Here is a 574,747-nt window from a genome sequence, read left to right as displayed (position 1 = left end):
GAAAACTCTTCCAGTATATGACACAGGATGCACCCAGTTATTGTCATGTGATTATGATTCCAAAAATAGAGATGACAAAACAGACAGCAATACATCTGTGAACAGTCAGAGCAGTCAGAAAACTGTTGACATTAAAGAAGCCCTTACTTATGATTATGGTGCTGGGGCAATTAAACTTTGCATCCACTAGATGGCAGCACATGACAGTTAAGCAGTCAGAATACACAGCAATACACTCACATGGCTGCGGGCTTGGAGAGATCACTTTACAATTGTGTAAATTCAACAGATTACATTTACACCTAAGAATGCTGATTCTATCGTGATTGTGGTTCTGCATCATATTAGACTTTGTCTCGTTGTATTATACTGTATCATACTAGGCCTCTGGAGTGTCACAGCAGGAAAACCACAGGTGTAACTGATAACATCAAAAACATTTCATTTTGGGTGAGTTAGTTTCATAGGGCTGCTATTGTGCATGCCGGATCAAGGTCGTTGTTTACATGTGACGCAACTCAGCCATTGTCCTTGAAATTGGCTTCACCTCTGCTTTTCTTGTTTTAGCAAGTCAAAATGTCTGCTGTGAAAGTCCATACTAAGGTCCATGAAAGTGAAGCAGCCAAATGGAACCCGAGCCACATTCATATACTGTATCAACTGTTATTAATAACCTTAAAGATAGCTTTTGCAGATAGATTTTTTTGCAGATGGTGACGCAAAAGACAAAGGAAGTGATAAAATGTGATGTAACATGACGTAATGTAACATGATCTGACCTGACCTGACATGCAGACATACAGTGCTACAGTGGGACTAAATGATTGACAGCTTTTTCTGAGTGTTATAGATTCATATTTTGATTTATCAAAAAGGAGAGAGAAGGAGAGAGACGGAAAAAAAGTATTTAATCTCAATTAAGCCATAGATGATTTTACACTTAAATTCTGTTGTCTTAAGTCCTAATAATATTAATATTTCTTTCTTTTGAGTTGCTGTGCTGCTCGTCTTTGCTTGGGTGTCTGTTCACCATGTAAAAAACGGACTCGTGCAATGAGCAGTTTTCAGTGCCTTCCCCTGGGCCCTTTGGCCTTTCTGTGCAGCCTTTCAACACCTGTAGCAACAAAAGGAAGTTTGGGGAGAGAGTCTATTGTAGTTGCAGTTTAGTTTATTTATGTGTAGTTTAGAGTTGTTTTGTTTAATTTATTTATTCATTGAGTTACTAGCAAACTGTTTGTTTTTAGGTTAGGTCACTTTTGTCTTTACTAAGTTCAGTTGAAGTCACTCAGTTCTGCTGCACTTCAGTTGGCTGTATTTTGACTTTATTTCTGTTCTGTTTAGTCTTTTAGTGCCAATTTTGGGTTTTTTTTTTTGATCATTTTTGCGTTTTTTTTTTGGTTTTTTTTGTCAAAATGATGATGTAAAAACTGCGCAATTACCTTGCAGTATACTCAAGCAATTAGTTGCGTAATTTGGGAGGACTTGTGAGAGAGACATTCATTAATGTGGTCAAAAATCGCTGCAGCAGAGGCCAAGTTAAACTAGCTTTTAGATATGGGTCAAACTCCAGAAACACTGGATGCTAATGTAGCTGGACAGCATTGCTTCATTAGACCCTTCTGTGCTATTAAACACCCTAGTCTTTCAAACTCTACATTCCCAGTTTGTAACCAGGGCTGAGTTACAGAACAGGCAAAGCAAGCAACTGCTCCCAGTCCACAGAACTTCAGGGACGCCAAAACCCTCAGGTTCACTCCACGTCAGTGCGTTTTCACAATTTTATTAATTGCACATGGGAATTTGCCCGATCTGCAAAACTGTCAAAATAAAGTTTTCTAAACTTTATTTTGTTTTAGTTCATGTAGATTATGTACATATCATGCATATTCCTAAACACAGTTGTGTTTAATTTAGTCACCACAAGCTCTGGAGAGCTGGTTGGCCTCTGGGAATATAATGAAGCTGCCATGTGTGCTCCTGTGTGTGTGCTTTGTACCTAATGTCGAGCATGTATGTGACAGGGTACATATGCAGTGCACAGAGAATGGTAGGTGGCAGTCATCCAACTGCAAGTTTTTGCCTCAGGGTAACTCAGCCTGTCCTTTTACTTTCTGTCTTTGGAAAAGCTTTCACCAGAACCACAGAGTACATCATGCAGCTGTTCTCACAGGCTGCGATAACAAGTCCCTTATCTTTGCTAGATATTACTGTAGCAATTACAGTCAAAATAAAACTCAAGTACATTAAGGATTAACAGATACCCACTATTTCACTTTCACTTTATAAAGTCCCTTAGTTGCCTTTAGCTGCAGTTAAAAAAAAAAAGATGCCTGCCCTGTATCAAAGTAGTGTGACGTGAAATTAATTACAACTCTACTCTAAATTCAGATCAGCTTACACACACGAGGAGGACTCTTTTGTTGGGAAGGGTTACCCTTGTGTTAAATCCCATGACTCTGATTTGTCTCGACCAGTCAATGACTACCCACGCTGTGCACATGACAGGCATTATGATTATGTGATTGAATGAGGAGGAACCACACACAACCTGAGGACAGGCACATGTGAAATTTAGAGTGCCCCCCCCCCCATCCCTCTTGCATGTGACACTAACCCTTTAATGCCATGAATGCTTTTAAGGTGCGACATCAGCAAAGGTCGTAACACATACAGTAGCATCCCCACACCAGTCTATTCAGATCACATATCAATGTGTATTCTTGAGCCTAAAAGTCAGTTTCCTGGTTTCGTTCTCTGCATTGTGCGGGTGAGGGGTTTGCTGTTACCATGTGTTATAGGTGAATGTGAGTTATAAGTGAGGAACTTATTAGAGCCTCAGAGGACAGGCTAAGAGGATTTTCCATCTTAACGTCTCACCAGCTGTCACAAACAGTCAGTCACCTGGAGGTGATGCCCCAAATGTGTGTATGTGTGTGTGTGTGTGTGGGTAGGGGAATCCTTTCAAGATGATGATCCTTTATCATGTACAAAAGGGTCACATTTATGCCACGCATACTGCATTTACAGTCCACTGACCGTGTGGGTTCACAGGTTTTCTCGTGTCCAATCTGAAACACGATATGTGAACACATGCATGCAGATGACAGGGGATATTCATTTGGAAACTAAATGTTTCTGAAACCATTTAGAGTGATTATGTAACACTGACACTTTGGTGCAAGCTTCACCCAGCGGTGTCAAGGTACAAGTGCATGCTGTGTCAGATTGTGGGTTTAACCTCGGCCTCTGACTTTTTTAGGAAGTTGACTGGTTCTCTAAAAGGGTCTGCACGAAGCATAAGAAGCAATACCAATCATACCCGTGGGTCCTGGTAAGACGATCTAAAATTATATAGAAAAAAAGTCCAGAGTTGCACAAATGCAGTGTTTTCAGAAAAGACAAATAAAAATAACACACCAGAGTGATGATCTTGCTGTTTGAGCTTTAAAAATGCGCTGCTCTCTTTGCAGAGCTCGACTCTATAGCCCAGTTCTTTCTAATTCTGAAATCCTCTTTGTGAAAGTGACGTGCTGCCACTGATAGAAAGCAGGATTAACGTATGCATAGAGAGGGAGCAAGATGTAGAGCGAGCTTCACAGGGCACTCAGCAGGACAGGAGCACTCACTCCATTCAACTGGTAGAGAAGCGCTCAGGGCAATGACTGCTTTATCCCACAGATAAGTACAGTACGGGGCTTTGCTGTGCTCCTCTCCCCTTCCATTACACTCTACCTACATGACAGAAAATCTCCTCCACGATCACTGAAGACATCAGCACAACGGCCTCTCCACGACAACACTCCGCTGCTGGCATCATTTCCACAGCAACACCCTCTCAGTGGGAGAATCTCCTAGGTGACGCCCTCTATTGACACGCCTAGAGGTGGCTGGTGCCTTTTTGTAGGCAGGTGCATCCTGTGCAGGAGCAGACGGAGTCGCCCGACACTGGTCTTTTTTTCTGTTTTGCTCTCTGTGGGAACACCTATGCAGCAGCTCTGTATCTAGTCTGGAAGTTAGCAACAGAGTAAATAGGGCAGGCACTGGAATTCAGATAAGAATAGTAGAAACAAAAATGTGACTCCCAAACTTTTACAAACTTTGGTTATAAAGTTCAAATAACAAAAAAAAACCAACCCAAATGTAACCTTCAGGTGTTGGATATCTTGTCTGACTTTGTACAATCTGTTTAAAAACAAGAAACTGTTGAAAGGCTGCACGGCAAGGCTAAAGGGCCACTGGATTCAGAGGCTGACCTTGGACAGACGATGGAGGGGTATGGTTATGAGCACTTTGGTGCAGAAGGAGCGAGTGAGAGCCAGCAGGTGGATTATCGGAGAATTGTGGGGGACACTCAGCCAACAACGTGTTCCAAAGTTGGATCCCGAGAAGGTGAGCAGTACGTCCGGCAAATCTCACATGGCCATGGACATGAAACTGCAGCCCAGAGATACAGCGCCACACGCATCCAGGCCGGCCTGGGCCCAGAGAGGTGAGTTAGTGGGGAGCTGTGGGAAGAATGACTAACCTTCAGGTGTAACTCAAACAGTGTGTAGGTTACAATACATCCGTCTGTTTTATTATTTTCACAGAACGTGACAAAAAAACTTTTAGGATCTGTTTGTTATTGTAAATTTGCCTGCTGTAGAATCCATTTCTTGCCAACAAGTGTGAGATCTCTGCAAAAAAAAAAAAAAAAAAAACTTTCTCCAGAAATTACAAAAAGAGGATCAGTGTTGGTTCAAAAAAGATAAGTGCAGAAGCAAGACTAAAAATGACTTTGCACAAATAGAATGTCTTAATAATTTCAGCCCTCAATGCCAACATCCATGATAGAATAAAATAATGATGTGAAGTTAGTTCTCTCATTCTCATGCTTTCTCTGGCCGTGCCTTCATAAGGCTGCACATGTAAATTACCTTCATGCCATCGGGTCAGTTTACAAGTCCACACACACTCTCATTTAGATCAGTTTGCAAATGCCCTTGAGGTTAAATCCCTTGCTTTGGATGTCACATTAAATTTTTTAGTTGTTTTAAAGGCCCTGCAGATAATCATTTGGGCTTTTAAAAAGATATAAAAAAAAACAAAAACAAAAAAAAACAAAGATCACAGTTGTCAGGTTCTATTTTTATCGTGGCTCCTCGGCCCCTCATGAACACAGACGATTCCACAATGCACCATCAAGGCAGGAGTGAGCTGGATAAACAAGGCTGAATCGACTGCTCAGAATAGCTACAGTGCATAAAGGAACCACTGACCCATATCTGCAATGACCCACATTTAATTTGACACAAACACAGAGTGGGAAATGGATCCCCCTGAGTCACCTTGGCAGACATATCCAGCATATCTCACCTAAGATTATTATAGAACAAGGGAGGACTGTGAAACACACTGGGTTCCAGGGAAGACCTCGTGGTTCTCTATTGTATTTCACATCTGAAATGCATCTCTGCAAGAAATGATCAATATACAACTATCAATCAATCGATCAATTATACCATATGACCAGCCCCATGATATTTCACAGTACTGATGTTGCACAAAAACTAAATGAAATACTGTTTATCTGTAGGCAATAATCTGTTAGTTCAATTTAAATAAACATACTCTCATGTCCCTGTCAGCTGAAGATGACAGCGCACTAAATGCAAAGGATCACTATTAACTCCCTAATCCCACCTCTGAATCATAATCCCCAACTTTTGACAGTGGGATCTGTTTTTATCAAGCCATGAAGAGCAACCCCATTACAGTAAACACTGCAAATACTATACAATGTTTGCCATATATTTGTATTGAATATCAGTGTCAAGTTACCATAGTTTGACTCGTGCATTCAAGATTGCTTAAGGTGATCCCACTCCTGCCGGGAGACAGACTTGTGCTTGGCTGGAACACATTTAAAAATAGCTCTTGATGCTGTCAAAGCATCAAATGATCAAATCTGTAAAGGATTTGGCAGCACATACAACAACAACAAAAAAAAGTATTGGTAGTAAACCATTTGATTCTGATCTCTCTGCTCCATGAAGCCGTAAAGGAGGTGATAATAGGTACTGACAGATATTTTTTGGGTGTGAGAAAGCAGCAGCGATTTTTTTTTCTGTCAGGAACTCATGCCAACCGCTTATACTGCCGAGAGCTTAATGACAAGAGCAGCATGCTGACAGACTGCCAAGTAATGTAAATGTGCAAGTGTGTGTGTTTGGATGTACGGTGTTATGTTCCCCTTCATTCAACTAGACTGTCCAGCACTTAGCTCTTATAAGCATAATGGGGTTGGCACTGCGTTTTGAGTTCATTCTTAACAGACCACTGCTCACTAAATACAACTGCCTCACTAGATTTCACTGTTCTCACAGTTACTAATTGAATGAAATGTATGTAGGTGTGTTTTTTCTCATACTGGCAGAACTTGTTCTCTTGTAAAGAGTACACCACCCTAAAAGCAGCTACAGTTTATGATTACATTTATATAAATTATATTGCACAAGGTATTAGAATAGACCAAAAGACAGTGAGTGTGATCCATATCAACGTTTTGTGCTCCTTAACATAACACAGGATTAAATTTGAGCACCTTCCACAGAAGTTAACTCTGCCTTAACTCAGCCTAGCCAGCCTCAGTTACGCTCTGTTACACATGACATCTGCAACTGATATCATGTGAATAAAATGTGGACGGTGCTGGCCTTTCAGTGCGCTTAATCCAGTTTGGAGTAATTACATGTGACCGCAATTCAGGCAGCGCTGCTTAAAATTCAACATGACATTTCTCCAAGTTAAGGAAAATGAAGGCATGGAAGTTTCAACTTTGGGAAGGAAATCAATATAGCTATGTTTGAAGCCACATCCTCACCCTGTCTACCTGGCTTCACAGTTGCCACACCAGATATTTAGCTCTTAACCTTTGTCTTTCACTAAAAATGCAAAGACATAGGTATTATCAATGAAATGTACTTGAAGTACCCATTATTCAGCAATATTTTGGAAGGTTTAATCAGTATTTTAAAAAGCTGTATTTTATTAGATGATGATGGGGTTTGAATGGAAAATCTGCAGTCCCCTTTTGAAATGTAGTGGATGTATACAGATGCATTATGGAAGCAGTAAAGTACATGAGTAAATGCACACTGGAAAACAGCTTAAAATAATACAAGTGAAAGTAGGAAGACCTTTCTGGCTCAAACAGTAGCCCTTTTTTTTTTTTTTTTTTTTTAAAGCAGTGCTCACTAACAATGGGCTGCCAGCTCAGATAAACCGGTTAATCAGCATATCTGTCATCCTTTCTGCACTAAATATGTTTCCCGTTCCACAACTGGTCCTGAGCAGGAGGCAGAGGGTTAATCACGCCTCCGAGGGGAGAGGGGATGTGACGCCGCCGCTGGTACATAACACCAACACGCACAGTCCTGCGACGGGCAATCGCTTCTGTCTCACTTTAATGCAGACCCGTACTTTCGCATCTCGGAGCCACGGACGACCGGTGTTTTCTTCTAGTTTCTCCTACGAGGTAACACGGAATCGGCGCTTCCAGCCCGACTTCTGCAGGTTCACTCCCGGAAAGTTGCTTCCTTTTAGTCAACGTGGGCACCAGAGGCTCCCCGGGGCAGCTGCAGCTAGCGTTTCTCCGTCTGGGAAAAGATGTTCACGCAAGATAGGGGAGCTACATGGTTTAAAAACGTCTTCTTAGCTGTTAGTTGAGAGAGCAGCTTTAATGTCTCAGGAGCCCTTTTTTTTGTTTTGTTCTGGTTTTTTTTTGTTTTTTGTGAGTGAAGCCAAAATAACCACGCCGCTAATGCTAAATGCTAACGGCTGCTCCCACATGTCTGCAAGTCAAACGTAGCCTGGACGCAGCTCAGCTCAGGTCTGGCCAGAAAGTTCAGATGCATGTACCTTGGTGAATTATTAAAACATCTGCAACAGAGGCTACAGCATGATAGCAACGCCATTTATACCAGCTCGTATAAATTTCAGTGAGCTAGCGTTAAAATTGTGTTGTAACGGTATCTGAGCGCTGTAGCGTACAAGCGACTGTTTCAACATCGGTGAAATGTGTTTGCGAAAAATATAATAACTCGTGTCCAACGCTGACTAATGATTTACAGGGTGTAACTTGGTTAACTTGCCTGTAATTTCGGTGAGTGTTGGTTAAGTGCCAGCTGGCTGATGAAACGGTTCCTCCAGTTTTCCTGGCTAACTGTTAGCTAACATTTCAAGTATTATTAACCAAGGCTAACAGTTTTAATAGTGTTGTCATGGTATCTTCGTAAACAGTTATGCAGCGCTTCCTTTGGGTTAATTATACCAGCGTTTATTTCGTTTCATTTAACTTTAATGGTGCCTATTGAAGGTTAACCTGATTCAAGTTGAAGTGAAGTAACATCACGTCCCCTCTGCGTTCGTGAAAATAGTAGATAGGGCATTATCAACCTTTATCGCTGAACGCAACACCAAACTCACTTCAAAACATTGTCAAAATAGCGTTGCCTCTATTCTCAGGACTGCTTTTTACCGGGTAGAAAAAAAATGCCAGATCATTTAGCATACAGTAGGAGCCACTCTTCAATTCGGCGTGCATTGAACAGTCAAAACAGTACTTATTACTATAAAATTTCTACTTAGTACTAGTATTAGTCAACCTCGCTTTATCACTTCAGAATGGTGTCAGGTTGACGCTAGCTAAACTGTGATGAAATGAAGGAAAATTAAAAAAGACAAAGTGGTGTTTGGCGGATGATACACAGTGAGCAACCAGGGATTGAGTTGTTAATTGTGAGGGATGATCGGTGTGTTGTCGCCCCACTATAAAAACAGATGGGACTGAGTTAGCATGTTTTGTTTTATCTGCGGATGCGCAGTGGAAGCAGCTAATGTTTGCTAGCTACCGATAATGTAATGTAGGTCACCCAGCCAGAAGACGATACCGGTGAAGTCTCCACAATACAGTTTGAGGATGTTGTGTTCTGTTAGGACCCACTTTCATTAATTTTATTTATAGCGTTTGACCGTAGCCCCCCCCCCCCCCCCCCCCCCGCTTGAAATCGAAAGTGTGCACTGGTCCAGATAAATGTTAGTGGGTCACCCGGCCATATTTTGCCCAACATGCCGTCGTGTGGAGACTGCTGCACTGTTGATGTTTATATTTTTTTTTTATGTATTTCGTTAATGGTCGTGAAATTGTTTGTTTTGTTCATATTCTACAGCAGGGTTGCGAGTTTATCACAGGGGGAATAATGGTTTGTTTTCGCCAGTAGAGGAAACGGTTGCATCTTGCACCTGCCGCGCAGGCGCACTGACCTGAGGCTGGCTGAGGGATGTTGATGTTGCTATGGTTATGTCTTCCTGTGAGAGGGTCACTAAAGCTCTGCTTGCAAAGTGGATGTCTAGTGTTCTTGCAGAGCATCATTGCACTGCCTGTAGATGAACATATTTATCTGATTCTCCAGCTGCACAGCTGATTGAAGTTATCTCTCCTTGTTATTTGGCAGCATGGCGGATTACTTAATCAGCGGTGGCACAGGCTACGTACCTGAAGATGGACTCTCAGCTCAGCAGCTCTTCTCAATTGGAGATGGCCTTACATACAAGTAAGTTCCTGTGCATCACAGACTTTGATTTTTTTTTTTTTTTTTTTCCAAAATCTCAGTAAAGTAATGAAATCAATTAAAAATAAGGTCTCCTGATTTTAAAACCTCACCTGCGCGCAATGGTGGGTGAAGTGTACGCACCAGTGCTTTGTAATGGCCAACACATTTTGAACCAGCAGATCTGACCCACAGTGCGTTGTCTCCGATGGTCATACGGCTGAAGAGCTATGCTCTAAAGGAGATGGGTTGACTTACAAGTGAGTAAAACAGTCATCTTTAAACTGTTATGAAACTGTGCTGTTAAAATCCTCTGTCTCTCCAAGTAGTGAATTCATAGAGGGGGAAGCAAATGACTGTCCTTCTGAAACAGCTTTACCATGAATCAAAGAAACCATCTCAAAATCTCAATCTGGTGTCATGGAAGTGCATGCATGCTGAAGATAAATGGAGGGCTTGGTGGAGTGGTCAACATGATCTTGGTCATGGGGATGGGATTTGCTTCCAGTTGGCAGAGCTGCATTATTAATTTCAACTAACCATCAAAGCGCACAAGCTGTCCTGTGAATGCAGCATGCATCACAGAACAGCTTGTTTACTTTCTCACAGACGCTTTGCTTTGATAAAGGTACTAATTAAGCACTGATCTCTCACCACTAACTTACCCTAACGCTCCTCTTGCAGGCATTCTGGTGACACATGCTTGAAGATTGCTTTGAATCACAGTGCATTTTGACTGAAGATGATTGTCATAATTAATCCAAGTAATCATCTTTTTTTTTTTAATTTTTTGTAATCATAAATAACATCAAGCAAAGCGTTGTGCAACTCACTCGTAGTGGCTGTTGGGCACAGAGTAGCATGCCATTTCTTCTTACCTTGCATTTGCTCCACTAAACATTCTCCTAAAGTCATCACAGTGCTTTACCTCTAGAATATGTTTTGCCACAGGCCCTAACAACCATTACAGCCATTGCTTAAGATGCCTTCTCAGTATTCCCTGAAAGACCATTCGTTAATGGACTATTGTGTATAACGTAACATAGGTAGTTATAAACTGCATAAGGCCAACAAAATTAAATTTTGACTCAAGTAATTCAAGCATTTGGAAGATTTTATCAGCTGAAAATCATTCAAATTATTTGCTCCAATCATGCCACTTCTGCTTTGCAGTAGCTAATTGAATTGAAAACGTAACAACGTTTGAGTGTGTGTCCACATGTGATTTACTCTTCACACTGTAATGAAGCGCATCACGGCCGAAGGAAAGGTTGCGCACATGATGGCCTGAATTGACATCATGTGAAGTGCAGCAGGAACTGGGCTGAATGGGATTGGTCTGAGGATGAAAGAGTCGGCACGAGTCTCTGCGAGCCATTTGTCCTGCATTTCAACCCTCTTAATAACACAAGTGTGACAAGTGCGGCGCAGATAATAGTGGAAGAGTTTCAGCTTGTAGGGTTAGATTTCTTTGAGGCACATATAAAGTTTCTGCCCACCTCCCCCACATGTCTTTTTATATAAATCTAAAGGTTGTTCTTCTAAACCTCTTCATTTACTAGTTTACTCTCAGTAGAGGAAAAAGAAAGTGAGCAACTGAAGAGAGACACAGGAAGACGGAAATAGCTTTATGAGAGAAACAGCTTCCTGCAGTATCATGACTTTCAACCAGGTGCAGAAATCATGTCCTGAGTGTTATTGTGAACATGTTCTCTTCATTAAATCTACCTTTGAACTCCATATTTCTGTCTGCACTCTTGAAATAACCTCAAAAGTAAAGATGGCCAATGCTTTTGCCTGAATATAAACATTCTGTCTATGGCGCCGTTAGCAACACATAGATGAACTGTGTGTTACATGTGTAGACGTGGAAAAATGCGTCTATGAAAGAACGAAATATCCATGTAATCAAGTTTAAAGGTGCCTCTTATGCCACTTTCTCACACAAGCCCCAGGCTATTGATTGAGGATAAAAAATACTGAGTCACTGCCGTTCACACAAGACTGAGGGCTTCAGCTCAACTATGTCCCTTTAAAATACCCACACAAAACCACATGGACCAGTGCTGCACACCGATCACGGACTGTAGCGTTAATTTCCTTTAGATCTGATCTGCCGCACTTTTTAAAAAATATTCTTAAGGACAAGTTCCATGGCGAACCCAAACCTCCCATTAAGTCACCATAATAGAGAAGCATAAACCACAGTCAATTATGCCAGACAAAGGCTGGTGTGTTATAAACACAGTGTTGTGATTTGTTGTTACTCGCCCAACAGAGCACACAGTAATAAATTCCTGCTGTTAATTGTAGTGTATTCATAGTGTACTGGTGGCTATTTGGCATACAAATAAAGTGAAACTAGTAAAACATGCAAATGTAACTCATGGAGATTCACCATTATTAAATTTTCCACTACATTAATTCAAAAAAAAAAAAACAAAACAAAAAACTGGGTTTGGATGCTTTGATGTTCTTTGGGTGTGGTCATACAGTGTTGTAGATTCCTTGAAGTCACAGGCAGGCAGCCGTACAAGCAGGTTGTACTTTGAAACACTCCTGCTTAGCACCACCCATTTGTCTACATTTAACATGCAAATGAAAAACCATAATCGTTACCAAGCCTGTGTTTTCTTTAGAATCCAAAGCCAGCTCATTGGAGCTGTTGCGTAGCACTGATCCTGAGCCAGTAGGTGCAGCCTGTGTGCTGCAGCCAAGGTTCGTGGCGGCTGCTAAATGCTAGCAGATGTGTGCTGGACTTCTCACTTGTCCCTGCGTTGGTTTGTGGGTGTTTGGGCTCTCAAAATGTCCCATCGAGCAGTGTGCCATTTAACGTGGGTGTTTAAGACTTTCCTTTACTAGAGCAAAAAAATAAGGGTGATCTGTCGACTCCCACTCTCATTTAGACTCAGTTCTGTACACCTGTACTGTTTACCATTTACCTGTTTGACTTATTCTTACCTTGAAGTTTCCCCCTTGTACATGACTTACAAAGCTGCCCTTGTTCCTCCATCTTTCCATCTGTCCCATGCCTGATTTCACACCCATCTGCAAAAACCACAAAGTTTTACAGAGTATCGTTGGAAAAACAAACACACCATTTGTCTGTCTAGCTCTCCCAGTCATCTTGCTCCTCCTTTTTATTGTGTTTATGCAGACCAAGAGGTGGAAGAGGTTGGCTGTAGATTTTTTTTTTTTTTTTTTTTTTTTTTGTTTGTTTTGTTAAAACTAAGTACAGGCTACATTCAGTGTGTGCACCTAACAGTATTCTGGGAACCATGAGGAGACATATCCAACAATAGGTTACAAGCTAAAATCATCCTAGTTAAAATATATATATATATATATATATATATATATATATATATATATATATTTTAACTAGGATGATCAGCAGCACTCTCAGCAGCACTCTCCCCTTGTTTTCAGTTCACCCTGTGAATTCATCCAGCTCATTATGTAGGGAAACATTTTTCAGTTTTCTGCTTTTCTTGGAGATATTTTGTAGACTTTACTACGAAATGTTGGTCATTCACGTTGGTTTAAACACAAGGAGTTTTTAAGCTTCAGGCATTTTCAGTGCAGAGTGGATGTGTTTTTTTTTTTTTTTTTTGTTGTTTTTTTTAAGACTCACAGCACTGCTAAGTTGCAAGCATTAGCCGCTTACTTTGCATTTTGTTTGTGTCTTTCAGTGACTTCCTGATTTTACCTGGCTTCATCGACTTTACATCGGACGAAGTGGTGAGTATACGTATGGTCGCAAATATCTGAGAGGACGAAAGGATGTTGAGGGTCTGGTATTATTTCAGAGAACTGTGGAGGACAAGTCATTCGTTTCTTCAGTTCCTCCCACACCCCTCCCGATGATGAATGTACAGTGTAGCAGCGTCAGCAGACAGACCACTCTTGGCAGAGCCGCCTCCTAAACCATCAGCCTTATTACAGTGGAGTCTCTTTTTAAATTTTTTTTCTAAACAAACCTCTCTACTCCAGACCTCGGCGTCATTTTGGTAATTGCAGCTCTCACAAAAATAGTGTTGTTTTTGCCCGTGTAAAAGCGTCTGCATCATTTCTTCTCTCCCGCCCCACTGCCCTGCTATTTTTGCCCAATGTGGTAACCCACTGGCTGCCGCCTCACCCTTGTGTTTACGTTTGTGTCTGGTCGGTTGCTCATCCGTCTCCCTCGGCAGATGACGGGAGAGTTAATCTCCGAGCTTTAGATGAAATCCCTCCCTTCTGCTTTGTCCATCTCGGGAGGGTTTTAGTTTAATTGATATCTCTAATCTCTCTCTCACTTCCTTGAGAGTAATAGAGAGCTGGCTTCACTGTGCGAGCTGCTTGTCCGTCTCACTGTGTTGTCATGGGTTAGTTGTCTCCACAGAGTCTTCGTCTGCCCTAGTTTTTCCACAGGATAGTGGGCCTATTCAAGCTCGAAAAACACAAATGCTTCCAGATTTGGCCTCAGTCACAACTATGAGTGGAGTAGTTCATGTCCTCACACAGCAGCAGCAGTAGAACTGAGTTTTGTAATAAACTTTTAGGTTTGCGCTGGGTAAGATTTTTAGAAATATGCAGAGGGGCCACGTGTGCAAGGAGCTGTTCCGGGAAATTCCTTGGGGTCGTGATGTTCTTGACATGCTTTCCCAACCCTCAGTTGAATTTAGCAGCTTAGTGCAGTTGTGCTTTCCAAATGGAGAAGTGGTGCTGGGTGATTTCTCTCACCTTCTCCATGAACCTCTGAGAAAAGCAGCCAGCGGCCTCCATAGTTTGCGTCTGTCACAGATAAGGAGTGAAAAAAAGCTTGGACCTCATAGATCACAAGTGCTGGTTTTCTCACAAGCAGGGAATGCCATTATTTTCACTCCCCCAGGTGAAGATAGGAAAAATCTGGTGCTGGCTGTTGTGGGAATCAGTAAGCAGCTGAAGTTAGACCTGGCTGTTGGAGATACTGTTGTATGGCTCCTTCCCATTTTTCCAGACAGTGTCAGGTTTCTGTCCCTGAGAGGAAGGGCAATGTTTTAACCATGAATTTCACATCACAAATAAACACTTCATAACACACCAAAGCTAATAGTATGTACATTCTGACTTAAAGTCTGCCTAAATTGAACTCATTGACCTCTTGTGGTTTAAGGTTATGTCCTTGAGTGTCATTGAAAGGGATTTAAAGGCATTAACCACTTAAAGACAGCAGAGTGCTGATATCTCCTTAGTTCAGTCTGCCCCCTGGTGGAGCATGTACGAAATGTCAGAAAGACTCTTCAGTATACATCCCCATCTTTTTGTCTCTCAGGACCTGACATCAGCACTGACCAGGAAGATCACACTCAAGACCCCTCTCATCTCCTCCCCCATGGACACGGTCACAGAGTCAGCCATGGCGATTGCTATGGCGGTAAGACGCATCTCTGCTGAAATACTGTGAAAGAACACTGATAATTCCATATTTGCATAATTATAAAATCCACATATCTTTCCTTCTTGAATTTGGTAGCTAATGGGAGGCATTGGCATCATTCACCACAACTGCACACCAGAGTTCCAAGCTAATGAGGTCCGCAAGGTTAAGGTAAACTACGATCATCATTCATACTTTGAAAATCTTGTGTGTATTTTTTTTGTTGAACTATCTCAGCATTTTTGTAGACAGATCATGTTTTGCTTGTAGTAGAAGCATCATTACTGTTGCTCTTTCTATTGTGGTGTTATTGTTTTTCAAATCATTTCCTGTCTTGTCCCTATATAGGTTATGGTAAATGTCCTCTTTTGTGTGTGTGTGTGTGTGTTTGTTTGTTTGTTACTTTTACTGTTGTATTGTTGCATATTTCTATCCACTTATTGTTGTACGCCTTGTGTGTGGTGTGGTGTTTGATTTTGCGCTGCTTTTGCTGCTTTGGCTGCTTTGCATAAATAACCATAAATCTAATAATTGTGTTTGGTTTGGTTTCCAGAGATTTGAACAGGGTTTTATCACAGACCCAGTTGTGATGAGTCCGCGCCACACAGTTGGGGATGTGTTTGAGGCCAAAGTAAGACATGGCTTCTCTGGTATTCCTGTCACAGAGACAGGCAAAATGGGCAGCAAACTAGTGGGCATCGTCACCTCCAGAGATATTGACTTCCTTTCTGAGAAAGACCATGGCAAACCTCTGGAGGAGGTGTGTATTTTTTCCTTTTTTTTTTTTTTTTTGTTTCTAATGTCTTATCAGTTTCAAAGTGTTTGTACTGGCATAACTCATTGGATTATTTTAACGCTGACCCTGTGCTGATGATCTCCTAGGCGATGACTAAGAGGGAAGAGTTGGTTGTGGCTCCAGCTGGTGTTACGCTCAAAGAAGCTAATGATATTCTGCAGCGCAGTAAAAAAGGTGAATAAAAGTTTATGCATGAAAGCAGCTTGTTGTAGTCAGAGTTTCATCTCTTTTATGTAATCTAACAACCTGTCTTTCACTTTCTATGTAACCAGGCAAGCTTCCCATTGTAAATGATAACGACGAGCTGGTGGCCATTATTGCCAGGACAGATCTGAAAAAGAACAGGGACTACCCGCTGGCCTCAAAAGACTCCCGCAAACAGCTGCTGTGCGGCGCCGCCATCGGCACAAGGGAGGATGACAAATACAGACTGGACCTTTTAGTGCAGGCTGGAGTGGATGTTGTTGTACTGGTGGGTGTTTTTAATGGTTGTTGCTCTATATTTAGCACTGGTGCTAGAGGACCAGGACCAAACTTGTTTGAGCAGAGAGTTTATGTATACTTGAATCTAAAAATGATCTTTAAGCACTAATATTCTCTTCAATTCAACTTACAGGATGTGTGTGTGGAATGTCTTTTTATAATATGCATACTGTATGTACTTCAACCAAGAATGTTTTTGCATTTCTAGGACTCCTCACAAGGCAACTCGGTGTATCAAATCAACATGATTAATAATATTAAACAGAAGTATCCAGACTTGCAAGTGGTGGGAGGAAATGGTGAGTTTGTTGACACAGGAAACACTAAGTATACAGGTGCTCCTCTGTTGTGAAAATGTACATATGGGTGGAATAAAACATTGGTCAAAAGACTTTGAACTTTTGAACACAAAGCACTCCCTGCTATTTTTGGCAGGTTTTATTAGCACACACCTCCTAATCATTTGTTTGTTTTTTTTGTGTTCCTCCGCCTGCAGTGGTTACAGCAGCCCAGGCCAAGAATCTGATTGATGCTGGTGTGGACGCTCTAAGAGTCGGCATGGGCTGTGGCTCCATCTGCATCACGCAGGAAGGTACTGTGACCATATAAGCAGCCAAGAATCTAAATATAAGGAAATGCTGAGTAATAAGTAAAGAATGTATAAACAGTAGCACATTCATCCTCGCTGTACATGTCCTTTATCTGGCTATGAGCCACAGTACGAAGGAAAGGCGATCAGTTGCTAGCAGTAACAAATACCCTGAGACCACTCCTAGTTGTCATGGTGATCTGCCAAGGCCCCGTTCTGGGTTGCCATGGGGACCAGCCTCTCATGCTCAGACTAGGTCACGTTTACCAAGAAGAACAGAAGAGACATGTTGCAGCAAAAGGACATGAACTTAAGACATCCCTGTTGTTATGAGGGAAACAGACACTGCCTTTCTTTATCTTGGCAGCTGATTTCTGCTTTCTGCTCCAGCATCTGCATCACCTGAGTGTGTTGTGTGACTTGTCTCCATGGCAGTCGTGTTAAATAATGTTTTCTGCCTTCTAGTCATGGCATGTGGGCGGCCTCAGGGGACCTCGGTGTACAAGGTAGCAGAGTACGCCAGACGTTTCGGTGTGCCAGTCATTGCCGATGGCGGCATTCAGACTGTGGGCCATGTGGTGAAGGCTCTGTCACTCGGAGCATCGACTGGTGAGATTGTGACACACAGAATGTTGTAACAAGTCTGCCTAACGACAACGTTGTTTATCACAGCAGCAATCAGGTTAGGTTGAGTAATACAAGAACAGACACAATTCTCCCTTGTTTCCCACTCCAGTTATGATGGGCTCGTTGCTAGCGGCAACCACTGAGGCTCCAGGAGAGTACTTCTTCTCAGACGGTGTGCGGCTGAAAAAGTACCGTGGTATGGGCTCCCTGGATGCCATGGAGAAGAGCACCAGCAGCCAGAAACGCTATTTTAGGTGTGCTGGATCTCACAAGCTGTTAAAATCCAAATTCAAAGTGCAGTCATCCAAATTATTGAATATAAATTGCTTTATATCTTTACTGCAGTGAGGGCGACAAGGTGAAGGTAGCCCAGGGTGTGTCAGGCTCGGTCCAGGACAAGGGGTCCATTCACAAGTTTGTACCATACCTGATAGCCGGCATCCAACATGGCTGCCAGGACATCGGGGCCAAAAGTCTGTCTGTCCTCCGGTGAGTAGTTTGTGTTTGTGTGGATCACTGGTTATAATCCAGATGATAACTTGTTATTTGTATTGATTTTTACAATGTTTGTATTTTTCTCAGTTCCATGATGTACTCCGGAGAGCTAAAGTTTGAGAAGCGCACCATGTCTGCACAGGTGGAGGGAGGCGTTCATGGACTCCACTCGTAAGTACAAAATCGTCCACATGAACATCTTTGCTGCATGAAACCAAACAATTGAATAGTTGCTGCAACACTTGTCTTTGTCATCACTAGGTAGATTTATGATATGAAAGCTATTATTCACCTCATCAAAATTGCAGTATTCTATTTTTTTGTTCCTACTTGCAAACATCCTCCTTTTTAAAGGACGAAGTAGAAACGTCTGTTTTTACAGTAAGAGAAAGTAATCGAGCTGCCAGTGGCAGGAGCTGAAATGCAAACTCGAAACTGTGGTTTCTTTGTTGATTCTCACAGATGATTTCATCATTACACTGCTAAGAAACAGCTTGGCTCCAGAACTGAACTTCCTGTCAGATGTTGACATTAGGAAATGTTATGAGGGGAAATAATCTGGCTCTGAAGCTGTGAGGTGTTGGTGTTCTCAGTTCCCATCATTGGTCGCTTCAGTAGCAGTAAGATTAGCAAAGGAAAAATAAATGCTGAACGCCATTTCCTGCCAAATTCAGGAAACATGGCGAAGCAGGTGGATGCAGTTGTTGCATGAATGTGGAAGTCGTAGCAGCGAGACTGGTTTGTAGCAGAGCAAACGCTGATTTCTCTCCCATGTTTCTGCGCCTCCACAGTTTCGAGAAGCGGCTGTACTGAGCGGGGCGGGGCTGCAGCACACATCAGCGGTGCACGTGACACACCCAATCTAACCTAACAGTGACCAAATGTTAAACCGCCACTTCTGCTAAATTGCATACCACCCACTACACCCTCTCTGCCCTCCCCCCCTGCGTTCGTATCCACCGTTGCTCTCTCTGATCCCAACCAGCTGCTTGGGGGAGGAAAGAGGCTCCATAGCGAAGTGAGAATCTTGAAACTGACACCGACTCTCTGACCACCTGGGATTTTTGCACTCAAGAAGCGGCGCATCAGGGTTTACGGAACGACATACACACCTGCATCTTGAGTGTGCAGCCTGATCCCAATCGTGTGTGTGTGTGTGTGTGTGTTGATAGCAGCGAGAGAATGTGAATGACTGTGTGCCTATGAATTATGAGGTGTGTGTGGTATAGTTTAAAATGTGTGATGGGACGAAGTAAGTGAAGGTGCACTGTGTTTTTTTTTTTTTTGTCCTCTTATTATTAGTGAGTCTAAAACAGCCATGGTGCAGATCCCATCAGTGTCTTCTTTTGGCTTTTTTGGGATCCACGCTTACCAGCAAGCTCCCCTATCGGAAGCCTCACACATCCGAGTTCTTAAACTCACTAATGCGTGTACAGAAAACAAGAGTAAACACTTGTCTATGTGCAGTGTGTCGGTGTATCATGGCAAACTTAACCGTTTTTTGTTTGTTTGCATTCTCAAGACATCACAGGTATAAGCTACTTAATAAAAGGTAGCTGCTTATATTTCCGCGCTTACTGTTTACTTGTGTATTGTGGATCCTGGTGTACGAGATCTTACCCAAGACAGTTGTCCTGTTGACATCACCTGAAATCAGTAGACAGAAGTCACACCCACAGTCCTTACCACTGTGGACATTCATTTTGCCCTCAAAGACGTCTTGAGCCAAATAATCATTGTCCCATCTCAGTGTTCATATGTTGAGCATGGAAGCGACCAAAAGCTAAAGATCAGGTATGTTTAAAAGAGAGAAAAAAAAAAAAAAACTAAAATCAATCAAATCGTTCGTAATGAGAATGATCATTTCTCTGCCCTTAATTTGAATACTTTTAGATCAAATAAACTTTATATTAAACCTGTATAGACTTGGGGGATTTGAATTGAGTATGAAGGGTTTTTGATATGCATGTTTGTTTTTTCACTAAGCCAAACATGGCTGTATTTATATTCTGCTTTGTTGTAATTGCATACATACTGCCAAGTGTATTTACACTTCCTTTGACACTCTTCTTTTGTAACTTCAAAAACCAAAATTAGCGCAACAGGTCACTTGGTACCTTAGTCAATAGCTCAGTCCTGCGCTCTCACAATGTTGCATAGGTTCTGTGTGACGGGTTTATTTTATTTCATGTTTATTTTTACCAGAGATATGCCTTGAAACAGGGATGGATAAAGGCTGCCGATGACAGCACAGTGAAAATGCATTGAAATGCATAACCGCTATACACACTCGCCTCCTTTTCTTACTTTAAAACAGTTATTGTTGTTTTGTTATCATTCAGCTTATATAGGAGTAGGCTTTTCTAACATTTTCATAATGGATGTCTCTCCCCCCCAGATGTAATTTTTCTTTTTTTCTTTTTTTTATGTCCCCGATTGTAAGAGTTGAGTTTCTTCCTTAAATATGCTAATGTCATTTACCCTCCACAGGGTTCACTTGACTAACAATCTTGCAGTTGGAATGAATTGCAAGAAAATGTACATGGAAATATATGGAGAAATGTATACCTATATTCAGTTAAGTGACTGCTGCTTGTTTTCAGTCTCCCACCTTAAGACATAATTCAGGGTCTTCAAATGTCTTATTTGTCAAGTACTGAGTCCTGTTAGTCCATCTAAAAAGCACAAATAGTGAGATGTTAGGTTTACAGCTTTTTTATTTTTATTATTGTTATTGTTTTTTTATGATTTAAACTTCAGTTTATTGAGAAGCATATACAGATGCCATACTGGTAGCTTCTGCAACCAACAACCAAAACAGTAACCAGGGGCTTTTTAGATGGACAGAAAGAACTCAGTCAATAAATCCATTGGGGGTTTTTGAGTAATATCATTTCACAACATGTTTACAGTAAAACACTCAACGGGGAAGTTGCTTTTGCTGTTCAATATGGTAAAGAAGAATAAATAAATCGAACTGTGTATGGACTACTGTCTTATTTAACATGAGTTGTGAAGTCACAATGCAGAATATCAATGAGAAATTTGAATAAAATAAGCCAAATGTTATAAAACAAACTTTATTAAACAATATGTTAAGCAAAGTTATGTTTGAACATAAATAAATTAGTACGCCGGTCATAGAGGATGCTGTCATTATTTATAGAAGCAGAGTCTGTTGATGATAAATGTAGAGGGAAAAGGTGACATAGTGTGCGTTTGCCAGTAGAGGGTGCTGCTGCATCATAACTCGTAATTTAGTAATGTGTAGTATATTGGTATGACAAGTTTATAGTCTGATAAACTGCATATTAATCTCATTTATTCAACATGAGATTTAATGACAATGATATCTGCTGAATTTGAAAACGGATTACTTCAGTAGTATTTAATAAGTGCTTAAGTCACAGTACTATCTATTGGAATGTTGGAATGCATTAAAAACATTGTACGAATAAAATCCTGTTATCTCCACTCAGTAAAATGTTACAATTCTTTTGACCATATCAAACTTCACCTACCTTAATCAAACATGTAAAAGTTACAAATCACCTTTTGGCTTTGGACATTCTTGGCACTTAGACCCTCATAGACATTCACTAATGACCACATAAGAAAGCTTATCAACCTCCAAAAACTTAATTTCGGCAGCTATGGGTCTTTAATGCTGTAAGGAAAAGCTACCATGCACTACCAAATAGGCTGTAAAAAACAATGACAGCCAAGCCTTGCTGCACGACGCAGACACGCTTCTCAATAAGTCCTCAATGTAACCCTTGTTTGACCAGACTTTCCTTTTATAAATCAATAGTCTCACTGCAGATGCTTAAAGCATCGATTTGTCTGCAAACACTGATGAACTCCTCCTGCACCGATCGGTCTGCCTCAGATGACATGTCCAGGTCCAGGCTCTCCTGTGAGGCCGCACCTAGTGTATGATAGTGCCTCTGTGGGTCAGCCTGGTGGCTGGAGGATGCCACAAGGCCTGTGCCTCCTTGCTGGAGAAGCTGCTGAGCATGTCTCTCTGGGCTCGGGCAGAGGACCAGCGAGGAGCCCCCGAGAGAGGCTCTGTAGAGGGAACAGGAGGAAGAGCTGCCCCTCCAGCGTTCAGGAGATGAACAGCTGGAGGAGGAAGACAGGGAGGGAGATGGTGGAGCACCTACAACAGTTTCTCCTTGAGATTGGGTAGCAGGGGGCTGGGGTTCACAGGACATCTCCACGCAGGAAGAAGTCCGATAAAGACCGGAGTCAGCTGAGAGAGGGTCACAGAAGCTGTTGCTTGGAAGTGCACAGTGGTTGTTTATGGACAAGTCACTGCAACGAAGAGGCCTAGCAGGGCTGAAGAGGCTCATGGAAAAGAGGGCCTCACTGAAGAGCGCCTCGTCTATGCTGCGACGCAGGTTGATGGGTGAGGGTGGCCGCAGGTCTGTAGTGGAGTCACTGGTAAATGAGGATCCACCTGATGGCTCTCTGCCTCCTCCATCCTCATGTTTTTCTGACCCCTGTAAGTCCATATCCAGGTCCAGGTCTCGGTATGCTAAGGCCCGGTTGCTGTGGTAGAGGAGGTCCAGGCCATTCAGACTACTGCCCAGCCTCTCATCCATCAGAGTGTAAAGAGGAAGGCTCTCAGTCTCCCCAAGCCCAACTGTATCAACAATGGCGAGTTTCTCCTGCTGGCTCAGGCTCCACTGGTAGCTACCAGGCAGAATGGGCGATTTAGACGCCAATAGTTCAGTCCAGCAGCTTCCTGCAGTTGGAAGGTGGTCAGAACAGTAGACTGGTTGTGCAACTACCAAGGCTAAGGTGAGACAAACCCCAAGCTCACAGAGTCTGCAGCTAAACTGAAAAGCCCACCAGGGCCAGGGGTGGAAGACCTCCTCTCCACCTGCAACACCCATAGCATTGAGCATTGCATATAACTGCAGTCCTGCACATGCTAAAGAAAACAATGCTGAAAGACAAACAGTTAAAGCTGCACGGTCCCAGTCCCGGCTCTCAGCAAAGGGGCAGCGGTTGTAGCGCTCAGCAGGTGTGGGAGAAGTGTTGTTCAGGTGGTAGATGTGCTTCGAGTCAGCACGCACATAGATGTAGAACACAAAATAGGCAGCAGACAGAAATGTGGCCAGTGCTACAAAGGCCCCACGGGAGATGAGTGAAAGAAAGAGGCAAAGTGGAGGCTTTTGCTGGTAGAACTTAAGTAATGCCACCGGACCAAATGCAGCAGCAAAGTGTAGGACAACCAGGCAGGCAAGAAAACAGGGTCTCTGGAAGGCTGAGTAGGAGAGCTGCATCCTTGAGCGCATGGAGAGAAGAAGGAAAACCAGGCCGAAAGCTGCAGTCAGGCAGGGAAACGGGGCCTCATAGAGCATCAGCGAGGCCTCAGTGGAGGGTAGGCGATCCTGGTGGCCATAGGCGTCGTATAGAAGTGAAAAAGATCTGGTGCAACCAGCGGCTAGCAGGAACAGGCTGACCAGAGCGAAGTAGCCACATCCTGATGGGCATCGTAGTGGCAAGCAGAGCAGATTGAGCGCTGAGGCTATCGTTAGCATCGCAAAGACACAACCAGCGCCATAAACATGTGCCTCCCAGGCCAGGCCCCAAGCTGCCATGGCACTGTTCCAGTCAGTGTACAGGGGCACCAACATGGGTGGAGCAGGGATCAGGAAGGGGTTGAATGATTGGTTCGTGGCAGTGGTGTTTTGTGTGGGTCTGATGTCCGAGGCGGTGGTGGTGGTGGTGGAGTACCAGGTGTCCGAGAGGTTGCAGATCCCAGAACGTTCTTTATTGCAGTCTGGAAGGAAGGTGATGTCGCTGTCCTCTGGGTTGGGCATCCAGTCTTCAGTGTAGAGAGGAATATGTGGAGTTTCTGGGGGAATGCCTGGAAAGAAAGAAGGGCGTTAGTTTGATCAAAGTTACTTTGAATAGCTAGTAGGATAAATAAGATTAATATTTGAAAAAGGAGTAACTGAAAAGGGAGATAACTACTTTTATACCACTTAAAAGCATGCTATTCATCCACTGATGAGAATACACATAAGCATTTAATCAATGTTCAAACTATCTGTGCCAGAAAACAAATTGGCTCATGGTCAAGATGGTGGTTGGAGTGCTTTCCTCCTAATGTGCTAATCCCATTTAAAAGCTTGTAAGAAAGCAACTTCAAACTGAGCAGGGTACAAAAGAGGAGGCGTGTATGTGTATGTGTGTGTGTGTGTGTGTGTGTGTGTGTGCATGTGAGAGAGATCAGCCCACTCAGAACCACAGAGCTGGTTTCTCTTGCATTACGTAAGCCATCTGGAGTTTCCATGCGAGCACAATTAATTTTGATTGTGTTAGACGTGTGTTAGCGCTGTAACGGAAATGGCTGCTTCTAAGTCATTCAGCTTTGGAAATTAAGGAATAACCATGTATATATGTGTTTGCGTGAACATTACTGAGACGCCTGCAAAGCTCATCTGTGGTGTACATGTTTATGATGCTCAATTACTGGGGGATGACTTGTATGGAACGCAGCACAAGTCAATTCAGACAGCATAATGCCTCACAGATGGGCAAAAAGGCAAACTATTTTTTCCCCCCAGTATCCACATTAATAAGCTTCACATCATGAAGCTTGTTCTTTTCCACAAAACATAACCATCATCAAATACATGCTATCTCTTCATCACAGAAGAACTTATTGAGACCCTGAGTGTAATAATGGCAACTTAAAAACCTTGTCACTTTGGAAAAGAAAAAGGCAATCAAATGCAGCAGGAGCGGCTTGTAATTGCATCTCTGTCATTTGCAGACACACACAAGCTCATCAGTCATTTTGCTGCAGGCTTATCAGAGGCAATCACTCCTCCATAAAGAGCCAGGTGCTATAAAGGACCACAGAGACAGGAACAAATTAACAGGGTAAACTGACAGCACAGTAAATCACACAGCAGGCAGGTTTACTGCACACTCATAAATATATTTTATGCAATCATTTTGGTGTGAGATTAGTGACTTATTTTTTTGTGACTCAAATGGGCTTTAAATACATCAAGCAATGTCTGGGGAATACATCATATTTGGTGGTTATGTTATGTGCCAGTTTAAAAAATTGAAATGTGCAGACATCACCACCGCAGAACCCTGAATCTGTGCGTATAGATTGAAGATGTCTAATTTGTGTCCTAAGTAAAACTACAAGTGGAATTCATGTGGTTTAGCATTTTTGTTTTACGTCTTACTCATCTGTTTTTTTAATGTACTTTTATAGGTTGTATTTTTGTGTTTCCCATCCCACCCTGTCCTGGACCCTAATTCACTCTTTTGTTTATGATTTTCGTTCAACACCCGCCTTCAAAAAGGGGAAACTCCCATAGGTGGGTTTGTTATTTTTAAACTGGGACAGATTTCTGTAGCAAGCGCCACTATTCTCTTTCACTGCCCTGGATTTTATAAGTCTCTTTCCTTGTTTTATGTTTTATGCTTCTGCTGGCCTTTGCCTCTCTTTCCAATTGTATAGCTGCTGCTTGCATTATGTTTAACATGTGTTCAGTGTTGTAACATGTTTAACATGTGCAGCTCTGGCAGGAGAGTGAAAACCTTGACTGTGTGTGTCTGCTTTTAGCGCTTTAACAAAACAGTGATGATGCTGAGAAGCAAACAGCCCAAAGGCCTTTCGCTTGGATTAATGTTAATGTCTTTCCTCTGTGCTCATTTTGGGGGGGGGGGTCTATCTGCATATTTGCATGTGTTTGTGTCTTGTTGACGCTTACTGTACCCCGACAAAGCCATGCTGTCTTTCTGCCTCATATCCCCATGAGTGGCAGAGGATTTACACAAGTGCTTTAGCATAAGCTTCAGCACTTTGCTGCTGTCTGCCTGTTGTTGTGGAAGGCTTTATAATTTTTCCTCATTCGTCTCCCAACCCCAGAGCTGATTCACAGTCCCAGGTTGTTATGAAAATGTCAAGCTCGGGGAAATATGACCCCACAGCCAGCTGCCAGTGCATCTTTTACTGTAGTGTGACGCAGCAGTTTTCCTTCGGACATCTTGAACTGTCTTCTGAAGCTTAATAATGTCCTCAACAGGAGGAAAAACAGGGATTGGTGAGTTTTTAAGGAACGTTTTTTTTTTTAGTTGTTTTTTAATTAAGCCCCAATGAATCTTTAATTACAAAAAGTGAAATGCTGTCAAGATGACTCCCTTATGCATCTTTTTTTAAATAATGATCCTTCAGCATTGCATTGGGCTATACTGTTAGGAGTAAATGTGGCAGGGAGGAGAGTTAGACAGATGTGTGAACATCAGTCAGGACATTCGAATTTGTCACACATTCACATGAATGCTTTTGTTCTGCCAGGAAAGTACACGCTGTACAGCCATTAAGTCAGTTCAGCAAATAGGCTAAACATCCCGTTCCATATTGTCATTTAATTTGCCAGGAAGGAATGACTGTATTATAAACACAGTGGTTGATTTAGAGTCGCAGCAGTGTCCTGGGCTGTCTGGAACTCCCATAATATATATTTCTTAATTTGAAATAGTCCTGAAACTATTTTTGATTAATTGATCAGATGACTCACATAAAACTGATCTCGTAAATCATTTGTGAAGTAAAAAATTTTGTTGGTTTTGGATTTTCAAACATGTCAGTTTAGCACTTTTCTTTGTTTTACATCGTTACAAATTGTGTATTTTTAGGAATGAACTGCAGGTGAAGCGAGGTAAAGACATCTATAGGGTCTGGGACCTTGTGATCTGTATTTTGCACCCTTTTTTAAGTTGTCATAGTCTAAATTAATTGATTAATCTGATTAAATAAATGACATTGAAAACAAATCTGCAGCTCTTTGGGGCTGTACTTGCAACATGTTCACACTGACAATGCTAACATGCTGATGTTTAGCAGGTAAGTGTCCACTTGGTCAATGTCTTAGCTTAGCTTAGCTTAGCGTGGTAGCTTGCTAACAACAAACTGGTGGTCATAAACAAAAGTATTAGACAAATAAACAATTTTGACCCAATGATGGAATTTTTGATGACAAGTGAAGGATCAGCAAAGTAATTACGATTCATCCTGAAAGGGGCATAAAAATGTCTTTACAAAATGTCGTGACCACAAATGTCCACCCTGTGGTAACACCAGAGGGAAAGTCAAGGGCTCACCAAAGTCATTAGGATTCATCGCCAGCAAACCATGAATGGTTTTACCGAGTTTCATGGGAATCTATTCGGTTATTGTCACGATGCTTCAGTCCGGGCTAAAGACCGGCCAACTGACTGACATTGCCATTGCTAGTGCCGTGCTTCTAGCATGGCTAATGATCGACAGATAATCAATGACAACAATAATCATTATTTGCAGCACAGCACTGAAATAATAATGTGACAACTTCTTAGTTCAAACTCCGTATTGAATCAGTACAAAATGCATGAAAGTCATCTCATTGATACTCAGGCGTCGTGTGGAGAAAATAAACAGGAGCTGTGTTTAATCTTGTTGAAAGTTATGACCTTAGCAGCTTAAAATGAGGGATTTAAATATGTCAGTGCTCTCATAAACCTGCACTGTTTGACTGGACAGTTTCATCCTATCAAAACAGACAGTAGCAGTGTGGGAAATGGAGCTGGAGTGTAAAACAAACACACAGCTGCAGGCATTTTGAAGGTGGGGGCCGCTGATAAAATAGGTGGGGTTCAGTACAGTGTTATGCCACTGACTTCTCTGTCCATTTGTTTACTTTCCAGGGCAGGACTAGGATGTCACTGAGTCAGGCTGAGTGGAAAACGTGACGGGTATTGAATTAGTGTCATGTTCAGTTGCCTCGGTCGTGTCGATAAATGTCACGTCTGAGCTGCCGGGCCGGTCGAGCGGCCTGGACAGGGTTTTGGTATGTGGCGGTGGCTGCAGTACAAGGATGGATCAGAGCGTTACGTTCCGCTGCATGCTGCTCGGTCATCTGACACATTCCTGTGGGAACAAGCCTCTCATGCAAGGGACAGTTGACACATCTACAGTGGACACACAGACTGAAAGCAAAGTCCTCTGAGGATAACAAGGCTCGGAGTTTGAGCTCCACATTTTTGCACAGTTTGCTTCACAGATTATTTCTCCTGTGGTGCATTTTCGCGAAGTTCTCTGTGGAGACACTGTTAGTGTGCAGGGGCTATATTTATGTCTTAATTTCTTTGGGTTTCGCCAGTAAATATTTAGAGGTGTCCCCTAAAGCACCTTAGCCTGTAAACCAGCTGAGGTAATAAATGTGAAGGACTCCTCTGATGTTTGAGTGCAGCCCCACACATTCATCTTTAATTGGCTGCGTGTTGATTCATGACACTGAAAGCTCCATGTAGTTTTCGTCTGATTACATTCATCTTCTCTTTGGCTTTCCTCGGGAAAAGCAATTTGGTGAGAGCTCATGCAGCAGTTAAATCACGCATACTGTTTTTTTTTTTTGTTTTCTGCACTGCTCTGGGTCAATGAAAGCAAACAGGAGCGCTGGTATGATAACTGTCAGTCTGTTTACTCGCAGCCGATGTTTTCGACAACATATTTTTTTTGCTTTAGGGTGGACACATTCAAATGGCAGATACGCAGACTAGTAACATCATTGTTTCACTCTCTCACTCACTCGTGGCACACAAGCCCCGTAGCGCCCCATCGTCAGCGAGTGGCACATTTGACAGGTCTATTTTTGAAAATCACTTGACAACATCTGCTATTCTGGGAGAGGTAATGTGGGCTACATCTGCTCCTGTGAACTGGGCCAAGAGTGGCTCTTTTGATAACACCATGCCATTATGTGAGGATTTTTACATTGATACTTTATTGATTTTCTTTAAATGTTAAATCTGCCGGTATTTTGAGTTTTTCTTATCGTCAGAAAATCCAATGAAAAGACCAAACTTACATGTATTGTCTGTGTAGCCAAAGCCTGATATATCTTATTTTCTCTGTGCCGTATTATTGTCCAAATGCACTAGGTGACATATTTCTTCATCACCATGAATTTGGGTACTGTAGTTTTGAGTTAATCCCACATACACTGTAGTGCTGACGTAAATAGCACCAAATGTGTAGAGCCTTAAATGCACTTAATAACAAAAACAGAATATTGCCAACCTTGATTTCCATTATTACATGTATATGGTCCACATTACTTGTAAATGATGTATTTGATGTTTAACCAGGTAATAAATCAATAACAAGAGCCACTGCACATCCTGCCTTAATAAACACATTGCAAGACAGTAAATAATAATACCTTATTTACTGAAATATATTGAACTGCTGTGTGCAGCAGCCTTTCATTTTAAAGTGCTCTGCTGTCGTTGGCCAGCACTTAATCAATATTTATGTGTGTTTTCTGTTTTTAAAAAGCAGCTGTTATCATCGGATGAATGACTGTGCGTCTGAAGAGCGCACAGAGAAATGATTGTTTATCAGGTGGGCATTGTTTCCTGTCTCTTCAGCTCTCCAGCATCACAGCTTGAATGAGCAGTTTTCTCCTCCCTTTGGAAGCAATTAGCAGCTTCAGGCGAAGGATGCAGGGTAATTGTTTCTCCCCGTCCTTTGACAGATTTACAGATATTGAAACAACTACAGGAAGGCTTATGAAACTAACAGCATGCTGTCTTTTCAGTTTTCCTCCAGTACAGCAGCGCACACACATGCTTGAAACAGACCTAAGCCGCAGTGTTTGTTTACATCTTGAGGGATGTGTTTGCTCACCTGTGCTCTGGGGCAGGGATGTTGTTAGCAGCTTAGTGGATGGCGTGGAAATGTCTGCCAACCTCCTGGTGTCAGCATCCCCATCTGCAGCTGAAGGGACCCCACCTTCCTCATCCTCCTTATCCTCTTCGCCTGGCAGCTCTGGGAAGACACATGCAATTTAACCTCCGAGCCATCTCAAAAGGGGATCAGGAATACAATTTAAAGCACACAACACTGGGGCTCCGAGTAGTCTCAGAAAAACAGATTAGCAAGTCTGGAGCTTGGAAAAAGAAAGTTTAACCCTCTCTGTTAACCTCACAGGATGTCTGTGACTTCACACTGCAGAAAATGGAGGGACTATATTTCTTAACCCAGTTCTGTCAAATGGATCGGCCCATCATCCACTTAGTTGTAGCCAGTCATCCATTGCACAGTAGTCTGGCCCTCTGTAGTCTAATTACATTGACATCCTGATGTGTGTGTGTGTGTGTATGGGTGTGTCCATCGTGGTCCAGGCACAAATCCTGACTCCTTGTTCAATCATCAATGTCTTAGTGCTCCAAATCAGAGGTAAACGAGGAGAAGCATTTCATAAAGAGCACAGGGAGGACGATAACATAATGACTACATGACGGACTCGCATCATTCTCTTTTCCCTTTGATACACTCACAAAATATGTTTTCACAGTCAGGCCTCTCTGCGCAGGGTTTGTGTGTTTTCCAGTACAACACAATGCAGCAGTTACAAATGAATGAGGCACCAGAGCCTGTTGAGGGGAAAAATGATGAACTGACTGTGATGAAGCGAGGGATACAGGTACAGCGTTAGTTTATAGCTTCAGAATTAATTTTAATAAAAGATACCAAGGCGTAAGTCTTGTGGGAAGAATAATAATAATGACTTAGAAAAAAAAAAAAAAAAAGTCATAACAGCTACAAGGCAATGCACGCGACTATCTTGTAATCTAGGTCATGCACACACAAGGCTCGAGTAAAATTTTAGATGTCTCCAAAACGAAATCTGCTCACTTTATTGTACTGTTGACCTCCACACAGCTGGAGATATGTCTCAGCCAAAGGAGGGGGTGATGAATGAGCGACAGAGACAAATACTGCACATTTACACACCTGCACATGCAATACCTCACAGCTGGCATTTGGGAAAAGTCTGGGTCGAGTCACAAGTCTTCATAAGCAAATTCCAAGCTGAGATTTATAACTCAAATTCAGAAGTTATATAAAAGTAAACTAACTGAAGTCAGGTACCTTGAATTTTTAGCTATATCAACTTTTTTGTTTTTACAGTGTATTGTAATTAAGCAGTTGTTTGTTGAGCCTGTGTTGAGCGACTTGGAAGGAGACGCTGCACACCACAGCCAGATCACTGCAGCACCTTAGTGCAGACGCACTGATGTGCCTATAGTGTTGGATTAAATGGCAACATCTAACAAGATCAGACCCAAATGAGACACAGGGACAGTAAACAGGTGCAGTCACTGGCTCACTCGTATACAAACACAGGAGCTCATCTCTTTAGCACATCACAGGCAAGATTACTGATGACCAGCTATTTACAGACTGCTGCTGACGGAGCAAAATGAAAGCAAAAAGAGATGAGAGAGGGAGGCATGAGCTGAGTGGAACATCTCCATTTTACTTGATGAACAGCTCAACCTTCCACATCAGTGCTGAATTATCATTTTACTGTCTACCTAATTAGTACATACATACATTTCCTTTTGTCTTGATCACTTTTAAGCATGCTTCTCTATACTGTAGAGCCATTGCTTCTCAGTAGAAGAAGAATCTCTCTGTGCGTCTTCCTCCCCTCAGGCTGTGAATCAATATGACTTAATTTCTTTGTGTGCACACAAAATGAAAATTTTGGGTTTCATCCTGAGATCTAATGATGGCCATTTTGCTGTGGTAGTTATTCACACTGTATAATGTTTCAGAAACTCTTTATTATCCCCAGCTTCCAGAGATGTTGAGCTTAGAGTGATAAGAAATCACAGGAAGGGGTTGGATAGCAGTGCAGCAGAGAGCTGGATGCTCATAATCAGATGCATAAAAATGAGATATGATTAAGTTAGCTCAGCTTCAGTTTCTTTCTTTATGTACTTGCACAAAATTGCATCATGATGTAGCTAATTTGGCTCATTTTTAAGGTCGTTACTGAGGATTTCATGACACTTTCTAACTCTGTTATACTATTAAGTCTTGCTCTAAAATCAGTCAGGGTAAAGGTGAGGAATAATCCTGATTGTTTTATCATAATAGTTGCATCAGTCAGGTCTTTTTCTGAGGTTATTTCAGCCTTAGGGCTTAAATACAAACAGGGCAGTTTTTAAAACTCACTGACTCTGTTTGGTTAAAGGAGAGAAGATTAACATAATTTATCTCTATTTGCATTAAAGCCCTTTTTTCCACATAAATCCCACACAAGGGCATCCGATATTCACGTCACATGCTTCGCCTGTAAATCCATTTCCTTTATCAATTAATCTGTCAAAGGCCACACTTTAGCTGTTTGGTACAAAGCTCAAATCATAGAGACAATATATCTATGCAGGTATTAATGGAGTGTGTTAAGGGTCTAACCTCGCCGCTGCCTATTAGTACAGCAGACAGTAATGGAAAAGGAGGGAGGAGGGGAAAGAAGGAGAAGGATAAAGGAGAGCTTTTTGGTAGAGAATTTACAGCAGTGGCTATCTGAGATGCTTCAGAAAACCCCCACGTCTCATCAGCCTCAACCCTCAGTTCCTTTTTTTCCTCCTTTTTCTGCTCGCTCTTCTCATAATTGCCTTTGCTATCGGATGTTGGAGTGTCCCTTAGTAGAGGATTTGACATGGATGCAGAATGTTGCTGGTTTATATATATATATACACACACCTGGCAGCCTCCTGAAGGGCAGCGCCACATAGCAAACACCTTCCAGATCAATGAAAACACACCCATTTATGGGGTAAGGATGTTCAACATCTCCAGGAGGGAAACGATTCACCTCGATCTCTCTGTTCACAAAGATATGATGTCCACATTGGGATAATGTATGATAATGCAGGGGTGCAGTGCCTTTCATTTTCTTATTAGTCTCCTGTGTCCTTTGGCAAGGTGTAATCATTTAAACACTGCAAGACTTCAGTGAAATGCTACAACAAACAGATTAAAAGCACCATATTCTATTGGGGTTCCATCCTTCTTTGATAACCACAAGCTTCTTTCATCCCTGTCAGGACATTTTCACCCTTCAAAGCACCCACAGCTGACATGTCTGTCCATGGAAAAAAGTGACAGGGATTTGTGTTTGTACAGGGGCACAAAGATTGCAAAACGAGGAGGGGAACAGGAAAGGGAGGGAGGAGACTAAATGGCAAGAGGCATGTTCAGCATCCATGAACAGCGACTGGCGAGCAGATAGTCCCACAGGAGAGGTGGTGGTTTCGCTGAGTGTGCGTTTGGAATACTGATACATAGCCACAGCAGCTCGCCCCCCCACCCCAACCCCCACCCAGGCCAAGCCACCTATCTTTTCTGAATGCTGCCACAAAGTGCACAATAGAAAACACGTGCAGACACAACACCGGACGCCAAAGACAAAACATGAAATCCACCAGATTTGACGCAGGCAGAATGAAGCAGTATGGGAGATACATTATCTGCAGTGGTTTCATTCCAATACTGCAAATGCAAAAAAAATAAAAAATCACTCTCAGCCTTTTTCTCCAACGAAGAACTGTTTATGTACATTGTGTCTCAAGGTTCATTCTTCACCTTGGAAACAGAAGCTTAGTAGCTGTTCTGAAGCTTTTGATTGGAAGAGAAGATGGTGATAGAAAGCTCTGGTGCGGCCACTGCATGGACCTTGAGATGAGCTTGTTTTTGTCAGGCAGTAATTCAAAAGTTGTTTAAAATTACAGCCAATGTGGTTTGAGAGGAATTTGCATTTCAAATTTTTAAAAGCGTATTTGTAATATTTGATATTAATGGGCATTTCATGGGGTGGCAGAATTAAGATGTAGAGGCTAACTGTTGTGCACAAGCAGAAAGTTATTATTTGATACACATGCTAAGTGAATATTGCAGACACTACAATATGCATCCACCAAATAATCATGGTTTTATCATATGGACACCAAACCTCCCTGGCTGAGAATAATGGACTCATCATTTTCTGGCCGAACCTTTGACCCTGCATGATGAATGTGTCTGTCGTTGGAGGAAGACCTACCTTTGAAGACTCATTAAGCATACAGACACCAAGCTGCCATCATGTGTTGGGGGATGGGCCATAGAGAAAGAGGTATTGCTTCGCTGTCATGTCAAAGATTCCCCGAAACCTACAGGCTACCCATAGCTGTTTTAGCTCATCATCTTCACATTTTCATGCAGTACGGAGAACAAAACCCCCACCGAGCAGCACTCAATCAAATACTCTTTCCTTCCATTCTCTGAGGTAATGGCTTATGCAATGCTGGAGTGGAACTGCTGCTTGAAAACTCATTATAGACTGTTAAAAGGATGGTACGAATTATTCTCTGGTAGTGACTGTGAGATGCAAAATTAAGTAAGGGTGTAGATGGGGCCAGTAAACAATGGCACATCATTCAAAAAAGCTTTGTAACCATCCACAACAGATTGCAAAACAGATTCAAACGATTTAGTCTCCTCTGTTCAAAGTTCGAGAGAATCACACTTTGGAAAGGCAATAAGAAGACACATTCCGTGGTAGACGGTTCAAACATCTTTGATTACTGTATTGTGGAGCATCTTCCATTTCTGCAGGCTGCCATTTTGCTGTGATATATGTATCCACAGGATTAGTAGTTTGAGCTAATGTCTGTGCATTGAAACCAGCAGCGATGCGCTCTACAAGCTAGTCTCAGTCTAGTCATGTTAATGTTGATTCCAGACTGTGTGTTGACAGTTTCACGGTTTCAACAAGATCTGGATTTATGCTAATCACAGACCTTTGTCAGGAATGTCACCGATCAAGCCAAACTGTCTGCAGCCTTTTGACAAACATCTATTGAACACTTAAGACCTGCCTGCACATGATTGATCACATCTATTGACTCAATCCAGCAAATATTGATTTGTTTAACTTTGCTTACCTCCTGCTATTGGGACGTTAACCCTTTGGCTCTGAGCTGTGCTTGTTATGGATTCCAGCGCTAGTCTGTGATCGATCCCCATGGCAGTTGTGATTACCCCCAGCTGTTCCTCCACAGGCCCCGACCTTTCCTCAGAGAAACCCGGGTCAGTCTCACTCTGAGTGGGGTAAGTTTCTGCCGTTGTGGCCTTTCCAGTGTGGAGGATAATACTAACAGTTGAGCCTTGTGGTTTTCTGACAAATGTGGTTTCTGAGGATGTAGTGGGAGTAACAGGCCTCAGAGGGTGCCTGCTGATCAGTGTGGTCTCAACCAGTCCTGGGTTTGTTGTGGTGGTTTGGGCTGCTGCCCATGTCAAGGCAGTGGGAACTGTAGTTTCTGGTGCTATCGTCGAAGAGATCTTTCCTGTAAAATCTTCAGCCACCTCTTTATCAGTGTGTTCCTTTGGGAGGTGTTGTGCAGTGGCACCCATGCTGGGAATAGCTGCTTGTGTGGTACCCTGTGGTGGGCGGGTATGTGTTGTATTTGGTTCAGGAGCGTTTGTACTGGTGGGACTGTTGGTGAACAGAGTGCGTCTGATAGAACTGCTTGTGGGAGAGTGGGAGTCTGAAACAAGAGTATCATTGTCGGTCTGCGCTATGCTGCTGTGTGGAGAATCTGATGTCCCCGTGGGAAGTGATTCAGTTCTTATCTCTGTCACGCTAGTTAGAAGCCCCTGAGTTGGAGTGGTGGATGGTTCAGATGCCTCAGAATTGCTCCCTTCCCCAGAACCCGAGTCTTGCGAGTGATCGATTGGTTCTGTCAGCCCCTTGGCGGCTGTGGTCAACGCAGCAGCCTCATTGTTACTGTCCGAACTCCCATAAAAGGGGAAACGTAACGATAGTGAGGGAAAGGAAGGGAGCTTTGGCAGAGATGGGGTCCAAAACCAGCTTGGCTTATTTTCAGATGGGTTTTCTCTCGATGGTGTTGGTCCCCAGAAAGCCTCTTCGTCAGCTACAGCCTGCCTGTGAAGTAGCAAAAAACACCAGAAGCAGAGCACCAAGGTCCGGTGGAGGCGAAGCATGCTGTCGACAGAGGTGCACGGACCGGTCACATGTTGTTCTCCATTCTCCTGCTCCCTGAGGCGGGTTTGGCTGGCTCTCTGGCAAAATGGCCTAAAAGACAAGCACAAACAGGACACTGAGTGACACACTTTTAATCCACTCTTGTACAGCTAAATTTGAGTCAACATACACTTGATAGAATTTGCATCTGTTCATTTTTCTTTTCACTGAACATTTTTGGAAGGCCGAGCTTCAGTTCAGAGTGTGACCTGCTTTCCAGACTATAAAGTAAATCAAGTATAGAAACTATGCCACCCAATACGAGCAACTGCTGAAGTTGGCAGGCTCAAAAAATGTCACCCACCACAAATCACAACAAGAACTTAAGTAATATGGAAACCCCGCAATTAGTGGCATCCTGTTAGATGTGGTGGTCAGTATTTATGTCATGCTGTTGCTCACGCACATGCTGTGTCGCAGTGGTTGGGCAGCCACACGGACTGACCAATTAGAGAAAGAACTTCCCTCCATATGTGTGCTATTCAGCAATGAGTGGTCAAGAAATAATGTGCATGAAAGTTGGGTTGGGGGAGGTTAGTGAAGAATTAGGGTCTGGGGTTGCCAACATAAGAATAGAGGGACCTCTTTTTCTTTTGTGGTGCACCAAGTGGTTCAAAGTCACTAGCCTGTTGCCTCAGTGAAAAGAGTGGAGCACCAAAGGAATTTCCCCTGCGAGAACAACAACCTGTATGCTTTAGCTGTACTTAACTCCCCCTTCCACTGCCCCCCAGCTTTGGCCTTGCTCTCTTTCAATCTCAGATTTATTTGTTCTTTAAAGCGGAGGGAGAAAGATCTGTTAGTGTGGGAGTAAAGCAAAAACAAACATCAATATTCACAGAAAACCACTATCTCTCTCCGGTCTCTCTATCATGCTCTCATTCTCTTTATGAATAATATTTCACACGTTTTTGTCATTGTCTGCTTCTGTACGCTCTGACAATGTTTTTTCTGTTGTTTTTTTTTACAACTCACTTTTTTTCGTCATCCATGCCAGTTCAGTCTACTCTCACAAGTTCTTGCTATTTTTTTGTACTAACTCAAGATCAATCAGCCACTGCCATAGGAGTCTCAGCCTTGTTCTCACTGGTGAGGAGTGCAGGGACGTGACCTGCCAGCTCCCCTTATGTTCCCGCCTGGAGGGATGAAACCAGCCTGGATACACAGTTGGACCCTGAGATATGAAGACAACTGGAGGGGGTCAAATATAGAGCTTCCCACACACTCCCCAGTTTTAGCATTTTGACTGAACAGCATGAAAATCATTTTCCAATGAGGTGAGGTTGTTTTTAGATGCCTGTTTGTATAAGCTTGCACCAACCAGCCCACACATGGTCACATTTTATGCGTGCAGAGATATGATTGTAGATGAATCTCTGCACGTGAGCGCAAATTGTGTACTTGTTCGCCCACATGTACTGTTCTGTAGTAGGTGCACACACCCACACACGCACACTTTGCAGGCTTTTCAAGACATTTTGCCAGCAATGTTGAAAGTATTACAGAAAGGCCAACAAACTATTAAATGCAGCCTTTAAAGAGAAAGGGAATGTTTCTTGTTCAGGAATTAAGTTAATTTTACTATGTATAAAAACATTTTAATTAGTCGTGAGGCTTGGAGCAATTTTTTTTTTTTTTATCCCTAATGTTTTTTTTTTGATGATCTGATGCATAACTGATCAATTATTTAGACAGCAGGGATGATGTATAATTCATTTTTGCTAACATTCTCACATTTCACTTCAGTATCACATTCGCTCAGTTTCACCTTGTGTGAGAAAAGGAAACTCATGTAGAGTACAAAACGCTCGCTTCAGTTCACTCACAGTATATCTTCTTTTATCTGTCTGCATGTTTTACAGTAAGTGCATGAGAGTAGAATCTCTAAATCAGAATGATGTTTATAGGTACTATATCTCCTTGTGTTTTAAACACCATGAGGGTTTTTGGCAGAATTCAGAGCACATTTTCATTTCATTCCCATCACTGAGGCAAATAAAAGACTTTCCATTCTTACTTCGTTTGATTTGACTGAAGTAGCATACCAGATGGTATTTTGTTGATGGCTGACTCATCCTGTCATGGGAGATGTGCAAAGACCTTTTCTTATAGATAGAAGTTTTTCAGTTTTCCAGCTCCAAAAAGTTTGCATTCAATGGAACTCTGATTTGATCATAACATTACAATCATCTCCCATTTAAAAACCCCATTAAAGATTTATTTTTTTTTAGCTGATCAGTTATGGAAATATACATGTATCTGCATCAAGGTCAGGGTTTTCTAAGACAAGCTAAATTTCCAGATGCCACTGTGTCTCCCTAGACAGTTGAAGATTATATAAAGGTGAGTTCAAACAACGATATACAAGCAACAATTATATTCTATGTAAAGATATGATGGAGTTATGGCGTCTCAGTTGTTGTTTTTTTGGTCTACCTCCTGGCAGCGTCCGCATGTTAGTGTGTGTGAGTCCCTCCTGTTAGCCCATTGGCCCTCCCTAACCGCCCACAGGTGAGATGGCAGGTGCAGGACAGCCTTCAGATTACCTGGCTCAAATCCCGGTTAGCCGGTGGAAGTTTTTACTGACTTCATCCTCATCTTTCGTGCGGTCCATACTGGTCTGGCTTTACCTCGATGGAGAGCCCCAGGAGCTGCTGAGGGACTCCAGCTTGACTCGGAACCGCCATTTCTTCTCTTCAATGCGCAAGTAACTTGATGTTACATAATGTTACGCGTCTGTTTTCATTAGTGACCGGCTACAGGAGGCGTGAAAAGGTTAGCTAAAAGGTTAGCCATGAAGGTGTTTGGCAAATGTTGATTTAGCTAGCTGGCTAACGGCTACCGTTGCTATGGAGCGTATCACGGCAACGCTAGCGGGCTAATGGCTGTGGCTACATTTTTTTGTTGTTGTTGTTGGCTCTGGTGTACTCAAGCTAACTTTATTCAGTTGTGCTTCTTGTTTTGTGTTTTGTGGCAGCTTTCACTGGGCTTTGTGACAAGTGGCCGACTGACAAGTTGAAGCTGGCAAAAAAAAAAAGTATTTGTTTTGCTTGTTTTGCTCTGAGATGCTGGTGGTTTATCGCGACATCTGGTGGCAGTGACGATAGCTTACAGAACATTCAACCCTGCGATAAGATCAACCTTAAAAAATAACACAGACATAACCCTTCAAGTTAATAGTTATTTACACACCCAAGATCACGGTGGTTTTTAGAGCTTTTTCACCTAAAACTACTGCCTGAGGGACCTGAGACATTACAGTTGCGGACCAAAAACATGAAACAATGAGCTGAACCTTAAAACACCAGTGCTTATCAATCACAAATTGTCAGAAACCTACCTCTGTCCAAAATTGCATTAAGTAGTTTCACTAATAAACCAATTTAAAGATAACTAGCCATGAATGAATCTAAAACCACTACCACTACCTTTCCAGATAGGGCCTTTAACTTTTCTTCTCACCACTCATCACCACATCAAATACATGCCTGTTAGTGGAGGTATTGTCTGGTTTGACAGGCAGCAGAGCAAGAGGAAAGGAACTATAAAAAGTGTCTGTGGGGAATTTTACAAGTCCCCTCTATTATTTTGTTGGCGTTTTGTCTCACTGCTCCCGACAAAGACGGGGGCCGGCCACTGTAGTGTGCTCAATGGAGCAGAGATGGAGAAACAGAAGGAGAAGCAGCAAAGAAGGGCAGAGAGCAAAAGACAAGGGCAGGAGAACAGAGAGAGAGACAAAACCACCATATTGACATTCAGTTGTGGCATTCTTAGTCCAGGAGAGTAAACTCTGTGGCAGTCTCCCTAATGCTCATTTTAGTTTGTTGCCAGAGCCTCTTTTATTAACTCTGTAAACAGACTCCTGACTTTCAATTTAGTCTGTGTGTGTGTTTGTGTGTGTTTGTGTGTGTTTGTGTGTGTTGTGTGTGTGTGTGTGAGAAACCCCCACTCAATCTCTTCTCTCAGGACCATCAGCCATCTTGTTCTCAATCAGCCTTCAACCTGCCGTACCATGTTACTCTATGGAAAATTCTGTCTTATAAATTAATCTGACGTTGCTATGTACAAGCCCCTCTGTGTGATCATAATAAGGCCACTGTAGTAAAGCTAATGAAAGAGAGAAAGAGAAAGGCATAAGTGCAGTTGCTGAGGATGACAGAGATGAGAGGGAAGGAAAAAGAGAGGCCTATAAAAGGAGAGGCAAAAGAGAAACGTAGTGGCAGAATTAGAGGTGTGTGTCTCTTGAGTGATTGAAATGGAGAGGCTCTACACTGAGGGGAGTCGCAAATGGAGATGAATTGACTGTGGCCAATGTCATTACTATTTTAACAAACCTACTATAAGCACAGAGAGGCCTGAGGATCAATGACACTGTCCAGGATAATGGAGTAATTTACCGTCCTGCAAATGGCTTCTATTGTGGGTGTTTTTTTTAATGTTTTATATATTTATTTGAATCTGCTGTGTGGGTGTGCATATTTACAACCGCTAGTTTTCACCCTAGCATTACTTCCACGGCTTTATGTCGGTGTACTTGCATATGACCGTGCATTTACATGTGCATCCTCGTACGTGCTGTTTAGTCCCACATTTTCGATCGCAGCTCTTTAACACCATGGGATCTATGTCCCATCTAAGGAGTTGACGTATGGCTTTTTCCTGTTGTCCTCTCCTGACTTTGACACTGCGCAGGGATGTCAATACTGCACAGATTCAATCTGACTGGCCGCTTTAATCCAGCAGGGATTTATTCTGCATAAAGCAGCACATTGGAAGGGCTTTATAAAGTGTTAGAAAGCTTAGAATGGCAGGTAAGTATCTGTCTGTCCATCTCTAAGTCTATCTACAGCAGTTGTGGTCATGGTGATAGCAAATTATTGTGGCCATGCAGTAAAGAGGGATGTAAAGATATATACAAGATTAAATTAATCTACTTAGATGGTAATCATCATAACAAAAAATCCCCTATAATTCTATATTTCAGACCTTCTTTGTCTTTCAAGTTCACAGATTAATTTTACGGTTGGTTCATTTCACCATTACAGTTGACCACTGTGTTCAGCTTCCCTATAAACATTGATTAAATATTTCATGCCATATCAATATAGCAATTTAAAACGAATCAGTTGAATCAGTGAATGAAACAATTTCATAGGATCATAGTCTTATAGTTAATGCCCATATCTTCAGTTATTCACTCTCTTGTCGAGAATTGGAAGAGACGATTGGTGCCTCTTTTATATCTGTTCAGTATATCAGTAAATATTCAACCAGATCCAGGCTAGGTGTTTCCCCCTCTTTTCCAGTCTTTATACTAAGTTAACTGGCTCCCGGCTGTAGCCTTGTATTTACCAGAGGGATTGAAGAGTGGTATCTATCTTCTTTTCAAACTCAGAAAGTGAATAACCAAATGTCCCAAATGTCAAAATTTCAAGTGTAAAATTGGAATTCTACTTACGTGCATGCCAATTTTAGACTCAAACTCTATACCGGTGCATCAAGTGCTGTTTGTGTTTCATTATTCCCCTTTTAAGTTAATAATAATTCCTGGGTTGTGAGTTCTTAGGCAGCTTTACCTACAATCAGTAGTCCCTGGACATTATTGACTATAGTTAAACCAAACCTCTGGTCATGAGTCCAAATGAGCAGCATCACAGACAGGACTCCAACAGGTTACATACAGTATATCCTGTTGGTTAAACAACCAAACAGCATCTTGAGCCACGCTATTTACAACCAGGATTAATCCTTTTCTGTTCTAATCTCTGTGCTTCCTTCAGCTGATTCTTAGAAATGCCATCACAACATTAGCAGCACAGTTAATAACATCTTCTTTAGCTGCATTTTTCTGGGAAAACTTACTGATTCACTCAGATGTCATTTTTTCCTTTTACACAGATTAGTTTGGTTCTCCAACCGTGTTTCACGGATCTTATACTCCATCTCTGTAAAATCCCACCATGACCACTCATGAAACATATCTCCCACGCTTGAGAATGACATTAATTGTGCTGGGCTAATGCTTGTGTTTGCCCCTGAGCTGATGAATGCAGTAAACCTGCCGATTAGAAAGGACGCTCTCAAACACAGGCGTTCCACCGGCTGCCTTTGCCATGGTGACAGCTGAAGCCAAAGACGTCTTGCTAATCCCCGGGATTTGAGCACCTTTTGGACTCCACTGTTCCGCTTGTAGGAGTGTGCTGCACTCATATGCAAATAGGCAGCCTCACACACACACACACACACACACACACACACACAAACAATCCAATCCAATCCATGCTTGCAAGAGCATTTGCCGGTTTGTTATCACCAAAACACACACGCATACACACACACAGACATGCAAATATTCTGTACATCCCTCTGTAGTAAACACAAGGATGTCCAAACCAGATATTTATGAATATTATTCATATTAATACATAAGCTGTGCCCAGATGACACACTGACAGACACACACTCTCCCACCAGCATACACATTGCTTATGGATTTACCACTAAATGGTTCCCTCTGATCTCCTTAATCCTGATTCTAATTAGTATCAATACACCAGCATCAACCACAAGCCCTCTTCCATGTGTTTGATGAAATACGGTATGTTTGTGTGTGTGTGAGTGTGTGTGTGTGTGTGTGTGTGTGTGTGTGTGTGTGTGTGTGTGTCAGCGTGTTTACTTACAGCTGCAGCTAGAGTGCGTGTCTCAGCCTGTAACAGCATGCATATGGGAGTCAGACCCACACATCCCTTATATCTAGATACAAACCAGCTGATTAACATACAGAGAACGAGGTACAACTGTGAAAACTGTTCAGCTGCTTACCTACAGATGTGTGGAGTAAGATGGAGAATCCACAGCCAGTGGTGAGTGTGTGTGTGTGTGTGAGTGCTGCAGGAGAGACCGTCCTTCTGAGCCTGTGTAGGTTTGTCTGCTGTGTGAAATTGAGTTCCAGTCTCCCTCCCTCCCTCCCTCTCTCTCTCTTCCTCCCTCTCTCTCCCGCTCTTGCTCTCTCCCTCTCCCTGTATTTGTCTCTATCTCTCTCGCTCACTGCATCAGTAGTCCACTATGTGGCTTCCATCACAATGCCTGTGGTCACACCTCACTGAGCAAATTGTTCATTAGCGGAGATCACCCAGTGCTGTGGACTCTGGCGAACAGAGTTGGGTGTCAGGCTACAATGGCTTATGCAAACACACATGCTGAATATGTATACATAGCCTGTACACACTTGGATGTGTGCGCATACACAGGCTGTAGGATAGTAAAATCTGAACGCAGCTGTTTTCACGGACTATAATCAGACTTAATATAAGTCATGTGCTGATCTTGACTTTTTGGCTCTGCCAACAACTCAGTCACCACCCCATGGAATGAAAGCACATGTTCAGATTATGTCAAGTTTATGTCAAGGATAGTACCGATTTATTACAACATGGGTCATGTTTTAATAGTTATTGCCATTGTTTCTATTGGTGAAGAATACATTGTGCTCATCAGAGTAATTACTGATACCTGCAGTAAGAGATCCTACCAAACTGTTACAAATCACAGCAAAAACAAAACCATTGTCTGATCTGACTTTGCAGTTTTTTAAGTGTGATTACAATAAGGCACCAAAAATGACTTGTGTTAGGATTGTGGTTTGGTTTAAAATGATGGTTACAAATCAGTCATGGCTGAAAGAAACCGATGTTGACTGTCAGTATAGGAAATGGGAAGCGAACCACGGTCTCCTATGTCAAAGTCTGACATTTTCGTTGAACTATCCAACCACCCTGGCCTCCTCTATCTGTGAACTTCGTGGCTATGTTAAACATTACACAACTTCCTCTTTTGTTTCCATTTGGCAAGAATCATAATTGCTACTACTGCTGGAGGACTTTGTTTTGTTTTTGTGAAAACAGTCTCATCTGTGAATGTGGCGACATCACTACAACAATGTCTGAGAGGCAAACAAACATAAGCAGAAGAGAAACAGAGAGGCTGTAAACAAAACAAAGGATTAACGAGATTACAACTTTATTTGGAGATACAACCTAAAGTTAGCCTTCTGAAATGTCAGTAATAATCACTCATTGCAGAGGAAAACCATGAAGTCAGTTAGGATAATTTATGGTTTGGCTAGACTGGGGTGTTTCTTGCTCTGTTGAACTTTGCTTTGTACACTATTTTCAAAATCCTGCTTTATGTTGAATGCCAACATTTTTCTTTTTTTTTTTTTAAGTCCAGTGCCAACATTTTAAAAACTCTTTCTTTCTGCAATATCTGTATCACATGTCAAGTATGGAAGGATTAACAACCTGGTTATGGCAAATCATCTATGGTGAAAGTTAAGCCACTAAAACACTTGGTTAGGTGAATCATGGTTACCATAAATATAAAGGTGAAAGTTCTTTGCAGGGCTGTGTCAAGTGCAAACTGCAATCTCCTACATACACAACCCCACAATTACCATCCACCATGGTTACAAATCCCACACACTACTTCCTGTCTTGGCACTTGATACTGGCATTGAACATTAATCATGAGGTACAGAATTGTCCGATATGACAAAATGTAATTATGACCTAATTTGTTTTAAACTCAAGTTCCCTCTTAAAGCATCTGTATTATTATTTTCCTTCCCACCCCACGAAACAACTCACGCCATCTCCTGCCTCCTACAAAGTGTGTATGAGGTTGAAGTGACTCACCTTTGACACAGTTTGAAACATTATTTTGTCAACCGGCAACTTATCTCTGTTCACATCTAAGGTGTCCATTCAGACGGTGTTACTGTTGTGCCTTAACTTTAGTACAACATTCCCCCACATCTTTGCCTCTATGATCCTCAGGAATTTCCCAAACATAGAAACAATCAGCGAACTCCCACCCCGAGGAAACATCATTTCCTGAACAGTGGCTGAGCGGTCCTGCCTTTGATGCAGCCCCCTCCTCAGCACAGCTCAGTCCCATCAGGCAAGATCACCTTCATAACATACTTGATCTTGACTCTCCTTGCTATTCTTACCACCTTTACTTTTACCCTGGTGGGATAAAAGATGAGTTTCCTTGCCACACGGCTCATTCTTCTGCTGTTTTTATGCAGAATAATTGGATTTAGATTGGATGCAATATCTGTGGAGGTATATCCTCACCACCTGAAATACATACACTATTATTCTGACCTTCAAAACTAGTCAAGACAGCTATATGCTAATATGGGAATGACACAGAATGTATCCCCCATACTAAATTGAACAGGATAAGGAACAAGCTCAGTCCTTAAGAGCTTTGATACTTAAAGAATCTACAGTGTTTTGGTAAAAGCAACTCATTTTTAGAGACAGTAGATATTGCACAGGGTTTATTTGAAGCCTGGTTTCATGCCATAGAAGAAATCAAATCACTTTTGTAATAACTTTAGACATGAGTGCTTCTTTCGAGTCTGCGTGCTTTGCTTAACAGCAATGAGGGATATTAGAGGTAAAATACTCCCATTCTGATCTCAGGACAGATTTAAATATTTCAGTCCTATGAAGTTATGAATTTGGCACACAGTAAGCTGATGTTTAAACTGTGCCTTAGGACAGCTTTAACAACAGACAAGCATGTGTGTTTTAATTAAAGATGTCAGTCTTTGTTTATTTTTGTCATCTTTTTTTTTTTTTTTTGTAAGAGGGCAGACAACTTTAGAAAAATGTAATCTTAACTAAGTAGACCTTGAATGGAAGACAGTAGAGTGAAATATTTAAAATACATAAAATACTTCTGTTGACATGATGCGAACAGTTTGATTTCTTTACATGTGCATCAGATAGCTCATCAGAGGTAACTTTCCCTTGAAACAAATAAAGATACAACCTAAAAAACAAAATGCTAAACATTTTCTAACCTCTCAAATGTGAGGATTTTTTCAATTTATGATCTTGTTGTTTTTTTTTTTATAATTTGAGTTTTGGACTCTTAGTTGGACAAAAACAAGACGTGGAGACATCACTTGGGCTCTGGGAGATTATAATGTGCATGTTTCTGTTTTGTTACATTTCATTAAGTAGCAAAGAAAATGATTGATAAAGAAAGTAACTGCTAGTTGCAGCTGTAATTACAATAGATTATTTTAGATAAGTTATTTAGCTTCTACTCCAGTGTCCTGCTGCTATTCTGAAAAAACTTCTAATTCAAGATAACCTCTGTTCTGTATCATGCACTTTTACACATATTCCTGTGTTATCAGTGTGACTAATGGCAGTGGACTTCAGTGTGTTAAAGGAACTTTTCGTGCTTTCTCGGGTCTGGCTGGCGTCTTGAGGACACTGTGAAGCAGATCGGCATCCCTTAGAGAATACTAAGAAATCTGTGGTGTGTGTGTGTGTGTGTGTGTGTGTGTGTGTGTGTGTGTGCGCGTGCGTGTGTGTACACGCGCCTGTGTGTGTGACTTCATACTGATGTCCTCTCCTTGTACAGTCCGCTGGCTCCAGTACACGGAAAGTGCCAGACAATGGCAGATTGTGGAGGTCAAAGAAAGTTTCTTTGTCTGAAGAAGAAAAAAAAACAATGGACTCTATCAATAGTTTATTGGCTCTGCCATCTGAATGAAATCCGCCTAGGACCATTACACTGTCTTTTTATAGTGGCAGCAAGGTCAAGACCACATAACCTTTAGCCACATAAACAGCTAGTCTTCTCACAGCAGGTTTTTTACTTAATATATTCAGCTTTTATTTTGAAAAGCATGGTTTTGTGTGCATGTCTGTCTGCAGAGTGCAATCGCATGCCTTTCAGCCACCATATAGTCACATCTATAAATGTTTGTTGATATTGTTTCACCTTATACACACTATAAGCTGTAATTCAGAGTTAAAAGCAGAGTGAGGTGTGTAATCATTGGAGGTCTTAATATATGGAATGGCTGCAGTCATGGTGTAAATATGACCTTTGAAAAAATCCATAAAGACTGAGGGAGAAATCCAAAACAGACTTGGTAACTCTTAACATGCAACACAACGTCCCTGTGTATGTTCCAAAGAATGTCTGTGTATGTTTCAGAAGAGTAAAGTGCTGCTGGGATGTGTACTTGATGCTCAGTATGTGTGTGTGTGTGTGTGCGTGTCACTTGTGTGTGTTTTTGTGAATGTGTCCTCAGACAGCTTTCCCTGCGGATTTGATATGGCTGATTAAGGCTGTTAGAGGAGGATCAGAGATGACCTTGGTGGACAAATCATCTGCATTTGCTTGAGAGATACACAGAAAGGCTGTGGGATAAACAATGTGCCATCTTTACTTTGAGTATTCACAGCACTGAAGTACATGGCTTTGATGAATCATACGTGAACATGAATGCTCGGTGTAGACCTCAGCGTTTAGACCTCACATGAGGCAAATTGCCAGCTCACTTCATTTAAGTGAATTTGGTGGAGGCAGTCTGCTATTTATTGGCTGAGTGCAGGCGGACAATACATACCAATGTGTGTGTTTAAGTGTATAGTGTGTATGTGTAATAGCTCAATCTGTATTCAGAGCTTACCAGACGCTTTATTGTTCTATTAGCCTCCAGGCTCTTATTTTCCAAGCTAGTCGCTGTCTGCCGGGTTAGTGCTGGGGAGGTAGTAAACAGTGGCTTTATCGGAGCGTTCTCACAGAAAACAGCTGCCTGCTGCATCTGGAAACGACACCAATGAGACCAAGACTGTTTAAAACTGTTAAACCAAAACAATTAGCTGAAGGATTCTAAAATGCTCAGAGCTTGGGGGAATCGCCAGAGAATATTGTTTTATCACAATTATTCAAAAGCTATTTATCTGTTCATTCAATCACTTTTTTAACATAGCAGCAGTAAGATTAACCCATCAGTAGGTTAATTTTAACAGCAAGAATTAAATGATAATGTTTCATACAGCATACGTTAGAATGAACATCTAAATTAACAATATACCAGAGCGATTCAAATACAAAATGACAGCTGGAAGTTTCAAATGGGATTATGGTGCAGATGTTTGAGTCCAGTGAGATGTACGCTTGCCATCTGTAATTAATGACTATATGTTAATACATCAGCTCCGAGCACCTACTGGGGATTTAAAATGGTTCCCATACCATTAAGGAAGATTGATGGAGACAACAGGTGTCACACATGAGCTACAGCCACTAAGCATGTTATGAATGCAAATCACAGCCCCCACATGGAGATGGGTGAAAGATGGATGAAGATGGATGGAAGGAGATGAGAAAGAATCAGTGGAGGATGAACATGCATGTTTTATGTCACCCTTAATGCTTCTTTGTTTTTGGGAAAATTGATATTGCATAATTCGCATAATGAATATACATTACAGCAGGAGAAGACAAACATTTTTAAAGAGTGAATTTTGGGCATAGATTCGCCAGGTGGTCAGACACATGGGGTCTAGGTGAATGCTTATGTTGCTTCATCAAGGTTCACAATGTACAGTTACTAGCAAATCAAACTAAGAGTAACAAAAGTCAAAAGTTTACACTTTACATGAGCAGGATGAGCTAAAAACACATTTGATTCCACTTTGACTTCATGGAGTTGTGCTCTTTATGATGAATTTCAGGTTTTTACACTGTTGAAGAACAGATGAGAAAATCTGGTGTTGTTTTGCTCTCGGTTCCTGATGATTTGCTACACCTTCAAAGCGTGAGAAACCATAAAACTGCAAATTTATGCATGTATTCTGTAGTTGGTTCTGGTTATATTCTCACTCCTCATGTTGTAGTTTGCTTAAAAACAAAACAAAACAATCACGACATTTTTAATGGTTTTGTTTTGATCATTTAGCCTTAGATGACATTGTTGCCACTTGCTCGTACAAACTCAGACACAGAAGTAAATCCTCCAGTGTTGTAATGCCCGTGCTTGGTGTAATGTCGTCCAGTGCGTGATAAGTTAGGAAGGCACATGATGCCGGGAGAAAATATGACAGATGAGTGAGAGGAGTAAAAAGGGAAAGACTGGGAGAAAAAGCAGGAAGCTGCAACGGAATTTCCACACCCTGATGTGGGTGGACCCGTCCTGCCCAGAGAACAGAGAGGGCACATTCTCCCCTCTCCCTCCTCCTCTCCTCTTTTTCTTTTCTGCCTCCACTCCCTCCCAACTTTCTCTCTTTGCTTGGACAATAGGGGCCACGGAGAAACAATGCGAAAAGGAAAGGCCAAGGGTTTGTGTGGCTGCAATAGGGGGGTGGTCTGAGGTGCTGAGGAGGGGAAATGGGTGAGAGGGTCTTGCTGCTTTGCAGGCGGGGTCAGGAGAGAGTGATGGAGGCTTTCTTTTTCTGGGGGGGAAAGATTTGATGAGGGGAATGTATAGAGAATCAGCAGGGATGAGGGGGGATGTTAAAGAGGATGACATAAGACTTAGGAAAAGGGGATGGGTGTAGGGTAGAGAGGGGCAGCTAGTGTTGAAGGCAACATAGGCACATGGCCTAGTGGGCCTAGGGTTATGTTTTTGTGGGACTCAAACATTTTTCTGCCTGAATGAGCCTCAAAGTAATCATGCTGAGCCAGGCTAAGAAAATCTCTGGCTTTTTCTGTTGCACACAAAGTTTGCGCTCTAAATGAAATCACTAACACTAGCACAAACCAGAGAAATTCAAAATCAATATTTTTTACATGTAATGTGAAATGTTCAAACCACAAAGAGTTATTTGGAGAATTATTACACAGCTCTGCAGTTCCCCGCAACTCTAAAAAGCACTTTAGTCTCTTTCAACTCATTGTTTTGGTTTTGGCCTGAAACTTTAATGTTTTGGTTCACTCTCACAACTTGTATTATTTTTACATTTTCAATACACAAGCTGTAATAAATCCACTGCACTACCTGCCTAGCACCAAATACACTGACAAAGTGTGCAACATTTGGAGCATTTGGCAGTTAGAGAGCAAGATATTTCCTTCTGGAGTTGGTAGAGACAAAAACAGAGCTAAAAGAAAGCTAAAAGTAAATATTGGACTACACTCATTTAGTGTTCATGCTAATGTTGCTCTGTGTCTGCTGGATGTTAAACTTGGCAGCTGTTTGCTAACATGAGTGAGAAGTGAAAATTTATACTCCACATTACTGTATTATATTTTTACAGTAGTTTCAAAGAACAGATTGTCATTATGTGTGTGTGCTTTATAATTTCAGTATAATTCTCTAAGAACCTGAACAGCATATAACAGTAACATGCATGTGGATGCACTCAGTGATTTCTAACAAGCCCAAAAATAAATATTACACTAGATACTTATGGCCGAAGGTCAAACATAAAACAGCAGTGCTGGAAAATATAACGTGTGTGTGTTTGTGGGGGACGGTGCAAATGACTGCAGAAAATAGACCCAGAGAAAGACGGGGGGGGGGGGGGGGGGGGAGTGGCTGTGATGACCTAAAACTGCCTGTGTTGCCTGTGAAAGAATGGAAAGATCTGATCACAACTGTGACAGTCATTCTACAGTCACCTACGCACAACATTGTCATGACAACCGTGGCTCACATTTTACAGCAAGAGATGTAGCTGAGATGACCTGATGGTGACATAGAAATGAAAAGAAATGTGATTTGAAAGGCACAGTAAAAATGTAACATAGTTTTAAGTTTATTGCAAATAACATAAATCAGATTTAAGATTATAATTGATCACCTCCACAGTCTGTCCCATTAGTGGTTCAGCGGCGTTTACCACTAATGGGACAGACTGTGACTCTGCTGTGCAGCCAAGCTTTATTCAAACCCACATAACTTCAATATAAATTCTAGTGGCGATCCCAAAGTTTGCAATAATACCAAATGCAGCAGGCTGACTGCTGAGGAAACGTGTATAAATAAGGAACAAGACGAGAATATTTCCATCTGATGGAATGGTGCGGCCATGAAAAACATGGACTCCTGAGTTTGAATACTTCACTTTGCATTGTAGCTTCAGTGAAGAGCTGCTGATGCTGTCAGCACCTCTTTTTGTCCCTCCAGTTAACATCACTCAAGTAGACATAAATAACTGAAATAGAGGAAGACACAGCAATGTAATATGAAATAATATAGGAACAAAGTAATGACTCAATACCTTATTTTATATTACACTTAGGAAAATAACAGTTACACAGTAAATTAAACACCAAAAAGAATATCAGATGAGTACACTCAAAAAAGTGCTGGGTTGTTTCTTTACTAACAGTGTTGGGTTGATTATGCTGGTTCATAATTCTGGGTTGTTAGGTCTCTAAACGGAAACATTGCTACCTCAGCTTCAGGCAGAATACAGGGGAAAAGTGGGAAAAAAGCTTCACACACTTTGCCACCACTACTAACATGAACCTAATAACCATAGCGTGCATTCAGAATGTATTCAGACCCCTTCGCCTTTTCACATTATCCCATAATGACAAAGAGATGACAGAATTTTAGAAATGTTTGCAAATGTATTGTAAAGGAAAATCTGAAAACTGAAACTGGTGCTGAGTTTAGATTGATGAGGGAAAATGAATTGAAACAATTTTAGCATAAGGCTACAGCATAAGAAGATTAGAAAGTGAGAAGAAGTGTAACTGATTGACCTGTCAAATAGACATCTTTTAGTGTTCTTTCACTCTTGGATCCTTCTTTGTTTACATGCTTCAATTCTTTCATCCTCAGTTCAGCGTTCTCGTTCTCTGTTTACATTTACAGTTTAATTTTCTGTTTTGTGAGTTTTGTTTTACATTGTTTGTTTTTTTGCTTTCAAACATTCTGGCCCTAAATTACCTTCCTAGATGAGCCTGTAGTGATTACTGGAGTTCAGTAGCCTATTTGATTTGGAGCTGATTTTTCTGACAGCAGTGCCTAACACTGTTAAACACTGGGGCATGACTGAAGTTACTGATTGCTAAATTGTTCAATTTCAGTCAGAACTTCGGACTTATCACTGTTCAGTTGAGACCTCATGATTGCAGTTTTGGAGGAACTCAGTTTTCTGAAAATAGTTTGCAGGCTCACACTTGAGGTTGGATTTAAACTTGGGAGCATGAACACAATGTGACCAGAGTTTATTTAGGAGAGTCTGGACATTTAAACCACTAAGTCATCGATGTCAGTTACACAGGTTCTAATGCACACATTCATCAAAGTGCTCTGTTCAAGGAGGTAAGTCTCGTCTTTCTGCAGACCAACCTGCTGGTTCAGTCTCTGGCTCCATCTTGTGGCACTGAAATGTCCTGCACTTATTTAATTAGTAGGTCAGAGCAAACCGACTTGCATGTGTGGTGACTGCAGTGCGTCTGTCCTCACGGCGACGGCTTGTTCCAGATCCTTTGAGCTATAGACAGTTTCAGAGATCAGCTCTGTTTAAGATGCAGCATCAATACATCCGCCGCTAGGCTGTATTAGGTCTTCTCCACCTCTATCTGTTGCTATGCGACGACTCATCCATCACGAATAAAAGGTTTCATGAAATCCAATTCCATTAATATCATTGTTATTGGTATCACATTGTTGTTGTTGCAGGATCTTTTATGAGAAATTTCTGCCTGCGCTGTTTCACTTGTCACTCTGTCGGGAGCGAGCGTCGCATGTGGTCGCGTCGGTCTCAGTGGCAGATTGCGCGTTCACAGAGGGCCGCAGGAGTGAGAGCCGGCGGAACGGAGGCGGGCTCTCGGTCGTCAGTTCCTCTTTAACAGCACCCTACATCCACGGCTGTCTTTTGCTGCGAGGAGCGGACACCGTGGCAGATCTGAAGTCAAGTTTTCAGACCACCAGGAGGACCAGGGCGCCCCCGGACCTTTTAGCCTGACAGAATGGGAAATCTACCGCTCTCAGGGTAAATGAATGACGAATGATCGCCTGCTCCCGACCTGCTTTGAGGAAGTTGCATGAGCAGGAAAAGATGCAGGGTGATGCTGTGGTATAGATATCCTCCTGGGACCCGGCAATGCATTTAAAATGCTGTAGTTTAATGTCGGGGGTGCATGGGGAAAGTGTGTTTTATTCCTGGGAGCTTTGATCCACCCCTCCCCCCTCGTTAGACAGATAGCATAAGATAGCAATGGAGGGGGGGCATCATAAATCCGTCATACATTCATTGTTATTTAAATATCAGGCTGTCAGATCGATTCAAGAACAAACAAACATTAATATAAGTAACTGAGATGGTTAAATGTATGAGCATTGTGGATCTTAATATATTATCGTCCAAATGAACGCACAAAAAAGAAAAAGAGGACTGAGTTACAGAATCTCTCACTGAAGTGAATTGGAAAGTGGTCTCAGACTTTTTGACCTCTATATATCAATGATATATAATATTATCTTACAATAACTGCAATACCCAGTTTTTTTCAGGATCCCAGGAGGATATAAAGTGAAATCTTCAGATAAATCACTCTTCACATTTTTTATGCTTATGCCATGTGAACCATTTTAGTCCTCTGTCATTTTTTTAATCTGACTTCAGTGTGTCCTTTGCTCTAGTCTCTTCAGGACTGATGCCACCGTGTCTGAACAAGTCAGCGGAGGGAAGTTCATAGCCAAGAGGATCAGGAATGGCATAACTTATTATTACACTCCATTCCCACAGGCAGGGGAGCAGACAGTATGTCCTCCCAAAGACTTCACCTCCTCTGCTGTTTGCCCCATCTCACCCAAATCACCCTCAGCTCTGCCCATCAGTGACTTCTCCTCTGCAGATCCTTCTTCCTCTCCATTGCTCTCTGATTCACCATCACACACACCTGCCTTCTCCCAAAACCAATCAGATTCTGCCACCAGTTCCCGTCCACTTCTTCTTTTCTTCTCCTGGCTCGGTGCACAGCCAGGGGCGGTGGCCAAGTACAGGGACCTTTACCTGGACCGTGGCATGGATGTCCTCCTGGTCCAGAGCAGTGTAATGCATTTCCTGTGGCCTCGATGGGGACTCGACTATGGTTTGGAAGTTTTGAAGGTTTTGGAGGAGCCTCAGTTCTCAGAGAGGGCAGTACTGGTGCATGCCTCTTCCATTGGTGGCTATACTTTCACCCAGATGCTAACCCACATTGCTCATGGGCCGAAGAAATATGCAGGCCTGGGCCAGAGGGTGATAGGGCACATCTATGACAGCTTGGTGGCTGGCTCTCTGGAAAACATGGCAGTAGGTGAGTGAGAGTGATCCACCACAGTCCCCCTGGGGCTCAGGTTACTTTTGTGTTGGATATCCATGCCAGATCTTTAAATAATTCATTAAGCAGCTGACCTACTGCTCCAGTTTGTCAGGAGTCCAGGACATTTTTGTGGCAGCTTGGCCATGGAACAGTGGCTGTAAACAGTTTGTACATTTATCAATTTACATTTATATAATTGGTTGATAAAAATGTCAATACCAATACAACACCTAAACATTGGTATCATGACCAACATGTGTTTGTATTATTTCTTGGAGTAAGGGCTGCAGCCAACAATTGTTTTCATTATCGTTGAATCTTTTGGCCTGCAAAACAGTGGAAAGTGTCCTTTACAGTTTTACACATCCTAAGGTGATGGTGTCAAATAGCTTTATTTTAGTAGCTTTATCCAACCATAGTCCACAATCCCAAACATATTCAGTTGACTAAATTCTACAAGGAAAAGTAGCATAGTCCAACATTTGAGAAGCTGGCAAATTAAACTATTGATCAGTTATCAAAATATTATGGACTAACTGTTGCAGCTCTACTATTTAACAATTAAATTACTATAGTAAATATGCAAAAAGAGAAAAAAAAATCACCTCACTGATTTCTTTTTACAGTGCAGCTTTTTCCATTCAAGAAAAGAAGCTAATCTCTTTAATCGCATTACTGTTTAATTTGGTCTGAATACAAACCTGTTGTACGCCAACTTTACCTAAATAAAGTTTAACTATTTGCTTTCTTGTTGCTACTCAGGCCTTGGTAAGACCCTCGTGCCACGTTTAGAGGGCTTCGTCAAAAACACAGCCATGCTTTACTTCTGGCTCTTCAAAGCCCACACAGCAGACTTCTATAACAGGAGCATCCAGGTTTTCAACAACAGCCCAATCACTGCACCAGCCCTCTTCTTCTTCAGTGAGAACGATGCCCTGTGCAACCCAGTAACCATAGAAAAGCTGGTTGACCTCTGGAGGAAGAGAGGCATGGCTGTGAAGAGCAGGAAGTGGAAGGAGTCGATACATGCGGCACACATGCGATGCCACCCACACGACTATATGTCTACGCTGGAAAACTTCTTGAAGTCACTGCCGATTTCCTCCCGCAAAACAAAAATGTAAACTGATGGGGAGACGGTTTACACTGAATTTTAAACCTGTAAGATGCGTTATTATTTCAAAGAGGATGCACTTTAATTACATCATTTTGCAGGTGTGGTATTATTAACAGCATAAATAATTTAACAAAGGCATTTTTTCTCTCCTTTAAAGCACTCTCAGTTGTTTGACTTTGTTGTTTTGATTTAAAGCATGGTTATATCCCGTATTTAATATGTTACTATGTAGCCACATGTGATGCTTGTTTTGCACTTGAGTCTGGGGCCTGTATCATGAAGCAACATCAACTCTGCCTCTCTCTGGCTTATCTGGCTTCACGGGGCCTGACATTGGCCTTTCTGGATAACCTGTATCACAGAGCTGGTTGTTAGGTAAACCCAGAGATAACAGTCACTTATCTGGCTTCAAGTGTGCTCATGTGAAAGAGGCGGCGATGTTAATTACAAGTGATATGGTCAGAGCTCTACACAATCTTATAGCAACAGCAGGAAGTGATATTCCACAAGGTGAAATGTAGACAATATGATCGCATCAGTGAAATGGAAAAACTAGCTCTCTTTATTATTTGTCACTTTATTGTAAACATTTTTGTGTATGTGGGGGTCCTGTAGGAATGATGACTCCATTTTTCCAGATTGCTCAGGTTTTAATCTGATCCATGTAGCGTAGGTTCTTGATACCAGGAAACCTGAGTTAAACCCAGAGATAACTGGATAATCTTGCTTCCTGATACAGACCCCTGGTTTCTGCACAAAATGTAACATAAAACCTTTGGACCTTACATGCGAGTTGCATTTTTGTTGGTTTTTTTTTGTTTGTTTGTTTCTTCTTTGTCTATTTATTTCAGCAGAAACCACTAAGGTATTGAAATTGTATACATGTGTAATTTTTGCGAGGATGGTCAGGAGTGATGGGATATGAGTGTAAAAGCATCTGCACTCTCAGGAATCCTGTCAGAAATGAAATAAACTGCACGCAATTTAAATGTATCTGTGTGTTTACATGTGTATAGGAGCTCTGTTTTAAAACTGGAGTGACAAATGGAAAGCCTGAAACGGCAAAATATACGACAGGTTCCTGTGGGAATGACAGTTCCAAGATGAAAAAATGTAGATACAGTATAAGGCCTTGTCATGCTGCCAAGTATCTGCTCTTTGCTTAGGTGAGGATAGGATTCTAGGTGCATTAGGTCTGTGAATGGTGTGGAAAGTTTCTGATATAGGTGTTAAATATTTGTAAGACGAGTGGAGCTAGGTAAGCAGGTATGAGGCTGGACTACTGTGGGCCATGGCATTCAGGGGAAATTGCCAAAACAAGCTGGTGGGGCCTGCCACCATAGTATAGCCTAAACAAATACAATGTAGATAAAAGGCTGGATCAAGCTGCTGAGTAACTGCTCTTTCCTCAGGTGAGAGTAGGGTTTAAAGGCGACTCAAAGGTCTGATGGGTCAGAGCTAGAGAATGGTGCTGCCTATCGGGGGGCCCAGAAGATTTATGACAGCACAGTGTGATACACACTGCAGGGTCTAGTGATTAGGGCTGTCAGTTTTTCAAAAACTCACTTGAACAAATTTGGATGAGCAAATTTAAATTGAATTCAAACTTAACTGAACACAATCCATATACCGTATTGACACCTTTACTGATTTTCAGTTAGTGTCGTTTATTGATAAGACAATCAGGCAGCAATAGTTTCAAAGCCCTCTGCTGGGCCACAGGGTAAACTACTTAAGATGGCCTGATGTGCTGATAGACTGTGAATTTTGAATTTACAGTCTATCTTTACAGTCTTTACAGTTCAAATATTTATTTATTTTCCCCCCTTGTTTCAACGACTCTTCAAATTTAGAACAAAGTGACAGCCCTACTGGTGATAGATCGAACATTGATTAACATGAATACCAGGTTTCCATAGGAATGCTTACCAATCTTTTTGCAAATTTCACCGTTACAATAACAAGGTCCTCAAAATCATTTAAGAAAATTAAAAGAATTTAAGAATTATTACATTAAAAAATTTTTTTTTAAATGGGTTTCTATATTATATTACATTATAATTGGAATTATAAACACAGGCTTAGGTTTGTCAGCTCTAAGACAACTTAAAATAGTTTTTTTTACAGTCATAAATCAATACATGTGATCATGACAGAAATATTATAGTTGGGCAAAAAGATCGAAATCTTCCTTTCAATCCAAGCTCCTAAATAAATACGAGAGAAATGTGTGTTTATTCAGACCTTCACTTAAAGTTGATATCACTGACAGTTTTAGGCATGGGTCTGTTTCTAATTCTGATAAATACTATCTTTTCAAAAATTATTATTTTATAAGATATATTGTGTACATATACAGTGCACCTGCACATTTAGTCCTCTCGAGGGCTCCATAAATGTTTTCACAAATGTCATTAAATGACACCTTCAGATATTGTTCTTTCTATGCCAAAATAATATTTCATCAAATATTGAATGATGAATAAAAGAGTTGCAAGAGCCAGACACACAATTAGGAAAAATTCCAATCTCATTTATATCTATAGTAAGATGTGTATTGTCCATATTGTATACGGAAGTCTAGATTCTGTCTTCTCATTTGTAAGTTATCAGCACTTCTTCTATTTTACATTTACATTTACAACCTTTTTTTTTTGTTTTTCCTTCCTTAATGAAGAATTTGAAAAGTAGTCCTGGTCCAGGTTTATATTGTACAGTAAATCAATGTTTCGAGTAACCCAGTTTATATTTTTATATTGCCTCAAATCAAGAAATTTGCCTTAAACAGCTTTACGGTCTTTTGTAAATTATAATTGATATGAGCAGGTTTGGTTCAATTTCATATAATACTTTACAGCCGTGTATGCGTCACAAGGCCGCTCTGCATGAGGATGTTACTATTAGTGTGTTTGTATGTGGGTCAGAGTTCAAACTTTAATGGCACATTCTTGTGCTTTGTCCAAATGGCCTCACTGCCAAAATGATGACCTCTGAAGTACAGAGTATATAGTATTACAGAGAATGATCCTCCTGAGTCATTCAGTGCTGCGGGAGTTTATTATTATTTTTTGCTATCATTATCCATTACTCACAAAAGAAATATTTTTTGTAAAAATTATTTTTTGTAGAAATTAAAAATTTCAAAAATAGTTCATTCTATTAAGAAAAATTAAATATCTTCTATCATAAAGGACATTCAAACATAATTTTTAAATGACTACCTTTCTCACAGCAAACTCTAGTTCATGTCATATCATAAATCACATTAACATTATTATTATTATTGGAAGTAGTAGTATAGAAGGACAGACTGCCATTACAAAAGCCTTAACACACATTAAAATTTTACTACTTCGATTTGTGTTTAGCATGGTATATTGTCTTTCTAATATATGTTGATGTTACAGACACAGACCATATATTTAATTTTAATTTTCTTTTTTTTTGTGTATTTAAAATGATTAATTTATCATTTTATTTAATAAAATTTTACCCTAATATTTTTACATTTTAGATTTATAAAGCATGTGAATATTATTTTAAAAATGCCTTTTAATTTGCTACTTTTCTTTCCTCTAGTGGTCAAATTTTGTCGGACAGAAAGTTGACCAGAATTTCAAATCATCTGATTTGTTTTCACAGTAACACACAAAAGTAAAAATGAAATGAAAGCAGGAAATACTGACTAAAATCTTTATTGCAATATAACAAATGACATTTCAGCTAAAATAGTCTCACATTCTGTTTCTTATAATTTTAAACTTAATGTTTCTGCAATGAACAGTACACTTCAAATCCAATACCATTAACATTGCACATTCATCAAATTCATCCCATAACTGTCCTTAAAAAGCTTGCACATAGTAGATTACACCAACATAAAAAATATATTTTAAATTGTAAAACATACTGGGAGAAACATCTGTTGCTGTATCTATTTAGGATCTATTTTTATACATATACACATTAAAATGATTCAAATATTACTCAAACAATATAAATAAATCTACAGTTCAAATGTCTTTCAAATTTGTATAAACTCTATGTTGTGCAAAAATTAAGAGTATGCAGTTCAAAAGCTACTTGCATTACATGCAAACCATTTTGGTAACCAAAAGTTACTATTAGTTAGCTATTTGTGCAATATTTGCATCATGGCAAGACTCGGCATTTGTGTGATACAAGAGTGGATTCCTCAACAGACCTTGAGTTTGTCCTTGTTGAGAAGCAACTTCTCCAGATAGCGCTGCACCTTGGTCAGAGTCAGGTGAAGGTGGGTGTCCGGGAACAAATTGTCACTGGTCTCTCCAACGGGTCCGGCCTGGATGGTACAGTCCATTGACAGAGCGAGGGAGCGCACCCTTCCCTCCAAGCTGGAGACATCAGCCTGGATCTGGCTGAGGAGATCTGTGAAGGGGCTCTGTAGTTCGTTATCCAAAAGTCCAAGGTCATGGCTGATACTAGTTAGTCCCTCAATGGAAGGACTGGTGACTTCTATCTGTGGTGATACTGGCAACTAAGGAGAAGAAGAAGAAAAACGTGATCTGTATATCAAAAAGTTGCTTAGTTTGACAGGGAATATTTAAAGCTTAATAAATGATGTATTTCTTTACACTGTTAAATTACATAATAATAAGAAGAATAATGATAATAATAATAATTTACCCTTCTCTGAAAAATGACCAGAAAACAATAGGCATACCACACTTTCCTTAAAACACACTCATCAGACAGACGGGAAAATATGCTTATTTAAGCAATGTGCATACCTTCGTCCTTAGTTTCTTAATGTGGACCAGAGTTATCTGAGCAATATTTATGATGTTGTGTATGGTATTTCTCATGGAGTCTCCCTTTCTGGGAAGACTTGCGCAAGCAGGAGCTGCCATAAGGGAGACATAGACAAGGGCCAGAAGGATGTGCATCCTAAAAAAAAAAAAGGAAATCAGTTATGAAAATGATAAAGATGCTGCTCAATAACTAACACATATATCAAAGCTTTTATTTTGCTTTTTACATATTTCTTATATAAAATATAAAATGTTAGAGCATTACTTTATAATTCTAATAATCATTATTTATTTATCCTCTTTAATACTCTGCTATACTGTAAAATATCATGTGATAGTCTTACCTGTGTTATTCGACCAGTCACTGTGCTCCTCTAACACTGAATGACAGAAAGATGACAAATGCGTCTTTGCAGGTTTCCCCCATTTAAATAGTCTGCTCTGAGTGTTGCCTTGGTCCATTCCCCTCCTCTCTCCTCCCCTAATTCAAACCTGAGCCTGACCCTTACAGGTCAACTTCTCAACATGCTCTGCTTATGCAGGAAATTCACACAAAATGCCATAAAAAGATAGATCACATCCTTCTGACTCAGACACTTGGAACTTGCACTCAACCTGTGTTCTTACTTTTGTTTTCCTGTAAAATTATATTAGTTGCTGCATGTGTGTCTGCTGATGTAAGACTGTTTTTGATGTTGTTCAGTCTTAACTTCTAAGTACTGGAAAATGTGTAGGTAGACTGTAGCTTTAGCTGGCACCATGCAGCGCAAACACACTAATACCCATGTGCACAGCTAAACAAAGAAACATAAGGTAGAGAAGGAAAGAATGGAAATACAGCATGTGTATGTAAATCTTACATAGATACATACATAGGTGAAATGCCTTGTAATATTAGATTAAAAAACTGGTATTTGCCATCTTTTAATTCAGCATAAAGGCAGTGAGTCATCATCTTCTTGCCTGGTTCCTTCTTTAACTGTCCTCTGATTTTCTTTGCATGTGTCTCTGAAAGCAATTATCTCATTTTTGAGATATGCATGGAATGAAGAACCATATAATCTTGTCTTTGCCGGAACCTAGAGCCTATGACGTTGTCTACCTGTTTTTATTATTGGTGTTAGAGGCAAAAGCAGCAGCAACGAGTTAAAAATAGAAACATCATAACGTCACACACATAGTTCATAAACTGTGGCGATTTCCGGAAGTGTTTTTCAAGTTCTTTTTGAAGGTCTGAGTATATGTGTATGAACTTACTGTATGTGAGGACAAGATTACTTTCTTTTGCTGCTCACTACAGGAATGTTTCTCTTTGTCTATCTTAAATCTGTGTTTCCCCGGCGGGAGTTCCCTTATTGTGGCCAACGACAGAATCTCCAACGACAGAAACACCAGTGACACCTTGAAAGTCAAACAGCAGTGTCACCTTTTTATCCTCAAAGTTGTTCAACCCAGGTACTTCTCACATAAAGTGGGAAATCACACTGAGCTCCCTCAGCACGTTTGCTGAAAAACCTGTTAAAGGAATGCATCACTGAATGCGGCCCCTGGCCTGAAGTCTGGATCATGCTTTTTTTATGAAGCAAAGTGTGTACCGAGACGGTGTATGAGAAAGTTGGGTTTTTTTCCTTCTTTGCCCTTGTCCTGGTGAAAATGAGGGAAACACGAAACATGAACCCCCTCAGAAAACTGGAGGTAGCAGCTTTCAGCTTCGGCTTGATTCATAAACAGACACATCGCATCGCTCCCCTCAGGAGGCTCAATCTGGCTTTGCAGCATTAGTGGCTCTGAGGCCAACAGCTGAAGGACAGCAGACTAACCAATAGCCCAGATGGAAAATCCACGGCCTTTAGGGCAAACACATTTCTTCTACTCAGATTCAGAAGGGGCCATTAACAGTATCATTAAACACGTTCTCGGCGTCACCAAAAGGCACTGGGCTGGGAGTAAAATTCTCCTCCAAATTAAAAGCATGAGAATGTCATGACGTTTTGAAAATGTAAAATATTGTAATGCATATATGAAGCTTAAATTCACCAGAAGAATAAAAGTAAATATTAGTGACAGACACTTGAAGGGATCCACCAGTCTTGTTTGACGACACACTTAGATAACAAAGATGCGTGCATGTTTTGCATGCCTCGCAGATTCCAAAACACCCTCACATGTGTGGAATCCCCCCATCTGTCCTTAAAGCTGTTCTTGTTCTCAGTTAAAGGTTTAAGTTACAACTTTTGAAGGACGTATCCTCCTCCCTCATACTGAGGAAATCCCTGCTAAGGTATTTTGTGTAGAAAAACTCGTTCTGAGTTTGATTGCAAAATTGAGCCCTGCAGACATTTTGTGCTTTGCATGTTGGGTCCCCTTCAATCAGTGGTGGAGACAGGTTGTTAAGAACTATACTAAATATACTGACTTATTTCTTTGGTTGACAAATTTACTAAAGAGCTCTTTTTTTTTTTTTACAGTTGGATTCTTAAGCTAAGCTTTTTGTGAGTTTCTGTTTGTGTTTTTGCCTCTGAGGAAATCTTACATCTTCATCTGCATCTGTTTAGATAAAAGATGGAGATTGTATTGAATTATCTAATTTATTTTTTCATAACTATGAGCAAGCTGTGCCAAATAAACATTATTCCTCTGCAGACAAGGTAATGAATAAATGGGGTAATGAATGAATTCTTTTCACAAACTGCTGTTGTGCATCCATCTCCCATTTAAACTCAGTGCTAATTGAGATCCTGTTCTGTAGTTGGCAACCCGGTGGTACAAGATTCCCAGAATTTTAATTAATGATTTTGTTGAGAGAACAAGAATTTGATACTGCAGCTTGCCAAAACAAACTGTTTCGTCCATGGCTGTTAGGCCACGGCACACAAACACATTGCTCCTTTATATTTGAGCAAGGATGTTACGCAGATGGAAATACTTTGCTCCTAGGGTAGATGATACAGAGAGTCAAATATGGAAACTGGGGAGGAGCAATTTATTGGAATATTTGCTTTGTTCAATTCCAGTAAGCTGATGTGGCATATGGCCACCTCAGCTCGACCCCCTTTTTTTCCATCACCAACTGACCCCCCCATCTGGTGAAAAAAAAATTCAGCGCACCATTGTTATAGGGAACCAGTACTCTAGGCCATGCCTTGTCTGCACAGGAAATAGCTGTGGTTTAATACACATAGCTAAGAGAATGACTGTATAGTAGACTTAAATCTCCCAAAGAATCAGACATCGCAGACAGATTTGTCCAAAGTTCAGTTATAAACCGTCAAAGCTGTGTATTTTTCTTGGAGTCTTGGCAATCATGAATCATGGTATCTGCTTATGAAAAAGAGAAAACTACTCTTTAATGAATCCCTTTTTCCCCGTATTTCAGACCAAAATAGTTTTACTCACCTATTTTTACCCACACTTGCAGCGTAGCACTATAAATGGTATTGTTGGTCTGTCAGCCACCATTTTGGTCCTGATTGAAAAATCACAAAAAGTGCTGGGTTGGTTGGCAAGCAGTTTTGTTTATCATCCACAGTAGAAGATGAGTCCTAATGATTTTGGTGATCCACTGGCTTTTCCTCTATGTCTTGACAACTATTTGATAGATTGTCATGAAATTCAGAGACATTATTGTCCCCCTCAGGATAAATTCTAATAACTTAGGTGTTCCCTTAACTTTTCATGTAGTGCTGTCATCAGGTTAAAAATTAGATTTGCCAAATGCTTTGTTTTTTGACTAAATACCTGCAAAACTAATGACATTCCCATCGGCTACATGTGCACCTTGTGTCTGGCAGTAATTAACTCATGTTAAAAGCATGCTAACAGTGAACCTGCAAAATATAATGTGGTATGGTAACCATTACTTGCTAAATATCAGCAGTTTTGCATTGTCAATGTCAGCATGTTAGATTTCTGAAGTTAGCATTTTGCTGCAAGCACTGCTATACCTACAGTAAGTACTCGCTAACATTGCTGTAGTTGTCCATCTAGTTAAATAAATATGGTCAAAATCTAAAACTCTTTGCTGAGGTTAGCATTAGTTTGGCCCCTCATAACTGTTGGCTCTTTTCTATTTTAGACTGGGGTGCCTCAAAATTCAGACTTTTAAACTGCTGTGAATTTAATGCTGCACATGTAATGTTGAAGAAAATCCACATAGTCATAGTCCATAGTAATTGTAATTTAGTCTAGCTAATGTGACAACATTCCTCTCCTGTAGTCTATGTACTAAATGCTACTGCAGCAGTTGTTTTTACACTGTTTACCTAACTTCATCTGAATTATGTACCATTTTATTACATTTCCGGTAACTCCTTTTATGCACAGTGATATCAGACAAATACAACTGCAGAGAGCTGCTGACTACACCACTTGGGAGGATGTTTTAACCACAGGCAGTTTACTGGTCTTAAAGGAATGACACATCTACGAAAACTTTTACGTCATCTCCAGTGGCCTGAATAAAAACATGATGATGCTGCCAGTCCTACCAGCAGCATGAATGACTGGAACAAGATTTATTTTCTGCTGAGTCCACTCAAGTCACTTTAAATCTCTTTTATAAGCAGGCTTTTGGCAATTAAATTTAATCACATCATTGAGTTGAAACAACATACTCGGCAGTGCTTGGCAAAAACACCAAGACTGAGTACCAAAACACAGACCAGACCTTTGGAAAACCCAAAGCCAAGAATAGCAAACTTATCCTCAGAGAACATATTGTGTTTCACCAAATGAAGCATTGCATTATTCATGTTTAACACTTTTTACCGTAACTTTGGAAGGAATACCTCATGGGGAGGAGACTACCAGTATGAATTTGATAATTTAGCTAAATAAACCTGGTATAAAAACATTCTCTTTTCAGCTGGGACTTCTAAAAACTTTACTGGAATACTCTCTGAATTTGATTCAGTACTTTTTTCAACAGTCTTTTGTTAATCTACGTGACAGACCTGCAGTGTGCTCTTGGTTGCAGTTCTTAAAACATCCTCTGGAGGGCTACAGTCACCCAGAGATTCAACTGACGACCAGTTCGTCAGTTGAGTATCTCTCAACATTGTATGTATTGTCTTCTCTCTTTATTCATTCCCTTTCAAGACAAGCCTTAAAGATTCTCCTATGAAATACATAATTTCAGAAATCTTGCATTTACAACCTTGAATTAATATGAATCTTTATTTTGAATTACAATAGAGCTTCAGCAAGTATTTTCCTGTGGTGTAGCCCAGAGGTTCAGCATGGTTTTAATGAATATTTTACTCTCCTTTACCCTTTTAGAGAACTCTTTTATTCTCTTTTTTTAAACTTTGTGTTTGTCTTGTTGCAACTGGCAAGTTTTTTTTCATCCCTTTTAACTGTTTGACATGATTATATTCCTCTTTATTAGTAATAATTTTAACCCATCTGGTCTGTCAGCTGATGTGCTTCATTGTTAAATATGTACCAGTTAGTCTTTTAAGTCCTTTAAAGAGAAAATTATAATGTTTCACCACTGTGAAGACATGAAAAATACTCCAAATGTACTTCTTCTGTCTAAATATTTATTTTGTAACAAATTACATGGAGCCACAGATATTGAAAATAGATATTATGCAGTAATGGAAAAAAAAAATCCTTTCCACTGTCTTTTGCCTGTGGTTACCAATTTAATTTACTCCATTACAAGTGGGAGAGGAGCAAAAGTGCATCCACCAACCCACGTCCCTATCTGATGACATGGATGAGGCACTGTCCTATTTCCCAGGGCGATGTGTGACACAAATTGTGGGCCACAGTCGTGATTTAACTGGGAATCTCTAGCTCCAATCTGAAGGTCAGTCAGAGATTTGTTAGGTCAATTAACGGAAGCAGGGACCCGGTCTACTGGAAAACATGCTACTCATATTAGTCTCTGTGATACTGTAGCCACCCACAAGGCAGGAAGAGTCAGTGGTTTAGTTTGGGAATAGCTGGCACCGTTTGCGGACTGTAAACTCTTTATTATTTTTAGACTTAAAAATAAGTGTGTTATTCTTTTATGATTTGCTTCTGTTGTAGCTGTATTGTATTTGTCCTTACCTCTGATAAATTCTTAAGCAATTCTTCAAAAGAGAATTAGAAATCAACAACAGATTATACTTGCAATGTTCGTCAGTATTTAGTATTTAGCAATTAATAATATTTAGTAAGTGTATCATCAAAAAAATACACACTTAGCATTGTAAACATCCATAACGCATTGAAACAATTGTAAATCCAAAGGAAGATTTATGTTGGTTATAACATATTTGAAAGACAACAAGAAAGTAATTTTATTTAATCTTTATTTAACAAGGCACAACACACGTAAGAGGAAATGTCCAGCTTACAGTAATGCACATGAAAAGAAAAGGTGAGTGAATTTGAATTTTAAAACAGGGAACATGGATGACCACACACACAGAAATGGTCAAGAGAACTGGTAATAATATAAAATCAGAGAGGGGGGTGGGGTTGGTGAAAAGAGTAGTTAGTACAGATGGAAAGAGATTACCACTACTATTACAATGAGGGACACGACCCATCTGCATAACCTCGCTTAACATGTTCTCCTCATTGTGTTTGCCCACTATATAGCATGTACAGAACATACACGTGCATACAAACTCCGTCACATGGTCACATGGTCTGTGCAAGTGAAATGTCCTCATCAGCGCACAAGAAGCAAAAACTGCCTCAGGTTCTGACGTACAAAAACCACATTGTGAAAGCTCATGGGTTTGGATAAATAATCACGTTTATATAACACATAGGACGTCAAAGGCTCGAAGCTACACGTCTCTTTTCCCTCAGCTCATTTGTTCACTGTGCGCATCCTTTTTATGCTGTTTCTGGAGGTAATTCTATAAATCCCTGGCCTGGTGATTAGATTCCATTCATAAATATCTTATTTTAAAAAATATTTAATGAAACAGATACTCCTGTACCATGTATGATGTGATGTATTTCTAACAAGGATTTAATCAATAAATGTAATTCTACATACAGTAGCATTTCTGTAGCATATAATCTAAAATATGTGGAGTGTATAGATTGAATTTATAGCACTGAACCTGATGATGCACTGAGAGCGAAAAGCATCAGGCACGGACACATTTTTTACATCGGGTTATTTCCACAACACACTTCACTGATCATGGATAATGCAGAATCTTTGAAAACGTACCCACTAATGCATGACGACAGCCTATTAGTGGCTGATTTTTATAACCAGATGAGGAGAAAGTATCATGACACAGATCTACATTTAGTGTTAATGCAGAAGATGTTTGTGGCCAAAAATAGAAAGACGTACTAGTATTATATGACATGATGGAAGTTGTCATATGCTTTAAATGTACAAAACTTAAGAGAAATCCGTCATTTTGACTAATTTAACCTCTTTCCAGAATCCACATCTGTCTCCAGCTGCTCCTGTGTATAAGTCTGGACTAATGGAAAATGAGTAATGGCTTTTACCTGGATTCTTCTATGGATGAAAATGGGATATTCAGTGTAGGTATTGTATATTATTCCGCAACCTAATGACTCTCCCTTTGGTGTGTACAGTGAAGAATATACTGTATATGTGCTGACAAAAGTCCATATTAAAATTTTGAAATCAGAGGTAACTATAGCTGTGCACTTTTCGATCTGAAGTCGAGGCGAGTCAAGCTGCTGTCGGTCTCTTGCTGTAATAAGACTCTTTGCAATCAGATTTGTCTCAGGTTGCCTGTTCCGATTAAGCCACATCCTGTATTATGCCTGTCAAATACTTCCTTTTTAAAAATCCTATTCTTGTATTTCCCAACTGATCAGATGCCACATCTAACTTCGGCCAAGCCTTGGAAAAACTCAGATTGTGTTAGATGTTAAAGCACCTCAAAGTGCTGTGTGTAAGTCACTAATCAGTAGTGGCCTCACTCTGAAACACCCACAGAGACGATAGATACTCACTGCTCCATCAAGAAGAAAGAAAGGTGGCGTCTGTTTCAGATGCCAGAATCCAGTGCAGATACTTTTTGGGGTAAGGGCTTCCTGGCTACTGCCTTAGGAACAGCAAGCCCAGACCGCAAAAAGACCCACAAAGGACAAAATGTGTCATGATCTTGAGGTGATGTCCTCAGCACCTACAGAAGGAAAAAGAGCCATCAGCGCATCAGATATATGCAAGGACTTTCTAAAACAGGTAGTTTTCACCAAGGGTGGCATCTACAGGACGCAAGTACTTAAAGAGTGCAACAATAGAAGAAAACACTAGTAGTTACTCCTATAATACCAATTTTTATGTATTTGTTTATTTGTCCAGAAAATGGCTTTGGAACATGTGTATAGGTGACAATTTTACAGTGTTTCATAAACTGCTGAAACGCATTGCTTCTAAGCTTCCTAAAAGGCTCTTTGTCAAAAATCTGCTGTCTACTCGGACACCTCACCTTTCCCTTTGTGAGTTCCCCATGAGTTCCAAAAAAGCTTTAATTATTTTTTCCTGCCACAAATTGCCACTGGACTTCATTCATAAAACATCTCCTACTGTTTTTCCAAGAAATGTTCCTACAAAAACCCAAAGCAGGATTAATGAAATGTTGTTTTACACATCTTCTGACTGAATATCATGAACTTATGAACTGTTTGTACATCTTAATGTTGAATGGCCAAGGGAAACACGCCCTGACTGCAAACAGAATGGAAGGTGGAGAACGACAAAGATGTGATAAAATGTATAGATGCTGTCAATACTGCTACATCAAAAGAACACACATGGGATGAAACTGAAACAAGACGTGCCAGAAACAATGATGCCAACAAGATCTTCAGTAGACAATACTGAGGAGGAGCAGCATCATTTTCATTGTTAATCAGCCTTCAGCAGAGTGGGACACTGGTTCAGGTTGTGTATCGTCTGTATCGGATGGTAAATGGAGACTGTAGGCTGAACAATATAATAATGTTGATTTTGACTGGACTGGGTGATTCTATCATTAACGTCCCTGAAGGGTCTCACCAAAGATGCTCGACATCATTCTGATGCAGCAGAGGACCTAAAGAACCACCTCTAATGAAACACACACACTTCCCACCTGTTCCATCACCAAAAGAACCAAAGGAAGTCGCCTTTTTCCCCTCTGAAAGAGATGACAAAGGCACTAGCGTCGTTATCTTAAAGGCTCCCTCTTGAAATTGTGTCCAAGGCTTACGTTAGAAAAAACAGTAAATGAGCCTGTGATAGTCCTTTCTTATTTTGAGAGAGTGGTTTGCAGTTTCCTTCCTTACTTCAGTACAGTCTGAGCGACATAGAGTCCCGCTGCCAAGTTTATTAAAAAAGGGCCGGGAAATAAGATGTCATTCATGCAGATGTCATGCAGGACACTACTGGTTGTTAAGGTCTTGGCTTGGCCTTTGTTGTTTTCTCCACATTTCCAGGAGCCAAAGTTGCATGAAACAGCTTTGTGATGAAACAGGTATGCAACCATTTTTTTTACTCCACCGTCTTCACCTGACAGGTTGGCATCTTCACCTCATCCTTTCACCTGATGAGACCCGACTTCACCTTGGTCTTCTCTACAGATTAGTGAGCTGGTTTGGTCCCGTCCTTAAAGGTGTAAGGTGTTCTCTTTTCTTTAGACAGTATATCCCACAGTGTGATATATGTTGGGCCTCACTATCACTATTCACAGTCTTCAGCTTTCATTCTCTTTGGACTGGTCATTGCAGAAGATGTTCTCACATAGAATATCACTACAGTTTGAACTGTCTCAAGTTTTAGAGCAAACTGTTTCAAAAACATTTTCTGTGTGTTGTTTCTCAGGAAGACAGCTGATATGAGCAGTTGCAATATGATAAGGCTTTACCTGTGATACACCATAAGAACTGGCTCTTCATTTCAGCAACATTTGGAAAAAATGGCCTTTTAGATTATTGTTATCACCTTTTATCCGTTCTCACTTGACCAGTTTAGAATTCCATTCAGAAAATCAGCAGTAGCAATAAATCTCTGACATTCAAGCAGATAATTCAAAACTCCACTTCATCAGTTTCAAACATGTCTGAGCTCTAAGGTCATGTTAAAACTACTAACCTACATAAAAGCTCTAAAAGTCAGCTACAAGAACATCCCTAAATGCAACACATTCAATCCAAAAGCAGGAAATGTAAAATATTCAGATGTCACAGCCACTGCCCACCATCACGAACCAGCCACCATATATGTCAGAGCACCACATGGCATGGAGAAGACAGTGGAAAATACCAAATACATAGCTACATATTTCATGCTGTGAATTCAGTGATGCCAGTAGTTGCCCCATCCCGTGCCACACCCTTATCATAATGAAATAATTGCCTGCAAAGCCACCACCTGCTGCCGCTGTACACCACAAATAATGTGGTGTACCTGGGTGATTCACGTCAACTTCTATCCAACCAAATCAGCCAAGGTGTGTGAGAATCTATTTCTCTACATTTATTGGCAACACAATACAATGAAATGCTCTTTTACAACATGTTCTGACTGTATGTAGTCATAGTTATCACTTTTTCCTTGTTCATCATCAAATATTTAAATTTTTGAGCACTGCAGCTTTGTTTAGCTTACATTTAGTATCTTTCATGTGGTTTTCATTAGGTTTGAATTCCCATTATGACTTTGATAAGAACTGTCTCTCAGCAAAAGGGCTTTTATTATAATGAACTATTCCTTAATAATAATTTTATTAATAAACCATCTGTTGTACCAAACAAGAAAAAAAATAATGACAGTAAGGCTATATACCACTATAAAAGATGATTTAGAAAGGATATCCCACAAAAAAAAACTTTAACAAATGTAATGTAAAATAAGACCTATTTTGATCATTTATCAAATCTTAACAGGTTTAAGTTTGATCTTTGAGTCATTATTCTAGAGAATAACATTGCACCTGTGATCTTGAATTGTTTCAACCTGCAGCAATCATCATTACAAGAAATATTTTTGAGTTGTGTTTGTATTTTGGTCTTCGTGAAACCATTAGAAAAACTCTAGAAAAAACCCCATCTGAATTCAAGGTCCAACTAAACTTTTTGCTGAAATCTTGAAAAAATGAAAAGTCCTGCAACATAGGATTGAACACAAGCTAAACTGCGAGTGTTACTCCAGTCAATGTTCAGGCTTGCATCATGAAATTTCATGCTCCAGTAAAGAACAAGTTCATAAAAAAGGGCGTTTTTTTTTGTTTTTTTTTAAAAAAAGGGCTTTTGTGGTGTCTATTCAAGAGGCATGCACATCATGTGACCACATCTGGATGATGGGGCCTATGCCTGTATATGGGTGTTACGTCAAGCCCAGGGCGGATGGGGACCAACAGACTGGACCATCTGCACACGTAGGCATCTGCCACACTTACCTCACCACATGCGTCATATGTGGGGAAAAAAAGTGTCACATTCTCCGCTGCTCTTTCTCTAAATGTGCCCTACATTGTCCCATATCCAGCTAACTTTGCTATACGTTATACACTGATGCTGTTGTATTACTCATTTACTGGATGGATAACGTGGTGTATCCACAATGTCTGGAACGGGCTTTAAGTATCTAATTTTCGCAGTGTCAGTCCTACAGGCCCTTCGCCCTGGGTCTCAGAGACGTTTCTGAGGTAGGTCCACCTTTACACGACAGGATGGTGAGTGCAGTGTTCAAAGACGATTGCATGTCACCTCCTCATCGGCCTTAAACCCGTGGATGTGGGGAGAGCGCTCTCCATGGTCCCGAAACACACAGAGCGCTGTCCACGGTGCTGAAACACACAGAGCGCTGTCCACGGTGCTGAAAGCAGCTCTCGCTGCCTGGTGAACGCCCTACGCTGGAGCCCAGATTGTGGAAAGAGGGAAAAGTGGAGTTGGTTAAAAACAAACAAACAAACAAAAAAAAAACAAAACGGTTAACTGGAGGATGGCAGAAACACCAAAAAAAAAAAAAAAACCTGAAAAAATAGAATAAAAACACCTCATACAACCTTGTACAATCTCTGTTTTTGTGCATTACGGTGGGGTGTGCAGTCTGTAGATGAATTGATCGTGCATGAATTGGCACTTGTTGCCATAATGCATTGAAAGCCTGCCGAGTGGGCAATATGTGGCTGTGCCTGCCCCCCCCCCCCCCCCCCCCGCCCAGAAGGGTCCAATCTTTGCTATTCCACTTCGCTAAAGAAGTAACGTTACTTCTTCTAGGTTCCAAGCGCACGACACCCCCCCCCCCCCCCCACACACACACACACACACACACACCGCCTGGCTATGAAAAGCAGCCTCTTGGCAAATGGTGATCAACCGGCTTCTTTTCTCCAGAAAGCTCGATCTCAATTGAACTCGCCGGCATCGTTTACATTGCACGAGCCCATCCAAAATGATGTGAGACGCTAAGTGACTGGCATTGCAATCACACGACACTGCTCGCAAGTATTGCCTTGATCCTCTGGTGCTGTTTGTGTAATATTTCAGAGATCACGGCCAGTCGTCAGTATCGTAACCATCGACGCTAAAAAAAAAAAACAAAACACCAACTGTATTTCCCCTCAGAGCACACAGTCTGCCAGCGGTGAATATGCATCGATGGGTGCAGAATCTGGATTGCATGGCTGTAGACGGAGCACGTCCACCGCTGCGGTTAATGACAACGAATTGCAATCAGTTCGGTGGAAGTCAACACGAAGACACTTTCAGCTGAAGCTGCCGTGCTTTCTCCCTGTCCCCGCACATCAACACGTCTCTCCGGAGAAAACACCGTCCGCTCACGCTTCACCGTCAAAACTCGGGGATGAATTTCTCAATGGCTCTCTATACGGCAGCACTGTCCATAACCACGAAAACAGAATGGCAGGTTGGTTTTTTTTCTTTTTTTTTTTTTTTTGTTTGTTTTTTTACTCACTTCAACAATAAGCAAAAGAGGAAATAATATAAATAGAATGGGCTCACCCAGTCATCACCGATCCGAGGAAGCGTGCATCATTTTTCTCTTCCCCCCCTTTTTCCCTCCAATAATCCCTGGGAATTTGAACGGCGCCCATTGATATGCAGCAGTAGGGCCCCCCCCCCCTCCCCCCTCATCACCACCACCACCACCCCCCCACCCCTCCACCTCCACCCTCTCACCCTCCCTCCATCCTCTCTCTTCCCAGACGTCAGTCGCATTGCCTCCCCTTCATTTCGTTCTATATTTATTTTATTTCTGTGCCTTTCTTAATCTTAATCCATTTTGTCCTCCTCCCTCCTCTCTGGAAAATGCTGCAAAAACCTCTAATGGAAGCCACTCAATTCCTCCAGTCTGCTTCTTGCTGGTGACCTGCATTGACGTCATTGCGTCATTAGGTTTCCCCTGGAAACACGGGAGGGCCAAAAATAGAAACACATTAATTCAAACCCCAGGCTGGGGGGAGGGGGTTGGGGTAGGGGGTAGTTGGGGGCTGTTTTTGGCGACTATTTCTTTCTATCAATCCATAATCTTCTGACCCCCCCACCCCACCCCTCCACCCTGCACAGACACACACACACACACACACAGACACAAGTTCAGAAATATACCTTTGTCATATTTTGATGGGGTATTTATTTATTTTTTATTTCTTATGTATAGTCCCTCGGCTCTTTTAGCATCAGTGTACTGTTCATAGTGCAACTTTTGTGTATTTCTGTGTTAATGAAATGTGCGTTTTAAGAGAGATTTTAGGGACTTTTTTTTTAACTTTAAGATTATTTTACTCCCTACCTCAATATAATATTTTAATATGGAGTAGAGAGCCTGGGAAGCTGAAGTATAGAGTCCCAAGAGCACAAAGGGTCTCAACATTTTCATCACATTGTGCTTAAGGACTATTGTGATATGCTATTTCTGTATTCTTTATAAAGCATGTTGTAGTCAGTGGCATCGTTACAGAAACACATCAAATTTGGTTATTTAAATCTCTGATGGTATCATTATAATATTACAACAAACTGAAATTCATTTTGAGTCAACTATTGTTTTTTTTATATATATACTTTGTGATTGTTATATTGTTTTCTACATTGCCAAGTTATTGACACCTTTTTGTGATCTTTAAATTACATTATCATAGTATTTTCAGCATTTTACTTTATTCCTCAATTTTCAGATTTGCAGAACAGGTGAAACCTTTTGGGTAATTCCTGGCTGGATTAAGCTGTTATGAGGACCCAGGGCAAAAGCCAGCTTTGTTGGGCCTCTGCACAGTGTTCAATACCTGGCCTCCAGGATTTATTTGTGGTGGTTTGATCATCCAATAAGTCTTGAAACTAGAATTTTACCCAGGGACCCTCAGGATTAGGAAATAAAGAAGAATCCACAGCCCTTATTTTGTTATGTTGTACTCCAATAATGCATATTCCAAAAAGTTAACACAAACAAGACTGGAGCGTCAGGGAAGTTGCCCCCTTTGCCCACTTGGTAATTGAGCCTTGGGCAAATTGTTCTGTAGTGAGCTGTGGTGAGCTGGACCCAGGGTATGGCTGGTTTTTATTCTTGCCATATAACCAGGAGGTTTTTGAAGACTGGGACACTGGGTGCAGGTTAAATCAGAACCAAACATGTTGTTATTTGTCAGCAATGTCAAAGTTTAAAAACAATGATCTGTGGCCCTACTGTGTGTGTGTGTGTGTGTGTGTGTGTGTGTTTCAATAAGAACCAAACAAAACACAAACTGTATCTTTATTTATCAGTTTATTAACAATCACTCTCAAAAATATGGGATTGAAATGGGAAGAATGGAAAATAGGTGGTCAGTAGAAAGGCTCTGACAAAGATAATATTACGCCAGTAAGTTCTTTATAGATACTGTAACATTATCAATACCAGTTAAGTGAGAGAGAGAGAGAGAGTGCTGACTATTTTTTTATGTGTAAGTTTGCATGCCAAAGCTCTGGCTGTCCATTAAAACTCCGAATTTGGTTGCACATTCCCTTCTTTCAGTATAGGACCTGGTTAGCTAGTTCCCAAAACCCTTGATGGACAGAATTGCAGAATTTTGGTTCCTATATCATCTTGAATTAGACATACAGTCAGTGGCAAAAAGGTGAGTAAGGGTGACGAAAAGGTTGTCTGAGCTCAATGATCATGGGTTGAAAGACGGAAATATCCCCAATATAAATTCACCCTTATGCTTACAAAAAAGCTTTTCTTTTTCTTTTTTCATGCTCCTTTAAAAGCTCATGTTTAAATCATGTACAACACCCTGACAATGATGTAAATTCTTGCAATAAATAGTCCCACGTCTGTTTAAAAATTGGGTAAACTATGACCTTTGACCTCAAGGTGATGATTACAATAAAGCAAACAAATGTAGACAAGTTATGATTTCTCTTTAAAGTATCTTCATCTTCATGACTACCTTCTGTAACGTATTCAATAACTTTTTTCCCCACGAAGATTTTTGAAGGGACTGTAACAGGTACGTGAATTCAAAGTAAGAAATAGTTCTGTAGTATTCATTCATTGTTTTTTTTTCATTCATGTAGTTCTCTTCTTAATCTATTCCCAGTATCCAGGGCAGCCACCTCTCCGATGACGCAAAGTCCTCCTCCCATTTAATCGCTTTAGCTTCATCTATCTACTGTGATGCTCACACACAGGAAGCGTGCTCACGTGCACACGTTCCAGCCTCGTGTCACCCGGCTGGAGGCACGCGCACTGGCACGAGTGGTGATGGTGCATTCACGCTGTGGCCTTAAAGAAAGGAAGAAAGAAGAAGAAGAAAGGAAACACTTGCAGTATCAGCATGGCGAGATGATGACTGCAGTGGCAAACTGCCAATCTTGGCCAAGGTGATTTCCCTAAACAAGCAATTCTAACGCCCACAAACAATCGTGTGTGTGTGTGACTGTACATTGTTTATATTTTGATTATTTCTTGCCTGGAGAATTACTCAAGGCTTCTGTTGTGGCCCAAATTCACAGTACAGCAGTTACTGCCAAACTAAGCCTAGCCAGCAACTTCAAAAATAAAGAGTTAAGGCTTCAAAAATACACCTCTAGAGAGTTGGTGTTACTGTAGTCTATCATTGTCATAGCCTACATTTCACCAACTGATCTTTTTTTTTCATCACTGCTGAAATCAAATTAAATTATAATTATAAAAATCAACAACAACAACAACAACCCATTTTGCTGGTTTAAAAGCATCCTCTCTGGCCTCCTCGTGGACCATCATGCCCTCCCCCAGAATTATTCGAGAATTGTTGCTCCAGTGTCTATTTTCTGGTTTAAAAAAAAGAGAAAGAGAAAAGTCATAGTCCCAACATTTGCATAAACTTTTTGCTTGTGCAGCCATGCATTAACGCTGTACACTTTAAAGTCATTTCAGTGTTCAAGTGGCCTCAGAGAGTAGCTTATGTACTGTGTAGGCTTTGACGTCTTTATTGCCATTCACACTTTCCTCAAATACGCTGGTGTGGCATTCAAGTCCCTGCAAAAGATAACCTCATTATTATCTGCACCTGATCATGCAGGGAGCGACAGGAACTAGAGCTCCCCCTAGCCCTGCCAGCCATTGTAACTTTCTCCTGACTGTTCCTCCAATGTGTACTCAACAGCCAGATTACAGAAAGGACTGGTGTACAGATGTACGGTCGTATCCCTCTAGGTGGTGGTTTTCATGAATTCAGGAACTGGTGTGACTAAAACAGGTAATAGCTCCAAGAGGGCTCAGTGGAAACTGATGCAATAATGGATATCCATCAACATTAGAAGTCACCTCTGTGCAGTAAGGATGTGTTGGTGCTGACAGACATCCAGATTGCGGCAACCTACATCAATAGGTATGGGGGGATTCTATAATTCTTTAATTATAAAAGCTGTGTAATGAACCTGTGGAGCCTTGGAGATGCTGTACTGTCTCAGGGCTCTCCACACTTCTGCTGATGAAATCACAGATTAGATCCAGATCAAGCTAAACTCAGACATTGTTCTCCAGATCCGTTCTGGTTTTGCCTTTGGATCTGTTTGCCTCACCATGAGCTTTCAGAGCTCATGACAAGGATTTTCTCACACTTATCATAGCACAGTCTATTAACTTTATATCAAACATGATGATAAACAAGGCATGCATAATGCAGACACACTTCATGTTGGCCAGTGCTCCAGTGGTTTTGATGTCATTCCCAGAAACACCAGGGTGGTCGGCTATAACAATAAGACAACAATACCTATATTAACTCCACCTATATCGTTACTAATGGACAACTTTTTCAGTAACACGAACTTGATATTATTTGAAGATGACAGAATCAAACAATGTATAATTTATTCATTTCACATTTAGGCTCAAATGTAAATGTAAATACAGATTATACAGAGCACATTAGGCCTAATTGCTTAACTTAACTGCACCTGTTGCATTTATAAAGTTTGTCCACCCACCTGTAAGCATGTGTGGCTCTTACTCCACCACCAGACAAAAGAGAGTTGTTCAAGTTGTTTTCTACCGAGAGTCACGTTATATTTAGCAGCAGCAACAACAAGACCTCAGGTAATGCAAATGACGGTAAGAAATGAATCAGAACATGATGTAACCTAGTTAAATGGTGCTCGTAAAACGTTAGTTTTAGGGACTTCAACTTGCTTAGCCTTGAAACAACGTACGCTACGTATTATTTAATGTTATACTATGTTATAGTAACGTTAGTGTCAACCTTTTAGCTGACGTGTTTAGTTAACTTTAATACCAAATTATGGGGATACTTGTTAGCCAACCTTGCGTTAGCTTAAAATAAACCAGTAAAGTTTTAGTTGCGCAAGGCCAGCATATTATTTTATTTTTGTTAAGATTATAGGAGAGGAGTCATTGAACCTTCATATTGATCTTGAGGCAGAAGTGACCTAGTTAGTCAGTGATATTTTCACAGCATGAGGCGAAATTGTGTCATATATCATCATTGCTGCAGTGTTTTATGTGGGATGTCAGCTTCCAAGATACAGTACCATGGAAGCAAATCAGCATGGTCATTTGATGCTATAGTAGTTTACCAATGTTACTGTTATCCTGATATGTTTTTGGTATTACCAAGGCTGCTTGGCTTTCCACTATCCCTACCATGGTTCAGTGTCTACTTAATCTTATTGGCCCCTAATGTAAGACATTGGAATCAAACACTGAGCTTGAATTTTGATGTATTTATTGCATTACGGAACCAAATAACAGATATAAAATGATGTCGAGGCAATTTGCTGTCTCTATTGCAGATTTTTTTCATGGTTCTGTAGAGTACCTTAGATAATGAGCTCATCTTGTATATTTGTGATGTATAATTGTGTCACTGTGTTCATCATGTAAATCATACTCCCATGATGAAGTGATTTGACTTTTCCTCTGTTTTAGCTTTCTTTTATTGCCACTGCTTTGTCCTGGCTGATGGTAGAGTTTGAGCACTGTGCTTGTGACAGTGACGATGATGGTAATGATGGTGATGGCTGTCAAGAAGATGACTGGATGATATACTGTACGTCTGTGTCTTCCTTTGACTTCTCTTTGTTTTGGAGTCATTGGTGTCAGGAATAGCCTAAAAGCAGAGAGACTATGAGGACGAACTATGATTTTGGGTAGTTTTTTAAAGCACTTCTCCAATTGGATAGTGAGCTCTTTAGTTTGCTCTTTTAGCGTGGCTCTCCAGCCTAGAGAAGAGGCATGGTCATGTTGCTCCTAGCCAAATGGTGGCAATATTTATAAATACAATACAAAACTTTTACAAATCCATGTAAAGAAAATGTTTTTTAGTGTTTTAAATTTTCAGTCTTGTGTGGGACTGACTATGTAGGGACCCTATATCACTATTTCTTACACATTTTATCCTGATGATGATACTGTCTGTATCATCATCAGGATTGACAAGCGTAAATGCTTCCTCTTCTTCGTCCACGGCCACATTAGTGCTGCTACATGAAAACACCAGTTAGCTGAATGCAATTTTTTCTCACCTCACCCCATTACCTTAGTCAATATCTAATCCTTCTCTTCCTCCTTCTGATGTTTCTATTGATTCCCCAGACACGTTTTACCATGCTCCTTAGCATGTGTATTAATGATCTCTCACTTTCTCTCTTTCTTTCACTAACACACACACATAAGCAACTGGTGCTGCTATGAAGACACTTTGACAGTGATGCATGTGTGTGAGAGTGTAAGTGTGTGAGAGGGTTAGCAGTTGAGGGGATTGAAATATCACACAGAGACTGATGGTTACTGAGAGATGAATACTAAGTAGTTCAAAATTGCAAGTATTTATGAACATGAACATGAACCTAGGTGGCCTGGTCAGAATGAAAAAACTTGGTATTGCCCTAAGCAAACGATCAGATTGTAGTTCTCAGGCACTGACCTACAGCACAGGTGGCATCAGGGTGGTTGCATTGCATCATAGAACACACTGCACTAACTGCTGATGCCATCTGCTGGCGGAAAACGTGAACTACAGTCACAGATTCCTACATCAAGCACCTTTCTTCAAGCTTTTCAAGCATTTCTAATACTGTTATTTTTTAAAAATCATTGGTTTTCTTGCACCATATTTCTATGCTTACACGTCAGAGTGTGCAGGGGTTTGGACAAGATGAAACAAACAGATATGTCAACATGCTTTTGACAGGACCGGTGTGTATGCACGGTCAAAGTTGTACAAAATTATCACTGCTTGTGGCAAATAAATCAGTGATCACTGTGAATGCAGTATTCAAAGTCTGACATCAAGCATTTGAAATATCTAGCAAATGAAACACAATTTGCTTGAAGAGTATTATGAAATGATGTCTACTCTCTCTGTAATTCAAGATTGAAATCCCAGTTGCTGCATTTATGAATGAATGAGCTTTACCACCCCTTGGTATTTTTTGCCTCTTTGGAATTTAAATGTATTCAAAGATCAAAGCTACCCTTCAGGAGGCAGAGGTGGTGCAATAAGCAGAAACCCCCCAGACTATTCACACAGCAGTCCCTCCTATACTGTAACTCAGTCAAAACCTCCATCGCACAGTCAGAGGTGCTACTGCAAACTGTCACCAGGGGGCAGGAGTGCTCAGGAGTGTTTTCTTTTCCCTCCCCCCTCTCCCTCATGACTTTCTCTCTGTAGCTGTTTGTCTGTCTGCTCATAGTAAATATACTTGCGCACATGCATGCTCACATGCAAATACACATATACACTGAACTACATATGAATGTAAATATTGATTTCCTGTGGGGAAATCGAGACGTTTACACACAGTTGCACACATTAAGATAAGTGCCTGTACAAGCATCACATCGAGTTGCTTCTGAGCCTGGGATGACATTGCAGTTTCTCTTGTTATGCTGTTATGTGGCTCAGAAGTGACTTCACAAGGTCACGACCTCCCCATTCCTCCACCACTCATAGCTCCATCTCTACACTGCATGATCAAGGTTCAGCTGCATCATACATCCCTTCACAGCTACACATCTACTGACTTCCTATTTATACCAGATTGTTAATGGCTACTCTTATTAATTTCACAGGGAGGCAATCAAACAAAGCCTTACTCGGGGGGGGAGCAGCAGATGTCTGGTGTAACCTTCGAAATATTTTCAAATGGGCCCTTACCAGGCAGGCCACAACCTTGGTGCTGGGAGGATGAAATCAAGGGAAGAGAGGGGGGGAGGGAGGGAGGGAGAAAAATAAGAGGGTAACTTGTAAGCAAAGAAAACAGGAAAAGGCAAACAAGTATGTAAGATGTAGGGAGAGAGTAAAATCGAATGAGGGAGGGTACGCTGATATCAAAGAGGCCTTTGTTCAAGCCACCCTCAGTAGCTGTATGAGGATCAGAGCCAGAGAGCAGTAGACCTTGAGGACCTTGAGAGGGGGAATTGAATGCTTACGGTGCAGAACTCTATCTTCAAGGCTCTCTGCCCTCAACTTTTTCATTTTTATCATTAATTATTTCTCGCTAATTGCCAGGATTAGAAAAGGAGGGAGAGAGGAAGGGCGCTCTGGGTCTCCGGAGTCTTAGACCAAAGTGTGTATGTGGTGTGTGCGTATGCAGTATGCCTACATATACACTTCCTCCCCATATATAAAGAAAAGAATGAGGGGAAGAAGCACAAATTGAACATTCTTGGTCAGCAAGGTTGTTAGCTCTTTGTAGTTGATTGTGCTTGTTGAACCATAGAACTATTTCCATTAAATTAAGAAGATGGTCATAGCCCAGCAATGTCCTTGTACAATGGTTAACACTAGAGGTGACTGAGTGTGAATTTTATGCCTCCATGACGGTGACAGCTGTGGCCAGAGGCATTATGTTTTTGAGTGGCCGTCTGTCTGTCCGTCCCTCCCTTTTTGAGTGTGATTTCGCAGGAACACCTTGAGGGAATTTCTTCAGATTTGGTGCAAGTGTTCACTTGGACTCAAGGATGAACTGAGTTGATTTTTGTGGTCAGAGGTCAAAGTTCAAGGTCACTGTGACCATCTCATTCTTGAGAAGGTGATATCTGAGGAACCCCTTAAGGGAATTTCAAATGAACACCACTTGTATGATTTTGGAAGCCTAAATACAATCTCCAGAAGGAAAAAGCTAACTTCATGGTCGCATGACTTCAACATCATGACCACTTAGCTTCAAATTTGTAATTTGCTTTAGAGTACTTCTTCAACAAAAGCCTTTTCTCTTAAAAAGTTAGCAATAGTTTGCAAGAGTGTGAGTATAAACACAACAAGGCACAAGGGCGGACTGACGAATAGATTGGTTTTCTTGTTCAGTGTGGTGATGTTTAAAGTCCCAGACAAACTCTGTAGTCTCATTTAGGCTCTTGTTGTAAGTTTCTTTTAAGAACATAAATCTTAACTAAGGAAAAGCTTAAAAAAAATCATGAATGGGGTATTTACTGTATTTTATGTAATGGAGTAAAAATGTCCAAAGTGCTAAAATGCTAACTTATTTCCAGGTTTTAGGACTCATTTTCATTCTGTACTGTTTGGCAATGTCCAAAATTTGGAGCCAATGCTCTTAGTTTCATGGTCCCAGGATTTAGGTAGTGATTGAAAGGATGAGACTATAATTTGAAGAAATATAGGCATTTGAAATTGTGTTTTCATGGTTTTTGGACAAATATAAATATAAGCAGTATTCATATGATGAGGTATGGCTTTATTTTGGTAAACTTCAGATACAACTTTGAAGAACAGTGGTGAAAAGAGAGGCCAAAATTGCTTATAAAATTCTGCTGGGTATCTGTCTGATCGAGGTGATTTATTGTTAGGCATAAGATGGAGTGCTTTGGAGATATTATTCAGTGAGAGAGGAAGTTGAAATTGTGTTTTCAAACCTTTGAGATGCCAATTTTTTCCACTCATGTTGATAAGGTAGAAAGATGAACTTAGAAAAAGTGATGCCTTGTTTTATGTTTGTGAAAGGTACCCTATTTATGATGCATGTAAAAGTGCAGATTAATTGGAGAAAGCTGCTGATTGACTCTTCTTCTTTGTTGATGAAAAGCATAGCATTGGCAAGATATGTTTGTCACAAATCAAACACAGAAGACACACCATGAACAAGCATCAACAAAGCACAAAGTCCCATTCCCCTTAAAAGCCAGTTGCACCTGCACCCTTGCGGATTGCTGTAATACTGGCGCAGTGTTTCACACAGAATAAAATTTTATTTTTGGGGAGTTGATTACGCACTGTGGCAGACTACAAAGCAGCAACAGCACAAATCACAACGTTAGACATCTTTTATGTTATATTATGAGAAGTGTAAATAAATGTTCAGTTCATTATGAAACTGCGGTGGGGACAAATTTAGTGTAGGTGATGAATGAGAAACACTGAGGTGGATTTACCAGGTAGAAAGAAAGAACACTTCTCTACATGGCCTCATTTATGTCCAAGAGACACTCGTGATGCATGGTAATGTTATGTAAGCTACAATATGCCTCAAAGAATGCTCTGACCTTCTGAGGTGTATTGCAGTGTTCCACCAAACTTGTTGAAACATCTGAAGTGCATTTTCAGTGCACTCTGCTTGTGCTTGACCGGCAGAGTGCGTGTGTTGTGCACCTGCCTATGTGGGCACATATTATTCTCGTGATAATACGTCCTTAAAATAACAGTAAAATATGGCGCCATTGACTTCTTTGTTGATCAATCACACATTCGCTTTCAGCTGCCTCAGGATAGCAGTGTCCCAACAATATGCCTGACCACACCTCATGTTAAGACCAACATACCCACGGGCACACAGATGGGGGAAAGTGTATTTTTGCTATGTAAACAACATGGGTGCTGGACAGGAAAATGACAACTCTTTTGGTCTGAAACTAGCAAAGTCACTTGCGTTGCGCTTTGTGCTGGGAGTCAGATAGGGCCCTATGTGTTCAAGACAGGATTAGAGAGGGTACAACTTCTCCTTCCCCTTTGCTTTTTCAAGAGAAGGACAGAATGTATTTACCTTAATCATCTAAAGCCTAATACACTCTTAATGTTCTTGGCTGTTGTCTGAAATGGCAGAACGCCTATTTGCCCAGATCCAAGCAAGCAGCATTGTTCTCTCCAGAAAACAATTCTTCCGAGCTCCATATAAAAAAACATGTCAGGTTAGGTTCTGAACCAAACAACACATGATACGATGAGATCGCTGACACATATTTTAATACTCTGTAACTCAATTCTGTGAAGAGTATTGAAGATGAAATTAGTCAGCAACGTCATGTTTTAACAGATTCTCTCCCAGACCAGTTATGGGAACCCAGTGTGAAATCATAGATTGCACTCATGCATCTTTGATAATCTGCATCACATTCACTGATATTTCCAGACCCATCATTCTGTCCTTCTTAAGAGCCAAACCCTGAGAGGCCAGACCAGACTGGGCAATCTGCCTACAGCTCCAGTTGCTAGCGACAGTGGTCACCAACATTGAGGAAGTTTCCTGGGCTGTGCTGCTAATACATTAATCGTTTCTCAATACCACAGTGCTGTCACTGGAATATCAGTCTTGCCGGCTGTGAAGTAATAAGAGGGAAGTCAAGAAAAGCTTACATTGTGGCCATAGCCACATAGTGTGTATTTGCACCAATCTCAATTGCATTTAATCTCCAAACAGAGAATCGCGGCACAGCTTCTTGTAGCCATGGATTCTTCCAGGTGATGCCAATGCACACCATTAACACAATATTTGCTGAATCACCTTAATAGCTGCTGTCCATTTGGGTTTCCAAAGTGAAAAAAGCAGGCACCCCACACTATCCATACTCAGATGATTTGCCTCACTACATTCTGTGTATATGTAAAGCCTACATGAAAGCAAACCCTCTTTTTCATGAATGTACACCTTGTTCTGGCGCTATCCCCATTTATCATATTTGAGTTCAAATCACCTACACATTATCTACCTTGCAGTGACCTAGGCTGCATGTCCCATCGGTTCATAATAAAAGCTCTTGTTGACAGCACAGCACATCCATCTGGCTTTAGAACAGGTCCCGTGGCTTCTGTTACTTAAAAAAAAAAAATCACCTTGTTGTGATGGATGAGCCTACCCTGGGGCTTCTTGTCATGTTTTACAGTTCACCTGATGCCTTCCTTGTGCGATCAAGTTCAGTGTGGCTGTTAAAAGTGCAGCACAGCAGCAGAAATGCTAATGTGCTTTGATTGGCACTAATACCACTGTTTCCATCATTAAAGTCAGCATATAGCTAATTGGTTAGATTAGCTTTGGACACTGAAATACAGTAGCTTAAAACACACTTCATATTTTAAGACAAATAAATGGCATGAAGTACACTGAGGTGAATCTGGGTAAGTGTCATATTCCCTTATTGGCTTGTATAGCAAAATACTGTATGTACCAGCCACAAAGTGGGATAAGTTGTTCTCTCAACACTGATTTCTGACATTTTTAGGTCAGAAGCTATGTGCGCAGTTTGTTTACTACCACTTTTGGCAGGGCACTGAAGCACAGCTGTTACATTAACCCCATCCTGTGCTCAGAGGAGTTATGACTTTTGCTTAACATGTTAAACCCCCATCTCTTTCTCCTTGTCCCTCTCTCTCCAGGTTCTTTTTTGCCTTCTCCCCTGACAGTGTGCTGACATTGTTGTGTCAGAGTGTGAAAGAGTCAACCCGTACCACCCCCCCCCCCCCCCCCCCCCCCCCCCCCCTCCTTAGTGCCCCAGGATAGCAGCCTGTCTGATTGGTATGTGTTTTGTGTATTCTGTGCACCAAATGATGTTGTTTTTCAGTCAATGCTGCAGCCCGCTGTGTATCATTGAGAATGAAGGCATCTTGTAGCCTTTCAGCCTCTCTAAATCCACCCAAGATGATTTTATAACAGAGAGTCAAAGTTCAAAACATACAATATTCTCACTCAATCCCCCCATAACACCACTGTCCTGTTCAATCACATCACTTTGCAGCCGTTCATACTCCATCACCCAGCCTTGTCTCCACCTAAATTCATGTGTCAGACCATTGACCAAGACCTTGGGGGCCATATGCAGAACACAGGCTTACAGTCTGAAGCCATCATTATACGTTGCCTATATGGAATAAGCTCAGTTCAAACAGTACCCAGATGGACTACCACAGAGCATAAAGGGACACATTTGTGTAATCTCAGTGTAGCAGATGAAGGTGTGTGTGTGTGTGTATGTGTGCACATTTTCATCTTAGATTATCAGAAGGTATTGTGTTTATGTCAGGTATGATAAAATTAATGCGTTTCTGTTTGAGTGTTGGATAGGGAGGAGTATAATGTGTTTGGGCACGTGGCCTGGCCTGCCTGTTGTGCTTAGTGTCAGGATACAGTGTGACTGTGTAGAGTAGGCTGGCATGGCTGGGCATGCCCCTTGCACCCCCACGGGGCTTTTGGAAAGTGCACATCTCACCAAAATGTCACTTTAACTACAGTAAGCCACCCTAAACACAACCAAGTGTTCTCTCTCTTTCTCGCTCTCCTCCCTCTTTTGTCCTCTTTCACTCATTTCCTCTTACTCATTTATGCACACACCTGGATCCTCTTGAGGAAAAGAGGCGAATATAAGTGCCAAGCAAACTCTCTTGTACTGTTATTAACTGCTTGCTGTACAGTACATCCATCCATATGTGTGTGTGTGTGTGTGTGTGTGTGTGTGTGTGTGTGTGTGTGTGTGTGTGAGAACTGTGCAGTACCACATGTATGTGGATGTATTAGTCACAAGCATTACTGAAAATATGTCCACTTGAAATTATGATATATGTGCACGAGTGGAGTTCAGTAATCTTCTTGTATGTTAATGATGAGAAGAGGCATATATTGCCTCAGTTCAACATCTCAAATGCTACATGCGTAGTTATGTAATTATGATAATAAGCATTTTACAAGCTGCAAAATAGGCGCCAGAGGCCAAATGGGGAGATGAGGGAAAAGTTACTTAGGCCCTGAAAATAATTTGACAGTAGTTATTACAGGCTTATTGCTGTGGATGACATCTATTTCTCTGGCTTCTGACAGCACATCATCCTGACTTTCCTATAATAGCTTTGGTTGGCAGATCAGGACTGGTGAGAATAAATTAGAAATGATTCGTAGACTGCAGTATTAGGAGCTTTTTTTAAATAGTGGCACTTTTATGAAAAAAAGGGCCATGTAATCACTCAGGCTAGACTTTGATTAAGCGGTAAAGTGAGCTGGTGAAAGTGTGGATTTCATGGTGACAGAGCTTATGTGGTTTTGACAGTTCATCCTCCATGTATTTCCCTAATTCCGACCTTCCCTCATCCTTAATGTTATGCCGGACCCCTTTCATGTTTGATCCTATTCTTCATCACTGTGCTTGTGTCATTTCTTCCTGTCCTCATGCTGTTATCACGTGTTGATTTAAACTTTTCTTTTTGCTGTCTTTTTTTCCCTTCTCTTTAACACTACAGTAGCTATCACACGAGGTCCTGGTTTATTCCTGTCATGCCTCTGTTCCTTTGCAAAGTAGTGCTTGTCATTGGCTCTTTCATCATAGGTTTGCTACAGTACTCCATGTACATCAGTGCACTATGGCAATGGCATTCAAAGAAATGTACCTCCTTCTGTGTTCGGAACAATACAGTACACTGTGTACCATAAAGAATGCAGTTCTCCCGAGTCTTTACATTGCTCTTTCAGATTACAGTTCAATTGTACCATAAGTGATTAAAGATAGTTGATTGCAGCTTTTTAAATGTAGTATATACATTTGTAAATCTGTGGAAATTCTATGACATGTGCATTTAAAAAAAATAATACCTTCGGTTAAGATTTGCCTGAAAGCAAGATAGAATAACATGAGTGTAATAGCCATAGTGTACACTCTTGCTAGCCCAGCTGAAAATGCCAGTATAAAGTCTGTGTCTGATAAAACATTCAGGGTCACACAGGATCTGAGTTTTTTGATGTGGTTCAGGTTCAGGAGATATTGACTTGTTAAAGACCAAAGTTCTTCATTTCTTTATTGAAGAGCTGAGGCATGCGATGGTAAGGTGGTGCAGCTGCAGCTTGCTGTAACTGTTCCCAGTAGATTTACTGAACTATGGCTTAGTGTGAAGTGTGTTCAAGGGCATATTGGCTGCTGTCAGAGTGCTTAACACTTTATACCGTCCTCAGTTCAAAGCACGTGTGTGAAATGATAATCTTTGCTTGAAGTGATTGATCTCTTGTTTTTAAATTCAAATCGCACCCCAGAGTTGCCTTTAAGTGTTACTATCTCCTCTTTCCATGTGTGTATGTGTGTGTGTCTGTGTACAGTGCAAAAGCAGCAAATATTCCACTTAAGTTTGCATGGTTTTCTCCTGTATATGTGCATGTAGTGTATGTGTGTGCTTGACTTATGTGACTGTTTGGTAGAGGTATAACTTAAAGATTGTGTGTCCATCTTGAGTGGATATCAGTGTGTCTGGGTGCATTTGACCTCCAAGAGTAAATCCTCGTACTTGACTGTGTTTGATCTTTTATCTCAAAAACGCAAAGATTGAATAGCACTGCACGTGTGGACTATGAAGAGATTAGCTCGGAGACCAGAACATATTGATCAAGATTATATTTGGAGTGCAGGCCTGTGAGAACTGGCAGAGCACATTCATCAGTTATGGGGGAGGCATTTAAATTGTAATTACTCAACAATGTCAGCTCCTATTCCACCACTCAACACTGCTCCCTCCCCTTCACACCTGCTTTTAGACACTGTTATCCATATTCATGTATAAAGATAGAGTTGCACTCACAATAAGTTTGGATGTCCTTTGTAGAAAAAAACACACACACAGGTGTTTGAGGGTGATGAACCAGACAAACATACAAAATTAAGCGCACTTATGAACCCACTGTTAGGCCCGTGGGCAGGCCTGTAGGCACACACCTAAGATAAAGGCAGGCTGCACATAAGCCCACATACACACTAACCATGCACATTAGCATTTCAAACAGCAGCATGCAGTCTAAATGGCTCACACATAATATGGGACATACATTAAAACACAGTTACGATTACCACCACTGTGGCTTCACACATTTGCCGCCCCATGGATTAAATTCCATTTATGCATATTTAACGACAGTAGGATTAGAATTGTCACTCATGTCCAATTACTCTTTTCCCACTTCCATTTGCATTCTTCGTCTCTCGCCCTCTCTCCATCCTCTTTTCATCCTCTCTATATATTTTCTCATGCTCTCTTTCCACCCCCCCCCCCATTTGCAAGGTTATAGAGTGGTAATTAAATGAACTGGTTGATAGAGACTAAAACATCTTTCTCTGAGCTGTATGATCAACATTTCCTCACTTCCACCATAGCCAAAATTTAAGAAAAAAAAATTCAACAAATTTTATCTCTTCTGTTTGTACTTCTCTCTCTCTTTCCCTCTCTGTCATTAGTGATCTATATGTCCTAATGTTTCAGACTTGCCTAGCTCTCTGTTATCTCTTTTCTATTATTATGCAAACAAAATTACACAGAAATGGGGCCGTAGCAAGAGAGGAGACAGTTAATTTTCCTATAGCTGCAGGCCAGCATGTGGAAACAGCGCAGAGAATCATGTAGCAAGAAAATGGGGAAAAAAAGACAGAGAGAATGAGAGGAAGTTCGAAGGGGTAGAGATGGTGAGAGAAAACAGCTGGTGAGGTCTAGCAGTGCTGTGTTTGCAGAAAACGTTGGCAGCTGGTGACCCAGAAACATCCTCTCCTCTCCCCAACACCCAAGCACTGCTGCAATCACTGCAGTGAGAGAGGGAGAGATCCGCTACGCATTCAGCCTCGGCTCATAAGACAGCGGTTAATTACCATAATGAAACACCGATAACAAACAGAAAAAGCGGCCAAGGAATACAGAGTTAAACTTACACTGTGCTTATGCAACTTCTTACCTCTGTTCCAGCATCCACAATGTTCTACAGAATTTGAGACAAAGAAAAAAAAAACAACCGACGACTGTGCAGTCAAGGCACGTGTAGAGTGTAGCCCCTTGAGTTGTTTATTTATTGTAGTACTTTATTTATGCATTGGTTTTTTTATACAAAAAGTATGCAAGTTTTTCCGTCTTTTAATGTGCTGCTTAATTGCAAAATCAGAAGTAAACAGAAGGATAAATTGTTTGTCTGAGCCTGTGAGGGATTTACGTTGTAGCATCTCAGCATTAGAAGATTATATGCCAGGACTGTTTACTTAGCTACTTCTGCTTTATCTCATTTAAACACAACATCAGGTAAATGCAGCTGATTTGATTTGTTAAAATTCATGCTTTTAATGTGGCATTGTGGAGGCATTTTAAATGTTTTGGCTTTGCTTCACTTTTTAGTCTGTGTTTGGAGTAATTTTGCATTAGAGTGTGCAATTATTATGTTATTAGTCCACATTTGGATGATAATAGTGGCCAGTGTACAGCAAACAATTACTTGCTTGATTGCCTGGCCCAAAACAGCATTAGCTGAAGCTTTTGATTTCTTGAATAATCAACACAAATGAAGTGGCTCAGTGGTTAATTTGAAATGTTATTGTATGATTCAATAATATTTTCATAGATCCCCTATGGATTTGCTTATAGGCTAGCTCTATAATAAATAATGTTTTGCCATCTTTTTCTGTTTAGTCACAGTTTATCATGCAATTCAGTTCAATAGAATTATTATCTGCGCAGTGATATTCCATTTCTTATTAATGAATCCTACCCAAGGATTCTGTTGAGCTCTATGAATCTTAAGAGAAACTTTGACTTGATTCATTTTCTATGAAAGCACATATTCCATCAAGCAATTAGACTGCCTCGATGGGAAGCCCGCTGAAGTGCCTACACATATAATAAGCTCCATGAATGTGGTTGAAAGGTGGGGATCATGATGACGGACTCTGACATTAAAAGCTTGCTTTGAGAAAATTGAATTTAGATATTTATGTTGAAGAAATTACAGGAATTCACATTCACATGAATTTATATGCACACAGTCAGACTTAGCTACTAGCATATCTATTACCATGGCAACACACTGTTTCTCTCTGTGCTCGCCCAAAGTGATTTGCAAATGTCTTTTTTCCCCACCCTTCTTTTCTTCTCTTCATCCATTTCTTCTTCTGACACTGTTATTCTTTTTCATTTCTCCCCTCAGTCTCAGTCCTCTTCCTTAGCCAGTGGTAAAGCAGCAGTTCAGGAGAAAAGGTGTATTGTGATAAAATAATAATAAGATAATAAAATAATAAAGCTGATTGGCAGGGTGGAATTTTATTCACATGCAAGAAGATGCATATATTTTCAATACCTGTCTATAGCTGTCCCTTCAGCTGCACTGCTGGCCCTTTTTCCACACCTTTTCTGTCGAATTCTCCCACTCCTCTGAGCCCTTTTCTCTCCTGTTCTCTCCGCTCTGTCACTTCTTCTTAGAAGCTTTCGTTTTGATATTTTCGTCTGCTTTAACCCTGCTTCATGCTTTTCTTCTCCAAATTTTTTTATGCCTCCTTGTTGGTGACAGCTATGGCCGGAGGCATTATGTTTTTGGGGTGTCTGTCCATCTGTCCCATTCTTGTCAATGTGATAGGTCGGTAACGCCGTGGGAATTTCTTCAAATTTGGCACAAGCATTCACTTTGACTGAAGCTATATTCTTTATTCTCCTCTATTCTGATTGGTTGATTTGGTGCCATTTTCTAATTGGTTGGCTTGTAACTGTATTATGATTTGATGATTCGTTGCTGTATTCTAGGAGGCATTATGTTTTTGGGTTTTCTGTCCATCCGTCCAACCATCCACGACATGTTGAGGATATTTCCTCACATTTGGTACAATTGGTCACTTGGACTCAAGGACAAGCTAATTATAACTTCACTGTTATTTTAAGGGCGCATTGTCAGTGGTATGTGCCTACATAGGCGGACACATATACTCTGCCTGTTACACACAAGCAGCGTGTGCCACAGTGTTTCCAATTCATCACCTAAATTTGTCCACAGTTCAATAATGCACCGAAGATTTATTCACACTTCTCATAATATGATATAAAACATGTCTAATGTTGTGATTTGTGCCGTTACTTCTTTGTAGAGCTGTGTGCAGCACACTGATTCACTCAGCCCTTCCCTGTCTCTCAGGGCGCACATAATAAGGAGGCAAATAAGGAGCGAATCAGTTTTTTAGCCGAGAGCATGTATGGAAAGGATTTGTGCAAGATGTTGAGACAGCTGTGTCTCTGTGCGCGCTCCGTGCGTAGTGATGATTTTGTTTGGTGTCCGACTTACTTCAATGTGTTCATTAATTATTTGACGAATGTATGATATGGAATTGTGTTCAAAAGATGTTTAAAAAGTAAAGATAAAGATGATAAAAACATTTTAAAGAGATGTTTTAAAAAAATTAAGATGTTTCATATTTTGAACCCCCCCCTCCACTATGATCTCTTAGTGGAGGGTCACTTTTCCACACTTTGAAAACCCCTGTTTAATATGATACTGGATAAACAGGGATGTAACCTGGAACTAGTCTGAGTGATGGAGGCATACAACTGCGAAGTGGCAAATCTAACTTCATATCTTTTAAAACTCTCCCCTTACTTTTTTCCTCTCTCAGCATCTTTTGTCTATGGGCAGTATGGCCCCCATACATAAAGAAGTATATTTTGTATGCTCTTCTTTTCTCTCCCGCTCTGTGTAGGAGGAGCACACTGTTTTTCAGCTGAAGTCCTTATCAAGCGTGACTCACAATTCAACTATTTCTACAGTGGAGCTCGTCCTCTAGAGTCTCGCTCTTTTTCTCTGTCTTCTTACATATTTTATCTCTTTGTAGCATTTTCTCCAATTTTCTTGCCCTGACTTTTTATTCTACCTAATCTTACCTCTCTTATTATCTCCCATACTGCATAGTCTCTTTCCCTCTCTCTCTCTCTCTCTCTCTCTCCCTTGCTCTCCCCACAACACCATCCCTTTCTACTTGCCCCCCGAGTTCTGTAAACATAAACATTTTGGGTGTCTGCCATCGGAGATATCCAGGGCAAGTCTGTCACCAGAATCATTTCAATGCTAATTTCCCTGACATCTGTGATAAATAAATCCACTCTGACAAACACACAGTCATCAGCTTCAGAGGATTGGACCTGCTCGATTCTATCCTTGCCTCCCTTACTCCCTCTCTCTCTCTTTTTTTCCCAGAGCTGGGCCATCAGTGTCTGAAGCCATCCGCATTCAATAAACACACACGAACATGTGTACACACAAACACAAGCTCACGTACACATATTTAGTCTCAGCAGAGCAAACATGCAAATGGTGTATGCATACACAACACAGTATATACTGTACACACAACAAAATTGCAGGATATGCACATACTGTACACACTAATACACAAATGCAAGCGTGGAATAATGCAAACATTGCTGCAGATGTACAGGACAAATACACATGCAGACCCAGGAAGTACAGGCAGTTGCACACATTCATGCATATTTTCACACTTTATTTTGTTATAGCCATGCAGATGCTGCCTCGGTTTATATTCATTGTAATTCCAACTCATATTCTTTGTTAAAACACTTTTTCTTAAGAGCAAGGTCATACAGACTTGATGGAAAGATGAATTCAGACACACAGAGCTCACTCTGTGGAATGTCCACGTGACTATGCGCGCTGGACATACATGAAAGGTTGGAGAGAGAGTGTGTTGTATGTGTGAACCAGAGACAGACGATGTTGGACAGAGAGCAGTTACATCTTTAATATGTAATACGTGCTCGGTACAGAGTAGAGGGATTCCAGGGGATTCCTCCGCAATGCAGTATTGTAGTAGGGAGTTAGCCCCCTTAGCCCTCAGATGCAAGCTGGTATAGATATTTAAATTTAACCCAGTTATGCATTCCTATTGCAGCCAAAATGCACATTTTGAACCACAGAGGTACAAGACACTCGCACTGAAAGTTTTGACTAGAATTTGTGATTAGAAATTATGATTAGATATTCTCACAGCCATAAGTGAATCAACCAAAGAGGTTGCGAGACACTCACTCAGCAGTATGTACTCTAGTGTTTTACATATTAATAGAGACCTTTTATGATCTATCAGCATGTAAATCAAAATTTCCTGCCTTAATTTACCCATGTCAGCAGTGACAAGACAGACGCATGCTTGCACACATACATTCAAACTAAAAACCACTTGATATACGGATTCTGTAACATGTGCTTGATCATGGTTGCTTATGTGACAGCCAGCTCCTTTGAGTGCTTATTCATTTATGAAATCTGAGGATAATGCGCAACGACAAAGCAAGGAAAAACACCAAAGTGCCGTGTGATCAGCAAAGCAGGGACTTAACTACGATGACTGTTTGCAGTATTTATATAATTCAGAGGCTGAAATTCACAGCACATATTTATGTCCTCTTGTGTTGTAAAAAGTCACATTGATAATCATTTTGTTTGACTGTAACGCAGGCTGACCTTTGATGCTTTTTTTGTAAGAACTCTATTTAGTGAAAGCTCTGGCAACATATATTGTGTCTTGTCATTCCAATAATGTCAACTTGAAATGAAGTGGAATTGACACTTGGAGTAGGAACACACACATACACACACACACACACACACACACACACACACACACACACACAAACTTAAATGCACACACACAGATAAAAACAAAACAATGTGAAGTCTAGGAACATCATACAACTGTGCTTGAAGCCTGCACATTCACATTCAAGTGTCGCGCACACACATAGTCTTTCTTTTTTATTTTCTTTCAGCCTCAGCACACACACACACACACACACACACACACACACACACACACACACAGACACAGTCTCATACAGTACTGTTTATCTACCTTTCTCTCTCCTCTCAGCTGTCTCTGCCCCTTCCCCTCCTCTGCCTCTTACACTATGCCTCTAAGACCTTTGTCTTCCCTGTCTCATTCTTTTCCCATCATTACTCTCCCTCTATACTTTTTGCCATCACTTTTTTTCAAACTCTCTTGTCTCTCTATCTCCTTGCTTCTGTTTTCTCTCCCCTCCCTGGAGGGTCTGTCTCCACCACTGGGATCAGGGGCCAGGCACTCAATATCTCCCACCTTGTCATGCCGTGAGGAGGCCACCACCCTGGCTTTGTTGTGTTGACACATTGATCCTCTCTACCATGCCACGTAGAATTGGGATTGTGTGAATAGCAGATGTGTGAGTATGTGTGTGCATGTGCCAGCATGTACGTATGTCCACAAATCAATGGTACTTGTTGTTTGATGAGCATGTGTGTGTGTGTGAGGTTCGATCTGTAGTACAGGAATCCGTGATATGTTTTGTTGCCGTCCTTGTGAGAACCAGCCTCAGCTTTAGTCAGACTCTGGATATTTTTCCAGGACGATTCATGATAAGGAACTAGAACCTGAAAAGTGTGATGTGACATGTCATATATTATGAGTTCTATGGATGGGATCGTGTCACATTAGCATTGTCACTATGAGCATGTTAGCCTACTAATGTTAGCATTTAGCTCCTATTATTGCAGTTCATACTGTAAGCCTTACAGAGCTGCTAGCATGGCTGTAGCCTCTAAGTTGTGTTTAGTCAATATATCTCCATTATAAGCTGGTGTGGCTGAGTAAATGGTGAGGGTGGAGACACTCCATACGCAGATGATGAGAATGTCACTCACATTTGTTGGGTTGCATCTATCCAATTAACACTGCCAGTTCACCTGACTTCATTACCTTGATAAATAATATGATGTGTTAGTTAGTCAATACTATTGGCACTGCATACTAACATCTCTGAAGTGAAATAACAGAAGTTACATAACATGCTCCGTCACCTTCGCTGCAGTTTGAAAATCAGGACAGTGACAGACTTTATCTCTAAGTTTTAGTTTAAGATAGGATAATGTTTGGTTTGGGATAAGGGTTAAGGATGGAGTGGTGAGACTTTAAATTGGGATTAGGGCTTAGTTAATGTGTGAAGTCAGTGGAAGTGTATCAGCAAAGTAGGGCTGCTTCATGCGCAGCATTTATAAAAGTGCCATCCTGGGTGCTGACAACAGCGGGACTTATGTAGTGACAGTAAATCATTGCAGACTGGGAAGCTCATGTCAATTTTCTTTATAAATTTACACAATATTTATTCAATCACAAGTGCAACTGTGCGAACAACGCGGTTTCATCAGGTTCACTTGTCAGTGGAAGTGTACACACAGGTATAGTTAGACTGCAGTGTGTGTTTCAGTGGCTTTGAACAGTCTGTCTGTATTTTTGCTGCCACTGTCTGCAGCCCCTGACTGTTAATTTAGGATACAGTCTGTGCAAGAGTGAGGGGTACTCCACTGGGGAATGTGAACTGATAGCAAAAGAGGAGAGTGTGTCTGGACTCATATAACAGCATAACTACTCCCCCATCCCTTCTGACCCCTCTGACCCCGTCCTCCAGCCCCCAAACCCCTCCTGTGCCTCAGAGAAATTCAGGGGCCTCGTGTCTGGTCAGTTGCTGCAATGACTCTCTGAGCTGGGATCAGACCTCAGGCGTCAGCTGCCTGAACAGGAGAGAGTAGATAAGGGTACAAAAGGAAGACAGTTTCTGTGTCTCTTTCACTGAGTTTAAATTAGAGAATAAACAGGCAAACCATTCTGACTGAGAGGGTGAAGGCAAGAACATGAGTGAGAGAAAGAAAATGGGCAGGCTGCAGAGGAAGTAATCAATGTCTCTGAATGCATCTGTGGGTGAGATGAGTCAGTAAAGTGTGTGCACAATAGACACGAAGGCCACAGAGTCAATACACACTGGCTGTGGTAAAGCCAGCTGTGTGAACACTGACAGAACAGACCGTGTTGTCCCTGCCTGCTGAAAGCACACAAGGGAGTACAGCGTGGGTTAGACTGTGAACTTTATCACTCCTCACAGGTTTGTACTTTGCTGTGCAGCACTTGAAAAGGTGCAGTTTGCCCCTCTTTTCAAACATGCTTTTTAATGGAAAAAGAGGAAGAAAACATTGATTGAACTGAAGTCAAAGTTACATGTACTGAGAGTGATTGACTAGAGAAATCAAATGTAAAGAAAACAACATTTCTGACAAAATGTCTGCACAAATTAAAAGGTGATGGACTCTTTTATTCATATATAAATTGTATATATGTCTATTCAGAATGTAGAGTATGTATTTATGTGTAGTATGAGTCTAGTAATGTGGTTTTGGTAAATTCCTGCTTTAATTCACTGCTCTGGTCTGCCCTGCTCTGTTAGGCATTAAATGAGAAATACTGGAAGTCTTTCCACATTGAATTACATTTCATCCACAAAGGAAAGAAATGACAAAGTAGGAAGTAGATATAAGAGGATAAGAGGGTATTTTTAATTTTTCATACCTGCTGCAGCATAACTCTGCCTTGCTAAGCAAATATCAGGACAGATTTATGTTATATTCTCACACACACACACACACACACACACACACACACACACACACACACACACACACACACACACACACCTATCTTAGTCTTAATATATTTGTGGGGACCCTAATACCTAATACCTACCCCCAACCCTAAAACCAAGTCTTAACCCTCAAACAGCCATTTAAACTTGTGGGGTCCAGCATTTTGGTCCTCACAAGTGTAGTTGCTCCTGGTTTTTGGACCCCGCAAATATAGTAATGAAAGGCCACACACACACACACACACACACACTCACTCTCTCACACACAAACACACACACACACACACGTCCACCCACTCCCAAACACCTGCTCTGTCCTTTCAAGATCATTTCAAATCAGCTCTTTCTTTGCCCTGCTCCTCTGCCTCCCTCCCTTCTTCTCGCCTGAATTTCAGAAATTAATTACACATCACTTTGGATTACTCCTCTAAAGCAAGGAAAGCACTGACAACGCTTTAGCCAGGACTTTTTTGTTGTCATTTTTTTTCTTGGCATGATTTGCTTTAAAGTGGAGCTTTAGTGGCACAGCCTCAAGGTTGAAGTTGATGTTTGTGTGTTGTTTGGATCTTGCTACCTGGTTTACAGCCATTAGCTGTCCATCTTGTTTCTTTCCTGTTTCTCCCTCGCTCTCAGTCGCCCTGTGACTGTAGTGTTAGGTGTGCCCTTCGATGCTTTTAGCTTCACTCTACCCTCCCCAGCTGAGTATGCATCTGTCCTCTACACTTTTAGCACAACTTCTTGTGACAGTGTTTGTACTGTGTGTGTGTGTGTGTGTGTGTGTGTGTGTGTGTGTGTGACTGTGTCCTCTAACTGTGCTCTATATGTAGAAAGTAGAGTGATGCTGGATGCTGCTCTAGCAGGGATGTGGCTGCAGGCTTTCAATGCCATGCACTGTCATTGTCAAGATGCATGAGTGGGAGTGTATACAGACAAACCATTGTGCCACACACAAACATACATACCAGTGTGATGTGTATTTCATGAGGCTGACTTTCCCCCTTACTTCTGCAGACAGAACATTGTCCAGTTCACCTTTCTCACTCTCTCTCACACTTTTGTGCATTAAGAGTCCCCAAGACATGACGTGAGTGAGAGAATGGACCAAAATCCGACAATACACATTAGCAGGATTAATTAAGACCCCCCTCTGGAGAACCTTCATTCCATTTGTGTGCTCCATCAGAGTAGTCCTGCACTCCTTCTCCTGGAGACTTTGGTCCTAAAACAGAAATAGATTCCAAGAAATTTTTTTCCTTAAAAAAATCTGTGCTAATCCTTGTCTCTAAGTCACAGGGATATGACTGATAATGTTCAGAAATGGCATCAATTCTGGCAGTTTTGAGGAATCTACTCTAAAATAGTTTCTGGGAATATATACCTAACACTACATGTCTCAATGTAATATAAGACACCTCTAATAATAAAGGGCGGATGTACCAGTCTGACTTTTATCCCCAGGTACTGGTATTGATGTCCAGTCTCCGAGCACCAGCTGATACCAAGTACCAATCAGATGCTCTTTTTCCACTAATGAAAAATTCTGTAAATCTCTCTGTGTTAAACTCATTAAGATAATTCTTTCAATGTTTAATGTACACACGGCTGTAACTACACATCAGTTCTTAACTAAAAGTGAACATCATGGACCAAAATCCTCAAAGGGTAACTTATACTAAATCCACCAGTAGTGCAAATAGTGAAAATGACAATTAAATGGTTTTAATGGGGATTGATCACATTTTTCCAGTGCTTGATCCACTTGATAAGGTCAGTACAGAAGATAAAGGTCAACACACTTCCCCATCCCTTTAAACCTAAATGTGCAAATGGTGTGGACGTATTATGGTTCAAGGAGAAGTTATAATTGAATCAGATGCGACAAGAGAAGAAGTCCTCTCAGGCTTTTGTTGTTTAGGCTCATGGACTTGTTTTCAGCCTCACCTGGACGACCTTAATTTCCTGTTTGGATCCCAAAGATTGAGTGGTGTAGGCCTACTGAGATCTCCAAGCTCTATGCTAGGTCGTATACCCTAATTGACCCTTGAGTGCTCTGGCAGGGTGCCAGCAGACCGTACTGCAGCTGGCCGTCAGTCTTCAATGCACACTGCCTTAGGAACTATCTATTCATCATACAGTATTATGCTAATGGCACATTCCAAGATCTTCTTGCCATAAATAACATAATTCTCACATCTTTAGATGGTAGAATCCCTGAGCCGTCATAGTTTATTACTATATGAAGTGATTTTCCCCCTCATATACTTGAGTTGGTTGATCACTCATTTACTCACCCACTTTTATATCAGCCATCAGTCTTTAGAAAGTGTCTAACGACGAGTGTGTCTGGAGCTCTAAAAACCAGTGCAATTATGACTGAGAACAGCACCAGTATCATATTTCAATCCTACATCCATAAGACATGCTTATTGTTGTCTTCCCATGTATTTATGTGTCTATAGTGTGTCAATTTTGTAAATAAACCTCTGTCTTAGGAATAGGAGAGTACCAGCTCCTTGCCTGGAAATATATTTCCACGGAAGTCTAATTCCGTATTTGCTATATATTCGCTACAATGCAATAACTTGAACAGATTTGATTTGACATGATTTATGGTTTCATTTCTATTTCATCAAAAGATGCTTTTTAGAGGTCACCTCATCTCCGTGTACCGTACTGAAACTCAGCAGCATCCAGTTTTCTCTTCCTTTCAAACTTTTCTCATCTTATGCTCTTTTGGATTTCTTCATCCTCCCTCACTTCCTTGATACAGAATAAGCAGTAGAGTCGAAGTAAAGCGCAATAAAAGTTGACTTTTACCCCCTGCTCTGACACAGAGCCCCCATTGCTTGTCCTTAAAGGAAAGGTAGAGGGGCAGAGGAGCAGTTCTTTGTTTCAGCTTCAGTGGTCAGAAGATGAATATGGTCCTGCAAGGATGGGAGATAAGAAGAGTAATATACAACAGTAATGTGTCAGCACCACTTACCATCTGATTACAGCCTCTGTTGTTACCTATAAAGATCATCGCTTTTTCACTTATTTATGATACTGACAGACTGTTTTATTCATTCCCTGTGAAAGCAAGAAGACAGATTTTTCTTTCCGGCACGGTCTAGTGATGCCCTTAGTTAGTTAGTTATTCTGAATTGTGATCATTTATATTTTGAGATTTCAGTTGTATATCTCTTAATTTTCAGCCAGCCAGATAAATCTTGTAGGTTGTCGTATTATTATAACTTATCCTACATTATTTGGTTTCTCTCTACATTGAGGGCATTTTTAAAAGTTGAGCTGGTGTGAAAAAAAAAAAAATGGCATCACTGAATCTAGTCACGACTTGGGCTCCTTACACACCAAGCTGACTTTAAAGAACTAGAGCTGACAAAGGCAGCCTCGTCTTGCCTGAAGTTGTCTTGCATCATCTCACATTTTTTTCTCAGAAGAGCATACCATATAGTGAATATAGTTGCCAAAAACATGCTCTGTATATTCTGAGATTGTGAGAGGAAGTAACTAGATAGTCTGTATATGTACACTTGTATGTAGACTATGGCTGTACTCTCCTGTAGGGATGTCACCATACCAGATTACCACTGGAATTCCATGATTCTCGATACCAAATTTGATACCACCGCAAAAAACATCAACAACAGATGCTTCTGCACACACAGTGTGCTAATACACATGCATGTGTGCACGCAGGCATGCACGCACACACACCTCCAAATAGTCAGTGTGCATGGAGCAGTTTAAACTGACTAACTAAATATTTATTTAAAAAGTCAGCATTATATTTTAACAGACCGAGTGGTAATGACTTTAGCCCACTAATGTTGTGAGCACCCAGCTATACCCTAAACAACGTTAGCCATTGTGAACGTATTTGATTGTCTGACCAATTCTCATTGGTCAGACAATCGCCAGTGTTACTTTCATGAGGAGAAAATCGCTACATCAATAACCTTCTGGGATAAATGCATTGTTTTTGGTGGTGGGAAAATAATAGATTAATGATAATAAGTGATAATGCTCTTGTTGAGATAAATATGTTATACATTTCCAGTGAGACTGGCTTTCAGCAATCCCTTTCTGTCTTCATCTCTTACTCTCCAGGGTTTTTGGTTTTATTTATTAGACATGAGGCATTCTTCCTTTTATACTTATTTTCTCAATTGAGTAGTAGAATTATAATTGTCATTTAATAATTTATGGGAGACTGAGATTATTATTTCAGTGTAAGCCTTTTTCAAATTATTCACCTAAGTATAATCTTTATTTTATTTGATAAAAAAAAAAAAATATGAGCACTGACACAATGTTAGATTAACACAATACTTAGAGAAGACTTTTCCTAGATCCACGTAACACATTTTTTTTTTCCATGAATGTTTTTCATCACATTCACTCACATTTAAACATAACTGTTGGATAACACAGAGCTGATATGGCTTCGGGCAAAGTGCTCATCACTGCCACTAAGTTTTCATATAACACTGTGCTGCTTTAAATTTGCAGAATTAAATCAACTCTGGAGATTTTCTATCACTGACTTTCTCATGCCCACACAAGCACTAACCCACCCCTCTACTCCTTTCATGTCCTTTTTCTTGTGTGCCTTGCTTCAACACTTCATTTTAATTTAGTTTACACACTCATGTGTCAGCCCCAATCCTTCCTGACCTTGGTGTGTCCCTCTCTGCTGTGTGAAAATCTACAGTGTCTTTAGGCCCTCAAGGATGGCAAACAGTCAAAAGCTTGCCCATCATTACTTTATACAGCTAATGCAATAACAGTGAGGTGGAGGAAGCGTGCCAGCAAGCCCACTGCAGGCGACAAGGGTCCTGTCTCTGTGTGTAAGTATTTGTGCTTATGTATGCATTTGTAATGTATGTGTGTTTGGCCACCTGCATGTTTATAGGGGCTGAGGGAGAGAGGGGGGGGGGGGGGGGGGGTGTTTATATATGTGTGTCTGTATATGTGTGTGAGGGTTTAATGAAGCACTCTTAACTCAGCACTTTTCCCCAGGCATGGGCGACACAGGGGCAAGGCTGCCAGAGTTTGCATGAGTAAAAAGATTGCCTTAGTTCCAACCTGAAATGTTAAAACAAAGAGAGCAGACATCACTTCACTTGCCAATCCTATTCCCATAATCCCAGTTTTATTGGATTGGATTGACTGATACTGGGAGATCTTTTCGCTGGTCTCCTTCTTGCACATGTGCACGCGCACACTCTTCACACATGCACCTCATGACTTGCCATAGTTCGATTGGCGGGCTCAGCCAAGTGTGGCTGGATGCAGAGTTGATATTTCACGAGGCCAGATCAATGCCCTTCCCGTCTAACTTCAGAATTGTCTTTTTATTGTTATAGATCAAAGGGAAAGAACCCACAGTTGAGCACGTATTGATGAAGAGCCCTCTGCAGTGTCTCTGTTACCTTTGCCTTCACTTTCATCAAATATAGATATGCATGTCTACATGCTTTAAAACACACGACAGCCCTGGAGAGTACGCTTTGATTAAAGTTATACAATAACCTGTCTTTCTGGGTGAGACTGCACTCTAAGTGTATTAAGCAGCTCCTGGGGTTCTTTTAGGAGGTCATTGTCAGCTGCACTTTACACTGCCATAACCAATTTGGCATTTTGATGCTTTTAGAGTATGTGTACATAATGTTAGTGCTGAAATTATTAGTAGATTAAAAGAAAACTTACAATTTTTTTAATCAGTTAATTATATAAGTTGTTTTTAAGCACAAATGACCAAAAATCACTAGTTTCAACTTGACATGAATATTTTCTGCATTTATTACTATTTCCTTGGTAGTAAACTGAGTACCTTATTTATGGTTTCATAAAAACAGGCAATATAAATGTGTCACCGAAGGGTTTAGAAAACTGTGGTGGCCATTTTTCACTATTTTGTGACACATTTTAGAGGCAAAATAATTCAATGAATAATCAAGAAAATAATAGTCAGAGTATGATCCTGAAAATCATAATAATACTCATGTGCACATGATTCTCCACAGGGAACATGGTGATGGAAAGGCTACGTTGGTTTCTCTTTGCTGTCTATTATGCTTCGTTGGTGCCAAAGTAAATTAAATGTATATTTTTATTCATTCTCATTGAAATATTACTTTTCCGTTATATTTTAAATTTCATTACACGAGTTCACAGCCTGAACGGACTTTTCAAATGTCATCCACGCAACATTATTGAGGTGTCATCACCATAGTCAGACCTTGAAATGTGGCAGAGCTAATTAAAAGAAACGTAAATCTCAAAACAGTTGATCAAACACTTTCTCAGCTCAGCCAATAAACACCAGCTTTTGAGTGTTTGTCACTAGCCTTGTCTCCTATTGATTTTCTTGTTGGCAGTGTCCTTTTTGCATTTTTATGATCAAGTTGTCAACAGTCCTTTTTCCATTTTGACTTAGAGGACAACTTAACCAAAGCTGTCATGCAAATCAGAATAAAATATGGACAAACTGTCTTTGAGTTAAATGGAATGATTGGAGGCAGAGCGCAGCAGAGAGAGTGCGAACGGGTAGAACGTGAATAGGGCGAAGATCAAAGCGAGACTGCACTATGAGTTGCATACCAATAGGTGGACATTATGCCAGATGCAGTATGTGTTTGTGCTCTTGCTCATATCATATTGTGAGGACCCAAACGTGGTAGTTTACCCTGTACAGGGGTAAGTGTAGTCATTGTAGAGTCCCCACAAGGATAGGTTGGCAGCCTTTTCTATCTGTTTACATTTCTGTCTATATGCAATTGCATGTATCCACTCATTATGTAGAAATCCTAATGAAACCCTGCTGAGCTCTGACCACCTGCACCCAGTTGTCAGCCAGCCATTGTTTGTCTGCCAGCATCTCTTAAAAAGAAATCATTTCATCACAAGTGCAATTCTGGTTTGTGCTTAATCTATAATTTAACAGCTGCTTTTATCCAGAGTGATTTACAAAACACAGAGCGCACTGAAAAGCGGCCTTACAAACATGGCAAGTACAGCTTGGCAACAGACTGGATTCAATCTTTTTACCAGCACAGCCACACAGCCAGTGCACAAAGTATCCTTATTAATCTGTTTATTTTCTTTCATCTTGGGAGGTGAGTTGGCAAAGTGAAAATCCTTATTAAATTAAAATCACACAAATCAACTTTGGTACCATTTCCTGCAATATGTCAGAAATGTCTAGAAGGATTTATATTGCAGACCAGCTCTGAGGAGAAACATTGAAGTTATTGTAAAAGGATGTTGTCACTGTTCCACTTTCCTTAACAATGATGTTTTTGTCAACATTTTGGCTCGCTGTGGTGTGTTTATTTTTGCCACTGGCAGCCAGAACCTCACTGTAGATTTTCATACGCTCAGTTCAGCCAAGTGAGTGACAGCCATGTTGTAACCAGCAGCACAGTCCTGGCAATGCATAGTTAGATTGGTAAACATAAGTGGCATAGAAGCTATTCCGTCAGATATAATTGGACTCCTCAGGGGGAGAGAATGATTCATCAAAGTCAAAAGGAGGGAAACGATCCATTCTGGGATGAGTGAAAGAGCAGGGAAGAGTGTCTGTCCGACTCCCAAGTGTTGTGAAAAATAATGGTGAGACGGGGGGTTTGGGATGTGGAGAAAAGGGGAGGGAACAGAGACCAGGGGAAATGGCACAAAATGAGAAAACTGTGAATGATGAATGGAGGCTGTGCTAGTTCTGGAGAGCAAGGGATATAGGGTGGGTGTTGTGTAACGTTTATTCATGCGCGTGTGTGTGTGTGTATGGGAATGTGGGTGCATGAATGTACCAACCAGGAATTGTCTGGGGGCTCTGTGTGTATATGTGTGTGTCCTAATCGATTCTCTGTGTGGCATCTTCAAGCCCTCCCTGCACCCCAGCCTCAGGGATATTTGTGTTTGCCTGCAGTGTGCTACTTAAAAGAAGCTCTGAAAAAACACAAAAATTTGCAGGAGACACGCGCATATAGGCTGCGTGCCTCACACAGAATAGAAAATCAGTAGCATTTCTCACATCTATCACCATCCCTCTCTGTCTCCTTCTTCAAGGGATGTTCTTTCAACAGCCAAAGCACAGTGAGTACCAAGCGACTTAGGACGAGCCCTAGTGCCAGCTTGGCAGTATCGTGGCCCTGAGGCAACACTGTATCAATGCATTGTCCATTTTTCAACTCACTTTGAGAAATCTAGTTAAATTCGTAGGACTCCATTCCTGACAGCAGAGAAATGGGTCAAATATTTGATTTTGAGTGGCTGTGACAGTGGTGGCAAAGTGCAGACTTCACCTGTAACCTCAAAGCAGCGGTTCCCAACCTAGAGGTTATTATTTGCATATAGAATATCACTCAAGAAGTTTCCTAAACTTCTCTTGAATCTGTGACCTTAATGACCTTTATGTTTTCCATACACTGATTTATTTCTGGCGGCTTGCCACAATATCAGCATTGACTGCCACGTATCGATTTTCTATTTTTTTCCCCACTATTTCATATGGGTGAAATCTTATTTCATTGTACAGCTGTGTTCAGTGCATTGATTCACTCGGCCCCTCCTGCCTCTCTCTCCTTCTCTCTCACAAACACATTGACATCATCCTCATCTGTCATAGTTGGGCTGGCCTTTGGGAACACCAGGAGAAATCCTGCCACATCAGTGGGACATTGGCCTGTCCAAAAAAAACATAAAGTTTTTAGTGTCCCTGTCAGTCTCTTCACTGGCCGTCTCAGTGTACCTGTCATTCAGGGTGCACATGAAAGCGTGAGGTGTGTGTGTGCCGGGACTGGGCTCCCTAGTCAATCACGAAATATTTAATCAACCCACACAGTGTCAAGCAATGGAGCTGTATATGTTGTTCAGTCATTTATTGTTATTTATGTCACAAAGTAGCTGGGAATTAAAATATTAAGAGCACCTTATATACAGTATTCTTAAATAATTAACGAAAGCTGCTGTGTATACTATTAACTTGAACGAGAATAGAATCTAATTCTGTGGGAAACACCTCATCATTAGGCTTCTCGACTGAGAGTGGGTGGAATGCAAGACACAACAAACATCCATACATGTGAGTTTTACGGTCCTTGTTTTACTCGTCATAAAATCATTGAAATATTTATCTCTGATATCATTCAATGTGATTAATCAGTTATTCAATTGACATAAAATTCATCTGCAAGGATTTATATAACTAGCTAATTGTGTCAGTGATGTTAAAGCAAAAAGCCGAAAACAAATCACAGGTTCTATCTTCTTAAATGTTAGTTTTTAGTCTTCTATAAAATAAAAGACATTATACAGACCAAAAGATTAAAAAGGAAAATATTTGGCAGGCTGATCGATAATGAAAGTAATTGTTATCTGCAGTCCTACCAAAATGTATAATATACCTGCTATAACAATATTTGCACATAGAAATGACTTCTGAAGTTATGAAACTGACTCTAATGTGAGTAAGACAGCAAACTAACCAAAACTGATTATACCCTAAGAAGCAGGACTGTAGTGACAGTGTCCTGAATTGAGAAAGGCTGCATTTTATTACCTCTGAATTCAACGTCTTATTTGCATGAGAAGGACTGTTATTGTAATTTGAGACACCACAGAACTCCCTGCTCAATATGCTAAATAGACTTTGTAGTTGAACAGTGAACTTTACTATCAAATATGACAGTAACAGCTCATGTAAAATAATGTTTTATTTTGAACAGGAATCTTCCCTGGAAATAATAATATTATAAGTATAATAAGTAAAACTATAAAAGTAAGTACAATAAAATTAAAAAATGCAATAAAACTTGGAACTATGGAAAATAGAGTGAAACATATATTACAGATCACATCTTTAGTTTTATGCACTGCAGTTTTTATTTGTCAATCTGCAAACCAATACACCAATATCCATATATCTGTGAAAAGCCAAAACCAACTGCTAATATCTGCCTGATCACTTATTTGTCAAGCTCAATGAATAAGCAAATGAGTTTGTACGCTGCTAGCGTGTTTAATTTTACCCCATTTTCTAGTTGTTGTTTATGTCTGCTTAGGCGCATCCCTGTGTGTCAGATTCTTCATCAGCCCAGAGCTGTTGCTGTCTGTGTTAAGCGCTGCTGTGGGATGTTTCTGTGGGCTTGAGGTGAAACCGTGTCACTGCACTGGCCCAAGGCGTTTGGGGTGGGGGGTGGGGGGGTGGGGGGGCTCGTCAAAGTTAAGCCTGTTATCTGTCTGTGACGTCACCGCCGTGCGCTGAACAGACACCCAGGCTTACACACAGACACACACAAGCAGACAAACAAAACAGACGTTATATAACCACAAACCATGACATGGCACTTGTCCCACAGAAACCCCCCTCTGGAGAGAGAAGGAAGGAGCGGAGATGGGAGCGTTAGCAAAAAGAAGACGTGAAGGCAGAGACTGTGGGAAATGGGGTTAGAGTGAGAGAGAGGAGAGAGCAAAATTCGATTGTAACAAGAGTGCGTGTTTGCCTAAGGTGAGAGGGCATGAGAAGGAGTAATGAAAGGAGGAGAGGAGATGTAAGGTATGAGAACAGCAAGATGTTGTAGCTGGAGATATTGACTGACTGATGAGAACTGGAAAGGCTTATACACTACACCAGGCACATAAACAAAATGCATGTCTCTTCCTGTCTCCCTCTTTCTGTGTTTGTCTGTGTCTCTTGGATCGCAGCAGCATCTCCCCTCAGCATCAAAGTTTTAAAGCAAGGGGATTTGGTGCTGCTGCTGCTGCTGCTGCTGGTGGTGGCTAGGTTATTGGAGATGTGCAGTCTATCCTCACCACTTTCTCCCTCTCTCTCTCTGTCTCTATGCTATGCCCAGCGGATGTTTATCCAGGCCCTGAGCTCGCAGCTCTCGGTGGACTGGGCCTTCCACCAATCACACTCAGCTTTAACCAACACGTAAACAGACAGCAGCTGCCAAGCCGCTTGTGCTAAACCACGCAGAGGAGAGAGACAGAAAGTGTGTAGGTGTGTGTGTGTCTGTGTTCTGTGGGAGTTTCAGGTTGTGTATGTTGGATCAAAAACAGGAAAGACAGAGCTCCGTAGGTGTGTTTTAGTATCACCCCATCAACCTTTTGCCAGTTTTCTCCATCATCAGTTGTCTTTCTCATTACGATGCCTGTGTGCCTCTTATTGCAGTCCTGCTCCGTGGCCAAGAAATGATAGCTGCTGTAGCTTAATTTAAATCGCCCTTAACAGCCTCAGAGATATTTTGGCTGCAGATTCGACCCCTGTTGCAACATTTCATTTTATGTACATGGCAACTTTACAGCCAAAGCAAAAAAAAAAAAAAAGGTTTGTTGACTGCACTAATCACACACTGCAAAAGTTGCTCTCACTGCAGAATCTGAATAAGGAATTAAAAAAAAAGTTGGCCTATGTGGCATGTGGCCTTGATACTGTGTTTGATCCTCACAGGGTGCTGGAGTTCAGACACTTTGATTGACAGCTTCCTGTGTCGAGCAGTTTCCGGCTCTGTTTGATCTTTTCGATGTGTTACATCTGTGTTATCTGACGCGTCTTCCCCGACATTGTTCAGGGTCTATGATGCAAGGTTGCTGTTTTTCTAATCTGTGTTCTGTATACAGGGAGACTGGTATTTGCATGTGAATTGCTTTTCTGTTGCTTCTGATGTGGGGCACGATAGCATGCTGAATGAGCGCCCGATGGGAGAAAAGCAATTCTTTTTTTTTTTCTTCTTCTTTCATGTCTGTCTCCTTTGAGGCAAAAAAACAATAGGTGGAACAGAGGCTCTTCTGCTGCATTGCTGCAGTAGAAATGGAGTAAGTGTAGAAAAAAGGGTCAAAAGCTTCATGAGATTGAGGTGTGTGAATAGTGTATAGTTAGATGCTCAGCTGGGAGAGTTGGGATAGACCTCCCAGAAGTCCCATAGCTCCTGGTAACCCAGCATCCTCCTTTTTCTCCACTGATGCCTCTGCTCCAGTCTCAACTTCCCCAGTCACACTTTCTTTTCCTCATTTCTTTTCCTCCCTCTACTTTATCTCTCCGTCTCCCTCGCTCCTCCCCCTATTTCGGAGCCAGCTGTGTAACTCTGCTAATGACGCTGAGAAAGCATGCTGTCAGCACATCCTCCAAGCCGCCAGGGCACGGTTACATAAGCTGGTTAACGGAGCAGGCCCACTGCCATGTCAACCCCTCATCATTATTAGGAGAAAAAATGAGAGAAGTGGAGAGAGAGGAAGAAAACTGGGAGAAGAAGAGGAGAGGGACAAACGTGAAGTGAATGTACGCTCACTCCCTTTAACTCATTTTCTGTATCACTATCTCACACGCGCACACACAGACACACACTTCATCAGCAATCATTATCTCACCCCCATCATCTGAAACACAAGCTCATTTTTAAACCCCTCCCCTCCCTCTAACTTGGCAACAAAGTCCCACATTCCAGCAAATTCTTTTTCATCTTCCATCTTCTCCTTTGTCTAACATACACACACAAACAAACACACGCACATGGACAAATACTGCTGGGAGGGCTTCAGTCAGCCTGGGGTCTTTTTATGCCTCTTTGAGGGCGATCAGGAGGGTCGCTCCTCTCATACTATCAAGGGCCCTAATTAGTGCCATCAGGTAATTAAGCACAATTAGGGGATTAACGACTATGTTGGAATAAAAACGGAAGACCTCCCACCACTTCTAGCTGAAGGCATACAAAGAGGAAACACATGCTCTTGCATACACACCAGGCCCTTCCCTCTTCCTTTTTTCTCATCTCCCAATACTATCTTGGCTCAGCTTTAATGTGTCTTTTAAGACCTTTCTTTTCTCTTTAGCATCCCTCCTTAAAACCGTAGATTCTCTTTAACAGACTAAATCCCCCTGTTGTATTCTCCCCCATCTAATCTCTTACACAGCCGCAGAAGGCAAGGTCATAAGGGACAGACTAGAAAGAAAGGCAAGCGTAGCTACACACACAAGAAAGAATATGAGGACGGAGAGCTCCAGCCCTCATATGGTTCTCAGGCCTAGGAAAACAAAGTCCTCTGACTTATGATATTAGCCCACTAACAAAGAGAAATGAGCTGCTCACATGCAACAAATTGGAGCACCACCTAAATCAAATGAAGCCTCACAAAAACACAAACCCTCCAACCAAAGTCTAACAACACTGTAATCTGTCTTTCATACATAATTATTTACAGGTTTCCTTTGCCATAACTGTACTTCTACGGTACTTCAGGAAGTGTTTGAGGGCTAACGAGAGTTTTGTGTTTGGCTGAGTTCTGTGCATTAATTTATATATATACACCCAACATTATGAATGCAGCCATTTATACTGACTTACTAACAAATACATATCTAGATTTCTTTTGTGTTTCGGCCGTCTAGCTTAGTTGGTGTAATGGTAACTTTGGTAATATGAAGTTAAGGCCCATTTTGTGTGTGTGTGTGTATTTTGCCATCAATTATGAATGCATAAGCTTTACCCACACCCTGGAGCTTGGTATGTAAACTTTGCTTTGATGTTAATCGCATACTGCATTGATTTGAGTGCATGTGTGTGAAACAAGACAAGAATTTGCATTTGCTTGTGTAGTAGCTTCGGGTATTTGTGTGTGTCTGTGTGCATTTTAGTGTGCATCTGCGCGTGAATGATAGCTAATTTGCTCTGTGTGTGTGTGTGTGTGTGTGTGTGTGTGTGTGTTTGGTACGTGATGGAGCAAAGGGATTGAGGAGATAGAGAATTAAAAAGGGACAGAGAGGGAGACATAAAGAGAGCATGGATGCACATGCACCAGCCTCTATGTACTTTTTGTCCGCAATATTATGTAATAAAAGAACTGGCACAGAGGGGGTATAAGCAAAAAGCTAAAAGGAACAAGGGAAAAGCTGAAGAGGAAAAAAAAAAAAAAAAAGCTGAGGGAGCCAGACCTAAATATTCAGAGATGTATTGCATTAATGAAATATGCTTCACTACAATATAGTGCGCAGCCATTTAGGGATCTGCCTTTGTCATTAGGCAAATTAAATCTTCTTAATGTTCCCTCTGTTTAGTAATGGAAGCTCCTCTGTCATCCCCCTCCTTCCCTCCTCTCCTTCCCCTCCTCTTCCTCTCCCTCTGTCTTGCTCCCTCTCGTGTCTCCCTTTGGCATCCCTGTGGTGCTCAGTACTCCGCAGTCAGCTTTTGCTGTCTAGCATACGCCACTAAAGCTCTAAGTACATCTTCCCAAGACTCTGTACTTAGCTGTGGTGCTGTCACTGCATTGCTGTAAAGCTCCTTCTACCCGAGCACAGCACAGCACCACCACATTTCCAGTATCTTTTGCCTTCATCACAAATAGTTTGGGAATCTCGTCATCTGGTAGCAGTGAATACACCATAAGAATTGCAGCGATTAAGAGCAGTACTTTTAATTGCATGTGCGTCACACTCAGTTCTAGCTCCCATGACTTTGTGGGGCTGGATGTATTAGCTCTGCACAGAGAGAGCTATGAGTACGAGCCAGTTCCAGGCCCAGTCAGTCAGCATGGTGTGTGTTTCAGGACCAAGGACAGCACCATTTCACCCTGTCTCCCTATAGCCACAGGATGCAGCAAAGTCATTTTCATTTTAAACGATGACATTAAAATCCTCATGGAATAACATTTGTCTAATGGATGGTGGGTTCATTAGGAAAACAATACCAGTGATGATTCAAAAGCTTAAAACAACCTAAGTGTCATTTTCCTGACAAGCTTGTTGTGTTTGTGTGAAGAATGACTGTCAGGAGGCAGAAGTAATGTGACGTTGTTCTATTGCCATAAAAATCTTTGAGAAGAGGTCATCTTTGTCTATGTTTAGGACATAAAATGTGTGACTTCTGCACCAGAGACCATGTTTGATATCCCATCAGTAGCTGTCAACAATGGTAACCTTAACAATGACAGTCTTAAAAACTTAACTATACCTGATTGATAAAGATGCAACTTTTCTCAACCAAACTGGTGCAACAGTATTAAAAAGAGGGTCTGAGGTAACATGGAATATTTGTATCTTTGATTATTTTTTATCATTGCCAGCACTCCTAGTGACTCCACTTCAATCATATAGAGCTGTGGGAAAATATTATGACAGTAACACATTTATTTAGTATTCATAGACTATCATACAACTAATGTACTGTATGTGTAGATCACTGCCTTATCAAAAAGTCTGTTCTGTAATTTTTAATCTTCCTCTACCAAAGTTCATGTCACACACTAACTTATCTCTGCGGGCAGATTATTTGAGCTCACTGTACGCAGCAGGTACGCATAACCCATGGGCACCCATTACACAGTACTGCAGCAGAAAGAGCGGGAGGGGAGGAGAGCCGAGGACAGGCAGAGAGAGAGTGACGGAGCTATGAGAGACAACATGAAACTGGGAGGGCGAGGGAGACAAATCATAAAATAATGAGCAGGAAAGACTTGTTGGGAGGAGTGGGGAGGAGAGGCAGGAAGACTGGAGAAAGACTGGAGAAAACACCTTTCGAACTCTCAGCAGAGAGGGTGCAGTTACATCTCATTACCTGACAGGGGCAGCAGAGATGCAGCTTTCCTATGGCCATTTTCTATGCCCTTATTTACACAATCCAACAGACTAATCATCCTTTTCTTTCTCTCTCTGTCAAAAACACTCACACACGCATGTTTCTCCCTTCCCCTTCCCATCCCTTTCTCAGCCTAAATTTGGAAAACCAAGAGAAAATAATGAAAAAGGCTGAAGAGATGTGGAGACTCTGCTTTTTTGATTTTTGCAGATATATCTCTCCTCTCGAGTCAAACACACAAACGGACGAGTGCCACTCCTGAGAGGCAGCCTCCTTGACCACCTCCATGTTCAGTCCTCTCCGTCTTTAAAAGGCAGTGTGGAATTAGCAGGTGATCTGCACTGACAATGTGAAGGCACAGCTTGCAGTGAGGGCTAATTGGTGTGGACTGACTTCACAGAGAGTGTAGCCACTCAGTGGTTGAGTAGTTGGGGGAGGTTGCAAGGCCAGAGAGCATGGTAGGACATACAGTGGAAGGCTCATACAGTGTAGAAGAGGAGGTGTTTTTCTCATCCTCACAGGTCTTTTTAATCATTATCAAGGGCATCCTGATGGTTCAGTGCACATACTGGCCCTTGTACTTGATATATTGAACATCGAACATGGCTTAAGGCCTTTCTTGGATGTCAGCTTCATTCATAGATAGGATGTTACTGAACAACCAAAGTGATAATTAAATACTCTTACAAATGTCCTTCTAGACCAAAGTGCCAAAGCCTATATTTTGTAACGATAAAGTGCTGTGTGAAGAAAAATTAGGCTAGATTAAAATTGGGACAGATTCGAAACAAAAATAAGTTATTCCCCAGCACACCTGCTAGATAAAATTACAGATGACCTGCTTTGCAGTATTAAGTATGCATATTTAAACTGCAGCGTTCAGTCATTCACACACTGTACACATCCATACACATATGCAAATGTACAATGAAAATATAAATAAAAACATGTCGTAGTGGTAGTACACTTGACATTTGGCTGAAATGTCTCTGATGCTGACACAGCCACTGCCAGGGAGGACTGATGCCCCAGAGGCAGGACTCAGTGTTCACTCTGACTCATCAGCACGTGTACACACGCACACACACGCACACACATATAGCCATGGACGTCATAGGCTCCTCTATGTTGGCATGAGGGGGTCTTCCCCATCTTTCATCTCTGTAGAGCTTAGAACAGCTCATCCAGCAGAGTGTGTATCCATCGCTGCAGGGCACGCTGTTAGAGGAACTGTATGTGTGAGTCACAAGCGGCAGGGGAGGGATTTCTGAAGCCAAACTGTACACAGATGCATGGCTATCTCTATATGTAGCGCTATACATGTGGTCAAGTGTGTGTGTGTGTGTGTGTGTGTGTGTGTGTATATAAATAGTATATATGTACCTATTATGCAATTTTCACCTACCTTCTTCCCTGTATCTCCTGATGCCTCTCAGCTAGACTTCACCACCAACTCCATGTATATTTTTGTTGCAAAGTGTGAGCTGTGCGGTATCAAAGTCTGACTGAAATCACCTTATATTTTTACGCTTTAACATATCTGCAGAATGTTGGGCCTCAGCATCAAGAAAGTAGAGTGGGAGGGTGAGAGAGTAGGAGTAGAGAGACAGAAAGAGAGAGAGAGAGAGCCATGTGCAGGCATGTTGTGAATCACGCATGACCTACATGGGGGAACTCAATTAGGTAAGTGTGCACACCTACACAGTTTGATAAGGGACCATTTAGCATGAAAGATGATAACAAAGCACATTACCGCAAAAGTAACTGTCATTGCTTCGTTGGCTTTGGCCACTGGAGAGGGCTTGTTGACAGCACAGCTTCCATCAGTTGGGTATGTGTGATTGAGGAAATTAAATTAGCTAGTCTTTTTTTCTTCTTAAAAGCACCACTTTGGTTTGATTTTGACAAACCAGATGGGACTTTTAAAAGCCTATTATATGTGTTTGGACAAAGTATAGGCTTGACTACCTCCAAGAGTTCAGCTTTCCTTTGGGTCTCAATTTTCCTTTATCTTGAGGGCAATTAATCTACCTTGGAGCACGCTACTGCCAAACAAATGAGCAAATAGTGAACTTACTTGTTTTCTCACTCACTTAATTAGGTTTCCCCCTGCCAAATAGCCTCAAGAACGCCCCCAATCACCTCCTGGTACAGGCCACACTGGGTGTCCTCCATTTGAGCCTAATAACCTCTGTGGGCCCGCTCAGAGTGGGCTGTCCCTCTGAGGAACTGAACCTCTGTCTGCCTGAACTCTTTAGTCTGGTGTCAAAATCCGCCTCAGCCATCCATTGCCAAGCTTGTCATCATAACAAGCTTACAATGTAAATGCCCAAGATTAAGCTAGATATTGGCAATATACTGCTGCGCCCTTATTTGTTAGCTTCATGCTAATCTGATTTGTGGATGCTAGCAGTTTGAGCTGGGACTATTGGATAGCAGCATGTCAATATTTGGTCAGCCTTGGTCGTGTATAATGCTGGACGTACATAGATATAATCCGGAGAGACAGCAGAGTTTAGCAACTATAGATTCAGGGATTTCTGTTTGTGTCAGGGTAGACAGCCTTGGATTCAGTATCTGTTGAATCACCAAGTAAACAGGAACCAGAGACAAAGTCTCAGCTCAGTGAGCAGCATAACCTTTAGACACATCACTTTTTTAGGTAACTATAGGTGGTTCTATCTTCCCCATTGTTGGCTGAGACCCCAGTGGATTCTCCCTCCTTGTAGAAAAGCAATATAAGACTGTGAATTCTGAAAACTGTCTACCAGGTTCTACAAAGCCTTGTCAGTCCTTTTTATTTTCATGTGGGTTTTTTTCTTCAAATCTTTCAGGGTGGTTATATTTACATACTTTCTCCACTCAATTGTGCAGCTTTATCTCTGTAGATGCAACAGTTGGGAGATTGTCCAACATGAACAAACATTTTCTAATTTGTTGTATAGATAAATAGAAATCATTTGTCAAGTAATTACTAGTTGAAGTAGTTTTTCCAAGTTGGCCTCCACAGCAAATAAGAAATGGTTATACAACTTAAATTCTTGACTAGAACATCTTACTCTCTTCATTGTTCATCAGCTTGGTTGTTAGATAACATTTAATGGTGCATTGGTGGAGTTGAGCAAAGCTATCATTTCATTCCTTGGTTCAGAAGAAGAACAGATTTTCACTGCTAAGCTTTAAGTAGCACATTCCTCCCATTTTAATGCACTTCTCTCTCAGCAATGCTCGTAGCCTGTAGCTGCTCCGCAAGACGCTGGTGTGTGTAATAGGGCTGCTTTGGAGGAGCTCTTCCCCAGCTGCCGTGCTAATTGAGGCGCAGAGACGAGCCCCAGCCAGATGGAGGGAAGATGCCGCAAATTGATTCCTCGCATTCGTCTTCATTAAGGTCTCGGCTCTGGGGCTCTGTGAAAAAAAAAAAAGTGGGAGAGGGGAAGAGAAGGAGGGGAAAAGAGAGTAAGAAAGCAGGGCAGAGGAGACTCCCCTCAGGCCCTGAGGACTCTGCTCTGATGAGGTAAATTCTGACTCTCCAAAACAGTGTCAGGGGAAAGAAGAGGGAAAAGAAACCTTGAGCTCCAGTCATTCTCCATCAAAAACACCTCAGGATTTAATACAAGTTCAGGAGGTAGACAACTACTCTTGTTTCCTGCCTTTCGTATCCCTGCTTCTGACCCCCAACATCTGATCAAACCCCACCTTCTCTCAGCCTCCAGCAGCGTTCAGCCAGTTTTCTGCCACTTTCAATTATGTGCCAGCAGCTTCCACTAACTGGGGCCTTAAGGTGCATGAACTACAGTGGCTCGCTGGGAGAGAAGTTTCATACCATCATCGCATATGATGGAGCGGGTATACACACAAACAGTCACACATAAACAACTCCCCTCATCTACTTCTGTTGACCACATCCACTTTGAAGCACCCCTCCAGTATTTGTCTCTCTCAGAGCCCCAATGATGCAGCGTCTGCAATTACCAGACAACATAGAAAGAATGATCTGTCACTTCCACAAATTACATTCCCCATACTTAATGGGCCCCATGTTTATGTAACAATCCCCTCAAATTCTCACCGTGGGAGCACTAACACTCTGTCTTCCTGCCACGCGTTGGGCCTCTACACATCTTTCACCACAAGTTAGCTACCACCATCCTGCACCCAAAGAAATAAATGTACGACAACCTCACGCTCAAACAAATGAATAATGAACATATCAGCAATTTTTTTTTTTTTTTTTTTTTTTGTGTCACAAATATGTATGCAATAAAAAAAAATTCTTCTGTTCTATTTTCCCAGCCTTTTGGAAAAAAGAGGATTTGTCAACGGTGATAAGCTTTTGGAGCGTACTGCACAGAGGTAACATAAAAAGGGGATTTTGGATGGGAAGGGCTGGTTGGCAGGCAGGGGTGTGAACGCTATAGTTGGTTAGCTGAAGGTTGGAGGTTGGCAGGGTGGAGGGAGGAATTGGCGTTTGATGTTTCATCTATTATTCGTGCCACGTTACCTGGATTATGTTCCGACTGACTTGGGGGGTGTTACTTAGGCCTGTCACCAAGCTGTCTGGAAGGGCTTTTTCATTTCACTGTCTACTTCGCTCCCAGTCTCTCTCTCTCTCTGGCTAACACACACCGGTCCTTTTCTTTCCTTGTCATCCTCACCCTTCTCACCCATCCTGTGACATCCTATCACAGGCCCAAATCCCTGTTTCACTTTTTCTTCGTCCATCCATCCATCCATCCATCCATCCATACTCCTCCTTTCCTCCTGCTCTCTTCCCTCAGCTCTGCTTTCCTCTGTTCTGTGGTGACATTAAGCAGCTTACGGCATGTCTTGTTGCAGGCTTACAGTGTGCTGGACCCAGAGTTTTACTGTCAGTCTGTATATACAGGTACTTTGTGAGTCAGAGCCTCTGTGACTACCTCCACGATGCGGGCTTCAGTGATTTATGTATCTGACTCAAACCTGGTAACATCGCGCAGGGAATTTCACAGGCATCTTTGCAGTCTCAAAGCTGATGCTATGAATTCTTTTTGTTCCGTGTATGTACAGTCTCCATATTCTGTCTCTTTCTCTGTACTATTATATAATATACTGCATAATTCTCAATAGTAGCCTGGTTAGTAGTTAGCAGTGTCTCTTTGGGCACTAACAATATTGACATCATTTCCCAAATGCACTAATGGAAGGAAATGTAAATATTATGTCTACCTCCGCCGAAAGAAAGAATAATATAATCTTACAAGACTCAGAAGGCAAACTTCAGGTTTCTGTTGTTGAGTCATAATCCTGTAACAATGTTGTTCTGTATTTTACACATTTTATGTACACCTCTCTAGTGAAGCATATAATTGAAGTTTCTTGCAGTAGGTGTCAGAAACTGACTGGCAACTATCTTTGGAGCAGTTCTTAAGCCCTTGTTCATACACACAGATTTAAAGTGGCAGGCTCTTTCTTGTCCCTCATGAACTTGAAGCTTGCATGGGTGCTTAGCACTGAGTACTGAGCTTGTGTACTCAGCCCCCAGTTGGGCAGTTATTTTCTCCTGTTGCCACTACACCGGCGCACAACAACGGTTTATTTCCAGAGTATGCTGAGATATTTTTACACATTTTTTTAAATTCAAGTCACAGTATTCAGGAAGCCAGTGGTGATGACAACCAACCTTTTCCTCCATTTTGTTTGAAGTGCTTTTACATAGCTGAGTTGGAGAAGAAATCAGTGCTTCTGGTTCCCCAGGGAATCAGAACAAGTGTGGTTGCTGCTCCTGTGCGTCAGAGGACATTAAGTTGAACATTTCTCAACTTCTCCAGGTTGAGCCTCTGGGCCACTTTTGAGTCCTGAATCACAGTGACCAGCATCAGCATGCTATTTGGACTCCTGTTTTCACTCTTTATTGAATGGCGGCCTGTCGTCCCTCCTTTATTCTGTATTTGTGTTTGTTTGAGACAGTGATTTGTGTTTCTGTGCCAAATTATTCACTTCAACATTAAACAAAACACAGAATGTGATGCTAAAGAGTAACTTAACATTAAATTCACTTGGATGTGTCACTAAAACCCAGTATTTCTGCCCTTCAGACCTCAAAAATCTGTGAAAAATCTATGACATAGCCCAGGACCCCGGGGTAAACTACAAGGCAATGTCACACTCAATCCCCACCCCCACTCCCAACACCCTCTGACATATAAATACAGCATCTACTATCAGCAGTGTTCAGCAGTAGTGTGTGTTAGGGTTCGAATGCATGTTTTGAATTTGAATTGATTTTTTTTTCTTCTAGTTTTTGCCGAAAGGTGAACAAGGACATACATCCTCCACACAGGCTTACTGATGGGATCAATGTGTCATGCTATCACAAAGCAGTTATTAATACTTAATACTTCTCTCACTTCATCTCATGAAGAAGAATGAGTGTGTGTGTGTGTGTGTGTGTGTGTGTGTGTGCCTACGTGTTCAGTACATTAAAAAAATAGCTGATTCTATACTAACCTAAGTTGAAAACGGAAAAATAAATGTTTATAACCTACCTTGTTTCTTTATGAGTAGGGTTAATTATGTATCCTTGTCATGATGCTGGAGGTGATAGTTTTTGATAACGTATCTTTTTATAGAATCATCATCAGCATCCCAGAGTCCATAAGACCAATCCTAGAAGTAATTCAAAAGATGGTAAATTTATGCTTTTCCATTAAGTCCTGCAACAGTGTATTTTTTTTTCACATTGGGAGATATTAGTTTGTATCTCAGCATATTACCTCTGTTCTTAATCTTTTCTCTCCTCTTTGTCTCCTCTCCTCATTCTCTTCCTTTTTCAGTCCAGTTTTCCTTCATTCCTCCCACTGTCTTCCTCCAATGTATGCTAAAGCTGAGCCTTGGGCGTAGATGTATAGTTCCTGCTTGTGCATTTTTAATTTCATCTGATCTTGGGCCTGGGGCTTTGGCAGCCTTTTCAATGCAAAGGCCCCATGCCTGTGCCTTTGGAGCTGACCTCAGAACAGCTTTGCATCCCTTGAGTGCCTCTGGTCTGCTCTAAGAACGCCTACTTACATTCCCACAAGGGCAGCTTGGTCACCTTACCATATAGCTTACTATGGAATTACTAACCACCTTCTCGTCTGATTATGTCGAGTTTGGCATTTCTTTCTGTCGCTCTACCTCCCACTGCTTCCCTCTCTTCCCTCTCTCACTTTCGCTTTCATTTCCTCCTTCCTGTCCCTTTGCTCGCCTACTTTCAAACAGTATTTGTATTCACTTCGAGTTAGTGTATTTCAACTTATTCAGTGTGGTTGCAGCTACTGGTGCTCATATCTGGCAATTATTGAGTACTGTTTGAAACTGAAATTAGCATCTCTGTCCATCATTCTTGCTCCTCCATCTTTAATTTTGTCTCCAGGGAAGGTCAGAATCTGTGAGCCACTGCGCGTTTCATTAAATCTAGTCCTTCATTTTCCCAGTTTGACTGTCCTGACCTCCTGACCTCTCCTTGTTGCTTGTTCTCTTTCACTTCACTTCCCACCACTATGTTTCGTCCCCACCTTTGCCTCTTGCACATGGAGGAAACAGGTATTTTAAAACCACCTTCTGCTTTCCTATTATCCCTTTTCTTCCTCTTCTGTCCGTGCTGGGGAAGGAGTGAAAGGTTAAGGCGCTGAATACAGCCTGCAGTCCTGTATGTTTTGCCCAGACCCTTACCCCACCTGCCTTAGGGGACCCCCCCCCTCCCACAACAAACACACAGACACTTACACACAGAGAAAAGGAGAAGAATGAGAATGAGTCAGATTTTAATGGCTATGCTGTACATTCCTCAGTTGATGTAATGGTGCAAAGTGTTGCCCTTTGAACCAGAGACGTGTGCTCGAGCTTGTGAGAAGAAATGGAACATTTCATGAAGGAAAGAGCCACAGGGAAGACAGAGGTTACTTATAACAAAAATAGTTAAAAAAAAAAAAAAAAGGCAAGGGCCACACAAAGCTTCCTGAGGCCATTATTTCTTTACCAGGGTTGCTAGTTATGAATGCAGACAGACAGGCGGAGCCGACGGGGCAGGGATGTAGACTGACACCCAGAGCATCTTCACTAATGCACAGCTGATCGTGCCCCTGCAATTACCAACACCAACACAGCTACTTCAATAAGCGGGCAAGCATATCCTCAAAAGTGCATTTTCAAGAAGTTGTTTACATAGTTGTGAATAAAGGAGAACTCAAGACAGACAGACAGACACACACACCACTTCCCCTTTTCCGCTCAAAAGCTCAAAAACAAACATGGACATTGAAAAGTGACATAATTAGTAGGCTAATCTATTTGCAATTAACTGTGCTGCCTCTGTTGGAGAAACAGCAGACAGATGTTTCATTAGTGTTGATGAAGAAAACTACAAACAGACGCTGAGGGTCAGTAGTCTGGGGAGAAGTATTTTATGATGATATAATGCAGCGTACAGTGCACATGTCTTGTTTGTGTAAGAAGCTTTATCTTTGCAAACAGTACGAGTCTCTTCTCAGAGTATTAGTATTCACTTGTGAAATTTAGTGCTCATGTTTCACCATGCACTTGTAGAGTAAAAATCATTATTGGTGGTTGCATTAATTAAAAAAAAAAAATCTGTTAATCATTATTCTTCACTGATTTCATTACTCACTGACAGTAGAAATTCATTACAGCAGCCACCCCTGACCTTTAAAACTCACATTAAATTGGTTGCCTCTCCTGAGGCGGAGTTGTCAGTCAGGGCAACAAATTTACATGATGCCAAGTTGTGTGTCCTTTTTTCGTCCTTTCTTACGAAAACCATGAGAAGGAATTTTCTTTGATTTAGCGTCTTTAGGCTGGAATGCATAAAGACTGCAAGCAATTATACCAAAAATGAAATGGGTAAACGGGGGCAAAATACCCTCTGACAAATGGGGGGGTCCTGTGCCACATGTAGTACTTCCAAAAGAGAGTAGGTCTACATCAGTCACACGTTCCCAGGAGCAAATATCACACAATTACCCAAAGTATATGGTTACAACTAATAAAACAGAGCCCTTGCATGGCTTCAGTTTACAAAACTGTAGCCCAGACCTGATCCGAACCATTAATATAAGATCAAGTTCAGGTGCAAGTGCACAACTACCAGGGAAATGAAATGATAAAAATGAAATAAATGAAAGCACACTGATACATGGATTATATTCACTTGTGCTTCTGTCTGTGCCAATGAACTTGATGTTCGAATTACCAGTTTTTTACTTTGAATAAATCATGGATGTACTGTATTATAACAGTTACACTGCCACCAGTGCCTACCTGCAGATTTCCCCAGTGGCCACCCACAGTATTGCAATAAAAAAAAAAATCCCCTGCAGCCCAAAACACATTTTCCCCATTTCTCCATGTGTTCAAGCGTATGTTTCACTGCTGCATCACTAATTGTCATTTGGGGACAAATAAAGTACTTACCTAAAAAGTACCTAAAAGTACCAAGGATTATTGTAAAATAGACATTATCATTAAGACTTTTGACAGGAGAGCTCAAAGCAGGTCAATTAACCCCAGCAGCGTTGGTATGCCAGTGGCACCGATATACATTACTGCTCTGTTCACTGTCAATTGCATTTTCTGTGCTGCTCTTCACCTTTCAGATTTTCAACATGCAAAGACACTTTGCAGTTTAGATAAATGCAGAGCAATGGGCTCACGTTTTAAGACTGATTTTTAAGGGTTTCAGCAGGTCCTGGGTGTTAATTAAGGGACACTTTTCTGAGAATAATATTTGATTATATTCAAAGAGGGCAGTAACACAACTGAAAACTAATATAATTTCAGAAATTGGGACATTAATTATAGTTTATTATAATTACAGAGGAAAGTAGTAGTATGCTACCAGCCGACAGTGCACTATATGGACACAGGAATGCATGAGTACACACATGAATACACAGTGACAAAGACATACACTGATACACACTTGACAAACAGTTTACCTTCATTTTTCCACACACACCTTATTGAGTGCAGCACACAGCAGAGGGCAAGGGAACTTTGTAAATATCACCACTAAAGGAGATGATGCACTTCTTTGCAGTGAGTCACTGACTTTATAAAAAAAAAAAAAAAGAGACGGAAACTGAGACGAAACACAGTTCCCAAAAATGCTGTAAAATGTTTACTGTTCACTGACTGATAAGACAGTCTGCAAGAGAGAAGCCAAAACCTGTGAATTAAATAAGTGAGCAAGTAAAACACCAAAAACAGAGAGAACCTGGCATCACACAAAGAAATAAGACATAAAGAATCCTAATTCAACATTCATTGTCTTCATTCATTTTCTGGAGTTTAATTTACTTACTCACATTCTGTCAGTTTTATTGCCTTTATGGGGCTAAAATATATTTGTGCTCAAGTAATGTAGCGTGCCAGTATCACTCCAAGTGACTGCACTTTTTTCAGATTTGATTTTCTTTTATGAGACAATGAGCCAATGTAGCATAAAGAAACACGATTTAGGAGTGACATTTGATACAAAGGCATAAAGAGAGCAGATTATGAGAGAATGAAACAGCAGTGATGGAGTAAGAGAAAAAAATACAAATGATAAACTAGTCCATAAAATTACATCGATTTATCCATGTAGGTGGGAAATAAGTTTCTTTAAGCATCTAACTTGTGTTTAGTTGCATTAGATTTAACTGCAGATAATCTTTTTACTCCGGCAAAAATATCCCATTTAATTTAGAGCTGAGGGAAGAAGACGAACTGCTCTCCATCTTGCTTCTTTGTCCTATTCTATATTGATGTTGTGGAGTGGAAAGCAGCTTCCCAGTTTACCCTGGCATATGTGGAAACCACGCCCGGCCGAGCACATCATCCAACCTGCCCCTGGATTGAGATCCCAGAGGATCGGCGGTTGTTACGCCACACATCGCCAAGCTGCTAAGTCTGGCCGACAGCCACTGTCTGGAGCCTGTTGATGAACTCAAATCGACCTTTCCTCTATGCCGTCATTTGGTGCACCTCCCACATCACCAATTTGTTATACCTCTGGGAGAATTTCTGTCACGCCGCCTCCAACGTCTCAAAACTTCATCTTCAGACGCCGTGGTAGGAATTTTTTCACCACGTTTGTAGTGTCGTGTATCTGAGGCCTCAGTTATGTATTTCCATATACTCCTATTCTCTTGCAATACTAACTTACTTTTCTGAGACTATTTGCTTTTGCAAAAACCCAGTTGGAATTAGCAAAGTGAGACAGCAGCAGGTGAATTTTGAGCTCAATGTCACATGGTTAGTCAATGAAAATTGACTTCCTGTCTTAATGTGAATATAAGATAACCCTTCCTGCCATTACTTCATATTTGTCTAGGCCATATGGTTTCACAAAAATTAAACCATAAGCTCAGCCACAAAACAGATGTTGTTTTAAGCCTGTCTTGACTCTGCTCTTTCTCTCTGCCAGATGCACCTCTCATCTTTTTTCTACATAACACAGACTGAAGGTTAGGATAGAGCTGGGTGAAAGAGACACATAGGCAGATGCACACACCTTCATGGATTTCACCCACTTTAACACCTCAACTCAAACGAGCTCTGCCTTGGAGAATCAGTTGCTAACAATGCAGGTGCACAAGGCAAGGCAGATGACTTCTAGTAATTTAGTGACCACGGGCACTGGGGTGGTGCAGCTGAAAATGGGGTGGGATTAGGAACAATAAACTATCAGTGATGGCCTATCAAACCACCGGCCCCACTTCCATTTAAAAGCCCTTCGCTGTTTTGTCCTTGTCTGGGAGGTTTACACACAAACCTGAAAGAATTACACTGGTTTTTATGTGTTCAGCCTTTTTACTTTACATTATCTGTGACCATTGTCACTTAACACTGTAGGTTTTTCAGTTTTCTAAATGCATTTTCTTATGGTATAGACAGTCCTTATTTTCCTATGGAATGAAAATCAACTTGCACACTTGAAACTCATTTTATTTTTATTTAGTTTTCATTTATAGCAAGGCTGCACGATCTTAAAAGGCACAGGGTGATTTGAAAATCCTCAGCATTCACAAGGTATATATGTTGCAGGAAATCAAACTACAAACACAGAATAAGTGAACATTAACCTGGTAAAAAGGGTAATGTCCCAGTTGTTAGGTCCACACATTAAATTGTTGCAGGCACTCTGATGCTGCAGTAGCAGCAGAATATTGCTTCAAGCATGTGGATGAACATGTTATGACCATGATCACAGCCACATGTGACACCTTTCCTGTGGGATTATTAAGTAGATAAAAGTCGAATCAGCCTCATAGAAAACATACAGTCTCTATCTTGCTGTGCTTGATAGAGTCATGTAAGTCATGATATGTAAGTTGCACATAACATAATACACCATGCTCCATGTATCAGGTAGATTTGAACAGGTGAAAGCACTTCATGAGACCAAATTTGCATCGCACAACCCAAATACCAGATTCATGTAGAAATGTCTCCATCATGCACAGTGCGTTCTCATAAAGATAAAGCCATATGTCTCTTTTGCAGCCACTTTAGGTTTGCCTCTTTCTCTTATAGACGGGGGGTTTTGATGAGTTCTACTCTTCCACCCACTTCTATTCATCTGCTTCTTAGTCCATTTACTTTCTTCACAGTTTCTTACCGTCCTCTCTACTCCTTTGTCCTCAGTTCCCCTCAGATGTTAAATTCAATTTCCACATCTCTAGCTCTCTCTTTTGCTGTCTCACATCGAGAGGTGGAGAGAGTTTGAGGGTCCTCCTTTTCTTTGTCCAGTCCTCATTCACTTTTTTCTTTTTTTTTCCCCCATTTCAGACAGTGGGTTGCATCAAAGACAATGACATTTTGGGAAATACCACAATGTCTTTGTTTCTCATCTGTCTGAGCTGTTTGACCTCTTCAAGCCTCTTTGAAGCTCCTCAAGCCCTTACCAGCAGGGGACACTTCTATTGCACTTTTAACTGAATTTTTGCTTTGCTGCTTGTATGAAAACATTTTTTCATGTGTTTTTCTGGGTCTGTTTAAAACAGAAAGTACAATATGTGTGCTGAAGTGAAATGTCTTGGGTCAAAGAATATGATATTGCTCTAGTAGCAGTAATAAGAAAATAATGATCTTTTCAGAGACTCTGGCTGCTGATCAGACTCCCCTAGAATCAGTTTCATCTTCCTCCTGATGAACGCCCAACATAATCACTAGGTGAGAAGCTCAGGCCAAAGTGCAACTGGAAGCTTTGCACCCTAATGGCTGTCATTTGTCCCTGCCATATTGGGTGGCAATTGAATAACTTCATTGGGTTGGATGAGGAATGGCCGTTTTTTGGTGCATTTAAAGCAATATCCGCTGTTCCTCTGCCAGTCATAAATCACTATGGGAAAAGGAAGAAAATGAGAATAGCAAAGTAATGTACAAATAACAGCACAGAATGGGCCGGTGGCCACTCTCTGTTAAGACTGAATTAAGATTGAATCCTTTTCAAAACATCTCTTGAACTCTGTGTATTTGTGTGTTCCACAATGTGGAAATAGCTGTGTCTCTGAATGTAGGTTTTTAGCCATGCTAGCGGCCTGGCTATGTTGCTTGTCAGTTGGTTGGTCAGTCAACCATGTTGGTCCTGACTAAAATCTTTCAACAAGCACTGGGTGGATTTCCTTTAGATTTTGTACATTTATTGTTCCCAGAAGATGTAATCCTACTACTTTCCTGACTTTTCCTCCAGCAAAATATCAGTTAGTCCAGTACTTTGGTTAATGGCTAAATACCTGAATAACTTCACATATTACTTTCTAGTTTGATTTTTCTAATCACTTTTCTACCCTTTGTGGATAATGGTGTCCACATACAATACATTTTCATGGCATGGAAGGTCAGGAACATTTGTGTGGAAGTGAACGTAGAGTATACACACACGCGCACACACACACACACACACACACACACACACACACACACACACACACACACACACAATGTAACCTCTTCAAATCAATATTCACATGTACTGTGTGGTCAGCTCATGGTCTAGGAAGGAGCATATACCGGCAGCGTGATAAATGCAGGCAGATTCTCATGGACTCCTTGACTTAGGTGGAAGTCTTACATTTTATGTCAATGACACGCCAAGTGGGGCTGCCTGCTATAAATGCTGTCAATCAATATTCCTGGCAGCCTCTGTTACGGCTGCTGTTGAATAACAGCCAGCTGACCCCACCTATCTGCCTGACCTTCACCAGTTCTGACACCCACACACCAGACCAGGGAGTGCAGACAGATAGACACACCTATACCGCCACACATACATTTGTTCACACAGAGGTGTTGCGCACATGTGCACACAAATGTGCACTGTATGTGAATGCGGAATCACTGTGTTGAGAATGATGGGTTGTCTGCTTCAGGTAGTAATGAATTTATATCCTCCGTCAGCATCACTAAAGGACAGCTGCAATGGTTCTGCTGTAGCAGAATGGACACAAACACACAAAGATATAATATCTTTTTTTTTTTAAATAAAAACCCATAAGAAACATAAGATCTACCAGAGCCTGTTATAGTCAGAATATGGGAGAGAAAATGGGCCGAGAAAAATATGTGTGAGATAAATAAATGGAGGAGGAGGAAGAGATAGTGAAATCATGAAGTTCTTTGGAAATAAATTGTGTTTCTCGTGGGAAAAATATGAAAGAGCATGAAACACAGTCAGTTTTTGATGTTTGACGATTTTTTATTTACAGTTTTTCTGCTGCTTCAACTATTTCCACGTCTTCAAAAGTGGACTTTATGTAACTCACACAAGTGTGTTTTGCTTGTTTTTACCACCATGAGAATTTGCACCTTTAAAGTTGAAGCACACTTCATTTTTAGCTGCAATATGCTGGCAGCATCAAACTAGTCAATCATTTTGAGAGAGCTGAAATTTATTTATCTATTCAAAACACAAAAAATCATTAGTGGGGTGCTAGTAATTCAAACCAGACTGATAAGTATACTTACAGCAATCGGGGCTGTGAGGCAATATTTCACTTTTACAGCCAGGTGGAAGAGTGCGGAGGCAGACTGCCCTTCAACCATCACCATTTGAGTTCTGAAATGATAGTATGATGGCAATGATTTCACAGGCTTTCTGGATATATGTTTTCCTTCTAGCAGCCTGAAAGTCATACATGTGACACCTCCAGCATACCAAATAGACTGAAAGGACTAGTACAGAATCTTCTGCTTATCTCTTTGACCAGTTTTTAAATGCGTTGTTTTTCCAGCATGCTATTACCATTAAAAGGCCTCAAAAATAGCCTTCGTGTTTGGGACATCACACTTCAGGGGGTAGGTAATGTAACACAAAACCACCAGGGAGGTATAGTGACATCCAAAAAAAATTTAATGTCATATTATATAACTGCTCATTTCAATGGTGTTGTATGCATCAGAGCACCTATTATACTGTTTAATTTTAGATACAAAGTAGGGACAGAGACAAACTCAATAAACCTTCACTTAGCAACGGTTGTTGCTGTATGTACATAATTACCGGTCAGAGAAAAGCAGATATTTTTCTTCAGTTACCTTTTATACGAGGGCATCGGTTATGTCATCATTAGATGATTCATGTTTTATAATGCCCACGTGTTTTTAAAGTACACAGTAGAGGTGTTCCAATGAAAGTGAAAAAAAGTGAGACACCAACAAACTAAAGCTGACATTTTTCAGAAGTTTTCATTTATGGTGCAGCGGTTTATTTTGTATTTTATTTTTCCTAGTATGTTGTTGCTAAGTCTGTTTTCAAGGACTGTTGTTATTTTTCAGACTGTTATAACATTGGTCAGATTGTAGTCACCTACTGAACCCTGTGTTGTTGACACATATTTATTGTGACCTTCAGGTGAAGGAAAACTGTATGTATTTTCCCAAGTCTTGGTAATTTTCCACAGCAGTGTTGGGGGATGACACATCAACATAAATGCAGCGTTGTGACACCAACACTCTGCAGGAGCCAAGGTAGCGTGCTAAACCTTAGGCAGCTACCCTGAGTGGGGAATTACATGCTTAGTCACACTGCACATACTGCACACACACCAGCCCACCAAGAAGTCTGTTAGTGTGTTTGAATATGCATACACTACGTGGGACACCTACATGGAGTCTTGCTTCACCACGTAAGACAGCAACTTAGAACAAAAGGTAATTCAGTCATGGGCCTGTGGATTTGAAAATCCTCCTAGATTCTTCCACAGAACGCAGCAGGTCTACACCACTGTAATCCAATTGCATTACTTACAAAAGATGCTTTGGCTTTGTACGACTGTATATACGCAAGGACACATGCATCTGCGTACACACATAGAATAGACACTAAATTTGTACAAATGAAACACACTGTTGTGCAATTTGCTGCGCACAAAGGCACTCTCTGGCCAAAACCGTCTATTTTCTCAGCCTGTGGTGGAAGAGAAGGGGAGATAATCGCACAGAGAGGCAAAAGGAAGGAGGGACGGAAAAGGAAGGGGGTGGCAGCAGATGGTGAGAAATGAAAAGTTGCTCTGTTTGTATTAAGCAGTGGAAGCACTGCTTATGGCTGATGGAACTTTTATCACCACTTAATAAAGTCTGTACATGAGAAGGATGTATATGTATGTGTGTGTACATGTTTGTAAGAGTGTATCTGTGGATACATTCATCCAGCTGTGTGTGAGCGCTCTCAAAAAGCCGAACTTTTGTTGTACTTTTTGGACTTGAGCCATTATCAGGTGATCCTGTCCACTCTCGGTGCACTCGAGAACTACATTCAAACTCTTTGCCCTTGGGGTTGTTTTTTTCTGTCTTTGTGATTCTCTCTTTCTTTTTCTCTCTCTCTCTCATTCGATCATCTTGATCAGAGTCAACCATTATCCACCCAACACATCTATAATGTCAGCAGCTACAGGTATAAAACCTCCAATGCCAAATTATCTGCATTGGGGAATCGATTGAGCTTTTCTTTCAGGGACAAACAGAGATTTCTGTCTTTTCTCCATTTCTTTGTACCACAATCTTATTTTGGTGAAACTTTTTTCCACCATATTTGCTGTGTCTCCACTGTCACTTATTGTTTTCTATCTTGAGCTGCTGGCTGATGCTGTCTTCCATCTGTAAATCCCTTTCTGACTTAGATTTAGATTTGATAATGGAAAAGGGGGAAAAAACCTAGTTAGTAGCAGCTTTTACCTGGACTTAAAAAGTGCTCTTACATTCAAACCTAGAGGATCATATTTATATTCTCTCTGTGTGCATTTTCATGTGTGTGTTACACTGTGAAAATGCACAAGAGTGGACCAAGTTGGATATCAGGAAAAGCTAAATAACAGTACATACTGACACAACAAAAGACAGAAACAAGGACACACCAACACACACAAACAGGCCTGTTCCAGTAGGGATGCTCAGGGGCTGATGGTCAGCATGGGAGTTGTAATTACACTGGAGCTCTGAATGAAAAGTGTTTCTCAGAGATGGGGCTCAAGTCTCTGCCCTTATCTAGTCTTGCTGCTCCCTCAACCAAGGAACACCATTGCTCCAGGGAGAAAAACACTATGTGTGTATGTGTGTGTGTGTGTGTGTGTGTACGTGTATGATGTGATACTGAGATAACACAAAAGAGCTCAGATACAGAGAAAAAGGCTTGTGACACCTAGAGTCTAAGATAAAAGAATCAGAACAAGAAGCAAGTGTGTGCAAAAGGCTGGGGGAGCCGCAGAAGGATAGACTGTCCATTTACAAAAGGGATTGCACAAGTAATTTTGCCATTTCCCTCGGCTCTCTGACCGAGAGTTGTACACACTCAAGCACAATGTCTCACATTTGTGCAAACAGATTTCTTTTTCCCAGAGCTTGTTTGCTCAACCAAATCCAGCTTAGAGCACCCCGCTTGGTTTTCTGGTGTGAATATAGACAGATTTGCAGCATGCCGCTTTCTTATATTTACCTTCTGTTATGAGCATGAGCATGCAGGTTTAAAAAAAAAAAAAAAAGTTATCGAGTGGACGACTAATTATTACTGCTGTCTTGAGTGTGTGAGGTGAGTTCGAGGAGGCTTGTAACGGCGCCTGTGGAGTATGTCGGGGTCCCCAGGGATTGCCCAGGGCCCAAGGTTGAGCCAAGATGATAGCAGAACGATAATGAGGTGTCATCTTTTCCATGCACAGGGCAAAGGAGAGACACACACACAGACACACATAACATTTCTTCCCGTTTCTTGACAGTGGCCAATGTCTGGGACAGAAGAGTGTTCGTTCTGACAGAAGTGTGCAAATCTTGCATGTTTGAGTATCCTGCACTCAGTGTCTCATCAATAATGAAATCCTGCGCTGTGAGAAGTTTCAGTAAAGAGCTTGGACAGCCCACTGAATCATTAAATGGCTGGACTGAAGCAGTGGCACTGCTAACTGAAGGACACTGAGTCTATGGGGTAGCCGGGCTGTTGTTAATGTTACATTAGCTGGAGCTGTAACATGAGCCAGAGCTGCTGTGCTGTGAATCCGAACTTTTGAAAAGGGAAGGTTGTGTGATAGCGGGGATACTCTGTCCACTCTTGATTGTTTCATCCTCACTTTTGAATAATTTAAACAGTTCTCGGAGATTATTCGTGTGGAAATTCAGTGCTCGTTCCATGCTTTCAGACCTCGCTCTGTTATCTACTGTACATATTTTACACCGGCCACCACCCTGTTATTGTGACGCTACATTTTGTCATTTGTGAAGACGTTCTGCTCAGTAGTTTCTCAAGTTTTTCAACAGAGTTTATCTTATCCACATGTTTCCACTAGAGATAGCTTCACCAAACTTATTCCCTCGCCTGCCTCTCCCTGGATCAAGTTTTTGATGAGTTGGCCCTGGTGAGGTGCTGTGCAATCAAATGCATCACTGCGTAAGCCAGGATAAAATGTCCTAGGAGAGAGGGAGGGAAGCCGGGAGAGGCAGGAAGAGTGAGAGGGTGTGCGCGAGGATCGATCACACCACGACGCTCAGAGAGGCCAAAGTGACCAGCCATGAAATGGTCGCTGTCCCCCGGAGTAGGTGCCGCCATTACCCACAGTTCCCTTGCCCCTGCCTCGGTTGGGATACCACTGATACAAATCTGATACAAATATACATACAATACATAATGACTATCAGTGTGTCTGGGTGAAGAGTATTGTGCATGAGTGTGTGTGTGTGAGAGAGAGAGGGAGGGAGGCCCATTTCGTTACCTTAGAAAGCTCTAACTTGAGAGTGTGTGTGTGTATGTGGTGCTTGTCCTGCCTCGGGACACTGAGCCCCGCTGGTTTTAATTGTAGCTGGATGAAATGTAACCTAATCAGGATCTGTTTTACACCTGGGGTTCCAGGTGAATGCAATTAAGTGCAATTAACTGTGTCCCCTCGTAGCTGTCACACGGATGTTACTGCATAGCTGTCTCCTCAGTTGTGGCTGCACATGTAATTGCCTCCAGAAAGGGAAGAAAAACCCCTACAATGTTAATTAGTGGTGAGTGCACAAACTGCCATTTGAAAGCTAAACCTGAGTTTCACTGATGGCTACATCTTCATGTCTAGGTCTGTGTGAAGTGTTGGTGTATTGACGTAGGTTTTTGTGAAGTTCTTACATGTCTTGATCTGACCTTGAGGAGAAATGTTGTGTTTGTTGTGTAGAGCAGGATTATAGTGAGAATCCTCTGTTGTGTTGTGTTGTGTGTGTGTGTGTGTGTGTGTGTGTGTGTGTGTGTGTGTGTGTGTGTGTGTGTGTGTGTGTGTGTGTGGGGGGGTGCCACCTCACCTGTGGATCTCCTGGCTGATATCATGACTAAGAAAAACTAAACTGAAAGCCTTGAAATATGTAACGTAATTTCTCCCACTGCACATTTCCACTGCATTTTTCAAAGTGCCACTCCACTAGTTATACACCTAAGGGTCAGTTTGCTAGTCACAGGGAGTACTGCTCACCCTGGCAGTTTATGCTGTTCCATTTTCAGGGGTAATTCTGTTTTCAAGACAACAAACTTAACACAAAGACCCTGCATGAACAATTGGGAACACAATGTTATTCCCTAGGCAGAGAGGGCCTGGCAAAAAGATTGGACTGGTTCAGTTCTGGTAAATGTAGGACCAAGCATTTTTGGAACTTGATGAATTCTAAGGGCTCTTTGGATAGCAGTGAGTTCTGGTGGGGTTGTGTACCACTGGTTGACACTGAAATATCTCAACTATTGTTTGGATTGTCATGGAATTTTGTACACATATTCATGGTCCCCTGAGGTTCTAGCCTAATGACATGGGGATCATTTGTACCTTTGGTTGACGTTTGTGGTTTTGAGTGAAATCTACCAACAACCAGTCAATGGATTCTCATGAAATTTGGTACACGCATTTATGTTTCCCGACCTGTTCAGGGTGTACCCCGCCCTCACACAATGTCAGCTGGGATTGGCTCCAGCCCCCGCCCCCGCGACTCTGTTCGGATAAGCGGTACAGATGATGGATGGATGGAAGGATGGATTTATGTTCCCCTCCTTGGGATGAATTGCTCTCACTTTGGTGATCTCTGAACTTCATGAAGTTATTTAAAGTTGCAGTTTGGTTCATGACTAAACGGCATGTAAAACACATTTTTACATTTCTACATTTGGATGGTAAACATTATATTTGCTTAAAATCATTATTGTGAACATGTTAGCATGTTGACACCATATGCAGCCCAAAGCATCAGCATAATTGGGTCATTGACAAATAAAGCTCTTAAAAATGTTTTTTTTAAATGGATATCATGCATATTTTTGAAATTAGAACAATGTGTCTCAACATGCCTTATCTGTGTTTACTACAGTTATATACTAGTTTTCTAATAAAATGAAGAGTTCTATAATAAAATAACATTTTCCTAGTTTTACCTTGGTTGTACCACCTGACATGAAAAGTGTACCAGCCTAACTATGAGTTGAAAGTAGCTATTTTTATCAATATTTGAGAGAGCTCTACAAACCTTTTCACTCAGCAATAAAGATCACTTGGGGTCCTCTGGCTGATGCAATATCCTCTTTGATGTTGTAACTATTCACTTCAGAATAAAAGATGCATGTATACAGTTGCACCACCCTGACATTTGACAATACACAAATTCTTGGACAAAAGTTTTTGAATTATCTCAACACCTTTAAAACTATTAATATTTCTGAACTTAGTTTATTTGAACAGAATACAGAAACAGCTTTTTACGAAACCGTATTGCCTACTGAAAGTCTTCCATAAAAAATTCACCCTCTTGTTTTAGGGAACAGAAGCTTGAGGCTGCAACATTAAGTGCTGTACAACAGGTTGACGTTCCTTTAGAATGCCCTTGGTGAGAGGGTGGGCCCCGTGGGTAGATAATCTTTCCATGGTACGCACTGTGTGCCATGAATAAGTCATCTCTCACCAGGACGCAACCCTCAAGTCCAAATGATTGAGATTTCACTTGCCTGCTGAAGCACAGGAACGACCACCTAGCAGCAATTCTGATGCATATTATAGCAGTGTGGTTTAATGGAATGAAGGAGAGACAGCAATGGTGGTAGGAGTATTTCTAATGCCATGCCCCCGACCACAATCATACACTCGCTATCAATAATCTTCCCCCGGCGGAGGTGTATTAGAAAATATTCACTGTGATGGGAATATTTGCGTTCCCTTCTGTTCGCTCCTCTTTTAAACGCAGTCATTTAGCCTCAGTCTCTTTTCTCTGCTTTTCTCTCACTGTCTGAGGTCATTGTAATGAACATTTCATTTTTCAATCATTTTATATGATTTATTGTTAGAGGCTCTCAGGGGCAAAGTGGGGCCACATGAAGAGGCATTCTGCCCTTTATTCTCCTGTGTTTGGCTAATGTATTTATTCTGGGTGCTGTCAGTGTCTTTAGGACCATCAGCTCATAGTTATTCAAGGAAATTACAAGCCCGCCGAATGCCCGAGCGATTCACCACCACACTTTTTCATTAAAATAAGCCCACAGAAAAGAATGAGGGCCACAAAAGAAAAGCGAAATAGTCTTTCCATCAGCAGGAGTTCTCATAAATATTGTAATTGTGTGGTTATAGAAAAGGAGCGGTTGTGAGCCACCATGCTGTGATTGACTTTGAGTGAATGCTGTCTCACCCTTTTGAATGAATACTAGTGACAAAAAGAGAAAAAGAAATAATGGCCTTTGTGAGTATGACATTAAAGTCACCTGATTCCTGCAGGCTGCACGGGAAGAAAGGGAAAAAAAAAAAAAAGACATCTTCTTTTTCATTGTTTTCCTGTGTAAAACTCCAAGCGCCATTACTTGCTGATCTCTGCTGACTCGTTGCATTTTTCTTCCCTCAGACTTAACAATATGAACCGTGCGAACCCCTTGAGATAGCTGTTCATGTAATAGAATGTGGTAATGAAGCATACCTAAGGCAAAGAGGCAGGCACAGTTGCCAAGGAGAGGCAGAGAGTCCAGTTCCTCATCCCTGGCCATCTCAACTCGTAATGTGCCTTCAATTTATACAGAGAGCCCTTCCAGTGTCAGGGAGCCTCAGGCATGAGCAATTGCCTGAATGAAGTACCAATCACCCAATTTCTCTTCTGTCCTGCAGGGCTCTGATTTCACACCACGCTGGCATGTTATTGGCCCATTCAAGGCTCAAGCACTGGTGAGTTAGAGACACAGAACAAGAGACAGAGAAAAATTCCAACTTGTAACTTTTGCAGGAAAATAGACATTGCTCTTCCATGTCATGGTGTCAGAGAGTTGTTTTGTACATTTCATCACCAGTGCCCCAAGAGTTTTAAGAGGTTAATGGTTGTCTGGAGGGCACAAAAACATATAAAAAATGTAAACATTGGATTTTACTGTGGAAAATGCTCAGTAGCAGTGTGGCATCCTCACATATGTGATTGATATCACAGCAAAAAATGTTTCTGCATGTTTTATGCAGAATGTCTGCTGAATGCAGCCTAGTTGCCTCGTGTTTCTATTGTGGTCACAGCTTTTCATGGAACAGTGTTAGAAGCAGTGTGTCTTAAAGCAGCACCGATAAATGAAGCCCATTAATAACAAAGCGGTCATATTACCTGTTTCAGGCACACCCAACTAAACTGCTGCGTGAAGCACCCACAGTATATAATGATAAATAACAAGTCAGGTCTGATGAAGTGCAGAAAGGTCTGTGAACTCAGAATGCAATGATGCTTGTTGGATAGGAGCTTGGCAGAATGATTATAAGAGCTGCAACAATAACAACAACAATAAAACAACTGGTAATAATAATAATAATAATAATAGTAACAATAATTATTGATTGGTCCAGAAGGACACTTCAGCCAAAGAGGGCAAAGGGGCAGTGGCTGGAGACCTTATAGCTTTTATAATCACACAGCCCTGCAGTGTTGAGTGTCTGTGATTACATCAGTCAGTATTGTCGTTGCAATCCAGACAGCTAATACAAATTTGATAATTATATTTCATTTTTTATTGTCATTCATTTGTACTAGACACCAAAATATGTTATGTTTGGCCTGGATTTAAAGGAGTAACATCCAGTGTCAACATAACTGAAGACTCAAAAGTTGAACCCAGTGCATAACAAGACATCCTTTCTAAAATTGGAATGTGAGAGTTCAAGAGAGGGCAAACAAAATCTAAGTGAGGGACACGAACGCCCATCATCGTGGTGGGTCTTAGAAGTCTTGGCTAACACAGGCTGCAAATTGCTTAAGAAACGCCTCATACAAAATTGATTACACTTCTTTCTGACTAATGCTGAATCTGATTCCTTATGCTCTTTGATATATTTTCATCCATATTAAAATCTCTTCATTCTTAAATTATTCTCTGATATCATGACAGGAACCGATTAGGAGTCCAAAATACAAAAGCTTTCCAAATCTTAAGATTTCAACCAAGTTATTTCATCTAATAAATCGTAGAACAACCTACGCACAGTGAGCTCTTATCCTAAAAGAGCAGCACAAGTTGCTAATTTGTTGCATTTTAGCCAGTTTAGCTTCAAATTAATTTGATACTGCATGTGTTAAGGTCATCCACTCGTCCTTGGAACCACATGAAATCATGTTTATTGCGGCATACACTTATTAATTCAGACATCCATGTCAGCATCTCAGCTCTCGAGGCACTGTGATTTACAGCCTAACGTTCCTGCTTTTTCCTCTGATGTATAACTTTGGACTCATAACTGTGCAGCCGAGACGACATGTAGGTACAAACACATGCAAATCCACCCACATATACAAAATCATAAAAACAGACACTTTAACACATAGTCAGACACTCAAAAGAACATAGGTGTACATGCAAATAAAATAAACATACATGTACACATAAAACATTAGCATATCAATGCAAGCAGCAAGTCTTTTGATGTTTACATGCTGTCCTTTGGATCTGTGGATACATGTTTCTTAATTATTTCAATATTCATCGCTGTGGGCTTGGAGAAAGCTTCACGTCTGTGCTTAGTGCCTGCACCCTGCGCACTGCATGACAATTAGTGCCTTACATAACCACTAGCCAGCCACACACCCACATATGCGCACACACACACAAATTTGTTTCACTCTCCCCATGGGGGACACTCACTGACATAATGCATTCCCTAGCCCCTTACCCTAACCTCAACCATCACAACTGAGTGCCTCATCTCAACCCTAAAGACCATGTCGTAGCCCTCAAACAGCCCTGAAGTTGTGACGACTGGCCAGAAAGTCCTCACAACCATAGAAAGTCATTTGCACACACACAAGCAAAAAAATGCACATGCAGAAATGCAAATGCTCAGTCACAAATGGGCACACAAAAACAGATAGGAACATAAATATACAAACTATTTTGTGTGAATATGTGTGTCCTATCTCAGTAAATGACCAGCAGTCACCCAGCATTACTATATTTGTAGATATATTTGTTGCTATATCCTTTTTTTAAACATCTTTACCGTGCAGGGTGCTGTGTCCTGCCTCTCTGTCATTGCTGGCTGCTGCAGTAATGGCTGAGGCAATGATGTTCAGTGCTTTAAACACAAACAGCGTACCCCATCACAAACACCAATAAAAACTGAGAGCTGTAAATGCTGCGACCAGTCTCACCCTTGCCCCAGGCCAGCCATCAGCATATTAGCACAAGTGCCTGTGTGTGTGTGTGTGTGTGTGTGTGTGTGTGTGTGTGTGTGTGTGTACGTATGGATGGATGCAGAAACGTTGTTTTCCTTAGCCGTCGGCGCTTGCTTGCATCCTGTCTGTGATTGTCGTAAAAGCTCTGATACCTTTTCTAAGACAATCTCAATCAGCTCACTTTGACGAGAAAGAAGAAGGAATCTGAGGTTGATGGTGTGAGACAGAGAGCAAAAGGAGGGTGCAGGAGGGTGGGGGACTGATGGGTAGAGAGAGAGGTAGAGGTAATGAAAAGAGGGAAAATAGAGGCAAGGACAAGAGGAATTGATGAGAGAGACCTGTGGACAGACAGAGGGAGGATGTGTGAGAGAAAATGAGAAATAGCATAAAGGAGATCTGTTCTGTTCCCTTGGTGATCTGAGCCATTTTTATTAGCTGGATATGATGCTATGTTTGTGATGATTAGTCTCACTGTGAGACTATGAAGTATGTGTGTAGTTGGCATAGCAGGAAACCACTATTAGATGTTTAAAAACCTCCCAAACTCCTTTCATCCTTTTTTTTTTTTTTTTTTTTCTTCCCCATCTGCAAACTTCCACAAGGTGTGTGTGTGTGCGTGAGTGCGTGCAAGCATTTTCGTGGTGTGCATCATTCCTTGGTTATAATACCCTATCAAGCGACAGACTTACCTTTAACCAGGAGATCTGCAGTCGAAAGCTCCATTGCTATTTTGGTTCACCAATAAGTTTTCTGAAAATTGGATCCAGGGCTAAAGAATTGAATGTGATGAGCGCCACAGCTGAAGCAATCCACAGGCCTTGAATGAACGTATTTATGGGAAAGTGACAGATCAAATCCAATTGCCTCTTCTATGACTTTAGACAGTCCCTTATTCACGTCAGAGGTAGGAGTTTAATGAGGTTTTGACTGCGGCATGATTTTTTTTTTTTTTTTTGCAGATGAATGAGTTACAGAATGTAGAGGCAATGCAGTACGAGACTCGCCAATGATTTTGTGTGCATGCAGCATGAACACGCTCACACAGAGAAGAAAAGTAGTCATGGTTGTGATTTTTATTTTTTTTTTTTTGGTTTATTGGAAGGTATTGACTGTCTCCCATCTCCAAAAGCCAGATTCATTTTACGTGGTGCGTGTGTGCCAGAAATATAATGAGGTCTGTGTACATTTTAGCTTTGATTTTCAATAATTGCTTTCCTGGTAAACAACGTGATGGTCCTCCAAATCTTTGTCCCTGTAGAGGCTTATTGTCAACCAGCTCTCCCAAAAAGGATTGTCTTAGTCTGAAAAAACAACACTGGCAAGCTGCACATTGAAGCCGGACACAAAAAAACAACAAAGAAGAAAAGAAAAAGTGGAAATACCTTGCTTTTTGACAACCACCCTCTTCTCTTCTCTTCTCTTCTCTTCTCTTCTCTTCTCTTCTCTTCTCTTCTTTCAATCTAAACATAAAGTAGGTCTATTAGGAAATCTGCCCCTTCATCCTTCCTGATTTATTTTTTTGCAGACTGAATTATTACTTTTGCCGACTGCTGCAGTCTTTGACCAAGAGCAGAAGGAAATAAGAAACTTCATATATATCTCTCATATATCTACTTGTCATTTTAAACTGTGTAAGGGCTCTTAAAACTCTAATCTACATCAGCGGTGAAGCAGGAAATGTAGTCCTCTTTGTCATCTAATAGGTCTTGCCATTTGAATGTTTTTACATATATTGCAGGTCTGGCAGTTGTGTTTGTGGCTTGGTGGAAAACATTTGAAATGCAAATCAATGTTTCAAATGAAGCAGGCCCTCTCATATTTAGCACACATTATCTAATCGCTATTTGATTTCACATGCAGGGGCATATCTAAGTAAAATCAAATAATCTTTTTAAACTCACCCACTACCCCAAACATTAGCCATTGGATTTCAAGGCAGGGGGCTGAGTAGACTACTAATGTGCTGGCAATTGAGGTCTTAAGTGTCCTTTCACACTCTAATCAAATTGATAAGGTGGTCCTACTGCAAGGGCAATCTCGCTGTCCTCTACTTTAAAAAATCCTTAGCCTTTAGTTTCTCTTTGTCTTTCTTCTGTCTCTGCAAGTGTTTCTCTCGCTTCTCTCTGTGCAAGTTCAATTCACTTTCATTTAGATTCAATTCAATTATAGTTTAATTTGATTAATGGCGTGCAGGCTTAGATGCAAGCCCAACAGAACGATGATTAATAACATGTTGTTGAAATATGACAACATATACAGATTATACACTGTCAAAGGAAAACAGAAAGAATAAAGAAAGCGCATTGCTATACATACACAGTATATTCAGTGGAGATTAGTGTGTTATGATAGAGCTATGTTCTGTATAACCGGATGGATGGTGAGGACTGCAGTTATTTGGAAAAAAATTAAGCTCTCCATTTTTATGCAGCAGGACAGAGAGCTCCAATAATTTGGATACTTTTTTAGTGACTATGAGAAATATGTTATGTCTTTCTAATATGTTCATATTTTGACCTGTTGACACTTTTGACATGTTTTAAGTGATGGTTTTGTGAAGGCCTCATATTTATTTGGACCACATGACTATTTGTTAATTCATTTTCAAACTTATTGATCAGTTGTACAATCACAGTGGCACTCAGTATTCCAAAATGAGGTCTGCACAAAAACATACAGTTTATTGCTGGGTGTTGTAAATCAGCACTTCAGGTGAGATGGAGGGGGTTAGCTACAATGATGGAGCTCAGTCTCAAGACGGAAACGGTTGCCAGATCTTGTAATATTTCTGGGTGGAGCCTTGGGCACTGTGTTTAAACTGTTGAAGTTTAAGATGGGACATTATCCCTTCCACCCAGTGTAGCAGACATCTAACAAGTAAGATGGAGAATGCTGTTGCCTCAGCCTGGTAAATCTGTAATTGGTTTTATCCTGTGGGCAGTGCAGTTAATCAGGATTCAGTCAAGATCAGCAGTCAGTCAGGATCAATAACTGCATTAAACATATATGAAAAGGTATTCAAAAATACCTGTCGAAAAGGGGGGTCAGTTTGGAACAAACCCAAAAGATGTGACTGAGGCTGGCTGAGTCTGGATCATACCTGATGCAGGCTGGGTCTAAACCTGGTGGGTTCACCCGCAGATAGATGTAACCTATGCAGAACCCTAAACTGCAACAACCCATGCCTAACGCATATTGATGATGAGTGTACCGACTTAATTGCAGCCTGCCAGTCTGTATGAAATATAGTAATTCCCAACTCTTTCTCCCACTGCCTCATTAAGTGGTTAAATGATGGGGAGGTGACCCTCTGAATATTATCATGTAATGCAGACACCAGACCCCTGCCCACTGGATCCATGTTCATACAGTCATCTATACTGGTGTTCTGTGGGGTCATTAAAGAGAGGTGTGTTTTGACATGACTATGTATCTAAAGGAAGGAATCTGACTGGGGAATATTAAAGTACTTCTATAACTGTTCAAAAGACATAAAGTGCAGTTCCTTATAGAGGATGTTCACACACTTGATCCCTCTCCTATGCCATAATTGAAAAGATGGTCCAACGAGAGATGGAGCAAGATTGATGTTTGCTGGAGCAGGGGAAGTGATAAGGGCATGTTTATGTTTGAAGTGGGTTCTTTCTCCAATAACCTTCACTTAGGGGAAGTTGCATTCATAGCATAGTTTTTGAGTGAGTTTTTTGCTACAGCAGGCAGCTATTTTCAGTGAAATAGCTTTAAAAACTAATTGTACCATCTGCTCGGCACCAAAATGTTAGCAACAGACAAAGTTAGAAACCAGCTTAAGATGATAGATCCAGAGCAAAAAGGAAAGCAAATATTAGATTAACATTCAGGATGATTGCTAATGTTGCTGCATTGCTATAAGTGTGCAAATAGGCAGGTGTTTGTTTGCTCACCTAGAGTGCCTCCAACAGCCGAACATCATCAAACCAACTGTACAATTACATTTGTTTCAAGCGTACTGAACCCTTTAGATTGTGACATTACAGTTTTCTTTCCATGTCTATTTGTGTGTGGTATACTAGAGATGCAATATTTTTTCATGCAGTAGCCCCTGGTGCAAAAGCTCAGTAAGTATTGAGTCAGGTGTATTTCTCCCCTCGTTCAGGAGCAGACTCTTTTTTTTTGGTTACTGTAACAACCCCATCTCCTGCCCCTCTTCCTCCTCCTCTCTTCCTCTGTCTCTCTTTTCTATTCTCATCCAGATTTCTCTGAGGTCTACTAAGTCTCTGATCGTCTGTCTCTCTGTTGTTCTAAGATAAAGCCACCTTTCACTGTTTGAGATCAAAGAGGGAGTTTGCATAATGGAAAGAGAGAACGGCGAGTGGTAGAATAAAGCAGAAAAGGAGGGGACTGTGGATTCAGTTGAATAATCTAAAATGGAATGCTGACACTTTTCCTGAACCCTCTCTTATAAGACTCTTTTTATACGCCATTTCAACCATGACCAAGTAAATCTTACAGGCAGTTAGGATTTTATACTCATTCATTTCTTCCAGTATATACAGTTTTAGAAAAATACCATTGCATTTAATAACACAGATTATGTACCTTACCATACCTTACCTTAAGTATTTCTCAGTGGCTGCCATCATGTGTGTTTATGGAGAACTTGACTTTGCTTTGTCAGTAAAAAAATGTTAATATTTCAGTATCATAACATGGTTACAGCAGAGGAAACATTTTGCCAAGTTAGCACTGACCTGAGAACTTCAACATGAATTGATATTATTGGTAATCTATCTGTTAATGACTGATATTTTATGTGAGATGTGATTGACTCAAATTCCAAATGTTAGTAAATAACTCACTCGGATCCACAGCCACTGCAGCTTTGAATGTTGTTCTCTATAACTGATGTCTTGGGGAGCTCAAAAATGGCTCCCGCAGCGATGTCTTAAAAGAGTTAACTGCTTTGGAGAGAAAGTGTTGTTCTGGAAATGGAAAACAGAGTTGAGTCATGTAGGGAATCAAGGAATAAATTAGTAAATAAACATGGGTTAACAGGTTTTATCCGGCCTCTGTGTTGTCTGTCTGTGGTCCTTGGCAGGCATTCACAGCATGCAGATGATATTAGAATTTGTGTGGTTGCATTCGGCTTTGTACTTAGAGGACAAACAGGCAGCGCATAACCTCAGTGCATAACAAGCAGACCTGAGGAAAATAGAAGCAAGCTTTTCTATAGTATTTCTTTCTAAACAAATTAAATTACATTTGATTATTATGGAGTATTGTTTGTTTATTGTTTGTGTACTGCTTCAGTAGCATTTTCATCAGGTGACTCCTTACTGATGGCCATCCCAGTAGTTCCTGTGTTTTTTCCTAGCTGAAGTTTGTTATATATATATAAATATAGATAGCGAGAGAGAGAGAGATGTGACTGAACAATTTGAAAATAGAAGGGGGTATTTATTGGAAGTATTCCCTTGCAGAAGTATAGTCTTTGTTGGTCAGTGGAGTTATAATGAGCTGACTGAGACAAGTGAGGAACTTCCAGTACAGCTGGCAAAAGACAGCTGTGTTCAAAGTCACTGCTGTTTTATTTGTCTGAGAGTCGGCTAGATTTTGATCTACATCAGAGTCACTGCAATTCTACTACAATTCCTTGCTGTTTTTACTTGTTTCTTTATTCTGATAAAAGAATTCTGAGCAATTTTGTCAAATGTGGGTTACAAATATGAATCTAATACATGATTTGATATGACATGTTGTCCGACCACACAAAGTGTTTCTATCTGCTCCTAATGGCCATACTGCTGTCGTAGCCTGCTCCTGGCAGCATCGCACAAGAATTGTATCTTTTGCATGTCTTTGTAGTCTCAGCACGATAAATTGTACAAATGGGAATAAGGATGCAATCTTTTGCACCAGTCTCCCCTCTGAGGCATTCAAGCCGGTAAATTCAATAGACTCTCTGAAACCTGTTTGGTAATAATGCAGGACCAGATGGAAAAATCATGAAACATTGTATAACAGCAATGAATAATTGACGTGGTGATGCTCTGACCAGTGAGTGCACACCTTGGGGATGTTACATTGAAAACCCTTTTATTCTGCAGCTAAAGCTAATAAAGGAATCGAGACTTTCATATATTCTGGCAAGCTTAATCATAGCATAATGAAATATAAAGGTGCTCAAGGCAGTCAAGTGTTGCCAATAAACATATTGAACAGGAAAAGATGCAGCTCATTCTGCCATGAGCAACATTTCAAGGCAGATTTCAATCTCAACTAAGCTTTATTGGATTCAGGTTGTTAAAAATGCACTTCACATACCTGCAAATATATTTTCTGGTTAATTCATTGCCCAGTAAAAGCTACACCACATCAAATACTTTACTGAGGTGAAAAAAAATGTATAAGCCATAGTCAATTCAAAAATATAAAGACTGTTTGATACAGATGAGCTTTTCTGCAGTGTCTCATCCACAGCTGTAAATCTACAGACATACAACAGGAAGGCAATGAAGATGGATGAAGCAGCATTGTTGTACAAATATATTTCATGTTTAACCTTTTCAGTGTTGAGTGATCATATTGGCCTCATAAATGTGATTAATAGTGTAAAAATTAAACAATGTGATGCTAGTTCAGCACCTGCAGTACACTGTCTTTCTCTGCCATTAGAAGTGCTGTGATCCGTACTCCCACACTGTTAATGGGCTACTGCCAGACATTTTGGAAAGAGGAAAGTCACAAGTCTCTCAGGGCAATGAGCAGCGGGATGATTGAGAACGCGATGTGCCGAGAAACATTTCCGTCCTTGGTGAAGGCCTGTAGCTTCCATTATGAGGTCAAAAAGCAAAACATTCAAAAGACGCAAAGAAGACCAGCATGACTAATGAAGTCAAATATTACCCTCTTTGGTCTCACCTAAGTTCACCTGCTTTTATCTAACTTTACGAGTTTGTTACCAAGTATAACTTTTGATAACAGACCAGCATATTTCCCTTCAAATAACCTTAGTAGTAGTCGTTTACTGTCATGGATCTTTGTGGTTGTGGTAAAAAGCCACTCTGGCTGTACCTGCCAGCTGCTAGCGAATAGATGATGAGCTGTGTTCAGCTCAGCAGAGGGGTTTATTCTCCATTCATTGGCAGTGAAGCAAGAGTGATGTGCAAAGTAATACCTGTTATAGGATACGGCTGTTTTCCCCTAGTCCAACACTAAAGTGACTCCACAGCTGAATATCAGCCACCCTGTGAGACTCAGAGTGGCACAGACAGGAGAGGTGAAAAAGAGAGGAGAGACTGCTGTTACTGTGAATGAAGCTTGACAGAATAAAAACAACCAGCATCCAGATGCCTCATCCAAATGAGCACGAACGGGTAAAATTTCATATCTTGCACTCAGTGGTATTCTGATATCAAGGCGGGTTTATGTGAAAGGAAAGGAATGCAATAAATGTGCTGTAACTCCTCTTTCCACATTTCAAAACATCCCCCCCAATTCCCTTCCTCCCCTATACTCATCCTCCCTCGCTTATCTCCTTTTCTTCCCCAGTCTCTGCTCTCATCTATTTTTCTCTTTTCTTCGCTCTCTCGTGATCATCCTTTTGGTTTTTATTGGCTATTCCCTCAACCACAGTAGCTTAATGAGCTTCTCCCTCACCTTCTTCATTTGTCAGTGTAACCCCCCGCCCCCCCCCCACACACACACACACACACACACACACACACCCCCTTCCATTCCCATCTCTCTACCCCATCTCTACAGGCTTTTCTTTTAAAGCACTAATAAGTAGGTCTGCTTGTACGTTAGCAACCTGCTGAATAACATTAGCCCCAACAAATCTCTTGCTTTACTAGTGGGGTTTTTGTAATAATCATCAGGTATATCTGGTGCATTTTGTTTATTCCTGTGTGGGATGCTGCATGTATACACTCAGATATGTGCTAGCATGTTTGAATGTGTGTGTGAACAAGTGAATTTGCATGCATGTGTATTTAAGTCCTCACGTGTCAGCTTCATTGCTCCTGGCGGACGCTATACCGAATGTAATTTACGACTCCAGTGGGACAAGGTATTGGAGGGGTGGCGAGGTAGGAGGGGAAAAATGGAAGGGGGAGGGGTCAACCCTGGTAGTGGAGACAATCCCCAGGCCTGCTATCAACAAGGCAGAGTTATGGGCTGAGTGTGTAGATGCCTGAGACTCTCCGAGCTGGAGCCCTAGGGGCCACACATCACTGCGGCGGGTGTCTCTGAGTGTCGTCATCCTCTGCAGTGGTGCAGAAGTGCCACTGGTTTCTGTGTGTGCATGCATTAGACTGTCACTCGCCGACATGCAGTGAAGCTTCTTTATCGCCTCAAACACAATGAAATATTAGTGATTGTGTGTGTGCACAATTGTACACATTACAGTGCTCCTCTGTAATGAAATGTCTGAAGCCTGTTGCTGCAACTTATCATAATTTTGATTATAAGTTTGAGTGTTAAGTCATTGTTATCTGCTATGGTCTAATCAGTTTGTTTCACTAACCTGCGACTTGATCTCCTCTTAACACAACATAATAAGTCGACTGTAGCAAGAAGACTGTCGCAGAGAGCGGTGTTTACAGCAGTGTTTGGATAATATGTGCGACAAAGATAGCACTGACTATTGATGAAAATATAACACACTAACAACATCCTGCTGTTTTCATGAAAAGAAACTGTTGTATACTATGATGTGTGAACTGGTACGTTGATGCTTTTTTGCCTGACAAATAACACCTCATTATGTAACAAGTCAAATAATATTGAACTTAAGAAATTATCATAACACACACACAGTCATGATTAACATCTACTTCAAGATACTTTCCATCTTTAACAAACAGGTATTTCTGCTATTGACGGTCAGCCGGTGCGAGTGGCAATTCCCATTTTGAGTGAATGCATCATAAAAAAATGGCTTGAGTTCTGCCTTTACATATTTCAAATAGTAGTCCACAGTCCACAGACACTGTTTCACTTTTGACTTTGGGTTTTCTTTGACTCAGGATACTCCATTTCATTTTGACACTGCTGAAACAAGAAACACTGACATTAACTGGGTCATCTGTCAGAACAAGGATCTTAGCTAAGTGGCTAAAATGTAGCACATTTGTGTCTTACAATTACTACAATAGCAATGACTTGCTATCGTCTGATTTGTGGTACACGTACAGTACTTCTAGAGCGTTTCCACCTCAAGGCTACACCAGTTGCGGAGAAGTATATGAGGAACCAGTGCCGGATCTGATTAGAGCACCTTTTAACTATTCACCTTTTGGATTTGATAACCTCTCCTTTATGTTTATCCAGTCCCAGCACCTATAGATAAAAAGATCTATTATTTACTTGACACCAGTTTTAACGAGGAAGGCCATTTGGGTTTAACAGCCTCTTACAGGGGATCAGATGGATGGGGTGGAGTGTCATCGATGGTAATCAGAGCTCTCCTGCTGCTTCCTGTGGCTTGAAAAGGAGGTGTGAGATTTGATGACAGGGTTTAATCACCTGCCTCTCTGGCACTGAGAGGCTTTGGGTTTTAGCTTCTCATCGAACCCTGCAGTTAAATGATCTTGAATGTTCCCTCAGTCTCTCTTGTCCCTCCTCCACAATCATTTTCCCTCTGTACCAATTAGAGCTGATTGTGTTATGGTCTTTTAAACAAATGTCTATGCAATGAAGCGAGCCAAAGGTCACTGAGATGATACTGTGATCTGGGGATGCTGATATCTCAAGGTGATGGAGATAAGTTTGTGCACAGGTTGTGACTGCGGTTGCATCGGCGGCACTTGTGAGCACAGACACAGCAAACAGCTTGTACGCACACCAAAACAGTCAGGAGACAATGACACAAACAGATGAAGATAGAGACAAACAGTGTTTTTTTGGGGGGGCCAGGGGCTAAAAGTGTCTGACAGGAAAATCAAAGACTCCAGTTCTTCCGAGTTCACGCTGCTTATCTGTCTCACTCAGGATTCCTGTGGGACTGTGGGAGAAGCTTGCTGCTGAGTGTCAGAACCCAGTCAGGAAAAAAAAAAAAAAAAGTCACTGTCTTTCAACACATGAGTGGGCGGTAAGTACGAGTGTGTGTGTCTGTATACGTGATATTGTGCGTGTGGCTTTTGTATTGGCACTGTAGTGTGATTTTTGACAGTAATGATGTGGGGCCTTTACAAATTGACAGACGGGGAAGGAGAGAATGAGAACAAGAATGGGAAATGAGGCAAAATGGAAACGAGAGCAACAGAGCCTGAGAGAAAAATGTAGTCACACGGTGAAACAGCAGTGGACAATAGCAGACGTGGATCTGTAGACTACCTTCCTCGATCTGTCTTTCTTTGTCTTTTTTTGCCTTTTCTCTCCCTTGTCTGTCTGTGTTCCTCTCCTCTATCCCCATCCACCCCCATCCCTCAATCCAGGGTCGCAGGCTGATGTTTAACACAGCTGGTCAACCTGGTTCACTCTCACTGAGGAAATGGGGTTAGTTACCTTTTAACCTGCACCTGCAGACAATCCACCATCCAAATAAAAACCATTCCTACAATTACAATTGAGATACACAGCCATCTTTTCTTTGCCTTACATTCCACAGGTTCAGAAATACACCCATTAAGCCATGTAAACTGTTAGGAAAACATTTCCTTCCTGAGAAGAGTCTGGAAGGTGCCGCACTGACACTTTCATTGTAGTCAAGGTGGTACAGTTTAATGGGGAATTTTGCACAATGGCGCTATTGACTTGACTGAGATTAATAGGGGACCCAGGGAAGACGATAGAGTGACTTTACCGTAACAATGGCTGCTATCCATCAGCAACGCAGCCCAATTGCATGTTTGTATGAAATAATCCATTACAGGCAACAAAGGGACAGGCAAAGGCCGCTCTCATCCCAGAGCATATCCCTGGGGATCTAAATACTTCCCCTCCTGCGCTAAGAAAGAAACATGTCGCAGACAAGGACGATTGTATACCCCCAGTGTGCTCCGTTGCCTCATCTCATGCAGCAGATTACAGCACTGCGTTGGTTGTAATGTCCATAGGTGAAATGGATTAGCTTGTCGTAGTGCATTATCAAGCTTGTCTATGTATATGAAATGTGCACGTATGACCTCTTATGATCATACTTTAGCATAAGGATGAAAAATCTACCAATAAACTGCTGCTTTCCTGACATATTTTCTTGCTGCATCTTTCACCATCAACCAGATGCAGCAGCCGTGCTACAGTACTGTATGTGACAAAATGAAATGGGGATTTTAAGGTACACCAATATTCCTTGGAGGATTATGTTGTAGGATTATCCACACGTGGACCAGTTCGGGCAGTAATGGTTTATACAATATGTAATGAGATTAGAAGAATCTGATAAAAAGTCATCTTATTTCATCTGATATAGTCAAAAGCTACAAAATAAATAAATTAAAAGACAAATTATGATATAGGATTTGGTCTTAAAGGAAGAGATTATATTGTCTACCTAAAGAAATGCTTAAATACTGTGTTATTTAAATTAAAAACTATATATCTCCAGTCTAATCCAATATGATGAGGAGAAAATAAAACTCCAACAAATTACATTTTTATTACTTTTTTTAAGCAGGCAGGAAGGACCATGTGATGTTGTTGTGTTTTTTTTTTGGATTACATTTAATATAAATAACCTTGCCAATGCTTCAAGTGAATGCCAGTTTGTTTACACTGGAGAAGAGGCTTACAGGCAGGAAGCCGTGTGTGTTTACTGGGTTCGGGGGTTGTCTTTTGGAGTGGGTTTCTGTCTGTGAGGTGCCTGGGCTCTGGAGAGCTCTTAATGAGTGCTGATCGTGTTAGGCATGGCATCAGGAGAAAAAGGCACTCTCGTTGCTATATTCTCACACACAGACCCACATGCGTAATCAGACGTGCAAAAAAAAGACATGCAGACATACATGTGCGTTATGTAGCATGTATGTATGTATGCAGACGTTGACACCATGCGATCACATCTCTGGAAGCTGCCAGACAAAGCAAAACACTTCTCCATCCTCCAAATAATTACTTTTTGCCTCATTTTTCTGTGTGTGTATCTAAAAGAGGACAACTGAAGCTTTTATATCCCTACAAATCCCCCAAATCCTTTTTTCCCCATTCTCCTCATATCTCTTACCAACCTCCTTCTTCAAAAAGCTTGTATCTCCTATACTGTCGATCTCTATCTGTGTTCACTTTGCTTCATCTCTGCTCTCATTCATCTCTCTTGTACTGTTGCTTTTTCTCTCCACCCTCCTCTTCTGCTCCCTGTCTCCATCCCCCTCTCTCATTATCAGTCTGCTTCTGTAATCGCTCTGTATTTCCAATTGTTGCAGTAATTTCACAAATATGAGAAGGGAGAAAAGCTTTTCTTTTTTAAAAAAAAAAAACAAAAACAAAAAAAAAACTCAGGCACCAGAATCTCTGGGGGTTTCTGCTGGTCATTGCTGCACCACGAGAATGCATCTGTTTCACTAAACGCCGGTGCCCAAAGTAATTAAAATGTTGCTGGAACAAGTGAAGTCCTTGAACCTCCGCCTCTCTCAATCCTTCTCTCTCCTTGTTGCCATGGTGCTCCAGGCAACCAGTGCAATGTGTGGTAAGCCACCCGCCACCGCACTCTCTGAATCTCTCTCTCTCACTCCCCCTCTCTATTGCTCTTGAGAAAGTGTGTCATGATTTCCTCTCAGTAGCCCCCACCTCCTTGACTTCAAACCTGGCAGCAGGTCTTGTGCTTACTTAAGCCATCGTTCTCAAGACCAACATTGTCATAACCTTATCAGGGCTAAAAGGTTACCTCTGCATGCATGCTTGGAATCCTAATCCAATTAAGTGTGAAAATAGAGAAATAAACCACACTGGTCGCTTGGTCAGGTCAGCTCTTTTTGGTTTGGATTTATCTGTTGCAACAAACAACACTGCAAATCCAAATAAAGAAAAAGTTCAGTTCTCAAATGGTTATAAGAGACAGTGTGGAATGTGATATAATAATACGACTAATGAGGGGTCAACATAGACTGCCAGAATATCTTCAGTTCTCCTTTTCATAGGCTCTGCAAGTCTGTGTAACTCATCCTAGAGGGGAAAAAACGTCTTCTTTCTAAAGATATTCTCTCATTTGGTGTTTGGAATATGATAGCATATGATGTTCACATGAAGCTGAATCCTCATGCTCTGTAAAGAAGGGTCTGCACTTGATTAATTTGCTTCTCCTCTCATTTATTGAGACTTTTTCTCGAATTTCTTGCTTTTTTTTGTACAGTATAGCAAACAACAGAGCAAAGTGCTAATTTGAAAGGAAATGATGTGACTTTTACTAAACTTGTCGGTAAACTTTAGCACTTTCTGACTGTATCATCATGTCCCTTTCTCCGTTCTGCTTCCTGTAAAACCAATGAGCACCGCTGCACCTACATGGACTGATGATTTTGCGAGGGTAACGCTAATGAGCTGACCTCAGCAATCTATCAGCTACATAAAGGATCCAGTCCTACCCATAAGATAAAATACACAGCCATTTACCCCATGACCTACTTTGACCTAAGAGCATCCTTCTTCAAACACACACAAAACACATGACTCATCCTCCCCTCCAAAGCAGCATCTGATTAACACCAATACTGCAGCCATGGCATGTGTATGGATGCTGGCGATGAGGAAAGCCTGTAACTCGCACAGCCCTGGGCAGGCTTTCCACTTCCTAGAGTTAGGTTTGGGAGCTCTAGCCAAGCCTGCGTCTGTGGTATTTTATGGCAGAGCTTGGCCTCTTGATCATGGGCTGGGTGCAGCTGAGCAGCCTGCCAAGGGCCCAAATACAACGCCCAGAGCCTGGAATCTGCACATGAAGCTCCACTTGGCAGTATTTAATTGAACGCAGTAAGCATATTCTCCTGTGAGCCCTCTCGGCTGGCCACAGGGGGTCCATTGCCTCAGGTCCATCTCTGGTTTTCTCTGCAGACTATATCTGGCCTGAACCTGCACACTAAAAATTGAGGCACCATGAGGGAGAGTGTAAAATAAACCGCGCAGGCAGTTTTGCTGTCAATTATTTTCTTCTAAATTTAGTCACTGTGATTCCTTAAGGGTGCCACAGTCCCTGTCATTGTCTCCTGTTGGCCTGGGGAGAGTTTAGACAACCTCATGCCTCTCTCATATGCTTTGTATCACCAGTTGCTCAGCCAAGCTGGAGGCACCACTCCTGAAATGACACTTTGGGTCTCTGTGCTGGTGGGAAGGTATTTTTGTCTGTATTTCACCTGGATATCCATTTTGGTAATGACATTTGAATCGGTCATTCTAGAGGTATTACATGTAGCATTTTAACATCAATAAATCGTTACCACATTCATTTTGAGAAATTAGTATAATTACTGTGAACAAATGAGAATCTCTGAGAAGACTGGCTGTTGTTTCTGGCCATTGCACTGTATTAGCATTCCATAAGACATCAGCTTGATGGCTTAACAGCACAAAACAGAAACCATTTATAGTTTGCGAATAAAACCAGCTGGTAAGGGTAGTCTTTGGCTTCTATCTGTCTTCTTTTTTATCAAAGCAATTTCACACACACCAGCTCCAGAGAGAGGGCGAGTAGATCCTCTTTGCAACAAACAGAGTTTGAGAAATGAAGTGCTAAACTTGCTGTGGTTAGGTAGCAATGTAAATGGGAGCCCATCTAATTACAAGGCTCACTACACTTTCATGCCGCAGTCAGGTGTGTGTGATGTCAACCAATTTAACGACGAGGTCAAGGGTTGATGCAGTACAAAGACATAGCTGTTTCAATTTGGTCGGTGCGGCCCTATCAGTCTCCTCATGTTTTATTCACCATGCCGCTGGTTCACCTCTCACTTTCCTCTATTCAAATGCCAATCATCCCAGCCACGTTATCTGCAGCCCAATTTTGCTGTAAGCCTAGTTTCAATACATACTCTCTATCCTTGTTGAAATAGTAATTGAGACAGGAATATTCAGATCATCACAGTTAAATTGACAAAGATGGTTTTGTATCTGCTGGCTCATTCCCTCAAGATAGTTAAACTGCACATTGAAACAGCTGTGGATTCTGTGTGGAATCTGTAATCGTAGTTCATTGCGGTAATGTGAGCACAGTTTGGAGAATATCACCACAGTTTCCTGTACATAAAACATTCAGGTCCGGTTATCAAAATCCTTGACAGAAAATGCGTTTTATGGCAAGAAAGAGTTTACTCTCTGACAAGGAGTCTTTATGGCCGGCCTGGTATCCATATGTGCTGCCCAGATACGAGTTCCAGCGCACTGTCATTCTGCACCACCTTCCCCTGACCCTCTACTGTCCAATCCACCACGGTCGTAAACCTCAGTTTCCCAATTTACTTTCCCTTTATGAGCCATTACCACGTCACCTTATCGGCTAAAAAAAGTTTTAGTGGCTTCACTCGCTTTATCTCTTGTGTGTTCCCCCAATATCTGGCACAAATCAAATATCTGCCTTCCTGCATGCCTGCCCACTCACCCAGCTTCTCTTATCTCCCCGTTCTACCCCTCTTTTGGATATGTAAAGAGAGGTGTATATTGGAGCAGCGGTTTCCATCTACTCATACAACACTGAGCACACAGTGGTTTCTTGAGCAAAGCCAATGTGCTGCACAATATTATTTCCTGACAGTCACAGAGAGGACCCAAGACACAATGTGAGAAAAAAAAAAGAGGAAATGCACAAACTAAGGTTTCAGTTGGCCCGTAGAACTCACACAGGGGAGTGTTTGCTTTTTCTTCTTTTTTTCTGTGGGCCTCCAGCTTGCTTTTCCATCGTGTCTCCTTTCTTTTGTGAGATGTTTTCTGCTGTGAGACTGTGAATGGGGAGGTTATACAATCTGAATTGCACTGAATAGAACCTTTCCGTGTGGACCCTTCTCGCGGATGTAGCAGAGGTTATCTTTTAAGTACAGAACAACAAAAGGCGCCTCTCACCTCTGTCTGCGCTGTGCGAACCTCAACTTCTATCCAATTCGGCCCACGTGCAGCCAACACTCGGCCTTAAGGTTTACCTCTAACACTTATTTCTCTTCTTCTGTATTTTCAATCTCTCTCTTCTTCTTTTTTTTTTTTTTTGTGTTTAGCGAAAACTGCCTCTGCCATGGTTCGGTCCACGCCTGCAATGACACGTACATTGATTTAATTATAATAAACAGGTAGGGGATCTTGCCAGTGACTAATCTTAATCAGCTTGATTAATGATGTTTGTGTAGCCAGTGTCTGAAATTATCCAGAGATATAGAAGAGTGGTTCTCGCTCTGTCTCTGTGCATGTGTGTGTATACATACGTGTTTAGTTTACAATAAGTGTTGTGCTTCAAAAATTGGTGCCCTCTAGTTGAGTGCACTGGGGCAGCTCCCCTCCTCAGTCACTGTACAATCTGTGTGCTTCACTGATCCCAGAAAAACAATCCATTGATCATCATTAGTTCTCATGATAATTATGCTCATTCCCCACCAAAAAGCAGTAGTAGCTGCATAAATCCTCTACTCAGTGAAACAAAAGTGTAGATTTCAGGATAGTTTTTAGTTTTAGTCTCCCCTCTGGTCCCACGGTGCTGCATGGGTGATGGTTTAGGAAACATTTGGATAGACATGCAAATCAATAGTTCTTCTCTTTATTTTTTTAGCTACTTATGTAAATGAATTATAATTGCAGCACAAACATCCATTCATTTCTCTGTTGCTTTCAATGCCATCTTTAACTCTCGCTGTTCACTGTATTCAGTTTGGACCATTAATTTACCTTGAAAAATAGCCTGGCTCTGGAACAACTGATAATTGAAGGGGATAAAAACAACAAAAACAAACAAACAAAACATTCATATGGTGAATTGCTATCATCAGAAGTTGCCAAAAAGCTGTTATTTTCATCAGAGAGCAAAATATTGAAAAGTTATATCATTGGTGGTATTCCTAATTTGAACGTGTTTTAGAGGACAGTTCTATTGAGCTGTAATTTATTTCATTATGTAGATAATGAGTAATAAGGTAGCTAATTTTGACAAGCTGAGTACAATGCAGTTACACACAATATAACTGCTGTTTGGAGGTAAATCTCAATGCCAAAACATGGCATCTAACAAGTTCTATAGTAATATGATGTGTAATATGACTGTTCCGGTTATTCATGATTTATGTGCAATATGCATACTGTATGTGTGTGTGCGTGCATTGTATTTGCATGGACATGGACATTGTCAGCCATGTGTTACGCTCATATACAGAATGTGGACACCAGCACATACGATCACATAGTGAGAACATCGTCTGGGTACTCAGTGGGTACACCCCTGCATTGCTGAATGTGTGCTTATGCTCAGCAGTCTGCATATATCTGCGCTGTTTCTGTGCACTTTTAGTAGCACTCGAATTATCCTCCCAGGGCAGTTAATGGAGGAAGAAAGTCAAAGAGAGGACGACGCCTCTCGTCTTTCTCCCTCTCTTGTCAGATAATACACACAGATAAGGAGATTCTGTATGCCAGGCCAATGTAAGCCCTCAAGACATACTCACCATTTCCCCCTAATGTTCCACCTATTAGTTATTAATGGAGGAGCTACATACACTGAAAGTGAGCTAGTGAGCCCTGGGATTGGCTGCGGTGTCCCGGCCCTGGCTATGTTTTCACTTTGTAAAGCAGGAAAAACAGATGAGATCTCCGATCCTAATCCGTCACATTAGTACAGCCTTTAAAAAAAACATTGTAAGGCCAAGTTCAGGTTCGCCTTTCTCTAAAATGCTACATGATGAATAATTTATTCTGTATGCTTCATGTACAGCCTCTTGTTCACCCAACACCATTGCCACCATAGCCACAGTCTGTTTTATTTTCTCGTCCTGGAAGCACTCCATAGGTGTAAAGTATTGTGAATTAAGGTCAGTCTCTGGCCATGATGGACCTCCATATCTCTTTCCCACCCTTTGCCCCACCCCTAACTCATTGCCTCCTCTCCTAGCCTTCCTTCAGTTATCGGCAGCACTCACACCCGTGGCGGGCCGGCCACTCTCTGCAACTCTCGCCAGAGGCCCCAGACAGGATGGCTGCAGATAACCTTTAAATCCACAAAAAAAAAATATGGTCGGGACAGAGTCAGAGGGAGAAAGCTCTCCATCCAGTGCCAGGGATTGTGGGGCCTGCTGGCATGTGGCCGGGCTGGGGATATGCCCAGGCTTAGCTTCATCCCAGAGACTTGGGCCATGGGCCAGCCCTGTAGCTTGACCTAGCAGTATAAGAAGGGCCAGAAAATAAAGCGGCTAGACTCTGTCTTCTGGCTTTCAGAGTGTAGTGTTAGCAATGGTAAGCTCATGCATCATGCAAATTAAGGGTGAGTTGTGAAGATGGGACTATTCCTCTCTGCTAGCCTTTGTCTGGGGCAGGGCATCCCATGGTTCTGTGTGCAGCACCTAACAATCTGTTTAAAGTGACAGCAACTACTTATTCCACACCTGGCCAGGCAGGAGGGAGAAAGAGATGAGAGACAAAGAGTCCGAGAAAGGAAAATGAGAGTTAAGAAACGCAAAGAGAAGCTTCTGCCTCTTGGTTTAGAATTACTTGGCTTTTGCAGTAGGAGGTACGAGCAGACCATAATAAATTTTAGGAGAAGGGGTTGCTGTGACGACAGCCTCAGGGTGAAATGTCCAATAGAAACAACAGCCCAGTGTGTTTACTTCCTCTGCCTCTCAATTCGGCGTCATTATTCATCCTTCTCAGCGTGTGCCTGCCAGCCTCACAAACTCCTCCACCTCCAAACTCGCACAAAAAAATGCAGATGCTCATGAAATTTCAACCAGTGATTTATCAGGCCCTCCAGAAAGATCCATACACTGCTGCTGTTATTTAACTTGAATGAGACAAATTGATCAGGATGTGTGAAGGACATAATCATATGTTACTGCTGCTATGCCAAATGCAAACATTACTATTCTATAAACGTGCAGTGTTTTATCTGTTCCTGAAATACCTCTATTAGCAGCTGCACTGACCCTAGACTGTGATTATCAGGGATACAGGCTGCAGAGTGCCACAGGCTTTAACATGCAGTAATGTGGGCAATGGCTGCATGCCAACAGAATGCTACGAAGTATTGATTAATTACAAATAAATCAAGTCAATGACAGTCCTTCATGTCTAATATCATAATGGTGCTTTTTAATAATCCTTTTAATTAAAAAGCCATCCCAGATTAGCTCCTCAAAAATAATCAGTGCATGTGTGAACATGAACCAGCACACACATCAAAGTCTGTTCACATTCATCATACGTATACATGGTTCTGCAGACTTTTGTTGACATGTAATGTAATGAATACGTGTGCATGTGTGTGCACAGTATGTGTGTGGGCTTTCCTGGACACCGATCATGGGCAACACAGTCAGTCAGGCTAAATAAATGCTACATAGTCAAAGGAAATGCTTCATTGCTTGATGTCGCATTCTTAAATTATTTGTCTCTTACACAGTAATTACTATTATCCAGAATACTTGAAGTGTTAAGGAGACTCGTCCAGGATCATTGTTTTCCCCAATGTTCCTGCACCAAGGTTTACAGGTGCTTTAGCTTGGACATGACAGGTAATGCTTGCTCATTACTATTGGAGTGTCAATATGGCAAGGCCTAAGTGTGTCTCAAACCAGTGGAAAGGAATCGGTGAGAAACCAAGCGGCAACCTCAGTCATGTAGCATCAGTGTGCACGGTGAAGTGAGGCCACCAGGTGATTGTGAGTGGCTAATGAGGTCTGTGGCGTAACCTTGTAGCAAACTTAACAAGTTCCTGCCAGCCTCACCAGGGGCTCAGTGTGCTGCCACTCACTGCCGGGAGAGGGATGAAAGAATCTGCAGGGAGAGCAGAGATGGCAGCACAGTCTTTGTGTACAAGTCCTAATGAATAGAAAAATACAGCAAAAAGAATAGGGAAGATAATAGGACCCAAGAATGACAGTACGTATGCATGGCAGAGTACATGTGCAGATATGTGACAATCACAGAAGTCATTATTTCAGTGCATGCAAGCAAAATGCTGCTACCGCTTTATTTATTAATTCAAGAACAGCAGTTGTAAAACTATTTCAGGGATCTTGAGGCAGACTGAGATCATCATTATGCAATGTAGCATTAGAGCATGTTTAGAGCATTGGAGCATTGCAGTTTTTCTAACCTTGACCAACAGAAGTTAGACCTGACCTGAGGCATACAGATCTGTTGTATCCAAAAAAAAAGAAGAAAAAACTTTAATTAGCCTGACTTTCATAATTCTGTGTTTTTGTAGCTCTTCCTTTATTTTCACACCAAACAAATGATTTTTTTTTTTTTCCCAGGCTCACATATGACCTTAGAATACAATGACGATATGTAACCTTCCACACAGGCCTCATCCTGTAATGGGTTCTAGACTTTCAGGGCCAAAGCTTGAAAGGACCCCTCTGTGCCAGGAATTAGCTCTTCACTCCACCCAGGCAACATTTTCTCACAGATGAAGTCTCCAGCAAACTACCACTACTGGTGGGAAAGAGTGATAACATGCTGCCTCTAATCTGCTTCTCTTGGTGGACTATGCTGGACCGGCACCTGGGTGATCTATGCCTGATGACCCATGGCTGTATGAAAAGCCTCAACACAGTGACTGTGTAGCTGTTTTTGCAATGAACCCCGATCATCAGAACAGACAAACATCTGCTTTGTGCATCTGCAAAAGAGCGTGAGCGTGCACCACATGCAAACAATCCAGATCCCCAGTCATCTACCCCACGTCTTTTTGCCTAACATTTCAAGGTCATCTTTGACTTTACAGGCCTACAGCAGATAAGCAGCAGTTCTCAACCCAGGCCAAGCTGTCTTAAGAAGAGAAGGAAAAAGTCCACAAAGGCCAGATATTCAAACAAGGCACCTGAATCACTTACCCACTGAACTGAAGTCAGTGGCAGTAACAATGCTATCTTCAGACAGAGCAGATTAAGGGAAATCCCCTCAATGGACTCCGCTGACAACAGCTCAAGAGAAAGAGTCCTGAGCGCCACAGGAGGCGCCTGTTGAGGCACAGGCACACAGCCGGTGTGGATCAACATGCCGATTCAGGAAACACCACAGGGAAGCGACTGTTCTGTTGTGAGAATGGATCCACTCCGCTCATCTGAGCCATGCCCAGACCTGGCTCAGACACCACTCATCTGGTGGTGCTCTGCCTCTGGTTGTGATGCCATTACAGACCTAAGAGCCTGAACCCTCAAGTGGGATTTCTCACTCAGATTTTTCCACCAACTGCAGAACTGGAAGCTTTGACCTATGAGGCACCATTGTCACTGGCCTGCAGGAGCATACAATAATGGGGTTGGACCTTTGACGGAGAACTAGGCAGCAGCTCAGGGAGACTTTGTGTCCGACTGGACCATGTGACATGAAGATTATTTAAACACAAGGAGGAGACTGCATTTGTCAAATTGGTTTGATGTCGAACAAGGTTAGACGCCTAGAGAAGCTAATTCATGGATGAAGCTGGCCTGTCACCAAATCATTTAGTTCATATCCAGCCCTGTTTATCCTTTGCTGTTTTGTCTCAGATGCTCTTGTTTTTCACACAACTACTCAATTTCCTGGCAATACCAACACAATGGGGAGGAAAAAAGTGCGTGCCAACACAATATGAATCCTCACAGGATTAATTTGCAGCTGATCATGTCTCTAGCTTGGCAAATGGTCACATAATTGTCTAACTTCCAAATAAACAACAAACATAATTGACTTTGCCGACTTGGCAGGAAAAGAATATATTGGATCATGCTTTGCATATACAGGCTACGTCATTTCAAAGAGGAGAGTGAGAGTAGTAAAACAGTCAACAACAACCACAAATAAAACTCCACAGACGGTGGTTGTCAACCCGTAGTGACCGCTGTTAATGGACACTCTTGTGCACCATTGAGGCTGTTGGTTAATATTAATGAAAGGCGCATGCTATACAAAAGGCCATATTTATTCTCATATTTGCTCAGTGAACCAAGCAACTGCAGACGAGCCTCCATCAATATCACTTTGCCCCACCCGCAGGGCTCCACTCTCTTCTTATTGGATGTTAACGATGTCTACACCTGTGCCTGTGGCGGCAGACCCCCGGTTTGGACCGCAGCCATCGCTCATGATGGTGATGGCCCACAGGCCGGGACGCAACTGGCAGGCCAAACCAGCCGGCATCTGTTGGGGGTCGGCTGGGCCATGGCTCCGAAGAGCCCGGCTGCCTGCGGCGATTTATTACTGGACACAAGTCGTTTCTTTCCCTCCACACCTCTCCCTCCACCCAAGAACTCTATTCTACTGGCTGAGTGCAGGCTTAATCAGAGCTGACATGCTGAGTGTCCTTGGGTGGACAGACGTAGCTATTGCAGATGTGTGTGTGTGTGTGTGTTTTGCTGTTGCAGTGTGGAGGCAGTGAGAGACGCGTTCTGTATTATAAGCAGAGGTGTAAAAGGATACAGTAACTAATGTCTTTACGCAATCCTTGCAAAGTTTGAGCGGCGACAGGAAGGTGATGGCGGAATGCAAATGAGATCACATATTTGTGTCTGTGTTTGTGTGTGTAGCTCATATTCATGCTCATGTCTGTGTGTGTATGTATGTATGTATGTATGTGTGTATATATATATATATATATATATATATATATATATATATATATATATATATATATATAAACTATAACTGTATGCAAATGTGTTTACATCTGCAAGCCAAATTAACATAAATGCGGGCACTTCATTGATAGCTGAGTTCTGCCTCCATCTGAGTATTTCTTGTTTGTGTCTGTTACTGTCGGGCTCTCTCCCTCTCTCCCTTGGTGTGAGAGAGTCACACACTGCAGCAAGGAGAATACGTCTGGGACATCTCCCAACATCTGCCTACATTTCTTTGACCTTCCCCTTAGTACTCTAGGACTTTCTGTCTTCCTCCATGTCTCTTTTTTCCCCCCTCTTTCTCTCCTTCAGTGGCCATAATTTTGCACATTCCATCAGATTTCCTTTTAAAAAAATCACTTTAAAAATTAATTTTCCATCCAATTACTCTGTATTATCCATTCAATTTAATCTACAAATCATGTTTTCATTGTCAAACAAGTGGAAAAGTCTGATTCTTCCCGGGAAATGTTTATTCTCTCACCCGTAGGTGAGATATTAGATGAAATTGTTTTACATGAGTTTTGTGTCTTATTCTGTGAGGAGGTGCTCCAGTATTATTATGGGGTTCAGTGGTCGCTGTTGTGAGCCCTTCATTTGCTGTACACTGAGTTTCATCTGGCATTCGGTCAAGCACGTTGAACGTGGGCGCTGGACTCCGACAAGGGTGTGCCCTATGTCACCTCTTATGTTTGTGAAATTTATGCACAGGATATCAAAATGCTTCCGAGGCCTGGATGCCGTCCAGCTGGATGACATTAAAGTGGCATCTCTGTTGTTTGCTGATGATGTTGTCATTCTGGCTTTGTCAGATCGTCACCTCCAATGTGCACTGGAGTGGTTTACAGCTTGCGTGTGATGCAGTCAGGATGAGAATTAGCCCCTCTAAGTCTGTGACTGTGATTCTCTCATCTGAAAAAGGTGGATTACTTAAAGGGAAGCAGTGGCCCCAAAGGAAACATTTAAGTATCTTCGAATTAGATTAATATTGTTGTTACATGCCGTTACTGTGCCTTTTTGTTTTTTCTTCAATGTGAATCCGATGTTCTTTGCTTCAGCCATCAAACTAATGGTGTTCAGCCTAACAGCCTGCGATACTGTACTTCGTCTTCTCAGACCTTTGGGGATGTTGTGTCACATGTTCGGTGAAAAAGCTGCTTCAACTGTTCCACTGTTCGCCTGTTTTTTTAGTGGCTGTGTCCCCTTTCTGCCAGTTCACTATAGAAACAAGCATGACCACCCTTTTGAATACTTCTGTCTAATATTCACAGAGTGAATCAAAGCAGTAACTCTAATGGCCGGCATTGCTTTTTAAATGCATATGATGCACTGCCCTGACAACAAGCTTTTGCACTCCCAATGGTACAATTCTGCTCTACCTTTTTTCTAAGAGAGCAACTTGACTTTCTTTTTGATCTCATCTTATTTGACACCTGAGTCCTCTCTCCTGTATGACTTTACCTCCTTTTCTGAATTACAGATTTACATCCATCTGCAGACTTTTTCAGTCCTTTCACTTGACCTCATCTCTTCAGCTCATCACTTTTTTTATCACTTGTTTTCCTGTTCTCGCTGCCAACTCTCACAGATGTTCTTGTCTTTTTTTTTTTTTTTTTTTTTACAATTTGTTTCTCCCTTCTATTAAAGTCTGTCATTGTTGCCTCTGTTTCCCCGACATATTTTCTCCCCAGTGCCCCTCTGCTCTCGCTACACTCTTGCAGTATTTTGCTGATGTTGCATGTGTTTCCTGCCGATATGGGGCAGAGCTATCAGCACAGCTTGATCGCTCTCATCTGTTGTTTTCTTACCAAGATATTTCTAACAAACTACATCCTGTGCTGTGTTGGAGTATATAGATAAGCACTTCCTAGCTGCTGCTTTGAAATGTCTCTTACTTAAGATAAGCATTTGTTTTCTAAGTGGTGGCTTCCTCGCTTCCTTCATTAAGAGAGATCAACTTTCACTGGTAGGTCATTGCTTAGGGGCGTTACTCACTAACTCTGGATAGTAAGGAGGGAGGGAAGAAGCAAGGGAGAGAGAGGAGTGACTGAGAGACAGGGTAGCGGGTGGGCCCCTCTGAGGTTTTGCTATATCAGCCCCCCGGTTATTAGTTGCATGCTCTTGTTGTAATGAGGCAGGCAAAACCTCTGCGGCCATTCAAGACCACAATTAACATGTATGAGCATGCTGGTCCTGATGAGACGGGTGTCAAACTGAGAGATGCTAATTGGCTCTCTGGTGTAACACAAGAGCTTCCTGCAAGCAAATGGAGAAACACACACACAGAGTGAAACTAACAATAACATACACATTCACAAATGCATTACATCTCTGCCCTCATTTTTCAGGCCTGTGTGTGACCCCAGGGTGCCCTATCACTTTTTATTGGACAGTTATAGAAGAACAGTTGGATCCATTGTGTGTGTGTGTGTGTGTATATGTATTGTTCGTATGGATGCATGCATGTATACCCACAGTGCATTGTCCTTTTTGCTTTTTTTTTTTATTTTTTTTTTTAGCATGCACCAGTTCAGGCAGTCTTTCTCACCCACCTCCACTCATATTTATGGCACTGGGCAATCCCCCATTAATTAGAAAGAGTGTATCACCAAGATTAATGCTGCTGATAAAGAAGTTAAGCTGATGACTCTGTGCACAGGGAGACAACATGCATTTACATGGGACTTGAACTACACCCCTGAGATACATGGGTATTACCAAGACTAAGATCTGAAGATGCTAGCAGCAACAAATCAAGGCGATTTCTTCTCCAGCTTATTTTTGGAGCTCACTGAAATGGGCGACGGTGGGGGTGGGGGGCATGGCTTCAGCTGAGATGAAAAGCTTTGGTGTGACATGAAACTAGTTACTTCAGGTTAATGTGACATTCCTTTAAGCTCATGAAGAGAAACCGTGTGCTTATCGTGGATGTTTGAGCTTAATTCTCTGTCATAGAGTCAACTGCTGAAAAAACAAGCAGGAGTTGTTCTGTTTGCTAAAAATATTCAGCTGGTGTTTTTCACAGGTTTTTGGAAAGTTTCCAGTTTGAGTGTCAGAGCAGGGCAGTGCACGGAAAAGTCAGGGAGAGTCTGGCGTAAACAGACCTGACTTTTTATTGCACATTTGTTTTCATTTGAATTTTGAATGTTTGTGTTTTTGTTGTGTGCATTTTTATTCTCAAATGTGCCATAAGGTCAGGCTTCGTATTACTAGTTCATACTGGAGAATTTTATGAACACGGCAGCTCTGTGGTAAAAAACAGTATCTGTGCTCACAGATTGAGCTTATCATTTGTGTGTGTGTTTGTTTGTGCGCTCGTGTTTGTGGGTGTGAAGCAAAGGCAGAGCTGCAGTAAATACAGTATCTGTGTATGGTTTGCGTGTGTGTGTGTGCAGCTATAAAAGAGACAGATGGCTGGGTAAAGAGAGCTGGGGAAATGAAAAGTGGCCTATCAAATGTTTCAGTCATCCATTTCCAAAATGCTGAATGCTTTGATGCCTCATCCCAGAGAAGACAGGCACTTCCCACAAAAATCCAACATTTTCTTTTATGGAACACATTACAAGTAGATACATTTTTGTGACTTAGCAAGGCAATAACTTCTCCTCCAAGATGTGCTTCTTTTGATGTATTGTTTTATTTCCTCTTGTACTTTTCACAAGCTTTCTTGTTCTTAGCTGCCCAACAAATCTGCACTTATCTGATCCTTACTCTCCTTCACATTAATCTTATCTCTCTCTCGCCCTGTTCCCTCCCGAAGCTGTGTGACCTCTCTCCTACTTCTGAGTCTCTGTAGAGTTTTATACAGATAGCTGAGGAAAAGTTTAGCATGCCTTTAAGGGATAATTATCAAACAGTAAAACTCCCACATAGCTCTCGCTGGGTAATTACATTTCCCCCATCTCTCCTCTTTTTTTTTTTTTTTTTTTTTTCCTGAAATGAAACCATCAGTTTTTAAAGCCTTGACAATCGACAATTCCCAGCCATTGTAGCCCGTCAGACTTCTGAATGAAAACTGTGAAGAGTAAGTGTAACCATTATGTTGGTGCTTATAGGTTTTCCTCCACTCGCACATTTTGTTTTTCTTTCTCTCTCTCTCTCGCACTTCTCTCGCTTCGTCTCACATTCACACAAACAGCCCAGCCCATTTGCATTCTGGGCAATTACATTCAATTTGTAAACCGGCGCTGAACTTTAGTAGAATTAGATTTTGCTAACAGGCGTAATGACATTTAATGGAGCATGATTTATTCATTTCTCTTTCATCAGGTCAAGATATGCCACAACTGGGAATTGAATAATAGCAGATGTTTTTGTTTGCGGTATTTTCACTCCTGTCAGATGCTCGGTCTGTTGTTTGAAGACCAGCAAAGTTGTTACCAAGACTTCACCCAGGCCGCACCCTAATAACCTCCCATTGTTTATTGATTTAACAGGCCAATATGCAATAATTAATTCAATGCACAATGAGCCTCATTCTTAGGCATCTAATACAGAACTGAAGCTTTGAGGGAAAATTCTGCCAGTCACACCCACTGATTATTTTTTTCTTCCATTCTGTAGCCAAGAGCCATGACCACTTACAGAGACTGTTGTTTGTTACAGTATATGTGTTATTAGCACCCATCAGATCTTTTTGGAGAACTTGTACTCACACTTTTGCACTGCCTTCTCTGTTGAGCTTATTTTAGGTATCAGTTTGGCCCATTCAGCACATGCTCACAAGAGTTATTTGAATTTGAAAAACAAAATTCTCAGTGTGTCATGATTCATATGCATTGTGATCTATCATTCTCTATGAAGATGTTTTCTCTTTCACACTTTGTCATATTGTCCTTGTCCTTATGGAATTGTTCTATTACTCTTGCAAAGACAACTGGTGGACTCAGCCGGGTACCGGGTATATTAATCTCCACATCCCAGTACTGCTTCTTAAGCACATTCTACCTCAGGGGGGAGAGAGCTAAGTGACAAACACAAACAAAGTGCTGTTAAAAAAAAAAGAAGAAAAGAAACACAATAAAACAGACACACATACAGAAAACATAAGAAATTGAGAGCGGAGCAGACAGAGTGGAAGGAAACAACATAATGATCAGGATGGGGACTTGGGGTCGGCAACAAGTGCCAGCCAGCCAGCATGCCTGCCAGGCCGGTCAACACCCAAATGCATTTAATGATATTTTAGCATCTGGCTTTGAGATTGTCTGGCACAAATCAAACATATAAAAGACCGACTGGCTGCCGTCACGTCTTCTTTCACCCACACACACACACACACACACAGATATTCTGTGTAATATTTTGTGTGCACATTTCAGTTTGGTGAAGCTACATTCTCTCTGAGACAATAGACTCCTTCACCTCTGTTTCTTTTCTCCTGGTGGCGTCACTGCTCTTCCAGCACCCTCCTTCATTTTTCAAGGTGTTCTTATTTAGGGAGACGATAGCGCCTTGGGACACTGGCAGGCAGGTTGAGGGGGGGGGGGGGGGGGGGGGGGGGGGGACAGAGCAGGTGTTTTTCTTTCCTCCCTCTCTCCCTCTGTCTCTCTCGTTCAGCTGAAATGAGTGAAGTTCTTCCCCCACACATCATCACAGCGCCTGTCATTGTCGTCTGGATGATGAGGCGTCAGGTTGTGTCTGCAGTTTGCTATCTCTGTTGTGCTTTCCGGCTGTTTGTGTAACTGCACTTATCAGATCCAAGAGAAGAACCCAGCCGACATCTCAGCAGCAGTCCAAAACACAAATTGATAGCCATCATAATAGGAACTGCAGCCTGGAACAGTGGAAGCTTTATCTTACACTTACTGTAAGAGGGCGTGCTGTATGTTCTGTCTTATGTCTCCTAGCCTGTCATTTTTACAGATGGAAATTTCAAACATGCTTTTCTTTTAATGTGTCTATATGCATTCCTTCTTTTTGCACACACGCTCATACACTCTTCTTCACTTGAATTCCATTTCCATGTTCTTGCCTCTCTCTCTCTCTCTCTCTCTCTCTCTCTCTCTCTCTCTCTCTCTCTCTCTCTCTCTCTCTCTGCACCCCCACACATACTCTTCCATGCACACGCTTCACACACGTTTCGGACTCTCTCCCTGTAGCCTCTCGTGCAGCAGTGCAGAACATTCATCTACATTGATCAAGGCAGTCTATCTGCACCACTGTCCGTCCTTCCCCTCTCATGCTGCTTAATGAACTTGCTGGGGTTTAATGCAGCTGAACAGACCCCCGTGCTCATACCAATGAGCCACTGCAGGCCCCTCCGCCATCAGCTTTTGATGTAGTTACCCCCAGATATGCACAGGTAGAGTCTTTCGGGCCGAGGATTGAGGGTCTTAAGGCGGCATGATTGGCAGATGAATTTAAAGCCGCTCATTAAGTCCACATCAACGTGATTGGGACAGTTTAGCTTCACTCCGTTCTGCGGGATTCAGCCGACCTCCGTGGAGGGAATGCTTGATTGTGTCTAAACTATTTTCTCTTCACCTTTCTCTCTCTGATTGTCTTGTCTGAAACAGAGCTCTCATCACAGGAAGATTGTGGGATGTTAGTAAGGACAACACCTCTCTCCTGTATCTATTTTCCCATCACAAAGAGAAAATTGTGTTTTTTATACCTGTGTACTTGTGGAGTACATTCACATGGAATACATACAAAATGGGAAGCCCAGTAGGGTTGGGTGATGTGAGTTGGACGGTCTGTCCAAAGAAGTGAGCAACATGACTTTGGACTTTGGGAATTCATGTTAGGGATCTTTCACTATTTTCTGGCATTTTATGACTGAACAGTTCTCACCAGATGAATCCATTTAGAAAATATTTGTTAGTTACAATCCTACATGAGATGCTAGATATTTGACATTTAATATATCTTATTTAATGTCTCTGGTTTTATTGTGAAAATATCCCAGATTAACAAGCAGGGTTTGGCAATATTGGAATAATGCTTTCCATTATTACTAATAATACATTAAAGATTTCCTGAAACTAACAGTGTTCTGAGTCTGTTGTTCAGTGAGTTTTAGTGAGTTTGTCCTTTCCAGGAAACTTCTCAGGAAATTATTAGGAATGTGTGGACCTATAAAATGAAGCATTACTCAATATTGAATGTAAAAGAATTTGCATCAAGGTAGTGTATCTTAATCTGTTTTTACACTTAATTCACCCAAATCACCCAAAATGGAGATTCTAGTATGGTTATTTTATCTAGAAACTGTTTCTCAGTTGAGTTTACAGCAGACCTCTGTCACAGTGTATTTTCTTATCACTTTTGCAGTAGAAAATAACCCTCTGAGACAGAAGATTTTATCCATGTCGCCCACCCTTAAAGACCAGCCATCTTTACCTGAATCCACTGCCAATGCAACGACCTTCACCTACATCAGTTGTATGGCCCCATTAAATCCAGCAGGAGGCGATGTGTCTAATTGAGGAAGGTAGTTAGGAAGGTGAATGAGATGCATAGTATCTCATCACTAAGCTCATGAGATAATTACAATACATCTTTTTCTCCCAAGGCAATGGCAGCGTCCATTCACTCTAGTTATGCCGTTGTCAGGCCTCTTTATGTGCGCCGTTATCTAAGCATTTGTTATCTGTGGCATAGCAATTAGCTGTGTCCACCGTGATGATATTGATGACGCACGCAGATATAGAAGGCTGTGCTTTTTCGTCACACATCCACCTGCACACATTGTGTGCGCACACGCACGATACCAAGTCACAAATAACACACACAAACTGTGCTGTCATTCCGTGGGTAGGAACTGCCCTCGATGATGGGTCTTTCTTTCTCCCACAGTCTGCCTTTCCATTTATATCTCCCTCCAAGACCACCTCACCCATCCATCTCTGACCTCCCTCCTCTCTGCCGTCTACTCTGTCACTTTCTTTTTTCACCCAGCATGCAATAAGTCTAGCACCCCAGTGTTGGTGAAATGGAAAAGCTCTTTATAGCTTTGGCAAATTAAATTCTGTATATGTGTGTGTGTGTATATGTGTGTGCACATGCATATGTTTTAGTGGTGTGTGTATGGGCAAATGGGGGCTGGTGGGTGTGGGAGTTTAAAAGAGAGGGAGATTCACCCGGTTCTTTTTCCATTATTGCCTCATTACAAAACTCTGGGGTTCTCTGAGTGTACGGATGAACTGCAGTGAGTATTCCATTTGAAAATGGAACTAATGCCCTGGCTCAGACTACAAATTACTCTGCAGATTCTCATCACAGCTGCCTAGCAGCCAGATCTGAACCAGTAAACTCTGGCCTGTTGATTGTTGAACTAGTTCACATTCCTGTCTTGTTTCAAGATGATCTGACTTTTGATACTTGCAGGAAGAAGTAGACAACCTCCAAACAATGTCCCAGTCCAGTTAGAATCTACGTTTTATAGATAAATAGGCAGGTAGATAAATAGACATCACAATGGTGCTGTTACTGTGAATCTGAGTATTTATCTGCTGTTGTCACCAACTCACTTACTTGCAAGTCATGTTTTTTGAATATGGCAACCTTTGGGAAGGATAGTGAATATTTAGATAATATGTTTGATAGTTTTGTTGGCATACATAAGGCGTTTAGGTATTGCTGTCTGTCTTGCAGCATTTTGTATTTATTTACTTATTTTTGCATATATTGCATTTGTTTGGTCATTTACATTCAGGTTTTTATTAAAGTCGATAATATGAACAGGACGCTCCATCGGTTGCAGTTGTCAGCCACACATGTTAAATGCTCTCTATTAGTTCTGTGCTGAATTATTTCTATGCAGTATCTATCCTTTTCTGTGGGAAGAACCCCAACCCCCAGCTCGCACAGACAGTGTGGAATGGCATTCAAAGAAAAATAAAGCAATGCTCATAAAGTGTAAATAGTGTTGCACATTTCCTCCTTAAACTTTGAGATTTTCCTCCATCTCAGGTGTCCTTGTTAATACCTTAAGAACAACTGATTTTACCACCCAGACTGCCTTCTTTGTTCCTTTACACGCTCCACTGGAAGCAGCAGGAGGACCAGAATGTAGGAGGTAGAGTGGGAGAAAGACCAGGAATAACACAGAAGACAGTGAGTTAAAGTGCACGGCTGCAAGACGGAGCAAGAGGAAGATAACTGTGTGATAAAGACAGCTGAAAGGGGTGCTAGAGACAGACAGAAAGAGAAAGTGATGGAAAAGTGTATGACTAGCAGAGCGGAGCAAAGACTATGGGAGAAGACAGAGGTGAGGTAGAGAGGGAGGGGGGTGTGGGCAGGTGTGGGAGGAGGCAGGGGGAAAATGGAGGAGAATGGGAAAGGAGAAAGGGAGGGCAAGAGGGAACAGCAGTGAAATTCTGGTTGGGTCCCAGACTTTTGACACAGGAGGGGGGGGGCGGTGGCTGTGGGGAGTTAGTGGGTGATTTATAGGTAGGAGGCCAGGTGCTCACAGTCAAGAAGCCTTATTCATTCCTCCCCTAATCAAGCTCACCCCAGTCAGGCGTGCTTAAGGTAATGGGCACAGCTTGCTGTCTGCAAGGCCACCGGCAGCGGCGCAGCCAGGCAAGACCACCGCATATTGAGAGGAGGGGGTAGCAGTGACACCCATAAGAAAAAAAAGATAATAAAATCACTCAAGAACACATGTTTCAAGAATGTTTTCAAAATCAAAAATGCCCAGAAATATGTAAAATATTCCATATGAATGTGATTTACATGTACAAATGCAGTGCATCTCCTGTCACAGATCTTGAAAGGTATTCTGATATATATAAGTGTTCTGTGCAGTAGGAAGGTAACAGCTGGAAACAAGAGCAGAGAGGTGATCAAGGAGAATGGCTCTGGAGAGAGGGAACCAATCTGAAAAATGGGGGTTTAGATGGAGGAAGAAGAGGGACAGGGAGTGAAGGCAGGAGTGAGAGAGAAATTGAAGGTGGATAGATAATCAGAGTTGGAGGAGGGGTCATGATGGTAGAAGAAGGTTGAGCTGAATGTGGTGAGAGAGGCATTTGCAGTTAGAGATGCATGCAGAGTGCAGAAAGGATGTCAGGGGCCTAACTCTGCAGCCATAAGTGATGATTCTCTGGCTTCTTTTATGTTAGTGTTTCGCTTTCGCTCAGCATGTATCCATTCACCTCTCAGGAGAGATTGGCAACAGAAGTCCCACAGTTTTTTCCACTTGGTTCTCTGTTCTTCCTTTTTTCCTTTTTTCCTTCTTGCTCTCTATTTGTCCTCTTGTTTGTTTGATTTGCTTCCTGCCAGAAGGAGAGACAATATTCTGGATGAGTCCAGTGCTGATAAATGGATGCCAGTGGCCGCCCTGTAGCGCAGACTCTTGTTCAGAGTGGCAGATCATTTTGTGCCACAGAGAGTGAGGGAGAGAGAGAGAGAGAGAGAGAGAGAGAGAGAGAGAGAGAGAGAGAGAGAGAGATGTTGGCTGCCACTCTGTCCTTGCTTGTGGCATCTGTGATTGCAGCAGCGAGCCATTTGCATCGATCCACTTCTGAGACCGTCTGGCATCTGGGTGGTTACTTTGTCCAAATGCTGCTGTGGAGACCAGACACTCATATATGGATGCAAACACACATGCATAGTTTATATACAGGACAATATGCTCATATTTTTATAGTCCCTTTTACAATAAAAAACTTCCCTCAAAATAATTAATTTTGTTTTTGATATTCCTATGAACCCAGCACTTTTTAGTTTTAACATGTGAGATAATAATGGTTGTGCAATTTAGGGCTCACAGTCAGAGATGAAGCTTGGTATTTCGATTACTTTGATTTTGGAAGGCCAGAACAATACCACTGTCTGAATGTTATTTATTGCACAGCAGTGCTCATTATACAGATTCTCAAGTGAAAAATAACAGTCTTTTCACAACAATGGAGCGGATACTAAATTTGCACCTCCATTGTCTTTTTAATTATGATTTAACACAATTATAAACCAGAGATTGCATTAACACATTACGGATGTGTAGTCATAAAAAAATCATTTGCATATAAGACAAATTATTGAGCTTAATCATTCGTGGCGGTGTGAGATTCATACTTTGCAAACTTTGATTTACACTCCTGATAAAGCATATATGCATTTAGGAATTTGCATTTGGACCACAATTCTAATTTGTGGATGTCTAATAAATTGCCTTGCACACCTATGTGTGTGGCCCGTAAAAGAGTTTGTACATTGTTTCGTCCACATCTGTTTTCTTGACTGATGACTGAATACTACAATAATATTTTACAAAAATATAATCACTGCTGGAGAAAATCTTAACAATAAAACCACTGTTGCTCAAAAAGAAATGATCTTACTGAAATTATCAGCTGTGCTCTCTCTAGACTCAGTGTGGCTATGAAGACTGAAGAAGGGAGATTTTCATTGTCTCTGTTGCCAAAAACCTTGCAGTATTTTGAAGGGCTTTCTGCCTCTGTGTCATGCATTATTAAAAGCACATCTCATTGAGTATTATCCCTTAGGGTCCACTTATAAAGCTCTATGTCTTTAAGTATTACCAAAGAAGCAATTAGGAATTTGTTAAAAAAAAAGGTTAGAGTTGGGGTTAAGGTTTTATCTCACATACCAATTTGTACAACGTGTCTGTGTTGCACTCTTGACCCAAAAAATACTGTTTGGGAACTCGCACAGCAGTAAAATACATGGAACGACATTCCCCAGCTTTTACATTATTATCATGATATCTAGAATATCAAGAAAAAGTTGAAGACAGTACCCAGGGAAAAAAATAAATAAATAAAAAATACCCTCATTGAAAACATCATCACCATCTCACTTTTCAAGCTTGATCCTTCAACTCTAGTACCTGATGAACAATAAGAGATAGAGGAATGAAGGGTGAAAATAAAATACAACATTTTCCCTCCTGCTCTTATGGCTCACATGTTTTCTTTGTACATTTGAAAAGATATATGAGGTCTTTTGTTGGACTGCATGGCCCCAACACTACTTCTTTCAATGCTGCACCAAGGCCTTCTGATTGTCCAGTTAATACACTACTCCTCCCCTCACATGGATTTGGCTTGAAAGAATGAGTTTAAAATGTTGCTGGGAGCGATAGAGACAGCAACAGAGAAGAAGGCTGAAGGCAGTTTTAAAAAGTTGAATAAAGGGTTGAGCCTAGAGATAGGTTAGCTCAGATATTACCAAACATTTTTAATGTCACTTTACTTTAGTTCAATAGAGATGCTTTTTAAGCTGCCCTGCAAACATCAATACTTTGATCATCCAATTCTTCTAATCAAATGACAAATATGCCATTTGTCACCGCCCTCTAGAATGACACACAACATTATTTGTCTTCCTAAGCTGTTACAAATCACTGTTAACAAATAATCAGTTTTATCCCGTGACAATGCTATGGTTAAGGTTTGTTTGGTCTCGGCACTGGTTTAAGGATCATCATGGTTTGGATGGTTTGTTGACCCATCTATCAACCCTGACCTCCTCCCTATGCAGACTTAGTTGCTCTATAATGGACTTCCTCCTTCGCCTCTGTCATGATTCCCACAGTCTTCTATGGGAAGACAGTCTCAGCATCCCTACGGTTCACTTAATTCAGACCTAATATTGACCTAGGAAAGATTAAACTATTAGAGCATCTGCTTTCCTCAGTTGAAAAATGCTGCACAATGACAAAAACCCATTGCACCAGAGAACCTGAGGCAGTGTTCATCAAGTCAAGTACGATGGGAGCTCAAGAATCACACTGTGTCGTAAGTGCTTGGGGTGGGAGCTGAAGTTATTGTATTTGTCGGTCTGTGGTAGCTCTTTTGACAGTTTCAAATCCCAGTCTTGATTGCCTGGAGTAACATACCAGCAGAATTTGTCTGAACACGTTGTGGAAAAAGCAAAAACTGCTATCAAAACGTGTCTAAGACAATATTAGTTATTGAAGTCGTAGTAATATTATGATATAAGTCACTGAACTTGCTGTTTGGTTTTGGAGACATTCTGCCACTCCTCTCAAGAGGTTTCATCAGTTCTAGTGAGAGTCATCAGATGCATTCAGAATTTATTTATTTCACTAACCTTTGTTGTGAATTGGTGTGAGACCACCTGGGAAGAGATGACAGGACAGCAAACCAATTTGCTGATAAGTGGAGTTGCAGTCTCCCTTCTCTGTTTAGGAATGGTTTTTACATTATGACATTGATGGCCTCTTTCCTTTTCTTCAGACCAGCTTCTCCTTATTGCTTCTAAGTGTGAATATTATACCTCGCTCTCAGGTGGTTAGTTTCTGTCTTAGTTTGCATTCAGACTGTAAAGTGCATTACAAAATTGCAAGGTGCTGTGTTTGTGAGTATCTGGTGTTTCAGGTACTGGTGAGATCATGAAATCTGATGAGAGGAAGTCTAGTTTGAACAATAGATCAGTGATTTTGAATGATACCAAAACACAGCACAGTGTGAAGGAAGGCTGTTGCAACTCTGGGAAGATACCATGATGGCAATAAGATGATTAACATGATTACTGACATACTGACAACAGAGTTCATGCTACAGAAATGAGTTGTTGAATGTTTGTAACCAGCCAGCAGAGCTAGGTGATGCTTGTATAACGTTGAAAGTTTAGTCACTCAACACCAAAAAAACTGATAATTTTGGCCAATCCAGACCTTCTAGGTTGAGTAAGACCGGGAATCTTACATCACACAAATGAACCCATTTCAGTAATCTTCTCTCTTTGCTCTAAGACACAGTAACTACAGTATTTGTGCTGTGGTACTCATTGTCATGTCAGTTTTCCACACACTGAGTATCCCAGGAAGATGTTGACTGCCAGTCATTTAATGTGTGTTGAAGGCTCATGTATCAGCCTTTAATGGGAAAGCTATATGCTCACCTTATGCACACACATAGTGAAAAGCGTTTAGTATTACTGTCATAATGGAAGGAACACTAAAAACCTTTTATGTAGCTTATATTTAATGCATATATGATCTGTGTCTATGCCCATCAAATGCAAACGTAGCTCATACCTCATCTGGAGAGTGATTACTGTTGACATTCGTCCTCAGCTATGAATAAATCCTCTTAAGCGTCACCCATTACCCACTTTAATAGCGATCCATACTTCTTTAAACCTTATCTCGACTCAAATGAAGGTTTGTAATTTCTGCAATAACAGAGCATTTTTTTCCCTCCACAGTGGCTGTTGTTCCCATAAAACTCCCAAACAATTGCTTTGTCATCTAAGTGTCAGACTACTCCTTTCCTCATTAGCCTCACTTGTCAGTGTCTCCCAGCATGGTTTTTCCAATTGTTTCTAAATGAGCACTCTTTAAATCTCATCTGTGTCCTTCCTCTGATTTATTATCTGAAGAAAAGCTTGGTTATGAGAAAAAAAAAAGTTGTCTAAGACTTTGTGATGAAGGTAATGAATCTGAGATGTGTTTTTGTTAATAATAAAGTTTAAAGGATTTGATGATTAGTGAGCTCCCCGCAGAGCAAAAGCTGACAAAGCAAAGCAAAGATGCATTAGGTTTATATCCAGACACGTCGGCTGAGACTCTTTTGTACCTATTTTCTTTTCTCATTTCTCTGCTTCATTATGAAAGGCAAATTTTCTGTACTGTTGTGAAAGACGGAGGTTTGATGCATATGGGTCCTTGTTTGATATTGTGGCATGAAGCTCATTTCAAAACTTTTTCCTTGGCATTTTTTTTTTTTACCACAAGAAGACAAGTGAAGCAAATAAGAGAAGAGTGGGTATCATTGACTTAAGGGTCATGTCACATGTTCAACACACAGAGGACAATAAGACACTTTAGAGAAAGTAAGAAGCTTAAAGATTACTCACGTTTTCCTGCTTAAAACAACATTTGTTTGTGCTTTAAAAATCATTGTTTTTTAATGCATACCTGCTGCACAAAGAGGTTGTTATTTAGGATATTTAAGAGTGTGGTGGAAAAGCCTTGGTTCTACATGTTTAACATACACAAGATGTTTTGCATGGTGCTGGATGCAAGGGCCTGTGTCTTCACTAGGAAGATAGAGTGGGACACACATTTCTTTCACGAAGAGAATGAGGCCTTATAGTCTTTAAAATTAACTAATGAAACATGTGGAAATGGTACAGTAAATAATGGATATAAAACAGCAAGCATAGAGTTATTATCCTGAATAAAATCAACAACCAGGTTTCCACCGCAAGAGTAAAAACCTAACACTGAATTTGAAAGGTAAAGGTGAGATTCTACTTTTACTGACAACTAAATCTTGTCGGTTTTAACCAGCATATATCCAACAGGACAATCCTAATTTACATAATCATATAATTTACATCCTGGCCAGCAGACAGGGGCTTATTTTTAGCCAAGGCATCTCCTCTCATCCTCTTCTCCACAATTAGATGAGCAAGTAAAATGCATTTACTGTATAAGCATCTTTTTTCTGGGTCATAGATAAAAAGTGATGGTGGCCAATTAAGCAAGACGTGATTTTAGGATTACTGCTTCTTCGACGTAAGACTGTTGAATGCTGCCATAAAAAGATTTCACTGGAGAAATAGAGCAATATAGACTGTTTCAAGTCTGGCTGGGGCGACTCTCCGCATTTAGCAGAAGTAGTACAATTTAATTAATTTGATTAATCTCATTAATTTTTACCTTACAGCTCCCTATCTGCTGGCTGCAAAACTGGATCTGACATCAGACTTATCAGGTGTGCCATTAAGGAGATCATTTTGGAAGGAAATGATTAATCATGGAAATTACAAGAAAAGGGTGTGGATGAAGATGTAGATTCTGTCTCTGTCTGTAAAACACACACACACACACACACACACACACACAGAACTGCTCATTTGTTAGTTTACTGCTTAAATAACTACAAACATTCTCAAGGTTTACTAGTGCTAGGACTTGCATGGTGCAGTGTTGCACCACATCCTATTTTCAGACACATAGTGAGTATTATTATTATCACAGCCATGGCATCCTTCACAACCCAAGGGGCTCCCATTTTGTCACAGGTACACAGCACACATTCCATTACCTCCCTCAGCGCTGGCACAAACACACTATCCATGTTTCCCCACAGAGCACGCTGGCGGTGCGTTAGCCTGCCTGAGTGTAACCTAGCCGGCCCACTATCGCTCGTCTCATCCGTTACACTCTGCTCCCATTCAATCAGAGCCCCACGCCTCAGAGGAGCTGCAGATAAAATTCTCATTATCTTAGCTCACAGAATTAAAGGGACCAAGACCGAGGGGGCGCACACATACACATATAAACACACACACATTCCCTCTCTCAATAACACAAACCTCATACAAAGAAGTACAGTAGACTTCTATCACAATCATGCACACACAACACACACACACACACACACACACATGCACCAAACAGGGACTTCTAACTCATGCTAAGTCTCTTATCCTAATTTGTGCACCAAGGGAGGCTTTATTGCAGGAACAGTTTGTTTCCATCTCATTGCTCTCTTAAGGAAAGTCTGCTTCAAACAGATTTCAACAAAGATCTCCGCAGTGGTGCACTTTCAGGCGGTTTGTGTTTCTGTTTGTGTGTGTGTGTGTATGTATATTTGTGCGTAGGGCCATTATCCAAATTTGTGTTCACAGCAGTTTTCACTGTGACACTGTACTCTGCTGTGAGCAAGTAATTTTGTGCTCCCTATCACCACCAATAAAACTACGCGGCTGCCAAAGTCTGTGATGCAGCGTGTGTACGTGTGCTAGTGAGTGTGCGCGAATGAAACCCAGCCAACAATTTGTTGTTTTTTTTTCATTTTACTTTATATGTGTCAGAGTATCTCTGTAAGGGAAAGTTAGGACTTAGGGATATTGTGTGTGCACAGATATCTCACATCATGTCAGTGTTTATGAGACCACATATCAGTGTCTGTAATTTTGTGCCCCACAGAGCGAGCGTGAACTGCACGTGTGTACAAGAGCATCACCTATAGAGTGTGTGAGTGAACGTCGCCAGGGGAAATTTCTGCAGCACATGGAAACCCCATTGTTTATTCATGCTTTCTAAATTGAAGTGTGCATCCCTGTATTCTCGAGGCTGTGCTCTCTTGTGTATAACAGAGAGTGAAGGAGGCAGCGAAAGAAAGGCAGGGTGGGTGGTGGGGGGGGGGGGCTCTTGAATCAGATTTCCTACTCCAGCAACTGGTATTCAATAGAAAAGAAGATAATGAGAGTCATTTGTCCATATTAAAGGTGATTCTGAGAATTTCTCTCTCCCCCAAATAAGAATCCAATCCAGGCCTCAATGCAGAGCCGCTGGTCCTTGGTTTCTTATATCTGCAGGTATTGGATTGACACATACCTCAATAGCAATTTTGAGTTAGATTGCGCATCAGAGTGCTTTCTCTCATGACCCCTCTGTCTAGAATGTTACGCTATATTGATTGTTTCCATTCACAATCGCACCAGTGCCATGCCTTCTGCTATCTCTATCCCGCGTCATCTCTGAATTGTCAATATTCATGCTGCGCCAAAGCCCTCGATTTCAAGCCGGGCTTTTTTTCCACTTGAATGTTCAATCAATTGATGATGGCTGCACTCATCAGTGGTTCAGCGGTGGAGCTTTCAGAAGGTGTTAGGTGATAAAAATGTTCATCGGAATACCATAATATGATTAGGGTTATAAACATGGTTCGGTGTGACAGGGAAGCAAAGTTGGCTCGTTCGCTGCGCAGCATGCAAATCAGGTGCTTATGATGAATGCGTTTGTTACCGTAGCTGACGTGTGAATTGAATAAATCAGCATCAGCGTAATTTAAAAGCATTGCTTTCACCTGGGGCTCTAAAATATTTGTGCCACACAATATACTGAAGGCACAGCAAGGACAAATGGCTTTCTTTGCCAAGGCCCCCTTAAACCCTGCTCACATCCTCCCATTCCTCTATTCATTAAAACAGAAGTAGGTCACCTACAAAATGGCCGCCACTTGGCCACCCTCTCTGTCCCCCTTCCTGTCAGCATATGTTTCTCTCAGGCCTCAGCCAACAAGAGGCTCCTGAGTAATGCACTCAAACAAAGCACCCTAAAGACAGACAGGCAGGAGATTTATTGCCCATATTTGAAGCTCTTTTCAATATGCAGTCCTCAGCCAATTTTCCTTTGCGCCGCCTTTAATTACCTGTCTTAATAGGATCCGTGTAAGAGTGGCGGGATGTCTTCACAAATGTCTACTTTAGAACGGAGGGATAATTACACAGCCCTGAAATTTGCAGAGATGGCTTTCAAAAGCAAGAGGAGAGGAGGGCAGCAGAGGGGAGGGGTGTAGGGTGGTGAATGCTTCCTGGTTTTTTTTTTTGTTTTTTTTTTTTTTTTTTGTCCTCTCAATATTCTATTGTCCAAATTGCTGAGCTTAGCTTTTAATTAGGTAAGTCCTATTGTCATTGTTTTGTTCTTTGGTGTGAGTGCTTGTGGATTTGTGGATTTCTGAAGTCTATCACTGTGTGAGTGCATACTTATGTGTGTTGTTTCATTTGTGCTCGTGAGCGTTTCCATGAGTGTATGAGTGTGCCTGTTGAAGACCTCTTCTTGCTCTTTTTTAGTTCCCCTCAAGCAATAACCTAAATTCAGACTCCAACTAGAAGAAGCATGTTTTACAGACTTTCATGTTTGTTTTTAATCATATTCATTTATTGATGCTCACCTTTTTTTGACCTAGTTACACACCCTTAAACAGATGGCAAACCACAAAGATGTGCTCTTTGTCATTCCTCAAGTTCGATGCATCCTGTCGATATGAGCTCATTCTTTACTAGATCTCTGATGTGAACTCTCTGTGTTCAAGCTGCACACTTTGATGTAATAAGAGTCAAAACTGTGGTCCATGAAGTCAGACACCCCCAAAGGGAAGTCTGCAGCACAGCGGCAGGGTTCTGGTGACCCACAGGAGGACAGAGGCAGTCTGTTGCCCTCATCCTGACACATTTTGGTTCTGTCATGGCTGTGACAAGCCCCCAAATCCCTTTGCCGGTGTGATCTGACCCTGACAGGCCTGACCTCTGTCTGACTGCTCTTCCCACTGGCAGGTTGACTGACCCACTGCCCGCCCACCTACCCTTTGAAACTAAGTCCACCTCTGTTTGCTTACACCAGCATACTACCACGTTCAGCAACACAAGAAATCCATCAAACACATCAATGCATACAAATGGGTGTTCAGGCTACTGTATGTTTCTACTGTCAGCATTAGATTAAAGACAGATAAGGAAGTCCACATAGTGAGTATTAAAATATCTGGGGAAAAAACTGCATGACCTACATGGAAATATTTACACATAGAGTAATTCAAAATCAGACTTAAGAATTTTGAGTAGTTTCATAGCAACTCATTTCTCTTCAAGTGTCATCCTTGGAAAAAGCATCTTATCTGCCCATGCATAATCACCTTGCCCTCTCTGCGTATGATATACATTAACTCAGAGATTTAACGTAACCAGCCGGCCTGCAGACAAGTGCCATGTTCCTCCTGCAGCATGAATATGTATAAGACACTGTTGCAGCACTCAAACTATTTGCATAAAAGATGATGGCCGCATAATGTAAGCATGATTTGCAATGCATAGGGAGCATATGAAGGTTGCGTGCTTCATCTCTCCTCAGCACACTCAGCCACACTCTCATTATCCTATATCCTGTCCTTACCCCTGTCACTCCCTCTTTCCCTCTTCCTTACAGATGGACATGAGATTTACTCCTGAAATGCAATGTTTTGTTATGTTTTCAATGTGTTGCACCTTGAATGTGGTGTTTTGATTCTCTCCTGGCTAGTTGTGGAGGTAGGGAGTGTTTTTCCTTTCACACACCAAATCTGGCAGGAAGTAGTGTATAAATAAAGAGAAGTAAAGAGGATCGCTTGCAGTGTTCACTGGGGCTGCTGGCAGGACAGCTGGTAATTCAGAATAAATTGGAGGCTGAGGAAAGCCAGCTGCCCTGCAGTGGATGGGGAAATGTGCGTGAAAAAGAGTGAATGGGGAAGCGCGTGTACAACTATATATATGTAAGTGTGACTAAAAGTCCTCACAAGTCCACTGGGAAAGCATCTGATCTGTACCCTGCTGTATCAGGAGTGGATGCACACTGAGGCGGAAGTGTGTGTGAGTGTCTCAGTTTGGTTTCTACTTTAGATGTATTGATTCTGTCAATGCTCCAGAGGCACGCAAAGGCTCGCTAGGATCACACCTCAGCTTTACAAAATAATTGCCACTATCTGCAGCCTTTGCCCAGTGGCAACCGTGAAGCCCCCTGTTGAATGTTTACACATACAAATACTGATGACTAGTAGGGCTTTTTCTTACCGCAGTGAAAAAGCAACGTATCCCGAGGTTTGGCAGTTTACTGCGTTATCGCCTCATTAACATCGCCAGTGATTAACCCTAAAAAAGCAGTCTGTACCCTTGGGGACCTCAATTTTTGTCCCCACATTGACGCAAGTACCTGTGGGTTAGTGTGTGTTCAGGTTAAGGTCCCCACAAGGATATACAAACCAGCCCTTACACACACACAAACACATTTACAATGGACCACCAGGTGAAACGGATGAAGTCCTGTCAAGAAACCATCAAAAAAACCATAAAGTGTTTACTGGCCCCCTGTTTGTTACTTTACCGGTCTTCTCTGTTTACATATGTGTAACAAGTGTGTGCTGCGTGGGTGTGATGGGACTGGACTCATGCAAAACACTATGTTAGATCACTAATGGCCAGTACGCATGACTCACACACTATCTCCGCCTACACCAACCTACCACAAACAACTCAAGGAAAGACCAGATTTTTTATCAACAGTAGAAATTGCCACCTCATGAGAATGAATGAAATAAATCCTTATGTCCAGTAAGAGTGAAATAAAGTATGACTGTGTTGTACAGTTTATCAGGACGGCTGTTAGTTGGTTTTGCTGGTGCTGCTCTTTGTTGCCGAACACCCCAGTAGCTCCTGTTTGATGTACACAGCTATTAAATGAATTTAGTTCCAAGGGATGAGTAAGGTTTTATGTCCGACTTTCCTACCCTGCTAGTCTTTATTATCATATTATGTTCTCCTAATATATGCTCGCCAGTGACATCACAATTACCACAGTAACTAATTTAGAGTCCCTGAGCTGTCTCCACAATTGCATAGTATAGCTGTAATTATCCAATAATTATTTCTAAGCACATATTGGTGTTGTTTGAGAGATGTGCCATTAGTGCTCACAATCACAGTGTAGCACTGATACCTGGCCACTTGAACAGTGTCACTTCCCTTAGTTAACATATGATAAATCAAATTCCTTAGGCTCTCCACATATTTTCTGTCATGAGGAAACAAACAAGTTTCCTCAGCATTACTACCTGGGGATAATAGGTATTTACGTGATTTACTTCCTGTACTCCCTTCCAGCCCTGATTATTGCCACTTCTTTCTTGTACTGATAATTGTCAATCATGAGGTCCAAGTACATAAGTGACAATCTGAGAGTGGAGTGATGGATAGAAAAAAAAAGCCAAAGGCAGAGGAAGAATATGCAACTTTTGAAGCTACTTTTACAGTTATCAAAGTCAAAGTAGCTTTATTGTCAATTTCTTCACATGTTAAGACATACAAAGGAATCGAAAAGACGTTTCCCACTCTCCCGCGGTGAAACATATAAAGTGCACACTGCGCAGGCACGACAGATAAGACAAGAGCACGACAGATAAGACAAGAAAATAAAAATAACTTAATGAGATACGTGTTGATAGACATGTTGATAGACATGTGACAGTATCAGAGTTGGACTTGACCAGGCCACATTGAGGCAAATGTCAACAGTAAGCCAAGGTGCTGCAGAGACACACAAATTGATGCTGCTAAGCATCATAGAATTTTTCCCTTAAATAAAGATGGACGTAGCCTCCGTGGCGTCACTCATAGGTTTCTGAAGAGCACCTTCGAAGTGCAGAGCGGTCACCATCTTGGTAGTGCCTGATTTCGCCAAACTCCCGACTATTCCAAACTTTTTGGTTCCAAGTATATGCATAACTAAGCATAACTTTAAACAAAAATTTTAAACAGCTGAGTTATATAAAAATTCATTAACATGTTTTTTTCTGCTGTAAAGTTGGGCATTTTATCATTGGACTTTATTGGGATTGCCTCACTTTTGGAACCACCCTCAAGCGGCCATTCGAATAACTGCAATTTTTGCCACTTTTCCGGTTGGCTTCAGTTTTCACCCCTGGAGGTTGCCGCTTGAGTTCCTCCCATCAAATCATTTTTCAATAAGAAAATAAGTTAAATCATTGTCTTCATTTGGATTGTGGCCAGAAGGTTTTCTGGGGTTCTCCAGAGCAGCAGATGAACTCCCTGTGGGAAACTAATTTGGTGCTCACACTGTATGTAGACAGTTTCTCAGCAGGCTGTCTATATGATTGGGTGTACAGTATCCTCTCTGACTCACTCAGTCTCTTTTCTCTCCCATGCTTCAGCAGTCTTCACTCTGTCTCTTTCATTCTTCTGCTGCTTTTTGTCTTCTTTTGCAACTGTTCTCGTCATGGGATGTTGCATTCTCTTCATCTTGCATAGAATAAGTGCTTTCAGAGCTAGACTTATCAAAACTCTTTTCTCCCCTTTGTCAAACTACAGTATTTATGTCTTACTTCACATGTCTGGTCCCTTCTTTATGTCTCTCTTCATCGCTCTACTTCTTATTTTTTCATCCTTTAGTAGCTCCACCCACCATCGCTCTCCCCGTTCCTCTCACTTACTCAGTAAGCAGCTTGGGTTTTTAAACTCTAGGCTATGGCAATAGCACACTGCCCATCTGTCACGGCAGAGAGTTGCCATGAAATGGCCAACTCCTCAGCATCGCCGTGTGATCCTCTTATATGCTGTGAGCATGGCACTCACCCATCTCCCTCTGAGAAGAGTGGAAAGAAAAATTTCCCCTCCTCACCCTGCAAGGCAAAGAGAGACTGTCAGATTTAGACTGAGCAGTGAAGAGATGGGCTTTCTCATCCTCTCAGGCTCATACTAGAGGGCACAGCTTAAGGGGAGCAGGCAGCCCACGGTTGTGGAATTATAAGAGAGACACCCAGCACATCAGGTTAAGTCTTTGGCAGAGGATTGTGGGTAAACAGGAAGTGTCCCTTTGCCCCAGCAACCAGTACACAGTTCCATTTCCTGCCTGGCAAGCCAACTGAATAAACCCAACCCTAACCTATAAAGAACTGCACCCATGCATGGTACACCCAGATGCACATTTCACGCACAGCGAGCCACTCCAAGCCAAGATGTGGCAAATCTCACTGCAGATGAACTGCTGAGTTTGTCCACATCTAAATAAATCTGACTGTTAACACATCCACCCTCAACTGACGATTTATGGTTTAAGACTTACCAGTTTACTTCAACTCTCTGCTCACATGGCTAACAAAACATGATTACCCACTCATGTGTGGCTCAAAGTAGGTTTATGTGCATGTCGAGAAAATGATTCAGAATCAGATTTGTGCCCTGATTCTTTTCCCTGTCAGATACAGTACAAACGTGATTCCCAGCTGGAATTCTGCACCATTTAAATGCAATGATTGTGCGGCTCCTACTTGTCTTTCTTACTCTTTTTCAATTTAAGTGGGCACATGGGAAGGAATGTAAACATGCTCATATGAAGGGAGAAGGAAACAGAAATGTAGGTGAGAGTGAGTCACATTAAATCAGAATGATCAGCAGTGGGTCGGTCAGTAAATACGACAACAGATAATTGCCTATTTGAGCCACGGAGGGTTCTCAGAGTGCAGACTTGGCACGTTTGCAGGGGCCCACTTCCCATTTTCCATCTCTTCAACCATACTCAGCAGCTTATTCAGGAGACTAATAGAGTGTAAATTGTTTGTCCAGACAAAATGGATATAAACACATTCAGTTAGCTCTGAATCATGTTTAAATGGCATTATATACAGTAGTTTAGGCAGCTGGGCAACATGGAACACTGGTAATGTGGCTTCAGCGAAATTACCACTTTACTTTAGTAAACTAGCAGCAAACAAATATCCACATTTTGAATAATTCCATTCTAGCTGATATTTGCACAAGGTCGATGGTATCCCAGCTCCATGCTTTGGACGCCATTGACCTTTACATCAGTGTAAACTGTACATTGAATTCTACCATTAGGTACATTGCAGATCTGCCCAGGAGATGCAGTCTTCATCTGATACCTGCTCCATAATTTATAACACTTGTCTTGCTGTGAACTGTGGCTGCATCTGATGTGTAATCTAGGCAGGATCGATGCCTGACAGCTGAAGTTGGGACAGAATACCTGTCCTGCCTAACCTCAAATGTCCGGTGGGAAATACGGAGGAGACATTTTGAAACTGCAAATAAAATTTGTTGGCACCTTAATCAAAATGTCAGCTCATTCCTCTCTGGCTGTCTCTCTATTCCGCTTTCCCTCCCTCTAATTCTCTGCAATGCTCTGAATTAAATTTGGACAGACTGTACTGCAAGTGATGCTCACATACACCTGAGAGCTAGAAAGCATGTAACTGTAAAGGGCATAAAAGCTCCTGGAAGTTCTTTAGCATGTTTTGAGATACTTTCCATTTTAAGTGGAAGACGTGCACCACTTAAGGACAGATGTGTGCTTACTGTCCCATGCCAGGCTCTCGGTTTTAAAGATGATATTACTACACCAGACTTACAGTACAAACCTGGAGCACATGGAAAGCCCAGAGGACACACTACTCTATTTATTCATACTTCAGAAGGAAAGACTAGGAGTTTGGAATTTCTTACCATAGCCCCTCTGTGCCATTTTCCCCTGTGAGATAATTGAGTTTTGATGAAATACAAAGGGCTTGTGTGCCTCCACCCTGTGTTAGCATTGTTGGAAGGCAAACTTTATCAGGTGGACCAGTGAAGCTTCGGAAATCGGAGCACTGCTTCTGCAGCTTCCAAACTCAAAGAAAACAGCACCTTGAAGCTAGAACCCATACTCTCAGCCTCCTCCCTTTGTAGACACATTGATATGTTAATCCATATTTGCCTTTTTTTTTTTTTTTTTTTTATACCTGTGTGCTGATGCCCGGTTTGAGTAATTTCCAAGGGAAAATTCTGGAAAACATCCAGAGAAGTTCTCACTGTTTTTTTGGTTGTTTTTTAAAATATTCTCTCCACTGAAAGTCAGAGCTGTGTAGAAATTTCCTGCAGGGTGGTACAGTTAGTGTACTGAAATGCATCCAAAATTTTCGGTGGTTGGCAAGGTAGCATGTGCTGCCTTGGAACAATACAGGACTGACACTTGCAGAGAGACTATTGAAGGATGTACTAAAATCACCAATATGCGTGGTTCATTTTTGTTTTTAGTGTTATGTGATGTAATTAATTATTATTCTTGACTATATTGTGTTCTTGCACAATCGTTTTATTAAGACTAACCAAAGTTCTGTTGTTCTTGCTGTTTGCCTGGGGGGAGGGGTTTGTCTGACTTCATCAGTTGAAAAAAAAGAAAAACACTATCCAATGTAATCCATACTTGCACTGCCGCTTAGTCGGGAGTAAGCTGTGCCTTTGCCGTAAATGCCGTCTTTCAACACAATAACAGATGAGAACACTTTTCGTTTGTCACAGGATTTTCTGAACAAGATTTTCTATCTCGAAAGCCCCTTAATGCCTCCTGCCATGTCTCCGTCTCAGCCCTTGTTGGCAAAGGGCTCGCACTCATAGCTCCAGGCCACACCACAGTACAGCCGTAATCTCCACAGTTGCCTGATCAGGCCCAATTCCAAACACACCATGTTCTAAGATGCCACTTACTAAATGCCAATTGTTTGTCTTGGTCGCAGAGTCTCTGGAGTGATGGGAATGAAAGGAGCATAGCCAGTACGGTGCTGAATATGTCTCCTGACGTTTCCCGGATAATTGCAGTTATCCAAGTTCATATTCGCTGCCTTAGATTGTTATGGTCGAGTAATTTCCACCATTGTATTGGTTGTGTCCTTTGGTATGAAAGCTTCCAATTTAGGATTGTTTTAAAGTTTTTTAGTTCAGCAGTCAGGAAGATGAACATTATATTAGTTGGGATAAGGTTGGGGCTATATGTTCAATTTGCATATCTTATCAGTGTAAGCCATGTAAGTCATTTGGATATATACTTTTAATATATATTCCTAGTTGATTCTCTTTCACCTATCCCGATTCACAGGAGTATCGGCCCATACTGAATACCAATCTGAGACCATTGCTCTCTGTCCTGAATTTAAAATCTGTCTACCTCACTGTTTGGAGCTCATTGAGATAAATAAGACAGTATTATGCTCCAGGGATTGCCGTGGTACTAAAAATGGAGTTGGCAGTGCTCTGTGACTAAATGAATGTAATGAATAGCAGAAACAGTGATTTTTTATCATGAGCTTTACAAAGAAACTGTAAATGTTATGTGGATCAGGGTGACACCTGATCTGGTAATAAGGTCAGTGCATCCTCACTTTGTTCATTCATTTCTTAATTCATTCATTAATTTCTATTACCTCTGACTAGGAGCTTATGTTTTCATCCATATCTGTTTGTTGGGTTGCTTGTTTGTTTGCCAGCAGGTTTACTCAAAAAGTACAGAACAGATTTGCACTAAGGGATGGTGCAAGGGTCAAAGTCTGGTGCAGATCTAGTTAAAGGGGCAGTTCAAGGAATTTTTTTTAATATCACTTTCCAAGTATTTTTTTGACATTTTTGTCAGTTTCTTAGGAAATAATGGCTCTTGATACTAAAAATAAAATCAGATATATTTAAAGAATTGATATCCATGATTTTGTACAATTTGTTCCAGATAATAATTTGAATCTGACAGGCATGTGTAGGATTGTTTGGCCTTGGCGGAGGTCTGTGCTCTACTGAGTGCCACTCTGGTTCAGTATTTTTCTAAAATTATTTTTGGGGTATTTCTTATCTTTAATTGTCAATACACAGTTGAGAGGCAGACAGTAAATGTGGGAGGAGGGAAAGGAGATGCATCAGTGGTAGCCAGACATATTTGAAACCATAGACCATTAATGAATGAATGAATGAAATTATCCTTTGTGATTTAGAAACAGCCGTACTCTCCAACCTGTGCCACTGCTTCTTACTCTTACCATCTTTTACCTCCCACCTTCTAGTGTTACTGTAGAACAGAGGGGTAACTGACCATGTCCTGTCTTACAAGTGGGCCCCCTCACTCTACAGTATCTCCTCTCCCTCTTCTCTGCTCTCCAGTTCTCTTTCCTGTAACTTCCTCAGCTGCTCACTCTCACTCTCTCTCTCTCTCCTGTCAGCCATGCTTGGGTAGTTACTTGTGTCCCCATGGAGTGGTCCATCAGCCTGCTTTGCTGAGCCCTGACTGGGCATCAGTGCCTGGATTCCTCTCCAGTGGAGTTCAGGTATCATCTGTTAGCACAACAGAGCCAGAGTCACCCCCTCAGTCCCACAGCCATAGGCCCAGTGAATCAGTGAGGAGACTGTGTCCTGAATGTGCTTTATAGAGACTGGGAGCTCATGTCAGCACCAAACAGACATAGATCAAGTCTAAAACAATTGTTGATTGGAGGTGCATTCACCTATTGATATACCAGTAAAATGTAGCCTTCTTTAAGTTAATGTTGCACAAAGTAAACACTGGACAGGTTACTTTATTGGCCTTTCAGTTACATAGGCTGACTATGAAATGGTGTGCTGTGCTCACTTTTCAAAGTTGAAAGGACCTGGTCTTTTCCTCTTGGTGCTTTTGAAAATTTCATGGTTGCACCTTTACTCTTGTTGAGAAACTTTCTAACGTGATACAAGTATGCTGAAAGGGAAGAGATCTCACTAGGATACTTAAACTTCGACAAGTTGTTTTATGCGTGTGACATAAATCCTTTTTTTTCCTTCAGCTATGACCCAATTTTCCAATAAATCACGCCACGCTTCCAACATGCACACACAACTTGTCATCCAGGTGAAATATGTACCTGACAAATCTGCTAACAAACCCATCCAGCTTAGCTGGATTTTTAATAGAAACTACCAACAGAGTGTGTTGCAATTCATCTGCACCTGCACTTGACCCAGAGCTAAAACCTAACAGGGTTGCCAATACTTATAACCTTGCTGTATTAAACCAGCAGCGTGTGCAGGTGGAAATTCCAAATAAGCACTGTAGTAGAAAGGTCTTAATCAAAAGCTGCCCTTCCTCAGACCTTGTCTGGTACCTTGCACTCTTCCCACAGTGCTCATACCATCCTGCTGTGCCCAGCTCCCCTTGACCCACTAAATCCACAGAGGCAGCACTAACACCGATCTGAAGGACTCTTGGATGTCTTTCACACTATTTGGCTGAGTGAAGCTGACCTGAATTGCATTAAATTTGCACTTTTAGTTTAGGAGAAAACTATAATTATCAAAAACAGCCAAACTGTGTCTCCATGTGTTTCTGTCGGAAATACATGAACATTTTTAAATGTAGTTACTTTGTTTGGACTTCATTCACATTTCAGAATGTATAGAAACAGAATGTGTTTATATCTGTCATGTTGAAATAGACATTATACAGAATGTCCTCCACTAATCTTCATGGGATAATTCATGCTCCACTGATTGATTGCTGTGTGACTGTGTGTTCTGGTAAAGCATTCCACATAAAATTCATTCACATTTACATGATTTCAGCTAACATCTCTGTCATTTTGATTATACCCCCACATGCCATTACTCGCTGCCCATTAAACGAATGTAGCAACAAAACAAATCACTTAAAAAAATTGGAAGCGATCCAAAGAAATGCATTCTTTGCTCTTTTTTTCTCCTCCTGCCATCCTGAAAAATTATATTTCATGCATGATAAGCTCCAGCAAATGATATTATGTTTGTATATCATCTGTTTCTGGCATGTGCTCAGATCATAATGACGGATAGCTCCTTAGGAATGCCAAGGCACTCTGTGCTCGCCTATTCTCCAGGCTAAGGGATTTTTCTAACAGATCTATCTGCGGGTGTCAGCTTGTTGGCATTGATTGGGCCTAACGGGCTTTACGTAGAGATAGAAGTTTGTTTGGTAAAATTGCAAATCCAGGCTGACAGTTTATGTTTACTGCTTGCTGAGGAAGAGTGTAAAGTAGTTTCCTTGGGGAAATGAAAACAAGAGGAAATCAGAGTCTGAAATTTTCACAAAGTCATTTACATCATTTTGACTTTGCAAAACATTCATATGTCTCTAAGATTCTGCCCCCGGAAAATTTTGATAATTATGTTGAGCTGTCCAATATTCAACCTCAGAGTTGAAAACGCTTCTTCCTTCAAAATAATCAGTGCATATCATCTCACCTGACTTAATGTGCAGAGCTCAGCTCAATTAAGGGTGCATCCCATTTACCACATTAACCTCATAGTATACCTCCCTGCATATGAGAGGTCATTAAAACATTCACCTTCACAGGTCAATAAAGCTTTGAAAGCCCTGTAAGAATGCCGAACGCTGCTCCCTGCAGGCTCAACACTTAGCTACCATGGGCTACACACATGCACTCATATCCAAACAGCACACAAAGACACTGAGACAATTATACTGTTTTTGCTGGGATCCAACTCAACCAGCCAAGTTCCCAATGGGAGCCTGTTCATTAGGTGAACAGGTTGATCTCATTAATACTGCTGGGGTCAATGAAGTGTACTATTGGTGGCTCTAATGACTTGACTTCTCATCTGCAATGCAGTAAATGATGGCAGATCTGATTTAAAGGCACAGCCTGCAGAAAATTTAGATTGACTCCCTTGCACTGACACAGTGTGAGAAATGTTACAGTGCTCCCTTGCCTTCAAACATCTCTTCCATAATTCACTCAAACACTATGTCGCAATGTATTTTTTATTTTTATTGCATTTTTTAATAATCACTAATGCTGATGAATGATCTCCCATAAACATATTTAAGATTATGAGAAAATCATTGAATGTATTACATGTAATACATTTTTCTTTGATGACTTACAGTGCCAAGTTATCTTCTCGACAGTAATGCCGGTGTGCATTTTTCATCTCCCTCCACAATGCCAAATTATAACCATCACAGGATAATAAGCAGCTTTACAAGTCCTCTGTCTAGTGTGATATTAAAATTCTCAATATTGGCAGCATGCAGGACTGCAGGTGTATGTGCATGTGTGTGTGGGCACAGGAATCAGTGTGTGTTTATTCACTCATACCCCCTGTGAATATTCTTGTGCACTGATACAATATTAGAACAGGCGTGGATACAGGCAGGTTGAAAACCGGCCCATCTTTTCATTCGTCCTCACTTCCTTCACCTTCTGTGCTTGTGTACACATCCTGCATATATGCCAAGCTGGCCTGCACAAGCCTGTGTGTGAGCGTAAATGTGTTCAGTCCCGCCAGGTTGTGACACCGGGAAATTCATCATGCTTCTGTGTTTGTTTTGCGTGTCTGGGCACCGACTAATCAATCACCCCTACCTTTAATGTTAACCTTGGTGATATTGCCACAATTCCCATGGGAGCCCTTAATTGATCTGAGGATATCAAAGAGAGATTGTGACAGTGCTCTCAAAAGGTCAAAGGCCATGAACTTTGATCACCAGCAGACCACGCAGGATGTTGAGTTGGTTTCATGATTCTCTGGCTGATTCACATCTCACAAGTGTTAACTAGTTCCCAGTAGACTATAGCAATGTTCTTTATCCATTATTACATGTGTACAGATTACTGAACAGACAAATCACCACTACTTTAAATAATATATAACATGTATGAGCTCAAATGAGGGTCAGAAAGATTTTGAGTGACGTTCACGAATAATTCCAAGGTTTGGAAACATGTAAAGTAAATCTGCATGAGAAATTCAAGTTTGCACGTGTTAGATTTGTATTTGTAACAAAACAAAAAAAGACAGACTGTGTGAATAAAATCTGTGAAGAAATTATATCAGTGGTGAAGTTACACAAAGACGCTGTGAAAAAAAGAAGTGCTTTTGGAAACATCCGTGTACAGATACAAAACAGAAAACTGTGTGTAAAACTCAGTGCTCAAAGTTCCCACACTGTGTGTGATGCTCAAGTTACAGGTATGAATTTTGTCCCTGTTTTTACACCTGAAGCTGATGATAATCACAAAGCAGAGTCCAAACAGAGGGCACACGGTTTCGTTACCTCCATCTCCGCTGCACGTCCTGAAAGGTGTAGTCGACTCCAAGCTCCAAGTGCTGTAGAAAATAACAGTATTGGATAGTTCTGCAAGAGCCTGTTAAGATTAGGGAAATGTCATGGTTATGGCAAATAAATGATGGTCCTTGTATACTATTGTAGAACTGTTCTGCAATTCAGACTGAATACCTGGAGATACTTGGCTGGAACAGTCATATTAAGGACAGAAAGTGAGATCGATTGACAAAAACATACCTTGAATATGGTTTCAAATAAATGTTTTTCCAATTCATTGAGCCATTTATTTTCAGTTATCCAGTAATCATGGCATGCCACACATTTTCAAGATTAAAAGGTAAAAAAAGTCTTTGAAATGAGACGTTTTTTGTCGTAGCTCCTCCTTTTCTTCTCGGAGCTCTCTTTCACAGTTTCGATTCCTGTCCAATGGGCCTGACAAGCCCTGAAAAGACACTCCGCTAATCTCTCTTCGAGTGTCAGCTCCCTCCTCTGTTCTCCTTCTGAAAAGATGCTGTTTATCTGACCAAAGCCCTTCGCGCTGCCATTTGCGCTGTGGGGTGCTTATCGACCATGAGATAATTCAAAAAGCCCCTCAGCCAGCTTCTTGTTCATTAAAAGTTTCCTCGGACTCCTCTTCAAAAGTGCATCCATCTGTCTGGTAGGAGAGACGATTGAGGGGAATGTGGGCAGGGATGTGTGTGTGTGTGGGGAGGGGGTATGGACATTATCTCTCTATCTGAATCCTTGTGTTGTTGCCTTTGATTTAATTTCCTTTGACGCTCCTCCTCTCGTCCTGTTCAGATCCCCGATGGATTGGGTCTAGGCCCTTGGTTTAAGATTTGTTTCCCTTCTGCTTGAGTTGGCTCGTTATTTGATCAGCTTTGTTAACTCTGATCAAATAGCAATGGTGGGTGTTAAAAGGGTGTCTGTGACCTACATAGGCTATTCCACCACTAATTTGCTGCGGTAGACCTGACCAGTTGTACAGTCAAAACTCCGACTTCAAGGACATTCTTTTGCATCAATTTCACTTAGATCCACTGGGTTACATTTGATCCTAGGCTGTGAATTTAATAAGAAGTTCCAGTCTACTGACTCAGTGAACTTTGAAAAGGCTTGTTTTTTTACGACCTTAAATTGCCTCGGAATCCTAATCCCAAACCGATATTTGTAGACGGTAATAAAACAAACACAGACTGTGTAGCCTCCAAGCTGTCAGTACTTCAAACCACCACTTCAGATTAGCTCTGAGGAATGCTCAAGGATGAAAGGAAGCAAGGAGAGGAGTTGAGAGATTTATGCTTTTCACGCAGCCATGTGTTTAATTTATCAATAAAGCTGTCAGGCCTCCACTAACCTGGGCGGGTGTGCCCTGGCATTAATCAACACACCAGCATCAATCTGTGGTCAGTCTAGAGCTGCTGACCGCTGCTCCATTACACTGACCAAAGCAAGGTTGCCCCCAAGCCAAAGTTTGATGACTGACACTTACCTTGCTGAACAGGACACAATGAGGGAAACATTTGAGGGCTTCCTACAACTGTATCCTCAACAAGAGGAGGGCAAAACCAAGACTGAAAAGCATGTATGAGTGGTGAGGACCCCCCCCCCCCCACTTGGTCTGCTGTGTTCTCTCTGCTGTTAACAAGCAGGTAATTATGGATAGTGGTTTGGGCCATTCGTCAGGGGCAGGCAGCGGGCAGATTGATACCAGCAGAGGCCCATCCTGGTTTCATCCCCCTTGCTTTTAAGTTTCTCAGGGTATGATTTGGGAAATGGCAAGCTCCAGCCCACTCATCCATCAATTTCCTGCTTGTTTCCCCTGTGGAGAAAACGGGCACATCGCTCCCTGGGAGGACTGTTTGCCAAGACACTCTGGATAGTAATAGTTAAAATGTGAAAAGTGAGAAAGAAGCAGGAGATGTATTGTGATAGAATGTGCAGCAGAGCCACCATGAGGGATTGATGACACAAAGAGGGACAGTTGGAGTACAGAGAAAGAGGAAAAGGATGCTGCTGGTGGTGATGATGATGCCGGAGAGGACGCAAGAGGAGAGGGGGAGGTGAATACTGACTTAGACTTAATTAGAAGATAATAACCAGTTGCAATTTGCTTTACTTAATTACTAGCAGTATAGCAGCACGATAATGACTTCCTCTATCTTTCATAAGTGGATTTGGCCCAGGTTCACAGCCTTCCAGTTAGTTGTTACTGAAATAATGTCCAAGCTGCTGATTTTAAACCATAATTGGTCTTTCGTGGCTGTAGAAAATGAGATGTCATGTTGATGTTTGAATGACGGGATAAGCTTCTTACCTGTCAGAGCGTACATGCAAAAAAATAATTAAGTCAGGAAACAAACAGAGCTTTCAATTAACAAAAAGCAAATGAAACATTGTCTGTCTTCTTATTACTGCATTAACACTACAGTTTTGCAGCACTTCTGTCTCCAAGGCAACAGGTTGCAGTTGAGCTTCACCGTGTAGGCTGGAGGGACACAATGGAGAGAGATCTGATGAATAAACTACTTTTGAAAGCCACCATGTCTGTGGATTATCAGCCACAATCACCTGCAAGTTTTGATTCATCTCCTGATTCAAGAATATTTTCATATTTGATGAGTTATTTGTTTATTCAGCAGCCTTCATTCTGGAGTATTAATGTCCTCGTCAAATGATACAGACACTGGGACAACATTGTTTATTGGCACGGCTTGTTAGCTCACTGTGAGTCTTGGCATTCTCTCACATTTCATGCCTTTGTTGAATGTCCTTTTTGTCCTTGTCAGTGTTGCTCGATTGATGACCAAGACAATTATAAGCCAGTCAATCACCAGCTCGCACATGAAACCCATCTGAGAAGCTCCTGAGATCTGTCTCATGAATATTGTATGTGCATTTCTGTCACCATGTTAAAGCTCCTTTGCACAAATATTATCGCGGGTGAATTGTTTTGACACGGGCCTGTCATTTTTCTGAATGTTTTTTTTTTTTCATCTTCTTCTTGACATCTCTTTCATTCTGGAATCTTTCCTCCAGCAAAAAAGCTGGGGGAGGAGGATGAGCGACTGAGAGACAGTAAGGAAGATGGACTCTGCTTTTCCACCCCATGAATCACCAGTGGGGAAAGGAGGCGAAAGACTGACGGCATGACGAAATTTAATTAATCGCAATATCTGGAGCTCCATAAACGAGTATTGGATTTTCAATTTAGGGCAGGAGTCCGTGGTTGATAGACAGGAATGCTTTGCAGCTCAGGCTGAGGCCCAGTTTCTCTGCAAGTGCTGGCAGGTATCGATCAGTAATCATTTACATATGCCCTTAACTTTGCGAGCGATCAAAACAAGTCAGGCACACAGCGCTGACATTGGAGAGTGAAGAGAAGCCCAAAATCTGTGGATGTCATGACGGCCCCCGCATGTCTCGGTAACATCACACTCATTTTCACAGTTTTCTCTGTCTGCGTGGGGCCCTCCTCTGCCAAGTTGATGTGATGCACGAGCTCCATAAACTTAACTAAGCCCAGACAGAAGTGTTGGCCTACACCCAGGGGAGCCATGTCCAATTTTGCACTTCATAGCCAATAAGCTTCATAGATAAGGCTGTTTTCAGAATATCTAATCGTCTGTCAAGAGACGGCTTTGTATATTACCAAACAAACAGGCTGTAATAAGAAAAGCATAAAAAATCAGGACAAAAATAACATGCTATAATCCAAATATGCCAATAGCTTAAGACACAATCGATTGTTTTTTTTATTTTGTACTGGTTCCGTCTGTTTGGTTTAATGGAAATGTTTTCATTTTCTAGTTTATGACATTTTGTAGCCAGAAAAATACACCACAAAAACCTTTTGAAAATCATAAAATCAAAAGTAATCAAGTACAATGACCACAGATTTTCTGCCTCACCTCCCAAAAGTCAACTAAGGATTGTTATGGAGTCCTCATAGCAGTGGCCAGCTCACCTGTCAGAGAGCTAAGTGGAACTGAAGGCCTCCTGTGTTTTTATTTGATTATAGTTGAGGTTATTTCCCACTGGCTAGTCTCCTTGCGCTTGTCAAATGCTTCATGAAATCTGCATTTAGAGTGGATCTCAGAAGTATCCTCACTGATGACAACAAGCCAACAACATTGCGGTCCTCCTAATGGCCACCAAATAATTCACACACCTTGGGGTATAAGAAGCACTTGGTATATGAGGATGTTTGCAGTGATGATGAGGCGTGACAGGATTAAAGCAGGAATCATGTCAGAGGGTGCTGCACAGTGGCTATGGCCCGTGATGACGTCACCCCTGTGCACTGATTTTATTTTTACCCTTCGTGGTGGGTGACTGAAACGGAGATATTTCTGGAAATGTGACCACCACATTAGTGTGTGGAGTCATTCTCCTACGGGCATGTGATTATCAGCTCTGCATTGGTACAAATGACTGGACAGTAGATAGATGCAACACCCCACCCCCACCCACTCACCGTCCCACCCCCACCCCCACCCCTCCCACCCCTAAATCAGAACAAATTGCGACTGAATCGCTGTCACTTCTCTCCTGGGCTTCTTTTGTGGGGATGCCACTCACAGCTGGTGACTCACTTTTCAGATGTCAGCAGCTGGACGAAATGCCATCATGAATTTGAGTACAGAGTCTTTTTACTCTTGAGGAGTGTCGACCCTCATGCTGCCGAGTCCTTCCCTGCAAACTTTTGCCCCAGTTTGTTCCTTATATAGCACATGACTCTGGTTATGCAAGAGTGCTACAGAATTGGTCAACAACTTGGAGCAGCTGATTGGCATGTTCTGTGGCTTTCATAACCTGACACAGTTGAGTGAAAAATTGTGGTGTACTCTATTATAAAGCACTTACTGCGTGGGTATCAGCTCCACTCATCCCATTAATGAAACTCTCTTGCTGAAATGGGGGATGTATGTATAGCAGCCATTTTGTGGCATGGCACTTAGTGCATGATTATGCAAATTCATCATGATCCCTACAATGAAATTACAACTTCATGTTATTTAGGCTCTCCTAATCAATAAAGGAGACATCATTTTCATTCTCGACACAGCCGAATTCACCCATGCGAAACTGACTCTCATCCGCATATCTTGAACACTCCTCTGAACTTCTCACTGTAAAATGGCTGTCATTCATTTTCATTAACTCCTATAAATGAGGCTGACATCTGCTGTATTAAAAATGTAATTATCAGAATACATAAATATGTAATTGCTGCCACCTGCATAATTGATGTGCACTAATGCACAATGTTGAAGGTATAAACCTCCACTTAGCAGGCGCTTGCCACCTCAACAATAGGTGGGCTCCTGAGTGATAATTGAACCCACAGACGATTCCCGGGCCTGGGAAAATGTTAATCACAGAAGATGGATCCTTCATTAGATGGCTCATCCATAAAAGCACCATTCATATCTGTGAAGTAGAGAGAAATGGAGGTAGAGAGCGAGAAAGGAAGAGAGAGCGAGAGACATTCCCAATATAAGAAGAGGTGAGGGATAGCCCCTAACACTTCCCCGAGCACACATTCCTACTGGGGGATCGGTACAGAGAGATGACCTCAAATTCACACCGAGGAACACCAAATCAGGCTTGCACCGGGGGGAAAAAATCTAATTATATTTGAGTCATCTTTATGGTGATTAATATGTTAGCTAATGCATGATACATGACATTGCAACCAAAGGAGATGTGTCTCTGTATCTAAACGCAACCAAAGAAGCGGGCCACAGAGTCTCTCCGGCTCTCAATTAATCATGCCTTGCATTAAACTAATATCACTCCGTGTGCTTGATGGTTGTGCTGGTTAGCAATTCTGAAGCTTCTGCAGAAATCTGCAAGGAGTCCTAAGTTATGAATGTATGCATGCTTGCAAGATATTATCATATAATGAGGAGAAGGGCATGCACAGCAAAGGACACCAAAGTAAATGTGTATTTACACTATGTGTGTTGTTACAATAAGAGGTATATTTTGATTGGTTTGGATGTCTTAGAAGTGGCATCCTGGCCCTTAGTCACAGCTTATCCTCAGAGGCCATTCCTGAGAAGATGGACATACATAAATGCATCCACACAAATACCCACTGGTGCAATTACGTAGAGGCCTTTCAGGATGTATGAATTGTTTTTGTTGCAGAGTGCATGTCTAAGCCCGTTGACAATACTCTCCTTAGATAGTAAGATTTTGCTGTGAGAGGAAATGTACAGTTTGTCCGTGTGGATACAGAAGACAGGAGACAAGATTCTGTCCAGTTTTAGTGCCGGACTGAAACCATGCTGTCGCCTGCTGTGTGCTACTAAATGCTGTGTAGCTTAGTTTCAGCTGCTTATCGACCTTAGTCTGAGGACAAACCTACATCGGCTGCGCTCTCACAGGCTGCCTCCAGCCAATCAGGAGCCTCCGCGATGACCCATCCCCCCTGTGAGCTCGTTGGCCCAATCAGAGCAGCCAGTCAGGGGGCCACTGAGCTGTGCCATGTCGGACCGCATTACCCAAAATTCCCTGTGTATCCCCAAGGCTCTGCTGCGTTGGGAATGTGTGGTGTCATCTGAGGCCTGTCTGTGAGGAAGCCTCATTTTTCATCTGGTGCCCCCCCCACAACACACACACACATACCCTCAGCCCCCTCCTTCCACTTACTCCCCCTTTGTGTCCCTGCCTATGTGTTTGTCTGTGGCCTGCTGTCCTTTCCCTACAGTACCTTTCTTATTTCCGTCTGACACTATTGTTGGTGTTGATGTGCGTGTTCTGTTGCTCTGAGTAATTGAACATCTCTTTGAAATGAACATAGCCAAATACGACCCCCCCCCCCTTTCCATTTCCCAATTATCTCTGTGACTTAATTAGGCCCTCATACCGTGCAGAGACCCTCCCTGATGACTGTGTGTAAGTCTGCGACTATGAGTATGTTGCAGCAGTAGCTTCCCTGGTCTAATTCAGCTCTAGTTGTCCTCACTTGCCATGGGATTTTCTGTCAGGCTGACTAATTACCAACTGGTCTGTGTGTTTGTGTGTGTGTGTGTGTGTGCTTGTGTGTGTGTTCTTCTCTATGTTTGTATCTGTGCTATTTAATAATGAAATTCAAAGTACCTACCCTGTATTACTGAGCTCTGCTCTCACTGTAGCCCGGCACATCGATATCGATCACTGTCCTGTCAGCACACCCAGTTGACTTGGCCACAGTCAATGATTTCTTATTTTTGAGGAATCAATGCACGGAAGAAATTGTGCATGTGAGTATGTGTACGCCTTTGTCACATGCAAGTTTAGTAGCCAGCGCAAGTTAGTGTGTGTGTGTGTGTGTGTGTTTGTGTGTGTGTGTGTGTGTCTGTCCTTTGTGGTTTTGCTCTTCGTATACAGCACTCCTCCGAGCAGCTGATTGACAGCAAGTCGCCTCCGTGGCAGAAAATCCATGGCCTTCTTCCCTCACCTTTACTCTGACTGCTGTCTCTCTACTGCTGATTTATTTTGATGCTAATTTGATTTCAGCTCACTGGCCTCCCACTCCGTTCTGCTATCACCTTCAAGAGGCTTGGATGAGGCTCCTTAGGCTGGTCATGGTATTATACTCACACCGTGCAGCCTGAGAGCTTTTGGAAATGACATATTTTTGTATTTTCTGTGCACAAGTGCGTTAGATTTGAAATTTAAAAATGACTTTCATGTTGAAGAGCTGACTTTTAAACTTTAATTTGAGGGTGTGTGCATTACCAAGCACAATGACCCAATTTTAGGCAACCAAAAATAATTAGAAAAATAAACGTGAAGTTAAATAATTTTCTTTTGCCACTTCATATCTTTAATGGACAGATTAATGTGCAGAGATGACAAGAATTAAGGTTAATAGATATGCAGAATGACATGCAGCAAGGGTCCCTGGCCGGATGTGAACTGGCATTGCTATTTGTAGTGATGCTCTGCCAGAACAGAATATTTTCTCTTCTGGTGTTCGATTTAGACTGGAGCGAGCGAAGGACAGCTGGACTCAGGTCAGGAGAACAATTTTGCCAGCCAGAAAATTTGACTGTTTAACTGAGCAGCATTTACTCTGGGGCATTGTCCCGCTTGTGTTGTCCTCACAATGGGGCACTCCTAAATGCCTTTGAAGGTGAAAGTCAACAGTTTAACCTCATACCGTCATTGTTTCATTTCAAATTTAAAAAGATTTCACCCTCAAAATACTTACAGACTGTACTGTGTATTTGAGGAGCCCATCAGGAAGTAACAAAGAACAGATTGTGTTGTTGGTGGTCTGCATAATCACTTTGCAGTGGCTGCTCTTGTGTTCTGAGGGGCTCCTTTGTTTGGGTCACATGTAACAGGAAACTTGCTTCGGAAACTTCCTGCTTCTTTACCCTTCATGCACCACCAGTTTGTTCTAACGTGTAGTGAAAATGAAAAATCCCACTGGTTGATAGACCTGCATGATATTAATCAATGATTCATGTCTGTCCACATTTGTATTCTGTTCCATCTGAGCTGTGCTAGCATTGCTGTTTTCAGATAAGGACGTCAATGATGGGGGGAGCAATATAAGAGGCATCTAAAGGGTTCCTCCTCTTCCTCTCCATCACCCGGTATCTCTCAATCTTTCTCCCACTCACTTTGTCAGTCTTCCAGTGGTTTGATGGGTGTAGCTGACAGATGACAATCTCATTTCCATTCAGGCGTGGTTCCCTGCTGTCTGGGGGCTAAGCCATGCAATAGCTATAAGTGTCACATTAAATCCCAGCCAGGGAGATGGGAATGGCAGTGTGACAGAGAAGCCATTCACAAACGCCATTATCTGTGTCTCTGTGGGTGACACCCACAGATAGAAATGTGCAGCTGTAGTGTGCCTGTGCGGAAGCTAAGACATGTTTAGGTAGCCATGATCTTTACAATGTCCCAAAGCAATCTCCTGCCTGACACTGACTGTGATTCGCTTCACAAGTTTAAAGTGATGTGAGTTCTACATTTGACAGCAGCAGCGATGGTGACAGCGGTGATGATGATGATGATTACAATGGTCACACCAATACTGATCAATGATGATGATGATTACAGTCACAGTTATTATGATGATGAGTGTGATGACGATGGCAGTGACACTAACAGCGATGATCAATATTGGTGGCCATGGTGGGAATGTTGATGATGACGACGGTGACGTACGTACATGTTAATCACGATGGATTAGTCTAGAAAAGCCAAAGCAAATGTCAAAATGAGATGTACCGGGGAGTGAAAATGAATTTGAACATGAGCAATTGAAGAGCATTCCATTACCAGCAGGGTGTAATTACCTTTGCTCAAATGCACAGATAGAGGAGGCAGCGAGAATTTGAATGAACACGTCCACACAATGGGTGGCTCCTTGTGTGATGGTGATTAAATCCACCATCCAAGTGAAGAGACTGAAGAACTCCTATAATTATTCCAGCCAGTACACATGGAAATCCAAGTCCTATTGCTCATCTACTGACTGACTGCAAGCTTTAGGTTTCAGACGTCTAATAGGCTCCATTATTGTCAGGGGGATAAATAACATGACACCCACGTTGTCTGGCACCCATACACTCAGTGACCAAAGGCTCCTGCTACTCCCCAAATTAACCGGCCCAAAAGAACAATACCAGCACCTGGAAAAGGGCAGCAAAAACTTCACATGGCAGTCGAAGACAATTACCCCAAGAAGAATGCTCTCCTCTGCATTTAGCTGATGAGATTTTGGTGAGGTGCAGAAGTGAGAGGAGAAGTGGAGGGAAAAGAGGAAAAAAAAATCCCAGTCCAATTACTGTGACCCTGAAGAGATTTGGAGGCTCTCTCAATAGTGTGTGAGGGGTCGTTTGAATGGAACGGTGGCAGAAAAGGGGAAAATGAATTATCGATTCTAATTACACAGGCCCGCGATTCTCTGCTCTCTGTGTGACAGGCCTCTTTTGGTTCTGTCATTGTAGACCCTGTTTATGGGAAAGGCTAAGACATCAACATTGTACGCTGATCGAGGCTGTTAAGTGACTGAAGTTGTTAACATTGATTATTTGGTTAGTGTTTGAGTTGCATGATGGGCCACGGTTTTTAGGGTTAACTTGAAAGCGCAGTCCTTAAATTGTTCCGTGCCGCAGTGGCTTTGTTCACTGTAGCTAAACACTCTTGGTGCAATTCCTTCCCACTACTTCCTCCTTGTTAAGAATATTACATTTCTCTGCAAATAACTGGTTCAAGCACTGATGTTACTTTGTGTATCACTGTTCAGTTTTACAGCTAAGCTGAGCTGTGCCTGCCTTGAATAGGTTATTAGCATATGTATAAAACATATTTGCATGCAATGCCTTTCAAAAAGTTCCCCAACAAACTGCCAGGAACTCTACCTGGGTTTGTGTTATATAATCCTCAGGCTGAATCTGAGAGCAAGAGATTTAAATGCAATCATCTACTCATTTCAAATCCTTGCCGTTTTTTTTTTTTTTTTTCCTTCAGTACATAAAAGCTTAACTACAAGCTTTCTTCTGTTTTTGATTGCAGAAGACAAATGCACAACATCAACTATCCTAAATGTCTTTGTTCAAATTACATTTCCAGCACAAATTACAGCGATAGTTTGCGCTTCCAGGCTTTCTTATTGTCTTCATCGTACTGCAGTTTGTCTCACAGCTCACTTCATGCACACACACACACACTATGCGTGTGCACAGTTCAGCGCATGGACACACACGTGCTTTCTTTGCATCGTGGAGAAGGGAGGTTGGGGTGGGCGTGAGGCGTCTGGTGGAAACAGGACACACTCATTCAGAATACTGATGAGATGCGGTGCGGATTCCTCTGATGCGGAAGTGAGACACACACGCACAGTCACGCACATGCGCACAACTGCACATCATACACAACCTTCACCTTTGTGATCCCTGTCATGACATGCTCTCCCTTGCCTTTATCACTAACATATTTTGACATGAAGTCCATTGTGTCAAATGAATGCCAGCTAAACCCAGTGCCAGGTGCAGTAGTCTCCCGCACTGAGATAACATAGAAGAAGACAGTTTTACTCCTCCTATTCACCATAGTGTAATGGACCTTTCATCACTGAAGTCTTTTTAAATGTGTTTTGAATGAGGGTGGTAATATTTTACAAGCCAGTAGTAGTTATTCTCACCAGCTATATCATTTCTAAATCCTGACAATATTTCCTACCACAAAGAGCAGATGAATGATATAAAGCTGTTAATAATGTTTTAGTGGTGATGTATCTGCATTTTCAGAAACTGCTCAATAAATGTCAGGGCGCTTTTTTTCTGATATGTAACCAAGCTTCTTGCTTCTCACTGCTTGACCACACTTTCCTCACATACCCAAGTGAAACTGTTTAGAAAATTCTGCAGTAGCTCTGCAAAATACATTGACTGGGATAAATGAAGACATTTCTCAGGATGCAGCAACAAGAGATTTATTTTCCACTTTCTGATGAGTTTCTGATGTGATCTGTGTTAGTATCTGTTCAGTCTTTTCAACACAGAAACTTTTTCCGCTACCATTTTAAGAAATTCAGGAACTTTCTGTTTCTCCTGGTCTTAAAAAAGTCCCTGCTCTGGGGTTTGCACTTTCTGATGGTGCAACTTCGCTAAATGATCAAACATAAAACTTTTCAAACATTGGTTTACAGCTTCACACGGTGACCAAGCACTGGGTGCCAATACTGCTGCTACCAAGACTAGGAATGGGAATGCCTTGCAATGATTACAGATGTTTAAGCAAAGTTACATTGTGGGCTTTTCAACTTGTCTAAAAAACAGATGATCGTCACTATTTTTGTCTTTTGACTCATAAATGAATAATAAGTTTATTATTATTATAGTTAGTATTTATTATAGTAAATCAGATGATAAGAATCACCTGCGGTAGAAGGAAGCAGAGAGGTACATATGGGTAGAACAAGGCTTCAGTGCTGTCTTTGATGTTCCATTAGACTTCATGTTTCCATGTGTTTCTGTTTGTGATGTCAGCCGGACTGGAGGCAGCAGTGACATCAGCGACCGTGGTGTTGTAATTCGGACTGTTTGACATGTGAGTCAAGAACCGCAGTCCCGTTGTGGTGGTGAAAGTGATAAGCTTTTCAGTCTCCGTGTCTGCGTCAGCAGGACACTGGACAAGCAAATAACAAATTCCACCCCCACCCCCCAACGAAAACAATGTGGGGTGTTTCTCTCGCCCTCAAATGCTTTGATCTGTATCTAGGTAGAAATTCCACAATGCAAAAAGCTTCAGAGAAATTTGTAACAGTATATTCTGTCATTGAAAGCTGAATCGATTTACAATTTGATTCAATTTGACGTGGACTTTTTATTTTCTACTTCTTTAATCAATGGTAAAGTGTGACCCTAACCAATTATTGTTCATTGATACTGTTTTTATTTGAAATACGACTTCAGAAATACCCCAGAAAAAAGGTCTTCAGCTGTAATACACTGAGTTTTATGCAGGTCGGATTTAGAGCGTTGCTGAATCTCTGACTCTTAGCTTAATCTTTACACCTCTACAATATAATCATTCTTTGAGGTTGTCTCTTCATGTGAAAATATTGTCTTACATAGACATTGCTTCATATTACTGGTTCAGTTAACCTAATCCTCAAGGTTCTTCAGGTGTGCTAGACAAAAAAAGTGTTCCTGAGTCTATTTGAAAGGCTGATGAATTTCCTTTTAAATATATGTTTTTGCCTGATTTTCTGCCCTCGTTCTTGCTGTTGTCCTCACAATAGATGTAATAATTTGGTCAAGTGTGATTGGAGTCGGTGCTTATGGGGAAACAGAAGCACCACACACAGCCCTGCACACTATGTATGTATGTGCAGTTGTGTGCAACTAGGAGAAGGAGCTGTAATGGAAGACATCATGCCATGATAGGGGACAAAATTGTGTGTGTGTGTGTGTGTGTGTGTGTGTGTGTGTGTGCGTGTGTGTGTGTGCGTGCTGTGTGTGGTCAGGGGTGTAAGATGGGATAGGGTGGATAAAATCTTATTTCTATTTCTTGGTAGAGCATTGGTAGAGATTGAGCAGCAGTGTGGGGATGTTGCAGGGTGTTCTGGTCGCCAAGCACACTCCCAACGCTGCCACATTTACTGTAGCCACTGATTCATTACATCACATGCATTACTGTAGAATCCTAAAATAAGGAAGGGAGAGGAGCACAGAGGGAAGAGGAGGAGGATGTAAAGGGAGATATGACTGAGGACAAGCAGCCCCTGTGTCTGTGACAGGCCTTTGAAATGGGAAAAGAAGATAATACTTTAAAAGCATTAAAGCAATATTGAATATCAGCAGAAGGGGCTTCATATTGTCAGATTGAATGTTTCCTTATTTAATTTTCCTCTGTCTGCCCTCACATATAATTTCCCTTAAGAAATGTGCAGAAGGCAGGGGGCCTGTGAAATGAAATCAAACATCCCCTGTGCCAGTATGCTTACATGCACAGATTTACTGGTTCCACGACCCCCTACCTCTCACCACCTACTGCCTGCTCTCTCTGTCTCTCTCACTCTGTCTATCTATCTCTCCACCCCTTCCCCTTTTCTACCCCAAAATTCAATCTTGTATTTGCTGGTGATGGAGAGGAGCTCGGTGGTTTTTATGCCAGGCGCAGTAGAATATATTAAACTGCAGGTAAAAAAAGAAATGAATAAAGAGTGGAATCTATCTGTCCTAGTTTCTCTTCATTGAATGAGCATGATTTGGTCGGGCATGCTTTTTTATTTACTTATTTACTCTTTCTTTCCACTGAATGCAATGCGGTTCTCAGTGCAGTTTGTAGCTGAATATTGCTATTGATGCCTGAGGCTTGTGTGGATGATGATGGTGGAGGGTTCACCATGCTGTCGAGTAAAAGAAGAAGACTTTAGGTTATGTAATGTAATCCCTGCTTCTTTGATAACAGAGTGAAGTGTCTCTGTGGGAAGTGTTTTTGGATGTGACAGCTTTAGAAAGCTCTGATAACACCAGGTCAGTCAGTGACAGTGGATATTTGTAGGGCAAGTGAAAGGGAAATTTACTTGCCCCTAAGGACAAGTTAAAAGCCATAAACAAACAAAAAAATACTCTGTTTTCATGTTATGTGCCACTCATTCATGGTTTTGAGGTGGGCTCTTGTCCTTCACAACAAAATCCTTACTTGCCACATGACTCCACTTCCTGTACCTTTCATTTGAAATTCAGAGAACTGTGCAGAGTCGTGTAATTGCAACTGTCACTACAGGATCAGAGTCACGACACGATGTGAGTCATGCACAAGCCATTGTATGATGATAGCTGAGTGCGGTTAACTCAGGTTAGCTTTGTTTAGCCCTCTAGTTAGCTTCAGAGCTCGTCTGCCGGTTCTACTCCTGACGTGGTAACACATTATAAAACCCCAGTCTTTACCAGGAAGCACTTACAGCCATGCTGACACTATGCACTGCATTTATGTGTTTTCTCCATAAACTCCAAACTGTGAGAAGGTGGCACATGCTTTTCTATAATTCAGCGCAGTTAACGGAATCTTTAAATTTGGATAGATTACTTTACCGACTAGACTCCAGCATCACATGAAACCTAATATACTTTATAAACTACAATATGCACTGACTTGCTGACATTGAAAATATAGTTAAAAGTTATAGTTATGTGTGACTCATATTGTGTCATGACTTAAATTATTAAAGATTTCTTGTATCAGAGCTTCTCTAAACAAAGCTCATGACGTGGCCACTCTGATGAATGGGCTTTTAACCTTGACTCCTGCAGTGAAGTTAGAAAAAGAGCACACTGACTGAATAGTGTGGCAGGAAGCTTGTGCCCATTGTGTGTGTGTGTGTGTGTTTGAGTGTTTGAGATATTCTCAGAATTTAGTTGGCACAATATGATGTTTTTCTCACTCTGTCTTTGAATTGCAGGAAATGCGGCATGAATGAGCAGGTCACCTTTGCGTGGGTCGCCGTCTCTCTGGCAACAAATACCGAGCTTTACAGAATCTTTTGCTGTGGAGTGGACCAGCAGATGCAGTGGCGGAGAGATGAAAAGAGGAGAGCGGAAGAGGAAGAGATTAAATAAGGGTGTGAAAGCTAGGCTGCAAGGGGAGATGAAAAGAAGCTTCTAAGGCAAGAGAAGCCAGTGAAAATCAGGTACGGGTGTCTGAAATGTGTTGCAGAGGATGGAGGGAGCATGTTAAAGAAAGAGAGGGAGAAAGAAAAAAAAATGAGAAGGCAAGATGGAAAGGCCAAAACAAACAAACAAACAGGGAAAACCACAAACTCGGCTGGCAGAGATGATTGATGGGGACGTGCTAGAGGGAGATGGGTAGCAGTTATTGAAGGAGAGTGCAGCCAATAACCTCCCATGGGTCCATTGTGTCAAGTCCATATCCACAGCCAGCAAGGCAGCAACTGTAATAGGGATTCCCTATTGACCGGTCGATGGGAGGCAGGTGGGAGGTTGTGGATCTATTCTCCTAGCTCTGGTAGGAAGAGAGCACCAGCTGACACCAACTGCATTAATCAGATTTTTCCATCTTGCTTTCCCCATCTCTTTCTTCCTTCCTCTCTGTCATCATGTTTCCTTCCTTTCCCTTCCCTTCTTACTCCAGCCCCCCCATCTTTCTCTTCCCCCTCACTCTCTCTGTCTCAACACAGAGATGCCGCTATGTCGAGTGGCTGTGATCAATACGTCGTGTCTTTTGCAGCCCTGACATTACTGCGAAATAGAGGAAGCAGCAAGAAGACAGACAATAGCTGGCGGTTGTTTTGATTCAGGTGAAGAGTTGAGGGTGTCGTGGATATAAAAGATGTCACAGCTCTGAACAGCTCTGAGCTACTTCAGAGTTTGACCTACCTCCATCCCTGGAATCTAAACCTTTTTCTTGCCCTGCATCCACCTGAATGTTTGATGATTCCCTCAAGTCCGCTGTCAGTCATATGTCAATACCTGCCTGCTCACTTCCTCACTCCTCAGATTTAGTTCTCTGCCTGACACACACACACCTTTCTCTGTGTGTGTGTGTGTGTGTGTGTGTGTGTGTGTGTGTGTGTGTGTGTGTGTGTGTGTGTGTGTGTGTATGTGTGTGTGTGTACATCCACACACAACTTCTAGTCTTTCATCCTTCATATTTGTCAGGTGCTCAAAAACCCACCAAACTTCCAGTACTCTCAACAGGGAGATGCATTACCGCCAGTGTAATCTCTCCCTGTTGCCGTGGCACCCAGATGCAGCCTAGAGATCGTTGATTGACGCACTGGCAGTATCATGGCTGACATGATAAGACAAGTGACGGATGACACTGTGACACCCAAGTCTCACGCTACCTGTGACAGAGCATCATGGATGACAACACACTCTCAGACTTTCTTTACACACCATGACATATGCACAACTGTACAATTTTACAGAGTATGGATCATGTATGGATCGTATACGTCATGCTTATATTACCCACACATTCACAGAGCCAATTTTTTTCATAGCCATAGTCCCTGATGCTCATATGCAGTTATCTCTCTCATGCACTCACACACACATAAACGCACACACAAACACCATTCCATCTTCCAAATCCGTCTTTTCCACGGCTCATTTCCTCCCTCCTCTCCTCTAAAAATGACAGTGGCAGATATTTCCACTCACTCGGAAGGAAAAAGAGCAGATATATCTAGTTGAGTCACAAAATTGGGTTCAAATTATATTGCTCTGTCAAGGCAGCCTTGACTTCTTCTTACCAGACCTGACATTTGGAGTGTATCTGCAGGATACCAATTTTACTCTCTTCCATCCATTCAACACTTGGCTGACTCAGTTTGTTGTGTATTTTGGATGCATTCATGGACTATTAGATACCATTTTACTGGCAGAAGGTTTTCTTTGAGTAGATACTAGTTAAGTTCACACTTCTCCTTAGGTCACAGGTACACATGTCATGGACTGTGGATTGCTGCAGCCCTAAACAATCTATTTTTTTTACATGCAACATTTATTATACTGGATTTGATGAAACTTCATGGATTCTTGTGGCTTATTGCAGCTCAGGCTATCTGTATTTTCTGGCTTTAGCTTGCCAAGAAAATAAAGACCTACACCCCATGCAAAGCTGTTTTGCTTATAAAAAAAAAATGCAGGTTAGCCCATGCAGCTGTGGACTGTCAGTACCAGCTGCTTCACCTAAGTGGAATGCAGACATCCACTTTAATCAGCACAGATAGAAAGAGAGGAAAAGTCCTGCAAAGTAATTCTTCTGCTCCTGCTGTTTGCGTTTCTTTACATCTGCAGACAGCTGCTAGCTGCTAGCGTTAGCTACCCAGCAAGTAGAGACAGATTGCAGAAACTTCACACTGTTCCATCAATTCCCGTGGCTTCAGTAGAGATGGTACCTCGTCAACAAACACAAATGAAGAACATAGATCATTGCTCAGTCTTTTTTTTTAGTTTGCTGTCTTGATATGTGCAGCCATTAGATTCACTACAGGATAGCAAGAGTTAGCTAACCTACTTGGAATAATAACAGTCCTGTAAACTGCGACAGGTGCGGACATGATACTGTTCACCTCATGGTTTGCAGGAATCCCACCGCTGAAGACGGCTAACGGAGCCAGCTATCATCTATAGGTGCATTCAGCTTAATGCAGCATTGCACAGCGCTGCATTGCTCTTAAAACACCGCTGCCTTTCACCAGCACTACAGAATGACCCCATGTCATGACATTAATGACAGGAGCAAGGCGGCTGCAGTCCTCTGAGTCAGTTGCTTTCCTCCGGCTGCACCAACTGGGAACCACCTCTGTGACGACAGGCTAAAGGCTTCTCTGAAAACACATGACGAGATCTGTTATCTCCTATGGTTATCTCTTCCAAAGGGATGCAATTTACTTGATCTCCTCCTTCTGGCAGCTCATTTTTTAACATATGGGCACCAACACTATAATTTTCGTATCCAGCAAGATAGCCATAAAAACGGTACAGTTAAGTTTGTTATTGTGAAAGATGGAATGCCCTTGTAGATCATATTTTTATCCTTTAGACTTTTTTTCACCCTTTTGGCATTATGGTGATGCTTGTTTTGTTTTTTTGATAGTTTTAACAAGTCTATGGTTCTCAATAAAACAGGAAAAAACAAATGTTATCTCGTTAAAATTGTCGCTCCAACAGGTATTCCATGTGTGACTTTTCCCCCCTATGCTCTAACATATCACCCTCAATGTTTTCATCAAACATTACTTAGATTTAATTCCATGCGTCAAAAGACTAGTGTAAACTTGCGTCTGGCCTGAAAATGTTTGAGAACAACATATGTTTGGGTGAATAAAGTGTGTCTGACATATTGAGGCCAACATATTTGTTAATAAAAAATGACAGAACAGCTGTGCATGCCGCGAGATCAGCCATGGTTGTGAACTCACTGGCACTACAAGAAGCAGAATGTGTTTAATACTCCACCCCTGCAGTCAAGTGACTGGTCACATTGACCATCAAGTCAGGTGAAGTCAAAAACAAACACAGCTTATTTAACTTTTTCACTAAAAAGGCACCTTTTTATGTGTCGTAATAATTCATTCATGATATGGACATTTTACACAAAAATTCTGCTTAATCAAATTGATTTGATCTATCAACCAGGTCAAGCTACTATATTTAAGAACAGAGGAAATAAACATGACGTGAGCAGTGTTACAGCCTTTTGAAAATAAAATATATAATGTGTGTATATATATATAATGTAATAATATATACCAAATACTAACATTTGTACATTTGGCTGTTTCTGCAATCAAGACTAAAGCAAGAATAAGACAAGCCTGAATAGGAGCTTGTAATATGACTCTGCGAATATCCTGATTCTCTCTATGGGTTAATATTTGTGGTTTATTGCTTACTGCAGTTATCACAGACTTTCAACACTTATTTGCATACTCACTGTGAAATGTCCTGCGTGCCAGCCTGCAGGGCCGCACCCTGTCACCAGCTTTTTACCATCTTCCTTGCAGTCCAAACCACTGCTAAATGTTCTTTCCCCAAGTTAAGATTAGCGTCAGTGACACTCCTTACCCGGGTGACAACACCTAAAGGAAGGAGCCTAAGAGAGACAGGCTAATTGAGAAACAGTAGATCCCATCCTCAGGATAGGCTAATGCTAATTCTTGCAGTTGGTGCCTGGAATCGGTTTCAGTTTGGGGAAGAATGGATGACATAACAGAACTGATTTCTATTACCCCTACTACCACTACTTTAGCGTCTGTTGAACCTTCCATCATTTGTATGATCTGATGATGCTGATCTCCACCTCATTTAAATTATAACAATCATGTTTTAGTGTCAGCTGAGTGAAATTGAAAGAGCAAACAGAGAGAAAATGTTTTACAAATATTAGCAGGTCAAATTTGATTCCTGAACTTCTCATTAATAAAAACTAAAAGTCCTAATGGACACACACATACACACACACACACACACACACACACAGACACGCACACATACACACACACAAACACACAGCTGCACATGTACATCCAGAGAGGCTTATTCTTTCCAAGGACAAAACAGAAAACAAGCTGCTGATGTGGTAAAAACCACCAAATATAAAATCCCCAGGCTTTGACCTGCTATTGAGAGGATGCAGGGATTTACTGTACAGCACCAAGGCTGTAGGTTAAACCGCACAAGCTTCTCTTTTGATTTTGGATCTCCTCCACATAAGGACAAACTTAGTGTTAAATAGGTCCAGGGTTTAAACCATTCTTCTCACTATTACCTTCAGATCAAATACAAACAGTGAGAAAGTTCCTGCACTTTATTTCCAAACCTCACGTCGTCCTCCTTCTGTGGAAACAGCCAGTTGTTATACAAGAGCAATTCCAGTGTTCCTCCTACAAGGCAGTCTCAAAGGCACAGAACAGAATACTGGTTGTGACTTGTTTAACACTTGCAAAAAATCTCAGCCCTTTAAAGCATTCTGTGGCATGGCAAACCTCTGTTGCGCTGCCTTTCCTGGCCTTTTAAGATTCCTCAGGTCAAAGCATTGAACACATGATGTAAAATTTAAACAGCTCTGTTTGCCTTTGAACATTCCTCTATTTTTGCATCCCGCTGAGATGACAATGTTTTGCCTGTCCGACACAGTTGTGCCTTTGAACTCTGTCTGGTACTAACTCCAGCTGAGGAGAAACTGCTGAGTTGTCAAGACCAGTAAACACTGTGTGTGAGTGTGTGTGTGTGTGTGTGTGTGTGTGATGTGTAAGTGATGTGTGTGTGACAGCAGAGGAGGCTGTTGGACAGCAAGGACGTGGCATGATGACAGCTAGTGGCCCTCCTGGGGCTGCACAGGGGCTTCTGATCAATCTGGCCCCTGCTTGGCCCTTGGCCTTGCTGTGTCTGTGGCCCCCAGCTCACTCCTGTGCACACAGGCTGTATTGGCAAGCATATATTGATACAAGGGCAAACACACACATACACACACACAAAGATACAGATGCATTATGTATGCATGGACACACGCTTAAAGGCACCTGTATACATGCAGACAAAGTAGGTGTTATGATTACACACATTTACACAGTCATGATAATTAACATGTGCATATACAGGCCACTAGGTGCACACATACATACAAGCTTCTGCACGCTTTGAGACACACAAACAAATAAATGACGGCATTTCCAGCTGGATGAACTAGTAGGCTAGGTTATTCACACTTGTATGTTATTCACACTTCTCACACCACTGATAAGGTGAGGTAGATCTGTCAGCTGCAGCCTATTTGCATTTGGATCAGTGAATATAATATAAATGTTAACATGGAATCTAATCGAGTGAAGAATTTGCAGCAAACAGGAAAGTAACAGGAAATGATCTAGCAGCTTGTTATGACCTCATATTTGTCGGGCTGTAGTGTGTGATCATAGCAAGGTCAAAACGTACAGTTCAAAGGTTTGCTGGATCAATAACCATGTTGTTTCCTGTCCTTGTCTGATTGTTTGGCCCGTGTACGGCCGCTCTGTGTGTGGCAGATTGATCTCCAGAAAATGTGAAGTTGTCAACTGCTGTGTCCGTCAAATGGCCTGTCAGAGCCATTCGTCTCGTGTATACGTGTCAGCGGGGGACACTTGTAGACAAGATAAGCCCACAGTCTTTGAATTGCTTGAGTTCTGGGATGTCCTGTGGTGGGCAGTTGTTTTTTGATGTCTTTGTATTGATCATTCCTTTGCTAGGAATGCCCAATGTCTTAGAGCGATAATACTGAATCAATGAATAAACAAGTCCTGCAGTTTTCTGGCAGGAAAGGTATAATGCTCTCAGTAGGTATATACATGATGTATCACTTAATCACATCTATCACATATCCAAAACTTAGCTGCAGAGCTGTTGGTGCACTAAATCTCTCTTGGCTTACTCTCTCATTACATTTGCTTCCCCCATTTCCACGTCTTTCCCAGGTTATGGGGCTAATTTCTCACGTCTACTCCTATATCCCCAATCTCCTTCCGCGGGTGTTAAATTATGGATGAAACCTACCTGACAAGGCACAGAGTTACATAAGCCTCCCTCCGTCCTCTCACCTGGATCCCAGCGGCTTCATTATTCTGTGTGAGGATCATTTGGCTGTGAGTAAGCCCTGCCCCGCCACATGGGTGCCGACATTAATATTTATTAGAGAGGCTTTTTGGCGAGAGGAGATACCGAGGAATAGAGCGAAAAGATGGACAGGAAAAGAGAGAATGACAGAGAAAGAACATGTGTGTGCTAGAAGGAAAGAGATACTCAGTGTGCTCATATGTGTGTGCACACTTGTGTGTTGCATGTGCAGGCAATTGTGAAAGGTTCAGACTGCAGCCAAAGGTTGTGAGAGCTGGACAGACCTGACATATAGAGGACGATTCAGCCATCTGTTTCAGGCGATGGTGAATAACAGGTTTTTTTTGTTCTTTAATTTTTTATTTTTTGGGAGAAAGCTAATAGTGTGTGTTTTATCCCCAGGCTAACAGCATGTTGGGTTATTTATTCATAATTTGATACAGTGTGCCAAGAGTGTACCCTATTTTTTTTCTGCAGAGCCTGGCATTCTGTCGGCTTTTCTCCTTGAACTGAGCATATGGAATAATGAAATTTAGTGTCGCAAGATTAAACAATAAAGTTACATTAAATTAAAATGTACAAAAAAATGAAAAATGAGAGAAAACAGAAATTACTTTTCCTCCTATCTGACTGCCTTGCAGAATGTGCATTATAGTCCTATAAATCGTCTTTTGACTTAGAATTATTTAACTTAGGGTGTAATGAATTGCTTCCATCTCCTTTATATTCTTTTAAAGATTAATTAATATAGCTTCCATTAATTTGAAATGTATATTATATTTATGTGATTTACTTGATTCCAGCTCTAGATAATAGAAGCTGAGCCTGTGGATCAGGTCTTGTTTGAGCTTTGGTTTTCATGAGGTCATGGATGACAAGTTATCAGTGACAATCACTTTAGCGTCTCTCAGCCCTGCTTCTCAGTGATTCATAATCACCTCATGTTGGGAGGCATAATCGTATGTTTCACTGCAACAGCACTGAGTCTTGCTCAGATGCGTTTGCAGTGGCTCCAGACCGTGTAATCCCATTTGTTGTTTGGGCCCATCGGCTCTCTGGCCAGCAAATATTCCAAGCAGACCTTCATTGAGGCCTGTTGCACTCCCTTTGCACTATATTCAATAACCCTACACAGAGAGTGTGTTTACATTTCAATACGTTGGTTAGGCGCTCCTGCTGTGGCTGCATCCCAACCAGGTGTTTATGTTGTTAATGTATTCGCACCTGAGGTGTAGAGCAAAAGATCTTCAGATCTTTGTTCATGGATGCAAAGTGGAAGATGAATGAATCTTTAATAAACCAATGAATTATCTGACTATCAACAAATAACTGAATAAATAAGGCTAATAAAGAAAGAGATTAAAAGTTTAAGTCCCATTCCAATAGTATTTCTCTAAGTTTAGCATTCATTTTAATTTCTTCTCCAGTGTCAAAAATAATATTTTACTATAATAACAATGCTTCAAATGATTATGTAACGTGAAACAAGTTGCTTGTGACAGAGAATTATCACCCGACTGCAGTTCCTCTCAGCTCTGTGGAGCCTTTTCAGTGTCTTTCAGCTAATTTGTATGGTTTCCCAGCTCGCGGCTGCATTGTTTTGGTTCATTGTCACCGCTGTCATAGCTTCATCTGCATCAGGCTCCTGATTTCAGCCAAAAACCTCTAAAAAAAAAAAAAAAAAAAAACAAAAAAAAAACCACTGTGCTACCTACCCAGCTACAAACAGCTGCCAGTTTGCAACTAGTTGGTGAACATAATGTTTTAAGTTTAAACATTTTAAGAAGTTTCTGTTTGATCTTTTTAATTAAATTGAATACTTTTGTTTACTTTATTTCAGTTTTCATCAATTATAACCTTTCCAAACACATTTAAAAAACACCACAATTCCCCACTCGGATCAGTAAGCCTATACACATACTATAAATGCAAGTGATGACTCAACGGAAAGCCAAACGAGAGCAGGGCAGGACAGCTTTTAAATTAAGAATCTGGACCAAAGTCTGGCAGCAGTATTAAACAGAATGTGGTGTATACCTAGAATTTATACAACATATCCGATCCCGCTGGTGTAATATTTATATCAAAACAACATTATATATTCAAGACATAAACTATCGGATGTAAGTTTTTCCAGCATCCTAGAATAATTCTATTGAAAACTCATATGTAATGTATTAAAAAAGATGAAAACTAAAGAACAAGCAATCTGTGCTCTTAAAGCCAATTTTGGAAGTGTTTACAAAAAGGAGAGAATTGGTCATTGGGATTTATTTTGTCATACACCGAGGCATTCATCCTCACTCGCAGATGCTGAGGCATATGGCCGACCCGAGCAACAGCCATCTTTTCTCGAGAGTGATGTGCTTCCTGTCTCCCAGCTGCTTGGCGTAGCACTCTCCCAAAAACCTGCGCTCAGAGATGACAACAAATCAACACTGAATCGGCTCTTACGGAGCGACCCTTGCCACGCAGCCTTCAAACAGAGCGCTGAAAAGTCGTTTTACTGCTTTGCCTGTAATTCCAGCTCCATTTATGCTCATCTTTTAAATTCCGACACTCGTAAAACAGATGATTGCATTTTAAAACTTTTTTTTTTCTTTTTTTTTTTTCCAGTCCATGTGAGTCATAGAAGGTGGCAAACAAGAAGTGGATACTGCGTGACTCATAGTTTTTCTGGGTGATTAGCTTGATTATTAGTCTGATATCCACCTGTCAGATGTCTTGCAGCACACAGCTTGTTCTCAGACATTTCATTACCATCCACCTTGCAGCTTTTTAAGTGTCACTTGTAGGTGTAATTAGGTCTGTTAACCAATAATGTTCTGATGAGGTACAAATGACATATATATATATATATATATATATATATATATATATATATATATATATATATATATATATATATATATCCGACTATAGGTATGTCCCAATTTAAATATTGTCTGATCCATTACTTATACTTATATATACCTGAAAGTGATGTAATGCAATCCGCTAGAGAGAAGACGTATCACTCTGGAGTTATTGGAACTACAGAAACCAGAAACACTCAATCTATTTGTGGTTGAACACTGGTTTTACAGAGTGAAGTTTCAATCTTTGGTGGAGCACAGACATTGGCTTGGGGAGATCTCTTCCACCAGACACCAGACAAGTTTAATCTTCCGTTATGACGATACTTATGGAATTAACGTTAATGAGCAAAAACTAATATGAGCTGCTGCTGCTGGCAACTAACGGTCAACACCAGCTAAAAGCAAGAATCTGCTACCTGAATGTTTTGCACACTGCTCTGTGCTCATGATCATTTGTGTTGTACCTTACCAACCCGGGTGATCATAGTCAGTTTTTCACATTCACGCAGTAATTTTAACTCATACATGCAGCAGAATGATTGAGCCGTGTATACAAAGGAGAGCAGCACTGCTACACTAGCAAGTTGGGGTAGACAGAAATAAAAGGCACAGTGAAGTAAGAATCAGATTTCGATTGACTTAGTTTTAGCTTAGTTTTACCCATCCACTAAGATACATCCAGATCAGACATCTCAAGTATACATGACTGTCTTTAGGCAACAGGAACAACTTAACACAGGAAAGAAAGAAAAACACACTTTTTAACAGGTGGAGCCTATTTAGCTACGCAATTTAAAGAAAAAAAAAAAAGAAAGAAAGTGAAACTATGTAACTTCTTAGAAAGAGAATAACATAATATTCTTCTTAAAGGGAAAAGTTGAATTTACACACCCTTGCTCAGTAGCTTATGTTAGCTCATGTTAGCGAACTTGCAACTAGATTTGCAACTGACATAAGTCAACTTTGTAATGGTTTTATCACAAGGATTAAACACACAGCACAAGCAAAGAAGAGTAATTAAGTCAGCAAAATAATTCATTAATGTCACTAACACAAGTTTGAGTTGAGTAAGTAAGTAAGTATGTTGAGTAAGTAAGCTACTCATCATATCAGACCATGTAAGACTGTAGCAGCAAAACACTGCAGTCTTTTGATTTGAGCAGTTGTGCAATTTATTGTTTATGAATTCAACAACCGGTGAGAGGAAGAATGTGTTATCTTACTTTAAAAGACCTTTTCAGCCTAATGTCATACATTGTTCTCAACCCTTACCTCATCAGTTGGTAAATAATTCGTATGTTCAGTGCTTTAATGGTCTAATAAGAGCAGTACCACCTTGGGGTTTAACCCATATGTATGTGATATGATGAAGAGGAAATATGAATTTGACACAGACCTGACAGATTGAGGTTAGACCATAAGCTACGGCTAAGCTGAAGACTTGTGCTAAACTTGCAGTTCAGTTACTCTTATAGAATGACACTGTCACAGATGAAAATAGGATTGCGAAGAAGTGTTTACATTTACGAATAGATGCTGCTGTGCTACATGTTGATATAATGTATGCTGCATATTGCATAAAATCCCTGGAGCAAGTGAGGAATAAATGTAATATGTACTCAAACACCTTTGCCAGGTTGAATTGAATATAAATGCAGTGTGCTTTGTCGGTTAAAGGCCCTATGTTACTTAACGCCTTGTGTCATTGAACCCTCCAAAGTCATCGCTGCACATATGTCAAGCTGGTCTCTAGAAAACTTCATCCCCTCCAGCCACCTGCCTGGAGGCCGGTAACACTGAGAGTCTCGTTAAAAAGATATAGTAGGTTCATGCCACAGGGGTTAGGGGAGCACTCGCTCCACTCTAGGACTATAAACCTCTAACGCTTCTCTGTGACCAGCCAGTGCTGGAAGGTAGCCTGGAGACAGTTGCACCAGACTATTCTTAAAGTAGCAAACACTGGCAAGAGGTTGCATGAAACCACAAGTTCAAAACAAACAACAATAAGTTGAAGAGAGGAAAAAAAAAAACAAAACAAAATTAAATGTGCTTGTGATCAGTTGAGCCTCTGGTGAGTGCGAGCAGAGCTTAAAAGGAAGACTTATTTCTCCAAACAGACTCGAACAATCCTCTGAAATGAAATGACTCCACATGCACAGAGGTGCTGTACATGCACAAGCACAGCTATGTTCATGTGTGTACTGTACGCACACACAAACACACAACCGTAGCTCACTCATATTGATGAGCTTACAAAGTGGTAATTTGTGGCTTACTGTTCATAACACCTGTGGATTTATTATGCAAGTATTTTCCTCTGTAACTACAGACTTCACTCTGCATCATTTCTCTTCCTGTCAGATAGCCTGTGCAGAAGCATGTGTTTACCTCTTTCTACTGAGCATAAATTACCAAGTGATTATTCTCATTTTCCTGCAGCACCCGAATTTACAAATGCATAGAATTTAACTCCTTTATTGACAGCTATAAAATAATGCACAGTTTTACCTGAGAGAGAGAGAGGGAGAGAGAGAGAGAGAGAGAGAGAGAGAGATCCATGGTAAAAGAAGATGTAAACATGAGTATTTGAATGGACAAAATGTAAATCTGTGTGCCTTGCATACTTTTTTTCCTGTTAAGGTTGTTTTCATTTCAAACAATTGACGATGAAAGCTTTATAAAAGCATTATAGACTCTACTGTGCCAAGCCAAAAAAACACCTTATTGTTGTTTATCATCATGTGGATGAGAAGTAAATGTATTCGTCTCCTACCGAGAAGCAGCCTGATCTGTATTCATATCCCCATTTGCATATTTCCCAATGATGTCTCTTCATTTATGCACTATCTCTCTCACTCTCTCTCTCTGACAGTGAACTTCCTTTTCCCACATTTTATCCTATGTAAAAAGTAATAAAGTTTGATATCCAGGGTGCATGGTATGTCTGTGATAGGATACACATTAATTAAAGAGGTAAAATGTGTGGCTCAACAGTGCCAGCGAACATGGGGTGATGATGGTGTCACACCTTATGATTTCATTATGCATTTAACATCTGCATATCAGCTGTTAAATAGAAAATATAACATTAAAGCTATTGATTTAGACACTGGGTAACCCTGATTTATAAATAATCGTTATGTATTTTCTTTATGCTCTCATTTTAGATGCTGGATAGAGGAAAGCCATTTCTTCATGGACCTGTTGAGATGACCTGTTTACTCACCAGCCGTTCTCCACTTCCACACCAGCTTCCTCTTTTACTCCACTTTGAGGTACAGTGATGTCTTGTTATATATTCATCTAGGACTCCCTATTTCCATTATTTTACTCTTAATAAATGTATGCATTCAGGTGACACTACAAAACTCCCACAGCTCCCACAGCCGTGATTTTTTTTTTTTTTTTAATATCTGAGGCTCTGGATTCACATCAAAGATTGCCACTGTGCGTGACAGTGGGAGCTGTACCACCATACTGAATGTGTGATGTCTGATTCCAATACATTATTCAAGACTTGCTCCTATACATATTCACCAATCTGGAGTCAATTGAGCTGCAAGCCTGTACAATTGCAGAGATGTTCCCAGCCAACCAAATGAAAGAAATACAGGCAATTGGAGACAAGCCGCCGAGAACAGTCAAACAGTGATAAAATTCAATGAGAATGTGTTTGCGAAGTGCTGTTCAGAGGAAGTTATATGTATACATATTTTTTTATGTGTAGCTTTTCTTAAACCACTGGCCTTGAAATATTTTCACCTTTCATAGCTGATAAAGTTTCAGTTATGAAGTCAGGGACTGCTTTCATAATCTGTCCTTGGGAGCATTTATCTACTGTATTCTTTGGAGGGACATTCGCTGCTGTGCACAATACATGGTACAATATGGTGTGGATGAATAGGCATGACATGTTCCTGAGGTAAATGAATTGTCAGTTATGATCCTCTTTTTCGTGACTGATGAGACTGTAGTGCACTTTAAATGAAAAGTCCCAGCCTTAAAAAGATCCACTGACTGCAGTTTGTTCCCATTTTGCACCCTCTATCCCACACTTCAAGTGTATATGTGCTCCACTTCCCAGTATAAATCAATATACATTGAGCCAAATGTCAACATTGGTTAGAGAGAAAGCAGCAGGCAGAAGAGACTAGAAGGTGCATTGATTCATTATATAAGGTGGTTTGTGACATTATACAGTGTATCTGTGGTCAGAAGTGTAAGTCTCTGAAAGGGCATTCCAATTCATTTACCAGCACGACAGAAAAACTTTGGGGTATTTCTGGTCTGTGTGTCTCATACATCATACATCACAGTCTTCTGTTCATTTCAAAGAGCCTCTTTCTAACTTACATCTCTCAGACTTAACAGATATCGGGCTCTGGCTTATTGATTGCTTAGTATTCAGCAGAGTTCATCAGAGCAGTGCTTACTAGTGGCAGTGTGTTTTTGTTTGATCAGTCATTAGCAACTAATCATTAATGTGTCTGAACATTTCCCTTTTATCTTTAGGACAGACTTATCTGGGGAGGCATTCAATGAGTTGAGTCTGACGAGGTTGAAGAATACATTTGTGCTTTTTGTGATCAAAACTTATTATCTTCCACTCTTGTGCATCTGCTGAGTGCTTTCTTGCAGTCTGGATCTTGAGGAGGTTGATATAGAAGAAGTCGATGAAGAGATGCTGAGAATCAAAGATTATTTAGTTAGGAGTGGCGAAGACAGAGGCTCTTTGTGTCTCTTATCAGCAGAGGACGAAATCTTTTTCATGTGGCATCAGATTTTACAAATGGTACTTCTAAGCCAGACAATTGACACAGTATATTGCAGATCAGTTATGCATGGTTTCTGCTGCATATGTGTTGAATGCGCCTCTGAATTAATCAGTTTGCATATGTACAAGACAGAGAGAAAGACGTGGGCATAATTAATTGGATCTCAGCTGCAGCTGACATTGACATAGAGTGACGCTCGGCATTAGTGATGGGATGTTTTACACCTGTAGTAGGATCATGCATGCATTACTGCATGTTGACTCCATCTACCCCACATTAATTGGCTTATGTCTCCAAATGACAGCATCTGGAGTACTGTGTTGTATCAAACACATTCAGAAATTGCTTCTTTTAATGATTTTTTTCTCAGGCTATTTCTGTCTTCTGTTCTTTTCGCTGTTTCACTCTCAAAACATGTTCTTTCCTCTGCAATCCGTCTTCCACTCTTGCAGCTCCCGTGCTCTTTCCCCACACCTACTTTCATCATCCCTCTCCCCCCCATCTCCAGATATTTTCCAGATATTCTCTCACATCGCCATTTACTCTCCTGTTTTCTTCATCACATCTTTGTCCATTTTTAGAAAAGCACAGGCGGTCGAAGTGAGCAAAAGCTGCAGCCAGAGACTCTGTGATTGATAAATCCCTCCTTGCCAGTGACAGGGGGCTCCTCAGCTCCAATCACAGTACAAATCACCTAAAATGCCTGCTGGTGTTTATGCACAGCCACAGTCAGTCAGTTGCTCTCTGGTTTGATAAAAACCCGACACAGTCACACTGAAAACCTGTTTTTTCGTTTGTCCAGTTAGAAATGTAAAATCTATTTCTCTGTTTCAGAATCTTTGTTCAAAAATGAGACGCTAAGATAATCTTACTGTGTGGTGGACTTCAATGTTGATTGAATGTTGATACTTATGCAATCATAGGATATTATGTTTGACGGGGCATCATTAATAATGTCACAGCCTCACAAAGAACACTCACTAGTCCAGGCTTACTCACTATGGAAACATAGTGAGTAAGCCTGGACCAGAACAACTGTCATGCATCCATAAAGTGGCATGTTAACATAAAGCCCTCTGCTCTGCTACACAATGATAGGCTTTATGGGAAATTTAATAAGCCCCTATCCATGTGTTGCCCTCATACCTTATCACTGCCAATAGAAAAATATCTATTTGGCCTCTGACATCTTCAGAATTATGAGTCCTTGCTATTTATGAGCCCATCACTATTCTTTACTCCACATCCTGCACCGCCACCCACCCAACTCACATCCTGACTTATTGCATCTGTGCCCCCCCCCACCTTTTTTTTTTAATCTTCCTCTTCTCCTCCCTTATACTGTTAGGGCCAAACACGAGCAGTAGCCATTCAGCCACTTAAGCCAAGGGCCTCAAAGTGGGGTGCCTCTGATCTGGATCTGCTTCACAGAAGAGGTTAATAATATCTTTGAAAACAGTCGCTAGAAACAGGACCTGGCAGGGCCTCCTCTACTGATCAGTGCTGTAGCGGGGGGGGCTGGACTGGGTTTCTCAAGCATAAGCACGGACAGGGAGGCAGCATTTACATACTTGTGTGCCAAGAGCTGATATTTAATTACCAGCCCGCCAAGATGGTGGGATCAGTTCATGTGTTGTTCCATTTCTGATCATTGCCATCTCATGAGAGTGCTGCCTTGCAGGAAGGGCCAAGGACATTGGCATCAGAATACCACAGCAGGCACAAGTCGCTGGTATGCACATGTGTAGGAGCCCAACGCAGTGATTTTGTAGTAGTTATATAATTATGAATCATACCAGACCCAAGCTTTCAGTTCTGCTCCATTATTTGAATGTGGTCTTTATTTTCTTCCATGTACAGTGCATCCGGAAAGTATTCATAGCGCTTCACTTTTTCCACATTGTAGACCTCCGAGACAGGATTGTATCGAGGCACAGATCTGGGGAAGGGTACAGAAAAAATTCTGCAGCATTGAAGGTCCCAATGAGCACAGTGGCCTCCATCATTCGTAAATGGAAGAGGTTTGAAACCACCAGGACTCTTCCAAGAGCTGACCGCCCGGCCAATCTGAGCGATCGGGGCAGAAGGGCCTTAGTCAGGGAGGTGACCAAGAACTCGATGGTCACTCTGACAGTTTGCCAAAAGGCACCTGAAGGACTCTCAGACCATGAGAAACAAAATGCTCTGGTCTGATGAAACAAAGATTTAACTCTTTGGCCTGAATGCCAAGCATCATGTCTGGAGATAACCAGGCACCACTCATCACCTGGCCAGTACCATCCCTACAGTGAAGCATGGTGGTGGCAGCATCATGCTTTGGAGATGTTTTTCGGCAGCAGGAACTGGGAGACCTGTTCCTGCTCTGTCACAACCTACTTTGTCCCCGAGTCCTAAAAAAGTAATGAAAATAGTCTCTGATATTTTGAATACATTTTCACAAGCTCTATGACATTGTCAGTTCATCAAGCATTGTTTACATGTGACAGCAGCAGGTTTGAGTTGTTGCCTTCAGGGCGGAGTCTCTTTGGATGAAAATACACACACACACACACACACACACACACACACACACACACACACACACACACACACAGACAGACACACACGCGCTCACTCGTCCCTGTGTCTCACTCAGCTCTTTTTGCTTGTGCAATGACGCACAGAGAAAAGTGCCAAGAATAGAACAGTTCAGTTGCATTCTCCCACAGTCACTTCAGGATTAATGGACTCAATTGGGCAAAAACATGTTGTGTTTTTTACGTTTCTTAACTAGGCTAGTTTGGCAAGGGTGGTACTAATATTGGACATATCTCGCACCGAGCTATGAACCAAGTGTCATAAAAGCAATTTGGTGAAGGGTTAAATCACATTATTATAGACAGCATGAGGTATAAAGTTATCCAGAGCGAATTCGTCATTTTACCCGTGTAAGGAATCAGTCTTAAATTGAACTGCAAGCTAAACTGTTTCCTGAATGAATGTTATTCCTTATTGAGATAGTGGCAATCAAAGTAGTCGTGGTACTATTTCAAGTGCTACTTTACATTTTTTCGTTCTCAGTGAATACCCATTAAACCTCAGCCTGATTTCAGACCTCTGAATTGCCTTCCAGCTGGTGAACATTAGGCAACATTAGGCCCATTCCTTCAAAGTCAGTTCACATAGCTGTCGTGTCCATTGACCTATGTTTCCCTCCAGCTGGCGAAACAGTCCGTCATCTTCAACGTAGCTAGCTATCTAACTACATCCATGAAAAACAGCAACACAGAAATGGCCAGAGCTTGTTTTAAGTCCCCTTAATGAAATGAAGTGACAATTTGGCCTGATAATCAGGCTAACTTTGCACAGTTGTGCTTGTACTTCTTCACCAAAGATTCGTTCAAATTCAACTTTTTTGAATCAAGCTTTCAAGCATTATCAGCTATACTGCATAGTATTTACTTGATTCACCAATTAATTATTTTATCTACAGAAAACGTCTACGTCAGGAAATTGTGAAAAATAACTATGAAAACCAGCAAATGCTCACATTTGAAAAGCTAAAATCAGTTAATCTGGGACATTGTTCCTTAAAAAAGGATTGAAACAATTAATCAACCATAAGAACTGTTGTAGAAGAATTTTTTGTTGATGGATTGATTGATTACCATTTTAGCCCTAATCAATTTATTCACCTTCCCAGTTCTTAGTCTATAATGCAAATAACAGAGTTATGCTACATTCACGGTCTAATATTAACTCATATAACTAATGAGTTAATATTAGACCGTGAATGTAGCATAACTCAGTCAGTATTGAACCTTCTAAAGAAATGTCTGATAATATCTCACCATTACTTCCACTTTTTTAATAATATCCCTCAAACATGACAAGATTGAACAGCACTGAGTGGAGTTGTGGGGTCAGCAGGTGAGAGGAAGGCAAGCTGGCATTGACATCTTTTAGTCTCATCACACCTGGGGAGTGTTGGGGCAGTGGAAGTGAGAAATTAAATTAAATGAATTTTAATTTTAATTCTGATTGGTTGATTTAAAGTTGCAATCTGATTGATTGCTTATAGGAAGCGATCTGATTGGTCAATTTAAAGCTGCAATCTGATTGGTCGATTTAAAGCTGCGTTCTGATTGGTCGCTCATAAGAAGCGATCTGATTGGTCCCTTATAAGAAGCGATCTGATTGGTCGACTCAAAGCTGCATTCTGATTGGTTGATTTAAAGCTGCGTTCTGATTGGTCCCTTATAAGAAGTGATCTGATTGGTCGACTCAAAGCTGCATTCTGATTGGTTGATTTAAAGCTGCGTTCTGATTGGTCGCTTATTAGAAGCGATCTGATTGGTCGATTTAAAGCTGCGTTCTGATTGGTCGATTTAAAACTGCGATCTGATTGGTCCCTTATAAGAACCGATCTGATTGGTCGATTTAAAGCTGCATTCTGATTGGTCGCTTATAAGGTGCGATCTGATTGGTTGACTTAAAGCTGCGTTCTGATTGGTTGATTTAAAGCTGCGTTCTGATTGGTTGATTTAAAGCTGCGTTCTGATTGGTCCCTTATAAGAAGCAATCTGATTGGTCGATTTAAAGCTGCATTCTGATTGGTCCCTTATAAGAAGTGATCTGATTGGTCAATTTAAAGAAGTGTTCTGATTGGTCAATTTAAAGCTGTGTTCCGATTGGTCCCTCATAAGAAGCAATCTGATCGGTTGATTTAAAGCTGCGATCTCATTGGTCGATTTAAAGCTTTGATCTGAAAATTAAGGTGACTGTGGAATTGTCCACATTAAGCTACAGTAAATAATGCTCCAGGTGAAATATCTGTCATTCGTGTACTGAGTTGAAGCTGTTGAGCTTTCACTCATTTACCATGACATATTACGTGACATTTATTTTTTGTAGCTGACATATCAAAGGTCACGATCATGGCGACCTCAAAAAATATGTTTTTGGCCGTAATTACATACATGTAAACTGCAGCTGTTCTGGTGGTGGAGGCGTACCACCACAAGGTGGTAATTTTAGTTTTTTCCTTTTTTATAAAATCCATTTTATTCCTCACTTGACCGTTTACTTCTCTTTTCTTTTTCAAATCGGCAGAAACAAGTGTGTTGACCTGGACAGAACACTGCAAATGCACTTTTCTATCCACTTTTCTAAAGGTTTTGGAATGGAGTCTGGTATTGCACAACCTTTATGCAAGACTCTACAGAAGGTAGTTTGCTTGGTCAATGTACATGAGAGCACGCACTATAAGGAAATGAATAAAATGTCACCATATTTTCCTCTACAGTGGATCCATGCTAGCTGTGGAACTTGTGAAAAGCACCTCATGCTTTCCTTTCAAGTGTAATTTAACTATAAATCACAGGGCAGCAGAAAACTGCTGCTGCACTGCTCTCTGTGACTTTGAGGTTTCATGCAAGTGGCATTTCTGGCCGCACCCCACTGAGTGATGTTATAGTGCTTGTTTTGATTTGACATATGAAGCCCTGCTGTGACATCACCCATTGGGGTGTGGCCTGAGGCATACTGTAAAATACCTAAGTTGTAATGCTTAGAGAGCAGTGTATCAGCAGTTTTATTGATATAATTCATTTTCACTTTAACAGGGTGAGTATCATACTCTTTATTGTTTTTCTAGTCATATTTCCCTTGGTGTGAAATAAAGGATACTTGTTGTCTCCCTGCAATATGAGAGCAGTAGAAACACTGATTATTGGAAACTTCAGTCTAAAACTATTGATATTGATTTCAGTCCTTCAAAGCCACATGAGTTAAATGCTACTCTGTATAGATTGTTTTGTATCTCTTTATTACACTACCTCTGTATTTTTTACATGTGAGTGCATTGGAATTGTGAGTGCATTGGAACTTTAAATGTATGAAGGCATGTATCACAATGTTTGTCCATCCCCATACCTCCTGTATACATGCCATTTGCTGTCTTGGGCTGTTTCTGCTATTTCTTCTGCACAAACGTGAGTAGGCAGATCTGATGGGACCGGACAGAGCTGGCAGCTAGCCCGTGTATCTTAGTTAAAGGGCAGTGTGTGCATAATGCTGGTGCGGTGGAGTATCAGGGTCTATAATCTCTTCTGGAGTAGTGTCATCATGGCGGGGTCAGAGTCCCCTCTCCCCGGCACGGAGGGAGAAGGAGAGTGGAGTGGAGTTGACAGTCTGGACACCCTAGGCCATGCTCAGTGGAGCTGCAGGCAAGCTAGGCACAAGGACAAACGACATATTGCAGCACACATTAGCATTTTGAGTCTGGCATAGCATTTAGAGTTAGAAAATGATGCAAATTTGCCACACATATCTGATTGGTGCAGCAGAATTAGCATATTAGTTTGGGTGCATGGGGACAGATTTTCTGAGAGAGCATGTAGGCGAACCTTTAACTCACTCACATGCACAAGTATCAAAAAGAATCTGTGAATTTCTGCTATCTGAAAAGTCTTAGGTGAGCGTATTGTTAAACCATTGCACTGCTTAAGGGTGCATTGAATAGGCTACTGTTACACAGATTACACTAGCAGCTTACTCTAGCACTGAGCTCAGCGCAACCAAGAAAGTGTTCTGGAAATAGAACTGCAACAACTGCAGATGTTCTAACAATGTCGAGAAACTGGCCCCCAGTTGCCATATTTGTATTTTCCCTTCTTCAGATGATTACCCCAATAAGCTGATGGTGCACTCCACCAGGCTGGGAGAAATGTACACAGAAGCAGGCTTCAACAGATGCTGCCTGCTCATGTACTCCGAAAAACTCCCCTTTTTGCAAGTCGACATTTTGAACCGTCACTAGAGCCGCTTGTTTTTATTCTCACTCTTACTTGTCTCTCTCCTCCTTGAGAGAGTTTGCTTCTTAAAATATTCATCCCCTTTCTTTTCCCTTTTACTTCTCAACTAACTTTTTGTCAGGAGAACAATTTTTAGAGCCTCTCTTTCTTTTGCTCTCTACTGTGTGGACTGTTTTGTTTGCCCCTCTAGACTTCAGCTTTCTGTTGTTATCTGGGTCAGTTTGCAAGTGGAGTTTCTCCTCAGCTTTTTCTTTATTTATCCTCCCCCCTCCCCAAAACAAAAGGGGGCTACATGTATTCCTAGCGCAACACCAGTAACAGGGGTTGTCCTCCTTTCATTGTGCTAGGTGACATGAATATTGCAAACAAGAGGACTTACTGTGTGGGAAATGAATTAGTGCTATTTTTCCACATGAAAAGGCCCTGTCAGTCTCTGTTACACATGTGCACCTGATTTTCTTGTGCTCCTTTTCTCTCTCTCTTGCTCTCTCTTTCCCTTTTTCTTCAACCTCAGCATTACAAAATGAATGATGAATGTTTTATTATATTATTTCCCTGTTCCCATAGTTGCCAGGAGGTATACGCAGGAGGCATTTTGACAGTGCCTTTGTGACATTCCCCCAGGGTTCTACAAAGGATTGAAGCATAGCAGAGAAGATTAACGCTTGCATGTTTTGTATTATTCCTCTAAACCCTGGAAGGTGAATGTGGAAGGTCACCATTGTATACTGTATAATATAAAGTACGCCTGCCATTGTCAAGGATTAAGGTCTGTCCAATGGAATTATAATAGCTGCCACAGTGGAACATACTAGGAGCAGTTTGTGATGTCTTAAATACAGAGACCATATCCATACGATTATGGTGCATTATAATACGCAAGTCAATATTGTTAGTCATGCTACTTTTCACACAAAGTGATAAATGCTTCATTGAAGTGTTAATTTTGTGAAGTTAAGACTTAATGATCAACTGATTTAAAAATTGTTTTATCATCATGCCTTCTAATAACTTAAAACCTATGCAGATTTCTGGGATAACCTTAAAGAAAGGTCAAACTTCAAGGTCAAACAATTTTAGATGAATTCCACTCTCTTTCAGTGTTTCACCTGTACTGTAGTTGATCAAACTCAACTCGCATCCCACTGCCTCAGCACAGCAGCTAAACCCGGGGTGACGCTGTCCGATTGATTGTGCTTATCTGCGACGCATTTTTACTCCAACAGCTCGTCCCTTATTGCCTGATTGCTTCACCTCACTTGATAGGTTCCACAGACTGTCAATATTTTAGTCAGAGATTAATTTCACCGCCGAATCAAGGCATTGGAAAGCTCTCAGCAATCAGATAACATTTATAAAGCCATGCTTGACCCTGAACATGGGGGATGAAGGGAGAGAGACAGAGAGGGTGGGAGAGTTAGGGGGGAACATTATTGAGTCTCGCAGCTCATCACATTCACCTCAGACTTTTTCAAGCTAATGGGGTCCTCGTTCTCTGGTTTAACAGAATGACCCACTCGTCCACGTTAACTCATTACAGCCACATCTCTAACAGTCCAACCCTAAAGTTCTTGTCAAGCAGATACCTGATCACCATCCCCCACCCTTCCTGTTTTACCTCTGTTTCATACCTATAAGCATAATGTTGACTTCTCTCGTTTTCAGGGAGCATACGGACAACATCACGTTAATCCTTTGCTAAGACTGCACAGTCAATCATATTAAATCCTAATACTTTCAAGGTGACCCCGGGCATGGATTCACTGGGCATATGGTCCAGTTTTAAGCCTTGAAACAGCAACGTGCAGAGATTGAGGGGGGGGGAGTTAGAACTGTGGCTCTCATCCATGGCTCTACTCCTTGTGAATTTGCCCTTTATTTGCCTTTTGTTAATTGTTTTTCCCAAATTAAGTAGTGGTTGGATTAACTCAAAAGATCACACAATGTGTTGGTTGACAAAAAACAGTAAGCCAATAAATGAACACACCCTTCCAGCCAACATCAGCTTCAATTAGTTTGCTTTGAAATTTAGATTTCCCTCAATTAGGCCTTTATTTGTCAACCTGGAGCAGAATAAATGGGATTTCAAAGAGACCTATTATGACAAGAGAGTGCATAAACAGCCGAGCAAAATATAACCCCCATTACTGCTCTTTGACTCATTTATTATGGCTACAGAGTGTTGTTGCTGCACTTAACCCAACAAAAATGCTATATGGCACTGCTAAGAAATATTGATTGCAGAGGCACCTATACATCATTTAGTTTCATTATTGACAATTTTGTTCAAGGAGAATTGTCCATATTTGTGGAGTGTAAGGCCCAGTGTGGGGTCTTTATCCCATTGCCGTATGGATGATTGAGATGTTTTTCTGTACACAGTGCAGCTGAAGCCCAGGGTGCCTCTATTGGCAATGACTAAGATGATATGGCGTTGCAGAAAGTACTGTACCGTTGCTGTATTTATTGATTTCTGAACTTGATTTATGCTCATTCTGCCTTATATAATCGTTAGGAGACACTTGAACATTCACGGCCTTTAAGGTCAGTAAATTAGATCTCCTGGCAGGTGTCTGCAAGCTGCGAAACAATCTTGGGGTTACTTTCCTTTCATAATAGGTGTTAGTGCTGCTGGACAAATTGTATATGTTACAGTTCTTCACTCGCATTTATCATGTCCTTCTACAAAGATGAACGTAGTCCACATAGGCTTTGCCCTATGTTAGGCCTTATAGTCTTAGCCACTCAATGTCATCTGTGCACTGCAGTCACATTGCGACATCTTCAACAGCATCAACAGATATAGACAATGGTGAATCAATAGTCAGTTGAACTCATCAGAATGCTGTCCCACTTATATATCAATCGATGGCCCACAAAAGGCCACCACAGAGAGCTTCCACTGTAAGTCAGTTCCCAACTTTCAGTAGACCGGCTAATCAATCACAGTCCTGCAGATGGGCGTAATGACCATTGAGATGATAGCATTTGTTGTTCCAACAAACCACATTAGAGGAATTGAGTAGAGAGGCTCAAAAATGCATTATTCCAAACTATCGACGCACAGCTGACAACAGGGCCAGAGGTAACGATTTCACACCTTCCACCGCCGTACAGGTCTGTTGCTGGTGTATTGATCTGTTTTCATGTGCTGCTGGTTGTTAAATGTGAATACCTACTGATGACAGCTGGGATCGCTTGTATCCTAGTCTGTATTAAACTGTGTAATTTTCAGTGTGTCGTTGCTGACGATAATGGAGGAGAATTGATATAGCTGGATAAATAATGACGTGTGCTTATAGTCAGACTGTACTACAGAAACACACTAAGCATAATCATATTAATCTGATTTTCCAAGCCTTTTCCTGAAAGTCATTCAAACTTTACCCAGCTTATTTAACTGATGAAATCAGGACACACTCAGCAGAACACTCTTGACCATATATTTATTCAAAATCAATGGAGATGAGGTGGAGAATACAAATAAAAAGACCCAATTTGACTGATTATGATGGTGATGGACAGAAGGAACTTCTGCAGATTTAAATTCATAATATTTGTCAGTAAACTTTTGCCCTTTCTAGTCCAAAGATTCTTACAATTGTCGATATTATAGGAGGTCAATTTTTTGGCCCTTGTCCGAAAAAGGTATTCTTTTGGAAATTAATGCTGACATGACATCCATTATTTGATCCATGATTAGTGTGGTAACTTGATAATTAAAAGGCACTTTAGTATTAAGTGTTAAATTTCTTTAATTAGTTTCAGCTGCGAGCTGTAAGAAGTGTCTCCAGGACTAATTCAGGCTGGATGCAGCATACATACTTAATAGGAGGTGATTGAAAAGGCTACATCTGCACATAGTCACGTAATTCTTTGAAAATGGTCACAAAACACAGCAAAATGAAGAAGGATATATTGCACAGGTGCACTAAAGTTCGATCAAGAGATTCTCATGAGACCTTTTAATCATGCAAACACACAGGGAGACTAATAGAATAATCTACACCAGCAAGTAGATGACTGATTGGACCTCACATCTCCCCATCAGGCGTTAACAACAGCGCATAACTCAAAAATCTCACCCACACTGCCTTAATAGTGGATATGCATGTTCATGATGCATTAGACAACAATTAATGATCACTGGCCCACCCGCATGGTGATTTAGATCACTGAAAGAGTGATGACTCATCACACTGTGGTATGATTGATCAACGAGTTGCATTTGTATCAGTGCATTATTAAGCACTTAGTAGACACACACCTTATGTTGATATATTTAAATGCTATTGCAAATAGGCTGCTGTCAGTAGAGTGAGGAATAGTTTTGTAAATCCCTTAAGGATTTATCATCCATGTTTGATAGGAAGCACAACATTGTCTATAGAATGATACTGATACCATCAGCTGTTTCTTTTTTTTTTTAAAGTTACTTTATAATTTGATAGTGAAGAGTGACATGCAGCAACGAGTCTGCCCCCGAACCGGGGACTTGCCTGCTTAGAGCATTTGCACCCATGTGGTATGCACCCTAACTACTCAGCTCTTGGGTCACCCTCCAGTAGCTGTTTCTGACTGATTTCTCATAGAGTTTTATACTCCACGGTGGTATTTATACTCCCAGATTTTAGTCAAAATTGCCATCACTCAAGTGACTTGAATGACTCACACTGAGAAGCCAATAATGCCCTGTGGTAGTACCAAACTACAGCAATAGAAAACATAAAGCTTTAGAATCACAGAGTTGGCAGGGAACCCACTACCACTGTGACTGTGCTGCCGCTGCTCTCCTCTCGCTCTGAAATGCCTAAGATTGATGTGTTCATTTAACATTAGCCTCCAGCACCACAAAGAGGATAAGCACCTGGGCTCTAAAAATACCTCCTTTTCAGATCATCTGAGGAAGAGAGAATCAGATGAGTGAAATTACACTCCAAATGGAACCCCATTCATATTACACTGCCCTCCTTGCCAGCGATCCACTGTGTTCACAGTAACGCCTCACTTCCTACTGAAATATTGATATTCATATGGAAATGCTACCCTTTATTAACATAATAACATAAACAAATTGGGGATTTGATGTGGGTCCAAGGAAAGAGGTGGTGGGGCACTTTTGGCAAGCTTACTAGTCAACAGCTGTGCGTCTCTTCCCAGCGTGATGTGTGCTTATCCTGCTTCAGTCGAGGAGCTTTTTTTGTGTGTAAAACAATGTGTGTGTGTGTGTGTGTGTGTCTCTGTGCATTTCTGGTTTCTTGTGGGGGTGACCGCAGAGTGATTATATATCTATAAGCTTGTTGTCATAGTAACAGTGTCAGGCAGGGTTTACTCTATTTCTTTCTTTTATAGTCTACGAAAAACAGCCCCTGGGAATCAAAAGCCAACAATTAACTGAGCTGCGTCAGCCATTTAAGGCTTTTCAAAAATTGCATGTTAATGAATATAGTATCCTAGGGTTTAAAAAATGGTTACTGCTCAAGACTGTCCTTTTTTCTGCAAAGGATTTGCATTTATGCAGATAATCCTTCTCTAACATCAGTTCTTTTACATTAAAAATGTGTGTGTGTGTGTGTGTGTGTGTGTGTGTGTGTGTGTGTGTGTGTGTGAGAACCAATCCATGTACGGGTGAATGTGGCATACAGTTTGTCACACCACAATTGAACAAGCGTACAAGTAGCTGCTATTTTGCTTAATAACCCTCGATTCCACTCAATCCACTAGAGATGAGGTAGCTGGTAAAGGTCACACACTTAAAATAGATTCTTCCTAGTATGGGCAAATGGCAGTACAAGAAAAAAAAAAGGTATAATGAGTCTAGTGTCACTCCTTCAAACAGCATGTTTTTACCTTTTTATGGAGATATTATTCAGCAGCCATGTCCTTTCTCATCACTCAGTGCTTCTCTTCATGTAAGTGAGATGGAAAGAATGGGGATGTGGTCAGTCAGTCATGTCTAAGAAGACCTTGGAGGACCAGAGAGCTTTGCCGCCAGGACTTGACAGCACAAAGCTGATAGATTGGTTCGCCCAGCAGACAAGCTCAAGCAAAAAAACCAAGACACCATGACCACACCTGGGACATTAAATCACACTGGAATATCATTAAATTGATTCCTCTTGGGGACAGGTGCTAATAGGTCTATTTCACAGTGAAACAACTTGGAGGAAGAGTATATCAAGGTAAAATCAGAGCAAATTACAAGAACATGCCATGTAGATTCCCTGGCAAAAAAAACATTGAAATGTAATCACACTGAAGACCCTTTGTAGAGAAAGTATATGATAAATGTGCAGTCCCATTGAAACTGGGAATAAATTAGAAAAGAAAGTTGAGGTTTCAAACCTGTATTCCCCCAAACAACTGATGCAAATAACAATGCTTTTTCAATCACAATTAATCTGTCTGTCTTGCTCAATGAATATCCCAAGGATAATCAGTATACTGTCAAATATGATAGAGAAAATCAGCAAAACTTCACATTAGAGAAACTAAACCAGAGAATGTTTGATCTTCTTGACTGAAAAAAGACTGATCCAACTGATTATCTAAAAGGGTGTGGAATCATTTTTTGGTAAATTGATTAATTGACTCATCAGCTGGGTATGTATCCTGATGCAAGTTATCGCTAAATGTCATGGAATACCTGTAAGATGAATCACACAAAGATTACACACTAGTTTTGAGTTTTCAAAGAAAGATCCTTCCTTTGTTGCATGTGTGAAATGACTCCTGTGACTTTGTAGCCATGCCACCCCGCAGCTTCCTTGCATACGATCATTCAGCGACCACCACACAGATGCAATTCCATCTGCCCAACATGAAGGACAAATCACAAGGGTGCATTTGATTCATATGCCCCCTGGTGAGAGAACCCCCTGCCGTTCCACCGTTTATCTCATTTATCCCTCCTTACTCATCAGTCCCTGTGGCATCAAATGGAAGGAGTAAAAGCAAGAGATCAGATTGGTTAATTAGACTGATTTTAGTATGTTCATTCTAATCCAAGCAAGTGCTATGCCGCATGCTCCAACCAACAGTTAAATGACCTGTGCTGAGGTATTAATTGCAATCTCTTAGTTATACGTCTTAATTAACCCCCACCTCACCCGGCGCCACCACCAAAATAGACCCCTTTTTCTGAGAGGATTGACTTTATAGCTGAAACCTACTGTTTTGTACTGTGAGTGAGCCTGTTTCCCAATTAATTGGGAAATCCTTGAGAGAGACACCAGATCAAAAATAATAAATATAACAGCAGGGAAGGGTTTACTCTATCCTTAAGAATTATAAATAAATCACCACAAATGTGATGAAAAAAAAAACTAATTTGGTTAATACAATGATTTTGCTCTTAATCTCTCTGATTACTTTCTAATAAAGCGTGAAACAGACTTTCTCTATCACAAAATGCACAATAACTATTATAGTGAGTTTGGTCGTGACGTTGCTGAAAGGAGTTTTAGAGCATATTGGCATCAAATATGCATATCAATCACTTAATACAGTAATGTAGACTGTATATAATCCTTAGAGATGAGTAGAATCTGAATAGAATCCCAGCAAGCGCTTTCAAGCATGCCTGAGCTCAAGAAGTTTTAGCACTGAAACTGGACTAATTACTCTAGTTAGGAGCTGGCAACGCGTGAGCCAGATCGTTTCAGATTTGGATAATAATCAAAGGGCCAAAGACATGGAAGGATTCCCTAACCTAACCACATTTTTTCTGACACAGACAAGCAAGATGAGGCCTTAAAATCCGGGAGTAGAACAACAAAATTAAGCTTTGTGATTACAATCAAGATGTTTCCTCATGCAGGTTTATAGACAGGTCAAGCCCTCTGTCAAAACTGAATGCAGGGACTGGTATTCTGGCTGACAATATGAGGTCCTCTTGACATTCGTGATGGATCTGCCTTGTTCCCTGAATGTGTAATAACTCAGTGTAGCACAAAGTAGATGGATAGTGTTCTTTTTATTGAAGCCTCTGTAATTAAATACCAAAAGATTAATTGAGATTTTGTGCTTGAAAAAAAGTGTGTTGTGGCAACCACAGTACTGCAACTCACTTTGTTTTATTTGCTTTATAATTGACATATTACCTTTTCATTGAATTCAGAGGTAACAATGCACCATGTGATCCCGTGTGAAATGCATTCAACAAGTAAAACACATGGGGTGACTTTTATTGTGAAGAGCAATGTATTGTCATCTGTGGCAGTTTTTTGACAGCAGTATATAAAAGTATTAACTTTCAAATAACATATATAAAGAAAGACATAATGGTACATGTGGTATTTGTGAATTTACAATAACATAAGATTAAACTTAGCAAAGATGTAGCATTACAAGCAAATATAAGACACATACAAAGCACATAAAGTAATAATTGTTGAATCAAGGACAAGTTAGAAGGACAGATTTATAGGACATTGGGAGAAACAAGATTATGGTATTGTCCAATACCTTATAAATGAATTCTCCAACCACATGTTGTTGATGCAAACTTAAAAATGTAACTGAAAATAATCCAAATTATTCCCAGATAAGCAGGAGACTTTCTGTGTGGGATCAATAAAGTATCACTTTATTTTTATGAAAGTTACCCCAGGCCTTTACACTGGCAACTTGTTTTCAGCATCGGTTGTAATGGAATGTTTGCTTGGTCGCTCACACAGTATGCACGGTTAACTCCCCTACATAAATGCTTTAATCAATTTCCTCTCTATTGCTGTAGACCTTTTGCTTAAAGAGTGCATAAACACACTGTTGACAGCCAGCATTTACCACTTGGGGGAGAGCGGCGCACAACCTAACACATTTTGGGAAGTGTTTGAAAAAATATTTAAGTTTAAAAAATCATGTTTTTATACCAGCAGCATATTCATCTCTGCTACAAACGAACACTTCAACTTTGTTTCTATCACCTGCCATTCATGTGAAGTTCCACTGAAAACGACAGGAAGTGTGATGTTTCAAAGTCTGGAACAACCCGGGCTCTTCCTTGAGCTGGCCGCCCGGTCAAACTGATCAGTCAGAGGTGACCAGGAATCTGTTGTTTTTCTCTTTTTCCTAAAAAAAATCTGTGTAAGACAAAATTTTCCTGTGCACTGGAAACACTGTAAAATTGGCTGACCAAAATTTCTAACAAGACAACAAGGTCAACCGAGTTCTAATACGCTTCACCACAACCGTGACAAACATATTGTTCATGCTCTTCAGTGCACAATTCATGTGCCCGAACCTCACAGAAGACACACCTCACCCATTGCTCCCCAGGGGCAGAGGAGACAAAATCTTCACCACACAAGGCAAAGATTTCCTAACTCAATTTTTCTTCACTTTGCACTCAAGAGCTTTGTTTCAGCCTTGAACTCCAGTTTCCTTTTCTTCTTCATTTCCTCATCTTCTGTCACCTGTTTTACTGGAGGGTCTGTAAGGATGGCACTTCTCCTCCTCTTCTTCTCCTTTGCAGCAAGTTTCCATGGTCTAGCCTTGGGGAAGGGCCTAACTTGAACAGGGCTGAATACTGAGGGAACAGCAGTCATGGAAACAGAGGAGCCAGCAGTCATGGACACAGAGGAGTCACGGACACAGACCAATCAAGAGTGGAAAGTGTGGCAGTTCAGCTCTGGCCTATCATTGGAAAAGCCTGGGGCAAAGTCATCTTTCCTGAAGATCTCACAGTTGTGGAGCCTTCACATCTAAACCCTGATATTATATGATATAAAATATATACCAAAATATGTGAAATAACCAAATAATTCTCTTTGGGGCTTTGGGTAAATGGCAGATGTGCTTCCTCCATCGTCTCTGAGCCCCTGTGCCGAAGACCTGCCTATGTCTTGAGTAACCCACAGTGGGGGACTCCCTGCCTGCCCCCTGCAACTTTATCTTCTGATTTCCATATTGATGGAGCGTCACATGACAGATACCATATGACACTGATTGACCTGCCGCCTCCTCGGCAGCCAGACTCTACACCTCTCTACTCTCTCCCCTACCTGTTTTTCTTATTCAGTGTCTTATTCTGTGAATAAACGTTCCATGAAAATGTGTTGTTTTTATTTTATATAAAAGAGAAATAACTTCTTGTCATTGTTTTGTTCATCGAAAGGTGCCTTCATTGTAACACTGAGTTAGGAGCTAACCCCACAGGCTGCACTTAAGCCTTGCTAGAACTTGCTGTTTCAAAAAAGTGTTACATTGCAGGCACCAAGACGGTGACCAAGATAATATAAGGTTGGATTTTGTGATTTACAGACACAGCTCAGTAACTGAAAAATGCTTCCAATGCTTCTGAAAAAATTGGCTCCATGTCCTAGAAAAACACTTTGACGCAGATTTCCTCAAGACGCTGATGAATCTTTCTGACTTTTCACTGGAAACCGTGGCTGAGAAATGTGGCCAGAAGCGCACGCTGCTTGACCTCGTGTAACAACATAAAAAGTCTGTATTAAATTTAGTCCCGTGCTCGGTTGTTCCCTGTGCTCCCCTACAAAATTGTAGAGTGGAGAATTACAGGGCATGTCTGTTACACCAGATCACTATTTGGGGATGGAAAGAGTCTCCTAATGGTGAAAAAAAAAAACAACAGCCTTGGCAACAGTTTTTGGTGTCGGGCCAGTTTCAGCCCACAGAGAGCAGTGTAGAAATGATTTTTTGACCCCTCAAGTAAATGCAGGAGTTAGAGGCCTAGTACTGCTTTTACGGAATTTGCTTGTTTTTCTAACTTATCCACAGTGCAACAAACTCATAGTGCAGTTTAAATAGGTTTCATTTTAAATGAGGGTTATCTTTGCATGAGCTTGAACAGTCAAATGTATAATAAAACTGTGTTGTGTGAAATACTTGCAGCCCTAAATGCCTTGAATTACAGTTCATATTAACACAGTTATGAGTTATATGTACAGTATGTTGACACAGCTATATGACCTTATGAACACATGGACCATCTTAATTATCTTAATTGACCTCATTAGCATAAGTGGTTATGTTTAAATGTGATTATGGCAGCACATCAGGCAGCTGAAGTGCCCTTGTTTCATTTTTGTGAGTCATACCTTTATGATTGCAGAAAGCTTTTAGTATTCAGAGTAGCTCAAATTATTCTCAATAACACCTAAAACTAGAAGAGATGGTAGTCGTGACTACTGTGTTTCAAAGAGAAAGAAAGAAGATATGGATCAGAGTATAATTGGCATCTTTTTCTTACAATAGTGTTTATCTTCGGGCCGCTTTTCTGTGTGTGTTTGGGCACCGGTGTTCGGAGCCCAAACATGTGGATAGGTGCATGAGTGTGTGCGCTCCTGACTTTTATGTTTTCAAATGTGTGATTTTTCTCTTTCATGTGAGAGTCTGCATATTAGTCTGTAACTCAAGTTTAATAAACTTACATCCTGTGTCACACTTATTTCCTGTGTAGACTCAGGCTGTTTTCACAGTCACATATATTCACAGAGTGTTGACGTGTGAGTGTGTGTGTGTGTGTGTGCGTGCGTTGAAATGAGGACTCCTTGTCCCCTCAACAGGATGTCGCTCCTACTTAGACCCCATATGAGTTCAATCCAAAGTGAACAGTGCTGGCCCGTTCTGTAGCCTCAGTTCCTCTGGTAAATGGCTGGCTGAGTGGCGGTAATTGCCTCCCGCTCTGCCAGTTCACGCTTGGAGCAGCTCCACAGAATGTAGCGCGAAGAATTGAACCACTGCTCCTATTGGATTATGCTAAGCAAGGTGGGGTGTCCCAACTGCCTCTCCATACCTTGATCTCACAGTCTGAAGCATAGCACCTAAATGTGTTGAGAAACAGAGCCGCACATATCAGGCAGGGTCATTTTACAATGAGACGCAGAGTTAGGAGCGGGATGTTTACTTATTTAAACAAAGGTCGTTAGCAGGAGACATAAAGAAGCCCTGACAAATGAAGTCAAGCCCAGTTAATGTTCCATTCTTGGAAAGAGGAGGAGGTAGCTGAAAGAAGATGAAAAAGTAAATGGAAAATCGCCCTAACTGTACATCTTGATTCCATCAGTTAGCGTGGAGCTTCTTAACCAGAGCAGGCATCTTGAAAATGGAGGAAATAAACAGAATTATATAGCGTATATACACAGCATTTTTCTTTCATATGCCTCAAACTGCCAGCATATCCCAAACAGCCCTCAGGCAACAACTGATTTTCAGCGAATATATTCTCAATATATGATGGTGGGTTGTTTCTTTCTCTCAGGTCCAGCTCAGACATCTGTTTGTATGGATGAACAGATGGGGGGGAGAATACTCAGGAGGGTCTTGGCTATTGAGAAAATGCTTGCGTGACTTCCCATCCCCCTAACACTTTTGCTTTCTCAGTACATCTTGCCCTGCAGGACACAAGTGCATAACCAGCACATGCAACTATCCCACCTACAGTGTAAGACTGTAACATGCACTCTTATACATGCATATACATACACACATATGGTCATACGCATGGAGACACATACAAAGGCTGCAGGCCAAACTCATACGCTAGCTGGTGGCGCACGGTCAGATTTGTGGGTCAAAGATGTGTGAAAGTACACGTGCATATGTCAGTGGGATTTCTTAATGCATGCAAAGAATCTGACAGTGCGTGTGTGTTTGTGTGACGGGGGGGGGGGGGGCAAGAAGGTGTATACAGGAGGAGGAGGAACAATCTCAGCTCTGCAGTATAGAAGTGGCTGCATGTCTTAGTATATAAGAGAGCTGGGTGGAGATGGTTTGTGTGTGTGTGTGTGTGTGTGTGTGTGTGTGTGTGTGTGTGTTCTCAGGGGACTTCCTCCCTACCATCAGCTCATCAAAGTAGCATATTAAAATGAGATGACTCAGACTGATGATGACGCTGTGAGACCTGCTGCGCCAGCAGTGTAGCAAAGAATAACATGTTTGTCTCATTCTTGCCTCTACCCTGCTCTCATTTTTGATCAAATGGAGAGAAGACGTAGCTGTTCTTACACACTCATACACACATCCAGAAATGACAGGATACTCCATATGTGACACAGACCTGGCCTTTTGCTGCTTTGATAGTCAGACCGGTATCTGCGAGTTAAGATTCAATACTTTTGCCATGCTGGGAGAGGAATTCAAACTCTGCTATTGTGGGAAAAACACTTGTTTGATGTCAAACTGGGAGTTAGATAAGGAGATTGATACTGGTTTGATCTCTGTGCCTTCAGTACAGAGACCGGCTTCGCATGTTTCACCTAGTACAGCACAAACACTAGAAACAGAGGAAAACTGTTTGCCTCCATTAAGTGATGACATGTGCTTGCATAAATACCAGAGTTGTCTGACTCACAGAGTCATCTGAGAGTCATCCTGGTTTTGTTCAGAGTTTAGAAAGCAAAATATAACATTTTCTAAAATCTCTGCACTTGTTAAATGCACCATACACATACTGTAAGGCATTGGGGTTGTTAGAAGCCACCTTTGGATGGAGCTAACCTAGCTGTTTACTGCTACTTCAAGTTTTTAACTAAGCAAGTTTTTACGTATCATGGAGTAATCTGCACTGGACACCTAGTATGAAACCTATATCCTCTCATCTAACTTCTGTTAAGAAAACATATAAACACATTTCCTCAAATATTAGCTTGTCCTTTAACTGTCTCCCGTCACATATCAGAATCTGAGTGAAACACAGAATGTAATCCATTATTACGTAACAGCAGCTGCACAGCAGATGTTGTGACCCACTTGTCAATTCACTTGAGTGTCACAGCGATGATTGGTATGGAGTTAGAGTGATTATTCAATATTTAATCAGATTTGCATATGTGATCACAGACAGGTGTGAAAGACAAATGGTCTGCCAACGGTGACCCTAGGGTTGCTTCATAGGTGCATGAAAGGTTTTTCCCAGAACTAGAGTCACCTTTTGGATGGATTTCTTAGTGAATAACACTGTGCAAAAAGGCACCAAGTAGTTTGACAGATGTTTATTAAACTTTTGATTACTCTGGGAAACCTACAGCCATCACCATGGTGCCAGACTATCATTTTGTCTTGTTAAATCTACATGCCTGCTAGCACTATGGCGCTACACTTGCACAAAAGAAAATCTTTCTGATCCACAGTGAAAGATGTGGCCTTCCAAAGTAAAATTACACCTTTCTTGCACTTTAAAAAGAAAATTGTCTGAGTGTGAAAGTTTGTACAAAAGTAATGTACAAAAAATAAGAAAATGAAGCAGCTGGAGAGATTACATGCTTTTGAAGTAACCATGGTTGTTTTTTAGTTTTTTTCACTCAGCCAACCTCCCATAAGAGCTTCAAAAATCTTTTTGGTCAATTTTATTTTTGCCCCTTTTTCTGGATGATTTCTGGTGTTGGCAACCAGGAGTCTGTAGCACAGGCTCCACTGAAATAAATTGTTAATGACCTTTAGTGCCTATGAGGGCTCCTAACCACGGCTGGAGACCCAGGGTGATGGGCACTGAGCACTGGAGTGAGTATAGCCGTTCCACACTGATAGTGCTGAATATATATGCCCTTGACATGACAAAGAGAGGTGGAGGGCTGAAAGTGGTCACATTGCATTAGCATCGAGCAGGCTTGACTGGCTGACAGGGTAGTCTGACTGGAGCCCAGTGGTGGTAAAGGCGGTGTGGAGGTGAGGGGCAGAGGGTCTGCCATCCTTGGGGCATTACGCGGGACAGTCGGATGGGGTCAGTCAGCAAAACCAAGCAGCCACCCATCAATAATTAAATCAGTCACAGTCAATATACTTTGGCATGAGTGCCTGGGCACTTTGATCACAACAGAAGACCCCCACAACTGGCATCAAGGAGGAGAAATTAAAGCTGCTTGTTTGACAGCAACTGAACTAGGTGCTACATGATGCAGGGAGCTGTGCACCTGCTTGTGTTTGCACATTTATACAAAAACAAGAAAGCCTTCTCTAGCTATCTGCTTTTTCTCATTTCAGAGTGAGTGTGTGCACAGCATGCAGTCCACTGCTCTTTATGGAGAGGATGGCTTTTCACCAGAGCTGTGGCCCCTCTGTCAAATTAGATTAAGGGCTGCTTACTCATTATTGACAGGAGCCGCTTGCAGTAATGACCCATAGTGAGAGAGTCATTTACTTTGATGGTAAGAACACAGGCTACACTGGACATATCCCACAGCACATCTCTTTAGGGGGAAAAGAGCCCTTTGATGGCCATTAGATTTTTGTGAATTATTCCACATCGCAGTGCTTGTTCTGAGTCTGGCCAACTTTGATCTAAAAAGCGCCTGTCTGATGTGTTTTTTTTCTTCCCACTCCCCTTCTTTGGCCCACCCTAAAGTCGGCTGACAGGGAGGTTAGACTTCATAAAGGCCTCTGGGAGTGTGTGTCGGTATTTCATTTATTTGAGTTGGAAAGATGACAGAAGTCACATTTAATTATGGGGTTCTTGTGTCAGCTGAAGAGATAAGAAGGGTATGTTGTGAGCGCATGATGCATACAGAATGAGCATAGTCTATTCTTTTCCAAAGGAAAAGATCTCCGACCATTAAGCTGTACTATAAAACACAGTGTGTGTTCATTTCTGCTTCAGAATTGTCTTTCTCACACTGTCTGCATTTATGTTTGTGCGTGTGTGCATCCATGCATTATGTGCCATCATGTGTATGTTTACATTATCTGTTTGCACACCTGCTTCAGTATGTGTTGTGCATTTCTGATTTTAGACCATTCCAGAGCCCCAGAGCTGTGCAGCCACCCTGTACAAACAGCAGGGTGCCCAGTCACATGGTAATCCTGATATTGTGTTCAGCACTGTGTGATTAACACTAGCCAGACTGCCAGAGGAGGCAGCTATCTGCCTGTTATTAGCTATTACACATTTGAGCGTGTACTCTTAAAACATACCAGTCCACTTTTCCTTTAGGAGCCAAGTTAGACAAGTGGCAAATGCCTTTTGTTCTGTTGTTAAACTCCTTTTCATATCACGTCGGCAGAGAAAATAGTGCAATGTGAGATCTCAATTGGTTCTGGCAGTTGGGCAGAGGAAGAAGTTGCTAATCAAGGTCCAGCCTCCAAAGCTGACAGTATGCTTTACTACCAGTGACAGAGACTGATCTGTTGTACAGCCTTGGTACCGTATGTCTCTGCAGCTGTAGATTTAAATGTGAGATTTGAGATGCCTTCCTTGTAAGCCTTGGCCTGCCCAACCTGTCACGATGGCTTCAACTCTAGGACTTGAGTCATGTGCCATCTCTCCTCATCTCAGTGCATATGTTACCACTGACCTTTATAGGGCACCCGTGATGGTAACATTTCTCATGACAGCATGGTAACATTTTGCATGATTTATTTGTTTACCGTTAATGCCGTAAATCCATTTTTTGCCCCCCTATGGTGTATTTATAAAATCTAGCATGTACACTGCAAGACTCTTTCCCATAGGATTTTAAAATTAGGAATAATGTTATTTTTATGTCCCTGCCAGCAAAGCATGGTAAAACACAATGGCAAATGACAAATGACAATTAGTAGATGCTCTCAGGATTATGCAATCATCTCCTCTACTGACTGCTGCTGGGTATGGTCTGTGTGGTTGCTGTAAACACTGACCCATTTACATACATCATCATGATAGTTTCAGGTGTTCATCCCATATTCAGTTGTTTGTTCCTGTAAATCTAGAGGCAAATGAGAATTTAAACATTTGGAAACTGTACACAACATCTTCTCACATAGCCAGACATAACTCCTCAGTGCTGTGTCAGTGCTGGAGAATAGTGAGTATTACACTGAATAACTTCCTTGTGTGTTTTTTTAGGTGGAAACAGATTTGGTAGGAATAGAAAAAAAAACAGTCTGTCGTAGTTTTAGAACAAATAACCTTGCCCTGTGTTTCGACACCAGCCTCTATAGCTGTATCCGGTTGTACGTGCCCAGTTCAAAGCAATCTGGCAGGTTGAGTTAGAAAAAAGCACAATGTTGTCAAACAGAAATCAGATTTGCTCCACTCTCCATTAGCCTTAGCCCCTTCACTCTCCCCCCTGGAGATCACATTAAATGACATCTGCTATCATCAGGATAACCTGTGTCATCTCCGTGACAAGACTGCAGATGCTGGGCCCCAGATTGTGAGGGGATGGAGGAAAGAGAGTAGAGATAAAGGAGATACAAAAAGCTTAGGAGTACTCTTACTTACATTAGAGCTTGTTAGATCTGTCCCAGGCTGTAATTAACATATAAATCGATGCTGGTTCATAAACCAGGCATGGCACAGAATAGACAAGGTTTATACCACTGGGCGGATAGAAAAGAGGGATGAATTCTGGGTGTATAGCTGCAGCTCTAGTTAATATCACCACTCTAATAATGTACTGTAGGACATGGAAATGTGATCAGAAATCATACATGTTTCACAAGAACATCTCTGGGAAATGTGGTGGGATATGTGGTGGGATAAGGGAATCCACAGAGTGACAGCAGACTGAGTGGTTGTCAAAAGTAGTGATGCATGACCCGCCTCTGGAGCACCAGCCCCAACCAAATAGCTCTCCTTATCTTCTGACAGTACCATTTGGAGAGCTCACGCTCTTCTATCTGTCTCTCTTCTCGCTCTTTCATTGCCATCGCCCCGCCTCTTTCCTTTTGGCAGTGCAAACGGGCCACTTCTGTTGACTTGGTAATGAGAAGATGGGTCTCTTTGTCACACCGCTTCAGCTTCCACTTCATTTTAAACAGCTCCCTTTTGTTGCCTATTTGAACATCTGTTTCTGTTTTCTGCTCCTCAAAGGACTGTTTATCTCTTATGTCACCTCTTTACCAGCAATAGCTTTCTAAGCCAAGCAGGTTTTATCCCTGCAATGCCTTTTAAGAAACTAAACCAGACTATCTTTGCAACATGCATGCATTGTGTTTCTGTTGAATCATCCAAGCTGCTAACCTCTTGAAGCCCTCTTTGAGCAAACAGTCCTTAATTGTAGTTATTGTGCAGTATAGTATGTGCGCTTTGTGGCTCTCCACTGGATATAACACTACCTCCAGGCTTCTGTCCAAGATGGTCCCATTGAGTACTAATCATCTGGCAGAATGTGAATTCTGCTTTTCTGCAGGATATCATTATAGAGCTTTGCAAAAAAGCAGCCTCCAAATAGCCAGGGCCCAGACATTGTTGGACTGAGGCGTCTGCACAGGCGCCTGATTAAAAAAGAAGCATGGGCATTAATTGGCCAGCTGATGTTAGGTTGTCAGCAGTAGCTGATGGCTCATTATGCTGCTGGAGCAGAATAGGAGGAGGAGGATGAGAGATGAGCGCGCCTCCTCACATATTCCGTTCTGGCCATCCTAAAACCGAGCACACCCTGTAATTTCAGCATCAACACATCACTCAAAGGATCTGGGGTATTAGATAAATAAAATCTGTCATTCCCATCGCTACAAGCTCAGCGGGAGCTGCAATAGAGAGATGGGTTGGATTCTGCATGTGTGTCTGTTTGTTTGTGAAGCTGGGATTCATGGGGATAGTTTGGTTGGCTAATGGGGTTGGCGGGCAGCACAGTGCTCTCTCAGGCGAACAGCTAATTAGCAAGAGCAGATGAGAACATAGTGAGTGTGTGTCCAGGATCCAAAGACACACTGCTCAACCAACCAGGAATGCACTGTTTCCCCCCTGTCCAATCAGAGGTCCTAAGCTGATGTCTCTCTTCCTTGTTTAGTGTCCATTCAGCCAATCGCTGACATCTTAACCTTTAACGGACTCTACCGCCTCTTCAGTGAAGCTTCCATTTAACATGGAAATGGCATGTGTCAAATGGCTACTTGGCCCTGAGGGAATCTCACAAAAACAGAATCCATCAAGATCAGGATCATTTACCGTTCACGTTCCCCCTATGCCGTTGCAGATGAACAATTGGAATGTGAGGAGGACTTGTCCTTGTGTTGGAACTGAGATTTCTATCCAATAAGGGAGGCTGTAGGAACACAAAAGCTGAATCTCTATAGAAGCACGTGTCCATGATGTACACCTTTCTATTACATTTGAAATAAACAAGACCTTGTAGCTCCAGGCAGAAATATTCTTACAGTTTTACAATTGCCTTGTGCCTTTAACCAATGAGTTGCACTTAATAGGCCGAAGGAAATAACTAGTCTATAAAGAATGTAAAATCTTCCAGATTCATGTCTCCACACTGAGCCACGGGATTTCACTTAGCTGTGACTCCCATTCTCCAAATTACTGCTCGGGGAAACACAGTCCTTTTAAATGAGACTATAATATATCTCATATTTCTTGGGTAACCATGGCAATGACTGCTGTTTCTATGAAGGACTGAGCAGCTTGTACAGACCAGCACCTGCTGCAGAGTAGGGGTGGGAAAAAAAATCATTTCACTTTTTTTTTTTTTTTTACAACTTTCTAAATGCCAAATTGATTCCTGTATCAGTATTTATTATGTTATTTACACTGAGCTAGTGTAATAAAAGATAGCACCTTACAGTTAGCCCAGGAGCTAGCCGGTTGGTCTAATACCAACCGTGCGTAAACCAGACAGCTGTTTGTTTGTTCGAGCGGTTTCCTGCTCACAGTGGATAAATCCTCACCGGGAATGGTTTAACTTTCCGCTAACTGCAAACAGCTAACAGCTAACTGCAAACAGCTAACAGCTAACTGCAAACAGCTAACAGCTAACTGCAAACTAATGTTGTCCGTCTGTCTGTTGACTGGAAGTTTTGAAGTTCGCAGCTACCATGTTAACACTTCCAGCCCAAGACGAGGTTGGTGCTTCAGAATGAAAGCACCAGTAGATCTACTTTCATTCTTTTCTGTACAACAGTACTTCATTTAACTTTATTATAACAGTGTTTATTTTGCTTAATTACAACAGTTCTTTATTTAAGTAACAGGTAGACTAATGTATTGGCCCTACTGCAGACATGCACATGCTCTTTCTTGGTTATAAGGATGTGGATTATCCTGGCACTGAATGATACAATTACAATAATTGTGACTGGTGTAGTTGTAAAGATCTTTGGTGAAAGAGGAGGAAATTAATATAAGTCATATATGGTTGCTCTTTGTACATGGTGAAAGTGTCCTTGTTGTTCCTTCTGTCTTTTGCATCACAGCAATCCTGGGAGCACACTGCCAGTTATGGTATGGCTGAGGATTGCAGACAAGACCTCGACTTACACAGTTCATTTATCATTCATCTGAGGTTGGCCCAAGCCAGCCAGAAAATATAGGGGAATGAGATTTCCTTGGCCTCCTGGCATGCTATCTTGCCGCATGCACATTCAGCCCTGCAGCGTTAGCTACACCATTTTTTATCCCCTTGCAGATATGAACACAGCTCATCGCTACATTTTTTACTGTGCAACTCACCTGGACATTGAGCTGGCATCTGCCACTTTTGGTGTATTTTTAGGCCAGCACACACAAAAGTCACAGTGTAATCTGAAACAGTAATCTGACCATTTTCCATCCATTTTAAAGATAATGGATGGTGGAGCACTGGTAGAAGCTATGATACACAACTTATTAGGGGTTCTACGGTTAAAAATAAGTTTGATGTGCTATCTTGTCTAGAAATAATATAATATGTCCAAAATCCAATTCATCTTCCCCAATGTACAACATACTGCTCTGGCCCAGGATAAACTCCCATCATTACATTTTCTCCGTAATCTCAGTAAAGAGACCATAGTTTCGAAGGGTAGACCAACCACTGTCGTGTGAAAATAGCTTAGATTTTGAACCAAATCTAAATAAAAATCTTTGTCCACAGCCAATACTAGTATGTTGATGAAAAAGTTGTGCATGCGAAGAAGTCGCAGTTTAGATGTAAACTAGATAAAAGATATATTGCCAAGTGCAGGCCCACTCGTGCGTCTTGACGGTGACAGATACTTGAAAAATATAAAAGATGAGACAGCTTCATTTCAAGCCTGTTAAACAAAGCAGAGTACATGTCAGGCATTCCCCAGCAGGGTACAGTGAGACTTAGGGGAAACACAGAGCAGCAGTTGTGTGTCACACACACACAAACTAAGCCATACTGTCCTCACACAGCATACACACCGTACTCTACATCTATATTTAAGTGGCTGAGATCCTGATGTATATTTCAGGAGTGACAGGTTCTTGATGGTAACTTTCGTAGCACAGCGGTCAAAGCAGTTCAACAATGTATCACTCAGCATGTCATCCAATCATGAAGCTGGGTTTTCACTCCCCTCCTGCTCACACACTACAGGGTGAGCTGCTTCATCCGCCCTGAAGACAGAGCGAGAGAGAGAGATGCACATCTATTATACATGGTATATGTGGCTATGTTGAATGAACCGGCCACAGCAAATTGGGCACATTTTGCTCCGATGCTAGCCAGTCTCCGAGGGGAGCCAATTACTACGTCTCTCCTTCAGAGCCAGGGCCGAAATAACCAAAATTCCCCCATCTTCCCCTGAGCACAGACAAAAAGCAGTGAGGAAAATGTCCACTCTCAAGTTCCCCATCCGGTTAGCCCTACAGACACTCACTGAAATCACACATCCCCTGCTTTCATTACCTGCTAATGACTCTCCAGCCCTTAGGGACCATGCAGAGAGAGAAAAGTGAGGGAAAAGGGAAGAGAGGGGAGGGTTTAGAGGTAAAAGAAATATAGGGAGGCCCGTCATCACAGAAGATGGATGTGTCCCAGGAGCAGGTGATTTCCAGACTGGAACAGTGAACATTGGAGACATGGTAATATCTGATACGGCTGGTTACTCCACGTCTGCTGGTGGCTGAGGAGTGTCCAGAGAGCCTGGCACTGAAAACCGAACTGCCCACGCACCTTCGCTGACCTTCACCTTGAGTGGGAAACACAGGTGTTTCGCTTAATGTTTCAAACTGGAGAACATTCTTATCTATAATTAGAGAGAACATGCACTGAATTTACCAACAGACTTTACCAATTTACTGACAACAGACTGCTGCACTATAGAGAAAATCCATTCATCTGTAGCTTCTTTCTGCTTCAGCTGGACCTACAGCCTTTAATTCACACTCAGTGAATCATTTCAGTCTCTTTTCAAAATAATGGTTCTGTAAAATGCACCACACTTTGGTTCTGGCAAATGGGACGCTGTACACTCTGAAAGACCTAAAGACCAGCCATGCTAGCACATAATGGTGTGGTTCATTTTGAGGTGTGTATTGTGATCATAATATCAGAAATACTGTGCTGAAAGTGAATTATTAAACAGAAAGGCTTTGTGCTTTCTGTTTTTTTGAGATTTTACTTATTCTGTACCTGCTGGATATTAATTCCAAGTGTGTCCAGTTCTGTGCCTCAGTTTTCCAGTCATGATGGCTAACACTGCTCATACCAATTATCCAGTCTTTCATCTTTTTATTCCAAACAAAAGAGCATGCCATGAGAATATGTGTATCTTCAGGCAAGCTTTACAGCACGTGGACTTTAATGAGTTATCTCAGCTGATGTGTGATATTGAAATGTGGCAATGAGAGGAGTAAAGGCACTGTCAAATGTAGTGGGAATTTAGGCATTCTGTTTGGCCTTTCATCATTTCTGCACATCAGACTTGCCAACAGAGTACATCTTTCTACAGTCAGGAAATATCATCATCCAAACACTAACATGTGGAAATAACAACTATTCAGATTTGTTGTCTTTAAGTAGCCCAAACTCTTTTAGTGAATTTGTGCCAGCTTTCCTGATACTGCTGCTGCTGTGGGTCAACTGTCCTACTCAGCGATTAACAATGCTGTCCTCAAACTAGGACTGAAAGTAATGATCATTTTTGATTTTGATTAGTCTGACTATTATATTCTCATATAATTGTTTTGTCTGTCATATATGACAAAGAGAAGCAGCAAATCCTCACATTTTAGAGGCTAAAATCTAAGAAGATCTGGCAATTTTGTTTAAAAAATATCCATGAATTATCAAAATAGTTTAGTAGATTTTCTGTCAATTGACAAAATGATTTGTTGTTTGATCATTTCAGCTCTAACTCAGACTAGTAAATGGTAAAAAGACTGCCAGATATTGAGCTTGTCTAGTCTCAGAGACAGGGACCACTCAAAGTGCTTCACATTCATCCATTCACACACCTTCGTACACTAATGGCGCATCTGTCAGGCACAATTTGGGATTCAATATCTTGCTCAAGGACACTTCAACTCATGGAGTGGAACAGCCAGGGTTCAAACAACAGACCTTCCGATTAGTGGACAGCCCACTCTTTCTCCACAGCCACGGTCCTGATAGCCATAGTCTTGAACTGGCACAGGTTTTTATGGATCAGGTTTCTGCTGTTCAGAGTGACGAATGTTAAAGCTTCCTGGTAAGCTTATTAGCAGAAATATTATTGAATCATATTTTTCTGAGAAATGTGTAAGGATCATGAGTGGATTTTGTTTATCCTAGCGCTGGGGTATCACTTATGCTTAGACCACTTACATACATTTGCAAATATGTTTACTAAAAAAAATACTAAAAAAGACAAAGAAATGATCAGTGGTTTATGTGTTCACAGATGCATATTTTACCCTATATATTATACCCTATAATTTACCTTTTACCCGATAGAGCAACACAATTTTAATAGAAGGACGCTGCATTGTGACTAAAAACCAGCCAGCTTTGTTTTTCTACCGGAACAGAAATGAAACGTGCAGATGCTAATTACTCTCCACTCCACAAAATGTATGAGCCACTTGCTCACAATTATGGTTAAAGTCCAACCCCCACGGAGGGCTAAATTATTGTGATGGATCATCAAATGAGTGTGTTTAGAGAGCAAAATGGTCTTTTTTGGTGGGTTTGACTCACACCCTGTTCCCTACAGCAAGAGATAAGGTGGGTGTTCACTGCGACATGATGAAATGATTGTATCTTTTCTGTAAGAGGTCCGCAGGGTGACTCAGAGAGACATAGGAGCATTTATTCTCCCTCTGTCTGACTACCTTTCTGTCTTTGTGTTTCCTGCACGCACACACAGCCTGAGAGACAAAGTGTGTGTGTGACTGTGTGAGCATGTGGACAACACAGAGAGAAAGTGTATCTCTAAATCACCCTGTGGACATTGTACAAAAAAGATAGTGTGAGTGTGTGTGTGTGTGTGTGTGTGTGTGTGTCTGGAAAGTTTGCCCCGGCCTTCTCTCTGTCCACTGTCATTCACAGAGCTCTAACCTCTGAGGACAGAGACTCCTCTCCCAAAGGGTCCCCTTCTCTACAAAATCCTCTGCCGATAAACTTTGACAGCATTTTCTTTGTGAACTGTTTCTCTGAAATTACAAAGCATGTTTGAAGACAACCACGCTCTTAACATTTTCACATTTCCTCACCACCTCTGTCAGACTTGAACAACTTCTGTTTCTGTTCACTGTTTCACAATACATCCACTTTCTAAAGCTCTTTTCAGACATGGAATACGTATCATTCCTTTATCTGCTAAAGTGATAACCACAACATTTAGAGAAAGAGCCACAGAGCTATTTGACTTACATCTCCTCATACAGCTTCTCATCAGTTTTGGTATTTATTAGAAAGTTAATTTTGCTACTTCTTTTATAATGTCTGACAGTGCTCAGGCATAGAATGATGTGGCTGGAGCTGAAACCATTAGTTGATTGATAGAAAATTAATCGGCAGTTACTGAAGTTATTTTTCGTAACATACAAACATTTCTATAACATTCTTTGGTTGCAGCTCATCAGATGTGAGGATTTTTATGCCTCCGCGCCAACAACAGCCAGAACTGGAGGCATGTGGTTTTCAGGTTGTCAGTCCATCTGTCTCAGTAATGCCTTGACTGAACTTTTTCAAATTTGGCACAAATATTCACTAGGTCTCAATGATGAACTCCTTTTGGTGCTCAAAGGTCAAGGTCACTGTGACCGTGCAAAACACTTTTTTTTTTTTGCCATAAAAATGTCTAATAGGATAAAATGATGACATTTTGTATCCAAATGGCCAAAGGTCAACTTCACTGACACCATAATGTTCTGCAAAAACACCTCTTCAACTCTGTCACTGAGGAACAGAAGAAGGAGAGATTGTGTTTCCTGCAACTTGACTGGTTGGCAGAGGCATACAACCATGAGGCGGTAAATTTAGATTTTCTCTGTTATACTATCATTAATTACATGAACAGATTATCTTTGAGCTAAAACCCTCATCTGTACGGAGATTGTTTTTCTTTTAAAACATCATTCTAAAATGAAAATGTATTAGTGTGGACGTATTGAGACACACTGTGTAGAATGAGGAAGCCAGAGACTGTGACAATCAGCTTTTCCTCCTTTTTGTTTAAAGTTAAAAAAGTTTCTTCATGTAGTGGAGTGGAATCGTAAACAACTCTGTGCTTCTGTTTCTGCTGGAATCAGATGATTGCAATTGGCTCTCGCCTGACTGTCGCTCGCACTGTGTCAGAGGATATTTCCATAAAGCTGAGCCTTTCTCAACTTTCCCTTGTAGTGGAGTTGGGTGCAATTCAAATCTTTCGAGCTCAGTGGGGGGTGCAGGGCTGCAAAGCCAGGTCTCATTCCCAATGAATACCAGCTGCCGCTGTCCCAGCTTTTTAAATCCGTGTCTGTCAGGGTACATTTCACATGTGGAATTCTGTGTCAACACATTCAGCCTTGCTGATTTCTGTATTTTTTTAAAATTATAGCTTTCATAAGGTCTACAGTATGAATCACTATGAGGTGCAGTTACATAAAAGTAATCTAAGCAATATCTAATACTAAAGGCAGAGCACATCTTTTATTCCCTTTTCAGTCTTTCCATCAAAGGAGCTTCAGTACCAAGCACAGCAGCCAAGGTGAAACAGAGAGTGGACACAAAAGAGGAGTATCTTACATTCCTGCTCCTACCATGACTTACAGTGAATCAAGCCCATCTGTTTAAACAATATGCAATTACCAGCATTTAAACAGCTAAACTCGTTAAAGTGATTAGCCAGTGTTTACCAAAAGCAACATTTTGTACACAAGATAACAGCACTCATTTGCATATGCTAATGCTTGGTAATTAGTTATGCTCCGCCGGGTAATTCCTATTCAGCCCCAACCTACAGGCAGTTTTTTTTTTTTTGAGCAGATTAAAAACAGCAAAATAATGAATTAATTCAATCAATCATGTAAAGGCTAATATATGCGTAACAAATGGCAAGGGGACAGTTTTAATGTCAGAAATCAAGAGGCAAAGATCCAAGGATACTCTAAGGCATGAAAGACAGGGCTGCCGCCAAGGTAGCTTTAATTGTGTTCCTCTGACGACTTACAATAACACAAACACCTTGTTTTCTGGATTGTGGGATGGTGGTTGTAATGCTTAGTGTTCTGCAGGGAACAACATGACAGCCACTTTATCCAAATACCTTCTCTGTAATCGCTTGCCCACACAAACCTGTTGACAGTGTCGTTACAATAGCAGAAGAACAAAATAGCTTTTGTGTGCTTTCGGAATTAAGGTAAATCTCATTCACCCTACAGGCAGACATGGCTTAGAAGTGGTGACAAGAGAGAGACGCTGATCTAATTTAAGTATAATGTGTGTTTGCACTCCTAATTTTCTCTCTTCTCAGACATCGAAAGGCATGATAAACTCTGAGACTATTATCTGTGAGGCAAGTAGACGGCACCTCTGTTCATCTCTCTTGTCCCATTACCTCAGACTGTGCAGCGGTATAATGACACCCAGCAATATATCTATTCCCATCAAAGCTGAGGCCAGAGAGAGGGCAGGAAATATTTTACCCTCACAACAAATGCCAACACTATTAGGAAAACTGAGGGCATGCTAGCTGTTTATGTTTGTGCATGGCTTAAATTTAGTTCTGAGTTTTCTCTGCTGAGAAAGAGGATGGCCGGGGTGTCATTGGTCTGTCATGAAACAGTTAATGTAATGATTTATACATGAGATTATCTTCAGATAGAGATTGGAAATGCAAATCATTTTTCTTGTCAATGTCAATGCAGCAGTGTCTCCTCTGACTCAACCTACATCTTGGTGAAATGATGTCCTGTTTGTTTATGTTGATACGTGTCTTATGGCTTTTTTTTAAAAAAAGGAAATCAAGTTCAAAGAAAACTTGTTGAAAATGTTGAAAGCAACCAACATTGCCTATACTGCACTGTTGACTGAACAGGTGACTTCGGTTTTGTCTTGAAACTTTAAGGCTTTTTACCTTTATTCACGACTTTTTTGTCTGTGCTGTTGAATCCAAAATGTCTCCTTACTTCACTTCTCAGATGGTTTGTGGTCATGATTACGTTTAGTACAGCTCGCTAGTTTCCTCAGTTTTGTGTTAAAGACGAGGACAATAGCCTGATTTGCTGAGGGCAACAGGGCATGCAGTAGATCAGAGTGAGAGCTGAAACAATGACTTCAGGTTAGCTGACAGAAAATGAAGTCATTTTTTTAAAGCAAAATTCACAAAAACAATCTCTGGTTTCAGTTAGTCAAATGTCTATATTTACACACATATAAACAGTGTATATTAAACACTTTTAGACTGTTTGTTGTTGGACAAAAGATGCTGTGTGAATGCATCAATTTAGACTCAAGGAAATCAAGTTTTCAAAGTTTTCAGTCAAACAGAAGTTGACAGTATTCTGTAGCTGTGTAAGTGTCCACAGAGTCTCCACAACTTCATCTCAACCTGCTTCAACATGAGACTCAAACCATCTTTTTCTTATCATTTTAGATCTAACTAACCCCCCATTCCTCCTCCATCGTGACACATAAGCAAATATGTAACTTCTTATATATCACTATGCCACTTCACTTCTGACAAGTAAAAGGACAAACATGGTTGTCATGGCAATGCCAGAGAAAGCAACACAAATACTTTATGTTCTAACAATCAAAGCTGGGTTCACTGTTCAGCGTCTCACAGCACCTATTCTGGTTATTATACAACCTATTATAATTATAGACATTATTAACTTCTTATTCATTCATGATAATATTCAATTTCTTGGCATTTACACTGAGGTCAGGCAACTTAGCCCTCTCTCAGCACAACCTCTCAGTTCAACAAAAATGTATCTGTCATTCAGCCATGACAGATAAATAGCTTGTATGTTTGTCACACAGGAATTGGTGTTTTCATTATATTATGAAGATGCAAAAATATTCAGCAGACATTAGACAGTGTTCTGAATTTTCTCTGAAATACGTTTTCATTAATGTGAAATCAAACCCAACAAGTTTGTATTTCACTTTAACTTATCTGAGGTCTCTTGTGTCCCCAGATGAAACTGTGTGTGCATGTGTGTGTGTGAGAGAGAGAGAGAGACAGATATAATTCAGCAGCAAAACAGGGGAATGCGGCAGACCTGCTCCGTGGGTGGAGGTTGCCTTGGAGAATCACCTGGTGTTACCAGGGAAACAGACAAGCTGGTGAAATGGCTATTTATGTAAATTCGTGATAGCCATGGGTGGGGTGTGCATATCATCGCACACCTGACAACAGAGCCTGTTGCTATGGTGACCAAGAATTAAAAGTGGATCAAGAAGGGGATTATTGGAGCTGCACAGGAGTCAGAAAAACATGTGGTTGGTTTGGTGTTTGAGAAATGAGAGAGAGGGGAAAGTCGTGATCCTTTTTTATTCTGAACTCATCTGATACGGCTGGAAGTATCAAGGAAATGTGCAAATGAAGAATTTAATACACATCCCCAGTTGGTGCCTGGTACCTGGTTTCAGTCTGTCAGTGATAATAGCCCTCGGTGTTTCATCATACATTCAGACAGCGTGGCTGGTTGTGTTAGCACAGGACAAAATTACAAGGAAGCCACCATGACAAGATAAATACAATAAATCTAATGTACTCTTTGTCAAATTCATGGCTGGCTAATGAGTTCTGGAGGCTTTAACAGTAAACAGCAACTTCTTATTTCAAACAAATGGAGGGTATGTTCTCATTACTGTCAAGGCACGGTGAGTGATAGCTCAGATGAGAAGCAGTAAAGAAAGTGCAGGTTTGTTTCCAAGTCGCTTGAAGTCTGGAGATTAGAACACGGCCATATGGGAATTGGAAAAAAGATGTAGTCCTCAAGTTTGAAAAGATCAGAAAGCAAGTTACTTGTAACTTGAAGCTACAAATCTGCAATGTTCAGGTCACACTCCGTGGAGTATCACAGATGAGCAGTGTGAATCAGAGCGTTTCTGCTGACAAGTGTTGTGTAGAACCCGTTATGTAATCGTACCATGTCGGCACGCTACATTTCAACATGCAGACTTCCAACTAACAGGCTCACTTGAAGGCCTGTGATGTCCCCAGCTGCCACCTGCCGCAGCAAGCGCCATCTCCAGAGTTGCAGGGCATCGGCATGGCATGAAGCTGGCACAGCACAACAAGAACTTGCACACAACCCTCTGGAGGGAGAGGGAAGGGTGTTGGTGTTTTTTTCTTCTTTTTTTGGAGGGGGCTGGGTGTGTTTCTGGGCAGTGGGCACCCCCAGAGCAGTAGGATGTACAACAGAAATCTTGCAAACCACAGCAGGCACTAAGGGGGACCGACATGCCACTTGATAACGCTGTATCCCTTGGGTGGCGTACGGGATTGGCAAGCACATGCAAGCTTGGAGTGATGGCACTCGGTGAAGGGATGCGTGGAAACAAGTGTTGGCTGGGCACTTTAAGATAGATGTGTGTGATGGGTAAGATACTAGAAAGTGAGTGTGTGTGTGTGCGTGGTGGACCGAAGAGAGACGAGGCATGCATATATGTGCATATGGTAGAGTAGATGTGTGTGCAGACTGGAGGGCAAGGAGAGAGGGTGTATGCATCCTTGTGCAGCGATGTCATTGTGCGATATGCTTTTCTAATGTGTATGCATGCGTGTCATGTATGTGTGAGGGTGTGCTGTACTTGCAATGTGCACGCTTGGCTTGCCAGTGTACCGGAAGTACTGCGACGCTCGGGGAAAGAGGCGGTCGGCGTGCTCCAGCGACGAGGCTCGCACCCTCTGGTGTGTGCTGTCACTTCAGTGGAGAGGTTCCTCCAACAAGGTGCAAAAGGAGAAGACAGCAGAGGAGAGCAGGCACTGTTTTTACTGTCTGTGTTTGTGTGTTGGGGGGGTGGCCTCCTTTGTGCTTCAGCCATGTCTGCTTCTTCCTAGTCCTCTCTCCTTTCCCATGTGTTTTTAGCATTCAGCACTGCTGAGTGCTTACAGCTCTCTAATCAACCACAATTTAATTTGTGTTCTCAATCCTGAATGACTGTGCAGGTGCAGCCATTTAAATTGCTGAAGCTACTGTATATTGTGTTAAATTATACATGAGGCAGACAATTACATCTGCCTCATGAAATGTCATGGAAAACCTCTCTAATTAGATGTGCTGTGTATTGACCACTACACTGCTTTTAGACACCTTTCAATAGTGCAGAAGTATCGAGCAAAGAAGCTGCGTGATTCTTAATTGACTATATGAAAGGCGAGTGTCGAAAATGTATTAGCATATTTGAATGTAAATTAATTTTCTTACTGAATTTACACTTATGCTATCATATAATTTATTAATTTAAAAGTAATTATTTATATATTTTACAAGACCTAATGGAAGAGGTTTAGCAGAAAAAGTCAGCATTTTGAGATAGGCCAGAAAAACATGAAGTTTTTACATCGCACCAGATGATGTCACATGCAGACACTGTCTGTGGTCTTGAGTGTGCTCAGTGTGTCGGTCCTCCCTTTCACCAGTGAAGATGTGTTTTCAATCCCATCAGTGCTAAAACCAGCATTAGGATCCATGTTTCTAATTGTTAAACTTGACTTGGCTTTTCCTTATGTTTTGAGGTGGACATTAAAAACTGCTTTACAAAAATGAGGCCACATGTCTCATAGTGAACATATGTACACAATACAGTGAATATGTGCACACAGTTTATAGATATAATTCCAGTTTGTAAATAGTTTTCCCACACATTGACTCACAAACCTCAAAATTGCTCTTAAACTGCATATCTCAAGTCAAGCAATGAATCACTGCAAAGTTTGAAAATATATTTGAAGTAATTTATTTTATTTGATGTCTTGTGAAAATATAAATCAGTCTGTATTAAGTAGTTTGCAAAATAAGAGCCCAGGCATTATGTCTTTCTGTCAGTGTTGTTCCCCTCAGCAAAATCAAGATCAATAAGATGATGTTTATTTTAATCCGCCAACGTTAACAACCAACTAGCATGTCTTTTATACACAGCTCTGAGTTTGATTACTTCTTTTTTAAAAAGCTCTCTTCAATGACAATGACTTTCTCATTTCAGCTTTATATTAAAGCAGCGTTTATCACAATAAAACACACAAGGACCTTTTGAACTTCTCTTCAAGTAAGTCTGGAAGGTTTAGTTATCTGCCAGGCAGGACGAAAAAAGAAAGAAACTTTCTTATTTGGATTATACAAAGGGGAAAGGAACATGGGGCGGCTAGAAAAACAAACAAATAACTAAATTGCCTCCTTTTGAACAGATACAGTCCATCTTGAGTCACGTTTAAAGAAATGGGCTGCTGCTGAAACACCACTGGGAAATAACATGTCCACACAAACAAGTCCTGACCCACAGCTATACAAATACAAACACATACTGTATACGCACCTTTCCAGACTTATAAACACAGACAGGAGCCAGACAAAGGTGTTTGAAAGATGTCTGAAAAGCAGTGCAAACTGGATTGTTATCAGGACTGTTAAAGCCTATCGGAGCCTCAGAGGAGTCTTTGCCCCATTGGATACATGATTAATCTGTGAGCAAATTATTGTTCGGCATCCTTGGAGTCTTCTTTTTAAATTGCAATGCATTGTCCCTGATAGAATACCAAACCTGGAGAAGGAATATAATTTGTATGAATGAGACTTCCTTGCTCACCATTTCTCTGCAGAGTGGAGTCCTTCATTTAGTGTGTCTACAATAAACCAAACCTGCACCTGTCTCACTCATCCTGCACTGACAGCTGATGGTAGATAAGTGGATTATGTAATGTCCAACCAACCAACAGACAAGTGCATTAGTGTCACATTCATGCAGTGATAGACTACTGTACTATACGTCCAAGTGGATCAGTGTGTCTATGTGGATCAACACTTAATTGCTTGGTGAAGAGTGTGGAGTGCCCCGCTCTTTAAATTCATGTTGAAGTGATGCAGGGTGGGTGGGAATGACAATGACAGCATGGCTTTTTACATTTTTCTCTTTTTCCACCTCTGTCGGTCGGTTGTGGTGATTTGGCAATGCAAAGAGTTGACCAATCAGATATGTGCACATAGAGGCTAGAGAATGTTGCTGTGCTCTTTCCCTTTACTGGCTGGGAATTGAACCTAATGTAGTACATATATTATATATGCAACTGTCATGTAGTACAACAACTAACAATTATTTTTGTTGTTTTTGATTAGTTATATAATTTTTTGATTAACCTATTAGTTGTTTAGTCTATGAAATGTCAAAAAAAAACTGTAAAAATTTGCACATCCCAGTTTCTCAACACTCACAACAGTCGAAACCCAAGGATTCAGTTTATAATCACATAAAAGCACAAAACTGTCACATAAGAAGGTGGTAAATAAATGAAACAATAAATCGATTATCAAAATAATATGACAAAGTTCAAATTCAGCATAACTATTTTAAGTTGTAAAATCCTGCTTCAAACTGCTAGAGTAGAGGATACTGTACAGGACAGTTCTTTCAGAGCCCTGAAGTCATGCTGGATTAGCATCAGGTGCTTTCTGAGCAGCTCGGACACCAGCTGACTGATAATGTTCAATCAGACTCACACAGACACACAGCACAGCCATTACAGCCTGACACTTTAGTGTTCAGTATTACTCCAAACCAGAACTTCCAGTTTCTCTCCTTCAAAAGTAAGACAACTTTATTCAAAATCACATATAATAACACAATTAACTAGTCTAGCCTCGGAGCAGAGTTTTAAATTCTCTTGATTTATTCAATATTTCTGCTTTCAGTGGTCTTCAACAGACACAATATCCCGTAAGCTCTAGGCCACTGCAGGTTAAGTTGTTTTTTCTTCTATGCTCACAAATTCATCTTTGTTTATGGACACTGAAGCTAAGAGACATTTTCATTTTTGAATGTGTGATTATAGAAATGTTCAGTGAGAGATTGCAGTAGGTTACAGTACTGGAACAGCAGCTAACCCAGAGTCGATGTTATGAGTTTGGCTCTCTATCATTGATTTAAGTAAGATTTAATGTTTATGTATGTGTATTAAAAGGCATTAGTTCTTCCAGCAGAACCCTTGCTCCTGCTCTTTTATTCAAAGCAAAGCTTTTTCTGTCAAATTTAGATTCTATGCTGTTGTTTGTCTGAGCAGAGCCTTTGGTGGTGAGATGCACCCAGATGGGTCACCTTACTGTCTACATAAGTTCAAATGTCAGCATCATAATGTGCAGCTGTAAACTGAGCCTCCTCTTTGCTAGTGTTAGCAAAAGAAATACAGAAATACAGATTTGACAAATTTGCATTTTGCTGCTTTCCTTTTGTTTTAATAATTCTAGGTACAAATTAATTCTTCGCTGTGTCTTGTGAACACATTTGAATATAATGCACAAAAGCAAGTCCCAGATAGCTCGACCGCCTTAATTAAATTAGACTGCAGGATCAAATCCCCATTTCTGTGTCCACTAACAATAACTTCTCCACTATCTCAGACCTACAATGGAACGTACCCGCAGTTGGAATAGGAGCTTACAGAAAAAAATACTCTGGGGTGGTGAAATGTTAAGAAGCAGGATTACACTGAAAACTGAAAAGGAATTACATATTTCTGTATATTCAGGACAATGCCTACCTAATTAAACTTGAATTCTGGCTCTCAGGAGTGTCTTCCACAAACCAGTCATTCTTGGAGTGAGTTGTTATAGCACAGAATTTTTTGGGCTTATTTTAAGGCTTAACCTGCTTCTTCATGCCCTCCTTTGTGTAGTCAAAACAGCAAATTCACTTTATTATAGAATAATGAGCAAGCACAGTAGAAAGGCCCACTGCTCAACTTAAACCATGAGCAGCAGTTAAGACTACTGGGTCTGAATTCATTTAAATATTCTGAATGATAAGGCATAAGACGAGCTGCACAGCTCCATGGCTCTGCCGTTCCAGTGGGAACATTGATAGTGGACTCCGATCACAGACACTAAGTCCAGTGCCTCGTACTTTATTAACATTATGGGTGTGAGGACATTCATATATAATGGCTGGAATAGAAAAGTTCACAGATGGCTCACTGGAATAACACTGATGAGATTGAAAAGGCAAATACCTCTCGTGAGTATTATGCATTTGAATCCCACATCTACATTATCTAAGCCAGTTTAATTAAAATATTAATTGACAAAGATTAGCAACAACCATGAGGACCTGCCTGTTTGAAGCATTAAGAACAGTGTTGGGACTTTCAGGAAAATCATTTTACCTAATTGAAATGCAAATTTATGCGTCAAAAAGCTCCAACATAAAGTCTTTTTAAATTAGCTTAGTGGTTAACTGACCAACAGCTAACACTAGAAAACAGTAAACAGTAGTTGGAAGCCATCAGTTGTACTTTAGGTGCCCTACATGAATAACTTAAACACCATAATCTTTCTGAGCTGAACAGCCGCTTGTCCCGTCAGTCTGTACAATTATACTGTTAGTTAGCATTAAAACTCAACAGAGAGCTTTCTCTCAGTAGTTTTGTCATTATAACTGGAAAACTACATGGCAGTCACCACCTGATGTAAAGCCACTGCTGAATATAACAATCTAAATAACTTTAACTACTGTTTTTACTGTATTTATTATCAGCAAACCTGAACTACAGTAAACTGGTCTGGGTTTCTTGATCTCAAGTAAAATACCAATACAACATTTGTTAGTGAGGCAGTTAAGTTAAAATGTTTAATTTCTTGAAATTCAATTGAAAAAAAATGTCTAATGTGTTATCATGTTTATTTTTTAGCATTCACCAGGCGTGCAGCTTTTGTTGGTGTTGTTGGTCCCTTTGGAAGGAGCAGTGACCCCATACAAAGATACTACTTGGCCTATTTGACAGCGGCTCAGACAGTTCCTTGTGTTCATCCTTTTTTTTTTGCGATGGATTTTGGTCATGACAGTGAAGCCGCGGGGGGTTTGGTGATTCACATGTCTGAGCTCCTGTTGCTGGGACTCACATCCAGTGAGTAAGATGACAAATACATGGCAAGCTGAGGTTTCATGAAATTTAACGAGCCTGACAGATACATGTGTCGCATAGCAAGATGCTGGTTTGAATCCCCTGCCGCCTGAATTGTCAAATAGTTGAATATATGAGATGATGAACAGTGCAAAAGAGACATTCAGAGCTCACTGGGTTGGGGTGGGAATGTAGTTTGTGCTTAACAGTTGGACTCGTTTGTTGGCTGCAGGTAGAACAACTTTGAATCAAACAGCAATTGAATCTAAAGACTGCACTCTTTATGCAGGTAGGAGAAAAGACGCACAAGAGACACTTGAAGGGAGCTCAGTGACATGCTGAACTGTTTGTAATACACAGGGGAAGGGGTTTTGAATCACCTCCGATCCGTACAGCGGTGTCTTACCGTTTTGTAATATGATGATGTAGAAAAATGCTCTTGAAATCACTCAGGGGTGAAGCGGCTGGCATCCTCCATGAAAAGCTTTGCAGGGTAGATTTCATCGCTGATGGTGGAAAAGTTATGTAGATAAAACATAGTGTACTGCAAGTCAACAAAATGGCACATTATGTTTTACTGCACTGGTTTAAAAAAGGCCACAATATGCTCCAAATATAGTAGATGTATAAAAAATGAAGCACAGAAAGAACAAAAAACCGTTTCTACACACATTCTGGCTCCTTCATTGCCACTCTACACAAACTAATTAGGAAAAAAAAAGTTTTTAGGCTAATAGCTTCTATTTCTAACTTTCTTGTTTGTAGAAATGTTTCCTAATTGTCAGCCAGCTTTGCCTTTTCTGTTTCACTGCAGTATTTCCAAATGCTTTCAAGTCACTCCTGTGAATGCTGCCTGGCTTTCAGTCTCTATAACCTGGAGCTGCTGTGGAGTCTATTCATTCAGTCGTACATACCGACTCTGACCTTGTTCACCTTGTTCATTCTGCAGATGCAGGTGATGTTTTAGTAAAACCACTTTGTGTGTAAAACACTGTAATTTCAGTTTAAAAATGACAAGTTGATGCTGAGCTTGAGCTTTTCTGTAGCTCTTGATGTGTAAGATAAGCATTATAACTGCTAATGATGATTTTCTATATTGACAATTAACCGAGTGATGCTTTTTACAGTGAACAGGAGACACACAACTGAAGATTTACAGTGTATTTTAAATGCCGTATTCCAACATTTAAACTGAGATCACTCAATCAACACAAAAAAGGTCGCACCCAAAACATGTTTGGTTGAATTTCACAGCAGCCTGTGATGAGGGTCAGTTATAAAACTACTCAGTTATAAAACTAACACTTGACTGAATTACACAGATTAACTGGAGTTTTAAAAGAGCCATTTCTGAACTCTTGATAAGCTGCGAACCTGTGATGAATCATTTCACCCAGAGTCATTTTATTCTAATGCATAAATGGTATTTTATTTTTTCCATTAACATTTTTTAAGTTGTACAGTAAAATATCCAAATGCTGCATCATTTTACAACACCATCTGTTCATACCCATTAAATGTCAGATTTCCATGTAGTTATAACTGACACCATTAAAGGCCTTTGTGGCAGAGAGAAGACAGGTTTGTCTCTGACACATCTCTCATATCTGGTTTAAACTGTACATAACACCATGTGCATAATCTGATAATAATCAGTATATAGATATGTATGTGTATATATATATATATATATATATATATATATATATATATATATATATATATATATATATAATCAGGGTTGGTCACAAGACCAGCAGTGCTCATATTGGCACTAAATTGTGATTCACCTTTAGTTATTCACATTTTAGTCTTTGGATTTATTGTCAGCTTTATTCTTGTTCTCATTCATGATAGTTTTGCTGTTGATTTGTTTCTGCCTGACACACAGGTTCATACGGTGTCCACGCTGCTCAGCCCTAGGGTAACACAAAGCCACTCTCCTCAGTAAATACATTTGTCATTCCCAAACTGAACAGAGCTGCTCTCTCACTGCTGCTCTCCTGTGCTTCATGCTGCAGTGCAGAAGCTGTCTTCATTCCCGTGTTCGCTGAAATACTGTTCGCTGCCTGGCTTTAGCTTGACAGGAGCAGCTCAAACGTACATTAATACAGTAATATTCTTTTAGTGAAAGTCTAGAGGAGGATTTAAAAGTAGACAGCCTACATTAATCCTGCACTCAGTCCTACTGATATCCTGTTAACATCCTTTTGTGATGTTTTGTTAGCTTAACAGTTGGTATTATTTTTTTTCTGTCTGTAAATGTTGGCCTGATTGTTGCCCCAGCTGTTGTGTCAGTTTCAGCGTGATCGTTGCTGTGCTTCACTGCTCCATACATTTCAACATACAAGATGGTGATTATTTAATGCAACAGGTTAAAGCAGCAGACACCGTCGAGTCATCCCCTCTCTCTCTCTCCCTAACGTTCCTGTCTCTCTCTCACTGTGGCTTTCAGAATAAAGGCAAAAAATAACTTTCGAAAAAAAAACCCTGAAGAATTAATACTATCTGTCTTCCAGATTCATACTACAAACTGATTCTCTGCAGGTTTTGAATATGTATTGTGTTTTCACAAAATAAAGTTTACTCATAACAGTCAGTATGCACTCTAAAAAACTTTATATTTTTGAGTAACTTTAGTAGTTTTACATATTTTTACTCAAGTAAATAAACTCGAGTAAACTGACAAATTAACTTTAACCTTTTGCAAAGTGTGAACTGTGTTTTTTATAAAGCGCTCAGACAATAAAATCCCTCTCAGACAGGATTGTGCCGCTAAAATTAAAACCAGATCCAGGAGGAGCTGATTGCATGTGAGCTGGCCGGCAGCGTGACCACGGCTGGGTTCCTGCAGCGGCTGAAGCAGGTAAATTTTGGACACAAACTGCACCAGTGGAGGACAGAGGGCAGGACGTGAGCGGGTGTTACTGAGAGATAAGGAAAGACAAGGGAGCGATGCAATATTTTTTGAGGGGGAAAGGCATGAAATTAAGTGGCACGAGCAATAAATTAACTATTCAGAAGAGCAGATTGACATTATAAATGGAATGAAATTAACTTTGTCTGCCTTTTGTACCTTCTGATCTCACACAGTGAAAGAAAAGTTAATCGAGTATCAGTTTATTTAAGCCCTTGTAAAAGATACCGACGTTGAAAAGATAATCCTGCTTTGGAGTGATGCATCAAATATTTTATATACGTTCTGCAACTTAAAAAAAAATGTGCCCAGTGGTGCGTTCACTGACACTAAACAGGAACTGTATACACAGAACCCTGTATTTAAAAGCATTTTCTTTTTTCTTATTGAGATGTTTTCATTTCTCCTCAAACCTCTTAGAGGGAAAACATGTCTTGGATTCGTGACAAAAAGATATTTCCCCTACTGTTGCTTTATGTTGGCAACAAATCATTTTTAAAATTTTTTTTTTTTTTTTCTCTTTCTGGCAGCTGCATCAGTGACACATGTAAACACGTGGATAGATTACAGAAAAACACCATTTGCCTGATTGAATAAAGGACCTCTGTGATGGGCGCTTTTCTCTTACAAATCCTTCACAAGGCAACATTTCATGGTCTAATTGTTGTTGACACAGCTTTGATTTGGCTGCCTCCAATGCTGTGGAAGGCCCCGAATAATCGACATTTCTAAGCAAACAATTTGCTGACAACAGTTCTCTGTAATCTGCCTGTTACGTCTGCTGGGCGTTGTTTCAACTATGACAGCTTTACGAGCAGAGCGGAGATGAAACCAGAAGGCTTAGCTTACAACTCGAACAGACAACCACTTTTCATATCTCCCATCATCACTTTCTCTCCTTCCCTTTTCCTTCTTTAGTGAGTGGGCCCAGTAGCTCGCTCATCAGCTCACGGAGGAAAAGCAGTGAGGCAGATAGGGAGAGAGACGGGTGCAGGGAAAGTGTAAGAGACGATGGATAGTTTGTGACAAAAAAAGACAGAGGAAGGACATAGATCCAGAAGACAAAGTCGTCTCACCCAGTCCATGAGTCAGCTGACAGTACAGACAGGATTCTTAATTGCCCCTAGAGCATATTTCTTATTCCAACCTCTGGTAATTGGACATGAACACTGGTGATAAATTACTGGAGCCGTCTTTGATTTGGTGGCTCTGGACTGCTGTGTGGCACCTGGAATTAAGACTGGCATCTGATGGGGAGGGATGTTGTTTTTTTTTTTGTTTAGCCCCTTTAACTTTGAATTCCGCACATATATTTTCAGTGATTGAATGGTAGCTGCTTCTGTAAAAACTAGTATATACTTTATAACAGATACAATACAAAGCTCACTCATGAATAGTCATTTCTGCCTCTGGTTTACTGTGATCATGCAAAACCTACAGTGTGTCATCTATCAACCATACAGAAAGTCATGAAAAATAGAAGTGGTCCTGCCATGTCTAATTGAAAAACATGTCTTCGAGGCTGAAGCTGTTTTTTAAAAACACAATTTGAATGTTAAGTAGGTACATTTCTATCTCGGTTAGCCTCTTTCAGGGTAGTTTGCAATAACAACCTCTGGTTACTTCTTCAGAGTGTTTAATTTCACGAGGAAAACAACCAGGCCCGTCTTTGTTCCCGGTGCAGTTGTTTTTCATATTTAAGTTCAACTGAAACGAAATTACATGTTTTTTTTCTCTGTTACAAAATGCACAAGTATATGCACATACTGTACCTCGAACCACTGCCGATCTACACTTCTTGTCGTCTGACTCTGATGGACATGTGCTCTTAGGTTGTTGAGTAAGTCCACTGTTAATGTCAGTTTTTTCAGGCTAGTCAGATTTATAGAGTTTAAAAAACTTTTCAGAGGAAGTCATTTTAATAAGTTTAGATGCTGGTCCTGCCCTTACTCTCCAGTAGCACCGCTAACAACACAGTCTGCCCATGGCCTGTGAGCTACAGTTTCCAGCACAAATTAATTTACTTTGTATTTCTGGATCCCTGCTGGTGTTCAGCCTTTCGGGGCCCTTCAGAGGCTGCGGAGAACAACTCAAGGCAAAGACCTTTTTTCCTTCTTTTTAATACTAAAATCTATTAACAATAAATTTTTTGATTGCAGAGGGATGACTTGTGGTTTTAGCTGGACTTTAAATGGAGAGCTGTCATGTAGCTGCAAGAGAACGAGAGCTCTTTATCTTGCAATGATAAGCAACTTTACTGTGCTTCATCAGCAGCTGGTGTTTGTCCATATGGAACATAATGTGGTGATTTGTTTATGTTGATAATGTGTGGGAATGTAATTTTCCGTCATCGAACAAATGCAGTTGTGTTGATTTTAAGGTAGTGAACTACTCTTGTAATTTCTAGCAGTCTAGTGTCTGTGGATACAGTTTCTTCACACGCTGAGCTGTCATTCAGAATCCTTTTCAACAGATGAATGTCCTTTGTGGTTGAAAACATTGTCTATACATCTCAAATGTAATGGATGTGTCACATTCATGTCACAAAATCAGTGTTTTCTCCACTGATATAGTCACTGTAATTTCATCAAGGTGACCTTGATAATGTAACACACTTATGAATACTGCAGTATGTAGTGTTGCATTCTGTCTAACTGTGTTCTCTTCGTGTATATGGTTTCATGAAGTAAGCTTTAAACTGTATAAGTGATTATATGAGGAGGCAACGATGTGGTTTATGTCAGATTTGGCGAAGCAAGGATGCTCTATGCTTAACAGTCATTTATTTATATGGCAGGCCATATCAAATGTTTATGAGCACTTAATTTTAGCCATTTTTTTTCTTTATTTTATCATAACATAAAGAAAAAAAACTTTTTTTCAAAGATTGAGTGTGCTCAAGAACACAAATCAGAATGAGCACTACATTCTGTTTAAATCCATGCCAGCTGAACAAACGTGAAACAAGAGAAATCACAAGCAGTATCTTGCTGCATATTTAATGTAAAGCTACACTTAGCAAACCCACTTAAGTAATGTTACATATCATCGTTACCGAAGGATTAAGCCCACTCAAACATATGTTGGGTTTCCACCCCCCACACTCCCCATTTTAACTCATCCACCTTAAATAAAATCATCTAAACCATGTATCATTCACAAATTGTCAAAGATTATTTCTTTGCACATTTAAATTAAGATTAGGAAATGTGGAGATTTGTCAAGCATTTGCATGAGATATCCACAGATCAGAAGACACAGATACTTGATTTTATACTGCATCAATAAATCTGTTAAAGTTTCTGTTGATCTTCTCCTTCTGTTGGAGACTCTTTTATTTTGTTTCGAGGCATTGAGCTCACACAAGCACATTTCAGATACACTCTTTAAAACAACCCCCTGAAAAAAGTGACATCACCTTATGTAAATTCAGGTGTTGCCCCTCTGCACAACTTGCATAAACTAGCATCCTTTAATGAATGAAAACAGTGTATTTGACACTATTGTTTGGTAGAAACAGATAAGCAGAGCCACTTCAGATTCATGATAAATTTGAAAGGTTTAAGAGGTGAGGTTAACCTTCACCTGCAAAAGCTCAAAACTGAGGCAGGCCTCTAAACATTATCTGCATTGCTAATTTCACATTCTTTGAAAATAAAACTGCCAAGCGTTTAGTCAAATACCTTTGACAAAGAGTTTGGCTTTACAGGTACAAAAGCTTTTATCCATGCAGAAGTGCTCTTTGTTTTTTCAAATCAAACATTCCAACTCTAAGTCGAAGTTGACCTCAGTCTGTCAGTCTTTGTACCACTGTCACTGTCAGAGAAAAACTACAATATCCAATTTTTAATGAAAAAAATGGAACCAAAACACTTTTACTTTGCTTATTTTTATTTAGCAGATTTTTAATAGAATGCAAAGGTCCATTATGTGGAAATAAATTCAAACACTGTTTTTGCCATGGCATACACAGACAGAAGATAAGAGAATGCCAAAGATAGGATCATAACCATTATTAGAATGTAAACTTTACAGAAGAAGATTGATGATAAAATGCCACATGATGGTGTCCATATTTACTGGTCATAAGTGTGACAGTGAATAAACGACAAAACACTCCCCACAAAAACATCCGCAAATGTCATCACCACACAGATATACACTGAAGACAAAAATAAACTCATCCTTTTTTTTTTTGTCTGTGTGGCTCCACCTACAGTATTTCTCTAAAATAAATCAATTTACACTTTTCAACATATCCTCACATTTACATGAAATTCATTAGGGAAGCATTTGTTTGCAAATAATCGAGCGTTCATCTCCAAGCACCCAGTCCCCCCCCTTTACAGAGGCGGGGACTGGGCTGAAGCGTCAGAGAGCAAGAAACACATATGTAAGTATCGTAATTATCATTCAAACAGGAAGTCTGCTGAAAGGGTAACATGGCAAAAAACACAGATTGGCAATAGTGCAGGCTGTTTGAGCTGGCAGTGGCCCGTCAGGAAAATAAAGGATGAAAGGAAAGATATTCTTGCATGAATCATTTTTTTTTTAGCATTGCTAGCATGCTGTATTTGGAGCTACAGGGGCTAGCAGGAAAAAAAAAATGGTATGCACAGAAGAGAAGTCAGGACCGGAGGGATGAAATGTCAAAAAGGAAGAGTGAGTCAATGCTTGTCGTTTAGTTTTTCATCATTTCTTTATTTTGTCTTCTGTCCAATGCGTCACTCGCCGTCCATGTTGGTCTTTGGAATGGTGTTGATTGGATGGTCGGTTTTATTTTTTCATTTCCTTTTTTTTTTCTCCTTTTTTTTAACGGCTGTAACCAAACTCATCAGCATCGTCCGCACGGAAATCTCCGTAACGCCAAATGTTGAGCTAATGGGAAGACAGAGACAGATTTTATTGACCACAATGAAACAAATAACCATAAACTGCTGTAACGTTCCCAACTGCTTTTAATGGGGCTGCAATAATTTCTCTAGCACATTACATGTTAAATGATCAAGAGCAAAAGGAGAGGGGAGACAAAAAAAACCACAATGCAATGTCGACAGGGAGATCACTGCTTTTGCAGGCCAGTGCAAAGGCTCCGTCATCATCATCATCATCACCATTTAATCTGACTCTTTGTGCTTCCCGACCCAAGCTGAAGGCCCACAGTGTCTCAAATACCACCCAGTCTATTACTTCTCCTGTTCCATTGTATCCACACTCCTGCATCGCCTCATAAACCGTCACATGCATTCCCCTGTTAAATGTCGCCTTCATCACAATACCGTTGGCAAAGTGTGTGTGTGTGTGTGTGTGTGTAGTTTGGAGCAGCGTCTAGTGTGGTGTGTGTTATTTAAATGTGATAGAAATTGTGCAGTTCGAGGGGTGTTTGTGTGTGAGTGTGTACGAGGGGCTGTGTCTGTGTGTGGGATGTTTCTTTTTTGGCTCTCAGAGGCATGAGCGCTCAGCTGTTAATGCTGTGATTCATAGCTAATTAGCGACTGTGCTAATTAGCACTAGTTATTAGGATGAATGAATGAATGAAGCCATTTGTACGTATTGTCATTTCCCGTTTCTCACTCCGCTGCCTTTTTCTCCTCCTCCCCGACACCCTGAAAACATGGTAGTAACTGATTGTGATTAGAGTCAGTTCCACCTCTGACTGGCTCATTGTCTGGGTTTGCTGTATAACCACGGGGCAACTAAAAGAACGCTGGAGGGACAGCTTCTCCTAGGACTTTTGAGTGAAAACAAAATAGGATCCAAGAGTCTGTGCAGGCTCAAGGGTTCTTGTGAAAGGCACCTCAGATTTGTGCAAACACTTTGCCATCAAGGTCTAAAAAGAAAAACCAAGGTCTTTGCCAACAGGGCTCCAACACTTTGAACTTATGATTAGACACCTATTATTATTTCTTACATTATTTCTTTAATACAAAAATGGCTCAATTATTTCCTAAAAACAACTGAGCACTGTAGTTTTTAGCAAGTGAACAAATTGTGCATTTGTTGTCTGTATTGTGTATTTACAGCACTCGGATCAACACACTGGTTGACGCATTCTTTCGTCTGCCTGCGCAAATGTGTGGCTCATAAATGTGTTTGATAGTTTTGGGACAACAATGGAGCAATAAGCTCTATCAGTTTTGGCGACACAGGCAATAATTATGGTAGGAAAAATGTATTGTTGGTTGTGTTGTTTTAATAATAAATTTACTAAATATCAAATATCACCAGACTTTAACTTCAAACACATGATGATTATGGCAACCAATACTAGGTCTGTTCATGTACTTAGTTTAAATTTTCTGTGTACTTTTTTGTTCTTTTGCTTCCAGTGTCACTCAGGCGGTTTACTGGACTCTGATAAAGTCCTTCCCACTGGACACTGTTGTGTCAAAGCTCTGTGATTGACTCATCACAAATAACCCCGAGATGGCATGGGAGGGCCTGTGTGTAATGTGCTGCCTCCTATTCATTCTCCTGGTTTTTATTCTTCTCTTTCTATCCCCTCACACATCCCCACCCCCATTTTCACAGTATGGACCTGCACAGACTGTGGGCATCAATCCATATGGGACAATAGTGACTGCCAATGTAATGTGTCACATCTTGAGAGAGAGAGAGTGAGAGAGAGACAGAGGCAGCACAAGGAAACAACACTTTCTCTTTGGTAGTTGGTGTAGAAAGTAATTAGTGTTGTAATGTATTCTTGTTTTGGCAACATTAGATTTCTCACAGAGACGCAGACAAACCACAATTATTAGGAGGAGGCGGCGACAGGGAAGCTGATGAAAAGACAATAAGATGGTTGGCTGGGATGGAGTGACTTACCCTGGCACTCTTGGCAGATTCTTGACTGTTCAGGTACTCTGTCACCTAGGGCAGAAAGAGACAAGCCATTAGCATATCACATCACTGTCACACAAAGGACTTTAAAGGATTAAGGTGAATCAGTGCATTCTTTCAACCTGCTCTGGCCCTGGAGACGTTTCTTTTACCTGCTTATATGGAATTTTTTTTTTTTTTTGCACAAAGTTCACATTTTCTCAGAAGGACACATCCAAGCAACACTGGATGTGAGGAACACAGTGTGCTCTGAAGATCCACAGGATCAAGATAACACACAGACACAAAGTAGTTATGCCACTGCAGGGAATGTGGAACACACAAACACGACAAAGAAGCATACAGGGTGGCCAACGCCACAGTATGGCTCACTGTTTGGGGTCATTGCTTTATTCACCGTGGGCAGACCATCACTTTGCGCTTCATGCCACTACTCACACCACTTTGTGCTGCTCATCTCAGGCCAACACCTCACTGGTTTGTAGCAGCAGTTTATAGTTAAGTGCACAATCAAACTACTAGCTCAAAGGTGGTGAGCCCGAGTTCTATCCGTGTTTCGTGTAGAAAAGCAAAGCAGTTTGGTGGTGGGACAGAGTGGGAGTGAGACAGAGGAAACAAATGCAAAGTTCGTTGTATAGGGAATAAATTGCACCCTTGTTAAATTCCATGTCAGCAATTAATGAAAAATGCTTCTCATAATTTCACAAAGCCAAAGTTGACATCTTACAAGCTTGTTTTTCCCCCCCCTAATGACACCAAAGAACAATCCGTTTATAATTAAGAAGATTAAGAAAAGCAGCAAATCCTCACATTTAAGAAGCTGTAGTTTTGCTTGAAAAGTGACTTTAACAAAAAGTAATCAATTAGCAAAACAGATGGAGATTATTTTTCTTGCAGTGGCTAATGTTCGCATACTTTTAGTAGATTCTGCTAAGTATCATACGTGTAATGTGGTTTTATTTAATATATTTCAATTTAAACTTTGTCTACATCAAGTAGTGAAAGAAGTAGACATAAAGGATGTTTTTTATTCTTACCATTGAATGTGCTTCTGACCCCAGACAAACCTGTTACGTGTATAAAAAAGTGATCCACACCCCTCTCATAACCACCAGCGCCAGCTACTTAAATTCTATCATTTGTTTTGCTCGACACAGAGAACTGGACATAGTGAGAGAACGGACAGGATGTAAAAGAGTTGGAGAAGGAGAGAGGAGGAAGCCAGTGTGCAGCGTTGAGCATATTGACTGTTTCTGCTAGAACAGCCATTTAGCCTCATTGAATTAACCAGTGATGAGTCATAGGGCAGAGGGTGGGGAAGGGGGGTGGGGGTGAGAGAGGCTGAGTTTGGTTCAGTTAGTGGATGTATGGACCTTGGAAAGCTTGGGCAGCAGACCCTGTGAGTGGAGCTGTCCTCCACCAATACAATGTCAGAGGGATACAGAGCGATCTAGCCCTGCTCAAGGCATTCACTCATGCACACATCCATACATACACACCTCACCTCCTCCATGGTTGGCCGTGGCCACCCATACCACTCAAATTCTGTCTGCGAACAATGGAAGTATAGTTCCATCGGATTTCGAGTGTTTGCTGGATTCTGATTAGAGGGAAATATCAACACGGCAGTAAAAAGGTAAACTTCTCTAAAGAAAGTCCCTTGAAAGGACAGTTAAAAAAAAAAAAAAAAGTCATTGTGTTCTCACAAAGATTCAATTGTGCACCACATTTTGTAGCTTATTATAGTAGCAGATGAGCCGGCTTTCACACTCAGACGCACACACACACCAGAGCAAGGATGCCAGATGTTAAAACTGTCGAGTGTGGATTGCGCTCTAGAGTTTAATTGCTTAGCTAGCTTGTGCACACAGGTTGATTTGATAGCTACGCTGCACATGGCGCCGCCAAGATAACAGACCTGCAGCTGGATCGTACAGCCACTATGTCTTCGCGAGTGCACGTGTGAGTGTGTGGCTGGGGGAAGTGCAGCGGCTGCACAAGTCATCCATCAAAGCCAACTAAAGGGGAGATTTTTTGGAAGGCACTAGGATATGGCATCTTGGTCCCATCAGGCAGATGTCACCATATGGATGGACCCATCCAACGATATTTCATGGACACAAAAGGCCAGTGATGCCATTTGGGCTTTGGCGGGGAGCTACCAGTGCCCATAGCAGTTTTAGTTCTTTCCCAGTGCTGCACTTGGAAAGTTAGGGGGAGGCTCAAATGAGGTGGAATAGGGTTTCATATCTGCCAAAGTGGATTTGGCAATATTCAAACGCAAAAGAGGAAATTACATTTGTGAGAAAAATGACAAACTAGGAGAAGCTCAACTTAAAAAGAAATATATTCCATCTACACTTTTTCGAAACTCTACACAGCTGAGAGTCGGCATCCACATGCAAAGTCAAGAGCACTACAGCACAATATGCACAGATGATGGCTGCCATACTGGAACTATCACGGTGAGCCTCTTTGTACTCTGGTCGGGAGGGTGCCTTTCCTGGCTCGCCCTCATCTTTCACTGTTCTGCTCACTTCAGCTCGGTGTAACACAACAGCCAATCAGTGTGCAGCTGAACACCGATGATGACTGCCTTTGCATTCTGAACAGCTCCATGTATCCTGTCCCGGATCTTTCTTTCACGTTTTTTCTATTGGCTCCAGTAGCGAAGCATAATGGCTCATTTACAACACAAACAAGCAAAACCCATGTGGAGATGACTTCAAGTGGCAAAGGAAAGGAATGTTTCATTTCATGGGTAACAAGTGTGCCATTAAACACAGTGGGAGGAAGCTAAAGGGGGACGATGGAGGAAAGGTGTGATGCAAAATTGTCAGGAAAAAGAAACGATGTTCCACCAAAGCAGACAGGCCAACAAGGGGGAAGCTTAAGGCTCAGGTGAGAAGGAGTGGGGAGGAGGATGTGACAGAGGAGAAATGATGGTAATGACTGAAGGGAAAAGGAAAAGAAAATTCAGTGTTTGGAGGGGGTTAAGGGTGGCAGAAGGCAGCGGGTGACAGCGTGCTTGTCTGGATGACCCTACAGAGCTCCCATATGTCAGACAGATGCCATGTTTGGTGATCAGTGGCTGCGGACGCTGGCAGTAGCAGAGACTATGCTGTTCGGCTAAGGAGGATGCTGTGTGTGGAGGAGTGTGTCCTGAATGTGTCTGATTATTTTTTTTTTTAGCATCCATTTAACTCTGCTCAAAGTCTCCAAGATGCATCAAAACTACTATAAGAAAGTTGAGCAGATTACAGAAGTCAATTTTGTTGTAATTTCACACCAACCGTTTACATTTGAGTAAATTCACAGCACTCTGAGGCGAGAAAACAACTGTGTGATGCTCCATGCACATTCAAATAAAAAGATTAGTTACAACTACTGGAGGTGTGGGAGCATTGCTAATATACCATATAGACATTATTATCTAATTATTATATAATTGATAATAGGAGCAAATCAATGCAATGCATACAGCTCTACAATTTAAGATTTTACCAATTTGAAAAAAAATGAAGAAAATCAATAAGTGGCTGTAAATGTTGATATTGTGGCAGGGATGTATGGGAAACGCTGCCAAGTCAATTTCAAGTCATCTTGGCAACTTTCTAGTGGAAGACCTGGTCAGAGACTGTGTGTAAGTGTGATGCTTTTCGTGAGATGAACAACACGTGGTGTGGGTCTGGTGTTTTGGCACTAGTCCGTGTGTCTGTCTAGCTGTGAATCTGTCTGCCTGAGAGGGAGAGTCCGTGTATTTCCCTATGCTGGCCAGCGTGCCGTGCCCAGGTGGTGTTCTGGTAAGCATGGTGTGAAAGTGATGGATCAGAGCGAGAGCTAACGCTGAGGCTTTCCGACAGGTTGTGCGCGTCTGGTGCGTAGGTGAGCTGCCACCTTTTTGATTTCACAGTGAGTGAAAACGCTAAGTGAAAGCAGATTTTGGATGGAATGCATACGAAAAGCAAGTGACTAATCAAAGTTTCAGCAGTGGGTATGCTCTCTTGGTCCTCGCTGCCCAGCCGGGATGTCAGGCGAAGTAAAAAGCACTCGAGTGGAAAGGGAACAATGAGGCTTGTCCTCCACGCATGTTGAGCTTTACTCATTAATAGGAATGGCGATCAGACACACAGCCTCCCAGACACCAGCAGTCAAACTCCAACCAAAAACAAACTGCCACTAACTCCCTTTTGTCAGTTTCTTTGTTGTCGCATTGCTTTTGTTTTTTCATCCTGCTCTCTCAATCCTCATTACATCTCCTTTCATTCTTCCTCCACCTGCCATCTCTCGCTCCTTTTGACTCCACCTAAAGCAGAAAACTGCACAAGGCAGGTTGTCTTGAGAGTGTTTGCCACAACACAAAGCCTTTTATGTCTGTAACACACACCATTTCAATGGAGTGTGTTTGGCTGAGCTGTGGATTGTAGTCCTAAGAGACATCTCTCATTCAACATACCACTGCATGAATACTTCATGGCAAGCAGAAAAGGAGGCCAGGGGTTTGGTAAGGTCTCTTCAGGCTTATGCACAAGTGGTTTGATAGGGAGAGGTTTGTCACACATCCACACGGGATAACGGGGGAGAGAATACTCGAAAGCCTGTTGTGTGTGACTGAGGGACAAAGGAATTATAGTGTGTTTGAGTAAATGTAGGATACAGACTGACAATGAATTGGTTCATTTTTATGGATGTAATTAATGTATGGCATTAAAAGTACATAAAGGTATTTTTATTTTTATTTATTTTTTATTTCTATTTTTACTTAAAGAAATAAAAGAATTCATCAAAATAAAAAAAATAAATTAAAAAAAGATGAAAACTGAATTTAAAAAGCACAAAAATCCAGGTGAAAATTAACAATATCTTGTGTTTACTTACTTACACTCATATCAGGACCTGGTTCACACAGACATCCAATTATTCTCTTTATTTTGTACCAGTGGAAGCATTTCCTCACCTGTCACTGCTGTAAGAAATGCTTGTTTACTGTAAACTGCAGCAATCACTTTCTTTTTTTTGCACAAAAATTTTGGATGCATGTGAAAAAACTAAAAATCTAATTATTCAGCTTCTTACAAATCTAATAATTTTTCTGTGAAAGCTGGAATAAATTGAAAACTATGATCTTTCATCTACATCATGTGTACGAGTGTCATTGTCCCTCTCTGAGGTAAACTGGGATTACGCCCTGTTGCATGCTGGTCCCCCCCAGCAAGACTGTCGAAGGAGATCAAGCACTTTTGAGGGAACGTGGCATGACAAGCCCACCAGCATGGGTCCATTGAGTAAAGGAGGACACACACATGGAAAACATGTGCACACACAACAAATGCAAGGACTAATAATGGATACCACAGAGAAAATTCTCCACTGCTCTCCCAGGGGCACTGGAAAGAAAACAGGTCTTATGTAAACACTGATGTATCGAAGAAATATGTCACACATACACACACTTATTTTTATAAAGGCTGTGTAAAAAGTTTGCTATTCTTTTTCTCCAATATCTATTTTTTCTCTTTTGTGAGGTCACACAACTCAAAATAATCTAAGTTTGAACAACCTGGTGCCTCCACTCCCCTGCTGTCTGTCCATCCTCCATGTACCTCCAGGGTGTGTGGGAGGGAGGATATAGTATGTGACTCTGTGTGTGTGTCTGCGTGTGTGTACATCTGCAAAGGATGGAATTGCGTTTGGGAAGTGGCGCGTGTCAGCTAGGACATGTCAGAAGGGCCCTCAGAGCGGTGGCAGCAGGGGGGGGGCAACTGCCTGTGCAAGTGAGTGTGTATGAGTGTGAGTGCAGTCAATAACAGGGGAGCAGAAAATGTCCATTAAAAGGTCCCATCTCTAACTCTACTTGTAAATTAGGTATTGAGCCATTGGTGAGGAGCGGTCATGCTGTCAAACACCCATGAAGCTCAGTGGGTGTGTGCGTGTGTGTTTATATATGCCCTGTGGTGTTTTGTTGGGGATGAGGTGGGGGCATGGGGGGTTCCTGATGGGCTGTGAAAGGCAGGCGTTGGGGTTGAACAGGGAGGGCAGCGACCTGAAAGTCAGTCAATCAGTGGTCCGGAAACGGCTAAAAGCCATTTATAGATGACACAGTGAAGAATTTTTGGATTGGGGTGGAGGCGATGGAAACCTGGTCCACTGTGGCAGGTGGTGCTCACTGACTTTACCCGGACATAGAATTCCCACCTGCTATTTTTATTGTTCTGTTTTATTTTCTATGTCATTGTAGTTTTTTTTTGTCCTCTATTATTCTGTATAAGGTATTGCAATTGTGTGTCCTTTTGTTTTTCTCCTTCTCTACATTCCAAATAAAGTTATAGGTGAATGTGTTGGCGCTCATGAGGACCCCCCCCCCCCATCCACACATGTACGATGTTTGTACTCTCTGCCTGGGGACAGCCCATAAGCGACAACAGCCGTGCTACTACATGAAACATTGTTTGCCCTCGAGGCCTCATTTTGTTACTGTGGACCTGCAGTATAGACACACCACCAACATTCCCATGAGGCATATCATCAGTGTCCAAACCAGTGCCTTAACAGTATGGTGGCAGAGGACTACATCACATGAGCCACCTTGCTATAGTGTACTGTATGTGTACCAAACAGCACAATTGTACTTTGATAAATGGAACAGCCCATCCCTGGAGGCATCCTGTGTATGTGTGAGCCTCGTTTCTGATTTCCTGCATGGATTCCCCACATGCAGCTGTAGGTGTACATACACCACTCAGCACGCCATTTCATCTTCATCTATGTTTCCAACCCCCATTAACACAATCACTATGGAATGCCACTGCTGCGCTATTAACTACACGGGAGGCTCTAACTGCAAGCTGTAAGAAAACCTCATTTCCCATGAGGCAGTTGTGAAAAGACAATTAAAAAAAACCCTGCATTTCATGTGAGCCACCACTTAAGGGCTGCTCCTTCTGGCGGCTCAAAGCTACTTAAAAGTCCTCCACTCTACCTTCATACATGAAAAACAAGGCCTCAGTGTGAATACAGTAAGAAGACAGAGAGAGAAGATAAAGGAAGAAATAAAACTACATTTCTCAAGGGGCCGGTGGGTAATTAAAGATTCCAGGACTCTCATCTGTAGCTTTCACTCTCAGGGAGCCACCTTGCAGCTGTTTTCCTCACAGTCTGCCTTCAGCTCACACACACACACACACCAACATTTTAATAAAGCTCTTAGGTGCATCTTCACAAACATGTGTCTAAAGGTGTGTGAAGACCATTTCTATACTGTAATCCTCTCAGTGGGGAACATATTGGAGAATAGGCCAAAGTCGATACAACAGTCGCTGTTGGTGATTGAGAATAATTGTGCTGGCAAGGGAGTGACAGACACTTCCGTGTTTGTAATTGACTTGTAATTAGCAAACGGGAGATTATAAGCTTGTAACGCTAATGAACTTTGTGGGCTAGCACCGATGTCAGTTAGCGGAGGTGACTGGGTGAGACGGTTAGCACCCGGTGGCCTGCCACAGTTTGAATCAGTCATGTTGTTAGGCGGCTGCTGACAGGAAACAGTGGTGAAAAGCAGCAGAGCACAAAAGATTGTGCCTCTAACTACACAGCCATCTTCCAGTTAGGCTGTCGTGACAGACTCATTTCAGCCATGTCTGCAACACAAAAATATCACATCTGGGTTTGTGTATGTTGGTCAAAGATAGCTGCTGCAGGCAAATAGAAAGACAGAAAATATTAGTGCTTCTAGTTTTCTGTTGAGCCCACTACCTTTTACACTTTCTCTTTTAAGTATTACCCATGAGAAATACAGTTCTATTGTATGCCATTACTTAAAATCATAAAAGAGAGGCATTACTTTCAGCCCAGTGTGAGTTCACAGGGCAGATTCGGCTGACGCAAGTTATAAATAATTGCAGGTAACAGCATTTAAATCACAGCTCATTATGAGGCCAATACCGGGTCTGATCTGAGCGCCTCTCCACTTTAATACCTGGGGATTATTGTTCATCATGACATGGCAGTGAAAGACGAAATGTAAATTAGCACATGTAAAAGCCAAACAAGCCGCCTCCCCATCGCTGTCTAAAGAGAGTGCTCAAGCTCATTTTGGATAACATGAACAAAAAAAAGAACACAGGGAGACGAGGGAGGGTGAATTCACTGAGAGTGAATCTCTCAGTGAAGAAAAAAGTAATGATGACAAGTCTGGTGAAGTGAGGGAGTGATGTGGAGAAGCGGGAGAAATGGAAGGCCAAGAGGAATGGAGAGTACAGGAGTGAGTAAACAAGAAAGAAGTGATGAAGAGGAGAGCACTGAAAAGATAAGGAGAGGGGGAAAAACTGAGTGATGTTGAGAAACTGGTGAAGACGAGGAGGAAATATGGAAGAAATCAGACCCTGAACAATGAGTGGAGAGAGACTTTAAGAGGAATGAAGGACGAGGAGGAAGTGTGTTAGTGAGTGTGCCAAAGTGGCAACCTGCCATTCTAGCAGTGGATAGTTGATGGTGCCAGGACAATTTGAGGGCAATATAAGGATGGCTTAATACATCCGCTGTGCCTGAGGTGGAGAAGGCATGAAGTCAGTGCGAGAGTCTCAGGTTAGAGCAAGAGAGACAAACTCTAAATGTGGTGTTGTGTGCACATAAGAACCCAACAGGAAGTTTGGCAAACATCCATCACTTTCTGTTTGCCAAAGTTTGGCCAGACTGTTGAGCTCATTTATGATACAAACATGATGTTAATATGCACAACTGGTAGACAGTTGTACCTGACTGTATGTGTACAACCTACATGCTCACACAGTCTTCTGTGTTACGAGTCAATTTCACAGAAACAAAGGTTCTCATGCTCTGCATCCAAATATAAAATGTCTGAGTGGTGGCAAACAGACAAACAAAGAAGAACAAATGTATGAAGGACAAAATATGGTCGAGAGCAGAAAAAAAACCCAAAAGGTTTCCAGGCAAGAAGTGAAAGTAATATGACACTAGCTAACAATGCCTGAAATACTGTGGCTACTGTATATAATGTCAAGCACATAATGTGCCCTGTTTCCAAGGCTGTGCTGGTGATAAAGCAATGATATCACTCACTGACCATAATCTAAATATCAAAGCCTCATAAACAACACATGCAGACGGGCTACGCATGATATGCCAGATGTATGGCAGATTAAACTTTATACTATGACATTAAAGCTGTTTATCAGTGTAGATGCAGTATGTGCGTGCACTGGATAAACAGTATGTAATATACACTCTGTTATCAGTTTATTAGGAACACCTCGCTAAAACTAACAACAGTCCTGCTGTAAATCCTCCTTCATGTTGAAACATGCTCTCAAGTGGTCATGGTGCTGTTGAACTGTACTGCATTACACAAAGAGGTGTGTCTGTTGTTTAACTTACCCCTATTGATTTGAATGGGGAGGACAAAATAATGGAAACAGCTGTCAACATAATGTAATGCAGTTCTGCAGCAACACAGACCCAACAGCTGAGTCAAATAAAAACAACATTGAGACCTTGATGAGGGTGGGATCTCTCACAGGACTGTTGTATTAGACTGCATTAGGGTGAGAGAAGGCTTCCTTAGGAGCAGATAACTGAATGTATTTGAGCTTTGATTTTGTCTCTGATGTTTGTCTGTATCTTTGGGTCATTTCCATACTATAAGGACAGGCTGTCAGCTGTACTAATCCTGTGCTATACTGTCCATCCACATCTCTAGGTCAGTGTCAGTCTCCCCTTAATAACTACAGTATATCACTCATATTGTAATTTAGCTTACTATTTTTCCACCCACCTCCCACTTTCTGTGTCCCCTGCCTTCTTCTTAATACCCCACTGCCCTTAAATCAGATAGCAGCAGCTGGCATACTGATATCTTTTCACCTATACTTTAACAACAACTGTTTATCCTTTGCCATGATACTGTTGTTTAGCTGCAACAATAGCTATATACTCCATATGGTGTGTATAGTGCGCATCTATGAGTGAAGGGTTTAAGGCTGAAATGCGCTTGAAAATAGAAATAAAAGCCCAAATGGATGAATATCCCTCTCTGTTCTCCCTCTCCTGGGACAATGCCATTCTCAAAGACTGGCGTTAACCTTCAGTGCACTTATGACTGACTATTGATAGTCGCTGAAGTGCCAGTGAACATTACAGCCCATCTGTTATGCAATACTTAGCACTACAGATTACAATGACCATGTTCCAATCCTCTGGAATGGATAATGAATAAAGAATAGAGCCAAAATGGAACAGATAGGAAGGACAAAAGTCACTTTACAAGGAGGCTGATAGTCTGGATGAGTGAAAGCAGAGAAAGGAGGAGAAAGGAGCTCAGGGTGCGCTGTCTTGGATACTACACTGTCCAAAGCTCAAGGGGAACTTTGATGAAAACAATTGGGGGCACGGATCCAGAGGTCAACAAAAGGTTGTATCTAAAGCATTTCTGGTTCTATTGCCCCTAAAAGATGATGTTTGCTGTTGTCGCGCAGGCTGCAGCCGGAGTGCTGCTCATAAATATTTGAAGCAGAAATGCACCTTGCAAACAAATGATTCTGGGTCAACTCCAGTAGATCCCAGGAAAAACCCAGGCAGCAGCAAATTAAGAGATTAAATGTGTCAAATAAGTCAAGTAATAGTTTAGTTTAGTAGTTTAAATAGTTTCAATTTGTTAAGAAAAGACTGTCACTGTTTATTCCAGGGCTGCAATTAAACTAATCTGCCCACTATTTCCTCAATTAACTGATTAATTGTTTTGTCTATAAAATGTCAAGACTCCAAGGTGATGTCTTTAAATGTCTTGTTCTGTCCGACCAACAGTCCAAATTCCCAAAGAAATTAACTTTACTACACAAAGAAAAGCAACAAATCCTCACATTTAAAAGCTGTGATCAGAAAATATTTGTCAGTTGCAGACTCATTTTCTGTCAATCAACTAATTGATATAAAGTCGATAATCAACCAATTGCTTCAGCTCCAGTCCAGAGACATTTATCATGCCTAATGAAACTTTTACTTTTTCATCCCTCTGCTCTAATAACAAACACACATTCTATGAATCAGAAGCACATTTACTCCATTCAGAGGTGTGAAAAGCCGCCTAATAACACTTAAGCTTGCTTCTGCCGAGTGGGAAATATGGAGGATCTCAGCGTTGGCTTTGAGCTTGGAAGCAGACTTGATTGGTGGAATCAACCAGCAAATGCTATGGAACTCACTTCAGCACAGTCTTGTAAGAACATTTGAAACCCTGCTGCTTGTTAAGTTTTCTCCAGATCGAAATATTTGTCTGTAGCCAGCAAGGAGGAGGCAAATGCTGGGGACACAGCTGCTGAGTACTAGTGAGAAACCATTTGATCCAACGAAACCTAAATCTGTGCAGTCTATAAGCCTGTTAGTTGTATGGCTGGAAGGTTTTAATCACTGTCCTTTGTCTATAGGGTCCATTACCCAGAGACTGCATTATGGTCCCTGGCTACTCTTCAGGTCAGAGGTCAAAACACTCTCACAATGATGCACAGTGCTTTATTGACGGAAAGGCGGGAAGTGCTTTCATCAGTGCTGTACAAAAATGAGCTATTAACTACCCATCTCCATGTGTGAGTGGATAAACTGTGTGAAAGAATGTGTACAAATGTGCTCTTCCCACCAGCCTCTAATTTGTATAAATATACATTTTTTATATGTTTAGAAATAATTACACTCTGGTGGACACATTTCTCCATTCCTTTGTGCGTTTCAATTTTTAAATAAACAGTAGAGTGACTAATATTGAGGGTGTGTGGAAGCAGTAATTGCAGAAGAAATAAATATCCTCCATTTTTCTTTATCTTTCAAGTACAGAGTGGCTTTGAGTCTGCTGAGCGAATTAGCATAATGAGAGGAAAGTAAATGAGCATCGCTTCATGGTTTGACAAAATGGCCGCCATCAGAGGCAAATTGTAGCCGTGTGAAAATGTATATTGTGGGGCTGTGGATTGACAAGTGAGGAGAGGCATTATGTCTCATGTACCTCAGTGTTCACATGATTGAACCTACAGGCATGCAGTGGAACACAAGTTTTCATGTATCAAAAAAAATCTATACATGACAAACGCCGAGGTGGAAGTGAGTGGGTAGAGGCATGCAGGCACAGATGTGGTAATTATTGGACTGTCAGAAAGCCATAGGACCTTTTAACATTAAATAATACACAAGGGGGCCATTTGCAAATAAGAACACAAAACACACTTACTGTGTGCTTTAAGTTAAATAGCACCTGCCAGCATCTGATCAACAGACTGTCTGTTCTGAACAGTGGTGGCACAATATTGATCCATACTCTGCATTTTGACAGCACTGTGAGCCACTGGCTAACAAACAAGAAGCAGGTAGTGAAAATAAGTAATACTTTACAAGACGGATGCTTTGATGGTGTTGGCACAAAGTAGTCAGAGTAGGGCTGGAAAATGTATCTAAAATTGACCAAAACTGACAGTGTGACCTGTTCAATAAACTCAACCTTTCTCTGGCAGACCCACGCCTTTAATGCATCTGAAAGTACAACAACACTTCACATCTCACCCTGAGTACAAGCAACGAATCACTCTCAGGCAGCTTTGTTTTCAAAGTGTGGATTCATGCCAAACAGAAAGTCGACTGTGCATTGTTCCACAGGTTTTGGTGATGTAATTAACCATGACTGCTCAGTCTACAGTCCCAGTGAGACCAGAGAGTGTCATTAATTGGGACAGAGGAAGGGAAACAACACAAGGAGCCTAATAATCACACTAGACTTCAGATTTAGGCTGAGCTGAAAACTTGAGTGCTTTATCTAACTGTACTCTCCCATCAGCTGCTGTCCATCCCATCTTTCTACTCACCATCTTCTGCAGGTGCTTTTCCTTGCGGACGTCCACCATGACCAAGCCCTCTTTGACCAGGCCGAGGCCCACGTCGTCCTTGGTGTCACCAAACTGTATTGTGACGTGTGGGCAGGTGGCACCCGAGTACTCCACGTTCAACAGGCACTGGCTGTTCTGGATGTCCCGCACCACACAGTCCACCACGTCCGCACGGGCGTCCTCCTGAAGAGATAGAGGTTGATAAACAGTGGGATTAGGAAGAAAAAGGAGGTGAGAGGAGGAGAGGGAAGAAGGGAAAAAAAGGGTGAGGAGATAATGGAAAAGAAGAAGAAGGGGGATGGGAGGGAAAGCATGAGGAAGAAAGGTGAAAGGGATAATTAGTATGTTATCAATGATGACTCCTAAACAGAGACACACACACAAAGACATGCAATGCAGAGGCTGATAAAAACACTCTACATATGCATGAACCTAACTGTGATGGGTTTTCTCTAGGGGGAAAAAACCTTTAAAAACTGTGTGTGTGTGTGTGTGTGTGTGTGTGTGTGTGTGTGTGTGTGTTTGTGTCTGTGTGCGGGGGGTAGGGGGGGCAGCCTGTCAACATGCCTGGTAATGTGGCCAGTAACAACAGAATCATACTCATCATTCACTAATCAATAACAATTACATGATCACTCACACAGAAATCTGTCAGTTGTCAGGCTGTCGGTTGTGAGATTTTCGTGTGGCTGAACTATCTAACGTCTGACTCCCACCTGCCCTCCCCCTCCTCCTCCTGTCTTTTTCTTCTTCTTCTCATTCTCGAGTTAGTTATCTCACCCTTTCATATTTCTAACCTTCTTGAATGTGAAAGGCCAGCATTTGATTGAACACATGGTGGAGAAGGAGGTGGAACAGCTGCGATGCAGTCCTGACCTCATGTCCTCCAGCAGTCAGGGCGAAAACGAAAAACAAGGGAGCTGCATCTTCAAAGGCAGAAAGACACTTAAAAACAAAAAAATCGGTCCCTGGCCATCATCCATCCCTCCCCTACACCATCCATCCCTTCGCTTCCCTTCTTTCTCGCCCTGGTCTTGTCTCCATGGCAACCCCCTTCGAGCTAGCTGCCCTTGGGTATGTGCATGTCTGGTGTGTGTGTGTGTGTGTGTGTGTGTGTGTGTGTGTGTGTGTTTGTGTTTGTGAGCATGTGTGGGCAGAGAAGCTTGTTCAAGGCACAAAAACTAAGGGCCTTTTTTGTCCCCGCTCTCCCCCTGGTCAGCTTGTCACAGGCGCTGCGGGGGAGCTCAGGGCAAGTGAGAGAGGGATGTGAGGCAGAGGAAGAGTCAGTGTGACAGAGAGAGAGAGAGAGAGAGAGAGAGAGAGAGAGAGATGGCCAACACAGGAGGAGAGAAAAAAACACAGGGAGAGAGTATTACAGAACAAGAATGTGTCGACACTGGTGAGGGGGTAATACAAAATTAATGAGATCCTTCCAGTGACCCTCGCTTGTCGACCATGTGTGCAGAACAAACCTGGTTAAAACACTTTGACACATTAACAACAGGCCGAAATATTTCAGCTTTACTCACTGTGAATCAGTATAATTGGATGTAGAGCTGTAGAAGTATTTTTTCGAGAATATTCAACACTAACGCTAATTTTAAACCTCAGTTTCAGTGCCAATACTTTATACTTTGATACCGTCTTTGAGGAATATAAAAAGGTTTTTGAACAAAACCTTTTTAACAGTATAATCCAAATCCCTCAAATGCATCAGTGTTGAACTTTGTCTTGCACTGTTGAAGAACTTTTACTTGAAAGAAAAGTCAGCCTAAAATGAGAAAAAACTCTGGGAATATCTGATTAAAGGATATAACATATCCAGAGCCAACTTTCGATAAGTGAGAGAGGAAAAAGGTTATAAGTATTACAAATAATAATAGTTTTAAGTAATACAAATGAACAAAACTATATGGGTGGGAAAGATGTGTGACCTTAAGCAACCTTTTAAGTGGAGTATTTTTTTCATTTGTCTACAAACCATTGCCATTAGGAAGTGGCTATTGTGTTGCTGGACTGTTTTATGTGGCATTTTTTAGAATTTATTCTGTTGTTCATCTTTTTTAAAAATGCCCTCTCGGCATAAACTACTTTCTTTAATTAGCTGATGAGGCATAATAAAGAAGTGGCAGGGTGTCCTGAGTGCAGGTAGCTGAGAGTTCACAGCATCCGTAATAAAACTGGATTGAAGGGGCTGAACGTGGTTTCTTGCTGGGAGTGGGTGGTGGTTATGACGTCTTGCCAAGAGCTTCAACCATCACTGTGTTTATAGATGAGGTATAGGAAAGGTTACAATACACCCTTTGAGCAGCGCTACTTCCTCAGGGCAGACTGGATGCTACAGTGACTCCCTATCAGAAAATTATGAGAGGGGTGGGCTGGAGAAATGGTTAACACTGGCGTTGCTTTCCACTGCTGGAGACAGCTCTTGGCGAGTAAAGGAGTGGAGTTTGATGCTGACCTCACAACATTTCTTCTAGACTGGTAAGTAAATAGCTGTTAATGCTAACGTTGGCTATGTAGCAATAGCAAAACTTACAAATGGCTGCTTTAAATAGTGCTAAATATGTGGTAGCATTTGTTGCTATGATACAAGTAGAAGATGGCATGGAAATGCTGTGTAGATCTTACTTTGTCAAGTTACAAGTAGACATTCTCATTTAAGATTGTTTTTTCTACAAACCAGCAGACCAGTGAGAGAACACTTCAGTCCTGCCATTTCTTAAAGATATTGTCATTTTAAAGAACATCTTCAGAAGCTATACTTAAAGCTGCAGAATGATCTCATCCTGCTGGCAGAATTTTGGTGTTGAGAAAAGGAAGATGTTAAGACTGACTATGAAGCCCTACAACTTCTGACAGACAATTTGTGCAGGGCATCAGGTGGCAGTTTAAGAGACAAAGGCAACAACCTTTCCTATGTGCAGCAGCAAAGGCGCAGTTCAAGTGAGGCACCGTGCTGTCAGCGTGAGTGACACGGTAAAAAGCTTCAGACAAAGCAGACGCCAAACACATGAAAGTAAAGCCAAGAGAAAATAGAAAGAATAGGAAAAGGGTTAGACAGATGCAGAGTGACAGAGAAAGAGTGAGAGTGAGAGGGAGAGGGAGAGGTGTAAGATGCGTGTCAGCTTGCAACATGTGGTAAAGCTGTGTGTGTGTGTCTGTCTGGGGGCTGTAAAGTGTAGGTGATGCCTGTGTCCCCCGGGTTGGACCAACAGATGGGCCACTTCATCCTTCAGGAGACACTGACTCATGAGACAGGTGACAGCATGCACCCAGGCACTACTAGCTCTCACACACACACTCACACACACACACACACACACACACACACACACACACAGGTCTGTACAAACAGCTTCTACTGAGCGACTGAGTAGAGCTCTGATACACATGTACACTAAGAGGCGAATGAGTCCAAATTGGGTTGGAAAAAGAAGTTTGTTATTTCAGTGAACTTTTTCAAAAATAAGCACAGCAGCATTAACAATTTAATAACAAATTAAGTCATTACTGGTCCTTCACCACATAAATAAATCATTTTTAAATGAGCCTGTGTAAGTCACAGCCTACACTAGTTTATTTTTTTTTATTAATTAATTTAATTGATAATTATGTTTTTAATAATCACAGTAAAAAATGACATTAACTACATATTGTGTTACGTATTCAATAATAAAAATAGCAGCACAGACTACTACTACCACCTCAACATCAAGTCAAACCAACACCTCTGAAACAATGTCAACAGTAAGTCATTGGTATTAATGGTCACTAAAACGAATTCATTCTAGGAACATGTGAAATTACAAACTTGCAAAGTGGAACCAAACGAACACTCTTGAATGCACACACACACACACAACCAATTAAAGACAGGGCTTAGTACTGCGTCAATCAGGCACATACCAAAAGAAAACATGTTTGTATCAGCACTGACTATTCTGGTTGCTACCAGCTCTGGATGCTACCAATAGCTTGACCCCCTGACACACTCAAAACACAGTCACTCACACACGTAGAGACAAACACTCACCGGGGGTCGAGTAAACACTCTTGGATGTAAACAAGAAGATTAGAGCTGCAGAAAAACAGTAACTGCTGCTCGGCTATCAGGTTTATGCACAAACATCAGGTATCTAGATGGTTTGTATCTATCTATCTATAGAATTTATGGAGACTTGGTTGCTGAAGAAATTATATACGTTATCAAAATGTTCGTAAAACATTAATATCTCTCTGATACTATGTCAATTATTCTTTTTTGCAACCAGGTCAAATCAATGGATTGGTGTTTGTCATTGCTCAGTCGGCTTTGTGCTACATGCATTATGTATGAGCACAATTTTCACAAACACGTACTTGGAATGAAAACTCGACCCCGTCTGTCAGTTATAGACTTATCACCTCGTGCGATAAGTGAAACTCAAACAGTTTTCATGTCTTGCCAGGAAAATCAACTTTCAAAAGCTGGCAGAAAATGAGACTGAAAAAGTTGATATCTCAAAGTTAATTTTGAAGCTTTCAGCTGCAACACATATCTCTACTCTGTGTGCATGCTCGTCCGTGCACTTACGTCCTGTGGGACCTGGATGAAGGCGAAGGTATACTCGGTGGCCTGTGCTGGCAGGGTCCTGGTGCTGAAGGCAGGGGGTATGGCAGCCAGACGGGTGGACGACACAACTTCTCTCTGAGGGTGGATGAAGGAAGGACAGAAATCAGACCCAATATACAACATTTTTCAAAACAGTCTGCGTGATGTTGATCTACACAATCAAACACAGACACAGATTGAATAAAAAACAAATGTCATCGTGTAATACTATATGCAAATACTGTAGATGTAAAGTCTGGGTTCATGCTTTAAAACATTTACTCTTTGGAAATGATTTGGTTTATGAGTTTGAGGTCTTGAGACTGTGAAGTGAAGCTAGACAACAATCTGAGTGTTCGTCTGTGATGATGACTGCGTCTAAGCAAACATGACAGACATTCATCTCTTGCTACAACTACAGTAAAAGAAGTCAAGGCAGATGCAGGGAGAAATGCCTGGCTTGTTCAATAAGGATGCAGAAAAGAATGTTAAGGTTGTTGAAAGCTTATGATGAAAGTTTACATTCTGAATTTTTGACATTAAAAATGCAGCTCTTAAATCAAATGCCTCTGTAAATGAAGGACATTGTCAGACAAAGCTCAACACAAACTCAGGCTGTAATTCATCCCAGTACCTGTAATGTATTTCTACATTTTCTGAATTCAGATAAATTCCAGAAATCCATATGTCACTGAAACAACGATGGTTTACAACTGAAGAAGGACAGATGCCATTTTGTAGTTTAAGGGCTATATGCTTGTATATGTCACCTTACCAATCATTTCACAGCTGTTTCTACAGCAGTACTGAGGCCCCTTTCACTAAGCTCCATCTGCTCTCTATCTGGGATACAAGCTAAGAGTAAAGAAAGAGTAAAGACAACAATAGACGCCGGGTTGAGAGTCTCTAGACTCTTGTCAGATTAGAAAATGAACCAAAATGAGAAAGACATGGAAAAAGCAATGCTGCTTGTCAGTGTTGTTGTGTATTTAAATACAATGATGATTGAAGGGCTTCAGTGCTGCATATCCTTTTTTGGAAAATGCACAAATCTATTTACTTATGCTTATGCTTGTGCTTATGAGAGACAATAACCTCAGTTTAACTGTGTAATGATTATCAGCAATGTATTTTATGAATACATAATATTTCCTATAACATTTATATGTTGCACCTTCATAAAACACCTGTTTGTTTTAAGGGCCCGTGGATCTATTGTGCAGCACAGTAGCCTTGTCCGTATGTTTGTATTTTAATCCTCCGCGCTGATTGTTCAGTTATATAGTTCGGCTTGGTTCACAAATTTAAATAAACTCATGTACTACATTTCACTAATATGAAGCACTGACGCATTGAAGCTAAGACATTCTGACAGATATAAGCCAATGTGAGTAATCAATCACTGATCACTAAAGGCTACTGACTGGGAGAACACACTGGTGGAAAGTCAGACAAATATAGCCATTAGAAGTGGGTAGTTAATTTAATGACCTCCACATCTTAGGTTGATGTGTTCATTGGACTGTACAGTCTAGACAGAGAATACCTTCAAAATTTATTATGGATTAGAAAGTTTAGATTTATCGACGCCATATTTGATTTTGACAGCACTGTAAATGTGGGCTTTAAAATTGAAAGACAAAGTGCTCTTCTGTGTTTCCCAACAATCACATAATAATTCAGGTAATCAGGTGTACCTGAGACAGAAGGTAGTATTACCAACTAATAGCTCATGAAACAGCAGCATGAAATCAAGGCCAGAATGACTCAACCCAAAATGACGCAAAACTACAGAGAATGAGGTAGATATCAGCTTGATTTTTTTTTTTTTGTGTGTGTGCCAGGTCGGCCTCGGAGAATCACACTTTCAGCAACATGCCAGGACGCATCGCGTCTGCCAGCCAAACCTCGAGCTGTCCCCCACTCTGAGGGCAGTCACACACTGTGCTGCTCCACTGCATCATGGGAAATCTCCTGCAGGCTAGGGGTTGGCTGCATGAGCCACTTGGTGATGCAAGCATGTGTATGCACGTGGGTTGAAACACAGAAAATAATGCCTCACAAGGACTGAGATGGAGCTCCTTCGTCATCACAGAGTAAGAAAAAAAAGCCCCTGATAGAGGGGGGGTTCTGCTTTTGTCATTGGTATGAAAAGGAATAAAAATGATACATTCAGTAGCACTTACTCTTTGCTTCAGTCATAAACAATAAAGGGAAAACAAACAAGCCTACGTCGTATCTGTCCTGAAAACTCCAGCTGTAAGGACACATAAAGGCTGTCAGGCTGCTTTGAACACAGAAATAAGCAAACAACTGGTGTCTGAGTAGAAGCAGGAAACAGAAAAGAAATCCCTTTTCAGATACTAGATTGCCTGTGGCTGTGGGTTTGGCTAAAACAAAACTTTGCTAATGGATGTGTGTTTTGAGCTTCAAACAATACTTCTGTTTTTTAATGATGACAATGCAACATTCAGACACTTCTTCTGCCAACACAAACGGTTTGTCACACGTACACACACAGTCAAATTTGTGGTCACAAAGTTACTCACGTTGCCATAGTCAATGTAGAAGACATGAACCTTTGCCGGTGACTCAACTTTCTCCACTCTGGCTCTGTACCTGCAGCAGCAAAAGAATAATTGAAAGAGAGAGGAAGATGGAGAGAATGGGGAGAGAGAGAGAGAGAAAGGATACAGCAGAAGGAAACAGAGATGAAGACAGAGGGCACAAGAGGTAAAGGAGATGAGTAAATGATTCCGTGCTTATTTCCCTGGGGAGAAGGTGTTGGAGGATCTGTCTGTTGTGATCGGGGGAGAGGAGCAGGCGAGGATGAGCAGGCCGGGGGAGTGGGGGGGTGGGGGCAGAGGGGATCTATGAGGACATGGCAGGACTGTGAAAATTGCACAGAGGCCTCTTTGCAATAAAGGGCAGATATTTAAACCCATTTTTGCCTTGTAGCAAATACCTTTAGTGCATTAGTGCTAATCACAAAAACCCAGCAGTTTCACTTTGTAAGGTTTGATTTTCTAGCACATTTGGCAAACAGAATATGAATAAATGAATAAACAGTGACAGACAGATTATTGACAAATTAAAGAAGAGCCAACATGAAGACCCAAATCCTTCTTATGAATTCCTACAGAAGCTATCTAAGAGCATGTTCTTTTCTCAATTCAAGTCAGTTCATTTGAGGAAGTGTCTCTTCATCTGACCATCACTTGTCTGACTCTAAACTCTGACAAACAAATGAGAGCAAGCAAGACAAATTGGCTGCGAACCAAGGACAGTAGGAGAGGGCCAAATAATTAGGCCCACATGGGCAAAGGGAGAGGCGAGAACAAAGTTATAAGTGATTAACCGGTACACATAAAGAACAGCACCGAGTGCAGAGACCGAGAGAGTGAGAGGAAAAAGTGAGAGTGACTGATGAACAGAGGTTTTTCGTTTCTATTCACTCCGACTGCGTGATGTTCTAAAAGGCCTTGAAAGGCAACGAATTTCTAATTAGCCCCCTAATGAAACAAGCCGACATTCCACACAGATATGGACACAGAACAATGAGAACATGAACATAATTAGCTCACTGAATAATATAGAGCTGCTTAAAAAAAAAAAAAAAAAAGACAAAAATCTCAGACATTTGCCACCTGGTGCAGGATTACTGTTTTGCTGTTGAAAGAAACAACAGGACATAATTGTCTTTACAAACAACAGGTTAAAGAAAGTTAAGGTTTACAACAGATGGCCTATTTGAAATGCTCATTGGTTTCTGGGGCAAGAAAATAAGTTTTGCCCCCAAAAACCAGGAGAGGAAGACAGAGGGAAGGAAGGAGAACACCTGTGTCCGGGGAACATTTGGTTTTTTAATCAGTTTCGAGATCTTTTTTTGCAGTCACCTTCTTGACACAGACACCACCCCCCCTCCTCCCGATCAATGTGACTTCTATCTGTCCCCATGACCATCTGTAAACTTCCAACATCCGGTGTGTGGACAAGATGAAGAGGTGTGTGTGTGTGTGTATATGTGTGTGTGTGTGTGTGTGTGTCAAGTGACTGCTGATTCTACAGGGCCAAATCAGGGGCAGTGAGCTAATTACACCCTGTGGGTGTCTGCAGTTAACGCATCACAGGCTTAAACAGAGACAAGGTAAAAATGAAATGTCAGGTGTTCAGAGAAAAAAACACGCAAACATGTTGCTCACCAAACTGTAGAAAATATCTTAGTTGTTGTAGAATTAGGTCATTTTACATCATGATACAGCATGTTTTCAGTTACGGATGCTCAGATCAACTCTTTCTGTCCCATCCTCTGATACTTGAACTCAGGGAATCTGCATGGCTCTAATGGGTTCAGATGATTGTGGAGCTCTTAAATATGGTCACAAGTATCAAGACGTTTGCTCACCATTCACCATCAGCGAATTTGGCTATGCAGTAGTCCCCTCGGCGTGCAGCATAGGATCCTTCCACGGGTGGCTGGGCGGCGATCTCTGCTCTCATGGTCTCCATCAGACTTTCCAACTGGGCTCCTGAAAAACACGAGTGAGACACTTGAGTTCACAGATCCTGTGTGAGTCTTGAAGTTGCCTTTCATTACATCACTGTAAGGGTTTTCATCTCACTTCAGCACCGATGCTGTTTGCCTCTGTTCCCATTTTATCTAATTCACCATGTGTTCCTACTCCCCATAGAAGAAGTTAGAAATGTTAAGCTTTGATTGTGTAAAATGGGTCTAAAATTCCATTTAATTCTTTCAGCTGCAGAGGTGCAAACATTTTGATTTAGTTTCCATGTTGACTTGACTGAGAGAGCAGGTCCTAAAGCAACAGCAGAAAATGAACACATTTGTATCCCACCCCTGCAGACCTCCTAAATAAATGCATCTACATAAATAAAATTAAATAAAGTCTGATGCAACTTTGCAGAGCACGACTGTGTGCTTCTTATGCACACAGTCATTTTCTTGGGGTTGTTTATGCTGTTTGTAATTGAACTGCTTCTTGTAAAAATTTCTTCTCTGCATTTTGTTATGAAAAAAGTGAGATTAATGACTTTTTTTCATGCTGCAGCATAGTTTATCATAAAACTCTTAAGTTCAAGTTAAATTGCATCACTGTCTTAAAGAAGGCACTTTGAACTTTGATTCATATGGACAAACACAGAAAATACAAACACAACTCCTCATATAAACTCATAAAGAAAATTTGTAAAAAACTTTATCTCTGGATAAAGAGAAAAGACACTATTATTTCAGGAAGTTTTTTATTTTTAAATAATTACGCACTAACAGTGTAAGCATATCTCTTCAAAACTCATATTAACCTCTAGTGCCCTTTAGACGCAGAGACTAAAAATACACTGAAGAAAAATAAAATGTGTTTTTTGTAGCTGATAACCTGTTAGCACCACGCAGCTAATGCTGGTTTGACCCTGCTGGAGAAATACAGCTATGAGTAAGGCAAGCCAGCTCTCCCAATGGGCCTTTATGGCCTATGAAGCCATTATATCATGCACTTCAGACCTGTTATGGTGGATTCAAGGCGAGAATGTGGCTGACGATGTGGGGGGAGTTGGAAAAATCAGATAGTGAGTCACAGCTCCATTGATTCAATCACTGCAGTAAATAGCAGCAAGATTTGCACCCATCAGGAAGCTGATTGTGAACACCACTAAGTATGTGCATCTCGAAGAGTCACTTCCTAGTGTTCGTGCAATATGTACAGTATATTTGTTTGTGCATGGTGGAGTGTGTTTATGTGTGCATGTCTAGTTTAGTAGAGTGGCTCATATGAAATTCCATGCCTGGATTTTTAGAGCCCATTTTCACTGATTTACCACCTGAAGGGGGTTTGTGGGCAGGAAGGCCAGGATCATGGGTAATGGTGCATCTTTAACCACATACACCCATCAGCATCAACATTAAAACCAGTTTCCAGTTTTATGTTGGAGCTGACTGGTTTATATTCACATAATAGCAGGGTTTATGGAGGCAAAAATAAAAAATTCAAATACATAATTAGGTATACATTTCCATAGTCTCATGACAACACTAAAAAAACTCAATTTCTTAGTCGTGTATGTGACATGGCTTTTTACATGTTGCAAATATGTTTAACATGTTTTGGATAACAAAGACTGGGAAAGCATCACTGCTGCTGCAGTGAAGAGAAATAAAGAGATCTCTAGTCACAGCAGTGTGACCTTGTACTTAAAGTATTTGAATCCGAAGCCTCTTTCAAAAAGGCAGGAACTTCAAACTTGTTAAAAACACGGCACAATCAGTCCAACTGCTCAGACCATACAAAAAAACCTTCAAGTTGCTGAATTGTGTAACTTTAAAAATGCCAGCGTTTGGTAAAAACTAGATAGTCAGCAATCAGGTTTCTCCTCTATCTGCATGTAGACTTGATTTTTACAGTAACCAGATTATTGCAGCCCAGGTACATACATGCACAGATTTCCTGTTTTAACCTGATTTCTCCCACTAACCTGGTTTATAAAATGTGTAAAATTACTCAGTTCTGCTCACTATGCATGTTACTATCAAACAAACAGCTTGGAGGCAGTGCACACACCTTTCTTTACTACTGTGCTGCTGTGAGTTGTCATTAGCACCTAATATTATTTATGCTTGTATATATAATATATAAATATATATATATATATATATATATATAATGAAAGGCGTTTTTCCAGTGTTACCTGTGCTAAAAAAGCCAGGCTGCTGCCAACCAACAGCAGACAGGACATCTTCATTAGCATGATGCCAAACTCAGAGAAAAACATCATTGAGCAGAATGAAGGGATTTAGAGTGTGAAGCAAAAGCTGGGAGCTCAGTTTGATTGTGGAGGGGGTCAGGGCAAGAGGAGTGGGGTGTCCAAACACCTTGTTGGCCACCCACTGCTACACCAACTGCTGACGAATGCAGTGAGGGGAATAGGAGTATAAATACACACACACATACACAACCAAACAGATGCATCATGAGCCTTTTGTGGAGAAAGCAGTTTTTGGAAAACATTGTCAGATGAATTGCTTCCCGAACTCCTTGCCTCATACGTATACACAAACACGCAGAGGTGGTGTGGTTGCATCATTATGCTCCAGCTTTGCCACAGCGACCTGGTGCAGACTTAGTGGAATGGCACTGGGCTGCAGCCGTCACAGCCAGCCACCTCCTTGATTTATTAATCTAATTAAAAAAGGTTAGTGTGTGCCTTCCTCCCCTCTCACACTGAACCAGTGTACATTTGTGTGTGTATATTTACACTGACTTGTATATTTATTTCAGTTCCTGGGCCATGTACCAGTGTGGGTCCAGAGAGAACCAAATAAATGACAAATGAGCTATAAGAGGGTTCTACCTGCTATATATGTATAAATGAAGGTCTAATGGATGGAACCTCATAGCCTAGCCTAATTGACAATGCTTTATTCATGTAAATGGTAAAAGCAGCACTGAGTGACGGCATGTATGTGCTGCTCTAATATGTGATACGTGAAATGGGGAAAAATTCACCACATCATGAACAGTGTCCTGATTAGCTGATGGTGAGATGATATGACTGCCAAGTCTTTGTCTGTCATAAGTCTCATAGCCAATTCCTTGCATTCAAATGAGATGGTTTGCTTAAATGCTCTACTACGCCATCCTGCTGCTAGCTTTGAATTACACTTACAGTGAGTCATAAATCTTAATCATGCTGTTTGTTCCTACTTGCACCATGGCAAGCTCTTATTTCTGCTTTTGCTGATTTCTCATGCTCAGATGTGTCACTTTAAACCACTTGTAGACCCCCACAAACCAACCATGTCAACCTCTTCTTAAAGATACACAAAAATTACCCGGGACTCTTAGGAAGAGCTTATGTTTTTAATCAGATTTTTTCATATTGTACAATATGTTCCCTAGCACCTAATATGTGTTGCGTTTCCTCCTGTAAGAAGACACTGATCATTGTTCACTGTTTACATGATTTATGGTTTTTAAATGAGCATCTTCATGCAGAACAGCCACAGAAAAATCCATCTGACATGTACACTCACAGGCACAGATTCTCAAGATATTCATGTTTAACCCCAGTGTATAATCTACAGTATGGCACTGATGGGCTTTTTACAGCTTTTATTGCCTTTATTTTTCATTTGTGTAGCATGTGTTACAAATCTTAAGTCATTTTTTCATGTCTGATTGGGAAAAAACAGTTTTGACAATATATGTTCTACTGTAACTATTTTATGGGTTTACTCTGTGGTCTGGACTCTGTATGGGCTCTGGTTGGGGTTATACCAGTCAAAGGGCACTGACAGCACAGTGTTATGGATCACCAATTTTAACAAGCTGATTTATGATCTGCTGTGACCCATAGATTCCTTTCAATTACTTCCAAGTCAAGACCAGTCAGAATTTAACAATAAATCCATGCCATCAATGACGTAAATTCTGCCTTGTGTCTTTTGTAATTTGATTCACGATTATAACAATGTGCAATAAACTACTGTACTGTAAACAAATCAATATGTGGATACAGAAAAGTATTATTTGTCTATGTCCTCATTTATGTGTATTTGATTTAGTATGCACACTTTACTTCATGCATTTTCATTATTCTCTGTTATTCTCTGGGATTTAGGAGTTTTATTTGCTGTGCAGGGTTCTTGGACAGAACTGAACTGGCCTTTGGGTTATGAATTTATCAAGAAAACATCATCCTTGTGTACAGATTTAGGTCCTGGTCCAAGTTCTTGTCCAGAGAAAATCATCTATGTAGTATAAATGTGCATATCACAACACCAATAAATATACTGGGAAAGCAAGTATGGGCAAGGAATCAGACAGAAATGACCACAATAAAAGATAGTACTCTGACAAGATTCAGCGTGGAGGGAAACTGAAATGAGCTTTACATGCTGCAGGCCAGCACAGAGAGAAAATCCAGGCCCTCTGGGGTCAATTGAGAAAACTCTTATGCAAGTGCAGCATCCCAGTGAAGGTCTGAATGAATGTGAACAGTCACATTAGGAAGGAAGAGCTGCTAGGACAATCTGCATTACAGAGGCAGATTCCCATTTGATGTTGGCATAAAGACAACTAAATATCTGCGTGCAGAAGGGGTAAACCATGTCGAGCGTGAGTGCTCATTTTGTGTTGGAGGGAGAGCCAAAGCGATGATCCAAAAAACAGCCGAACCACTGACTGTGTCTGATGCTGGCCAATTTCTCTCTGTCTTCATCTCTTTATTCCTCTATTGTTTTTTTTCTCCCTGGTTCTGTAATTTATTTATACAGCATTATGGCTACAACTGTTTGTAAATCATATATAATTACATTGTGAATGCCCAGTGCAGAGTGAGGGAGCGATTAGGCTTAAAAACAAGAAAACAATGGAGAAGGAGAGAGAGGGAGAAAAATAGAGAGGAAAGAGAGACTGACAACAGTTTTACAGGTTGGTTATGATCATATTTGATTATACTGTGGCACAGCATGTGAGCAAAGACAAGGGGAGGGGGGGACAGAAAGCCAATGAAAACGGTGAATCATGTGCTCTTTCGCGACACATCCCAAGGCCGCACTGAATTCTATTAAGCCGTTTATGAAAGCCATTAAACCACAAAAGGGTAAATAATCACAATATGACAGAGGCAGAGGCCAAGAGAGCAATGGTTGCTTATGAAAGCATTGTAATTTCCTGGCTTATAAGAATGAAGGATTAAGAGACAAAGTGGAGTGCATCCATGAAAAGGACACCTGCTGAGGAAACAAGCGACTGGAGAGGATCTGGAAACATAAGCGTGGCTATGATCGACTATAATTCAGGAAGGAAAAAGGAGGACCACATCCAGAGGAGTGAGACATAGCCAAAATGAGGCTAAAACACAAATATTTTTTCTACCAACTCTCCTGCTGATGTTAGGAGTACTGCAGAGCTTTTGCTGTGCGCCCTGGCTGACTGGTCAAAGATTGTGTGGACATATGGATGGTGCACCATCCACCATCTGAGAGATTCACAGCCACTGAACAGAGCTTTTGTGCTTTAGCTCACCTGTTGGGGTGTTAAATATGCATGAGGGTTTGGACAGGCTTTATCCTCTGGGGTAGAGGAATGGCTGCGTTTCAGGACATGCAAGCAACACTTCAAAGGTAGAAGGCCGCAATGACAAACAACAAAACACAGGCTTGGTGCAGTATGTAGTGGCTTGGGAGCCCTGCATTTGTTTGTGTGTGTGGGCAGACATACAGCTGTTACGAGTCTTATGCCCCCTGTGGTTGGTCAACAAAGAACCAGCACTCACCCGGGGATATTTGTACACTTTCTGAAGACACAGTGTGACAAGGAGGGAGCTAAGACAAGAGAAAGGCCATTTACTCCCCTTCCTGAGTGATGTTTAAAGCGGTGTCAGCATCTGCCAAGCGTTGAGAGGCCACTATAAAAAACAAATGATCCCCCTGCTTGACTAATGCTGCTCCACTCCCACTGGAGAGTGATATGGATTATATCTCATGTGATATCCCCCCACCACCACCACCAATTACCCTGTTCCATTCCACCCTTCCCGGCAGTCTGGAGCCTTTTACGGCAAATTACTGTTTCTGTAATTGGAAAAGCCATCACTGAAAAATCTAAACGGAGAGACAGCATCTGTGGCTCTCTTTTTGCATCAGTCTCTCCTGCTCTTCTCTCTGCCACCTGTCGGGCCTCATTGACTGCTGCTAATGCCCTGTTTTGATTGTGAGGAGTCCAAATATACTCATAAGATGGCCCTGTGCACAATTGGGGAAGAGGACCGGGGGTGTGGGGAGGGGAATGAGCCTGGCCAATTTTGAAGAGAACCCCATTTGGGCCTGTAAGTGGCTCACCACTGCGAAAAGTGCCATTCAGCCAGTCAGCTTTAGGTAATAGACCCAGAAGTTGACATTAGTGCAAATCATGCTTGCTAAGATAGTGAAGAATGAGGATGAACACGCTCATTTTCCGCCTGAAAATAAAAAGCACCCACCTCAAACTGACAGGTGAGCTGACCTTTTAGAAGTTAACTTGCATATCTGATTTAATAATGAATGTCTTGGGAGGGGGGAGATCATCTGGGCAGGGTCTGACCGCTAAATATTGCATCTGCTGCAGTGGCAGGGAGCGGGAAAAGTGAAAAACAGCAGCATCAGCTGCTGCAACTTTCATTCAGCTGCTTGGTTACTTTGTTCTCTGTAGGTGTATGGTCGAATGGCACCACAACAAGGTCTTGAACACGCTCCAACTGAATTAAACATGAGACATAAAAGACAGATGGACAAAGATACGTGGTCCACAATGTGGGTAAAGATTTCATGGAGAGAAGAACCTTTCTTTCTTCAGTCTGTGTGAGACAAAGTACAGATTCTATTGAGGCCGAGTTTTAAAACAGCAGTATAGTAATTAAAGCCATTCCCTCTGAATTTGAGGAGGCCATTAAACTATTCAACATAACCATTAATTCAATTGTCACATTTAGCACTTAGGTGCATTTCTTATGTTGTTTGCCAATAATCTGAGTTCATTTTTTTCACTGTACAATTAGTTCCGTTACTTCATTGTTTTAATTAGACAATTTACATGATTAACAAAAAATTACTTTTGCAATTGCTTTTGAAAAAGTACAAAAATAAAGTAGTTTTGTAGCACACTAGTGTAGGAGTTAATTATCTCAACCCCTGACTGACTTTGGCTTGATGCCCACAGTGCCACAGAAAGATATCTCATCCAAACTGGGGAAAAAAAATAAAATGAACAATGCAGGCAGCCTTGCGACAACCATTTCTAAATGTGCACCCTTGTTTTTTATTAAGCTCTATTGTATAAAGTAATCATCACTTTGCTGCCTTGACATGACATCCAATTAGCAGTCCACTCACCCTGATCAATATGAAATGCTACAGTAATTCTCATGTCCTCATATTGAAATCAACACCCTAGATACCGCTGTTACTCCGGCAACCTGTCTCCATTTAATACAGAGTTGGACTTGAAAAGAGTGATACTGATGTGTTGATACAGTGAGATCACTGTCGCGAGGCCATATTGGCTGAGGATGTCTTTTGGGAAAGCATACATTAAAGAGGTAACCAACACAGAGAGGGAACAAGCAAATAAACCAATATGGAAATTGTCAAGTGGCAGTACCTCAACGAGCTCGCGACAAAATAAGATTGAAACATAGGATTTCACAGTAATGGAATTCAGTTTCAAAAGGAAGAAAGGGGTTTGGTTTGAAGTCTAGCCAGAGAGAGAACAGCTCCCTGCCTGCCTTGCTTCATCAGTAGCTGAGTCCAGCATCATTAGGTGATGAACAGCTGCTGTGTGTAAAAGGTAGAAGTGTGAATAATGCGGACGGAGTGGCACCTGGTTGGGGGGAACGACTCCACTCATTATGAGTCTGTATAGGTGCCAGGAAACAAGCACTAGACAGGATGTACCGCCAACTGCGCTGCAGCTGAGGCTTGGGGTGGGCAGAAAATGTGTTTGTCGGCCAGGCTGGGCCTAGCCTAGCAATCCAGTCCCACGAAGGGGGCAACCAAGTGAGGTCCAAATCAGAAGGAGGCTGCTAGCGAGGCAAAGAAAACCCTGTAGGAAAGTTGCCCAGTGATACAGTCTGTTGACCAGGAGAGCCCATGCAGGCTTCACCTAACACAGCTGAGGACTAGGACTAACTCGTCATACACAGGAATTAGGTGTGTGCCCCAACGTGTAAAACATTATGCGATAACTTTGTTCACATAAGTGGAGCAAACATCAGGCTGAGATATGGAAAGGCCCAATGGTAAACAATTCCCTCCTAATAGCACACAGATTCAAGTAGTGTAACATCTCTGCAGTAAGTATACAAGACAGGAACTGGTGTGTTATGTGTGCCAAAGGAAATAAGTCAAAAACTGATGGTTTTCTCTGATCTTCTTTGTGCTTTTAAATTTTAGTAGCTTCTCTTCCTCTGTGAAAAAGACACCTGCTGATCGACACTGTGGCATCATGGAACAACACTGTCAATCAAGGGTGCATTTAAAATCAATTAAAAAGAGTTCTGCACACATTCTGTCAAAAAAAAAAAAAAAAAAAAAAAAAAAAACATCACTTAATAGCTTTTCTGGGGCTTTCAACACTTCCTAAGAAGATGAAGTATAGTATGCCACAAGGATCTCTCAGTTGACCAAGTTCCATACTTAAGTCATGTAATGACCACAGAGCTCTCGTCACCAAAACTGAGCAAATTCCACCTGTTGAGGTAGACCATGAAATTAAGGTGTCAGGGAAAAGCCAGAAGGTGGGCCTTGTTTTGTCCTACTTTTTTGGGGGTTTTTCAAGGTCAGGGATCTTCATTGCTCTACATTCTGACTGTTTTGACTGTATTTGAATCTGTTACTTTCCAGTGTAAAACTACACATTCAAAACTGAAGTTCATTAATACTAATACCCATAAGGAGCAATCATTAATTAGGATCCCATAAATTAGTGTGGTTTGTTTGTTTTTTTCCTAAAACTCTGACCAAGATATATACTGAGCACATTTTACAGTTGAAAAATAAACTTGTCAGGGCTCTTTGGTGGACAAACTAGGTAACAGTGACACTGTTTCTAAATGATCTCACAAATGTATTTATCATAGCTGTACTGCAGTTTTTTACTCATTGTCCCCTGTATGTGCCAGTACACATCTGCACTAAGCAGCTGATTTATCTAACTCTGTGCAAAACCTTCTTAAACCAGGACATTCTGTGGAACAGAGCCCCCCCCCCCCCCCCCCGCCTGGAGTGGCCTCTGTCTTTTAGTGTCCAAGGTCACACAGATCTATGCAGGTCCCCCTCTGACAGTAATTACATATAGCCTCCGGAGAGAGAGCAACACATACAAAGAAAATAGGGACAGAAAAGAGAGACAGCGGTACAAAGTGTGGGGGGAGGAATGTGAGACAATGAGAGATAAAAGCATAGAGCAACAGATAAAGACCCTCAAAATAAACTGAGGATTAAAGAGAGCAATCCCTCAAGCTTCTCAGTGACTTGGAAAAACCAGACCTAACGTGAAATTAATCACTTATCGGGCTTGTGTAAAGATATCCATATATGAAAAAAACCCACACTTAAGAGTAATTAAATGTGAATAATTAAAAGGGGTAAAATACAGAGCGCTTAGGACCCCTGGAGAATAAAGATATTACAAACTGCACTTTCTTTATAATGTTCATGAAACACTTAGAAGATAACAGCATAAAAGTTTATTACATGGGCCTGTGTATGTTCAAAAAACAACAGCCACTTTTCAATCACCACTGACCTCAGCAGACCACAAGAAATAAATAAATACATCCCGGTCTATCAGACAGCCACAACCCCCACCACGGTGCAGAGACTGCATCTAAATATTAATGCCTAAAACCCACTGTTTTTATGGTTTCTTTTACTTCGTCCTTTTCTTTCTTCTACAGTAACAGATACTGTCCACTTCCTATAAGTTACCAGACTGCTTATTATTACTGCACTGTAATATCTGCCGCCATCTGTCTTAGACTTTATATGCTCTTATCAATGTAAAGTCTTTTTGCATCATTTTTCTATTGCAAACGGTGCTATCTACAGGCACCTGACCTCTATCTTCCATAACCCATCCTCACTAGGGTACAATTTTTATTCATTTTTCTTTACTTTATCGTTCAGCACTTTCTACCTCATGCTCTTTATTGTTAGTATCATTCAGCTACATGGAATGTTCCACTACTTTTTGTTCTCTTCTTCTTGCTGCTGTGACACTTTAATTTTCCTATGAGAAATCAATAAAGTTCATCTTATCTTATTGACGCAATGGTTGAAACAAATGGGCGCTTAACTGCAGACAGAAAAATGACTCTCTCTGCCAGTACCAGCTGTATTTTAATCATTTTGTTTCTATGATAGATCTATCTTTCGTGATCAGTTTTAAAACCACAATAAAATCTGGCAATTATTGAAGTTAAGTAAATGGGCTCACAGCTATCATCATTATGATGTCAAAAAGCAAAGCTGTGGCAATATTATTTTATTCTCTTGTTGAAGTTGCTTTCACTGAGGCGTGTCCCTGGCTTCCAAACTGAACATCAGGTGAGAGACAGACCAGAGGGCAGCCAGTTACTGTAGGCTTGCAGTCCAGGTCATTAGTGTGCTATGCCTCAAAGATGGTCAAGGAGTACTCGATGAAAGTGTTTTCTCCATCTGGCAAATGGAGTGCCGGCAGTGGCTGCCAAAAACACTGAATGAATTTTGTCTCTGATGTTAACTGGAAAAGTCGCAACAGGAGAGAAGAGAATGTGTAGGTGCTGTGGCAGAAACAATCCAACTCGTAGCATAATGTGGGTCTTAGGAGGTCAATGCATCAGGGGAGGTGTTGATTCAACTTTGTTCGTGCCCCAAAGAGGTCAAACTTGTTATAGTGCCATTTTATTGTATCAAATTAAACTGCGGTGATGTTCAGTGTTGCATCCATTTATTTCTGTGTGTAATTTTAGTTTAGCTTACTGACTAAAATCATTGACTTGATGGACATGATTTGTTAGAGGTTAATCGGTGCGGCCAAAATGCTGCACACATGGGATGAGGACAGTCACAGCAGAAACATAAAAATCTGTTTTCACATGGATTTGAACTTTAACTGTGGAATAAACATTATATCCATTTGTTGTTTCTGTGAGGTGGTATGTTGTGATCAGTTGCAATCACAAGAGTATTTATGAAATTCAGCCTCTGCTTATCTGAGTATATAAATTACTTCACTTCAGAAATTGAGGGAAAGGGAAAAGATGGGGTAGGGAGGTGGAGGGAGGTGGGGGCTGTTGAACATGTAATGATATTGCAAAGCACTCAACTTGTATGATTTTACAGGCCCTAACACTTTGATGTGCTCTTCAAGGGGTTGGTATGACTTAATGTAGCTTTGAGGAAGCGTCAGCGAAAATGAAAGAGACCAAGGGAGGGAAAAAAAAAAAAAAGATGGAGGAAAGCAGGGAGGGGCAAACAACATGATAGAGAGGGAGATGAGGGGAGTGAAGCAGGGGGTGAGGACCGGTCAGGTTTTGCCTGCCTGCTGAGAATAACACTTTTTAAAAAAAACTAGCACATAAGCCTCTTGGTGGAAGAACACGGGCCAATTAAAGGAAAAAATAAATAAATAAAAAGGCCGTAGCATTGCTGGATCATCTAAAAATCGCGCCTTTATATGAGAAAAGATTAAATAACTCACAGCTCTCCTGTCAAAATACACTGAGAGCAGCAATATAAAAAATGCAGTTTGTGTACCATTTCTTTAAATGAAACCCTTAGGTTGCTACTGAGAAAAATTTGTAAATGCTCTGCATCTTGTAGTTTCCATAGGTCCCTTATGGATATAAGGAACTCAGGAGAAATATGCTAAAAATAAATAAAAACATTTTGATTTGTTCTTTCATGTGTAGCTCGAGCACAGCGTGTTTCCTTCCAAACTCAAGCTCCCTCTTAGATATTCCATAACATGGAATATGCTTGTACATGATCCCTGCTGACAGTGAGTAATGCTCAAGGTATAAGCCCTCGCTTCAGGTTAACATGTGCCATGTTTCAGCCTCTTCCCAGGGACAACTGATTTTGATCAGTGATAAAACCTTGCACATAACCTCCACATCGCTCCCAACTTGCAGGGGAGCGAAGCTGAAGTAGCCAGAGGTGGTGTAAGGGCTTAAGATTTAAACCTTCAGCTCAGGGCAAGAAGATGAATGGCAGATTGTTCCTGCACCCTTAGTAACACCTGGAGGTTTCAAGAGGGGGAGGGAAAGAACTATTCGGGACCAAACGCTTTCCACATTTGTATATGATTGGATTGTTATGGTCTGAATGATGCTCAGGCTCAAATTGGCAGTAAATGAAGGCAAATTAATTAATTATGGCAGTGAGGCAAATTAAGAGGTGGCCAAAGTCAATTTCATGGCCTCTGACAGTCGACTGCCAGTAAGGCAGATGTGGGGGATGGCTAAGGGAGGAAGACCTCTGCATCCTGTACCGCTCCCACACACAAACTGGCAGACGATGAAGGCACAGTGATTGTCATGAAGGCTTCAGATCTGTTCCAACTACTTTGTGAATGCAGGTTTGATTGTAATTGTGAGTTTCTGAATGCCTAATTGTGTAAGATGATTATAAAGTCACAAAAGGCAAGGTGTCAATGACAGGGTGGCTAAAATCCTGATGCTCGGAGGGTCAGAATTCAGTCACACTGAATGAGCCTAAAGACATGCTTTCTGGCTACACCATGTTTCTCTAAACATCACTCTGGATTATTTCTGAAAAGACAAATCTATTTTCATATTATCTGGAATATTGACTGCGGTGGTACTAATGGCAAAAGCGCCGCTCAGTGAATTGTTGCTGAAGCCCAACCTGTATGTGCCCTTAGTTACTGTTGCAACAAACTGCTTTGTGTAAGCTCTTAAGATAAACACAGATATAGTACATGCTGTACGTATACACATACACACAACTTGATTTCGATATTGCAGAAGATGGCCCATTAAACAAACTACCTGAAAGATGGCCTGTTACCCAGCGCAAAATAGCACAGGGAGAGGTATTATGTGTGCATTCATTTGTGTATACAAACACACACACACACACACACACACACATACATACATATACTGTATACAGACACAAACAGCTTGTCAGAGGGAGCAGCCATGCAGGAGTACCAGGGATTGTTAGTTTTCCCATCCCCAAACTTTTCTCCGCCTTTCTCCCTGTGTCAGTGGTGACAAGAGGGGACGGTGTGATTTATTCCTGTCATTCAGTAGTAATAACAAGTGGGACGTCCTTTCTTTTGTCTCTACTGGTGGGAGGGATGCTGCAGCAAGGGATGAGGTGAATGTCTGAGTGGTGGAGATAATTGTCATTCATAAAGTCAGTCTGGTGTTAAAAGGGAATAAAAAGTGAGGGAGCCCTTGCTCGCATCTCTGTGTGGAGAGACTGTTGATGGTGGTGTTTACGGTGGGATTGCATAGGGTGATGAAATAGTCGCTGTAGCATTATGTAATAAAATATATTTACAACACTTTCAAATTTTAGTAATTCACATTTGATCTACACGTGTCACAATTTGCATTGGTCTGACAAATACAGCATTTGCGTCTGTTTTTGAGTTTTTTATGTAATATTTCATGATTTCACATTTTATCATTCAATTTATCATTAGTTCAATCTAATCTCAACGTACCTGTCTCTACGTCCTGGGTGTAGAAATGCAGGGTGTCGGTGATTTCGGTGACATATACTGGTCTGTAGTTGGCCACGCGTTCCTTCTCCTCTGATAGATGCACAACCTCCTCGACTGGTTTCTCCTCATAGTTGGCCCAGATCTACAACACACACAAAGAACAGGTCAGTAACTTCAACAAATACCAGAATGCTGCAATATAAACATGGTGCTGAGATACTTTTGTTTATTCTTCCAACAGTTTGAGAAAAAGAAAAATACATACATTATGGAGAATAGATGGCTTGATACTTCATTAGTTTGAGTCATGCTCCAATTACCAAATGGTTTGAATATTTTTTTTTACCATCCACTAGAAATATAACAGTGATTCAACCATTTTGCACTGCCGACTGATTTGGTCTCATATTTAAGAGAGAAGCAGAATACTGAGAGACCAGAATATTGTGCAGATAAACCAGGTTTTGGTGATGTATCACCTGAGCATCACAATCAAATCAACATTCAGATTGCAACATCCTTATTACTCATTATCTTGGGCCAAACTTAAACCCATGAAGCTACCAGCTTATATTACAGACTATTGTTTCTACCACAGCATTCTGAAACACCATGATGCTTCAGTTCAGAGGAGATTAAGTTCTTTCGTGACAGTCTTGAACAGAAAATAATGAATAATAACAGAAAAAGTAACACAGCAATCCACTAGTCTAACTTTCTCTACTGATCATTTGAAAGTAATAATGGTCGCCATAAACAACTCTGCACAATATTAGAGCCTGAATCGTATGCTAAATGCACCATGGATGCTGAAACACAGCGATGATTACAGCTTATGTTGGGCTCTCAAGAAACTGTCTTACAATTCAAAGTGTATGTTCTCTTAAAAGCTGAAAATTAAAAGATGAAACGATTTACAGGACAAATGATACACAGCAAGGCATGTGAGCATGAGCAGACAGAAATGGACCCAGCTCGTCCCCATGATTTCCAAGGACAGGGTCAGGGGTCACACTTTGCTTGTCCAGTTTGGCCCAAAGAGGATCCATGGGATTTAACCCAGTCAGGACATTCGTCTGACTCGTCGTGTGTGTGTGTGTGTGTGTGTGTGTGTGTGTGTGTGTGTGTGTGTGTGTGTGTGTGTGTGTGTGTGTGTGTGTGTGTGTGTGTGTGTGTGTGTGTGTGTACTTGTGGCTTATGAGGGCCAAACTGACTCTTTTCAGGTTTAAGTCCTGGGTTTGGGTTACTTAGTACTGATGAAAACATCACACGATCGAGAAAGAATGTAGTCAGTGAGGTTCCTCACAAGCATAGCAGTTCGTGTGTGTGTGTGTGTGTGTGTGTGTAAGCAGGTTACATCCTTTCTATGCTGCATCAAGGTTAGTTCTCTTTTGGCTCCCCAGGAGAAACAGAGGGCAAGAGGCTCATTAGGGAGAAGTGCTTTGCCTTGGGCCACATATCAAACTGCATGGATGTCAGTACGTGTGTGTGTGTGTGTGTGTGTGTGTGTGTGTGTGTGTGTGTGTGTGTGTGTGTGTGTGTGTGTGTGTGTGTGTGTGTGTGTGTGTGTGTGTGTGTGTGTGTGTGTGTGTGTTTACAAAGAGTAAGGGATGCGGCAGAAAGAGTGGGTGGTTGTTAAGACTGAATGCAGCCTGTTTGTATACAGCTTCAAGTACAGTAATAGTATTAAGCATGTGCATAAACACAAGACGGTCAGGATGAAAGCGAGCTAATCATCTCCCTGCAGATGAAACGCTGGTGAAGGGGAGAGAAGGAGATGTATAGGAGGAGACAGGGAGTAAAGATGGGCGGGGAACCCAAGAGTCAAAAAGTGCAACCGAGCTTCACGGTGCTCCAACTTCTTGTGCTGCAGCAGCAGCAGCAGCAGCAGCAGCAGCACAGCCTGTTACCATTCATTTCTCCAGGCTATTTGGGAAGTGTTTACTTTAAAAGGTTACATAAAGAGAAGGAAAAGAGGCAGACAGACTTTTTTAACAGTGCAGTGATATTAGCCAATTAGGTTCTGGCTAATTATTTAACTGCATGGTATCAACGAGCTAATTAGATTAGCTAGTTTTAATGTTGTCATTTTTTCACTCTGCTTTAGCTCATCTGCTGAGCTATGCTAGTGTTAAGGCTTAGTTAATCATACCCGAGGCTTTTTTTTTAATTTTTTTTAATATGCTGGCTCTTCAGCATGCTTATTAGATTATCATTTTACCTCATTGATGTGGTGATGTACAGTGTTGCAAGTTTTACAGGAGTGAAAGTGTGTGTGTGTGTGTGTGTGTGTACGTGTGTGTACGTTTGCTACAGAAACTACTGAAAGAAAGAAAATGTTTCCAACTGTTACCCATGAAACAAGCAACAGAAGAATTGAGTGCTGCTGCCCTGTCTAACCGCTAACAAAAGACAGGGTCATACTACCCAATTACATTTAATTATTCATCCCACAAATGCTACAGGAAAAAAAAGAGCTGGAGAAGGGAAGGGAAAAAGGAGGGAAGGAGGGAGGAAAGACAGCAGGTAGAAATTCTGGGGATTGAGGGCAGGCAAGGTTAATGAAGACTGAAAACACGGCCACGCTTCGTAAACCCCGAGATCAACCACGATATTTTTGTACGGCATTAGATAGCCATGTGCGTTATTAGCACACACATATACAGCCATTTGCACACATTATATGCACAGTCACAAATGCTGGAATACACATTGTGGGGTAATAAGCAGGCTTTCCACATTGCAATTGAGCTGACATGGCTTGGCTTTTAATCAAACCTGCAGCTCCACTTAGGGATGACAAAGATTAGAGTGTCACCATTCATTAGCCTGGTGGCCATCACTGTGGCACCTTTAGGATGGTAACAAGTGGGTGGGCTTATGGTGGGATTGGTAACCAAGCACACCCATGAGGCCTCCTGTTGACCTCTGGCTTTGTGTTGAGTATGGGTGTCACAGTAATAAGAGACAGGTACAAAGATTTTTGCCTCAAAAGGGAAAGTTCTCTATGAAGCTCTACATGTGCTGAAAACACAACAAAGCTGCTTAATTCCAGTTTAGAGGTTGTACAAATGCATGTAAAGTCAAAGAAAAGACAAAAAGAGGCAAACAAGTGTAGATGAACTCAAACAACACATTTGCATACAGATACAAAGAGGCAGGCGCTCTCTTGTCTCTCATTCAATCTGGAGGTTTTGAGGACAATGTAAACGTCCATTTTGCTCTCAACATGTTATGTACATATTGAGTTCTGACTTGGCAGATGGGGAATTGTAAGCTGCTGTGTATTAGTTCTCTGCGACAACCAACATAAGGGTTATTGTTTCATTTGAGTTGTCGACCAGCGTGCTTTTTCGCACTTCTAACATTTTGCCATCTTGTGTGGCAGGTTTCCATGGAAAATGACTGCTGCCTCTTCTTCTCTCTTTGAAGCTACATGTGTGAAACCGGGCTAACACCATGTCGACACGGGAGGCATGGCGTTAGCAGCATGCTAGCAGAGCAGCAGCAGCCGCTTCAGTGCTGCGTCTACATCTACACAGGATGCCTTTAGGCATAGCACTGAGTGTAGATCACCCAGATTTTGACGGTGCTCACAGTCCGACAAACAATCACTGTAGACATGTAAAATGGAAGGAAATAGAACTGAAGCATAAAAATATGTTGTGGGTCATGGTTAAGCTTTGTGTAGTCAGCTGGATTGATTACAATTCAACTTATACATCTGTGTTAAGAATGTTTCAATGAGTTTAAACAAAGAAGCTGTGGTTAATATTTAATGGCAATCGCTATGTGTAAGCTTTAACTCACTCACACACATTTCATACAAACGGTATCAGAGGAGACATCCACATTGTTGATTGTCTGTTGCTTATTTGTGGCCAAGACCTGCTAAAAGACTCCAGTGGTCAGTGTGATTACAGCAAGTTGAACACCGGATTTGCCTTGTCTCTGAGTGCACTATTAGAAACACTAAAGTCTAATCTCTTTTTAAAGTACAAATAAATGCACACACACACAGTCACAGTCACAGACACACACACACAGGCTGTGCCCAGGGCTGATGACCTTCCGTGAGCAGCCAACCATCCTGTTTGTTCCACTTGAATGCAGGTATGTGACTGCTGCTTCTGCTGCTGCTCTGCAACTGCAGCCAGACGCTAGAGCCACTAAGCTGCCAGAGACAATGAGAGAGGGTGTGAGAGAGAGAGAGAGGAAGAGAAGAGAGAGATAGAAAGATGGGGGAAAAGGAAAAAAGCGGCAGGCCATTAAGCTCGTGCTGAAAGGACAACAAGTCCTAATAATGGGGGCCAAACAGAGAGATGGCAGGTTAGGCTGACCTTCACAACTCCTCAATGACAAAACACACTTAGAGCCAAGTGAGTGACAAGTGATTCCAGTGGGGTAATGTGATGATGGGGCATGGTTGCAATATTGCTCCACATGGTGACTATCAGAGCCCACATGAAGAAGGCTGGCAGAAGTGCTCAAGCATGTGTGGTAGGGATTAGGACTGTTCCCATTTCCATTTTACAAAATCAGTTTTCTTTTCTTCTCCTCTAACTTTCATTCTCTTAATCTTCTACCCCCCTGATTCTTTGTCTATACATCAATAATCTTACAGTTTCAGTCAATCTTTATCATGTGATTGTTTTATATACATTTAATATAATAGAATATTTTAACATAAATAGATCAGTTAAAAGTTGAAATGTATTTTCTCTTTATAGAGATTATGACAAACTTTCTAAGACAGTTGAATTTTAACAGCCAAATTGGTTTTTGAAAGTGCCAAGTGAAACCTGGAAGCAAAATACCTAGCCCTGAAGAAATACCTGGTTATAGCCAAATTGTTGCAGCAATTTACTGGTGGTGAGTCTTAATTTCGCAGCCTGGCACACCAGATACCTTGCTGATGGACGAGTAGCTCTTCGGCAGTTGGTAAGTGCAGCTCTGCTTTGGGGAGCTAAGTGGTCTGCTGATTAGCTTTCTGCTCATTTCTCTGAATATTTCTAATTTGATGAAGAGCGCGGCAGCCTAGAGAGCCTAAGCATCGGTGCTACATTCATAGATTCACACATACAAGCACAGGTGGATGAATACACAGACAGATGGATGACTGAACCCACACTAGTGCCAGAACGAGGGGGTGAGGGCTGGTCTGAACACTGATTAAAGGTGGCAGTGTGTCAATTCTTGTGGTGTGTGTGTGTGTATGGTCTGTTGAGAGCATTAAAAAATATATATATTTTTTTTTTAAAGAAATTCACCATTTCTACCAAAAGTGCACTTTGTTAGCAGGCAAGAGCTGCATTGTTTCAGTTAAAGTGGCCACAAAAACACAAATATAGGATTACAGGCTTTGTTTAAAAGCTGTTGGGAGAAAAATGTGTAAAACTGTTGAATAGTAAACAGATTCTCACCTCCAATAATCAAATACTGAGGTTCAAATGCAAGTTTGAACTGAATCTCTACAAAACGTGTTTGATTTTTATTCCATGGCAGCAATAATGCTACCCTCCTTTTATGATTAGCATGACATACTCAGTACTTCTTGACAAGAACATCATGAGCACTACACTAACTACAGTCAATCTTCACAATTTGTTATTAACCTGTCTTCACACACTACGCGCGCACACACACACACACATATATATATAAAGCACTTGACAGCTGCGGTACGCATATGTCGCTGTCCTCTGATTCAAACACACCTCAGTGGACAAGGTTGCTCTGCTCTCACAACCCGTGACAAACTTGTGTAGGTCTGAAACAATGCAGCTGTCACAAACTAGCTGAAGCACAGAGTGATACGAGCACGATACTGCAGAGTGGTCTCTCGTCTTACATGGGAACTTACATAGCTCCATTGTTCATTTATTACCCAATCAAACTTGGAGAACAATTGAAATCAATAGGAGCGTGTTATTCATAAGAGTTCACTTTGTAAATCAATTTAGCCCCTATTATATCCCTGATGAATCCCCTTTAGAGAGAATGCTTCATTAATTCAATCGAGGGCACGTTTTTCTCTTTCAGTCTTTCCATGCTCACTTGTGGCCTTTTCTTTTTTTAGATGTTAACATCAAAAGGCTGTAAGCTACACATAAGAAAAGCACCACATTTATTTATGATTCATTTTATCCTGTTTAGAAGATAGGTGAGTGAGCTTTAATCATACAACTAAACAAGAAATGCTATCAAAGGGGAGTGCTGGAGATTCTGTAAAGGATAAATATAAAAATGAAGCACATTCTAGTGCAAAAACCTCACCAAAAGATGCTGCCTTATTACACTGCATTACTGCACTACATTTGTTTAATATTCCGAATCTACTCCATGATATGATGTACAAAAGTTTTCGCTGCAGATTAAAAATAAACTCTAGAGAATTTGATTGGCATATAAAGTGAGAAAGAGCTCATTAGAAATCTGCATCGGTGTCACATTAATGATCGGGAAAGGTTGGAGTGGTAGAGAGGTGGACGACCCTGGATTTCCTGTAGCTCGATGATGTTGTCTGTATTGACGAAGCCATTAGGGGCGGAGAATGATCAACAAGACGGACATTTGCTTCACTCAGACGCATTCTGCCACATCGTGGCTGAGTCGTGAAACCAAACATCATTCTCCATGTTTGAGGTGGGAAGCAGGTAACGTGAGTAGGGGGTTACTTAATCATGTTATCGCAGCCAAACAAAGCTAAGAAACATAAGAATATGTGTTCTCCTATCAGAGTCAAAACACTACGAGTTCTCAAGCTATAAAGAACAACTAAAAAAACAAAACAAAACTAATTGATAGTCCATTGTATAAACAGGAAATAACAATAAGAAATTCATTCTAGGATCCTTTGAGTGGAGCAGCTTGTTATTTTGTTGTTGTTATAATAAAAGATGCTAACAATGATATGCCACCCCTGATAAACAGGTGAAAAGTTAATGGCTGATGAATGGCCGTATTTATAAATCCAGGTAGCGCTGATTTACTAAGTGCAATGTTACAAGGGGATATTCTCCATGTGGCCATTTCAATAAAAACACAAAGTGGTGAAAATGGCCTCTCTTTCTTCCTATTTGTTGCTAAGTGCAAATGTTCCTTTTACAACTCTGGCTTTTAAACCATTAAGACTCAATGCCAATAACTGATATGTGTTCCTACGTCAATCCTAGGAACTGATAAATATAAAAAAAAAAAAAAAAACACAGGTTGATTGACTGACAGGCGGGCTATCAGGCCCCCCACTTTGATTTATCAACTGTTCATTTGGTACAATGATCACAATGTACTGTATGTGACACAACAAGCCCACAGCCAGTTCCTTTTTTTTTTTTTTTTTTTTTTTTTTTTTTTTTTGACAACCTCCATTTCAAATGGAGTAAGTGCAAAAACGTTGTCACCAATCTTGACTGAACAGTGAATTTAGTGACAGGTGTCAGGGTGGCCCACTTGCTCTTGTACACTAAAAAGAAAAGACATTAACCCAATGCAGCCCCTGTAAGGCCTGCCTCCAAGGTTAAGAGGGGGTTATTGATGGCACATTAACCTGGATGGCTCACCTTGTCGTGGTGGGCCAACTAAGAGGGGCGGCTGTGGTAGCAAGAAAAAAAAAAAACTGATTTACCGAATGAGGGACAAGCTTCCTTGTCAGTCCTTCCCTGCTGTCCTCATATTCAGATATAATGCATGGCAGCCTTGCATCATAAAACATCCATACTAGGAAAAGCACACATGTATGTGTGCAAACGCACAGTTGTGGCCTTGGAAAGAATTGGTCCAGGTTGAGCTACAATGTCGTAGCAGCATCATTTTTGCCACAATGGGCTAATACAATATGACTGCTTATGGGCCTGCAAGGCCAAACACATGGACACGGTAACAAAACATGTCAGCTGCACACAGGCCTATTTGACAAGCTGTAAAAACTGAAATCACACAACACCAGTATATCATACTTGATATAGAGGCAATTGCTTTAACGCATCAAACACACAAAGCAATTCTTTCTCATGACAGATTTTAACCATATAAAACTGCACATATTTGAATAGCACTTAGATTTATAATCAACTTTATAAGCAGCAAGAAAAAAATCAACAATTTATAGTTTTGTATGGATAGTTTTTCACTAGAAAAACAGAAAACAACAATGCTGAACTCCATGCAAGGTTTCTGACATTTAAAAAAAACATATATATTTACAAGAGAGGGAGTATGTACAAAGAAGACAAATCCTCAAGTCTGAGGATTTGAGACATTGCCTCTAGCTAAGCTTCAACAGTGATCAATAAAATCTGTAAATCTATCACATATTTGACTGCTTGCCAATGGAGAGAGGTCAAAATAGAGGTTATATGGTTTCTTGGTCTGCTGCCAGTTAAGATAGTAGCTGCAGCATTCTAAAAAGATCGAGACAGGTTTTGTACCAAGAAGAAAAAAGTATAGAGTATAGAGTATAACAGTATTCTGATATATTGTACTGAATTCAAATAAAGAAACAACTGTTTAAGCCAAGGGGTTGATACATTACAAAGACAGTACAAACCTTAAGAGATACAGGCCTAAGACAGATCTAGGTTCAAACTGAGGCTACAGGGAGTGTGGATTTCAACACTTGGCTTCACTGTCCACCACTGGAACCCAATCAATCCTAATCTGCTTAAATAAGAATATTAGAAAATAGGTGTCCACTTCCACGTCCCAAGCCAAACCACACTGAGGGGAGAGAGGGAAAGCAGGAGACGGATGGAGGGATGAGTCTCTCGGATGTGGTTACTTAGCAGATAAATTATGCATTAAAACTGCACAGGTGGCGCGGGACAAGTTTTTTTAGGTGAAGGGAGGGAGCTGAGCAGCTGGGGAATTCATAACAGAAATGGGAGAGCAAGCGAAGGAGTGAGGGAGAGGGAGAGAGAAAGAGTTACTTCCTAGCTTCATATCACAGCCAACAGATGTTCTCCCATCAAAGAGGCGGCAGGCAGGCGGCGAGGCTACTCAACCCCGGCTTACATGGCGAATATGACCCCCCCCCCCTTATGCTGCCACACACACACACACACACACACACACACACGACAGTCAAGGGCTTGAAAATGACCTGAGGCTATTGTGGTAGCAACTTGTTACACTTTTTAAATTGACAGAAATTGATCCACTTAGACATGTGTGTGTTGGGGTAGGGGGTGGGAGCAGGTCTGTCGGCCCGCTGACACTAGTACTATTAGCAACAAGCACTAACTTACACCTGACAGAGACTGGTGGTGTGCGTGTGTGTGTGAGAACTGAAGGGGGGGGCATGGTGTTACCATGGAAACAGGACATGTGGGTGCATATGTAATCGGGGCGATCCGTGCACACACAAACCTACACCTGTTCCTCCGTCCTCATGGGCACCACCCTATTCAGGTGGTATGGAAAAGCAGACGGCAGAGAGTATGAACCTGGCATTGCGCACACACACACACAAAACCACACACATGGTCCCTAGAGACAGTCACTCCTGCATATGGAGCCTTATGGCAAGTGGGTGTTTTCTGTTTTTGTTTTTTTCTTTTTTTTTTTTTTTTAACTGGAAGATTGAGTGTGTATCTGTGGTCATTAAAAGATGATCAAGCTAAGCGAGATGTCGTCAGAGCAAAACAAAAGCAGTGCTGGGGAATAAGCATGCAATTAAAGCCCACCAGCTGCAAGGGCACATGATATAGTCACTCAGTCTCCAAATGGCATAGACAGAGAGGAAGAAGAAAATAGACAGAAAAGAGGGAGAGAGGCAAAAATAATTAAGTGCAGGCCAAGACAAACACTTTGTCTGATTGTGTATCATGATAACCTTGATAAAAAATGAGGTGCTGCTACAAGGAGAGATGAGGAGCTGTACAGAGGGACACTTATTTAGAGGTTTGCTTGATTTGTGTTTGATTACCATGTTTGTTTCTCCTCTGCTGATTTTGCATTTGTATGTGTGATCTGCCTGATGACTTCCCGTTCTTACTGTCCCTGTTGTTTGTTCTGTGTTGATTCCAGCCTTTCTTATGACCTTGATGCCAAATGGGTGAAGTTCTGTCTCTGTGCAAACACGCCCACCCGGCTAAACACCATGCAGGATGAAAGTGGGCTGAAATTAAGAATGAATGCACACCATTTTAGCCCACCCCCTGTCCCTTCTGCTCTCTGCTGTTCCTTTCATCCTTCCTCTATAAGATATGTTTATCAACTCAAGTGGATTATTGTCCATGAGAGCTCTGTCTGATCACTGGAAATTGTATAAGAGGAAGAGAAAGGGAAAAGAAAAGAGCTGGTATAAAGTAGAGTGATTAAGGAATAGGACTACCTCAATTTTACAATGTATAAGTATGCAATTAAAAGGCAATTAATCAACTTTTTAATTAACAGGCTAGTCTGTCCCAGGTTGCCACGGTGTTACCATGACGACCGATTTTCCAGGGGGTGGTATCTCTCCTCTCTTTCTCTGTGGAGGACTCCTGATCACACCTTCCACTCCCTCTCCTCTTTTCATTTAAAAAGAGGAAAAATAATAGAGGTATGAGAAGGCGGGAGCAACGGAGGGAGGGAAGCAGAGCTGGTGGGGATTAAGGGAATGGGAGAGATGCAGGATAGCAGAGAGTGGCAGAGTGACAGAGAGGTTAATATGGATCTGGTCGTGGTGAGGCACAGAGATGGAAAGCGAAAACAGGAGGGAGATCTGGAAGGAAAAGAGGGAAACAGAGGAAGAGGAGGTGGGGAGGACTGAGGGGAGAAAAAGATGGCAATATTATCACATCAGAGGTAAAGCCCCTTGATGTCTCCGAATCGCTTCCCGCATCTCACAATTTGTAACATGATTCAAAGGTCTGGCGTTTGCTCGTGTGAATAGCTTCTGTCCCAGTGTGAGGAACAGCTCAGCTAATCGGCATCTTTGTAGGTGGGACTAAGGTTGGCATCTACGTGAGCCAGAGCACAAAGGCAAACTAATAATGTGACAAAGGAATGAAGTCAACACAGCTATAGCAACCATGGACATTTATTCAGAATCTGTTTTTGTCAGGTCATCCCATCAGGCACTTAGGAGATGGTTCAGAAGGATCCAAAGCTTAATTCTTCTATTGTATTAATGGAGGTGGGGAAAAGAAGCTGATTGTTTTGGCCTGCAGTGCGCCACAGCAGTAGAATGGTAAATGGATTCATAGGCAGTGTCCACATGGTAATTTGAAACTTATTTGCAAATAATTTGATATTTATTGTTGATATAGATTGTTGAAAGTGTCAATTGACTAAACAATTGCATAGTCAAATGCTGTGTCAAAACACATTGAACCATGCAAAATGCTTTAGTGAGACCCATACTTAGACATAGAGGAAAGTAGCAGAAATAAGCAGGATGGGCAGGTTAAAAAGACTAAATATAAGGGAAATGTGGGGAAAAAAAGACAAACAAATGGAGAAAAAGAGAGGGGCTGAAGGGAGGCTAGTACAAGAGCAGGAATCGGAAACGCAGAGATGACGAGAGCCTGTTTATGTAACCGTCTCTCCCTGAGGCATGAGAGAGAGAGGACGGGAGAGACTCTGTAAAATGCACAAAAACACAGTCCCAAAACTAACAGAGTGGTCCCATTCTCTAGATTTAGAGTGTTTTCTGCAGGCTAGCCAGCCAGGAGACTGAGCAGAATAAAAGTGGACTGACCTAAATTACAATGGAATGCTTAAGAAGTCATCAAAAACTCTCTCAAACCTGGATCCTTAAAAAAATAAAAACAAAAGTGTCATGTTGGCGAAAAAAGAAGCAACAGAGAAACAGAGTTTCATATAGCTCACCAGTCCAGTTAATAAAACCTTCCACTATCTCTTAGTTTGACTGATGAGGAGGAGCAAGCTAGCCACGCCAGTCAAGGATAAATACACACAATGTAAAGGATGCAGAATACTTGTGCGGCAATATACATGCTCTCATCGCTTTAGGTGTAAATGTTTAAAGGTTAGATTAATTGAATAAGAAAGAAATTGTCAGAAATTTCAAACATTTATTTTATAAACCTGTGGATGGGGAATGCAAACGAAACGGTTATGCTAACTGTCCCTCTGAATACAATGATCATCAACCATGACAGCATAACTCACAAACAATCCAGTCTGTCAATCTTCAAAGCAATACAGCAATCCTTCAAATCCTACATCACTCCCTGCTTCATTGTTTTCATCCATCTGTTCCTCTTCCCGCATGTCACCGTACTCCAAGGTTGACAGCCCATGAAAAAGGACCCATCAATTTTCTATTAAGGGCTAGCATTTTCTTAAGGTCTAAAAAAACAAGCTGAATGCCTTACTGCAAACCAACAATGACAATCTGCAGTGCATTGGCATTTTATAACTCAAGTGGGGTCACGAGAACATATTTTATTTTGTAGGACAGTGTGACGATCCATGAGATTTTTATTTCATGACTGTGAGAGGCCACCAAAGACACTAAAATATTAACCTCACAGAAAAAAACTTGAGCTGACAGGTACTGCCCTCTATAGTTGGCAGAAATGTGGCTCATATCATCCATGGGCTGGAGGAGCATGACACACAAACAGAAAACACAAACAGAAAACCGCAAGAACAAGAACGTGGGGTCACACACACAGTAGCTAGCCACTGTCACCCAGTGAGCACTTCCAGTGTCTGCTCTATCAAAGATCCATTCTAAGACAAATGAGCTGCAGGAAAAAGTGCCTCATTCAGAGGCACGGCAAGGACCCAGACTTTTTTTTTGGGTGCTCTTGTAAGAAATTGCACTTTGAACAAGTGCCTTTAGAAAGACCAGAGGACAGCAGGAGGGGAAAAAAAATTGCATCAATGAATCAATGCACTTTGCATTTTCCTCACAGTGAGAAAGCATCAGAGAGCATGTGAGTTGAGGGGAGAATAATAAATTGAATGCCTAATTCGGGGTTTAGATTGGGAAAGTGTAAAGAGAAGGAAAGGAATAAGGGAGCCAGGGAGAGAAAGAGTTTGAATTAAAAACGAGATGATGGGAAAGGAGAAAGACGAGAGAGAAATTCTGTAGGTACCGAGGCAAGAGCGAATGAATGACAAGAACAGTAAAGGAGTTGAAGAGGGGGAAAAGTGAGAGAAAGCAGAAGAATGAAAGGCAGTGGGGGAGCTGTCATAAGGCAAATAAAGGGGAAGAATAAGCAAATGCATTTAGGAGTGGAACTGGCTGCTCTGTGTCTGTGAGCAGGTAATAAAGAGAACTGATGAGGCGTTAGCATCCACACTGGCTCTAAGCTCCCCATCCTGTCTACAAGCAGAGTTGCCTGATCTGCTTCAACCAAGGCAAGGCTAGAAGAACCCGTGTTTATCTGCAACCACAGCAGCAGTTACAATAACAATTATTATAATAATACAAATCCAGAAAGGTCAGAGATGTCAAATGCAACGATCTCATGTCAAAGCCCTTTTAGGTGACAGGGAAAAGTCAAGGAGGTCTGATTGTAATGCCTTTGAACTAATAAAAAACACAACTCATTAAATGGGGAAAGGTTTGAAGATCCCAACCAGCAGAGAGCGCATTTAAATGGTGCCCTCAAGAAACAAATATTTAGCATTTCATTAGACAGCAGAGAAAAGCAGGGGAAGCAGGGAGGGGTTTTTCACTGCCGACCCATATTAAATGGAGTTAAGTGTGGCTCCGAGCAGGGGCCCTAAAAAATGTCAAAGTGTGTGTAAATGACTATAACTTACGTGTCTTATTTTTAGTGCAAACACAGATAGGCCACACTGTTTTCCATCTTTCCCTGATTTAACAAGGACGATTAGAGAGGACACCTGAAGCAGGGAAGAAAGGAGGGGACTAAATGTTTTCACAGCATCTGCTTGATGACTCCAAAAATACATAAATGTCAGTTGTCCGCGGGGGAAAATGTCATCACTGCTTCTACCCATAATGGATTTTCACATGAATGGTGTGGTCAATACATCTTAGTAAGGATGTCTGCACGAATTGCTGCAAGGACACGGGAAGGTCACCAGTACAAGCTCATTGAAGTAATTCCACCAATTAAATTCTTTAAAGCTTTAAAAGTGTTTTAAGACAATGTCAGCTAAATGTGTTTTTAAAAGAATAAACAGGAAAATGTGCCTTGAGGTAAACACTTAAAAGGGTATTCTTCAAGGAGAAGTGGTTTCAAATAAATTTCTACGGCGTTATGATAACATTTAAGTAAACACCCATAACGCTGCATCAATTAACGGCCACTATAACCTTTGCTGCAACTGACTAATCAAAGCTCTGCAGTCTGAGGTCAAATATGCCCGTGTTAAAATTCAAGGCTTGCTGCCTGTATTCGATGCACTCATTCTAGTGGAGGTAGGAAGCAGTCAGCCACAACCAGTCCTCAGCAAACCAAGTGGAAAAGTGTCTCCTTACAGTGTCCCAGGAGGGACAAAGCAGAAAAAAAAGGAGAACAAATAATCCGCTAGCCCAACTCCAGTCAATGTCCTTCACACTCACTTTCATCAGCATAGATGGGGGAGGAATTGGGGCAGAGGAGGAGAGAGGAAAAAAAGGAGGGAAGCCCCAAGATATAAGAGGCATGGGATGGAGAAAGGCAGGCAGGCAGACCTAGGGGTTTGTGTTTTTCTATTGCGGGTGGCGTAGCTGAGCATGTGTTAATCAGCCATAATGCAACACACTATGTCATATCACATCATGTTCTCTGCCAGTGTTTCACCTCCTCTCACTCTTTTCAGCCCTCTCTCCTCCCGTGGCCTCAGCCCTTCATCCCGAGAGCAGAGTGAAGGGGTGGGGTGGAGGGAGTTCACAGCAGGGTGGGGGGTGGGTGTTTGGAGGGACTGCCTGAGTTATTTCTGCACTGATGAACTCGGAGGCAGCCGCAAACCTGCCCCTGAGGACCTCTGCTAAGAGCCCGCAAGAATCCTGTGCATGACTGGAGAAGGGAAAGCACAAGGCCAAGGACATACAGACAAATGCATATAACACATGCACAAGATCATATACATAATAATAAACATGCACACTCAAAACGATGACACATGGACAGTGAGGACCATATGCACACTGCTGCAATGGAAAAGCAGTCCAAGTACACAAAGTACACACACACACACACACACACACACAGAAAATGCTGCACTAAACAAAAAGGCCTACTTCCTGTTTATATGCTTCATCAAGTAGAATATTTCATCTGAGCGTGTGTGTTCCTCAGGATTGTCCTGATGTCCTTGTGGCCGGATGCATTTTTCAGATGACATTTTCAAAGTCAGCGTGTAATCCTGTAACTCGTATAACTGTATAATTCAGCATGCAGAAGGTGAGACTGCTGAGACGGACTTACTTCATTGAGTGCGTCTTAATAGTTTTTAGTGTCTTGCTCATCAAAGCTAGTTTGCATGTGTCAATTTGCTGGTGACCGCCACGTGCACGGCTGCATCGCCTGTGTGTGCCAGGGAGGTAAAGATAAAGATGGAAAGAATGTTTGCATGTTTGTTCACAAGACTGAGAGTGGAGCTGACAGACTGCTGAATTTGCAGCTCCGAACTGGGGAAAAGGAGGATGAAGACAGACAGAGAGAAAACTGGGGGTTGGGGTGTAAATAACACACACATCACTGGGTCCACTGATCTCTTTCTCTGTCTTTCTATCTCTCTGCCTCAGGGCACTGAGGGTCCAGCTTGCCGTCTACAGTGGGGAGGGTGTCCCCGGAGAGCGTGTGCATGTGTATGTCTGTGTCTGCACTGCACATGCTCAAAGTGTGTGTGAGTAAGCAGGAAAGAGACAGTGAGAGTATGGTGTGTGCACGTGTGGCGCCTCCCTCCATCTGCAACCAAGTTTGTGTGTGCGCAGATGTGTACACAGGGCACTGAGAATCACATTATGTAATCTTTTAGCCATATGAAAAAGCCTCCGTCAGCTCTTTGCTTTTGTGTGGTAGGTGGTTCATTTTGTGCACACAGTGCTGAGAAGAAAGATGAAGGCTGGAGTAAATTCACACACGCAAACAGGCCTACAAACATTATGGCATAGTAAACAAATAGAAAGGAAAATGATATGCAGCTCCACACAAATACACACATATTGTGCACATATGAATGCAGAGACAGAGTGCAGACACAGACTTTCTGGGAGTTTGTGGTATATAACTAAGCGTATGGTCCTCTCCATCTTTTCCAGAGATGTGAGGTCTCACACGGGTCACCTCTCCCATTGTGGCCACCCTGCAGGCAATAATGTCCCCTTGCTGTGAGCCCGCTGTCCTCTCACACTTGCCAACAAACCCTGCAACCTTCATCTTGCTTGTGTATTGACACGCTGGCAATAGGGCCAAACGTTCTCTCACCGAGTATGGTGATGATTTCCAGCATGGGACAGGGTCCCCTGAGCCACTGATCTCAAATCCTTTAATATTTTTCTCCTGTCTCATATAGCATTACTCCTACCTAGCTCCTTTCAATCCCAACTGATTTTAAATTTACTGGCTTGTGATATAATTTTAATTAAATACTGCTAAAATTATTATTCAGCTTTGAATTTAGCAAATGATGTCATCTATATTGATTAATAAAAACTTATCTAGCTATTATGCTGTACTTTATTTAACCACTGCAAACTAATAACCCTGCTGTGGTATCACAGTACAGCAAAAAAAAAAAAGTTCAGGTGCTCGAGGCATATTCATTAGATTGCAACAGATATTTTCTGAGCATGCTGTTACTTAGCTTGTGCTGCAGAGGCATTGCGCTGTATTGTGCTCTGGTTTCTTGAGCTATTTCATCATCAGATGAATCAGATAATCATCATCATAGTAGTGGCACTCTGGTGAATACCTAAAAATAGGGTGATTTGAGCACAGTAGGCTGAGGACTGCTGCACTGTGAGTCACTGAACTGTACTATCCTACTCACAGTTAAAACACTGTGTTCTAATGAGGCAAGGAGGTTAGTGCTTATTTGACTAGTGATTGCTCCTGTGCTGCACTATGTAATACGGGGGATGATATATTCAAACACAAGCAAGACTAGCTTCAAAAGATTGCCCATGGGTGAGGTGATGTACAGTGACTTTTGGCGCGGTTTTAGCAACTCATCTCCTCAAGGGCAAAAAAATGCAAATCGGCAGTGACATACTGATTCTTCTGACCCTCCATCTTTCAGATGGCTGAGAAAAATGCTGCCACTGAAACCATTTCATTCTCCCACTAGTTTTCTGGTGTTTGAGAGGACCTCTGCACATAGCTGACACATTCATATTAACATGCTCTTTGAACTATCAAGTAAAGAAAACATGTTAATAGACTCCTAAGGACTGGAACAGATACAGAAAGTTTAACATTTGCTGCAGTATCCAACCCTGCTGTTTACAGGTATGTAACAAGTCAGAATAACTGCTGGGTGTTGTGACACTAGTTACATTGAATCAGCAGTTTTAAATACAACACCTGCATTATGCATGATCTGCAGGATGCAGGCAATATGGACAGACCAAAAAAAGGAAAAGTAAACCTCAAAACCAGTGTTGGCAGAAGTCCAAGTTTATTAAATTAAGATGAGGGAGTTTGCTGGAGTTGGCACTATATAACCAGACAAAGTGCCTTTCTTTTTTTATCCAGAGTTCAACCATTCAAAGCCTCACAACGGACTGTTCTGAAACTGTTCCAAAAAGCACTTGAGAAAATGCAAACAACTTGTGCATGCTCATGACCCTGAGAATATAAGCAAAGCTGCAAAGATATATTAGACTATATTAAATAATGCTTTTCTATTATCTCATTATCCCATTCTAATTTACAGGGGAGAGTGGTTTGTACACAAAGAAGGCAAGAGGTCAGAACAGTTTAAGACAAATGGAAATCCATGTGTTGGGAAATCAAGTCTTTAGGTATAATTCATAATCCAAGGAAACCTGAGGCATTTCATTTTCATCCAGGCAAATGAGGCAGTTTCCTCAGCCTTTATTCATGTTTCCTGTCAACCAGACGGGACAGGTATCTAGCCCAGTCATTTATTCAATATCACTCTAGGTGGTTGGCCACGTCATGGTCACTGTTCCTGTTTCAACACCACACAGCCTCCATTTGTGAAATCATAAGTTAAGAATGACAACAGTAAACAACAGATGGTAGAGATAGAAGAGAGATGACTGGAATGGTACTACAGGTGCAATCATCCTGTGTGCCACTAAATGGCACACAGGATGATTGCATCAGACCAAATTCTTCATTTGGTCTGATGCTATTTGGGTGAGAAAAGTAATAACAGTAATGATTTCATGCTCTCCATAAATCTGCAGCCAGGGACAAAAAAAACTAAAATGGCTGAAGTTAACAGATCGTTTACAGGAGCTGCAAAGGGATTTGGCTAAAACAGACCTAAAATGGAGAAAAAATGGGAAGACTTAGCAACAGAATGAGTCAAATTTATTTTGTTATTTAGCTTGAAGCCTCCATAGATGAGCTACTTTAATATTAATCCCTGGTATTTTTTCATGATATTGCCTGATGACTGCCACAGGTTATTTCACTATGAGAGGCCAAGAAAAATGGGAAGGGAGAGAGAAAAAGATTGCAACCCTGAAAGCATTTCAATGGCTTCAGGGCTTAAGGAAGCACTGAGCATGGTATTAATAGAAAAGAGACTGTCATCCATGGAAACCAAACAGGGCTGCCTGTGCGTAATTCTACATGGACTATTTAGAGAAGACTGAGAATCAGCATGCCACATACATATCAGAAAATGGTTCTTCTTTGTACGAATCAAACGTTTCCTTTAAATTTACGAAATGTATATTGCTCCAGGTAAAACACAATACCGTGTAGATTTACATAAAAATCCTATTATTGGAAATGGACATAATGCGGACCATAGCTAATCCTTGAGAGTGAAACCAGTCCTCTAAAGCTAAACTTCCTCCAGCCTGAACTAAGAGACACAAGCCTATTAGCTTCGCTAAAAGCCAAATTATCTTGATTCATCCACAGCATGTTCCTGTTTAGCCAGGTGTGTGATGTGCTGACTGCTGAGAAGGCACAGGCTATATGAGAGAACAGGGAGATGATGCGGGTGGGGATGGCTAGATGTTTGGCTTGCAAGACAAGCCACTTGACCCCTGAGAGACTGAGCCAGAGGCAACTGAAGTGAAATAAAGGGACAGAAATTGCAACATACTGATATAATCACACATGATTACAATGCTAGTCAACCAATCACAGCAAATCAAAGCGCTGTGATTTGCTTTGCAGTACAAAAACGTTTGGTCTGAGCCATGTGTTAATGTATACTTGGGTTCAGCCCCTGGGTTGAAGTGACAATCAAGTTGGCTGGACTGGCAACTCTCAAAAAGAGAAAGCTGAAACAAGATTATGTACTTCCATCAGGCTCCGCCAAGGACACGTCACCAAGCTCAATGTCAAAACGATGCTGCTTCAAGTACTTTGACAAGTGGCGTTGATGGACGGGTGAAGTATAAGAACCGGCAGCACCGGATCCTGGGTTTACACTTCCGAGGGATTTTTCCCCCTCAAAAAAGGGTTCAAGTGATGCCGGTGTCTGACTCACAGTGACCAAAGAGCAAGTCAAGGAAGGAACTGTCCTGCACAATCCAAAAACTGTAAAGCAGCTAAGGAGAACAAGGGCATGACAAAGGGCATCTGAAAAGACATTAATCCGATTAATAAGAAGGGATTCCAAGATGAAGAAGGACAGAAAAAAAGAGAGGGGGGGAGAAGTGACAAGAGTAAGCATAAGGATATAAGAACACTGAAGAGATTAAAAGAAAGACAGTGGTCTGTGAAGAGGGCTGAACGGGACTGAAGGAAAAGGGGCGGGCAGTGATGAAAGAAGAAGAGTTCCGTGACATGAAATATCTTCAACAGGGGTTGTCATATAGTCTTTTGTTCTCTTTCTCCACTCCCTCTCTTTTCCATCTTCCTCTCTCTACTCTGAGACCCATTGGAGTGTGTTAATCTCCTTCAAGGTTGGGTAATTACAGCAAAAAAAACCTTGCTCGACAGAAAGCACACTGGTTATTATTGAGGGCCAATTGTTGATTCACCTCCTCATAATTAGGCCACTCCAATTACTAGCATGTTTCCTTCCTCTACTAGCTTACAGCTATTAGGTTGCTTTTCTTTCTAGCAGATGTATTCCTTAACCCATTAATGTTAAACAGAGGAATTTTATCATTTCCCGTGCAGCACTAGCCGAGCTTAACACAAATCCATTAAAATTTTTCAAAGCAGTCAAAGTATGAGGCTGTACGCGCAAGTTTTTCTTAATAACCTTTTTCTTAAGTCGTCAGTAACAAGGGGTTGTCTTTTTTCTTTTTTTCTTAGAACAATAGTTTAGGAATTTCAGTTTTCATAACATTTGATACACACATAATCTGGATTCTTACGGGATAGATTCAAAAAGAAAAATGACAGTGTTTTGTTTAGTATTTACTTTGCTCAGAAACATTCTAAGCAGTGTTCCTATCCTATATTTCAGTACGAATAAAGTGTCTGTTTATGTGACTAATGACTAAATATAGTATGATACAGAAATGGCTATATATAGTACAAGGAGTTATAGCAACTGCCCACTTGATTCAAAGCAACGTCGCTGTCAATAATATGTACTTTGATCCAGTGTAGCTCAAGAATGTCAAATTAATCTTGAAAAGAAAAAAAAATCTAATTTGTCTACCAATTAAAGCCTGATAAATAAGTGAAAAAAATCCACTGTTCCTCACAAAACATAATAAATGTATTCATTAATGCCTAATAATCAACAGAAGACATTACCAAAAAGAATTCAACATTTGAGGATGTTTAAAAGCTCTGACTAGCACAGAAGAACGAAGAGCTTCTGGAGAGGAAACCGCTTCGTTTTCATGACCCCAACTCTTCATTTCACAGTATTTCATTTCATTTTTTGTTTCTGTTTAAAAAAAAAAAAAAAGTCCCTTGAGGCACAATCAAATATTGACAGACCACATCTTAGGTGAACTTAAATGAAAAATGCAGCCAGTCTCAAGTCGAAATCTCTGCTCCCAGACCACTGCTGCTATCTTGTCAAATTTATTTCTCTGAGCCGCAGCATGGGAATACTGGAACATCATATGAATAGCTGCAATGAGGCATCTCATATTACAATGACAAAACGCAGTGTTTTTGCAACGAGTCTTGTTTATAGAGATGCCTGGTAAGCAAGAATTAGTTTTTCTACCCCTAGGAGGATCCCGATATACACAAGAATGCTTTGCAAAACCCGGCAAGAGATTTAAGAAGAGGGCATGAGCATCGCTTGGCAACAACTGACTCATTGTTAAAACAACATGAAATAAGTTTATACAGTGTCCCGGGTCTGTCTTCTAGCTGAATCATGTAAATGTTAACACCGAAAGCATGACAATGGGTTCTGACAGGGCGACACGCTTTAGAGAGATTTATGTACACAATAGCTTAGCCATAAATAAACATAATGGGGAATAGAATTAGGAATGTGCCCAGGCCTATAACTTGAGTCTTCTGCATGTGTGGAGAATTAGGTTTGCTGTGAGGACAGTTCCAAGAGATGCTGATACGCAAGATCAAAATATGCTGAGCTCTAGAAAAGGCTCTTCTTCAAACCCTTTGAAATGCTTCATTTAGAACACAATCACTTTGTCCCATTGGTCTCATTGTAGCAAAAACTCATATTCACTTAAGTCACACGAACTAAGCAGTTTTGGTTCAGGATGCTACTGCAGCAAGCCTCTATCCCCCCTTGTTGTCCTGAGTCCCGGTTGGACCACCAACGCAAAGTTTTCTTTAATGAGCGTGGATGCGTGTGCGGACACACATCTTCGGAGTGCGCTTCATTACGACAACCTTGCTTCCTTGTGGGGACGCCTGACACAGCAGTACCACTGATGTCTTCCATATCCACAGCCGTAGGGACAATAAAGAGAGGGCAATGAGAAGAGAGGAAGAGAGGGAGGGAGATGGGGAGGAGATGCAATTTGCCCTACCTAGCCTCAGCCTACACACAGACAAAGACCAGCAATGACTTCAAAAGAGAAAGACAGGAAAAAAAAATGCCCAGCTCTCAGCTATTTTTGAGATGGTCTCTACGGGTTAATTAGAACACCAAGTCCCACCTCATCTGCCTTCAAGTTGCATAGTATGCATTCACACACACATACAACTAACTGCCCCATGCTCTATTAACACAACACACTCTCCACCACACACACAAACAAATCAGGCTGTGGTTGATCTGTGCACCGATGCCTGTGGCAAACCAAACATCAAACATAATCACTGTCTGTCTGGTCGACTCAGGCCCCGTTCGGCCGTCTTTCCTCTCGGCCCTGTCCGCACTCAGGTTAGCTCAAGTCAAAACCTTGTGGTGAAAGTCAATCTGTCTCAATGCTGCAAAGAGGGTCGGGAACTGGTAGTGAAATTGTCATCAGAGGTGTCAGGAATGTGCCTTCTTGCTGGAGTTAGATTTAACTTGGCAGGGTCAGTGTGTTCACATCGCTGGCAAGATTTTTCCAGGCAAAGATTCACCTGCGCACCACTCTCAGGATCTCTAGTTCTCTCTTTCGGCATTTTGAGAAAAAAAAGATGCAGGGTATTTGGATGAAAACGAGGAAGGCCAAGAGAGCAAGAAAGACAAGTAGGGGCAAACTGACTGTGAATGTGATAGATTCAGGGGAGGGAAAAAGAACACAGCCCCTTTTTGGCTCAGACAATACATCATATTTATATAAGAGAAGAGATATCTGTGACTCCTAAAGGACCAAAGAAGGTAGACGTGAGCGGAAGAAAGAGAGTTCAGGAGAAGGGAAGAGGGAGAGATGGTAAAAGAAATAAGTAACAGAGATGGAGAGAAAGAGGACAAGGATGACAGCTGGCCAGGCACTTCATGCATCTGGCAGGGGTGACTCGTGGAGCCATAATGAAAATGCAGGGCGAGATCGGGATCAGTGTGAGAGAAGCCTCCATCCATCAAAGGACACCCATTGAGGAAAGAAAGCTTCAATGATAACGGCAAATATGTGGCTATTCTCAGGCCCAGAGGGAGCATTTTGACAATACTGTAGCTGTAACTACAGATGCTCACTGCAAGTTGTTAATACATTTTAAGCAACAAGATCGACTTGGTTATTTCTCATCATCAAATCAGGTGTCATGCCGGGTGGGCTAATGTGTCCTGCACTACCTTCATTTTTTAAGGATACACACTTACTGGGGTGATGGTAAAAAAAAAAAATCTCATTTTTGTATTAATGGCAGCCAAAGGTCATGGCACCACCTGTCCTCATTGGCTGTTAGGCTGGTATGGGGGATGGGCTTTGTCTTTGACAAGGGCAGTGTGTGGAAGTTTACAAGTGAACAGTAGAGTTGCTTTTGAGAGAAGAGGTGGCTGTTGCCAAAAGAAGCATCTGGTTGCCAACCTCTGAAAGAATGTGTTTGTGTGTTCCCTTATTAGAACAAACAGCTTCTTATGTGACTGCATCTTTGTCTCTACTAATGAACAGCTCACAATTACTGATGATGAAGGTTGAAGAGAGAGCTGGCTGTTTGTGTAGCTTGCATGGAATGGGCCGTAAGAAAACAAAGCAAGGCCATTTTCAGTTTTGCGCAGCACAGACTAAAATATGTCAACAGGCAACCGGACCTGGAACAGCATAGATCTGGGATGTGAAAGCCAGCAAAGTAAATCCTCATGTGGAATCCCTGGCTGATGGTTGCTATGAGACAGGACAGTTTTTCTATATAGCACCTGAGAAACATGACACCATGGCCTTTGCTCAATGATACTTCTAAGACAAATGTAGCTTGAGTTCTAACTACATTTAAACAATACTAAACTACTGTAGATGTCATGCTGGCTATCCATGTCTTCCTTAAAATATATTCAGGTGCTTCTTTTACCACTTGGAAGCTTTATGACGACAGTTTTATGCCATTTGAGAGCAGCCATCACTTTGATAGTTTAATAGGATAGTTTAATCTTGCAGTGTCTGTATGGGACCTACCTTTTCTTTCCTCTGCCGGCATGCCTCCTCTGCTGAGACCAGGGTTTTGTAGTAGGCACTGCGCTCTGCTGTAAAGTGGACCTTGGACAGAGCGTTTTCTACCAGCGCCACTGACAGATTCACACCCTCGATGTGCAGCCAGCCAATGAAGTTCCCTGCTTTGTCCATGCTCTCCACTTCCACTTCCACCTGGAACAGAAGAATAGAGGGGGAGGAAGAGAAGAGGCTGGTTAATGTTCTGTATCCGAGATTAGGTTCGAGATTCCATTACGGCAAAGCTGAGGCGGTCCTCTGAGGAGACACCACTGCTCTTAAGTAGAAACATTAATGGACACTTGTGAGCTCTCTTCTGATTAGGTGGTATGCACAAAGAGATCCTGTTTCATTCCTCTGGCATGGACAATACCATGTGAGTGGCCTTTGGTCTTGGTCACCATGGCACAGTTTTTGAACACAAAAACCCAGCATTGGCTTCTTGTCTCAGTGCACATTGAGGCTAACTTGTCCTCGACATTCTCAATTGAGAACCACTGTCAGCTTTCAGTAGAAACAACTTCTATTTCTATTTGCAAATAATACAACTCTTAAGTGCAGAATTCAGAGGGTGCACAACCAGCATGAGTGGTTTTTGAAGTGCTGTGTTTGCGCTTCAACTAAATTAAGACTCAAAACATTGTCATCTACCTTTTCACAGTGTGAATCATTTGCAATTAGTGACAGCCAGGTTGCAATTCCTTTTAGTTAACAAATGAGGGCACTGAAATAGCTAACCTTGCTGACAAAGTAGGAAAGATCTCACAACATTGGCCATGATGGACTGTAACCAAATTCTGCCTATTCAGGCTAATTATCTATTCATTACGTTTTGTTTCATAAGTGATGGACGACTGGGGAACGGAAGAAAAAAAAATCAATCGATTTTATCCTACTCCAAAGCCTCAGTCAGCGAAAAAGTGAGAGGGCAGGTGTGTTGAAGAGATAGGGAGAAGTCAAGCGATTAAGACTCGGGCTGCTTAGCCCTGCAGCCACAAGGGAAATCTGAGGGGAATTAAGTTTGTAAACTGCTCTGCCTTGTTCTCTGCTAAAGTTAAAAGCTTTTTATTAATGAATGCATAATCTGTTCTATTATTAAGCACAAAATTGACAACCTATGCATACAACAGTAACATACATATATTTCCATTTTCTGAATGCAGTTTCTATTTGGATAAAGCCATCAGCAGTCTGGAAAAATGGCTAAAAGGCACATACAGTAACATTCGGTTGTAACAACACTTTATAGTGGCACATCAATACAACAGTGGCTCAAAGAAAAACAAATGATAAAACTTAAATTGTGTTTCAGTTTATGTCATGCACAAAAGTAGCCGTTTTCTATTGAACGATAACCATATAATAATTACTCTGACACAGTAAAAAGGTGCTGTAAAGGCTCCATAAAAGACAAAGAGCATCGAGGACAGTGTTGTACTCTCCCAGGTCCTAAACATGATACAATCTAAGTTCACTCATACCTCATCTGCTTCTGTGTAATCTGCATTCTCTGACTCTCTTCTTCTCTGCTATCTCAGATACTCACTCCATTTTATCTCTCTTTGTCTCTAAGTGCAGAAGCAGTTACATAACCAGGCTATTAGAGCATCACTGGTCCTCCGAGCACCCAAATGTCAAATGGGGAAGTGGGCGAGTGCTGGAAAAAGGCTAGAATGGCTAGAACCAACTTAACTGTTACCAACTACCACTGAGGCAGCAAATGCAAAACAAAAATAAAACAGCACTAACAACTAAAAACATCTCTTAGCTGGAAGAAAATTCCAGTTAGGAGGAAAAATAGAAACAAGAAGTCTACTCTGCCTGGAGCAACTTCCAAACTGGCCTTCTTCTGAACTAGAATCTGTTGACAAGGTGTTATAAAATTTGACGCAACAAATGGAATTAGAATTAGTTAGTACACCGAGAGCTCCTAAACCAAGAACTATTTATAAAAAACAGAGGGAAATACAAAAGCAACTCTAGCTGCCTTTTTATAATGAGTGTAGGCCCTCTGGCTACCCATTTTTAGTTTTATCAGACCTTCCTTTACCCAGAAGGGGAGCTCTAATAATCATTAATACAATGGTTTATGCTAGAAAGTCAAAGACAAAATATGGCAGTAAGAGATGGGATCATAGTTCAACAGCTTGCTTCAGTTCATTCCAGAGATTTCAGTTTGGGCGCAGGAAGTTATCTTGACGTAAAGGAGATATTCTGTCAACACTTATTCCTGTGTACCCAAAGGTTTGCTTGAGGAAAATATAACTCTCCAGCCCACGTAGCAACTACATAAATGTGATGTACTGTATGTCACAAACAAGTGGAAAAATCCTACAGCGGGAGAAGTCAGATCAGTAAGTCGAGAGGTGGCAAGAGTGGCAAAGATAGAGATATGCTGAGAGGAGGGAAGTGTTTTAGTGAAATTACTTGCAAACACAGATATGTGGTCCCACACTCTTTCGATCATAATAGACCAAATTAGTCTGTGTTCTTTCCCACACCACTGATAGAGGAAACTTCATTTACCACATACTGCCAGCCTTATGGAAGAAAAATTAGCCTGCTACTGACAACAGCGCACTGTCACTAGAGGGACGACATTACTGCATACAGCATTAATAATTACAAATAGGGCTGTGGAAGGATGTCAATAATATACTAGAATACATGTAAAATTACATGACCTGAATGATGTCGCAGCAGGTCAGCAGGCTGCAATCACACTGGCTAAACACACACCAAGTTGTGAAATATGCAGTGAACAGACTTGTTGTATGCTCCTAGCAGAAATGATAATTGCCAATTCATTCAGCACAAACATCCAGCTTATCTGCTCATTTTCTGAATACCAATAATGTCTTCTAGGGCCATCAGAATAACTCCAAAAGTAAAAAAATATGAACATTATGTGCAGATTTTTGTAAATATTACTGAACTGCAGACTTTAGCTATAATTACTTGCTACACTAACAAATCAGATGAAGTAAGAACAGCCAAACTACTAGCAGACGATTCAATATAATATAATAAGTCAATCAACATAAATCTAATCATGTCTACAGTTACATTTATCCTCGTAGTCAGAGTGTGACACCCACGCTAAAGTCAATAATATATGTGAATTATAAACTATGGGTGACCAAGACCTTGATAGCATCATTAAATAAAGACAAACTGGCATTTCACCGGGCGGCAGGGAGGAGATGAAAGAAGCTAATAGGGAGGTCAAATGTGAAATTAAGAAGGACAAATTAATTCATAAAAAGAGAGCGGAGGCCCAATTTTCCACTGGCAGAATAAGATCAGCTTGAAGAGGCTTTAAATCCATGGCAGGACTGCAGAATACTAGTGTTAGTACAATATGTCGCATTTAATAACACTAAAGATCTGAAAAATGGACTGATGACAGCTCCTTTATCCAGTGGGCAATCATTGCCAATAATGATCATATGTCACTTTCTCTGCCTGCTTTTAGATTTATGTTTATATATTGTTTCTCACATCACTCTCATCAATTGTTCTGCTGTTGCTGAGCAGTGTCAGCAGGTTGAGCTAGTTGTTATCAGCATGTCATATTTTTGACTAAATGATTAGTCAATTTAATAGTCAATTTATTCTTTGTTTATGAAAATTATCCTCACTTATTGCAAACAATGACGATCTTGACGTGCAGAAACAATGCCACCCTAGAGCTCAGGAGCATGATCAGAGTTTTACAAATACTCACAAGTGAAATTTTGAGTTCCCCCTCCCTTTTAAATAAATAGCTTTGGTCACAATGTGGAGAGGACAGGGGAGGCAGGATGGAAACTGCTTTGAGTAGAGCCCAGATGGTTCCCAGCGGAGGCCTCCTCCGAGCCAAGATGGCTCCCGCCGGAACACAAATGGGCTCTGGTAATCTCATAAACGTTGGGATTGTGTCGACACAGTGGACGAAAAAGAGAAAAAGGCAAAATACACATAGACACAAATCCATGCATGCGTATGTGCATGCACATACACATGTGCAGTCATTCACAAGTACAAAAGACAAAACCATTTGGTAGCACTGAAGTGAAACCTGGCCCCAGGGCATGTTTTAAAACTGCGGCAGATTTAATTCACTTAACTGTTTGAAAGTGAAGGAAAAAAAAAAAAAAAAATCAAAAAAGACTGCGGTAGGTGACACATCATGTCAGAGCCACACCGCACACTAAAAGAAAATGAAAGAACACAGTGGGCTGGCAATTTAAAAATTGGCAAGCCATGGGATTTCCTTTTATCACCACATCCAAACAAAACAAATTTTGAATACCTGGAGGGTAAAGAAAATGCATGAATTTCCAAAGGTTACAGAGAACAGGGTGTGCCCACTTATTTGCTGAAGCTATTTTAGAGCCTATGTGGTGGACCCTGGCACACAGGTTTGAAGCTCAATTCAAGTATTACTTTATGCATTCATTATGTGCCATGCATTCTCTCCATGGGGAAAAAAAGCAGGCTATAAACATAATGCAAGGTACAGAGGAAATTAATCTGTCAGTCAGTGCTTTCTATCATCACTGACAGCAACTCTGCCACGACTTAAATCAGAGTTTTACTGCATATTCTAATTACTGAGATCACACTTATCCCCGTAGAAATTTTAAGTTTGCATGAGTCAAATTACCAGTTTTGGTCGTAACGTTTAAAGGCTGAGGCTTTGACAGTAGCAAACATAGCATTTGTTCAGTGTGTACTCCAGGCTGCTGGTGTGTCTGCGTGCATGTGTGTGTGTGTGTGTGTGAGAGCAAGTGACAGAGAGGAAGAGAGAAATGTGAGGAAGTGTGTTTGTACGTGCTGGTCCCTGTAATGTGCAGATGCAAGCAGTGAACACCGGGAAAACGAACTGGCAGGTGGAGACGTTTTGGCATGTCTTCATTCATTCTCATTAAGGAGCAAGGAGATGGCTGCTTTTATGGCTACTGTTCTCTGATACTTAGCTGGGCTCTTAAGTGTGTGTGTGTGTGTGTGTGTGTGTGTGTGTGTGTGTGTGTGTGTGTGTCCATGTGTATAAAATATAATCAAAGGGAAAATATCAGTAGTTTTAAGTAGCAAGTCAAATGAAGGGGATAATTTTTTTTCATGTTTATTTGCATGTTAAGGGATTAAGTGCTCATCACGTTAATGAATGTGGGGGTTTGTGTGTAAATGTACCAGATGTCAGCACACACGGCAGATATGGCAAACTAAGGAGAGGCCAAAAGTTACTCACTAATTAAGAGTACCAGCATCAGTTTCTCTCTCCATCTCAAACTCAAACTATCTGTTCATCTCCCTCATAACCCTGACTCAGCACAACAGGCAAAGGGACAGAAAGAAAGAAAGAAAGAAAGAAAGAAAGAAAGAAAGAAAGAAAGAAAGAAAGAAGTTCCTCCCACCTTCAGCCCTTTGCTCATCCAGCAGAATAAGCCATTTATCAAACTGAGCCTTGGAGAAGATTGAAGAATGATGTGGAGGTGTGCATGTTTTTGTGTGTGTGTTCCTTTGTGTGCTGGGGTAAAGAGATCAAAACTCCTCCAAGCAATGAGTGATCCTAAGCCGTAGCTTGAGGTGCAAAGTGGGGAGAAAGGGGAAAAGGGGGGGAGAGCAATCAAGTAATCCCTACACCTTAATTCATATTCCTAACCCTCCCTGTTCACTTAAAAAAAATCAATAGCTCTGAACACTTAATTCAGAGTCATGAATGTCACATGAAAGGGACAGTTTGTCCTTTTCACGGGCACATGTGGATTTAAGTAGAAAAAGCTGAGCATCAACGGGTCAGCTTTGCTGCACTAAACTCAGTCTTGCGTGGAAACTCCATTTGGGGGTATGAATGACTCCATCCTACAAAAGTCCATCATCTCTCGCTATTGCCCTGCATGCTGGCTTATGTGGATCATTTCTCCAAGTGGACACACACAGTTCCTTCAAATGATACATCTGTACTTCCAAGCAAGACATATAACCACAACTCTGATCAGATTTCAACCAGAAATCAATATCTTGTGAAGGTGTTGCTGTTAGTCGGAGATCATTTATCAAAGCTAAATTGCAAACTATATTGAAGTGTCCACGCTAAGACATGAGCGTGGAGCAAAATAAATAAATAGAAAACTACTTCCAGGTAATAAATACACTATTAGTGTGACAGAGCTGTTAAAAGCCACGACAGCTATGTGAAAGGGAACTTGGCCCCACAGCCATCCTGTAATGTGTGTGCATGTGTGTTTGTGTGTGTGCGCAAGAGTGAGCTCAAAATCTGGGTTCAGGGGTGGATGTGTTAAAAATGTAGAAGTATGGGAGAGATTATGCGTGTTTGCTGATAGGTATGTACCTGTTTTAATGCCAGAAAGCATCTCTGTACTGCTCTCACTGTTTTGTGACGGCACTGACAGTGTGGAAAAGCCTAACCAGAAAAAAGATAAGGCTACATCTTAATGTGCATGTTGGGTAATCTATACTTGCAAAAGAGAAAGATTTAAAAAAAAAAAAAAAAAAAGACAAGATGCTGAATGTAAATATTCTAACACCTTGAAAATGTTTATGGAGAAGTCAAGAGGGCTGTAATTTGGTTGAGAAAAAGAACACAAATACCACACACTCACAAATCACATGCACTACTACCATAATACTGCATGCCACCCTCTAAAAATCATCCCACAGTCCATTATCAATAGTGTATAGCCATTACTAAGGTCCATAAACTACTGTTAATGGAACATAGTAGCGCAGCACGGCCAGGAAACAGGGACACATGCTAAATCCCTCAAAATAAACATGAGTTATTTCATTATGGTAATAGGCTTTTCAGGTGTAGTTTGTAAAAACTCCAACCCAAAGACTTGGCTTTCTTAGGTGCTTCGCTTGCTCAGTACCTTTCTCACTACCCTAACAGGGATGCCGGGTTATAAAAAAAAAAAAAGGCTAAATGTGCGAGCATGTCTTTGTGGTCGAATCAAGAGAGGAAAAGGCCAGCTGGTTCCGGAAGAAATCTATAAATATAGATCACCTTTAAAAAAAAAAAAAAAAAAAAAGAAAGAAAAAAAGACAGCGCAGGAGAGAGACAGAGAAGAATAAATGAATGAATTAAACAAACCGTTATTGATCCCAATAGCGTGTTAATGGGGCCTGTAATTAAAAAAAAAATCTTCACATGGAGATAGAAGCTGCAGCCTGTATTAGAGAGGTGAACCGCCAAACTTATGACCCGTGTAGTCCGCACTACAAAAAAGGAATAAGGGTCAGTGAGGGTAAAAGAGGTCATCCATAACCTAAAGGTGGTAAAATGCAGGCAATGAGACAACTACTGATTTTACCAACGTCAGCTACTATGGTTGACCTATTTTTTTCCCTGGATGAAATAAAGTTTTAAATTAGTGAGACACTGTCAGTGTCATATGAACTGTTGAAAGGTGATAGAGCTCAAAAGAAAACAAAAGACAGTTGTAGGTCTCAAGAAAAAAAAATTGAAGAGAACACTCTGGCATTTTAATATCTGCTTAGAAATGGGATTTTCTTTTATCACCATGTCAACATAAAACATATTTTAAAAACCTGGAGAAGATAGACTGCATTATCTGCAACACCAAGAGAGTGGGACTTTCAGAATGAAAAAGGTTGGATGAGGTGAAGCTTCTCTGTCGGCTATCCTAAGCAAGTAGGATGCCTGTGGGTGCTGGTTATTGACTGTTCCTGCTTTGGCAAGCTAGCAGTACAGCTAAGCTTGAGGCCAAGGGCCAAACCTCTGGCACCAACCAATTCCAAACTAGGTTGGTTCATTAGCTATTGGGTCACAGGGTCAGGACATGCAGCTATTTGTCACATGTTGATCGAGTTAAGCCTGGGGGTGGGGAGGTTGTAAAATATGCTGGAAAAACCATGCTGAATTATTTCCAAGCAAGTGTTTATAAACAAGCATAGTGAATAAACACATCCAGGAAATATGGGATAAGCAGTGAATGCTTTGCAAAACTACTGCACTGAACTCTCACACCACTGTGTGTGAAGAAGGAACAGGTGGAAATGGAGAGCACAGAGCTCATGTTAAAAAAAAAAAAAAGAAAGAAGCTCTCCATTCACAGCATGAGGTAAGGTGAGGATTAGCCTCACCTTGGCAAGATATTGCTGTCCACAGTGCTCATTGCAGAGCTGAGATGCGTCTCAATCTGGCCGTCTAAATAACTTGGTGGCAGAGCAACTGTTTTGGGACCCACACCACAACTTCTTCAAATACCAGAGTCTATAGTTATAGAAGTAGTTGCATTGAGGAAAACAAATCTTTTACTGGCTCTACAGTAAACTAACCACAGCACGTCCACCTGTTCAGGAGCAAACAGTACATCTCAGGTTAACTTTGATTGACAGGTTCTGTGGTCTAGAAGGACTTTCTTGGGTGTTACACAAGAGTCATGCTTCTGTTTCGGAAAAAAACATCAACATCCTGTAGGAATTACACATTTCACTTTTTTCCCCCCAATAGTTTTGACCAATTTTAGCATAGAATGGTGTTGCAAGCAGTGGCACAATAACATGCACACCGGGCAAGAATGTGTTCGTGCATGTGTCTACGTCTGTACAGACTCTCCCAGGGTGATCAATGTGACTCAGGGGGTCCCATGCATCACTGTCAGTGGACGGCTGCCGTCTGTCGGTGGAAGGGTGGGGAAAAGTCAAACAGCTTCTCGAATGGCTAAGGCCATTAACGGTCAGGCAAACAAGCATGATCCCCACCATTAAACCTGCCCGATACCCATTAATGAGTTTTTCTTTCATCAATAGATAATTGATGTTTGCCCTGTATCACCATTCTGACAAAACAGGTGAATACAGAGAAGCTGGAAAAGAGGGTTAAGGGAAAGATAGGGATGTGGACACTGGCTGGCTGAGTAAGTTGGATATGCTTCCAGCTAATGCAGGTGGGTGACAAAATGATTTGGCATCGTTAACAGTTGACTGTCTTTTTGAATTTACTATATACTGGCATTACTTGGCTTTCAAGCGGAGGTCAAAACTATGTTCGCTCCATATTTCACAGGGGGATCGTAGAGAAAATGGAGACAAAAACACCAACAGGAGAAACTGATATAAGAACTTAGCTGCTGTTTGTCCCTGTTGTCCTCCTTGGTAAGAGTAAAGATGTTGACACAGGGTCCACTAGGCCATTTCCAATGAATACAAAATAGAAACTGCTACTGTTGCCTGCCACTGTTGCCACGGTGATCCCTTTTCTTGTTGATTTAAAGACAGCTTTCATGCCATTTCGCTTTCATAACATCGCAAGGCAAAGAAGTCTCCGGCCAAATAGCTGCAGAAGCTGGGAGACTTTTAAGGACAATTTCTGCGTGAGTTTAATGTTTTAATAAGAGATTCAATATAAACTACTCTATAAAAATGTTAACTTTTCAAACTTTGCATGTATTTTAAAATGTACATTGCCTATTTGCCATAGACATAGCTATTAGATTCAAATTGTAATCCAAATGATGCTGATGGGTCTACATGGTCTGTATGCTAATTTGGACAATATAGGATTTGGATTTTAATGATCAAATTCAAGAGTCATGATTAGTTGTCTAATTTGATACCTACAATAACATGTTCAATTATTGCTCAGTAGCCTCTGCAATTGTTAGGGCCTGTCATCTTTCTTCCTTATGTCAGAGAAGAAAGAAAAAAAAAATTCAAACCATAAGATTTCAAGTCTGTAGACTGAGTTACTGCCAGCACTGAGGAAAAGTATTAAGTAGAAGAGTTAAACATAGGGAGCTTTTCAAAGGAGGGCTTGGAAAGACTTATGAAGCCTTCACAGAAAATGATTCGAAGCAAAGATTAAGAGAGAGAGAAAAAGCAGAGGTCAATAGTGAGTCGATAAGAGGAGAAGCTGGTGTTGTCCTTTGTGAATAACCCACAGTTGACTACCAAACTAACTAAGGCAATAAATTATAGAGAGATCTCCTGCTGGGAGGTTTAAACTTACTGCGCTAGGCATGTTACACTGAGTATTGTCAAAATAAATTTGTCCTTTTAATGCTGACATACAATGACTTTGCATCCTTTTATTTTCTGGCGGCCATGAGTTGAGAGGTATGGACAATCTGTGAATAGCTATCCATTAATTCCACTAAGCTCGTGAATTAAACCATTTCGACCACCATTAAAAAGAAAACATGAACAAGGTCATGTTGAATCGTGGAAACGTAAATTGGTTCTGGTTGGAACCTGCAGGCCTTTGTGATGCTCACTGACCTTTGTGATCTTACTTTTCTGTCATTCACCCCCCAAAGCCACTACATGTACAACAGTTAGACACCATGGGGCTTTGACAAGTCACAACACAGTGACAGGGTCAGTGACATTGAGTAATGCACGACCTGTGGTGATGTAATGACCGACAAGATTCGACATCAGTCATTGTCTCTCTATTTGGCCTAATGGATCAATAGTGTTGTAAGGATCACTTGATCCTTCAACTAACATATTGCAATTTGCTGAGGCCTCCCATTTGAGTCTATAAACTAGATCCTGCTGGTCCTGTGATCTCCAACCAAATTAAACATATTTATACATGTATCCATGGTTTAGAGGGTTTGATGGGAGTATGGGTAAAAAGGACATTTTGTAAAACCTACTGTATATGAGAAGGTTTGGTAAAAAAATTTAATAAATTAAAAAAAACTGCAAGAGTCAGCAAACCTATTCATGCTAAACCCGTAGTTAAATTAGTTTATAGATCCTTTGTTATCCAGATGAAAGTATCTCCCAGCCCTCACACAGGACAAGAGGTAGCTGAGCAGGAGCAAGGCTCTGCATTGGGCCTTAACAGCCTGGTTATTAAAATCAATAACAGCAATAACTACAATCCATCTCATTTTTAAGAGAGGGGCGACATGGCATGTCGGTCGATGAATATTGAGCTACATTTGTAATATTACTAATATCATATAATTCCCCTTAACAGGATGGTGTGAGGTTGCAGGTGGGAAAACACAAATTGAACTAGGCTGTAAGTTATTGAATGGCTGTTAAAAACAAATGTTACACGGCTCTACGAAAGTTATTACTTTAGAAATGCTTTCATTTTTGTCATGCTGCTACACAACCTGCCAACAACAGATCCAAATGGAAACGAAAGGGTGGACAACTCAAAATTAATAGTAGCTCTGGACGCGCTGGAATGGGCACTGTAATTTGATTTTTAAGCATTTTTCACTTAGCTTCCAGAAGTACATTGTGTTCTGGTTTGAGACACCCAGCTTCTTAAGGCCCCAGGGTATCAGCCAGCTGTGAGAGGTAAGAGTCCAAATCTTCAAATCGCTGCCTGAAGCAGTGAGAGCTTGGTGGGTGCAGTCAAGCCACATTGAGCACATTTAGGGGTGGTCAAAATGATTGGAGAGGGCATTAAGCCACATTACCTCTCAAAATGACAGTGTTGCTTTCCGGCACATACACCGTGGAGTGCATAACCAACAAACCCTGGCTATTATTTTGCAATCACTAAGCAGTACAGCAGCAACAAGGACACAGAGAAAGAGGAAACAATGACATGTTTTTACTAACAACACCGGTTAAATTGAAGAGCAGATATTCTCTTTTGATAAAGGGACTGTTGATGGTGAGCATTGCGGTCATTTTATTCAATAGGCCAGTATAGCAGACATTATACTGTGGTGGGTTGCTCTTTATATGTGAAGTATCCAAACCTAAACAAAAAAATCGTGTCCAATTATTTGGAATTTGTAAAAAAAAAAAAAAAAAAAAAAAAAAAAAAAAAAAAAAATCTCAGTGGAAAATTCTTTTCACCTAACCACCGGACAAAAAGTTGGCATTTTGTTTTGAATGTGGTTACAAATGGACACAGGCAGCCAGAAAACAAAACTCAAAAAGCATTTACACTGTCTGGACTGAAGAGGATGATGTAGTTTACAAGGTAGAGGACTCTTAATGACAACATCTAAAAAATAATCCTGTTTACTATTCCCATCTAAATGGGGCTGGATAGGTGGTAACAAGTGTAAAAGTGGAAGGCAGGAGTCTTTACCATTGTGCCTTATCAAAGCCCTCTCCAGTTATTGTGCCCACATGAGCAGCTGGTTCTTCACTCATGCTCCACTTGCTGCAGCTTTATGAATCGATTTAAGATTTTATAATGGAATTTTAAATATTTATAATTCTGTGGCTGCAATGACCAACCTACAGTCGTGTGCCATATATAGCCCTCTGTCGGGAAAGCAGTGGGGTTGCAGGATTCCTTTCTAGACTTTTGTTGTACTGACGGCTGTAGCTGATGAGGGCATTAAAGAAAGAGTTGGACAGAACCGAGCTGGAGTATTGACAAAGACAGGAGAATGAAGAGTGCCGGCTGATTGACATCATCAGAAACTGGATTACTCTAAGTCAATTTAGATTTTTTCTTCCATTCAAAGGAAAATGTTCCCAAGAGATGAGTTGGATACAAAACTCCAAATTAGACAGAGACAGACAAGAACTGTGATGTGGCCCGCTTCATTATTAATTACTGACTTACAGTATCTACTCGAATTTCCAATTACTCTAAGAGAGATTTCATTAACAAGTACAACCTAAACACAAGCATTCTAACAATGGAGAAATAACTTAAAGTGTGTAATAAAATATTGAAAGAAAACAAAATGCGGTGAAGCTATATTGCAGATGAGGAGGGAAAAAAATTCCAAAGCACTGTGGAAAACATTTCTACACCTACTGGCATTGTGTCAATATTATTTGGACTTCAGTGACCTGAGGGGGGGGGTAGATGGCGGTTGAAAACTAGAAGGGGCACGGAGCAATCATGGCCAGGCCATCATCATTTGTCTCCACCTCCTTTTCTGTCCTCTTTCACCAGTTGACACGGCAAATGGCATAGCCGGCCTGTGTCACTCAAAAAGCCATTTCTGTCCTCCCAGACTCTGTCTGCACTGACAGAGTGAGAGAATGAGGAAGAAAAAAAAGGGGAGGAAGAGAGCCGACAGAGGCATTTTTCACTATGGCTTTTTGTCAATTTCTGTGTGCTTGTCAAATAGAGAGGCAGTGCCCGGTTGCTAGGCTGGTTGTTGGAGAGTTGTTAGGCAGGGGTTGAAGTTTGAGTATGAGAAAAGTGGTGGAGATGAGCCATTGAAGAGGTACTCTATGTTGCTATAAACTAACAGTACAGTAAAGAGACATCATCACAGGCTGCCAGAAGTCTGACAGACAGGAAAGCATTCCCACTTCTCTAGTTACATTTACTTTCTAGAGGGATGGTACACAAGAAAAGATCCTGAAGTCCAATAGAAAATCCCTCCTGGTTTTAAGTGGAAAATTATATACAAGGCACTTGGTTGCCAACAGTGAGGGACATGAATGGATCTTTCATGCCAAGAGGATGTCAGATATCATAAAACAGGAAATGATGATCTGACCCCAGTCAGCGGCACAAGAGATAAAAACCTCATGAGACAAATCACCCTATAATCATTCTTCAATTTTGGCAATTCAATTCCACCTCACCACACGTTCAATCACATAAATGCCAAGTGACCATCACCACATGAGACAGGATTGAGGAGGGTGGTGTGTGGTTGTGTTTGTGTGCGTGACAGAGACAGGAGAAGGGGAACTGATTGAATCAAGTCATGCCTGCTTAGGAGCCATGCAGTTAGTCTGTTACAGGACTGCAAATGACAATTCATTGGCAAATAGTATTTGCCTTCTATTTTCTTTCTCCAATTATACCAGTCTGACTATACTAGTACCTGTCCATGGCAGTTAATCTAATCATTGTGGTGTCAGATAAATGGGATTATGGCCATCTTGCATGTGCGCTTGGTTCACAGGCCCACCAGATGGGTGTTATTATCTCTTGCTAGTAATTGTCCTCACACTCCTTAACATGCTACACAAGTATCATAAGATCCCCTGAGTTACATTTATTTGACTTATTCAAGTCACTATGTCCATGGAAAGACAAATTTGCTCATGAGCCTCCTATCACACAACAAAGTTTCAAATATGACACCAGTTTGTGATCACTTTTCTCCCTGACTTTGATCCAATCATCCCTTTCCTCTGTTTTATGCCTGCCATTTGGGGAAATGGAAAGGAAAAAAAAATCAGTGTCAAAAACAAGACTGGGCCTCCCAACACCTCCATAATGAGGAGACAAGGGAGAGAAATGGGGCTAACATTTGTGGAATAAGATTGAGAGCGAGAGAGTGAGAGAGAGGGGTGGAAGTAGAATAGTGAGAAAGCAAGGGATGGGAGGAGGAAGACTGAGAAAACTTAGAAGAGGCCACAAATGACGAAACAGTGTTGAAGACGCATTCCTCCTCCCCTCTCTGCCCCACAAGAGTACAGAAACGCAGATGCTGCTAATCAGCGCTACCCTAGAGAGGACATGCTCTGACTAGAGAACAGCAGTCAGAGAGATGGAAGATGCAGCACAAGCAATGAAAGCAACAAAGAAAGTTTCATTTAGTTATTCCTTTATCCCACAATAGTGCTGGGCTGGATGACCTACAATTTAAATTGGTACTTATTTTTCCCTCAACTTACATGATTTAACTGCACTACACAGAAACTGAAATAAAGGTAACAAACAAGAACATGATTCAAAACACTTCAAGTAAAATCTTTGAAAAGACATAGCCTTATATTACTTCAAATAAATTCTCTCCACAGTTGCGTCCTTATACTAAGGGGAGCAATGAGTCAGTCATGAATCAGTCAGCAGTGTCAGAGCTACGTTTTTTTCTTTTCACAGCTTCTCTAGGGCTAGGGCTTGTGTCAGAGCTGCAGCACAGTCTTAACCATTCCTTTTACTTGTGGACAACCTGTGCAGGTTTGTGAAGCCTGTGCGCAGAAAGACCATGGCTCATAGTTCATTCACAAGTTGATACATTACAATGCGACCCAGCGCAATATGTAGGAAGATTGAGTCATTTGTGAGGGCACATGAACAAAAGGGCATCAAACGCATCCTTAAGCCAAGTGATGCCACTACACGCTGTCAGTGTGGGTTTAAACTGTTTGTCAGATGTATTTATTATCTTCTGTTGTTTAAAATTCAGGTAAAAACTTTCTAAGGCTACTGCAGTCACTATCTTTGGCATGTGCTGTCACTATGGTAACATGTGTTCTCATCTCTCACAGCATAAGCTGGCAACTGGCTTATTTTTATCTGTTCATACATTTGAATGTCCATTCTATAAAGCCAGAGGAGTGGAGATGTGTGACTTCTACACATGTACGTGCACATATGTACACAAATATGTATGTGTTAAAAAAAATAGCACACATGTTCTGATCCCACAGAATAGATCTAACACACTCACACACACAAAATACACTGAGTATGTGATTGTGCACTTGATGCATTTGGCTTTGAACGCACTATTTCCTGCAGGAGAGCCTTTAACACCACCAGGTGCGCAATATGACAATTGTGCCTCCAAACAGGATGGATAACACTCACTTCAAAACAGGCAGCAGCACGCACGCACGCACACACGCACACACGCACACACGCACACACGCACATGCGCGCACACACACACACACACACACACACACACACACACACACACACACACACACACACACACACACACACACACACACACACACACACACACACACACTCACACTCACACTCTTCAAATTCAATTTCAACAATGTGGCCACGGGCAAAAGCAGACACCCCACTACTGCATCATGGAGTAACAAGCTACAACAATCTTGTGGCCAGCACAACACTCATGATGCCGTCCAGACTTTCTGCTTGAATACCCAGTGGGGCACCTTTTAAGAAGTAAAACCCGATGCCCAAAGGCTGTTGTCTCATGGTATTTCCACTGAATGAGTAAGTGGAGAGCCCTGTTGTTTCCTCTAAAGAAAATTCAAACTAATGTGTCTCAGTTGTTCCATCAATTTTAGTTTCAGCTGTTAATTGCTGTGTACAGCTGAGCCTCCAAAATGGGTGACAGAATGTGTGACAGGCTGCAAGAAAAAAAAAAAAAAAAACACAAATGGCAGCCCTTGAAGAACAGTGTCTAGACTGTTAAGTCAGCAAAGCCATCTCCAGACAAAACATGCATATTAAAATGCATACGCAGGCATTCACAGTCTTGCTAGCAATATGTTTGAAAATACAACTTGAATTAACTTATAACACATCTGAGCTAACACTTCAGGGACAATCAGAGAGTAGCGGAAAAGATCTAATACCTGTATCTACACGGACACATGGGCACTATTGAGACAAAGCAGAAAACAGCTCTGAAATGACAGAAGGCTCCTATAGAACTACGACAAAGAGGTGTTACTGAAGTACAAACTTAGACGTTACTTGCTGCATATCTGAGCACTGTTGCAGCATTTACAAGCAATGTCCAGTTGTCCAATATTGTCCAAACACTATCCCGAAATATTGTTCCCTCATTAATTTGTAGTTCAGTGACTTGCAATAAAATTAAAAAAAAACATGGTAAAATGAGCTGTTCAAATAAAGCAATAGGTTTCACATCAAAATTATAATTTTCAGCAGGATGTCAAAGAATGAGTGGCAGGAAAATGAAAGAGAAATCAATGTATGCCTGGGGAAATTACCGCTGTTCATCCATGTGTCAAGCCAGCCCTATGTGTGCTGTGTGAGTGTGTGTGTGGTTAGGGTTATTATGGAAAAAAAAATAACCAGGTCACACACCAATAAACACAACTAGGGTGCAAGTGACCTAGACTGATGCCATCAGTGTGAAAACTGACAGTGAGAATGAGAAAGAGAGCACCGGTAGAGAACTTGTGCAGTGTGCAGCAGGGCTCTATAAAACCTCTAGCAGCAAACAATGAAAGAACAAGCAACAAAAGCTCAAGAGAGATAATGCAGATAAAACATATGGAATGCACTTAGCCACTAAATATAAAGATGACAGCTTCTGATGTGCTATGGTGATACAATGGGATTTTACTGTATGTTTAAAAAGTTAAAGAGCCCCGTGGATGAAGAATAGCTTCACTTACACCTCATTTCATTTATTCCCTTGATATCATGTACAATTTTAAACATTTCACTGCATAAAAAAACCCCCAACATGCATCCGAGTATGAGCACATATGATTGTGTGAGTAGTTCTTCTCTCCAGATACTGGGGGTTAGCACAGACACAACTTGACACTGGGGATCGTACACGACGGTAATGAATCCATCTCAAGAACAATCATTTGCTAACTTATTGTCTCAATGTAAATGTGCTTTTATCATAAAATTGCATTTTCCTGGGAAAAACATAACTCACAGAGGCATGTCAGCATACGACTGGGAATATAAAGAATTAAAACTGCAGCCTATTAACATTTTTTTTTTTGGTATTTGGCTCAGCAAAGGTAAGCAAAAGTGCTAGCTCCCAAACAAATCATGCCTGTTCCATGCTGTGCGGATGTGCAGGTCCCATTATATAGTCGTCATCAGATTCAAACACAAAGTATGTAAGCTTACCACACACGCATCAACACACACAGCCAAAGTCATGTCAGCCGGATGTCTACCCTCTCCCAGTCACTAATTTCCTTTCCTAGCCCTACTGAGGGCAGGCCAACCATACCAGTTTTAATCCCCCAAAGCTATGTAGAAGTGCTAACATGCGAAAAAGGATTAAAGGCAAAATACGGCTGTGTGTGCATGTGTGTCTCAGATATGCCTGAATTAGCAAGATTTCATACAACAGCTAGATGTAGAATAGAAGCGCTTTCATGTAGCAGCCTCAAAGCGTTTGGTCAGGTTTGTTTAATTCTTTCCTTTCCATGTGTTTCCAAGTTGTGTGTTGTTTTTTCACTGCCACAACTTAACATTCAATTTCTGTTGTCGGATTGTCAACCACACATACAAGTGGGAAAGAGAACAACAACAATTACTGTCAGTTTTGTTTTTTTTTTTAAATAAGTACAGGTTCATGAGGTGTGCAGCACTGGGGCCACGCCTCTCTTCATGTGTGTTGACCCACACAAACACATGTTGCCATGCGTAGTGGCACTTTGGAGAACTCAATCGACATCCTACCACTCAGCTTTCCTTAGTGACTGTAAGCGGACTGTGTGGGAGGACTGGCTCTTATAGAATGGACTGCTGTGTTATTGACTTCAATTTAGAAAGTGCTGCATGCTGCTTTTTACCCCCTCCCTTCATAGCCAGGTCCCCGCTGGCCCCCAGTCGCAGCCTACCTCCGGGGGATATCCCTGATTGCACTGCCACAGAAAACACATTTAAGCAAGGTCGCAGGGCCTGGAGTTAAGGGTGCAGAGGGGTGTGTGAGGAAAGTGTGTGTTGGGGGTACTTTTTCCTACTTCCATCTTTCTTTGCTTTTTCTCACATTACTTCCTCTAAGTCTTTCCATAACTGCTTTGCAATGTCAACATCCACTCAGGTGTCAATTTCTCAACCTTCAGCCCCTCTTACCCTACGCTGTCCCCTACCTGCTTGGGTGGAGAGCTGCTGAAGTGTTGTATGGTTGGAAGCTACGGGTAAATCGGCACCAAACCATGGCTGCTGGCTGCGCTCATAGATTAGACACACTTAGCTTGGCTTCTCAAATCCCCAGTATGGGGGGAAAAGAATGGAGGAAGAGAGACAGAGGATATTACACAGGAAAAATAACTGTCTGGGAGGTGAGCAGCCGCATTAGAGAATAGATACACAAGATGCATCTGCATTACACACATACACAAACTCCCACCCATTCTCTGCTGCATATACAATAAAATGTTATTTCATGTCACAACAATGACCCTTCATATCTCCGTAAAGTACACTTGACTAGTGTCTTTTTCTCCTTATTATGCTCACAGTGCTGAGCAGATAGTTCATTTGAACACAGATAAGGTAGACAAGGGAACTATCAGTAATGAAATCCATAATTGGAAGTGTATAAGAAAAAAAGCTCTATTCATTCTCTACCTCCTGTGTGCTTTCTAACATTGGAAAATCAGTGGAAAGCAGCATGCAATATTGTGTAGAGCATGTACCCAGGTATCTAGCACAAGAGAAAATACACAGTGAGATAGATGAATAGGCTTACAAACACACAAACATGGAAGTGAAAAACAAAGATTAATGGCACGCGCGCACACGCACACACGCACACACGCACACACGCACACACGCACACACGCACACACGCACACACGCACACACACACACACACACACACACACACACACACACACACACACACACACACACACTTTCTGTAATCTGGGTGTGGCCAGGTGGATTTGTCAAAAATGAAAAGCTGTTTCATTCGTTTTCTTCCATCCCTGGGTGTGTGCAGTCCCAGGCCTCAGTTGGGCTAATCCTCCCCTCACGTGAAGCTTGATGGAGATTCTGGGATTAGCAGTTTCATAGAAATAAAACTGTAAAGAAGGTAATCGTCGCCACGTCGCTTTAGGGAGAGTGGGGGCATTCGAAGGTCAGGGGCTTCATAGTGGGAGAGGAAATAAAAATGGTAAAAAAAAAGGGGGGGGTAGTCTGTGAGGCAGGTAAGTCAGTTCACCACCCAGAAGATGGCATGGCGGTTTAGACAGCCTACAATTAGCGACTTCGTATTAAAATCTCAGGAGAGATGTAGTTTTAGAGGCAAATTAAGAGCTTTTTATGGTGCTACATCCTATTACCTTCTCCAGCAGACATTTTTTACTTGCTTTTGTACAAAGGCAACAGGAAAAGCTAAACAACTATTGTTATCATCAAGGCAAGAGTAAACAAAGCATGCATTAGTATGCATAATAAATCACTGTTACGATACCCATTTTATCCTATAAAAATTGAGCAAACTGAGACAACCAGAAGTAATACAAAAGCCCAACATGGGACTAATGTCACATACAATGTTGCAGAGTAACAGCTCACCAGCAAGGAATTTTGTTTTGACCAAGCCAAGGACATAAAAGCAACAGAAGGACAGGGAGGGGAGGGGGTGGGGGGATCTGAATGAAGACGGCATCTTTGCTCCAAAGGAGCTAAAAGTCTAGAAGATTTAGCTGCTCTCTGTGCGGTGAATAACTATGTTTTTACCTTCACATTGCTCAGAGAAAAAGACATCCATTTCCTACGGCCAGGCAGTTGGCAAGGCAACATCGTGATGAACACACATACAGGGATGCTCCATGAATCCTAATGAGGCCAGCTGACCAGTGACGCGGCCAGGGCAAGACATGGTGAGCATTCGCATATGGTGAGCAGAATATAAAGAAAGACAAAGTCAAAAACTGTGTTATATAACAAGCTGTGCTCAGTGAAACAAAGTATTTTTATTAACAATTTAAAAAAAAAAAATCCAACTAAAAAAATAAATGTGGCAGGAATTAGTAAAAGACATTTTTAAAGAGTTAAAAATTCAAGAGGCCAAAATAAGCACACTTCAACTTCCCAATACATATGAGGCAACTCCTCCTATCTGGCTATCCTGGCTCATGCTGATTGGGTTAACAGTGCTAACTTAGCAGTATCTTTCTTCTGCTTCCAGCTAACATGGCGCTAGGGCTAATCCCTGCTCTGGCAGCCAGTATGAACACAGCTCACCATAATGAAGCCCATTAGTCTGGAGACAATGGCTGCTAGCAAAGCTCAAACACAGGATGACAAAAAAAGAGGAGTGAAATGGTCATCTTTTACTGTGTGCCATGATCTAATATTGCCCTCATTTGAGAGCATGCACACACACACACACACACACACACACACACACACACACACACACACACACACACACCATATGCTGAATGAGCAAAGACAATTAACTTGAGACAGGCCTGCAAATACTAGACCAGAGGAACACTGTAGGAAGTAGCAATTTGGGGGAGAGTGAGGGCAACAAGACAGGAGGAGAAGAAAGAGAAAGAAAGGAAAGAAAGGGGGAAACAGCATAGCAAGAGCAAAAGAAAAAAAGAATCAGCAAGAAAAAAAGGCAGTGTATAAGGACTGGAAACAATGCAAAAAGGCCAAGGCAAAGGAGAAGGAGAAAGAGAGAAGAAAGGGTGCAAGAGACAAGTTGAGAGTAGGGAGGGATTAGGAGAAGACAAAAAAGGAAAAAGACAATGAAACATGACCAACATATGGAAAGGAAGAACAGGAAGATAAAGAATTAATGACAGAGGCCATTCATTACTGGAGTGTATTGTTTTATTGTTTGACTAACCTAACCTTAACTGTCTGCCCAAATTGCTCTACATTAAAGTGCTGCCTAAAAGCAATAAATGAAAATGTCATAGGATGTTCAATGTAAGGTAATGTTGAAAATGTTTTGAATATTAGTACACTGTGCTGAGTGGAGGCCACACAAGGTCAGTAAAAGCAAACTAGCGAGACGGAGCCAGTGTATGAGACAACAACTCCTCCAACCTGGCCAGACAGAAGCCACTAATATACCCTATTGCCCATTATAATCTCTTGATACTCAGGCATATGATTGGTGTGTGTGTGTGTGTATGCGTGCAAATGCGTACGTGTGATGAGAAAAATGATAAACAGAAAAAAATCCCTACCAAGCAGTTTAAGCTCTTACTGGGACACTGATAGCAGCATGTCTGTGTGTGTGTGTGTGTGTGTGTGTGTGTGTGTGTGTGTGTGTGTGTGTGTGTGTGTGTCTGTGTGTGTCTGTGTGTGTATATATGTGAGTTACACATAATCTGCAGCAGAATTAATTCCTGGAGATTGAAATGAAAATGGGAGAGGAAGTGTCTAATAGCAGGTCCTTTACCTCAAGGTCAGCATCACAGAGTTTGGGGTGTCGGTGTGTGTCAGTGTGTATACACATTTAAGTATGGTGACCTGGAAAAATTGGTTTATGATAACATTGTGCCAGGGTGGAAACTGGTATGCAATCAGCCAATGGGACATTACTGGATATTTAGAGGACAACCTTGTTTGCACGCGCACATGCACGCACACACACACACGCAAACTTAAATGCATAAAATTTGTAATTTGTCTTTCAGAGCACAAGACAAGCCCAAAAATAGTGTGCCTCGTGTCTCCTTGAGAAAATATTGCTCTCTGTCTAGCTTGTACACACACAGAAAACCATATGTGGATTGCCAAAGGGCCTGTACTGCAATTCCTTGATCCCGGCAATGGCAGAGGCAATGACATTATCATTAGATCTATCATTCGTATGTACATTCTTCTAATCCGATTGTCATTGCTGCTATACCATACTGCAGGCCATTCATCCGAATGGAACTACTGACACGTACACACATGCAGACACAGGCTGCTGACCTACATGTGACTGGCTGCAGCCCAGATTTTCAAGCGCTCACCCCAGGGGATGGGTTCTGTACTGTTTGCATATACCCCTTGAACATGCTGGCTGACTGGTGGACAAGCCACACCAAAGTAGGTCGTGTGGTACCCCCGAACTACACCCAGTGCCCTTCTGGCCTGGTGCAGAGGGTGGCTCCATAGAGCCTCGGGTGAAGCAGGGAGAGCAGGGATCACACGGTAGGGGCAAGGGGTTGGCATGACAGAGTGGAGGTCCCACATATCTGACAGCTCATCAAGCGGTCATCAGTCAGTAAGTCCTGGAGGTAAGGCCTGACAACACTTTTCTTGTCAAGACACTGTATGTTATACTGTGAACATATGGGACCACTGTTTGACCTGGGTGTTGACTACTATGCACCACGGATATACTGGTATAATCTAAACTTTGAAAGATACTCCAAATTAAACAGCTCAGCCAGGTTTACAAACCCAGCATTGGCCTGAAACATTAAATCAGATTCAACCTGGAAAAGCAACACTCTGGGTTCAGGAATGCCACGTGAGACATGCACACACACAAACAGCACATGCTGGACCTTGAGAAACCCTTGCTGTGATCAGAGTTTGGCTGACCATCCAGCCATGTTGGCCATTCCAGGCCAGGATCAAACTATAACTCATGGGGTTGACCACTTTTGGTCAGTGGAGCATTACAGAGTTTGGCAAGCCATGACCCAGGTTCCATCGGTAGTGAGAAAGCAGAGTGTCCACTGACAGACAAAAATAGAGTAAGAATAGAAAAGACAGGAAAGAGAAATAGACAGGAAGAGGGCCAAGAGGAGAGAGCTACCCTTGCAGCATTGGGCATATTATGGGTCAGTGGTTGATTTTGGTTAGATAGTAGTCTGGGATGTTCTGTGCTGGACGGGTAAAACACAACCTGAACTCATTCTGGGTCACTTGCACATCAAATGGTGGCACACCACACCTACAGAACAGTGTTCGGGCACCATCTGACACACAAACAAAGCAAGCAGTGCCAGTATGCACACTGTACTACATCTGATTTTTGTCATCAATAAGCACACAGAGAACCAGAAGCCTTCATTTGCAGTTGGCTCAATTGACAACAGATCAATGAAATGTTGGTGTTGTTTTGAGCAGCCCATTTGCCAAACATCCTGCATCTGTATCATAACCTGCTTTTGAATGCCTGTTTGACTATAAGCCGGCATTATCTCCTGTTTTCACTTGCTCAGAGGATGCAGTGGTGCAGCACTCCTTATATCACCTTGCACATGGCCACAGTGCTAGGGAATCCCATGTGGAAAGAAAAGGAAATAGCCTCTCTTCCCCAACACAGGAAAATCCCCCTGTACTCCTGTGGCTGCCACCTCACTGTTATATGTGCTTCATTGAAGTCCATTCATATTCAACTGCAGTGAAGTCAAGGAGAAAGTCTGTGTGTGTATGTGTGTATAATATAGGAGTTGGCTCTATACTCCGGTGCCGGTGGGAATAACACACTGTGCTACAGGCAGTGTGACCTTTTCTAGCTCGCATGTTTTCTCTCCTCCCTCTCTATTTCTCTCTCTCTTTCACACGCTTACTCTCTAGCTCCGACACAAACACACACACACACACACACACACACACACACACACACACACACACACACACACACACCTAGCTGTACTGTCACAGCTAGCCTTACCGACCATCAATTACCCACACTGCTTCCTAGTTTAATGGACATGAGGCTTGTACAAATCATTGGAGAGAGAGGGACGATGGGACAGTAGGGTGCGTTCATTTCACCTCCTTTCCCGCAGCAGGAAGGTAAAGCATGTCTTGTTCTCTCCTGTTCGCCTTCCTTAACATGACCTTTATGGCTGTGTTCTTCCTGGAGCGACAGTTTGTGCTCAAATTGAGGGTTAAGGCCTGTCTGTTTAGAGTGCTCTAACTACCTGCAAAGGCTTATATGATGGAGGAGGGTGGAGAGTTGGAAAAAAAAATGCAAAAGGTATAGACACAGGGAAGAAAAAATAATAATTTAATTTTATATCATATACTGCACTTTCTTATATTGTTTCAGTGTTAACAGAAACAGTATAAACAGTATTAAGTCCTTCTCTTGTCCCGCTTTGGGTGACAGTATGTGTGTAATATTTGGTATTAATAAAGTAACCTAATCAAATTTTTACAATATAAACTATTTGTTCCATTGCACAGAAGAGTGAGGTCAAGATGGAGATGGCTTAATCACACTTCATGTCCACACAACCCAACAAAAGGTGAACAGCTGATATACACAATAAAGCATTGACAGAAATGGATGCAAATGCAAGCTTGTAGGAGATTGTATGTACAAAGATAGACAGCTAGAGTGACACAGTGACGGACGAAGAGTGAGGCGAGAAGGGAAGACAGTGAGGAGGGTGAGGGTGAAGTGGGTGGGTGGAGGAGGAGGGGGGGGGGGGGGGGGGGGGGTTAATGCACAAAACACACTGCATCAAACCAAAGCACTGCTCCAAGCAGGATGCGTCAGCAGTCCATTCATGTTCCTCTATTTTCCACTAAAGGACAAAACGAAAAGAGTGAGAGAATGAGGGGAGATAAAGTGAAAAAACAAAATCTAACAGGAGCAGAGCAGCAGAGATGGGGGGGGGGGGGGGGGGGGGGGGGGGGGGGGGTGAAAGAAACGGTGTCCCATCTGCCTGCCTTTGCCACCGAAGCAATGTTGGAAAGCTTTGCCAGACTCGTTGGAATGCCTGGATTATTGCTGGGGAGGAGAGGGTTAAAATCTGGTTGCTGTGGGGATGCCACTGTCCATCTCTGCCTTATGCGTGGACAGCCTGTCTATTCCCCTAAGCCACACAAAGCCCCAGAAAACCACAAGACAAGAGACTTTGAGTGTTAAAAAGGAGAGCGGAGGACAGCAGGAGCAAACTGGTTTTTGAAGAGGTAGATCTCTAAAAAGGTCTGAGTGCTTTGAGCTCACCCAACTACCTCAGGACACTGCAGAGAGAGCAGGAGGGAGACAGGGAGAGAGAGAGAGTGTGTGTGAGAGAGTGTGTGAGAGAGAGAGCGAGAGAGAGTGTGAGAGAGAACGAGAGAGAGAGAGAAAGAGAGAGAGAGAGTAAAACAGAGAGAGAGGAAGAGCAAGAGAGAGAGAGAAAGAGAGAGAGAGAGATCCAAGCCAGCGCACACTCTCTCTTTTGCTGCTACAACGGATCCTTTCCACATCGACGCTACTGTTAACGTCACGCCTGTAAGCCGCGCGCTCGCCCAGCGCTTGCCTTCCCTGTCTTGCTCCTCTCTCCAGTCGGACGCTGCATTAGCGAAGAAGGTGCTGATCACCACGAGGAGAGGAGGGAAAAAAAAAGAACTGGAAAAACAAGAAGAAAAAAGAAACACGCCGGAGAGAGCAAGGAGAAACTGCGCACCACCCCTCCTCCTTCTAACCCACCTCGATCACCACAGCTACAACACCCCCACTCCTCCCAGCACCCCCTTCCCTCCCCCACCCCACTCCCCCTCTGAAGAAATTGACGGATTATTGGGAAGTGCACGGGAGGCAGGCTGCAGCTGCTGCTGCTGTGTGTGCTCGCTGCTGCTGCTGTGTGCTTCGCAGGGATGGTGTGTGCGCGTTTGCAATTGCTGCTGTCGCCACCGCGGCTGCCGAGGCTGGAGCGTGTGGCTAGTTAAGAGGAGGAAGAAGCTAATGAAAGCAGTGTGTGTCGTCTAGCCTTTTCAACCCCCGCCGAGCACTCCTGGAGGAGAAAAGAAAAAAAAAAATCATAAGAAAAATCAAGTGGACACGACGCCACAGAGGGGGAGTAAGGGGAAAAGAAAGAGAGGGAGAAGGGCTGTCAGACTGACCAACCAACCAACTGATTGACCACTAAAAAGTGAACAGAGGAATACAGAGAGGAGGGGGTCTGGTCTTTTTTTTTTTTGGACTTGTCAACCTCCCCTCCTAAGCATCGCAAAACAAAAGGCAAAGAACATTGGAAAGGACTGTGGAATTTTCATTCAACGTTTTCATTCCTTCCCCCACCTACCCCCCTCTTTTTGTCCTTTCTGCCTTGGCTTTTGCTGCACAAAAAATTGTGCATGTGTGTTTGTGTGGTCGCCTGTGCTATGGAGACCTGGGTAAGGTGTCTAGCAGGGGGATCAACTGTCGGATTCCAAGGACAAGCAAGAGAAGAGGAGCCGACAGCAAGAAGCGAACAAGGGAGCACTGCTGCTTTGGGAGCCTGACTGGATTCCTATCTACAATCATTTTTTTTCTTTTCCTTTTTTTTTTCTAATCAACAAGGAAAGGGAGAAAAAACACTCACTAAGGGCCTTCGAACCTTTCTCTTTGGATGTGTGGATTTACAAAAGGGCTCATCTTGGTTAAGCTCTTTGGCATTGATACCTGTTTTGACAGAGCAAATATAAAAAGGCTTTCTTTGCTGCTCTTGGATATACATACATCTGATCTGAATACCACAGCTCTTTCTGATTGCAAAAAAGGAGGGAAGCTATATATCTCAGTTCAAGGACCTGTAATAATAACTTGAGGTAGGTGTCTAGTGTTTCAACCCCTCTTTGCATCAATTTGTAACACCCTACCCTCCCTTCTGTCTTGTAATACAGTTTTTTGTTGTTTAATTTACCACCATGTCTTTCTCATACACACGTTTTAGAAAATCCAGCCCTTTCTAACCTCTCCTCTCCTTCTGCCCCTGAGCACAGTTCATGGAAATAAAAGCATTGCTTAATTGAGGATAGGTCGAGTCCTCTTGCCCCTTAGCAAACACCCCACACCCACATTCTCCCTTTATCCTCTTCAGTTCCCTTAACCTCTTTACTCTGGTGTCCTTAACACTACTACCAGCCGACCAGCTACTTTCCCTGTTCCCAAAGCCCCCAAACACTTTGCCCAAACACCCCAATCCCCCCCCCCCAGATGATGCTGAATTATGAACGTGCCACATCATGAGTCTCCTGGGGCGGGTAGCTGTGCATCGTGCCAGGAAAGCCGCCCTGCTCTGTGTAGTCTTCCTGATGGCGCGAGCGTGGAGCAGCGCCTCCCTGGCCTTGGCGGGGGCGGCGGTGTCTCAAGGACCCCAGGGCTGTCCACCGCAGTGTTCCTGCAGTAATCAGCAGGGGAAGGTGGTGTGCACCCGACGTGGCCTCACCCGTGTGCCCCCTGGCATTCCTGCCAACACGCGACACCTCAATCTAATGGAAAACGCCATCGAGGCGGTGCAGGCTGACTCCTTTCGCCACCTGCACCACCTTGAGGTGCTCCAGCTTGGGCGAAATGCCATACGTCAGATTGAGGTGGGCGCATTTAATGGACTCACCAGCCTCAACACACTGGAGCTGTTTGACAACCGGTTGACAGTGGTGCCTAGTGGGGCCTTTGAGTACCTGTCTAAACTGAGAGAACTGTGGCTGAGGAACAACCCCATTGAGAGTATCCCTTCCTATGCCTTCAACCGGGTGCCCTCCCTCATGCGACTGGACCTGGGAGAATTACGGAAACTGGAATACATCTCAGAAGGAGCTTTTGAGGGCCTACAAAACCTCAAGTACCTCAACCTGGGCATGTGCAACATAAGAGGTGATATGCCAAACCTGAGTCCTCTGAAGGGCCTGGAGGAACTGGAGATATCTGAAAATCACTTCCCAGAAATAAAGCCAGGCTCCTTCAAAGGCCTGCGCTCACTGAAAAAGCTATGGGTGATGAACTCACAAATCACAGTGATTGAGCGCAATGCTTTTGATGACTTATCTTCATTGGTGGAACTTAATCTCGCCCATAATAATCTGAGCGCTGTGCCACACGATCTGTTCTCCCCGCTCAGGTTCCTGGTGGAGCTCCATCTCCACCATAACCCTTGGACCTGTGGCTGTGAGGCTGTATGGTTAGCACGCTGGCTACGGGAGTACATCCCTACTAACTCAACTTGCTGTGGACGCTGTCACTCACCTGCCAGCATGCGAGGACGACAACTGGTTGAGGTGGATCGGGGAGAGGGTGCAGCAGTCCAGTGTTCTGCACCATTCATTGCTGATGCGCCAAGAGACTTGAACATCTCAGCAGGGCGAGTAGCTGAGCTTCGTTGCAGCACAGCCCCAATGTCTTCAGTACGTTGGCTACTGCCCAACGGGACAATCCTGACACATGCCTCCGGTCACCCGAGAATATCAGTCCTCAATGATGGTACTCTGAACTTCTCAAATGTCCTTGCAGCAGACACAGGCACTTACACCTGCATGGTGTCCAATGCAGCTGGGAACTCCAACGCCTCAGCCTACCTCAATGTGAGTGCAGCTGAGCTTAATACATCCAACTTGAGTTACTTTACCACAGTGACTGTGGAGGTCTTGGGGCCAACCACTGAGATGCCCAAACCTAAAACCACAACGGCTACAGCTGCTGCTGCAGGGGCAGGGGTAGCTGGAGGAGGAGGGGTAGGCCTAGGGACAACAACTACAACTGCTTCTCCTTCTGTGTTTCAGCCAGTCTTCATCTCCACACCAACTGTGCTACTGCAAAGCACTGACAGCCCACCAGGCGCAGCTAAGCCATCTGTGGCACCAGGACTACAAGGTGCCACTGGCAAGCCAGGCAAGTCTGGCCCTAGCCTGGATGAAGTGATGAAGACCACCAAGATCATAATAGGTTGCTTTGTGGCAGTGACACTGTTGGCTGCTGTAATGCTCATTGCCTTCTACAAATTGAGAAAGCGCCACCAGCAGAGGAGCACAGTGGCAGCTGCCCGCACTGTGGAGATTATCCAGGTGGATGAGGAGGACCTTCCACCACCAGCATCTGCAGCTCAAGAGACAGCTCTCACATTGCCTGAAATCCGGGACCATAACAGCATACACAAACTGGACTTTATCAGCCACAAGACTGACTACAGCTTTCACAAACCCAAGGCCGAATACAAACCCCAGCCTGATTTCACCCTTCACAAGCCGAAGGCTGAGTATACCACATATAAGCCAAATATGGACTTCAGTGGCCACAAATCTATCCCAGATTACAGCACTCACAAATCTACACCAGATTTCAGCCTTCATAGACCAAAGCCTGACTACAGCCCATTTAGACAGGACTACAACACTCACAAACCTAAAGGAGAATACAGCCCCTTCAAACCTGACTTTGGCACTCATCCAAAAGCTAAAACGGACTACAGCCCCTTCAAACCAGATTACAGCACTCATCCTAGACAGAAAACTGATTTCAGCCCATTCAAACGAGATTACAGCACCCAACCAAAACCTAAACATGACTACAGCCCATTAAAATCAGACTACAATACACAGCATAAATCTAAGGCTGAATACAGTCCATTCAAGCCTGACTTTGGCACTCACCCAAGACCTAAACCTGACTACAGCCCATTTAAGCCTGACTATAGCACTCAACCTAAACCTAAAACAGACTACAATGCCCAGAGATCTAAAATTGACCTTTCCTACAAAACCAAGGACCCTTACACCCCCCATAAGACTGCAACTGATTACAGCGCCTTTAAGACTGACTTCAGCCCACACAAAGCGGATTACAGCGCCTTCAAGTCTGACTTTAGTCCACATACTCAGAGACCTAAACTTGATTACAGTCCACACAAAGTGGACTACAGCCCCCATAAAGTGGACTACAGCACTCTAAAGCCTAAATACAACACCTACAAACCAACTGGCCATGGGGCTAAATGGACAGACAACAATGTTGGGAACTCTTTGCCTCGAACCTTGCCCAGCACCATCACAGCAATGGCTGAGCCCTTTGTCATAAAAACTCACACCAAGGAGAAGGTACAGGAGACTCAGATTTAAAAGGCCCCCCAAAAGGCTCCCACTCCTTTCCCCAGGTCCCTAGCTCCCACCCACCCCTGTCCCACACCCCCCTGCGTCCTTTCCTCATAAAATCATGCAATAGAATGCACAATGGAAAAAGGACAGGAACTACTTTTTTGTACAGAGTGCAAACTTAAAAAGACTGATGATTTCTTGTTGTACATGCTTATAAATAAATATATATATATGGACAAATTGAAACTACCATGGGCTGGTGATAGAGAAACATATATTAAAAAGAAATTGAAACTATTTTCTAACTTGTAACTTCTATTTAAAACAATGAGTTGTTTAAGATGCTGTCTTGACTTTGACAAATGAGGGTAGTATTGTTTTAAAAAGGGGCATTCTGTGTGATTTTTACACCATGCTACAGAGAATGCAGTGATAAGAAAAAAATATTTATACAGAGAAGACTTTCTTTAACAAAAACCGAAAAAAAGGTCAGTAATGATCTTTACAGGTTTATCTTGTAAAAGCACCAAGAATTTGTACTGTGCCAAATGTTATAAATGCAATAAAATGGATTTTTGGAAGAAAAAAGGAAGTTTTAGAGAGAGATGTTTTTTCCCCCCTTCTTTTCTTCTGGCGTATACTGTAACGATCAGCCAAATGCTTTAGACACTGCAGTAAGACGCTGCAGCTATACTTTAACCCTACATGTGCTGAATGACTAAGGGAGAATGAATCACGGTGCAGGAGTGGATGGTGCTTTTTTTTTTATCTCACAACACCTCCTATTATTCTATTATTTACATGTAACACAAGTTTGTTCAGTTTTAATTTACACGACCACTGAATGGTGCTTCATCAGAGTGTGGCTGATCAAAGGCCAGTATTTAGTTGTTAAGTTCTACAAATGCCTTAAGATCTTAAAAGATGCAGTGGTGTGTCGACAGTGAAGTACAGCAGTGCTATCATTACAGCTACTGTTAAGTGAAATGCTCATTACATAATGCTTCTCAGTGATGCAAGCTTAGTGTGTTACCTATCTTATTTTCTAAATTATAAACTGGTATTATTATTCCTGTATCTAATGAGTGAAAAGGTGATAAATTAAGGTGAAATCTGATGGGTGTTAAGACTGTCTTGCACTTTGCCAGAAAATATAGATCCTCATTTCACTTTTCATTGCATTGCCAGCTGTTGTGCCTTCATCAATCAGAATGGGGGCTTTTTATGGTGACAAATGCATTCGGGTCTCGCTGTTAACTGTGCATTTCTCATCTTCGACAATATCACCCGTCTCAATCATAATATAGCCTCACAGTTCTCTGCCTAACAAAGAAAGATAATGTACAACATACATAGTGGTTAGCAGACATGTAATGGGCAGGTGAGCCAGTTTGTTTTTGGGAACCATGATATGTAGGATTGATGACAAGTGCAATACTGTAACCCCCACCTCTTTCTCTTCTTAAAGTGTAAGAGTGTCTCAAGCACATAGGTTTATTTAAATGATAAAAGAAGGAAAGGTGATGTGAACTCCCCAAGAGCATATATCAGTGAAGAACATTACAACATGTTTGGAGTGGGGAACATGTGGGTGACAGATGACAAAGAGGATACTACAAGATACTACAGATTCAGATTCTTTTTTGTTATTAACCTCTCTAAAACTGCACAACTTTAAAGTAAACTAACATTAATCAAAATCACAGTAACTAGTCTCTAGAGAAGCAGCATGTTATAGATCCACAGTCACAGGCCTGTGCAGGCAGACAAAGCTGTGGCCTAGTAGTGTAGCTGACGACACCAGTTTATATAACCAGCAAGAAGTGTGGCAAATGGAGAGCTGGTCAAGGCGAGTACCTGCAAGGGCCACAAGAGCAATATGAGGGTTTGTTTCAACATGTGAGGCAGAGGAATTAAACAGCAAGGGTGTTTGAATAGAAAGGAGAGCAAGAAGTTGACACGGTGCATCCCAAAAAGAGTGGAGCAGTTAGCAGAGAGCTTGTGATGTGCTAAACCTGCAGTGGAGCCTGTCAGAAGAAGAGAGTGATATGTGTGTTTGTGAGAGTGACAGTCCAGCTCTGACAAATTTGGAAATGACAAAAAGAAGGAGAGACTGAGACAGACAGGGTGAGAGTGAGCATTTTTACATTTAGCCATTTAAGATGATATCTTGTGTCTGTCAAATGTTGTAGACTAAGACAGCATTTGTTGTAATTGTATAATTTAAATGTCCTCTAACATTGTGCTATGAGGCTGGGGTGAACATGATGATCGGAGGAAAGACTATTTTTGTAGTTTTAAAAAAAAAAAAAAGAAAAAAGAAAGGGGGGGGGGGGGATTTTGCAGACAAAGAAAAGTATTACAGGAAAAAAGTCATTTAACAATATATTAAAAAGCAAACGATAAAATGTTCCTTCAGGAAAAATATATTTAGAGGAAGTACACTGTACTGTGTGTGATCTTGGAGACAGTGGACATCCGGCATGTAAAGACAGGAAGGGCCAGAGACACAGATTAGGAGAGAGTTTAATGTTGGAATCTAACTACACGCAGCAATACAATAAATGGCATTTTTAGGCTGAAATATAGGTGTGGTACCACACAAAGTGGTCACAACTGCATCAGTATCTTGTCATTACTCCCAAAAAGAAATTCTACTATCGTCTACCAACTGTCATCAAATTGGGGTAAAAATAAGATACTGCAGTGTAGCCTGGGCTGTCACAACTGGTCACAAAAATCAGATATGATCAAATCAACTACAGCTCCAGCTATTCTCCCCCTCTCTGTTGATGAGTCAGCCAGCATTTCAGATATTGAGCATTTCCTACAGGTGCGAGAATGAGCTTGATAGATCGGACATGCATGTTTGTATGTGTCCCTTGTGTTAGCTGTGATTTCTGTTGTGTGGGCTACGTCGAACGAGTGAGACAGAAAGAGTAGGAGCTCCACAGTGCAGGAAGGGTAAAATGCGGAAAATCCAGAAAAACTGAGACGGAGGGAGAAAGAGAGCGAGACCTTCACCTCACATTTAACATGACTTCATACTGTACTGACCATTTGTCATTATGCTGACTCATACCTCAGAAATCATGGCTTTGTCTCCCACTCCTGTTGTTTACTCATTGTTTTGATCACATAGTTATGCAAAGGCAGAGAACGGTTTGTCAATCGTCTCTCATGTGAAACATGTGAGAGGATTGTTCAAACAAGCGAAAACAAATAGGTATCAGTTAGTTGTTTCTAAATGCATAGTGTAGATGAGTTGAATGGATTGTGAACAGCTGTGTGAAGCACTGTATTAAGCGTTAATGTGTGTTATGGCATTCTATCATGAGTTTGGACATCACTGGACTGCACTTCCTATGCCTCAGTATGGTATTGCAGGATGGGGCTTATGCTATGCCATCCTGTTTAATACCAAAGTATGTTGTGCAATGTGGTCACTTATTAAGCTGTGCTGTGCTATAAAAGGCTCTGTCATACTAATCAGTCAACATGGCTACAGGGTCATCAATCAGCCTATCAGATAGCCAGCCAGCGAAGGGCCCGTCTCCATGGGAAACACTCCTTCCTTCCATCCTTTCCTCCTCCGCATCATGTTTTTTTTTTTTTTTTTTTTTTTGTCTGAGTGCTTCATTAGCAATCATGAAGCCATTTGAAACAGGAAGCAAGGAAAGATGCACCTATTTACCCACAGCTCACAGAGCCTGGGGAGGGAGGGGAAGGAAAGGATGAGAGACTGGAGTTAAGAGGAGGAAGAAGATCAAGTGGTATAGCAATTGTGATGTGGGAAAGAAAAGTGGGAAGGAAAGTATGACAGATTGCTAGAAAGAAGTTATTAAGGAGCAAGGAAAAGTGAAAAATTTGGTCCAAACGGGAAAGAGATGGGGTTAGAAAAGGGAGAAGATCTAAGAGGCAAAGAGCAGACAGCAACGGAAAAAACAAGATACACACAGAGAAATGTGGCAGAGCCATCTGATGATAGATGGAAGTGTTTCTGCGAGACTAAAAGAAATAGCTCTGAGAACAAGACGAGAGAGGTGAAGAAGGGGAATTAAAGACGAATGAGGACACAAGGAAAAGATACGTAGAAAGGAAGAAGGTAGAAGCAAGAACCAAAGAGAAGAAAAAGGAGGAGAGGAAGTGAAAACTGATTAAAATGAAAAGAAAATGAGTGAAAAAGAAGAAAAAGAGGTAAAGCTACCAAAAGAGGGGAAAGCAAAGCGGTGAGAGTGAGAGGAAGAGAGAGCAAAGGCGTCTGGGAAAGGAGTAAGCAGTGCAAATGTGATGCAAGAGTGCCAGCTACAGATGGAATGGGGGATATATAGCCTGGCCATCATGGCTCCTGCGTGATTGGTGACTGGCCTGGACTGCACCACAAGGGTGGGTGGTGATGGTGGTGGTGGGGGTAGAATGTGATGTTATCATAGCAGAGTGCAGCAGATAAGAAGTGCTGATATCAGTAATGGACTGGACCACTGGGGGTACTTCAGGAAGGGAGACCGGTGAATATGAAAGCAGAGAGGATGGGAGGATCAAGAGGTCAGCGCAAATGGAACTGCGGGGACGGTGACTGCCACAGTGCAACCATGTGAGTGTGTACGTGTTTTCAGTGGGATCAAGGGGACACTAAATTTAACAGGTCAAAGCCTTTAAACCTGCAGCCAAAAAAAACAAAGTATAATCTTTCTATCTCCCAGTTTTGGAAAGGAGTTGATATTCAATTTAAAAAGGGTTGGGAGGACATTTTGAGACCCTATTATTTTGATGCAACCTCTTAATTAGATTTTTTTTCTCATTGTAAATTACTAAGCACTGAGGCACAGAAGATGGCTGTAATAAAATGTTATTCCATTAAAATGACCTGGCCCAATAGGCATTATAATCTTAACTGCATCAGCCATTTGTCAACCACAGCCCCACACTCAGTAACATCAGCACAGCAACAAGAATGTTTAGTTGTGAAACATTTTCTTCTTCTGTCAAAGAGACTATACACTACACTGTGTCATCAGTGCCTGATAAAACGTATCTAAAAGTGTTTATGCTGGAATAATATATGTGACCTTGGTTCCACTGAAGCAGATGTTTTATGGAGCTGAACGTGATGCTGAATTTTTATTTAGTTAGGAAAGCGACATCTTTGATCAGAGCCTGTGATGAGGGCTTGGCACAAGTATTTGTCTATATGACAAGACCAACAATGGTAAAAGGTGCTTCTCAGCCCATTAGCTGTTCATGCTTGATGTATGAATTTGGAGGATACAGCCCCTTCTGTAACTAGAGAGGGTTAGTGCTGTTCACGCATGAGTTTCATGTGATTTTTTTTCCCCTCCTTCTCAGAAAGCCTGCAAGTTGTGCATAATCATAATGTTTAATGTTGGAACTTTGTTTCATTATTTCCTGAATATCAAGTGGGGAGTAGAGCAGCAGGAGCAGCGATTTTTAATGGCAGCGTTATTATGGTTCAAACACCTAATTTACCTGAGCTGTGTGGCAGAAATATGCTGCACCATTTGCTTTAATTGTGTTTTCAGGCACTTGCATGTCTTGAGCTTTTATTGATGAATTGATTATTGATAATTAGCATACTGTGGCCAACGATTAGTGATGCAAAGTGCCTAAAATCCACATGTCTGCTACACAGTGCACGTGCCGGGAATTTTTTTTTTTGTGTGTGTGTGAGCACTAGCCAGTGTGCTAGTGGAGCAGACAGGAGGCTATTCTGAGCAAGCCTGCAAGCATGCTGCTGTGTGAGTCAACATGAGTCAGGGCCAGAGACTTGTTCGGTCCTAATGTCAAACAGAGGGACTGGATAGGCTGTGGAGTCAAAGGTGGTGACTTCACACCATCTATGCAGAGAAGAAGACAATGCTTATTATGACAAAGGAGAAACTGGGTTGGTTTAAGAGAAGGTGAATGCTAACTCACCCCGCCTTTAATATTTAGCTTCAGCACATTATTTTTGCTTATTGAATTATTAAATAAATTTGATATTTCTACATATGGTATATAATACATATTAATTTATTTGAAATATCAAGACGGGAAGGGTGACGATCTTGTTGGTGGACTGGATGTTGTTGATGTCTGCTGATGCATCTGATGTTGACCATGTGAAAACTGATGCAAACAGCCATATTCAGCGACCAGCTGGTGGTAGGATTTGTTGTTACTGGGGTCAACAGAGGCAAAGAAAAATTCTCATCACAGTATATCGTTGGCAATGAGCCCAGTGCCGCCGAGGCTGTAACATTGAATAGGTGCGTTCCAAATGCACACAGATTTTGCTGCTAAAACTGAGGCTGAATGGCAGGTGGGTATTGTGAGCCACGTTTGCCATGTGGAGGACCACTCGAGTGTGTTACTTCCTGGGAGACAGAGTTTATTGCCCTTTTGGTGGTTGAAAAACATCCCTGTGTTTTCTTAGCAGCCTGCGACGGTGAAGCTTTACTTTTATGATCCCATCCAGTCGCTCAGGCCGAGGTGTGCCCGTAGTAAATCATGTCCACTGAGGGCAGCAAACGAGGGACTGAGACATATGTGAGAAGGGTGTGTGGAGGTTTCTTTTGTGTGTGCACACAAACACAAATAAAGACATAAACACACAAAAGCATGCACATACACACAGAGCAAAGAATGAAGCCATTGACCATTAATTTCACTGCTTTTGTTGCGATTTACAGCCCATGATCACAAGCGCAGCATCGCCAAGGATGCTCTGAATCAGCCCTCATTCACTCACTCACAAAACACAGACATAAACGCACTAACACGACAATAAATATCCAAAGTCACACAGCTCAAATGCCTTAAATGCCATCTTTTAAACCCGGTAAAAACATGTTTCTTACCATTTATAACTGAAATAAGCACAAGCTCCTCAACTCTGTCTATGTTCAATAAAACTTTTCAGGGAACTTTTACTGGGCTTATAAGGCAAGTGAAGCCAATGACTTATGTTATTCTAGAAAATATCAGTTTGTAGTGCCCACATCTTCCCTACCTCTGGTATGCAGGGTGAGGCTGCTGCAGCTGAAGTTAGGTTTCGTTATACGCAAATGTTTATATAATTAACATTAAAAAAGAATATCTTAATAGAGTTGAGGATGGAAAACAGTCAACACATCCTCTGACATTACTCTTTCTAATTGCATTGCTACTTAAGAATTTCTTATCACCTCGCCACAGGAACAGCGATACATTTACTGTATACTGTAGTATACACAGTTTAGTGATTGGGAGTGACTAGAGTTTGAAACTTCCTTCACTTCCTGTCATTTCCTCAGTTATACAGACATTTACATCAGTGTTTTCATGTACAGACTCCACCACTAAAAAGGTGCATCGATCTGATTTTGTAGTTTCCATGGCAGTGCTGCATGTTCCCAGAGTCCATGAAAGCCTAGAAAAAGCTCATACGCAGTGTGCCGATAAGAAAATTTCTGCTTTTATGCTGCTTGTACGGTCTGAAGAAAGACATGAGCAAAAAAGGAAGCCTTTCTTGCAAACCAGGGGACTGATGTTCCATGAAATAAGCAGGGCGAGTTTGGGGGTTACAGAGAGTGTTTTGGGATTTTATCTTTTCAGGGATGACAATAAGTGTATCTGGGCATGGAAATTTTGGTGATTGTGGAAGGATGGAAATGGGGTTACAAAATGGCCTCCTGCATTGCTCAAGACATGAAAGAAAGGAGTCCGTGAGAAAAACAGACAAGGGTAAGAGAATTAACTGAGGTGGATGGCAAGGGTGAAATACTATCTATGACAACCTGATTTACTATGTCAGAGGAGAGGAGTGCTAGATGGGCAAAGAACACAGAAAGAAGTGGGCAAGAAAAGCAGAGTTAAAAAGAGAGAGATAAAGGGTGAGGATGAGGAACAAAGAACAAAAGAGGTGAGAAAGAAAGAGGAGAATTGACTAGGTGACTGCAATGGAAAAGAAGCTCCTATCCGACACATACAGAAAAGCAACTGTAGGATCATGAATTTACACTGATGTGGACTTCAAGATGACAAGTGGTGCGCTAATGTCAAAGACTTGCTGAGAAAACGTGGACTGCTGAGCGCAGAATGGCACATGAAAGCAACGTCAAGATCAAAGCTCTGACAAGCTGCGTAGAGCATGCACGGGTTGAAACACAGTTTTCCTGTGGTGGCAGAATTATTCAGCCGCTGCAGCAAACTGCTGTGTGTGTTTATATGCGTGTGTGCAGTTGGGTCAGCAGTGATCTTTAGAGATCAAACAAATCAATAGCAAACCTCTGCTCAGCTTCACTGCATTGTAGGTAGAGAAGTCTTTTAGTCCCCACTTGAGCTTTTATTATTTCGCAAGGGGCAACTGTTTAATTACCGAATGTAAGTGGAACAGTGTGTAGATGCAACTCTAATATACTCAAAACAGAGAGTGCGAGGAAATAAGCTCAAGAGTTGTTTTTTATGGAGGGTGCAGGCATTGATGCCAGCCACAAGTTTTAATGGATCCCAAATAAATGATGTCACCCAAAGTGCTTGCTTAAAATACGGTCTTTACTAACAGGAAAGGATGTGGGTTTGCTGGCAGGTCTGAGGCAACAGTGAAACTGTAGGACCGTTTGTAAACATTTAGCTCATTCCTTTTTCCCTTTAATTCCAACTTCAAACAAATCTGGCTGGACTTCAGCATAAAGAAGAAAACAAGAGCTGTGACCTGGTCATGTAAAAAAATAAAATAAAAATAATGTTAATTTGTTCACATATAGTTATTGTCAAGTTACTGCCCACTGTCCCGTGGTTTTGTCATAAGTATAGATGAGATAGAGCGCTCTGTAACAACACCTGAAGGACAGATGTGTGATTACACATTGTTCATGTCAAAGAGCCTGTGTAGGAGTGACTGCAGGTGAACCTGTGCCCGTCTAACTCTGCCACCTCCGCTAAAAAACTGATCAAAGTGTAAACCATCCCAGAAAACAGACAGCAAAGAACATTTAAATCCAGTAGCTGCTTATTAATGTCAGATGAGACAACACTAAAACTCTGTGAGAGCTTCCAGAGCTGCACTGGGACAACCTAAAAGATAAATTGGTGGAAGCAGAAGAAATTATAAATATGAAGATGTAATTAATTAAATGCAAGTTAGAACTCTTAAATCCATACAATAAGGAAGGGCTTAAAGCCCTGCGGCAAGAACTTACACTGGATCAGTTTAATTTTCTAAAAAACAACTCCAATAAAACTGAATCTTAAGAGTCTGGACAGATCTTACATCTCCATACATGAAATGACAGAGAGTCTGCAGCCCTGGCTTACCAGAACTGCAGATCCCTTGAACAGTAATTGTTTTCAAGGCCATGTAAAGCATTTCAGAACCAATAACTTCTCAACAAGAGGTGAATCAGAGGCGCCGTGTAGCCCCAAGCTGAGCGTGACCTCGTCGGCCTGGCTGATATTAGAGTACCTGCCCAATGGGGGAACCAATAATTAGACAACCAGTTATACTGCTCTTCTCCCCTCACTCGCTTGTCCCTCACTCCAGCTAATTAAACACGACCAGACACATCAAAGACATGGAAGCGCATGCAGGCTTGTGTTTGTCCATCAATTATAGCTGTTGTTGCTGCAGTAGAATGACTTCAAACCAAGTTGTGAGCCATATTTGAGTATGTACTCAGTGTGTAAACATCAGGGACTAGAGCCACGAGACAGAAAAAAATAAAATACAAGTAGGTGGTATCATGCAGTGGTGATATGAGAAGCACAGGGCCTGTAGACTTACTACTCTAAAGGGAGTTTAATACTATGAGGAGAGAAGGAGGATGTGGCTCAGCTCATGGGATGAGTAGAGGAGGACAGGGAAATGATCTAAGAAAAGAAGAAAGGGGAGACAAAGAAAGGTGGCACGAGGAGAGGAGAGGAGAGGAGAGGAGAGGAGAGGAAAGGAAAGGAAAGGAAAGGAAAGGAAAGGAGAGGAAGAGAGAGGAGAGGAGGCTCAGGGTAGAAGAGACTTGGCAAGCGTTCACCCTCCCACTCTGTTGGCAGCAAGGGCACAAACTGTTTGCTCACAGCAGTACATGCATCTATTAGTATTGTTCCAGGAGATAATAACTGCGTGTGTGACTGTGTGTGTGAGTGTGAGTGTGTGTGTGTGTGTGTGTGTGTGTGTGTGTGTGTGTGTGTGTGTGTGTGTGTGTGTGTGTGTGTGTGTGTGTGTGGATGTACACGTGTGCGTTTGAGTGTCAATTCTCAGCCAAAAGTGGCAAACGAGTTGCAGTGAGGTGGCAGACAAACAATATGGAGCTGCAACATAAAATGTATGTGGGAGCGAGCGTTTGTCTGTCTGTGGGTGTGTCAGACTATAGTGCTAAACGTCAGCATTACAGAAACAGCAGAGGCCATGGTGCACAGCTCCTGACAGCTTCTGAGTCTTGGCAATAGAGGAAAGGCTTTAAAACATTCCCTGTAGCTGCTAACTTGATAACAAAAATTATTTTATCCTGCCCACAACGGTGTTCAAATTTTTACTGTCTAGTATACAGACAGATACATATTGGCAGTCAAAAATAAATAAATAAATAAAAACTTGACGCAGACATATCAAAGATAATGAAATTTACTGTAGGCCTCGGAAGAGCTGATCACCTTTCAGACAAGCCTATCAGAAGGCACTTACACAGAAGCAAACACTCTCACTTTAAGAGAGATTCAGCTGGCAACAGAAGCATTTTAAGAAACTGCAGTGCCCCGGCCAGCCTTTCTTGGAACTTCCCCTGCATACACCCCTGCACATTCAGAGAGAAATTCAGCCAGCAAAGGGGTTTAAAGAAACTACATTTCTATAGCTGGCCTCGATTGAAGCTATGCTCGTGCACACATATACACACAGCACAATCCCCGTTGGTTTTCTGAAAAGATTTTGCCAGGCTTGTTCTTCTCTTTATGCCCCCGACTTTCCTCTGGGAAAACATTGAAAAAGCGGGAGAGGGGGAGCGGGGGGGGAAGAGATGCCGATCGCTGACACAGCCACTGCGATAGCCTCTCTCTTGTTGGTAAGGGGTATAAAGAAATGGAATGAGAGAAGAGGTAGATGGAAGGAGATTCTGAGATCGGGATAAGGGTGCAGGCGTGAGGACGTTATGCTGGGATAAGCTGGCGAAGGATTACCGCTTCAAATCTCTCCTCTTTTTGGCCTTTATTTGGCGCTTATTTATTCAGATCTTTGAGGCTATAGTCCGTCTCACGGCAGGTGCACACAAATGCTCGCAGACAAAAGGAGAGTCTGGTGAATGCAGTGGTAAAAGGCGAGAGGAAAAAGAAAAAGGACAAGACAAGAGGAGATGGGAGGTCTAGGTAGGTGTGCCCTCTACGCAGCAGGGGCCAGACGTTGACGACTCAATAAGCGAGCGAGTGACTGAGGAGTGACATGAAACACGGGGAGACGCACATGTAGATGTGGGGAAAAGGAACAGGTGAAGGTGGTCAGTGTGAAGTGCAGGGAGTGTGTTGGTCTGCATCAGCCATATGTAAATTCTGCCATCACAGAATAAAAGTAGAGACAGGGAGTGGGGCGCAGAGACTGACTCGCTCTTTTTTTTAATAATGACAGCTAACTTCAGATAGAGAGAGAGAGTGTGTGTGTGTGTGTGTGTGTGTGTGTGTGTGTGTGTGTGTGCAGGCAATCATTCAAACCCAACTGTGTGCGTCTTTGCTGGGTGCATTTTAACCCCACAGCAAAGACAACATTGATGTGGAGCAATTGCTGTGTTGTCAAGGGAACCATTAGCACGACTGAGAGGCTGGTATCTGCTGTGCGCTTGCCTGTACACACACATACACACACACACACACGTATGTCAACCCTCTTGCATGGTTGTTAGTGATTACTGAGAAAATAATTCCTCTGCATAGGCCCTACATATAGATCCCAGGTTGAAAGAAGCTACGAGCGGAGCTGCACTTGATACTGACTGCAAAGCAATAGAAAGAACATCAATACACCTCTGTCTTACATGCAATCTATCTATGTATTTGATGTACGCGTTGTGGAGACGCAAAGAGAGATGAATGTGTATTTGTCCATCAAAACCATCAATACCTTACGCTGGTGTGTCACAGCCATCAACAGAATGGGATCAATCTAAGCATCAATAAAGCATAGAGTCCTAGAGCCATTTCCTTAGGCGGGCTCATCAGAGATTCAACTAACATATGGTGAAGGACATAGACTATATAGTGTTTCTGGTAGTGTGCACGATCTAGGTCAGACTGTAATAGTGAGAATTCACAGAGGAGACACGCAAATTCTGGCATTAAATGTTAGTTTCTTTCAAATATGTTTTTATACAGAAATGGTTTAAAAATGATCAGTTAAAGACAGAATTTATTTGCTGTTAATTACAGACAGTTCATTTTGCCTCTGATGCCAATTGCAGGCCTTTTTTTTTTTTTTTTTTTTTTTAACAGTGTCAAACAGTTTTCATGTGTCGATAATGAAAACCTAGCGGCCAGCAGCTCAGAAGGCAGCGCAGCAGGGGGATTCGGGTGTTTGTGTGTGTGCGCGTGTGTTCATGCAACGGTGTGTAATAGTGTTTTCCCTGCCGGTCAGCCGCATAAGAGGCAGACTGAAAAGAGGTTAGAGAAAGTAGCATGTGCGCACAAAATCACAGAGGGTGCAAGTTGGGGTAATGAAAGATAAGTACAGCAACATTAAAAAAAATTTAAAAAAGGAGGATCAAAATTCGTGTGCATGTGCGAATGCTAACATTAATTTAGTGAGGAACATAAAATGCCAGTGGAGTGAGAAGAACGGGGAGGCAAGACAACAATAATGGCAAATTAAGGAATAAGCAATAAAAATGAAGCAGCCTAATGTGGCAGAACCAGAAATGAAGGAGAATCAGCTGACCGAAGGATTAACACCTCACAGGGAATAAAGACACCAGTCAAAGCTGAGGCTTTTTCTGACTTGTTTTTAGATCCTGGGATGTTACGCCAGCCTCCCAACTATCTTATCTCCTTGGATTAACTTCTTATCTGTTATTTCTATGTTCAAGTTGGTAACTTCTGTGCAGCAAAGTCATTTTTGGCCACATTTCTATTTCTGAAACTCCTAAAAGTTTATCAGCAAGATTCTCAAACAGCCTCTTGAATGAATAACGGGGACATTAATGTGACCCTCTTATTGGAGATAAAAACCCATAACACAACTAAAATTGCTTCAACTATCAGGCAGCTATTGAGCTATTGAGTGCGCCCTGCAGACTGACCTCTTTCAACAATGCAGCCGTAACTCCCAACTCTGTCTATTTGTGAATATTGATTCTTTGTCTTTCCTTTCTTTCTGGTGGCCCTCTTCTGGACTGTGTTGACTGATGAAATAAAGTGAAAAACTGAAACAAACAAAGCTGGTCTTTATTAGAACAAAATACTGGTAGAGAAGGAGGACAAATAAGAGCCAAGAAGAAGAGCAGCCGAATTATAAGACAGGTAATGACGTGTCTGTTGACACAGCCACTGGCTATTCTGGCTGTCTGCCTCCAGTGTTCTCAGACAGACTAAAATTCAATATGTAGTTTTCGTTATTTTCTTTTTAAGAGAGGGGGACCGGAGTATAACCCGGGGAAAGGCAAACAAAGGCACAGCAGAGACAATGGCAGCCTTTTCCTGCTGCTTCAATCACTTCTGAAACTTCTCAAGTCTTGTGGCCTCAGGTTCAATAAGAATTTAACAACAATATTTGTCTTGAAATGTCTTGAAATGTGAGCACACACGCTGGTGATCTTGCTCTCTCTCACAGTCTAACAGTAACTTTTTAGCCTTAAAGTCTGGCACAAAAGTAGCTGGAATGTCGACCAACATGGAGGGGGGGGGCAGAGAAGGGAAAAGACAGAAAGAAAGAGAATTAAAAATGAGAGGAATACAGTGAGTGATATACTGTGCGACAGTGCAGTGCAAGTGCATGAGAGCACTATACTATTGCCCTCATTGATGTGGAAGAGTACTGCAGTGCCCTTCATGTAGAGGAAAAGGCTAAGAGGATTCAGCTGGTCCCCAAGCACTGTGTGTGCCTGTGTCTTCGCGCTGTTTGCAGGGTATGCTTATCAGGGTGGATGGTGAAGTTGCAATTCCATCACACACACCCACAGACACACACACACACACACACATACGCTAAGCAGAAGGTCGAGCTGGGGCGATAAAGCGGTGAGCAGGTTTTTCCCCTCCTCTCATCTCTCCATCTCTATTCTGGCCCATCTATCTCTCCGTCGCTGCAATGGTGTGAACGCGTTTATGTGGGTCGCTGTGTTCACCTTCAGGCTGTAATTCACGATTTTCAAGGAACAAAGCTGCCCAACTGTGACACCGATGCACGCAAACAGGCTGAGTGGCACAGCTTTTTTTTTTTTGAAAACTGCTACAAAACCAAAAGCTGAACTCTACCTGTAACACCAATTAGTTGAAAGTAATGTCTATTGTGAGCATCAGAATTTATGGTCCAGTACTCAACAGAAACTACTGTTTAATGGTATTATGCTCGCCAGTTGGGTTTCAAGGTCAAGCTTTAAATTACAAAGTCAATCTCTATTTAAATTGCAAACTAGCCTGGTTTGCCAAATATCTTCCCACGACTGCTCCAGTTCACCAAGTGAAACACAAACCACCGCCAACACAGAAACACAACTACTGCTCAACTGTGACGTGTGGCCGGAATAATGGACTTTTGACAATACACACATCAAGATTTTGGGGGGTTTTTTTTCCCTCCCTTGGAGCTTCTCAATGGGGATTTATTTTAATGTTGTCACTTAAATGAACTCTTATTACAGCAGACTTGTGTGTCAGTGGTAATGGTAACATTAGCAAATGAAATAATTCTCTAAAACAACTGAATATTTCTGACATTGATATAGTGCGAGCTCTGCAGTAGCAGTGATTGGGATATGGGGCTGCCTCCTGCACTTGTGGTTTGTTTAACTACAGTGTGCGGTGGGGAAAAAAAAGGACCCGAGGGGCTGTTCACCGTCCCCACCGTCTGTCTGTCTCACTGACCAGGAAACCACACCATGCATTATTCATCATGTCTGTAATGCACACACACACACAAATACACACACTGTGCATGCCTGTGCCAAAGTATGAGACAGAAAAACAAGTCAAAAATAGATACAAAAACCAAAGACATACAAATGCATGTCGGCAAAATAGGCCAAGATGAACAACACAATGTGAGTCAAGTGTGTGAGGGAGACAGAGGGGGAGGGGGAAATGAGAGGAAGAGACATGGTCAAAGAGTGTGAGATGCAGTACTTGTGTAATCGGCCTCATGCCAAAATAATTCAAGCGTGATCAGAAATCAATGTGAGAGCATGGAAGATGTGGAGAAATCCAATGCTGTCCTGCGGCCCTGAGAGGCAAAAATAAGATGTATAAAAGAGGCTCAAATGCATGAGGGATGCATTCTGCATGCCTGTATGTGTGTGTGAAGAATGCTAAATGAATTGATCCGAGTTGCACTGACCACAGATGTGCACAGAAGGGAGAAGAAAAGACACACGACTTGTTAACACTTCAATTATCCACTTGCCACAGTGTGCTATTTATACTTTTGGTCGTGGTACAATAAGAATTATCACACAGAACAGAAAGCAAAATCCTCTTGATATTGCAAAGGTGTTGGATTTATTAGCATTTAATTAAAATGCTCACCGAGGACAGTGATTAAAGCAGGGAGCTCGAAGATCTGTAGAGGTAGGCATTAGCAGGGCATCTGCGATGCCACGCTGGCACCGTGACTCATCAGCGCTCCACAACACAACCTCCTGCAGGTCTGAAGGCAGCCTGCGCCAACCCCCACCCATGGCAGCCTGGTGCACACAGTGTTCATGTCAAGGTGGGTACGGGGGGACCCGGTTAAAGCACGACTGGGCCGGGTTTAGGATGCCATGCGCAGGGGAGCGACATGCATGCTGCATGACACACCTAATACTGACACTCAGCACAGAGACAGAGGTAAGTGCCTGTTTGTGTTTGTGTGCATTAAGACAATTGCAGGTTTTTGTTTGATTTGTTTTGTACTGAATTAATTCATTTTTCAAAGTCAAGATTTCTCGAAAGGAGCGGCTCTAAAATGTGTTAACGGTTGAGATACAAAACAAACTGAGGATCAGAATGTAAAGTCGGAACTCCACCATGGCTGCTCCTGCCTTGTTTGAAAACACTGTCAGCAGTCTGGAAGGAAACAAGTTTTCTGAGTGGAATGACTTGGAATAATGATGTGTGGCTTTTACTCCAAATCTCTTTGGTTTTAGCTTCTGTGAAATGAAAAATAATCCATCACGAGTGCATAAGACACAATTTAGTTTCTTAAAAACAAACTGTTGTATGTTGTAGTTACAAACAAGCTTGATAGATTTGTGAACTTGAGACACCATGACCAGGACACTCTACGTGTCTATTTCATCACACGCCAACAAGAAAGTGACGGAATATAAACTATGAGCATTTCCAAGTGTGAGATGGAGAGAAACTGCTGGTGAGTAGGCAGTCAGGGCAGTACAGTAGATGAGAGACCACCCAGACTAAATGAGGTCAACAGGACCGACAGCGTACGTAGGTGGGAACAGTACACTGCGTATTACTGTCCACTTAGCCCGCTCTCGTCCCTGCTCAATCAAACCCTCCATCTCTAATTCACCTGCTTCTCTTTTTCTTCCTTCCTCTCCCATGCGGTGATCACTTACACAACCGCAAATATATACAACAGTGGCTCCAATCAGAGGTCTTTCCTGTGCTGATTAATGCAAACAAAAAAAAAAAAAAGTTCCAGTGCTGATTAATCCAAACCATTTAATCTAAGATACAATATTACAGACAGCAGAAGAAGATACATTTAACTGAAAAATGTGAAACCGTGTACAAGCCCACTGCTGATCTTAAAGAAATGGCTTTTAACTTTAAAGTGTGATGCATCTTACTTTAACGACAGCGTCACACTTTCATCGTTGGCGTTTCATTTTTCACACCGCAGCCATGTCTCAGTGAAGAGTGACGCTCATTAAACATACAGGATTTTAATGAGGTGCTGGTCCTAGTTCAAATATCATTTCACTGACTTGTATCTTTTACTAACCACTGCTGCACTACTAATTATGTCTCGTGTCTAGCTGACTCATCCTCGATAAACACGTCAATGCAGTAAAATTCCTCTGTTCGCCTCCCTCCTGGTTAGGCTGAGCTTCTGAAGTTGCCACCCAAAAGCAGAAAGAAAATCAACAGAGAGGATCAGTGACTGAGATAGTGAATGGATGTTTTTTTTTTTGTGTGTTTTTTTTTTTGTTTTGTTTTTTGTCAATGGAAGGTGGGAGGTGAGAGAAATTAAATGGAAGACATCAAAAAATAAAAGGGAAATGTCTGGGGAGTGGTGTTTACCAATGTGTTTTCTTTTTTCCCTCAGAATTCTGTGCTGCTGTTTCGGTTCCACGCTGGGAACCGGAGCAGTGTCTGTCAGAGATTAACACTACAGAGAGAGAGAGAGAGAGTGGGGGGGGGGGGGGGGGGGGCAGACAGAAAGAAAGAGAGGCGGAGGGAGGGAATAGAGGAAGACGGAGCAGATAAACACAAATGTGATTTTTGGAAAGAGGGAGTGAGAGAAATGTTTAAAAAGCAACAGAGAATCATCAGAGAGACGTAGAGAGGATGAGGGGTGTTTGGGGGGGGTGGGGTGGGGTGGGGTGTGGTGGGGGGGGGTTTATAAATGGAGAATACAGAAACCAGGGCCTCTCCCCCTCACTGGATGCCACATTAATTATGCGTGTCTGCATCAAGAGAAATTAAGACATGGCTGTTTGGCAGTTTAGAGAGAGAAATTGAGGAAAGAGGTGATGGGGAGAAACAGTAGACAAGGAGGGAGAGAGCTACAAGCGAATGTCAGTCAGAGATTTACAACTGGACGACGAGGGAGACAAGAGCGAGGGACAAATGAGTGGAAAGGGGAACAGCGCAAAGAGAAAAGGCTATTAGTGAAAAACCAAAACAGCAGCACAAAGGCATGAAAAGAGCAAAGCATGCTCATGCCTGCACCCAAACTCAGTTTCAAAGAAGACAAGAAAAAGAGAACAGCTAATTACAGAGAAGTGAAATATAGAAGAGAGTGTGTGTGAGGGGAAGGGGGGGTAAAAGCATATGGACCATTGAGTCAACATGTCATCAGATCAACAAAGCCCTAGAAAGCTCAAAATGGCTGTCGAGTAGCGCAAGCAAAGAAAAATATTTTATGAATGCAAATAAATACGCCACCAAAACCCAAATCAAATGTGATTCACGTGAGGGCATCTTTGGAACATCCTTTGAAAGCTCCCGCAATCAGATGCTATTCAGAGAGGCATCAACAGCAGAATCTTATGCTAATGAAATCAAATGATTCATATTCAAGTTTGAGTGTCACACACCTTAATAACCTGTTTCGGTTACGCTGGCTGTGCTCTATGGGGTTAGGAAAGTTCTTCCTCTCCAGCGTACATCATGTCTTTAATTTCGCTGCTGCTGCTGCTAACTTGTCTCTTGTTAGAGCTGCTGCACTTCCTCTCACCTCTCTGCTCCAGCTTCTCTCATGCAGAGAGAATCCTGTTTCACTGTCAGGGATTGTACAACATTAAACTATCATTTGACTGTTTTCCAGCAAGATGTGTGTGTATGTGTGTATGTGTGTGTGTGTGTGTGTGTGTGTGTGTGTGTGTGTGTGTGTGTGTCGGAGCAGAGAGACCCCAAACTGCTTTCATACACAGGGATTTTTAAGATAGTAACTTTCTTTTGGATAATGATTTTGCCAGCTCTGATGTGTGAATGTTTAACTGCGTTGTTATCTACTTAAGCGTGTCCCTTTGAGGTTGTGTGTTTGTGTTCATATTAGCCCATAACAGCAGGTCAGTGCAGCCAGCCAAACAGCCCCCGCACTGGGCTCAGGACTCATTATGTGGCTCGGTCCCGCCTGCTAACTCCCACCTACCTGTGAAAAACTTGCTGACAACACCAGTGACTGGTAAGGGAGAAAATGTGTGAGAGAGTGTGTGCGTCAGTGTGTGTGTGTGTCTGTGTGTGTGTGTGTGTGTGTGTGTAGGGATAGAGGTTATGGGCATGATAATGAATGCTTAATTTAATCTGAGAACATAAAGAAAAAGCAAAAATGTTGTGTGCGTGTATGTATCTGCAAAAATAATCAAAATTCATATCAACATGTACCTGCTACAGCACCACTGCACTGAGTCATGGGACATTTCGTCAGTCAGAATCCCCTGTTGCTTGCATCAATTATTTCACACTCGAAGCTTTCTGGATACAACCTATGTTACTGGCCTGCACACACAACTGCACACACGTCACACTCTGGATGACACCAGTCCACCTCCAACACTGGCCAAGGCTACATTTCCATGACAATTAAACACCAGAGGACAGTGGAGTCATCCACCCTACGCAAAAAAAAGCCCTTTAAAACGGAGATAGGAATGGAGAGGGGGAGTAAAAGAGAGCAAGAGAGAGGGAGTGTGTGGCTTGGATAAGTGGTGGCAGGATTATAGCTAGTTCCATCATGGCTTTGGTCCGTTCACTGCTTCTTATAAAAACCTATTAGCATGTGAATGAACAGCCACACAGTGGATGGAGTTTTCTAAAGCCCAGGAGCACTGATCCACTATCAGGTGAGCCTTCTATAAACTGGGAGTAAGTGGGGAGGACAGTGTGTGTGTGTGTGTGTGTGTGTTTGTGTGTGTGTGTGTGTGTTAGTAGTCAACTTGACTGACTACCAGATCTTTAGTCTGGATTTTAGTTGAGATTGCAGTCAAGGTAGGAGTCCTTCACATCATCTGAAAGTAAACTATTTTAACAGCTTAATAAAGTCAGTGACTCTATGTTTGTACAAACTGTCTTGAAAATATAACAGAGTGACATTTGGTTTGATGAAGACCACTTGATATCAGAAAGTGTGAAATCATCAGTGGTATATGTGATTTTCCTGACCTTTAATGTATGTTGCCCAAATATATGGGTCTGGATCTTTACAGTGTAGGAATCACACAAAAACACAAGGAGAATATGTTTACATGCCAAAGTAGCTGCTGTGATTATCAGTATCTGTTATTAAAAGTATAACAGACATTCTTCTCACATCTCTGAACCAAAATGATTATGTGTTCAAAGCAAACTAAACTTGTACTGTGAGTGTGAAAGTGAAATGCAGCGATGTGGGTGCCAAAGAAGCAGAACATCAAGAGTTTCCAAAACAGACAATGTTGAAATCAGGGCCAGAATGTCCCGCTATAGTGCTTACCTCTCTTTGCAGCACCAGCTCTTTGGTGAACAGCATGGCCTCATCACTGAAGGGTTCAGCCACCTGCATGCCCCCAGGCAAATTCCTGGAACTGCGTGGACATTCAATACCTAGCCAAAGAACACAATTGCGGGAGTTAAAAGGACAGCACAGAAGCTCATCAAAAGAACAGTGAGATGTCCTGAATAGTTTAAAAATGATTTGGCATGAAAAGAACAGGAGTCATGAGTGGATCTGTCAAAAATGCAGAAACACTGTGGGAATTTATACAAATATGTGCCAGTCAGTGAACAGACTTGCAGCCATAATATCCAGGACCTCAAGTGCCCCCAACAACATCAAGCATCCTTCTCATCCCTCTTAACAGGTCAAGCTCAAAATCACTTAGCCAGACTATTTCACAAATTCACATCAGTGAGCGACACAACACAGATTAGCCAACAACATTATTATCGACAGTAAATGGATAATTAGTCATCAAGGGGGTCAATCCTGAGTGCCTAAATCACTTCTATATCAACCGTTTCCACTGAATACCAGCTTTATTGGACTTTGCATCTTTGCGGCCCTTTGACATCTGCTTTGGTGCATCCTCAGAGCTTCTTTTATAGAGTTCATGTGGGAATGGATGAGCTCCCGGGCAGTGGTGGGTGATAGAAGAATGAGTGGGTATAAAGACACAGACTGTAGAATTTCTACATGTTCACCCTGTTAAAAAAAATATACAGTGATAAAAGAAGGTCTATGCAAGAGAGATATAAGCATACCAGAGAATTTCTGTATTTGAAAGTGAATGGGGCTGGGCTGTAGGGTAGTAAGAGTGTGTGTGCTGATCTAAGAATTCAGAAAAATTAAGTTCTGTGCAAAGTCTTAACATAGACTATGAATTTTGCATGTGCAGCCTCCACTGGAGGATTACATCTAGCTTCAACTGAGACTCACTCTTTTTGTCTCTTATCCCCCTTAGGACTTAATGATCTTTACATTTTTCACGCCCCCCCAAAAAAAAGTGCTTAAAATACATGTGGTAGTAGTAGTGGAAGTATTAGTTGATGTGACTGTTTCGCCAAATAAGAATACACACAATACACTGGTACTTACATCTTAAAACGTGTCAATCCAACAGTGCTTTGCAGTGGCATTAATCTGGGACACAGTGTGCCAGGTGTGTCTAAAGCTGCTGTTCTCCCTGTAAGTGCTATAAGAGGAAATCTCTCAAGATCTGCTCTGCTCTGCATTTCAAATACATAACTGATTGAAATATTTGCTTACAACGTTTAACAAAAAGGTTAACTCTATGAGGTGAGGTTTATAGTTCTTTCTTTTTGTTTTTGTGCTATATACAAAAACAATGTTTGTTAAAAGCAAATAACTGTCACTGGTTTTAACTTGAGCACGAGAAAACCACCACAGCCAGCCAAAGGTGCTGCCAAGCCGTCAAAGATAATCTTAGTATAATGAGGCAATTAACCTAACTAGCATGCATTTGTTTCCTTGCATCATTCCATAAGTACACAAAAGAAACAACAAACTCCTTTATTCTATAGTTTTCTTTAGTGCGTTCTGCTTTCTATATGCCTGTGTCAGTCCTATTGAAGAGGACAAGAACAGGAGGCATCAGCATATTCACCCTGGCTGAGAAGAGAAAATGACCCAGGAAAGGTAAAATGAGGCCACAGGGCAGTCAGCAAGCGTTAAGAACTGTTGAGTCAACCTTCTGTAATACATACAGGTGTTCAGTGTACAGCACTCAACATCAAAACGAATAAGACAACAGCAAATTTCTGCACTTTTCCGTAACTTCTTGTATCTTTTCACTGTAGCTCTGATATTTTGACAAAGTTTGTGTCTTTATCATTAGTGCTACGCTAAAACACAATTGCAAACTGTACTAAAAATGTGTGTTTTTATGTGTAAAAAAGCCAAGGACATAAAACAAACCTAAAGATTGTTGCAATTATCCTCAATACACGGTTGAATATGCTGTATCCGTGTGATATTAGGCATCTTTTTTTTTTCAAATGCTCAATAAAATACAATAATTAAAAAAAAAAAGCTTCCTGAAGAGCAGAGAGGAGGAGGAGGAGGAGGAGGAGGAGGAGGAGGAGGAGGAGGAGGAGGAGGAGACACTGATGGCCAAGATCATCTGAAAGTATTTATAGAAGTGGACCAGGACAGGGCTTCCACATGGGACACTGTGGCTACAACAGTGCCAGAATAAAGAGGAGGAGAGATAAGGGATGCAGAATAAAGGTAAAGAAAAAGGCAAGAGAGGAAAAGCAGTGGGAGGGGTTAATACTGCACACTGTTAGCAAAAACTGGTAGATGAAGTCAGTGCTGAAAGGGAGATATTTTAGTTTCTGCCAGGGTTGTCCCAGCTCTGATAAGGATAGGAGCTAGAGCTGTGTTTCTCTCTGGCATAATTCACAGAAAAGAATGAAATAACACAATGAGGTATAATTGCATGGCACGTACATTACAATGTCTCAAAGGGCTTTACGGATCCACAGGATACATATGTAACACAAACTAAGCTCTTTGAGAAGGCAAAAACATCCCCAAAAAATTTTAATAGGATTGTAATCCAAAAAGGGGCTATTAAAGGTCAAATACTCACGTAATAATCCTAAATAAGAAGACTACTAACACAAGTCAAAGACATTGGTCCATATCTGCAATCCAGCACACACTGACATGCTCTCCCCCAAATGACATACAGCTTTCCCAACTGCACTCAATATCCTGCAACTCGCACAGATGCACACACACACACACACACACACACACACACACTTAACTGCAGTCTCCTCCTGCAGCATTAAACCAAGCTAGAGAGTCACTTAGCACAGCCAATTTTAACCTGCACCGTGATACATAACTCATGCCCGACACCAAGATAAACATCTGGGTCAAACTACAGGATATCCATCTTATCTGATCGCAGAGATAAACAAGACATATACTGATCACTCCTGACACCACACTGCACACATAAGCAAACACATACCGGACCCTGTTGTACAGCATCACAAGCTGTTCCTCATACTGGCCCGGAGCTCATACCCACATGTCAATCATCCTATTTGGTCTGAGAGACGTGGATATTTGAATTTGTGGTTTCAAATGTGTGTGTCAGGCTTTGGAGGCAGAACTGAAAACACAGTTAGCAATGACTGCTTGTTGAAACAAATGAATGCACAACTGAATAAACAGATTAAAGAATCAATTTACGTTGTTTCCACTCCAAAAAGACAATAAGCTATCAACTGTTACATTTAATAATGCAGTGGGTCTCTTCCCTCTCCATGTCTCATCATGCTTCTCTCCCCTTCTCTGCTATCAAGCTCCAACTCAGAGATGGGCAGCAAGGCCCTATGGAGTAGATGTAACGTTTTAATCTGGATGAAATACTGCCTGCCCCCTCATCTTAAACACACACCTTTCTTGCTCAAGCATGCACACGCATACTGTCTTCTTCCTCCATCCAGCATTGGTATCAACTTTCTTATTTAAGTCTCAACAAGAAAGCAAATGTGTATATCCCGAAAAGGAAACACTATTCCTTTGACTGTTGTTTTATAATCTAACTGTGATCCTTTCCAAGTGTAGTAAAAGTAATCAAACACTCACAGTCATTAAGATGCACTTATACAAACAATGCTGGTAAGTGGAGCACAGTATGTACCTATTCAGCCAGAACTGATCTAAGTTCTAGTTGTAATTCTTCTCACAAACCAAAAAATAAATAAACTGACTGGATGAATTCATATGCATTCATTTCTGCCCAGCAGTTTCTTTTCTAGTATATTTTTTTAATTGAATGCATTTTCAGTTGACCCGACAGCGGGAAAAGGATTGAGTCGACCTCTCTTCCTCTGGTAACCAAGCCGAGATAATGAGCTTCATCTTGCAGAAATGGGTGTGGAGGGAGAAATGTGGCAATGTGCGGCTGCTGTGAATTAGTGTCATCGCTGCAATTTATACAAATATACATCATGTCCCTAATTCTGGTACCAAGACTGTGTATATTGATTAGCCTCTGACTTTTTGCTTATATCCTGCCAGATGCTTTGTGCTCTGGCCTTTGGTGTGTCTGCAGGTATAAATGGATCCTTGCAGCATGCAGTCAGCTCAGTATGAATGCTATTAGTGTCCATCTTTTTAATGTTATTAAGTCACTAATTCTTAATTTTTGACGGGCTGTTGACAGGACATAATTAGCACTGCGACAGGCAAACAAACAGAGACCTAAAAGCTGGGGAAGTGTGTAACTGTGCACACTGGTGTGTTATTTCAAGTCTAGTTTGTTTTTTTTTTTCTCCCCTCCACCACCATCACAAGTCAGTTCCAAGCAGGAAGTTCAGCCGTGGGTGAAAGATGCAGGTGGGCATCACACAGAGGTTAGAGAGGGTTGACAGGAGTTGAGTAGTGAATGCTAAGAAGACGAAAGGAGCGTGCTGTTACGGAAAATCCTAGGATTGTATAACTATCCCTCTCTTTTATCCTCTCAATCCATCCCTCTGCCTCACCATCGCCTCGCTACAGCTCTCGAATGTGAGGCCTCATTACCTCAGAAGCGGCAGACATCCATTTCTCTAAAGCATACATCAGTGTCAAGCAAATTATTGAACATTGTATTTCTAACTTTTATTTTGTCAAAATAAATTATTCCATTTCAAATGACATGGTCCTTTCCAAAAAAAAAAACCTGGCCCATGGTATGAGCCGTTTGTCTGTGCAAAGCTTGTTGGATAATGTAACTCTAATAATGAGGTATTGTATTAAACACCTGGGACAAGTTACTAATGCTTAGTAAAACTGCAGTTTTCTTGCAGACCCCAGTTCACTGAAACACATACAGAATGTGTGGCCACCTTCACCAGACAGCAGCATAAACTCTCATGCACAGCAAACTCAATTTGTTCTTAATTAAAGTTAAATATTAGCCAAAGGTTACACATGAGCATATTTGCAGGGACTGAGAAGTTTTTCATCTTGCAGTAGCACACAGGGGTTATGGTGGATGAATGATTTGTCTGTAGGCTGACAGCTCACAGCCTATGTGTAGGTTCAAGATTATAGCTTATGCTGTGGTAAATTTAACACCAATAAAGTGTTATTAACCAAAGTTATCATTTCTTCCTCACCTGTAACATCATCAGGTGACAGGCTTTAAAATGTGTCTCAAGGCGTCCACACATTCTGGCCCCCAGGTTAATAATAAACGTGTGAATCTCAATGAGATGCAGTGCTGCAGTCCCAAACAAGGACACCAATATATAGAGGTCACAGCAGAGCACAACAACATTTTATTTGTAGGTTGTTTTTTTTTTTTTTTCTGACTGACTATGCTAAACTTTTTTTTTTTTTTTTGCACACAGACATATTTTAAGGGAACAAGTCTACAAATTTTCTGCTCCACTTCTCCACCATCTTTCCATCTCCTGCACTCACACACTGCAGGAAGTGTACCAGCACACAGGTGTACCCACACTCAAACACAACCGTACACACACACTCAGATATCAAAAATCAGACAAATGGCACTAAGCCACACACTGTGTGATGGCTAATGCTTCGTGCTGACACTGTAAATCTCTGTGTCCGAGTGATGGGTGTTTCATCTTTTTGACAGACTGCTGCTCAACATACCTTTCTGAGTAACTTTCAAAGTACACTTCACCTGCTGTGGCCTCCATCTGAAACTCTGAAAGCGACTGAAGCCAGTAAACTTTTACAGCCTTTTCACTGCTTGGTCTCCGTTAACTTCAACAGGCCTTTATACCCACGTACTTCACATCAATTGTACTTTTTTGTCTCCTCTTTTACTGCATCCCCTTCTTTTTATCCCTCCTCTGTCCTTTCTGCCTCTACGCCTCTTACTTCACCTCCCTCCTCCATCTCTTTTCATCATCCCTCTATACCCCCTCCCCCACCCCCCGCACCTTCTTTTCCTTTCAGAAACAAGATGACTCCTTTACCCTTTATCAAACTTGCATACGCAAGTGGCACTGCACAGGCCAGCAAGTGAGAGGAGAAGAAAAGGAAGGTGATGTGGGTGGAGAGGAAAGGGAGCTTCCGTTCAACTCCTGAAGCACACCTCCGGCCCTCTTTGATGCACGGGCTCCTCTTGCTACCTTTTGTTTCCTGACCACTGTTTTTCTTTAAGCGCTGTCTTTGTCCATCAAGGAAAACTCTGCAAAAGGAAGAAGACTATGTGCAAGGAAGATACTGAATCTTTTTAGGTGCCAACCGGACAAAAAAGTCCTACCAATGAGAGGGGTTCGATGTTAACTCAGGACAAATACTATGGCTAAAACAAGGGAAGAAAACCCTGCTGGCTAAGCAGGCTATGAGTTCAGATTCAAAGATGCCTGTACTGTGGGGTTTTTTTTTGGTATCATAAGTTTTGCTTGCAGTGTTACATCACTTACTGCCTTGGGAATCATTTCATTTTCAGCACTACTTTAAACAGTTTGTACTTCAATGGCCTCCCACGACATTTTCAAAGAATAAAACTCTGGCCATGATGAATACAATATGAAGAAAACATGGCTAATGAAACAGATGACTAATGCAAGACTTCTTTTAACAGCAGCATCCTTTGAATAGATACACTCCATTTGTCAGCATTTGGTCAGTATTTACTGAACACATTAAGATAACTCAACAAAAGGAGAACTCAGCTGATAGAAAACATCTTTTAACCTTAAATACAAAATGAATGGGCCGATAATAAGCAATGCTGATACTTAACCTTAGTAAGTAATAAAGTAATAAGAACATATGATTAAAACTTAGTTGTAAAATCATTGTTTTGTGACATTAAGCGTTCAGTATATGCACTTACACACAAAAAGCATTAAACAAGCTAATGCTTTGTGTGTGTAAGTGTGTATACACAATGCATAACAGATGTGTGTGTGTCAATGTACACACCAAAAACCTCTTTCAATTGTAAAGTGCCAAAAAAAAAAAAAAAAAAAAAATTTAACATATAAGCAAATATATCCCTCCAACAAGTGTACAGGATATACAATGCCGCTTCTTCTATGATGATAGGACTGTTTAACTTTGAAGTACTGAGCTTATCTAAAACATACATGACTAAGACCTGTTCTCAACACACCTCATTCTGTTGGCGATATGCGATCGTTTTAAGAGAAAAGGTCCTAAGAGCCTCTGCTGTTTCATACACAGATAAACACAGGAGGCTCAGAGCGGCCGATTTATCATGCATGTGTCATTTCAAGCACAGCCCACGGTGCAGATGAGTGACTAAAACATGGGAAGATAACTTTGACAGGAAAGAGAACGTGGAAGGAGATAGGGAGCGTGTGGCGATCACAGGTAGACAGATAATAAAGGGATGTTTGTGCCTTGATTTCATGTATGGTTAAAGGTTTAACATCAGTTATCACAAAGAAAACCGTGCATACAACAACATACAGGTGCAGAAACACTGAGGAGAGAAGAAAACAAGATGAAAGGAAAAAAAAAAAATAAAGAGATGACGAGCAAAAGCACACACACACCTATGTGGAGGACGCTCCTCAAGTAATACAGGAGTCTAATTGGAACAGAAGTTAAAAATACACAAGATAGGAAAGGGGATCATTTGTATCAATCAGCGCTAATACAGCCTAATGTTTATATTGTAGGCAATGTGTTGTCTCATTTCCAGCAGATGAATCTTTTCTTCTGGGGACAACCCTAATCACATCTGCACAGGGGCTATCAGCTCTAATGTGCTTGTTACGATTTGCTAATAACCTTTGATTGAATAAACTCATTCCAAAAGAAGACTATGTAATCACCATCTCACACATACCTTACATCTTCTTGAAAACAAGTGTTTACACTGAGCACTCTTATTAAGGGAGAAATGTGAAACGCAAAGCAGAGCAATAAAAAGCTTATATGGTCCTACGTGCAGATTGCTTATTGATAGGGGTCGTATCAATACATCAAGTAGCAGGTAGTGTGGAAAGGAAAAAAAAGTGATTATGAAAACCATCAGTGGAAAGCAAAGACAATCAGAAGAAAATTACAAAATTAATGCATCAACAAACCAGCCACGCATAATTAAATGGAATCAGTGTTTGTCAGAAATACACTACGTTTGTCCTGCTGGAAGTGGAGAGGAAGTGTGTGGCGGGCAAATGTCGGAGGGAAATGGAAAAGCATCGAAACAGATTTTTATTGCAACAATAACAAAGAGTATCATCTGTTGTGGAAGGGATAAGCAGTCTCACCATTTTCATGATCTGAGAGGATGTGCAAATCATTGTTGGCTGCCAAGATACAGTCTCAGTGTTTTTATTACTAGCGCAAACTGTCAAGACAGTCAAGGAGCGTAAATAAATGACTGGACCTGCTATCAAACACTGTGTATTTCATCCCATCTGCATCTTGCCCTAGACTTCGTATTGTTGTTTTCCATGCTGAAAATGGGTAGAAAAGGCTTAAAGAATGGACACTTTTCTCTCTGGGGTTGCAACTAAGCATCATTTTTTCTTATTGATAAGCCATTATTTTCTTGATTAGATGTTTTGATGTCACCGCCTCTGATGTATAGTTGATGAACGTACAACTTTACATCCTGAGACGATCAAGTTGTCACAATATGACCTTCTCAGATACTTTGAGTAAGAGAGGAGCAGAAAAAAAGGCAGCAGCAAGTAGGTTTTTGTGCTTCGTCAATAAAAAGAAATGATTGAGTTCATACACCGTTAATAATCTGCCAATCCACTGGAGTTTTAGCCTCCCTTTACCTCGACACGGTGGCCAGTTTCTAATGAAGACAATCGCTACAGAAAAGCAGTGGAGACCAGAGCAGGAGTGCATTACAGACTTGGCACAGAGCCAGAGGAGGGGGGGGAAGGTGAGGTCAAAGGGGACACATGCTTCATGACAACCCTGGTGTTTGAAAGAGTGTGAGCTGTGGTTGGCACAGATACCCCAGCTGCCCTTTTGCCCTGTCACGGTTGGCTGCTTAAAGGCGTGGTGGTGGCTTGAACTCTGACCTCTTAGCTGGCAGGGGTCACAACATGGCATTTTCTGTATGAACAAGCTGCAATACATACACACACACACACTTATATCCATAACATATTCTGTCTATTTATAAAACATATGCCAGTGAACTTTTCCATCGCAGCAACTACTGCCTGAAAGCGGACCCAGAAGTGAGTCAGTTACAGGACTCTGAATTAAGTGACCTACGCATCAGGAAGGTAAAAGAGCTCTACCCACCGGCAAGGAGGAATGTGATGAGGCAGGTTTCTTTGGGCATGTACAGCTTGAGGCGGGAGCCGCTGAAGACGTATTCTACCACAGCTTCTGACCGGCCAGCCCTCTGCAGGAAGGGCAGGAACTGCTTGGCTTTCTGTGTTTCCTATTGGATAAAGAAAGAGAGAATGTTTAATATTAAAGTTCAGTGATTTTCTATTTGTAAAAACATTCAGTATACATGTTTTTGACAAAGATACCTTGATAATCCTGTGCACACAAGATTTTTTTTCAATTGAGTGTTGAAAAAAGAAAAGCACTGTAACCATTGGTTTATTGACAACAGAATCTGTGGGATTTTTCCAGACATCTTTAAATCTTGGTCTGGGCTAATGAAGTCCGCTCCACTTCTTGGTGACACGTCTGGAAACCTCTTGCAATCAAAAATAATTCTCTCCTTTCCTGCCTCCATCTCTGTCTGCAAGGGTGAGTCACTAGCACTTATTGGTGAGCACAGGCCAAAATTACAAGCAGAGCTAAATCATGTGTATTCAAGCAGGGCTGGTGATGCAGGAGCAGAGGGAGATCCATAAACGATAAAAAAATAATTTAATATGGGCTTACTCCAGGCATGAGCATGTAGGCACAACAGACCACTGAGTCACAGAGCAGTGCGTTGTGTGTGGCAGAGCAGACATGGGAGCAGGAGCAAAGTGGATGGAAGAGTTCAGACAGCACCACAACACATAAAGAAATAACAGAAAAGATGGTCGAGAGACACCAAGAAACACACCTCAACAGCAGGACTCAAAAACATGACGCTGTGAGTAAAGGGTATGTGTTTTAGCCATGAGATGCACCACCTGAACTCCACCCACTTAAGTCCAGAATAGTCCCCTGAGTGGGAGACAACAACAAAACCAAACACTTTCTCGTTCACACAAACACATTTGCAGCACCTGCAGTGTGTGGGCTGTGCAGTCTAACTTGGTTCAGAAAAAAGGAAGAGACATGAGAGGACCTCATTATGCAACCTTTAGAGGTATGAGGTGAGTCAAGTGCTTTATCCACTCTCCTCCCACCACCTCTGTTCATCTCCTACACTATACGTTTATAAACCTATCTCTGCTCTATTTGTGACTGCATCCCACTCAATGTACATAATCCCTTTCAGCAAACCTTTACCACCGGGCTAAAGGATGCTGACGTATAGGAGTGTGTATTTCCATGTGTGTGCGGGGATGCGCCTCTGCACGCGTACAGTTGTGTGTGGGCGTGTATCACTGAGGAGAAAAGGAAAAGAAAAGAAGGGAGGCAGGGGGAAGGACGTGGGGGTTGGGAGGCAATGTTGCTATTTTGGTCCTTTTATTAGAATGCTCATTACATTAGCCTAGCCAAACAACTGGTGCATGTGTGTGCACACACACGCCTACTGGCGCTGGCTGGCAACAATCCTGCTGCAAATCCCATGTGTCCTTTTGGAAACTGACAAAAATGTTAAGAGAGGGGTGGAGCTGGAGGTGCATATGACTGCACTGACTTGAACCGCTGACAGGGTGGTGCTAATAAGGTTCAGGGGGGCTCCACAGTGCTGATGTGCATGTCACATACAAACATATGAAGCAGCATAATCATGTTAAAATGTACAGACGACTACAGCCTTTGCAGGGTTACTGGGACAGTTTTTAAATGAGTTAGACGTGTGAAATCTCCAGCTGGACGTAGGGAGTGGCATATCTTGCTTTTTCTTCGTGTTATTAAAGTAAATTAATTATTGAGCACCTCCCCTTGCATCTACTCCCAAGTCATTGCTACACATAGGATGTGGTCAATTTAGCTAGTTAAGTAGGGTCGGGGTTTATGTGTACAAAATGCACTAAAACCCCTGGTGAAATAACACAGAGTTACTCAGTCAGCACAACAGTTCCCCACCATAATTATTTTTACAGGGTCTAGTAATATATCTGTGCTGCTGACACAATAAGACATAGGGAGGTTATGATGATGACAATGTGGAACCGCTTAACATCTGAGAGCAGTTATGCAAACTAACATCTGATTTATTAGCAAGACACTAAAGATCTCTTGGTGTCAAAGAGTTTTAATAACTTGGCCTGTTCCAACTGCAGGCTGATGACACTTTAAACAGCAACTTACAGAGCACATTCATGAGCAGAAAATATGGTTGATCACTCTTAAAAAAAAAACCTAATAGAGAAAAAGAGAGTCTGATTACTTTAATCACATGTCTCTCTTGAGCCTACAAGTACAAGTAGTACAAGAGAGCTCAAGTGAGAGAGACAATGAGGTGCTAATGTTTCTGAAGTTCAATTTTGAGTCATTCACAGTCGACCATCTAGTGGCTTATCATAATGTATAAGAGATGGTCAGTAGATAAGTACAGAGACGCATAAAGGCACTCGAAAGATTCTGAACCAAAAAAGGTTACAGCTGTTACATCATCTGTTCTGGTTTTATAGGATTTCGATTTTATAAAAAGGTGGTCAACAGACCCAGCTGAGGTCATTTCAAATGAGCATGACTTCTAAAAGGGTTGTGGGTGGGAAGTCAGTGAGGGGATTATGTACTTGTTGCACTCAGAAACCCTACAGGTTGCTCTGGTAATCTACGTGACTGGGGGTAGGACATAGAGGAGTAACAAACACCACAAATAAGGATTTCCCAGAAACAGCCCCTCACAATCAGGGAAAAAGAAGCTGGAACTCATCAGAAGAAAAGACACTGCAGTTCATGCTATCCATAACCCCACAGAGGGAGCTAGTGGAGGCAAAGGTTACAGAAAACTGAAAATTAGGGGGAAATAGAAAAATAAACTGCAAAGTAAAGAGCAGAAAAACAAATACATCTAACCTGCAGACAGTTATGTAAGACATTCACCCTTTTTTACGTGAGTAATATCAAATGTGGTAATTATCCATGTGACCTCATTTTCAATGTTAAATATAAGCCAACAGCAAAAACAGTACCTCACAGGCTACCATTACCATTGGTGCCAGCACTTAAGTTGTCAGCGCTCTCCATGTGAGCACATCTAACACAGCCAGTCAGTTTGACATCTTTGGACTGCTACAACAATGTGGCTTAGAGTGAGTTGATAAAGACTGCACTTGGGTATAGATGTGCACTGTGACACCCTGGAGGACTACATGTCTAGTGGTTGGTAGGGGAACCTCAAGAGATGGGTTTGTAGGCAGAAACGAAAAAAAAAACAAAGGGTGGTAAAAGGAAACGTCACTTTAGAAATAAAAAGGAGAGGATTAATTGATGAGACAATAATTAATACTACAACAAAAGCATGTCTGACTATCAGAGAATTACAGTTTGAAGGAGAGAGTGATCAAAGTTAAAAACCAGCCATAAAACAAAAACACGTGCTGAAAAAAAGAATGTGCACCAATCACTCATTACTCATTGCTCAGAGATTTTATGGGTTCCCCACACTAATGTTCATTTGGTGAGCACTCCCAATCTGACTTCATTAGCCAAATGATGCCTCTATCAAGCCCCTGAGCACACGTAAACAAGCTAGGACCAAGCACCGCTGATGGTTTTATTAATGGCGCTGATTATTTTTAGAGGCCGCTTCGTTTCTTTAAGATGAGGAAACCAGCTGTGAGGATCAGAGATGAGGGGGGTGACTGGAGGATTATAGATTGTCTTCTGAGAATTATAGTGTGTGATAGAACAAGTGAGTGGCTTTTGGGCATCGAGGGCCTGCTGCTTCTTTCAGAGTCATCAGAGGTTGTGTTTAAGCGAATCCACTGTTAAAATATTAAATTATATCAGTGCAAACAAGGAGATGTTTATCCTATTATACACATAATGGAAAAAATTTCAGTCCGTTGTGTGGCATATCCTGTGTATACATATGAAAAATATACCTACCCCAGAGATATCAGCCACTCTGTGGATGGGAACCTCCTTCTTGCTGTGCAGACCTTTCCCATTTTTGATGGCCCTGCAGTCAGTCAAACCACAAAACACAACGCACGTTACCAACATAGCTCGAGCACCATTATAATACATTAAGAATATGGCATAAGGCTGGAGGCATAAGAGACCTGGAGAAATGGGAGGTCTCTTTGACTAACTGCTGTAGATACAAAGACGGAGCTATTGTGGCTTTGGAGAGCAGGATGTAAATTTATACCAGTTTCTCTTCCCTGAACTGCCATTGTGGTTCAAATGGAAGTGCTAGGGGGAGGATTTTTTTCCCCCCACTCAGATAATCTATAGGCTTGAGATGAAAAGTGGAAATGGTAGTAGAGAAATTACATTAGAAGAGATATTATTGTAAGAATGGCGGGATGAGGAGAAGTGGAGAGACATGGCTTGCTTCTTTAGAGCCAGCTACTGGCTCAGTGATGATGACTGGTGCTGGTGATCACTGCCTTAAAAAGCCTCAAGGGCCAAATGAGATCAAGATGACCACTGTGGTTGCGGCTCTGGAGTGGATTCATGCCACCTCTGGGTCGCTGGGATGCACACCATTGCCTCCAAGAAAGCGTGTGTACATTTATGAAAGCATGTATGTATGTGCATTTAATAGCCAGGAGGAGGTTCCTTGAAGGCTGTGGGCAACTGGCCTCCTGCAGAGGCAGCTAAAAATACAACCAAGGCTATAGACAGAAACCTCTCATCAGCTCTAATAAGACCCCACTGGGAACAGAGAGAGAGTGACTAAGAAAGACAGTGGGGGAAGAGAGAAAGAGAAATGCGAGAAGAGAAGATGCAGAAGAGCAAGGCCAAAGAAGGACAAAATTGAAAACAGCTATGGTGGAGAAATAAGGACAAAATGTGCAAAGGAATAAAGAAAGTGGGAGGAGGGAGAGAGGGCGGTGGGGCAGTGACACTGCACGAGAGAGAGGGGAGAGAAAGTTAGTCTTATAAAAAAGAGGCTGTGGCTGCATCTGCTCTACCTATAGCCAGCAGATCTTAATCTATGGCAGAGTAATAAAGCCTGTACTAAATCTCTCTGCACCTCCATATAATTATATTCATAGGGCCTGTGTAAAGAGAGCCTCTGATTTAGCATGAGGCACTTGGGAAGGTGTATGTGTGTCCAGGCATGTACGTAGGGAAGAAAAAAAAAAACGTATGAATATGTGACAGCAATGACATGTTTCCTGTGGAAAAGGCAGCACCAGCTGTGATAGGTTGTAACTTATGATGGTGGCACTGCTAAAACAAATTCTGAAAACAAGAACAAGGGTGTTGATTCACCTGGGTCATGTTGAGTGTAACAGCAAATGTAAGCACATTTGAAGGAAAAAAAAAATCCTCAAGGTCATATTCAATTCTCTTCCACTTCCCAAGAGCAGCATCTGTCAAGGTCATGCACAACTCATGGATGGTAAAGAGTGAGTGTGTCTGTATGAAAGGCTTTAGTGACAGACACTAGTGTGTGTCCATATGCATGCATTTTTATTTGAAGCAAACAAAAATGTGCCTTTATGAGGATGAACACGTACTTGAGAGACCCACTGTGCCAAGTGTGCAGCTGTGTAGGTTCATGTAAAAGGGAGATGGAAGGGATGAGTGTGAAAGCGTTTTGTGTGAAAGAGAGTGTGTATAAGTGTGTGTGTGTGTGTGTGTGTGTGTGTGTGTGTGTGTGTGTGTGTGTGTGTGTGTGTGTGTGTGTGTTCCTCACCGTGCCTCTGCGGCAAGCAGCTCGTCGTAGTGGGAGGAGCGTTGGTCATCATCCTGTCTGTATCTGATGACCGTGGCAAGGCCTTTACTGACCAGAGCCTCTGCTATGTTGCTGGAGAAAGGTGAGGGTGAGGAAGAGAAGAGAGATTACTTTAATAAAAAAACAAAAACAAAATTAAAAAAAAGAAAAAAACACAACAAGCACAAAACCCCTTGGCCTCGTACAGAATTCTACATGAGCTAGCTCACCAAATAGAAAATAAGGACATGACAAATCCCAAAGGTGGCTTTGCTAAGGAACAAAGGTCACTTAAATGTTGACTTTGCACACTTGACTAACCGCTTCCTCGCTGTGTTACTGATGCACAGAAAAGAGGATGAAGGGCAGAAAGAGGGGAGTATTGTTGTACTTAATGCAGCACTTAGTGGCTAGCCCTCGGACATCAGTGTTCTGGTTGAAGTGTAGGAGAAAGACATGAAAGGACAGGAGGGAACTCTTCAGAAATGAGCATGTGTCATCGAGTGCATTAGTCTGTCCCAATGTTAGAGACACAGACACAATATAACAGTGCTGGTTGTCACCAATAAAATGTTTTCTTGACCTTTTTGTACATTTACATCAATAGAATGAAGATGAAATCTGAGTGCAGATAAGAAAAGAAAACACAGAGAGCCAACAGAAAGCAAAGTTGTTGTTGTTATTTTATTTTATCTTTGACTTTTTTATTTCAAGTTTCAAGAAGCTCCCAATTTCTCTCAAAACATGCAGCTAAGCAAAGCACCAAGTCTCTTACCACAAGAAGGGAAATTATAAATAATACAACACGACATAAGACAAGGTCATACAAGGTCAAAAACATCCACCCCACTAACCGCCTCACCCCCTGACCTCAACTTTCATGGGGGGCCCACGCCAACTGTTATCTGTGGAACTGAGCGGCTGGTTTAATTGGGTGATGCTGGGTTGCAACTGGCTGGTCACGAGGTCGAGTTCTGAATTCTCTGTATGCATGTACTATCAGATACAAGACTGCTGGTGCGGTGATGAAAATGTGCGCATGTGACTTTGTGCTTTGACTGATACAGACAGAGAAATCCACATGAAAAGTGTAGCTTTCAACTTTTTTTTTTTTTTTTTTTTTTTTTTTTTTTTTTTTTGAGTGAGAACAGACTTCTGAAGCTTCATTTCAAGTCATGTGGCATTAGAGCTCCTCTATCCAGTATTGATTAAATTTGAACCTCTGAATACTTTCATAACGTTTACATCTGTGTCAAAAAAACATGTTTTCGAATGAATAAGCTGTATTCCTTCAAAGCGGTGTTTGTAGATAGAAAATAATTGCTTGCACTGAGGCGACCCTTCTCATGAAAATTAAAATACAACAAAGCATTTTCAGGTTGCTTTGTGATTCACCAGGAGATTACAAATTCTGAGCAATTACAAATTATTCTGTGTCGCCTTTCATCAGATGAACTTAACTTTTAAAGTTTCACACAGAGACACAGCAAGTGTAATAAAACAAAATTTTAGAAAGGAGTCTTACACTGCCAAATTACAGACTTTATTATCTGTCAGTAAGGGCTTCTTATTTGTAACTAACTCCAACTTGAATTTTAAGGTAGGGGAATGAAATGCAAGTTATTATATATTGTTAAACTGTGTCAACAACAGGAGAATAAACCTGAATACTTACATGCCGCCAATTGTGACTGTAGCACAGGTGCGTTCTGCAAAGGCAGGGGTGCCTTCTCCTGGACCGGTAGCTGCTCTGATGTAGTCCACTGTCACATTGACCTAAAGGGGCACAAAAGCAGGAGAGGGTCAAAGACCACGGCGAGAGTAAAGAAACAAACTGAAGGCAACACCAGTTACGGTAATAATTAGTGTAGGGAGCGTTTTGACTCATGTGAGTGGGTCTGTGTGTTTGTCCCAGTTCTCAAGGTCACCCCGAGTCAGTGTGAATCACGTCAGGCAGCACTGTAGATCTCCCCAGAGGAGGAGTATTAACACACTGTGGGTGTTTGGGACAATACACACACATGTACACATGCACACACGTACACATGCACGCACACACACAGAGGGAACAGTGATAGAACCCAAATAACCCTACACTGTGTGTTCTCAACACAGCTCCCTAGGGACAGACTACAATCCACCCACCCTGAAGATACAATTTTGTCACTCAGCTGTGGATATGTGTGTGTGTGTGTGTGTGTGTGTACACATATCCATGGGCATTTGATGGGGAAAGCCTACTTTGAGGGCCAGACACAGGCAGAAAGTGCTGTCAGCCATACCAGTACACACAATCGGCAGATGAAGAGCTACATGTCAACCATGTCAGACCATGTGATGGGGAGAAAAAAAAAATAGTATGGGAAAGTGACTCTTCATCACAGCATCATAGCGTTGACACAAGTCCAACAGAGACAAAGCAGACAGGCCTATTACAGGGACATGAAAGAGACGCCAACCAGGACATGGAGCGACGTCAACTTGTCATTAGATGGGCGGAATGGGGACATGGTGACCTGAGCAAGGGAAGAGAAGAGCTTCTGTCAAGGCAGAATGGATGTATTGTGGTGAAGTGTTCAGCAGGAAGTGATGCGTGCATTTTAAGAGCAGGTGAAAAATAAAGCATTTCGGGAGATGGATTATGGTTTTCCAAAGCCACAGTTGGCTGCACTGCTAACTATAAAAGAGTGTTTTTGAAACAGGTTTATAGCACTAAAGTGAAAGGCGTGGGTAGTGATGTCTCTAAACAATGGAGTTTCAGTTCAGTCAGTTTAGTATTGTACAGAGAAGGTTTTTATGCTGTGATATTATCTCAAAGATGAAAGAGATGGGACAAAAGGGAAAATAAAAATCAAAAATTAAAAACATGTATTTTCTTTGCACTACAAAAGGAGTCTACGCACCCACTGCCCACATTTTATTTAACCATTACATCCCAGCTGAGACAACGTTTTCAACCAGGCTGTATCATCAGTTCAAAAAAAAAAATCACCTGCACCGTAACGTATATTAATAGCACTCCTGACCTGACTAACCATCACATTATCAGCAACAGAATTGGTTTGTGATTCTCTCAGCTGTGGAACATTGTGCAATGTTCCCGCTTTTAAAACACACCCAATTTCATTAATTTTCTAACCATGCAAATAACCCATTCTCATTGTCATGAAGGAAATTATTTCATCCCGACTCCCTCGTCAAAGCTCTTCATTTCCTCGTGGTCCAAACATGACAGAGTTTCATATCTATTTAGTCTTATTGAAAAGTGAAGCTATTTAAATGAGGAAACTAGAATAACCGCCTCACGGTTGCGTGCCTCCAACCGCCAACCAGTCAAGTTGCAATTTACGTCCATGTAGTGAAGACTTCGAAGGAATTTAATAAAAGGTATTAAGTGTGTTTGCAGAACATTATGATGTCATGGTGAATCGTTTTATGCTATTAGACATTTGTGTGAAATTCTTTTTATGATTAGTGTATGAATTCTTCTGTTATGGCCAAAAACGTGACATCACAGTGACCTTAACCTTTGGCCACTGAAATCTAACCAGTTAATCCTTGAGTTCAAGTCAATGTTTGTACCAAATTTGAAGAAGGTTTTATATGTGCAGAGGCATGGTAACATTTTTGTTTAATGGCTGTGTGTGGCGAGGCGCGGCTAACTGAAGGATGGCAAACAAAGCGATGAAAAACAGGAACACGTTAGCTAGAGGGGGCAAATCGAGATGAAATGAAGGAGGAAAAAGGGAAGATCTGAGGAGGAGATTTAAACAAACAAGCAAAACATAATGCTGGATGCTATAAGATGTGAAAACAGAACACCAGTAGTTCCCCATTAAGCGAGGTGATGACAGATTATAAACTTTGACCAAGCGATGTTAGATTAGAGGAGTTCCAGGCCCATTCTCCACGGGCCATCTAACAGATCTCCTGATAAGGCAAAGCCATCTATAAGAACCCCCCAGAGGACAGTGAGATGGAGGGGGAGAGGCAGGGGATGGATTAGAAAGTGGGGGAGTGATAAGGACAAGGACAGCAGCAGCACAAGAGAAGACAAAATGTTTTTGTTACGCTGATGCGACAAGCGGCATGGAGAGATTTGGTTTGCTCTGCCAAAGGAACCATTTTTGTAACATGTTTGTAGATGTAATGAGTAAAACACTCTGTTATGTATTTACGTTTGTAATTATACACAGACATGCTAGTGTTTCTGCATTCATATACCTTACATGGAGCAAAAGAAATGCAAAAGCTACAACTACTATTAAAAAGATATTTTTACTAATGCAAGAGGAACCCCCTCCACTTGCTAAAATTAATTTCATTCTAGGTGTTCTTAATTGACAAGGCTTCTACAACTCTTGGCTGGCCAATGATATGGTAAGGACACCAATGCGGTACTGTATCATGAGCAACAGTAATCATAGCCCAGCCTGGTCTCAGCATGAGTGCTTTTCCGGACAGGAGCACAGTGAAAGGCTGCTTGTCCTGATGAAGTGTGGGTTGTTTTAAGTTTGCTCAAACCCAAATAAGCACCTGTCACATGCACCTTTTCATAAGCCAGATCCCACAGGTGATTTATTTTTGGCAATATTTTCAACCGACACAGTACGGATCAATTTGTAATCAAACAGCATGTTTAATACCGTTTGGGTTCTCAGTGGAACTGTAAATGATCACAGTTCAGCTGCCGCAAGGGAAAAAATAAATAAATAAATAAATGTTGTGCTGAGCCGGTGAAAAGGGGACATAAGACGTGCAAGCATACACACAGGTGTTGAAACAGCCTCACACTGCACCACGGATATTAGCCAATGACAAGCTAAATTTGGTCAGGACATCTTTAAAGTCTGAAAGAAGCAAATAAAGATGAGAAACAGGGAGGAATGGTGGGTAAGAAAATGAGCACAAAAGGGAAAGCAAGGTAAGAAGGTGTGGTAAGAGAAGCAAGTGTGTGTCTGTGTGTAAAAGAGAGGTGCTTAAGTTTTTGCTGTGTGTTTTAGCAGGCTGTAATCGCAGCTGGCTATCATTTAATGAAGTGAGCTGTGCTGGAAGGAAAAAACCTCAGGCTGGGACAGCACGACGTGGAGAGGCAGAGAGGGGAGTGAAGGAAGGAGGAAGAGGGAGCCCCATCTGGATTTTCAACCATGGGACTCGGTGACGCTTAGGTCGACACACTTTGCATCTGCTTGAGCGCACCCACCTCAAGCTTCCCCTCAAATCAAGTCTTTACTCTCGCAAATACACACCACATCAAATACCACGTTGCACACGCGGCATTCTCAGCGCATGCACACCAATAAGAGGGGAAAACTCTGTTGCTAACAGTACTACACAAGCAGCTGCATAACAGGAGCCACTTTGAGCACGCAGGATTATCCGAATGTGCTCAACCCTGATAAGTGGCTTAATGCAACATTTCCATTGGACTTTTTTTCTGCTGAGGCTGAGACCCAGGCGCACAAGAAGCACTACTTATAAAGTTAGCCAAATCAAGCTTTTTGGGATTATGTCACCATGCAAGCGCTGCCGTTTCAATGGGGGTGGGATATATATATATACATATATATATATATATATATATATATATATATATATATGTATATATATATGAGAGGGAGAAGGAGGGAGACAGACAGAGTGACAGAGGGAAAGGAGGAAAAGGAAAATGCCTCGGTGCATATTTAGCCTACCTTAAAGGAATAGGTCAGAAGATGTTTTTTGACAGAAGGTACAATGAGTTACTGAAAGGTGGTGAAACATGTCAAAAAAACAAAAACAAACATATACCACAACTATTACTTTAATTACAAGTTTATACTCTAATTACTCAAATTGTTTAGACTTTAATTACTCCTACTGTTTAAGTTCTTGTGTCTCATGAGGAAGAAAGAAAATTAAAATGAATTCTGTTAACTTGAAAGTGATCAAGGATTGGTTGCTGGAGTTGATGCTTTGAACAAGACAAGATTTTATCACCACCTGAAGCTGTAAAGTCCTCTTTCAAAGACCAGACCAGGTACTGCACCATTTCCTTTTCTGCCTTTGAGAGCTATTAAATATAGACTCCGATTGGCCAAAAAAAAGGCAATCTTTTGAATATGGATATTAGATATGCTTTATAAAAGATCAAAAGCACCATGCTCTCCTTATAGATATGAGGAATAGGGGGTTTAATAGAAAAAAAGCATTTAATGTAGCTTTATTCTCCTAAAGCGGAGCGGTGGCATTAAGTCTTTGAGCTTTAGCTCAGCACACTGAGACTCGTAGTTAATGCTTAGTCACGTCCCAGAAGGTTTAGTCAGGGGAAAATCTGCTTGTTTCCCAATTCATGCAATGTATTGCACACTTAGGCAGTCTCTGAGCTCTGAATGGGAACGTTGTCAAGGGGAATACCTGTAGGTCAATCTGATAACTCACCCTTGTGACACGACAGGACGATTAGCTCTGGTCAAGTCCAGTTTGAGCTAGTCAATACAAAGATACACCTTTTGTGATCCTGACAATAAATCTGAATTCACACCTCCGTAAGGGACTCAAGTTCTCCTTTCTTATTTTTTCAGGAGGAACCTGGATCAGACAGAGTATTTTCGTTTAAATCCAGCGGGTCAAGCCCTAATTACCCCACTGCTGAGGTAAAATCTTTGCCTTGGTTTGTGTTGGAGAGGAAAAAGAGCAAAAAAAGAAAAAAAGGAAAAGAAAGAAAAAGATAAAAGTGAAGTTCTCTAGAGCAGAATTTCAGGGAAAGCATTGGTTTTAGAGTCTTCTACTAATGCTTACTGCTCCAAATCTGTCCTCATAGAGCTTAGTGTTTGGAGACAGAATGACAGTAAGTGGGTCGACTAAACTCCTCTCCTTGTTGGGAGTGCAACATGCCTCTGTACACTTGTGCATCTACCTGCATCCAACTTGACAACTCAAGTAGGCCAAGGTATCATAGATTAACATTAAAGCCTTGAAGGTTAGGATTGTGTTTGAAAAGTATACATTCACCCATAGCGAGCCTGTGATCACTTCATCCAAGCTAATTCTTTCTTGTTACCAAGGCAGCTGACGGGTGATTTTCGTACCTTAAAAAACCTGCAGTTTTTTTTTTTTTTTAGGGCTCTGCAATTATTGGAGAAAAAAAAGATGATACATGGTGACAGTGGGTCTAATTCAGAGCTTTAGCCTTGTATCTTAGCAACAATAAAAGAATGGGAGGGAAGCAACGTTCCAGAGCTCTTCCGTTATTGATTTTCAAGAGTGAGGAGGCTTTACTGCTGGTAAATGGGCAAGAGCTCTCCACTTAAACCTAACTCACTTCAAAGAGCCTACAAGCACACACTTGGGAGACCCAACTCCGATACTAATCAAATGTGGAGCAATACAGTGGCGTATACTGTATGTATTTATACATTCAACTTCATAATGGAGAGGGGAAGTGTGAGAGCCGAGTGCCAGATCCGAGCAGATTTAAGACAAGTAAAGATAAATGGTCATTTTTTTACAGGTGCGGGCTGTGTTTTGAAGGTTTGTTGTGTTGTTCACATGTTAGAGGGTTGCATTTGCATTCACACTAGACTACATGTGGACGAACACATCCCTGATCACCACCGCCTCCAACCGCAGCCTCGGTGATCAAATCTCTCAACACGTCATGGAGTGCTCTCCCACCTGCATTTAGAGCTGTCCACATGTGACTGAATCATCCAGGACGTATTTTAAATGCAGACTGAACAGGGCCAGTGACGCACTCTGGTGAAAACATGCATACTCTTATCGCACTTAAGACAGTAACTCCTTTTGACACATAGATAATCATGCATACTTTCCTCTCCGATAAACGCTACAAACAGCAATTTGCCTGAGGCTTAGAGAGGCACAGGAACATTTTAGCTGAGTTGACTTTTGAAACACCCTCCAGTCTAAGCAAGCAATACTGTGAAATCAAACAGCACATTGATCTGAGTGATGTCAGATGTGTGTGCGCGTGTTTGTGTGGAGCGCATTTATGAAACGTCTAAAGTCATTGAAAGCACGGAGTAGATATGTGAACCTTGTAATACATGCATGATTATTATGTATTGAATTATTTTATTCCATTATTCTTCTTCTTCCCTTTCTTTGTGTTGCATGCCTGAGCAAACAGCTAATCACCACAGCAGACGAATGGGTTTCTATGTGTGAATACTTGTATGTTGCATAGCTCTAAATGGCCATATATCTGTATCATGATTTCATCTACATGCACGTGCCCACACCTTATACACACAGTTGTGTTTTAATGCCGACATGCAATTCTATAAAACAAGCCCAACATGGTACTTTACACTCTTTATATGGCTTGATGTTACAAACCTGAGCTACACACATTTTATCATCATGCTACTAGCATATTTTGTACAGGGTTTTTACACCTTGACAAAGCTATAGTTTCCCTATCCCCATCATACACACACTCATTATCCCCTCAAACACCAACACCACAAATAAACAGCAGGATCATTATTCTCGCTTCACTCGTCAAAAGCCAGCTTACGGCTGAATTTTCTGTCATTAAAAAACATTAATGTGGATGATTAAAATGACTGCGATGAGAGGCTGGGACAGGGATATGAATCTCACTCCTGTGCTGAATGCCAAAAGGAACTCTCTGAGCTTTTGGCTTTGAGTGGGTGCATGTTTTTGTGTTTACCAGGCTGTACTGCGAATGTGTTTTTAACACTGTACACTTAAGAAAGTGTGTGACACAGGAATGTGCATTCCAGCTGCTGTGGTTTGGACCCCTGAAATCTCTACATTCTCAGCTCATCACAAATGCAGACTGAGATTTTGAATTGATTTGTGGAGGTCTAAGCGCCAATGTCTGAGACTTGGTAGTCAGCTGCAAAACAGCATGGAATTTATGAGATAACTTCTCACTAAGGAAGTCATTTTGGCAGTATGATTGTGCATAAATGCACAACTTTGACAGCGTTTTCCATCAATTGGCTCTCTAAACTGCATTTTCATGTAGATTTTTGCAAGAAAGATTCCAATCTTTTCCGGCGAGGTTTCCATTATAACGCAGCCCCCTCTGCTTCTGACAAGAATCAGAGTTAACTATTTTGTAAATAAGAAACCATCATTCGACTCAGGCAGTGGACAAAAGCTTTGGTCATCCCTCTGAGCAACGACTGCCTTCTCTCCCTGTGCCATTACTGCCACTGAAAGCCACAAAATTGCTACTGTACAATGACAACATTGTAGGGGTCATTTTAGTGATTTACTGAAGGGACCCTGGTGTAAAAATATCATTGTGTGTGCCCTGAAAACTTGATGTGCAAGACAAAGTTAGCTTTTTCAAACATTACACCTAATTTAAGTCAGTTCAAGTTTTTTTTTTTTCCACACTCACTTTCTCTCAGACTCACACAACTAACCTCAATTCATAGTTCATCTATTCAAATTGAACACAAAAAAGGCAGATGTTCAAGCAGTGGTGTGTGTCTCAAGTGCTCTCTAGCTCAGTGCAGAGTTCTGCTGGGTCAGATGTGTGTAAATCATAGTGGCCCCCAAGGTGTACAGACCCGGTAGATCAATAGACACAAGAGGGGGGAAATCAACACTGCTTGTTTAAAGGGTGCGTCCGGGCCAATATGGAGCCCCAGGGCATCTACCCAGAGTACTTGTTATTCACACAGAAAGAGGGAGACACACAGATATCTAGCTTAGGGCTTCAGAAACGTGTGTTTGACTAAAAGGGTGTTGGAGCGCATGTGCAGCCACTGGGGGGAATTCTTGTTTAGAGCTTTTGTTTAATTCATTAAAAGCTGATTAGAGGCAATCATGTTCATTCACATACTAGCATACACACAGCGCAAAAGAGCGACTGGGAGCTTTCAAAGTCTGTCATTGGTTCTTACCTTTTTGCCAATGAGCTTCTTCCTCAGGAACTCGCGGGCCTCAAACATGTAGGGGATATCGTAGAGCGGACGGAAACGTTTGTCTTTGTCCTTGTTCTTCTCCTGGATGAAGATGGAGGGAGGATGGAGGAGACGTTGAGGAGGAGGGTCAGGGAGAGGACAAAATGGGAAGAGAAAGATGGGGAAGAGCAAAGTTATTCACACTGCACTTTAAAAGCTGCATGGTTCAACACATGCTGCTGCAGATGCAGCCCTCACACACAACCCAGCTAATGCATACACACATAAACACAGACTCACACTCAGTCAACTTGTTCATTCCCCATTTTCCCTCTACTTCACTCCTGCTGGGAGGATCTGGACTCTGAACTCACTGTGAAATGTTGCAGTGTGAACCGCAACATTTCAGGCACACACAGTCACACACAACTTCTCTCAAACACAAACATCTCTATTGCTGTCAATACTGACACATTGCACCACAAAAAAAAAAGAAAAAGAAAACACAAATCACAGTTACCAAGGACACACAGATGCAAACAGCCAAGGCAAAGACACTGTGTTAAACAGATACATAAAGGCAAGCTGACGCCATGCGTACGCGTACATGTATACACAGATGTAGCCACATGCCACACATTCACTCACACAGCTGCACACAAAAACTTCCCTCAATACGCTCACCCACTCTCTGACAGGAGCAGGCCACAAATAGAACCTATTTGCATTTTCAAAGGAGGTTTTGTGTCGCTCCCAGTGTGAAAAGACAAACACACACGCGCACACGCACACACACGCACACACAGTGACAGGTGCCATTTTTGTAGGGGCGGGATAAAAAAAAAAATAATACAGCAAATGACAATGACACAGTGGGAAAATAAACGACAGGCGCTAGCAGGAGGAATAAGGCTATGAATGACAATCCCAGTGTGCTCGCCACCCCTGCCCCTCCCACACTCTTCTATGAGCGCCATCATTATCTGTCACACAAATAGAAGTCACACTCTTCCAAATGAACAAACAGAGTTGGGTTAATTCCTCATTTCCTCTTCTATTCAATGGTTTTCATTCATTTTTAAAGCTTCTCCAGTTGGTCAGGGCTGCAAGGTGTGGTACACAGCTGGGCAGATGGATGAGGAGAAAAGACACATGGGGAGCAAAGGGTGTGTGAACATATGCTTGTATGTTCATGCAACTCCACCGGTGTCACAGAGAAAAAAGAAAAATAATGTTTCAGTGACAGAGAATTTTCCCTCTGAAATGCTGTTTGTAGTATGAATGAGTCAACATGACTGCACAGAGGGCCTGCTGGACTGGTCGTAATGAGGGAGTGCTGAAAACTGCCAAATCTACCAGCCAAGAGTTCCCTTAACCTTGGCAGGAATAAAATAACCTTTGAGTTTAATAGCTTTCTATCTTTCTTTCCTTACTCCCTTGCTCTCATCCTACTCCACTTTCTCTGGCGGAGTCAGCACAGCATGGAACCTCGGAGGTGAATTAATCTCACACATGGCCAGTGGAAATCCCGCGCCGCTCGGCCAAGAGCCGATGTCCTCCATTTTGTGTCAGCCGGGGCTTATTGTCAGGGTCTTTCATCCCTATCAAGTCAGTTGCGGTGGGATGATGGGGCCTTTTAGGAGCACTGCCAGCCAGGAATCCTCCATTTTGTGCCTGAGCTGTGGGCTGAGTCGTCCACTGCTGGGGATGAGGATAACTTTTACCAGGCTGACATTGCTTGAGTGGAGCGTATTGTCTTAATGTCATACCTAAAGAGAATTCCCAAACATTGGATGATGGTTTGTCTGCATCCTGGGAGGCGTATACACACAGCCTAGTCACGGCAGCACCCCATTTTCAGGGCCATTAGGATTCTGATAGACACAGGTCAAAACAACAGGATAACTTTTAATGGGGAAAAGTAAAGAACGAACCTAAACGGAGGGAGAAAGGGAAAGAAAAAAGAAAAATCATTTCTAACTAATAAGCTGTTTTACGGTGGAAAGGGAGCTATGTCACTGAGGGCGAAGAGTGTAAATGTCAGCACTCTATGCCAATTAAGCACAAGGAGTGGAGAAGACAAGGAGGACAAAAGGTAGTACTCCTCCTCTTTTAGAAGGTCTATGGGGAATGGAGCAAGACCGAGTGGAAGACGGCAAGGTGAAGGAGTCAGAAAACAAGGAAATGAGACGATGAGCGGAAATGTTACAACTCAAAGCGCCGGCAGTCAGGTCGAACACACTGATGATCACATTCTCCAGAGTAAAGCCATGTCCTAGTCCAATATGACCAGCTAGACAACATTAACCTTGTCTTTGCTGATTGCATCCTTGTCCCTATGATGGTGCAAGGGGGAGAGGGGGCAGAATGTGTATGAAAACAAAGCCCCAGTAGTGGTTTTCTAAAGGGCAGCCACCAAGAGCTTTAGCATGGTTGTGACTGAATGATGCCACTTGATTGCAACATTGCAATTGCCCAATATTTCACAATCAGCCTGGACCAATTTGTGTTGCAAAGGGATCCACATCAGTAGCAGTTCTACTGAAAGGGAGATTAAGAATCCCTTGACAGTTAGGTGCGTGGAAAACGCAAACTGTGACTAGGCTAATTATTTGACTATAAAGCAGACTTCAACTTCAGTCTCCAGACACAGATAAATTGACGAGATTAGCATCATTAAATTACTCCAATAAGACAAACTGCGTACAACAACTATAAAACTGTTACAATGCAGTTGCAGGAAGGTTACAGACAGAGGAGAGAGTCACTGCTATGTCTCAACCATGACCCAATAACAGCAGTTTGCTCTCACTATCCTCGGGGGGAGTTCTGTTCTATTTGGGGTAAATTCCTTTCGTTCTAAATTACCCGAGAAAAGCTAAGGAATCATCTTTGACTATTGCAGAGGCATGACGCTAGCTGGATTGTACAGTGTCGCAGGGCTGCAGGGGCTGGGCTACAAATGTGTGGATGCTGCTGCTGGAAGCGTTTGCAGCTTCTGGAACTTCAAGGGTGAAATCATGACTCAGGAGCACATCATGCTTTCTGATGTTTGGCTGTGGCGTTGGGAGTGTACAGTATTCGGCCTTAGTTTTGCATTTAACGGATGGAGTAGAGTGTGCTACTTTGTGTGCAACCTGTCTCTGGAGAGAAATACGCTGCAGTGTGCATGTGTCCCAGACAAAGCGGACATTATTTTTTGATTAACAAGCCCACTGGGAGTCTTAGACAAACAGTCAACATTTACTATTGTATGCCTAACAACATTCCTCAATTGTGCATGCATAAACATCAAATGGCTGCAGAGGGCTGGAGCGGAGAGAGGGAGACAGTGCAAGAGAGAAAGAAAAGGGGGGGGGGGGGGGGGGGCATACACTTCCTGAAGCAAGAGAATGAAGGATATTGCTAGTTATAGTACTACAATACAAAATCAAATTACAATTTCAGCATTATTACCCACACAGAAGAATACAAATAAGTCATTACTGAACTGACTTGAGCTGATCCCATAATATACACAAGAACAGCCCTGGATTTCTGAATGAAGTTACCTGTGACTCCATAAAACAAACAACATTCATGATTAGCTGCTGGTGCAGGTAAAAATCACTGGGGCAGCTGTGACAGGTCGCAGACTGTTTTCTGATTGTGCTGTCATTAATAAGGATGTCATATAAAAAATGTGAGCTAAAGCACCACAGAGGCTGCCTCAGTGAGGCGGCCACACTGCGACTCAAATGTGCAGTGTTGTGTTTATAATTTCTGGACCACACAGACGGTCAGACTGGCCCTGCAGACAGACATGGTGATGCAGTATTAGACTAACTGCAGTGCTGCCTGCTAAAAATCTCCAATATTGCTGAAGACAGTAAACTATTGAAAGCACAAATACTGATTAATACTGAACATATTGCACCTATCTTCCAAAGACCCCTGATTATAAATGGCCTATACTAAAACAAGGTCTGTTAAATAACAAGGTCTGTCTATAACCTACATTCCTCCAAAGCAACCATCACATTGTCTTTTAATGTAGCCATTTGAATAACTTCCTCTGCGGCAGCAATACAAACACAAGTAAGCCAAGCCCTTGCTTTTTCAACAGTGACAGCCAAATGGTGCAATGGAGCCAAAAATATATTCATCCAGTAGCGACGAGGGATACTGGCTCTCAATCTGCCTCGTCCAGCCAATAGTGCACAAATGAGTCATGAGGTGGGCGACCCTCCCTCCTTGTCATCCTCCACCAAAACTTGAGGTCAAAGCATGTCATGCCAGGCTTGGGGGCACGCTGAGGGCACACACATGGCCAGACAGAAGATTTGGAGGATGGGGGCGGAAGTGAGGAGGAGAAAGAGAGCTGATAAAAACAAAGGAAGAGGAGAGTAGGAGAGAAGCAAAAATACAGCAGGGAGCAGATGGGTTCGTCTGTTTGAAGATTTGGTTATCATAAAAAACTGCATCGCCTCGGATTCTTTTACAAATTTTTAAGAATCAATATCGTTTTTTAAAAATTCTACTCCAGCAGTGATATTTCCTAAGAATGTGTGTCCTGATTTTGTCGAAGAAAACACTGAAAAATAAAACACAAATATTTTCGACAAACGTGTTTTAATATCATTTTTGATATTTTCAGGTTTGTTTTATACTTAATACAGGACCCAAGCGTCCTTCCACATGGTCTTTCACACTGCTGTTTTGTGACTTCTGCCCTGTCTGTCATTTGGTCCCACATGTTAGCATAAGGATGATGTCAGTATCTTATCTGCTTTCACTGAATCTGAGCACCCTGCGTTACACTACAGCAGATAATCAGCCGACTAGCTCTAACAACATTAGAACGCATTTTCTGTTTCCACATTCTACCACCTTCTCTTAAGACCTTATAGCTGTGCGCTTGTAGATGTGAAACAGAGTTCATTATCATGGGCAGACAGTAGCAAAAAAAACATTCTGTACTGTACAGCTGTACAGATCATAATTCTATGCGACATGGCCGAAGCAGTGCAGGTATAAAAAATATGCACTCATTTGTTTTGTGACATGTCTTCCAGACTTATCCACTGATGCTGATGTACTTCATAGACACAAGGAGGTGGGAATTGTCAAATTCTGCCCACATACTTTACCAGACTTTTCAGACCTGTGCTGAAACGGCTGTATTTACAGAAATGCTAATCAATGTGCAATGTTCCAGTATAAAAATAAACCTAATAATGTGAAAGTTAAAATAGGAAGGAGACAGAAGAAAAGAAAGACGGGGGGGGGGGGGGGGGGTGTGTGTGTGTGGAGAGGATAGATGGTTTATGGGAGGCTGCAGCAGAAAGATGAAAGATGCACTGTGAGACTAAATCATCCACAGTGTCAACACACACACACAGAGGTGGACCGTAGAGAGGTTAGACGAGTAGGCAGGGCTGTAAGGAGTAGCGTGGGGATGAGCCATAGTCATTGTGTTGCCTTATATAAGGACGGCAAGTTGACCTCTGTATGTGCTCCATCAGCACTGTCCTGAACCCTACTTAAACCACATAACCACACACATACATTACAATGCATGAGGAGACACACACAAACACTCAGTGCTCAACGCATGTGCATCGTCAAAGCAGGGATACACACAAACACAATGGGTGTGTGTGAGCAAGTGAGTGGGTGTAACAGTGAGTCACTGAGTAGCATAGACATCTCTCCACACTCGTGTTTACACTGGGCTTGTCCTGCTGCACACGAGAGAGAAAAACGAAGAAAAAGAGCAAAAAAATAAAAAATAAAAATGGGGGGAGAGAGAGAGAGAGAGAGAGAGAGAGAGAGAGAGAGAGAGAGAGAGAGAGAGAGAGAGAGAGAGAGAGAGAGAGAGAGAGAGAGAGAGAGAGAGAGAGAGAAAAAAGAAAAAAGCTGACTCCAACTCCCAAGCTCAAAATAACATCTGAAGATATGCCACAGCAGTAACACTGGGAGGAGTGGAACCAAAAAATTGAGAGAAGAAGGAGGGAGAGTGAAAAGGGCGTGTGGGGAAATTTGGGTCCGATGTTTTGCTGCAGCCAGACACCATTGGTCCACCAATCTGTCAGTCTGAGCACAATTAGTATAGTCATGAGGGTGGAGGGGGGAGAGGTGGTGTTAGAAGACTAAAAGGAACCAGAGGAGTTAGGGGGAGGGGGAGGGGGAGGAGGAGGAGGAAAGGGGCTTGGCAGGAACTGTCACAGTTCATCAGTGCACTGGTACATTGCATCTGGCCTCAGTACCCCCGAACAGTACACACACTCAGACACACCAACACACAAACATAAACGGCCTTGCTTGCAGAATGCACGGTCAAACAGTGCACAGACACATGCAGACAGACAGAGATAATAATGACAACTGGCACAAGAAAATCCCTACAGACCTCTAGTGTGTGCAACACATATATATACACACACAATTTTCACACTACCAAATTTCTGACTTTGTTTTCTCCTTTTCCTTGGAGCTTCTCGTATAGGCTACAGCGCTTACATGTACACATCTGGAGTGTCTCTATACACACATACAACACATGCCTGTGTAATCCATGTTTGTGCACACACTGACGCCAATTTCCAAGATGTTTCCTGACATAGGCTAACGCAGCTTAACTAAGCATGTCTGTCCATGTGTGTGCATGCGTTTGTGTGTGTATGTAAGCTGTGCTGCAAACCGTGACAATGTCTTTGTGTCTGTCTGCTGCTGTGTAAGCAAGAAGCCAGCTCGCTCGTTATAGTGTTAGCCAACATGATGTCAGTATGCGTAGAGCTTCTGGCTGAGAGATACCTGCTGTGACTTCTCACTCTCTTGACCTAAAGCTAAGAATCTATCTTCAGTTTGTGCATGCTATTACTGTATGTATGCCTCTTACATGTGCACTAACACACTTTTTATTTTGGCAAGGTGGTAAAAAAAAAAAAAAAACCCCTATCTACAGCTTTTAGCCATGGCTGCCAAGTGTTTTGAATACTTTGGCAGATAAGCAGGAATTTTTGGAGGGGCTACACAATAAATTTGATTGGCTTTCAACGTCGTTAAAGCAACGGTAACCAGGGCAAAAATTAACAGATTACAATGTCCTGAATAGATTCCACTGACACAATGTGAACTACTGTATCTGCATCTGTAAAATAGTGTAGACAAGGCATGAAATGAAGTTTCCCTGCTCGCCCAAGGTATCAGCTCACTTGCCTAATTTAGTGATCAGACACCCAGGCCTGCTGGCAGATGAGACTGGACATAAAATTCTCATGTATGAATACAGGAAATATATTTAGTTAAGATATGGGGGAAATTTCAGTATGTCTCTGACAGTTGCCTTTATTCTACCTTACAGTCCAAGGGCTCATCATATCCTCAGTAAACCCACCACAACTCTGCATTGCTGCCATAGCGACGACACTCAAAGCTGAGCCAACAGCGTTACAGACAGGCAGGCAGCCGTTTTAGCTCACAGACAGAAATAACTAGCTAACAAACAACACCAGCAGCAGCACTATGAACAACCCTTATTAAAAAAGGAAAAAAGAAAAAGAAAAAAAAAAAAAAAACACAAAATGTAGCAACAATTTCTTCATGTAACACCACCTTCAAAAATATACTGCCCTTCAGCAGTCACAAAAGGCCCACCCTGCCTGGAGGAAGCAACGACATATATAATCTTCTAAATCTGACAGCTAAAACGTTTGAGGGTGATATGTCTAAGGTATATTGTTAACAATGATGAAATACCCACATTAGCAGCTAGTTACAAATTCTATCTGCCTAGTTCAAGATGCATATTGCATTAGTAATGTTTTATGCAGGCTAGTAGGGAGTTCACTCTACTCGCCCTGTGAGCAAGTACTGGCACAGACAGGATATTTACATGAGAAATCAGACACACAACCATACAACAACAAATTAAATATGCATGAAGTACAAGAAAAAGCAATACAACACTGTGTCAATATAACACCAATACAATACACACAAACATTCACACCTGGGCTCACTCTCTCAAGCCCCCCCCCCAAACAACATACGACAGTGTAATGAAGCACAAAACACATACTGTCGAAGCATCTGGTGCAGACAAAGACAGAGCGACAGAGAGAGTGGAGACGTGCACCAAAAGAAAGACAAGACAAGGAAATATGAGGAGTGAGAGAAAGACTAGAGTAAGAAATCAAAGGTAAATCAAAGGAGGAAGGCAGCAGAAAAGGTGAGGGTGAATCAGGAAAGTAAAGTAGTAGAGAGACTTTCCAGGAAAGGACCAAGCTGTTAGTGTTTGGAGCAAAAGCTGTGCAGGAAACAAGAAAAGGCAGAAATATAAAATGGAGACATGTTCTTTCCCAGAAGCTTGTTATAACCACAGAGAGCTACGGAGAAGAAATACATATGAAGGGCAACAGTGCAGGTCAACAATCTGACCACAGTCTGCCCACCCGGAGGGGAAGATCAGCAGGAGAAAGTGACTGTGGAGGAGAAGGGAGAGGAAAGGACAGAACAGAAGGAAGATGGAAGGCAGAGAGAGATACAAAGAAGTGTCTTAATGATGCAAGGCACTAACGACACCAGGGGAAAGATGATGTCAGGGAGAGAGAGAGGGTAGAGAATAAAAACTAAACTAGACAACAATAAAGAGAAAAAGATAGAAAAGAGTAAACCATAAAATGGAGGAGAAGCAGAGAGGCAGTCAATAAAACAAAAACAATCAAAACAGAAAAAGTAAAGGGCTGTTGCAAACATTCTGCAATCAGTTTTACAACCATTCCCTAGACAGAAACACAACACCTAGACTGTCTCATCCCTCTTTGAACAGGGAAATGTGAGACATGACTTATGTATAAATGGATATTACAGTAAACACTGTGTCGACTGGAGGAGCGGTTGTCAAACAGCCTCAGACATGTTAAACAAAGGGAGAGAAGGGTTTCATTCGAAATATGTAACTCTCCCTCTGACAAAAGAAAAATCGCTACTGTTGTGACACTAAAACTTTCTAATTAATGGGAGTGACATTTCCAGACAGCTTGAGTCCTTTATTTACAACATGAGAAGACTCAGACACCAACAGTGATGGAGAAATAATAATAATATCAAAAATAAAAAAAACACAATCAATGCCTTTTTCTCCCAAATATAAAAGAAAGGGTTTCATTTCAACCAATAAATTCCATGATGATCAGAGCTGGTGGAGTGAGGAGGTGAGTGATGGGGAGAGAGTGGGACGGTGACATCCAGCACAGTAGACTTGGGTGTCCTCGTGTCACTGCATACATGCAGCTTTTTACAGACACTGTCCATTGTTTTCAAAGGAGGCACGTCTCCCCTGTTGTCACTAAATATGTTTGGAGGCATGTACACAGTCTTTCTGAGAAATACAGGCAGTGTAGAGGGGAAAGAGAAAAAAAAAAAAAATCGATCTGCCCCACTCTCTGCAGTGCTGCAACCACTGGGTGTGTGCAAGTGTCTCACTGTGTTCGCATGTGCCCCAACTGCAGGGGCGCCACCAAGTGGTCAAAAGTATTCCCACGGTCATTTAGAGAGGGAGAAGTCTAATGTGCAAGGAAAGAGAGGAGGGTGTGGAGATTAAACACAGAGAGATGGTGAAAATACTTAAAATGAGTCAACTGTCAAGGAGAGAGACAGTGACACCAGTCGTCTCAGGAGCTGCTCCCCACATATGACAACATGCAGGCACCTATTCACACACAAGGATCCACTCACTCTGTGCAAAGCTGTGTACAGACACACATTCAGACAGACACGCAGGTTTCTTTTGTACCTCTCCCTCAATCCTGGGGGGCCGAATGCTGCTCAGGTGGATGGTCTTGTATTCGCCAGAGTTGAGCTTGACCACCATGGCATCAGCATTGACCACCTGCATCACCTACAGGGACAGAAGAACAAAGAAGTGGTTAAAATAAAGATAAAGCACAAAAAGAAGAACATGTAACCTCAAGTGAAATTCATTTAGGGGTCCAAAAAAAAAAAAAAAAAGTCTTCGAGGGGAACACACACCCTTGCAGGATGGAGGAGTGTGTGGGTGCAAAAAGACTGGCATTGCAGTTTGTTCAGTGAATGAGCAGACAGACTGAAAGAAAGACAGGAAGTGAAGGAGCAGGTAAAGGATAAATGGAGAGGAAGAGATCTATTCAAAGGCGTAAGGAGAGTGACAGTGCAGATCGTGTGCTGTCACGAGCAGAAGGCACTGAGAGCGAGGTAAGAAAGAGTGATCCTTGAGTGACTGAGTAAGCAAGCGAGCTTAGTCGTCCCAGCAGACCGACAAAGTTTGGAGGACAGAGGGAGGACGTTTCGCTATCTGGGGGATTGGCACCGGGGGGGGCGCAGACAGAGTGCAAGAGAAAGCTGTAAAACACAAACATCCTGTTAAAGATAGACTTGTGGAGTAGTACACAGCCCTCTGTCCAACAACTGACTGGCAGCACTTTGTTCTGGAGACCTTTACAAGTGTAAACACAGTTTATAGCAGGTGCAGTTCAGAAGAATATGGGTGGATGTTCAAAGATACAGCTGTTCAATTACAGTTCACACGAGTGTTAGCCTAGAATAGGACTGCAGCAGTGAAGAACATCAAAAACTAAAGCACTGTCTGGCCGTACTCAGACACTTTGAAATGTATAGAGTTCTAGTCCAAAAATTATACAAATCTCAAAAGGAAGATAAATTCATTGGTTAAATTCATGAATAATAATGAAGTGTGGAATAAATATTTGAAACTCAGCCCAGTCTATGTACACTATGTGCCTTACTATGTGCCCTCCATACCAAAAAGAAAGACTGGGGGTATAATGTGACTGAGATGAAGGAGGCATCCAAACCCTGTGCACTTAAGTAGGCCGCTTGCAAGAGACTGAGAAATCAATCGCCCTACACATGTTGCCACCCACACGTGCATTAAATGGCCTCACCATCACTCAAGCTGTAGTTCATATGTAGGCTGTGCTCAAGCTCAAGTCCCAAAAGTGAGAGATGCAGGTCTGAGCCATGTTTCCAGCACAATTTGGACTGTGTGGGTGTTTTTGTGCCTGACTGTGTGGTGGAAAAACAAAAACACCAAAAAATCCTTTTGAATTATTAAAGCTAAGTTGAACCCCTTTGATAGCACGTGTGACAGATACAGATCCAAGTGTACAAGGCTCTTTGGGAGATTCGTTATTCCATAAGAAAAAAATCAGACTGCCATTGCATTTGCCACCAGAGAACAGAAATTAGACCAGCCTACATGCTAAATAGGCTGCCCACAACCGCAGCCAAAATACATCATATACTAATCACTGAGCTGAGTGGGAGAGATTCAGAGACATAGGGAGCAGGAGGGAGAGAGACAGAGAGGGGGGAGAGGTGTAATGAGTAAGTGCGAGGGGGGGGGGGCACGCATGCACACGGAGACACGCACACCAGCCTACACAAATTCACACTGTAACAAGGTCATTTTGTGGCCTGCCCAAGTAAATAAAGTGCAAGAGAGAGAATGTGGCAGGAGCAGAAGAAAATGGCTCAGCATTTACTGGCTAATTATCAGCCCGGAGGAGGCGAGACAAGAGAGGCGAAGGAGGACAGATCAACATGCACTAAGATAGAGGAACAGAAAGATGGAGCAAGCCAGAAAGACAGAGTGTAATCTCTCAGCAAATATCACACGAGCAGAGGCAGAGGAAAAGATGGAAAACAGATAGAAAAATAGAGCAAAAAGTCTTTGCAAAGTAGCTGCCATGAGGGTTGAGCGAGCAGACTGAGAAGACAAATAGGCAGGCAGCATGACTCACTGGTCTAATCTGATACTCTAGAGGTGGGGATCTACTGCCCCCCTCTGCCCATGGCTGACACAACATCTGCAGTGGCCAAGAGCAGTCACAGTACAAGGAGGATCTTGGCTACTGTCGGGGAATGTTTGGGTTGTCAGTCAAATCCATTAAGTTGGTTTTAACCACGGGGCCAAGCACGGGCTTAGCCAGGACTTACTCATTACTCATGGCAGATCAACTCCCTCAAAAGCAACACCTATGGCAGTGTTTCACTCTTACCGCCAGTGGAGATGATTTGTCACCCAAATTACATGCTTTCACATCAACTAGTGGTGTTTTGATGCCATGATAAACACCTAACCCTGTCATATAGCCATTGGGTGCCGATGGGAAAAAAAAAAAAAAAAAAGTAATACTGTAGGAAGACATAATCCTGGGACAGGTACCAATAATCTAGAGAGACTTTTTCACCTTATTGCGCTTCCACTTGACTGATTTTAACTAGGGCAAGAACCAATTTACCCTTTTCTCATCATCCTAACACAAAAATGACTTTTTAATTTCTTATAAGGAATCTGACTGACCTTGTAACCATTCTGTCTGACTTATTTTAACTGGGACAGACACTAACTGCCTACAGAGGCTCTCATGTCATCTGTTTCCCTCTTACCCAATGTAGAAGTACACTAATTATGTAAAGAGACCACCAATGGACTTAATAGCACTGTTTTTTTTGTAACAAAATCCACCATAGAAAATAAATCTGTTAGTATATACAGCAAATACTTTACCTCTGAGGAGTATTACCAGAGGTGGAAAATCATGTAAATCATGGCTGACATTGAGTAACTTCTCTAGATTTTCATCTCAATGAAGCATTGTGGGATAATGAGGCACATGTGCAGCAGTATCATATTCGAATTTTTAATTTTTTAATATTTGCATCATTTTCACAAAAACATAATCTATAATGCAAAACACACTATTTCTCTTTATGTAATCTTCAGACATTACAACTACACACTAGTTCTGCATTCAAAGTACTATACTCGTATGGATTTGGTGGACCTAAAAGCAACAGTAGCAGTGTTCCTAAAATGCTAGTGATGAGAGGTTGGTAAGGAGGTTTACACCATATCACCTTTTATCCATCACCTCGCAGGTCGGTGGTTACCCAGGGGAGAGGCGGGGAGGGGAGAGGAAAGGAGGGGAGAGGAAGACTATTGGGACATGGCCTACATCCGCTTCTCCAGTCCCAGTAGGGCTGGGAGGAGAGAGGGGCGAGACAGTCAAAAAGGAAGATGCGTCAGCAGGATTGACTTGTGGGGATTGGACCTGCTCTGCCTCTCCACTCTATCCATCACTCAGATAATAAGAAGTGAAAAGGAGAGTGGACGAGCAGAGGGGAGGAGTGTATGATGATGGGATTGATGGATAGATGTGTCCCTGGGAGAGTCGGTGCATTGCAGTATTAGGTGCCGACAAATGTCATGGGGACAAGTGCGGAGGGGCAACGACAGGCCTTAGTAACCTTTGCCTGTCCGATATGTACTTAGCTTTGAAGCAGCTCAGCCATTTGCAGGGTCAGCAAGACATTTTCATTCACAACTGCAGGCCGCTTTTTAAGTAAGGTTTTTAGAGTCACATGGTCCTGCTGCCATTTCAAGGGCCTGTCTTTCCGTTGACAAATTTTTAAGCCATCTTAGCAGTCATTTTCTAGAAAACGATTCTATTCTAAGGTGATAGTAAGGAAAGGCTTTTGCCCAAAGCGTGGTGTCTCCGGAGCTGCTGATGTCTTACTAATCCCTAAAACAAACTGCCTAATATAGCAGGGTCTGACGGAGAGCAAGCCTCCTCTGTGGCTCTTTCAGGGAAGAGCAGTTGTAACGGAAAGAGAGGGTGGAGAAAAGTCTTACAGAGATCAAAAAGTGCATCAAGATTTAACTGGGGGCATCAACAGTGTGGTGCAAAAAAAAAAAAAAAAAAAAATACCACAGAGGTCATGCAGAGTCCCTGGGATCTTGATTAGGTGTTTTTTTTTTCCTGACTCTCACTTGTGTCTTTTCATCCTTCTTCCCCTAAGTCTCCCTATACCGCTCCACACAAACTCATGCTTTCAGTTTATTCCATTACTCTCTACCTCACATTTTTTCCGAGGGCTTTCCGCCTCTTTTTTCACGCACCCTCCTGAGCTCACCACCAAATGTTCCCTCACTCCCCCACTGCCCACATCCAACCCTCTTTTTATTGAGGGGGTTCAGAGAGATCTGAGAGCAGCTCACACTGATAATATAAATGTTTTATCCTTTCTCTAGCCTCTTCCCTCTGACTCAGGAAAAAATATACATACAGTTTCTTTTTGTACGTTCTTTATGTGTGTGCAGTTTATCAAATTCATTCTGTAAGCAGATTGCCAAAGCAACACCTTTTATGTAACCCTCAGGCTAGCTATGAATTTTTCAGGGTCTTAAAAGTTCAATGTCTGGAGGGAGCAAACGCAGACAAAAGACAAACTTTAGGGGTTTAAAACTTTTTTTTTTTTTTAACATTCCTAGATAAAAAATATACCAACTGAAGGGAAGGGTGGGGCACAACTCATCATCCAAATACACACATAGGGGACCAGATTTAAAGTGGATGTTTTAAGGCTAGAGTTGCTTTACTACATTAAAGCGGCAGATTGGAACCTGTAATATGTCATCTCATAGACACAATAAGGTTAGACTGTATTACCAAAATGTATCAAGGAGTCCATCTGACTTGATTTGAACTAATGTGTGCTGACAACTTGGAGGAAGTGCACTCCTTTGTACTTGATATTAAGGACACTTCTTTTCCCATGAGGCCCTGGCCAATAACCTCCAAAGCTAATATCTCTACCTCTTGGCTTTTGGGGGTCATTCAGTGCCACTGTTACAGCATACGCCAGCGATTTGGCCCTAATTTGACTGGGGAGCGCTTCGAGGTTCCTGTTAAGCATTCCTCCTCGTACCTTTAGTAAAGGGATTTCTATTTTTTCTTTTCATTCAGTGGGGGAGGGAGGGTTGCAAATGTGAAAATAAGAGGTATCAGGAGGATTTAATTCATTAGAGGCCTCAAAGTGGCTCTGCTTTTGCTGCAGCGTGTGGAGAAAATTGGAAATACTGCAGGAGACATCAAGAGAAGGAAGCGACCGGGGAAACGAGCAGCTTCCCTTGAGCACTGAAGCCAAGTCTTATTCATACTGGATTATGTCAGCATGTCAGGCTGAAAGTTTTATACCTTACTTCAGCTTTTTCTCTGTAGTGTTTAAAGATAAGTGAGGACTTTCAATGGAAGAAAGATGATGCAAATGGAAAAATGTTACATTAGGGGCCAAAGGGGGAAAAAATGGCTTAAGACAAGATTTAAGCAGAAACAGCACCTTCACTGAAGGGAGACAGCTTATAAAAGCTACATCGAGACCTCACCTTGGCTACAAACTGTCTGTCCTTCTGGTCCAAGTTGGCTGTGGGTGCCACATAGTCCTTCCAGATGCGGACCTTGCGCTCTTTAGCAGATCTGGCCAAGAACAAAATCACATCATCATCATCATCATCGGTAGCCCTCACCATTAGACAGATATTAGGGGATAAAGGGCTTAATCAAGAGACTAAAAATTATTCATTTGGCTGGAAAAATGCTACAGAGACTCATTAAAGCGAGAAAATTCCTACATTACTTGGCAGTAGTCATTGCTGAAATGATTGTAGAGAGTGAATGTCACTGCAGCACAATAGAGTGAGATAGTTCATCTCAAATAGTGGTGGCATAAATCTACGCATGCTTGTACATGCCTAATTTCCACAATTACTTCTGATACCTTAAGAATCTGCATGTACTCTCTTGATTCATTATATCTTGTTTCAAATCAGTGGTTTCCAGATCAAAATATCATGTGAAATGGGCTCTTACACTTTTCTCTGTCACCTGAGCAACAGCTGAATTTAATAATGTAAGATAAGGCAGCCTGTCTGCCACTAACTAAAATGATTAATGATATGTTAATAAGGCATCAGCAAGACTTCTTCATAAATGTCCAAAAGTTTTCTGTGTAGTTCGACCTGTGCAGTATTTAATTATCTAAAAAAATATCTGACCAACATTTAGGATTACATTCAACAAAAAGTTTTCTGTGGACAACTAAATCTGCTGCAGGTGCGCACCGTTCAGCAGCTCGGAGTTTCTCAGCTCCCTGGGTGTAAACAGCCATGGACCAGTCCACACAGCGGGCAAAGCCTTCCTTCAGCAGGAGTTCTGTAATATTACCATTCTGAGACAAAGGGGAACAGGGGCAGACAAAACAACAATTATATCACACAGAAAACCTGAAATTTAATGACACCGCCACGACTGGGTGTTGATTCGTGTGTCTTACCGGGTGAAGGATGGTGCCCAGTATGATCTGGTTGGGGCAGCTCTCCAGGATGATCTGAACATCTCTCTGCAGAAGACGGGATTCAGTGAAGAATTTGGCCTCTGCTGCGAATGGCTCTGGTGTCTCTGTATTATCTGCTTCCCGCTTGAATGTGGGACACTAGAGAGAGACACACACACACATTAACACAATAGCACTCATGCCTCAATCAATAGGTATTTTGCAAGCAATGGAAAATGTGTTAAAATGTCTCAGAGAACAGCATGCATTATGTCTACTGCTATTCCTGGCAGTCAACCAGTAGTTCTAGTAGTTTTTTTTGTGCACACCCTCTTTTGATATAATCTGCTCTGTGTACTACCACTATCCTCTTTTAACTGATGTCACCTTGGTGTACATGCTATCTGTATCCTCCTTTTAAGTGTGGCAAAACACCAGACAGATATAAACACACCAGGCACGGCGAGGCCTTTTAAACAACAAGACAAAGAACACCTTGCAATGGATGTAATATCTTCAAGTGGGAGATGAAAAAGATTAGTTATCGTGAGTGGTCCATTGGCAAAGCTGGGCTTGGTGAAAGAGATTGATGGGGAAATTTTGTGGAGCAGATATGACACTGCTAGAACAAACACAGACTTAAAGAAGTGACAATGCATTCATTTTTGCTAACTACTTGGCGTTACGGAAGTCTCTTGCCACCGGCGTCTGTTAAGTGCGGAGAGTGGTGGTGGTTACCTTAACTCCAGACAGCATGACAGTGACCAGGTAGTAGTCGGGGAGCAGCAAGGCACGAACAACACTGCCGTCACGCACATGCTCGATGATGGCTGGAGGGAGGAGGGAGAACAGAATGTAGAAGCGGAGGAGACTGCATCGAATTACAATGAGCAAACAGAATTCAAGCACTCAGATTCGATCTATTTGTTTATATATGCACTCTATTTTATAGTGGAAAATGTAGTGGTGGGGACTGAATGATTAGGTACCCAGGGTGAAACCCAACAGCTGATTCTTTCAGCTGTTGGCCAAAAGGTTAATCAGGCCAGACTAATGAATCTCTGAATCTATTTCATCTATTTTAACCTTCTTCATCCTGGGAAGACTGTATTATTTTTCATCAACGCCCTGCATGATACCCACTGAATTCAAAACAATAATATCTGTCATCTGCTGAAAACAACGAGGGATGGAGGGCCTGTAGTGTCTTGCTAAAGGGATCGCTTTCTGGTACTTCTCAAAGAGGAGAATGTCACGGCCTACTTGACAATACTGTGTGATCCACATAAAAGTGATACTCCGACCAAAATCTCTCTTTATCAAACACTCACCACTGTAGGCTTAAAAGGTCACTGGAGAAAGGTCAGCAGCTTCCTTCCTCACAGCACAGAAAGTTTTTGGTCACCTTGAATTCATTTTGGTTACAACAAATTTCAAGTTTTCACAGCAGGAAAAGCAACAAAATGTTGACGGAAACTTCAGAAACAAATAATCCTGCAGCATAAGCCACACTCTGCTGTTTGCCAAAACACAGCTAATACATTACTTGTTGGCTATTGTCGTCAAAACTCTAAAGCTCAGATGCAGATGGTCAGAAGGAAACTGCATTTTTTTTGTTTGTTGTAACAGCCGCCTTTCAAGCCTGCTGAGGTAAAACAAACAGATTTTTGGTGGAGTGTCCCTTTAAGGTTTTGATAATGTTATATGCAACATGTCAAGGTCAATTCTTTTAGAAAGTTCTTGAGGTATTACATTGAATTTGTCTGCGAAATCATATCACTCAACTGTTGCCTCTTACCTCTAAAGTACTTCAAAAAATTAAACAGGATGTGAGTCACCTATGTGAGGCATTTTGTGCATAAATGGTATTTTGATGATGGGTTCGCTCTCTCCTATATATGCCTTCTTTCTGTATATCACTTGTGTGCATGGATGTGTCTGTATGTGTGTGTGCGTGTCTGCATAAGCAGATGAGAGAGAAATTGGTATTCTGGTTTTCACAGCGACTCAGTGCACATTTCAAGCGCTTTGGCTGGATTGCTGCTTCCAATTCCGAGACAACCCTGACTGTCTCTCATGAATGGTAAGAACAAGAAATAAAAGAATGAAGGACAAAAAAAAAACCGCCTTCCCCGCTTCATTTTCCCATTCAATTAAAGGGTAGTGAAATGAGCTGAGCCACTGTTAACGGCAGCCGCCTGGAAATGAATTGAGTGGCACATTACACCTCGGGTAGGTCAGAGATGAGAGACTGGAGGAATGAGCCGGTGAAGGGTGATATAGTGTGTGCCATTACATGCCCTGAAGTGGATATTTGGAGCAAAGCCTGCAAATTTGGTTTTTACGGGGAAATGGAGGCTTCTGTAATATTTTGTGTGTTTTTATACGCCATGTGTCTCTTTCCTAGGCCAAGCTTTTACCCGTGTGAGTGCGTGAGTGCACACGCCCCTCCCACAATCATTACCGTTGATGGGTTTCTGGTGCAAGGAGTCGACGAAGTTGCGGGGATTCTCTATGGTGTATTTCAGGTCGCGGATGGTGTGTGTGCCGCCACCCTCACTCCACATGCCCTTCTTGGAGGACTTTGCCTGGTCTTCCAATTCACAGAGTCTGGCCTGCTCTGGACTGGTCACACAAATAAAAAGGAAAGTTTAAGACACAATAAAAAGGAACACCACAAAACACATTTCAAACTCTGGACAACTGTAATAGTGGCAAAATCAATATGTTGGTCTCTGTATATGTTCTGCATGAAAGATAGCTGCACAGTCTTCTGAAAACCTGCTGACTTCAATCCATTTGAGTTTTTTGATGTTGGTTTTCAACCAGTTATATAAAAAAGAAAAAGAAAAAAAAAGAAAAAAGAAAAGATGTGAACATTGAACACATTTTCTTGTTCTAAGCTGCTTTCTTTAGTTACATTTTCATACAGACACAGTATAAAGGCTGAATATCTTAAGATTAATGTACTGCTTAAAATAATAATAATAAATTTATTCCACTGAATTAGTTCAGCAGCATGAAACCCTGCTTGCTACTGAAACTTGCAGCTGAGTGAAGTTGACATTGAAACTTTCACAGATGGTTCCCTTAAAAGCTTTGGAGAAGGAAAAATGCTGTTAGTGAGCACAGCTGCACCGATGCTGCGGTAGCTCCAGTTAAAATATTCCTCATAACTAGGTTACAAACAGCTCTGTGAAGATCAGAGGATTTCTGAGTGCCATAAAACCCCTTTGACAACCCACTTGAAAAATAACACAGCTAGCTCAGCCTGTTAACAAGTTGCAATTAATTTCACACTAGTCAGAAAGGGACACACGCCGTATCTAACAAGCAGAAAAGGTTTTGATTGTTGAGTTGCATCCCTTGTTAAGTTGAACGTGTTCTAATTTCTCTTATCCAGGTTGTGTTAAAATATTGCCTACCCAAAGCCTTGTTCCAATAGGTAAGTATTAGCATTACAAGAACTACAATTATAGCAACTTGTGGCAAATGTGAGGGTTTTTTTTTTTTTTTTTTTTTTTTAACTTCTGTTATGTTGGATTCATTAAAATTCTTCAAGTCACAGTAACAGTTTTAGCTCTTCAGTGCAACAAAACTGTCACTGGTTATAAACTTCAACGTGCACAAGTGCTCATTAACGGACTGTATGAGCTTGGTAAGTCTCCAGCTTTGTTGAATTAAGTGCTGGAGAAAGTGCTGTTCCTGACAAACTGCACTGTTGTTTTAGTGGCAACCAGCTGATGACCAGATTATAAGTGCTTAAAAAAATCTATTCAAGCATTTTGTGACAATAAGCGTGTTTGACAGCTCCTTCAAAAGCAACCACGCAGCTGGCTACAAACGCCACAATTAATTCCATGCTGGCTCTCTAAATTGTGCAGCCTAATGCTTTTTTTGAGGGCCCTTGTACAACTTTAATTATTCAGAACTTTTGTTTTTCCAAGAAGCAAAGGCTGCCCTATTGATATAGGAGTAGCTGTGTTGACTCGAGCTTTTTAAAAATGAAAAGTGCATAAACTGAATTTTTCACATCTTGCTGCCTAAAAGACACTGTTCAATTTGGAAAGACAACAAAGTGGGTCTCAATTAAAATACCACATACATAACCTTTTCTTCAGTTGTGTGTTCCTGATTGGGCTTTTGGACTTGTGCCCAAAATGGGATCAAGTTCGCTTTTCCCCTCTACACTGATTTAACTACAAACTTCAAAACTAAAGCAAAACTGTTTCTTGCTTACTGAGCAACAATAGTGAAACTTCCTATAAGAAGTCAATTGTGTTTAAGCTCCTTAGAATTTATGTGATAAACAGGAACAGAAAGCTACAAAGAGAGAGAGAAATGCTAACAATGCATTCAAGGAAAACACACATTGTAAAGCCACAGTAATAAATGGGAAGCAGAGATTGGTTAAGATATAGAAATAACTCCCTGTGTGGAGGCAGATGATTGTGAACTTATCCATGTCTCCAAAAAGACTGGTTTTATTTTTTTAGGTCAGCAACTTCTTCCAAACAAGACATTGCTTCAAATCAGAATAGATATTGAAGGGTAAGAAAGTGCAACACTGAGCAAGACTACTGGAGGAACGAGGACCAAGGGAAAAAAAACCTTTCCAATTCCCTTATATTTGAACATGCTGTAGGCTACATCTTTCATCTCCATATGGCTCCCTTGTGCAACCAAAAATACTTTAAATAGATACAAAATGTTGAACCTTAGTAAGCTGTCTTACAGCTCCCTGTTGTCTTTATACAGTTTAAAGAAGGTGTAGGAAGTCCTGTTCCCTAGTGTTCTTAACTGGAAGGGTTCCACTCCTAGTGAGCAGCGAGGCCCAAGCAAGCACAGTTCATCCCCCAGACTTGTACACCCCTCAGCCAGCACTCCTCTGGGGCTCCAGTTAAAAAGGCGCAATAGGGGGTTATAAAGCACAGTGGGTTCCCGTGTTAATATAGCTCCCCTCTGCTCTGGTGGGTGGGTGTTATATAAACCAATCAGTCAACCCTCCTGCCTGTGGTTTTCATTTCTTAAAAGGAAAGTGTAACGCCGTGGAATCTGACCAACTTTCAGGGTCTCACCACCTCAGTGAATGGATTAAGCATTTTTAAAGAAACAGAGACACAAGGCTGAGTGGAGAAGCTTGATGAGTGTGTTGCAAAAGCCGTATGGCTCAGCACCAAGGACAGCATTTTTTAATGACTGATCAAGTCAAAGTGAAATTCATCTGTGTGATTTAAATAAGTCTAAATCTGCCTGTCACTGACATCTGGAGTGTGTAGGAAGGATACATTTAAAATTCAATCTTGTTTTCACTTTTAATGTTGTTTGGTGTGTTTGGGAGTGAAACTGCCCACAAGCAACTGTGCTACAGCGTGCCCTCATGCACTCCTGAACACTGGCCCTGAGTCCTTAAATTCATCAGTTGGCTGACCGTTTTCCTAAGTTGCAGTCAGCTTCTGAGCACATGTTTAACTGCACTGTCTGAAGCCATCATCATTACCATCTCCCCCATAATTATCATCACATTATAGTTAGTGTGATCAGTGTAGCCAGTCACGAGGGGGAATGATATTGGAGGCTTGAGCGTTGAGGGAAAAACTAAGGCCTAAAGTCCTCACTGACTAATGGGCATCCCCTTTGGCCAAATGATGCCTGCTTACACTTAAAGCATCATTTACATTAGTGGTTGTTCTGGGCCATTGCACAGACTGCTTGAAATGGGTCATTAGTGGCAAAATATTCACATCATCTCTGTTCATGTTGGAAGATACAAATGTAGCAGCATGAGTCAAATTGCTTTTAATGCGTCTAATGTGCAAATACTGCCACTGGGGGGGATATACAGTACTTTGTCATATAGCAGTGGATGTGCAAGTGTATTTAGGGGATTGCTGCTTAGGGCAATGTGGCAGTAAGGGGCTATAGAGGTACATTGTTGTAGCAGCAGGGTAATACTGCCACCATCTGGGACACCATGGCTTTATCTGAATTCTCCACAGTCTACCAGTTGATGACTTGTGTATATCTCAGCACAGATTCACCAGTGTTCAAGCAGAAGATTAGAGCATGTTGCCAACAGTGATCCTCCTCAGACTGTGAAACTAATTATAGGGTTGCAAACAAAAACCAGCTCTGACGTCCCAGTTTACTTTAACCACACTGACTGAGCTAACAGTTTTGGAGGGAAAGCAACTGATATCAGTGTCTTGCATTATAACACACCAGAGGTCAGTCATGCCAACGCATCTGATTATAGCTTCATAATAAACATTATACATAGCAGAGAATCTGAAATACAACAACAAAATATCCCAAAGAGAAACTCTGACATACAGTGTAGTCATATATTACTTAGGATATTGGATTAAAATATATATTGATACACTAAATTTCAGCTATTTGTGTTTACTTTGAGTTATTTTACAAAAAAGCAGGCAGAATGAAAACCTTAGGTTCTTCCACATAAGAAGCAGCTTCATGGTAACCTCTAAATGCCCTAATACTAAGTGTTTTACACCTGACAACAGAGTGTTAAGAATATGGAACTGTACATGTACAATGTCATTCAAAGCATTCATGTTAACAAACAAATAGCAGTGGAGTGCAGGCAGCATAAAAGTAAACATCTTACTTGTTCCCTCTGATTCCTTCCCTGCGGACTGTGGCGAGGCCCTCGTTCACCAAAGACTCAGCAATGTTCTCACCTGTTGTGTCTAAAAGGAAAAAAACTTTTCAGAAGAAATAGAACTCTTTTCTCTAACTCTCTCTCTAACTTTTTTTTTAGAACAGTGTGGTTACAATCATACAGCAGTTAGTTCAGGACAGGTAATTTGACTGGAAAAGAGCCAATTATGGGGAACATATAATTACACTTCTCAGTTAAATATGCTAGCATCAGGTACAGCTTCCCTGAAAAAAAACAGTACTGTGCTGCTGTAAAACTACTGAAAAACAGGGTATTTAACGTAAATCCTAACGCTGTGTTAGCACAGAATATTCACAGTATTTTGGGAGGTCCACTGATTTTGAAGAAGATTATTTATGGAATGTGTATTTTTCCCCAACCCATGATGTAAGCGGAAATTGTTCAGGGGCAGTTTTGTGATTTTAGAAGCGACTTTGCACTCACCTTTCCCCAGGTAGACCATGCCGTACTCCCTGCCCAGTGCAGTCTTGATTTCCACAGTGAAGCAAACTTCCTTGCCGATTAGCTTCTTGCGCAGGAACTCTCTGGCTTGAAAGGCCCATGGCTGCAACACAGACAGGAACATGAAAGAATTATTTCCACAAAGTGATCCGATCAAAAATTAATCACAACCATTCAAGAATTTTAATCATGCGATAAAACATGCGATTAATCCTGATTAAGAAAAAAATGTATTGTCTGACAGCCCTATTTATCACATGATTAAAATTCTACTATTTTGCATTTCAGAACTGTTTTCCCTTGCGTGACAACACATAACCGTCAGTCTGTCTGAACTGGAAGATAATGTCAGCATTTCTGAAGTGTAATTAGGAAGATGTCCGATAATTTATTTATCCATAGACGAGCTCTGGGTCAGTTATATTTCTATTTTCCAACTCATTCAATCTTCACCAACGACGATTCAGGCATTGGATTTAAACACTTTAGGTCTCCTGACACGCCCTTTTATGCAGACCGGAACCGTCCCCCTTTTGCTCTCATAGACATGACTTGCCATGAAGTATCTTGCTCCACCATGTAAAATCTTTGTAGGGAGTGTCTGTGGCAGCTTGACAACAAGTACGGATGCATCAAAGGGTCAAAATAATAGCAGCCAAAGATTCTAGAACGTAGCGCTCTAGTCTTTGGTAACACCACCAGTGACGGTGTAAAATAAAGAATCTTTGGTAGCACACGATTAACGCGTTTTGTTTATTTTTTTTTTTTAAATAACACGTTATGCCCGGTCCTTAATCTCATCGCGATTAATGCATTAATGCTGACAGCCCTTGCAGGATAAGTTTCCTTTTGCTGTCTCACAGCCACAGTCCACTGTAATGAACTGAAAATAGCATCAACTAAAGGCAATAATTAGTGTGATGATCGTGTAAGCAAGACTGCAATAAACATGTTTTTCAGTATGATACGATCTTGGTCAAAGCAAAATCTTTCTGTCAGGCTGATATTAATCGATTTCTGTTTTTTTTATCTGATAAAAAGAAAAAAGACCATCTGCCAAGGCTTAATTGGAAAAAACAGAAGACACTCATGTCTTGCAGATATTAATCAAATAAAAAAAACAACATCTGGCTGCCGTGAACAAAGTGATAGACTTCAAGTTTTCAAAGGCGTAATAAGAAAACTTCAAATTATACCAGCGGTATCTTAAAGCCTCAAGTTCAACTGAGGATTGACATGTTTATGTGTAGGCCACATCATCGTTTATACAAACAGGCATGGTCCGAATACCAATTCATACATAATTAGGGTACAACTATTTAATCAAACTGAGGATAGGGAAGTCATATGACAAAAATTTCAACGCAACATCTTCTTCCAATAGTGAAAACAAAGATGCACAGATCAGCATTCACCCCGACTTTGGAATCTCATAGGGTGTGCCGCAGGGCTACTCAGCAAGACCTTGTTCTGCCTTTGCCAAACACACACAAAATAAATAAACACAAACACAGTGGGACTCACCTCGTCAGGGGTGTCCTTGGTGTCGGGCTGGCTCTGATTGGCTCGGCGGGCCATGGCCCCAGCTCGGATATTACTGAGATTGATCTGCCGCTCGGGGGGTGGGCCACCTCGAGGCTGGCCCCGAACAATGATGGCACAGCCCGACAAGACCTGGAGAGATGAGCATAAAGACTGTCAATTGGAGAAGATACAATCAACAGTAATAGTACTGGCTATTGTTACATTCAGCAAATACAGATATCATCTTTAAACACTCTCTTCATGCTTCTTAAAATGTATTTATCACAAAAAGGATTATGCAATTCACAGGTCAGAAACTCAGGGAACAAATACCAGACCACAACACTGCAGTCACCTGTGTTGAAGGAAGATATCAGTGGTATCTTTCAGTTTATAAAATTATTCTCAGACAATATATATGCTTTAGTACATTCTGTAAACCTTTATATTTGCATTGACATTGCAGCAAGTGTCAGTGTGATAAGCACTATGGGATGGTCATGCTGGATTAATTTGAAATTGGTGTAACATAAACAAGTACAGCAGGTAAGCAAATAAAGAAATCATCAATTTAAGCAGTAAATTACATCCAAGCTCACATGTTAAGCCTGTTGTGTGGATGCTAATCAGTTGCCAACTGATAAAAATCACAGTAGCTTTAAATGAGCAAAGTCTTAAAAGATGCAACAGGAGGCTGCACAACTATTATAGCTGTGGTGCTGGAAAGCAACTTCATGTTACATGTTGCCATGGTGACAGTCTGTCATTCAAACGCAAGGTGAGATCACGCCATCTGATAACATAGCTAAATACAAAAAAAAAAAAAAAAAAAAAGATAGCCTACTCTTGGGTTTGACAACCATGGCATTTACACGAATCTGAGCAAACACCTTTTATCTGCGGACCCTCCAGTGTGTCAGCAGGGAGCATCACTGGGGGCTGTTGATCTAAGATGTGATCTAAGATAAACTCTTCCATCAAATCACCACTATTCCCCCACTAACGATTCAGTCAATTCAAGAATAGGCTAAGCAAAATGGTTGCTTTGATTTTTTACACACCAGCCATCCATTGAAAAACAAAAAGGCAAAGAGGCACTAACCCCTTTCTCTGTTTACAAAACGGCCAAGTTCCACTTGGAAAGTGCTACATGGCTTTGCTTGACTCCATGATAACCTTTCTCAAGGCACAGAGGTGACTGTATTAGATGAACGTTCTACTACATTACTAAATGATGTATACTGTGTGCATAATAAATCAAAGTAAAAGTAAATACAAACCGGGAAAAAGCTTAAAGTTAATTTGAAATTCATTTCTTACCAAAATCATGTTAATCCAACTACTGACTCTGGTGCACTAGAAAGTTCTATAATTATCTCTTCAAAAAACCCACAGTTCCTTTGGTAATGAACCCACAAGAGTATAACCTACTCACACATGTCCTCCTCCAGGGAGGACACCGATGCCTACCTGTTTACAGCGGTTCCCACAGTTCTAAAAACAGCCCTTCTTTTAATGCCTGGAGACAAGTGTAATTACGTGTTAACTCTGCTCTCTGTGATATATTACATGCTGCACATGTACAAGTATATGCAAATGAGGAGCGTGAGTGACATGCACCTTTTGTAACTAATGCCAACATCCAGAACAACTTAATATATGCCATAAGATAACTGAATTTATGTTTGCCCAGTTTGTTGAACTGGGAATAATATGCACATTCGTGTTTAATCGAATCAATTCCCAGCAAACTGGGTTGCTAGAAACAACACTTAAGTGTGAATACTGATATTGTGGGAAATAAGCTGCCAGCTCAAATCCTAAAATATACGAGGAAGAGATGAAAAAAGTTTGCCTGAGTCACTTGAGCGTTACTGTTCCTTTGGAGATTCATGGTGGCAGAGGCAATACTGTGGGTCCACAGGTCAAAAAGGGCATACAATGAGAAAATGTGTTAACTTTATCTGGATGAGTAAAGGTTAACTTGCCTTGAGAACAAAGTGCCTGGCCAGGTCTAAAGGAAAGGTGAAGTTGCATATGGACGAACAGAGACTACACACTACCAAGATGAATGGGAGATTACAGGGGGGAAGAGAGCTTTAGCTACGTGTCAGTTTCCCGTGGTCGGTTTTACCCGGTTCACCATGGAAAAGCTTTCTGTGACTACAACGGTTGAAACACATGAACCAGCTTGACTACTACAGAGCGAAAACCAGTATTTCCTAATGTGAATAACCGGTGCTTCAACCGCTGAAATAAGACACAATGGCACTTACGGTAAACTCTTGAGAGGGACACATATGAAACGACGTTAGCTTTTACGCTAGTTGGCTAAGTACTAATTTAAATGTGGTCAATAAGATACATGAATTCACTCTGTGTAAACGCTGTCAACTCCGTATTTCAGCAGCACCACAGACCACAAACTTTGTTAATGTCAGTTAACACTTGCTGGATGGTAAACGCTAGCTAGCCAACAGCTAACAGCCGTTAGCTGGGAAACTAAACATCTGTTAAACCTTACAGCTAACAACTTACTAAAAAGCGTTAGTGTCCAGTCAGCTTGGCTATTTGTAAATGTAAATCCAAATTGCCTCGTCACGGTGGACCTTTGATAGCTTGATATCTGTCAATACACTTTTCATTTCCTGTGAAATGGTTAGTTTAAGTTACTTATAGCTAACTACCAAGATAGCAAACATGTGCTAACGTCAATTGGCTTCAGCTCATTAGCAGGCTAGCAAAGTTAGTAGCTAACTACTGTTAGCTGGCATGCTGCCGCAGCCAGGTGAGCTGCATGTTACTGACAGTTGTTAGGAACATAATGCCAACACTTGCATTCAACAGATAATTGTATTCGTGTCGTCATATAAGTTCAATTAAAGTTGTGTGCCAACCGACAGATAGATTAGCCTTCATTAGCCCTCGGCTCTCTAAGCTAACTAGCTATATCCCCAGACTCACCGAGTCAGCTCACATATTCATGTTAGGATTCCTACCATTTTCACAATCCCTCTTTGCAGAGGAGCAGTCGGAGAAGGGGCTGTCTGGGTTGGTGCCGAAACAGATGCCATGTCCACTGGTTTGAGATATATCGCCGTTAAGGGGTGACCAGGTAAGGGAGCTGGGACTCTGAAGTGAGTGCCTGTTCTACTGAAAGCCAAGAGAAAAAGGCTGACCACCGATCAACACACACGTTATACCGGAAACACACTTTGCCGTGCATACACATACGTCAAAACCTTTCCGGGTCTGAGGAGCAGAATGAATGGGAGTGAATGGAGCCTCTGCTCGACCGCGTAAGCAAATTGAAATAAAGTCTTCCGGAGCAGGAGGTGCGACACGTCAGCATAGTGTTAACCGAGCTAATGCTGCCTTCAGGTTATGTCGGAAAAGTTTCTTTCGATAAGAGCTTCACACTACGGAAGCGCACTGCAATCACCAAAAAAAAAAAAAAAAAAAAAAAAAGTTTATGTCTCATAATTCTGTCATAATTACATGTAAAGTGGACTAATTTGAAAGGAACTGGAGGCTTCAGAACTTGTCTGAGATTCAATAAGTTTTTAATATTTCTTTTAATATTGATAGCTGTCAGTATATTCAATGATACATACATAACAGTTAATGTGGCGTAATAATAAAATAAAATTTAAAAAAAAAAAACAGTTCTGTTTACACAAGTGTCCTCTCTTAACACGTAATGTACCTTTTCCGAAAACATTTGGGAAAAAACACAGGTTGTTTTCACGCTTGCCTGTTTGTTTTATATGCAAAAAGCACTGAAATGATTTCCACCCAACTCGGGGGAGGGATGCTGCATGGGCCAGGGAAGAACCCATCCAATTTTAGGGCAGATCTGGATCGTTTACTATCATTTTATTTATTTTTTCTCTGAAGTCTGGTGTATGTTATTTGACATTGGTCTGCGCCGTCCTAGTTTTCAGTCTGTATTTAATTGTTTTCTGTTTTTAATAAATTGACCCCATCTACTGCATATTTTCCTCCTTGTCACTTTCCCCCTTTATGACTTTGTTCCACAAGATTTCAAGATTGAAATGATATAAACCAAACATGATAACTTTTAGTTACGGGTTAGTAATGTCTTTATTTACTGTTCTATTGAACATAACAACACATTAATCTAGCATATAGATTCTTCTAATAGCTGACATTTGAACTTGTCACTGCAGGAAAAGCACAGGTGTAATTGCTAACATTAATTCTGGCTGCATTCCATTTATGTGAGGCAGTTCCAGGCCTCTGGTAATGTGTGTGTTCGATGACCGGGGTAATCTTGCATCATATGAAAAAAATATATATTTTGATTGTTCAGCTGTGCTGCTTCTTAGTTATACATGGCAGCTCCCAGACATGATTGTGAGTAACTGTGAGTGGGAAGCAGGGCATTGGACTTGTTGAAAAGAACATTCATGCTCTGGGGACCTACTCAAAATATTTGGAGGCCAAATACCTTGTAATGTTTTTATATATCATGACTCTTTTAATGCTCAGGCATTAATTCCCACAAGGAGTAACTCCTAATGACTACTATCAACTGTGTGTGTGTGAGAGAGAGAGACGGATACTGACAGACAGATAGAGCAGACAGAGAGAGAGAGAGAGTCTGGATACCCATTATCAAAAGAAACAAAAACATGTACACATTGTAGATGAACAATATTTCAAAGACCCCAGAAGACTTTCTTCTTGAATTTTTGTCCACGTGATATCAGCACAGATTCTAATTAGTGGTCCAAAATCTCCCAACAGTATTTCATACCCTTTAGGTCTATTCTTGTATTTAAATGTTTAACTATTAAAGTTTTATTGTTACAAACGAGCCCCCTTCTCCACTCCATTTCTTTCCATGCATATGTATGCACCCTGCAAAGGATAGAGGTTTGTAAGTATATACATAGCTACATGTGCATATATATATAATGAGTGGTATCTACATGTGAGATGATATGGCCCTCTGGCTGTCATATCGCAGAAGCTTTTGTAACAGTTTTATTATGTTTGGATGTTGAGGCCATGTGAGGGGAATTTTTACTGGATTGTCAACAACTACATATTATCCAGCTAATATATTTTGATACTATTGTAACCTCTTTATGTATCATATTAAGCCTGGGTAATTCAAGCAAGTTGCCAATTACCAGAGCATCTCCTGTTTTTATTAATCCTAATGAAAATGAGCAAGATAGCTACTCACTTATCTCAGCAACTTCAGGGGAGAGGCTGGCATCATGATATCACCTGCGGGGGAAAAAAGAAAGAAAAGATGTCATTTACACGATACATTATGACAGTCATAACAGTCAGATCAGCACCACGCTGAGGAAATCAATGACAAATAATTTTAAAATGGTATAATTCAAAAACTCTCTGATTGGGCACTAATGAGCTCTGCATACAAGAGTACCTGAGAAAACAGCATCTTCTAAAAACTTTATCAAACTGACAAAAATCTAGATCTACTTTTTTATGGAAATATAAAAAAATATAAATGTAGGAAAAGATGTCATGATGCAAAATTAACATGAAAGATAATCATGCATGAACCGGAGCCAAAACACATGCATCCCAACACTGACCTTCAGAACATTTTATTTAAATCTTCCACTGTGTTCCTCTTCAGGTGAATCTGTAAGTGTATGTATGCCCCTGTCTTACTAAACAGCAGGCGAAGATAAAATTGGAATTGCTATAAAATCTCTGATGTACTGCGTTTGGTGATTATTGTATAGAATTTTACACACTCACTGGCTAATGTGCAACATGGGGCCACCACTGTAGGTTTCTTTTACCTATTTATCTATTATCTATTAAAAACCTATTAGTATTAACGCAGGATGGAGTCAAAGGATCTCTGTGGACATTCAGGAAAATATGGTGAATAACAGGATTTTAGGACAGTGTTTACAAATTATTTATTAAAAGGTTTTTGTCCTTCAGCTGGTAAGACGATGGTGTAGAACTTAGTTGTTTTGAATATTAGTCACTGTAATCACAATTATCTGAGTTTGAATCTTTACTTTTTTTTTTTTTTTAAGCGGAAAGTACTTGTAAGAGTAAGGTCATACTCTTGAACGTGTCACAATAAAGTACTTAAGACGCAGTTAAAATTAAACGGCAGGTTAAGTCAGGCGGTTGTTGAGATGTAGCTTCCGGCTGAAATCGGCACATTTGGCCATGAAAATGGGCAGATGAGAGATCTGTTTATCATAAAAGACGAAAACACTCGTCTGTGTTGACAGAGCAGACAAAACCATTCCGCAAAGTAAGAATCAAAAACATGCACATTACATGAATCCGTTTGCTGTCTCAGAACAGGAAGGAGAAAACTGCCAGACAAGCGAGCTCGAATGCAGCTCCGTTGCGCACACGGCACCTCGGTGCGCTTTGGAGAGGTTTTGGTCACCTTTTTACGCGGCTGAATTATTCACATTTTCAACGCGTCAGGACAAAGAAAAGCGCGGATATACGTGTTTAATACACAAGACAAACACCTAGGATGTGTAATTACAATGAACATTCGTTCTGTGGGTTGATTTAAGCGCTTAAACTCCCGCCCCTTCCTTTGGCGAGCCCAGATTTAGATTTACGCACCACGAATATGTGGTGCTGTCTTAACAACACAACCTAAGTACTTTAATCAACCTCGTTTGGCACACACTGTACGTGCAATAAAGTACTATAAATCAATGACCACATCAGCTACCCGGTAATAAATAAAAAGGCTCGCCTTATTTGTCCTTTGTCTTGGTTGGCAAGGAGATGATGGTGTCCAAAAATGGCTGTCCTCTATCTAACCTGGCTGATTGTACACAGAGAGCATTATTGTCCTCTAACTCATGGTTAATGTATAATTTGGGCCATATGGCATTTTAAAATGTGACCCTTTATTTCGGTGGCACTTCGATCTGTGTGGACCCAACTAATGATATTCAATTAGTCATTAAACAGACCAAAAGACGAGCCTTGTGTGGGTTTTCACATAGGCTAATATTTGCTCGTCAAATATTTCCCTTTGAAACGTTTACAACGCATTTTTATCTGCTGGCTGCCCAAGGAACATCTGTGAGGGTTATTTTAGCCTCCCTCTTATGGATAAACGAGGTCCCCCAATTGGCCCTTTCCTTGCGCCCATATACGAGTCTATTTGTTCACGTTTTGAAAGAAAATGTAATAAAGAGAGACTGCGTGATGGATTTATGATTTATCAAAAGCACTTTACCATATGGCAGTCGTCATTGGAGCAGATTTCCAAATGTTTGTTTTATGAAAGGAGACCAGAGATCCTCTTAATCTGAGCCACTTCACCTGGGAAAGGATGCTCAAATCACGTGACCACAAGGCCCCCCTAAAGGATGGGAAACATGCCAGTGTTGACTATTTAGGTTCTTTGAAAGATGGAATTTCCACCTTCACTATAATAGTAATGCATGCACCGAGGCAGAAAGTTAAAGGGCTGGACTGTACTCCACCTGAAGAAGCGAGTTTGTCTGACAGAGACTGTGGCAACCACTGCGCAAAAGGAAAGCAGCCTGAATTCCCAAGCTACAATATTACCAAGTAGATTTTCTTATTATAGCAACACACAGACATTTAGAATTTTTGAATTCAAATTTCTGCAATGTGCCACCCAAACAAGACGCTGCAAAGATGCTGATATCATTTGTTGATAAGTGATGTCTTATTTGACATCGTCTTGTAAAGAAATGCAACTCAAGATTGTACATTTTGTGACTCCCATTTTAATATTTCTATTTCATTCTATTACTAAATGTTTAATGTGCATCATGAAGAGACACGGCTTAATGTTGGACTTCTCAAATCATGACTGATCGTGAATTTCCATGGTCAGTCGATTCCTCTGCATGTTGCTTAAACAAAAAAAAAATACTGGACGTTTTTTTTTTTTTTTTTTTTTGAAAATTCCTGAAAAATATATAAAAAAAAATACAAGTGGACATTGTTAGATGTTTTTAAAAGACATGCTGCTAGCAGAGACGTGCTTATCTGAATCCCATTTTAAGTTTATAATGCTCCCATTCACTTCCAGGCAATGTTGACACTTCTAGTAACAGGCCACCGCGTCACGTCGGGGTCTGCAGGCCTATAAATCTCTGCTGACGGGCGTGATCCCTCTCAGTGTCATTCACCAGAGATACCTGGACAGCTCTCCCACAAGTCCTCACGTTTTTCACATCACAGCAGTCTAAGGGTTGTTTTTTGTTTTTTTTCCTGGGAACATCATCACTTGACGAATTTTGTTTTCTGGAATCAGTTTCATCATCGCGGCCGGGATCCAGTGGACATGTGCGGAACAAACACTGATCTGCAAAATAAAGGTTCAGTTCACGATTCGATTACGCACGTTGAGGCTGTTATGAGAGTGTTTATACCGCCTCCTGAGGCTCAGATATGAACTAGGGTTAATGTCATTTTTGCAGGCATTTTTTACAGTAAGTAAGCCATTTAAAGACACATTTAAACAGTATAGACTGTGTTGTGATAAGGTGGAGGACGTGTCAACCAGCTTGGAGGGATGTTTCTCAACGGCAGACCTCTCCCAGAGTCCAAGAGGAGGAAAATGATAGAACTGGCCTCGGAGGGGGTCCGTCCGAGTCAGATATCCAGGATACTTCGGGTAAGCAAAACCTTTATTTTTTTTATTTATTTATTTATTTTTGCAAAGCTGCACAAATAACCACCTGTATGTTTTTTTGGTGAATGACAAAGTCCAACGCGTCTTTCAGTGAATAAAAACATGAGTGGGTCAAACCACTGCGTCTTTCAGGTGTCCAACGGGTGCGTCAGTAAGATCCTGAGCCGTTACCGCCTCACAGGACTCCTACAGCCCAAGACCATTGGAGGGAGCCGACCTCGTCTTCTCACCCCCGGTGTCATCTCCACTATAATCCAGTGCAAGAGGGAAAACCCAACTATTTTCGCTTGGGAAATTCGAAAACGGCTGGCGGCAGCACGACTGTGCAAGGTCTCCAAAGTCCCCAGCGTAAGTGAGACTTGAATTCATTAGTGTTAAAGTGACTGAAAATGTTCCGGGGTTTGATTGTATTTAATGTGTTCTACAAGGTGTCATCTATCAATCGGATTTTAAGAAAGATCCACTTGGACCACGGATCCACTTGCATGGAGATCAATGCGCACATCAGAGCTGAACAGGGTGAGTCACCTGAGGGTCACTGGAAATACAGGAGATAAGTGAAAGCATGGAGGAGCTGTGAACTCCAGCTGATGACTCTTAACAGGACCAAAATTACACGTATAAAAGGACAAAATGCATTATTTCCTAAATAACCTTATTTGATGAATCTAGTTTTAGTTTAACAATTAAGCCTCTTGATTTTCCAAATAAATAAACATAACAATTTGGTGCCCTGATGTAATGTGTGTGTGTGTGTGTGATGTGCATATTTTGATTCTTTGGTTAGTGGAAGTGAATCAGAGAGAGATGTTTGAGACAATGAGCAGTAGTGAGCAGAAACCTAAAGGTGTCCAGCAACGAAACCGCACCGCCTTCACCCCGGAGCAGAGCAGAGCACTTGAGCAAGGTGACCTTAAATATTTAGAAGTCTATGCGCGTGTCAATCTAACACAATACTACATTTTCCCCCACTCAGAAAAAGCTGTTCAATGTTATGTGTCTGTCCTGTCAATCAGAATTTTCTCACAGCCAGTATGCAGACATGTACATGAGAGAGAAACTGTCAGCCAAAATCAAACTTCCTGAAGACACCATTAAGGTAGAGTCGTGATTCTCATCATCAAAATGTTCATTCAAACTCACAACTTCTGCCCTTGACAAAACTGTGTGTCTTTCAAAGGTGTGGTTTTCAAACAGACGGGCTAAATGGAGAAGGGAAACCAAACAGAGGGGCTGCGCGCAGAGTACGTGTGTGTATACGTGCACTTACTGGATTTGAGTGTGGATGCAAAAGCCTGTGTGTGATGCTGTCGCCCAACCGTCGCGAAATGAATTGAACTGAACAGTAATGGAAGAATATTTCTTTCACACCTCGCAGCTATTTGACAAAACGTATTTCTCCTTAACAGCTGCAGAGCTTCAAAAGCAAAGAGAAGTTATTCCAACAGTTTGTGTGAATCCAACAGTGACACAGAGCTTCACATCGCACCAGGTACAGTGTGAATTAGCGCTTTGTGAGGCAAATATTCAAGGCGCCTGTAAACTTAGTCAGCTTGTTTCTCTGTGTGACGGAGTCATACAGTCACTCACTCTTTCCTGCTGAAGTCAGAACACTTTTTTTTTTAAAATAAACTTTGATATAGGCTAGCCTGTTTGGTCATTAAGATTTCATGTTGTAAAGCAAAATTTGAAACCAAGGATTTAGGTGCTTTAAAATGTAATATTGTTTAAATAATATTAAAAAAAAAAACAATAAAAAAAAAAAGTGAAATACAAAAAGACTTTTGGTTTCTCACAGATGACAGAAACATACTGTATAGTCACATTTGGTCCATGTTTGTGTTGATTTGAAGGCAACAGCAGTGTCACGAGTCTACTGTCAAAACTCAGACGCCTCCTCTTCATACAACACAGCTGACAGGAAATTGCAAAATGGCTACATTTTCCCAACAGAAACAGGTAAAACCCCAAATATGAAATGATCGTGTTTAATTTTCTCTATAGTATTTGACTGCCTGGTTTCTAAAAAGTTTAAACAGAAGCCTGTTCACGTAGAGGGAAAACGTGTTTTCATAAGTAAGTGACTTATGTTACAGGTGTAGCAGCTCTAGTGGGCTGAAGATGGTGGGAGTAGCCTGAGTGGGTGTCACTCCCAATAACAAGTTATACCACTTTCTTTTTTTTTTGTATTTCTTTAAGGTGGCAACAAGAAAAAATGGCATCGCATCTTTCTTGTCTGCACTTGTCATCTGCCTTCTTATTACTGTGTATAATTTCTCAGCTTCAGTTTATGTTAATAGGGTAAATCCTTGTGTCTAATTGGCTATTTCTTCTCTGAGCGTTGCATGTGATCGCATGATCGCTACACTTAGCTGTAAGTTGGAGTAAGTTGCGTGATACATGTCTCTTTTTACTGTGTCATTCTTTTAAGTTTGAGGAAGTTAAAAAAAATGACTACTGACTAATCTCATTCCTTCGATCTGATGTACAGGTATCAGAAACCCTGAACGTCTCACGTCCATCTCAATGCCACCCTCATTCCTCCATCAGTCAAATACCATGATGACCCAGAACATAGACAAGACTCCACTGGCTCTCCCCACAGATAGATTCACTCTTCCACTGGTTCACCATCCTCCAGACAGGAGGACATCCCTCCCTCTGACGACTGAGACGCTGAGAGCAGAGTGCCCCGTGACTCAGTGCTGGAACCAGCAGGGGGTTTCTTTTGCTTGGAGCCAGTTTCAAACAGATGAGAGGTTTCTGTTTGCCCAGCAGCCCTGGGATGTGAATCCACACTAGCACTTGGACTAAATGTGACCACATCTCTCAGTATGTTTAATGTTCAGGGCTGATTATGCAGGTTCTTTTGACCACTGAATTTTTATTTTTATTTTTATTTTTTGATGCTTTCATTCTAGCCAGCAGAGGGCGACAAAGGACTGAAGTTACAACCTTGTCCCTGACACTAATTTTTTTTTTTTAATGCACTGCAGCTTCACTCATCATGTTTCTTTGAATCTGTACCCTTGAATTGTCAGTCTTTATTGACTGACTTGTAAAGAAGACAAAGTTGTTGCAGCTCTATAAGACATGATGTGTTGAACAAAGCTGGACGGATAAGTTGGTAATAATTTTTTTTACTGATGTGAATTTCCAGAAAGTAAGCTGTTATGTGCCAAGATGTGATGAAGCCAATAAACACAGGTTCTGCCTTAAACAGTGTAGATTTTAAAGGGTACATTTAGTGCTAATGGATAATATTATGGATGCTCTACAATATACAGTATCTGGTAAGTGATGTACTGTGATTGTAACATAAATCATAGCTCCATGGATCATTTAAGGTGACCACTATAATAATATATGGATGTTATCTCTTTTATAGTCTTGGGCTTGCTGTGTGTTTGAGTGCAGAAGGCGGTTCAGGCGCTCCTCCAAGATTTCTTTCCAGGGATGACCAGTGGGAAAATCTATAAAAGTATAGCTTCAAAAAGCCTAAACATGATCTGATATCTGCTCCGCTCGGTATCAGTTTTTATGACTGCTACAGGGCAGAGGCATTGAATTCTTTCATATCCCTTTACTACAGCGAAGAGGCGGTAAGACTCTTGAGTTTCTCAATAACTGGTCAGCGGGGGAAAGGTTGGGATCAGAAGGCAAACAGCTTGGTCAGCAGCATGGAAGTGGCCTACTGGCAAAATGACCTGACGGAATTTAACACTGTGAGGCCACATAGGTAGATTTCACCTCCACATGACAGTGTGTGTTTGTGTTGTGATTACATCCGCGAGCCTTCTGAAGTGCTTTTGTTACATTAACATTTTCTTTGTCCTACATAAATTGAGGCCAACTTTATTATCACTCATAGTGGCCAATGATGGTGGAAAATTACAAGGTTCATGCACTCAAGTACTGCAGTGTACAGTCTTTGAGTAGATGTATTTTGCTTGAGTATTTCTATTTTATACTATTTTAAACTACATTTCACAGGCAAATGTTGTAGGTTTTTAGTCCACTACATTTATATGACAACAGCTAACAGTTACTTTACAGATTAGGAGTATACATTAAGTATAATCTTATGATTATTTAATAAAAATACAATCAATTTTATATGGATTGTATCCATTGTAAACCAGTGGTTCCCAGCCTTTTGGGTTTTAACCCCTGACAAAAAAAGCAGTGTCTAATTGTGGTCATTTGTCTGTTAGCAGTTACATTAAAAAATGATTTCCCCTCCAAAGTCTTGACATGGTTTCATAACTGTTCAGGCCTCAAAATGGTAAAATTATCTAATATTTCACAATATAGCTGATTAGAAAATGTGAATACACATTTGTCTTGTAGAACTTTGTTTTTTCCTCTCTTATAATGATCATCTCACGACCCTTCAGATTTATCTTGTGACCCCTCTGGAGGAGCAGGACCCCTAAGATGGGAACAACCAGACTAAACTAGCTCCAGATTGACCCACTACGACAGTAAAATGCTGCTGACACATTGATACATCAGTCTGACAAGTCTAATAATGTCATATATCACAATATAACAGTCACAGGGGACATTTTTCTGCTGAGTGAGTACTTTTGCTTTTGACACTTTAAGGACATTTTACTAATGGTATTTCTGTACTTTTACTCAAGCGGGATTTTGAATACAGACTTTTACCTGAAATGGAATATTTCTCCTTCTAACGACAGAAACAGTTTAACCTCAATACAATAGTTTGACACAAACATTCGTCTTACATTTGGAGCGTTCACTATAATCTTATCTCCAATTGAGCAACCAAAAGTTTCAGAGTTGCTGAAAAGCTCATCCCAGTTCAACTGTATATCACTTAAGCCTGGGATGTCCAAATCTGTTATCCAAATGTTTCTTAAGGCATGTTATTATTTATGCTCTACAGTGGTTGTATGGATAACCTCTGTTGCTTTCAACAACTTAAGATTATTTATCATACACTAGAATCTGTTGCTCAGAGCGATATAGGGAGTAAACTGCCAAATACTGGGTAAACAGTTTCTGAGTGTGTTGCAGGCACCGTCCTTACAACATATTACACTGGGGAAAATGTCAAAAGACAGGAACGGAGGTACAGGACACAACTACACAACATGTGATGTCAAGTTGTTTATTAAAATAGGAATAATACAAAGGCTACAAAATTCAAAAAAGGTCATAGATATAAACAAACTAACACAAAATAGCAGCTGTTATATTTAAAGTTTACATCATACAAACATATAAACAGAATGATCATGAAGTAAAAATACTTAAGTATGATATTTACAAAAATTACAAATCGTAATTTACAGGCTATTTACATCAAGGTAAATTAAATAACAGTTACAACTCCATAAGAGCATGGTTGACAACAAACGGATCAATTTACAACACAGTTACACGATCTGCCACACAACTAAGAACATCTGGAGTTTGGTTTCATCTGTGTAATCAGCCAGTCGTCTGTAACGAAGCTTCCCTCCATAGACCTTCACCTTGGCTGTAACCTGTGCGAGGCGATTAGAGGATAGCTGGATATTGTTAATGTATGTACCATTTTCCACGTGGTATTCAGCACAGTCATCTTGGAGCTGAGAAGGAGAATTTCACGCTCTAATTCTCTTAGTAACAGCCACACAAACACACCAACTCTAAAATACACTGCTGTCAGTGAATGGGAATCGCAGGGCCACCGGGTCATCGTAGGGCTATGATCTGACCAACTACTAAGTTTTACCTCATCAGAAATTGTGGTAAACAGGAGTTTTTTTTCCTAGTCTGACTACAGTTAAAAACGAATCTGAAAGTGTTGATCTGACTTTAAAGTAACATTAATTATATTCATAATAGACGAGTGGTCATTTACTTTATGAAAAGTGGCCAGCAGGAAGCCATTGATTTCACATCACCTGTAGTGGTTTGTTCCTTACTGTCTAGACTTCATCGTAGCCAAAATAATTGTACCTGAACTTGTAGTTTTTTCTTTATTCTTTAAATAAACACATTCTTTTACACATCTTTGACTGTTTTTTTGTGTGTATATACCTGTACAGTGGATGCATGTTCAACTTTCACTTCCTTGTTAAATGCTCCCCAAATAAAAGAGATCCAAATTTAGAAGAAGTTAGAAAACTAACAACGCGAAAGAAGCACCCTAAATTTAAGATGTTTGACTGTATAAGGCATACTGTCCATGGCAGGTTATTTTATATTTCTGTGGCTTTAACCTGGGGGTCAAACGTGCACCCCATCATTACGGGGTCTTTAATCACTCTCAGAATAAAAGAAACGAAAACCAGGCATCACACCAAAATCTGGATTCATCTTGGATATCTTCTGCTGATCAAAAAAATAAATATATCTAACTACTGCGCACAAACTACCAGTCTCTTTAAATATCAAACATAATCAGAGGCAGGACGAAGCCAATCTGACATTACCAAGTGAACCAAAAATATTCAAGATCTATAAGACCTATAAAACCTTACAGCACGGCAGAAACATACTCAATAAATCTGCAGTTATGTACATAAGGAGTCACTTTCCATGAAATAAAAAAAAAAGTATAAAATATCCTACTGACCACACACAGCCCGCCAGGGGCCACAGTTCCCTCCAAACTGGAGACCAAATAACCATGTTATATTTGGCATGGCTCTTCTCTCTCTCATGCTTCAAATATTAGCATAAGATTTGGAGCAGTTCGCTCAGTCCTACTTAGACCCTCTCATGGGGAAACTAACAGTTACAGCTAACTGGGGAAAAGGTAGTCCAGCTACTGCACACAATTAGCACTGAATGGTTTGCCAAGGCTGCTGCAGTTGGCTTTTCAAGCAGCAATAGTGTATTTTATATACTTAACCACTGATATATCTGAAGCCAGTTGCAGGTTTGGATTTAAACACTGATTGGGTTCATCATTATTTTGCTCATAGGGACTTTAGTGTCTGTAATACTGATTTTAAAATGACGTTTTCACACATATATTTTCTTCCTTTTTTGGTATGACATTAGTTTTTTGTTGGATATCTTTAGTCACTGTGATATTTGTAAGGTATCCTAAAACTTAGTATATTTGTTTGCATTATGGAACACCATTTCTGTCCATCCACATCCCTTGTGTTGGAGGTAAAAAGACATTTTGCAGTCCAGCTCAACACATTTAAAAAAAAAAGAAGAAGAAATCCCAGAGTCACAGGAGGTTACCTTGAGTGGTATCCAACAGGGATCTGGGTTCTGTCCATATTCAAGTATATTCCAGGAGATAATACTGAGTCACATGTGTCATTCTCATTATCTTTGTTTGCATGGCTTCAGAAATTCTGAACATGTCAAAATACAATTACTACGCCATCCATGTGCCTGGGACTTTGGTTGTAAAAATGGTATTAAGGCGAACAACCTGCATGTCTTCATCTGCAAAGTGGAAGAATGGGTGGGATTCCATTTTATTATATCCAGTCTTTAACCACTAGTCTCTGTCCTCTCTGCAAAATGACAAATTCAGCCACAAAATCCCAAAAAGGCCACTTTCCATAAGGTGATTTTCCGAATTTCTCCCTCGTGGTTCGTGCTGGAAAGGTCATGGAGAGGTCTTGGAATTTTCTGGCCCACAGTCGCCCCTCTTCTCGCAGGCTGCGGTGCAGACCTGCATGGAGCTGATTTTCACACCGCAATATTTTAGTTCCTCTCCGAACTGGGGTAAAGTTTGAACACTTTATATATCCACTCTGAGTAGAAAGCAACGTTGACAAAAAGTGCAGGCTGCGATGAGGCACATTTTGTCCTTTGGATGCTCACACCGATGATGACTTTGCGCTCATGTTCCTGGCAGACCAATGGACCACCATTGTCTTTCTGCAAGAGAAGGGTATAGAAACGGCACATTAACAATGATTACCCTCCTCTGTACATGTTCAAACTAGACCAAATATGATGGAAAAATTGTAAACCATTTTCATTGGGACTATTTCTTCAGCAGAAAGTGAATCCAAAGAAAATGAGATATCTAGATGCTGCCATGGTATTTATTATGTGGGTATACTCTACATTCATGTTGTATTCATCTGTTTCATGACAAAAACACTGATTTGTGACACTTACATCACATACACCTTCTCCTCTCTTGCCGCCAGCACATATTCTGCTCTCCCCAGCATCCCCTTTGATTTGTGAGCACATGTCATTGTTGACCATAGGCATGGTTACAGTGTTCAGTGCCTCATCATATCCTGTGTCTGAACAGAGGAGAATACACAAAGCAGTGAGTGATATGGGTGACACATGTCTTTTTGTTTGAATAATGCTTGAAATGGAAGGTGGCATGTCCTATTGGTGAAAGAAGGCAGTACTTTTGGTTTCCCCCCATCCATACATGGTGCAGTTGGTGCCTTCGGTGATGTGACAGTCTTTTACTGGAAGATGAATAGTGGAGGCACCCTCTGACACAGGCGCAGGACTGAAACAAACATTACACCCAATCAGGTATAGTCACTTATAGAACAAACTGTATGCAGATGAATAAATAGCCTTTGTCATCACAGTACTTCAACATATAGTGGGTTGTGTACGGAAGATCAATAAAAATCAATGAAGTAAAATCATAAAAATTAGTAAATTTGAACTATTTTGCAGGGGGATGAAAAGAGGTTTTTAATGTATTTAAAAGGGCCAATGTTAATCAAATGTCATTTGCTGTGGGTGGTACAATACAAAAGTTCCCATTAAGAAATGTTCTGCTCTAATATTAGGATTAAACATAAGTGGAAACCTCATGTGTTGATGAGGACTTACTCTGCTAGTTTCAACATAACCAGGTTGGATCCTTCTGGGCCACAAATCAGGCGAGAGATGCGTAGTCTCGGGTGTCTTGAGGACTCATTGAGGTGTCGCAGACCAACCTGCACGCTGTAATCCCTGAGATCTGGAACGCTGATGACCACAAGGACCAGACTTAGATAGAAACCTACAGGATTTGTGACTTGCAGAGTGGGCCGCCACTCCACAAGGAATGATTTCACTAGCCAGTGATTTGATTAGGTTGAGTGATCCATTAAGGAAAGCATAGAGAACACAAGCCCTGCTTAGACCTACGGTGGTCTCACTTTTAGATATTGCCAAGACAATGCAGTAATCTGTGTTATAGTACTGCATTTGGTCAGTCAAACTATTTACAAAGAGTTTGAACATATACAACAATTTTAAACACAAAATTCAGTTTTCATCAATGTACAAGTCATATTTTTATAACATGCATAAACCTTGAAGGCAAAAAGCAAGAAAAGAGGAAAAGTTTTGGACAAACTGTGATTCACTCCACAGCACACGCTGCAGCTCAAAGTATCAGCTAAAAGCTGCTGATCTACACCATATGTAATACTTACAGTACTGTACATTACTACAGAGATAGGGGGGGTTTCATTAAAGCCACTACTGCAGATGACAAAGATACTATATGCACAGTATATGAGTGGCTCTGACAACTGCAGAAGTTAAACAGATCTCCAGTCCAAACTATTTTGTTCCATATCTCAGGTCAGGCCTGTCGGGGAGGGGGTCTCAGTGAACAGGATCCAGCCTACATCTTCACTTTAAACAATATTCAAAGAAGCTTGAATATTGTGTTTGACAGATATAGAGTAAATGGGAAAAGGTAAATGAGAAAAGGATTTTTGGTGAAGGTGAAGCGTGACACAGAATAAAAGGGATAAGTTTCAGAAGAGGGACTCCCAGCAGTATCTGAGAGTGGAATATTACCAGGAGGTGAAGCACTGTTGGTCCGTCAAAACCCAGTCTTCTCTGATCAGTGAGCCCCCACACAAATGAACCTTCCTAAGGACATTTCAGAAGACAGTTTTGTTCAGTACACAGGGTAGCATAAAGAGGGATGAAGCATATTCTGTAAAAACAACAAGAAATGAAATGACTCACTCTCTTTGGATGCTTACAACCCAGCTGCCATCTGTACCTCGCACTTGATGCCCTCCAACTATTCTGGTGTTAATATGCACGAAGCATGATATCTTGGGTCTGCTTAGAGCTAAACAAGGAGACATTTTTGATACTGTATGTTAGATGGATGTATTATTTGCATTTCAATGGGAAAAGGTTTATTGAAACATCAAAAGACAACCATAAAATATGATTTGTTTAGTTAGGTAAATGACAACAGACGGATTTGATATAAAGAGTTAAAGGAAAAGGGGCGAGATTAGAGATAAGAAGAGGAGGAAGAGGACTAGACTGGTAAAAGCCAGATAAGCAAAAATGATACTCACTCTTTGGCTGAGGAGCCACTGTAGCTGATTCACCTGATAGAAGTAAAGAAAAGCACACTAGTAAGAAGAGACGCCACAGCAGCGGAAATAATTCAGACCTCTGACCATACATTGACACAAAAAGCATGAAACCTCATTGAAAAAAGACACCTTTCTTTACTTTATAAAGACTTAACTCGGAATCTGAGTCATTGTTGGAGGCTATATCAGTTAGCAACCGCAGAAAATAAATTTGCTCAAGACCTAAGAAACTTCATGGAAGACATGTTTTACATTATGGAAATTATTGTGCAGGCATTCAAAAGAGGCTCTTCAATGCGACCCGATTGAAACCAGCCAAAGAAAATGCTGGGTCCAGCTGCTTGAGTATGTGTTTTCTCAAATAAAAGGATGGCAGCAGTGACCTGCATCTGTTTGTTGTTTGAGCATCACATATTCTCTGCCAATTGGACAAGACCACAGCTAACACATTACGTAAGCCACCAGCAAAGCTCTACAAAATAAAAGTTATGACATTTTAGTTGGAGTTGATAAAGGCTGTAAAGCTAAATCCCTTGTGTTATTTCATAAGAGTTTTATTCATACACCAACACTGTCTTCTTCTGTATACTAAATGCCAATGCATGCTTTTTCAGGAGTGCCGTTTGGACAGCATGAAAGGCTCATGATATATGTACTGTGTCTATAACTAGAGGATTAAAGGAGTCAAGGGGGCTAATCAGGACCACACTGTTCCGGGCTGACACTGGAATAACTTCCTCAAGAACATAAATATAATTAAACACGGGGACACTTTGGGAGGTTATTTTATTTTGAATGTTTACAAGAAGCGGAAGAAGCATTAACCTCAACAAGTGCTATCAGACTTTCTGCTGACTTGCTTCACACTCGAATATACCTTCCCTACTGTTCATGGGCTTAATTGCATGTTCCACACATGCATTACTTTCTGATGACATGTGAGATACAATCCTATGAAGACATATTTTAAAAGCAAGTGATATCAATCACTCACCAGGCAAACTGTTTGCTACTTGTAAAGGCAACATTTTCAACATTTCTGTAGCCTATTTTTCACTTGTACCAATAAACTCTGCGAAACAAACACACAAATTTTCACAACAAGCTTCGAGCTCTATTTTCGAAGCCAGACTTTTTTTTTTTTTTGACTAGTGAACAATGCCTATGATTTTGTTCTGAAAAACCTTCGACCTACACAACCCACGCCCTCATATCTGTCCGGTGGCATCAGCCAGTTAGCTTAGCTTAGCACAACAACTGGCAACAGCAACTGGCAAATCCTCCTGCCTGCACTTCTAAAGCCTGTTATATCTTGTATGTTAAATCTATACAAATATTGTGGTTTTACAGGTTCGTTGAGTCTTAATGCTAAGCTAAGCTAATCAACAGCATATTTACCATACAGACATCAGAGCAGCATCTATGTTTTTTTATCTAACTCTCAGCAAGAAAGCAAATAATAGTGAACTACTCCTTTAAGGGTCTGCTAAATAGATCACTAAAGAATTGTCCTATACAGCATGTGCATCATTTACAGCCTGCTAATATTTATGGCTGACATAAAACAGATGTATCTACTGTTACAGAGATAGACACTAGAGGAGACAAGGTTATTTAAGCCACTAACAGTGCTTGAGTTTGCAGTAGTCCCAGGCCAAGCGGTTATTTGGATTGGTGTAACACCAGGGGCCATGCTTGTCCCGGTCTGGGTTCCGGCAGTAGTTCTTCTCCAGCCCTACATGGGATACTGTAGAGTGAGAATCCCCACTGTAAAACACACAAATACAGATTCTCATATTCCATTTGTTATTTTGCACACAATGTATCAGAACTAACACTAGCCCATGTCTCATTTCGATTCGCACACACTCTAAAAACACACAAGTATGTGCATACATGGAGTCGCACACTCACTGATATGCACATACGGTACATACACACTGTAAGTAACCATGGTATGCCTGGAAAGTCTGACTCTGGCTTTCCTATAGTGCAATGAATCCTCTGCATTTACTGCACTCAGCCCGTAGAAGGAGAGAGTTGTGTGCAGAGTGCTCATGGGAGCTTGAAAGTATGCACTCTAAGCATTCAGCAGGGCTCAGACCAGTAGGAGCCACATCCTCCATGGAACAACTTGGTCGTGCTCCTGATTTGTAGGAATTCACATCTTATTGCGTGTCTTTTCGCAACGTCCCACTTGGCTCGACAAGAATTTAACGCAATCTTCTAAGATGTCCAAAATATACCTGAAAAGCAATTACGAGTTAAAAATAATACAAAGCAATAGACAACAATTTGTCAAGAGGTGAAGATAATTCCACTTCCCAGGAGAATGTTAAACAAGCTGTAGCTCTCAGCAGTTTTTCCTGGGATGACCCTTAACCTTGAGCATGGTAGACTCGCTGGCTGCAGTCTACGCAAGGGAGCTGATTGGCTTTGATCTACCTTCCTCAGAAAGCACTTCCTGGGGGCAGGGGTCAGCTCTGGAACATGTCCATCTGTCTGTGCCATTTTGGCTTTTAAAATTCCTATAAATTAAGTAATTCCAACATCCTGACTTCAGCATGAAGCAACAACCCTGTAGTGGGCAACCTCTCTGTCAAGATGGGTCACTTGGAGAGCACCCCAGGGTTTCCTCTCGTCAGTTAGATGAATAATAATTGGGCCTCATATTGACCCCTGAGGAACCCCTGATTTCCTCTCGCTGTTTGTTTTCACTGCTTAGCTTCATTCATATGAAAGGGATTTTCACAAGGCAATGGGAGCTAAGTTGTCAACAAACACTCATCAACTGAGCTGAAAAGAATGTCAGCCTCTCTAGGAAACATTTCCAGCGTTTCTAGGCACAGCTGAGGCTTGGCTGGGAGTTCGCAGGAGGAGCAACACAACTAATTTATATGGGGAATAAATGGGTTTCTTACCTATTTATGTGATGTGACCAGTCTGCACAGGGAATCCCAGAACGAGTTGTGGATAAGGTTCCCCGGTATGTCTCCCCGATTTCTTCATAACACTCTGAAGAAAAACAGGATAAAGTTATTTCAGACCACCTTGTTAAATATTCCCAGGAGTGTATACAATTACTGAGCCCAGCAGTTTGTCAAACACCTAAAAGAAAGGGAAAAGGGATTCTCAGAAACACACACTCATGCATGTACAGAGACAGAAAAGGGATTTCTCTTTGTGGTTTGGATCAATTTAATGTCACATTCCCCATTGTAACTGCTGGTTCTCATATGTAATAGAAAATTTAGACCTTACTATGTCTTTGCTTAAACAGAATCAGGAGGGTCTATAGTAACTAACGGACTGGCCACTTTATGACATGTGTGGTCTTCTGTAATGTGAAGCAGAGAAACATGGGAAATGACAGCGAACAATATTGCCAAAGTCTGACGCTTTTGTTCTTCCATGAAATGGAATTCACTGGGTAGCACGCTGCCAAGTGTCCCAGTCCTATGGGAGCAATACGGAAAGTGTCTGTGTAATTTCACTTCGAAAAAACATGGGATGTCTTTTCAAGCATCTGTAGTTCAGTATTTCATGATTCAAAACATAACTTACAAAGAGATTTCAAGAAAATATTTGCCATTCTTTTGAAGATTGGAACCAGGAAAAGTCTTTAGTAGCCTTAAAGGAATAGTTAGTATTTGCTTTTTTGCTGAGGGTTAGATGTGAGGATTAATACCGAACTCATGTCTGAATGGTAAATATGTAGCTTAGCATAAATAGGGGGAAACAGCTTGCCTGACTCTGTCCAACATCTTTAATACTTTGTGTTTATCTGTACAATAACCGATGTCACACTGTTCCTTTAAAACTGAAGTTGTACAATAATTTACCTATTTTTTGTGTGGCCTCAGCATCACACCTGGGGATGTGGGTGCAGTTGGCTATCCTCTGATTAGGATCTGTCGTGAAGCACCATGGGTAATCTGCGCCATCAGGGTTACGGCAGTAGTTCTCTCTCAGGTCTCTGTAACACACACACAAGCTACAATTTAAATGATGGTGCTGATGACCGTGGTTTTTTCCTTTTGGCGTTTCAACAGTTAAATACACAAAATCACCTCCTTGACACAGCAACAGAGAGAACTGATCCTGTCAGGAGCCATGAAACACGCATTACTCACTTGCACTTGAAGTTCTGAGGAAGAAATGAGTGGTTATGGGGGAACTGAGAGTCCCAGCGCTGACATGTCACACCCTCAGGAGTGACATTCATTGTGCCTCGGTAATCTGTGCCCTTCCCCTGGACACAGGATGTTGTTACATTGACATCTGCCTCCTCGCTGGAGTCAGACTCTAGCAGAAGAAGAAAAAGACACAGAAACTGTAACCGTGAGTGTAGACATGAGAAAGAAGGCAGAGAAAAAATTTGCTAAAGAGAGTACGATGCAAAAATTGAAGGCAGAAAGAAAGGAGGGAGAGAAGGAGGGAGATATTAATCCCCAGAAGAATGTGTCATGTTTAACCTAGAGACAGATGATCAAAAACAGTAGCACCCCCCCTCCACTTCCTCGTCTCAACTGCGATAGGAACCTTTCTGTGTATTCATAACACTGGTGCCCCACATTCTTGCACGTAGGGACATCCACAACAACATGCAGTCATTAAACTTGCTGACAGCACACAAAGTCACAGGTTGTTGTAGGAACTATGGGATCATGACGATGCATACGCCATTAAACAACTAAATTCCGTTTCTGGTGAATTTGTTTATTGCAGCCCAACCAAAGATATCACATCCAAGCCAGTCTGGCTGGGGCAACTTTATCCACCGGAAAACTATTCCAAACATCTTCAGATGGAATTCTGCTTTTCAGCAGAGCAGGAATAGCAGCACATAGGGAGCGACTTCTCCCCTCCAGAGTTCTGTCTCTGTTTCTTTAGCCTTTGACAAATGAGATCGGAGAAGATGGAGGAGGAAAGGGAATGTTTTGAGGCAGAAATGAGAAGGCGGGTGGAAAAGAGGGATTCTTTGGCTTGATGTAATGCATGCCAGTGTCTGTGTGCACTGTGTAGTACAGGTCAGTGGTTTTTATCTTTCTGAGGGCAGGCATTGAGGGATACACACATCTGGACAAATGCAGATCCCCCGCCCTGGCTGTAAATCATAACATGTACTGTAAAGTACATGTGTGTATGTGTCTGACTGAGACAAAGAGAGATGCTCTGTGTGTTTGTGGGTGAGCATGTGGGGATGTTTCAACGTGAAAAAATGAACAAATTCTCCAAAGGTGTGACCTCTTTGGCATCAGTTCTTTTTCCTCTGTCTTTTAAATTATCTATGAAGGCTAAAGTTATCTACACTACAGCTCTGTCAGCCTAATGTGATATGTGTGAAGTGAAGTTACATTAATTTTGCCCTCATCAAACTCAAAAATTGTACAATATCAAATACATTAGGTGCAAGTGATGATTATTTTTATTATTGATTAATGTGTAGATGTTTTTACCATTAACCAACTATTTGTGCAGTCACCATCTCAGTTTCCAAGAGCCCTACAAGTCTCTGAACTCTACTGGGGGGATGGGACACCACTCTTTTAAAAGATATTCCCTCATTTGGTGTTTCGATGATGTAGGCGGAGAGTGTTGTCTAAGATGCCCGTCCAAAATCTCCCAGAAGTCTTCAGTTAGGTTTTCATTCACTGATCCCCTGAGCCCTGCATAGAAGCATCTGCAATTGTTTTGCTCTTCACACATTTGTCCCTTGTCTATATCTGCCATGATTTCAAAAGCCAATGTTCACACCACTAAAATGACTATTAGACCTTGTAGTGGCTGTGTGAAGCCTCACAGTATAGTAGCCTCTATTGTAGTCCTCCACTTCATAGCCCCTTGTCATCTTTGAGTGGTCTCAATAAAACACGTCTGGCTTCTCTGAAGTCAGACTTTCCCATTTACAAACAACCTATTTACTCTTCCTTGTTGAGGTAGGAGGATTTGAAGCCAAGCACCACATGAAACACCCAGCCGGGTAAACAAAAGTCTTATGAGACTCTGCAGGGGAGAAGGGGGACATTTTTGCTCCGCTGACCGCAAGTGCCCAAAAACCACAAAAGTCCTGTTTGTAACCAACCCCCTGGTGCGCTTTCTGGTAGTAATACACTGGCATCTGTCCCTCCAAAAACCAAGTCCATGTTTGAATCTTACAATGGATTCCAATCTGTGATAACAAACTGTGGTAAGGTTGTGAAGGTGTTATACAGTGAGAAAAAATAGCAACACAAGAGTCATAAATCAGACTACAACAATAATTTAGTGTTCTGCTGATTTGTTGAAGACTTTGTCCACAAAGCCCAAGCCCCAGATTTGTGTAAACACAGAACATAGGTCCGTACCACACACAGTGATGTTGCAGTACTCCCATGGAGTTTTGGGATCCATGGTGTAGCACCAGGGACGGAGACGATTATCCGGGTTACGGCAGTAGTTGTCTTTCAAATCTTTGTCCCGATACCTGAGAGAGGAAACAGAGAGGACACAGAGAGGGAAGAAAAAATTAGGAGGGAGAGAAGTAAGTCATAACAACTGGTGAGGTCTACCTCTCTCGAGTATTAGCGTCATTTATGTAAGCATCTGTCATGGGGTGTGTGCTGGTGTTGTCCGTGAGAAAGGTTAGTGTGTGATTATCGGCTTTGCAGCTTACTTTTTGGGCTGGAAGTGGTGTTTGTGAGGCCTTGCCGAGTCCCATCGCTGGCACTCCCTGCCGCTCTCTGTATGGTCCATTTTGCCCCGGTAATCCTCCCCATTACACGTCATACAGACTTCTGTCAACAAAGAAACAACATTTATCGAAATCTTCTTTTAACTAGGAATGAATGCAAACAAAAGCTATGACTTTTAGAAAGAAATAAACCACATAAACCTCGATGAAATGCTCAATCGCTTGTCACTCTTTGCTTTCTAACATGAACCTGAGTTGATCTGGCTGAATCTTAATGTCCTGTAAGACCAGGTGTTTCGGAGGGTCTTACCCTCTGAACACTGTGGTATGCCACACTCCTCAGCTCGTACATTGGGGTCTGTGGTGTAGCACCACGGACCACCAGGATCGTTGTTGGGATTCCGACAGAAGTTCTCCCTCAGGTCTTGCATTGGGTACCTATCAGGATAAAACCTACAAGGGAGTAGACACATTTATTGAAAGTGTTAACTGATACTGTAAGCTATATAAATAAATTTTAGGGAGTACTTGCACACTTGGCTGCTCCAGTAGTATATACAGTACCTGCCTGCTGGTGCTCTCAGTAACAAACCAAATAAATTCAGAAGGCATTTACATTAAGATGTATGCTTCACTGTGTGAAATTGCGGCGCCTTCAATGGGACCAGGCTACATTTTAAATCCTGGAATGACCAATCATAGCAATCGTATGCAAAGTAAGACAATATGTTTCTCCTCTCCAGGTTTGCACCTTTTGCATGATCGCCTTACTGATTCCTACCATATCCCAGCTCCCTCATGTGTGTCTGTCACAGCACAGTGACCACCAACAGCACAGAACAACGCTACGAACCACTTGGAGCAGCCCAAGCAGGTCATTTACTGGCAGCCTTTGAACACGTTTAAACTTAATCCCTCTCTGTCAACTGCTACATCACATCAGTGTGAACAAGAGACTGTGAGACTGTAAGAAAAATAACCTGGCTAGTCCAAACATATGGGATGCAACAATGGGGAGCGGCATGGGATCCCCGTACTAAATGGACGGTGTGTGAAATTCGTCTTCTGTCAGCGCAGGATGATGAAAAGCTGGCATGTCAGCACCCCCTGATCCATGCCGACCACATTACCACTCCCACCCAGGGAGACAGAGAGGGAAGACAGGAGAAAAAGTTTAGGGCACAGGGGAAGGGTGAAGAGAAACAACTGAAGTGACGGACTTAAGTGCTTAAAAAAGAAAAAGTGAGCTCAATGTATAACTGATGATGTAAAGAGAAAAAAAAAACATGTGCAGGAAAAAAAAAAAAGACACAGAAAGGGAACCAGAGTCCACCCTCCCTTCAGCAGCTTGTCCGAACAGCCTACCCCAGGCAATGACTCTTTTCTTGGGAGAGTCTGCTCTGCTCTCCCCTCTGTGCCCTGGGGCTTACGCAAGGCCTCAACACTAATGCACAACATCATTCAACCCAGAAGTAGAAGAAATCTCAGGCCTTAGACAAAAAGAACGGGAGTGCAAAGAAAAGGGGGGGGGGTCTTCCAACCATATAGTAATAGCTAGTGTCAAAATATAACAGGGTTAAGTCTAACACCAATATTTCACTTATGCATTTAACTAAAACAAAACACTTGTTCCCCTCCAAAAGCAGCACACTACCGAGCGCCAAAACTCACATCTGTTGTGTGTAACTCACAAGCTCAGGCTCAATATATTTCTATCATACTACAGTATTCTTAATTTACAAATGGAATTACAAGGTTCATCATGTAACAAAAAAAAAAAATTAAAAAAAAAAAGGACTGCATCTGGTGAGAGTCCGTAAAAAGCCGTGGCATGGGAGCAAGTTAACCATAATGATGTTGTGCTAACAGATGTTGGCCAGTTATTCATCTCCTTGCCAAAGTCTGCTCCCAGCGGAGCGCAGGCAGACACTATGCACACATGCTTCGCTCTCTGGGCCGGCTACACATATTGGCTAGATTTTGGAGATCACTAAAGATGAAATCTAGACCTGAAGTAACCGCTGCGAAATGTCTCGCAACATGCACCTGGTGATTGTGGAACAAACAAGGTCATGCTTCACTGCTACAGCATCCAAAGAAGTAACATATTCAGAGATCAATGTGAGCAAGCGGGGGCTTCGGGAACCTTAAGACATTAATAAGGATTTCTGGAAACAGGGTGCAACAACTGAGGCGTCCTGAAAGGAATTGCTTTGGGAAGAGAATTAGATGAGAAGATCAACAGCAATTTTCGTCTGAAGCTACAGCCAGGAGAGGGTTAGCTTAGCTTAGCTGAACTTAGATCAGTCAGTGGTTACCATCGGACGAGCCATGCTAGCAGTTTCCCAGTGTTTCCAACCTTTCTGCTACGCTGAATTAACTAGCTGTTGGTGGAAACGTCAAACTTCACGAGAGAAAGCCAATGAGCGTTTTTTTTTTTTTTGTTTTTTTTTTTCTTTTTCCAAAATGTCTACCTTTTCCTTTAAGCAGAACATAAAATCCAAGCTGCAGGGATGTGTTTCTGGAGTTAGCTAAGTGGGCTAACAGACCTCCCAGTGGAAATGCGTAGAAAAATAAATGAACGTCTCTATGGGGATAAATAAATGGCTGCGATGTTATCTATTATTGTTAATATGAAAAGAAATTTTCCATTCCATTCCTTTCTCCACGCTTGGCTGCACATCAGTGCACACTTCTCTCAGAGCCTCGGTTCGAACACTAAATATAGACAACAGGTGGAAGTCCCATTCCTGGAAGGGAACCTCCTGAGAAATCACCCCTGCCCCACGGTGAGCGGTCAAGCATGAAAATAATAGTTACCTGAAACTCAAATGGTGCGTGGTTCATTATGGTGGTAATTCTCACACAGCGGGACAGTCCCATGTTAGGTAACCCCACAGTGGCACTAAATCTCCCTTAAGTAAAGCTCCCTTTGACCCTTTTGAAAGTTAAAAGTTGTTGACAAGCCGGGGCAATGCTGTCGGACGCTACACTTGCTGTAGGAGACTGAGAACATGTGTCAAATAAACAATGGCAAAGGACTCCTAAAGTGAAGAAGTGCTCCTGGAAGGGGAAGAGAGGATCGGGTGGAAAGGAGAGAAGAAGATGGGGACCAACACTGCCATATGTTTTAATTGTCGGAGATCAATGGACTTGTAGTTTCTCTCAGTATGTCAGTGGCTTTGTGTGCTCAGCTGGGCAACAGACACAACATGACTTCAGTCCATAAATTTCTGCACTTTCTGTCTTTCATTCTGCCTCCCCTCTGTACTTCTTCAAACTCTTATTACTCTGTCTCTCACCCCCGCCCCCTCCACATCGCAGTTAAAACATCTTGCAGCTAATGAGCACTACTAATGAGATGCTGGCACAGAACCATCTTTTCAAGTCACTGATCTTGCCTCTCTTCTAGCAGAAAAAAAAACAACAACAACTTTGGGATACACCTGATGGCCTACAGTGTAGCAAAATAAAACCCGGCCTCATTGGGGAGGACATCCCTGCATGTGTTGAAAGAAATCTGACTTAACTCTGGATAAATGTTCAACTGTCTCAGAGCCTCCACCTTCCTTTAACCCCTGAGGTGCAAGGGGATGATCTGGACATCAGTAAATCAGCTGCTGGGGCCTGTTCAGCATCAGACACAGACAAATAGAGAAGGAGCATCCAGGAAGGTGGTGAAAGCCTAAAGATTAGAGATGCTGGCTTCAATGGCTGCAGGAATGTGGCCAGGGGAAATGAACAATTAACACCTTCTCCTCCCTAAAAACAACTATTGGCGTGCCGCCGAGCAAGGCAGCGAATGCTCAAGGTGACAAGAGAGTGTTTGTAACCGTCACCCCTCTCATGTTCCCACATAAAAATGCACTTTTTTTGTTGACTGTTTTGGGTTAAAGAGGAGAGGACTTACGTGTGCTCATTGATGTTATTATCTGACCAAGCTTGGCAAGTGATGTTTGACTTCGTCCAAGACCTCCTTCCTCTGTAGTTGTCCTTGGTGTCGATGATACACTCCCTTATATAATCTAAGCAAGGGCAAAAGCATAAAGAGCATTTGAAAACATCCATTCATGTTTTCACTTTGAAACAAACTGTCCCTGTGTACTCTTTGTGCGCCAGTTTACACAGCTACTCGGCCATTAAACATTGATTTGCTGTCGCTGCCTTGACCACCTGGAATATATTTTCCCATGTATGGTCAATAAGACTTTTTACAGCATGTGTTTTAGTGTGTTCCAGCTTGTGTGTTATTCCCAAAACAGACAACTCCCTGAAGTTCATTAAATGTCACCGGGGGGAGTTTCAGTAAATTTTGCTGTAAATTCTAAAGTGCTAGATTCCACAGCCTGCGCTTGAGAAAGCCTTTTGCGCTCTGACTGTAAACAATGAATTTTTTTTGTTTACACTCCACTTAAGTCTGCGGCATGTTTATGCGTGCGACTACCCCCACCGGGGTGATTAAACAGGAGGGGTGGTGTTGAAGTGGGTTGGTTGCTTTTATTGTGTCAACAGAAAAACCAAAGACCTTTAAATTCGAGGAGCCGACTTAAGAGGCACAACCTGCAATCACCAACACTTTGCCTGTGTGAATCCCTCGTTGCACCTGGATGTTCTCATCAGAAAATCACTCCAGTTCAAACTTTAAACAACGCTTCCTCTGAAAATGACGACATTCACCTTTTTTTTCGTACAGAGTAAAGCTGACGTTGGCTTGCTTCTTCACACCGAGGGTGAAGCGGTCAAAGGGAAGCAAGTGGCATTTCCTGTTGTGCCTTTGGAAGTTGAAAGCCCTGCAGAAACACACGGGAAGTAGTTGAGAGATGTCCAAATTGATAAACAACAAAAATATGTAAATACTGCGTCTATACAGCAGAAGAGGAGGAGCGAGAGGAGCATGGCCATGAGAAAAAAAAAATGCGATGGGCTGCAGAGACAAGAGAAAAAGCAAGTGTAACTCACCTACAGTTGAAGTTTTTCTTGACCTTCTTGCACTTTCGGGCGCAGTGTTCCTGCGATCGGCTGTTTCGTACCAAAGGCGACTGAGGACAGTCTGTGCAAACCAGCATGTGGCTCTCAGTCTTCTCATACCTCTGTAACGACTGATGAGTCCTTCTACAGAAACCTGCAAGAACATGAGAACATAACATAAGAACACCCATCTGCATGTTTTGGTGCCGACATTAGATTTCATCATGCCATACTGTCAATGTACAGTATTTTAAACCACTTACATAACCAGTTTTCTATATTTCCTGTCTGTATCTATGCTATCAAGTAAATGACAAAAAATCTAAGAAACATGTGGATTTTTTTCATCTCTTCCTCAGTGACAAAGCATTACTCAAATACTGGAAGGCATGGCCAAATGTTTCTCTGCTGCTGTCAAGATGCTGGGGATGAAGACGAACTTGTCAAAGGAATAAGAATATTCCTCCTGGTTGTTTGAGTATTGGTTTCAGGGTTTTGGCATGGAGGAAGTGGAGGTAAAATGAAACATTGAACCTGGTCGTCCACTGTCAATGAAAGCATCCTTCAAATGCAGTTTGCTTCATGCTCCAAGTTTGCTGGCATGTTCGCATCCACCCTGCTGAATCACGCCCAAGCATCTTTGTGCAAAACAACCGGACCCCTCAAACCTCCGCAGCTCGTGAGAGGACTTTTTCTTCAGATCCTGCTTCAGCTGTGCCGGCCAAATCGAGGTAACAGACTAGTTTATGTGTCAGAAAAGCTAGTATGAAGTGTGTCCAGGATCAAAGCCCAGCTCAAGATGCCCCCCAGCACTCGTGCATCAAACCAGGGTAGCTGCCTGAGAAATGCAGTGTGGGTGCTGAACTGTGAAGACAGCCAAGAAAACAGAATGATGTCCATCCAACAGGCAGACGTGCTTCAGTGCCGCAGTTTGATGCTCATGAAAGCATATCTCATATTTTACTACTTTCAAGAGCCAAAACTCGGCTTTTTTTAAACAGTTTTACTGCTTCATTGCATTTGTTATGCTAAAGTTTTATGTTATTGTTGATACATTTAATGGCTATCCGTGATTCCTACAGAAACCCGCTGCAATAACCTGCATTCATGACTCTGTAAATGTCATGAAAGTCTTAACAGAATCCCTGCCGTTTAACGACAGTGACATTTAGTTTCATCCTTTTCATTTTGAGCAACATTTATATTATATGGGAACAAAACAAGATGCAATCAGCATCCTGTGTCCTGGGAAAGCATCGACGTCTCTCATCATTTCTATTAATAAAGTTTTATGTATAGGTTTTATAGTCAGTCTCTGAGCTATTGGCACCCAACACACACTAAAAACATATACATTTGTTCCACAGTGTGTGGAAAAATGCAAAACTGTCAAAGGTGCAAAAGGACATATTATAATTCATTCTTGTTTAATTTATAGGCCTTTGTTGAGAGCCATTTCTTTGGAAGAGGGACATCAAAAGAGAATTATACCATTGCAAAGACGTAGCATAATGTATAAGAGATCCAAGTGGGTTCAAAAGCAGGACAAAACCATATTTTAAGCCTAAATCCTCTGTGATACAAATCATTCATTTTTACCTACTGGAACAAGTTAAGAGCCCATCCTTCAGTAGAATGGAGCTCTACTGTAAATGCTGTATCTACGGGCTACAGCAAGATCTTCCGATGCATTATGTGTTTAGTTACAATAGTTTTCCGTTTATAATTAGGGGCAAGTGCAACATAAATCACGCAAGAAAATCTCATGCTACTGAGTTACAGCAACATGCTCCTGCGCCAAGATCCGACACAAGACGTTGTGTGTGTACTTAAGATATTGTAAACTGTGGAGCGTTTAGAGGCTCCTCGTGGTTGAAAATGGTTTTCGGGGAGGACGTGTTATTAATGTTTGGGCTCCACTGGACCACATCTGGCACTCATCACAGTGTTGTTCCAGCCCTGATGTCTGGCCAGGCTGCTCAATTAGATTTCACTTAGTCTCTTCCTCTCCTTGCAGTCAGACTGCTGCTATCTCCAGATCCCGAACATTTGCTGAAGTTGGAGATTATAATAAAAGGTGCTCGATGGGCGAGCAGGGGAGACGTGACATTTAATGAGAGGAGGCAGCGATAGCTTCGAGGAACAGGTCTGAGTATCTAGTTCAGGTTGAAAATGTGGACAGGAAAGGTGAATAAGCAACACTCTGACCTTCCTCAGACACTTCCACTTTGGTGCACTTGAGCAAATAACTTAAGTGTCAGCTGGATAAGTATTTTACCCAAGCCTTCCTGTCAAACAAGTTAAATTAATAATCACACAATGTATCAGTTTTAAGGAAATGTAGAGAAAAGTTGTATTATATGAAGAACAGGAAAGTAGCAGGTTAAAGGTGCACCTCTGTCTGGGAATTAAACAGACATTACATCTGCTTCAGAGAGCGCAATATGTGGAACTGGGCTCAGCAGCCAGATGTTACCCCCCCCACCCCCCCCCCCCCACCCCTCCCCCCCCCCCCCCCCCCCCCCCCCCCCACACACACACACACCTTTTCTATCTCTCTACCGGGACAAACGCACGAATACCACAGTCCAGGGCGCGCGTTTTACTTTCCCCAACTCCAGGGCGCTCAGGGGTCAGGGTCGGCACCCCTGGAGGTGGCAACTATGGATTCAGTGCTTTCCTCAGTGACATGTCAGCGGGGGGTGTAAAAGCCGGGGCAGTCTGTGCAGCCTCCAGGTAGTCAGCGCGGCACGGATGCGCTTAAACGACTAGTGGTCGTGTGCGCGCCCCGAGGTGTGCCGCAACATTACAGGAGCAGCTCCGCATCCCCTTAGAGGCTGGCGTCAGTCCAGCAGATGCAGGAGTGTCTATTACTGCGTTGACCATGACCCATATAAAAAGTTTAATGACGAAGCAGTAACACCAGCAGATGTACTTCAAACCAAGCGCTCTGGCACGGGTTTGTACCCTCAGGCAGCGTGTCCTCATTCTGCATGGGAACACTTTTCCTTAGGCTACTAAATATGATTACACAAAACATTTTAAATGCATTAATTAAACTGTTTTTTGTTTTTTTTTATATCCACTTGTTTACTGGCCATTAGAGCCAATGGCACAAATAGTGGAACCTCCAGTGGAAAGTTACATTTTTTAAAGTTATGAAATGTTTGGTAACTCTCCCTGATCTTCCCTGATATCCTCGGGCAGGTTCATTACAAAGCAAACAGTGAGCCCAGCCAATGCACGACAGGACCTGTGCTTAAGTTCAGCGCCACTCATTGTCACCGACTGCAATTAAAAAGTGATTATGTTTACATGAAATACATGTTGAATCCAAGCTGCTTTGAAGCAAGTCCTGATTGACAAAATACAGTTCACCAACATGAGAATTTGGAGATTTATTCTTTTTGCCCACTTTCCTCACTTGTTTGATTTATTCTTTTTTAAATCTTCAATGTAATCTTCTTGACTTCTGTTTATTTCTCATTTTACTACATAAACAATACGCAGGGGGGGGGGGGGGGGGGGGATGAAACACTCATATAAGTCTCATTATAATAAGAGACAAATATCAATCACAGCGGACAATGCAGATATTCAGCGTCTCCTAAAAGCTCTTCACCTCTTACCTGAGTCCAATGTGGTGACCACAACACACACCAAAGCGTGGTAAATCCATGCGTCTGTCCTCATGGCTGGGAACTTGGGAGCAGGTTAGAATCCGACGGACTCGGTGCTTGTGTGAAGTCCAGAGCAAAGACTCGCCTTCCCCTCACAGATGCCACTTTTCCAACAAACCGCACGTCCTCGGTTCAACCCCCTTTTACTGGAGTTTGTGCTCCTCTCTGTCAGCGTCTCTCCTCACTGGTGTCAAGTCCTGTGGAACAGACTGCACAACTTCCGGTTGGTTTTTTTTTTGTTTTTTTTTTTTCCAAAATAAAATCGGATGCTTAATTGGAGACATTTTTCAAACATTAGTCTGGTGAGATTCAATACTTTCCTACTGTCAATCAAAACCGATTAATCCTACAATCAATTATGGCTTAATGTCTACCATAAACCAACAGTTCTCATCCAGTGTGCATTAATCTGCATCTAAAATGAGTCTCAAAGAAATACAGTTTTTTAATAAAAACTACCCCACCAAAATAAATAAATAAATACATTTAAAATAAAATGACTACAATGCAAATAGTTTTACTCTAAATTGTCCCAATTATCAAAAGCACTTCACTTAAATAAGAATGTAGGATTACATTAATCACACTAGTTAGTCAGAATAAACCAAAAGAATAATCCAGTTGATCTGTACACCGCCCAGTTTGTGCAGTTTTAAACTGAAACTTTGTGATTCGCTTTTATTTTGAAAGTAACAGTGCTCAAGTAGCAGTCATATTGTATTCTGGCTTAATGAACTGCTTGGGAGAGCACACGACACCTCCTTATGTAAGATTTATAAACTGTAAATAATGACTTTACTAATGATTAATAAATCATTTAATAATGCTTTGTAGATCAGTTGTAAATGATTATCAGTTATAAATGATTACAAGGGCAAAACGACAAAAGCAGGCTGTGAAAAGTCTCTCTGGCTGCTGTTCATCTTCTTGTGTTGTCTTCTTAGCTCTTCAGTTCATAAGATAAACCACTTCAATAGTCTTGAATAAACGTGGTACTTTACACATTGACTCTTTTACAGCAGGTGGTGATGCTAAACCAGACATGGCACCGAGAATGAAGTCGTGGCGGCAGTAATGGTGCTGTGACTTGGTGCCATGAAAATAATTTATGGACCTGTGTTGGGGCTGGTGGTCGTCAGGCGGGACCTTTTTAACAAGATCCTCTTTCTTTCTCTCCTCTCTCGCCTCACTTTGGCTCGGCTGAAAAGGCAGACGGGACTCTTTACATGGTGTGCCAAAGAGCACTCGGAGCAAAGCAGTGATTGCGTCCTCAGTGGATTAGCCAGTTGCAAAATACCTAATGCAGTACCAGACATAAAACATATACAAAACAAGCAGAAAATCGGCTAATGGATTTATTTACAGGAAGGCACTGCACTAAATCCTGATGACACTGAACTCTGGCCAGCTGGACATGCTGACATGAACAGGCCCTGGGTTTTCACAGTGCTCGAAAAGTTTATGCACATCAGGACAACACCTGACTATTTTCAATCTGTGCCGCCACTTGTGAGTAGCCTCTGTCTAGGACTAATATGCCCAATAAAGTGACAAATCAGGAAACTCATCTGCACAAACCCCATTAATGCCACACAGCAGCATGACTCAGCAGGGTCAGCTGTTCTCATGAAAGTCAAATCATGACAACGATGAAAAATATCAAACAGGGACTGAGGGAATATTTGTCCTGCTGGTCAAACAATCCCCATGAGAGAGAGAAGTCTGGGGGTGGATGGACAGTGCCAAGAGTCTGTTCATGGTTTATTCCAATGCCACATTACACTGACCTAGTAAAGCCCCTATAAAGAACAATTGTGTTTGTATTATATAAGGATAGCATTGCAGAGGGCAAACTACAGCTTGTAATATCCTATATCTTTATTATAGGTATATTACAGTGATTACAGGAGTTTTAAAGCACCATAAAGGTCAGTAAGGTCACTATAAAGACAATATTAAGCACCACAGACACAGAATGCATCCCTATAGGGACATTATAACACAAGAAGAGTGTGTGTGTGTGTTTAGGAGGGGCAGCTGGAAGTGATCCAATTTAGGTACCAGCGTACAGGACTTTTGTTGGGCCCTAACCCTTACTTGACAGGAAATCCACACTTCAGCCGTTAACGGGCGGCGGACTTAAAGCCCTCCTGAGAGAGCAGCAGGGGGAAGAAATGGTTTGAGGTAAATGCCAGACTCCCAACTCTCTCTCATTAAGACGCGTGCAGGTCATTTCATTTTTCTTTGGTCCCTTTTCTTCCCTTTGGTCTGCGTGTGTGTGTGCCCAGGAAAGTACCAGCAGGTGTAGAGGTGTGTGTGTGTATGTGTGTGTGTGTGTGTGTGTGTGTGCATGCTCAGGGGCTGCAAACAGCGGCTCTAGGCCCTGGCAGCAGGCGCGTAGCTGCACTGTGCACCATACACACATCACACCCGCAACGTCAATCAGTGTCAGCGAAAAGAAGAAATCCAGACGCTCTGAAAATCTGTCTTGGAGCAAATTTTTGTAGATTGGTACCTTTTGAACTACAGCTAGCTCTGTCCCATGTGTTTCACAAGCCTCAGGTAAATAAGTGAAGTTTGACAGCTGATTATGCATCAGGGGAGAGGATGTTGGAAGTGGGAGTGCTCTTTCATAACAGACCAAAGCAATGGGAGTATTAACTTCCATGATTTATGTTTTCACTCAGAGCCCCAGGCCCATCGCTGAGGATTCCAAAATGTCAGTCATTCTGCGGCATTTTTAATTACACCACGGGACGTTTGGTAGCGCTATGATGTACGAGACTGATGAGCAACTTTATTCAAATACTAACTCAAGATGTAATCAGTGTGACTGACATCGATTTAACAACTGCCAGTAACAATATGGTCCAGTTCTTAAGGAGCATAATTACACGCTACTTCTAATCAGATAGCAAAGTAATTCCCAAATGATTTCCAGGTAATCTGCGATCCCCCTGAGCAAATTCTAGCCGTCTCCTGTCGTCACAGGGATACTGAGACATAACTTCCATGATTGTAGCCTTGCTTTATTTGTGATGATTACTTCAACTGTTCCTGCAATTCCCAGTGTGGTTACACGCATACTGTACACAAGTAATTTCACTCTTGCATTCTATCTACAGAAATGGCTTCAGGTGCATTTTTGGTTTTCTTGCGCTGCATAGGCAACATTAGCCGTTATTCAGAATCAAACGTAATCCGTGTCCTGTGGTGTCACTTCTTCTCTAGCACTGAAGTTAGCATGCTAACCAGCTAGCCCTGGCCCGCTCAGACTGTCTCGTCACTTTCTGATACCGAGTCACTGTAGCGTCCAGCCTGCCCTGAAGAAGTCTCAGAGGGTGTATTATGACCTCTTTCCTTGTAAACACAATGATGCCTCGAACACGAGGTAAGAGTGGAGAGTAAACAGCTGTTCATGCCAATGTTGGCTATGTAGCAACAGCAAAACTTAAAGCTTCTTTAACTGCCCCAGTTTTTTTTTTAACGTTCTTTGAGCTAGCGTGCATTATTGTCTGTGGGTTGTTTCAAAGTGATCTGCACACTAGCTGACACCCCCCCAACCCGCAATGAACGCAAACATATGATATCAGAATAGTTTATAAGATGTTAAAAGCACATAAAAAAATCTATACATAGTCTTTAAATGTTCTATGTCTCTAGTATTAATTTGTGTGTGGCTTTTTTTCTTGTTGCATTCCATCTCCTTTTTTTTTTTTATCTTTTGCTTTCTCTCTCTTCATGACCACATAAACACACACCTATTTCATGACCTGCTGAGCCATGTAAAGAGGTGTGGACAGGGGAAGTTAAGAGGAGGGAGACCCAGAGAGTTCATCATCAGGGAGAGCTGGGAGGAAAGCAGGTTTCTGAAACCGTCAGCTCCCAAGGCCAGAACCTGTCAGCACGCACAAAGTGCTGCCCTGTTTGACTCTTTTTCTGACTTGCTCTTTACAGCACGATGCCAACATGTGCGACTCTGAGATAAACTTGTTTTTACACACAGCTGATGTGCTTATCCGGCTTCAAGTCTTTGATTAATGATATCATGAGGCAAAATATAGTTCAAAGGGTCAAACAACCAATGCATGAAATTGCACTGTGTCTCTTCGTTCTTTGTGGGAAATAAAAGTTTAATGTATGCATACTCAGCTCATATGCATATACACTTAATGCACCAAATATTTAGTATTCAGATTTTGAGTTGCATTCTTTTTTGGACGATTGTTACCTCCAGTGCCTCAGTGCTTTTATCTCCATCTCTTCTTTGTGATGGTAAAAGATTTTATGGATTTTACTCGGACTCTGGGAAGGTTATCAGGGTCCAGGTGTCCAGGCTTTGACCTGGGGCATTATCATTAACAGCACTGACCATCCCACATACAGCATTTTACCCCTTTCCCTCTAATTACTTTACACCCCAGCTGCCCAACAAACACTCCCCCTGTCCCTGCTCCCCTCCATTCCTGCACATGAAGGAGGCTAATCACCGGTGTGATCTCCCCCTTTTCACCTCTGACCCCCCCGACACTAGAATAACAACCTCCATACCAGCCCCACTACCCCTCAATGCTTTCCCCCCCAATTAGGTGGGTGCTTTTCCCCTTGCAGATGACAGATGAGGGGTCAGGGGTTGTCAGACCCCCTTGCTAGTTTCTCCCTGTGCCCACCGAGGGATGAAACAGGAGGATGTCCTTGCCCTGGGAGTGACAAGGAAAAGGGTTTAGCGCTGGAAGTCACATCGACATAGATAAATTACTGTCTGCAAACTGGGCACAGGAGCACATAGACTGGGGAAGGTAGGGTGGGCTGCAGATGGAAAATAAAACCTATTGGTTGGACTTAAGGAGGAAAGAAGATATTCAGTGGGAGAACAGTTGAAAGCTGAGACTAAAAGAAACTCGATGAAAGAAAGAGTACAAATGTACAAAGAAGATATGGCTGCACCTGTGGACAAAACTCAGCGATTGTAGCAAGAATCAAAAAGAAATGACAAAGTACAGAGAGTGAGAGGTTGCACAAAGAGACAGTGAGTGGATTAAAGTATTAAATGATCAAAGAGAAAATAAATGAAATAGCAAACAAGAGGGGAAAAAGACAAAGAGAGATAAGGCAGCACTTGCTGTGCTGAAACGCTGCAGCCTTTTTCCTCCGCTGCAATAAAAGCAGAACTGCAGTCCAATGAATCAAGGCGTTGGGGGCTTTCCTCTCTCTGTTGTGTGTTATGTCCACTGCTAATGGCCAGCAGATGTGGAGGTATTTCACAAGTGTGGCTTTGGAAAACATTCCCGCACATAAATCCAATTAGGTCGGACCCTGCACACGAGCTAGCTAGCAAGCAGGCGAGTGCGCTCACGACCGCCCAAACGCTTCACAGACGCAGTTGACTTAAGTAATCACATTTTTCACAGCAGGTAGAGGAAGGTGTAGACTTAGTAATAGTTAAAGACTGTCTAAGCTTAAGTAAACCAGTGTTCTAATTGAGGATTTTAGCTGTTTGGGTTTGTCTGGCTGATGTTGAGGTGGCTGATCAGCCTTGACAGCAGTGATACTGTCGGGGTTCTCTGTATACGGGAGGTCTAAAAACACAGTTAAACTGCACTAAAGAGGGAAGATTGATGATCGAATACTACAGGTTTTACCCTAATAACAAGGCCATTGTTAGCAGAATCGGACAATAGGTTGTAATAACAGGCCAAAGTTGCATCATCAATTGGAAATGCGCCATCTGTCCAGATCACCATCAAATTATACAGATAAGATAACCACAGGTGAACTCTGTGTGTGCCAAGCTAATATACCTATGGGGCAGCAAAACTTCAACATAATCATCTTTCTTCAGGACGTCGTTGTACGAAAAAAGACATCACCCTCACAAAAGTCATTTATCTGCTCCTGATAGAAGCCTTGTTTGGACAAGAGACTGGCAGCCAGATGACCCCTGACTTAAATCTGGGATTTCAATAAGGATTTCATTTTATGAGGTGAGATAAATGGCTTCTAAGCCATCTGTATACAACGCATTATTAAAATCATGCAAGTGATAATCGTAACATGATTATGTCATTAAATTGCAAAGTTGGCACTCAAATTTTGCTCCATACATCATGGTCTGGAAAGCATGTATAGGATATTTGCATGGGGCAGGGATCAGTTCAGGTTGTCATTCAGAGAATGGAATGAACCCCTCCTGGAGAGATGAAGTGAAACCAGAACTTCTGGGTTCAGTTCCAGAACTAAGAAAACCTCAGTCAAAATCCCGCTGATATTTACAACTATGGTAATAACTAAAAGTCCAGCCTGGGAACGCAGCCATTCTCAGCAGCATGTTGTATGGCTCGGTTCATCGGTATAGATGAATCTGGTGATTTCTTTGTTAAGCAAATTTGTTGTTTATTCAATATTTATGTTCTTTAGCTGCCTTTAATGAGCAGCATTTCCCAGAAACCCTAGATGTTTGTTGGCTAAACATCTCGGCTACAGAGAAGAGGAGAGTCAATGGACGAGTTAAGGATTTATCGCAAGTTCAGGCCATGTCTGTAATAACATCGGAGAGGACCCAACGCTGTAGATGATTTTAGACAGCGGAGAATACAACTAAAAATGAATTGAGAACAGCTTGTTGGTGACTTCTATGGATATGGACAAAACCATGCTGTGATGATGAATGTACTGTGCTGCCATGCTTTTAGTTTTTATTTGATTTTTTTTCATGGATGCGGGAGTTTTGTGATTTTCAGGTAGTAAGCTAGTAAGCAGGGCATGCCAACGTTTCCAGCTTACGTTGGAGAAGCTAAATACACAATCAAATTTACACTTTTGCTCTTGTAGGCATATTTGTGGTTTTGTAAAAGCTTCTAAATAAAAAGGACACCATCCTCTAAACTCTGTCTTACCTAGTTTCAATTGCCTGGCTATTTTTGGCCAATTGCTGCTCAGTTAATTGGCTGACAAATGCCAATTAAATAAATGGAAACATGAGAACATAAGACATGAATGTTCTAGAAACATCAAATTTCCTCTACATTATGCACCAATATTCTCCTCTAAATAAAGACAAAGAAGAAATAGATTATGCAATTGCAACATCATGTTTAACTGCATATGTATAACTTTGAAGGCTTTGAGAGATGGGCGGAGAACAATGAGTTGCATTTTGTGCCCAGCTGTCAGGCTCAACTGTTCTGAATGATTTCCAGAAAAGAATCTAATATTAAAAACTATTTTCCATCGTCTGTCAAATAAAATGTTCTATTCACGAGCTTTAGACTTTGAGTGTGCAAGACCACGTCTTATCTTTCTGAAACACCTTTCATCAAAACTTTGATTCAAGACAGCAGGACAACTTTAGATGTTAAGCCTGCAAATAAAAATAATGAAAAATGTTTGGAAGGAAGTTTGGCATGATGAGCTTCCCTGAAATTGCCTAATACTGTCCTGCTTTATGTGAAATCAAATGTAGTGAAGGCCAGGCCATAAAAGAGAAGAGACATATTTTGTCCACATTTGGGCTTGACCATAGCCAGTAGCTGGTATATTTAAAAAAAAAAAAAAAAAAAAAGGCAAACTGATCACAGCACACATGACCTGGACGCTAACATCATCTCAGCAATTAGAACAGTACATATGATCTGACCTAGAGTCAGCGCTTAGCAGTCTCTGCAGCCTACTGTGTCTGGATCATGAGCTATTGTTTCGAGTGTGGCAGCTGCTGCTGCATGCTTGTCTGGCACCTCATTCACTGCTAACTGGCTCCACGTGTGTCAGGACAAGTCCAGATACATTACATGTATTCTCCGCGCGCACACACACACTCTGAGGTCCACATCTACAGGCGTAAATGCACACCTCGCCACACGCCACAGACAGACACACGTGCACACACACACACTCACTAATCCCCTGGCTTTAGTGGCACAGCGGGAGCGCGGTGGTCTTGTGTGGCTTTATTAACCGGGGTGGGGCAGGGAGAGGTGAGATGGTAGAGCGAGGGATTGGAGGATGGAGGGAGGAGAGGGGAGAGAGGGAGGACAGAGTAGGGGGGGCGGAGGGGGAGTCCCACCAGGTGCTAATAGATTTCCTGCAGCTTTGAAACGTTTGCTTGTGCTGGTCCCCTGGAATGGAGTTGGGTTTCATCTGTGGCAAATTACCCGGACCGAGGTTTGACCTCCCTTCAACGCACAGCCCAGACACACGCCTGCGACACACACTCTGACACACACTTACCAAGTGGGACAGCCGTGTGCACACACCCTCAGTTATACCTACGTCGCACCAACATACATCACCAAGATGCTTTAACAAACCTGTGCATACTGTTTGGAACAATTTGGTAAATATGATTGTTTTTGATTGATGTCAGTATCATGTCTTAAGATGGAATCATGACTAACTAAGTATGAAGATCGCGAAAAGAAGAAAACAGCTAGCCAAGCCCGCGCTAATATCAGGAAACCCACGCTAGCTAACGCATGCTATCTGTCCATTCAATATGAGTCTATACAGCCGTAACTTGTTAGCATAGCTTAGCATAGAGACTGGAAGAGGGGGCAACGGACAACAAAATTCTGCTTTTATTCATTAGGTTTTGTTCAGATAAAGCAAAAAAAGATGTAATGTGGTAATTAGTAGGTGCTCGAAGTTGATTTTGTGGACAGAACCAGCTAGCTGTTTCCCCTCGTTTCAAGTGTTCGTGGTAAACAAAGCTAATCGGGTACTGGCTGTACTGGAGCTTGATGTTTATCTTACAGTGGTATCAATCGTGGAAACTATTTTTTTTTTTGTGTAGGCATCATATCCTAACACCATGAAATTGAGGGTGATATTTACATTCTCATCTAACACTCCGAAAAATAAAAAGAGTGTATTCCAAAACTCTCTTCCCTTAACTCTCTCACCCACTTCCACTGCACTAATTATGCATTAACACACATTTGCACTTACTCAGCATTTAATTACCCGTGTGCCACACACGCACCAACCCTTTGATAGTGCTGGGGGAGTTGCTGCACTTGCCTGTGATTTCTTCCTCTCTGCGTGTGTGTCTGTGGGCGGTATGTGTTTGCGTGAGTTGTCTGCACTGGAGATGAAAGTTTGTAAATGAGTCACTTTTGCTCGGGAAAGTAGTGTATGCAGTATGATTGTTTATGCATATATGTGAAGGTGAAAGGCACTTTTATGGCCATATTTTTGTATGCATGCATGTAGTGTGTGTGGGCTTTTAGGAATGTGCACATCTGCATATAGCTCCCGTTGTGTGGTACAGCTGTAGGTTTAGCCACAGGTGATGGGGCCTGGCGTGTCAGAGGATCTTTAAGAGAGTCAACTTTCTGCGTGCGCCAGACCTTGGTGCTTAATCACACAGTGTTATTACTTGCCGTCAAAATGCTGACTGGCTGTCCCAATCAGACACCTGGAGCTCTTGGCACAGGAAATAACTCACACTCCACCAGAATAAAACATGTCTGCCTCACTTTATTTGTGTTTTATGTAATTGCCTATTATCAGATTGATCTTATACGCGTCTGCCTGTGACTCATTGTGCATGAATCTGTCTGTTTGGTCTGACAGTCAGTAAGGCAACCAGCCAGTCAGCCAGTGGGTCAGTTAAAAATCTGTCTGCCAGGAGAGGAATCTCGCCTCCTGAGATTCAGATGCTGACAAATCCAGACAATCCAGTGAACTTCCACCATTTACATGGTTTGCGTGACTGATTCATGCTGCATCACTGCTTTGTTAGCAAATAATCTTTATCAAAAAACAAATAATCATTTCCTTTCCAGTCCGCTCATCCAAATTACACAGAAACATATTTGCTCAATTACTTCTTGTAATATCTAGCAATACACAGAGCTTTCGTTTTATTTGTGTCCTTGTGTTTTTGCCTTCATTGCGATACAACAGAGATGAATGAGAGTCTTGTTTGTGAAGTGTTTTCTAAAACACTTCAATAAAAGTGTTTCCTGAGACTCTCAATTTATCTCCAAGAGTGAATGAAATTTTTCCATCAGTCTTCAAGAGTAGCTGAACATCCATTTTTTTTCCCCTTTCCTGTTTTGGACACCATTATTTAAAGACAAAGTTTTGACAGCTTGTTCTGCAAACCTCTACAAGTGCTCCTCTGTTTTCTCTTCTGCTCTGCTCTGCTCTCCTCTGAGATAAGGACCACTCATATTTCCAGTCAAGGAAAGCTGATCCAAAACCGTGGGTGATGCTGATGATTCAAAAACCACATCAAACCACTCGTACCGGTCACTGTACGGCCTGATGAGGGAGGGCGTCAGACATCTGCCCAGTGCACTTTTCTGTTTTCCCGATACAGCTGGGGCCTCCACTTTAGCCTCACTTTCTCTGCGGCCAAAAAACATGAAAGGAACATGAAAAGCCAATGCTACCAGACTGCAGCAATTACAACAAAGTGAGTGCATAAATGACCTGCAGATGAGTCAGAAAGTAACAGAGCTTCCAATGGGGATCCGAAGTGGTGCAGAGAGAACAGAGCAGGTGGCGGATATTTGGGATTCGCTGTTTTGCAAATACGAGGGAAGTTCTTTGACTTTGCCAAACCATTTGCCCTTTTCGTAAAGCTCGACTCCACATTTTCTTCATTGCAGGGTTGATTCTACACACAAGAATGAACTAAACTTTCGGTTAGATTAAAAATATAAGACATTCCTTTCTTTATCTCTGTCACCTGCGCGACGTGTCATTTGATATTTTCTTTACTCCAGATTTCGAGCAGATGGTCCGCTCACCTACCTGCTGTAATTCTTGCATAATGATGCACAAAAAAGTGTCAGATTCGTTCAAAGACATTGTTTGTTTAAAATGAGCATGTGGTCCCTAGGAAATCACATAAATGCACTCAAGGTGAAACCCAGACCACCACTTTGAAGCGGATCCAAAGTGGCTTGGCTGGACTGCTGGATTTTAAAAAGACTTCAACTCTAAACAAAATGTACCAAACCAACAAAAAAAACAAAAAAAATCCAAACTGTCACTTCAAATATAGAGTTAGGACCTCAGTATGCTTCAAACAAAGAGCTTGTTGGATTGTTTTAACAGCATATGAAACTCTCTTCGCCATCACCTCTCTGATGTCAGACTAGACTACAAGATGACATGTAACAATTTTTGTGACTTTCCAAAAATGACTAACAAGTCTAACAAGAACACACAGTTCAGTGATTGGCCAGGTGTGTGGAAGAAGGTTCTGAAATTCGCTTCTAAACACCTTCTTGAAGAGATCAAGGAGGTGAAGTGATGCGAGGTCACGTCACAGGAGAAGGCGATGGCGGCGGGTCTTCTTGCCCTGCCTTCAAGAGTTAAATCATCAGATTATCAAATTCATGATGATAAAAGCAAAACTGATTTCATATCTACAGCCCAACTCTGAGGATAAATGGGGAGATATGTTATATTCAGATTCATTTTCCAGAAACAACAGGCTACCTGGAGCTGCTTACTGTCAGTATGTGTGCTGAAAGAATGCCATGCTGCCTCTGTAATCTCCGTCATCGTAATCTAATATCTAAAAAAACACAAGAACGTAGGGAGTTGCATGCAGTTGACTGCTGACCCTCAGGGTACAGCCTTTCCGAATAAGAGAGGCACGGCGAAAAAAAGAAATCCTGTGGGGAAGAACAAGATATGCTAAACATATCAATCTCAACTTCCCTGTAATGAGATCCCCTTGTGCCATAAGAATCACAAGATATTTACTACACCAGTTGTGATTGGGTTTTGATCCTGTGCCAAACAAATGCCTTTATGAGGTGTTTGAAATTTAAATGAAGGGTGAAGAACTTCATTTGGGATCAGGATGGTTACAGATGTGCCTCTTGAGCACAGAGTCGAAGTAATGACCTTTAAAATTACACAGAAGAGCTACAGGACAGGAGATGTGGAGACAAACCAAAACCTCAACAATGCCTTGGTGGTCTTATCCTTGCTCTTTGTTGTCAGTTGAGGCTCAAAATGTTGTTTTTTAACCATAACCACAAAGTTGTTCTTCCTTCCCAACAAACATGTGCCTACTGGATCCTTTGCAGCCTGCATTTGTGCAAAAACAAAACTCTCAACGGTGGTCAGCCGGGTTTGTCTACAGGCATGAAACAGGTTCCGTGTGGGGACAATGTACTCTTCAGTAATCCAAAGCCACTGAAACTGCAGGATCGCTTCCACAGAATTTCAGGGGAAACGGCAGAAACCACATCTTCTTCATCTAGCACAGTCAAGACTGCAAGAGTAAGCATTAGCTGAGATGAGGCAGAGAAAGGGTTTTGAGAGCAGTACATGCATATATATGAAGCGGTGAGCTACAGTATGTTACCGTTCCCAGTCAAGCATGTGGGATCCCATTTTATAAAGCACTTAAAGGTTCATTCTGGTGCACAAACGACATGTGACACCATCTCTACACTCTTTGGAAAGTCCATTTTGGAAAAACAAACCTGCTGGTGTAATGAGAGCACTGTTAATACTTACAAATGTAATTACTTACATAATAAACTTTTCATATTTACCCTAGAGGCCGTTTACTTATGGGACTTCAGGCCAGATATCAATCAGTGACACAGGGACACAAGCCCAGAGACTTAGGATAACAATCAAAAACACAACAGGAATGACCTCTTCGTGTAAACCAACTGGGTCATCTAGTTGCCAGACGCGAAATCCAGAGCCCCTGGCAGGAAATCCACTGTGTGCTGTTGACATCGCAACTCATCTGTGACAGACAAGGAATAACACTTTTGGAGAGGAAGAGCTCGGGAGAAAAACAGTGGAGTCCAAGAAAGACAGGGTGCTGTCACCAGAAAACACAGCTTTTTTTCTTTAGCATAATAATAAATCTTTCATACAATATTCACTCAAGGAAAGAGAATGCATTAAAAACAGCGATTACGCATGGTGAAAAATATGCTGTGGTTACAAAACATAACAGACAGGGCTTATAACTCAAAATCCAAGGGGGCTGAAGAAATGTACTATGTAATTTCTTTGCATTGCGATATTGATAAATCATATTTTGAACCAGTATTCAGTTTCTTCACTGATGCAGAGTGCATCGAATTATACTTACCTAAAACAGCACTTTCACAAATTCTTGGTCGATGTTGTTGTAATCAATTTCTGTCACAGGGTCTGTAAAATATGTAATTTCATATTATTGGTCTCTGTATAGTCATTCACCAGCTGCTCTACCAACAATAAAGGCCATTTTTTATTAAAAAATAAATATTAAAGACATTGTAATTGGTCTCATTTAAAACGTCCCCACGCACCTAAAGGATTTCAGTTTTTCTTCAGGGCCTAGCACTAAGGTTAGTTTTAACGTCCATAATAAAGAGTAAAATGAGCCTGTAGTTTGTCTTTGGGGGGCAGTGAGGAATAGTGGCTCTAAGAATCTGGATTTGACCACAGCTGGTTTCAGGTTCAAGTGTAAAGCAGACTGCGCTAACGAGAAAGTCACTTACCATTTGATCAACATGCAATAGGGAAAACAGAAATTACTGCAAATTTATGACCAGAGGCACATTGCAGGTCGTTGTTAATGGACGTGTCCTTGAACTAAATTCAATGTTGTAGAGAGATGTGGCCGGGCCTACGCCTCCGTCGTTTCTTTTCCTGGACATTGTTGATTTTGGCTGCACGTCAGTTTCTGATGTTGGCTAGACACTGGGGGAGCAGACTCAGGGTGCTTCCTTCTCATTCTCACACACATTTGGATGGGAAATGTGTGTTGGCAATGTGACAGAAGTTAGTAACAGAAATCCGATCCACTGTGGAAAAAAACAGACATTTTGCAAGAAAAAGAGATCAGGCAGAACTCTAAACGCAATGCAACAGATAATAATCATAAACTTTTATTCTGAATATACCTTATTTGCACATACACATTTGTCCTCCCCAGGATTATAAACATTGCTCTTTTTTTCTTTTTGTTGAGAACATCAGTTTTTGTACAAACTTTTACATGACTGATTCTGGAGAATCGAGTTCCACTAAAGTGTAACATATTAAAGCACAATCGAGGGAGACTGACAGAGGGTCCACCAAGACACTCCCAAAGCTGGTGAGGGATGACTTGGTGGACACCTCTATCAAACACCTGCCTTAAAACCAAAGGCAGGGAAAGACTGACTGACAGGTCTGCCAATCGTCTGCCAGAGAGTGGCAGCAAGGTAACAGACACAAAAAACAAAAACAAAAAGGAAAAACCACACATTAAGCAATCCTCAAGATTCCAGAAATAAAAAGGCCAACCCACACGATCCATACAGAGAGCACCAACAGAATCAAAAACACTTCATATCACATTGAGAGTATATTATTCCTGAGGTGACAGCATCTGATTTTAGCACTTTAGAGTAGAATGGAACATGTGGACAACTAAGAAGCTCATGTTCATTCTCCTGTGTTTTCGCTGCATTTCTAATAAGGGTTCATTTTAAATGGTGTGCATTTTCACTCATTTCGTATCATGTCTCTGCACAAAATGACCATACCAGAGTTTGAGCTAGTTTTAGCTTTTAGATTCATAACTACAGCTCATTTATGCTTTATAGTCTACTACTGCTACTACTTTCATTTTATTTTGATTCAGGCAGTCACCAGCTTCTTGCCATTTCATTGTGTGATAAAGTCCATATGAAATGGGTGTCACTATTTGATTCCATATATCTACATGTTTCCCATAGAAACACAAAGTTTAAGGGGAACTTATTGTGAATATTGGCAGATGTTCATTTCATGGGGCCTTTAATCAAGTTTAATTCAGTGGTAAACTCCGCAGGCTTGGGTCAAAGTGGTAAAAGCCTCTTGACAAACATTGATTATGACAAAATTAATTCAGATTTCAGGTCAACGTGATGCATTTCAATCAAATAACTTTACAAGAGTCAAATGAATGGAAACTAACGGCTGCTTCAAGCTAGGAAGTCTTTAGCCACACTAGCTGCTCTAAGAGCTTTGAGCTAAATGCTAACATTAGCATATGTAGCATGCTCACAATGACAGTGAAGACATGCTGATGGTGGCATGTGTACACTTCAACATAAGAAATGAGCATCTAAGTATTCTTGATTTGTAGTTAATGGGATAAAACTTGCCAAAACACTGGAATGGTCCTTAAAATTCATACTGAACCATACATGGATTGAACCAATCAGACAGATAGAGAATAGTGCGTTCAGACCTCACACTGGCCAGTCAGATTCCTTTTCCCCGGTCAAATCAGACTAGACCGGAGCCAAATGCTGTCTCCCCAAGAGAAAGGCAGTAATAGCTGATCATACCTTATCATATCATGAATAAATACCTGACACCCAGGATATTATGCTTCCCAACATTACACACTAAAGCAGGAGCACAGTGAATATGTTGTTTTTTTCTTTTTCTTTTAAACAAATTATCAGCCACTACCATGCAGCACAGGGAAACAATTTATGAGACTTGCATCTTGCCTTGGTAACGTTGCATAAATGTTATATTAGGATAATAGGTTTCTCCACCAGAGAATAAGAGAGTCCTATGGCACTTGATCTTCTTGACTGTTAGTAAATGTAAAAGGAGCATAAACACCATTGTTAGCTTCACCACATTGTTTTAGTTGGAAGGTTATAGTTAAAAGATGGAGGAAAACATTGAGAGTAAAAAGTGCACACCAGACCACATGGAAAATTACTGATGACGATGGTGGTGGTTTGTTGATGGTGGTGGAGCTTTGCCACAAAATAAGACTCAGCTAGCATTCCTTGATCTGACTTGGAGGAATGCGTACAGTTAAGAAATGACATTATTCACTGTGATGTAACAGCAATAATTAAGCTGAAAGAATTATGAGGAAGGTCAGAGACAAATGTCAGTAATTACATGTTTTCATGTTCCCACAGAGTTAGTAATTTCCTGCATGCACATGTCCGTGTTTATTTGAATATTCACTTGAAATGCACTCCCTGGTTTGTTTTAGTGGTCCCAGAAAACCACCAAATTACTATTTCTATTGATGTTTTGGATGCTAAACAGATGAACAGTTGAATTTTCAGTGTATCCCTAAACTATCTAATATCACTGAACAGTTGTAACAGAATAGGAAGTGTTCTGGGAGGTTTCAGCCTTCTCAGTGAACGGATAAGGCATCACACAGAACCTACAGTGGTCAAGAAAAAGTGTCTGAACCCTTTGGATTTACCTGGTTTTCTACATGAACTGGTCATAAAATGTGATGTGATCTTCATCTAAGCCACAAATGTGGATAAATACAGTCCTTAAGTTAATATTATATAAACAGTTATAAACTTTTGTGTCTTTACTGAATACAGCCATTAAACATTCACAGTGCTGGTGGAAAAAGTAAGTGAACCCTTGGATTTAATAACTGGTTGAACCTCCTTTGGCAGCAATAACTTCAAACAAGCTCTTCCAGTAGCCGCTGGTCAGATCTGCAAAATGTTCAGGAGGAATTTTGGACCATTTTTCCTACAAAACTGCTTCAGCTCAGACATATTCTCAGGATGTTGGTGTAAGCCGATCTCTTCAGGTCATTCCACAGCATCTCTACTGGATTAAGATCTGGCTGCTCCACCCGGTGGATTTTGTTTGTTTGAAGTCAATCTGTTGATGTTCAGGGTCGTTGTTCTGCTGCATCACCCAACTTCTTCTTCAGCAGTTTGACAGCCACCCTGACATTATCCTGTAACTGGATAACTTGATAAGCTTGGGAATTCGTTTTCCTTTCGATGATGGCGAGCTGCCCACGCCCGGAGGCAGCAAAGCAGCTCCAAATCATGTGATGACGTTTTGATGTTGGTATGTAGTGCCCTTTTTACACCATACATGGTGCTTCATACAAACAAATTAACCTTAGTTTCATCAGTCATCAGTCTAAAGAACATTTTCCCAGTGGTGCTGTGGCATGTCATGCTGCTATTTGGCAAAACTCAGGTGCAGTGATGTTTTTTCGGAGAGCAGCAGCTTCCTCATGGTGTCCTGCCATGGCCACTATGCTCCATGCAACCACGCACCATAACTTGTGTATGGCAGCCTCATTATTAACAAAGATATTAACCAGCTCCAAAGTTTCCTTTAAGCATTCAGTTGTTACTCCGTGGTTCTGTGTCATGTCACTGATTGTTGCACTTTTGGAGTCATTTTAGCCACAGAACCAAATCATCTCCATTTATAGACAATTTGACTGTGGACTGATCAATATCTAAACTCTCTGAGGTGACTTTGTAACCCATTCAGCTTCATACAAATCAACAAGTCTTAATCGTAAGTTTTCCGAGATCTGTTCTTTGCAAGGCATGGCTCAGGCATGGCTCATTTCACCAGATGTTTTGTGTGAACAGCAAATTCAAACCATTTAAGCTGTTTTTTTTTGTTGGTTTTTTTTTTTAATATTTCAAAGTTGCTCTAACCCACACCTTCAGTCTTGTTTCATTGGTTGGAGTCCAGGTTTGATAATTCCTGACTCCAGTTAGCTTTTGGTAATGCCATTAGCTGAGGGGTTCACACACTTTTTCCAAACTACACTGTGAGTGTTTGAATGATGTTTTAAATATGAACAAAAACAATACAATGATTTGGGTGTTTATAGTTAACACAGATTGTGTTTGTTAAGAACAAGACCTGTATTGTATTTCAATACAAATTTATACGTAAATGCAGGTCATTCCAAATGGTTCCCTTACTTTTTCTCCCCACTGTACATATGAACCATTAAAACCTGTGACTGTCAATTCTTAACTTGAACCAACAGACACTTAAATCATGATGAATTTGTATGATTACTCATTGACGGCAGCGCCAAACAAGCACAGCTGGTTTAAGTAAAAATTACATTTTTCTGTTTAACGATTTAAAGCTTGATTTGTAAATAATCACAACTAGGTTTTCTGCCTGTAATTTCCTCTGTAATTGTAATATCTCCTTTTGATCCTCAATTTTGTGTGAGTACATAATTTAACCAAAAATACAGCATGTCATTTTCTACATGTTCAGGGTGGATTTATATTTTCATGCTGAAATAAATGAAATGGTTTATTTCACTTAATCTCTGCTGACATTAGTAATGCATTGGTATATGACTGTTTTAAGAGTCGGGTTTTGGTCCTGTGTAATCTGTTATTATTGTTTTTTATTCTTTTGACATATTTATTTTACTCTGCAGCAGTTGTTTGGCTGATTGGAGTATTTATTTATTTTTTTGACTATTTAACTATCATCTACAATAACTTATCTGCTAAGTTTTCTTGCTTTTGTTAGGTACAGTTTGTTCTATATATGAAACTGAAGATACACAAAATGAAACAAGACCAGGGAAAATTAAATAGAGCAAAGGAGAGGCTCATAAGCATGGAGTTCCCACTGCTGTGCCACAGAATAATAAACTGCAAGAGGGAATCTCACCACTACATAGAGACAGAGGCTGTTCTTCAGCCAGAAGACCAACCTGTAAAGACAAATAACAGCTGCACTTTGAATTGCAGTGCAGATAGTAGTCATTTAATTTAAAAAGTGACAGCAGTGAATACAAACACACTTCTTTCCTTCTTTTGTTGAACAAAACATCAAGTACAAACCTGCATATCACCCTCATTCATTTTCTTTAGTAGTGGCAATAAAACAAACAGTAGTACACTGTCCTGATCCTTCATTTAAATAACCAATAAATAGTAGAATAAATAAATGCTACACGTCTCTCCATTCAGTAGCCACAGGGTAGCTAAAGCTAAAGGGTTCGTTTGAGTCACACAGTCCACATGGCACTAGAGATTTTGTCCACTGAGCACACACAAGATACCAGCCAGGCTCATCCTGATTGGTTAATGCGTGCTATGGCAACAAAGTTTGCACTGGAGCAATCCAACACCAAGGCAGGAAATCCAGATACATTTACCGCTCCTGATCAGGCCTGATGGTTAGATGCTTCAGCTACAAAGTTAAAATCCATACACTCAGAAGCAGGTGCTCTGTGGCAGCTGATGGGTTGGTTTCTGTGCATAAACCTAACAATGAACATGATTTCCACACTGCAAATACATGATCTATATGAAAGTATCTATATGAAAGAACACGGGGTGAAAGTGAATGCAATGCCCTTAAGAGACATTGTGAAAATGTTCTGTCTGGGTGGTGCTATGTAAAAATCAGACTGAGACAATATAATCAGCAACCAAACTGAGTCAAATGAAGGGCAAAAGCTTGTGATGTAACAATCTGGCATCTCTTACTGCAATCTTAGCCAAATTCTCAACCACAAAACAATAAACACCTAATAACCAGCCAATGCAAATTGAATTAAAATAAATTGTACGCTTGCAAAGGACAGCACTGTTCCTGGCTGTGGTGAATATAACTGCTCAATATGCTCAATAAACAGCAAGTCCTTCCCATTATGATTTCAATCCCACTAATACTATAAGGCAGTCCGATCTCCCTCATCAGTGACATCAAGCCAGAGAAAGTTCGTAAGTCGCCAATCAAAATTAATCTGTAGATTCTTCTAATCTCAGCCGGCGGGGACCATTGAAGGGGTGAAGGATAACCATAGGTTGAGGTCTTATTGTTCAAACCGATATCTTCTGATACACATTTCTTTTGTCACTTGTACCCTTGCACTGGGTGAAATCACTTTGAGAAACCCTTGGAAATTAAGGTATCAAAAAAGAAACTGGCAGAACGTGTTGCTCACAGGTTTTTGCTTATTTGTTATAAGCGCTTCTCATTGGGTGTTTTTCATTTCAGTGGCAGCGTTGCATGCTGGTTGCCATGTTGGAGATACGGAGGGAGGGCGTAGAGGGTGTGATCAGGTTGTTCAGAGGTCATGATGGGACAGGATTGTTTCTGGAGCCAGTCAGAACCCAGAGCAGCACCAGCTGAAGGGCCACCATTAACCAAAGCGAGGGACTCAGGCCGGATGCCCCACCACAGTCAGGGTCCTCCTCCTGGTGCCGTGCAGGGAGGAAAAGAAGTGAAGTTACTGTTTGTTAAAAGCAACACAATAAACATTTTTCGGCTGGCCATTTGCTAAACCCCTCCCCCGAGCAGCTATTGTCTAATCACAGCTGGATAGACAGTGGCTAACATTAGCAACCCTGTACTGCTATACTGGATTTCAGAACACTTACATTCTAACAACCACCACAAGATTATCTGAGATTGCATAACATTTGCTGAACACATTGGTTAGTTCTCACCCTAAAAGTTCTTTCTCTTTGAGCTTTAAAGCTGATTCGCTTTTCAGAACATGCTTTCGTTTTTCCTTTTTTTCAAACGATATCATGTATGTAGCCATCTAATGCATATTTAAGACCTCTTTTATAGGATTCTAGATGTAAAACAAGTCAACTAAAAACATAAAGAAGTCAGCTGATGGCAATATTTTTTTACTAATTCATGAAGCTAAGGTTTGCGAGCCAGCTAGATAGATATAGCTGAAAAACTCTGCCAGAGCCAGTGGCCATTTCAGCTGGCAACCATTGATTTTGCTCCCTGGAGTCTTTTTTGTCTGCCTCTGTCTGAAATCAAGACCCTTTTCAGCAATTACTAAGAATTTTGTGTGGTAAATCTGCTGCTGTTAACATTGTAAACTGACAGGTGTAGCAAGTTAGCAACACTAAGGCAGGTGAAGCTTAGCAAATGGTCAATTTGAACTCTGCAGGGAATAAGAGGTGAGAAAATATAAAAAGGCTTCAAAATGTCTTTTTTATACTTGACTGGAAAACTCTGGGCCATTATATGTGACAAAAAATGGATATGATACTCTCTGTGTGCTTAGCATCTGGAGAGGTACAGGGGAAAGAATGTCTTCCCTAGATATGTTTTTGGCCAAGAGAAAAACAGTTGAGAATCATTAAGAGACGTACAAGCGTCTGGATGCAAATGAGAAGTGAGTGGTCTGTTTTCGCTAGCGTCTGGCTACATCACTAATCAGATGTCAGTAGAGATAGACACTAGAGTTTATTGCCTGTGACGGATAATGATAGATGGGGAAAGGTACAAAGAGCATAGCTTGAAGTTCAAAGTCAGGTGAGACGGAGAAAATGTTGGCGAGAATCAGAGAGAGACAGGGAGGTAAAGGGGGGGAGGTGAAGACAGATGGTGGTAGAACATAAGAGAAAGTGACAAGGACTGAAGGAAACCAATGGAAAAATGAAGTAGTGAAACAAAGCAGAAATGTAAAAATACAAGACGAGATTAGGTGAGGAAAACATCAGGGAAAAGAAAGCAAGGGTTACAAGGCAAAGACGGTTAGATTGAATGTAAGATAATGATAACATGTTAATGAGAGAGAGAGAGAAAGAGCTAGCGTTATGGGACTGACCCGAGACAGCACATGAACAGTGGCAGCAGTAACATGAGCAGAGAGGAAACCAATGGGGAGCCTGCGCTCCTTCGGCACATGGCCTCATCCTAACCATCAACAGCCAATCACAGAACAGGAAACAGAGAAAAGAGAGAAAGAGAGAAAGAGAATCATGCAGCAAAAGGTCCACATAGTTAGCAAGAAGTTAGAAAGCAAATATGAGCAGAAAAGGCAGAAAAATTTGCTCCAGTAGACAAGTAGTGCAAGACAGATGCATTCACTTCCAAGACAAGAGTGTGAGAGAAAGAGTTAGTGTGTGGGAGGGTGCTTGTGTATATAGGAGTGTGTGTATGTGAGTGAGCAAGACAGTGCAGGCATAAGACTTAATTCATAAGACATTGGAAAAAGACTATAGAGTGAAAACAAACAGAGCAGTCAAGCACAGAGGTTTCACACGCAGTGATTCAGTGCTGCTCATAAAATTGTTTGTTTAGCTTAGTAATTCATAAGTTGAGTAACAACCGACTGTTTGTCTTTGTGTGGGAAATCTGCACTAATACAGCTTTCGAGGGATTGCGAAAAAACAAAAATGAAATGACATGCACCATGTAAAGATATTAGTGATGGAAAGGTGCCATGGGTAGGATTTCTTCACTGATATATTGTTTCCATATCAGGAGAGCAGCTTGGGGATTTTGGGCTCTGGCCAGAGAGGCTGAAAGTTTTACCTTTTTTTTAAAAAATCCTTCTGGTCTCTGTTTTTTATTGGTCCCTAATACGCTGCTGTTGCTACCTCTTATTTTCCAGGTGTCAAAACAGATCAAGATGTATCATCACGAAAAAAAAAAAAAACAGATATGGAAAAAATGCTCCTAATATCATCTACCGTGATACCTTAAATGCGACCATGTTCTTTTTTTTGAATAACTGCAGTCTGACTACTAAAAGATGGTCTTTTTTGGTTGTATTGTTGGTTACATGTTGTATATATTTTCATTTTATGGATCAAATGACTGTGTATAATGTCAAAAGGGATGCCCAACTCTCCTGGTTTTTGTCTTTCAGCTAATTTCTTGTAAATTTACTGTTTTTCCACCAGTGTATTCGCTCATAAACCCACTATACACTAACTACCTAGCACTAAACACTAAGTTAGCTGTCAGCAGTGGAGCATTTGGAAGCTAGAGAGCCCTAAATAGTTTCTACAAAACAAAACCCAGCTAAAAGGAGAAAGAACATTTGACTTACAGTCTCCAGACTCCCAGATACATGATTTTATATTAATGTTAATGCTTGTGACCCAAATCTGGATGTATGAATAGGCAATGCGTTTCAACTGTATAAGGTGATACAATTTCATTGTTATGTTTTGAGCTTGTTGCACTGCCCTGATAAACACATCAGAAACAAATTAGATAATGCAGGTTTAATGCTACTGGATTCAGATAATATGACATGGTTAATTTAGGTCATACAGTCATATAGTTTAATGCCCCGGCCTACCTCTGGGTATTGAAAATAAAATGTCAGGTTCAGATTTACAAATGATTACAATGGTTCCGTTACTGCTGTAAGCCATCTCTCCTTTAAACTGTGACCAAGCCTAAACTTTCCCTGACATAGACTGATTCTAGCAGTGAAACAGTAGCCTCGGGGCTTTCCCTGATTTCAGGCTGGATTTTCTTCAAACTTGTTTAATTCTTATGAGAGCAATAAAGCAGCAACAGTCTCACTGTTCAGCAGCTTGGCAATATCATACATGAAACCGTACACAGAGCACCCTTTGCAACACATTTGTGAAGTTCAAATTGTTCTTTACTCGAAGCAGTCGAGGTTTAATGGAAGCAACTTACATGTTCGTTGCTATCAAAGCAGAGTGCAGGCCCTTTCCTGTACCGAGGACTCTTATACAGTTCACAGAGGTTCGGACCTTCAGCTGGATGGGTAAAATCAGGAACAGTACATAGTTTCTGAGTGATTGTATCAATAATAGCAGCGACAAAAGAGGACACCTAAGTCTGATTAACATGCATGCATTACATTACAGTTCAAATGAAGGAGAACCAGTTTAATTGTGGAAAGACTATGAACCAAGTTGTCTCTTTGTGGATGTTGAGCACATTGCTCAATACCTCAATGATGTGGCAGTCATTGTTGAGCATTGTGTTTTCCAAGGAGTTTAATCTATAATTGACCCCAGCCCTGTGTACTTGAGAGAGATCATGGATTTGTTTGTAAGCTATTCATCTAAATTTTCCTGCACCACCATCTGCCAGACAGACACACAGAGAAACCCACTGCAGACACATCTGAATTCCAGGCTAAATTTTAAATGTCAATTACTGCGGAAATGCTCACTCATTATTATGGCTGTGGGATTTAGGAAATGTAAATGAGGGAAATACTGAGTGGTAAGAATTATGAATGATGGTGAACAACCCTTTTACAGAAGCTTTGGAGAATGGACATTCTGTTGTTTACGGAAAGATTCCTCTCAGCAGTCAGTGGTAAAAATATCAGCTGATAGCTACATGTCATAATCTGTCTGTCCATGTTTATCTCATCAAAAATACAAACTTTTTCAACATCTGTTCACTGAATCAAATGTAAACGTTCCCTGCCAGATGATAACTGTGTTAGGTAAAAAGGATACACGGCTCTTCTTCCTGTTTCATCGGGGTGGCGTCACAGGACGAGCAGGTGTGTTCTGCATCAGCAATGATAAAGACCAGGTTCGTCTTGGGCAGCTTTTCAGCGTGATAGAGCCTGGAGAGACGTAGCCACACGAGAGACACAAGAGCAGTTGTTGACACGTGGGCTTAAGTCCAGGAAAGACAAAGATAAAATTTCAATGAAACATGCTCACAAGAGATACAGGAAGCTGAATATTTCACCAGAAAGCAATGAAAGGAAGACACAGATTCTAGTCTGTTACTTTAATATTGTGTTCACTGAGGAGCTGCTAAAGTAGGCAGTAATTATTTCGCATACATGACCAAGCAACACTCCACAAACCCTTTAATCTTTAACACAACCCCCAAACTGCGAACACAATAAAAAGAACACTGTGGATGACTAAATCAAGTTCCCTAACTGCTTTTATTCCTAAGGGGACAAAAACCTGCTGTGCCACCCCACTGTTGTCCAAGACCTTTGCTGAAACCCACATGTCACTGGTGCACAAATGATTTTCTCTGCTATTTTATGGTGGTCGTTAAAAAGAAACGTGTGTGCGGGTAATGTGCAGGAACGCCGCACGGCATGCGGGCAGGCACTCCATTAGCCGGCACGAGGGGGCCTTAAAACGGCGTACGTACACACACAAGTGCACAGTCAGTCACACACACGAACATGCCAATACGGTGGTCCGCACTAGTGACTTGACTTCACCTTCATGGCATGTGAATTTTTACAGCCCTCTCTTGAGTGCCACCTCTGGGGACTTCATTTGTATCTCATGGATGCAAATGTATCACTGCAGGTCAGGGGAGGTGTTGAGTGTGTATGTACGGTATGTGCAGGGATTCAAGCTAGTTTTGAAACTTTTACCTGGAGCAGTTTTCACAGTCGACTGTGCCTCTGAAAGACACGTTGTTGTTCATAAAGTAATATTGAGTTTGCTTGGTGATGCAGACCTCTTTACGCATGGCATCTGACACTTCATCATCCATTTCAGCTGTAGAAGGACACACGATTATATCAAACAATATACTATAGAAATATGTATATGTGTATCCATATATATCTGACAAAGGACTCAAACATCAAAAACATTAAAGTTAAACATTGTCAAAGAATACTTTCCTGCTAGGTGATTTGGAAGAGATATAGTAAACATGTTAGCAAACAACTGCCTACTTATATATCCAGCAGTCAAACAATAAAATTATCATTTAAAGTGGTGGTCTCTGACAAATTTAAGTCCAATATTCACTCATCTTTTAGCTCTGTTTTTGGTCTCCTCCAGCTACTGAGGGAAATATGTGACTCTTTACCTCCGATAGGCTCCACAATATTCCCTAGCTAGCTGCTAACCCTGTCTGCTGTTTAGTGCTAGGCAAATAGTACAGAGTTTACGAGAGTGAGTTTTTTTTTGCTGAAAGCAGCTGCCTACTGCCTCTGGAAACTTGCTTGATGAGCACGGTGAGAGGGAACTAAAACAGTAACATTGCAAGCCATAAAACCAAAACAATGAGCTGAAAGATACTAAAACGCTCAGTAGAGCAGAAGAGAAGCTTCAGTTTAAAAGTCTCTGAGGACTGATCACAGACACTGACACCTTTCATATTACACAGTAATTTTAGCCATTAATAATATAAAAATACTGAGTAGTACAGCTTTAAAAAACGTTATCTATCAGCCCCATATATCTGTAGTGGTACAAAATAACAATTTAAAAAAATGATGTCTCTGTGCCAACATCAACTGACTGTCTTGACTCCAACTGTACATCAAGCTGCACAAGAGCATATTGGATTTCCATTTTGCAGGCTCTTCAGACTCCATGGTGCTGAAGCCTGGCTCTTACCGAATTGTTCCTCATGCTCACACACTGAAGGGTTGCTTCACTACAATTTTCTCACTTATTCAGATAATTGTGGTTTTAGCATTTGTTTGGGTTTTGAGATAACTAAGACAAAAAGATGCTTTAACAAGTATCATCTTCACCACAAAACATATAAAACTATAAAACATAAAACTATGTTTTGTTTTAGATCTGTCTGACACGTATTACAATTTCATTTCTATAATGATGTCACTGCTCAGTGTTACAAAAAACTTTATTAAAAACTCCAAGCACTATTCTTTTCTCTGGGTTCTCACCTGCATCCAGGACATTGGGGAAAGTGATGCTGACCAGTACCTGTTGCAGGATTGACCTAAGAGCAACAACAAAGTCAGAGGATGACAGAAAGTCTGGATTCATTGGAACATAACTTAAAGTAAATCATCTGTGTAAATGCTAACGTCAATCAAAAGTTAACAACATGCTGAAGTCCATAAAGTATTTCATTAAGATGTCTTATTGTATGCTGTGACTTAACAAATATGGCCATGTTGTGTGTGTGACCAGAATTTTTATTTTATTGTACATATCATAAAACAAGCTGTTAATGACATCATGAAATAGAGACAGAGCATAAATCAAGAGAAGATTTTGTGGAATGTTACTGTCTTGAGAATAATTCAACTACTAAACAGATGCTATACATCCATTCTGGAGGAGCAAATCCTTGCCTGCTTTCCATTAGGATCTGAAGTTAAGGAATTACATTTCTAGTTTTATACTGTGTCATTTTGTTATGAATCATTTGAAAGAAAAAAAAATGGGATGACACTAATGCCAACCTTATTGGAAAGGGTTAAGAAAAAAAAAAAGACTCACCAGGCTGCAGCTGTCGCCCACCATCCTAAATTCAAAATATCTGCTATTGTGGGCTGAGAGGGGCAAACAAAATGAAAATGAATCAGAAGAGGATCAATTTAAATCTACGATGAAATGTGCAACAAATGGTTTTAAGCTGGTTGATCCAACCTGAACATCCTGCTTGTGTTTACAGTTCACTATTACCAGGCACAAAGACCAAAAGGTCCAGTCAGAGATTTTATTTTCCTCCCTCTCGGAAGAAATTAGAGCACAATCTTCCTCAACAGATGCAAGCATAAATATGTAAACAAAGAGCCAGTGAGAAAACAAAGTAGCACACGGTTTAAATAAAAGGCCTGACATGTTGCTTTGATTAAGCTTAGCATGCGAGGGCTTTGTTTTGGTCAATCAGCGCCGTGTCCTTTCTCTTCAGTTGACGGTGTGTTGAGTCATCAAGGAGTCTCAACTAACCGTGTTAGAGGCATCACTGGTTGTTGACAGTGGCTTTGATCAGTAGGTACATGCAGCTTTCATCTCACCTTGGCCACTCAAGCATGTTGTCCACATTTATGGTCCAAGTTGGGAAATTATGTGGAAGTTTGTCTATTAGTGAGGGGGATTTTTTGCCTAACAATAACCCCTAACTCTTTCTTTCATATCAGCTCATTACCTCTACCTAGCACTACCAGTAATGTAAACCCCTCAGGATCTAAGATGAATTCATCAGTTGTCTGCCAACAATCTGCATCATTTCACTAAAAGTTGTACGTTTTGTAAGTGATGAAAAACAGTGCCCCTTTCTACATCACTTGGTGTGTCAGCTAAGCACGCCAGACCACCTAATCCTGTTACTGTTACTGCAACTCCTGCTCTAACACTTTCACCATACCCTCTGCTTCCCTTCTCATCTGCTCTACACAGATTTATGGTTCCCTGGTGAGTGACGGTGTATGTGTGTATGCATGGGTGTGCGAGGAAGCAGTTATTAGTAAAAATAGCTGCATGTGTACTTGCATCTGTCCGTAAGCTCATGCAGAGAAATGAATAAATGTATGGATATCAAAATGTGTCAACATGTAAGTGTGGGTGTGCACGTATGGGGTGCTTAAGTGTGTGTGGGGTAGGTTGTGTGTGTATAATCTCTGGCTTATGTAACTCACCACATAGACGGATCGCATGCCTGCAGCCGCCTTGCTCTCTTTCTTGGGGTCACAGAGCGACTGGTAGTCAAAGGTCTGCTTAAAGGTGAACAGGGAGTCGCTCAGGCTTCTCATGAGGGCAGGGTCGATAACACCAAAGAAACGTCCGATCTAATGGTAGGTGAGAGAATGTAGAAAGAAGTAGAAAATGTGAAAAGAAAGGTGACACTGCTCGGCCTCCCTTAAAGAAAATATTTCAAAGATGGACAAAAGTACTGAAACCTTTAGTTTCCATCTGCAAAAAAGCTCACAAGCAGCTAAAAATGGTTTGATGTTCGCTAAACTTTAACACAGAAGATTCAACTTTATAAGGTGACCAACAATGAAAGTAGAAACTAACTATATATCTCATTCTTGCAGTCCAATACAGGCAAGGATCCCAACACAGATATGGTACAACCATACCAGACTTCATTGAAAAACAGTACCTTTTAAACACACAATAACCTACACCAACCCCTTCATCTACTATTACACAAGACTACCAGCATGTGACCTCACAACTTCATAGGGGAAACAATTTCAGTAACAAGGGTCAACTGAGAAAAGTTTGAACCCTCTGTGTGAGCAAAAAAAAAAAAAAACCTTTGAAATGCACATTGTGTATATCACTTACTGAGGATTTCCTCAATATTTCTCATTTACAGAGTGCTTAAAGAGTTTTATACTTTGGGCTAACAGTAGTTAAATCTATGTAAACCACATGCACAGAACAGTCAAGAATGAGTAAACATGTGCAGAAAATGTTAACAGTAAATGTATAGACACACACACACAGTAAATCTCCCTCAAACCAGGATGATGGACTTCACTTTAATCTGATTAACACAGTCCACCGGGCAACTATAAATTTTTACTTAGAGGAAGCAGTTTGTCTCGGCATCTCGGAGGTGTGACATGACCGTGTGCATGGGAGTGTTTAAGTACTTGTGTATCCAGAAGGGATTGTGTAAAGTTAGCAGTATTCGTCTATGTGTGTTTGTGCTGAAAGATGTGGAGCAGTGCATGTGCTTGAATGCACGTGTGTGTGCGTGTGCGCATGAGGAAATACAAACTATCCCTTTCCGTGCACTTTGTAAGGTCACTGTTAACAAGCCGTCCTCCACATATCCATTCCTCTCTAGTCTAACAGCCAAAGGATATATAAATCTTCCAATCTATAAGGTAAAGGAAGCCTTCTCTCCTTCCCCTGTGCAATAACACAAATAATGAATTAACAGTCACAACCCTGTTGGCTGCAGACTCCCTGAGGGTCGTGGAGAAAGAAAAGGAACGAGCCGGAGAGAGAAAGACATAAAGAGGGAGAGAAAGCAAGAAGCTTATAGAGGGAGAGAAACTTCGCTCCTGTAAGAAATATGATTGAGGGCACACGGCCTTTTCCAAACAAGGCCTCGGGTCTCTGGGTTTTAGTGCTGCTGCCAAACTTCAGAGGGCGACTGATTTATCCAGCGCACACCCAGCCCTGATTAGGAAGGGGCCGAGGCCGCATGAAAAAACATTTACTCAGACGACAGCAGGGGCCCGCTCTTTAGCGTTTAGGATAGGGCAACGAGGAGTGAGGAGAAATGAGCGTGCGTACTGTATACTGTATGTGTTTGCACATGCGTCTGTCAGTAACTGGAAAAGATGGGTCCATTTGTTTTTGAGAGGCTTCATTAGATTATTTTCAGTTTGGGTTGTTAAGGTTGATAGTAAGTTCACAGCAGGTCTGGACCACAGTAAAGTATTGCTTCAAGTTTCAACATTTGAGGACAAATTGGGTCTCTTTTAGGATATGATAAATTTACAGTTGATTTCAGCGCAGTAATCAAAACTATGTAAGTGCCTTATGGTCAGTGAGGTGAGTGCTTCATACTGAACAAAGAGTATTTTTTTTAACTAATCAAAAATGAAAACATTTTTGTACCCAAAAATATTTCAACTGAAGGTCGACGCACTTTCACTTTTTTTCAGGGTTTTCAATTTCATTGCATTTCATGTATGGGGTTCGCTCAGTCACCAAGGAGATGGATCAGTTGTGATCATGTCATCTATGGAACTTTGATCACATGACAACAGGTGGTCATATATGGGCTTGACCCCTCCCAATCTGGGAAATGATTACAACTGAAAAATGCCATCTGCTGATGGACAGTGAGATGTGGATGAAAGCTCTTCAAAAAGCTAGAGAGTAAACCTTGAGTTCATTTTTTTGTGTGTTCCCGTCAAAAACATTTTATCTATGTTTTTACAGAACACCTTATAGATTACATCTCACAATATTTACACAGAATAATTCAAACAATAATCATTATATTGTCATAAACTATCCTAAAATAAGAAACCACAAAATGGTCATGTGGAACATCTTCCCATGAAATATTGATTAATTATGGAGATAATTAATTCCATAATGTCAAAATTTCTAGAAAAACGATTAGCCTCCTTGTCTGCTCTCATCTGCATTAAACAAACTGTAAATGATCTTCCTAAGTTTCTAATGAGACAACCTTTATAAAGAAGTTACAAAGATCATCTTGTTAATGGTTACTAATGCTTTATAGATCCATTATGAGTCATTAATGACTGCATCTTTTGGGTTGCCAGGTTGTGAAAAATTTGAACACAAATTTTTAGAAAAGTGCTGCCAACGATCTGAACAAAGATCTATTTATTAAATACTTATTGACACTTATAACTTCATATTTTATATCTTTAATTAATAAATTATAAAGATTTATAACTGCGGAATTTAATGATGGCTTAGCAGCATTTATAACTGCAGTAGTAATGCTCAATGCTATACTAGTTAACCATTTCTAAAAGGTGCTTAATTAGAAAATGATACTCAAATGTAACATTCACCAGTGATGTTTAATAAATTTTTCTGACAGTATAGACTCACATCATCTTGATCAACAGTTTTGTGAGTGAGAGTAAATGCAGCAGCCTACCTGATCATTATATTTATTTCGATTGGACATCACCAGGAAGCCCCCGTCATCCAGAATGACACAGTCTACGTACTGGAATCACATAGAGACAATTAAACTGATGATTCTCATCCATAAATAACAGCTGAAAACATACAAATATTCAATTAAACCCCTTACCTCATCATCTCTCTGACAGCCACAGATCTCATCATTGCACTGGAAACACAATAGAGCAGATAGAGTGATGAAAGCCACAGTCTAGAACAAGCGTGTGTCTGTGCACATATGTGTTGTGCAGGCAGAATACTCACATTCATCCTCTGTGTGGTGTTGATGAATCTCGCCATCCAGTCACTTTTGTCCAACAGCACGCCGACCACTGGGATAAAACACAAAAGCCAGACATCCTAGATCATGTTGGACCTCTATGTCAACTTTACTCTCTGAACTTAGTAAAATGCAAACTTGGCCAAGGATCAGAGGAGACCAGACAACCTGATGTGTGGTTTGTGTGTGTTTGTGTGCATATGTCAGGGGGAGGGGGGGAAATAGACAAACGAGGAGTAGCAGACTTTGAATAAGAGCTTGCTAGTGTGTCAGAACCAACAGAGGCATGAATAGGTTTAAAGCTATAGGGTTGCAAATGTAGGTGTGTAATTGAGACACATAGCTTAAAGTGTGTGTGTGTTTATGTGTAAGTGGCAGAGTGAGATATTCAACTTGAGAAATGACGAGTATAACTGTGTAAATACACTCCCTTCTTTCTCTTTGTGTGTGAGCGTGTGTCCTCACCAGCTGGTTTAAGTGTGATACCATCAATATCGAGGTTTACTGCTCTGCTCACCAGGACTGAGTCATCAGTTGCTGCAAGAAGAAGGACAATGGTATATACTGCGTGTTCATATAAATAAAAACACACATTCAGACTCAACACAGTGGCTTTTACTCACTGTTCTCTTTGCTGAGGTAGGGTGTCGGAGTGAAGATATACAGATCGTTGTCTAAACTTCGTTTATAGAAACTTGACTCATACGTCTCTGCTTCTTCTTTCCAGTACAGCCCAGCACTGTCAAATGCATTTATAAAAGAACAACATTATGCAATTACCAAACCATTTTCAGAGAAATCATACCACACATACCTTTAGCAGCTATAGACCCGTTTCCAATCACCATTTGCTTTCACTCATACTTTAAAGGCATGTTGCAGTCCAACCATGTCAGAGCCCCTGAGCAAGTTAACAACCTAATGACTGCTGCTGACTTTGGTACCCCCCGTGAATTAACAAATTTTTGGATATCCATGAAACTATATTTCAGTGATGCAGGTGATTTTCATATGGCATCACACTCATTTACAAGAATGCCATCTTGGACTCACTAATCTCTCCCTTGTGGATACTTCAGGGATCTGTATTGGGTCCAGTTTGGGTTCATCCTTTTGTGAATATAATGCTGCAGTATTTTTTTCTGAGATTATACTTATTTACATCTTCACCTCTCAAGATGATGCTGTTAAATTGTCTGATATTGAACACAACTTGTAAGCTGTTCAGTCCAGGCCTAACTTCAGGCTTCTAACCACAAATAAACAAATCTTACACCTTGTCCCAAGATTTATACGTCTTTGTTGTCAAGTGCTCCCTTGACATCTACAATGTATCCTAAAACTCAAAAACTTATCTTAAACTTGTTATCTTTTATTCCTGCCATACTTTCAACAATGTACCCCCAGTGACCCAGACACTGCCAAGCAGCAGTTAATGAATGTTCAAAAAAAGATCTGGTTTATCAAAAAAAAAAAAAAAAGCATTTCATGTGTAAGATGCATCTTTCTAGGCAGACCACATCATTATTCCTTATCAGATAATCCCAAACACACAGTATTATCTAGTCCTTAACATGCTCCTAAATCAACCCACCCACTCGTCCAATCATTTGACACATACCTTTTGGGGTAGACCCGTGTGATTCCACCATCAGTGGCAACAAATCTGGCCGAGACACCAAACCTAACAAGTGGAGAAGATAAAGATGTAAACCACATTTCGCTTCACTTTTGCTGAATCATGCAAAAATATTGAGGATTCACTTACTGCATTTCATTTTGTTTCCAAAGCTTGATCAGATCCGAGGTGATGCCAGCATCCAGGAGCAATCGGTTCACCAGCTCCACATTACCTTCACGGCAAAAACAGAATCATTTCAACTTCAACTTGCTATTTTAGAGTAGCATTTGCGTGTCTGCTGACTGATCAGAAACAGGGAGTGTTTAAATGTTGGGTCTTAGATCAGTCAGAAATCAACTCTTAATGTCTTATCTTTGAAAGATGATGTTGTTATTTGTGTTGTTGGATTCTTACTAGCCTGAGAGGTGTGAACAACAGGGATGTGCCATAAAATGTAATATAAATGCTTGGGGAACATCAATAGCCAACAAAGAACGAATAATAATGTGAGAAGGAACAAAAAATAACCCAAAAAACTACAACAAATATTTACATCACATTTCAGGCATCCAAATTGAATTTCAAATTTAGTTTCAAATGGGAATAAGCTTCAGATGATATGTGGCTACATTTTCAAGCCCTTAAAAGGTCCAAGTGTGAGCAAACAGAACATAGAGCCAGTCTGAAAGAGAAATTTATTTTTTTTCTTTTTAAAAGAAAGCAAGTCTGTGAAGAAAAGGTTATATCTCAAAACTGTCTTGTGAAACAAAACAGAAACAGACACAATCTTACAATGAAACTGAAGCAATGAAACATGCATTTACTTCAGCAAAAAACTATTTCAAAGTGCTTGATGCTGCCAAGGTGTAGGTGGTGGGTTGATATAGGTGTAACAAATTATTTTCTGAGACGTCCGACAAGACCACATGACAAACATAACAGGCGATAAAAGCCGCTCGCCCATTTTTTGGGCCGTGTCCGCCTCTTTGAACCCTCCGACGACCCGCTTCAGTCCATTAACATTGAGGCTCGTCGATACGCCCCAACCACCTTCTCCAACCTTTATGACACACCACACACATCAGAGAAAACAGCTGGCGTAACACTTTATTTCCCCCCTACCCCACCTTCACTCCTTGTGCAGTGGTTTTCATTAGGAGTCCTTTATTGAAGGCAGCCCAGGAATTCCTAATGTACTTCAACTTCTTCGCCACTGCAGTGGCTTAACCAAGTAAAGCGTGTAACGATACCCAAGCTGCCAATAGTCCACATGGGCCATACTCCTCTCTCTCTCCCTCTGCGCTCCCTATGGACTCCATTACACTAGCAGCTAATAATGGTCAAAGAAATATTTCAATTGGGTGAAAAGTTTTATTGGATTGATCATGAAGAGATGTTTAAAGCGAGTTCTTAAATGCAAACCATCAAATTATAGTGTGGGACACAATAAAGGAGCTCTTTTATAAATATCCGGGGACCTTTTGTTTTACTCAATAGCAAAAAAAGTGAGTGATGCATATCAATGAGTGTATGCAAGAAATGGCAAGGATGTTAATGCGTTGGTCAGATGTTTGGGAGAAGGTCAACTGGGCCCTGATTTGTGTTTTATTGCTCTGCTCGTGCTCTTGGCTTGACGTGTCCTGCTCTTTCTCACAAACACACAGTAATTGGATGAGGTCGAGCAGCTATAGGTGGGGTGTGGAAGGAATAATACTGGTGAATATTGTGTGTGCGCGAGCGTGCGTGTGTCACATCTAAGCCGGTGTGCCTCACACATGTGCACTCAGGCGTGTGATGGTCAGACTTTTAGAGTTAGCATCAAATGAGTAACACGAACTCTGGGGTTCCACATTACAAAGCTTTGCCTGGTCATGCACACCAAACCATCCAGCCAGACCTGTATTTCACTGGAAAGAGAGACCTCTGGGAATAGGTTTCGGTTGGCGCTCTTCCATTAAATGTTAAATGCACACCTTAATGCCAGGCCAGATGGCTGAGATTCATTCACATATTCATACTGTAGCCAATACTGTAAAGCTTAGGAGCTCTTTGAGATGTAAATATGAGTCTATAGTGAGAATGAGGCCCAAGTGTGCTGCAGAGTACATGAAGAGCCAGTGTAAAAGCTTTGATGCTCAGGGAAAATGTCACAGTTGATGGCACCAGGTGGAAGGATGTATATCAGAGATACTCACACATGGGGTTGTTTGGAGTCTTTGTGTCAATGTAATTGTTGAACTCCATGAGAAACTCTGTGTTGTTTTTATTCTTGTCAGGTGGCTTCAAGTCCTTACAGTACATCCTGTGGGAAACAAAGGAACTTCATAGTGAACTGATGTAAGAAAAAAAAAAGGAAGCACAGGACTAAAATTTGCCATCGTCATGTTACTGGTAAAAACATGTAATCTAAATAACCTTACCTTGGAGCGATAAATGTATAGCCATATTCATCAAACTTGTCTGCCAGCAGGCTTTCAGAAACTGGTGGGGTACAAAGTATTATGAGTTTCCTCCTCACAAAGGCCAATATTAGACAGTTCAATATTAAGCTGAAAGAATCATTGTATACAAATGAAACTGTGCTCCACTGGGCGGAGTGTAACACCTGTTGCATACTTAACAGTGCACCAGTAAAAGAGAACTCTTACAGGGACCTACAACCAAAATGAGATTTCATCTCTAGGCATGACTGAGCAAAAAAACAAAACAAAACAAAAAAAAAAAAAAAAACACTCTCGTTTAAAGGTCCTAATGTTAAGATAGTTCAAATGAAAGGTAGCTTTGTAAAGCGAGGGGTTGGCACTCACAAAGACAAAGTAGGAAAATTAAAAACGAAGCTGACTGAAGCTAAAGTTGTGGACAGTTTTACACTGCACAGAAATATAACTTCGTCTTTCATCGGTCAGGTATAAATAAGAAGGACCAGAATAGACTTGGCCAGACATGCTGGGTAAAGGACCAACAAGGCTCAAGAACAGGAGGGAGATGAAAGTAGAGGAAAAAAATACTTGCCATTTTTCCCTGGAGTGGAAAAAAATCCCAGCAGAGAGAAAGTGAGCGAACAAGAGAATCAGCCCCCAGGGAGGTTAAAGACGAGAGGGAAAAGAAAGGGAAAAAAAGACAGGGTAAAACCACAGGGGTCAAAGGTGACACAATATTTTATTCACAGAGCAAGTCCTGAATAGAAATATTGCATTCCAAACAAAAGGTTTTAGGCCTTTGGATGTAAATGGAGACAGTGCTGATGGAGAACACAAAGAGAGGCTTAAAATGTGGTCAGAAGTGTTTAAAGTGATGATTTAGATGTGTTCTTAGCATTAGTATTAGCATTCCTTTGGACTTACTGCACTTATACTGCACATCAGAATGTACTGAGGAATATTAACCACAGCTCATAACCTTCACGTTCCTTTGACATTCTCCAAAGCACACTGTGTCGACAGTTGATTATACAGTACAGCAAAATTTCTCATGACGACATGGGCTACTCCTTGTCCTCTTTGGTGGTCATGATTTGGAAATAATTGCCCCCATGTGGGTTTCCTTTGATATTCGGTCACCACTTACTAATCCAACAAAGTATCTAGTAATGATGGATAGCAGGGAGATTTGGGGAGTGACGACTGCATATATTTCCTGCAGTCTCGCACGCCTTTTTATACTGATGATGACATTCCCGCCAGCCTTGTGAATATTTTGTGAACAAGTGAGTCAGTAAAATATCCACAAAATGTGAATGGATTTCAGCATGAATCTGTTTCACACACAGAAACTTGCAAGACAAGAGCTCGCAATGACAACAAATGCATGACAAACAGAAATGGGAAATTGGGACATGATTTGTTTTCAAATTGACATTTGTATTTGTTTTATGAAAAAGAACAAAAAAAGACATGAGTCAGGCTTCAGTTTCAGATAAACTACGGAGCTTAACTATGTTCCGTGAAGAATTTGGCTTCAATGGTCAAAGACAAGATGAAAATGATGACAAAGCACACAGAAGGACAAGCAGAGGAGATGAAAGCTAGTGTCTTCAGAGGGACCCTGTCTTTCATTAGAAGTTATTTAACAAGGTTGTAAAACTCAAAGTGAGTCAAAAAAGAGAAAACTAAAGAAAGCAAAGAAAAGCATCGACTCATGTTTTGGGTGCACACTCACAGCTTTCTCCTTTATGGCTTCACCTTTAAATAATGCAAACATCCTGTCCTCTGTTGTTCCTGCTACAGTGGGTTAGTGCCAAAACCACATCTGAGGGCCACTGGAGCAGGTGGGGGTTAAATACATACATGCACACACAGACATACACACACCGTCTGCACCACACTGTGTGGGCACAGCATTGCATGCGAAGCGCTGCTTCAGAGAGCAGACGCCGGCTTGATTCAGTGAAACAGAATTGTCATCATTTATCAGAAGCCATTAAAGGAAGAAAAACAGATAATGAGAACAAAATGCCTCAGTGTTTGCGAGTCTAACACCACATTTGATGAACACAGTTAGAAGTGAAGTTACATCCAAAGTCTGGTGGTGGTGTGAGAGTAAGAAGAAGACACGGGTTAAGAGGTAAAGCACAGGAGGAGAATACTTGCCCAAAAATGCTGCAGGGGGTCCAACACACCAGGAATGGTCAAGAGTTGAGGAGGGCAGGAGAACAGGAGGAGGGAGGAGGGAAAAACAGGTGAGGAGAGGAAACAGGGAATTGGAAAAGAGAGCACGCAAGGAAAGAAGGTTGCTTAATTCAACTTTAAGTTGAAGTAAGGAGCCAAAGGAAGATACAAGGGGTGTTTTAGGTAATTTAGGGTGAGAAGAGTGTGTGTGTATCAATTGTGTGTGGACAGAAAACTTTTAACAAACATGATTTGATCTGAAGGTTGAAGTTTGATTTACACAGTGTAGTTATGGTTATGATTAGAGCAAGTTTCCAGGGAACTCATGTAACAATGATACAATATCCTCTTAAGGAACAAAAACAACTAAGTGTGGCTCTGTTTTCTTCAAAAAAAACACACTTAAACGCCTTCATACTGAAAAGAACCACACTAATGGCTTCACGTGTTTAAACCATTTAACTGCAATCATTGTATATGTAACACTTTTATTCACACAGTATTTTAGAGGCATACATTGACTTTTAAATGGAGTATCATTCTGTTTTTTAATGTCTTGTCAGAGCACTTTTTATTTTATTCTTTTTTTTTTTTTGATGGAGTATCTTGAGATTAATCATACATTTTGTTCCCTTTAATAAATTCAGTTATTCGATTTGCTGTCAGTGTGTTTAAGGATGCTCTTTTAATGTTTGGATCCAGCTGTGAAACAAAACCTCAGCTGCAGGAACAACTCTGAGAGCACCACCAAATACAGTTTTCACTCTGCTCACAACTGCACTTAAGAAACTCTGCTAGAAACAAGAAAGGCGATGAAATGTTCACTGTGATGGATTACCATGGTCAAGAAGGCCTCAAGTCTTTTGCCAACTGATTTTTACAGCATTCTGAAATAAAGAGCAGTTGATTGCTGACTGTGAAGTAGGAGATTAGTCTAAAAAGTATGATTTGCTTTGAAAAGCGGTGATGTTAATGTAAAGTTTATGTAAGTAACTGTGCATCCACAAAACCCACAAATGTCCTTTAAAGCCCTCTTTTGGCTACAGAATGAAGGCGCACATACAGACAGACTAACCAGGGATGGCTCCATCTTAACTGCAATGAACACACACATACACACTTACACACACACTATAAAACTGTCCTTTGAGTAAAACTATGAGTCAATGACATCTTTTACTAGTGGGAACAGACAGGGCTCAAAAGAGACATGAGACGACAGCACTACACATATGGAGCCTCTGATCCAGTGTTACTATTCAGGACATCTGAGCATGAACGAACGCACACACACAGATACCCACTTGTAGACACACACACACACATACACACACATACACACACACACACACACACACACACACACACACACACACAAAAATAGACAGAATGAGGCACTTAGCTTTAAATGAATTGATGAGTACTGTATGTGTGAAAGGGAACACTGGAACCGCTCGTCCCGCTGTCTGGCGACAAAAACTTTGAACGGCACCACAACTGAGGGTGTGTGTTACCATAGCGACACAAGAGGCGAGGGCATGCAGGGGTGGTGTAGATGTACATGGGTGTGTATGTGCATGTGTGCGGGGCGCTGTGAATGATGGATAGGAACCATGAGCTGTGGCACAAGCATTTCTCAGCCTTACATGGAGAGCAGTCACTGGACAACACTAGCAGTCACTTTCCACCCAGGACTATTTCTCTACTGACTATAGAAGTGGAAGGGAATGGCACAGAACCAAAAAACTAAGAATGGCACTAGAGGCTGAATTGATTTAAGGTGGAACTTACATTTTGCCTGAGTGATTGTGTCACCGATTGTGGCCCTGATGTAATGCATACTGTACTCAGGAAGGACCAGGGCCAGGCTGAGAGAGGGAGACACACACACACACAATAAAATCTCATAGCAGAGTATCATGAGAGTATTTAGCTTTACATTGAACTATTCATGCTATAGACTGTATGACTTGTAAGTTTCTGGTCTACTTCTATTTTGTGATTTTTCCAAAGTTTTTGCAAGAATTTTTGTAAATCCGCATTTCTTTTCACTGCTTTATTGAACAAAATGTGTATTTCATTGTCTGACACTATCTGCATGCACAGATTCTTGCTCAACTAATGAATTAACATCCAAAAACACATAATAAAATTATAGTAACCCTGTAGTTGCTCTATTTCTGGACTTAGTTCTGTAAAAAGTACTTTCCAAATGCAATAGAAAATTCTAATCATGATATTTACCTGTAATCTGTCCCCTTCACTGGTGCATAGGTATACATCCTCTGACCTTGGTCAATGTAGCGCTTTGAAGGCAACAGTCGGGTCAGAACATATGTACATTTTGAAACAGATGTACTTATTATTGACTTGAACTACAAAACCATGCATTATAAAATCACCTCATCTTGGGATTTCACCAGTGTAGATATTGTGCGAGTTCCTGTTTCTCCATTAATCATGTTTTTTCGTATCTGTTGACCAATTTGATTAAAAAAAAAAAAAAAGTAATGTAAAGAATAATCAATCTTACTGCACTGAGAAATTACAGAGCTATTGATTCTGACATAAGCTCATGGAATTATAAACCCTGTAATAATTCATTTTCCAAACCTCCACTTTGATCTCATTCTCTATCTCTGCATCCAGGAAGTCCAGCGTTACAGGTTCATGAAACTTGGCAGTCTACATGGAAACGCAAGCAATAAGTCAGTGTTATAATTTATCATTTGAGTACAAAGGAGAAAAGTAAGCAATGAACAGCAGTTACTGATGTTCTGTTTTCAAAAACACATTGACATTTTGCAGCCTTGAAGAGGGAAAGAATTATAGACTAAACTGTTAATTCTTGACTTTTGAATGTTGTGATCATCTGTGACCAATGTGTGTGTGTGTGTGTGTAATTTACAAGAAGAGTGCGTATCTAAAGGTCAATGGGAAACATATTGCTACGCCTCAACAAACATCCTGGAGCCATCTGATCAAGTTATTTGTTAAAAAAAAAAAAAAAAAAAAAAAAAAAAAACAGGAACAGAAATGTCAGCCAAGTAATACAAATGATGTCATGTTTGATCAAGATGCATTTTGTAACATGGAACAGTGGGTTGCTAAAACTATTGTAGGCTGCAAAAGATGACAGTTGTGCACCTAATGTTTTTTAGCAAAGTAACGAGATCTTTGGAGTGACATCAGCTGTGAGACAAAGATTACCAAATGACAGAACAGTCCCTAGAAAAAGACCATGTCGGGGTGTTCTGAATCATAGGTGAGAGATTTGGCGTACCGCAGGCTGGAGATTAGGGTGAAGCAGCACATATCCATTGGGGTCAATGGCAAAGTAGTAACCATTTGGTCCAAACTACAGAAAAAGGGAAATAAAGAAGGAGATATCTATTAAAAGAGGGAACCCAGGTAGAAAATATGACAATATAAATAGACTGGTTTCTGTATGTGTACAGGTTCATTTATGCTGTATATGCCCTTACAGTAAACCGAGGTGTGAGTCTCTTGATATCTTCCAGGGAGACATCAATAGCCATAACCCCCAAGATGAGCTGGTTTTGTGATTTCTGAGAGAAAAGAAAGAGTCACTGTAAGACCAATGTATGAGTCCTGTTGTTCTTTCTGGATGAGTCAAGTCCCTCTGTGCATTCTGAATGATTTCAAGGAAATGGAGTGCAACAGAAATCTGGTCAGTCTCATTCCCAAAAGCCTTACAGGCCGCCATGACTCACTGACAAGGCATTTCCAGCCTTGTTTTCAGTCATAGTGGAGGTAAACCCTGAACCCTTCGAGGTAGACATGTAAACTCATCTTGAAGTACTTAGCTACTGGATCATTTGTCTCTCTGATCTGTAGGTTTGATCTCATTTTGATTTCTGCTGCATGACATCCTAGATTCTCTTCCTGTGGAGGCACGCAGGAGAGCTTTGAGGGACCTCAGCGTCAACAGAGGACATAAGGAAGAGCCACAAGAAAGCAAAGGATAAAAGTAGAGGATGAGATGATAATTGAGAGTATTCATGTTGTATGTTTATTTTTTGGTCTGGTACACATTATGGCATGTCACGCAACCGCAGACTCTCATGGGGTCAAAGTGTAAGACACAGTAAATTTAGTCAGTAAGTCAACTGTAAACGAGATGGACGAGAAAGAATTCTGGGAAAAAGAATATAAAAAGTGAGATTTACAATAACTATGTGAATAAAGCAAATTAAATAAATAAGGATCTGCATGAAATGAGTACTTGATAGTGGTTTTCTGCCTACCTTTGAGCCTGTGTTTGTTTTGTTGAAGACAGGCAGTGTTCCAGTGATCACCAAGCCAAGCTCCTGGAAGATCAAAAACACGAAAAATCAGTAATACATTAAGTATTTAAGCAATTTGTTCATGACAGATTCACTTCTCCTGGCTTAAATTCACAGATAACTTACTTGTTGTGTGCATCACCAAGAGCAACAGCTTAAAAATAGGATGTTTCTCTTAACAAAAGGCAGAGACATTTCTGGTGCTGACGAGGTCAGTACAGTCACAACAGTTGACAGCATCTTATCAGTAAACTGATGGCAATATCCAAACCATTTGGCTCAGTTTACCAGTCTGCTTTCTTATCTATTCTCTGGCCTAAAAGTAAATCTTGACAGAAGCTTAAGCATCACAAAAAAAAAAAGGGCTCCATGCAGCCTTTTTGAAATGACGTTAATCTGTCCTCTCACAAACACCACAGGAGCAGAGTTGAAGATGAGTTTACCAGGATGGCGAACAGCAAATGTTTGGCGTAACAGAGCAAGACTTATCTGAAATTCTCTTCATCTGACAGAAAACAGATTTCATCTAGGTCTTGTGAAGCTCTACATGTGAAATCCCATGGTCAACCCCGCCCCCTTCTCAAAGTTCTCTCTGTCTTCGCTTCGATGTGTGAAACATGTAATAGTTTGTCTGTTATAATGCATATAACATACCAGTGCATCCAGGTAGACATTGGTCCACTGCACCTGCTTGGCCCTTCTGTCAGCTTTGACCATAGGCCTACCCAAAACATCCAGGTACTCCTGCAAAAAAAAAGAAAAAAAAAAAGAGAAACAGGTCCTCAGTTTTATTTTGCAACCTGCACTGCAGCGATTCAACCACAAGAGGGCGGAATACACATCTAACTGAAGAGGCACAGTAGAAGGAATACATGGTCAAAGTATATTGTGTTTACCTGAGTGTTGAGCCTAATGGCACCTATAGATGGGATCTCATAGTAATAGCCTGAGACAGAGAAATAAGTTTATTTTAAGATTCATTGTGAAAACAAAAGGCCAATTTAAATAAAATTAACTGAAATGACCAGATAAGACAATCTGATTATAAACATATTTCATATCATAAACATTATCATATCTACCCAGTATTGTAACGTGGTCTGAAAGCTAACAATATGCTGTTTTGGAAAGAATAAGCTGGCTTACCAAAAATGGAGTTGCACTGAAAAGCAAACCCCACCCAACTCTCACTTGTTTAAAGGCTGACTAAAACAAACTAAGAGAATTTAAAGGGCCATTGTATAGCTGTGTTAGCCCTTTTACTAAAGACCTGTTAACCATTAAAAAAAAAAGAATAATTTGTTTACATTTGAATCACGGTTATAAAATATTCTTTGACTTCATCCTTCAGGAGACCACACACATACATATCAGATTTGTGAATGCGTCATAAGATCAATAGAGCTCTAATGCAACCCAACACCTTTATTAGCACAGGCCATCCACTGTATTGGTCCCTTGTCGTAGTTGTGTTGACCGACTGAAAATGTGAAGATGCGCACCTGTGAGGGGGAAAAAAAAGTAACATACTGAATATAATGCAAAGCAATGACTCCTGCATTGTTTCCTGTGAACATTATGTGTTTACAGTCCTACCGCTTGCTTTGGGTTGTATTTTTTAAAGATCTCCTCAGCCCTCTCTTCTCCTCCATCAGTGAAGAGCATGATAATCTTGTTACAGTTAGCCCTTGAAATATTCATCTAGGAGGCACAGAGGCAAAAAGAATCTGTTTAACAAGAGGAAGTTGAATAACAACACAGTCTTCTTTTTGTTATAGGATCCAGCTGAAGAAGTGGTTGCAAAAAGAATTCAAACCTAACATATGTGGATGTAAATTGAAACATGAACCCTTGTTTTTGATACAAAAAACTGCAATGAACAAAACAACCAGAAGAGGTCGACACATACTCATGCTTCATGGGAACGCCACTGGGACAAAATTGTCAGTGTGTCCAATGTTCTATCATTATTTTCATAATAGAGTGATAATAATAAATTAAATGAACATGAGTGTTCAGTACATTTCAAATAAGAAGTGTATGTCTGCATATTTCAGGGGACATTGCTGGATAAAATAAATAAATGCAACAGATTGACAGCAACATCCTCTACATCACCATCCCTACCCCCATCCACAAACCACACACATACACATACACACACACACACACACACACACACACACACATACACACTCCTACGTCCCTTATGTTAGCCAGACACAGATACCACAGAAATATCCCACCTCGCTCTCCCACGCTGACACCTCACCTGCGCGAGCTGATCGAAGGCCATCTCGAAGCCGCCTTTGTAGTTGGTGATCCCCTTAGCAGTGATATTCTTTACGCCTTCTTTCAGAATCTGTTTGTTGCGGACGTTGGCCTGCACCAGGTTCAGAAAGCACGATGCGTTTGTGGCCTTTTCATTGAACTGGAGGGAAGAGGGAAGGAGGGATGATGGGAGGATGTGGGAAGGCACTTGCACATATTTTCTGTTAAATATGTGGCCTGTTTTCCCTTCATTGCAGAGTCATGCAGTGTCCCTTAAACATATAGGATGTACTTTGAATAAGATATTTCAAGAGAGATTAAATGATTCCATTTTAAAATAAGATGATTATTGACAAATGCTATAAAAGAAATAGATCTGCCTAAATAAGACTTTCACTTCATGGCATTGTGGAAAAAATTGGTCATGTGTGAAATGAAATCAGTTTTAATCAAATCTGCACAGACCGAAGGGATCTATAGGAGCAGAAGGAAGGATTGGCAGGAGAGCAGGTAGGGACGTGAAAACAGTGGCATAAGGAGGTAAAAAAAACCAAAAAAAAAAAAAACACAAAAAGCTTGATTATGGTGAGATTATGCCACAGAGACAGATATTAGTGCAACTACATTTACACAGCTCCACATGTAAAGTGTGTTTAGATTAATATTGGTGAATAGTTAATGTGGAAGAACAGATGGAACCCAATCAATTCATGCATACACACACAAATATAAATATACACACACACACACACACACACACACACACACAGCATCTATGGAGGACTGGGATGTGGCTCATTAATACCTCACATCTGTTTTGGCCTTGATGGTACCCCTCCAATTACAATCATGTTCAAAACACACACAAAACACACACTCGTGCACTTATGTGACATGTGCACAAACAGACAAATACACACAAGAGGTGCACGCTTATTTGGGATCACTTTTATTTATCTAAAAGTCTATGTGGTTTTCTCCAGCTGAAAAACTTTGCAGTCTCTACAGTACAGTGATGCAGGCAGCTACAAAGGCAAGTCATGTTGAGCTGACAGCCAGTATACTGGAGCTTTTAAAAGATAATCACCACTCTTAAGTGAGTTGTCAAAGCAATAGTGAGTGTTTATAAGCGCATCAGTCACCAAACAACAGCTTCAGTTTTTTAACTGAAATACTTCACAGATCACTGCAACATATGCCAAGCGCAGAGAAAAGAGATCAGACTGGTGAATTGTGTCTGAAGAGAAAAAATGTATGTTGTGAGATTCACATAAAAATCTCCAAGGAAAAGACAAAATCTAACAGAACTTGTTCCCATGAGCTATTTTGTCCATCTACTTGGGTTTATGTTTTTAGAACGCCAAAGGATGCTGCGGCTCACAATGTCTCTTTCCAACTATTCAACATGTTGGCGGAGGTTTCAGGGCAAATAACTGCCAAGACATTCGTCCTCTAAACAGAAGCACGCCTACACACACACACTAATATAAACCACTGTGAAGTCCAGACCTTCATCTATCTTATAATAATACACATCTTAAAATATCATAGACACAGTAATAAAAGCTTAACAGAGCAGCATACTGTATGTGGACATGTACTATATATATATATATATCTATATATATAGATATATATATATATACCAGTCAAAAGTTTAGACACACTTTCCCATTGAAGTGTATGAGAAAATGTGTCCAAACCTTTGACTGGTACTGTGTGTGTGTGTGTGTGTGTGTATATATGTACATGTCATAACAGCACTGTTAAAACCTTCTTTGACCATACACAGATATGTATTCAGACAAAAGTTTGCAAATGAATTATAATGAAAGTGAATTCAATTATTCATTTGTTTAACCTACTGAGTCTTTTAGTCAGTGCAGAGCAGGCTGACTGAAGAGCCCAAAATTAACAAATATATTAATTTGTCTTCAAACAAGCTTATCATTGAACAAATATAAAGTGTCAATGATGAATGAATAATAAGTAAGTTTGTTAGATTTGGCTGTTTTTACTTACTCTAAAAATCGGAAAATGCTTATGAACTCTATACAACTAAGTATCTCAGAATATTGACTCCACTTTCTTGAAAACAGTACCAAATTACAAACTTTTTTAATCTACTAGGAAAATGATGGGACCCATGTAATAAGGCATCCCAAGATTAATACTGTATAGAAGCCCTGACGATAAATGGTTTGACAGTAATTCACTATTGGGTTAGGGAAATTTTGTTAGTTTCTCTGCCTAATGAGGTTTATGTTTGTGTGTGAGACACCTTGGTGTAGTCAAAGCAACATACTGGTACAAAGAAAGGAAACATAAAATGTATTTTAGATGACACCAAATGAAACACAAATATCTACTTCATGGGAAAAACTGTGAAACTCTAAAACCACACAAAAACTTATTGCCTGGGTGATTAAGTCAGAATATTATATATATATATATATATATATATATATATATATATATATATATATATATATATATATATATATATATATATATATATATATATATATAACAGCTATGCAGAGCTGTGAGCAGACCCAGTACCTTTAATTACAGTTTTATTATGAAAGGCTGTAATAGAGTGTACCTTCAAAAAGCTTCAAAATGCTACTGGAAGGTCTACAAACTGAACTGGATGCCATCAATATACTTATTACACTGCTGCCTGATTTCATTAACGTCAAAAGCCCTTTCACTTAGCTGATTTGAAAGCTCCAAACAAAAACATAAACCACTTCTTTATTAAGGGAAGTGAAAGAAAATGTAATTAATGGTTCATTTGGAAGGCAAACTGAAAAAGTAATTTATATTTCCTACCATTAGGAGAGAGTGGAAGAAGGACAAAGAGGAGACAAATAGAGACCAAGGAGATTTTAGAAAGAGGACAGTAGCATCCAAGTACATAATGTACTCTATGCCAGAAATGTGATGGGGCCTTTGTGTGTGGTATCCATTATGAGATAAAATAAACACAAAGCAAAACAGTGAAAAAGTAAGGAAAAAGAAGATTAAAAAACAGGTTTAAAGGAATAGGGTGAAAGCTGCTTTCTTGTCGGGACTTTGCAAAGCAGATGGACGCCACTCTCATAACGTTAGCTTAGCTTATTCCAAAGACTGGAAACAGTGGGAAACAGCTAGCCTGGCTCTGCCCAAACAAATACTAGCTACAACTGTCCCTGCACCTATAAAGCTTGCTAACTAACATGCTATTTAAAGTATTAAAAAAGAGATGTGTTAGAGCTAAGCTAACTGACTACTTCCTGACAGATGTGTCAGTCTTCTCATCTAAATCTCGCCATATTTCCCAAAATGTTCACCTGTTTGTTTTCAGACTTTCTTTCCATATATCTGGCAGGCTGACCTCGGTGTTGGGTAGACAATGTGAGACATTAATATTCAATATTAAATACAATAAACAAATCAAGACTTATTGGGATTTCAGTCTTCAGTTACAGGCAGTGGATGTCTGCTACTTCTGCCCAGAGAGTTCTACTGGTCGGGCTCGGTTGTGTCTGCCTTCCTCCTAGCCGGTCATCGTTTTCTGTGATCAGTCAGACGCCTCGTCCCTTTAACAGCCATCAATCACGTGGAAGCCGTGTCATTGCGTTGCTGTTTAATTATATTTATCAGAGAAAATGACAAATGTGACAAACTAAGAAGGTGAAAGACTCAAATTACGTTTTGGCAGCAGTCACCCCTTTTTCATTACTTTCAATGTGCCTTTGTCCAGTCAGACAAAATTCAGCGGCGAACCTTCTCGTGCTACATTAAGTGTAAACAAGGAAACAGAAAGGCAGTTTGGTGGTGATTAATTCCCCTCACTTTGCTTCACCAGAGAATATGTAACTGCATTAAAGCATTTAAAGTGTTCTTTATATCGCTAATGAAATTAGCTACCTTATGCTATCCTTACTGAATGACAGACAGCAGCAGAGTTTCATGGTTGCTTAGCGACAGCATAAAGGCGAGCCTCAAAATCAAGTTAGAGTGGTAACCTTCACATTTCAGGTATAATCACCTCCAGTGTGACTGCCTCCAATATGTCTTTGCGATTACTCACAAATCCTTCCGGCAGAGGCAAATATCCACTATAACCACTTAAAACTGTGTTATTATTCTTTCCTCCATTAATATCGCCAGGAAGCGTGAATCTGCCTCATTTGACCAGGCTACTGAGCTTCAAATGATGATGGATGAATATTTCCTCGATCGCCATGTTAGTAAATCCTTTGATGCCTGAGACTCCTACAGACTTTCCATTGGGCTTACTGGGGCTTTACCATTACATGCCACTGATTTGACATGTGGGTCATAAAGCAGCACACATTCATTTGTCAAACTTATCCTGTGGCATTCCAGGGTTTGCTCAAGCTGTGTCATGAGTCCGCTCTATTAGGCACACATACTTGGATTCAGCTCTGATGCTCTTGACATATTTCTCTCATACATACATATCTCTACATAAACACACACATGCACACTCACGCACATATATCGCATACATACACACAAAGATACTTTGAGTCAGACAAATGAGCACACAAGCATGCATGCAACCATGCACATATGCAGCCATAATAAGATCCATCCATGTATGGTACATTAAGTCATTCTAAAGGTCACTGCCTTGTTTAAATCAATGAGTCAAACCGCAGGAATGACGCTATTCAAACAGCCAAGCCACAAATAATGCCCACATTAACATTCAGCAATGTATGCACCTGGAAATTCAATACATGTACAAAAATCACAGGAACTTTCTGGACAGGATTTCACAAAAAAATACCAACTTTGTAATTTCAAGTGATAGACAGTTGAGTATTTCTGACTTAAATATTAATATAGGCCATGTTTATTTCTATCGGTGTTGAAGTAAAAGTATTAGCTGTGTGAATACTCACGGAGACGACGTTCACGTAGTCATCGTCTGAGAGGGTCTCTAGCATCCTGTTAACAGATGTTCGGATGAGTTTGAGGGTGAGACCTGAAACGCTGCCACTCCTGCAGTTTGGAAAAAAAGATGTTATGTGTTATACAACATATATCAATATCAGGGCATATACTAAAAAAAAAAAACACAACTGACCCACTGGTGGAAGTGATAACTAACACGTAGGAATACACAGCTCTGTAACTGTACTACTCTGCTTTCCTGTTGCCCCCACAGCCAGACAGGGCACAGGGCAGGTGAATAATCCAAAACCTTTTAAATAACAAAAATCTCTGTCTGACAATTTGCCCTTTGATATTTTGTGAAGAACAACTAGACCTTTTGCCTGATCAGGGCACACCGCTGCACCACTGCAATCCTTCCAACCCTTCTGACTGCAGGGAAAAAAACTAATCATGAGCCATAGGCAGAGATCCCAGACCATGACCCTACAAGTTTCTTCCATTAATAAGCAGGTTGGATGTAGGACTATCCATCACATCAACCATAAGGGAATCGATAGTAATCTTCATTAATGACATGAGATGAGTGCCATCACCATGTCTCAGCTAATGACTTGCATACAAACTGATAATGTTAGCATAAAATGAATGACAAAGTCTCTCAAAAGACTCATGCAATAATATATTAAATATGGGAACCCTGTCCAGATGGCTCTATAAATATATCATTTAATTGGCTTATGCAGGTGACAGAATAGAAAATGAGTTCCAAGCATGAAGGTGGCAGATATGAGTGCCAATTACCAGTGCTGTGTTAAGAGCTGCAAGTGGACAAATTTAGCTTCTCATTCATCATACTGCATTATCATTTAGCCCCAATGCTGTGCAATGAGTGTAATTTACACTGGAACTCCACTCGAGTGGAAATTATCACAGAAATCTCTTTGATGTTGGCAAAAAATACTATACACAACACAATCACGTTCTTCCACCGACATACAATTGTGTTAAATTAGGAAGGGGGTAAAAAAAACTTGGTAAATCATCACCAATCATAAATAAAAGAAATACACCAGTATAAAAATACCATTAAAACAGCATCAAAGCATTTCTGGATGGACCACAACTGCAGGGCCAGCTCTATAATTTGGAATGTCCCTGACTGACTGACTGACTGACTGAATGAGTGATCATATTTTCAGGATTGGTCAGCCGAATGCCACAGCAGTTGGAATTTAGTGTAGGTTTGCTCCTCTATATATCCTACATTTGACAGGGGTTTCAATGCTTTCAATGCAATTATATAGGTTAATAATGATATGGAAAATAATTGTAACTACCGCATAACTGTTATTGTGACAGATATCTCTCCAGGATCCTCTTTAATCATCTTAGTTCTTCAAAGTTAAAACTTTTAAGGCATAAATCACAGAGAGAAATAACTGGACTGTAAATGAGGAGGTCGCTCGTTACACTGATTGTGTTTTGTTTGTCAGTGTCACAGAAGGGGTCGAGGCTGTCATGAGCACAGTGCAGCAGCACCCAGCGGGGTGAGGCCAGTCAGAAAGCTAGCAACAGGGCCATCTGGCGCACAAAAGAAAATAAAATCTGACTGTAATGGATGAATCATGAGGTCGTCACTCACGCATCCACCAGGATCAGCATGTCCTTGGGTGACGCCGCCCCTTGAATGTACCTGGTGAGTAATTACAGACACACACAGGTCGTGGATATTAAGCACATAAATAGATATACATGTGCACACAAGTGGCAAAAACACAAACATTGACATGCAGGCAATTATTATAATGCAGAAATTTTAAAACTTATTTCTACACAACACAAAGACTTAGCACATCTAATAGTTTCTTTAATAAATAAACAATGTGTCTGTGTTCAAAGTTTGAGTACGCAGGAGCCAGGGGGGCTTTTGAGACTAATGAAATTTAATATCATAGTTAAAAGAGAATTGGTGGCTTCCAGCCGTATTTTCATCATTTTTGGGAGACTAATGGAGCTTTTGTATTAGTACCCTTTGATCTGCAGTGGTTTAATCAGCATAGTGCTCTGATGTGTTTGTTTGGCTTTGGTCAGAGCCCTGGATTTGATTGCTTTAAACTGTATGTGTTTGTGTGTGTGTGTGTGTGTACAGAAGGTCTTATGTGTAATCAGTTGATGTAACATGCAAATATAGTTTTTGCAAATGAATGTTTAATATGACAATTACACAGGTAGACTTAATGAGCTTGTGTGTGTCCTTGACAAACACTAGAATAATGACTGACAATGAGATGATTAGAGACAAAGAAACACAAACTGCACATCCCATAATGAGCATATGCACTCACCACGGCCGCCTGCGCACATCGTAGAGGTCGATCTTATTGGCTGAATTGCTGAAGTCCATCCAAGGGGATGCTGGGATTTGGCAAATGGAAAAAAAATGTGGCAAAGAGAGAATGTTTACTTCACATGAAGGCTGGATTTGATTTCATATATATGTTTTCATAAAGTGATTCATTCATGACTGTCTGGCCTCTCTCTCTCTGCCCACAGTCACAAAACGGAGTTGTGACAAAGTCAGCCAACAGCAACAGTGTTCAGAAGGATCTCTCAGCAACATCAGTTGTATGCATGCAACATGATAAAATGGCCCTTAGGTGGCAATTTTTCTGTCATCACTGACTACAGAAATGTCAGCAGGCCAGTGGAAAAATCCCATTAGCTGCTGGGCTGCTCACCTGGGTAGTACCGAGCCAATCCGGTGGCAGAACCAAACACCTGCCAGAGGAGGGAGGGATCTTCCTCTTTGTTTTTCCGAAAAACATCCTCCAAGGCTTCTGTCCAATTTAGCTCGTTCAGTATGATGGTAGCTGGAACACACACACACACACAGACGCACACATACACACAGAAAGATTAAATGGGTCATATTTGTACAGAAGTACGAAATCAAAAAAATCACACAAGCACAAAATGTCAAGGCTTTTCAAAAACCATTTACTCTGAAAAAGCAATTCTGAAGAAGGAGTAACCATGCCTGAAAGTCTAAGACACACACACACACAGACTTGCAAGTATTAGGCCACTGACATTGACAGCTGAGACGAAGCCTCCTCACATATATTGAAACTGACGTCAATATGCTTTGATGAGATATTTCCATTACTTTTAGTGTTTTGCTCCATAAACACACACTGAAAACACACACCAAAATCTACAGCAGTGGAAAGCAAAACAGAGGAGGAAAGCCACAAGGGGGGGGGGGGGGGGGGGGGGGGGGGGTATGTGTGTGTGTGTGTGTGTGTGTGTGTGTGGAGGGGAGGCAAAAACAGAGTGATTCAATTTGATATTTCTGGAATAAGAAAAAAATCATCTTCCAGGCACTCAGGGGACAGACATACAGTAAACATTTTGTTTACCTGTTTGCTGCAGGAGCTCTTACTGGCTTAATGCTCCAACAATCTAGTTTGATCCAAAAAGGCAGTGCTCTGCCTGAGAGAGTGGGCTGCATGTCAAACTGATGCTGTGCATGACTCATACTTGCATGTGAGTGTGTGCGTGTGTGTGTGTGTAAATGCCCCCATCTATATGCATTTGTGTGTTTTTTTGTGGAAGCAACTGGATTAAAGAAACATGAACAAAAAAAATTCAACATTAGCGTGTGATGGGGGACATCCAGGAAATATTGGGTTTGCTGAGGCAGAGTCATACGTGACAGATGACAAGTAGGTGTGTGGTTAAAAGTGAGTTATGACGAGTAAGTGTGAAGCACCTGCACCCGTAACTCAGTTAGAGAATTATACTGACGAGTCAGCAAGAAGAGGTGTGAGAGAGAGAGAGAAAGGATGGCAGAGGGAGAGAAGGAGAGAGAGGAAATTAAATTTGACCCTCAGCACTTGACTGATGCATTTGCCTGAAAAAAACCCCTCATTTATTCATAGCCATTACTCAGTCATATCAGAACACAAAGATGCAACATACATACTGTTAGAATCAGTGCAATTCAGATTTTTACCAAATAATCAAGTTTAGACTTTCTATTCAGGAACAAAAGTAATTGAGGTGGCACAGCAATGCTTTGAGCTAAAAGCTGATGACACCATGCTAGCATGCAGATGTTTAGCGGCTACGGGAATATAATGTTGCAGGTTTTCAACCAAAACACTAGAAAATAAATATTTGACCAGATGATGGTGCTAGATAATTTTTTAACAGGTCTCTAAAGAGTTCATCCTGAGGGGGCAAATGAATATCTGTGCCAAATTAAGTAGCGATCCATCTAATAATTGTTGAGACATTTGACTAAAAAACAAACACTGGGAGAAGAGTAAGGAGGCCACCAAAGTCATTAAGATATACAGTAACATCAATGAACCATGAATGTCCTTTTGCCAATCCATCCAGTACAGGTAATTCAGTCTGCTGGTGGGCCAACTGACAGACTGACGTTGCCATCCATTTTATATTTTCAGTACATTCTGTGGCCTTGCTAAGGCATACAATGTGCTGTCAATAGGATTTTCCTATACCTGTGTTTCTAACATTTTGTGCTCACTTATTTCAATGAGGGCAGACTAAATATTAAAATCTTCTGTATAAAATGCAACAGCACCACAAACTACACCAAAAAAGATGATGGTTTTATTTACTATAAGACTCCATTACAAAGCTCCAGCAAGGTGTGCATAACAAACTAGCAGTGTACACTATTTGCTATGTGGTGAAAACATACAGGCAAAAACTTCAAACAAATTTCAAATTGTATAAAACTTAAATGAACTTTTACAGAAAAAAAAGTGTCCTATCTGAGAAACTCGAGCACCAGAATTTAAAAAAAGCTGATTTGCTTTTGCACAGTCTGTTTGGACTGTGCCACTGAGAAAAACACAGTGTACTCTTTTAACATAGTAAACAAGCAAGTCCAGCCATAAAAAACTATCAAGATATTGCTTTTTGTCTAAGTGAGCCTCTCAGCCCCCCCTTCATTTTCCCGACTTATAGCCACCCCCATACCCCTAACCTCCTCCTTTACCAAGGCTCTATTCCAATACTTTGTAGGATAAAGAGAGAGTTTGGGCTTTAAATGGCTCCCTGTGGTATTGTAAAGCAAAGCGAGTACCAATGATAAGTGGTGACAATGTGTTCAGGCCTGATCTCTGTACTCCCCGAGGATGGCCCTTAATGGATTAGTCCTGCTCGTTTCTGTGACATCAGTGACAAGAAGTCTCATACAGGAAGCACTGGTATTTTTTGCCCCACACAGCTCATGCTGAACAGTGAACTAACAACAAAAGAGCACATTCAGTATTTCCTGACCAAGCCATTAGCTCGTAGACATGATGAGCAAAAGATACAGAATGTTCTCACTCACTGTGTTCTCTTATGTGTTTCCTTTGTGTAAAACGGACAAATCCATTAGAGCCTCCCGTAGGAATTTGGAAGCAGACACACACCGCACACATGAACACACACACCCAAATAGGCAGGGTCAGGCACCACTGATAAGCCCTCAGCAATAAAGTCAAAAGGCGTGGCGAAGCAGTGTCCTCTAATCTCAGCCAAATACTGGAACAAATCACAGTTTCAGTGTAAACAGATCCATCTCTGTGAAGATGGGTCTGTTGCTGGCTCGAGGTCACCATGATGAGAGGACGAAATGAGAAGTAACGCCACAGCGACGTATGCTCTGGTCAACTCAATTTGTCAGGCTTGGCGTAATGTCCTAAACAATCTTGGGGGTGTAGGGCGGGCGTGTGTCTGTATACTTACTGTAGAGAAACAATATTAATGTCTCAGAAAAAAACTGGATCTCAGTCAAAGTTTCCTCTATTTTCTCTGTGGCAAAACTGCTCTCTGGCATTTTGTTCACAGGATTGTGCATGATTCCTTTCAATAAAGACTTATTGAAAGCTTTGCAACCTAGCAAACTTGCTAACTGTCAGTTGAGCTTGCTACACGTCAGTTTAGCAAGCTTGTTAGCTAACAGGACAGCAAGTTCACACGGTTTATTCTTAGGTATTTGTGCTATTGACTCGTGCTTCATGACTTTCCTCAAACCTCCTGTTATTGGATGGTTTATACTTTGACTGAGAGGAGGGTTAAATAAAAGTAAATGCAGCTAATAAGCTATGACAGTTTCCTTCATGTTGGACCCTCCAGCTCTGTGTCCGTACCTTCAGAGTTTAGCTACTGGTCAACGATGCAAGTTTGTGTGACAAAATTCACCAAAGCTGAACTTCACATGAAAAATTAGTTCAATACTTTACCCCCAGTAGTCAATCCACCAATTTTAAACAATGGTGTGATTGGGCATTTATTCAACAAATTACAGTTACGTGTTTGGTTTAGTCTGAAATTGATTTATAGATAATTGTGGATCAAAGGTTGTTAATAAGCTTTATAGGTCTGGTCTTGCAAACCTTTACTTCTATCCCTGAGAGACTCTGGCTGGACTTAACCATTTGAGGTTTGAATTCATCTGTATTTGAATGTCACTATCTGACTTCTCTAACTGGTGTGAAGAATGCCAGAATGAGGACTGACATATAATTTTTTCGGATAATAATGAATCAAGAAAAGATGCCCTAACAACAGCTATGGCAGCTTCATAAATTGCAGAATCACATGGTTAACAAGTGGGGGGAAAAAAATGAATGATTCATGCGACGAGAAGACATGGGAACTGAATATGGAAGGGAAAATACTAAATATTCCCTGCGAGGCATGTAGATGCTTTCAAAAACAAATCAAACAGGATTCTGGCAGTGACTGATGAGTGTGGCAGTGGGCGGAGGTGTGGGAGAGAGAGAGAGGAGGGAAAGCTGCACGGTGCCATGCCAAGCGATGCCCTGTGGTGTTCCCTGTCATCAGCTAGCTGCTGGCTGAAAGTGCTTGTGCATTTGAAAGTAATTACATGGTGGGGGCTGAAGTGGTGAGAACCTGCAATCATCGTATCAGAGGGGTCCCTCCAGTCGATGATACTCTGCCACTCACTACTCATTGTGACGTGAGCATGAACACATCCTTTCACAGACAGCACTGACATCCACTTTAGCTTGTAACACACCTTAGGATCATCAGTTCAGCAGAGACTAGACACACGTAAAACATAGCCTTCCATCAACACACACAATATTTATTTCTCTCGGCAGTCAGAGGAATACACTCTTAACAACTACGTGAATACAGTGGACAACACACTGGCAACCAGTATTTAGGGCAACGCATACCAGCAGTGTACGATGTGCATCAAAACAGTTGTTCTTATTGTTCACCATGAAGGCCCACAAGACACACCCCTCTATTTCCCAACATCAACACTTGTCAGCTCACCAGAAACACAGCTGTTGACTCACAATCATGCTCATAACCCAGTTCCTGTACCCTGACAACCTCATCTGTCTGAATGACACTGCTGGTGTGTGCTCTGAGCATCAAATGACATGATGGTATGTCGAGCAATCCTACAGGAGCACAAATTGTCATGTTTGTAGACACCAAACAAGAAAGGAGTATCTATCAAAACCAGTTTGCTTTATGAATCTAAACTGCAATAATACAAGAAACTGACAAAAAGAGATGTATCTGGATGAAATGTTGGATGGACAAAACATAGACAACAAGAACTCTGACCTCTGCAGAGAGAGCTGGGGGAAAATGAACTTTATGAGTGACTTCAGTTGAACTGTGGCAATGATGGATTATATAATAATTCTCATTCACTGCGTGTCACACTATTTTACTGTGTCTGATGTTTTCAGACAGTTTTAAAAATTCTGATTTCTCGCATTACATTCTGGATTCCAGAGTCCTGGGATGGACTCAATCCAACTTTATCTATTTGGCCATAAAACTTAAAACAGAAAGAGTATAAGAAGTCCATTCATGATGTGTCCTATTCCTTTACAAACAATGGTAAGAAAAGAAAGATGGGAGGAAACATGAAAATACACAATGAAGAGGTGCAATGGTTCACATTTCAATTTCAGTGATGTAGATTTATCTGGACAGTAATGTTTGGGGCCCTTCTGACAATAGGTAATCACTTGGTGATGCCACTGGAGTCAAAGCTGAGTGTAGTTATAATATGTGTGAAAACCACCAGAGGTGACATGAAAATGTAGAGACACGACACACACTCTTAACAACTATGGCCAGAGGGGGAGGATAAAGGGATATGGACACCAAGACACACACATAACTGACTCTTATATTTATTTCTGTAGCATGAGGAAGGTGTTGAGATCATGGAGGTGAGAAAAGCCCTTTTTATGACTGACAGCTGAGCATTTTTAAGCCTCACATGGATAATAAGGCTGCAAAGTTTCCGCTGGATGACATTTTGCCATTACTGAGAAAGAACTGAACAATACAGCGTGTGACATCTAACAAGTCCTTCATTATTTTCTAAGAAGTTTTATGGAGAGATAAAATAGGATTACAAGAAAGAAACTTTGTCTGAGAACTTTCTGGCATGGAGGGGAATCCAAATGCGAATCCCAATCAGCTGATTAGAGTATCCTGGGAAGACATCCAACTTGTCGCAAGGACATGGGTCGGATATGTAATGACAGTGAGGGTGGGGGGATGGGTGGATGGGTGGATGGGGGGTGGTGGGGGGTAAGAGATGGAGATGAAGATACCTAGGAGTTTGGCAGCCAGCATTGTAAATGAAATAAGACATGTGTCAAGTGGCACAAGAGTTCAAAAAGAAAAAAAAAAATCAATTTGTACGCTGTGAGCTTTGCCACAGGGACCGTGACTTCAACACAAACACACTCACACACACAGTGTCACAGTATCTCAGCACGTCACAGTGTGTGCGTGTCTCGGGCTGACAGGTGCCACACAGCGTTGATGCAAACGGGCATCAGTCGAGCCTCGGATCTTCTGCCAAGGCCGCGATGCTCTCCTCTCATCTCCTCTTATCACATCCACGCCAATCTGCCTAATGAGCGAGAAGACATGCATACGCAGCCATGAGATCCATATACAGTACAGTAGGTGCATGCGATGTGACACACACACACACACACACGCCAACTCTCACAGCCCAAGTGTTTCTTCCTCTCTCTTTCCCTGAAACACATTCACACACGCAGACAAACTCTGATTCATCTCCACTGTGCGTGCACGCACACACATGAACACGATAATGAATCCCAGTCTGACCACCCACACTGCATCAGCGGGGAGAATAGATTCCAATCAGCAGGACTACTGCGGGGGAGAACGACAGTAGCACATTTGTCTCCACACACCCCTCTATTAATATGCTTAATAAAGTGAAAGAAGGGATAAGGGGAGGGGTGAATGGAGTGATGCAGGTTGGGGTTAGAGAGAGAACAAGTTGGTGAAGAGGGAAAAGAAAGGTGGAAAGGGTAGAAGCAACTAAAAACAAAGCAAAGCGAAGGAAAAAGAGGAAGAGGACGGAGTGACAAGGTGAAGGGGTGGCAGAGAAAGTGTACAACAATTAAAGAAGAAGAGGTGGATGACACACCTCTCCTTCAGCATCAGTAAAAGCCACAAGGACGCCTGCCTCGTCTAGACAAAATCCCCTAATCAAGTTACCAGTCTTCCCTCCACACAACAACACCAGGGCGTGTCCCAGTGTGTGTGTCTCCTCCTACACACACACACACACACACACACACACACTCGAATATACATTGCCATGGCAACGCTGACAGTGCTGGCCAGCCGGAGTGGCATCGATGTGGCAGCCCATCCTTGGAGACAGAGAGAGGGAGAGAGAGAGAGACAGAGAGAGAGAGAGAGAGGAAGAGAGAGAGTGGACCAACACTAGCCCAGCCTCACTACTGGAGCTCCACCCTGACCCCACAGGTGATCAAACAGATATGGAGGCCAGTTAAAATATGGATTATGAAATGGTCTGCTCATCACAGTTACAAAAGGAAAGAAAGGAAGAAAGAAAGAAAGAAAGAAAGAAAGAAAGAAAGAAAGAAAGAAAGAAAGAAAGAAAGAAAGAAAGAAATCAAGAAAGAGCCCATATATAGCTAGAGAAAGAGAGCAAAAGACAGACTGATGAATCACACTGGGAACAACCCCCTCTTCCAACGCCCCAGCCCACCCCTCCGCCCTTGCATCATTATAACTGCTGCCTGTAAAAATAACTGAGTGCATTTGGCCATTTGGCAATGACAAAAATGTCTGCACACTCAGAGGCCTCAGAGGCCCATCACATTGCACATTTATAGTCCAACTTATGTGGAGTGACTCACTGTATAAGGGCATTAAAGTCATGTGACTGAGTCGGCTGCATTTAGCAGACCCACTGTGACGGCCATTAGTGAAATTGATATTGAATGCTCAATCAATGCCAAGCAGGCTATTAGCTCATGCTGTATGCCTGGGTATAAAGAAATTATTTAACTGTTTTGAATCCAGTTGAATTTGTGTCAAGTTCAGTGAATATGTAACATGTCATTTTTGTTATGAAGTGTCACAATAAACTATTTGACTAATGCATTTTACAATACTAGTTTCCCTATGTCATTTAATATTCATTCTTTGGTCTCATCACACGTTGTCTCCACTTTCTAAAGCCAGGCGTTTGATAACCTTACTTTCCGCCATACTAAGTGTGTGTACGTATGTGTGTACGAGTGTGTCCGGAAGGAAGGGCATGACCTGTAACGCACGTTTCAGCATGCAGGCGTGTACCAAGACATGTCTGCATCCTTTTGTGTCTTGTGTGTGTGTCAGTCAGTCAGTCCTTGCACTGTACTCGTCAGTGTCCTTGAATGAGAGGCTAATAACCCACAGGATATGTCTGTGTGTGTGAATGTGCAAGTATGTTCTGCTCCTGTGTGTGTATATAGTCAGCCACCCATACATTAGTCTGTTTATCTCTTCTGAGGAAGGTTATGCTTGTTTAACATATTACTGTTTTCAAGCCACTTGCAAAAGGACAGATCACTGTGTATAAAGAAATACCAAGTAAACATACATTTCAAGGAATTTAACGCACCCTACTGTTTACTTGACTCCATATAAATACATCTGTAAAACTCTCACTGCACCAAAAATAAAACACACCACCACGTATCATATTGTTTTCACTTTAGGGTTTCCAAGGACACATGTAAAGGAAAAACTTTATAGCCTGCAGTTATAGTGAAACAAAAAACACAAATGGCATGTTACTCTATAGATAATACACTGTTATTGCTATTATTTTCAACATTATCATAGCTTATTATTTAACCCTAACACCAATCAATACCTAATAAATCATAACTTATAACCCTATGGCACTAACCAATTGAAATCGCAGTATCTGCTTGTCAAATTGTGCATATCACAACCTCTGTCTCTCTCTGTCCCCCTCTCTGTCTTTGTTTGTTTGTTCATATTTTGTCTATCTCAATCCTTGTTGTGTCGACGCACCCTATTGTCTTGTTTTTGCACCAATTAAAAAAAATGCACATTTCATTTAGATTGGTATCAGTGTTGTCCCGAGTCATGAAAAACTAACTCTAAGATAGTCCTGCAAAAGCCATTAGCACGATGATATTAATTTTACAGTAATGTCTGTTTTGCATTTGGCACTGTTGGGTCACAAAGGATAAAAATCCAATTATGTGGCTCTTAATGACTCAAATTTGTCTAAAACGGTTTAAAGCTGGCCACATTCGGTAATAGCATTCTTTATCATACCAGATTTAATTACTGAAAACCGAATCTAGTTTGACTGGTGGCCTGTTTCCTGCATTATGTCCAACACATGCTGGGAGAGGCTCCAGAAGGGAGGGGTGGAGAGCTATCCCTGTGAAGTTATAGCTCTAACGTTAGACCAGCTTGATGTGAGAGAAGTGTAATGATACCACACAGTCGCAGCAGAACAAAAAATGAGCTAAGGAAAAGTGCACTTGAACCCCTCTTGTTTCACCAGCACAAGATGTGCATAAATATGTGTTATATTTCTGTATATAATGTATCCTTATTAGCATGCTAACACATGCTAAGATTTGCTAATAAATAAAATTAAAAAATAAAATGCAGCCAAGTTTGATGGGAATGTCGTTAGCTTTGGTTATCTTGTCGCACATCAAAGTATATATACAGTAGTTGTCATGACATTTCATTCAAAATCACACTTTTCAATCTCGGGGTGGTGCTAGCAGAAGAGTCATTTCCTAAGCCCTTAGGATACATCACCTTGGCAGCATGAATATCTTCACAAAATTCCATGACAATACATACAATACAATAGTTGTTGAGGTATTTCAGACTGGACAAAAGTGGTGGACGGTCAGGCTGACCAACACGACTGACCTGGAGCTACACCACTTGCATGGCTGAAATTTTAACTCTGCACAGCACAATGTTTAAAGGATGAAAAGAATGAAACTATGAAGAAGAAAACTTCGTCTAAATACTGAAAAAAGCTGTAAAACCTAATCAAAAATCAAAAATAACCAAGAACAATGTCACACTTGCACAAAGCACCCACAAAAAAACTTATCACACACTGACATTCAGTGCAACTGTCCCGAGAGGTCAGCAGGGTCAGCAGTGAGTGGGAGGAAAAGGAGCAGCTGGTGACCAGGCTAAAGAGGGGGCTTGTATATGTTGGCCATTGGCTTGTTGGTAGCTGGGCTATATATAGACTAGACTGGCCTGGCCTCGGTGTGGAAGTGTCTATGATGCAGACAGCGCTGGGAGGCTGAGCTCTACATCGTGGGAACGTACTGTAGATACTGCACATAGTGATGACAGAGATACTGTGAGACAGATGAGCACAGTGGGAGGTGGTGTTTGCTATGTATCACTATTCATAATAGAAGCATGTGTAGGCAAAATTAGAGCGATCATTTCTCTACAATGCATGCGTGTGCGTGTCTTCTAACTTACAGCCTTCATATATATCCGTAGGGATGTGGACAGCGGTGGTGTTGTAAGAGACAAGTCGTTTGAAGTCGGGGTCTATTTGGAAATCATCCGGAACATATCGGTTCTTCTTCTCTGTCTGATTAAGCTGCACAAAAGAAAAGAAAACAAAAGCTTGAGTTTTAAAACCATCCTGCAAAGCATTTTTTGGCCTAAGAGGGGTCTGTGCATGTGTGTCCACCCTCGGATTGTAAACAAACTGTACATGCAGCTCCTTGTTACTATGAATGACATGGTGTCAGTGGTGAGTATTCACTGAAATATCACTACTGACAGATAAAGATGGAGAAACTGAATCTAAATTTTTGGGCAGTGAAACACAAACCCAGGCACCCACACAGAAAGAGAAACAGGGGAGAAGGCCTGTCAGTCAAATACATAGTGACATTACTGTGCTGTGGGTGTGTGGCTCTTTCCCACTGGGACAGTGGAGAGGAATTAGATGCTGATCCCTGTTTATCAGAGCAGACAGATGACGTCTGATGCCAGGGGAGGTATTCAATGTCTCACGCATACTCGTGTTTCTGAGTGAGGGGCCTAAAACATGCATTAGCTCTGATGCAGAAAAAAGACTGCTACTTAGGGTAAAATGTATAGAGGACACTATCAATAAAACATACTATCAGGTTTGTTGCCATGGTAATAATCTCCTGAGGGCTGGAAATTTGTTGCTTGTGGGGTTTTATTCAAGAATTTGCATCTTTAATCACACTGACAGAATCAGAATAGTGGAATCATGTTGTACTTACATCGTCTTTGGCATTGTAGTAAACAATTTTGTCAGCCTGCAAAGAGAAACAGGAAAAGATGGACAGTGAGTGATAAAGTAGAGGAAATACACATCTTTAATACCAGGCTAAAAATAGTGTTTCCCCAACCCTCTCTGGGAGAAAGTTTCAAGTGTATTTTACTTCTGACCGCAACTAGCATCAAGCGTGCTTTGCCGCACCTGTAACTGCACCTGACAGTGATGTCACAGTTTTATTGCTCTTTAAAAACCTACATAAGGAATGATACTAAAAGACCAAAGCCCAACATTGTTCAGTAGATCTATAGTGGACAGAACAAACAAGTCCTCATGGAGCCTCTGTGGTAGTGAGGCTAAAAACCAGCAGAAAGTGTGTTATACAGTGCCTAAACTGGAAAAGATGAACTCTCAGGTAAGCTCAGGAAATTTCATGGTATTACCCCCACTTTGCTTTACTATTTTTTCTGAATGTGGCACAAGAAGAAACACTCTATTTAAATGAATTCAAATCTGGCCATTAGTTTTCAAAATACAGCAAAAATACAACTTTTTATGGATGAAAAAAGATCAAAGGGAACCAAACTGATGTATAGGCAAACCTAATGTTACAGATGCTAAAGGATTCTGTCATAATAACAGCTTTAATCTGATCTTAAAAATGAAATAACATGGACTTAGTAAAACTGCCATAGTAGGAGGTTTTTAAAGTTACTTCTGCAACTGTGGCAACTGTGGAAATAATTTGACTCTCGCTGTATTCCCTTGCAGAGCAGTGGCCTGTGTTTGACGCTGAGGATGAGCGAAATAAGTGGTGTTGTTTTGCTCTCACACTGCTGGGCTTCCTGTCAGTACACAGGCTAGCAGGGCGCTAACGAGCTAGCCTAGCTGCTGACATAAAGATGCCCTGCAGCCACAGAGCTGGCTCACTGACTCCCACCACCTGCCTACCACCTCTGGAGCTGCAAGGCAACAAGGCAGCGACTCCTCCTGCCACTGCTAGTGTTAGCTTAGCTTTAACAGTTTGCAAGTAGCTCACAATAGGCGATTAAGCTGAGCAAACAGTGCCAAGTGTCTTCTCTCTGTTTCGCTGATTTGACTGTTAATCACTTAGAACCAGGAAATGCGGAAGTTCGACTATATGCACAAAGAGCAGGTGTAGGGTCCATGCAAGCAAAAAATATACACAACAGAAGAGCTGATAACAACAGACTGTCCCATGATGTTCTATGTCAGGTCATGTTACTGCAGACGATGTGCACCTTAAGAGGTGATGATCACACCGAGGTCACACCATCACACCCCTGAGGGGAGGCTACTGTGTGCAAGAACACTCAGTGTGTGAGAGATGGAGAAAGACGATGAAGGGAGAGGAAGTGCTGCAAAAGAAATGAATGATTTATGCTATTACTTATGTGGCATGTTGTGGTGGGTGTGATGTGTACTGCCAAATGAATGTGTGCGATCTGAATCCATATCTTTGTCCAGATACTAAAGATGCTTGTTAATGCATTGCAATCTGATCTCTGCCAGGTGTAACATCATGTCCGCATTTGTTAAAACCTAATGACTCATTAAATACACCATCCAATCACTGAGACCTCCAACATCATCTGCTCCCACCAGTTATGGTGCTTTTTCTTCACAGCAGCTGCAAACACTCGTCTGTCAACAGAGCTGTAAAATATGACCTTTTCCTCCACAAATGAAAGTTTATATGGGTAGTAAAGTATCACATTTAATGATCAGCAGTGTTTATTTTTGACACTGCCCCCTCTGAATCCATCCATACATAAAAATGAGATGAAATCAGAAAGCAGACAAGAAGAACTGTCAATATATAAAAACATGAGCAACATAATCAAATTTATCTCTGTACAGCAGCTTTTATAAATATGGTTAAGTCATTATGATACACTGAACAGACACAAGCAAGCACGTTGTTCTAGTGCAGTCTTTTAAGTGTTTAAAGTCAGCAGGGAGAGATGCCCAGTAGAACTGGCCCAGTTATCAAAGGTGACAGAGAACAAGCGCATGCGCATAAACATACACACACCAAACACACAGGACTCTCTGCTTGGTGTTTAAGATGCTCATGATTTACTATGATACAAATCCAAACACTATCTTTACATTTTTGAGCACTTCTTACATTAGGATTAATGTACATTTAAGGTAGAGGTACCACACTAAAACTAATCAAGTGTATTTTCATCCTTATTTATTTATTGGGGCTTAATAATGAAAGCTGTTTAACATGTCATCAGGTGTCAGGCTGATTTACAGATAATGGCAGTGAAGAGACTACATTGCATATTGAATATGTAGTTTCTCATAACAGAAAATGTAAACTCACACACAGGATGACCACACCCCATGCTAAAAGGCTTTACTGGAATCACTGACATCATCAATTTAGACAGCCTGTTTCCTTTGTAAAAACACACAAAGACCACATACACATATATGCATGTGCAGAGTGTACATCAGCCTCTGATATACACAAAAGACACACATGATCTGTGAGTAGTGAAGGAGCGCACACGTTCATGTGCAGCTGAGGTAAGTGTTAACAGCTAGCCCAGGGCAGATACAGCACTGTCTGAAGTTACAGTGCAGCTGTGGCTCCACATACAAGGCCATCATGTTGCTCTTTGTATATAGTGAAGAGGTATCAAGCTCTGATAAAGTCTCAGGCCTTTGTACATACTGTTTATTCAATCTCTTTGGCTATATAAAATCAAATACTAAAGCATTAAACAGCCATTAGAGTTGGTTAAAGTCTGAAAAGTCACACTTATCCTCACACATTTCTCTTTTAAATGGAAGCATATCTATATTCTAATAAGGATTTAAAAAAATACAAAACAAACTAATTTGCTAATTTACCATAATAGTGCGGAGACTGTCATCTAGTAATTCCGTTACGAGCTGTTAAAGTGTCATTCTGAGGGCTACAAATATACTGTGAGGATAACACTGATGTAAATTAATTCCCTCCACACGTCACACACCTTTGACTATTAACAATGCAGGAGAGATATTTAATTGGTTCTGATACGCAGGAATCCCCATAACGTTAACCAAAAAATTAATTCCGCTCGCTAGCCAAGCGTTGCGGGCCAAAGGAATATCACACGCGGTGACTAATACAACAGATAAATGAATCTGTTCCCAGAGAGGATATTTCCTTCCCTGTTGTCAAAGTGCAAGACAGCACGCAAGACGGTGAACAATGGGAAACTTTTAATGGAAAAGAATCATTAAGGTTTGGCAAAGAACACTGGAGAGTTTTCTTAGACTAATAGGCTAAATGGCGAAGTGGAATTTCACCAGAGAGTTCACACACATCATTTGTATCATTTGTTATTTGTTAAATGGTGTCCAAGAGCGTGAGGCTTTTCTCATTGCAAATCAGGGGAAGGAAATACGCAATTTTCATTTATTATGAAAAGGCTGAAGCTAAAACACAGCGTCACAGGCAGTGAAGAGCTGCGAGAGCTACACTGTAATTCCTACACACAGTCATTGTTGACCAGGGTGCAGCTTTCATTGGGCCAGCAATCAGGCAAAGTAATTGAATGAATAAAATAATAGTTTGCTCATATTATTTGCTGTACATTCCCTTCTAATGTATTCTTAATACTATAGTTAATGGACGATATCAGAGAGCGAGCTGAATATGTGTGTGTATGTTCATCATAAGCATGCCTGGTTGTTTCTGCCTATTATGTAAAATAATAAAATTCAATCTTGTATAAAGTCATTACAGCATGATTGTCGTTGTAATGAGATTTGCCATCCAATTATTACAATCATATTGGATCATGAATAACGTGTCCCTCCCCCCCAGCTCCTCTTGTGGAGTTCACGGCACCACTTGATCCGTATGTAATGCAGCCGGTGTTAATGAACATATCAGATCGGGCTCTGGCCGCTCACTCACCTCACTATCGTCCCTCCACAAGTGCTCCATCTGAAAGCGCTCTGCCTCTGTTGCCAGCCTCTGAGAGAAGAGAAGAGAGAAAGAGGAGAAACAGAGAGAGAGGCACAGTATAGTTAACTCATGTTTAACATTCCCATAAAAAAAAATAATTTTTCTGGCTCTGGCTAAGGCTGTGATGTTACTGTCAACATCATAACAGGAGCATTGGCACCAACGTTCCTTTTGACCAAGGTGACATCACATCAGCTGATTTTTAAAAAAGTGAAAAGCTGTAGAAAAGACTATTAAATTATTAAATACCAGGGTTACATGTGAAGTCATGACATCTAATCCTATAGCAGCTTTAAGAGGATGCAGCTGATGCAAAAACCGTGTGTTCAAGGGAAAATACCAAATTTCCTCTCAGCACCTACTGGTATGAATCAGGCCTGTACAGTGACACAATGTTGTGCTAAAATTAGACCCATAGCTATTCCATCTTTTCCCAGATCTGGTCTTAATGACTAGGTTAATGGGTTTATAATAGGCCCAGCTTCTAATCTGTACCTGGTCCAGAAATGCACTGTACTATTAATTTCCCTTGGGAAATATCAAATCCAGTCCTTTGCTGCCTATGTGTACGGGCACAAAAGGGTTTCGAGTCACACAGAAGAAGAGGAAGCTCCGATGGAGGCACAGGAGTAAATTAATTTATGAAATGAGAGGAGGTGGGAGTTGAAACAATGAATTATTGAATTAATTCTGCTGTGAAATTAACAAGACAGTCACAAGAATCAGAGGGGCAGAGCAAAGTCTGATTGTGAATCACATGCTGGGATATTACTCGCAGCATTTGGGTGCAAAATCAGACCTTAAACATGACACCAACTACGCATTTCCCTCTCTTTGCCATTTTGGAATTACTCATCCAAAATCACTAAAAATCTAACACCAGTTAGTTAAAGGTAACATGTTGTATAAAGTGAGATTTCTATGTCTTTTTTATTATAAAGCAGTTCTAGGTTTTATATTAATACTGTGAACTTATCAAAGTGCTCAGTCAACAGAGAAAAGCAAACAGCCCGTATTCAGAAACTGAGCCTTAAAATGAGCCGTCAGGGCATCTGTAACTTTGTGATGTCACAACAAAGCATTCACCGCTCTCAGCCACGCCCCAAGCCTGGCCTACCTGGACCCGCCATCCAACCTTGCAAAAGAGGCTCAGAGCCTCTCTTCTGATTGGCTCACTGACTTGTTGTTACTAGAGCTCCAGAGAGAAGCCTGAGGGAGGAGATGTAAGACTGCATTGTGATGGTTTTTGGTTCTTAAAACCACAATTATATCATCTTATGGATATCAACACTTCAAATAAAACACAGGAACGTGTAAAATATGGGACCTTTAATATTATTGTAATCTCAAAATAAGATCATGTACACATAATTAGATCAAATCTGGTTAAATAAGAAGAGAGAGACAACAGTCTGAAAGTTAAGATATAATGGAGAAGAATACTTAAACTTTACATAACATATTTAAATGCTTTACTTTTTTTTTTACAACCAAATGGCATGTACACAGCAGTGAAGCTAATGGTTATAACCCTTCTGTTCCTACACTGCTCCTTCTTTCTTTTAAAAGAAAAACGTCCCTCCCTCACTGCATAATCAATTGGCACTGAGGCAACATCCTGATAATGAAACCTCTCCTCCTACAGGTCTGGCTTCACATCACTCGTTACGCCTGTACACCGTGCCGTCCCATAATGCCTGCCGGGTGGGCTGATACTCTCGCGGTCTGAAACACGGTTACCGCGGCAGCCTCTCAGTTGTGTCTCATTAGGGTGGAAATTTTGCAGTGGCTGTCACAGACGGCGGGACCTCACAGCTGGCAAAGGAGCAAAGGTGAAACGGAGCTGAGCGTGTGTCTGTGCGGTTATGGCAGGGGAGGAAAGCTTTGCTGCACTTTGAATATGAAACCTCTCTCTGTGTGTTAGTGTGTGTCAGCAAGAATGCATATGTCACTTGAGGTAAAAAAAATAATTGGGCTACATTTATGACATTTCTGATATACGTCCTCACAGTTGGCCAGTTGCCCTCCCGTCGCCATGTTAGACCTTTACGTTTGTGATTCTCCACACAATTTCTGCATTTCTGTTTTTTTGAGTAATATTGGTCTCGACAGTTGGGTCGTAGTGGTCTTTTTAGGGCACACAGTGCCTTTGCAGATTTAGTTTCCAGTTGCCAGTAGCCACCAAGCAACATCTACTGAATGGGAATATACTGCTGGTTTCCAGTCAGGTCATCAATGGTGCAAAGAAACATTGGGGTGTGTGTTTCAATCAATCTACTAAACTACTTATCTGACCCTGTGGTTACAAACCCATCAACGTTGATTTACTCTGGAAGCCTATATAAGCTCAAAGCATCATCAAAAGAATGAAATATGATAAGACTGGAGGACTCAGGCTAAATCTGCTGCTGCTGATGTGATACGTTTACTACGCTGGGAAAGCTAACCAGCGAAATGCTGTTGCCATCATTAAACAGACATAATCATGTAATTTCTGAATATGTACGATAATTATTCCAATAAATCGTGCTGTTACAGATGTATAAAACAAAGAAATTAATGATTACATAGCAGCACATTCACTCACTTTTCATTTACTTAATTTGTTTATTTAACTAATCTCACCGCAAATTGACCATTATAAGGGACCTGCTGACCCTGTCTTTGACTCCTGTTGGCCACAAGTTACAGCTGTCAGGACAAACTCCCAGCAGTTGCACAAAACACAGACACACACACACACACACACACACACACACACAAACACACAGAGGAATAGGCATTCATTAATTAGGATCTCTGGAGCAGATCAAGAGGTCACAGAGTCAAGGGTCAGCAGCTGTTGAAGTTTCTTCCACTTTGTATCTGCTCTTTTATGTCAAACCCACAGGATGGTCATGCCACAGCCTTGAGTGGTGTCAAGCACATGTCAGAAAAAGTGGGCTGCAATACAAATTCAAAAGTGCTGTAAGTAAATATGGACTGGCTAATGAGCTGGCATAAAATTTTATGATGTCAGCAAGCTGCTGTAGAATGACTAATGAGAGCATATTGCTGAGGTACAGATAATGAAGATGATCTGCGGCTGGTTCATGCTGTGCAGCTTCAGCCTGCCTGAGAGTAAAGAATCAGCTGGTGGTTCCAGTTCTTGTTGCTGGTGGGAGCAAAACCTTTTGTTCCCTTTTTGGTGCATGACACATATAGCCACAGAGGTAAAGAAGAGCTAACTTAATGTGATAGTTCGGGTTATTTGACTTGGGGTTGTGCAAGGTACTTACTGTATCTATAGTCAGTGTATAACCTGCAGAAGATGTGGATCAGCGCACCCCCAGTTTGGAGAGCAATGATCGGGAACATGAGTGATGTGCTGCTTTGGACGGGGCCATCCGCAAACTTTAAAATATGCTGACAAAAAAAAGCTTATATCAGTTGAAGTGCATCCTATATTTTGAATATATATATATATATATATATATATATATATATATATATATATATATATATATATATATATGATTTTATCTTGCTGTCAAACTGCCCTTTCCTTTGGAACTACAGTTTGTGAACTGTTAAACTACTGTATTGCTACACACATCGTCTAACAGACAGAGCAGATTGTGCTTGCGCTTGTGTGTAGGAATACAGTGGTTCAACAGTTGGAAAAAATATAGTTACAAAGGAAAGGGATGTTTGACAGCAAAATAGAGCAGTGAAAATATTCAGAATAATGCGCTTCAACTGATATTCACTTTTTTCTGTAGGCATTTTTAAAGCGACTGAAACACGTGTTTGTGGATGACCCCGTCCAGAGCAGCACATCACTCAGCCTCTGTGACAATGCTCCTGGCTGCTTCTCTAAACTGGGGGCACGCTGATCCAAATCCACTGCAAGTAATACACTGACTATAGATAGGTACCTTGCACAACCCCACATCAAACAACCCAAACTCTCACTTTGATATGACGTTTACTGGCACACGTTCTACAAATATGAAGTAGATGAAGAAGATGAAGATGGAAAATACAGTGAAAACTGACAATGAGCAAGTGAGAAAAAAAATGTTTAACAAGCTGATAGTAACCACTTTATAGCAGCTCCCTCTAAATCCACTGTATACACACACAGACTGTGTGTGTTTGTCTGTGTTTGTGTTTGGAGAAAATGAATCATGTCCACTGTAATGCTGTAAATCTCCTACTGATGTCGATACATTAAGATCCAAATGGAGTGATTTATGCTACAAAAAGCTGGATCTCTGAGGAGCTCCTTCTCATATCATATGTGAAAATATATGTGTTATTATTATTGTATGTACATATTTGAGTCAAAAAGTACTAATAAATACACATATAAGTAGTTTTTTTTTAAACTGAGGTGACTGGGAATACATGAGAATATTAAAAAGAAAAAATGTAACAAATAATGTATGACCTCTGTGTGTATTTGTCTACAATACAAACAAGTGTACCCTGTGGAGACAAAGGCACACCCTCTGTTCTCAGCGCCAGCAACTGCTCTTGAACACAGCTTTGTGGATGTACTGTATAAACCTTGTGTCTGCTTTATTCCCTCTACCTTTGGTGTCCTGTTAGGGGATGATGTTAGAGAGAGGGAGCGTAGGAAGATGAGAAATAGGATCGACTACTGCAGGTTAACATTTTTTTCGACACACATACATGCAGAGTACAGAGCACAGCATCCTTCATATCTGCGATCGAACCGATGTGCAACTCCTCTGATTTTGGTTTTTGTAAGGAACACACAGAGATGTACTGTGTAAACACGCACACTTCCTTCTCTGACACACATTCCTGGCAGTCTGATTAGAGCATCTAATCCTGCCAGGACAAGAAAACACACACACACACACACACACCCACCCACACACACACACACACACACACACACACACACACCTGCCATCTTGCTGATGTGTAGGGAGGCATGGGAGAGCAGAGGAAACATGAGCATCTGCTGTTGTGACTGGCAGCACTTTAGTCAGATCTATCCTGCTCAGTCTGTAGGGAGCCAGGAGGAGAGTGGTGAGAGAAAAAAAGGGGGAGAAGGAGAAAGAGAGAGAGAGATACTTTTTCACCCATACATACTACTAACACACAGACTGGCACAGGAAAGTGGACAGTAGTAAGCGGATGCAAGTTGACAAGTTAACCCTCTTTACCCTAAACCTGGTCTTTTAGACAGCAAATAGCCTCCAAGATACCAACTTGCTAGTAACTTGCGCTAGTCTTGGTATCCACTACTGTGGACTGGTTTGACAGCTCATCTCTCCTGCAGCAAACTCTTCCAGGCGAGCATGCTTATCTGTGTGCCAGCTGGCTGAAAACAATTCCCAATTACAGCTGTACCCGGCTGCTATGTTGACATGGCGGCTCTCTATACATGCACACACGTCTATACCCATAATAGAATTACTGTATGCCACCATGTCTTGAAGTAATGTCACAATTTCTATCACCGGGAATTTGGCTGTTTATATCTCTCTTGAATGATCAGAAGAATAATTAGCTGAGTGGGGGCTCCTTCAGCTGCCACTTTAAAGGTGATGAAGCTGAGACAGTGTTTTAGCAACGAAAATGTGAAGAGAGGATTTATTGTCAGCAATTATTTCACACTCCAATTTGCTTCAGTTTCAGTGCTCATCACATTGAGCTTCTGTTGATGTATCAAGCGCTTGAGAAGAAAATATGACTTCCAGGTTCTGAATAAATAAAAAATGAATAAAAATAAAAATGATTTTGCACGCAGACACATTTATTCTGCTGCTGTCTTTGCCTGAGTGGGCACAGGGAGAGAGGATACAACAGAGAGACCGAGCAATAATGAGTGAGACACATCAAATGTACACTCCCTGTGTGTGTGTGTATGTGTGTGTGTGTGTGTGTGTGTGTGTGTGTGTGTGTGTGTGTGTGTGTATACTGTGCATCTGATAAGTTTCACGTAGGAAAACAGAGATGACAAACACAAAGCAGGAGCAGCAGAGGCACAGAGAGTGCGACAGCTGGGCTGACAATAGCAGCCAGACACACAAATACACACACACACACACACACACACACACTCCAGGAAGTGGTGAATAATGAGTCACTGGTGGCCAAAATTACACACACATACACACACACTCTCTATCTCACTGATTCAACATTTTCTGTAACATCATAGATATCAAATATTAATAGTTTTTGGTGAGGGGAACAGAAATGTGTTTGCACAACATTGCATCACACTCAACAAAAGGCCCCCAAAATAATTCCTACCCTGCAATGCTCGTACTCTCATAGGTGTGAAACACTGGCAGTGTTGGCAGTGTAGCTTTAAAAATGTAATGTCACAGCAGGAGCACTTTGTGAAAAAAAAGTTTTTTGTGAGGTAGTAAAATTTGCAATATGCTTTGCAATAGTTTTGTGGATTTGCCAAACCATCTGTTTTTAGCTTCTGTGCGCCGCCCCCTCACTGCTAACTGTGTATACATCGTTGGCTAAGGTTGCCGTTTTTAAATATGCTTCATACTCCTCTGGCATGGAGATGCAGAGTAGGAAGGCAGCCATTTTGGCTCAAGGCATGGGGAGAATGATCCTGGATCTATGATTTAATACAGAGAAGAGACAGACATTTTGATTCTGGCCACATCCTATAGATAAAAGCAAAATACTACAGCGGCTACGATCACAGAGAAACCTACACTGAATGTGATGGCAGTATGTCCCAGCATAGCACTTGGTAAAGCTGAAAGGTTTACAGTAAATTAATCAGCATCTATTTCTAGAATTTGTGATACCAGCTTCTAAAATGTGAGAATTTGCTGTTTTTCCTCGTTTTACATGACATTGAATTTGAATATCTTCAAATGTTGGACTAAACAAGAGATTTGATGATATCAATTTGAGTTTTAGAAAATTATGTACGGTTGCTTTCCGGTTGCTTTTATAGGCCAAACAATTAATCAGCTGATTGTGAAATCAATAATGAAAGATTTGCTGCAGTACCAATATTAGTTACTTACGCCTGTAACACACACACAAAACAACACAAGTAAACATACTCATGACACATAGCAATGAAAATGCGGAAACACATTTACTGCAACTAATACAGTATTATACTGTATGCATGTGTGTGTGTGTGTGTGTGTGTGGGTGGGTGGGTGTGTCTGTGTCTGTGTGGATGCATGAATGTTTCTCTTTCCGATGACACCCAGTCCCTCAGCCCCTGCACACAGTTTAAAAAACAAATTAGAGAAACACTGACAAATCTAACAATTTGTATATTTTTCATTTGGCATATGTTCCCTGAAGTGTTCCCAATTCAGTTATTTAATATGAGCTACCATAGCAACAGGACCTTTAAATTTCCACCCTTCACTATGCAATTTGACTGTGACCAAAGGGGGTAATATTTTAATGTCTCGAGACGAACATTAATCATATCCACTAAGATCACTCTCTAACAGGCTAGTTACTCTGAGAGGCCCAGTGCAGCCTGGGATGCCATCAGCATAAATTACCTGCCAATAATACCTCCTTGGCAGGTGACATGAGCAGAAAATTGATGTTGTTTATTCAGCAATTTTGAGATAATAAATTTCACCAGCACTTCAATGAGAGACATTCTTAGATAAGACATCATTGTGTAAAGTGACTGACTGTATAACGTACTTCCTTCAGAATGCCATCAAAATAGTATATAATTCATTAATTGATTATTTCATATGATAAGCATAAGCGGATACACACTCATGGGAAACTGCACAGGAGAAACTGCTTTCGCTTAATAAAATAACGTGTGAGTGAGGAGCCTAATGAGCATTTGTGTGTGAGTGTGTGTGTGTGTGTGTGTCTACTCTGTGATTAGGGCTTTAACAGCAGTGTCTAATGACTCACAGCATGTCATCCACTGTCGGTTTAATAACGCACTTCCAGACACTGGAGATCAGTGACTCCTCTGTAATTACGCACCACTACATAACACAACGCTTAAGAGTTCTATTCAAGTGCTCAAGCTCTGGCTCTCATCCTTCTTAGACAATTTAATGAACATGAATGCTACTATGGAGGCAATTTTGTGTTAAATGCATGTATATGGCAGATTATGGAGGATGAGGGTATTTGAATGAACGTTTTCTCATTTCGGTTGCGCTGTGTTGCATGTTGCAAGAGGGAGACAGTGAGAGAAAGAGAGAATGAGTAGTGATTCATTTTGGGAATGAGGAATCTGTTTATGATGCCCATGTTGCTTAGCAACGATGGTGTCATGGAAACACGCCGCATCCGTCGTCCAAGCAGTGTGGAGAGCGAAAGTCCCCATGAAATGGCAACACGGGAGACCCGAAACATTTTGTTCATTATCTTCCCATTGTAGCGCAGGCCATCTTTCTCCTCAGCAATTAAGACTCAACTCTAACCTGCTGCTCTATGCCGATGCCAACAGCCCACTCATAATTAAGAAAATTTGGTTTCTTATTGATGGAGACCCTCACTGAGAGTGATCTAAACCGACGCAAAAGGCCAGGGTTGGAAAGCAACTGTTGTTTTTGTTTCAACCAGTTGTGGCTCAGACTCTGGTGGGCTGCCAAAGCCTTTTGGATCTGCTGCCAAAGTGCTAATGCAATCCCAGGCCTGAAATAACCCTTACCAATCAATATTCAAATAGCACAGCCCTCAGCTGTCTTTGTCTGTAGACCTGTACCATCTCTTCCCTTTATGCTAGGGATGGGAATTGAAAACCAGTTCCATTGGAGAACTGATTCCAAACTGTCCACACCATCAGAATCGTACGCCTCCAAGTTTATCAATTCCTTTAATCGATGTCGGTAAGTTTTTCTGACAGTTGTGCATTGCACAACAATGACATCAAAGTCAAGCCTCTTTTCGATGGAAACTTGCAACAAGAAGGAGTCATGGCGAAGGAGAAGAAACCGTCTAAAGCATGGTTTCATTTTACAAAGAAAGATGATATCTTTTATATGAGGCGTTTAGGGAACATTGGTAAATTGTAAGGTCTGACAGCCTGCATGTGTTCAGACTCAGAAATAATAAGAACCTGTGTCGTCCTACCTTTTTTGCCACACAGAAAATTGATCAGAAACTACTAGGGGAATCGATAGAGAATTGGACTGATAAGCAGAATGCATAATGGCATTGTTATCAGTAAAATCTTACCAGTTCCCTATGCACTTCCTCTCTCTCTTGGGTGGTCACTCTCTTTTATTTCCCCATCCCTCCTTTTATCGTCTGTCCTCTCTTTGATTTTAATCACAACATCTTCTCTGCAGGTCAGTCCGCTCTCCTCTGTGCAGGCGGTCTGTCTGAGGGAGGTCCTGGCAGGCTGCCATGTCCCCCTAAGCAGGTGCTTATGTCAACAAGCATCCCTTAAGGCTGGTACAAAGCATCAGAATCAGGAGTTCCTTGAAGGCACTCACACAGAATAACCTCCCCCCTTGTCCCAACAAGTCAGTCTTCTCCCTTCACTCTCAGGCCATCTTGAGACCAGCCATCAGCGAGAACTGATGTTGGCAGCCAGCGTAATCCCTCTTGGCTTTTTAATGTCTAAAGTGAGGACTGTAAGGATTTTATATTTCAGAGAACATAAAAAGGATGTGTCATTTTTTGCTGTCTCAACTGCATTAGCATTTCACATGTAAAGTGAATGAAACATTTGGCAGAAGTTACTTCCAGTGAATTACCAACAAGATCAGTGAGGAATGTAACAAAACTTAACAAAAATGAAAGATAAATATTAAAGTATTGAACTGACACCGAATTTTATACTGGGTCATATATTGAGATTATATTTCAATCCCAATGTAAATCAACGTTTTTAAAGTTTTAAAGTCTGTGGAGGCATCGCTTTCAAACTTTGTTTGTTTGTTATGCAATCACCTCAACCTAATGGCAGCACTCTTCCATTTTAAGCTTTTAAACCTTCATTTGACTTCAAACTGACTTGGTTATGGGTGAAATGCTTGCAGTGCATTTTGTCTCTGTCACTGATGTTTTCTGTGGCAGTGGCTGTGAAATTCTACTTTGTAACTTACCAAAAAAAACCAAAAACAAATTCTCCTCACATCTATGATAAATGAACAGATCTGGAGACCTGTGTCGGTGTCACTGTGGGAAGAGAAATGACCTATTCCACTGGGGGAAGTTAACCACAGGCCCCATCAAAGAGTATTGGTTAAGAGGAAAGAGTCAATAATTGATGAAAACCGAGTCAGAGGTGGCCTGGATATCAGAGAGAGGCGATCTACTGTATCTGTCAAGGCAGGTTAAAAAAAGAAGCTGTGGTCAATGTAAAGAACAAATGGACTAAAGGTATGTGTATGTGTGTGTGTGTGTGTGTGTGTGTGTGCAATCTGCTCATTCACAATTAATCAACAGGTCACACCTATACTGTAGCTCACAGTTACACAGTCAAATACAGGATGGATGGATGTAATGATGGAGGCAATTGGAGCAGAGTACAGTGGAGGAGGCTCTGAGTCACAGACACACAACCAGACAGAAACTGAGAAGGAAAACAATGCAGGGTAGCGGTGAGGCGAGACTCTTCATCCTTCTGTCAGTTTCCTTCTATGACTGAGTCAACTAAATCACACAGAAAAATCTCTGTAAAATACACTAGGCGATGTACCTTGTAGCTCTGAGTCAGTTTGTTGCATATTGATCTATTTAACTTGACATTTTGAGCAGCTAAGCTACAATGGAATATGACATCATGAAAAATTATTTGAAGAATTCAATAACATACGTTCTACGTTATCTTTCACTCCAAATTAAAAAAAAAAAAGCTAATTTTTAGATAACTAAAATAATGTATCCACCATTTCACAAGGACTAAAACACTATTAAATCAGGATGCACAGCCATGCAGTCTGTATCGGTACATTATCTTGTTCATTTTGGCGAAATTGGAACCATTAAAACTATGCCAAATGAACTATTACAACTTCCTGCTTGCAATGTACACATGGATGAACAGACAGTTATCACTGAAATATGTTGATACTGAGGAAAACCTAAAAACATGACGATTTTAAGGCAAGTTCTGGAGTTACTGGGAGCTTTTTTCAAATGATTTCTAAGCAGATTTATCAATGTTTATTCCCAATGGACATCATATATAATGACAGCCCCGGACAGTGTGAGCCACACTGAATCTATAAATGTACGTATCATATCTGTGTGTTCATAAATGTCTGACTTACTGTACATCTCCTAGAAGGACTGTGATTTTTGATGCAAACTGCAAGCCAAATCTAGGGCCCAGTAACTTCCTGTTACTTTTGCAACACTTGATTGCAACTCTCTCTTCTCAGAGAAGTGGAAATAACATTTCAAGGTCAAACAGTGTCGTACTTTAAATAGAATTTATGCTTCAGCAGTCACTGAGATTCCTCTCTGTGCATAAAGATGTGAGAATATATTGATTAGTAAGTTGTACTTCAAAAAATTGTTTCCATTATCACTGTCCACACTTATCTTTTGCAAAGGTGGGTAGGTGCTAGGTGTGCTAACATGCACATAATGACACCTCTACTGCAAATAAGAAATGCAACAGTCTGGCTGCTGAGATCTATGTTAATTGGGAAGATGAAACTTTCTCTGCTGGTTTGTTTTTAACACATCGTGAAGCTTTGCAGCTTTAATAGACAGAATGGCCTGAGGAGGAAAGACGACTTAGAGATGCAGAAGCCAGGCAGGGGAGAGAAAGGGGAGATAAAATTTTAAAGTGAAACATTTCCTTACTTTCAGAAGAATTTATCATCTATATTCAAACTGTGTGATACACACACATACACAGTCATGGACGCACACATCCACATGGGAAGAAATAGGAAGGGACAGAAAGGGAGAAAAGAGGAACACAGGGCAAGGCAAAAAAATGGGAAAATAGGAATGAAGAGTGACAGAGAATCAGGGGGAAGTTATGGGAAAGGAAGTCAAGAGGGAGTTACGATCAATACGTATGGAAGGACAGGGTTGGAGGAGGGAGTAAAAGAAAAAAAGAAACAGAGGAGGAGAAGTAAATTACCACATATATGTAACAAGAATGGAGAACCAGGGGAGAAATCGCGGGGTAGGGGAGGTGATTGCACTTGTATGTGTGTGTAGAGCCACAAGTGAAGTGCCTGTGTGTAAAGATTCAGCGAGTGTAATCTCCAGAGTTGTATCAGCAGTGAAACTAAGCTGCGACAGCACCCGCCTAAAGAAACTCATCTTCTGAAGTATCAAAGAGATGTGGGAGATAACTCTGGCACACACACATCTACACACATCAATATCTCGCTCTAAAAAAAAGAAAAAACTCAAATAATCAGCTACAGCATACTGAATGCAGAATATTGTGGCACAACATGAAAGAGGCAAATTCTTTGATCACCCTTGAGTGGTTTGGAAATAAAATGATTTCCCCAGTCTGATCACCAACGCTTTAGGAACATTAACTTGAAAAGGTTGAAAGAGATGAGGAAGGAGTGATGATCCTGACAGAATAAAAGAGAGAGAGAGAGAGAGAGAGAGAGAGAGAGAGAGAGAGAGAGAGAGAGAGAGAGAGAGAGATACTGCAAACAAAATTAATAAAAGGAAAAACGTGACAACAGTGTGATAGATGCTAACAGAGGGTAAGCAGAGGGAGATACAGTAAGAAAAGAGAAGAGGAACACTGAAACACGGACAACTTAACAACAAAAAAGTCATTTTAGATACTGGCCACTAGCCCAGACCCAAACTTAATAACACTGATCCAAGTCAGAGTGAATTTAACTTTCTGAATCATTAAGTTGAGCACTAGTTTCTCCAACTATTCTGAAGGTACACAGACACCAGCAAAACAACAGCAGTGATTGCAGAAACTCACATAACTGGCATAAACTTAAAACACACTGGACTTATTATCTATTATAGATTACTCATAATGATTACTGATTCCCAGCTGGAGGTATTTGTACCACTAGGAGGTACTGCAGCAGCTGCTGCTACTGCTGCTACAGGGAGCTATCTGGAAAGATTGTGGAGCAGCTCAGGTAATCTAAAAAAAAAAAAAAAAAGCAGTAATTACAATTGGGTACACATTTGTGTTGTGTTATAAACACACAAATATGATTAAGGAAACTGATCAGCAGACAGGGCTGTGGGGGCAGACTGAACCAAAAAGGATGGGAACCACTGTGCTAAATTATCAGTAGTTAATTGTTAATTCCTATTAATTCCTACAATGAATAAGCGGAGACTTTTATTTTGAAGATCACACTTGCTGTGTTACTTTTAATACCACCATAAGGTATTAATACATTTGATTTCACTGGAGTAAATTGTGTATATTTTCCTAATATTTAATATATAACAGGAAATATAGCCATTGTTCTATTTTGCAAACTAAACATGTTGCGGTACTTCCTGTTTTGGTCTCTGACTTTTCCTGGGATGTTAAGATTTCTTGTGTTACATATGTGACAGTGTTAAGGGGAATGTATGAATCTATGTTTCAGAAACAAATCTGCTAAATATGGGAAGAGATTGTTGAAGCATGTAAGCAGCAGGGCTGTTGTGGTGAATGTGCACTTTTTCTACAGTTACATTTTGCCATTGCCAACACCTTGCGCTACACAGCTAACAGATATTTTGAGTATGACATAAAAATGATCTGTACCATGAACTGTTTACTGTGATGAAAAACCTCTCTTCCGCTAAGTAGCCACAGCTGCCAACATCTGAGAGATTGCATGTCAAGGAAGCACCGGCGTCAAACGCAGCCATTGAATTGAGGTGACAGGATGGGCAGACGTCAGATTGACAGACAGCAAATCCAAGCAGGCCTCTGATTAAGTTAATGACAGCAGCCATCATTCTAATGGGATTGTGCTCACTGACAATTGCTGGAACACACACATACACCCAGGGACACTCGCACACAAACACATAAACACTTACAAAGCATAGCCCGAGGAGACAAGTTGGCCTAGTGAGAAAGAAGGAGAAATGCCACCAGTGAGAGAGGCGGGGTCTCTCCTGCCTTTTTCAAGCACAACACAGCCTCAACTGTACAGCTGAAGGAGAGGAAATACAAAATATTTCAGAAGCTTTTAAAGTGCTCTGGCATGGTGTCTTGTAGCTGTGTAGTACAGAAAATGTCACATCATAATGATGATCAATCAATATGGAGAAAAGAGAAAGAAAATATCTCAATAGCAGCCACTACACTTTATAATGGAAACTGGTTGTGTACTAATCAACAGGTGGGGTCAACAGGATAAACATGTCGATGCTACATGCATGAAAAATAGTATCTTTCTTTATGCACCTGCACACACTTTCTGTCTTTGTCTCTGACTCAGCTGAATGGCTCATAAAGTTGAAGCACTGCTGTGTGAAAAAAAGAGAGTGCTACTTGTTGAATTGTGTGCTAAGAGGCTAAGATCCTAATAGATGGAAGGTCTGCAACAGGCTTCTAGTCTTTTGTATGCAGCCTCGTGGGAGGTGTGGCTTGATGCTCTCATGGACTTCCAACCACTCTCGCTCTCTTTTCCGCTCATCACCATTTCTCTCTCATACACATCAGGCCATTCAATTTCTCTCTTTCTCTCAGAGAGAAAGCTATAACCTCTCTTACATGATCACTTCATGCTGTGTGTAATCAGCCCCTCCAAATGCAATAAGGGAGAGAGAGAGGGAGAAGAGAGAGAGAGAGAAAGAACTGAGGATGATAGGAAACAAAGGAGGGAGGATGCTCAAGGTGGTAAGTCAGAAATGCTGTATTAGATTAGTGTCGGTCAGGTCAAGAACATTACAGATGCTGCAGTCGTCCTTTCCCTACCACCATTTCAAGTCATGATTCAGCTAAGTGGACCCTGCGACTATTAACTTGCATAAATTGATCACCTCAGTGCTGGCTCAATTCCATTTCATTATACAGAACACCATTTACAGTAGACACCAGACCACCATGAGCCATCTCCTCTTCAACGCTAATGCAGCGACAAGTAAATATAGTTTTTGAAAAGAACAAAGAACATCAGCATATGGTGTTTGGCTAAAAAAAAAAAAAAAAAAAAAAAAATCATCCCTGCCTTCCTCTCTGTTTTCACATTTCCACCGAAGAGCTAAACAACTGGCATTAACTCGCACAGGTGAAATATGCAGCAGATGGTGTAGATAAAACGCAAGCACAGAGCCTGTAGTTTAACATCTCTATTCTGCCGCCATCAATTCACTGAGCAGCCGTGTTTCTCTCCCAAGGTGCGACACAACAACACCAAAAACTAATTGTTCCTCATCCCCTGGCAGTTATTGAGATGTAAGAAAAACAAAACGCTCGGATGGACTGATGGGCTAATCAATGACAACGTAACTATGGCAACGGCCTGTCAGGCTTTAATTGGATATTTCTGGCTCTAGGAGCCAGAATGATCGAGACTGGGATTGCCTGGAGATCCAAATTTAGTTGGCCAGATACTGAGTTTAAACTAAGGAGCAGGGAAAGGTTGTATGGATCAATTTAGCTTGTTGTCCTTTGTTAACTACATGCAAACAAGGCTCAGAGTCTATAGCCACACACCAGCTCTGTGAGGCTTTACTTAGGCTGCTAACATGTATATAATAACAATGCTGACATGCTGATATAGAAGCTGGTAATCTTTACCTTGTCCACTCTCTTAGTTTAGTGAATCAGAGGAATAGTCAGGGAACAATCTGAGCATCATGAATGCTTACACAAAATCCTGTGCCAATCTTTTGACTAAATGTTAGGACATTTCCCTGGATTAGTAAAAAAAAAAGTTTGGTCCACAAAGTCCAAGGCAAGACGGATGCATCATCTGGAGATCATGAATGTCTGTACAAAATGTCCAAACTATCTGCATGATTAGTTATTGGTGGACCATCCCGACTGGTTAACATTGCTATCCTCAGAGGTATACTGCTAGCATGGCTTAAAAATATTATGTTGTAGCTAGTAGGTGTTCCGTGATTTGCTAAAAGGTTGTACTGTATAAATTATATTAACTAGAGGTGTTCTCTGTGGTTCATATAAATGAGGGAATCAAATCTGACACCACCAATCGTCTGGGAAGCCATTCAACAAAGAAGACTTCAGCTACATGTGGCGAACACTGTCAGGAACACTTTGCTACAAAATGAAAGCATTTGGCTAGCGTAGCCCTCGTAGCATTTTCCTTCTGTTCAGTTCAGACAAGTGACCCACGAAGCAGCCAGTATGGATTAGGTATGAGGGCACAGTAGGCCTCAGTGGTCACAGGAAAGACAAAGGTTTCCTGAAAGTTGAAACTGAACATGGTCATCTGTGACATTTATCTTTCCCAACACAACACAGCAAAAAGTGATACAACACATACACACATAATGGAATTTTTTATCATTATTTGGCATGTAGCAACCCAGACTGGTAACTTTGAATTAAGTCATCTGGCTGGAGGATGTCTGCTTATATTGGATCAGTGGATGGCCTGAAGCAGTGGCTGTGTTCCAGTGTCTGTTCTGACGTGAAATGAGGAGAAGCAGATTGTTTCTGTGTGTTTCCTTGGGGCTCTTGCCACTGTGCTATAAAAGATGCTAGACCTTATTTTCCCAAAAAAAAAAAAAAAAATGAAGTGCAGAATTTGTATTATATGTTCCTATCTCGAACAACAAAATCAACAGCTCTTAAGGGTCAGGTTGATAAGATCAGGTAAGTATCACTCCACCATGACCAAAGGGGCCTTAGCCACACTTCCATCACTTCCTCCACTTCATTGATTTCCTAGAAGTATCAGGGTTCCCACAAGATAATTTTGTGTTAGGAGATCACACTGACCTTTAGGGCTTGGGAGCGGTTAGCCAGCAGTCTCTCTATGTTCCCGGCAGCCGTTGCCACCAGATAATTTGCATTGTTGGACTCCACGCTGAAGTGAGCTTTGTGTGATTGATATATCTGAAAAGCAAAGCTTGTGTTAGAGATAAGCAGAACTTAAACTGGACCAATTCATATGTGCTTGTTGTTAAGAAATGAAGAACTTCCAAATGAAAATGTCTACACATTAAAAACAAAAACAAATAAACAAAAAGCCACTGGTGACCTTCAATAATAGAATTACCATATTTATGGTAGAAAGTTTTCTGCTAAGAATGTGCAGCTACACTTTTAAAAAAACTAACATTTGGTATTTCATCCCCTCAATAAATAACAACAGCAATTACATGTATTTGACTTGCCCATATGTTTGTTGCCTTTTGCTGCATAAAAAGTTGAGTCAGATCAAACTTTTTTGAAAATGCTCCTGCATTTTTTGCTGGAGCTTTTTTGGTGCATGATGATGGTAGGTGGGAAGGGAAAGGTTGCGGTAGGGGCAGCAAGCAGCATGTGGGTGCTCAAATGGGCTTTTACTGGAAAGGGAGTGTGATGCTTACAAACCTCCATCACGAAAATACTGATTTTAACCAATGGTTGTCTTTCCAGAGCCAAAATTTTCACATTTAGTTCAGAAAACAAAGGTGTACCACTGATGAATAAGTTTTTCATGAGTTTTTGGAGTGTTCTATCCCTTTCACCAGACTTAATTTCACAGGGATAAACCTTAGCCTTCCAGGCAAGGATGATAAAAAGATAACCACTTGGTTATCCTGAGGTCATTATATACAAATATGCAGTATAAATATGACCAGTTCTCATAACGATCTTCCTCAACTGTTAAGATCTATTCTATCCACAGACTTACTGTATCTGAGGCTGAGGATGTTACTTTGCATCAGTGGTCATCCCCTATTTGTCACCAGATCTCACTGACCAAAGCACAATGATTAAAAAAGGAATCTAGGCATCCACTGATTAAATTGCAATGTCAGGTTATGTAAGAGGACCATTTACTGTGCTATGGAATATGCTCCAGCAAAAGATATAAGAAACACAAATGCCAAACAGCCAATTATTTAGCAGCCTCGAGGAATTCTATTGTCCAACATACAAACCACAGCACGGAGGCGCGTGCATGTATTTGTCTTCATCCATCCAAGCAATCTGGATAATTCCTCACATGTATTATTAACGTGCAAGCTGCATAACACTCCCTTTTAAATTCTGCATGCTGTGTACAGTACACTCTGTTTAAACAAGGGCGTCCCCAAAGTCCCCCAGGTTCTGTTACAACAACATTTTAAGCGGCTTCAGTTACACAGAATATTCCCAGATATGTTTAGTTCTCATTTCTGGTTACAGGTCATGTTTTGTGATGATTTCAGTGAGGTTTTACAGCTAGCTGATTATATTCTCGAGGTGAAAGTGCCAGATGCATTGCATCAATCAATGTGGATCTAAAAAGCGCTCTCTCCTTTGTCAGATATGAGCTTATGCATGAGTCTGTGCAGGGACTACAGCCATCACTGTATAGTTGTGACGTTGATCTTATCTGAGCATGTACATGAAATGATGCCATGCTATGTGTAATGAGAAGCTTCTATATATAGACTGGTGATGTCTTGTGACCACTGAGGTCATGCAGGGAGCCTTAATGAGAGTGAGAGAAGTGACAGAAAGTAAACATGATGCTTCTTGTCAATACCGAATCTGTGTTTTATTTAAAGTGGAATTTAAATTCCATTCGCGAAAAAAATCTGTATATATATCCTTGTGTGACTATTAGAGCCATTAAAGAGAAGCAGCTAACACCTACTTCATCCCACTTGTTTCTATGTGGGATTAATACAGAAGTGAGTGTGTGGGAGTTTGACAGTGCCACAGGTGTTTAAATAAAAACAAAAAACAAAAAGTAATCTCTGGTGGAATCTATGCTAACGTTAGCAGCGAGGCCAATTAACTTTCAGAGTGGAAGCTCGCTAGCTAGCCTTGCTTGCTAGCCTCTAATTTCTGAGCTTGACATTAATGGTGTTAAGGGGAAAATAGCTTAATTTGTACACTTTGTGAAGTAAGCTAGTTGAACATGGGGGAAAAAACGCCTTGTGTCAACATAAATAGGCTTCACAGGACTTAAGTCAGTAGACAGTCCCCTAGCAATGCTAACCCGCCAATGTCTGCCGACTGCTGGCACCGAAAACTGAGGCTTGTGCTGTTTCTACAAATGTATCGAAAACTATTTTCTTTCCATTCCACTGAAAAATGCACACAATACCTGCAGTATCACCATAGTACATGTCCTTACAAAGCAAAATGTCACACTTTGCTACAACAGTCAAAACAAATGTGTCTGTGACACAAAGTCATGCTTACCTGTATGAGGTCCTGCAGGCCACTGGCTGTGTCTGTTATTGTGATCAAGTCTTTTTGCATCTGGTCCACCCATTCCTTTATCCTGAGAACACACACACAAAAACAAACAAACAAAAAAACATTTTTTAATTTAAAAAATCAATTAGCCAATCAGACCTGATCGACTGAAAAGCATCCCGAATGGCTTAAACAGTCTAATAGAATTTGTTGAGTTGCTCCAATCTCATTTAGTTTCAATACAACCCATGTGATCACACGACCTGCAGTGAGCCTTCTCCTTACCATAACAATGTGTTAAAAAAAAACATAGGGAAGGAAAGCATGAAATAATAATGCTTAGCCAAGTGAATACGTTGCTCTATTCCACATGGGCTGTGCATTATGGTGAGAGCTATTCATAGTTGTCAGCATGAGAGTGTCACATCCTCGGGAATGGGATGCTGGTTAATGCATTCTTCTGAAGAGAGAGAGGACAGAAAGGGAAAGAGAAAGAGACATGAAAGCGAGACACAAATGCTCATTTATTAGGGTTTAGATTTCGTTTTATATGACTTCAACACACTGTTCTTACACTATAGTAAGAACATATTTTAAGGTTTCTTGACTCAAGTAAAAATTAATTTACTGTTGCTGCATTTCAAAAGGCTTGGCATCATTAACCAATAGTATCATATGACCTCTATGTGATGTCTTAAACAGTAATTACAAGCATGTCTAAACTGTCGTGAATCAATTTTATGCCCTGTAACTTAGCCATGAGGATTTTAAAGACACCAGTTCCTTATATGGAATACTTGACATTCACTTCAGTTCAGGTTATGTGTGCACATGTGCACAAGCGTGCATGGAGTCTATATGAGACCATACCCACTGTACCCGCTAACTGTCAAAACACCAATGAATCTCTTTGCATGGCAGATGAGACGTGACATGACTACACACCCTACAAGTTATTTATGTTTATGTCTAAAATGAATGGGGCAGACCGTCTACATTTAGGTCGTAACAAACCTGTTGATTACATATCCAATTGCTCTTTAAAGAAATAGTTCAATGTTTTGGGGAAACAGGTAATTAAATCCCTTTTTTTGCAACCACAATACTTTTGTCAACCTCCTGCTGTCAAACAGCACATAACATGCTCTGAAGCCGCTGAAAACAATACACCGTAAGTGCACCTACAAACCCTCCACAAGCTCCTTTACGACAGCCAATAAAAAATACATGACGTAATCCATAAAGAAAATTGCCCTTTCTCCCCCAGTGTGAATTAACCTCTTCACCTTCCACACTGTTGAGGGGCCTATGACATATGAACCACGTCTATGTTATCTTATTTAAAAAATACAGTGTAATGTGAGCAGGGTTAGCTCACACTGGAAAAGTGTGGCATAGCAGCCACATAGTATATTTAGCCTTTTGAGAGACAGCTGCTTGTGGCTGAGGACAGATATAGGATGTGCATAGGGTCAGCACATAACTTTTCAACCCCCCCCCCAAGTCACAATTATCTGCCTGCATATCCACAAATACACACATATATGGGAAAATATAATGTCTTACAAATGTATTTAAAATGGATGGATTTATATCTCTGGGTAACAATTGTTATGTTTGATGACTACTGTACATGGAGCCAAGGTTAAGAGGTCCACTAACCATAGCAAGCAGGCGAGGTCGTTATGCATGTGACTTTTCTAAATGATCCCATTTGGCCAGAAGGGTGCGGTTTTATAACAGGTGTCTAATGGGAAAATAGTGACAGTGTGTGTGTGTGTGTGTGTGTGTGTGTGTGTGTGTGTGTGTGGGTGTGGGTGTGGGTGGGTGTGGGTGTAGAGAAAAAGAGTTGATGATCATTATCTGTCCACTGTTGACTTAGTCCTCATTAAACTGAGCAAAATTCAATGTTCAACAACTCATTCCATTAACAATAAATTACATTTACCACACGTAGGCCTAACACAGCATATTCTCATCAAATCTACTGTAAGTGTGAGGCATTTAGTCTTGCATCCTATGGTAACTCGCTGATCCAAGTTTAGCATTTCATTTCTAGATACGGACAACTCTAGTCATGAACTAGCTGACAGTAAATCTGTGGAGCTCCTGCACGAGGTCAGTTTGTCATGTAATGAAACTCACTTACTTTGTGCTAGAGTTTTGAAATCTCTCTGATCTTGGTTTAATAAAATCTCTTGGGTAAAAACTGAAAGGCTAAGCAGTGTTTTGATTAGCCACTTCCACAAATTACCATCTTCCTCTTATCAGTCAAAGGCATACATTGCCTTCATAACACCAGAGTGTGTGGCTTCCTCATGAGCAAAGAAAAAAGAAAACGGATTGTGAGAAGGATACAAGCAAGCAGATGAAGGACATTGTCTGGAAATTGAGTTTTAACAAAGAAATGTGTATTTGATGAGAGGATGGAAACTTGGAGCAGGACATGGGAAAATGAGATAGCATCATAATCCCCTCCCATGCTCAGCTCCTATTCTGCTCCCCACTCGCACTCTTTCTGTCCTGCTCCCCGGGGAAATTTGAGGGGGAGGAGGAGGGGTTGACAGGGAAAGGACGCAAGGCTCCAAAATGGCTGGTGAGCCATGTAGAGCCACTCTGCTACAGCAGTGGCAGACTGCGGGGCTGCAAAGGAGAGGAGCCATGAGAAACTCAGCCAAGTGTGAGACCTGCTGGCGATACAAACCTCTTTTCTCTCACACTTGTTTCAATGAGTCATTAATATCATCCAATTATGGAGCAAACTGTTTTTTTCTGACAGGCAAATTGTTGAAGCTCCTTTTTTCTTCTAGATTTCCTCTCTTCTTTTTGGTAGCTGTGGCCCCTCATTCATTCAGCTGCTTCCTTGCTCACTCACAGACACTGTGACGAAGGATAGTCTGTAAAAAGAGAAGATCAGCCGACTGCAACGTCTGGGGCTGATTGTTTTTGGTCACAACTATATAATCTCAGTGTTTCTGCTATATACATTGCCGCCACTGCAACGTCATGAAGTTGCATGACTTTGCAGAGGGCTTTTAATTTGATACTACGAATACGTGGGGACACACGGTGACACCCAGCCAAGGACAGAGAGAGAGAGAGAGAGAGAGAGAGAGAAAGGACAGAAAAAAGAGAGAGAGGAGAGAGAAAGGTAGATTTAACTAGCTAATATTAGCGCTGCATTCATGGTCCCATTTCCAAAGGAAGTCCTTCTTCTGATTTCAGTGTGTTCATGTGCTTTTAAGTTGGAATATGGAAACAACATGGATTCTACAAAGAAGATGTGCTGCAGTTTATTGCTCAGAGCTTTAAACCAACATGTTAATAGGCGTTTCCAGTATTTCTGTCACTTATTTTCAGGATAACTGCTAATGAAAAAAAAAAAAAAAAAACCTTCATAGCACAAGCATAAAAAGTCCAGCTTAGACATGGTTCTACTGCATCTCAATAACTATGATGATTATGCAATATGGATCAACAAGGCATTACATGAGACGAGACAATCACTACGTTGTTCTTCGAAATTTACTGGGCAACAGTGATGACTGAATTAAAGGGGCACTGAGGCAATTTTACACATCAAGTTTAGTTTACGTGTCACAGAGAATACTACTCAGCTTGTAAAAACGGTTGCATAATGTCCTCATGTGGCTTTGGAGGAAGTCTAACAGTTTTACCAAGTTTCCCAGCAATTTACCAGGGAGGGAAGGTTTTGACCTTTAGTTAATCGATCCTGTTCACACAGAATAATATTCTTGTGTGCACAACATAACATAACTTTGTTAGCTTTTTAAGATCAGGTCAGGATTTTGGATACATCAAATTCAAATGTCAATAACATTCAAATTATTTTCTTTCCAAAGGCCTTATATTGATACAAACAAGTGCCAAGTGCATGTTGGTAGTATGAAGGACGCCCAGATAGTAAAATAAAGCCTAGTGTATACTTCAGCTAGACTTCAGCCCAGTATACTGTCCCTTATGTTATAATCTGGCCCTTATACAGCATGATTGTTTTATGCTACTTCCACATCTGGATCAATTCTGGCACACACACACAGAAAATCTTCCAGCTGTCAGCCAGCCAACCCTGGAGGATAACAGCCAGAATCTGCCCAGATGTGAAAGTACATGGGCCAGACTCGGGACGAGGACCCAAGCATATGTTGGGCCAGAAGTTTAATTTTGCCACATGGGTATCCAGCTCTTGCAGAAGCAGTAAGGCTTGGTGTTTGACCAACAGTGATGTCAGCTTTACACCCCAACTTCAAGTGTAGCCATTCAAAAAAAGTATAAACACTTCAGACTTCGGACATGGTCAAACGTGACGTCATAAAAACTAGTTTGTTTGAGCATATGCTAGCCATAGCAGTGGAATTAAATTGCTTATTTTGTGTATTGGGGAATATCTATTAAATAGAAAACTGTTCTCTAAGCTGCAAAAATTTGAACAAATAAGTAAAGTAAGTAAGTAAGTAAACTGGATTTAAATAAATGTAGCTCACTCTTTCAGGTAGGGAATAACTATCAGACTGGAGATCTCTTTGTTCAGCAACTGCTGTCACTTGCAATATTACTAGCACTATGTGATACCACACACACACACACATACTTTGGACCAGATACGTGTTAGACGTGAGATGAGAAGGTCCGTTGCCTGTCTCACTCAGCATGTTGTTTATGGTAGTGTAATGCGACTCATGGTGCATGCGGTACAGATCAGCACAGGTTCACTGACTTTAGAGAGTTGGGCTCACACTTGGTTGGAGTTCAGATGAATGGATCGTCTGATATCAAGGCTCCAACACTGAAAAGACGACATTAAAATTTCATCAAGTTGTTTCCATGTCCTCAGTCACAAGCACAAATGTGCCAGTGAGTTAAATGCTGTGAAATTAGATGAGGTGCGGGTGAGTGGTGTCAATATTATCACCGATAGTGCTATAGCACATTACTACTACTCGCACCGATTCAGAAAAACACACAAGAAGACATGTCACCTGTAAGTCAGTCGAAACACCCCCCCCCCAGCACTCATTTGAGCCTCCAATCACTCTAATGACTGGAAGAGAAGCTGCCTCTATTAGGCCAGCTGTCACTTGTGTGTGTGTGTGTGTGTGTGTGTGTGTGTGTGTGTGTGTGTGTGTTTATGCCTACATGCACGTGTTGATGCCTGTATGTAACCAGAGCACTGGGTCTTTCAAAGGGCAGTAGGGGGTTGCCCAGGGTCAAAGGTCACCAGGACAGGTGCAGCTCTTTTGAAGAAGCTCTTAATGTAATGAAGTGGGTGTGAACCATTTGTGCACGTGTGTAGGTTCAATGTTAACTCAACATTTAGAAATTTGATGCAAATAGTAGGCTTTTACATGTGCTTGTGATTACATTGTTTTGAGGTTAGTGTAATACTGATTAATGATGCAAATCATTGCCTGGTATAATTTCACAATTAAAAAAATATCAAGTGAGTTACAAGGGAAGAACAAGATCTTGAGTAGGCGAGGGAATAACTTGATTTCCAATTTACAAGGAACACCCTGACTCACCATTACAAAAATATAAATATATATATAAATATTCTCGCTCTGTCAGTTAGGAGCACACTGTCCAATCTGAGGGGTGAACACAGGGAAGTGGACACAATCCCAGAATAGAGAGCATGACTCAGCATGAGAGCACTGCTGTCTTACTTCTGACCACATTAACCCCTCCGGCCGAGCTGTTTGCAACTGTGGGGGAGGCTGTTTGTGTTCTCCTCTCCCTCTGTTTCTACACTTCAAAACCACAGCCTCTGGCTGTTAGCTGTGCAGCTGCGTAATACACTCTTAGCAGAGTTAAAACACTTGTTGGACAGTCAGCTCAGAGGGGGGAATATGCGTCAATGCTCAAAAACTATAAATATTAAAATCTCCTGGGTTCAGCGTATCAGGAAACCATTTAGATTGAAAGATGATTCAAGTTACAAGAAGAGTGGTTGCAGTTCACATTTTGAAATTATTAAATTATTTAATGGATAAGACGTCAGATGGAGCAAGAGACACAGTGAGACAAGCAGACATTTTCGAAAGCAGACTGTTGTGAGATGGAACAAAAGCAAACAATACAATGATTATACAGACTCGGAGACTCTGAGAAGTTCATTCTTGATCTTGAAGAGAGCAGCAATCTCGCCACAGGCCCATTGGTAGCTGGTTCTGACTGCGGAGACTGTTTTTTGTCAACTGCTGATTCCAAGGTCAAGAATGAACTTTCAGATTCAAAGTTTGCATAATCATTGTATTGTTTGCTTTTGTTTTACTATGCTTTCAATCTTCTTTTTTCTATGCTTTTCAAACTTCTAAGCCAACAAAGTTCTTACAGTGTTACACTCTAGATCCACAATTTCATAACAACTTGGCAAACTCCATTTGCTGCGGACAACTGTGTGATATGGGAAGCTGTCGGCCAGCTACTTTTGTCGATTACCCAGATGTCTGCTGTAAACATCTATCACAGTTTCTAAACCCACTTCCTGGTTTAACCATTTTACCATACTCATCATAGTTGTACATGCACAGCTCTTCTGCATTGCCTGTGTGATCAGGGATAAGTAACAAGATTTTAGATTGCCCACTTGCTGGCTTGTTGTCTGTCTGATCCACTGACTGCTCATTTTTTGCTCGATTTCACACTTTATGGTAACAATGTTACCAGGTTTGCAGATCTAATTAGTACAATATTCATCACAGATTGTGCAAAACAGGGAGCCAAAACTACAGCATGACAATAAGATCCAAGTTTTATTGAACCAGAATTATTCTTTAGATATAAACTGACCTCAAACTGTCTTTGACTAATACTTTGTTTTCTTTTCCAATGACAGCCACCTCCATTCTAGGTTTAGATAAAAAGGGTGTGTAATCCATCTTTAAAAGATGGTTCCCAGATGGAGTTCATGGAGAGAAGATTGGGAATGATTTACCTTCAAGATTTTTCTGCAGAGCCCTGTGTGAACTTCTGAATGTCTATATCCCTAGTAGAAAGAAAGCAGCAGCACAACTTTAAATAAATACCCTGTAGACTGTATGCTTTGGGCTGTCAAAGTATTGGAGCAGTTTGTCATAAAACACTTTTTCCCCATCTCGCTGGTTAGCAGGGAGTAGCTGCTTCAGGTCTTTTCATCTCAACTGAAACTCAGAGTATTAAAAGTATAATTTCATGCAGTGTGTACCACATCCCTGATCAACAGAGGAAGAGATAGAAGTACATCCCGGGACAGGACACATGCATTTTTCCTCACCACAATAACCTTACATTGTCATTCAGCAGCAGAGGCTTTTACACATTTCATTTCCATAGATTTAAAACTAATATGTTTATTTTCTATTTCCCTTTCTTCTTACCAAAGTATAACCCTCACGCCATGTAAACACCCTGAGCCGAGTTTAAGTCCTGAATATCGATCCAGAGATGTTGGACGCTCCATCATTCCGACTGAATCACCGAAAAGTCGGCTTCACGCCAACTCAGAGGCCCAACATGTCTGTGTGCGAGCAGCCGCAAGAATCCAGGGCTCAATATCCAATCTCAAAGTTTCCACTCCAGCACCCTCTCGTCTTGTAAACATCCTCATGTTTTTATACTCAGAGCCCAGTCTGTGGATCCACATTTGATCTCTTAATACCATTGAAACCATCATGGAGGACGCATCCTACAACATACACTCTTCTTTTTTTTTTAACACCCCCCCCCCCCCCCCCCCGGTCTCATCATGTTGTGGAGTCATGGTTTCCAGCACTGGGAGACAGTTTGAAACCTTAAATCCTCTTCTAATGGTAGTAATTTGGGCTTCTAATCTGTTCTTAGAGAGAGACCAGGCTGACACCATTACAGGAAGTAGGGGAGATGCACAAAAAAGATAGGGATGTTTGAGGATGGCAGTGTGGATGTAATTGAGCCACTGGGGGATAGCTAATAAGAGCTCTGACTATGAAGCAAGGCGTCTAATAAGCAGCGAGCCTGACAGAGCATTGTAGAAGACAAACAGTCACTTTCTGCCCCTATGCCCATCTTTTTCTTTCTGCCTTTCCCTCTTTTCTCACAATCCCTTTATCCTTCTTGTATAAATGTATCACTTTCATTGCTCCTTTTCAATTCTTTCCCCCTTCTTCCACGCTCCCTCTTTCCTTCCACCTCTCCGACTCGACTATCTGTTTGTTGTTGTGTACAAAACTGGAAATCTGTTTCTTCATGTTTTCCTTTACACCGTTGATGACTTGCCTTTTCAATTTACAACCTCCACATAATTAAGCCTCACTTCCCATCTATTACTGCCCCATTTCTAGCTAAATTATCTTAAAATGTTATCATTATTAATGTTATAATTTCTTCCCTTTGTCCTCCACCCCTCTCCCTCCTCCCACATGTAGACAAGTGATGATATCTTCTCCTTTATTGAGGTCAATAACACCATAATTGGAGGCTTTGTAAATGTCTTGCAGCCTCATTATCCTCTACGGCAAGATGTTATTGATGTTTCTGCTGCTCTTCTACCATTTTCCTCTTAGCAAGTCAGTCACGCCATTTTACCACTACCCCCTGCCTGGATCTGAAGAGCCGTGTTTAAGTGAAGCCTTGACAACAGTATTTTCTGCACTCTATCAAGCACTTATGTTAAGGTCTATTACAGCTGTGGAAGAGCTGACTAGACATTGTATGAGATCATTATCAAATGGCGGGGTGGTGCTGGTGGGCAATCGTGCACAGAAGGAGCAGGTGTGGGTTACAGGAAGCTGATTCCAGTCGCATTGATTCAACAGGTGACTTTTGGCCACAGGCAAACAGCCACATATTGACTTCCTATGCTCAGTTTAACTTCTAAACTACACCACAGGCAGTTATAAAAGACTATAAGCCACAGTAAAAGGAAAATAATCAATCTTAGAAGCTGTGAATGAATTGCTTTCTCAGTTAACCACCATACTTAGTGACCCAGATATTTAGCTTTGAATGGCAGGATAATATTTTGAGTGTAATGTGCAAAGCATTTGTTTCCCTTGTGTTATTTGCACAAATTTTACTGCTGGACTGACAAACAGTCGACTATACAGATGTCAACATTTGCTGTAGCTAGCTAGCAACATACTGTCTCTTTACATTTATGAGGTAGATTCATAAAGTCCCAGCATTAGTGGAATTTTTTTTTAATTATCAATTCACATCACGCCAATTGGCTTCACATTCTGTATGAACGCACCTGTAAACAGTGAGCAGATTCTTCAGCTGGAGGGTTACAAACAGTTCTGAAGCAAAAACGCCAGACATCCTCTGGTTCCAGCGTCTCAAATGTGAGGATTAGCTGCATTTCTCTGTTTTATATCATTGTGATTTTAATATTGATAAAGAAAATCAACAGATTGATGAATATGGAAAATAATCACTTTCAGGCCTAAATTTACTAAGTCTTCATTTACCAATAAAAGATTCTCATATGTATGGAATAAAAATATTTTATTTTTAAATGTGTGTCCCAGGAAAAGAATTATTCTCAAAGTTTTATGGGGTCTAGTGGCTGAGACATGTCTTGGATTGCCTGTATTCCTTTCACCTCTCTACCTTTGAATAGGAGGTTAAATTAATTGCTAAAAGGCACCGCATTTGTTCATTCCTTCATTTATTTCTTCATTCAGTCATTCCACAATGCCACACCAGGTCATTTGGATATCTGAGCACTGCTTTAGTCTGTCCACTGGCAACATGAGACTGCCACAGAGGGCCAGGGGTCTGTCTATCTTCCTACCCTTGCCCACGTTTGACCTCACACTCTGGACCGGGGCTTGCTGGGACTGACTCGCTGTCCCCCTAGCGCCTAGTCTGTCTCGTCCACACCCTCCGTGTCAAACGGCATATACGTCCTGACAGAACTAACAGCTCCTATTGTATCACCTCTCCCCACAGGTGTCCGGACACATTAAGTTAGAGGAAACAGAATTGTTGTGACACCCGCAAGTGTTTGTACTCGCTGCAGAGAAATCACACCTGCTGATGAGATTCCAGTATAATACTAGACTAAAACACGACAACAGCAACTAAATTAATATTATACTTTCTGTGTGCACTGACAATTTTTGAACATCATTTGGTATCAGACATGCTTGCCTTTGGCCTCTGTAATGAATATAGATTAAGCCATATCCTCACTGAAAAAAAAAAATGGCAATGATATCCTTGAAATATGTCTAGGATAGAGAGGTGATGGGTCCAGCATGCCGTTAAGCCCTGCTACTAAAATGATCCACATAAAGACAAACACATGGTAATGCAAGGTGTTAAAGCTATGTGACCAGAATGTGATCACATCTACCTGACCACCTCTGAAGCTATTATTGCTCCCGTCATGTTCGGATGTTAGGTGGATGTAAATGCAATCTTTGACACCTCAGTTACCCCATCCGATCTCACTGCGGATAACAAGAAAGCATTGGAAATACCAAACACAAAGGCAAGATCGGATTGTTTATTATCTGGATAATGTATCTGGACACAGATTGCATTCTAGTACCAGTTGTAAATGGGGTGCAGGTTGTAGGTGCACTTGCATGTTAAATTAAAGGCAATGGATTAAAACTACAATCTCTAACTTAAAAAAGCCTGTGAAGATGCATGGGAATAATAACAACTCTGCATAGAATTAGGGTTTGTATATGCAGATTAAGATTTTTCCTCTCACTGCAATTATTGAAATATATAACATCTTCCCCCTTAGTCTTAATAGAAAACACAGAGTTGTTATTGTATTTAACAATTTCTCTGTGTCTTTTCCTCTTACTCATCCTCACCCCTCCAGCTGTCTTTCTCCCTGCTGCATGTCATGAACTCTGCTCAAATGACTAAACCTCCACATCCCTGTCACCCTCACACTTCCTGAGCAAACTCTCTACCCATCCATCCATACATCACTGCTACCCTTCTGCCTGACTACACACACACACGCAGAAAATCTTGGACAATGTGTATAAATAGAGATTAGAGAGCCCCCCCTGGCCAAAATGTCCAATTAACGTCAATCTAGACGCCTACACAAGCAGACTACTGTTAGTGTTGTACTGAGTACTGTCCAGTGTGGTTTGAGCACTGACATTAACAGCTCTTATGCGGCAATACAACTCCATTAAGGGGCTCGAGAGAAGCCATCACAGGCCATCATGGGTTCACTTTTCCCTGCGTCTCCCTCAAAATATAACACGAGATGGGCATGTGGTGCTATAGATATTTTAAGCACTTAACACCTGTAGTGTGTGATTAGGATTCATTAGTTATTAAGTCCCTTACCACATTTCTGGAAACTTTAAAAACAAAATCAGCCAGTGGACACTCTTCCCATATTATTGCTTTTTTTTTGGTTAGAGGTATTAGCTTAGCTTAGCACAGCGACTGTAAACAGGAGGAAAAGGCTGCCTTAAAAGTTCAACTGCAAGTGTAAAACCAAGACTCTGCCAGCCGTCCTGAAATTTCACAGGAACAACGAGACGCTCGGAGGCCACTGCACCCCGTCAAACACCACAACTTTACTCAGTTCGTGATGATTCTGTGAGGCTGATGATGGGATACGTCTTTACCTTCAGACGGAGCTAGCTTTTAGCAGCTTCAAAGCTTTCAGTCTTTATGTTAAGCTAAGCTAGGCTAACCATCTGGCTGTACCTTCATATTTAGCATACAGATATGAGAGTGGTGCCAATCCTCTCATCTAAATCTCTGCTAGAATTTGAATATGTACATCTAAAAAAAAAACTATTCTTTTAATACACATTGAGCTTTTTTTTTTAGATTCGTTTTCCAAGACTATTTTTCTTTCTGAATGCTGTGCTGTTAGCTTGATGACACATTTTTTGGTGTATTCAGCAGGTTATGAAAAGGTTTGATTTTCAACCCTCAGTCTCACACAACCCCTTTTCTTTCAACATTTTCTCCTTCTAAATCAATTCGCCTTGCTCCTCTGTATCTTGTGATCTGTTTGCTCCCTTGTTTTACAGTGTTGTGTCTTGTATTACTTTACAAACTATTGATTAGTTTAGTAGGGCCCTTTCTCTGTGAAACCCTTTCAGACATATTGCTCTCGTGATAAACGCTTATAAATAAATAAAACTCCAAAACAAGGAAGGACGGCCTTAAAGCAACACTCCCCATGCTTTATATTATGGTATACAGATGTGCTTCCTGTACTGAACAGGGCTCTCATCCAAACAGCTGTTTGCTATTCCCAAGGTTGCCCAGGCAACGCTGTAATGGAAAATTCTTGGGAATTTCCATGTGGCAAAGATTTGCGGGGAAGTGGTACAACACCCGGGTTGATTCTTTACTCTCCAACCTTTTCACACATGCTTCACTTTTTGTCATAAGGAACTTGGGATGAGAAAGTTTAACCAGACACAAAAGCAACACCCAGAGGCCACACATGAGCGAAGGGTCCAAAAAATGTCAGTGGAGAGGCCGGGGGGAGATTTATGGGAAGCCCCCCCCCCTCGCCACTCTACACTCCTCTGTCTTGTATCTTTACCTACATCTGAGTCAAGACACTCAACGCCCCTTCCCCACGGACAAAGGCTTGTCTAAATATAGCCAGAGTTGAGACAGAGGAAAAGGGGGATTGAGTCGGAGGCGAGGGGGGAGAAAATTAGTGAGAAAGAGGGAAAGGTTTGGCAAAAGAAAAACTGTGAGAGAGAGTGAAAGAAAATGATGTGAGAACAGGGAGCAAACATTATCTATGGGCACAGATCTTGCACTTTTGCGTGTACGTGTGTGTGTGTAACAGATATACCCCACCAGCTGCTTGACTCTGGGCAAGAACATGCCTCCTGAAATATACCTGCTAGCACCAACTCCCCAGGGGCTGAGAAGTGCAAATCTCAGCCAAGGAAACCCTAGACTGCCTTGAGCTGATCATTTCCATCTGCTCATTACATTTGATTCATCCTCTTTGAACCTCTCAGGATTATCATTGTCATACTCCAAGATAGATTTTTGACACTGGAATATAAATTGAAGGGAAATCCGATTTTTTTTTTTTTCTTACTTTTTTTCATTCCGTGATTATATTAGATGAGACAATGTTAATCCCTTTGTCTGTGATTCAATCAAGAAATAAAGCCCGGAGCTTTTTTCATTGACAAAAACAAAACTGACTTTCTAAAAAAAATAATAACCAAAGACTAATGTGTTGGACACTGTGACTATCCAGTGTGATTTTCCAGGGATACAGCCACATTTTCTGGTTCAAGTATTCTGACATCACGATGATGTAAAGCAAATGTGGATGTAAGAGCATTAACAAGTTTTCTGTGCTGCAAGCCAACTTTTACATCATCAATGTTTTTGTGATCACAGCAAGGAAGATTGGACTCAGGGTTATCTTCTTGATCTCTATATTTGAGGGAGTTTTTTTATCCTCGCAATGTGTTACATTTCATTACTCAAATGTTCACTAGCAGCGAGTCCAGGCATCCGGGATCCAGAGGAAGCATATTCATTACAGGCCACAACATAAGGTCACTGGGATGAAACAAGTGTCAAGACAGTTGCAACACATCATATGAAACAAAGGCAGAAAAGTAAAATTACTGTCAATGAAATTAAGCCAGAGTTCAGAAAATTCTCAAAGGTGGATTGAACAGATGAAAAAGGAATAGTTTGAGATTTTGGGCAATTCGCTTTGTTCCTTAGACAGCTGCTGGTTAGCTTAGCTTTGCATCCTCCTTTCATTTAATCAAGTACAAAAGTAAGTGTAAAAATATAAGTTTGTGGTTTTACAACAAAGTTGTGTGACAGACTATTTCATGGGCAGGATAACAGTCTTGTCAGCAACGTGAGGTTATCAACCAAACAATTGAGACCCAAGAAAGTCGCGGCTATTGGCCAACAAATAGTCCTATCCTACAGCCACAAATTGCCATTTTTACAATTCAGTTTTGAATGTAAATGAACATACTAACCAAAATATTGGCCAATTCCTTTAAATAAAAGCTGCTGACGTCTTGTCTTCCCTGTGTGTAAATCTGGATCTAGTTTTGTTTAGAATTCATATCACAGTAACCCACTGTAAATTCATACACACTCAGTTGGCAGTTTATTAGGAACACTTCGCTAAACCTAATGCAGTGTAATTGAACAGTCCGGTAATAAATCCCACCATCATGAGGGTTTGTGTTGAAAGAGGTGTTGATTCAACTGTGTGATCATTTTGGAGTCTGTAGTGCTGCTGAACTGCACTGCATCATGTTGACAGGTATTCCTATTATTCTATCCGTCCTTTAAATCAGCGAGTGTGGGCTAAAGAACAGACGCACCTCCTTGTGTAATGCAGTACAGTTCAACAGCACCACAAATTACAGCCTCCAAAATGATCACAAAGTTTAATCAACACCTCTCTGAAACGGTTTCAATAACAACTGAGCAGTATGACCTTCATCAAGGTAGCATTTATTACAGGACAGTTTTGGATAGATGTACCTAATAAACTGACAAGAGAGTGTATATCTTTACACTCCCCCTGCTCACAGCTGCCCATGTTGCTCTCTGTTCTGATGAAGTGCCTCCTCACATTATGCCCACTGATCGCCAGAGATGAGGCCGCAAACACAAGAAGCATGGCTCTTAAGCTGGTTGAGCATGAAATCTAGTTAGCCTTAAAAAAGAAAAAAAAAAGAAAGTGAGAGTGGGAGAAACTGAGCAGAGGGTGACAGAAACTGCGGACAAAGAGGGAGGATGGATACAAAATATATCTGATAGTGACTAAGGTGATCAAGGCTTGGATTGGATATTTGAATTCAGCACAATGCGTTGGCAAATGTCTTGGGATTTTGGCTTTGAGGGTGTTAACAGTATTAAATGGTCCTCATGCAGAATCCATGCAGCAGAGTTGATATAGAGCAGACACACAGGACCAACAAGGCCAAGTCTGGATTTTCTTGCTGTCTCTTTTTCTCTCCATCTCTATCTTTTCTTTTTATCTCCCCTGATCTCTCTGTGTGTTAGCTGGCGCCAGGATCTCTTGGGCACAGTCTATGACATCAGACTTTGCAATTCAGATTCTATGATGTTAATCATCTGCCTTCAGGCAACGGGGAACAGAGAAGAGGAGAGAGAGATAAAGAGACGTAGGGAGCTGGACGGGAAGAAGATGGACAGGGAGTGAACGAGACGGAAGAGGAGAGTGATGAGAAAGAGAGCGAGAAGAGATGCAGGGAGGGACGAGAGAAAGACAGGGGACGTGAACATCTGAAGCAGACAGATGCTGGCGTGTGAGGTTAGAGATGGAGCCCAGAGATACAGTCACACTTCAAGCCATGAGACAGGGAGGTGAGAGAAAAAGAAAGAAACAGCATGGCAAAGCAAGAGTACACATGCTGTATGTTAATGCCTGTTTTAAATCACCCATGTTTCTGAATTTCCTCAAGGAAAACACACTGGGTCAGTCTCTCCATCCTTGCCCTTCTAGTTTCTCTGTTTCTGTCTGACTTTCACCTTGAGGACTCAGCCTGAAGCTTGTCACTCAACATCACCATCACCACACGAGCAAACCAAGACTAAGACTGGCTGCAGTTAAAGACAGAGACTGTGTGAGTGACAGCAACATGTTTTGCCTGGTTTTGCAGAACTTTTAAATGAAGAAGCTGTGATTGCAACTGATGGCTAAGCAGAAGCAGATGTCAAAATACAGGCTGTGTGAAATGACTGATTCTGGCATCGTCTTTCCTCCTAAAATCAGGTTTCCGAATTCAAACGAAGAATTCCTGCCAATCTTGTTGTGAGTTTTGTTATTGTTTTTTCCTGCCAGACCGGCCGTTCCACTCAGTAAATCAACTGTGCCAGAGAAAGTGGGTCTGCAGCTCCCCAAGCCTGTGTGAATATCATGTACACAACCCACAGATCAATCCACTTAGTGCCCATGAAATATAGGGAGTGGGCAGGCCACTCTGCTAGTCTGACATCATTGTACTCCACCATTAGGCTGAGTGCCATCATGGCTCACCACCCCTCTGGAGGACCGTACATGGGCTGCATTCAAAACCAAATACGCTGTAGCCTTGCCTCCTTTGGAACCATCTGGAAAGTCTTAAACCTGTTGATTAAGTGTGAGGTGCAGCATGGTAGCTGAGCAGGCTCACACACCTACACGTTGGTTTAATTTGGGAACTGTATTCCTGTGACCGTGGGCATATCATCTGTTACATCTATTAATGTTGCACTGCAAATATAGAGCTCGGAAGTCAAATATAGAGGGACTCAACTGAGCGAGTGTTATCTCCAATTCATCACCTATGTTCATGGCCCAAGTTACCATCCTGCAGGATCGGTAGAGAGTCTTCAACTCAGACTGTAAATGGAGCAAACACTACCTACTGGGATTTTTACAGTGAATGACAGAGAAAACCTGAACCACTGGCCTGCACGCTGGAAATAATAAGTACTGTTAAATTCATTTGGAGACAGATTATTGTACAATATGTGACAACTGAGCACACTTCAGAGCAAACTGGCAGACAATCACCTACTGAGAAACCATCTGTTTAGCTCTGAGTTTCAGTCTTGTAAAACACTACTTTTTCCTAAGGAGTCTGGCCACAAGAAGACCGCCCCACATGATCTGCAGCAAAATGAGACGCACTTGTTTGCGCACAGTCGTCCTTTATTTTGACACTTCTGACCAGAGGTTTAACCCCACCCCCCAAATGTTACCTCTCGGGCTACAACACCAACCGTCCTGTGGTGTGAAATAAATCAGATTCATACACACTTCCTCTCAAATGTGGATCCCAAAGAACAAGAAAAAAAAAAAAATCTGTGGGGATGCTAAGTGGAAAAGTTTGGGAACCTCTGAGCCACCTCAATCCACCTTCCTGGTTTGATTCAGGTGACAGGAAGCCACATGTCACACCACTGAGGCTGCTGGCAACAAATGTACAGCAGCTTTAAATATCGTGTTTGACATGGTGAAGTTGTATCTACTAAGTCATTTGCAATCATCACCAACTGGTGAGGAGGAAACACATTTTGCCTCAGCTGGAACCCTCATGTTCCACCAGCTGCAGCTCACCGAGGTGAAACAGATTATAAATAGTGAATGGTTGCTTACTTTAAATATGTTTTTACACCCATGACTGTTGGAAAGTTAAACCTCGACTCTGAAAAATAATACCACGCTGTCATTCCTGCTGCACACGGCATATTATCCGAGACTTTCAGAAGCCAACAGGCTGTTTCTGAAGCTGTACTCACATCTGCGCCGATGGGAACTGTCCGGTGGACACAGACGAAATGGTTGACAGGAGTAAAAGTAGGCAGACTGAGTAATCCATGGCTTTGTTTATTTCCCTTCCCCACCGGGATCCAGACAGAGAGAAGATGAACAAAAGAACAAAAACAAGCTCCACAATTCCACCGCGCCGTGCGTACTTCTCAGCCAAACCTCACACCGCCATCGGTGCGCGTTTGGAAACAAATCTCATCTGGTATGTCCCCCCCCCCCCCCCCCTTCCCAACCCCCCCCCCCCCCCCCCCCCCCAAACCAGTCGAGTTGAGGAGTGTGCTTATTTTTGGTTCAGCGAGTGTGTGTGTGTGTGTGTGTGCGTGCGTGCGTGCGTGCGTGCGTGTGTGTGTGACTGTTGAGTGTGTATCTCAAACTGCGATAGGCTATTAGAGCAGATCTAAGGCGTGTGTGTCAAAAAATAAAAGGAGAAAAGGGGGAGGGCGCATCTCGAGCTTCAGCTTGGCCGGCGGAGCGGTGCCACTCCGCACACTGCAAAAAACAGCGCAGCCGTCATTTAGCAGCCGGGGTCCCTGCTGTTAAACACGTGGGGAAGTGAGTTCCAGGGGGTGAGATCTGTTCGTATTCCGTGCGTTTTAATTGCGATGGATCTTTTCTTGAATGAACAATTATTTTCTAAATGGCTCTGGAGAGATCCTGAGATTGTGTTCTGGTTTATTACAGTAGAGGTTGAGACCAATATTTCAGTGAAAATCCTGTCAAAAGTGGAAGCGAAACTCGTTATGTCGAGTTTCACTTCTAAAAAATACACTAAAATGACACAAATACACAAACTGGACACCTTTGAAGTGGGGATCACTGTTTTGTTTTTGTTTTTTACAGTGTGCGTTTTTTTGCGTTTGTGTTCCTGCCTCACAAACGGGTTTCCGGGCGCCCTCCTTACCCACCACACACCGCACCGCACATTGCGCACCGCACTCTCGCCGGCGGAGTCTTATCAGGCGCTGGACACTTGCCACAAACAACCTCGGCACCTCTCAACACCACGCAGCCACCTTCCTGTCCACCGTCTGCAGTTTTTTCTCCCTTTATCAACCCTGCATGACCTCCAGCTGATGATCACCACACTGTTTAAATAAGCCTTATGTTTTATCTTGTTTCCTTAGAAAACAGTTTTACTTCTCTGTAGCCCACAAAACCCCCCCTTGTTATGTATGAAGTATAAATTTGCCTCCTTAATCCATTCTTCAAATGAAGCCCACCAAAGCCGACTTTTCCTGGGCTTTGTTCTCCCTCCTCTGCATCCTTGATACACCACCAACCAGGTGGGACTTGTGAGAGCGCATGAGGACAGGTCTGTTTGCCTCTGGTCACATGTTGCTGAAAGCGTCTTCAGGCCCTTGAAGTGTCCACTAGCCATGTCAGACTCAGCGAATCATCACAAGAAAAACGCAGGTTTTATTATGTATATCCTTATAAGCCCTCAGTTAATTTTGCAACAGTGCATCCACTTATGCAGAAATGTTGTAATAAATTCTGCTTGCTCCGAGGGCAGTGGCAAACTTAATATGAAATGACATTTCCTTTGCTGGGACAATCAGCAAGGTAAATACCAGAAGAATATACTGTACTTTCTAATGAGTTTCTCTCCAAAGCCCCTTGTCAGATATAAAACTAATCCCTGACTAATTTCCTCATTTCCCTATGGAACACCAAAGTTATTATTTCGGAGTTTAATTTTTATCTATTGTTTGTTTGTGTGTTTATAGAGGCAAGGGAGGGTCACAGCAGACGAACAGGGCAAAGTGCTGCTCACCTGCTGTCATATGAATCACACTGATAGATTTACCGTGCGAAGAGCTGTCCATGTTCCCCTAACTCATGTTTCACCATAACTCATACGAGAGCTGCTCCTCCGGGACCTCTTGCCGGGCAGGGCTCAGAGGTGGGTAGTAGGAGTGTATTTACAGAGCGACAGTGAAGAGGCGGTGCAGGTTAGAGTGTCAGCCACGCAGAAAAAGGAGAGATGAAGTTGAAGTTGATAATGTATAGATATACGAGAAGACACAGATGAGCGCGCGAGTGAGGAAATCATTGCTTAATAAATACACAAAATCCATCAGCCTGTTTTGAAATTACTATGAATTCTGAAGACATGTTCTGGGTGAAAAAAACGGCACCGTGTGTTGCCACATACAAAAAAATCCAACACCAATCCCTCATGCTGCTTCTGTTTCTGAACCCGGCAAGCGAATGCAACACTCTCTTAAATAGGATTATATGGGATTCTTCACAGGGATTAGTTTTGTTTTACAAAGGCCTCTCCAAAACAGCAAATGCAGTTTGACTAAATACACCCATTTCCAATTAATGATCAGAGTACTGACACACAGTGTTGTCTTATGTACTGTTTGTCCTTAAAGGGGCTATTTATCTGAGTTTTCTCTGCCGCCTAAGGTGGTTTCTTTCTGGGAGCAGGTGGTGGTGACTGTCACTTGACAAGAGCTTCAGCCGTCATTGTCTTTATAATACAAGAGGTTATAATCATTCTCTGAGCAGTGCTACGTCTCCAGGGCAAATTGGAGGATGCAGTGTGTTGCTATTAGAAAGTGACATGGGCCGGTGCTAGCTGGTTAGCGTGTTAACATGGCTTAACTTAGTTCTTGGTGAGTAAAGGAATAAAGTTTGATGCTCAACTTTCAACGTTTCCTCTAGACTGGTATGTTAATGCTAACGTTGCCTATACCTGTGCTATAGCTCCTTTAAGGCTGCCATGATCAGTATTTCAATGTCAACAATAAGTCAAATGTCATTTTGGAATGACAAAACGACCAATTATTATCACCTTACTCTATAGTTGCTCTCTGCTCTATGTCACATTTTAGTGTCTTCCAGCTCTTGTTTTGGTTTTACAGCCCACAACTTTAACCCTCTGTATGGGGCCATGGCACCTGCCCAGCACCAACTAGTAGACAAACAAAGGTAGCTTCTATTTGGTGATCATTGAGAAGCTTTAAGCAGCTAAAGAGCCAGATATTTCCTTAAAGAGTTAGTGGAGAGTTAGAGCTATAAGGACTGAATACTGGACTGCTGGATGTGTGAATAGGCTTTAAGGTTTAAGTATTAAGTAACAGTATACTAAGACGGAAAAGGCTTTTTTTTCTGTTTCTAAATTTATGATGCACACTGATTGTGTTTGTGCCAGTCACGATAAGCAGCAGGGCTAAACTAATAAAAAAAAAGCTGGTTGAAACTGGCTTCGACTGGACACAGATGCTGTAAAATATTTTTCTCCTCTTGCATTTTAGACTCAGCCTTGTGTAAAGGTTGTGTGGTTCTCGGTTATGCGGTTCACTGCACTTTTATTTTAACCTGTTGACCACTAAGGTACAGTTTGCTTCAGGTCCTCTTTCCAGAAAAGAGCAGCAAAAGAGGTAAAATCAAGGGTGCAAGCGTGTGTGTAACAGGCAGTGACAGGGGGGTTGGTATAAAGGTTGTGTTTCTGAGTGAATTAGGAATGTGTGTGTGTGTGTGTGTGTGTGTGTGCCTGTCAGGCAGCAGGTGTGGCCTCTACAACCAGCTCCCTACCCCACCCACCTGTAAAGGGAATTGCCCGGCTGCCGTTGCCTAGCAACCCCTTTGCCGTCTCCACACCGACTCGTCACAACCGACCCACAAGGCTGTTGTTTTCCCAACTAGTGCGTGCACATCTCAAGTGTGGTCTTAGGCTAGGATCAGCACAGAGAGGGCAAAACAGGAGAGATGAATTCTCAGGATAACAACGAAGACAAAAACGGGTTGAAGCTGCTGGGGAAATGAAAATCAGTTTATGTGTTAACATTTTCAGTTTTAAACACATACTTTTTGGCTTTTCATTGTTACCACCAGACAAAATCATAGTCTTTAGTGTCGGTTGCTCTTTTATAAAAAACTATAACACCATAATCTTTACTGTTAAGTTCCCACATTAAGCTATTAATAATCACTTTCAATTAGCTCTCCTCTCATATTAGAAATTGGTGCCTAATAATAAGGTTTAAATTTGTTTCATTTTTTAAAAATACAGCAGTTCATTAAAACACATATGCAGGGAAAAGCCTTTGCATTTTATTCAAATAATATTTAAACCCATTGCCATTTTTCACATCAAATTACACATTGAAGTCAAGTAAAGATGATGATACACAGTGTTTTCTTTTAGCCAACTCTTGCATTTATGATTATCTTTGTTTTCATGTTTTGTTTTTTTTTTTGTTTTTTTTTTTACAGCTTTTTTCTTAATGCTGACGTGAGTGGAAAAATGCAGGTCGCAAGCATTCAGAGAGCAGTCCAAGCCACATGACATGATACAATATGGTGAAGCATCTGTCAAATCTGCATCCTGTCTGAAAAGTTAAAATGTCTGTCACACTGTCACATCCTCTCATAGTTTTCAGCATCTTGCAGGGCAAACAAATTGTAGAGGTATATACCGCTGAGCCTTCACTAAAATTCAAAAACTGCATTCATGCAAAAATCTTGATTTATACCGTAATCATTTATTAAGTCTTCTGGCCGTGTGTGTGTGTGTGTTACCCTGGCAACAAATGATTCCCAAGTTTAAAGTTTAATCAGCATCTCCCCCGCACAGTGTCTTCCTGGCAAAGATGATGGGACATGTGTTTTATCTCCACAAAGGCTGACACAGATTCATCCTTCATTGTCAGAAGATGATGGAAAAATGGAAGAAAAAAAAAAAAACATCCTTACAGGAGATTTCGGTGTGATTCAGATAACTACATTTTAGTTGAAGTTTAGTGTCTTTTGAAGAAACTGTGTTTACGCTTATTTTTAAAAAGGTACAGTTCCAACATTTTGGGAAAGAGCTCTCTTGACATTAAAGCAGGCGGTGTAGCTTAGGCTGGTATGAACAGGGGAAAGCTGTGTTCTCGCTTTGTTCTCATGGCTGTGGTTAAATATGAAGCTACTGCTTGCACTCGCTTAATTTACTGACAACAGCTGGCCTTGCTCTGTCCATTGGTTAAAAAAAAAAAAAAAAAACAGTCCTTCTACAAGCTAGCCTGGTGCTTGCCGACAGGTTACATGTTAAACAGTCAGGAACATGACTCTCTGCAACACCACAAGTTTTTGTTTGGGTTAAACAAACAAAGATTGGTAGATTTTGTTAGCTTTTGACAGAACCAGGCTAACTGTACATCCTGTTTCCAGTCTTGATGCTAAGCTAAGCTGATAAGCTGCCAGGAAGGGTTTGATATTTATTAAAAGCATGACAGTGATATCAATTTTCTCGTAAATTTCTGCAAGAAAGTAAATAACCAAACTCCCCAAAATTATTCCTGACTGATTTATACTACATTTTTTATGTCTTTGCAAATTCATTCACACACACAGCCTTTGTAGGTCACCACACACACACACAAACAAACAAAAAAAAAAAAAAGAAAAATCCCACATCTGTTTCCTCACACCACATTCCCCTGCTTGGTGATGGTAGCCATGGCTTGGCCTTGTTGACGCTGAGAAGG

At 41.3% G+C, this 574,747-nt stretch overlaps 9 protein-coding genes and 1 long non-coding RNA gene across 30 annotated transcripts; 5 read left to right on the top strand and 5 right to left on the bottom strand.

Annotated features, from left to right (window-relative positions):
* Positions 1 to 4,117: 4,117 nt before the first annotated feature.
* On the top strand, positions 4,118 to 20,960 carry impdh1b (IMP (inosine 5'-monophosphate) dehydrogenase 1b). Of its 9 annotated transcripts, none has more exons than XM_071502991.1 (16): positions 4,118 to 4,489; positions 9,495 to 9,593; positions 9,773 to 9,850; positions 13,283 to 13,331; positions 14,884 to 14,985; positions 15,085 to 15,159; positions 15,542 to 15,748; positions 15,871 to 15,958; positions 16,057 to 16,256; positions 16,476 to 16,566; positions 16,764 to 16,859; positions 17,322 to 17,465; positions 17,593 to 17,737; positions 17,829 to 17,972; positions 18,066 to 18,149; positions 18,770 to 20,960. In XM_071502991.1, exons 1-16 carry the CDS (start codon positions 4,266 to 4,268, stop codon positions 18,789 to 18,791), a joined length of 1,848 nt encoding a protein of 615 aa, XP_071359092.1. In that variant the 5' UTR covers positions 4,118 to 4,265; the 3' UTR covers positions 18,792 to 20,960. The 9 variants fall into 9 exon arrangements, with proteins under 9 accessions (XP_071359092.1, XP_071359091.1, XP_071359093.1 ...); XM_071502990.1 differs by having other exon boundaries at positions 9,770 to 9,850; XM_071502995.1 differs by lacking the exon at positions 4,118 to 4,489 and adding an exon at positions 7,080 to 7,516 and having other exon boundaries at positions 9,770 to 9,850.
* On the bottom strand, positions 20,368 to 44,709 carry prrt4b (proline rich transmembrane protein 4b). 3 transcript variants are annotated; one of them, XM_071502988.1, is made up of 4 exons: positions 42,704 to 44,709; positions 34,785 to 35,935; positions 29,689 to 29,829; positions 20,368 to 23,856 (listed from the first exon to the last, which is right to left on the bottom strand). In XM_071502988.1, the coding sequence occupies exons 2-4, from the start codon at positions 35,842 to 35,844 to the stop codon at positions 21,776 to 21,778; spliced, it is 3,282 nt and encodes a 1,093-aa protein (XP_071359089.1). In that variant the 5' UTR covers positions 35,845 to 35,935; positions 42,704 to 44,709; the 3' UTR covers positions 20,368 to 21,775. The 3 variants fall into 3 exon arrangements, with proteins under 3 accessions (XP_071359089.1, XP_071359090.1, XP_071359087.1); XM_071502989.1 differs by lacking the exon at positions 42,704 to 44,709 and adding an exon at positions 42,562 to 42,682; XM_071502986.1 differs by lacking the exon at positions 42,704 to 44,709 and adding an exon at positions 38,428 to 38,567.
* Positions 38,257 to 56,074, top strand: LOC139635551 (transmembrane protein 53-like). 2 transcript variants are annotated; one of them, XM_071503001.1, is made up of 4 exons: positions 38,257 to 38,392; positions 52,341 to 52,653; positions 53,304 to 53,962; positions 54,731 to 56,074. In XM_071503001.1, the coding sequence occupies exons 2-4, from the start codon at positions 52,631 to 52,633 to the stop codon at positions 55,090 to 55,092; spliced, it is 1,044 nt and encodes a 347-aa protein (XP_071359102.1). In that variant the 5' UTR covers positions 38,257 to 38,392; positions 52,341 to 52,630; the 3' UTR covers positions 55,093 to 56,074. The 2 variants fall into 2 exon arrangements, with proteins under 2 accessions (XP_071359102.1, XP_071359101.1); XM_071503000.1 differs by lacking the exon at positions 38,257 to 38,392 and adding an exon at positions 38,449 to 38,588.
* A 1,281-nt stretch (positions 56,075 to 57,355) lies between these two features.
* On the bottom strand, positions 57,356 to 61,496 carry lepb (leptin b). The gene is made up of 3 exons (XM_071503002.1): positions 60,220 to 61,496; positions 59,855 to 60,011; positions 57,356 to 59,601 (listed from the first exon to the last, which is right to left on the bottom strand). Exons 2-3 carry the CDS (start codon positions 60,008 to 60,010, stop codon positions 59,281 to 59,283), a joined length of 477 nt encoding a protein of 158 aa, XP_071359103.1. The 5' UTR covers position 60,011; positions 60,220 to 61,496; the 3' UTR covers positions 57,356 to 59,280.
* A 70,219-nt stretch (positions 61,497 to 131,715) lies between these two features.
* On the top strand, positions 131,716 to 267,134 carry LOC139635485 (uncharacterized). 7 transcript variants are annotated; one of them, XR_011694225.1, is made up of 7 exons: positions 131,716 to 131,822; positions 134,930 to 134,986; positions 147,435 to 147,534; positions 206,203 to 206,430; positions 218,886 to 218,993; positions 265,197 to 265,301; positions 265,883 to 267,134. It is a non-coding gene; the product is annotated as an uncharacterized lncRNA (long non-coding RNA). The 7 variants fall into 7 exon arrangements; XR_011694224.1 differs by lacking the exon at positions 265,883 to 267,134 and having other exon boundaries at positions 265,197 to 265,808; XR_011694223.1 differs by lacking the exons at positions 265,197 to 265,301; positions 265,883 to 267,134 and adding an exon at positions 236,763 to 238,713.
* Positions 267,135 to 269,225: 2,091 nt separating this feature from the next.
* snd1 (staphylococcal nuclease and tudor domain containing 1) lies at positions 269,226 to 435,152 on the bottom strand. Its single transcript, XM_071502501.1, has 24 exons — positions 434,960 to 435,152; positions 431,961 to 432,110; positions 430,419 to 430,539; positions 429,921 to 430,002; positions 425,754 to 425,914; positions 424,028 to 424,119; positions 423,290 to 423,448; positions 423,078 to 423,184; positions 422,343 to 422,433; positions 416,910 to 417,014; positions 407,132 to 407,233; positions 398,920 to 399,020; positions 397,227 to 397,337; positions 395,462 to 395,534; positions 391,580 to 391,721; positions 382,325 to 382,434; positions 331,908 to 332,096; positions 307,901 to 308,042; positions 294,073 to 294,196; positions 292,217 to 292,286; positions 289,650 to 289,763; positions 285,053 to 285,256; positions 272,178 to 272,222; positions 269,226 to 270,230 (listed from the first exon to the last, which is right to left on the bottom strand). The coding sequence occupies exons 1-24, from the start codon at positions 435,032 to 435,034 to the stop codon at positions 270,165 to 270,167; spliced, it is 2,736 nt and encodes a 911-aa protein (XP_071358602.1). The 5' UTR covers positions 435,035 to 435,152; the 3' UTR covers positions 269,226 to 270,164.
* Positions 359,026 to 362,607, top strand: lrrc4.1 (leucine rich repeat containing 4.1). Its single transcript, XM_071502500.1, has one exon. The coding sequence runs from the start codon at positions 359,179 to 359,181 to the stop codon at positions 362,041 to 362,043; it is 2,865 nt and encodes a 954-aa protein (XP_071358601.1). The 5' UTR covers positions 359,026 to 359,178; the 3' UTR covers positions 362,044 to 362,607.
* Positions 435,153 to 440,002: 4,850 nt separating the features above from the next.
* On the top strand, positions 440,003 to 444,859 carry LOC139635241 (paired box protein Pax-4-like). Its single transcript, XM_071502362.1, has 10 exons — positions 440,003 to 440,317; positions 440,486 to 440,616; positions 440,767 to 440,982; positions 441,063 to 441,153; positions 441,422 to 441,541; positions 441,651 to 441,733; positions 441,815 to 441,878; positions 442,044 to 442,126; positions 442,488 to 442,593; positions 443,126 to 444,859. Exons 1-10 carry the CDS (start codon positions 440,284 to 440,286, stop codon positions 443,434 to 443,436), a joined length of 1,239 nt encoding a protein of 412 aa, XP_071358463.1. The 5' UTR covers positions 440,003 to 440,283; the 3' UTR covers positions 443,437 to 444,859.
* Positions 444,860 to 445,761: 902 nt separating this feature from the next.
* Positions 445,762 to 470,370, bottom strand: hgfa (hepatocyte growth factor a). Of its 3 annotated transcripts, none has more exons than XM_071501531.1 (18): positions 466,212 to 470,370; positions 462,574 to 462,736; positions 462,292 to 462,404; positions 461,525 to 461,639; positions 457,925 to 458,067; positions 457,597 to 457,717; positions 457,289 to 457,407; positions 455,075 to 455,246; positions 454,784 to 454,935; positions 453,863 to 453,956; positions 452,569 to 452,708; positions 450,921 to 450,953; positions 450,574 to 450,682; positions 450,400 to 450,474; positions 449,437 to 449,574; positions 448,995 to 449,101; positions 448,747 to 448,880; positions 445,762 to 448,500 (listed from the first exon to the last, which is right to left on the bottom strand). In XM_071501531.1, exons 1-18 carry the CDS (start codon positions 466,273 to 466,275, stop codon positions 448,324 to 448,326), a joined length of 2,169 nt encoding a protein of 722 aa, XP_071357632.1. In that variant the 5' UTR covers positions 466,276 to 470,370; the 3' UTR covers positions 445,762 to 448,323. The 3 variants fall into 3 exon arrangements, 2 of the variants coding, with proteins under 2 accessions (XP_071357632.1, XP_071357633.1); XM_071501532.1 differs by having other exon boundaries at positions 454,784 to 454,917; XR_011694086.1 differs by having other exon boundaries at positions 448,361 to 448,500; positions 449,018 to 449,101.
* Positions 470,371 to 480,111: 9,741 nt separating this feature from the next.
* Positions 480,112 to 569,480, bottom strand: LOC139634847 (voltage-dependent calcium channel subunit alpha-2/delta-1-like). 2 transcript variants are annotated; one of them, XM_071501530.1, is made up of 39 exons: positions 569,234 to 569,480; positions 551,987 to 552,068; positions 549,581 to 549,697; positions 532,705 to 532,764; positions 528,763 to 528,798; positions 527,978 to 528,101; positions 517,840 to 517,971; positions 517,447 to 517,516; positions 516,744 to 516,794; positions 515,107 to 515,206; positions 510,189 to 510,347; positions 509,513 to 509,617; positions 509,340 to 509,418; positions 508,813 to 508,862; positions 508,571 to 508,660; positions 507,878 to 507,940; positions 507,095 to 507,178; positions 506,893 to 506,967; positions 506,223 to 506,294; positions 506,012 to 506,083; positions 505,854 to 505,915; positions 505,401 to 505,477; positions 503,586 to 503,600; positions 501,423 to 501,486; positions 501,198 to 501,304; positions 499,150 to 499,234; positions 499,003 to 499,065; positions 498,005 to 498,120; positions 497,847 to 497,918; positions 497,366 to 497,433; positions 497,232 to 497,270; positions 497,073 to 497,144; positions 494,101 to 494,250; positions 492,959 to 493,011; positions 492,397 to 492,452; positions 491,122 to 491,248; positions 490,226 to 490,338; positions 489,426 to 489,508; positions 487,563 to 487,679 (listed from the first exon to the last, which is right to left on the bottom strand). In XM_071501530.1, exons 1-39 carry the CDS (start codon positions 569,311 to 569,313, stop codon positions 487,578 to 487,580), a joined length of 3,225 nt encoding a protein of 1,074 aa, XP_071357631.1. In that variant the 5' UTR covers positions 569,314 to 569,480; the 3' UTR covers positions 487,563 to 487,577. The 2 variants fall into 2 exon arrangements, with proteins under 2 accessions (XP_071357630.1, XP_071357631.1); XM_071501529.1 differs by lacking the exons at positions 487,563 to 487,679; positions 503,586 to 503,600 and adding an exon at positions 480,112 to 486,211 and having other exon boundaries at positions 501,423 to 501,483; positions 569,234 to 569,477.
* Positions 569,481 to 574,747: the final 5,267 nt, after the last annotated feature.

Source organism: Trachinotus anak, unplaced genomic scaffold, assembly GCF_046630095.1.
Source record: "Trachinotus anak isolate AG129_WGS33_773 ecotype Australia unplaced genomic scaffold, CSIRO_AGI_Tana_v1 ptg000018l, whole genome shotgun sequence".
Classification (NCBI taxonomy): Eukaryota; Metazoa; Chordata; class Actinopteri; order Carangiformes; family Carangidae; genus Trachinotus; species Trachinotus anak.
This window is presented reverse-complemented; position numbering and strand designations above follow the sequence as displayed.

Bases quoted from the DNA above. Each gene is read 5' to 3' on its own strand.
- LOC139635551 (XM_071503001.1), top strand. From the start codon at position 52,631: ATGGGAAATCTACCGCTCTCAGG. The intron at 52,654-53,303 runs GTAAATGAATGA...CCTTTGCTCTAG, and splicing joins GGAAATCTACCGCTCTCAGG to TCTCTTCAGGACTGATGCCA. The intron at 53,963-54,730 runs GTGAGTGAGAGT...GTTGCTACTCAG, and splicing joins TCTGGAAAACATGGCAGTAG to GCCTTGGTAAGACCCTCGTG.
- impdh1b (XM_071502990.1), top strand. From the start codon at position 4,266: ATGGAGGGGTATGGTTATGAGCACTTTGGTGCAGAAGGAGCGAGTGAG. The intron at 9,851-13,282 runs GTGAGTAAAACA...TGTGTCTTTCAG, and splicing joins GGAGATGGGTTGACTTACAA to TGACTTCCTGATTTTACCTG. The intron at 14,986-15,084 runs GTAAGACGCATC...TGAATTTGGTAG, and splicing joins CCATGGCGATTGCTATGGCG to CTAATGGGAGGCATTGGCAT.
- prrt4b (XM_071502988.1), bottom strand. From the start codon at position 35,844: ATGCTTCGCCTCCACCGGACCTTGGTGCTCTGCTTCTGGTGTTTTTTG. The intron at 29,830-34,784 runs GTAAGCAAAGTT...GTGTCTTCCCAG, and splicing joins TAACGTCCCAATAGCAGGAG to AGCTGCCAGGCGAAGAGGAT. The intron at 23,857-29,688 runs GTGAGCAAACAC...CTTTCTTTCCAG, and splicing joins ATCCCTGCCCCAGAGCACAG to GCATTCCCCCAGAAACTCCA.
- lrrc4.1 (XM_071502500.1), top strand. From the start codon at position 359,179: ATGAGTCTCCTGGGGCGGGTAGCTGTGCATCGTGCCAGGAAAGCCGCC.
- snd1 (XM_071502501.1), bottom strand. From the start codon at position 435,034: ATGGCATCTGTTTCGGCACCAACCCAGACAGCCCCTTCTCCGACTGCT. The intron at 432,111-434,959 runs GTAGGAATCCTA...TCATCTCTCCAG, and splicing joins AAAGAGGGATTGTGAAAATG to GTCTTGTCGGGCTGTGCCAT. The intron at 308,043-331,907 runs GTAGGTCCCATA...TGTGTGTTGTAG, and splicing joins GCCGGCAGAGGAAAGAAAAG to ATCTGGGCCAACTATGAGGA.
- LOC139634847 (XM_071501529.1), bottom strand. From the start codon at position 569,313: ATGGATTACTCAGTCTGCCTACTTTTACTCCTGTCAACCATTTCGTCT. The intron at 552,069-569,233 runs GTGAGTACAGCT...GTGTGTTCTCAG, and splicing joins CAGTTCCCATCGGCGCAGAT to GATAAAGGAATGGGTGGACC. The intron at 506,295-506,892 runs GTACGCCAAATC...GTTTCCATGTAG, and splicing joins ACCCTAATCTCCAGCCTGCG to ACTGCCAAGTTTCATGAACC.
- hgfa (XM_071501531.1), bottom strand. From the start codon at position 466,275: ATGAGGACAGACGCATGGATTTACCACGCTTTGGTGTGTGTTGTGGTC. The intron at 450,683-450,920 runs GTGAGTATCATT...CTCCTTGTTTAG, and splicing joins AGTGGCTCCTCAGCCAAAGA to CTCTAAGCAGACCCAAGATA. The intron at 449,575-450,399 runs GTAATATTCCAC...TGTGGTCATCAG, and splicing joins CAACAGTGCTTCACCTCCTG to CGTTCCAGATCTCAGGGATT.
- LOC139635241 (XM_071502362.1), top strand. From the start codon at position 440,284: ATGTGCGGAACAAACACTGATCTGCAAAATAAAG. The intron at 440,318-440,485 runs GTTCAGTTCACG...TGTTGTGATAAG, and splicing joins CACTGATCTGCAAAATAAAG to GTGGAGGACGTGTCAACCAG. The intron at 441,879-442,043 runs GTACGTGTGTGT...TCTCCTTAACAG, and splicing joins ACAGAGGGGCTGCGCGCAGA to CTGCAGAGCTTCAAAAGCAA.
- lepb (XM_071503002.1), bottom strand. From the start codon at position 60,010: ATGCACATCCTTCTGGCCCTTGTCTATGTCTCCCTTATGGCAGCTCCT. The intron at 59,602-59,854 runs GTATGCACATTG...TCTTCTCCTTAG, and splicing joins TTAAGAAACTAAGGACGAAG to TTGCCAGTATCACCACAGAT.